The 537,793-nt window shown below is 43.0% G+C and overlaps 3 protein-coding genes across 5 annotated transcripts; 1 reads left to right on the forward strand and 2 right to left on the reverse strand.

The window, feature by feature from the left end:
* The first annotated feature begins 78,239 nt into the window (after positions 1 to 78,239).
* PTPRA (protein tyrosine phosphatase receptor type A) lies at positions 78,240 to 366,084 on the forward strand. Of its 3 annotated transcripts, XM_033952928.1 has the most exons (25): positions 78,240 to 78,441; positions 96,030 to 96,103; positions 138,846 to 139,001; positions 173,644 to 173,725; positions 177,425 to 177,787; positions 179,513 to 179,533; positions 188,948 to 188,974; positions 194,513 to 194,597; positions 227,657 to 227,730; positions 238,374 to 238,510; positions 250,876 to 250,966; positions 253,676 to 253,752; positions 268,136 to 268,172; positions 271,160 to 271,257; positions 277,127 to 277,246; positions 283,276 to 283,442; positions 298,353 to 298,488; positions 308,696 to 308,845; positions 324,642 to 324,735; positions 330,402 to 330,478; positions 348,461 to 348,595; positions 349,899 to 350,024; positions 355,810 to 355,961; positions 359,619 to 359,754; positions 365,562 to 366,084. In XM_033952928.1, the coding sequence occupies exons 4-25, from the start codon at positions 173,650 to 173,652 to the stop codon at positions 365,634 to 365,636; spliced, it is 2,454 nt and encodes an 817-aa protein (XP_033808819.1). In that variant the 5' UTR covers positions 78,240 to 78,441; positions 96,030 to 96,103; positions 138,846 to 139,001; positions 173,644 to 173,649; the 3' UTR covers positions 365,637 to 366,084. The 3 variants fall into 3 exon arrangements, with proteins under 3 accessions (XP_033808819.1, XP_033808836.1, XP_033808828.1); XM_033952945.1 differs by lacking the exon at positions 188,948 to 188,974; XM_033952937.1 differs by lacking the exons at positions 78,240 to 78,441; positions 96,030 to 96,103 and adding an exon at positions 137,330 to 137,458.
* A 60,252-nt stretch (positions 366,085 to 426,336) lies between these two features.
* On the reverse strand, positions 426,337 to 439,039 carry LOC117363061 (mesotocin-neurophysin MT-like). Its single transcript, XM_033950322.1, has 3 exons — positions 438,917 to 439,039; positions 433,492 to 433,696; positions 426,337 to 426,386 (listed from the first exon to the last, which is right to left on the reverse strand). Exons 1-3 carry the CDS (start codon positions 439,037 to 439,039, stop codon positions 426,337 to 426,339), a joined length of 378 nt encoding a protein of 125 aa, XP_033806213.1.
* Positions 439,040 to 463,529: 24,490 nt separating this feature from the next.
* On the reverse strand, positions 463,530 to 496,251 carry AVP (arginine vasopressin). The gene is made up of 3 exons (XM_033935616.1): positions 496,132 to 496,251; positions 477,232 to 477,433; positions 463,530 to 463,669 (listed from the first exon to the last, which is right to left on the reverse strand). The coding sequence occupies exons 1-3, from the start codon at positions 496,249 to 496,251 to the stop codon at positions 463,530 to 463,532; spliced, it is 462 nt and encodes a 153-aa protein (XP_033791507.1).
* Positions 496,252 to 537,793: the final 41,542 nt, after the last annotated feature.

Genomic DNA, 537,793 nt, shown 5'->3' on the forward strand with positions numbered 1-537,793 from the left:
GGCTCTCAGCTTTGGGACATATTTGGCAGTGGGAGAGTTCAGAGGTCTGTAGCCAGGGAACAGGCTGCTTTGCATTGCACCCACTTTGCCAGCCTTCACTATCAGTTAGGGAGGTCGGGGACTGTTCCCTTGGGAACAAGGCTCGCCCCAGGTAGGGTTACCATATGGCTAAAAAAAAAAAAAGAGGACAAATTAAGACATCCAGGTTTTACTTCCAATGCTTTCAATGGAAGTAAAACCCAGATGTTGCAATCCATCATCCTCTTTCTGGAGCCATATGCTAACCCTACTGTTCTGTCTGCAGAAGGCTTGAGCGCAGGTTGAGTGGCTCCATGGCAGATTTTGTACCAGGATCGGAGCCAACTGTGTTTCCTCCCCTCTATTGTGCACATCTTTTGTGGTTTATGAAACCTAACCTCTTATTCCTTACCTTCTCAGTTACTACTTTTGAGAACCAAAGTGGCCTTCTTTTCTTCTTTCTTTTACTTACCTCACAAAAAGATTTGTCGCTCTTATAATGACTCCTTTCAGTTTTGCCTACTGCATTTCCACTCCTTCCAGATGTTCCCATCCAGACAATTCCTTGATGTAATCCCCCATCCTAAGTTAGTTTTTTTAAGTCTCAGAGACATTTGGAGCATTGAGATTAAGCATCAAATTTCTGCATCTCAATGGCCACGAATTTGGTCTTGGAGGATGAGGTGTACAGTGTCTGCATCTATGAGACAAACTTGGTTCTTTTTGTTGCATAGAGCATTTTGGACCCCAGTTAGATTACAAAAGTTAGACAGCTCTAAGTCTAATAGATGCTGGCATTGTAAACTTGAAGCAGGGACTCTAGATCATTTATTATTCTATTGTCCCTTTATCATGGCCTTTTGGAAATCAATTTGGTCCCAAATTAATTGTTTATTAGAGAATCATGTAGCATTATCATATATGATTTTATTCGATACATCAATGAGAACAAGGAGTCAGATTTCATCAAACAACAATAAACTTTTATTGATTATGACAGGAGTCGCCATTCAAAATATCACAAGTAACTGGAAAATCTGCAGTAGATTAAATTATACCTTCTGGTGGAATTTGTTGTGTCACATTTATAAAATGGAAAGCATAATTGCTACTCAAAAAGGGAATTATAATAATTTAAAAAGATCAGGGGAAAGGATGGGTGGGAAGGGAATAAATTTATTGATTTGATGTTAAGAACATAAGAAGTTGCCTCCGCTGAGTCAGACCAGAGGTCCATCTCGCCCAGCGGTCCGCTCCCGCGGCGACCCATCAGGCCTATTGCCTGAGCAGTGGTCCCTGACTATTTCTTTAACCTACCTCTACTCCTATCCCTATAACCTACCTCTACTTCTATCTGTACCCATCAATCCCTTTGTCCTCTAGGAAATTCAAGTGATGTATTTAATTTCAAATGTTTTATTATTTGTACACTTGATGGAAGATTAAAAATGAATAAAGAATTAAAAAAAAAAATTAAACCGTACCATGCTTGCCCAAAATGTGAGGCTCCACGAGCCACTTTAGGCCATATGTTTTGGTCTTCTCCTGGCATTCAGGCCTATTGGAGATGCCTCTGTTTTTTGATTAAATCCATGTGGAACTGTACTTGGATACCCATGGACAAGTTTCTTTTCACTTTGAAATTCTCGCCGGTATTAGTTCAACCGGGTGCTGCTGCCTTTGTACAGAAGGCTATTTTTATGGGACTCAACAATCCTTCAATGCTGATTGTCCTCGCATACCCCCATACTGGCGCTTTGGCGTACCCAAATGATTCAACTGGCAGGGTTTGAGCGTCAAGCTATCTCTGATATGGACTCTAAACCTGGTGCACTGTTTTTTCACTGCTGGCTACCCTTTTGTTCTACTCTAACTCCCACTGCCAGAAGCAGACTATTGAACTGATCTACTCATCATAGTTTGGGACTAATTGGATGCTGTTCCCAAGGAGGGGTGGGTGGTGGGTGGGGGGTTTGTCTGTTGTATTTTTCACTTTTTTGCTGTGATATTGTCTATTGCACTTGTTTTCTGGAAATTTAATAAAAAGTTTAAACATAAACTGTACCATGCAGTGATCACTGGATGCCAGATGATCACCTACTGTAACATCAGAAACACTTTCCCCATTTGTAAGCACTAAGTCCAGTATGACCCCATCCCGCTTGGGTTCCATTACCAACTGCTGGAACAGTTCTATAGAGAATCCAGGATCTCCCTATTTCTAGAAGACCCCGCAATAGGGATACCATAATCAACATCTGGTATGTTAAAATCACCTATTAGTAAAACTTCCCCTTTTTTAAATATATTCTGAATGTCTTCTATTAAATCTCTGTCCACTTCTTCCATCTGTGAAGGAGGCCTGTATATCATACCAATGTAAATATATTCACCATTCCCTCTTTCCAAATTGATCCACAGTGCCTCTTCCTTGCACTGCAGATTCTGTGGCTTTAGTATGATCTTTAGCATATAATGCTACTCCCCCCTCCTTTTCTTCCTACCCCGTCTTTCCTGAACAGATTATAGCCCGGTATAACTATATCCCAGTCATGGTTCTCCATGAACCATGTCTCCATGATCAACACTATATCCACCTCATCATCTTCCATCACAGCTTCTAGATCCAGAATCTTGTTTCCCATACTTCGAGCATAAGTATATACTGCTTTCTAGACATTGCCCCCTTTTCCCATCTTTGTAGAGGCATTCAGTGATTTACTTATCTGAGGGCTTATACTCACCCGGGGGCTTTGATCACCCTGCCTCACCAGTTTTAGTTTAAAGCCCTCTTCAGTAAATTAGCCAGCTTGCTGCCAAAGACACTTCTTCCCTTCTTTGATAGATGCACACCATCCCTGCTCAGCAGCCCTTGGATAATCATTCCATGGTCCAGGTAGCCAAAACGCTCTCGATGACACCATCTACGTAGCCACGCATTCATCTCCTGGATGCGAGCTTCTCTGTCCTAGCCTTTATCCTCGACAGGGAGGATGGACGAGAATACCACCTACGCGCCTGACTGCTTCACTTTCTCTCCCAGAGCCACAAAGTTGCTTGTGATACATTCACAGGGGTACCTGGCAGTATCATTAGTGCCAACATGGATAAGCAGCATCGGATAATAAGTTATCAGGTTTGATGAGTTTCTGCAAGCTCTCCGTAACATCTTGGATTTTGGCACCAGGTAGACAGCACACCTCTCATTACATTATGTCTGGTCTGTACATGGATGCTTTTGTATCCCTCAGAAGGGAATCGCCAACTACCACTACCTTATGCCTCCTAGTGGTCACGTATCCAGTAATTTTTGGGATTTCAAGCGTTGGTTCTTCCTCTCCCTGGGATGTTCTCCATACTGGTTCTTCAGTTCAAGGGCGGGGGGAGTCACAGTACCAATCCTGCAGTGTTGTGTAATCTGAGTCCAGCTGTCTTCCCTCAGCACAATCTCTTCTTCCCTATTGCTGGAAATCTTTGACGCCTTATGAACCATTTCATCGATGTACCTCTCATTCTCATGGATGCTTCTCAGACTTGCCACCTCCTCTCTCAGTTCCTTTACTTCCTTCATGAGAGATTCAAGCTAAAGACAGCTTGCACTTGGAACCACTCCCTCTGCCTGGGTAACATTTTCTGTCTGCACAGAGACAGAAGTTGCAACCTGAGCAGCAGCTTTGGTGATATGATATTTCCCAGCCATACTGTGGTACAGAAGTACTTAACACCTGGAAGAATAAAGAAAGGGCATAAAAATCCTACCAAAGTAATGCCCTGTTCCTGGTTGGCTGAAGAACCTATAAATCAAAAAAGCTCTGCCTTGGGGGGTGGATGAGAGGGAATTAAACTAACACCAGAGCCTTTCCTCAACAGCTATTTTTGCCCGATATTATGCCCTGAAATTCAACCTAAAATACTAGGCTAAAACACTGTTTTGTATTAAACCCTAACAGAGACTGTAAATATTACACTATTGCCTAACTGATTTTGCTGAGCTAAAAAGAGAACTACAATGATATAATCTACTAAAACCCAAGTTTACCTTTCCCAAGTTTGATTGCCAGCAGGTAAGATATTCCAATGGATGTTTTTTTCTTCTTAGCAGAGCAAATCCTCCCTCAGTACCTCTTCAGGTATGAGGAAAATGATTAATTTCTAGATCTGGTGAGAAGGTTTGGAGGTTAGGTTTGTGCAGATTGTCCTTGTTAAGATCAGCTGGAGAAATGTGAAGGGTAATTTAAGAGTAATATAATAGTAATTTGAACTTAGGGATGGGTGGGCAGAGGCAGTTCACAGACTGCTGTGAAAACTATCTTTAATGCTGAGCCTCTACAACCTCTCTCTTAGAACCAGGCTTAGGGTTAGGCACTAGGCCAGCATTCCTCCCCTCAAGGGAGTCTGATCTCTTAAGAAAGTCCTCGGAGTTCAATAGGTATTCTAGGCTTGAGCATAGGGCGCAAATTGGTTTATGGTTGTCTATTCTGTTTACTAGGTATTACAATTCTGAAAGATGAATGATTTTGTGTGTCAGCAACATGATCTTGAATTTCACTCTGCTTTCAATCAGGAACCAGTGTAACTCATTCAGTAGCAGGGTGATACTCATCTGCTTTGATTTTTCCAGCAGAAATATGGCTTTAGTGTTTTGTACTATTTGGATCTTCCTGATCGTGTATTTTGGGACACCCAGCAGGATTGCATTGTAGTAGTCAAAGATTGAGAGTACCAGGGATATTACTATGTTGGACATCACTTGATGTGTTAGATAGGGTTTTAGTCCTCTGACTCAGTAGAGTTTGCCATAAGCGTTTTTCACAATGTCTTGGATGTGAATTGTCATGTCTAGGTTAGGGTCTAGCCATACTCCTAGGTTTCTCATTCCTTCCGTGGATGATTTTATGATGTTGCCATTCAGAGTTTGTTGATTAGAAGTAGTTCTGTTTTTTTCCCTGTTGGCTACTAGTCTGTTTATTTGGAACCAACTGAAGATTTTCTCTAGGCCTGTCTTGATCTGCTTGGTCTTCATGTCCTGTTTCTTCAGTGGGATGATTAGTTGGACGATGTCTGCATAGATGAAGCATTCCCATCCTTGTTTCTGATGAATTTCTCCAGCAGTTGGAGGAAGACATTGAACAGCATGGGTGACATGACTGATCCCTGTGGTACTCCTATAGCTGCTTCCTTCCAGTTGTTTGTAGTCCCCTGCCATTCTACTCTTGTTAACCTTTTGGATAGAATGGATTCTATCCATGCTATGACTTTCCATTGAGGCCTAATTCTCCGTATCTCGATTTTAGCAGTTGGACTAGGTTGAAGGCCACCAAGAGGTCCAGGAATCCCTGCAGCACATCTTCTCCTTTAGTATGGTGTTTGAGAACCAAGTTCTGTATTGCTACTAGTACTGTCTCCTTGCTCAGGTGTCTCCTGAACCTTAACGAACTAGCTTTGATGAGTTTTGTAGGAAGTCTGATATTTGTTGGAAGGCTAGTTTGTCTATTAGTTTAGTTACCCATAGTTGGTTGGCTACCAGTCTGTAGTTGGACAGATCTTCTAGGTCTTTTTCTTTGTTCTTCAGAATGGGTTTGATGTCTGAGAGTTTCTATTTGAGTGGGACGTTTCCTGACTGTAATGATTTATCGATAAGGTCGGGTGTATTGGGCATGTGTCAATGGATGGTGGGCCCAGTTTCACTATTCTTAGCAATTTCTTCACCTGAAACTCTGTGATTGGTTCAAACTCTTCCACTGTGTCCCTTGTGGACAGGATTTGGTATGCTTGCCATCCTACTTCTCGGTGGAAGACCACTCTCTTAGCTTTGGAGGCATCCTTGCATGAGTTAATCTATGCTCAAACAATGTGGTCTTTTCAGTATTTTATACACCAATTCTATTTACATGGTAACAAGGGTGGAAAGCTTCTAGCTAATTTGGTGCGGAATTCAGAGGGGCCAACCAGGGTGCTGCAGGTGCTTGTGGAGGATGACACTTTGGTACATAAGGACAAAGAGGTAGCAGAGGTGTTCCAGATGTTTTATCAAAAATTGTGTGATCTTCCTAGCGCACCTGAGTTGAGGAGTGAGACCTATTTGGAGAATATTCTGGTTTTCTCAGATTCCGGATTCCCAGTGACGGATGTTGAGTGCCCCCATCTTGACGGATGAGGTTTTGCTAGTCATTCAATCTAGTAAATTGCGGAAAGCTCCGGAACCCGATGGTTTTTGTTCTGAATTTTATAAATTGCTCCATGTTAAGATAACGCCTGTTTTGGCCTCTACCTTCAATGCCTATGTTCAGAAAGGATCTTTACCATCTTCATTATGAGATGCCCATATAGTGGTACTTTTGAAACCAGCTTGTGATCCGAACCTGCCAGGCTCCTATCGTCCTAACTCACTTCTCAATACTGAGGTGACATTATTAGCAAAAATTCTGGCTAACTGCATGGCATGCATTCTTGACCTCATAGCGGATCCACAGGTAGGTTTTGTTAGGGATCTGAAAGTGGCCTATAACCTTTGCCGAATTTTGACCTTCCTGGAATGTTACATGGCACTGTTCACCGTCTCTCCTTGTCAGTTTTGACGCAGAAAAAGCGTTTGACCGGGTTTCTTGGAAATTTGTATTTGCAGTGTTAACAGCATTGTGGATTTGGAGGATTTTATTTGGAAGCCATCCAGGCACTTTATGCTTCTCCCTTGGCATCTATCTGGGTTAATGGGTACTCTCTCAGCCTTTTGAGATCCGGAAGGGTACTCAGCAGGGATGCCCCTTATCACCAATTTTATTTATCCTCACTTTGGATCCTCTGATACGGGATATTTTATAAACCTCTGGTATTAGTAGAGTTCACATTGGCATGATGGAGTTCAAAATATCAGCTTTCACAGATGACCTGTTGGTACATCTTACTAACCTGGAAATCTTTCTAGGCACTTTATTAATTGTGATGGGAGAATATGGGGATTTGGGGGGATTTAAGTTAAATTTGGACAAGTCTCTTGCTCTTGCTACATCTCAAGCAGTGCACGATGGTTGGGAGGGACTGTTTTTGTTGAAGTGTGCTGACTCTTCCTTTCGTTATTTGGGAATTCAACTAACTTCCTCCACCACATCTCTTTTTTCTTTAATTATTTTTTATTTTCTTAATAACAATACGTACTATACAATAACAATAACATACACTTCCAATATGTACAATACACTAATAATAATTATTATTCACACATTATTACAACTTAATGAGGACGATGCCTATTATAAAATAACGGCCTAAAATAAAACAAAAATTAAACATAGAATGAAATAAAATACTTATAAGCTACATATATTCAGTTCAGATGGGAGAGAGTTAGGGAAGATTCTCCTTCAAATTTTTACAAATATCATCCAGGGGGGCACGTTTCTTAGTAAAATTAGCAATATTATTCTGTTTAATGGCTATTATTTCCTCATAGTTTATAATTATACTAAAATGATTCCATCATTCAGGAAAGTTGAATTTAGAATTATCTTTCCAAATGATGGTGATATGGTGGATAGCTAATGCAATCATTGTGTCAAATATTTTGGTATGCATTTCTGGGATCAAGATATTAGGATTTGAGGAGTGTAGAATGATGGATTTGTAAGATATGAGAGGATTATTTTCTAAATGTGTTATAGAAAGTATTCTGGATCAAATATCTGTCCAGAATACTTGTACCTTGGAACATTTATAAAGGAGGTGTTTAAGAGTACTGGCCTGCGTATGGCAAGACCAGCATAGACCTGAAGAAACTAAGGCCCTGATTCTCTAAAGTGCATCCCGATTTTAGGCGTCCTACAGCTGTCTAATCAGCCAATCGGGATGCACGTTTAAAAAAAAAAAAATGCTCCCCAGGCAAGCCTGAAGGCACCTCCGGGAGCCTAGGGAGACCCGCAAGATGCCTAAGCTCGTCTAAGGGCCTTAGGCGGGCCTTAGGCTGAACCTAGGCGGCCCTACGCGTCTCCCTAGTAGAGGAGAAGCTTAAAATGTAGGCCAGCAAAATGCTGGCCTACATTGTAAGTAGACGCAGCCGCTATACTTATCACGGCAAGGGATCTCTCTGCCGCTATAAGTATAGCGGGCCGCGGCCCCCTGACCAGGAGGGGGCCCAAACCCTCTGCCCGAAGATGCACCCCCCCCCCCGACATTAACGACCGCCCCCCCGACACTACTGACCGCCCCCCCCGACAATATCGATAGCTGGCAGGAGGGTGCCCAATTCCTCCTGCCCGAAGATGCACCCCCCCCCGGCGCTAACCCCCCCAAACCTCCACTCCACCAAACCTGTTCTTAGATGGGTCTTGCACGTCTTGAGCCGGCAGGCACGCCTCGTCGAAATGAAGCGGGCCCGCCCCTTCCCGGCCCATCCCGCCGAAGCCTCAGGCCTGATTGGCCCAGGCTCTAGAAGCCTGGACCAATCAGGCCTTAGGCATAGCGGGTCCGCCCATCCCCACTTAATCTAAGGTCTGTTTGGCCAATCATGCCTTAGATTAAGTGGGGATGGGCGGACCCGCTATGCCTAAGGCCTGATTGGTCCAGGCTTCTAGAGCCTGGGCCAATCAGGCCTTAGGCTTCGGCGGGATGGGCCGGGAAGGGGCGGGCCTTCTTCATTTCGACGAGGCGTGCCTGCCGGCTCAAGACGTGCAAGACCCATCTAAGAACAGGTTTGGTGGAGTGGAGGTTTGGGGGGGTTAGCGTCGGGAGGGGTGCGTCTTCGGGCAGGAGGGATTGGGCACCCTCCTGCCAGCTATCGATATTGTCGGGGGCGGGGGGGATCGGTAATGTCGGGGGGGGCGGTCAGTAGTGTCGGGGGGGCGGTCATTAGTGTCGGGGGGGGTGCGTCTTCGGGCAGAGGGTTTGGGCACCCTCCTGGTCAGGGGGCCGCGGCCCGCTATACTTATAGCGGCAGAGAGATCCCTTGCCGCGATAAGTGTAGCGGGCCGTGTCTAATCTAACCCGTTTCTCTAACCCGCGTCTATAACATGGACGCCGGTTACAGAATCGGGGTTTAGTTTAGGCCGATTCTGAATAGGACGCCTCTCCCGGGCGTCCTATTCAGAATCAGGGCCTAGGTGTCTTGCGGGCCTCGCCTTCAATATAGGCGGCCTGCCTGGGGAGCATTTTTTTTAAAAAACGTGCATCCCGATTGGCTGATTAGACAGCTGTAGGATGCCTACAGCTGCCTAAAATCGGGACGCACTTTTAGAGAATCAGGCCCTAAATGTTTAAATTTAGCAATTTTATTATGGGTCCAATAAGCCCTATGTAGAATAAAAAAGGCTGATTGACAAATTGAGGCTGATATGGTGGGATGTGCTGATCAAGACCAGAAAGAGTTCCAATTAGTTTCATCTGGAATTAAATTAAGTTCTTCACCCCAAAGTTCATAAAAGGCAATTACCTCTTCCCTACCCAATTCATGCATAGTTTTATATAATTTAGAAGCTCTTTTTTTCTCTATTAAGAGAGACTGTGGGCTCCTTTTACTAAGGTGTGCTAGCGGTTTTAGAACTCGCTACAATACTGCATGCACTAAACGCTAACGCCTCCATAGAGCTTGCGTTAGTATTTTTCATGTAGTGTGTGGTTAGCGTGCGCTAAAAACGCTAGCGCACCTTATAGTAAAAGGAGTTCTGTGTGAACTTAAAAAAATTTGGTGAGTTGGGAGAAATATCTCTACACATCAGTCTTAGGGAGATGAAGGATTCTAAAATCAGTTGCCAATTTTGTAATTCAAATTCAGGGAGGTCCAGGATACATTTCAGGTTATTTAACAACAAAATTTCACCCTGAAAAGTTACTTGAGATAATTTGAGATTCAATGGCGCTGTAATACCATAAAGGAATGTGGTCCCAATCTATATTGCTGTCGTTCATGGTCTTATAAAATGTAAATATGATTGAAGCTGAAGCTTTTAGGATTCTTAAAGAGCTTGAATAAGGATATTTATCCATAAAATGAAGTAAATGTATAGGCATAGGAGAAATTAGTAATTTCTCAAGTACCAATCATCCTGGAATATTCCAATCAACCAGGTTTTGAAACCAGCACAGATGTTGGGTGAGTCTAAAAGCTAAGTGGTATCTTTTGAAATCTGGTAAGTTTAAGCCACCTCTTATTTTAGGCAATTTTAATTTGTATAACGATATCCTGGGAGGTTTAGATGTCCATAGAAATTTGTTAAGACTGTCCACCTTCTTATATAAAGACTCTGGGAAAGGAATAAGAATCATACTGAAAATGTAATTTAGTTTGGGCGCTAAAACCATTTTAATGGCTTCAGCTCTACCCCACCAGGAGAAAAAAAGCGGAGACCAGGGTTGTAAGATGGTTGTTGTTAATTCAATGATGACTTTGGAATTTAAAGTCATTTTTTATTTACAGAGGAACTATACCAAATGCCCACATCTCTTAAGAACCTTAACTTGAGGATACTACTAGACTATACCCGTCAATGCTTGGATGGCTGAAAATGTTTTCCCTTATCCTTACATGGCAAAATTCAGTTATTTAACATGGTAATTTTCCCAAAATGACTCTGTCTTGCAACTCCTGCCAATTCATTTATTACAGAAAGACCTGCGAGAGTTCTATAGATTGTTGTCTAATTTTTTGGGGGGAGGCAAGAAGTCGCATGTTGCTTTTCGTTACTTATTGGGGTCTTGGTCTCAGGGGGGATGGGTGTTCCTGATATGCAGAAGTATAATCAAGCCTGTCTCCTATATCTTGGGGACTAGATTTTGGAATGAGACATACACCGGCTTCAATTATAAATGGGCCTTCTATCACCCTTGGCAGTTGTACTCTTTACTTCATGCTCCTAGAGCTTCACTTCCTCTTTCATTATGCTCTTCTTGCTTACTGGGCTTCCTCATAGATACTTGGAAATTCTTGGTGACATTGTTTGGGCAGCCTGAAGTCTCTGATCAACTTCTTATTCAGGGACATCTTCAGTTTTCTCTGGGTTAGAACTGTTCACCTTTTCAAATATGGACCTAATCTGGAATAATATTATTAGCTCATATACTGAGTCGTTGCAACCTTGGTAGGAGTTTCGGCAGAGTGAGGGGATTTTGGCCACAGACCATTTTATCTATGTGCAATCACAACATTATGTGTGTTCTTTGGATGTGGAGGGCCTTCAGTTTGGCTTAGGTAGCAAGCTTTGGGAATTTTTTGATCAGTTCAAGGAGATGGGTCTCACAATGACTTTATTGCATAAGGCTCTACATATTATTACTCTACTCCTGATAGATCTTGGGAATCCCTGTGCACTAGATGGGCACTTGTGTTAGGTTTAGGGCCACAGGATTTAGACATAAAAGGTCTTATTAAATAAATGTATCCCTACTCTATCTGTGTCCATTGAACTAAGAGAATGTCAATTTTGGGTTTTGCACTGAGCATACTTTACGCAAGTCCAGCTATATAGATCGGGTCTGGCGGTGTCTTCCTAATGTGAAAAGTGCCAATGCGATCCTAAATCCTTTTTTCATGCTTTTTGGAGCATGGTTAAGATGTTCTAGAGGTAGGGATTCACTATTTGGAACATTTGGTGGGACACTCTATTCCTTTTACTCCTGCAGGTTTTCTATTGGATATATACGAGGCCTTCCAATTGCCGGCAACATAAGGGAAGCTTTCATTAGGCCGGTTTTTAGCTAAACAAGGTAATTTGGGAGATGGACCTCAGCCCATTCTCCATCCTATTGGGCATGGTGGAATCACTTACATGCTCTCATACTCCTCAAGAGAGGTTGAGTACGAGGTTCCTTTCAACAAACAAAATTTTTCTTGTAAGTATAATAATAATAACAGCTTATATACTGCAATACCGTGAAGTTCTATGCGGTTTACAAAGATTAAGCAAAGGTACAAATTGATTGACTTTAAGAGGGGAGGAAGAAAGAGGGTTAATATGACAGGAAATCCATTTTTAAGGAGGGAGTGATCAATAGAACAAGTTAATCGCTGTAGAGGGGAGAGAGAAGAGAGGATCAGTTGTCTAGATACTTTAGGAACAGGTGTGTTTTTAGATGTTTCCTAAATTCCTCTTAAGTAGTGGGCGAAAGCAATTGTTCTAGGTCTTTACCACATGATGCTGCTTGGTGCGAGAGAAGATGTTCATGGTGTTTTTTCAGTTTACAACCTCTCACTGGGGGGGAAACAAAGTTGGAATGTGAGCTTCTCTTGTGTCTGTTGGCTGAGAAGATGAAAAGGTCAGTTATATATTTAGGGGCAAGTCCGTGTAGTGCTTTGAAGCAGAAGCAGGCAAATTTAAACTTTACGCGCGCCTCCATTGGCAGCCAATGCAGCTGCCGGTAGTAGGGTGTCACATAGTCAAACTTCCTCAGCCCAAAGATCAGTCTGACCGCTGCATTTTGCATCAATTGTAAATGCTGCATGTTCTTTTGGGAAATTGCTAAATAGGCGATGTTACAGTAGTCAAGTATGGGGTCCTCAAATATATTCTTTGCCTTCTAAAGCTCGTTGCTGGATACTCAATACTTTGAAAATTTGAGATCCTAATGGGTGAGTTGGGTGTGGGGTTCCTAGTGTAACTTGCTACTTCCCCAAGGTGAAATTCTTGGGGGAAGTAGCAAGTAGCAAGTAATGTAGTCGCATTAGCCTAGAGTATAATTTAAATTTCCTTAGGGAAGTAACAGATTTACATTAAAATGTCCTTATTCCAAAATTTTAATACCGGGATAAAATAAATAAGTAAAAGAAAACTATCCACACACCTGTAAAGTGCAATAATTTTTTATGTAACTTTGCACTTAATTTTTAAAACATACAGTAGTTTTAAAATGAAATTGTATACAATAGTAACAGAATTATTTTATTATTGTTTCAGAACTATTTTAGGATTTTCAATTTCAAGAACAATTTATCAGATATGTGTTTAAAGTTTCTGTTCTCAATTAAATTTATTTCAAAATTTTGCTCCAACTAAACAGTCTCTATGGGAATTGATACTGTTTTTCCTTTTTTTTTCCTTCTCTTTTTTTCTACTAGATGGATCCAGATAAGTGGAATTTAAGATAAAGTAGTGAGTTAATATAACTAAGAATCTCAGAGAGAGAAAGAGGTAGTGGTTACTGCGGATGGGCAGACTAGATGGGCCATTTGGCCTTTATCTGCTGTCATGTTTCTGTGTTTCTATAAAGGTGGTAGATGCGTGGAATAGTCTCCCGGAAGAGGTGGTGGAAACAGAGACTGTGTCTGAATTCAAAAGGGCCTGGGATCTCTCAGAGAGAGAAAGAGGTAGTGGTTACAGCGGATGGGCCATTTGGCCTTTATCTGCCGTCATGTTTCTATGTTTCTCTAAGGTTCTGATTTCATTGTTAATTTCTAAGGGTGTTTATAACAAGTTTTTAAAACAAATAAATAACCTGCTATTTCTGAGGTTCAGTATAGTTTACAACAAACATAGGGGCTCTTTTACAAAGCCACGCGAAAACACGGGCTTCGCTGTTTTTAGTACATCGGTTTTCAACACACTTGAGACCACGTTTTAATGAAGCTCTAAAATGGCCACAATTTGGTTTTTCCTATTAATGGCCACATTTTAAAATTAGCGTGTGAGCCCTTACTGTCACCTATTTTGTTAGGGCCCCTGTGCTAACCGGTCAGCAGGCACCAGTGCCCACATGCTAATCAATTAGCCCAATGCACATCTACTCTCTGCCCCCAAACACACCCCTGAAATTAAAAAATAAAATGTATATCGCAAACTGTGTGTCGCTTGGGAGGAGGAGCAGTATCAGTGCTGGCTGACTGCCTACAGGACATGCCTCTAGAGGCGAGAGGCACATTCTGTAGGCAGTCAGCTGGCACCAGTGCCTCTCCACGCCCCTTCGCTTCCAGGACCCCGTCTAGAGGGCCTTCACACATGCGCAGACGTCATCGCATTGACATTCACGCGCTTCCATTTGCCTTGAGCCGCGGTCACCATGTTTAGTGTGCCACGGCTTCACAAAGTTCGCGAGACACTGGTTTAATGTATGATTGGTGTGTGCTGAGCACAAAATTAGAGCATGGTGCCTGAGCGCATCCCACAACTGTGGATTGTAAGTGACAGTAAGCACATGTTAGTGCCTACCACCACTTGGTAAAAGGGCCCCCATACACAGTCAAAATATTTATTTATTTATCTATTTCACATGTGTCAGACACCCGGCCCGCCTGGCTGTTTTTTGCGGCTCGCAATTCAGGGCCGGCATTATGGGGGAGTAAACAGAGCTTCACGATGTCACCTTGCTTTCTGTTTTGGGCCCTCACCTGATGGCAACAATAGCACTCATGGGCTATGGTGATCATCAGCTTGTGTGCGTCGGCAACAGAACAGAAACTACCCCATTGCTGGCCAGTGATTTACACCGCCGGTGTGATTGTCAACTTGCGCGTGCTGGCAGCGCAGCAGACATGAATTTAACTGTGCCGGCCCCAGCTGGGAAGCATCGCTGGGGCCGGCACAGTTAAATTCATTTCTGGTGCGCTACTAGTGTGACCATATGGCTCCAGAAAAAAGGGGACGGATTGAGACATCTGGGTTTCACTTCCATTGAAAGCAATGGAAGTAAGGAGAACAGATTGAGACATCTTGGTTGCTTTCAATGGAAGTAAAACCAGGATGTCTCAATCCGTCCCCTTTTTTCTGGAGCCATATGGTCACACTACCATGCACAAGTTGACACCACACCAGCAGTGTAACTTACTGGCCGGCACTGTTAAATTACTGCTGAAGAGAGGAGGAAGCCAGACCATAAGAGAAAATTGAGGTGGGGAGGGGGGGGTGGTGGTGCTGATTATAACCTCTTGATTTCCACCTCCAGCTCCACCTCCCTACTGGTCTGGCCCAGCAGTACAATGTGCATAGGGGTGGGGGAGCATGAGTACCTCTCCTGCCTCCTGTAATATTCTGCACAGCCACAGTGGTGAGGGAGGGAGACAACAAAGGTAGGGGGAATGATTTTATTTTCAATTTAGGGCTCCTTTTACAAAGCTGCAATAGCGGTTTTAGCGCTAACTAAATTGCCCCGCATGCTAGACGCTAACACCAGCATTGAGCTGGCGTTAGTTCAAGCTGCGTAGCGCAGGTTTAGCGTGCGCTAAAATGCTGCGTGCACTAAAAGCGCTATTGCAGCTTTGCAAAAGGAGCCCTTAGTGTTTGAATTGTGTCAATTTTGAGAGTTTTAATCTGCTATCTTTTGCACTGCTCAGGAAGAAATACATTTGTTTATTTTTCTCTGAGGTTGTACTGCATGCAGAATCTTGAATCTTAGGGTTTCATTTTTATACATTAGTACTTTTAGTTTTTGGCCCTGTATTTGCAAAGGGGTTATCTATGTTCTGGTAGGAATGAATGTTGAGAAGCATACAGTGTGTTTTGTATAGTATAATTTTGTGGTTAACCATTACCATTATGTGTTAATAAGATTATATTGTGTGTATGTGTATATGAAAAATGAATGGAAAAAATTGTGTTATAATTAGTACTATTATGGGGGCGGGGTCTGGAGCAGAGATTGGGCGGAGTCTGGCCTGCGACATATGTAAAGTAGATACAGTTAGGGCCCCTTTTACAAAGCCACAATAGCAATGTATGTTTGTTTATTTTATGGAAACCGCTTAGATTATAGGTTGTATAATTAATAGTAGTAGTAGTAGTATATACATTTTTAAATAAATAACTACATTTCCAGCTCAGGAAATGTGATGAAGCCCATAGGATCTGAATGATCTGGTCACATTTGCTGCATAGGAATCGCTACTGTGGCTTTGTAAAAGGGGCTCTTAATTTATTGATGTGTTTCTGTACTGGGGAGAGGGGAAACTCCCCATTTTGTTTTAAATGAAATGCTGCCCTAATAACTTTACCTGCCTTCTGAAGGTCTACAAATTTACCCCACCCCCTTTTACAAAGCTGTGGTAGTGGCTGCCTCTCAGCAAATGCTCCAAAGCCCATTAAATCCCTATGGGCATTGGAGCAATTACCACAGATCAGCCACTAACATGACTTTGTAAAAGGAGCCCCAAATCATTGAGAGTTTCTTTGTGGGATGTTCAGCTATATATTTTTCTCAACTTGAACTTTAGCCTATGTTTATACATACCAGCCCATTAAAAAAAAACACATACTTTTTTTTTTAATTAATAAAAACAAGAGTAAGGAAAAGCAACGCCACCCTAGAAATGAAAACTGAAGAGGAATGAATGGTACCATGAAATGGAGAAGCTGTGTATATCAAGCAATTAACTAGGGGACATCATGTATCTCCAAAAACCATTAAAAGTATTTTTATCCCGCAGGATGGGTGTGTCCCTGGGCACCATGGATGACTTCTTATTTCTCCACATCCTGGTTCTTGCTCTCAGACTTTATCATAGAACTGAAGTCTCCTTCAGTGACTCAGCAGAGGAGTCCCAGAGCTATTGTGTGAATCTCTCATTCAGGCTGCTTCCGAACAGGCTATGATTTAGGACAGCAGAATACTCCCTGTCTCCCACTGCAGATTCATGTGAATGAGTCAGTGCCTGGGGAGATAATGCTTTCCTGTGGGGTGGGCGGGAAGAGAGCCAACAGTCAGATGTCACCTTCTCTGTGCTTAGGGGAGGCAGGCCAGCCAAGAATTTGAAAGATCAAAGCAGAATCCTCTTGTAGTTTATTCTTTCTTGTTAGTGTCTGGAAGGATGGAGGAAGTTTCCTGCATTTTACTTCAATTTTTATCACACTGAATTTGTTTCTTATTTACTACCTGTCTTTTTTTCTCCTTGTTCTTTTCAGTTGCTGTAATCAAATTACCTAGGTGTCATTTCTCTGCTTGTTTCCTTTATGGCCCAGATTCACTAAAAATAGCGACTCAATCCCTGTTGGCCAGTTCTCTGGCCAATTTTTAAACAGGCTCCTGTCACTGCTGTTAGGGCTTCTGATGACTTTTTTTCATTTTTTTAAAATGGGCCAGATATTTTGCATGTATTATACCCGCAAAATATCTAGCCAATAAAAAGAAATAAAAGAAAAAAAAAGTCTCCCCCCCCAACAAAGCGCTCCCTCCCTTCTTGAACCAAAAACAATAGCAGGATCGATGCCCAAAACAATGACCAATCAGGGAATTCCTTAGGCTACTCCCTAATTCATTAGGCTACTCCCTAAGAAAGTCCCTGATTGGCTCAGGCTCTTCAGGACCCTCCCAAGGGAGGAGCCCGAGGCACCTGAGCCAATCAGGGCCTTAAGCCCCTTCCCATGCATCATATGATTCCCCTGGACTGGGCCTAAGGCCCACGGTTCATCGATAGAGGCCTCCGGAGCAGGAGGGATTAAGCACCCCTCCTGCTCCCAACTTTTAAAGGTACGGGGAGGGGGACAGGAAAGGAGGCAGGAGGGCGTGGGCATCCTTCCTGTTTGTTTTAGGGGGGAAAGGAAGGAGTCGGCCCAATGGCAGGAGGGAGTTGGCATCCCTCCTGCCATTCATTTGCGGCGGTGGCCTTTTTTTCTTGGTTTGGGGGGGGCACTTTGTCATGGGGGGATTTTTATTTTTAAAAAAAAATTTAATTGGGCAGATATTTTGCATGTGTAATATACACAAAATATCAGTGCCATTAAAAAAAATTTTGTTCAAATAAAAATTTTTGAAAATTAAAAAAAAAGAAAAAAAAAAACCCCAAGCAGGCCTGTCGGTAACAGTTATCAACAGGTCTACAGCAGTCGGGTTTTACAATCGTAAAACCCGATGCAAAATAGCCAAGCAATTAGTGAATCAATCGCTTGGCTATTTTGCATGGGGTTTTACTCATTTGCATGGGTGGATTGGATAGGAGATTCATTGGACAGCAGTTTAGTGAATCAGTTCGGGGAACACTAACGATCGCAAAACCAGTAAAACTAGTTTCGTGACCATTGTTATAGGATCGGTAAGTTTAGTGAATCTAGCCCTAAGTGACTTATTGACTGGTCAGTCCAAAACTTGATTGTTTAAGTTGGTTTACAGAGATTACTTTTAAAGGAATATTTGATATAAAGCTATGTGTTGAGGGAAGGAAAGAATTGGTCATTCTCTGATGCTTGATGGAAAAATATCCGTTCATTATTACATTACATTAGTGATTTCTATTCCGCCGTTTATCATCATCCTCCCTACATGAATACCCAGAAACAGTTTCTTTTCAAGCCTTCTCTTCTGTTATAAAGCCAGGGCAGGCTAAACCATTAGACAAACTAGGCAATTTCCTAGGCGGTAGCTTATGTGGTACAGGAAATGGCAGCTGCAAAGTAAAGCAGCAGGTCCCGGCTGTTACTCAGACTGAAACTATTGGTGTCTATTTTTAATTGAAGTAATGAAGGCCAATTTCAAATAGTTCATGTAGGGGCCCTTTTACTCACTTGTGTTAGATGCTATCACATGCCTACCTCAGCTTAAAATGGCATACCTTGGGATATGCTCAGGTGCCCTACGACAAGTGGCAAATGTTCACACTAAAATATATTTAAAATTTTTTTTTTTTTTTTGAGGGAGTGTTTTGAGGTGGAGAGTGTTCCTGCATTAATCAGTTAGCAAAACTACAGTACTGCACACTAACTGGTTAGTGCAGGAGTAACGCATAAGCTCTTACCTACAAAATGGGTGCTGGTAGGTACACACACACTAAGGAACCCTTTTACAAAGCTGTGGTAGCAATTTCTGCATAGTAAATGCTGCGCAGCCCATTCAGTTCTTATGGGCTGCGTCACATTTGCTGTTCTGCGATATGCTACTGGGGCATTGTAAAAGGAGTCCTAATATTTCTTAATGGAAGCATTAGCACATGGCCATAATACAAAAAAATAGAAGAAGGTCATTTTAATAACTGCTGCCTTAATGCACAGGGAAAACCTGCACAAAGGCACACCATGGCAACTTTTTACTGCAGCTTAGTAAAAGGACCCCAGACTGAGGTAAATAAATGACGTTTTGAAGATGTTCTCATTGGAATTATTTTTATAACTGAAAATCTATAAAAATTCCAAAACTGCCTGCTTTCTACCTATTTTATAGAGGCAATATAGGTGCTCAGTGGCATAGTAAGGGGGGCAGGAGGGCAGACCACCTCGGGCGCTGTCGTGGAGAGGGTGCCGGCACCTCTCCACCCCCATGCCACGCTCACTCCCTCCTTCCCCCCACCCCTCCATACCTCTATATCTTCACCTGTGTGACCAACTTCTCAGGCCAGCTGCTCACAGTGGTCTGGCTCCCCTCTGAAATTACTTCTAGGTCATGGTGCCAGGAAGGTGATGTCAAAGGGAAAGCCAATGCTGACGCGTGCAGCAGGCCAGAAAAGCTGTTCACATTGGCAAAGATTTAATGAGGTAAGGGGGGAAGTAGGGTGCAAATGTGGCATGGGGGCAGGGAAGGAATAGTAGGGTGGAGTGGGGAGCACTGGGAGAGGGGGGCGGTGGCACTACCACCGGCCCGGGTGCCTCCTACCCTCACTATGCCACTGTAGGTGCCTATCTTACTTTTTATAAAGTAGGCCCCAAGAACCAGCTCCAGTATCACAACTTTATAAATGCTCTTGAGAAATGGAGACACCAGACCCCTAGCTCTATGTCTAGGTGCTGCAGGAGGAATTGGGAGCCTCCTGAAGGCCAGGTATTATCGGTCCACAGTGTGATGGTTGCAGCATCAGAGGATATCTGTTTTGAGAGCTTCCCTAGCTGGTGAAGATTTTTTTTCTTTTTCTCGTCCCATCAGTGTGTGGGGCTTGGTTCATGCACTGGCAAGAAAAGGAAGACAGCAACATAATATTGTGGTGGTATATAGTGGTTTGTTTTGCTTGCAGTCCTAGTGCACACTGAGTAAACAAAAAAGAAAAATCCTGCCTGTTCAGCACTAAAATACACTATTTCAAATCCTTATCTGAGCCCAAATTACCTTTTTTTAAAAAAATTATTTATTTATTGTTTTTCAACAAATTCACAAGCATCCACTTGTTCAGGAAATACAGAGATTAAGGCAATTCATAATCAGAACAAAATATCATAATGATTTTCAAAAGAAGGAAGCAATTAACTCTTCCTCAGACCACAAAATTTATACTAAGAGGAAGCAAAGTAAGACAAGGAGATCCTCAAAAGAAAGGGAAAAAAAAATTAAGTAACAAGCTTTAACAGGTTACATCACCATCATTTGAACTAGCTCTGTACATTCTGGACCAGCTTCTTAGTATCCAGAAAGGCTCTAAGCTGGGTGGGAGTAAAAAAGACATATTTTATCCCAACATACTTGACAAGGCATTTACAAGGATAACTAAGTAGGAAGTAGCCCCCATTTCTCTAACTTCTTGTCTCATAGTCAGGAATAATTTTCTACGATCCTGAGTTGACTTCGTAATATCTGGGGAAACCCAGATCTTTTGACCCAAAAATGGAACTTGTGGGGATCAAAAAAATTTACGCATTGCTGCAAATGAGACAAGAAAGGTCGAACAGGATTGAATTTGTATTGTGGATTTTTCCAAAAACTCAGAAAGATTATTTATATCAAGAGGTTGTAGATTGTCATTTCGAGGCAAATTCTCTGGTTCCTTTTTCTCAGGAAGGTAATAAATTCTGTTTATAGGAGGCATTGCTTCAGGTGGAAATTTAAGAATTTCATTCAGATATTTTTTGAATATCTCAGCTGGTAATAACCCAGTTAACTTAGGAAAATGAAGTAGCCTGAGATTTAACCTTCTATTAAAGTTTTTGATTTGTTCAATCTTCCTTTGAATAAAACGATTATCTTTAACTAAGTTTCCTGTTAAGTTTGTTCAAATGAGGAAGTTAAATCATCAATTTTACTTGCAACCACTGAAAATTCAGTTGTAGATTTGGTTACTAAGACTTCAAGCCTTTGCAGTATTCGCCAGATGCCTTCGAGAGTCACAACCATGGGAGAGCGAATTCCTTCCGCTCCCAATTTGTCGGTGTCCTTCTCCAGGGCTACTTCCTCTCTTTGTGGCTGCATCAACCCGACATGGGTAGGAGCCGCATATGGAGGAGACAGATGTCTCTAACCCCAAAACTGCGAAGGCTCCTTCCTTCGCAGCAAATGCAGATAGTTCTACTCTGAGGACCGATGGCCAAAAATCGATCCATTGGTAACTGCCCAAACGATGAGGGAATCGGCCAGACATTATGTGTATGTGGCATTCTAGCAAACCTGTGACTGAATCTACAACCGCCGCCAAGAGCGTGAGGAAAATCAGATAGTTAGGTTAGAGAGAGTGCTCTCGACCAGTTAACCTGCCACCATCTTGCTTCCCCTCCAAATTACATTTTGATACTGGTTACAAGGCCCAGAGCCCTGGAAGCTGAGGATTCTGATTTCTTCTACAGTATCTGCAGAAGATCAGATCCACTACTATGCAGTGGTGTAGAGAGGGTGCTTGGTGCCCCACCCCACCCTCTTTTCTGCCCCCCACCTCCACATGCGTGCACCACTTCCCTTCCCCCGTACCTCTGTAATGTTCCTGCGCAAGCAGCAAACCCCCCCTCCCAAGCTGCTGTTGCAGCAGCATCGGCTCTTCCTCTGACAGCACTTCCTAGGTGCTGGTCTAGGGAGTGACATCAGAGGAAGAGCTGACGCTAGCACGACAGCAGGTTGGGGGGTTTCTGTTTGCACCATAAATGTTACAGAGGTACGGGGGAAGAGAAGTGGTGCCCTCACGTGGCAGTGGGGGGGGGGGGGCAGAGAGGAGGATGGGTGCCTGCGCCCTCACCAAGACAGCGCCCAGGAAGGACTGCCCCCCCTTACTATGCCACTGACTATGTAGCAGCATACAGCCACAGAGAGGTTTAACTCCCCCCTTATATCAAGCTGCACTGCTGAGCTGCCCATAGGAATAGAATGGGCTGCTGCTTGGCAATACCGCTTGATAAAAGAGCAGGTAAAAGTGAAATAATCCAATTTATTTTGAGAACAGAGAAGTCACCTGTTTCTCTCACAGGTCAGGAGAAACTCAACACACCAAACTGTAGCTCTTGTGTTCAGAACATTTGCTGCCATGGCCAGCTTCTGCAGGGTCACAGTGTGCACTGATCTGACTTTCAAAAACAACTTGCCTCTTGCTTCATCCCAGAGTCCCAGTTTTGTCTATCTAAAACGCCAGGCTTGGCTTCAGTTTTATTTATTTAATTTTCTATAGTGTTCTCTCAAGCTCTGAATGGTTTACATGAATTTATTCAGGTACTCAAGCATTTTTCCCTGTCTGTCTTAGTAGGTCACAAGCAGCAGTGTGAGCTTGAACCCACAACCTTAGGGGACTGAGGCTGTAGCTTTAACCACTGTAAACAACCAAAGGATTGACTCTTTGAATCCACAGAAGAGTACACGTCCAGAACAAAAAAACAACAACTGTGGAGTCTGATTCAAGAAATTAAGAGGATCCAACATAGGTCTTCTTCGGGGGTCCCATTTAGTCTCTTCAAAGACTTTGTGGATATAACAATCAATGCCCTGCATGGGTGAATATGTTCTTCAAGTGCGCAATTCTGGGCTTTGACCACTGTGCACACACTCCCCCTTTAAAGTTACAGTTTTAGCAAGGTTCCAAGGTAAACTTGGCCTACCTAGATAGAGCTTCTCCATCTTATAGCACTGTGCTGGAAACATAGGCTGGAGGATGTCTTTTTTCCAGGGCCACATTGACGGCTCTATGCTGAAAATTTTATCCTGCCTTGACCATGCTCTCCCAGCTCTTCTCCTGCTGAATCATCCCTTCCTTGCTCTGTGGCCCACCTTTTAAGGTAGCTCTGTGTCCCACCTTTAAGGTGACTCTGTGACTGTGAGTAGGATTACCAGATTTCATTGGCACAAAAAGAGGACAAGTGGTCCACATCATTCCATCCCTAGCTCCGCCACATTCTGCCCCAGCCTTGCCCCTTGTCTCTTCTTCTCAGAGTTTGGGCTGCAAATGGAGGGCCTCTGAGCATGCGCGGATGCAATGTGATGACATCATATCGCTTCCATGCTTGCTCAGAGGCTCTCTAGTCATGGCCCTGAGCTCAGGGCCTTCCAGAACCTGGACCAACTGCTAGGTTTTTGAAATCCCTCCCCCCCAGGCACCCAGACAGTTCTCTAAAAAGAGCACATGTCCTGGTTTTCCCGGACATCTGGTAACCCTAACTGTGAGGGAGAAGTGTTAAATGGGAACAGTAATTTCCTAGAGACTCCGTCACACAAAAACCTGAGAAAAATTTGTTCTAGAATATCCTCTCATCCAGATTATCTATTTTGATTCAAACAGCACCAGTATCCAAAATTAGGCACCCTTATACTAAGCTGCTCTAAAAAATAGCCTGCACCATTATTAGTGTAGGGGTTTCCTGTACGCTGAGGTCACTGAGCATAGCTGTAAAAAGGCCACATTTTCTATTTTTAAAATTAATGGCCACATGCTCATTTTCAAATTAACGTGTAGCCAGTAGTATATGAACCCCTACCATCACCTATTTACTAGGCAGTAAAGGCTTCACATGTTAATGTATTAACCGATTAGCACAGGGTATACCTACTCTCTGCCCTCAAACATGTCCCTGTGCTAAATAAATCTATTTTTAGCATGTGGGACGTGCATGCCAATCCCAAAACTACCGCTTGTCTTGCAGTAATGCTTTTTAAACCTGGGTTATACATGTATTCGTGCTTACCACAGCTTAGTAAGCCCCTTTGTCTGAAGCCAGAAATGTCTCTTTTATCACTTTTTCTTGAAACAGACTGATGATCATTCTATCCTCTGAAATATCACAGAGGAGTTAGGAAATTCTTCCAGTCATGCAAAAGTAGTACTCGTACATGAAGATATCCACAAAGTTTCTTTAAACAAACTAATGAGCAAAGTCATTTTCTGAACAATCCTTAAGCTGTCCTGGACAATGGCTTTTAATATCAAAGAACTGTGCTGGTTGCAGGGTAGAGCAAGTTGTGAAATTTAAAATAATGCCTATTTTGGGCTACATCCCCCACCACCACCCCATTTTCTTTTCATATATTGAGATCAGGACTGGAGGTTCTCATGTTTAACTACTGCATGATGGAAGAGAGTGGAGCAGAAAACATTGCTGTCAAGTAATGTATCCCATATGTGCTGGAGGAACTAAACAATTCAGTTGTGATGTATTTAGCTAGCAGACTGGTTGAAATATTCTCCCTGCATCTCACAAAGGAGATAGCAAAAACAGTCATGCAAACAGGAAATGTATTGGGAGTGCTAGATGGTTAGTCTCTGCCCAGCATTAGGTTTCACCCAGCACAACTAACAGCATTCGTGGAGATGGTGCAGTATATAAACCCAAGGTTTAGTTTAGTTTAGCCCTGTGGTTTTTCTTGGGTGAGTTACTTTTGAGTGTTGGACTGCAATAATCTGACAAAGTTTGATTTGTTTTAAAGAATTGTTCTTTGTAATAGTTTCTCTCCTTTAGGTACACTTAGAGCAGATAAAGCTTATGGAGGAGGAGAATTGTCAGCCACTATTTCAGAAGGATTAAGTCCGTGTGCCATTGAAATACTGTGACCTGCTAAGCTCCTAAGGCTATTGAATCAGTTCTACAGCTATGTATCTGAGGCAATTCCCCCCTCCCGCAACAAACTTTAATTATGGAGTTTAGCTTGACTATGTGCTACCTAAATGACCCTTTTAATTACCTTATATTGCTTTCTTCAAAGAGTGTTCGGTTTGGGGGGGGGGTTGTTTGGTTCAAAATAGGATGATAATTTTTTGGTTCATCATGCACTTATGTTTCCAGATTTCTCCAGGGCCACATAAGAAAAACATAAGGGCTTCATGGCTAAATGTTCTCAGATTTTGGCACTAGGAGCAGTTTTTTTTCTTGCAAAACTGAGTAGCTATGGTACTGTAATGCTGTGTTGGTGTGCATTTTTGGATTTAAATAAACAATTGCAAAAAAAAAAAAAAAAAAAGCTGAGTAGCTATGTTATTTTACTATAACAAAAATGGCAGAGGCAGGTTGGCACCTTATAGACTAAATATAACAAAACATTACTTATTCACTGACATTAGATAAGGATAACAGTGGCTGAGTTTTTTTAATTTCGTTATTGGGAGAGGACTTCAGCAATGTTTCAGCCTTTAAATCAAACAGCTGAGCAAGCTCAAGTGGAGGCTATATCCCAAGCCACCTCACTGCTAAATACATTACATCCTCAGTCCTCTTAATCACATCTTTTTATTCCATTTAAGTATGTTAGTACAACAAATATAAGTACAGTAAAACCTTGGTTTGTGAGCATAATTCGTTCCAGAAGCATACTTGTAATCCAAAGCGCTCGTATATCAAAGCAAATTTCCCTATAGGAAATAGTGGAAACGCAGACAATTTGTCCCACAACCCAAAAACTTTAATACAAAATACTATACATACTCATATTGCAAGACCTCGCTCAATGAGAACAGTCACTACACTTCTGCAGCGTCAGAGAGAGAAGAACCATCGGCTCAGTTGTGATGATGTGATGCGTGTATACCATATGTTCTCTAATTGCAAGACTTTGCTTGTTTAGAACTATTGGCTCATTTGTGATGTGTGTATACTGTATGTACCGTACTTGTATTGCAAGACATTGCTTGTATATCAAGTTAAAATTTAATAAAATGTTTTGCTTGTCTTGCAAACCAAGTTACTTGCAATCCAAGGTTTTACTGTATATATGAATCAAAGCAGCACTTATCTTGATTTTCTGGTGCCTCTCAACAGAGCTGCCTATTTCACATAGTGCTTCATCAGGAGCTGCTGTCACTGCTTACACTGTTACTCATAGCTCAGCTTCTAATACATTCCACTGTAAAAGTGAAAGACTTGGCATATAGCCTTCACTTGAGCCTGATCAGCCATTCCAGTTAAGGCTGAAACATTGTTTAAGTCCTCTCCAGTAATGAAATAAGATAAGGATGACAGTGACTGATTTTCTTGATGTCCTTGAATAAGTGGTATGGTTGTTATATTTATTAATATTCACTTAGCCTATGTACTTTGGGGTTAAGACCTTATAGACTAATCAATTTATTGAGACACGAGTTTTCTGAAATAAGTAATAGTAGTAGTAGTAGCAGCACTTTGTCAAATGCTTTTGAGGACTTTGGTCCTTGAAAGCCCATGCCTCAATGGTATGTTTGAGAATAATGAATTGTTGCTCTTAGACCAGCCCAGATCAATGAGTTGTGTCTCATCTACCAGCAGATGGAAGTAGAAAAGTGAAATATAAGGATTGGTGTAGTTTGGAACTCTCCAGTATTTCTCTACCACCAGCAGACTTGGTCCTGCCTCCACAGCAGTGGTATAGCCACAGAGGGGCCTTGGGGACCAGTTTGGCCCAATCTCTACCAGCTGATGAGATCCACTGCCTGCAATTGCCTCAGTGCTGTCTCAGCAGCAAAGAAGTCAGGGGTCTCCTTTCTAGTTGCCAACACTGCATGAACTGAGCATGAGTGAGGAGTGCCGGCATCAGCAGCTGGAAAAGAGGCCTCCAATTTCTTTAGCACTGAGGCTACTTTGGAGCAGTTCTGGGGATCTGTGAGGTGCCTTAATTAACAGGTATATAGGGGAAGATCAGGTAATAATAAAAACATTAATTATTATGTCTAAATGATTTAAGCATAGTAGAATTATATAAGAACGATTAACGTAGTAGTATGCTTCTTTATTTGATTTGTAACAAGAGAATTGCCTGTTCTCAAATTTACCTCTGCATTTACTATTTATCCCCATCTTCTCCTACCAAATGAAAAGAAATATGTGTGAGAAACAGAATAAAAAGCTGCTGTTAGAACTAATCATCCTTCTCCAATCACTAGGGAAAGGCTTTTTGCTTGTCCAACAAACCTCTGCTGCTACGCTCCCATCCTGTCTCCTTCCTCTCTCCTCCCTTCACTGTGTAATATGCACCCCTCCCACCCTTCTCCAGCTATAGAAAAGACTTTACTTCTTTAAGTAATTTCATGAACAAACATTTACTATAATAACACAATTAGCCAGTAATAGACTCTCCCAAGCTGAGACTTTTTGTACTGTGGTTGTTAGTTGACTTGCAAAACTGCAGCAAAAAGATTTGTGATTGTGTTAGGAACTCTAACTTGGTGCTGACCCAGGAGCACTGCTGTAACATAGTCCACTGACACTGAGATCCTCAAGGCAAGTAGACCATAGAGAAACAACAACACAAACCAAACAAGACCAAAGGGAAAAGTGTAGTGGGGTGCAGATAGAATGAGGAGGAGCTCAGGATCAGAGGAAGCAAATTTTAATGAAAGACCCCACATAGCCTGATTTTCAACATGATATCTGCATCAGACAGTAATCTAGAACAGTGGTGCCCAACCCTGTCTTGGAGGACCACTAGGCCAGTTGGTTTTCAGGATAGTCCTAATGAATATGCATGAGAGAGATTTGCATATGATGGAAGTGATAGGCATGCAAATTTGCTTCATGCATATTCATTAGGGCTAGCCTGAAAACCCAATTGGCCTGGTGTTCCTCCAGGACAGGGTTGGGAACCATTGACCTAGAAGATACAATGTTTCCTGTGGTAATTTCGTAAGAAGAAAATTCTAGCTCAATGCAGTTCTCTTCTGTTGCTGCTACCACAACCATGTAGCTTTTCTATATATTAATGAGGCAATATGTAAGCATTTCATGATACCTAGTTTCCTTTTCCAGTACTATAATTTTGTATATAGCTATCATAATATTTGCAGCATTAATTTCTATGTACTAAAGTGTATTATTATACATTAGCAATGGATTTTTCTTATAAGAATTTAGCCAGAAAATTAAAGCAGCAGGTGATGACAATCATTAACTAGTGGGAGGACCGTTTGATATCACAATGTCTTTTGGTCTGTCTAGGACAGTGATTCCCAAACCTGTCCTGGGGGAACCCCAGCCAGTCAAGTTTTCAAGATATCCCTAATGAATATGCATGAGAGAGATTTGCATACCTGTCACTTCTATTATATGCAAATCTCTCTCATGCATATTCATTAGGGCTATCTTGAAAACCTGACTGGCTGGGGGTCCCCCAGGACAGGTTTGAGAACCACTGGTCTAGGACTTCAACTGAATTGAACTGGTGTTCTTCCTGTAGGAAATAAAAGGGATTTAAGTGTTAGAGATGTGAAGGGCATATACAATGTGAGCAGGAAATAACTAAGGGCTCTTCTATGTGGCAGAAATTCGAATGAAATTGGAGAAATGAAGATCTGGCACAGGGTTCCATTTTCTCAGATTAGGTCTACCTTTCCCTGGATCAGCTGGGAGTCAGGATACTGTGGAGGTGGTATTCACAACCCCTGAGTAGGGAGAAGGAGCCCTAGTCATTGTGTGCAACAGTGGTGCCTAGTTGCTGAGTTTAACATTGACATTTGCAGATTCTGGAAGGAGTCTTTTGCATGGGCTCTCTTCCACTGGAGATTGTAGGCAGAAACAGGAGAAACATAAAACAGAGGGCAAGTCCTCAGGGAGGTGCAAATGAGAGGTCATGGTGGTAGATTATAGCTTTAGTTCCAAATGAGCTAGAAAGTCCCCCAACTCAAAACAAACAAACATGAGAGAGAGACAGAAAGAGAAACTGGAGAAAGTTCAAAAATTATTGGGAGGAGGGGACAGAAAGATACAATAGTCTTATAAGATCATTTTGCTTACCAAAAGTTAAAAAAAATGGGTAACTAACTACCTGATACTTTTGGCAATAAGAGTACAGTGTAATTAAAGTAAAATTTTGGTCAACAAATTTTGTGGAGGGAAGTATCAAGGATATCTTTTAAACAAGTGAATAAACTGATGAGGGAGGTGGTCTGAGGGAGAAAAGCAGATGTCTCTTCTCCAGGCTGAAGAGACGTAGTCACTTTAGCCTCATATGGAAGTCATCCCACCCTTTTATTATTTTCGTTGCCTTTCACTGTACCTTTTCTAATTGTGCTATACCTGTTTTGAGATAAGGCGACCAGATTTGCACACAGTATTTGAGGTATGGCTTTACCATAGAGCGATACAAGGACATTATAACATTTTCATCTTTGTTTTCCATTCCTTTTGCTGATAATTAACATTCTATTTGCTTTCTTAGCTGCTGCCTTTTCCTGGGCAGTGCCTCCTAACATAAAACCCAACATCATGTAGCTATAGTTCGGGTTCCTCTTTCCCACATGCATCACTTTGCATTTGCTCACATTAAATGTCATCTGTCATTCTGACGCCCAGTCTTCCAGTCTCACAAGGTCCTCCTGCAATTTTTCACAATCCTCTTGCGTTTTAATAACTTTGTGTCATCAGCAAATTTAATTATCTCGCTAGTTATTCCCATCTCAAGATCATTGATAAATATGTTAAAAAGTAGAGATCCCAGCACAGAACCCTGGGGAACACCACTATTTACCCTTCTCCATTGAGAATTTTGACATTTAAACCCACGCTCTGTTTTCTGTCTTTCAACCAGTTCTCATCCATAAAAGGACATTACCTCCTATCCCATGACTTTCTAATTTCCTCAGAAGTCTTTCATGGAGTACTTTGTCAAATGCCTTTTGAAAATCCACATACACAATATCAACCGGCTCACCTTTATCTATATGTTCATTCACCCCTTCAAAGAAATGCAGTAGATTGGTGAGGCAATATTTCCCTTGATTAAATCCATGTTGATCTTTTCTCATTACACTCCCCCCTCTGTATTCAAGGTGGTTAGGGGCAGAACTTATGCCACTGAATGCAAATCAGTACAACTTTTTGTATCACACAGTTTTCACAGGTTCACAGCAAAAGGATTTTACATTAATATCTCAAGATTTAGAGATGAAAGAATTTAACATTGATGGTTCAGATTTTGAGATAAGCGATAGATAAGAGCAGAGTCGAGGTCCATGAGCAGCGTTTAGTAGTTACAAGGGGAAAAGGTATGTCTTTAACTTGTTCCTGAAGTAACAGTATGAGGTGGGTTGCTGCAGATATGTAGGGAACTGCTGGACTGAAAAAAAAAAATTACAGAATTAAATCTAAATGACCTGATATTCAGCAATATTTAACCATCCAGAAATGGCGCTGGTTATCTCTGCTGAATATTTGCAGTTAGTGGCTAAAATTTAACTAACTAGATCTCAAGATAACCACCAATTCTCAGTGGTGACTGGTGAAGTTTAGTGGCCAAATTGGTCCATGTAAATAGCAGTCCTATCTTTGGCCACTATCACTGAATCAGCCAGCTCTGAAAATTCACTTAACCGGCTAAGTTTAAGCAGGCCAAAAGCATCCCCTGGATATTCCATGCTGATCACTGGAAATGGCTCAGCATTGAATATCCATAGTCAGTGTCAACCTTAGGAATTAGCTGGACTGCCTTCCGCACTCTTGAAGATTGGTTGAAAAGTCTTCATGATCAGAACTACTGCTTGCAGCTTTGAAGGATGAATTAACATAACCCTGTTGTGTGTTCAAATGATTTCACTATATGCACCTCTATTTTTTTTTTCTGTTTTGAAATGTAAATGATTGAGATAAGTTTAATTTGAATCACATATTGTGACTGAAAGTCCCCTCCCCCCTCCTTTGTTTTAATAAATTAGCTCTAGTATTCCAGCCTGCATCATCTCCTTGACGATGGGGTGTTTACCAGTAGTTTTTTTTTCTGTGGCAAAGTACCACATTTCAGAGCTGACCTAGCATTCAGCATTACAGAGATGGTCTTTCTTTTCTTAGACTGTGAGAGTCTGGAAGGACAAGAAGATGATTGCCTTCTTTGCATGCAAAGCATGCTACAGTGTATCTGATACTCTTCAAAGAAAAAACAGTGCTGGTCAGCATGTCAGCAGCTCTCTGAGTTACAAAGAAAATACTTTTCAGAAGCTGTTCTGTTGGGTTTTTTATATATAATATACTTAAGATTAGAAATATCATGAAGACCACAAATGGATTGTGGAAGCTGTGATTGATACATCCTGGATTGTACCTTGAGTATTGTGTTCATTTCTGTTTACCCCATCTGAACAAAGATATAGTGGAACGAGAAGAAGTACAGAAAAGGGTAATCAAAATGATAAAATTTAATCATTTATTGGATTGAACAGTTCCCTTAAGAAGAAAGGCAATACACAGATTAAGGGTCTTCAGCTGAGAGGAGGTATGATAGAAGACTGTAAAATCATGAAGAGGATAGAATGGATAAATAGGGAAGGGTTATTTATTCTTTCAAATAATGCTAATACTGGGATACACACCATGAAGCTAATATGTAGCAGATTTAAAATAAATTGGGAAAAGTATGATTTTTTTTTCAATGCACCATTAAGCTATGGAATTTGTTGACAGAGGATGCAGTCAAGGCATGTTACAAAGCTGGGTTTAAAAAGGGTTTATAGACGAATTCCCAGGGGAAAAGTCTATAAAGCACTATTAAAAAGACTTAAAGCTAATAGTCATTTAAAGGGAAGTTCTATAAATTGAGTATTAACATTTGTATGTCAGTGGGGTGTGCAAAGCTTTAGAATTCTAGCACTTGCATGTGTATGTGTACCTGTGTAAGTGATAGCAGGGCACCTAAGTGCTATTCTGCAAATACCCACTTCATTTACACCAGTGGTTCCCAACCCTATCCTGGGGAAACGCTAGCCAGTCAGTTTTTCAGGATGTTAGCAATGAATATTCATGAGTTAGATTAGCATGTGCTGTCTTTATTCCATACAAATCTAATTCATGAATATTCACTGTGGGTATCCGGGTAAAGATGGTGCTTATCTGCCCAAACCCATCATTCAAGAAGGTTGAAAAAACAAACGATATCATTAAATATCCCAATCAATAATCCTGTCATATTGCGGGAATAAAAAGGTTTTAATTTAGGGTTGTATCTCCAACCATCATTATAAAAGCTCTAATGAGGGCCAGTGAAGAGGAGAAAAGAAAAGTAGGAAAACATACGGTTAAGTTTTGCTCTGCTGGTTTTCAATCACTAAGACCAAAAAGAATGCTAAATGGACGGACAGCAAATTTGACAACCAAGTCTTTCAGGTATTGGATGTGGTAGTGGTGATGGTGCTGCTGCTCTGCGTGTATTGGTAGTATGGAAAGTTACTGATGACATCTTATGCCTATTTTGTTTGTGTCAAAGTTTTGGTAATAATAACTTTATGATGACTATAACTTGTTATTAATTTCTGGTTCTGTCTGTTTCACCCTGATCTACTTCTCCCCCCAAGCAATGTGCAACTTTGTAATATCCCTGGTACTCACAATCTTCGACTACTGCAATGCAACCTTGCTGGGTTTACCAAAATACATGATCAGACAGATCCAAACAGTACAAAATGCTGCAGCAAGGTTTTTGCTAGGAAAATCAAGACAGGCGAGTGACACTCCATAACAGCGGAATCTGGATAGGCCCGCTACCTATATATATTTCACACCCTTACCCCCTCCCCTACATTATCCCACAAAATACTCAACACTAATTATGGTAAAAATTAGCCGCAGCCCTGTTTATTGGTCATAACAGGTTATTAAATAACATAACAATGTATAAACAGTATAAACATTATAAAACAATTATTTCGAGCTACTGTAATAAAACAAGTTATGCCCCCCGACCCCGCCATGAAGCAAGAATCTGGGGGGGTGGCATGTCCCCCACATGCCCCACTAACCTGGGTCACCTAACCCGCCAGGCACGGCTCCCAGCCGGCCCACCACTCATCACCTGATGAGCCCAGCCAGTAGCTCGAGAAACCGCCCAAAATATCCCAACGCACCCCTCTCTACCCAAAACCCAAGGGTGGGCGGGCGGGAAAGCCGCCTCGGAGGACCAGAAACGCCCTTAGTCCTCCGAGGCTCGACTTATAAACCCTCCCCCCTCCCGACGCCTTCTGCGGCCGCGACTACCAATGGCAGGTCTTCCCAGCGGCGGGTAGACCTGCCGACCAATCCCCTGCCTCCTATTCCCCCCTTACGGTCCCGCGTCTCCGACGGGCTACCACGCGGGCCTCCCAGCTCCGCGTTAGGTACGCCCGTCGAGACGAGCTCTCGGGCTGCCTATTACTGAAAGAGTTACATTGGCTCTCGATTGAAAGCAGGATGAAATTCAAGATCTTATTACTGATACACAAAACCATTCACCTCTCAGAACTGAAATATCTTGCAGGCAGACTATATAACCATACTCCACCTCACACCCTATGCTCGAACCTGGAGTCTCTACTACAAATACCCTCCTTCAAAGACATCATATACAAAAGCACAAGGGCAAGAATGTTCTCTATAATGGTTCCAGCTTGATGGAATACTCTACCAATGGAATTAAAGCTAGAGAAGGATATTGGAAAATTTAAGATAGGGATAAATACTATCCTTTTCTCAGACTACTTCAACTGAAACAGTGAGCCGACAGAGGGAGGAAGCAACATAGAAGAAAATAATAGGCTCCCCCTCCCACCCCAGGAACATGATAGGACGACATAACATGACATGTATGCAAATAGTAGATCTTTCCTGAAATGTTGAAGATATGATGAAGATATTAAATGGAACTAAAATAAATTAGGATGAGAGGAACTAAAATTATCTAGGATGAGAGTAAATAGGACGAATGTAGTACACATTGTTAGAGCTATTTAGGATGCATGTAAATATAGATTAATTAGTTGTAACGGTTAGCATACTTAGAATAGTTAACTGCATTCCTCTGCCCATGTTTTTAGATCTCTAAATGGTCATCGCATGGTCCTCCCTGGTCCACACTTTAGCTCAATTAGAGTCTACCTGAGATTCTGTGTTTTTTTTTTTTGCAGCTCCCCAACTCTAGAATAGAATGGCCCTCTATTACGTGCTGAAGGACCCCTCCACAAATTTAAATCCCTTTTAAAGACCTGGCTCTTTAGGCTCATTTTTTCTGTTTAGTTTTCTTGTTGGACTGCTTCTTAGGGTTCCCCATCCTCCTGTGAGTTTTCACTGAATATCCTTGTAAGTAGATTCTTTCCTATCATGCAAATGGAGCTCCTTTCTGTGTATTGATTTTATTAATCTGTGAACTGTTCAGTTCTGCTAGTCAATTGTTGTAATATATCTAATTGTGAATAAATAAATAAAATAAAAGTCCATAAGCCATTATTAAGATGGACTTGGGAAAATCCATTGCTTATTTCTAGAATAAGCAGCATAAAATCTATTTTAGTCTTTTGGGATCTTGCTAGGTACTTGTGACCTGGATTGGCCACTGTCAGAAACAGGATATTGGGCTTGATGGATCTTTGGTCTGTCCCAGTATGACAACTCTTATGTTCTTATGAGTGTTGAAAGACACACATATGATAAATATCTGCACATCAGTATGAACTTTGATGGATAGTTTGCACCTGCCTCAGAGTAGGTGTAAATGTCTGTGCTTACTTTCAGGGATAGGGGTGATGGGCTGTTTTAGAACAATATGTACACCAGTCTGCCTTCATAACCTAGGCACTTAGTTATAAAATTACCCTCAGAGAAGACACAACTTACAATTTAAATGTAAAGAGGGAGCAACAGAACTGAGCAGTCCTTTTCAAGTTTCAAGTTTATTAGGTTTTTATATACCACCTATCAAGGTTATCTAAGCGGTTTTACAATCAGATACTCAAGCATTTTCCCTATCTGTCCCGGTGGGCTCATAATCTATCTAATGTACCTGGGGCTATGGAGGATTAAGTGACTTGCCCAGGATCACAAGGAGCAGCGCTGGATTTGAACCCACAACCCCAGGGTGCTGAGGCTGTAGCTCCAACCACTGCGCCACACACTCCTCCTTTTTTACTCAGGAGGTGATTACTATCTCTGCTCCTAATTTTATAAGGGCCTCTTGGGAGCCTTCCCTAGCATAGACTGGGGCTAGTCATTAATGTTGTGGTGAACACTGAATGCTTCTGTACACATTGAGAGCCCTAAGCTACTTCTGTGATATTACTGAGAGCACCCATGCTACCAGCTGGTGAAGTCCCTTTATAGTAGATATGTTTTTGTGGATGCTGCTTTTAGGATGCTGAAAGCTGTATTTAGTTCCCCAAAATGAGTTGAAAGTGAAGCAGATATCTGGGATTTTTGCACTGCTACGGAAATTGTAATTTCATACAACTAGTTTTTAAATCTTAGTGCTTTATCATGCCAGAAGTGCCTCCTTCTTTTCTTATCCAAACAACTTGAACGTGCTGTTCACTGCCATTGTCTTAGAAACATATAAACATGACAGCAGATAAAGGTCAAATGGCCCATCTAGTCTGCCCACCCACAGTAACCATTATCTCTTCCTCTCTCTAAGAGATCTCACGTGCATATCCCACGCTTTCTTGAATTCAGACACAGTTTCTGTCTCCACCATTTCCTCCGGGAGACTGTTCCACACATCTACCATCCTTTCTGTAAAAAAGTATTTCCTTAGATTACTTCTGAGTCTATCACCTCTTAACTTCATCTCTATGCCCTCTCATTTCAGAGCTTACTTTCAAATGAAAGACACTTCACTCATGCGCATTTACGCCACTTAGGTATTTAAACATCTCAATCATATCTCCCCTCTCCCGCCTTTCCTCTAGAGTATACAGTTAAGTCTGTCCCCATACGCCTTATGATGAAGACCAAGCGCCATTTTAGTACATTCCTCTGGACTGACTCCATCCTTTTTATATCTTTTTGAAAGTGTGGTCTCCAGAATTGTACACAATATTCTAAATGAGGTCTCATCAGAGTCTTATACAAGGGCATCAATACCTCCTTTTTCCTACTGGCCATACCTCTTCCTATGCACTCTAGCATCCTTCTAGCTTTTGCTGTCATCTTTTCAATCTGTTTGGCCACCTTACGATCATCACATACAATCACACCCAAGTCCCTGCTCTTCTGTCATGCACATAAGTTCTTCACCCCCTAATCTGTATTCTTCCCTCGGGGTTTTGCAGCCCAAATGCATGACCTTTCATTTCTTAGCATTCAATTTTAACTGCCAAATTTCAGACCATTCTTCAAGCTTTGCCAGGTCTTTCTTCGTGTTATTCACACCATCCTGGGTGTCTACTGTATTGCAGATTTTGGTATCATCCACAAGGAGGCAAATCTTATCTGACAGCCATTCAGCAATATTGCTTATAAAAATGTTAAAAAGAACAAGCTCAAGAACAGAACCTCGAGGCACACCATTGGTAACATTCTTTTCCTCAGAGTGATCTCCATTAACCACTACCCTCTGTTACCTTCTACTCAACCAGTTCTTGACTCAGCCTGTCACTGTGGGGCCCATCCCTAGGGTACTCAGTTTATTTATTAGACATCTGTGTGGAACACTGTCAAAGGCTTTGTTAAAATCTAAATACAGAATATAGAATATAGAATAAGTTATACATTTTGGTGGGTAAATGTGTGCACGACATACAGATATGAATGAATTAACGCAGAATGTAAGGGATTTAGTGAGGTATTTAATAAAGTTTGGAGCCCATTGACTAAATTTGTAAAAATATAATAATGTATATTTATCATATCTTTCCTTTGGTTCATTTATCTTTACACATCCGGGGGGATGGGGGGGGGGGGAATTGGAAGGAGGGAGTAAATATTGATAGTGACATTTGGGTAACTTTATTCTTCATTTGTATTATATATTAGGTTATATTGTGCTATTATTATATGAGATTCTTGAATGATATCTATGTTACCTGTACAGGTATTAGTATAATATATGTAATACCTACTGTTCTTTCATTTGTATGACACTGTTTTTGATTAAAAATCAATAAAGAATTTTAAAAAAATCTAAATACAGTGTTCCCCCGTGAATTCGTGGTTCGCAGTTCGCAGACTCACTAATTCACGGTATTCTCTGACCACCTCTTCCTGTACTAAAGTTGGGCTACACCAATCAAGAGCTGCATGTCAAAGCAGCTCCTGATTGGTGTAGCCTTACTTTAGTAATAGGAAGAGGCGGTCAGAGGAAACCGGGGAGGGGCCTGAGGCTCTGATTGGCCCATGGGAGGGGCCTTAAACAATTTGGTCTGCTTTTTAACATGTTTTTTTGAGAATCCTGGCCTTAGATTTCAGGGCTCTGTTCTTACTTGGTTTTCTTCTTATCTCTCCCATCACACTTGTAGTCTATGCAGTGGTGGATCCTCCTCTACTGCTATCACCCTATCAGTCGGTGTACCTCAAGGCTCTGTCTTGAGATCTTTTTCTTTCCATGTACAGTACACTCATTTTTCGGTACTCTGATCTCTTCCTATGTTTTCAGTATCACTTCTATGGTAATGAATCCCAGATCTACCTCTTTACATCAGAAATTTCTATAGGAATCCAGGTCCAATTCTCAGCCTGTCTTTCTGACATTGCAGCCTGGATGTCTCACCACCATTTAAAACTGAACATCATCAAGATTGAGCTTATTATCTTTTTACCTAAGCCCACCTCCTTTCTTCCCCCCATTCTCTTTCTGTAGATAACACTTTCATCTTTCCTGTCTCATCAGCTTGCAGCCTTTGAGTCATCTTTGACTCCTCTTTCTCTTTTTCTTGGCACAAATCCACTAAATTATAGACTGGTATAACTAAAGGTTTAAGATTACCTAAAGTATTTATGTACTCTCAGATACCCGTTACACGGATCATCAAAGATCTCAATGGATTTGTATATGCGGGTTCAGATATCAATCATAGAGTACCGAAAATGCAAAATAGTGCTCTAAAGTGCTATAAGTGAATAAATAATCAAAAATAAAAATATTAATGTGAATATATTGCACTTATCTTAATACACCCTACGGGACCCGTTTCACCCGACTTGGGCTTCTTCAGGGGTCAAATATCTAAAAGTGAATACAAAAACATATTAAAAACATCCTAAACCCTTAAAAGTAAAATAACATAACAACGTGCCCACAATATTCAAATATTAAGAAGTTAAAACTTACTAGTGTTGTCTCGGATTAACAAGACAAAAATGGCGCTTAAGCATTGAGAACGCCAGCGCATGCGCTCTTTTATGCTAAATTCATGCTCAATATGCGCATGCGTAAAAATTTTTTAAATAATTTAAATATATTAAATATAATAAATATAATATCACAGTCAATAAAACACCCTCCAATCTATGGTGTTATTTAAACCCTTAGGTGTCATGGTTTGAAGTCTGTAAATCCACCTAATTTCTCTTTGCGCAAGACGTTTTCTCCTATCACCCCCTCTAATGTTAGGTTCCTCCCTATCAATGCAAAAGCATTTTAGATCTTCAAACTTGTGTTTAGCAATGAAGCAATGTTGTACAAGAGGAGCTGTCATCTTATTATGTTTTAAGTTGGACTTATGTTCAATGATGCGAGTTTTGAAACTTCTAGTCGTCATTCCGACATATATTTTTTTACAGGGACAGAGAATAGTATAAATCACAAAATCAGAAGAACAAGTCAAAAATTTTTTGATAAAATATATTTTGCCATCCACTGGGTTGATAAAAGAATTTTGTGTGATGGTCAAAACACAAATACTGCAGCGACCACATTTATGAAAGCCATTCGGTAACAAGTTTCTATGAGAATCTTCTACGTTTGTATCTCTGGTTGACAAAAACAATTCCTTCAGATTACGTTCCCTAGAAAACGCCATTCTTAATTCTGTTTTTTCAAAAATTCTGTTCGACTGAACTATTTTCCAGTTATTTTTAAAGATCTTAGCTAATGCACTACCATCATTAGAATACTTCAACACACATGTCATTATCTCGTCATTATGATCGTTGGTTTTGTTTTTCATTTCATCCATAAGCCACTCTCTATGTACATATTTAGCTCTTTTCTGTGACTGTTTTAGTACGTTCTTAGGATAGCCCCTATATTTTAATTTTCTTAAAAAATTCTTTGAATGTCTGGAATAATCCGTATCTTTGGTACAATTTCTTTTAATACGCAGAAGTTGTGAGAATGGTAAGTTTTTCTTAAGGCTGTAAGGGTGACAGCTATTAAAATTTAAAAAAGATTTCTATCAGTGGGTTTGGAATACAAATCAAATTCAAACTTATTGGAAGTTTGTATTATCTTCAAATCCAAAAACTCAATTTCCTGAGTGGAGTATTTCATTGTGAATTTTAAATTCTCATCACAACTGTTCAACCAATTGAAAAAAGCATTTAAGCTGTCTGTAGATCCTTCCCACAGCATCATAACGTCATCTATATATCTGAACCATTTAAAAATATATGGTTCAAAAGGAGAATTCCGTATCCAGATTTTCTCAAATTCACACATGTACAGGTTGGCTACCGAGGGTGCAAACACTGCTCCCATAGCTACCCCCGATTTTTGTTGGTAAAATTCTTTATTGTACATGAAAAAATTTTCTCTCATGGCAATATGTGCTAGATTTAAAATGAAGTTAGTTGGAATAAAATGAGGCTGTATTCTTCTCTCCAAAATATCTTTGATGACGTTAAGGGCTTCACTTTGAGGAATGGAGGTGTAAAGCGATGTGACATCTAAAGAAACCAACATATATGGAAACTTATATTCAGAGATATTTTCAAGTTTCTTCATAATATCTTTAGAATCCTTAATATAAGAATCTGATTTGGTAACTTCGTGTTTTAAGAACTCATCAATGAAACTAGATAAAGGCTCCAATAGAGATCCCTTTGCTGACATTATGGGACGGCCTGGAGGATTTTCTAAATTTTTATGTATTTTAGGTACTGTATAAAAGATGGGAACCATAGGGTTTGGAGGATTCAAGAACCTATAATCTTTCTGGGTCAAAAAACCTTGTAAAAGTCCCTGGTTGGTTATTTGTTGTATTTTTCTTTGCAATCTTTTTGTAGGATTGAAACGTAAGTGTTCATATATTTGAGGATCTTGTAATTGTTTCATAATCTCTTCATGATATTTACTGTTGTCTTGGACCACTATTGCTCCTCCTTTATCGGCTATGGTAATAACAACAGACCGATCACTAGAAAGGGTCGTTAGAGCCTTCCTTTCGTCTCTGGTTAAGTTATTATGACTATGTATATGTTTGTTATTCTCTTGCCAATTCGGGTGAAACGTGTCCCGTAGGGTGTATTAAGATAAGTGCAATATATTCACATTAATATTTTTATTTTTGATTATTTATTCACTTATAGCACTTTAGAGCACTATTTTGCATTTTCGGTACTCTATGATTGATATCTGAACCCGCATATACAAATCCATTGAGATCTTTGATGATCCGTGTAACGGGTATCTGAGAGTACATAAATACTTTAGGTAATCTTAAACCTTTAGTTATACCAGTCTATAATAGAGTTGATCTGTGGATTACTTAGACTTGGTACATTGTTTTTCATTTAGTTTTGTACAAATCCACTAAAGCCTGTTGTTTCTTTCTCTATAATAGCACCAAAATCCAACCTTTCTTTTACCCTTATCACCTCTCGCCTTGATTACTGTAATTTGCTTCTAACAGGTCTTCCACATAACCATCTCTTTCACCTTCATTCCATTAAAAATTCTGCTGTATGACTTATATTCCACAGCTTACATCACTCTTCTCTTCAAGTCACGTCATTGGCTCCCTATCAGTTTCTGCACATAGTTCAAACTCCTCTTATTGACTTACATGTGCATTCACTCTGCAGCTCCTTAGTATCTCTTCTCTCTCCTTATACTCCTTTCCGGGAACTCCATTCTTTGGGTCTCTCTTATCTATGTACTTCTCCTCTACTGACAACTCCAGACTCTTCCCCTTCTACCTTATTGTACTATATGCCTGGAACAGACTGCCTGAGTTAGTATGTCAAGCTCCCTCTCTAGCTGTATTCAAATCTAGGCTAAAAACCCACTTTTTCCAGACTTCTTTTAACTCCTAACTCCTACTAAGTTGTAAAGTACCCATGTCTGTTTTATTATTCCCTCTGTGAATAACTTCCTAACCCCTATTTATCCTGTTTGTCTGTTTTAATTAGATTGTAACCTCTGTTGAGCAGGGATTGTCTCTTACATGTTAATGTACAGTGCTGCATAAGTCTAGCAGCACTATAGAAATATGTACTAATAATAGTAACAGCATGTGCCTGTTCCTCTGGTGTGATTCCATTTTTATTTGGTAGCATATTGTGCTTGTGTTGACCTATCATGCGAAACTGTATTTCTATCTTCGGTTCAAGCATCAGCAGCAAATGTGAAAGATGATATCACTTCAAAGCTCTATATCTTGGTTTACGGTTTAGGAACATATAGGACCTGATATTCAGCCTGTGATGGTTAGTGCTTTGCTTACCACCACTGGCGCTATCCCTGGAAATTCAATGCTGGGCCATGTCCAGACTCCAGCATTGAATTTACAGGTATTGGGCGGGGGCGGGGAGGGGGGCAGCAACAAAATATCTAGTTAAGTGGCTTCCCTTAGAAACTAAATTCTATCTACTATAGATATTGCGCAATGCAACACTTCAAGTGGCTTCTAGATGTAAACTGGGCTGCATCTTGCAAGCTCCATCAGAGTGATCTCACCAAAATGTAAAAATATTCATCCTGATATCCTTGGAAGACACCTGCTATAAGTGAATAACTTACCTTTTTAGTTGGTGGATATGGGATTATTACTCCTGTTTCTTCATCTGGCACCATTTAAAAAAACTGCAGCAACTTGGTAGGATTGATTGGACAATGTGCCTGCCCTCCTTGGACTCCTGTCATTCTGGGAAAGCTGAGTACAGTTCTGAGGTGGTATAGTTCCATAAAACTCTAGGGAGAGCGAACCTTTGTGTAGGCAGGAACCACAGGATTGTTTAAAAAAATGGTGGTTTAGGGAGATCCCATAATAAAATGAAGACAAAAGAAATCGTCCATGCCAAACCAATTCAGATGAGTGGGGTATGTACCCCCACCAGTAGATGGAACCAAAGAAAAAAAGCTCAGATTTGACTTTAGACCTCTTGAAGGAGGCTGGTGCTGCTTTCAGCTGCTCAGTATTTGTCTGACTCCACTAGTAACCATGAGTAGGCCACTCCCAGGAAGGCTGTAGTCCCAGATTCCTAGTGGAACAAAGACTGAGTCCATGGGGTGCTTCAGGCAACAGCCCTCTGGTGCTGATTTCCCCTACCCCTTTGGGAATAGACTCATTCCCAAATAGGTGAACTGGGGAGACTTGATTTGGTTTTGTCCATTCCAGCCTTTGAGGTATTGATTGATTGATTGGAATTTAGTTATACCACACTAACACAAGGAGTAGCTGGGTAGTTTACAAACCATGCACACACAATTATAGAAAGATAAACACTAAGACAACAAACCCAAGATATATACCCAAGACCAGGGGTGTCCAAATGGTCGATCGCGATCGACCAGTAGATCACAAAGGCAACGCGAGTCGATCACGTTGCCTTTGCGATCTTTTTCTCCCTGCTGCTTCCCCAAACCAGGCCTGGCACATACAAGCGCCGGATTCACAAGACTTCACCTCTGACGTGAATTCTGATGTTGGAGAGGAAGTTCTGGGCCAGCCAATCGCTGCCTGGCTGGCCTGGAACTTCCTCCCCGATGTTAGAATTGACGTTGGAGGTGTCTTGCGAGCCCGACCTGGCTTGGGGAAGCAGCAGGGAAAGAATCGGGGAAGTGGAGAAATTGGGACAATGGCTTGAGGGGGGGGGGCAGGGGGAAAGAGAAAGAAAGGCAGAAAGAAATGGGGGGCAGGGGGGAGAGAGAAAGAAAGGTAGAAAGAAAGAAATATTGGCTTTACAGAAGAAGGAAGTGCAACCAGAGACACATGAAATCACCAGACGAAAAGGTAGGAAAAATGATTTTATTTTCAATTTAGTGATCAAAATGTGTCCGTTTTGAGAATTTATATCTGCTGTCTATATTTTGCACTATGGCCCCTTTTTACTAAACCGCAATAGCGGTTTTTAGCACAGGGAGCCTATGAGCATCGAGAGCAGCGCAGGGCATTCAGCACAGCTTCCTGCACTAAAAACCGCTATTGCGGTTTAGTAAAAGGGGAGGGGGTATATTTGTCTATTTTTGTATAGTTGTTACTGAGGTGACATTGCATATTTTGAAGTCATCTGCCTTGACCTCTGGAAAAAAAAAACTCAAATACAAATGATAATTAACATTTTCTCTGCATACAGTGTGCTTTGTGTTTTTTCAAAATTTTATTGTTGTTAGATCATTTTGACTTGGTCATTTTAAAAGTAGCTCGCAAGCCAAAAAAGTGTGGGTATCCCTGCCCAAGACATATACAAAGACACTGCCATTGTGCAGAGAAACAATAGGAAAAATATCTGTATCCTGATGCCAAGCAGTGGTAAATCACTGAGTGAAAGCTTGATCAGACAGATAGGTCATAAGGCCAGATTTAAAGCAAATTAAGGAGGGATATGGTAGTTAGAAGAAATGATGATATTCTTTACTTACCACTTCAGACTTTTTTGGACATGTTTTTCTCATCTCTGCTCTCCAAGTAATGAGAAAGATAAATATTCACATGCACACAACATACTTGCAAATGTGAATTAGTCAGAAATTGACTGTATTTACTGTTCTATGAATAAGTTAAAGGCTTTGGTGACTGGCACTTACTGCTTCCAATTTTTAAGAAGGGATCTATTGACCATACCACTGTAGAACAGTTGACTTAATGCCAATTCCAGTGAAAATACTGAACACTATTATAAAAGAGGAGATCTTTGTGTATATGAGGACATATCCTAAAATACTTGCTGAATTGTGTATATTTCAGCAGCAAGCATCAGAAAATTAAAATTTGATTGATATAGTCTGCATTAAGACTGCAAGTTGGGTGATTGAAGGGCGGTCCAAGATGGCATCAGTGTAGTGAAATGCTCCCAACTTGGACTCTGAGTGTTTTTGTTTCTTTATACAAAATGCCGCATTCAAAGAGGAAGGCAAGTGTTTGACCTGAGCCCTTGGCAACCAGAACCTCCTCACCCGCTTAGCGTTCCATGAAAGAGTTTGGCTTTACTTTAACCCCGGAGACCAGTCTGCAGTGTCCTTGGTGGAAGGAGACGCTGAAGACTTGGACTTGGGATTTAACATCTCCCTATCTCCTCCGTGTTCTGTGCCTCCACCTTGTCCTGCTCCTAACGGTGAGGAGTCTCAGGTGGGGAAACCCCAATCCAAGGAGCAGAGTGAGCTGGGAGTGGTAGCTGATACTGCTGCCCGGTTTAGAAAACCTAAGGCGATAACACTGGAGAGCATTTGGGAAGCTTTCCAGACATTGAACATCTCAATTGCCAGATCTTCAAATGAAGTTTCAACTTTAGTAAGTATTGTGACTGCTCTGGGAAATAAATTAGATGGGACTAGGGATGAATTTTCCTTACAGATGAAGAATGTTACAGATGAAACTGATGAACTACAAGAGCTAACAACTGAAATTGTAAAAGAAAAAACTACTTAATCGTAAGATTGAACAACTTGAAAACTACAATCGTAGATTGAACTTGAGACTATTAAATTTTCCTAAATCTCTGAGTGTGACCCCCTATTGAGTTACTTATAAAATATTATGATTGAAATTTTGGGGTTTTCTTCTGAAAATATACCTCCTATAAATCGTATCTATTATTTACCGGCAAAAAAAGAAATGGGAGCCACCGCAGAGAATTTGCAAAAGAATTTAGATGAATCACTTTTAAACATCACAGACATATTGGAATCAACTATTGCAGAAAATTCTGAAAGAGCAACCGTACTAGTGTCCTTTGTGTTTGAACAGGATGTTAATAACATTTTCAGGTTGTTTTTTTATTTTTGTAATTTTCAAAAGTTATATTATGGTAAAAAAAATTTGGATATTTCCAGATGTGACTAAACAAACTCAAGATCGTAGGAAATTATTTCTTGCATTGAAATCAGATGTAATCTGGAGCTTTGTTCCTATTATCCTATTCTTGTAAGTAAAATATTCAGGTGTAAAATATGTATTCTTTGCCCCAGAACAGCTTAAAGCATTTGTAGATATGAAGAGACTGGTAACTTGAAGTGTTTATTGTTACAGAACAGGTATTACAGTGCTCCCCCATGAATTCGCGGTCCTGATCATTTGTGGTATTTTTTGACCGCAAAGGGGAGGCAGGAGAGGGCAGCCGGAGCGCCGGCAAGTGAAGGAAATCACTCGCTGTATGCTCCGACCACTTCTTCCTGTACTAATGGTCGGGCCTCACCAATTACGAGCTGCTTTGACACACAGCTCCTGATTGGTGAGGCCCAACTTTAGTACAGGAAGAGGTGGTCGGAGCATACAGCAAGTGATTTCCTTTACTCATCGGCACACCTCTTCTGTCTCCCCTGCCTAAAAACTGTATTCGTGGTTTTTCGGCATTTGCGGGGGTTCCTGGAATGGAACCCCCGGAAATATCGAGGGAGTACTGTATATGAAGTAGGATATCCTATCAAGCTATTTCTGTTTAATTATATTTTGAAATTGATAATCTCCTTATTATTTTCCTGAGATCCCCCCATGCTTATTTGTTGAGGTCTAAGAAGGCTGTAATTTGTTTTCATGTGGATATTATTCTTCTTGTAATTTGTTTCTGAATTTCTATAACAAGAGTTGTTCTTGTAAATAATTTCTAAATCTTATAAATAAATTTTAAAAAGTCTGCAAGTTAATCGCTGTTAATCATGATTAAGGAAGTAAATCATGTTACAGCATGTCTCCTCCAAACATCTCTTCTGCTCTCTTCCACTCCTACCCTTGGTGCGATCTAGTATCTTTCCTCCTCACCCATAAGTCAACATCAGAAGCCCCCTACACTGGTCTACCTTATAGATGGTCTTTTGTTGCTTTACGGTAATGACAGCATTGCACATTTGCTGCCTGCAGCCTAGTCTAAAGCTTTCACTCCAATCTGTCCTGCCCATGTAAAAACTTGAAGTGATGTCAGAAGAGGCGGGATGGGCCAGAGGGAAAACTTTGGAGCAGGTCGCTGGCAGCATATGTGCAAAAATGCCATTGCCAGTGGAGACCAATAGAAAGCTAAAATGGTGCGTGGTCTTCATCATAAGGCGTATAGGGACAGACTTAAAGATCTCAATATGTATACTTTAGAGGAAAGGCGGGAGAGGAGAGAAATTATAGAGATGTTTAAATACCTATATGGTGTAAATGTGCATCAGTCGAGTCTCTTTCAATTGTAAGGAGTCTCTGGATTGAGAGGGCATAGGATAAAGTTAAGAGGTGATAGGCTATTTTGAACATTTCTTTGAAACCTTTGTTATTACTTTCTTTAGTTTTTATTTAATTGTAAACTTTCTTTACTTTTTATCTAATTATTGTAAACCAAATCGAGTTGCCTTAGGCTGATGACCCGGTATATAAAGTTAAGCTTTAGTTTAGTTTAGTGGTAGATGCGTGGAACAGTCTTCCGGAAGAAGTGGAGGAGACAGAGACTGTGTCTGAATTCAAGAGAGCCTGGGATAGGCATGTGGGCTATCTCAGAGAGAGAAAGAGATAATGGTTACTGTGCATGGGCAGACTAGATGAGCCATTTGGCTTTTATCTGCCGTCATGTTTCTATGTTTCTATCATCAAGGTAGACCGACGGGGGCAGATGTCAAACCATGGGTAGAGAGAGGGGAGTGACTGTAGACCCACCAGTAGAATCTATGGTTGAGGTAGTAATCTGGGGGAGAGAGGGAGATTATTAGCCCTTTATGGAAAGGAAGGGGGATGGAATATGATCTACTACAGTCAAAGTGGTTTACGGATTAGATTATTATTTTGTACCTAGGGCAATGGAGGGTCAAGTGACTTGCCCAGAGTTACAAAGAACTCCAGTGGGAAATAAATAAAAATCCCTTTACATGTGTGATTAATCACCATTAAATATTTTCATCAAAATGCAGCTCTAATCTGAATGTATTTAACTAAAGATTTTGATGAGGTTTCTCATGAGTCACTGTCAAATTTTAGAAGAAGGGCTTTGGAGATATTGACTAAGAGTGGCATAACAATGTTGAGGAGAGGTGTAAGCAACTCATACCTGTGAACTGGAATAATGTCAAGTGGGTAATGGATTGCTTCTATTTAATATTCTTTTGATCGGGAAGGAATAGATAACATGCTCCCATATTTGTAGCAGATGCTGTTCGAATTTGTTGCATTTAAGAAGGGGCAAATAACCTTTTGTAGGAAGCTTGACAATTGGCTTTTTAAATAATTCATTTCACTTAAGATGAACAGGGTGTGAGCAACAACCTGAGACATGATAATTCCTGAATAACTAATTCCTTAGGTGGTAATAGAATGAGCAGTCATTGGAGGGCTGATGATCTGACAGGTTATAGGTGAGAGGTAGAGATTACCACAGTCAAACAATTTAAAGTGTTAATCTGACATATATGAGGTGATGCGGGGGGGATTATAATATGATCATTGTACTGTTACATTACATTACATTAGTGACTTTTATTCCGCCATTACCTTGTGGTTCAAGGCGGATTACATAAGAAGTTATCTGTACAATTCCAGAAGAGCTACATAGTTGAGCGGGTTACTTCGGGGGATTGAAATGCTTCTTGCGGAGTTAGTTTGTCTTGATGTATTTCTTGAATAGCAGGGTTTTTACACTTCTCCCTCCGAATCCGTGGTTTCAGTATCCGTGGATTCGGTTATTCATGATTTTTTTTAAAGATCAATTTTCATTTTTCGTGCTATTTTTAAGCCGTCTGAGCCACCCCAGAATCTTACCTGGTGGTCTAGTGGTGAAGCGGGGCAGGAGTAATCTTCCTAGGCTCCTGCCCCATGCAGAGCTGTCATCAGAATGGTTGCCGTGAGTTCCAGTTGTAGTCTAGAGACTACAACAGGAACTTATGGCAGCCATTCTGATGACGGCTCTGCACGGGGCAGGAACATAGGAAGATCGCTCCTGCCCCGTTTCACCACTAGACCACCAGGTAAAGTTCTGGGGGATGCAGGAGGGAGGCGGGGTGGGCAGACATCCTCCTGGCACATACAGTAGCTAATCAAGCAGCAGTATTGATTTATACAGTAAATCATTTTCAGAAGAGTCATATCTAGATTTGTTTAAAAGTACAATAGTGAAGTCTTTATTAAAAATTGAACATTTAACAAGCTCAGAGATAGGGAGTTATTAGCTTTCTCTGGCACAAAATTTGTGAAAAGGTTCTGGGGATGCAGGAGGGAGGTGGAGGTGGGTCAGAGCCGGTCAAAAAGTTATTTGTGATTTTTCACACTTCGCGGTCCGGCTTTGCACCTAACCCCCACGGATACGGAGAGAGAAGTGTATTTCTTTTCTGAAAGTTTTGTAGTCTGGTGTCGTGATCAGTAGATTGGATAGTTGGTGGTCAAGTATCGCTGCCTGCGTGGCCAGTAGGCCTTCATACATTTTTTTGCGTTTGACGCCTCTGATTGGGGGTTGCGTGGATGGTTTCTGGGTTCTCCTTTGCCTGGTTGTGGTAGTTCGGATAAGGCGGTTGTTCAAGTAGGCTGGGCTGTCTCCATTTATGTTGGATATTATTTGTTGCTTTTTCATTTTATGTTCTATGCTCTGCTTATTGTAAATACACATTCAGGACTTATGTGCTTTGCATATAAATTACCTTTGGGAAATGAGAAGTGCCAGATGATTTTAATATGAATAAGCATAATATAGTGCATGTCTGACAAAGTCAGAATTGGACTGTATGTTGATGTATTTAAACAAGAAATTGAGGTAAGGATCAAAGAAATCACCTTATTACTTTTTGAGTTCATGTTTTGAAGATGGTATTCTTGTGTATTTTTTTAAATTTTAGGCCGCTTAACACCTAAGCTAATTCTCTCCCACTGCAAACACCCTCCCCCCATGCAGCGGGAGAGATGCCGATTTTCTCCCACTGCAAACACCCCCCTCCCCTGCAGCGGGAGAGAGGCCCACTCTCTCCTGCCACAAACAACCTCTTCCACAGTGAGAGAGATACCCACTCTCTCCCCCCTGCCTCTGATGCCCCTCCTGCCTCCAACCCCCCCCCCCCTTACCTCCATATAGATGTCTGACCGGAGGAACGCGGATTCCCTCCACCCATCTGGCCCACTGCTTCAAAATGGGTCTTATCCTCCCTGGTGCATCTTGCAGTTTTTTGTTTTTTTTTTGGGGGGGGGGGTTAAATCATATTTATTAAAGAGTCAACAAGAGAAATAGACATGGTGTAATATACAAGCAGGCAAACAATGGCAGCCAAAAGAAGATTACATTGACCAGCACTGAGAAACATAATACAGCAAGAGACTATATTTTTTTCTTTTTGTGTTTTTTCTGCACATGTGCCCATCACTATCACCAGCGATGGGCACATGCAAATTTAGCGAGTCTTTGCTACTTTCTGCCAACTGCGGTTTTAGGAGAATGACTCACTTTTTTAAATTCGCTAGCAGAATGGCTGCGTTAGTAGACCATCGCATTTTAATGCGTTTTTGGGTTGTTGTTTGGTTGTGTTGGTTTTTTTTTAACTCCTGACCATAGTTCTGCTCCTACACTTTATCAAACATTTACAAGGGAAACAAAGAAAGAAATTTTGTAACACAGCTAGGCAGAGCAACAACTGTTTCGGTCTCTTCTGAGTAGCTTTTGAGGCATCGGGGAAAATTTTAACACACAAGTTCATTTATTCACATTTCTTAACTTTAAAATATATATGAAAGAAACAGGCTGTATCATATTCTAATGCTAAGGTGGTCAAAAGAGTAGCTGTAACTGGATTCTCTGCCGAATAAGATCATGTGATGATTTGCACAGCTCAGACATGTGGCTGAGGTGCTCTGAGGGCCCCCCTGTTCTCATACTTCATTTTTTCTTTTAATTGCTGATCTGGTTGTGTATAACCTGTGCAGAACTTCTACTTAGTATATGGACAAGTTTGTTAAGACATCCAGAGATGGAATGATAATTAATCATTACAAAAAGATAAAAATAAACCCTGTTGTGGAGATGACAAGAGGGAGAAGGTGAACACATTGTTGTTTTTTTGTTTTTGGATTTTTACTAAATTTTATTATTTTCTAATATGAACAGTGCAATATAAATATATACACCTGAAACATATCAAACCATTACAAAGCACTTTTGAACTACATATCTTAAATAGATGCAACAAAAACTGCTAATGGGCCCCACACTAACTTAAATACCTTATTATTCCCCAAAAATTCTGCATTCATTTTTTCATATTTGTAACTAGAACACAAATTTGCCCACCAAAAAGGAAAATTTAAAGTATCAGAACTCTTCCAATTTCTTGTTATCATTTGGATGGCTATCCCTGTCATTATCATGAAAAGCCTGCCTTTATACCGGTCAAATGGGGGTTTAACATACAATAAGGCTGCTGTGCCATTCTCTGCCCTTCAGTTAGAGCAGCTTACCAAGGTTGTGATGAGAGCAATGGAGTCTTGTATCCTAAGCAGCTTTCAGGGCAGATTTCTAATGTGGAGTCCTTGCTTGTGGAGACCACATGTCAGACTGGTGAGTTAGAGCACGTGTATGCAGCTAAGCATCTCGCAGGCCCAAATTAAAGAACAGGCCATGAAATTACACAATCTTGAAAACCGCTCATGGCACAATAATGTGCATTTTATGGGCTTATCTGAAGTGATTCCTGAGAAGCAGTTGCCTCATATTCTGTAAAGTTAGATCTTGAAAGAACTTTCTTCATTGTTAAATAAGGGGCCTTTGTATCTTGAGCATGCAAACCACTTGGGCCACAAGCAAGATGAGGAGCCTTGTCCTCGAGGGGTCATTGAAAGAATTCATAGTTAAGCTCATAAGGAAAAATTGTTGCACCTATTCAAGCAGAAAAGACTCTTTAAAATGTGATGGGGAACTAGTACATATGTAAGAAGGAAAAAAAAAAAAAATATATATATACAGTAGATTATAAATAGATGTTAATTTGGGGAAGGCACTACCTACTTATAACTTAACTCTGTGTAATATTTAAGAACAGATATTCGGAGCATTTAAAGAACTAGAATTGTATTTTACAGAGTAAGTTTATTTACAGTACTATGTAGATTTTAATTTTAATTCAGGGATCTTTAAACAAGGAGAATGTGCCACAAGATAAAATATTGTTAGAGAGCACTGATAAAGGCTCCAAAAGTATTCTTTCTTATTCTTTCTTCTAGTTAGAAGGGTGAAGGAGGTCTGTTTGCAGAGGATGGCTGGAAGAAATTATGTCCTTGCTGGAAGAAAAGTTCTTCAATTGCAGAATGGCTGGGAGTGGAACATGGAGATTTAGTTGCACAGGAGATTCAGCAAGGTGTGTTGCAGATCCAAGAGTTGGATCTTAGGTGAATCTCCCCTTTTTATGGACTATAGGAGCTGGAAGTCAGGTCCAATCACAACTCAGGAATTCAGCTCAAACTGGTTGTTTCCTGCTGACCAGATACTGACAAGATTAAGAGTCATTGTCTAGGACAGTGTCTCTCAAACTTTCTCAAGCCGGGGCATACTAAAGATAGTGGCCACGGCTTGAGGCACCCATAACTGTGCTGATGTCGCCATAATGACTTCACGCATATGCGTGACACCATCATGTCAACATCCGCACATGTGCAGAGGCCCTCCAGATGGGCCCTGAGAGGCCAGTAGGGGGTGCCAGCAGGGAAGAGGTCCGGAGAGAAGGAGAGGCACTGGTGCCAGCTGATTGCCTACAGCAGTGTTTCTCAATTACTTCAAGCTAAGTACCTCCTAAGTCTAACAAATATCAACTGAGTACCCCAACCGCAGACATCCCTAGGCCCACCCAAGCTCTGCCCCAGGTCCCATCCCCTTTACTAATTGTAATGCATTTTTTTCCATTCATTTTTCATAGACACATAATATACACAGCAGATATAAATTCTCAAAACTGACACATTTCAATCACTATATTGAAAATAAAATCATTTTACCTACCAAAGATCTTCTGCAGGCTGCTGTAATTTTCTTTAAAGGTGAGACCGGGAGGCCAGGGGGAAGCCGGAGGACGCTAGAGAAAAGGGGGAAACATGTAGGCCTTCGGCGAATTGGGCAGTGCTGGTGCTTTACCGCATAGGGAAGTCAACTGGCAGGCGCCTCTCATCCTCCTCAGTGTGCCGCGGCACACTTGGACTCTCAGGAGGCACACTAGTATGCCTCGGCACACAGTTTGAGATACACAGGTCTAGGAGTTTCACGCAGTTGTCATCTCTTTTGTTACATCCCAGCTTCTGATTGCTTAGGTAGTTAACACTTTTGCTGCAAACCCTGTGTCCTTTTGTTCCACTTCAGCCTCTGATTGTTGTTCATAGCTTGGAGCAATTTCAGTCCTCGAGAGCCACAGGCAGGTCAGGTTTTCAGGATGTCCACAATAAATATTCATTGTGATATCCTGAAAACTTGACCTGCCTGTGGCTCTCAAGGAGCAGAATTGCCTACCCCTGGCTTTGAGAATAGAATTCTGTTTGACACCGGTACCAAACCCAACTATCTTTTGTATTTACTGAAAGGGGTACTTAACTTCTTTGTTTCAAGCTTGTAATAGTATGAAGACAGATGACTAGAGTCTTTCAGAGGTCAACCCCATAAATACGTTTAATGATCCTTATATCCAGAGTTCAGGCCATATTTTTCTAATTCTTAGATCCAGTAAAATTAATCATGTCATGCTACAAAGAGCCAGATTCAGAGCTGATTTTATATATTCAGAGCAAAATTAATCATATGCTACGCATATATTTCAGAATTATTCACCAGCTCTTATGGAGAGCTGCAGACATATTACGCCTCTCTGCAACATTTATGTTTCTCTATCCAGTGGTCCTAAAGAATTTTTGGGACAGCAGATGGAAAGCCTTTGAGTCATTACAGGAGGCGCAGGACTATGTAAATAAATTACCAGGGCTGCCTGAGCATACAACATGAATCACCATTTTCCAATTGCACATTAGTTCTTATGTTTGCAGTGAGGTGGTGTGGTATAGTAGTTGCTGGGCCTGTGGCTTAGCAAGCCTTTTACTTCAATTGTTACTCATTTTGCTATTTCAATGGTTGTGTCTACTTGGTTGTGTTCTGGGCCTCAAGATTTTTTCAGTTGGAGGCAGGGGGGAGGGCCTGATTCACTAAGTGATCTCCTGTTTCCTTGTTCACATGTGCTGCTGGAATGCTTACGTCATTAAAAGGGATATTTGTATGTGAAGGGGCAGTGGGGGCATAGGTGAGGGAGGTGTGAAGGGGTTGGACTGCTGCATGGGGACTAATGTATTGAGGGGTCCTATATTGTTTTTTTATGGGACTGCTTTACTCATTCTGATATTATTGCTTGCATTGGTGTGTATGCACTTTGGGATAAGCAAGTTTGGGCCAAAGTAATATTGTCCTTGGGTGGGAGATAGGCACCCAAGGGTGGATATTTGGGAGTCTGCCTGCCCTACCACCATTACAGAAACAGGAAGTGGAGAAGGGTCAAGTATATGCATCTGAGGAGAGAAAGGTTTTAAGATCAGCCTTAAATTTGTCTAAGGAAGTTTGTAGTCTTAAATGGGGTGGAAGAAGGTTCCATAGTTTGGGACAGAGATGATTTTGCGAAAGGTGGGAATAACAAGGTGGTTCTGGTTTGCAGATCTGAGAGAACAGGAAGGTCAGTAGGATGTCAAATGTTTGAAGAGGTAGAGAGAGGATTCTGTAAAACGTATCTTAAATATCAGCAGCAGAATCTTGTATGTTATGTGATGAATAACTGGAAGCCAGTGTGAGGTGATTTTAAGAGCAGAGTAACATGATCAAATCTGCAGTGACCGCTGATTAATTTTATGGCAGTGTCTTGTAGTGGTGTAGTAAGGGTGAGTGGTGCCCAGGGCAGTGGCATCTGTCCCCTGCCCTTTTCTCTGCCCCCCCTTGCCCATACGTGTGCTCCCTTTCCTTTTGTCATACCTTTTAAACTTCTCCGGCATGAGTAGAATGCTATCCACGTCGATGTCAGCTCCCTTTGACATCACTTCCTAGGCGCGGGTCCTGGAAGTGACATCAGACAGAGCACCAAAAAGGTATGGGGGAAGGTAAGGAGGCATGCGCGGCATGGAAAGGAACGTGGAGTGAGTGGGCAGGCAAGCAAGCGAGGGGGAGGCAGAGAGGAGGAGGGGTGCCACCGTGTCCTTAGGAAGACTGCGCCCGGGGAGGACCCCCCCCTGCACCCCCCTTACTATGCCACTGGTATCTTGTATAATTTGGGCCAAGGGCTTTGTTTCTTATATCAAGTATTAACTGATGATGGTAAATTAAAACCTTTTCAGGAGTTATAGAACACTTGCTTCCTGTTTGCATCTGATTATTACACAAATCTCCAGTTTCATCACTATGTTAACAGTCTTGAGTAAAACGAAAAACAAAAAAGACAATCCAACGCAGTCTGCAGTGAGACAGAAACAGCACAAACCAAAAACAAAAGAAACTGCAGACAAGCGTACAAGATGCAGGCTATGTTTATTACATCAGTTATTAATTGCGGTTAACGTTACCACCTTTTTACAAACCAAGGGACCCGACATGATCTGTGTTTCGGTTAACACGCCTTCATCAGGGCTCCCTAGGTATCAAATTAAACCACAAACAAAAATAAACATAAGCCTGTGTAGTCCGAAAGTAATCACACAGAGACCCCTGGTCAGCGATTACTTTCAGACTACACAGGCTTATGTTTATTTTTTTGTTTGTGGTTTAATTTGATACCTAGGGAGCCCTGATGAAGATGTGTTAACCGAAACACAGATCGTGTCGGGTTCCTTGGTTTGTAAAAAGGTGGTAACGTTAACCGCAATTAATAACTGATGTACTTTCTGGAACTGTACTTGGTCATCTATGGACACTTTCCTCTTCACACAGAAGCTGTCCTTACACCTGGTTCGTCCGGGTGCTGCAGCGTTTGCTAGGAAAGCTATAGTTATGGGCATCAAGACTATTCTACAATGTTGGCTGTCCCCAAACACCCCATCCGTGTCTCATTGGAGGACTCAAATGATCCAGCTGGTGGGATATGAACGTTTGGCTATTTCAGATATGGACTCTAAATCTGGCTCCTTTTACCTCACATGTTGGTTGCCTTTTTGTTCTACTTTACAACCCTCTGTACTTAGCAGATTGCTTAATTAACTAACTGATTGTTGGATGTTGGATTGACTGTTCCCATGGGTGGGTGGGTGGGGTGAGGGGGGGTGGGTATGGGGAGCGATAGTTTCTTATTTACTGATCTTGCTTGTATTGCTTCTTCACTGTTTTTTGAAATGAATAAACAGATTTAAACATAATAACTGATGTAATAAACATAGCCTGCATCTTGTACGCTTGTCTGCAGTTTCTTTTGTTTTTGGGTTTGAACAGTCTTGAGTAGACACATTTACGTAAGGATGTCCAGGACACACTTAGTACTGCATATACATTAGGTTCTCTGCAATGAATCCCATTGGAATATCATTACGGGTTCTTGTAAGAAGTGACAGCTTTAGCCACTGCTTGGAATAGAAACTTGTCTCTTGATCTCACAGCATCTCAGCTGGAGGAGTGCTTTCAGAACAAGAAAAATCTGTCTGGTTCAGCACTTTTGTGGGAGCTGCAATATAAAATGATTTTGCACTTGTATATTTCTCCAGCTCAAGCACAGAAGGCTACAATTAGCACTACAGCTCACTATCCTAAATGCAACTTTCATCCTGCCACTTTGGGACATATGTTTTGGCAGTATCTCAAGATATGGTCTTTTTGGCACCAAGGGCTCCTTTTACGAAGGCGCGGTAGCGGTTTAACGCACGTAATACCGCGCGCTAAACCACCAGCCACGCTAGCCGCTACCACCTCCTCTTGAGCAGGTGGTAGTTTTTAGGCCAGCGCGTGATGAAAAGTTGTGCGCGTTAAACCCGCTAGTGCAGCTTTGTAAAAGGAGCCCCAAGTCTTTCAAAATATTTCAGCTCAATGGTCCTGGCATGTTGGACTGACACCCATGCTTTTGTTTGATTTGCCACTATCATCTCCTGTACCTTGTGGTCTAATGAGTTTTTTTTTTAAATGCAGAGTGATCTTATTAGCAAAGTTTATTTTGTTGTATTGGTTGGAGGGTGCAGCTCTTGGAGGTCACAAATGATAACTTTACTTTCTTTGGAGTGACTGATGTCACTGACATGACTATGCTTTTCAGAGGACTTGGGAGAGATTTTGGGTTACTCTTACATCATTGCTTCATAACAGATTGTTGAATTAAATGTATGTTGACCATGGGGCTCAATTTCAAAAGAGAAAAATGTCCAAAAAATTGCATAAAGTGGCATTTGGACATTTTTCTTGCTAAAAACGTCCAAATCATTATTTTCAAAACCCATATTTTTTATGTTTTCTAGGCTGTTCATTTCCTATTCATCTAAATTCCAAGGAATGTGTTATTTGGGCAAGCTTAGGTCAGGTTTAGGAATTGGACATTTTGCAGTGACAATAGAACATTTAATAAAACGTCCAGGACACTAATCTAATCTAATCTAAACTTAATTTTATATACTAGATTATTTCCCAAAGGAGCTCGACTCTTTTATAATTCATTAAAAATAGAAATCCTTTATAATAAAAAGCTAGCTGCGCATGCGCACTCAGACCTGTGTGATCTGTGATCCCTGATCTGTGATCCGTAGGTCCGTGGTCACAGTGCGTATGCGGCGGCCAGATCGGGAAAGCACAGCACAGCCAGCGACTCCCCCCTCCCGCCCTCATTCACCGCCAAAACCACCACCTCCTCCTTCTTGCCGGCTCACCCGCGTTTAAATGGAGAGAAAAGCGCTGCACCGCACTAACGCTGGCTTTGCCATCTTCTGTCCACTGCGGCCCGCCCTCTCTGACTACTTCCTGTTTCCGCTAGGGTTGGCCGCAGTGGATAGAAGACGCCGAAGCCAGCGGTAGCGCGGTGCAGCGCTTTTCTCTCAATGCTGCTTCTGCGATGCGTATAGTGATGGAGCCTGTGGCAGTTTATGGCACGTGTGGCAGTTCCGGAGAACAGATGGAAAAAGGGCAGGACAGTGATAGTGACAACAACACTGGTGATGACGTGAAGAAGCAGCAGTCCGAGTCAGCAAGGAAACCAAATCAGAAGGAAAACAAAGCCCATGCTGAGGGGGAAAAGACCAGAAGCAGACCTCCAAAGGTGGATAAAGCAAGGAAAGGAAAAAAAGAGCCATCTGTGGAAGAGAAGCTGTGGAAACTCCACAGTGAGATCAAGTTTGCACTGAAGGTCGATAACCCTATTCAAAGCCACTGGAGAAGGTTGCTGAGGTTTACTCACGCCTGAAATCCCGTATCCTGGGACCAAAGATGAGGCTACTTCAGAAAACAAACAAAAACAGCATGACTGAGAAGGACAAAGCTGAGAAGAACGTTGAGAAGCTAACAGGAGAGGAAGCTGCAATGTGTTACTTTTTATGTTTTTATGTATCTTATGTAGTATTATTGAAATGTGTTATCATCAAGATTTTATGTTCATACTTTTATTATTTCTTCTTTTTCTTTTGTGTATTTGATTACTGTACCTTCTTAGGACCCCTGAGGAAGGCTAAATATGCCGAAACACAGCCTGTGTTTGGTCTAGGCTCCAGTATTTTGTTGGTGTAGTTTGAAATTTTAAATAGAGCATTTGAACTTTTCACTTCTGTGTCCAGGAACTGGCTCCACCTAGTGTGCTTTGTGGACTAGAATTGCATACTATATTTGAGGTGCAGTTGCACAATGGAGTGATCTAAAAGCATTATAACATTCTCATCTTTGTTTTCCATTTCTTTCCTGATAATTCCTAACATTCTATTTGCTGTCTTAGCTGCCACTGCACATTGAGCTGAGGGTTTCAACATATCATCAACGATGACACCTAGATCCTTTTCCTGGGCAGTGACTCCTAATGTGGAACCCTGCATCACATAGCTAAAATTTGGGTTTCTTTTTCCCAAATGCATAACTTTGCACTTGCTCACATTAAATATCCTGTACCATTTTGATGCCCAATCTCCCAGTCACTGAAGGTCCTCTTGCAATTTTTCACAATCCTCTTGCGATTTATGAACTTTAAATAACTATGTGTTATCAGCAAATTTAATTATCTCACTAGATAGTCCCATCTCTAGATCATTGAAGAATATGTTAAAAAGCAGTGATCCCAGCACAGACCCTGAACTTCAATATTTATCCTTATCCTTTGAGAATATTAACCATTTAACCTGCTCTTGTTTTCTATCATTTAACCAGTTCTTAATCCATAATAGGACATTACTTCCTATCCCATGAGTTTAAAATTTCCTAAGAAGTCTTTCATGAGGTACTTTGTCAAATGCCTTTTCAAAGTTCAGATACACAATGACTGACTCACCTTTATCCACATCCCTTTGAAGAAATGTAGTAGGTTGGCAAAGCAAGATTTCTCTTGACTAAATCCATAGTGGCTTTGTCTCATTAATCCATGCTTATATATATATACACTCTGTAATTTTGTTCTTTATAATAGTTTCTACCATTTTGCTTGGCACAGGCATCAGACTCACCAGTCTATAATTTCCTGGATCACCTCTGAAGCCCTTTTTAAAAATTGGTGTTATCTTGGCCATCCTCCAATCTTCTGGTACCATGCTGGATTTTAAAGATAAATGATAAATTATTAACAATAGCTCTGCAAATTCATTTTTCAGTTCTGTCAGTACTCTGGTATACAGTATATACCATCCGGTCCAGGAGATTTGCTTCTCTTCAGTTTATCAAATTGCCCCAGTGCTACAGATATTTTTTTTCCGTTTTTCTGACTCATCAGCATTGAATACCATTTCTAGCACTGGTATCTCCCCCTCAAATAATTAATCTCTCTGCTATAGCTTTGCTTACCTGATTGCCTCTTTTACCCCTCACTCATCTAGCGATACAACTGATTCTTTTACCGGCTTTTTTCTTCTAATATACCTACAAATGTTTTCACTATATGTTTTTTGCCTCCAATGCAATCTTTATTTCAAGGTCTCTTTTTGCTTTCCTTATCAGCATCTCGTACTTGACTTGCTATTCCTTATACTGTTTTCTATTATTATCAGTCAGATCCTTCCTCCACTTTCTGAAGGATTTTCTTGTAGCTCTAATAGCTTCCTTCAAATCACCTGCTGAACTTACAAAAAAAATTAATGTGGGAGCACTTGCTACCTCCTATTTAGGAGGTACTAACCCCCCAATTTTATATATAGTGCCTAAAACATTAGCACTGACTAGAACAGCACTTAGCATGATTCTTCATGGTGTGCAAACCTTTTATAGAACCACTCTTAGAGCCTGTGTGCATTGCCTAATTTATGCACACCCTTTTAGGTCAGCTAAAATCAGGCTTAAATGCCTTCTCCTAATCCCTTCGCTAAGAGTCATCTACTCTAGGAGAGACACAATCTTTTCTGTCACAGCCCCTCAAATCTGGAATTCCCTCCCAGCTAATATAAGAGATGAAAAATTGCTTGGTAAATTTAAAAACCTACTAAAAAGTTGGCTTTTTAAGGAAGCTTTTAACTAAGTTACATGGCATTTTATATACCCCAAAGACTTTTTTTTTTTTTTTTTTAATAGAAAGAGCTATAAGTAAAATCGAGCAGGTAATTCTTTACCCATCCTTCTGTTTCAATATCCTACCCTGTTTGATTTACTTTATAAATTGTATTTAATCCATTTTATTTTTTCCTTGTGTTTGGCTGGTATATAGTTGAGTAAATCAATTGTCCGAGTAATGTGTTATTCTTATTATGTTACCCCGATTTTTAACAGTTTTTGTAAATCGCATTGAAGTAAGATTTTGCGATCAAATCAAAATTTTATTAAACTTGAAACTTTGCCTAAATTGTGTGTAGATCGGTAGTATTCTATAACAATAAGCGTGATAACGTTTAGGAATGCCTATAATCCGTCCCTGGCTATACCCCCTTTTCTAATTCACATACCGCAATTGCCGCATACTTTATAGAACTGTGCTTTCCAGTTTGTGCATGTAACTTAATTAGTGCCAAGTATGAAGTGTTACTTGCTAATTATCGGCACCAATTAGGCCAATTAATCAAGTTTTGCAAGCCTATTTGTGCGCAAAATTTAAGGCACCATACACAGAATTTGTGGGTAAGTGCTCCCACATTAACCTTGTATTAACCCAGTTAGTGTGTACTAATCCTAATGTGCTAGTCAGATAAAACAGGAATACCCACTCTCTGCCCATGATACACCCCTCCCAAAAATAGTTTCTAAAAATAGGTAGTGGGTGCTAATAGACAAAATACCACAAAACGCTTTAACGTTTCTTTGGTAGCCTATTAGAGGGCACTAAAAATGTGTTAAGAGCTTAACACCCTTTAGTAAAAGGATACCTAATATTTCATTTGTAATATAAAGTACTTTTGCCATTGTTTTATTCAGGGGCATACCAATAACTAGAATTATGAAACATCTGGTTCTGTTTTGGATTTTTTTTCCTCTTAGTTTTGTAATTACTCTGCTTTCATTCTGTTATCAGGTGTGAAATTCCCTTTTGTCCATCTGCCAATAAATAACCAAGTTAATGTTTCATTTTCCTGTCACATAATGGGTATGCCTAGTCTATCAGTAAACAGGCCTGCTGACTACTCACTAGTGGAAAAGTGAGTATTGCTACCAATTGAATCTGATAAATAGCACAGCATCTCTATCCCCCTGCTTGTCTATGACTACAGTTAATTTGTCTTCCCTGAATAATGCTCCATGCTGGGGATGTTAGGATAGTTCTAAACAGAAATGAGGGATTGAATCATTATGGACAGGTAGACATTTTACATATTTACATTTCAATGAAACTTTATAGCCATAGGGCCAGATTCTCTAACCTTAAAAGCGGCCATAATCACACGATGGCACCGGTTACAGAATCTTGCCTCTGGCAAAGATAGGCACCAGCAATGTAGGCTAGGGTTTTCCTGGCTTTACATTTCCGGTGCCTACCTTTGATGTGAATCGTGCCTTCATAGGCACTTTAGGCCACTTAACAACATTTCCGGTGTTAGCCACACCCACAGTGGTGTTAGGTGGCATAAAGCACCTATGGACACATGATTTTTATAGGCACCAGTAGGCACCTTGAAATTGTTTAAACAGGATTCTTTACTGAGCTTGAGTGCCTAAAAAAAGGGTACCATTTAGAGAATCCAGCGTATATTGTCAAAGCAGTTTCTTAAGTACAATAGCTCAGTGTGGCAAAGGAATAACAAAAAGAAACTTTATAGTTGACAAAACAGGAAAAACAAACACACAAGTGGAGTATGTCATTGCAATGCGCTGGAATGGAACAGCTCTCTCCCAAAGCTCAGGACTACGTACTGCTCTGAGCATGTGAGGCCCTTCTCACACAGTGATCTCCTTAGTCTTCTCAGCTTTGTGCTTTTTTCTGCTATGCTGAACAGTCATGAAAACAAAGCTCTTCCATTTTTGAAGACAATTCTTGTTTGTCTTCCAACACATTGTTTTTGTATATAAAATAAAGTTCTCTTCTTCTTTATGTCATGTTTTATGAGTTATTCCTGTAGAAAATATGACAAACGTCCTCATGGTTCTGGCCATGGTTTCAGGTTCCTGATTTGTCTGGTTAAATGCACAAACAAGCAGAATGCAAACACTGTGCATGGATGACTCTATGATAAAGGGGGAAATTCTGTAAATAGCATCTAAAAAGATAGGTGCCTATCGCCTGTCAATCACAGCACCTACTGGTACCTAATTTAAAAATGAGATGCCTGTAATGTAGGCCAGGGTTTTAAAGGCCTACATTATAGGCATCTAAGTCCTTTAGAGCAGTGTTCTTCAACCTTTTTACACCTATGGACTGGCGGAAATGAAAGAATTATTTTGTGGACCAGCAAACTACTAGGTTTGAAATTAAAAAAACAAAACAAAACATTTCTGCCCCGTTTCCGTGAGCTTGATCCCCGCAAATCATCTGATCCCATCTGCACAAGCCTCAATTATGATTTTATATTGAATGTATTTTATTAAAGTATAAAAAGAAACAATATTATGTACAATTGACATTTTATAAATACAAATAATACAGAGCAAGGATCAACAAAACACCTGTCTCCCCTTACTTTCACATATATCCCCTCTACTATCAAGAAAACCAAATTATTACAGAATGTTACACAGAAATATCATGCTAACAGAATAACATGACAGGAATAGTGTTAGAGGAGTGGAACTAGGGCAACTGCCCCCCGGTCAGAGAGAACCCTAAGCCAGCTGGAAGCTAAAGATGCACGGCCTGGACTTTGCAGTCCCCAGTTATGTCTAACACCAGCTCTAGCAGGATATATATTTCAAATCTGATATATTCTAATCACAAAATAGAAATAAAATTATTTTTTTCTACCTTTTGTTGTCTCTGGCTTCTGCTTTCATCTTCTTTTCACTCTCTTCCTTCCAGCATCTGCTCTCTCTGTCTCTTCAATCCAGCATCTGCCCCTTCCATCCACTGTCTCCAACGGCACCCTCTCTGAGACATCGGAAGTGACTAGCGGAGTGCCGCAGGGCTCGGTCCTGGGACCATCCCTTTTCAACATATTCATAAGGGACTTGACCCGAGGGCTTCAGGGTAAAGTAACACTGTTCGCCGACGCCGCCAAACTGTGTAATATAGTAAGTGAAAGCAATCTCAAGGATAATATGACGCAGGATTTGATCACGTTGGAAAACTGGTCCTCGACATGGCAGCTAGGCTTCAACGCTAAGAAATGTAAGGTCATGCATCTCGGCTGCGGAAATCCATGCAAAACTTACACCTTAAATGGGGAAACACTAGCTAGGACTTCAGAAGAACGGGACTTGGGAGTAATCGTCAGTGCAGATATGAAGGCTGCCAAACAAGTGGAGCAGGCCTCATCCAAGGCAAGGCAAATGTTGGGATGTATCAATAGAGGCTTCATCAGCCGCAAACCTGAAGTCATAATGCCGCTTTACAGAACCATGGTGAGACCTCACCTGGAATACTGTGTGCAATTTTGGAGACCACACTACCAAAAAGATGTGCTTCGAGCTGAATCTGTCCAACGAATGGCCACTAGAATGGTCTCCGGACTCAAGAGTCTCTCATACGAAGAAAGACTGGGCAAACTACAGCTATACACTCTTGAGGAACGTAGAGAAAGGGGAGACATGATTGAGACATTTAAGTACATCACAGGTCGTGTCGAGGCGGAAAGCGATATATTCTTCCCCAGGGGACCCTCGGTCACAAGGGGGCACCCGCTCAAACTCAGAGGAGGGAAATTTAATGGTGACACCAGGAAGTATTTCTTCACAGAAAGGGTTGTAGATCACTGGAACAAACTTCCAGTGCAGGTGGTCAAGGCCACCAGCGTGCTAGACTTTAAGAATAAATGGGACATCCACGTGGGATCCCTGTGGGGGTTGAGCTAAGGATCTGGGTCATTAGCACTCAGACTTGATGGGGTGGGTCAGAAGAGTGGGCAGACTTGATGGGCTGTAGCCCTTTTCTGCCGTCATCTTTCTATGTTTCATCTTTCTATGTCTGCCCTCTCCCCCTTCAATATGGTATCTGTCTTTTTCTATGCCCCTCTCCCCTTTCCAACCAGCCTGCGCCCCCTCTCTCCTTTTTACATGATTCATTCCAGCTTCACTGCTCTCTTAATTTTTATCTCTCCTACACCAGATCTAGCATCTTTGTCCCTCTCTGCTGACCCCTTCCCATCTTCAATCTCTCTACTTTCTCATTCTTGTCTCTCCCCTTCCCCTCCTCTAATCTCCCTGCCAGCTGTTTCCTTCTCCCTTCCCTCCTCCTTGTGTCCAGCAGTAACTCTCTTCCCTTCCCTTTCCCTACTCCCCTCCAGGTCCAGTAGCAGCTGTCTCTTTTTCCACTTGTCCAGCAGCTTCCCAGACTCCTTTCTATCCTCCCCTCCCAGCAGCATCTCTCCTTCTCCCTCCCTCCAGGTCCAGTAGCAGCTATCCCTTTTTTTCCCTTGTCCAGCAGCTTCCCAGATTCCTTTCCCTCCTCCCCTCCCAGCAGCATCTCTCCTTCTCCCTCCCTCCAGGTCCAGTAGCAGCTGTCCCTTTTTTCCCTTGTCCAGCAGCTTCCCAGACTCCTTTCCCTCCTCCCCTCCCAGCAGCATCTCTCCTTCTCCTTCCCACCAGGTCCAGTAGCAGCTATCCCTTTATTTTCCCTTGCCCAGCAGCATTCCAGACTCCTTTCTATCCTCCCTCCCCAGCAGTATCTCTCCTTTTCCCGCCCTCCAGGTCCAGTAGCAGCTATGTCTTTATTTAACCTTGTCCAGCAGCTTCCCAGACTCCTTTCCCTCCTCCCCTCCCAGCAGTATCTCTCCTTCTCCTTCCCTCCAGGTCCAGTAGCAGCTGTCTTTTTTTTCCCCTTGTCCAGCAGCTTCCCAGCCTCCAACAGTGGCTTTCTCTCCTCCCAGAAGCTCTCCTTACATGCCAGCACAGCGATTCACTAAGGCAGCCTTGGGTCCTTTCATGGGTCGCGCTGCCTCTGAGGAAAGAAGAAGTTGCATCATCAGAGGCAGCCGCGACTCAGCAAAAGCCCCAAGGCTGTCAAAGTGAATCGCTGCGTTGGCAAGTACCGAGAGCTGCTGGGAGGGGAGAAAGCCACTATCGGAGGCTCCCCATGATCTCGCCGGCCCTGCGCAGACTGGCAGGAAAATGCAGCTCATCAATCTTGCCGGCCCTGTGCGAACCGGCAGGAAATTGCAGCTCGTCTATCTCGCCGGCCCTGCGTGAACCGACAAGAATTTTCTGCGGACCAGCACCGGTCCACGGACCAGCAGTTGAAGAAGACTGTTTTAGAAAATTGTATCTAGTGGTGCCTAAGTCCTTCTCTTCCTCTAAACATGCCTACTTTGGTGTTAGGTGCCATTCCTTTTGTAGAATTGTGCCTAAGAAAATAGATGCCTATTGAATTTTTATTTTTTTTTCAATTATGACCTTGTTAAAGCTCATAATTGAAGCCAATTTAATTGTTAGGCACCTCTCAAATAATTTGCATCAAAAGGAGCACCTAGATCCCCTCTGCAATCATTAAGAGAAGAGACTCTTGCTTATAAAGGAATTTAGATGAACATTAATGAGCACAAATTAGCTAATTTTTCACACTCTAGTAGAATTCTGCAGACATTTCCTCTACCTTTGTGTGCAATGATTTTCAGAGTCCAGCTGCCAAGAAGCAGTGCCAGGAATCCTCCAGCGTGCCAAGGGTCTCGTCTGGGATTCTGAGTCTACAAAAAACTTGTACTCTGCAGTTGCAGAGACCTGAGTTTTAAAACAGCGTTTCTCAACTCGGTCTGGAGTACCCACTTGCCAGTCAGGTTTTCAGAGCATCCACAACGAATATGCACAAACTTGATTTGCATACACATTTCTTTCATGCATATTCATTATGGATATCCTGTAAACCTGACTAGAAAGGGGGTATTCCAGGACCGAGTTGAGAAACACTGTTCTAGAGCACTGTTGAGGCACAGGCACCTTAGTGCAGATCACCCTTAAAAACTGCCTCTGCACAAATCAGCATAGTTCTGACTATGATAATGACAGTTCTGTTACAGTACAGGAATTGATGAATGCCAATGTGTCCAGCTCAGAACCAGCACAAATACTGTATTCTCTTTTTCTATGGGTTATAGCACATTACATTTCCCGTTTCTTATATGCCGCTTATACCGTTAAGGTTCAAGACGGATTCCATGTGAAGAAGGCAGAGACACAGTTCTGGGAACATACAAAGAACACATCAAGCTTAATTCTGGGTAAACAAAATTTAACCTTCAACTCCTGTAAGAATAGATTACATACTTCCTAAATAGCATTGTCTTGACAGATTAAAAACATCATAATTTGCTAATTGTTTAACAGATACAGCAGGGGTGCCCACACTTTTAGGGCTTGCGAGCTACTTTTAAAATGACCAAGTCAAAATGATCTACCAACAATAAAATTTTTTTAAAAACACAAAGCACACTGTACGCAGAGAAAATGTTAATTATCATTTATATTCCGGGGTTTTTTCAGAGGTCAAGGCAGATGACTTTATGCAATGTCACCTCAGTAACAACTATACAAAAATAGACATAGATATCCCCTCCCATTTTACTAAACCATGATAGCAGTTTTTAGCGCAGGGAGCTGCGCTGAATTCCCCGCACTGCTCTCGACGCTCATAGGCTCCCTGTGCTAAAAACCGCTATTGCGGTTTAGTAAAAGGGAGCCATAGTGCAAAATATAGACAGCAGATATAAATTCCCAAAATAGACACATTTTGATCACTAAATTGAAAATAAAATCATTTTTCCTATCTTTGTTGTCTGGTGATTTCATGAGTCTCTGGTTGCACTTTCTTCTTCTGACTGTGCATCCAATATTTCTTCCCTTTTTTCAGCCTCCTGTATGCTTCCTCTCCTCCAGACCTCATTCTCTCCCCCAACTTTTTCTTTCTTTCTCCCTGCTCCCTTCTTTCTTTCTGTCTCCCTGCTTCCCTTTCTCTCTCTCTCCATGCCCCCTTTCTTTCTGACTCCCTTCTTTCTTTGTCTCCTTGCCCCCCTTCTTTCTATCTCCCTGTCTGCCCCCTTTCTTTCTCCCTGCCCTCCCCCAAGCCACTAGGTTTGCCACCGCCGCCATCAGGGAACAGGCCCTCAAGCCACTAGGTTTGCCGCCACCATCATCAGGGAACAGGCCCCCAAATCACTGCTGCTCCAAGCTCTCCCTGTAAAAGTGTCACGCTGACCAGCATTCCACTCCCTGACATCAATTCTGACGTCGGAGAGGAGTTCCGGGCCAGCCAGGCAGCGATTGGCTGGCCGAGAACTTCCTCTCCAACGTAAGAATTGACGTCAGGGAGCGGAATGCTGGTCGGTCCGACGCTTCTGCAGGGAGGGTGGTGGGGGACTTCAGGGAGAGGAAGGCTGATCAGCCCGGTAGATCAGGATGGTAACACGAGTCTATCACGGAGCCCGGATTGGGCTCCGCGATCGACTCACGTTGCCTTCCCGATCTACCGGTCGATCTTGATCGACGTATTGGGCACCCCTGAGATATAGGTAATGTATTCTATATTTCTTTTTATAAGAAAATGACAAAAGAGAAATTCTTTTACATTTCATACCCTTACATGTTGGAAACACTGATTTTGATTCATCATGTGTCTCATACCTACTGATAGCATTTGAGAAATTGATTAATCTATACATAAAAGATGGAGCAATTCCTTGAATAATTTTAAATATAACACTGGTCAACAAAAAAAAGATGCCAAAGCTAAAAAACGCTCTACAGTTTTGTAAATGGTGAGATAGAATAAAAATATGTAGACAAAGGTTAAACTGAAGCACCAAGAAGCTGGACTCTGTATGCAATGCAACACCACAGAAACAGCGATGCATCTCCCCTAAAGCAAAAAAAAAAAAAAAAAAAAAGAATTTTTTTTCTACCTTGTCTTCTCTGGTTTCCGCTTTCCTCATCTTCTTGTCACTCTCTTCCTTTCATCTACTCTCTACCCTCTCTCTGTCCCTTCTATATGGCATCTTCTCGCCTATTCCCCTTCCAGAAACTTTATGCTTCCCCCTTCCATCTCTCCCTTCACCCCCATTGGTCTGGAATCCATTTTCTTCCCTTCCCTCCTCCAATGGTCTAGCATCTCTCTCCTCTCCTTCCCTCTCCCACACCCCATAGTCTGGTATTTCACTCTCTCCTCTCCCTTCCCCCCACTTCCATCAGCATCTGCCCCCTTTCTTTCCCTCCAACCCAATTCCATGCAGTATCCTTCCCCCTTATGTCTCTTTCCCTTTTTCCTGCACACCAATTCCATCAGCATCTGCCCCCTGTATATCTGGATTTTCAGAAGGCGTTTGACAAGGTTCCGCATGAACGACTACTTTGGAAAATTGCAAGCCATGGAATCGAGGGTGAAATACTCACATGGATTAAAAACTGGCTGGAGCATAGGAAACAGAGAGTGGGGGTAAATGGACAATACTCGGACTGGAAGAGCGTCACCAGTGGGGTGCCGCAGGGCTCGGTGCTTGGACCCATGCTCTTTAACATCTTTATAAATGATCTGGACTTAGGTACGACGAGCGAGGTGATTAAATTTGCGGACAATACGAAGTTATTCAGAATAGTAAAGATGCAGGGGGATTGCGAAGATCTGCAATGTGACATAATCAGGCTCGAGGAATGGGCATCGACATGGCAGATGAAGTTCAACGTGGATAAGTGTAAAGTGATGCATGTCGGTAACAAAAATCTCACGCACGAATACAGGATGTCCGGGGCGGTACATGGAGAGACCTCTCAGGAAAGGGACTTGGGAGTTCTGATCGACAAGTCGATGAAGCCGTCCACACAATGTGCGGTGTTATCAAAAAGGGCAAACAGAATGCTAGGAATGATAAAGAAGGGGATCACGAATAGATCAGAGAAGGTTATCATGCCACTGTACCGAGCCATGGTAAAACCAAGAGGGTTGAACACATCAGTGGACTGGTGTTCGTGTTTTTGAATTTGTTTTTTTGAATTTGTTTTTTGGGAGTTTCTTTTGAGTGTTTTGGAACCTTTTTGATTGTTTGAATGTTTTTTAAAAGGTTTTCCAAAAAGATTTGTTAATTTATTTAAGTTAGGATTTAGTAGCTGTGTTTACAATAGTTTGTTCACACAGTTGTTGTCGCATGCGCAAAGAGAAGAATGACATCACATTAAAGTAGTATAATAGCGCATGTGAGGCGTCTGTCAGTTGCCAGCGCCATTTTGCTTTATAACTGAAGCTAAGCTGCACAGTAAGTAACTGAGGGTAAAGTTGGGAATAATTGTGTGTTAGTTATAACAAAAGTTTAATGTATATCTTTTTATATTTGTAGCTAAAGTTGATTTTGACCCCTGAAGAAGCCTTTAAAATGGCAAAACGGGTCCCGTAGGATGTTAAGCCATAAGAAGCTACCGACATCTAGCTGAAGCTCCAGCAACGAACAATAAGATAAGTGCTGGGCTTTCAGTTTTAAGGCTGCATTATAAGATTAGCACTTTATATTGAATTTTTTGCACAAAGCACTTTTTATAATCTTGTAAGTAACTCAGAGCTCGATGCAAGATACCATATACCTGCATATACTGTTTCATAACAACTGTGATTTGAACAGAGCAGGTCTCTGAGAGCTCATGAGGATATATATTTAAACATTTTGAGAACAATTATTCATATAAGTCCTGTTTTCACAGTTGTTTTGGAATACAGAGGACTTAGTCCATTGTGATACATTTAGTGTTACTAATATATTAGGCCAGGTTTTACCGGGCCTACATTACATCTAAGGCAACCACACCTATTCTCCTCCCATAACCATGCCTATTTTTCAGGCAGGTATCATTAAGCACTGTGTGGAATTCCACATCTTTTAAATTAAAAAAAATAATTAATTATTCAATTAACTTTAAAGTAGTGGTCAATTGCCACACCATTTAAGCTAATTGATTTAATTTAAGTTAGGTGTGGAGTTTATTTATTTACCGTATTCATTTTTCTATACTGTTCTCTCAGGAGAGCTTAGAACGATTTTACATGAATCTATTCAGGTACTCAAGCATTTTTCCCTATCTGTCCCGATGGGCTTACAATCTATCTAATGTATCTGAATATGGGGATTAAGTGACTTGCCCGGGGTCACAAGGAGCAGTGTGGGTTTGAACCCCCAACCCCAGGGTGCTGAGGGCTGTAGCTTTAACCACTGTACCACATTACTAGGTGGGCCTCAATTACAACGCCTAGCAGCACCCAAGGCGCCATTTATGGAATTAGGCCCTACAAAGCCCCTTAGTGAAGAATTATTGCAAAGGTCAACCTAAAAGGCTCACTCAGTACTGCAGGTACATTCAAGGTGGCAAATATCATATCGCAGCCATTCAGCAGGAGGCACTTTATGATAATACCCATATCAGTTGAATCCGTCTAGTCCTGTGTAAGGCAGGAAAGCAATCAACAATTTCTTTGGAATTTAGTGTTCTAAAGATTTTCTTCTCAATTGCCGGAACAGTAATGCTGCTCAATACTCATGGTATTTCAGAGATTTAGAGGCTCATTTTCAAAGCACTTAGCCAAACAAAGTACCATTGGTTTCTGTGGTACTTTCTATGTTTAAGTGCTTTGAAAATGAGCCCTATAGTTTTATTTGACCTAGGGAAGAGAATGGTCTTTAACAATCAGCAATAGATGGAGATATCATAACAGCAATGGCACATAAATGGAGTTCATAAAATGATATCTTCAGTTCTTCAAGAAGTTGAAGCACTTTTTCTGTTGAAGTGATTTTGATTTGCCTCTCATTTGTGTCTGTCTAGCACTTTTCGAAACAGTCTAAGCTATGCTTCAAAGCCATCCATATCACAGCTGTAAGGTTTAGCAAAAGGTCTGATTCTTTCAAGATCAAGAAAGCAAACAGAATTGGGATCCAAAGTACTAACACCATTCAAAACATTGCAATTCACTGTAAATCATCTTTTCAAGTTCTGTAATTGGAATGAACACCTTGGATTTAAAATCAGTCACTTCCTGATTGTGTGCTTTCTGTTCGATGTAGTTCAGTAATATAGCTCTGGAATCATTTGGAGAGGCAACACACTCTCTTTTCTGTGCCTGGCAAATGAAATTGAATTCTTTCAGCAAGAACTTTAATATCAGTAATAATGTAAAATTTCTCTTGCTGATTCCTCAAGTCTTGTAGTTTATCAATCAAAGATTGTACTAATTAGCAAGCTTGAGCTACATCACAGTCAGATTTCTGAAGATAATCTAATACCATTTTAAGTTTAAGAAGTACATAGCTAAAAGTGTAGGGGTCAATATTCAGCCCATGGCTTGTAAGCCATTTCTGGCTACAGGTGTGGCTCCTGGCATTGAATATCCGAGCATGACCTCCAGCCAATATTCAGAGCAGTACCTGGTTAATTCACCATATAAAGTTGGGAAGACCTAACTTTGGAGGTCTTTTATGAAGGCATGCTAGCCGATTTATTGTGTGCTAAAAGTTAACGCACCTTAATAAAAAAGACCCCCTTTGTGTGGTTTCTTACTTAGCTGGTTAGTGGACTGAAAATTGCTGCTAACCAGCTAAGATTCCATACTGCCCCAACTTCTCCCCCCCTCCCCCGGACCATTCACAAACTAGCCAGTTTGGCATAGGCAGTTTGATAAAGACTGTTTGCAAATTATCTTCTGATTCTATGCATATTCCATAGAAACAATGCATTTCCACAAGGTAGTGCTGCAGTACAGTAGGAAATATTTACATAATTTTACATCAACCTCTCTCAGGATACGACACACTAAGGCAGGGGTAGGGAACTCCGGTCTTCGAGAGCCGTATTCCAGTCGGGTTTTCAGGATTTCCACAATGAATATGCATGAGATCTATTTGCATGCACTGCTTTCAATACATATTCATTGGGGAAATCCTGAAAACCCGACTGGAATACGGCTTTTGAGGACTGGAGTTCCCTACCCCTGCACTAAGGGCTCCTTTTACTAAGGTTCGCTAGCATTTTTAGCGTGCGCTACAATGCAGCGCACGCTAAACACTAATGCCTCCATAGAGCTTGTGTTAGTATTTTTTGGTTAGCGCGTGGTTAGCGCAAGCTAATCTTTAGCGCGCGCTAAAAATGCTAGCGCACCTTAGTAAAAGGAGCCCTAAATTTCATAAGAACTGGCCGAATTCTATGGAAGATATGATAAAAAACCCAAAAATCATTAGGGTATGTTGTTTTTTTTGGTTCACAGTATATATACAGGGTGCCCACAAAAACACTCCTTGATTTTAAAGGGTTACAAAATCAAAACTTATTGGAATATGTTTATAAATACAAGTCCCAAAAAGCACGATTAGCAATTGCACAATTGCTTGCACTTTCACCCTTATAAGCTGCAATTGGTGCAGAAGTTACAACCTTCAGACAATGCAACGCGACAAAATGACCAGGTTTTCCTCAAGTGGCCCCTGAGATCACCAGGCATTACTGTTTGTGTCTTTCTTCCTTTGGGGGTATGTGAAAGACAGAGTGTATGTACCGCCACTACCCACAACTATGGATAATCTACAGGTAAGCATCAATGAAGCTATAAATGCGATCACACCGGATATACTTTGGAGAGTCTGGTCCGAGCTCGAATATCGAATCAATGTTTGTCGAGTAACAGGTGGGGCGCACATCGAGTGTATGTAATCAACAGATACCATATGAAACTTTATGAGCTGATGAAACTGTAGCCTCAAAGGTGAAAGAATATTCCACTAAATTTAGGTTTTGTAACCATTTGAAATCAAGGAGTATTTTTGTGGACACCCTGTATATTGTCACCAGCCGTCTCAGGACAATGGGCCCTGAGCGACTGGGACAAGAAAATTTTGCTCTTGTGAGCCGCGGAGGGTTGCACAAGGAAATAGACAGAAGAAAAACTCTGCCACACCAGGTAAGTCAGGCTTCTTATGCAAAACTTGGGGTTTATTCTTTCATTTGAAATAAACATAAAGTCTGTCAGGATGTTTCTGCGTCAGCGAATAGTAAAAAAAAAACCAATGGAAAAAATATAACAGCAAACTGTCCCAAAGTAGAAATGTCCCAAAATATAGTTCTTCAATTCATCCAAGCACAAGTCTTTCTCAAAACTAACTGTTATCCCAGCCAATACTCAGTTCATACAAAAAAAAACCTCTCAAAACACAAACAGTCTTTGGGGCTGAACACTGCAGCTTTAGTCAGAGCTGCGGCTGTGACTATTCCAGCAATAAGCATGCTGGTCAGGCAGTGTGCTCCACGTGGTGACAAAGTTTAAGTTTCAAGTTTCAAGTTTATTAGGATTTTATATACCGCCTATCAAGGTTATCTAAGCGGTTTTTACAATCAGGTACTCAAGCATTTTCCCTATCTGTCCTGGTGGGCTCACAATCTATCTAACGTACCTGGGGCTATGGAGGATTAAGTGACTTGCCCAGGGTCACAAGGAGCAGTGTGGGGTTTGAACCCACAACCCCAGGGTGCTGAGGCTGTAGATCCAACCACTGCGCCACACACTCCTAAAGGCCCACTATCCCACCACGGAATACGCGGGGCAAACCCCACTGCCTGGGATGGCAATAATCCTTTCCTCCCCACAAAGAGGAACAGCAAGAAGAAGAAAAAACCCCACAAACTTAAATAAGTCCTTTCAGTTGTCTGGAGCTTCAGCGCTCTACAGCTCCCACAGGGACAACACAAACTTGGAAGTAATCCACACAGCAAAGGCAACTCACTCAGGTACAACAAGCAGCTTGCCTTTCATGCAGCAAACTTCCATGGGAAGGACTTCATTCACAGGCTCAGCAATTGGCTCCAGGTCTAGTTCCATGGCCTGAGGCTTTTCAGTCACACAGGAAGGTGTCTCCTCCTCAGCTTCCATCAGCTCCATACATTCTGGTGGTTGGACGTTATCCAGAACCCTCAGCCCTGAGAGCTGCTGCCTGTCCTCTCCTTTTCTCTCTTCCTTCTCACTCTCAAGGAGCTTAATTCTGTGAGCAAGCAGTTTGCAGCCCCGCCCCCAACCCTCAGGTGAAAAGGATTTCCGGTGAGCAACCTTAGGAATGAGTGGGGGATGGGCACCCTGCACCTCTGCTCTCTGACTCCCTCTAGAGTTCAAGGAAGAAAAGTCATCTGATGGATCAGAAAGAGATCTAAATGAATCAGTATAGGAAGGGTTTGCTTTTAACCTAGGCACTGCTCTGGGGACACACCTAGCAGGCATAGGCTGCATACCACAATATGTATACACACACACACAGCTGGATTGTCCAACTGATGCCCTAAGAAACAGCCCAACAATGGTACTCCTCAGCCCTTCCATTGCTAAACTCAAAAGACATTAACCCCCTCTTCTATGAAACTGCGGATAGCAGTTTTTAGTGCAGTGAGCAGCGCTGAATGGCCCGTGCTGCTCCCGATGCTCATAGAGTTCCTATGAGTGTCGGGAGCAGCGCGGGCCATTCAGCATGGCTCTCTGCGCTACAAACTGCTAGCGCAGTTTAACAGAAGAGGGGGTAAGACTAAATAAGTGCTGAAAAATATCATTATTATATAAAACAAAACATCATATATATTTATAATTAGAAAAACACTGAAATTCATGTTGGATAATGAGTGTGGTAAATGGCAGTGAAGAGTTAAGGGCATGATACCTAGGGGAAAAACTATGGTGCCCCCTTCCTTTGGTACAATAAACATGTGCTTATTTTGCTTAATGATTAATCCAAGGCTAGCTAATTATATACACATTTAGCTTGTGGCACTTTTACAAGTAATGCCTGGACCCATTTTAAAGCACCACTCATTACTATGGCACCATCATAGATTAGTGCAATGTATCTCTTATGTCAATGTTGCAAAAAGTTAAAGTATTCTTTATATAGTTCAACAAGGAGTCTGCATCCAGAAAAGCACATGGTCGAAATCTAAGAAAGCTTTCATACAGGTTGCCTTTGCAATAATAATGAACAACTCCTGAAATCTATTCCTGCTTACTTATGTTCTTTATTTCATCAGCAATTAAAGCAAAAAAAAAAAAAAAACAACAAAAAACCCAGCTTTGGACAAGATGGTGCTGTAGTGAGGACGCCGAGAAAATCGCTCCTGCACTTACTTTTTTTGCTGACTTGTTATCGGGTGCAGATTAACTCTTTGAGATGCCTAAAAGAAGGGGTAGAGTGGCTGTTTCAGCCCAGCAGCCCGAATCTACCCTATTTCGGCAAGGGACAATTACCAGCTTTCTGACCTCTTCCCCAGGGGGCGAACTGGCTTTGCTAAACGTGAGAGACGTCGGCATTCGGTAGCGAAGCTGCAATAAGCCCTGTGTAACCTGCCTCTCCCCTGCAGCCGCGAGACTGGGGAACTTTGGAAGCCTCACAAAGACGGGAGTCAATGTCAGTTGCGATGGTGTTGGTTACCGAACTCCCAAACAGTCGCAGCAAGTACACCTCTATCAGGAGAGGGGAGTTTGGAAGGTTCAGCAGGCCCAGGACAGATACCATCAGTCCCTCCATTGGTAAGACCTGCTAAAATCACCCTAGAGTCAATCTGGACAGCATTAGACTCTCTCCATAAACTATGTGCTGGAACCTTTCTCCTGGTTCATGCTCAGACAAAGAGGCTGGATAAAATTGAGGAAAATTTGAAAGTCCAGGGGGGAAAAAGTTATATACCTAGACCAAAAGGTCCAAGGATTACAATCCTCTCAATCTTCTTTAATGCAAGATAGACTATTGTTGGTAAGGAAAGCTGAGAACTTTGATAACTTTATAAAAGCACTGAAATCATAGGATCCTAAACTTTCCTAAATCACTGACAATGTCGCCTAAGGAACTATTCTATAGATTTTTGAAAGAAGTATTTAAGTACCTGGAAGATGGACTTCCTCCTCTTCAAAAATTATATTTTCTGCCAATCTTAAGAAAAAAGCTTCAGCCCCCCAGAGCTCAACTTGATTCCTCAAGTCCATTGAATATAACAAGAATCCTGGAAACCTCTGAGGACGAAGTTATAAGTCGTTCGACACTTCTGGTCACTTTTGTTTTTCATCAGGACAAAGAATCACTTGTTAGGCTTTTTTTTTTTTTTTGGCTAAAAGAGGTGATTTTTTGGGATAGTAATATTTCCATGTTTCCAGATGTCTCGAAAATAACACAAACCAGGAGAAAATGGTTTCAATTAAGATATCCATGTAAATGTATGATCCCTTTGGATCAAACAGCTTATATTTTTTTATGAACCCTCCAAATTAAGATATGGTCTTGAAGGAAAAGGAGTGGTAATGCCCGCCCCCTCTGTTGAGTAGCATAAGTGATTGACTCCAGTTAAAAAGTCTTTGAATTAATGGAAGATGTAACACTACAATATGCAGCCTTTGTGTCCAGAACTTCAACTGTGTAATTTTAGCCCCAAGTCACTGGGGGTAGGATGAACAAAACTTTGGCAACCAGGTAGAAAACACTGGGTTGGGAGAGATTTGATTTGCCAAACTATTATATGCATGCTATTTGTGTTGAGTATCCCGGTGGAAGGGGGAGGAACTGTGCCTGGCACATGTGCACAAGAGCTGAGCGATAGGCACAGCTTTTGTGTGCAGGCCCAATACAGTTCCTATGATCACCAGAGCTCTTGAGCAAGTTTAGTTTAGGTTTTTTTTCACACATGATATAGACACAGCTATTGTGTGTGTGTCCTGCTTCTAACAGCTACATTCTCGTAAACATAGAAACATGATGGTAGATAAATGCCACATGGCATCTAGTCTGTCCATCTGCAGTAACCATCATCTCTTTCTCTCTCCGAGAGATCCTACAAGCCTATCCCAGGCCCTCTTGAATTCAGACACAGTCTCTGTCTCCACTACCTCTTCCGGGAGACTGTTACATGCATCTACCACCCTTTCTGTAAAAAAGTATTTCCTTAGCTTACTCCTGAGCCTATCACCTTTTAACATCATCCTATGCTCTCTCATTCCAGAGCTTCCTTTCAAATGAAAGAGACTCAACTCATGCGCATTTACATTATGTAGGTATTTAAATGTCTCTATCATATCTCCCCTCTCGCTTTTCCTCCAAAGTATATAGATTGAGATCTTTAAGTCTGTTCTCATACTCCTTTTGATGAAGGCCACGCAGCTCCAGACCTGTTGGAAAATTTTGCAAAGTAAGAGGTGGGCATTCCCTACTGTGCATTACAAGGAGTTCTCATTTTAATACCAATGAACTCCTTGTAATGCATTTGCATAGGATTCTCAGTGGCTGCTACTGTGATTGGTAGAAGCCCCAGAGAACCCTTTTGTGTAGTAGAGGCTGAGCTGCCTTGCAAGTAAGACTGGCTACAACCAGTCTTGCACAGCACTTTTTGAGCATCTCCCACTGAGAGTTACTGTATCCCCTTTGTGTAAATATATTTTCACCACTACTTCTTCCATCAAATATATGACAATCAAAAGAAAATAATGCATTTTCTAACAGTGTACTCTAACCAGGGATTAATTTTATATCAAGCTGGGTTGAACTGCCTTCAGGACTTGTAATACTTTGTTCATGGAAAAGTGTTCAGTAAGACTGTGCTGGAGTTTCCTCCTTAGACTAAGAAATGTCACTTGAATCAGGTAAATTTAACCCAACACTGTTGCTACTGATGGTAGCCTGGGAGCTGTCAATGATGGTTGCATGTGATGTACAGTGCTTGCACATTCACACTGTCTTCTATCTCATCATCATCATCATCATCATCACTGTCACAGATTTCTGATTCATTACTTGATGACTCATCTTTCCAATGTACTGCCAGACTGCTCTGACTTTCTATGCAAAATGAATCCTGACAATGACTATGAATGTGACTATTTGGCAGAGTGGATGGACTATGCAGGTTTTATCTACTGTCATTTACTAAGCTACTAATTACTATAACATTTTTACATGCACTCTTGATTTTTCAAATAAAAATCTAATGACCCTGCTGTTGCTCCACGTTTATGCTTAGAAAACATATTTGGTGGTGGAAAAGTTATATTAATACAAGCACGAAAGTAGAGACTTTTGGTAGGCAATTTAATTCTAGAAAAAGTGGAAGATGCAGTGCATTTCAAAATAGCCAGGTGGCCAAGTGCCTACTGCAATCAATATGTTTTTTTCTGTCCCACTTCCCAGTTCCAGCTACTGCAGAAAAAGAGACTTTTAGTAGGCACTTTAATCCATTTCCTACCAGAAGTGGAAATATTCACTGCACTTTAACAGCCAGGTGTCGAAGTGCCTACTATACACAGTTACCAGATATCCCCAATTTTGAAGTAGTCCTGTTGCATTACCAACTAAAATCACCTCCTGGCTCCGATTTCATTGGGAACAAAGGTGCACAAATGTTTTCCCCCTGCTCTGTGCCTCTTCCAGCTCTCCTCCGGACTTACAATTCCGTGGCAATCTTATTGGCAATTGTAAATCCTCTGTTTGGAAAGTTTTTCCTAAATTCTTCTATCACACAGATCGCTCCCCCTCACGCTGGTTTTATTTTTTAAACTTTTTTTTTTTTCCTGCCACCGGTGTTCTTCTCAAAAGTGTTCCCCCATCATCATAGCAGGGGAACTGACTTTCGTATTCCGAGTTGCAGTGTGGTTTGTTATGCAGCGGCACCAGCTCTCGGTAGCAGCTTAACCCTTCCTGCTTGCAACGGGACAGCCGAGAGTCCCGGTTCTGCCTCACTGACAGCCCCGAAAGGGAACGGAAAGGCTGCCGAGGTTTGCTTTAACTCCTCTCTAATCTGAAATGGCGAGCGTGTCGCACTGTCCAGCTGTGCTGAGGTAAGAAAACCCCCCCAAACCAAACCAGTTTTTATGACACCAAGTAATGCTCTCTACCCAGTGGTCTAAAAAAATGTGGTGTGTCGATGCTTGGCCCTCTGATCTGGAAAGGGGAGCAGATCGTAATAAACAGGAGGCAAGTTTTTTTTTGGTGATATTTCATTTGTTATTTTGCACACTTAAAGAATGCACACAGAATCTTTTAAGCATTTCTAAACCGATTAAACCACTTTACACTTGGTTACTACAGACGAGGTGGAGTAAAGGAGGCTCTGGATGTATTCTTTCAGCCACTGAATTCAGTGCACTCTGGAGTTAAAGCTTCAGATTCCTGTCACGCTGTTTAAGGTGATTGATGGTGAGTTATATTAACGTTGTTTCCCTCTGTTTTCGTTTATTGGGTCCAGCGGTAGCTTTGTGGTATCTACAGGTTCCATTAACCACAGCCAGCAGGAATATAGGAAAGGTTCAAATTTAAGGCATGGTGATGACAGCTCATAATTTAAGAATATTTAAACCTGCAGCTTGGGTTGACTATGGGTTTGAGGCTTGGCAGTACTGTATTTCGTGTTTTGCATGTGTAACTGAGGTGAGTGATTCTGGCTAGAATATAATTTAAGTGTAGGAATCTGTAGCAGCTTTTTCTGTTATCCCTTGGAGATGTACTGGTGTTCTAGATTCTGATGTAACATTTGCATGCTAGCTTTTCATAGATTGGCTTGGTGCTGTTTGAGTTCTGGCATGGTATTTTGTGTTCAGTAACTTAAAGAAGGTACTTTTAAGATATAATCTTAATTAAAGATGAAAAATTATATTCCTTTATAATTTTTTTATGATGGAAAGTTGCCCTTAGAGGTCCTGCCACACCCTGATGTCTTAGATTTGCAAACCGAAAGTAACCTGCAGCCAGATTCCAAATTTATTTCTCTGTCCCCCTCCTACTGTTCCTGCTACAACTGACACATAGGGCTCCTTTTACAAAGGTGCGCTAGCGTTTTTAGCGCATGCACCGGATAAGCGCGCTATAGCGCGTGCTACCTGAAAAACTACCACCTGCTCAAGAGCAGGCGGTAGTGGCTAACGTGCACGGCATTTTAGCGTGCTATTCCGCACGTTAAGGCCCTAACTCACCTTTGTAAAAAGAGCCCATAGAGACAGAGTGTTGTGTTAGGTAGTTTAATTCTTTTACTAAATCAGACTATTGTAATTCTTTGCTCATAGGACTCCTTATATTAAACTCTTCTATGGTCCCAAGAAGTATGACATCATCCCCCATCCCCCTTTACTTGTCTTAGTTGAACACTGGCTATCTGTAGCGAACAGAATATCATATGATATCTTGTTTTTTTCCCTATCAGATTTAATTTTCCCTTATTTCTGACCAGCCTGCTTAGCCTCCTTTCTCTTCAAGAATCTCTGTTTAGCATCTCTTGTCTATTCCTTCCTTTTATCAAGTTCATTTTGATGCTATCAGGAAGTCCTACCATGGTTGCTCCCACTCTCTGAAATACTTGTCTTTCTCTCTCTCTCAGACTTGAAACATCTCTTAACAAATTTAAGTTCCTACTGAAAGCAATGGGGCTTATTTTCAAAACACTTAGACTTTTCTTTTGATTGTGGCCCTCTAAGTCTGATTTGGACGAAGGGTGCTAGTTGCAAAAACTTGTCAGCAGCAAAATGTCCATTTTGCAAAAAATATGTCCAAAATATATATTTTTGAAATTCATCTATTTATACGTCCAGGCGTTTGATTATCCGAGTCCCAAACACCCAGAGCAAGACCTTTTGGATGTGGGAGGGGCCAGCATTGTGATGGACTTGCCATCCAGACATGGCAACAGAGCTGTGGGCCAACTTGTGAACTTCAAAAAGGGTGTCACATAAACATCTCACCAGAACTTCCTTATAGGTCATGGTGAGCCCCCCAAAACCCACTTTACCCACCTATCTACAATCCCAATAGCCCTTATGGCTGCAGGTGGCACCTATATGGCAGAATAGTAAGGCTTTTCTTGGGGGGGGAGGGTGGCCTTACATGTTCAACCATAAATGTAGTGGTTAGCATGGCTTAAGGGCCTAAGCCTTCCTCTCTATGGTTCACTAGCCCACCCCCTAGACCAGTGTTTTTCAACCTTTTTTGGGCAAAGGCACACTTGTTTCATGAAAAAAATCACGAGGCACACCACCATTAGAAAATGTTAAAAAATTTAACTCTGTGCCTATATTGACTATATATAAAGTAATTCTCTTGAATAGGAATCAAATAAACACAAAGAAAGTATTTTATAATTACTTTATTATGAAATATTAAGTAAACAGAATAGTGAAAAATTATAAAATACTTTATTCAGTGCGAAACCTGGGCCTGTTTGGCTGAACACAAAGCTGATATTCTGGCTGGGATCGAAGAAAGACACACACGTAGCTCTTCGTCAACAGCTCTCAGTCTCTCTCTGTATTTGGTTTTTATAGCAATCATGCTTGAAAAGCTAATCTCACACAGATATGTAGTGGAAAATGGGAGCAATGTCAAAATAGCTTTGTTTGCCAGAAGGGGAAACTCCTTGGCGGTATCCAACCAAAAACTGTCCAAAGGTAGATCAGCAAATCTTAGCTTGAAACCACGATTTTGTCTCAGTTCAGTTAGTTCCTCCTGCTCCTGTAAAGTCATGTCCTTTCCACCAACTGATGCTGAGCTATAAGGGTCTCTAACCCAGTCAAGGCATTCAGTGGAGACTGAAGAGAAATAAAATGACAACTTCTCCTCAAGAGTTTTTAAATATTTAACTATTATCTCACACAGTGCAGCAGTGTGAACACCTTGCCATTGCTTGGTGAGTGTGAACATTTCAAGATTGCCACTTTCCACGTGTTGATGCCAGAGTTGCACCTTTGAACGGAATCCATTTATTTTATCTGTACTTGTAAGCAGGTTTTCACTTCGGCCTTGCATTCGTGTGTTCAGTTCATTCAGATGATAAAATATATCTGCCAGGTATGCCAGCTTTGCACACCACTCATCACTTGCAAGCTGCTTTGCGTAATCTGACCTCTCATTTGTCAGAAACACTTTAAGTTCCTCCCGCAGCTCATACACACGAACCAAGACCTCCGGACCTCCGTATGAAACAGCAAGGTTTTATGCTTCGCTCCCATCTCCTCACACAAAGCTGCAAATATGCGACTTTTCACGGGTCGTGACTTTACAAAGTTTAAAATACTGTGTTTTAGGTGGTATAGAGCCTATATTTCTGACTCACTAGTTTTTAGCCATTGTGTCTGATTAGGTGGCGAAGGGAGGGGTTCTGTTTTACTTCTAAGGTTAATTGCATTATCTTTGGGACATTGCTGAAACAAGGCTGCCCTGTGAACTTCTAAAAGCTAAGTTACTCAGCATTTCATATTCTGCTCTTTTCACTGGTTTTCAGCATTATATCTGCTTAATTTCTCTTCTCCTCCCTGTTTCTTACAAAAAAAAAAAATATAAAAAAGCACAAAAAAATAAATCCTTCTCTTTCCTCTGTTAAATCTTATTTCCTCTTCCTGCATTTTTGTTTAAAATACTGTGTTTTAGGTGGTATAGAGCCTATATTTCTGGTGCCTGTGGCTCAGGGTGACTAAAGTAGGGAAAATCCTGTTATAAATCCTGTGTTTTAGGGTAGCACTGATAGAACCTGCATTTTTGTTTAAAATACTGTGTTTTAGGTGGTATAGAGCCTATATTTCTGGTGCCTGTGGCTCAGGGTGACTAAAGTAGGGAAAATCCTGTTATAAATCCTGTGTTTTAGGGTAGCACTGATAGAACCTGCATTTTTGTTTAAAATACTGTGTTTTAGGTGGTATAGAGCCTATATTTCTGGTCACTTCACAACCAATCAAGTCACTTCACAACCAATCAAGATGACCTTTATTCTATGCAATCACTGTGGTGCTTTAATTCCAAGACATACTATTTGGAGGCTTAAGGCTTGCCCCATCTGTCTTCAACTTGCCAGTATTAAGGAGGAGCTCTGCAAACTTAAACAGGAATTGAATACAATTAAAGCAGCTTCCATCACTCCACAAAATCATACCAACTTACCACCTCTACCTCAAAGAATAAAACAGCCCAGGAATAAATGGGTCACAGTAGGCTCAGGAAGACTGCGACATGTAACACAGAAACATCCACCTTCACTAATATTACCTCTACAGAATTCCTTCGCTCCACTAGTGCACTGCGATACTCAGGAAAACAGAAGGGAGGTGGGACTTGAACCAATGAAGGAAACTCAAGAGAACAAGAGCACCCTAAGTACAAATAAAAAAGCCAAAAACAGAAAACTATTACTGTTGGGGGATTCCATCATCAGAGGCATTAACCTTGGAACACAGGGCGAGGAGACCAAAATAGTGAAATGTCTTCCAGGATCCTCAGCTACCAGGAGTTCCAGGCAAATACTGACTATAATTAAGGAAGAAACTAAGGATTTTAACACTGATGTTGTTATCCATCTGGGAACAAATGACCTGGCCAACAACTCCACACTTGCAGCACAGAAAGCTTTTCGGGAGCTTAGTGAGGGCGTGAAACCTTTTGTAAAGACTTTAGCTTTTTCTGAAATACTGCCTGCATATGGAAAAGGAGAGCAAAGAGTGAAAAACACAGAGGACTTTAATAGATGGCTCAGAGCCTGGTGTCATCAAGAAGGCTTCAGGTACATAGGAGGATGGGGAAATACATGGAAGGACAAGAAGCTATATTGCACTGATGGGCTACATATTACTACAGCAGGAAAAAGAAACCTTGCAGAGAAATTTAGACAATATTTTTCTAGGCATTTAAACTAGAAGGTGGGGATGGTGTATGTACGAAGGACAATTATAGAGACCACCCCCGGCAAAAGAAAAGATGTGATAGTAGTAAAGGCTGCAACATAAGCAATATCAGCAACTCATTTCTTAGTATTGCAACGGAAAGTGAAACGACACAAAAATCCATACGAAAAAGGAGATTATCGCTGAAAAATAGCTGGAAAGCGATGACCACAAATGCTCGCAGTCTAAGCAACAAAGTTCATGATCTGCAAGCCCTGATATTAGAGGCAGATCTAGATATTGTTGCTATCACAGAGACATGGTTCAGTGAATCACATGGATGGGATGCAAACATACCGGGATATAATCTTTTTAGGAAGGACATAGATGGTCATAAAGGTGGAGGAGTAGCTCTCTATGTAAAGATCAATATCCAAGCGACTGAAATGCAAGGGACCTGGGGAGAGGAAGAAGCGATATGGATTGCTCTGAAAAGAGAAGATGGAACTTCTATCTACGTGGGTGTAGTCTACAGACCTCCGACTCAATCGCAGCAAATTGATAAGGATCTGATTGTGGATATCCAAAAGTTTGGAAGGAAAGAGGAGGTTCTGCTGTTGGGAGATTTCAACCTGCCGGATGCGGACTGGAATGTTCCATCTGCGGAATCGGAAAGAAGTAGGGAGATTGTGGATGCCTTTCAAGAGGCTCAGCTCAGACAAATGGTGACGGAACCCACAAGGGAAAAAGCGATATTGGATCTGGTCCTCACAAATGGAGAGAGTATCTCTAATGTTCGAGTGGGTGCTCACCTGGGTAGTAGCGATCATCAAACGGTTTGGTTTGATATAACAGCTAAAGTGGAGAGCGGCCGCACGATACTTAAAGTCCTAGATTTCAAACGTATGGACTTTAATGCAATGGGAAAGTACCTGAAGAAAGAGCTGTTAGGATGGGAGGACATAAGAGAAGTGGAAAGACAGTGGTCTAAGCTGAAAGGAGCGATAAAAATGGCTACGGACCTTTATGTGAAGAAAATCAATAAAAACAAGAGAAAAAGGAAGCCGATATGGTTCTCCAACCTAGTGGCTGAGAAAATAAAGGCGAAAGAGTTGGCGTTCATGAAATATAAAAAAAACCCAAGAAGAGGAGAGCAGAAAGGACTACAGGGTGAAACTGAAAGAAGCCAAGAGAGAGATACGTTTGGCGAAGGCACAGGCGGAAGAAGAAATGGCTAAAAATGTAAAAAAGGGAGATAAAAATTTTTTCTGATATATTAGTGAAAGGAGGAAGATTAAAAAATGGAATTGCTAGGCTAAAAGATGCTGGGAACAAATATGTGGAGAGTGATGAGGAGAAAGCAAATGTGCTAAACAAATACTTCTGTTCTGTGTTCACAGAAGAAAATCCTGGAGAAGGACCGAGATTGTCTGGCAAAGTTACACGAGAAAATGGAGTAGATTCTGCGCCGTTCACGGAGGAGGGTGTTTATGAGCAACTTGAAAAACTGAAGGTGGACAAAGCGATGGGACCAGATGGGATCCATCCCAGGTTACTAAGGGAGCTCAGAGAGGTTCTGGTGAGTCCTATTAAAGACTTGTTCAACAAATCTCTGGAGAAGGGAGTGATTCCTGGGGATTGGAGGAGAGCGGATGTGGTCCCTATTCATAAAAGTGGTCACAGGGATGAAGCAGGAAACTACAGGCTGGTGAGCCTCACTTCAGTTGTTGGAAAAATAATGGAAGTGTTGCTGAAAGAAAGGATAGTGTATTTCCTTGAATCTAATGGGTTACAGGATCCGAGGCAACATGGCTTTACAAAAGGTAAATCGTGCCAAACGAACCTGATTGAATTTTTTGATTGGGTGAACAGAGAGCTGGATCGAGGACATATGCTAGATGTAATTTACTTGGATTTCAGCAAAGCCTTTGATACAGTTCCTCATAGGAGGCTGTTGAACAAACTTGAAGGGCTGAAGTTAGGACCCAAAGTGGTGAACTGGGTCAGAAACTGGCTGTCGGACAGACGCCAGAGGGTGGTGGTTAATGGAAGTCGCTCGAAGGAAGGAAAGGTGACTAGTGGAGTCCCTCAGGGTTCGGTGCTGGGGCCAATCCTGTTCAATATGTATGTAAGTGACATTGCTGAAGGGTTAGAAGGAAAAGTGTGCCTTTTTGCAGATGATACCAAGATTTGTAACAGAGTAGACACCGAAGAGGGAGTGGAAAATATGAAAAAGGATCTGCAAAAGTTAGAGGAATGGTCTAATGCCTGGCAACTAAAATTCAATGCAAAGAAATGCAGAGTAATGCATTTGGGGATTAATAATAGGAAGGAGCCGTATATGCTGGGAGGAGAGAAGCTGATATGCACGGACGGGGAGAGGGACCTTGGGGTGATAGTGTCCGAAGATCTAAAGGCGAAAAAACAGTGTGACAAGGCAGTGGCTGCTGCCAGAAGGATTCTGGGCTGTATAAAGAGAGGCATAGTCAGTAGAAGGAAGAAGGTGTTGATGCCCCTGTACAGGTCATTGGTGAGGCCCCACTTGGAGTATTGTGTTCAGTTTTGGAGACCGTATCTGGCGAAAGACGTAAGAAGACTTGAGGCGGTCCAGAGGAGGGCGAAAATGATAGGAGGCTTGCGCCAGAAGACGTATGAGGAGAGACTGGAAGCCCTGAATATGTATACCCTAGAGCACAGGTGTCAAAGTCGGTCCTCGAGGGCCAGAATCCAGTCGGGTTTTCAGGATTTCCCCAATGAATCTGCATGAGATCTATTTGCATGCACTGCTTTCAATGCATATTCATTGGGGAAATCCTGAAAACCCGACTGGATTCCGGCCCTCGAGGAGGGACTTTGACACCCCTGCCCTAGAGGAAAGGAGAGACAGGGGAGATATGATTCAGACGTTCAAATACTTAAAGGGTATTAACATAGAACAAAATCTTTTCCAGAGAAAGGAAAATGGTAAAACCAGAGGACATAATTTGAGGCTGAGGGGTGGTAGATTCAGGGGCAATGTTAGGAAATTCTACTTTACGGAGAGGGTGATGGATGCCTGGAATGCGCTCCCGAGAGAGGTGGTGGAGAGTAAAACTGTGACTGAGTTCAAAGAAGCGTGGGATGAACACAGAAGATTTAGAATCAGAAAATAATATTAAAGATTGAACTAGGCCAGTTACTGGGCAGACTTGTACGGTCTGTGTCTGTGCATGGCCGTTTGGAGGAGGATGGGCAGGGGAGGGCTTCAATGGCTGGGAGGGTGTAGATGGGCTGGAGTAAGTCTTAACAGAGATTTCGGCAGTTGGAACCCAAGCACAGTACCGGGTAAAGCTTTGGATTCTCGCCCAGAAATAGCTAAGAAGAAAAAAAAAAAAAAATTTAAATTGAATCAGGTTGGGCAGACTGGATGGACCATTCGGGTCTTTATCTGCCGTCATCTACTATGTTACTATGTTACTATGTTTACCATGCACACAACATCATCCAACACATGAACTAGGACTGCTGGTAAAGTCTTGGCTACGAGGGCCTCGTGGTGTAAAAAACAATGCGTAACAATCACATCTGGATTTCTTTCCTTCACTCTGCTTACAAAGCCTTTGGTGCGCCCGACCATGGCTGCAGCTCCATCGGTGCAGACACTTGTGCAGTTTTCCCACTTAAGTCCTCCTTTTTCAAGGTATTCTGATGTGACCCGAAAAATTTCTTTTCCTGTTGTTTTTTCTGGCAATGCCTTGCAAAAAAAAAAGTTTTCTCTAATTGCATCACCATCAACAAAACGCACATTGGCCAAGAGTTGAGCATGTCCACTGATATCAGTAGACTCGTCAAGTTGCAATGCAAATTTCTCACTGATATGGATCTTTTCCAAAACCACACTTTCGATGTCTGCAGACATGTCATTAATACGTCTGGAAATTGTGTTGTCTGAGAGAGGGACTTTGTCTATTTCCTTAGCTGCTTCAGGTCCGAGCATCTCCTCTACAATAGCTTTGCAGGCAGGAAGTATTAATGTCTCTGCCACAGTGTGCGACTTTTTTGACTTGGCTATAAGTTCAGCAACTTGATAGCTAGCTTTAAGAACTCTTTCATTTACCTTTGTGGTTTTTCTCATGAAAGTTGCCTGTTTCTCCGTGTTGTCACGCAGGCGAACAAAATAGTCCGCATTCTTGTTTTGAAGCGAAGGGTGTTTCATTTGGAGATGGCGTTTAAGTTTGCTTGGGACCATAGCACTGTTAGCTAGCTTCTCACCACACACCACGGACAGTGGAGTTGGTTTGTTTGCATCTACAGTGAAAGTAAATCCAAATGAAATATAGCTTTCGCTATATTGCCTTGCGCCAGAGAATTTTCTTGCGCTAACCATCTTTGCTTTCTTTTGACCCCCACTCATACTTGGGCTCTCATCTGGCTCCAAATTTTGTTCAGAGTCTAGTTCTTTCCTTTTCAAAAACTTGTCCATCACTGCAGTATCTCACTGTCACTCAGGACTTACTGCGCTTGTCTCCTCCAGATAGCCGCTGTCCGTCACACTCAGCACTCTTCGATCCCCGATGAGCCGGCGGATGACAGCTCCAGATGACAGCTCTGTAAAACTAAACAAGCCAGACCAGCACAGATCAATCCTACACCGTCAATCCTAACAGAAAACCATGTCTTTCAAACACACAGAACACAGAAAACACCTTCGCCTAGTATGGAATATGTCATCACAAACTAACCCCTCACCCTTTTACAAAACTGTAGTGTGGATTTTAGCCACAGTGGTAACAGCCCTGACACTCATAGAATTCTGAGCATCAGAGCTGCTACCACCACGGCTGGCGCTAAAAAACGCTCCACAGTTTTGTAAAAGGGGGGATAAAATAGAAATACACAGTTTCAACGCTGTAGCTCAGAGGTGCCCAAACTTTTTGTGCTTGTGAGCTACTTTAAAATGACCAAGTCAAAATGATCTACCAATAATAAAATTAAAAAACACAAAGCACACTATACGCTGAGAAAATGTTAATTATCATTCCTATTCTGGGTTTTTTTCAAAGAGGTCAAGGCAGATGACTCTATGCATTGTCACCTCAGTAACAACCATACAAAAATAGACAAATATACCCTCCATCCTTTTTATTAAAGCACAATAGCAGTTTTTAGCACAGGGAGCTGCGCTGAATGCCCAGCGCTGCTCTTGACGCTCATAGGCTCCCTGCGCTAAAAACCACTATTGCGGTTTAGTAAAAGGTGACCATATTGTAAAATATAGACAGCAGATATAAATTCAGAACTGTGCATAGTAAGTGAAGGGAAGTTTTCATCTCTGGGAATTTACCCAGTTAACTATTAAGTTATTTGGGCAAATTCCTTTGAAAACTGTGGTAATACTGCCTCCACTTTGCTAAATTTAAAATCAAATCATTTTTCCTACCTTGTCTGGTGATTTCTGGTTGCACTTTCTTCTTCTGACTGTGCATCCAATCTTTCTTCCCTTCTATCAGCCTGTATGCTTTCTCTCCTCCACACCTCATTCCCTCCCCCAACTTTTTCTTCCTCTCTCCCTGACCTTTCTTTCTTTTTTTCTGTTTCTCTTCTTTCCTTCTGTTTCCCTGCCTGCCCCCTTTCTTTCTTTCTCCCTGCCGTTCCCCAAGCCACTGCCACTGCCGCTGCCATCGGGGAACAGGACCCACCAATGGATAACAGGCCCCAAAGCCGACGCCGACGCATGCTCTCCCTGACGTCAATTCTGCAATCGGAGAGGAAGTTCCGCCCAGCCAGGCAGCGATTGGCTGGCCCGAACTTCCTCTCCGACTGCAGAATTGACGTCGGGGAGAAGAAGACTTATCGGCTCGATAGATTAGATCGCCAAGACAAAGTGAGTCCTGAGTGATCGACTCACTTTGCCTTGGCGAGCTACTGGCGCCCCTGCCTCGGGCCCCCTGTCAGCTCCGGGCCCCTGAATGCAGGACTGGTAGTACTGCCCTGACGGCGGCCCTGCGGCACACCAGGCAACATCTCGCGGCACACTAGTGTGCCGCGGAACAGCGGTTGAAAAACACTGCCCTAGACTACTTAAGCCACCTGTGTGCAGCTCTATTAGGCTTTCTTATGCCAGGTACTGATGTTTCGAAGGCAGGTACTGTGTTTCCCCAAAAATAAGATGCTGTCTTATATTAATTTTGGGACCAAAAAAGGCACTAGATCTTATTTTCGGGGTAGGTCTTATTTTTTTTCATGTACAGTGATCATCTCTCCCTTCCTGTCCTCTACCCCAATTCTTCCTATTTCCTTTCTCTCCCCCACATGTGCAGCATCTTTCCTCACCTCCCACCCATTCCCTTGTGCAGTATCTTTCTATCCCTCCCTCCCATCCCTTGTGCAGCAGAATCCTTGCAGCTTCTAGCCCTCTCTCCCTCCCATCCCTTGTGCAGCAGAATTCTTGCAGCTTCTAGCTCTCTCTCCCTCCCATCCCTTGTGCAGCAGAACCCTGCAGCTTCTAGCCCTCTCTCCCTCCCATCCCTTGTGCAGCAGAACCCTTGCAGCTAATAGCCCTCCTTCTCATCCCTTGTGCAGCAGAACCCTTGCTCCCCGCCGGGCACCCCCTCCCCCTGCTGACCCTTCCATCTCTCTCCCGACAACCGAGAGACCAAAATAACTTGTAACAAATGGCAACGTTGGCAGCAATCTAGACAGGCTGCTTCGCAGCTTTCTCCCGTCCGGGCATTCTTCTGCTGCATCACTGATGATGTCATCAGGAACGTGACACACGGAACACCCGAGGGAAGGCCGCGAAGCAGCCTGTCTAGATTGCTGCCGACGTTGCTGTTTCAGTCTCGTGGTTGACGGGGGAGAGATGGAAGGGTCAGCAGGGGGAAGGGAGTGCCCAGCAGGGAGGCGGGGCAGGGAGGGACAGGGGAAGTGCTGCTGCTGGCGACTAGGACTTATTTTCAAGGGGATAGGGCTTATATTAAGACCTACCCCAAAAATCATGTTAGGTTTTATTTTCGGGGAAACATGGTATGTACATTTTTATTCTAAACTTTGTGGGGGTGTGACGGGGTCAGTGAACACGGGGGGGGGGGGCTTTACTTTGTCTCTGCAGTGGTTCTCTGGTCACTTTGAATATCTTTTAGGCACTTCTACCTGTCGTTACATTGTCTAATTCACAATGTAGAAATTTTGTCTAGGTAGTCTCATCAAACATTCGATTATCCCTGCAGGACGACTAAGTCTAGGTCGACCCACATTAACCACTCCTCCAAAAATGCCCCTTTCAACTCTGGGCGCATAGCGAGATTTAGAGGCCTAAAATATCCCTGGATACGTCTAAAAAGCTGTTTCGATTGTCGGCACTTGGATGATCTGTCTTTTAGATCGTCAAAGTGCCGACTTGGGCGGGTTTTTAGATGTATTTAAGTTTCCATTGTAACCTATGGAACTTTGTGTGTCTAAGTGGTTTGAAATGCCTCAATATATTTTTCTATTGCCTTTCAATCTACCTCCCCTAAGTGATCTTTCACCAAGTGATCTGTTTAATCAGTTGTTTATGTACAAAGACATATTGTACTCTCCTCTTATGTCCTCTTTCCCAATATTGTATTGTAATATGTTCCTCTCCCTTTTTGTATATTTCCACTGATGTGCTAGAAGCTTTTGTATGTAGATGCTTAATGTATTACTTGTGCAATTCCTCTACCCACTCCATTACACCTTCTTAGTCCTCATCATCCACGAGCTAGGAGCTGAATGCGGGCCTACCTCCAAGTCCAACATGGTGTATCTTCCCTAGTATTACCCCCCACCTCCACAATTACATCATGATTACCGTATTTTCACGTAGATAACGCGCACCCGTGTAAAACGCGCAAACGGGTATAGCATGCGAAAAACACAAATCTATGTACAGAAATTTTTATATACCGCGCACGCTGCCCGACTCTCCCGTCGCCGCCCGACTCTCCTTTCGCCCGCCCCGACTCTCCTCTAGCCACCCCGACTCTCCTTTCGCCCGCCCCGACTCTCCTCTCCCCCTTGAAGTCCTGTCCCCACCCTGAAAGCCTGATACCCCCCCCCCGACGTCCGATTCACCCCCCCGCAGGACCGCTCGCACCCCCACCATGAAGGACCGCTCGCACACACGCGCACCCCGAAGGACCGCTCGCACGCACTCCCACCCGCACCCCCACCCTAAAGGACCGCTCGCACCCCCACAGGCTCCCGACCCCCCCATCATGTAGAAGCTCCTACTGGTGTCCTGCTGCTTCCTCTTGGCGGTCCCGACTCCCCGACACGATCGGGGCAAGAGGGAGCTCAAGCCCTCTTGCCCCAGCCAACCGCGGCACCCCCGACACGATCGGGGTAAGAGGGAGCTCAAGCCCTCTTGCCCCAGCCAACCGCGGCACCCCCGACACAATCGGGGCAAGAGGGAGCTCAAGCCCTCTTGCCCCCCCCCCGACTCCCCGACATGATCGGGGCAAGAGGGAGCTCAAGCCCTCTTGCCCCAGCCAACCGCGGTACCCCCGACACGATCGGGGCAAGAGGGAGCTCAAGCCCTCTTGCCCTCCCGACTCCCTGACACGATCGGGGCAAAAGGGAGCCCAAGTCCTCCTGGCCCTGGCGACCCCCCCCCCCCCCCGCTAGTTGTTCGGGCCAGGAGGGAGCCCAAACACTCCTGGCCACGCGACCCCCCTACCCCCACCCCGCACTACATTACGGGCAGGAGGGATCCCAGGCCTTCCTGCCCTCGACGCAAACCCCCCTCCCAACGACCGCCCCCCCCCAAGAACCTCCGACCGCCCCCAGCCGACCCGCGACCCCCCTGGCCGACCCCCACGACACCCCCACCCCCCTTCCCCGTACCTTTGTGTAGTTGGCCGGACAGACGGGAGCCAAACCCGTCTGTCCGGCAGGCAGCCAACGACGGAATGAGACCGGATTGGCCCATCCGTCCCAAAGCTCCGCCTACTGGTGGGGCCTAAGGCGCCTGGGCCAATCAGAATAGGCCCGGGAGCCTTAGGTCCCTCCTGGGGGCGGGGCCTTGGGCACATGATCGGGTTGGGCCCAACGCGCTCACGCGTATAACGTGCGAGGGTATGCGCGGTACGTAAAAACCACGTATAACGCGTGCGTTATATGCGAGAAAATACGGTAGTATTTGAACTGATGCTGTACTGCTGTATAGGGAAAGCACCACTTCGGTAAAGTAGAGAGAGAAAATTAAAGAGCAGAACACAGTACTCTTTGTACTCTCCCCAGACCAGTCTATTGAGTCCCTCCTAGCCCCTGTCTCCAGCACACAGACAGATGAGAACTTGAAGCCCAATTGAGACCAAACATCTTCTGTTGTGGTTGTACAAGACAGCAGAGAGTAAGAAGATAGAGGAGCAGAACAAAGTTGGAGAGATTTGATGCCACTGACAATGTGACTCTGCTCTGCCCCTGTCTCACATTCACTCAGTCATCACTGTCGCATGTCTTCATTTGGTTTGCTTTCTCCAAGGGATATGGATCAAGCTGTGGGTGTGTATATTTGCTGCTGTTCTGAGTCTCTGCCTGCCATATCCAACGAAATGCAACTAGTTCCACTACAACACAGCCAACTTATTCCCCATCCCCTGTGTGCCGGCCGTTCAACACGGGTGGCTTGGTGTCGGTTTTCTGTAGGAGGAAGAAGAAGAGGTAAATGCCTCAATGCTGCTGCCTCTGATTGGCTTCCTCAGTTGTGTCATGGTCACTGTCAGCGTAATTATGTCTTGTGGAAGCACAGGATATTGGGGCAGGGTGCTTTGCTAACAGTCAGGCCTTGGCCATTAGGTGCTGCTGATTTGGAGCAGGATGAATTACAGGCAGGTTAGGCTGCTTGGCAAGGATTTGTGACAGGTACAGGTCTATGGGCAGTGGCAATATGGTACCTTTTACTGAGATGGCAGATATTTTTGGGGTGGTATTTGCCACCCCATAGCCATACCTGTGGGTAGCAGAAAAGAAGAAGAATGAGTAGACTGAGTGGGAGAAAGAGGAGAGAGGAAACCTATATCTGATGAGGGGGGTTAAAGAAAAGAGAACTGCACTGGGGTTGAGTGGGAAGTGAGGAAGGAGCATTTTTTATTTATTAGGATTTATTTACCGCCTTTTGAAGGAGTTCACTCAAGGCAGTGTACAGCAAGAATAAGTCAAACATAAGCAATAGACAATTGCAGCAGTAAAAGAAAATATTCAGGTTACAATGCAAAGTATGGCATAGAATGTTACATTACAACATCAACACAATGTGTGATAAAACATTTTAATAGATAGCATAGGATGTAAGCAAAGAAATAGAATGTAGATAGAAGAGAGAGTAACAGAGGTTAAAAATAAAGAACTGATTTGAAGAAAGTGTCACATTAGCCAGACTGGTGCTTGAAAATTCTCATCTAGGATAGGAGTGAATAAACATATCCTTCTGCAGTAGTGATCTTCACTAATTTTTAAGTGAAGGCCATTTTGGGTCCAAAAGGGGTGAACGAGAGCTGACAAATATGTTCCTACTTTGGGCCATGACACCAATAACGCTTCTCAACATTCATTTTTAACAGAACACCTGGCCTTGATCACACATGCAGAGCACAGATAAACCCTATGCAAATACAGAACCACATACTAAAAGTCCTAATATACACAAACAAAACTCCAAGATGCCAGACTACGTTCAGTACAACACCAGAGAAATAGAAAGAAATGCATTTCTTCCTGAACAGTGCAAATATAGACAGCAGATATAAATTTGCAAAACTGACATATTTCAACCACTCATTTTAAAATTAAATCTTTTTTCCTACCTTTGTTGTCTGGTGATTTTATTTTTCTAATCATCTTTTCCCAGTCTCTGGCTACACTTTCTTCTGTCTGTGTTCTTAACTGTGTCTCCAGGGCCACCTTATCCATTTACTGTTTTTCTCTCCTTCATTTTCTGTCCTATTTCTTTGTCATTAACTTTTAATATTCAACTTTCTTAAATTTTTCTGCTTCCTTCTCAGATCTATCTATTGTTCCATTTCTTCCCTTCCCATCTATCCACGTTCACCATCTCTTCCTTCTCTTTGCCCTTCATCTCCCCACCATCCATGTGTACCATATCCTTCCTTTTTTTTCTCCCCTATTCCCATCTTTTCTTAAACGGCATTTTTTCCATCTCTCTTCCCTTCCATCCCTCTGGTGGTCTGACATCTTTCTCCTCTCCTTCCCACAGTCTACCATCACGCTCCCCTCCTTTCCCTCTCTCCTCCCCCTTTGTGGTCTGGCATCTCTCTGTCTTTTTCTTCCCTCTCTCCTCTTTTCCTGGTCTGGTGTCTCTCTCCTTCTCTCCCCCTCCACGTCTGACATCTCTCTCCTTCCCTTTCTCTCTTGTGGTCTCTTCTCGCCTCCTCCCTACCATGGTCTGGGATCTTTGTCTTCCCTTTCCCTTCCCTCCCTGAAGGTCTGGCATCTCTTTCTTTTTCTTTCTCACCATCATTGGGGATTTCTGCACCCCAGATTTGCTGGGGATGCTGCAGAGGCAGCATTCACAGCATCTTGGAAGGAGTGGAGGGGGGAGGGTAGTAGTGGTGGAAGTTTGGCCAGAATTAGTCCCCATGATATAGAGGTACTGAAAGAAGTATTGGTGTACAGATCTAGGCCTCAAGACTTAAGGATGTAAATAGAAGTTAGCTGACCATTTAAGTGAGAGAAATTTTAAATGGTTAACTGTTTTAAAATAATAGCTATATTAGGAACACTTGCGATTGTAGGGGTTTCCTCTACGTTCCTATGCATTCTGTACACTGGCTAATAAAGGCCCAGCACACCAAAAATCAGGTGAAAGCTTGGTTGTTCTCTCAAGCTTTTAATAGAAGAGGCAAGTAACTATCTTGTCACTTAAACAAGGGCTACCACTATCTCACATATTTTAGCTCTGAGACCATTTTCTTGCATCTTTTCTGACTTCACATGCAGTTTTCCTTAAGTCAGTCACCCTTATTTTAGCTCTGAGACCATATTTTAGCTCTGAGACCATTTTCTTGCATCTTTTCTGACTCCACCTGCAGTTTTTCCTTAAGTCAGTCACCCTTGTTTTTCTATCTTACCTGTCTATATGTTCCATCTCTGCTTATATCCTATCTTTTCTGTTAGGATATTCTAATGTGTATTGTGTTGATATTAGTACACTATGCTATAATGTGTATCATTATTTAAATTATTTTACTACTTTAATTGTTTATTACCTATATCCAGATTATTTTTGTCTATACCACCTTTGGGTGAATTTCTCAAAAGGCAATAAACTAGTCCTGGAGAGTGATTGTTTATATTTCAGTTTTCTACCCACATCCTGTTTCCCACATAGTGTTAAAACTGCGATGATCATCCAAGCATGAATGTGCATTTTTAGCGATGTGCTGCCACCATGAAAGCAGTACTGTTTCACAGAAGCTGCCAGGAGCTGAACCCAATTCCCTTGTTGATCATACAGCATGGTGTTTCCCCTACCAGCTTAACTGTGCAAGAATTCTCTTGACATAATATGCAAAAAAACTTGTATTATTCAGACATATCCAGTGTTGCTTACTGTAGTGGGACTTTGGGTAATGATGATGAGAGCTGTGTACAGGGAGGAGGTTCTGCTGAGCAGGCGAGGTTCCTAAAAAGTTATTTATTTCCAAGAAACTAGGTGAACTTATTTAAAAAAATTATACATGCTCACATAAATAATGTTTAAATGGTTTTGTTAACAGTTCTATCATCGTCTTGCATTGTTGCTAAAATAATGATTTCTTCTGTTGCAGTTGGAACTTTTAGAGGAACCTTTATGGAATTTAGATGAGTTGTCATTGATGCCTAATGCAGAGTTCTTTAAAAGGTAAGAAACCTATCAAACAAACGTGGGTGAAATGTAGGACATGCCATACTGGTTCAGATCAATGGTCCAACAAAGTCAACATCCAGGCTGCATCTGTGGCCAACCTGAGGGCTCCTTTTACAAAGCTGCAGTAGCGATACTGCCGCAATAAATGCACTGAAGCCCAAAGGAAATGATTGGACTTCTGTGCATAAGAATAGGCTTACTGGGTCAGACCAATAGTCCATCAAGCCGAGTAGCCCATTCTCACAATGGTCAATCCAGGTCACTAGTACCTGGCCAAAACCCAAGGAGTAGCAATATTCCATGCTACCGATCCAGGGCAAGCAGTGGCTTTCCCCATGTCTCGGTTCAGAATTTTTTGGCAAATTATGTGCAATGTATTATATTCATTTCCAAGTACAGCCAACTTGTTACTTTCATCAATCACATAGTTATTTGATGACAACATTGAATTTTGCTTCATTAAATGTTAAGGATATTTCAGCTCCTATAAAGTACAAAAAGCTTTTGCTATATTTTAAAACATCTTAATGCAGACATTTGTTTCAATCAAGAATCACATCTTAGCAGTGCAGAAGCCCAGAAACTGGCTAGGGGATGGATAGAACATTGTTTTGCAGTACCTGCAGAAGGTCTGACCCAGTAAACCTATTCTTATGCTCACAATGAAGCAGTAGAACTTGTTGCTAGACAAAGGAAAATGAGTATTTCGTATGAGATGTTGCTCCATTAATAATTATTAGTCAGGAATAAGTGGGGATCACAGCTTTTTATCGATAGGAGCTAAGGATGACTATTATGGAATAATTCCCCTTTAGGATCTCTTGGCTACTTCTTCTAAGTGACTTAAGGCCCGTTTTACAAAGCCACAGTAGCAATGCTGCTGTGGTAAATGCACAGAAGTCCAATCATTTCCTATGGGCTTCAGTGCATTTATTGCGGCAGCATTGCTACTATAGCTTAACAGAAATTTCCAACATTTTACATTGCTGTTATAGCTACTAAACTCCCCCTGTCGACAAGTTCTTCAAATCTATAAAGGCGCGTAATTGGGACAAAACAGAGTTCATGCCTCTAAATGATTTATGCATTCCATTTACTATTCCCAATTATCCTTTTAAGTGGTCCCTTTCTGGTATAAAGTATTTAGGAGTCTATTTTGATAGAGATCTATATAATACTTCAAAAATGATTATGGGAAAAACCCTTACTAAAATCAAGGAAGTTTTGTTTTTATGATCTCCCCCCTACATCTTTCATGGTGGGGGAGATTAGACTGTCTAAAAATGATGATGGTTCCAAAAATAACATATTTTGAGCTTGTTTCCTTTATTATTTCCTCCTTTTTTATAAACATATGGGCTAATAAGCCACTTACAGTTTCACTGATAATGCTGAAAGCTCCCAAAGAAAGTGGAGATATAAACTTTCCAGATCTTTTATTATATCACAAAGCATTTTCTTTTAAGACAAAGGGCTGAATGGTTGTGTATGACTGATAAATAATAATAATAATATTCCTTGTTGGTTACAGATTGAATCAGCTTTACGTGCTCCTATCCAGCTTTTATGGATAATAGGAACATCTTATTTAAAACACCTTCCTCATAATCCCATATTATCTACTACTTTTAAGTTGCATGTCAAAGCAGCTCCTGATTGGTGAGGCCCGACTTTAGTACAGGAAGAGATGGTCGGAGCATACCACGAGTGATTCCCTTTACTTGCCAGCGCTCCGGCTGCCCTCTCCTGCCCGGTCATTCGCGGTCGGAAAATACCACGAATGACCGGGACAAACAAAAGTGTGCAGGACATCAGTCCACTGTGTAATGCTCAGGTTCAATGGCTCACTTTTTGTGAACTACAGGCTAAGTTTCATTTCCTTGATTCTCAATTTTATCAGTGGCTGGAGTTAAAATCTATTTTGAACAAACCCATTATTAAATCTGTGACCTTGCAACATGGTCCCACGCTTTTATATTATTGTAAATAATTTTTTTTTGTTGGGTCATTCTGCTTTCAATGTCTTATTAAATTTTAAAAATGTATGGGAGGAAGATATAGGATGTAGGCTCTCTGCTGATATTTGGAATTCCTTGTGGAGATCCATATTCTCTGTTCCTAGATATGCTTCTATTATACAAAGTTTGTTTTATTTAACACATAAGGGCTCAGTGGACTCCTGCCAGATCACATAAGATTGATTATTCTCCGTTCTTTAATATGTGTTGAACATGTAATTCTGAAGTTGGCTTACTGAAACATTTGTTGTTTGAATGCATTCATCTTGAGTAATTCTGGTCTTCTGTTTGGAACACCATATGTTTAATATTCATTGTCAATTACCCTTAACTTATCGAACAGCTACATTTAAATCTTTGTTATTGTAGCATATACAGTGGTGCCTCACACAACGAACTTAATTGGTTCCAGGAGCAAGTTTGTTATGCGAAACGTTCGTTATGTGAAACGCGTTTTCCCATAAGAATACATGTAAAAAAAAATAATTCGTTCTGCAGCATAAAATATGCTAAGATTGACATAAAAAAAGATAAATTTTTGGTTATTATTTTTATTTAGATACATCTAAAAACATAATTGTTTTTTAAAACAACACACATTTTTTAAATTTAAAGACAGACTAAGTAGAGTCTAATTTTACAGTGAGAGAGGGCAGAGTCTCAGCGGCAAAAACTGGGACTTAACTGTTCATTTTTTTTTTTTTTCTACCGTGTTTCCCCGATGATAAGGCAGGGCCATCAAATAAGACAGCCCCCCCTTTTTAGAAAAAAATGTAAAATAAGGCACCCCCCCGCAAATAAGCCACCCACCGATACCTGCGCTTACCCGAATCGGGTGGTACGGTGGGTGACTCCGTGTGGTCCCTGGCACCCCCGACACGATCGGGGCAAGAGGGAGCTCAAGCCCTCTTGCCCCCCCGACTCCCCGACACGATCGGGGCAAGAGGGAGCCCAAGCCCTCTTGCCCCCCGACTCCCCGACACGATCGGGGCAAGAGGGAGCCCAAGCCCTCTTGCCCCCCCGACTCCCCGACACGATCGGGGCAAGAGGGAGCCCAAGCCCTCTTGCCCCCCCCCCCGACTCCCCGACACGATCGGGGCAAGAGGGAGCCCAAGCCCTCTTGCCCCCCCCGACTCCCCGACACGATCGGGGCAAGAGGGAGCCCAAGCCCTCTTGCCCCCCCGACTCCCCGACACGATCGGGGCAAGAGGGAGCCCAAGCCCTCTTGCCCCGCCGATTCCCCAACTCCCCGACAATATCGGGCCAGGAGGGAGCCCAAGTCCTCCTGGCCACGGCGACCCCCTAACCCCACCCTGCACTACATTACGGGCAGGAGGGATCCCAGGCCCTCCTGCCCTCGACGCAAACCCCCCCTCCCCCCAACGACCGCCCCCCCCAAGAACCTCCGACCGCCCCCCCAGCCGACCCGCGACCCCCCTGGCCGACCCCCACGACACCCCCAACCCCCTTCCCCGTACCTTTCTGTAGTTGGCCGGACAGACGGGAGCCAAACCCGCCTGTCCGGCAGGCAGCCAACGACGGAATGAGGCCGGATTGGCCCATCCGTCCCAAAGCTCCGCCTACTGGTGGGGCCTAAGGCGCCTGGGCCAATCAGAATAGGCCCGGGAGCCTTAGGTCCCTCCTGGGGGCAGGGCCTGAGGCACATGGTCGGGTTGGGCCCATGTGCCTCAGGCCCCGCCCCCAGGAGGGACCTAAGGCTCCCGGGCCTATTCTGATTGGCCCAGGCGCCTTAGGCCCCACCAGTAGGCGGAGCTTTGGGACGGATGGGCCAATCCGGCCTCCTTCCGTCGTTGGCTGCCTGCCGGACAGGCGGGTTTGGCTCCCGTCTGTCCGGCCAACTACAGAAAGGTACGGGGAAGGGGGTTGGGGGTGTCGTGGGGGTCGGCCAGGGGGGTCGCGGGTCGGCTGGGGGGCGGTCGGAGGTTCTTGGGGGGGGCGGTCGTTGGGGGGAGGGGGGGTTTGCGTCGAGGGCAGGAGGGCCTGGGATCCCTCCTGCCCGTAATGTAGTGCAGGGTGGGGTTAGGGGGTCGCCGTGGCCAGGAGGACTTGGGCTCCCTCCTGGCCCGCTCGTGTCGGGGGGTCGGGGGGGCAAGAGGGCTTGGGCTCCCTCTTGCCCCGATCGTGTCGGGGAGTCGGGGGGGGGCAAGAGGGCTTGGGCTCCCTCTTGCCCCGATCGTGTCGGGGAGGCGGGGGGGCAAGAGGGCTTGAGCTCCCTCTTGCCCCGATCGTGTCGGGGAGTCGGGGGGGCAAGAGGGCTTGGGCTCCCTCTTGCCCCGATCGTGTCGGGGAGTCGGGGGGGCAAGAGGGCTTGAGCTCCCTCTTGCCCCGATCGTGTCGGGGAGTCGGGGGGGCAAGAGGGCTTGGGCTCCCTCTTGCCCCGATCGTGTCGGGGAGTCGGGGGGGCAAGAGGGCTTGGGCTCCCTCTTGCCCCGATCGTGTCGGGGAGTCGGGGGGGCAAGAGGGCTTGGGCTCCCTCTTGCCCCGATCGTGTCGGGGAGTCGGGGGGGCAAGAGGGCTTGGGCTCCCTCTTGCCCCGATCGTGTCGGGGAGTCGGGGGGGCAAGAGGGCTTGGGCTCCCTCTTGCCCCGATCGTGTCGGGGAGTCGGGGGGGCAAGAGGGCTTGGGCTCCCTCTTGCCCCGATCGTGTCGGGGAGTCGGGGGGGCAAGAGGGCTTGAGCTCCCTCTTGCCCCGATCGTGTCGGGGAGTCGGGGGGGCAAGAGGGCTTGGGCTCCCTCTTGCCCCGATCGTGTCGGGGAGTCGGGGGGGCAAGAGGGCTTGGGCTCCCTCTTGCCCCGATCGTGTCGGGGAGTCGGGGGGGCAAGAGGGCTTGGGCTCCCTCTTGCCCCGATCGTGTCGGGGAGTCGGGGGGGGGGGGGCAAGAGGGAGCCAGGCGGAGAGAGGGCAGTTAAGCGCAGTGCCTGCGCGGAAGGATGCAGCTCGGGCGACTTCGTTGTGTGAAACGAAGTTCGTTGTACGAATCAAGACATAAAGTTCGTTGTGCGCAGCGTTCGCTGTGCGAGGCGTCCGTTATGCGAGGCACCACTGTAATACCGTTAGATAATTGTTCATTGGTGGATACCTTACTATCTTTAGCCCTTAAAACTATTTTAAATTTTTGGAAAGATTTGACTCAAATTACTTATATGAATTGGTGGAATTTGGTTTGTTTGACACATAGGTTCGAGTCATATTTAGCCAAGAAAGTTAATGGGTATCATCGTTTCAAGTCTAAATGGAATCTTCTAAAATTGTATTCATCTAACATTTATAATTGAACTTGCTTATTTATTTGGTACATTATATTTCTAGGCTGTACTTGCTTATCTCTTATTTTATTATGTTAGTAATTACATATATTTGAATTTTTCTAAGATATTGTATTTTAATGGAATTTGTGCTATTGTTTGCTTGTTTATTTATTTATATATTGGTTATTTAATGTGGTTTGTGGAATTTATACTTTGTCTGTCATATATATAAACAGCCTAGCATCCATGTGGCTACAGTCACCACCTTATCACACTGTTTCGTTGCATTCAGATCCTTAGACACTATCGCCTTCTCCTCGTCCGTGCATATCAGCCTCAGTGTTCTCCCCAGAAATTTTTTCCAGCCAGGTGGCATGAAAAAGTAGCCGGGTGGGGCTGGACTTGGAAATTTGGTGGTGGGGAAAATTAAGGGCTTCTTTTACTAAGCTGCAATAGCGTTTTTAGCACGTGCAGAATTGCCGCGCTACACGGCTAGAACTAACGCCAGCTCAATGCTGGCATTTGTGTCTAGCACGAGCAGCAATTCTGCGCGAGCTAAGCGTGTGGTAAAACCGCTAGCGCAGCTTAGTAAAAGGAGCCCTAAATGTGTACTATTTGTATTAGTTAATTATTATTAGTTATTTTCCAATGCTCAATATGGCAACCTTTCTTAAGGTTTAACACTTGTTCCATAATTTTTTATTAAATTTAAGAAGTATCCAATTCTAGAAGTGAATAATTAGATATTTGCCCTCTTTCAAATAGTATAGAGCAGCGTCTCTCAAACTTTTTTAACTCCGGCACACTAAACGGAGCAAATGTTTTTTGTGACACATTAAATGCAGCAAATAGTTTTCATGGCTGGAAAAAATTTCTGGGGAGAATATTGTACCCGTTAATTTTCAAGGTCCAATCACGTCAAAGACTGATGCTTATCTGGGCAGTTGTATAATAAAAAGAATGGATAAGATAACATGAAAAGTAAAATTGTCATGAATCAGAGGGATACATACCCTGTAGGTCCTAAAAGCAGGCTTGTGGATTAGATATAAACTATGAAGGCTGTGGTGTACCTAGCATATGTCAATGAAAACAAGTGGAATTGTCCAATAAGAAAAGGTGCAACAAATAAAGATGTCTTTCAACTCATCTGGACAATCAGTTCTATCTTTTGTGGATTTGTTTCCCCTGTGTTTTGCGTACCTAGCATATGTGACACCCGAGGCCCATCATTTTTTTATACCCCCCATCTGTATGAAAAACATGATTTTTAGTAATAATCCACACATCACACAAGAGTGTACCTAGGAAAAAGCAGCATCTTACATACTGCAGTGAGCAGTACAACATCAATACACCCATTGTAAAACTAAACAAGCCAGACTAGTACAGATCAATCCTACACAGTCAATCCTAACTGACACCATGTCTTTCGAACACACAGAACACAGAAAACACCTTCGCCTAGTATGGAATATGTAATCACAAACTAACCCCTCTCCCTTTTACAAAACTATAATGTGGTTTTTAGCCATGGTGGTAACAGCTCAGACTCTCATAGAATTCTGAGCAATTACCACCATGGCCGGTGCTATAAAAAACCCTCTACAGTTTTGTAAAAGGGGGGATAAAATATAAAAACGTAGACAAAGGTTAAATTGAACCACCAAGAAGCTGGACTCTATACAATGCAACACCACAGAAACAGCGATGCATCTCCCCTAAAGCAAAAAAATAAATATAATTTTTTTCTACATTGTCTTCTCTGGTTTCTGCTTTCCTCATAGTCTTGTCACTCTCTTCCTTTCATCCACTGTCTACCCTCTCTCTGCCCCTTCTATATGGCATCTTCTCTCCTTGTATTCCCCTTCCATCTCTCCCTTCACCCCTATTATTCTGCATCCATCTTCTTCCCTTCCCTCCTCCAATGGTCTGGCATCTCTCTCCTGTTCTTCCCTTCCTTCTCCCACACGCCCATGGTCTGGCATTTCACTCTCTCCTCTCCCTTCCCCCACTTCCATCAGCATCTGCTCCCTTTCTTTCCCTCCAACCTAATTCCATCCAGTATCCTTCCCCCTTATGTCTCTCTCTCCTTTCCCTGCACACCAATTCCATCAGCATCTGCCCCCTTTCTCTCCCTCCACCACCCTTCCATACCACCCTGACCCCCTTTTTCTCCCTCTACCACCCTTCTATGCTCCTCTCTCCCTCCAAACCAGCAAGGTCCCATGATGACTGCTTCTGTTGCCTCTGCCTCTGGAAGATGTAAGTGATGTTGGAGGGGGTGGGCCGGCAGACGCAGGGAGTTGTGGCAAGGTTCCGCAATGACTGCAGCTGCCAGTCCACCCCTTCCGACGCCACTTACGTCTTCCGGAGGCAGAGGCGGCAAATGCAGTCATAGCAGGACCTTCCTGCACTTCAGTATGGCTGCCGACTCTGCTTCGAAATAAGTACGGCAGCCGCGCTGAGGTGCAGGTGCCATTTAGAGCAGCTCGGAAGGTTCTGGATCCAGCCGGCTGTGTACCCCCCTAAGGCTGGCACCAGGGGCGGTCTGCCACTGTATGAGGGGACAAAAAATAATAAAAAGAATGGATAACTTGACCGATTTAGACATGTCATACAATTATAACCATAAAAATATGTCGTAAAATGTAATTCTAAACTCAAAAGACTCCAGATGAAAAGCAGACTATAGAAAGGAAACCAGAAAAGACCAGGTAGATGAAAAGTGAAACCTGGGAAAGATCTAAATTATTCTTCAAATGAGCTTCTATTAAAACCAAAGAATAAAACCACAGCACTCGGGAAAGTAAAAAAGGGAGAGTAAAATGGACTTAACGAAAAGGTCTCTGCACTGATGAGATAAACTCGTACGCAGAATAAATGTGAACATGCGACAGTGGGGCTATGATATTTGATCTGTTGAAAGAGGCGCCAAAACAGTGTCGGCAGTGGATTGAATGCACACTGATAGGGGAGGGGCATCGGGCTGTTAAAAAAGGCTGCTTTAATAAATAAATGAAAATACTAGTGAAAAACTAAAAAAAAACCATGATAAAATGCCGAACCTGACTGCAAGTGGGTAGTGAAAGTAGCATAAGGCACCCGTAGTACTGTTAGTGCCAGAGCTGCTAAGAATAAAGAACCGTGCTGTACATGAGGAGAAAAAAGAAAGAATGAGGTGATAAGATGTAAAGTCCTGGCCCCTCACTGCACCACTTGATAAAACTAAGGAGCGATGTTCTAAAGCAGGGGTGCCCACACTTTTTGGGCTTGCGAGCTACTTTTAAAATGACCAAGTCAAAATGATCTACCAACAATAAAATTAAAAAAACCCCACAAAGTACACTGTACGCATAGAAAATGTTGCACACTGTACGCATAGAAAATGTTAATTATTATTCCTATTCCAGGGTTTTTCAAAGAGGTCAAAGCAGATGACTCTATGCACTATCACCTCAGTAACAACCATACAAAAATAGACAAATACCCCCCCTCCCTTTTTACTAAACCACGATAGCAGTTTTTAGTGCAGGGAGTTGCGCTGAATGCCCAGCGCTGCTCTCGACGCTCATAGGCTCCCTGTGCTAAAAACCTCTATTGCGGTTTAGTAAAAGGGGACCTTAGTGTAAAATATAGACATCAGATATAAATTCAGACACATTTTGATCACTAAATTTAAAATAAAATCATTTTTCCTACCTTGTCTGGTGATTTCATGAATCTCTGGTTGCACTTTCTTCTTCTGACTGTGCATCCAATCTTTCTTCCCTTCTTTTAGCCTGTATGTTTCCTCTCCTCTAGACCTCATTCCCTCCCCCAACTTTTCCTTCCTCTCTCCCTGCCCTTTCTTTCTCTCTGCCTCCCTTTCTTTTTTTTTTTATGTTTCTCTTCTTTCCTTCTGTCTCCCTGCCTGCCCTTTTTCTTTCTTTCTCCCTGCCCTCCCCCAAGCCACTGCCACTGCCATCGGGGACCAGGACCCAAACACCAATAACAGGCCCGAAAGCCGACGCTGCCCCTGGCTCTCCCTGCTTCGGCTGACCAGCATTCCTCTCCCCAACGTCAATTCTGCCGTCGGGAAGAGGAAGGCTGATTGGCCCAAGATCGCGATCGACCTATTGGGGGAAATGCTGTTGGGTCCTGCCTTCGCGGGAACAGAAAGTAGGCAGGACCCGGCAGCAAGAAGAGCAAATGCTTCACTAACCTGTCTCCCGCCTTAGCCCATAGCGAACGCTTGCTTCAGGGCTCTCAACATGTGCGTGCCGGCTTCCCTTCTCTTCCCTCCGAAACCGGAAGTTATGTTCGGGGGGGGGGGGGGAGAGAAGGGAAGCCGGCACGCACATGTTGAGAGCCCTGAAGCAAGCGTTCGCTACGGGCTAAGGCGGGAGGCAGGTTAGTGAAGCATTTGCTCTTCTTGCTGCCGGGTCCTGCCTACTTTATGTTTCCACGAAGGCAGGACCCGTCAGCATTTCCCCCAAGAGAGCCCCGGAGCATAAGATCGCTACGGGCTGAAATCTCCAAGCCGGGTTTTTTTTTGTTTTTTTTTAAATGTTCAGCAGCGGTGGCAGCAGCAGATGATAGCCGGGCGCTCGTGTAAATTAGCTGGGCGGACCGCCCAGCTAAAAGGCCCTAGGGAGAACACTGAGCCTCTCGCTTCTCAGCACATACATCTCCCTCAGATTTTTACTCCCCAAATGCATCACTCTGCACTTCTTTGCATTGCATTTCAGTTTCCAGACATCATTAGATCATTCTTTCAGCTTTTGCAGATCCTTTTTCCACTACCTTCAGGGTGTTCACTCTTACAAGTGTTGTTATCATTCGTAAAAAGGCAAACATGACCTTCTAAACCTGTGGCAATAACGCTCACAAATATATTGAACAGAATCGACCCCAGCACTTGAGGCACTACTCGCCTTTCCTTCCTCCGAGTGAATTTCATTAACCACTACCCTCTGATGTCTGTCCGTCAACCAGTTTTTAATCTAGTTCACCATTTTGGGTCCTAACTTCAGCTGGTCAAGTTTTTTCAAGAGCCTTCTATAAGGAACCGTGTTAAATGCTTTGTTGAAATTTAAATTAATTATATCTAGTGCACTTCCTTGATCTAATTCTCTGGTCACCCAGTCAAAGTATTCAATCAGATTAGGCTCCTCCATAAGGAAGCCCAAGGGAGGAGCCTGAGGCGCCCAAGGGAGAAACCCGAGGCACCTGATCCAATCGGGACCTTAGGCCCCTCCCCATGCATCACATGATGCACCGGGGCAGGGCCTAGGCCCTCATTGCACCAGAGAAAGTCAGAGGAGCAGGAGGGACTTAGCACTCCTCCTGCTCCCAACTTAAAGGTACAGGGGTAGATGGGGAAAAGGGGGATGATGGCGGTGAGGGGAGGAGGAAGAGGAGAGAATGACTCGACCCAACCCAACCATGGGGGCTCGACAGCAGGAGGGAATTGGCATCCCTCCTGCCATAAGTTCAGCGGGCGGGAGGGTTCGGGGGGGGGGGGGGAAAGTTCTGCGGGGGGTGGGTGGGGAGGAGGAGAGTGGGCCGATGGCAGGAGGGAGTGGGGCATCCCTCCTGCTATATTTAAGAGCGGCGGGGGACAGTCTGTTGGCAGGAGGGAGTGGGCATCCTGCCTGCCTTTTTTTTGGGTTGGGGGAAGGAAAGGGGTGCTGTTGGAAGGCTTTTTTTTCTTTATTTGGGAGGGGGACATATATTTTGCGTGTGTAATACATGCAAAATATCTGTGCCATTTAAAAATAATTAAAAAAAAAAGCCTCCCAACAGAAGCCCTGACAGCAGTGACAGGAGGCTTCTTCTCCTGTCACCACTGTCAGGGCTCTGCACTGACTCAATCGCTCAATCCAAACTTGATAGTGAATCAATCGCTGTTTAAAAATCGTCCAGAGAATTGGCCAACAGCAATTGAGTCGCTATCTTTAGTGAACCTAGGCCAGAGTGTGTAGAGCTATCGGGAGACTATATTGAAAAATAAAACCAAACATTTTTGAAAACACTTTTTTTTCCTACTGAGATAGATAAATTTTTGATCACCCATTGTAACATGGTGATGGATTACCCCTAAAATACCATCTATTTTTGAGACTCAGTTCATTTGTCTGTTTTTCACCATCTGTTTACTTACGCATGCACAAATAGATGTGTTGCAAGTACATTAGACTGCGATGCCAACAGGAGTCCCCACTCCTGCCAGCAAAGATCAGATCAGGCCTTGGCCGCCATGGCAGAGGGAGGAAATTATGTTTACATTTATTAAATTTGCTATACTTCCTTTCCTGGTACACAAAGCAAAGCCAAAAAAACACTGTTATTGTAACTGAAAATAAATTAGAAAAATAGAGTCAAAGGGCATTACAGACAATTTAAACATTAAAACAGAAGAAAGCACAAATGTGGATGTTAAATCTTAGGTGTAAGAGCTACTCATGACCAGTTTCCCAAGACTGAGAGAAGAGATGGGTTTTACTGAGGCCTGAAATTTCTTAAAAGATAATTCCAAACATAGTGGGGGAGAAAAGCATTCCAGAGCAAGGATGTAGTGCAATAGAATCGGGGTGGATAAAAATTGGTGATTTTTAAATCCACTCTGAATATAATACAGTATGATGAGTAGTTTAGAGTCTTGCTCTTGAGACAGAAGGAACCTATAAATGGCAGTCATGTACTGAATACACAGGTCAGACTGGGGTATAGGTAGTAATTTAGGAGATGTATATAGAGCATTTTGTGAGATTCTTGAACTGCATTCTATGTTTGATAGAGGGGCTTGGCTGCATTTCTTGGCATGACATAAAATTCTAATTGCTGTAGTTTGAAGTTGTTTGATCACAGAGAGATCAGAACCTGAGTATACTATATTGCAATAATCTAGTTGTGAGGCTATTAGGCCCGGATTCGATAAGTGGCACCATCATCGTCGTGTACCTTACATTGGAGAAACACACCGATTTACTCATTAAGAAATGTTTTTCAGTGCTCTGGAAGCTTCATACCATCAAGAAATATTTTGATGAACTTTCTTTTCAGTTGTTGGTGCAATCTGCCATTTTAAGTATACTGGACTACTGTAACATTGTACAGTAAAATCTTGGATTGCAAGTAACTTGGTTTGCAAGACAAGCAAAAACATTTTATTAAATTTTGACTTGATATACAAGCAATATCTTGCAATACAAGTATATACCGTATACACGCGTCACATCATCACAACTGAGCCAATGGTTCTTCTCTCTGTGACGCTGCAAGAGTGTAGTGACTGTTCTAAACGAGTGAGGTCTTGCAATACAAGTAAGTATAGTATTTTGTATTAAAGATTTTGGGTTGTGGAACGAATCGTCTAAGTTTCCATTATTTCTTATGGGGAAATTCGCTTTGATATACGAGTGTTTTGGATTACAAGCATGCTTCTGGAACGAATTATGCTCGCAAAGGTTTGACTGTATATTCTAAAGAGATTAAAGGTAGTCCAGAATACTGCTGTTCGCCTCACTGCACTGGCTGCCTGTGGAGTCTAGAATATTGTTTAAGTTTTTTTTGCATCTGTTACAAAGTAGCATTTGGTCTGTCACCAGGTTATCTTCTTTCTCATTTTTCTTGGAGTCATTCTAATAAAAATACACGGAGAGCACAGTTAGTTACTTCTATAAAATCTTGTTGTTATAAGAAGTTCCTCGAGAAAACTTTTTCTTTTCAGGCCGCTAAAATGCATACCGTATTTTTACGCATATAACGCGCGCGTTATACGTGTTTTTACAAACCGTGCATAACCTTGCGCGGTATATGCGTGAGCGCGCTATATAATTTTTTTTTTACATAGTTCCCCCTTCGACGTCCGATTCACCCCCCCCTCCGTAGGACCACTCGCACCCCCACCCCGAAGGACCGCTCGCACGCACCCCCACCCCGAAGGACTGCTCGCACGCACTCCCACCCGCACTCCCACCCGCACCCCCACCCTGAAGGACCGCTCGCACCCCCACAGCCTCCCGACCCCCCCCCCCATCATGTAGAAGCTCCTACCGGTGTCCTGCTGCTTCCTCTTGGCGGTCCCGGCCCTTCTGTGAGCTCTGCGCCTGCTGCTTCCTCTTCCGGCGGTTCGCCCTTTCTCTAACGTCAAGCCCTCTTGCCCCGCCGACTCCCCGACACGATCGAGGCAAGAGGGAGCTCAAGCTCTCTTGCCCCAGCCAACGGCGGCACCCCCGACATGATCGGGGCAAAAGGTAGCCCAAGCCCTCTTGCCCCGCCGACTCCCCAACTCCCCGACAATATCGGGCCAGGAGGGAGCCCAAACCCTCCTGGCCACGGCGACCCCCTACCCCCACCCCGCACTACATTACGGGCAGGAGGGATCTCAGGCCCTCCTGCCCTCGACGCAAACCCCCCTCCCCCCAATGACCGCCCCCCACAAGAACCTCCGACCGCTCCCCCAGCCGACCCGCGACCCCCCTGGCTGACCCCCACGACACCCCTACTCCCCTTCCCCGTATCTTTGTGTAGTTGGCCGGACAGACGGGAGCCAAACCCGCCTGTCCGGCAGGCAGCCAACGACGGAATGAGGCCGGATTGGCCCATCCGTCCCAAAGCTCCGCCTACTGGTGGGGCCTAAGGCGCCTGGGCCAATCAGAATAAGCCCGGGAGCCTTAGGTCCCTCCTGGGGGCGGGGCCTTGGGCACATGGTCAGGTTGGGCATCTTAGACTACTTCACATTAAATAACTATGTTCCATTTTCTTCCCTCTTATCCTTGATCTGGACCTTACGCTTATTTTCAAGAAAAGCCTTTAGTTGTTTGGGCTCATAGAATTAAACATTTTCAGGGAAAATGCAAAAAGAAATGCACCCCCAGGGCCCATCCCTGGGGGACAGTTATCTTCTAATTTCTTTTTGGATTGTTCCTTGATGCAATGAATTGCAATAGTCAAGTTGTGAGATCAACAGAGAGTATAGTAGAATGTTTAGAGACGGTGGTTCTAGAAGACTGGAGATGGATCTGATCATTCTTAATTTGTAGAAACATGAAAGACAGTAATATTTGGTATTAAAAATTCAGGGAACAGACACCAGGTAAACTATTTTATGTGAGGAATATGGCAAGAACCAGAATGACCTTTTAGACCATCAGGAAATCCATGAGCCAGGAAAGCCCTTTTTTATGCAAGGATTGTGGGAAGTTCAGCCTCCAAGCTCACCACAGAATCCACATGGGAGGGATAACCTTTGCATATGCCACATGTGACAAAGATTTCATATGCTGTCAGCACCATGTGAGGCACCAAGGAGCTCATTTTTCAAAAAAGAAAAACGTCCAAAAAGTGGTATAAAGGGGCAGATGGAAGTGAAGGAGTGGCCTTGTGGCTAGAGCAGCTGCCTTAGCCTGAGGTTGTGAGTTCGATTCCCACTGCAGCTCCTTGTGACTCTGGGCAAGTCACTTAACACGTCATTGCACCATGTAGACCACTTTGATTGGGTAAACTACACAGAAAAAGCAATATATCAAGTCCCATCCCCATTTCTCACCAAACCTTTCCAATTTGTTGTTTTCGAAATCTGTTTTCTAGACTAGTGGTTCCTAACCCAGTCCTGGAGGACCACCAGCCAGTCGGGTTTTTTAGCATATCCCTAATGAATATGCATGAGAGAGATTTGCATATAATGGAGGTGACAGGCATGCAAATCTGCACCATGCATATTCATCGGGGCTGTCCTAAAAACCTGACTGGCTAGTGGTCCTCCAGGACAGAGTTGGGAACCAATCCTCTAGAAGGATTTCTATGCTGTTCATCTGCAGTTTGTCTAAATCTCAAGAGGGTGTGTTAGAGGCATGGTGTGGGCAGGACTAGAGCAGGTTTATGACTTGGACATTTTTCTGCCATGATTCAACATTTAAGAATACACCTAGGTCACAATTTGGATTTCTGGGGCTAGACCTGTTTTAACAATGAATAAGTGTTAAAAAGGTGATTAAAGCTTCAGATATTATGGCCAGTCCTATTAGAGCAGCAGTCTCAAACATGCGGCCCGCGGGCTGCATGCGGCCCCCCCCCCCGGGACTATTTTGCGGCCCGCGATCTGTCCTCTCCACTTCACAAGTTTTCCGATTGTGGAGAGGACAATCGCAAACAGACTGCGACTGCGGCTCACCTAAAGCAGAGGTCCCCAATCTGCTTCCCTTCCCTTCTCACTGCCCTCCCTCAAGCCACTGCAATCGGGGAACAGGCCAACGCCGAGGTCTTAGCTCTCCCTGTTTATCTTCCCCAGCTCAGAGCTGACCAATTCTCACCACCCGACATCAATTCTAACGTCGGGGAGGAAGTTCTGGGCCAGCCAGGCAGCGATTGGCTGGCCCGGAACTTCCTCCCCGACGTTAGCATTGATGTTGGGTGGCGAGAATTGGTCGGCCCCACACTGGGGAAGATAAGCAGTAAGAGCTAAGACCTCGGTGCTGGCCTGTTCCCTGATTGCGGCGGTGGCAGCCTGTTCCCCAATGGTGGTGGCTTGGGGGAGGGCAGGGAGAAATAAAGAAAGAAAGGGGTGGGGACAGGGAGACAGAAAGAAAGAAGGGAGATGGGACACAGACAGAAATGGGCATGGAGAGAGAAAGACAGAAAGAAAGGATGGGCATGGAGAAAGAAAAAAAGAAAGAAAGGGGGCACGGAGAGAGAGAGAAAGAAAGAAGGGGGCAGGGTGAAAGAAATAAAAAGTTGGGGGAGGGAAGGAGACAGATGCCAGACCAGGGGAAAGGAAGGAAGGAGGGAGGGAGAGAAAGGAAAGAAAGAGATGTCAGACCAGATAGAGATAGAAGGGAAGGTAAGACATGGAAACGTAGATTTTGAAATGAAAGCAGAAAAATTGAATATTAAGTTAATGCCAAAGATGGATGCAATGCAGAAAGTGAAGATGGAGAGAAAAACAAGAAGGCCCTGGAAACAGTTAAAAGCACAGAAAAATAAAGTCACCAGCCAACAAAGGTAGGGAAAATGATTTTATTTTCAATATAGTGATTGAAATGTGTCAGTTTTGAGAAAGGAAAGATATTAAACTTTAAATGTGAGGGCTGCAGAAAAAATAGGGTACTTGGAGGACCGCAGAAAAAATAGTTAATGACAATTTTGCATAAGGTAAAACTCTTTATAGTTTATAAATCTTTCCTTTAACTGTTATAGGAAAGATTTATAAACTATAAAGAGTTTTACCTCATGCAAAGTTGTCATTTCTTTAATAAGACATTAACTATTTCTTCTGCGGCCCTCCAAGTACCTACAAATTTAAAATGTGGCCCCACTAAGAGTTTGAGTTTGAGACCACTGTATTAGAGCAATGAGTCTGGTGGGCTGTGTAGTCAACTATTAAAAATGGGGAATCAGGCCCTACTCCACTCTTACCACTATACTCACGGTGGAATTTGTGAGCCTTTCAAACTCCATTATAATCCCACTGTACCCACAAATAGGTGTCACTTGCAGGCATAAGGGCTACTGGTATAGTGTATAGTGGCTTTTGGGTGATTTTGGAAGGCTCACTGTACAATATAAATGGGCTTATTTATATGATGCTCACTGCAGTGCCACTAGGTTGCCCCACTGTTCTGTTGGGATGTCTCTGGCCAGTCTACTAAGAAATGCTGGCCCTGTCCTATATCCCAATGGCTTATTCTGTGTGTTTTTGCACCCTAAAATCCCTGCCCTGCAGCAAAAACCTTGCTCTCTGCCACCATGCCTGCATCTCTGCCGCTCTGCTCTCTTTGCAATGTTCTCGAAATCAATAGCATCGATCGACCTATTTTATTTCTTAACTTCTGCCTTCAAAACAGAAATGCACGATGTAGCAATTGTATCCTTTATAACAGAGTACATCAGGTTTTTTTTAAGAAATCAGGTTCGCTTTTCATAGGTTTGGTCATGTGAACACCCTCCCCCCTCCAATTAATAAAGATACTGGAACATGTTAACACATTTATCATTTTTAACCAGTCTGATTTTGCTAAAGGTCAGTAGCACAGGAAATATGTAACAGCAGTCCCCACAGCTAACAGCTCTCTGCCCTGAAAGGAATCGGCGCGATTCTCCTGCTCTTGCCGCCCTGACTCTCCTGCTCTCTGCCGCCCTTTCCTGCAGCGCGAGCTCGTGGTTTGAACCCATGGGTTTAAAGCGGGGCTGCACTGCGGGGAAGGGCGGCAGAGAGCAGGAGAGTCAGGGCAGCACGGGTTCGCGAAAATCCTTCTGACTGGTCTTTCCTCCCCTTTCTCCTCTGTAGCGGCGATCTCTGCAAAACTCAAAGGAGCACAGAGCGCATGCGCAAACCATCTACAAGCAAAGAAGATGGTCTGCACATGCGTGGGGATCGCTCTTCAGTGATCCGTGTGGTCGGTTGGGGGCATGACTCCGATCGTCCTCATTTGCATGAGGACGCTTCGTGAATCAGCAACCCCGTCCACGGATCGGATCGGATCGATCATGGATTGGATCCGTGGCCTTAGTGAATCTAGCCCTTAATCCTCCACTGCCACAGGTACATTAGAAAGATTGAGCCCACCAGATCAAATAGGGAAAATGCTTGAAGTACCTGTATGTAAACCGTTTTGAGTGTGATTGTATAACTACAAAAAAGGCAGTATACAAGTCCCAATCCCTTAATCTCCCTTAATGTTATAGCAAATAAAATATATTTTAACTTTTAGCATCTTTATGATAGTACCTTTTAATATTTGCAAAGAACCCAATCTCAAGAGCTTCAAAATCACAGTTGTGAGTAAAACTTACCTCTTTGAACAAACATGCTGTGAGTGAACATGTAGTCTTTGGTGTCATCAGTCTGTGTCTGTAACTCTCCCCTCCCCCCTCCCTATACCCTTATTTGTCTGTGTCAAGATTGATTTGAAAATGACTTTATGAATGATTCTTTCCTGTCCAAACTATTGCAGTTCCTTGTTCTCTTTCCAGTTTATTAGATTGTACACTGCCTTGCTCTGTTCAGTTCAGTTAAGGGTGATGTAGGAAGTCTTGAATAAATAAAAATAAATAAATAATGAGCTGTCCACTGATGTCAAAGGTAAAAAAGAACCAGGGAGATGCTTTTGCCTCTGTACTGTATATGAAAAGAAATCCATACCTAAACTGTGAACTTCCTGCTGAGAAAATGTAAGCTTTTGGATTTGACGAGTTATTGCAAAAAAATCTGCTGCAAGTTGTCCTGCTAGCATTTTGAGGGATTGAGATTTGAGCTTTAATAAGCATCAGAACTTTCAGAAAAATATTCTTTGTGCTAACAAAAATTCATTCCTCTTTTTCTTTTTGGCTGGAGATGAGTTGCTTTGCTTCAGAACATACTGTACTCAAATGTTTTTTCTTTCTCTTATTTTTTTGACAGCAAAGGTTTTGGGACCTGTGTGTGGTCTTAAAGCATTAGACCAGGGATCTCAAAGTCCCTCCTTGAGGGCCGCAATCTAGTCGGGTTTTCAGGATTTCCCCAATGAATATGCATGAGATCTCTGTGCATGCACTGCTGTCAATGCATATTCATTGGGGAAATCCTGAAAACCCGACTGGATTGCGGCCCTCAAGGAGGGACTTTGAGACCCCTGCATTAGACACTCTGAAGGTGTAAATAATCTGGCAGATAAGGGTGAAAAAGAATCATTTTACATAGAAAATTGAGATTGAAATTCAGATGTCCAGATTAGGATGTGCTTAGTTCAGCTGCAATTGACAAAGATTCTGCCAAACACAGACATATTTGCTGGTACACACATAGCAGGAACATCCATTTTATAAATATACATGTGGAAAAAAGGGAGCCTGAATTTGGCAGATTTCACATTGACACTTCCATTTCGTAACTTCCATGTCTAAGGGGTGTCACTTCCACCTGCAGCTACCCAGCTTTTGAATCCTAGATATGTAAGTGCAGCTAATTAAGTAGTGAGGCTGCAATTTTTATTTTTCTTCATTTGAAGCTAGAAAAAAAACAATGGGGGAATAAGAAGATTTATGCTTTTAATACCGCATGTAAAACCCCTGGCCCAAATGAACACTTTTTAAGATGAATTCTGTGCTGATGTAAAACCTAATGGAAAACACAACACAGAGGCAAGAGAGATGTCTATACCAACCGTTGGTCACATGTATTCAAAACAACATATGAGAAGAATTAAAAGTCTTAGGTCTTTAAAAAGGCCATATGAGGTCCCAAATGAATGGAATCCTAGGAAAGTCCTAACCAGGATCCGGGTTCCGGCAAACCAAACTTGCCTTCCTCAGGTCTTCTCTTCCTTAATCAAAAGCGTGTTAGCATGCTAAAACAAAAATTGCCAACTATGGAATGAACTCCCCTTAATTTTGAGGAGCCCCAGTCCTTTCCAATCTTTTCGTAAATTTCTAAAAAAACTTTTTTATTTGCTAAACACTTTGAAAATTAATTCTCTTTTGAAACCAGATCAGGAGAGAAGGGAGGGTGTTCCAATGCAGTTTTGTTTTCTGACTAAATACTCCCTCAGACAGTGCCATGAGTGGTTGATGAAAAGTTATATTACATTACATTAGTGATTTTTATTCCGCCATTACCTTGCGGTTCAAGGCGGATTACAGAAGATGATTTCTGGACATATCCAGAGGTGTTACACAGTAGAGTGGGTTACTTCAGAGGATTGAAATGATTCATACGGTGTTAGTTAGTCTTCATGGATTTCTTGAATAGCAGTTTTGTAGTCTGGGGTTGCAATTAGATTGGAGAGTTGGTGGTCTAGTTTTGCAGCCTATGTGGCTAGAAGGCCATCATACAGTTTTTTCCATTTAATGTCTCTGATTGGAGGGTATGTGAATGGTGTCTGGGTTCTCCTGTGTCTGGTTGTGGTAGTTTGGATTAGGCGGTTGTTCAAGTAGGCTGGGCTGTCACCATTTATGGATTTAAATAGTATTCTTGCTTGAATTGGGAGCCAGTGTGAGCCATAGTATGCCTCGGTAATGTGGTCGTGTTTTCTTAGTGAATAGATTAGTCTCAGGGCTGTGTTTTGTACTGTTTGTAGTTGTTTTATCATTGTTGTGGGGCAGGGGAGATAGAGGATGTTGCAGTAGTCAGGAGACCTAGGACTAGGGACTGGACCATGAGCTGGAATTGTTTTCTGTCAAAGAATTTTCAAACTTGCCTTAGGTTTCTCATGACTGCGAATGATTTCTGTATTGTTTTGTTGATTTGTGGTTGCATGGTGCAGCATCTGTCTATCGTCATTCCCAGAAGTTTTAGAGTGGGTTGAATGGGATATGTGATTGAGTTTATTACTAGGTTTGTTATGGTTGGGGTTTTATTTTTTTCGAGAAGTATAAATTTTGTTTTGTCTGGGTTCAGTTTTAGTTTGTGGTCTTTCATCCATGTTGCCACTGTTTCTAGAGTTCTGTGTAGTGTGTCTGTCATGGTGGACATTGGCTGATCAAAAGGAAGGAGAATGGTGATGTCATCTGCATAGCTATAGGAGGTTAAGCCTATTTTGTCTAGGCAGGTGCCGAGAGATGCAATGTAGAAATTGAAGAGTGTTGGGGATAATGGCGATCCTTGGAGTACGCCACAAGGGTTGGACCATGGTTCTGATTTTTCATTGTTTGTCTTTACTCTGTAGGTCCTGGATTATAGGAATCCTTGAAACCATGTATGTATTTTGCCTGTGATTCCTAGTGTATCTAGTATATGTAGTAGGATGTCGTGGTCTACCAGATCAAATGCAGAGGTGAGATCTAGTTGTATAATCAGCATTTTTTTTGCCTGTGCTGAGGTGTTGTCTAGCTGTGTCCAGAAGGGAGCCTAGTAGTGTCTCAGTGCTGAAGTTGGTTCTGAATTCAGACTGTGTAGGGTGGAGCAAGTTGTGGTTTTCTAGGTAGTTGGTGAGGAGTTTAGCTACGAGGCCTTCCATTAACTTGACATATAGTGGAATTGAGGCTATGGGTCTGTAGTTGGATGGTCTGTAGTATCTCCCAGATACAAAATGGGACAATATTTTAATACCTCCGGCCTTTCTTGAGCCAAGAAAACAATTATACAAAGAGGATGGAATGCATGTTTGAGGCGACCTAGACCTCTCCTAGAGATACAGCCACATCTTATATCTATCAAAGTTATTGACACTGATGGACCTCAACTTTGGGCAAGTCTTTACAATGCATCAAAAACTGGAAAAGAAATCTAATTGGCATGATAGAAAAATGTCCAATCCAGGCCTAAAGCAATCTTGTATTAATGGTCACTCAACCATTATTCAAATTACTTGCAGTACCTTACTAATCTAATCTAAATCTTAGATTTATGTACCGGATCATCCCTAAAGATATAGGGCTTGACTTGGTTTACATCAAAAATATGTTTACAAAGATAAGTAGATTTTAAGACAGATCATTAGGAATTACATTCTAAAAAATGTTGAAAGTTTAGGCCATTTTTGTCTAACTTTTTCATGCAGCCTTTTCAGCACTTTCAAATGGTAAACTTGGTTAACTGTTTGTCCAGTTGGTACAAATTCATAATGAACAATCCCTTTGATATCAAAAAAAGTTAGCAACATTGTTTTGACTCTTATTTTGACTGGCGGAACTTTTTTGGCTATGGAGAATTGGCTGTCTTCCATTATGCACTTTTATGCTTTTTCCAGGGTCGTATTGGTACAGTGGTGCCTCACACAACAAACTTAATTGGTTCCAGGAGCAAGTTTGTTATGCGAAAAGTTTGTTATGTGAAACGCGTTTTCCCATAACAATACATGTTAAAAAAAATAATTCGTTCTGTAGCATAAAATATGCTAAGATGACATAAAAAAAGATAAATTTTTTATTATTTTTATTTAGATACATCTAAAAACATACTGTATTTGCCGGCGTATAAGACGACTTTTCAGTACCTTAAAATCCTCCCCAAAGTCGGGGGTCGTCTTATACGCCGGGTACTGTTTACATGCCCTTACTTTACATGCCCTAACATCTCCTTCTTTACCTCCTTACGGTGCTTACGGTAAGTCCTCCTGGCCCTGGCGACCCCCCCCCCCTAGTTGTTCGGGCCAGGAGGGAGCCTAAATCCTCCTGGCCACGGCGACCCCCTAACCCCACCCTGCACTACATTACGGGCAGGAGGGATCCCAGGCCCTCCTGCCCTCGACGCAAACCCCCCTCCCCCCAATGACCGCCCCCCCCAAGAACCTCCGACCGCCCCCCCAGCCGACCCGCGACCCCCCTGGCCGACCCCCACCCCCCTTCCCCGTACCTTTCTGTAGTTGGCCGGACAGACGGGAGCCAAACCCGCCTGTCCGGCAGGCAGCCAACGACGGAATGAGGCCGGATTGGCCCATCCGTCCCAAAGCTCCGCCTACTGGTGGGGCCTAAGGCGCCTGGGCCAATCAGAATAGGCCCGGGAGCCTTAGGTCCCTCCTGGGGGCAGGGCCTGAGGCACATGGTCGGGTTGGGCCCATGTGCCTCAGGCCCCGCCCCCAGGAGGGACCTAAGGCTCCCGGGCCTATTCTGATTGGCCCAGGCGCCTTAGGCCCCACCAGTAGGCGGAGCTTTGGGACGGATGGGCCAATCCTGCCTCATTCCGTCGTTGGCTGCCTGCCGGACAGGCGGGTTTGGCTCCCGTCTGTCCGGCCAACTACAGAAAGGTACGGGGAAGGGGGGTGGGGGTCGGCCAGGGGGGTCACGGGTCGGCTGGGGGGGCGGTCGGAGGTTCTTGTGGGGGGCGGTCGTTGGGGGGAGGGGGGTTTGCGTCGAGGGCAGGAGGGCCTGGGATCCCTCCTGCCCGTAATGTAGTGCAGGGTGGGGTTAGGGGGTCGCCGTGGCCAGGAGGACTTGGGCTCCCTCCTGGCCCGATATTGTGTGGGGAGTTGGGGAATCGGCGGGGCAAGAGGGCTTGGGCTCCTTTTTGCCCCGATCGTGTCGGGGAGTCGGGGGGGCAAGAGGGAGCCAGGCAGAGAGAGGGCAGTTAAGCGCAGTGCCTGCGCGGAAGGATGCAGCTCGGGCGACTTCGTTGTGTGAAACGAAGTTCGTTGTACGGATCAAGACATAAAGTTCGTTGTGCGCAGCTTTCGCTGTGCGAGGCGTCCGTTATGCGAGGCACCACTGTACACCCATGTTTCATCACCAGTGATAACATAGCCTAAAACATTGTCTTGCCTCTCCAAAAGGTCTTGGCAAACTTCGACTCTCCTTTGCTTTTGTTATCAGTGAATTCCTTCGAGACCATTTTTGCACACACCTTTCTCATGCCTAGATTTTCAGTTAAGATTTTCCTGTTTCTCTATCGATGTTTACTTGGTCTGCTACGTTTTTGATGTACAATTAAATGAATTTTTGCAATGTTTTCATCAGTTCTTCTCATTACTGACCGCCCTGACCTTTCTTCATCAGTAATGCTTTCTCTCCCCTCAGAAAAACATTTAATCCATTTGTACACTGCCATTTTCTTCATGGCATTATCCCCATAAACTTGGACTAACATGTCCCTGATTTCACTTCCACTCTTGCCAAGTTTAACAAGAAATTTAATGTTTGTTCGTTCTAATTCAAGCTCTGACATTCTTGCGATGGCACACAAAAACATGCAGCAACAAAAATGAATGCCACTTGGCATGACACCACCACACATCGACATGAACACACAGCTGTGAGACACAGATATAACAAGGTTATGAAACCTTATCGAGTTGTGTTTACAGTTCTGCCAACTTAAGTGCACGGAGGCTAGTTCGTAAACTTAATTGTCAAACCTCATATCTTGCTACATGTAGAATTCAGCCAGTTGGGGTTTTTTTTTTTTTTAAAAAGGCATTTTATAAAGAGATTCACCCATGGAGGTATACAGCAAGTACAGTTCAACACAAAACTTAGTTTTGTTAACAGCATAACAATAATAAAAATGACCAAATATGAACATGAGGAAAATTGAAAACAACAAATTGAAACCTAAGAGGACTACCAGGAAACAGTATCATTCGTTTATATATATATTTGTGTATATTTAATAGCACTGACATTTCAAATAATAGAGATATAATATGATATTAACATAATACTTATGAAATACCTAATAAGCACACACTAGAACATTCAAATAAAAATATGATGCTAATGCTTTTATACAATACAGATTACCATGTACAGAGGGGACAAGTGCAAATATATAGACAAAGACAAGATGGATGATATAGAGTCAAATTGGGATAAATAGATGGGTGGCTGAGCTCAAGGCAAGTTCTTTGTACAGTTAAACAAGATAGAAGGAACTAAGTTACAGTGTGTGTAGCAAGCTAATCCAGGTGCAGAATGGAGTATAATCAGTCACCCCATATATTAAAGACTTGGGAGAAGAGCCAGGGTTCCACCTGATTCTTGATGTAGAGATAGATTTGAGTTAGCTATCCAGAGCATGGGGACTACTCCTGGGAAAGTTTACTGGTGGCTATCACATTGTACAATTTCTTTTGATGAGGGTACAGATTATGATGCTGCTTTGGAGAATTTAGAGGTCTCAGAGGTGTGTATCTGAGGATCCTGAAAATCAAACATAGAGTTTTGCTTGGGTTCAAGCAGAGTTCTTGTTGTTTGCCTGTTTCTGAGTTGCAATGTATTCAATGTTTAAGCACTTGTTTCTATCTATCCTCCTCTTTGCCTGCCTTGTTTTAGCAGTTTATGACAAATGGAAATTGCAGGAACTAACTTGTTGCCACCTGTACTACCATCTTTTGATCCTAACTACTACAGATCTTGTGCAGGAACTGTTCTTTGTTGGCCATGACTAGGAAAAAAAATCTGGAGGCACCTATTGGGTTAATATTTAGCCAGAAACAATCAGCCGCCGACTAAATTAGACTTGCCTATTCACTGCTGGGCCAGCTTTGAATCTCCAGGCCTATTCAGTCATATCCTAGCCTATGTTCAGCAGGATTCCACATAAGACACATATGTGGATCCCAGCTGTCTATTGGTTGCACCCACATAAAGGAATGTAAGGCCCCCATCCCCTGTTCTGATTGCCCTCCATTTTGATCCCTGGTAAACTCCTGGATTCCTAGGCACCTTGAGACTTACGCGGTGTTTAGTGGGACGGGGCTGGAGTGGTCCCCTTTCTGCTCCTACAACATGAGCTCCAAGTTTTTTTTTTTTTAATTTTAACTTTCTTTATTGATATTTTGAACTTTAAAATGTATACATTTGAAAAATCAGAAAAACTATATGAAAATACATTATTAACATCAGAATTATTACAATAAAGAATTTTTAATCCCTTCTTAACCTATAAACAGTAATGATGTATATTATACTATCAATATTATGAAATTTATTCCTCTAAATAAATATTGCACCCCCCACCCCACCCTGGATGTGCAAAGGAATCTAACATAAAAAAAAAAGAATCACTTTAATTATAATGTGATAAAATTAGTTAATGGACCCCAAATCCCCTTAAAGGATTTAACAAACCCTAAACGTTCTGCCATAATCTTTTCATATTTATATGTTGCACATACAGTTGCCCACCAAAAACTAAAATTAATCTTATCATGATGTTTCCAATTAGATGTGATCATTTGAACCCCTATTCCTGATAAAATCATGAAAAGGCGACTGGCAGTGCTGACCCTTAGTGGTAATCTCGTGGTACTACTGCTAAGTGTCTGCTTGCCATATAAGGGAATATCTTTTAGGCAATTTTAGGTTTCATGTATATATTCTACAGGCTGCCAGGAATGATATATGCTTAATCAAGTACAGAGGAATGGTTGAAAGTTATGCACGCCTCAGAGTGCTATAAATTCCTTTATTTGAAAAAGAAGAGTCATGGAAAACTGCTCTATATTTATTTGTGTAGACTTTTTTTTCATTTTGAAGTTTCCTGCCTAAAAACGTGCACTGCCGCACCTATGTCCACATTGAACCCCTTACTTGGACTCTGCTGGTTGCAAAATTATGATCCCTGGAAAGCATCAACCCTATTTATAGCATTACCTGTGTCAGCAGGCTTCAAAAGAATGTGTTGGCTACAGCTGTATTCAGGGAGGCTGCTCTCGCTCAAGTGTGTGCTTTCCAAAGGGTAAAAAACAAGTGCAAATCTTCAGATCATTGTTAAAAATAATCTGGATTAGATTATGTGGAAAGAGCACTCTCTATGTCACAAGCTAAGAAATATCTCCCTGATTTGTGAAGGTGATGGGGAAATTTTCTAAAGCCCACTGTGTTTTATGCCTTGAAGTATATTTTGAGAATTGCTCTGATTGTGATCTTTAAAGGTTCACTAGACCATTGTTCTTCAACCACTGGTCCGTGGACCGGTGCCGGTCCACAGAAATTTCCTACCGGTCCACAGGGCTGGCACGTGCATCAGGCCCAAAACAGTGTTCTTCAACCACCAGTCCGCGGTGCAGCATTATCTTCGAGCTGGCTCCCTCTTCCTCACTGATTTTCAGTGCACAAAGCCACGGGCAGCGGCTCCTACTTGTGTCCTGCACCTGAACCGGAAGCCTTCTCTCTGATGTCTCAACGTCAGAGGGAAGTCTTCCAGATGAGGTGCGGGATGAGCAAGGAGCCCGCTGCCCGCAGCTTTGTGCACTGCATCAGTTAGGAAGAGGGAGCCGGCCTGAAGATAACACGGGGGGGGGCGGCATAAAATGGCCAGGTGGGAGCAAGCCAGAAGGTAAGGCATAGCATAGAGGGAGGGAGACAATAAAGGTAGGGGGGAAATGATTTTATTTTTGAATTTTGTGATTGAATTATGTCAATTTTGAGAATTTACATCTGCTGTCAGTGTGCTTTGTGTAGTTTAATTTTGTGGTTAACCATTATGTGTTGTTAATATGATTATATTGTGTGTATATGAAAAATGAATGGAAAAAATAGTGTTACAATTAGTACTATTATGGGGGCGGGGTCTGGGGTGGATATTGGGTAGAGATGGGCGGAGTCTGGCCCATGACTTAGCCCAGTGTTCTTCAACTGCCGGTCCGCAGACCGATGCCAGTCCACAAAATAATTATTTTATTTCTACCGGTTCATAGGTGTAAAAAGGTTGAAGAACTCTGCACTAGACTGTGTTCCCTTTTAGAAGAAAGCCATTGCCATTTCATACCCACTGGTATTTATCAGCCAAAGGATTTCAAATGGAGCAAGATCCTTTCTTAGTAGGGCCCCTCCCTTCTTGAATTTTTCAGGGTCACAGCAGATTATCTATCCCCAGTACTTATTGGCCTGGGAGAGCCTGAATCCAAGCAGGATCAGAATTGGCTAGTACCTGGATAGGGAGTGGGGACTGTCAGGGAAGATAGGCATTGTGGGCTACAAAAGGCAGTGGCAAACATCTACAGTATTGTGTAAGAAAAAGCTGCGAGGCATGGAGGTGGGGCTATGATTGCCTAACACTCTTCATCCAGAAACAGGTAGAAGAAGGTACATTATGTGGTGTGTTTTTCAAAAGCTTATGTGTATTGCAGTGATTACAGACTCTTGTCTGAATGGATATGAGAGAGGTAGTTTAAATCATGAATGGGATGGTTGTTTACCCTTCAAATAGCACTAAGACAGGGGATACTTCATGAGATTAACAGGTAGTAAACATAGCCGGAAGAGTATTTTTTCACTCACTATACAATAAGCTGCGGGATTTGTTGCCAGGTGATGTAGTTATGTCAGATAGCTGGGTTTAAAAAGTTTTAGACAAGCTCCTAGAAGAAAAAAATCCATAAACCATTAATAGCAAGTTAACTATTGCTTATCCAAGAAGAAAGAATAAGTTTGTCTTTTGGGATCCTGCCAAGTTCTTCAATCCTGGATTGGCTACTACAGGATTGATCCCATAATCTGGATCTTATGGAGGTTAAGGCTGATTGAGCATGTATATGTGTTTTTCAATCATTTGTATTTCATAAATGCCAAATTATGCAAATGAATCTGATTATTGAAAAAACAAAAACAAAAACCCCATGCAGATGTAACTCTCACAAATATCTATCATGGAATTCCTAAAAACCAGACACTGAACTGCCATTTGTCATCTCTGACACAGGAGAACATAAAGATTCTGTTTGTTCCTCTTCACTTAGGGCAGTGTCTCTCAAACTGGTGTGCCCTGAAGAGATTCCGGGTCTGCCATGAGAAATTCCAGAACTTATTTTTTAAAATTCACTTCATAAGTATGCACTAGAACAGGGGTAGGCAATTCTGGATATCCACAATGAATATGTATGAGATGGATTTGCATGCACTGCCTCTTTGAGATGAAAATCTATCTCATGCATATTTATTGTGGATATCCTGAAAACCTGACCTGCCTGTGACTCTTGAGGACTGAAATTGTCTACCCCTGCACTATAATATATAACATTTATGCTGTATACACAAGAGTCTGTCGGTGTTATGAGAGTCTGTGTGCATAAGGACACAACTGCCCAGACAAGCATCATTCTTGATGTGGTGGGTCTTTGAAAACTAGCTGAAATTTGTATTAGACTTATTTTTATTTTTTTTGCAGTAGTCATCATAACTTGAGCAACAAAGCAATCAAGGCTTTTTTATCTTTTGGATCTACTAATCTTTGTGAACTTGGATTTTCAGCTCTGACAGAAATTAAATCGAAAAAGGAGAATAACTGCAGATGGTGGATGATGAAATGCGTGTTTGCTTGTTGACTATTGAGCTGCGTTTTGAGTTAATTTGCATTCAAAAACAAGCATATCCATCACATTAATTAGCAATTTTATTCTATCTATTTTACGAGGGTCATTTCATAAATAATGCACACTATTTTTTAAAATTTATATGTTTTATTTTTTTTCAAGTACTGTATTTCTTTACAATCCTTCAATATAGTCTCCCTGCTTTGCAATGACCAAGTCCCAACATCCAGGAAGCTTCATAATTCCATCCAAGACACCGTTTTTGCTCAGTTGCCGAATAGCTCGGGTACTGGCAGAAGAAAGCTCTTCCAGAGATGCAAAATGATGTCCACCCATAGGTTGTTTCAAGTTTGGAAAAAGGTCGAAGTCTGGTGGATTCATGTCAAGACTTTAATGAGCATGAGGTAACACCTCCCAGCCGTTGCATCAGAGACATCCTGCAGCCACACTCAATTTCAACGCTCCGGTTGCTTGTAGGAAGCAAATTTAGAAATTGCCTTCTGCGAAGGTAAGTGGCAAGGAGGGAGAAAGGGAGAAAAGGTGGGATGGAGAAGAACAGAAGCTGAAGGGACCTGGGGAAGGTGGGGTGGAGAGGAACAGACACTGAAGGGAACTGGGGAAGGTGGGGTGGGGAGGAACAGACGCTGAAGGGAAATGGGGAAGGTGGGGTGGGGAGGAACAGACGCTGAAGGGAAATGGGGAAGGTGGGGTGGGGAGGAACAGACGCTGAAGGGAACTGGGGAAGGTGGGGTGCAGCAGAACAGATGCTGAAGGGAACTGGGGAAGGTGGGTTGGAGAGGACCAGACGCTGAAGGGAACTGAGGAAGGTGGAGTGGAGAGGACCAGACACTGAAGGGAACTGGGAAAGGTGGGGTGGAGAGGACCAGACACTGAAGGGAACTGGGGAAGGTGGGGTGGAGAGGAACAGATGCTGAAGGGAAATGGGGAAGAGAGAGATTCCAGACTATGGGTGGAATGGAGGGAAGAAGATGGGTGCCAGACCAATTTGGGGGGGAGGGAGAGATGGAAGGGAGAGGCACAGTAACAGAGCATATGGAAGAGACAGAGAAGGCAGATAATGGATGGAAGGAAATGAATGAGGAGAAGATGAGGAAAGCAGAAACCAGACAACAAAGGTAGAAAAAAGTTTATATTTATTTTATTTTTTGCTTTAGGATAAAGTAGTATATTAGTTGTGTTGATAAAAATTTATAAACAAAGCCCTGCCAGCTGAACATCTCTTTCTCTAGTTCAGCAGCCAGAACTTTGATTTATATGGAAGGAATAAGCTAAATATTACAGTACTGAGGCTTGTATGGATGCTGCGGAGACAGTGGTCACGGGGAGAGGGATGGGATGGGGACGGGACAGGGACAGTGGTCGCGGGGACAGAGTCGGTGGTCGCGGGGACGGGGACAAAATTTTTTCCCCGTATCATTCCCTACTCTCAACCTCAGGGTGCTGTGGCAGCAGCTCTAACCACTAGACAACTCCTCCTCTAGTTATCAGTTGGCCTGGTGGGCTCAGTGTTAATGCAGAGGGCCTCAATTTGACTCCTGAACCAAAATTCTGCTCCTTGGTCCAGTCAAGGCTAGGGATGCTGTGGAGGTGATGTTTGCAGCCCCAGTGGGGTGGAACCAAAGTTATTACAGCTGGGCTTAAGGTCCCTGCTGAATGGAGCCCTACTGTTTGGCCCTTGAACTGAAAGTAGCAAGAGGAAACTATTGGATCAAGAAGGAAACTATGGTTTCATCTAATATTTTGGAGATTATTTCCAGATGCCTCCTTTTTGCACAGAGAAATGCAATGAGAGTACTCTACTGCTTAAGACTTGTTTTATATAGATCTTTTTTAGTTACACTTATGAAGGAATTGGACCTTATATCCAAAGGCTAAACGTTTGATAAGTCAGGTTCATTGTATTTTTAATGTCATAGAAACATAGAAACATAGAAAGATGACGGCAGAAAAGGGCCAAGGCCCATCAAGTCTGCCCACTCTATAGACCCTCCCCTTAATATTAGCCAATGTTCTACCCTGATCCACTTAGGGATCCCACATGGGCGTCCCATTTATTCTTAAAATCTGGCACGCTGCTGGCCTCGATTACCTTTACTGGAAGCTTGTTCCATTGATCAATCACTCGCTCCGTGAAGAAATACTTCCTGGTGTCGCCGTGAAATTTTCCGCCCTTGAGTTTGAGCGGGTGCCCCCTTGTGGTTGAGGGGCCTCTGAGAAGGAAAATGTTATCTTCCACTTCTATACGTCCGGTGATGTATTTAAACGTCTCAATCATGTCTCCCCTCTCCCTGCGTTCCTTGAGAGTGTAGAGCTGCAAACTGTTTAGTCTTGCTTCGTACGAGAGACCTTTAAGCCCTGAGACCATTCTGGTGGCCATCCTTTGGACCGACTCGACCCTCTGCATGTCCTTGCGATAATGTGGATTCCAGAATTGCACGCAGTATTCCAGATGAGGTCTCACCATGGTCCTGTATAATGGCATTATGACTGCAGGCTTTCTGCTGATGAAACTTCTACGGATGCAACCCAGCATCTGTCTTGCCCTTGATGAAGCCTTCTCCACCTGATTGGCAGATTTCATGTCTGCGCTGATGATTACTCCTAAATCTCGTTCTGCTGAAGTCCTGGTCAAGGTCTCCCCGTTCAAGGTATAAGTTCTGCACGGGTTTCTGCTACCCAGGTGCATGACCTTACACTTTCCAGCATTGAAGCCCAGCTGCCAGGTTGAGGACCAGCTTTCCAATGTACGTAGGTCCTGCGCCATACTATCTTGTAGCTTGCCCTCGCTTACCATATTACATAGTTTGGCGTCGTCGGCGATGTCCTGTGCAATAGTCCTGGTTACTAACCCGGTATGATTGTTTTGCAGTTGTACTAGTGAAAGCTATTATTTGGCAGTGTTGTCCTGTACCTCTGTGCTTGCTTTGTTCATTCTTATTTTTGTGAGGTCCAACAGTTTGTATTCTTGTGCCAGATTTTCCTCCCCTTTTTAAAAAGAAATATAATTTCTGCTTCTTTTTTGGTTTCTGTGGATTCTACCTCCCCAATAAGGCTTTCTTGGTCAGTAGGCCTGTGCTAAACACTACAGATTTGTTAATATGAAAGGAGCAAAGTAGTACGGTAGCTGTGCTAATCCACTTGCATAATGTAGAAATAGGGGTCAACAAACAAATTACAAGTGGGACCTTTTTATTGGCCTAACTTCATAGATTTGTAACTAGCTTCAGAGTTATTCATCTTCATTAGGTCAGTGAAACAACAGAGCAGTCACCCGGTGTTTAAATAGTAAAGTCAGATAGGTCTTAGGTTATCTGCACATGCTATTTCAACTGGATAAAGGGAAGGTGATGAGGTCAATGTCCTTATTGACTTCTTTTGCCTTTTATTTTCAGGTGTTTAATAATCTTAATTTCAAATGTTTTTCTGTTCTCATATAGGGCTGATGCAAGGATGCTGGGAAATTTTTGGCCTTGCAGTTGTCTTCGACCCTAGTTCTATTGCCCTCCTACTGACAGTGACAGCTCTGACATTATGCTTTGTCCTATTAACAGTGGTGAATTCAGCACAGCATCTCTCCTCCCTGCCCTATCCTTCTTCTCGGCCTCTTCTTCTATCTATCTTCCTGCCCAACAGCATACCGCCTCTGTTTCTCTCTTTTATGCCATATCTATCATCTCGCCCATATACAATTCTAGGTGGCTTACAAATAAAAATATACTCGATTAGATACCTAAAATCATAACATGGAGCCAATTACCACTAATTGAAATGTTATATACTCCCAACTGTGGTAGTCATTTTACCAGCCTCCATGAGCGTTAAGGTCTGAAGGGAAGAAGCATCTGTCAATCGATGGTTTTGTATATGTTTATGTTTTATTAAGACTTGTTATACCACTCTGCATATCACAGACATAAGCAGTTTATAATGCAAATAATTAAAGAAAAGAACTCCATTGAAAATAGGAAAGATAGAGATACATGTATCATATTCATATATTCAGTGAAGATGAAAACAAAGACTACATTTTAAGAAAAAAAAAAAATAGTAGGCAATTATAGATTATAAATTAAAAATTAGAAATTAAAAAGTAAAATAAACTCCAGTCTGGTACTAGGTCCAAGATTCACTCTAGTCCAGTGGAGACAAAGGACTCCTTTTACAAAGGTGCGTTAGCCGCTACTGCCTCCTTTTAAGCAGGCAGTAATTTTTCAGATAGCACGCGCTAATCTTTTGCGTGCGCTAAAAACGCTATCGCACCTTAGTAAAAGGAGCCCAAAGTGTATACATGCACTATGAAAATCTGAGAGCCTCTGTGATCTCTGCTGCAGGAGTTATTTTGTGGAACAAATTGACAGGGCCATTGAGAACTCTTTTAAATATTTTGAAATGTAAAAAGGTTTTGAAAACCACTTTGTTTATGGAAGCTTTTAATTGGGGAAAATGTTTCAAGAAAGCACAGGATCTGTATGTTATTTGAGAACTATGTATGTATATTGTGGAAACTGCTTAGTTATAAGCGGGTTAGAAATGTAATAAATAAATAAAGAGTAACTGTCGATAACCAGTGTTCCCCAATGAAAACAAATTGCTGGATCCACTAAAAATCATAAGTAATGAAAAACCCTTGCCCCCCTCAAAAGAAAGAAAAAAACTACATTTATCTGCTACAAAAATTGTCACTCCAATTTATATGTAATTTATAAAAAAGCTGTTCAAAGAAATAAGTCTTCAACTGCTTTCTAAAAGTCAGAAGAGTTGGAACAGAGCACTGGGTATGCGGTAAGATATTCCATAACATTGAGCCTCCTACCAGATAGTGTTTCCAAGTGAGCAAAGGAGAGGTGTTTCTGCTTTCCTGTTCTTACTGCTTACTACTCCCAACCCTCCATTTTCTCCTCCAGTATCTGCTTTCCTGCCTCATTGCTCAACAATCATTCCTCATGCCTTTCCCACAGTATCTATCCTCTGTCTCTTCCCCCCTCTATTTGACCCATTGCCTCTTATCTCTCCCTGCTCCTGTCTTTTTTTTTTTTTTTTTTTTCCCCTTCCTAGGGATCCATCCATTACCCTGTCATTCCTTTTCCTCATTCCTTGCTTGCCCTTCATCCTATGGTTAACTGAGCTTGTGCTGCATTTCCTCACTGCTCTTCCCTCTTAAGCAGGGGTCTCAAACTCGCAGCCCTCCAGGTACTATTTTGAGGCTCTAGCTGCATTGCCTCCAATGGTTACCTTACGTTCTGGAACGTTGCCCGCCTCACTGCTGTAATCTCACGCAAGCGCTTTACTGTGTTTGTACGCGATTGTGAGATGGAGTGAAGAGGATAATCGTGTACAGACGCAGGAAAGCGCTTGCATGAGGTTACAGCAGTGAGGTGGGCAAAGTTCCAGAACGTAAGGTAACCATTGGAGGCAATGCAGCTTGTGCGTGTGTACGTAATCTCGTGAACTCTCGACTGGTGACTGCTTGATTGATATAAAATCATGGAAGGACTTGTCAATCACCATCTCACGTCTTACCTAGAGAAATTTAACATCCTCCATGACTCCCAGTCTGGATTCCGCACCAATTACAGTACGGAAACTGTGCTAGCCTCACTAACCAATCACCTCCTCCAACTATTCTCACTGGGAAACAGCGCACTGCTACTCCAGTTCGACCTCAGCAGTGCCTTCGACCTAGTAGACCATGACATTCTGATTAGCTGCCTCGACTCCATAGGCATCTCCGGACAAGTACTAACCTGGCTCACAGGCTTCCTAAAAAACCGAACCTACCAAGTTCACAATGACGGAACCTTCTCCCATACATGGAGCAAACCCTGTGGAGTCCCCCAAGGCTCCCCCCTATCCCCGTCACTATTCAATATTTACATGGCATCTCTGGGTCACATGTTATCGAACCGTAACCTGAAATCCTACATTTATGCAGATGACATTACAATCATCATACCCATCACCTCACTGTCATATGAGACAGAACAATACATCTCTACGGTCCTCACCATGGTAGAAAACTGGACCACTTGCTTCAAACTGAAACTAAACCCAGAAAAAACCAAGTTCTTCCTTGCAAGTCCCAACCACAAACTAACGTCCACCACCCTGCAACTCAATGGTTTAACGTATCCAATCAACTCTACCATAAAAATCCTCGGAGTCATATTGGACCGATGCCTCACTCTAGAAGATCACACTAATACCCAGGTCAAAAAATGCTTTTCCACCCTTTGGAAACTCCGCTCCATCAAACATTACTTTGATTTCCCCACCTTCAGTTTGCTGGTCCAATCCTTAATTCTAAACTCCCTGGATTACTGCAATATCATATACCTGGGCTCCTATAAGAAAACCACTAAACGACTACGACTTATCCAGAACACCGCCGTCCGCCTCATCTACGGGCTCAAAAAATCAGACCACATCAGCCCTTTCTACAGGAAACTTCACTGGCTACCGTTCGAAGCAAGGATCATCTTCAAATTCGCTTGCCTCTGCTTCAAAACCCTAACTGGCTCAGCCCCGATATATCTGTCACGCCACTTCACCTTCCCAGGTTCTAACCGTACACGTAATGCACACCTGTTTGCCTACCCCTCCCCAAAAGGATGCATCCACAAAAGATTCTTCGACAGGACCCTCTCCTTCCAGGCTGGCAAATGGAATGACTGCCTGTCCACTCTCATCTCTCTTGCCCCTACTTATCAATCGTTCAGGAAATCGCTCAAAACATACCTCTTTGACAAATTCCTCTAACCCCCGCTCCTCCCCTACCGAACTAATTATCCCTTGCCTATCTCCCTTTCCCTTCCCCTCCCCCCATGCAACAGTTACTGGATCTTTTTTGTAATTATCACTGGTTTACCATATAATTGCTAACTAACTCTCTGCACCTACAATGTATAAATCGCCCTGAACTGTCTTCTTGATATGCTGTAACCTCGATGTTAACTTCGCTGTAACCTTGATGTAACTTCACTGTTAATGTACAGTCTCTTATCCTGTAAACCGCTCTGAACTGTTTTGTGGTATTGCGGTATACAAAAATAAAGTTATTATTATTATTATTATTATTATATAAGATGGTGGTTGTGTCCGTTGCTGGAGGAGATGAGAGCTGAAAGCGGTTTCGGACGCGACCACTGGACACTTAAGGCACAAGTTTTCCAGGCACAAGTCGGATATTGATTCTCCCCTCTACAAAAAAGCCTAGAAGACTATACCAAAATCTTGCAGTTGATACTTTAGAATCTAAATCACAATTTTGCATGAGGCAAAACTCTCTTTATAGTTTATAAATCTTTCCTTAATTGCTTCTGATAATTTCAGCTATACACAGCTGAAAGCAGTGCAACATGAAGAAAGTGAAAAATTATCTAAACTTCACTTTCTGCATGTTGCACTGCTTTCAGCTGTGTATAGCTGAAATTATCAGAAGCAATTAAGGAAAGATTTATAAACTATAGTTTTACCTCATGCAAAGTTGTTATTTCTTTAATAAGACATTATTTTTTCTGTGGCCCTCCAAGTACCTACAAATCCAAAATGTGGCCCTGCAAAGGGTTTGATTTTGAGACCGCTGTTCTTAAGTATCAGCTCATGATGTCAACACTGAGGAGGTGTGTGTGTGTGGGGGGGGGGGCTGTGGCACAGAATCTTGTTACTTTGCTTGGCGACTTCTTTGTATTTTGACTGGGGGGGAGAGAGGGCTAAGGTACTATTTTTGTACCATTGCAAATTTGCCTACTTTGCCTAATGGTAAAGCCACCCCTGCCATTATATATTAAAAATCACTGATTTTGAAATCCTGAAATTTTGTGTCCTCTAAAATTTCACTGTCTACACCTTGGTGAAACCGTCCCTTCCTCTCTATTGAACAGCAATGGCATACAAGGATACATAAGAATAGCCATATTAGGTCAGACCAGTGGTCTATCAATTCCAGTATCTTATTTCCAACAGTGGCCAATCCAGGTCACAACACCTGGCAGAAACCCAAATGGCAACATACCATGCTACCAATCCCAGGACAAGCAATGGCTTCCCCATGACTGTCTCAATAGCAGACTAAGGACTTTTCCTCCAGGAATTTGTCCAAACCTTTTTTAAACCCAGATATACTCAGGGCTTTGGAGTCGGTAGATAAATCCTTCGACTCCGACTCCTCAGTTTCTGGTACTCACGACTCCGACTCCAGGTACCCAAAATGTCTCTAACTCCTCAACTCCAACTCTGACTCCAATTCCACAGCCCTGGATATACTAACATTTTATCTGTTCTCTCATATCTCCTCTCTTATTTCCAAACTGAAAGCCCTAACCTTTTTAGCTTTTCCTCATATGAGAAGTTTCATCTCTTTAATCATTTTTGTCATTCTTCTTTGAACCTGTTCTAATTCCTCTATGTCTTTTTTGAGATATGGCAACCAGAACTGAACGCAGTACTTATAAAAACACAGAAACATAGGCTATATGGGTTTTATCTGCTTTAATTTTTTTATCTAGTGTGCCTAACCATGCCATCCACTATCCCCTCCTTCCCCTTAGAGACCTAATGTATTTGTCCCAAGCCTTTTTGAATTCAGATACATTTTTCATCTTCACCACCTCCGTTGGGAGGCCCGTTCACCACCCTTTCCAAGAAAAAGTATTTTCTGAGTCTATCCCCTTCATCCTGTGCCCCCTCATTTCAGAGATTTCTTTCAGTTGAAAGAGACTCGTCTCGTGCACATTTATGTCACCTAGGTATTTAAACGTCTCTATCCTATCTCTATCATATCTCTCCTCCAAAGTATATTTAGAGCAGGGGTCTCAAAGTCCCTCCTTAAGGGCCGCAATCCAGTCGGGTTTTCAGCATTTCCCCAATGAATATGCATGAGATCTATGTGCATGCACTGCTTTCAATGCATATTCATTGGGGAAATCCTGAAAACCTGACTGGATTGCGGCCCTCAAGGAGGGACTTTGAGATTCCTGATTTAGAGAGATCTGTCCCTGTATGCTTTATGACAAAAACTACGACTATTTAGTAGCAATTATCTGGATCAACTGCATGTTGTTTATATCTTTTTGAAGGTGCAGTCTCCAGAATTATACACAATATTCTAAATGAGATCTCATCAGGGTCTTTTATAGGAGCATCATTACCTCCTTTTTCCTACTGGCTATTCTTCTCCCTATGCCTACCATATTTCTAGCTTTCGCTGTTGCCTTTTCTACCTGTTTGCCCACCTTAAGATCATCACATATGATCACTCCCAAGTCCTGTTGCTCTTTTGTGCATAAAAATTCCCTAAACTATACTATTCTCTTGGGTTTTTGTAGCATTTCTTAACTTTAAATCTTAACTGCCAAAGTTTGGACCATTCTGCAAGCTTTGCTAGTTCTTCCTCATGTTATCTACATCAGTGTTCTTCAACCGCCGGTCCATGGACTGGTGCCAGTCTGCAGAAATTTCCAGCCGGTTCGCAGGGCTGGCACATGCATCGGGCCCCAGACAATATTCTTCAGCCGCCGGTCCACGGTTCGATCGATGCGGCGTTTTCTTCGGGCCGGCTCCCTCTTCAGTGCTGCAGTGCACAAAGCTGTGGGAGAGGCTCCTACGCGTGTCCTGCGCCTGAACCAGAAGCCTTCTCTCTGACGTCACAACATCGGAGGGAAATCTTCCAGATGAGGTGTGGGATGTGCGAGGAGCCACTGCCCACGGCTTTGTGCACTTTAACAGTACAGGCAATCCCCGAGTTACGGACGTCCAACTTAAGTGCAACTTGTACTTAAGAATGTGGTTACAGCTTCACTTGATTTCACTAAGCAGTATTTCTAGTGGCATAGACTCCTACATTTCTCTTGTATCAAATTCAGGAATGATGCATGGCCACTTTTTGAATGGGGAGCTATGTTAGAGTGGTAATTTTCCATCTGATAAGGGTCATATTATGATAACTTCCCTTGTTAAGAATAGTAAGGAGTTATTATCCTTAGTTACCAACTATAGACTCATTGCTTCCTTCCCTTTTTTGTGAAATTGCTTGAAGGATTTGTTTACCAACAGTTGCATAGTTATTTAGATCAGATTAGCTATTTACATGGCTCTCAGTTAGGATTTAGTCCATTTTTTAGTACGGAGACATTAGTAGTGTATCAGTTATTTAGTAGAAATCTGGGTGCTCTTGTTTTGGAATTTTGACCTTAGTAGCACCCTTGACCTGATGGATCATAACATTTTACACTCTTGTTTGGATTCTATTAATGTCACTGGTTCAGTCCTCCTTTGGTTTCAGAGCTTTTTGACCTCTCGGCCATATCAGGTTTGCTTGAACAACCAGCTCTCACATGTTTGTACAATTTGCTGTGGAGTACCACAAGGTTCCCCGTTATCTCCTTTATTGTTTAACATCTACTTATGTTTGTTGGGACCCCAATTGGCAGACTTAGAAGTAAAATCTTATAGTTTCACTGATGACGTCACTGTTCTCCTACTTATACCTTCTGTTAACTTCTCAAGAGATAGGACAAATTGTTAAAGTGTACGAGTAGTCGGGTAACAGTTTTTGGTTCTTTTTCATTGTTTTTGCTGTTTTCTCGAATTTTCAAAAAAAAAAAAATTTTTTTTCATTTGTTTCACGCGTTCATGTTAATATTTGTTTCATATGTTAAAAACTTTTTAGTGTACACAAATTGGCTTTACATGTTTTAATTCATACCATAGATCAGCTTTTTAAGCTGCAGCACACTAATTTCAGGGCTGTGGCTGGAAGGCACCTGTGCTGACGTTGACACGATGATGGCATGCACATATGTGACATTGTCACAGCAACATCTGCGCTCCACCCACTGCCCTGAGCGAGGTGCTGCAGAAGGAGAGATGAGGAGAAAGAGCAGAGGTGTCGATAAGGAGGAGAGGCACAGGCACTGGCTGACTGATTACAGGACACGCTTCTCGCCGCGAGAGCACATCCTGTAAGCAGTCAGCCGGCGCCTCTCCTTGCTGGCCTCTTGCGGCACACCTGGAATCTGCTGGGGCACACAGTTTGCGATACACTGAAGTAGTGGAATATTGAATGGAGGAATAAAGCTGAACCCTGCTAAACTAAATCCTTTTATGCTAAACCAGGGGTAGGGAACTCCGGTCCTCGAGAGCCGTATTCCAGTCGGGTTTTCAGGATTTCCTCAATGAATATGCATGAGATCTATCTGCATGCACTGCTTTCAATGCATATTCATTGGGAAAATCCTGAAAACCCGACTGGAATACAGCTCTCGAGGACCGGAGTTCCCTACCCCTGTGCTAAACCCTCAAATCTTGAGGAGGATTGTATTGTTGTAGTAGGAGGTTTTTCCTTCCCACTTGTATCTACCATCAAGATTCTGGGGGTGACACTAGATAAGAAATTAACAGTGCAAGCACAGGTGGATACTATTGTCCGGAAGGGATTTGCTGCCCTCTGGAGATTGCAATCAATCTATTTTTAATACTCTTTCATTTTGAATTTTATCTTAAATCTCTAATACTTGGCATTTTTGATTATTGTAATATTGCATAACTTGTTAGCCCACAGAAACACTTTATCTGGCTCCGTACAGTTCAGAACTTGGCTGTTCATCTTATTTTTGGTTTGAAGAAAATAGACCATGTGCTATCTTATTACAGGCAGCTTCACTGTCTTCCTGTTGGAGTCTGTTTGTTGTGTAAATTTGGCTGTCTTGTATATAAGGTGTTACATGGCCTGCTACCAAATTATATGGTTGAACTATTTGAGTTTGCTGTTCCCTCTTGCGCTCGGCTTAGTAGTTCTATTTTTTACTACCCTTCTTTGAAAGACAGAGTGCAGAGGAGTTACGTTGAAAAGTTGCTATCTTTTCAAGCAGCACATTTTGGTCTGGAGTTGCTCTTGATAGAATGGTCTTCTACATCATATATGCATTTTAGATGAAATTTGAAAACTTATTTGTATTGTAAGTTTATGCAGAAGTGTGATTGCTTTAAGTTTATTTCATTGTATTTGTGCTGAACGATGTTCAGTATATTAGAATTCTTAACCGCATCGAACTATGTGGTGAATTGCAGTATATAAATAAAATTTATGTTATGTTAGTAGTAGTAGCCCATTCTTTGCCATCCCTGTGGTCCTCTGTACTTTTCTTTAGCAGCAATGTTTGAAACAGGCAGCCTTTGGTCAGGTCAGGGCTTTTCCTCTTGTACATCCCTACTCTGACGCAACTTTCTATTTTCCGTGTGGCGGGCCAAACTAAAGGAAAGGCCCTGCCCATAATCCAGTAAAAGACTACCTATCTCAAATGTTGCTGCTGGAGAAAGAAGTACAGAGGACTGCAGAGCTGGAGGAGAGTGGGCTGAAGGGAGTTAGAGATTCAAGACTCGTGGAGAGAGGGAAGGTGTGGAGAAGGAAGAGAGACATATGGAACTCCAGGGCAAATTTACCAACGGGCAATAGATTGTCTGGTCCCTTTGCCTATTAGTAAGAGTGGCCCTGCTTATGACCTTATTGATCACAGTATACTGCTATCTAGAGTCTTAGCCAGATCTGTCTATCACTGGTTCACTTCTTTTCTCTCCAGCCATTTCTTTTCATCATGCAGCCTTTGTCTAGTTGTGCCCTACATTGTTTATATTTTGGTGTATCTTTGCGTTTCTGTCCTGGCTCCTTTCCTCTTCAATATTTCCCTTAGTTCTCTTGCCACTCTTATGCAGAATCTTTTGATTTCTGCTTATTTCTATATCAATAGTGTGCTTCTGGTTTCCTACCATAACTCCTATAAATATGATTTGACTTCTTTTCAGTCTTGTCTTGTTTCCATTTCTGACTGTCTCCATTCATACCAACTCATTTTCAAACCTGTAAAAACCATCACCTTCTGAATTGCAGGGCGTCCTCTGACTAGCATTTGCCCAACTCTACATAGCACTCCAATAGACTAGTTCTTTAATATATTTAGGTGTAATGTAATGTAATTTATTTCTTATATACCGCTACATCCGTTAGGTTCTAAGCGGTTTGTAGAAAATATACATTAAGATTATAAATGCACACCTAAACTTCCTGCAGGTTACCTCTGTCATCAAATCCAGCTTTCCAGCCTTACAGCATATTTGGGCAGCCCTCAGCTACCTCTCTGAATCTGTATGTGTAATTCTTTTCTGTGCCCTTGTTGCTTCTTCCCTGGACTATTGTAACATCATCTACCCAGGCCTCAGCTCCGCTCTCCTTAAAAGGCTGTGCAAAATACCTCTATTAGGGTCTTAACTCATGCTTGCTGTTCTGATCATGTTACCCCTCTGCTGTTTCACCACTGCTGGCTCAGTTTCCCATAGAAACCAATACAAAGTTCTGACATTAACTCACAAAGCCTTCCACACAGGGACACCCCCTTTTTCTGGTTTCATTCATTACCTCTTACATCTCATCCAGAGCTCTCTGCTTCACTTCTGAATACTGCTATTCTATCCTTTTGGGTTTTCTAGTTCATCTCGACTCAAGACAAAGTGTGTTTTTTCTGTATTGACCCTTCAGTAGAATTTTCTTCTTCCCACCTTTCAAGCAATCCTTCATCTGCCATCCCGCATTTCATCATTTCTTTTCTTATCCTTAATTTCTCTTTCCTATCTGTGGTTTGTATTCTTTTCTCTCAATTGAGTATTTTAATTGTAAACTGTTTTGATTGCTCCAACTGAAAGGTCGAGTACTCGTAAACATTATCTGTTGATCATGTGGGCATGAGCTTGGTTGGTATCACTCTAACGATATGTTCCAATGTCTTTCAGATCAGCTTTGGCAGTAGTATACTGGCAAGTTCCAGGGCTGCACTTTGGTGGTGATGCCACTGAAAGCTCAGTATTTTCTGCCTCCATCTACTGGCTGGGGAGCATAGCCCATTTATCTGGTCTGCTCTAGCAGGACTCAAGGAAAGGACGATATAGGTAAGACTAAATTTCATCTTTTCCTCCATCTTCTATTAATAATAGGTAAAGCATGACAATTATATAGTTGCTTGTTCAAGATAAGAGGAGTTAAATTTGCACATCTAATGTCTGGCCATAGCTCCTTTTGGCTCACCAACAGTTTAAGCAATGTGCATATTACTAATATGCAGCTTGATTTACAGTAAATTTAATGTATTTACTTATATTCCACAGTTCTAAAAAAAAAAAAAAAAAATGTTCATCTATCTCATTTGGCGACATTGTCCCCAAGACTAAACATGTGGAGGGGCATAATCAAAAGAAATGTCCAAAGCTGAACACGGGAAAAGGTCCATTTTCAAAAAATACGTCCAGCATATTTTTTTTTTCCGAAAATTGTCCAACCGTATGTCCAACCATCTGATCATCCAGACCACTAAGTCGTCCATCTTTATACCCCATTTTCATCCAAAAATTTGTCCAAGTCAAAAACGTGGGAGGGGCCAGAAAAGTAAGGGACTGGACACCCAGACATGGCAACAGAGTAGTGGAGCACCTTACAGAGCACTGCTGTGAACTTCACAAAAAGGGTGCCACATAAACATCTCACAACAGCTCCCTTATAGGTCATGGTGAGCCCCCCAAAACATCCCCAGAATCTACTAGACCCATCTATTTACCACCCCAATAGCTCTTATGGCTGCAGGAGCCACTTGTATGGCAGTACAAAAGGTTTTGGGGTTTTTTTTGGGGGTGCACATGTTTCTCCATGAATGCAGTGATTAGAGTGGCTTATGGGCCTGGGTCGTCCTCTCCATGGTTCACTAACCCACTCCCAAGACCACTTAAGCCACCTCTGTGCAGCTCTACTAGGCTTTGCTATGCCAGGCTGCCAGGTGCTGATGTTCTGGAGGCAGATATGTAAAGTTGTTGTTACGCTTTTTTATAGGGGGGTTGTCAGTGGGGTTGGGGGGGCTGTGTGTGTGTGTCTGTACTTTGTGTCTGCAGTGCTTATCTGGTCACTTGGGATACCTTTTGTGGACTTAGACTTGGTTTTAGATGGCCTAAGTCACAACGTCCAAGTTCCATCTAGGCCAGGGGTCTCAAAGTCCCTCCTTGAGGGTCGCAATCCAGTTGGGTTTTCAGGATTTCCCCAATGAATATGCATGAGATCTATGTGCATGCACTGCTTTCAATGCATATTCATTGGGGAAATCCTGAAAACCTGAGTGGATTGTGGCCCTCAAGGAGGGACTTTGAGATCCCTGATCTAGGCAGTGTTATAAAACCTTTAGTTATACTTGCAGTACGACTAAGTCTAGGATGGCCCACATCCCACCCTTATCCTGCCCTCACCACTCCTCCTAAAATGCCCCTTTTAGCTCTGGTCGTTCAGCAGCACTGGTTTGACCTATGTATTTATGTTAAATACGTCTAAAACACTGTTCGATTATCAGCACTTGTACGTTTTTTGTTACTGATCGCCTAAATGCTGATTTAGGCCAGTTTTTAGACGTTTTTCTATTTCGATTATGATCCCCATAGGGTTTGAATATTCAGCTAGTATAATCAATAGCTTAAGTTAAGTTCTGTAATTCCCTATTTCTTCCTTAATTCCACTTTTGTGGAGAGAGACCACACCCACCTTTCTTCAGTCCTCCAGTAGCAATCCCAACTCTAGAGAAGCTGCCAAAACTTTCCTATGTTCCCTCAGTACCCTCAGATGTACACGTCTGGCTCCATCACTTTATCCAATTTTAGTTTAGCAAGCTCCTCACGAACACATTCAGCCCTATTTGTTTTTGTTTTCTGCGGTCCTGATCCCAGCACTTTAGCTGTGAACACAGAACAGAAACATTTGTTAAACAATTCAGCCTTATCTTTATCAGCTTTTACATATACCTCCTCTTCCCTTCACCTTTGAGTCTCACAATGCCACTTTTGCACTTCCTCCTATCACTAATATATCTAAAAAATGACTTGTCCCCTGTATTATTACATCTGCTGTTTTTCTTCCATTTGCATCTTTGCTTTCCTGACTACTTGACCAGCCTCTCTTAACTTTTCCAGATATTTTTGCCTGTCTTCCTGTTTCTGGGATCTTTTGTAGTTTATGATAGCTGATCTCTTATTGCTTACATTCTCAGCTACTACTCTTGAGAACCAAAGCAACCTTCTTTTCCTTACAAAATGGTTTGTTGCCCTTACAATAGCTCCTTTCAGTTTTGCCCACTGCTTTCCTGTTTCTTCAAGATGTTCCCATCCAGATAACAGTTCCTTGACATCTGAACAAAGTTAGTGTTTTTAAAGTTTAGAACCTTCACTGTCAAATGAACCCTCTCTACACCTGTCTTTATATTAAACCATAATCTGTAAAAAGTAAATAGGAGATTCATGAAGAGCAAACTATTTTGCATCTACCCCACAAATTACATATCATCAAATATCAGGGTAGTGATTATACACTTCTCATCTTCAGAGTGGGTAAAAACACTCCAATTATTCATACAAAAATCTCTTAATTTTCTAATTTCTACCAAAATGGTTGCAAGAATTCAATGTTCACAACTACTCCACTACTTCTCAATATCCCATAGCCAGAATTTTTTTTTTTTTTTTGTATTGATTAAAATTACTCACACAACCTGAAACTAACCAAGGAGAAGAACATCAGAAACCTTACACAGCTATTCCAGAACCCACTTCACCAATCCCAGTATTTTAATTATTTGTCCCCCCCCCAACTTCCCTATTTCTACATTTTTATTTATTTCAAATTTATTTTAAATTAATTGTATCTAAAACATTCCATTTAAATAACAAAATGCAAATCACACTAAGGACGTGTGAAACTGCACTTATCTATCCCATAGGATTCTAGCGCTGTCCAAATTCTCTCACTCCCAGCCCGGACACAGCTAGTATACTGTTCTCTTGTGGCATTTCAATTTATAAAACCTTCGTCGGGGGATTCTCCAGCACACACTTCTTAAAAAAACCAAAACAGAATATGAGCCACAATTAAACACTACATACACCCCCCCACTATACAACCTAATACCGACACGACTATTTTAAGACACTCCCCCCATGTTAATGCTGACAAGTACGTTAATATGGGATGTGTCTTAAAATAGTTGTGTCGGTATTAGGTTGAGAAAAGGCTCTAGCGTTAATTTAATTCCCTCTCACCCATCCCAAGGCAGAGATTTTTTATTTATAGGCTCTTCAGCCAACCAGGAATAGGGCATTACTTTGGTAGGATTTTTCTGCCCTTTCTTTATTCTTCCAGGTGTAAGTACTTCTGTACCACAGTATGGCTAGGAAACATCGTATCACCAAAGCTGCTGCTCAGGTTACAACTTCTGTCTCTGTGCAGAAATATTACCCAGGCAGAGGGAGTGGTTCCATGTGCAAGATGTCTTCAGCGTGATTCTCTCATGAAGGAAGTAAAAGAACTGAGAGAGGAGGTGGCAAGACTGAGAAGCACCTGTGAGAATGAGAGGTACTTCGATGAAATGGTTCATGAGGCGTCAAAGATTTCCAGCAGTGGGGAAGAAGAGGCTGTACTGAGAGAAGACAGCTGGACTCAGATTATGGAACACTGCAAGATTGGTACTGTGATTCCCCCCAGCCCTTGAACTGAAGATCCAAGTTTCTAAGTTTTATTGAAATTTGTTGAAACACCTATCATGAATTATAAGCATTTTACAATCTTAAAAACAACGGGGAGACTTACAAGGACATATAGACAGGACAAATTAAGGACTTAAAATAAAAGCAAAAGGTAAGTTTTAGTGAAATTCAATATTTACAGGAAAAGCAAATGTATGGAAAAAACATGAGGAGGGGGAGGGAGAAGGTCCTCTTTGATAAGGAGGCTGGAAGTGGAGAGAGTGTAAGAAAAGTATGAGGTAAAAGGAAGAGGATATTACTCAAAGGCGTCTTTAAAAAGGAAACACTTTAGTCCTCCTTTGAATTTGTCTAAGTTTTGTTCTGTCCTCAGGGTATTTGGTAGAGAGTTACAGATTGAGGGGGCTGTAACCGAGAAAGAGGTGGTTTGACGAGTGCCGATAATTTTTAAGGAGGGGACGTGGAGAAGATGTTGAAAGGCGGATCTCAGAGCTCTGGGAGAATCATAGGGGATAAGGATGCTGTTCTGGAAGTGGAGGAGATGAGAGCATCCCAAGGAGAGAAAGGACCAAGCTTGAAATCCTCCAAATTACTGGATCCATGATCACTAGGAGGCGTAAGGTAGTGGTAGTTGGTGGTTCCCTTCTGATGGGTACACAATGTCATGAGAGGTGTGCTTTCTGCCTGGTGCCAAAATCCAAGATGTTACAGAGAGCTTGCTGAGACTCATCAAGCCTGATGACTATTATCCAATGCTGCTCATCCATGTTGGCACTAACAATACTACCAGGTACCCCTGGCTATCTGGACCATGGGATGACTTTCCAAGGGCTGCTGAGTAGGGATGGTGTACATCTATCAAAGAAGGGAGGAAGGGTCTTCAGCAGCAGGCTTGCTAATCTACTGAAGAGGGCTTTAAACTAGCTGCTCCACATGTTCCCAATAATTTTTTACCTACCCTTCAGTCAAAGGCTGTACTCAGAAAAGATTCATTAACTGACTCTTATCATACCAAGCTGTTTCCAGGGATCCTGAACTGGGCCAAATGGTTAGATATCAACATCATATATGCATTTTAGAAAGCTATTAAAAACCCATCTGTTCTCAAAATTCTTGTAATCCCTTCAAAGCAGCATATTAATGTGAAACTATTGTTAACTCGTTGATGCCAATGTTCTATCTGACAATGGTCAATATCTGACAATGGTCAATATCTGACAATGGTCAATATCTGACAATATTCTCACTGACAATGGTCAGCCCATCTCTTTTGTAAACCGCATAGAACCAAAAGGCTTTTGCGGTATATAAATAAAAATTTATGTTATGTTATGTTATCAAAGCTGCCAGGTGAGTATAAGCCCTCAGGTAAATAAATCACTGAATATTTCTACATGGATGGGAAAAGGGGGTAATGTCTGAAAAGCAATATATACTAATGCTTGAAGTATGGGAAACAAGATTCTGGATCTAGAAGCTGTGCTGGAAGAAGATGAGTTGGATATAGTGGCAATCACAGAGAGGTGGTTCACAGAGAACCATGATTGAGATGTAGTTATACCGGGCTATAATCTGTTCAGGACAGACAGGGTAGGAAGAAAAGGAGGGGGAGTAACGTTATATATTAAAAATCATATTAAAACCACACAATTGCAGGATCTGCAGGGCAAGGAAGAGGCACTGTGGATCAATTTGGAAAGAGGGAATGGTGAATATATTTACATTGGTGTGATATTCAGGCCTTCTTCACAGACGATAGAAGTGGACAGAGATTTAATAGTAGACATTCAGAATATATCTAAAAAAGGGGAAGTTTGACTAATAGGTGATTTTAACATGCTGGATGTTGATTGGGGTATCCCTATTAAAGGGTCTTCTAGAAGTAGGGAGATCCTGGATTCTCTACAAGGAGAACTGTTTCAGCAGTTGGTAACGGAATCCAAGCAAGATGGGGTCATACTGGACTTAGTGCTTACAAACGGGGAAAGTGTCTGATATTACAGTGAGTGATCTGGCATCCAGTGATCACTGCATGGTACGGTTTAATATTAAGATGGGTATAGAGAGGGCTCATTCAAAAGCAAAGGGTCTAGATTTTTTTTAAAAAAACTAACTGTGTTCAGATGGGGGATTATGTCAAGGAATTGTTGTCTGTAAGGAGTGGAAATGCAGTGGGTAAAACTGAAAGGAGTAATTGTAAGAGCGACAGACCTTTTTGTGAGGCAAGTACCGTATATACTCAAATATAAGTATATCCGAATATAAGTTGAGACCCCCGTTTTCTCCCCAAAAAGGAGGAAAAATATTTGACTCGAATATAAGTCAGTCGGCTTAATATTCAAGTGTCCTGCCCTGTCAGGCTCTGCACCAAGCACCCTCCCTGCCAAGCTTTGCACCCAGCCCCCTTCCCTCCATCCCTCCCCTGTCAGGCACTGCACCCAGCACCCTTCCTTCCTCCCCTCCCCTGTCAGGCTCTGCACCCAGCACCCTCTCTCTCAAGCTCTGCATCCAGCCCCCTTCCTTCCTTCCCTCCCCTGTCAGGCTCTGCATCCAGCACCCTTCCTTCCTTCCGCTGTCAGACTCTGCATTCTCCCTCCCAGGCTCTGTCCTCTGTCCCCCCCTCGCCCTGCCCTATTCCCATTTGGGCCAAATTTTTGGCCCCAAAATCCTGGTTTATATTCAAGTATATAAGGCAAGTAAAAGTAAGAGGAAAAGAAGGCTGCTTTGGTTCTAAAAAATAGTAGCTAAGAAGGTAAGGGATAAGAGGTTAGCTTTCATAAACTACAAAAGATCACAGAAAGAGGACGTGGCAAAAATATCTGGAAAAGTGAAGAGAGGCTGGTTGTGTAGTCAGGAAATCAGGGATGCAAATGGAAGAAATAATAGCTGACATGGTAAAACGGAGAGACAAGACTTTTTTAGATATATTAGTGATAGGAAGAAGTGCAAAAGTGGCATTATGAGACTCAAAGGTGAAGAGGAGAAATATGTAGAAGCTGATAAAGAAAAGGCTGAATTGCTTAACAAATATTTTTGTTATGTGTTCACGGCTGAAGCACCGGGAGCGGGACTGCAGAAAACAAACATGAATAGGGATGGAGGAGTGGTAGACCCTGATCAATTTTTAGAGCGTTGTGTTCGTGAGGAGCTTGCTAAAATAAAAGTAGACAAAGCGATAGGGCCAGATGGTGTACATCCGAGAGTGTTGAAGGAACATAGGGAAGTTCTGGTGACTCCGCTGACTGACCTTTTCAATGAGTCCTTGGAGTTGGGAGTGGAACTGGAGGACTGGAGAAGGGCAGATGTGGTCCCTCTCCACAAAAGTGGAATTAAGGAAAAAATAGGGAATTACAGGCTGGTAAGTCTGATTTCTGTGGTAAGCAAATTAATGAAAACACTTTTAAAATAGAGAATGGTGAAGTTTCTGGAATCCTGTGGATTACAGGACTGGAGGCAACATGGATTCACTAGAGGTAGATATGGTCAAACAAATCTGACCAATTTCTTTGACTGGGTGACCAGGGAATTGGATAGGAGTGTACTAGATGTGGTGGATTTAGATTTTAGCAAAGCCTTTGACAGTGTTCCACACAGATGTCTAATAAATAAACTGAGTGCCCTCAGGATGAGTCAAAAAGTTATGGGCTGGGTAAAGAACTGGTTGAGTGGAAGGTGACAGAGGTTAGTGATCAATGGAGATTTTTCTGAGAAAAGGGATGTTACAAGGGGTGTGCCTCAAGGTTCTGTTTTTGGGTCTGTTCTTTTTAACATTTTTATAAATTATATTACTGAAGGGCTGTCGGATAAGATTTGCCTTTTTGCAGATGATACCAAAATCTGCAATAGAGTAGATACCCAGGATGGCGTGAATAACATGAAGAAAGACCTGGTGAAGCTTGAAGAATGGTCTGAAATTTGGTAGCTAAAATTTAGTGCTAAGAAATGCAAGGTCATGCAATTGGGCTGCAAAAACCCGAGGGAACGGTACAGTTTAGGGGGTGAAGAACTTATGTGCACAACAGAAGGAACATGGGTGATTGTATGTGATGATCTTAAGGTGGCCAAACAGGTTGAAAAGGTGACAGTGAAAGTGAAAGCTAGATACTGATAATCTTTCCAGTAAAGAATCATTAGCCAAATGCCAGATGGATATTTTAATGACTTATTGCATGTTTTTTTAGGCAGTAGATAAAAAATTTTCTGATTCAATAAACCTTATTGTAATCCCTTTGTATTAAATTCACAAATCTGAGTCTGCAGTTTTCTAGTTGATCCTTCCAATAGGTTATATATATTCAAATCCAGAAGCTGTTTCTGTGCCTCACCAATTTAATGTTACTGACTTTTGAGGAATAATTGCTCTTTGGTTATCTGTCATCTTTATGACAATAGGCTGATCGTCAGTCACTTACTTAAGAGCATTCCATTCTCCCCATGCTATATGAGGTCTTGTTCTGTCATATCCTATTAAGTAATGCCATGCTTTTTGAGTACTATCATGCTCCCCTATGTATTGTTCTATCATGTCATGATCTAAAATGTACTGACATGCTCTACATTACTATACCCTGTTATGTTTTGTTATGTATGTAAACTTGTAACCTGTTCGGAGCTCTTCTTGGAGAATTGGATAAAAATCCAAATAAATAAATGTTTGCAAATTCATAAACCAATCTATGAACATCCTGTAGAACTAATCTTTTGAAAACACAGGGCTGGAGAAACTCATCACAGTTCTTTCCAAATTTGTGCTCCTTTTTCTTTGTTAGCTCCAAGATTGATTCTGGGATCTTGATGGTCTGTCATCTTCTTTGAGATCTCTCTATTTCAGATGAAAAATCTGAGGAAGATTCAGAACTGACTCTTTGCACTTTTATTGTGTCCAAGGATGAATATATCCATTTGTGTAATCGGAACATCCCTATTCAATTTTTTTAACTTTTTGAGTTTTTAATTTAGTTCTAAAGTATTCCATGGACTGTCATAATTTTGGCTAATTTATCATCTTATTCTTTCTTTAACTCATTTGTAGACCTGATTGCTATTAAAATGATCTTAAGAATAAAATCTAAAGCATGTTTATTAAGTATGCAATTCTATTTCACAAACAAAGGCTTTACATTCTAGAATTGCTCTGGTTCTTTTAAAATATGTAATCCATACAGGTTATATTCTTTTTCACAATTTTCAACTAAGGTAAATGCGTGTAATCCCAATCACATTAGTATTTTCTGAAGTGCTCTGAGCTCTGTCCATTTAACACTGAGGCTTCCAACATTATTTTCAAAAAATGGAAAAACATTCACAAACTGAGAGATCTGTTCATCAGAGAAACTAAAAATACTCTGCCACTTATTAGGAGCCATAACTCCCAAAAGTAATGAGATGGGTGGATAGTTAATTCTGTATATAAACTGTGTAAGAATAAACTAAATTACAGTCAAACCTCGGTTTATGAGTGCTGTGGTTTGTGAGTGTTTTGCAAGTTGAGCAAAACATTCTCGCAAATTGTGACTCGCAAACTGAGCATTGACTCGATTTGCGAGTCTCCCTGCCTGCGAACTGGCATCGCCCCCCCCACCTGCAAACAGCGCCCCCCCCCCTGTGAACCGGCATCGCCCCTCCTCACGAACGCTCCCCCCCACGACCCGGCATCCCTCACCCAAACTGAATGCTTACCCCCAATGTGGCACCGGCACGCAGCACCAACCCACAGGAGGTGCCGGTGCCCGAAGATCGTGCCTCTCCCCCGACTGGGCCTTGAGCATCTGCACATGCTCAAGGCCTTCTGGCTCCCGCCTCTCTCCGAAATTCTCAGAGAGGACGAGAGCCAGAAGGCCTTGAGCATGCGCAGATGCTCAAGGCCCAGTTGGGAGAGAGGCACGATCTTCGGGCACCGGCTCCTCCTGTGGGTTGGTGCTGCGTGCCGGTGCCACATTGGGGGTAAGCATTCAGAGTGGTAGGCGGGGGATGCCTATGCTTGCGGGGGGCGATGCTGGTTCACGGGGTGGGCGACGTTTGTGGGCGGGGGGGCGATGCCGGTTTGCGAGGGGGGGAGAATGTGGAAGTGCACCGGTGGCCTCGGGGGTGGGGGGATCTTTTGGGGATGTGGTGGGGTAGAACAGTGCTGCGGGGGGGGGGGGAAGGGGAGGTGGAACCAATCAAGCGAGTTTCCCTTACTTCCTATGGGGAAACTCACTTTGATATATGAGAATTTTGGTTTACGAGCATGCTTCTGGAATGAATTATGCTCGTAAACCAAGGTTCCACTGTATTATGTTATCATTAGCAGCTCCTGTAGTTACGCAATACTTTATCATTTTGATCATACAAAAATGGCTCATAACTAGGGGAAATGTGACTCCAATTGACTAAACTTTCAGCGGTATTACTGACCCATATCCAATTTCAGTCCCTGGTCAAAAAAATCCTCCAATGTGCATAAATATATTGTAAACTGCAAAATCAAAACCAACACTTATCTTGTATCCCCAATATATTTATGCACATTGGAGGTTTTTTGACCAATGATTGAAATGGATATGGGTCAGTAATACTGCTGAAAGTTTAGTATTGTGGTCTGTCCCTTTTACTGAGGTAATTTTCCTCCGTAAAGAATATTCAACATTGATAAGTTAATTGGGCTCACAACATTTCCACTGTAGAGGAGGGTTCTTTTGAGTGGGCAGACGTGTGGGGCCGATGGCCCTTTTCTGCCGTCATACTCTATGTTTCTCTATAGGAATATATTTGTTGTGGATTCTCTTTCCCCCTTCTTTTGTTTTATAGTTGTCATAAGTAGGGAAAAACATGACCTCTGCCTGAAACCTGCCAATCATATCTGTGATAATGAGCAGTTCTATGCTATCAAGTCTGTCCCCTATGTCCCCCTGTCAGCTAAACCCAAGTAATATTCCCATGACTCTCCAGTCTAACTGTAGTACTCTGTTCCTCAGTATGACCCTTGAAAGTCTGTCAGTTCTCATCCTACCATGCACTTAAACTATGGCCTCTGATATCTTCCAGGTTATGTAGGCAGATGCACTGACTGCTGCAGTTCCTTTTTATTCTCTAGAAACAATTTTTAATTGTTCAGGATCAAAAGTTTTTTTTGCAAATGTGTGATAGATAATTATAAATAATTATAAACTTACAAAGAAATGTAAGTGCCAATAACCCTAGTCTGTTGGCAAGAAACAATTTTCTACTTTGTTGAGTTAATTTTATAATACAGTACTTAGGAAAATCTAAATTCTTTGACTTAAAGAAAGAGACTTGTGTATTCTCTGAGGACAAGCAGGCCTTCATATTCTCACAGCTGGGTGATGTCATCCGACGGAGCCTGGCATAAACACTTTCTAGCAAGTTATTGATAACAGCTTTTAGTAGGGCTGCACCTCACATTTGCAAGCACAAAGTGATCAGTCTGCATTTTTTCACAGAGCAGGGAGGATGCATCTCCTTGTTTTCCTACCTCAGTGTGTTCAAAGGGCTTTTCTGTTTGGGTTTTTCTTCATTAAAATGTTTTCATCCCTTCACTCTTTACTTTAAAGTTTTTCGGCTTTTTAAAGTTTCTTTTCTTTCTCTCTGGTTGCTAGACCCAAGTTTGTACAGATCTCCAGCCTGAATTAAAGCATGTTTCTTTTTAACTTCAAAATTTCACTGCAATCTTTTTTTCAATATTCACAAAGACCCCCAGTGGCTTCAAAAGGTTCTCCCAATACAATCAGGTGATTATCCCAGGACAAGCAGGCAGCATATTCTTGACTGATGGGTGATGGCACCGACGGAGCCCCGGTACGGACAATTTTAGAGTGATTGCACTCTAAGAACTTGGAAAGTTCTAGTAGGCCGCACCGCGCACGCGTGAGTGCCTTCCCGCCCGACAGAGGCGCGCGGTCCCCAGTTTCTTAGTTTCCGTGGAGCTAAGAAGACGCAACTTTCAACGGCTATTGAAAATTTTTTCTCAAACGCCTTCCCGCTCGCGTAAACCCTTTCGGAATTTTTTTCCTTCTTTTTCTTTTTCTTATTTAAAAAAAAAAAAAAAGAATTTTCTTTTCTTTTTTCGGGTTCGCCCCGGCGGGGCCTGCTGCCACCATCGAGGCCTCGGCCTTCGTTTTGGCAGAAGCCGTTTTCACGTTCATGCCCCCCCAACCCGGTTTTAAGAAGTGCCAGCGGTGCGCAAGGCCCATTTCCCTCACTGACCCGCACAACTGGTGCTTACAGTGCCTGGGTCCTGACCATCGGGCGTCCACCTGCACCCGCTGTGCCACTCTAAAAAAGAGAACGTTAAAAAACCGCCAGATCCAACAGCGACTTTTATTTGGTACCGAGATGTCGGATTCGGCGGCACCGGTCCCGACGCAGTCGGCACCTACTTCATCAAAGCCACGCGACACCGTGCCGGCGTCGCATCCCTCAGGTAAGCCGGCTAAGAAGCCTTCCCCGTTGGAGCGTCCTCCGGTCTCAGTGGCAGCGAGCCCAATCCTGCCGACCTCGAGGCGCCCACGGAAGCGCTCCGCTCCGATTGAGGTGAGCCCCTCGACCTCGGGTTCCTCTTCGGAGTTTAGAGCGGCACCAAAGGTACCACAGAAGAAAAAAGCGGTACTGGTGCCTTCGCTGGACGAGCGAATTGCCGCCGTCCTGCAAGTGCAGCTCAAGGAGCAATTACAACAGCTCCTTCCTGCTCTTTTGACTTCGAGTCTTCCAGTCCCAGTCCGGTCTGAGCCACCGGTACCGGCAGTGGAGCAACCTCTTTTATCGGTATCCACTTTGTCGGTACCGGTACATACGGCTTCATCAGCATCCTTGCCGATCTTAGCGCCGGAACCGAGGTCCTTACACCAGGCCGTACAGACTTCGGCACCGGCACACCCCATAACATCTCCCGGTACCGTTTCACAGAGATCTGGTAAGTCGACTCACAAGACTCGACACCTGGAACCCTCCACACCGGAGTCATGGGACCGGAGTTTTCAAGTGAGGGACCCTGATCTGTGGGGTGATTCAGAGGAGCCTTTCCTCTCTGAGGGAGAGTGTTCATCAGGGGACGAGGATCCTTCTGGTTTAGATCCATCCTCCAAACCTGATGCAACTTCTTTCACTTCGTTTCTCAAAGAGATGTGTGAATCTCTCTCTATTCCCTTGGAGGCTGAGTCTAAAAAATCCAAGGCATTTCTCGATGCACTGGACTTTGACCAGCCTCCAAGGGAATTCCTAAAGTTACCTCTCCATGATATTTTGCGAGAAACTTTCTACAAAAATCTGGAGACGCCCTTGACCGTTCCAGGAGCTCCTCGAAAACTGGACTCCCTATATAAGGTCATACCTATTCCAGGTTTTGACAAACCGCAACTCCCTCATGAATCTTTATTAGTGGAGTCCACTTTAAAGAAATCTACGGGGGCTAGTGTGTATGCCTCTGTCCCTCCTGGCAGAGAAGGTAAAGCCATGGATAAGTTTGGCAAGAGGTTATATCAGAATGCGATGCTTGCTAATAGATCAGGGAACTATGCTTTCCATTTTTCTTTTTACCTTAAGCATCTCATTCAAAATTTGTCATCTTTTGAGAAATACCTCCCTGACCGTAAAAGATCTGCCTTTCGCCAAACTTCTTCATCGCTCTTACAACTCCGTAAGTTCATGGTCAGATCGATTTATGACACTTTTGAGCTGACCTCTCGAGCCACGGCTATGTCGGTGGCCATGCGTCGACTGGCCTGGCTCAGGGTTTCAGAACTTGATGTCAATCATCAGGATCGACTGGCTAATGCACCTTGCCTGGGGGATGAGCTGTTTGGAGAATCCATGGACTCCACTACCCAAAAGCTTTCAGCTCATGAGACTAGGTGGGATACTCTCCTCAAAACTAAAAAGAAGACCCCACCTACCAGGCCCTTTCGTCAGCAATCGGCATACCAACGTCGATTTGTGACTCGTCCTTTGCCACAGGCGTCAGAAGCAACAGCAGAGGCAAAACAATAGACCGACTCAGCAGCAGCAACAAGTGAAGCCTCCTCCTCCACAAAAATCTTCGCAACCCTTTTGACTTGGTTCTCCAGGACATAGCCAGTATCCCTCCATCTGTCCATCTTCCGCTGCCTATAGGAGGACGCCTTACTCATTTTATAAGCCGTTGGGAAACCATCATCTCGGATCAGTGGGTCCTCAACATCATCCGCCACGGCTACTCTCTCAACTTTCAGACTCTTCCTGCCCAAAGTCTACCAAAAGAGTCTGCTTTGAACACTCCTCAGTCTTCCCTCCTTCTTCAAGAGGTTCAATCCCTCCTCCTTCTGAACGCCATAGAGGAAGTTCCTCTAGATCAAAAGGGGCAGGGATTCTACTCCCGTTATTTTCTAGTTCCCAAAAAAACAGGAGATCTCAGACCCATTTTAGATCTTCGCGATCTCAACAAATGCTTGGTCAAAGAAAAATTAAAAATGCTTTCTCTGGCCACTCTTTACCCTCTTCTCCATCAAGGCGACTGGCTATGTTCCCTCGATCTCAAAGAAGCATACACTCATATACCGGTCCATCCTGACTCCAGACAGTACCTACGCTTCATGATCAATCGTTGTCATTACCAGTACAAGGTTCTACCCTTCGGTCTTGCCTCCTCTCCGAGAGTGTTCACCAAATGTCTGATTGTGGTAGCTGCCTTTCTACATTCCCACCACCTTCAGGTGTTTCCTTACCTGGATGATTGGTTGATAAAGACCAGTTCATCTCAGACAGTACTCCTGGCCACCAACCAAACCATCCTGTTTCTACAACTTTTGGGGTTCGAGATCAATCTACCCAAGTCTCATCTCATCCCCTCTCAGAGACTTCAATTCATTGGAGCGGTGCTGGACACAGTCCTCATGAGAGCGTTCCTACCGTCCAACCGTCTTCAAACGCTTCATTTTCTATGTCAGCAGGTGCTTCCACAACGTTCCATCTCAGCCAAGCAAATGATGATACTTTTGGGTCACATGGCCTCCACAGTTCATGTCACACCCTTCGCACGTCTTCACCTGCGCACTCCTCAATGGACCCTAGCTACCCAGTGGTCTCAAGCGATGGATCCTTGCTCACGTCACATATCTGTGACATCATCTCTTCGTCAGTCTCTACAATGGTGGTTGATATCCTCAAATCTCTCCAGGGGTCTTCTCTTCCATCTACCTCCTCATCAACTTATTATCACCACGGACACCTCCCCTTACGCTTGGGGAGCTCACTTGAACGAGTTCCAAACTCAAGGACGTTGGACAGCTCAGGAAATGAAACATCACATCAATTTCCTGGAACTCAGAGCGATGTTTTATGTTCTCAAGGCCTTCCAACATCTTCTCTTTCCTCAAGTCCTCCTGCTGTGCACAGACAATCAAGTTGCAATGTACTACATCAACAAGCAGGGTGGGACAGGCTCTTGCCTCTTGTGTTAGGAAGCCCAGAAGATCTGGACTTGGGCCATAGATCACCATCTATTCCTGAAAGCTATCTACATTCAGGGAGAGCAGAATTCCTTAGCGGACAAGCTCAGCAGAATTCTTCAGCCTCACGAGTGGGCACTCGATCCTGTCACTCTGCAGTCCATCTTCGCTCAATGGGGCACTCCTCAGATAGACCTCTTTGCAGCTCCTCACAATCACCAGCTGCCCCTATTCTGCTCCAGACTTTACTCTCCTCACCGTCTAGCAGCGGATGCATTTCTCCTCGATTGGTCCATTCTGTTCCTGTACGCTTTCCCTCCTCTGCCTCTCCTGTTAAGAACCTTGTTCAAGCTCAAGAGGGAACGAGCCACCATGATTCTGATTGCTCCGAGGTGGCCCAGGCAACATTGGTTCTCCCTTCTACTTCAACTCAGTTCCAGGGAACCTTTTCTTCTTCCACTGTTTCCTTCTCTGCTTACACAGCATCTGGAGACCCTTCTGCATCCCAACCTCCGGTCTCTGCACCTGACAGCTTGGTATCTCTCGGGCTGACTTCGAATGATACTCTTTTGTCTCAACCCGTTCGTTCCATTCTAGATGCCTCCAGGAAACCAGCCACTCTGCAATGTTACCATCAAAAGTGGACACGATTTTCTTCCTGGTGTCTTCTTCATCATCTTGATCCCACTTCCCTGGCAGTGGAGACATTGTTGGATTATCTGCTTTCTTTGTCTGACTCGGGCCTTAAGTCTACTTCCATCAGAGTCCACCTCAGTGCTATTGCTGCTTTTCATGAGCCGGTTCATGGGAAACTTCTCTCAGCTCATCCCTTGGTGTCCAGGTTCATGCGGGGTCTTTTCAATGTGAAACCACCTCTTAAAGCCCCTCCTGTAATCTGGGATCTCAATGTGGTTCTTTCCGCCTTAATGAAGCCTCCATTTGAACCTTTGGCTACCACTCCTTTCAAGTTTCTCACTTGGAAAGTACTTTTCCTTATTGCTCTTACATCTGCCAGGAGGGTCAGTGAGCTACATGCACTAGTTGCAGATTCACCTTTTACGGTCTTTCATCATGACAAGGTGGTTCTGCGTACACATCCAAAGTTTCTCCCTAAGGTTGTCTCTGAATTCCATCTCAAGCAATCCATTGTTCTGCCTGTCTTCTTTCCGAAACCTCACTCTCATTCTGGAGAACAGGCTCTGCGTACTTTGGACTGTAAGAGGGCTCTAGCTTACTATTTAGAGCGTACTAAGCCCTACAGATTAGCTCCCCATCTCTTTCTGTCCTTTGATCCGAATAAATTGGGACGTCCTGTTTCTAAACGTACGTTGTCTAATTGGCTGGCAGCGTGCATTTCATTCTGTTATGCTCAGACCGGACTGACACTGGAAGGTTCTGTCACAGCCCATAGAGTTCGAGCTATGGCAGCATCTGTAGCTTTCCTCCGTTCCACGCCTATTGAGGAAATCTGCAAGGCTGCTACTTGGTCCTCAGTTCATACTTTTACGTCTCACTATTGTCTGGATGCTTTCTCCAGACGGGATGGACACTTCGGCCAATCTGTTTTGCAAAATTTGTTTTCCTAATGGCCAACCTGCCCTCCATCTCTCTTTTTGTTAGCTTGGAGGTCACCCATCAGTCAAGAATATGCTGCCTGCTTGTCCTGGGATAAAGCACAGTTACTTACCGTAACAGGTGTTATCCAGGGACAGCAGGCAGATATTCTTGCATCCCACCCACCTCCCCGGGTTGGCTTCTTAGCTGACTTATCCTAACTGGGGACCGCGCGCCTCTGTCGGGCGGGAAGGCACTCGCGCGTGCGCGGTGCGGCCTACTAGAACTTTCCAAGTTCTTAGAGTGCAATCACTCTAAAATTGTCCGTACCGGGGCTCCGTCGGTGCCGTCACCCATCAGTCAAGAATATCTGCCTGCTGTCCCTGGATAACACCTGTTACTGTAAGTAACTGTGCTTTACTGTCACAGACCCACACTGTTGGTGCATTGGACCTGACCATGATCCTAATTCTTGTTCTGTTTGCAAATGCAATTGAGGACATAGAGCAGTGTCTCTCAAACTGTGTTCCATGGCACAGTGGTGTGCTCAGAAGAGATTTTGAGTGTGCCACGAGAGATTCCAAAATTTTACTTTATTTTTAAAAATTCCCTTCTTAAGTATACACTAGAATAGATGAAATGTATGTCGTGTACGCAAGAGTCTGTCAATATTATGAGCGTCTGTGCATAAGGAAACAACCACCCAGTTTTTGACATGATTGGTTCTTGAAAACTAATGGCAAGTAATTTTATTCTTTATGCAGTAGTTATCCTAACTTTGTTACCGTTCGGATCATCTTATCTTTGCGAACTTGGATTTTCAGCTCTGACAGAAAATAAATTGAAAAAAAAAGAAAGTGACTGCAGATGGTAGATGTTGAAATGTGTGTTTGCTTGTTGATTATCGAGCCATGTTTACAGTTAATTTACACTTAAAAAAACTGGCACATCTATTACAATGATTAGCAATACTATACTATCTACTTTAGTTTCACTGTTCTTACTATTACCCATATATAACTTAAAGAACTTTAAATAAATAACGATCAAATTTAATTCTTTGTTGGTTTTGCAGTTTTATAATTTCAATTATAATGTGCTATGAAAAACATTTGCTCTGTTTAATGCCAGAGCTAAAATGTTTGAGAGATACTGACAGGGAGAGTGTGGCAAGATTCAACAGGAGATAATTTTTGGCTCCTTTGAAGGTTGGTTTAATGACATCGGTACTGGAAGCATCAACCCTAATGGCTGCCCAGACTTTGGAATATACTGGGAGCATGCCAGTATCGAGGCAGGACTCCACCTTGCTCGACATCAGGCACCGTTAGTAGTCCCAAGGACCAGTCAGCATCTAACCCAACACAAAGTATATGTATGAGTTCGATGTCATCCTCATCCGCACAAAAGGACTGAGATGCTAAGTGGTGGGGGAAGTCCAAGAAGCACAAACATTGGTAGTTTTTGACACTTAGGGCTGAGAGCGTCAGGGCATCAGCATCGCCGGTACCAGAAAAGTGCCAGCATCGAAAAGACAGCTCTCCCTCTTTGGTTGTGGTGCTGATGAATCAGTCTTTAGGCAGCCAGGTTCTCGCTTCCAGTTCAGCAATGACTCCTCCTCAGGTTGTCTCTTTTCTGGCTACCCAGCCTTTGTCAAGCCCTACCTTTAATGAGTGGTACCGAACCACACTCAGGGAGAAGCTAGCATTGATGCTCCTGCACTCCACTTGCCCATGTACCTCTCCGAGGCTCATGCTAGGTCTGTGGAGCAGTTCTTGGTGTAAGAGCCTTAAGGGGTACTGGTGTTAGCATCGACCCATGCAGATCTGCCATCAGTTTTGGGGGAGGAGGTTTCTCTAGAGTTAGAGGGTAGGGCAGTATGTCAGCACCCTTTGAGGCATGGACATAGATCCACTGAGCTGAGGCATGCTGAGACTTTCCATTCTGACTTTGGAGAAAAGTCTGATTAGGACTGCTCATGGGATTCAGACTTATATGGAGGAGTCATTCTGATCCCTCTCTACCTTAAGAGTGAAGGAAATCTTCACCTGAGGCTCTTTTACCAGCTTTATCAAGGTAATGGCTTTGGTCATCCCATTTAAGTTGGAGACAAAGAAGGAGCCTAGGGTGGAGATATTGTCTATCCCGCATTATGAGTTTGTTTATTATGGGCTTGATATACTGCCTTTTCTGACAAGCTGGTCTTGATGGTTAACAATTCTAAATCAATTGAATTAGAAAACTCATTTAAAAAAATAGGACAGAACATCCGCATTCATAACAAGAGCAAACATTCAAATAAATTTGCAATCGAGTCATCCTGACAGGTCACTCCCACACCATCCTTTGCCAAATGCCAGGTAAAAAAATGGGCTTTTAGAATTTTCTTGAATTTTAAAAAAGATTGTTCCTTATGAATGAATGGGGGCAGGTCATTCTGCAATTTTGGGACCAAATAATAAAAAGCAGAGTGTCTGGTGCATTCATAGTGTCCCAACCTTGGTCTGGGTCGAACCAGTCAATGGGCATCAAGCGAGCAAAGTGCTCTGGTTGGGATATATGGGATAGTCAAAGAGGCAAGATATGGGGCCCATGTAGTATTCTTTGTGTGCCAGACTGAGGATTTTGAAAAAAATATGATAATAAGTCAATAACCATGAAGGGGCCACAGTCATATTGCACCCTATCCTTAAGGATGCACTGATGAAGAACCGGGAAACTCCACCTTCTTAGATGTGACCTGCACTGAGAGGGATATACAGTATCGCATGCAGATACTCCCAAATTCAAGAGGGCCCAGCTGCCTCTCCAACGTTTGGGAAAAAAAACCTTTTCAGGCCTTGATGTTAATTGCTCGCATCCTGTCCTATCTGCTCTACACAAGCATCTACTTGAAGTTTTTAGTACTTAGTACACTACCTCTCATGAATTCTCTCCATCCAGAGGAGGCTGCTGAGCTTCGCCAGTTGGCTCATAAGCAACTACAGTGTAGAAAATATCTGGCCGGGAGCGCCTAAGATTCTTTTAATATTGCATCCAGACTCTCCACTGTGGGTGGGGAGATGCACAAACTTTCATAGTTGTGTGTCTCTGATCTTGGACTGGTGGTTCAGGAGAAGTTGGTGGATGTACCCTGCTGAGGAGACTTTCTTTTTTGGGACAAGAGGGAGGATGTTGCTGACCTCATAAAGAAGCACACTGATACCAACCAGTCCCTGACTCGGCAGCCTGCAGCTGCAGCCTCTATTAGGAGGTTTTCCAGTGAGTTCATGAGACGATTCTACTACTCTCAAAGGCATATGTATCTGTCTTCTGTCTGCTCTGCCCAGCATTTCCAGTCTCAGTGTTGTCAGCCCCATCAGCAAAGTCCAAGACAGCTCCCCAGTCAAAGCATGGGACGAGCTTTTGACTGGCTTTAGGAGAGTGTAGCTTCTGTCCAAGTAACTGTCCCCCTGATCTTCCATTGTGGGGAGGCTGACATTTTTTCTACCAAAAGTAACCCCTTTTAACCTTCAACCAGTGGGTTCTTCAAGTAGTCCATCTTGGTTACATTCTGCATTGACATTGGAGATTGCCTACTAAGAGCCTTATTCATCAGCTATTCATCAGGTATTAGTACAAGAAATCTCCTCCTTCTACAGATGACACTGACTGACGTGGGCTGTATATTGACTGCTTAATAATTGCTAAAGTGTGCTCACCTCATTATGGTTATACTTTACAGCCCAATCATTTTTTCTTACAGGACCGCTGGCAAATAGGTGCATGCACATTCACACGGGATGGATCCTATTAAGAACACTGATTAAATTATTAAACCCATATAAATAATATTGAACTCCATTGGTGCCTGTTGCTGTTGTCTTTCCTAGAGGAATAGAATGCTCATCTATGTGAATATGGTCAGAATCCTGCTTCAGGAGTAATTAATCCAGTGCACGGGCAATAGATATCCCCAGCTGTAGTACTGAAAGTGCATTGCAGTGATTTGCCCTGTAAACTGAACAGTACTAAAATTTGTATATGAGTTGAATGCCAGCAGGTTGCTTTCTAACATTTCATATCTTTTACCACCCTGGGTTGCATTTTTACTGCTCATACTCGATTATAATGTAATCAACAAAAGGAGTCTTGTGAAAGAAGAAAAATTGATTGTTCTCTAGTGATCCTAATTAAGCAGTGTCTTGTACACCAGAGCAAGGGTTACTATGGCAACAGAGAATTAGAGCATATTACATTGGCTGTGATGCTGAAGGTAAACATCTTCCTTGAATGAAATGAATCTTGCAAGCTACTCACCTTACAAATAATCTGTTATTTTTTCTCTGAGTGGTGCCTCCAAATTGGGTTATTTTTCCACAATACCATGATGGGAATGAATCTTACTCTAAACCAGGGTGCATTAGATGTGATCTCAGTCTCTCAAAGTCACTGCAGATGCTCTTTTTAGTATTCAATTGTGCCAAAGTTAGCCTGCTTCTAGCATTCATAAGCTGCATTATGTACAGGTATCAGGATAGCCTGGATGTATTTTTTTAATTCAGCGAGTGGTGCCCAACACAGTAGGACCAGTTTCTGTATCTTATCTTAGGACAAGCAGGCAGCTTATTCTCACATCATCCACGGAGTCCGGTACGTACAGTATGAAAAGTGAACTGTCACTTTAAGTTTTAAGAAACTTCACAACTGCCTTCCTGCCTGCTGAGGCTCGCGGCACCTCAGTTCTTCGTTTTCCGCAAAGCGAAGAAGTATTTTTTGGCTGGACTCCATTCAGCCTGTTTGCCTTCCTGCTTTCACACATTTTTTCTTTTTTATTTGTTTTTCTTTTCCTTCGTACATTTCAGGGTCAAATGAGTTCAATGTCGCTGAAATAATTTTTCCATCTATGTTGAAATTGTTGTCGGGTTTTAAAAAGTGTGGCAAGTATCAGCGGTCTATTTCTGCTGCAGACCCTCATAAATGGTGTCTACAGTGTCTAGACCCTGAACACAGAATTGAAACTTGTTCTGATTGTTCAACTTTAAAGTCCCACTCTCTTAAAGCCCGTCACGCTCTACAGGAGCAGTTGTTCGACGCTGCCATGGATATAGCCAAATCTTCACAGGCTTCGACATCACAAGAAATTCCAGCATCACGGAAGCCAGCTAAGAAGCCACCCGCTTCCAAACAAGCATTGCAGGTCTCTACAGCATTGAGCCCCTTGATGCAGACCAAACAACGACACCACCGCTTTCCAGCTTCGCAAGTTGTCTCTCCTACACTGTGTGCATCCTCATTGAGGTCACCCACTCTGAGACAACCTGCTGCACCAATGGTACTGGCTGTTGAGCCATCAGTGCCTTCTTTCAGGGAGAAACTCAATGAGTTCTTCCAAAGGGAACTTGTTAATATATTCAAATTGCACTGCATGCCGGTGTTAGCATCAACTTCCTCATTACCAGCCCAGCTTGAGCATAGGGTTACAAGGCCTCAGGGTACTGCTGTCAGCTATCCATTGGAGCATCAAACACCTCGTTCCCCTTCTAGACGACATTCAAGTCATCGATCTTCACATCGATGTTCTCGCTCGTCTCACCAACACTTCTCTTCAAAGCATCGATCCACTACTTCGAAGCATTGACACTCTTCTTCAGGGTGATTGACTTCAAGATATCATCGCTCCTCATCGCGTCTATTTCATGCTTCAAAGCGTAAGAGAGACACTCATCAGTCCTCTTTCTCATCTTCATCAAATTGTTATCAAAGACGTCAAAAATCTTCTCATAGACATTGTTCTCCTCGACACACAGTGCCTCCAAGCCTTCTATATGATTCAGATTTATGTTCTGACTCAGACTGTTCACCTACTTTATCTGCACCTGAGTCTTCTGGCATTCCTTTGGAACAGTCGCCACAGAAAACGTCTCCTAAAGGAAAATCTCCTTCAGAAAGACTTTCTTTTACTAGTTATATTAGACAACTGGGCAAAGCCCTACCTGACAAATTGGAAGCTGACAGTGATCACAATGCAGAGTACTTAGAGGCCTTAGACTATCATGAACCTCCCGAAGAATTCCTTAAGTTACCATTACATGGCATTCTTAAAGAGATACTTCTCAAAAATTGGGAAACGCCTTTAACAATTATGGTGGTGCCAAGAAAACTTGATTACTTATACAGAATCATTTTTTGTCCAGAGTTTGATAAGTCACAACTTCAACAATCATTACAAATTGTGCAAACTCTCTCCCATTTTAGACAATATATAGCAAAGTCAGCCTATGATGCTTTTGAGATGTCATCTAGAGCACTGTTCTTCAACCGCCGGTCCGTGGACTGGTATCTGTCTGCAGAAAATTCCTGCCAGTCCGCGTAGGGCCGGCGAGATCAACGCGGTTAAATTTCCTGCCATGGTGGTGTTGGCGGAAATCTGCTGTTCCTCTCAGCCTCGGGCGATCAAGACAGGCTGCCGACGTCAGGCAATCCCTCTATGAGTCTCGCCTATGTGGAAAAGGGAAGTTGAAACAAAATAGGCGGGACTCAGAGAGGGAAGGTCCCGACGTTGGCAGCCTGTCTTGATCGCTGCCCCTGCTGAGCCGCTGAAGAGGGCCGCGGGGAAGGTGCAGATGGAAGGGAGAGAGCTGCAGGTAAAGGTAGAAGGGAGATGGTCAGCGTGCGCGGGGGGGGGGGGGTCAGCGTGTGGATTGGGGCCATCGGCAGTGTCTGTGCTGAGAGTCTGAACACGTGCGGGATACAGCGGATAGGGACCTCCGGCTCGTCTTGGGCGGCAGGGCCTGCAGTGCAACGCTGTTTGTGCCGGCTTGGGGGGGTCTCGAATGTACAGGGCGCGTGGGAGCAAGATCATGGGGAGCCTTCGACAGTGGCTGTCTCCCCTCCCAGCAGCTCTCGTACTTGCCAAGCAGTGATTCACTTTGGCAACTTCCCCTTTCCTCAGAAGCGGCAACAGACCCAAGGCTGCCTAAGTAAATCACTGCTGCAGGCAAGTATTGAGAGCTGCTGGAAGGAGAGTAAGCTACTGTTGGAGGCTGGGAAGCTGCTGGATAAAGGGAGAGCTGCTACTGGACCTGGAGGGAGGTAGAAGGAGAGATGCTACTTGGAGGGGAGGAGGGAAAGGGATGGGAAGAGAGTTAATGTTGGATGGGGGGAGGAGGGAAGGGAGAAGGAAAAAGGAAGGAAACAGCTGGCAGGGAGATTACAGGAGGGGGAAGGGAGTCAGGGTGGAATAGAGAGATCAGATGAGGGAAAGGGGAGAGACAGAGGAATGAGAAAGTAGAGAGAGATTGATGCTGGAAAGGGGGTCAGCAGAGAAATGAAAGAGGGATAAAGATGCTAGATCTGGTGTAGGAGAACTAAAAATGAAGAAAGCAGTGAAGCTGGAATGAATAATGTAAAAAGGACAGAGGAGGTACAGGCTGGATGGAAAGGGGAGAGGGGCATAGAAAGAAGTCAGATACATATGGAAGGGAGAGAGGGCAGACAGTGGATGGAATGGGCATATGCTGGATTGAAGAGACAGGGCAGACGCTGGAAAGAAAAGAGTGAAAAGAAGATGAAAGCAGAGACCACAAAAGGTAGAAAAAAAATAATTTTATTTCTATTTTGTCATTAGAATATATCAGATTTGAAATATATATCCTGCTAGAGACATAACTGGGAACTGCAAAGCCCAGGCAGTGCATCTTTAGCTTCCAGCTGGCTTAGGGCTCTCTCTGACCAGGGGGCACTCCCCTAACACTATTCCTGTCATGTGTGACTGCAGTATTCTGTTATGATATTTCTGTGTAGCATTCTGTAATAACTTGGTTTGTTCAGTTTTCTTGATAGTAGAGGGGATATATGTGAAGGGGAGGGGAGACAGGGGTTTTGTTGGTCCTTGCTCTGTATATTTATATTTATAAAATGATAATTGTACAGAATATTGTTTCTTTTTATACTTTAACTAGTCTTTAAGCCCGTTACATTAACGGGCGCTAGAATATATATGTGTGTGTGCCTTTATTTCTTTCTCTCTCTGTCTCCTTAGCCGCTTTCTGTATTTCTGTCTTTCTTTTTTTCTTTCTGTCTTTCTTTTGGCTGTCCACCACCACCCCTTGCGTGCTCCCCCTGTCCATCAGCACCTCTTCCTGCTCCCCCTGTCCAGCAGTAGGCCTTCCTTCATTTTTCTGCCCCCCTCTGTCCATCAGCACCGCTCCCCCTGTCCAGCAGTAGGCCTCCCTTCATTTTTCTGCCCCCCCCTGTCCATCAGCACCTCTTCCTACTCCCCCTGTCCAGTAGTAGGTCTCCCTTCCTACCTGAGTGCTTTAGCTGTACTGCTTTGAAAGAGGGCCGCCAGCGCCGCTCTGTGAAGGCCTACTCCTGGCAGCCGCCGCTCGCGGCCGAAACAAACTCTTCCTGTAAGCCGCTCCTGGCCCTGCGTCTGCCCTCAGCCGACAGCCGCTTGCCTCAAAGCCCTCCTCCTGGCAGCCTCCGCTCCGTGTTGCAGGAAATCGTGCGAGTTGGCGAGAGCCGGGGACTGGGATGCACGCTTTCGAGATCAAGTTGCCGCCATTTTGAAGATCGTTCTACCCTGCTCCTTGCCTTAGTATATTTTTAATTTGAAAGACACGGTGGGGGCGGCTCCTCTCAAGATCCCCGACTGCATTGGACTTCTGACGCAGGTGGGGATCCTGAGAGGAGCAGCTGCCTCATCTTTAAACTTAAAAATATAGTATGTGGAGCGCATTTTTGGTAAGGCACTCCCCCTTTCTGCTGCTGGTCTCCTGCTGGATAAATATGAGGCCTTTTGTTTGTCTGATTCGGGTCAGCGGCAGTTTATGAGACGGGTGGGTGTCCTGGGGAAGAAGGTGATTCTGGCTGTTTGGATTGGAGATACCTTGCCCTCCTTTTGGGCTTGGAGGAATCGTTTGCATGCTCTGCTGCTGTTGGAGCGGAAGGATGCGTCTTTTAGCCTGCGAAGAAAACGCCAATTTCTGCGGATCTGGGATTCTTATCTTTTTTCATTATCACCACGGGCTCGAAGTGACATCCTGAATTTATTGTAATTCTCTCTGGGCCCCGAGCTTGTTGTATTTTTGTGAGGGCACCAGGTGCACCTTCTATTCCTTTCCCCCCCCCCTTTTTTTTTTTTTTTTTTTCTTTTCTTCTTTCTCTCTTCTCAGTGTTGGAGTTTAGCTTTTCTCGTTGGCAGTGGGTTATCTGAGTCCAAGCCTACTGCACTAGGGTTCTGCTATTTTTCAGATCAGGGGGTTTGGGGTGGGGGTGGGGTGGGAGGGGTGTTGAATCCGATCTCCTGTATCTGATTATTTCTTTGTAATTGTGATTCGTGTTTGTTGGTTTGTGTTTTTGTATATTTTGATAATAAAAATCGATTCAACATAAACTTAAAAATATAGTAAGGCAAGGAGCAGGGCAGACCGAAGAACAGCAGAGTTTTGTGCAGTTCGGGAGAGGAGCCGGTAGCATGCAGAGTGAGAGGCGGGGGTGAGGAAGGCCGTCGCAGATGTGTCATTTTTTTTTTTTGAAAGCCGCCGCCGCAGCCGTGAGTACAAAGCGAGTAGGTGGTGACGTAAAACCCGCGCATGCGCACTCGTATTTTTGCGACAGATCAGGGAACACGTTTTTTTAGTGCGCATGCGCGGCCTATCATTTAGATAAAATACGTTCAATATAAAATCATAACTGAGGCTAATGCGGATGGGATCAGATGGTTTGTGGGGACCGAGCTTGTGGAGATGGGGCGGAAATGTGTGTTATTTCAGTCTTAATAGTTTGCCGGTCCACAAAATAATTCTTTTATTTCTGCCGGTCCACGGGTGTAAAAAGGTTGAAAAACACTGATCTAGAGCATTGGGTATGTCAGTGGCTATGAGATGTCTAGCTTGGCTAAGAGTTTCTGATATGGATATCAATCTTCAGGACAGATTAGCCAATATTCCATGCTTAGGAGATGAGCTTTTTGGTTATTCCATCGAGGCAGCTATACAAAAATTAACTCTGCATGAAACGAGTTGGAATTCTTTGGTCAGAACAAAGACTAAGCTTTTGATTTCAAGACAGGCAACCAAGCCTTCTTATTCCTATCAAAGGTGATATACTACTAAATTTTCTGTTTCTAGACTGCCACCACAAAAGAAGCAGAAGCAATAGTGGTCTCAGATGGCAGCTCCTCAAAAGCCTATTCAGTCTTTTTGATGCGCTTCTTGACAGTATAGCCGCTGTTTCCCTATCTCAGTCTCTCTCTCATCCAATCGGAGGTTGTCTACAAATCTACCATCAACGTTGGATTCTGATAACAATCAACTTGTGGGTTCTCAAAGTTACCAAGGAGGGTTACTCTATTCATTTTCTCACCATTCCTTCAGTTCATCCTCCAAGAGATACCTCTTTCAACCCGCACCAGACGTCCCTTCTTCTTCAGGAAATAGAGATTATGCTTCAACTAAATGCCATAGAGGTATTCCCCTCCTCTCAGAGAAATCAGGGGTTCTACTCCAGGTATTTTCTCATCCCAAAGAAGATGGGAGGTCTGCTTCTAATTCTCGACCTCCAAGTCCTAACTAAATTCCTAGTCAGAGAAGAGTTTTGAATGTTAACCCTAGGAACTCTATTGGATCACAATGATAAACTAAGCTCTCTAGATCTAAAAGAAGCTTATACCCATATACTAATTCATCCTGCTTACAGAAAGTTTCTCCGATTTCGAATTGCCCATCAATACTTTCATTACAAAGTTCTGCCCTTCGGCTTGGCCTCCTCTCCAAGAGTGTTCAGCAGTGGCAGCAACTTTAAGGGATCACAGACGTCAAGTTTTTCCCAATTTTGACAGCTGGCTCATTAAAGATGCCTGTCCTCAGGGGGTGCGCTCAGCAACACAGTTCACAATCCTGTTTCTTCAACAGTTAGGGTTCAAAGTCAACTTTCCAAAATCTCAACTTCAACCCTCTCAAACTCTACAGTTCATTGGAGCCCAATTCAGGGCATTCTTACCTCAACCAAGACAGAACAACCTAATTCAACTTCCGTCCATCCCAGCCAGGTAAATGATGAGATTATTAGGCCATATGGCATCTACAGTCCACGTTACCTCCTTCGCGAGACTTCATCTCAGAACAGCTCAATGGTCTCTGGCGTCTCAAGCTTTTGATCCATTCTCACAGAGCATTACAATCATATCATCGCTTCGTCAATCTCTTCATTGGTAGATGACTTCCTCAAATCTTTCCAAAGGGTTGCTGTTTCAAACACCTCCACATCAGAAAGTCCTCACCATAGACTCGTCCATGTATGCTTAGGGAGCTCACCTGGATGGTTTTCTGAATGCAAGGTCTGCGCAAGAACAGAAGCCTGTTGGAACTCAGAGTGATTCACAATGCTCTGAAGACTTTACAGCACAATAAATCCAATCATGTCCTCCTGGCCTGCACAGATAATCAAGTTGCAATGTATTACATAAACAAGGAAGGAGGGACGGATTCTCAGTCTTTCTTCCAAGAAGCTGAAACAATTTGGACTTGGGCAATTGCTTGAAACATATACCTCAAAACTGTCTATGTTCAAGGAGCACAAAATACACTTGCCGACAAACTCAGCAGATATCTTCGACTCCACGAGTGGACGCTTCTTCCAAAGTCTTGCATCAGATATTTTCTCTTTGGGGGACTCCTCAGATAGACCTATTTGCATCCCCCAGCAATCTCAAACTGCCTCAATTTTGTTCCAGGAAATACTCTCCTCAGCGTCTGGAGGCAGATGCCTTCCTCCTGAATTGGACGGGAAAGTTCCTTTATGCTTTCCCTCCGATTCCTCTCTTTCTCAAAACACTGGTCAAGCTACTATGATCCTCCTAGCCCCTCGATGGCTCAAACAGCTGTGGTACTCCCTTCTACTTCAACACAAGGTCAAAGATCCAATGACCCTACAGATCTTTCCATCTCTTCTAACTCAGAGTCAAGGATCTGTTGAGCAGCAGTAGTCTGCATCTGTTTTAGCATCCTTCTTTCCTGAAGCAGCAAGAACTTTGCAAAACAAGGCTCTTGTTGAAGAGGAAGATTATGTTATGATCCTCATGCTTCATTTGGATTGCGATCCTGTATTGTGGATGGCGGTGTTTATGATCACGGTTAGATCCTTTGGGACTGCAACTTTGCTACTTTTTGGAGATAAGTACTGGTGGAACAGCTATTCTGACTAAAATCTGTGTGATATTTGGTTTTTCTTTTTTTTTACTATTATTTTGCGTTTGTCATGACCAAGGTTTGAGGATTTTTCTTTTTTTGTATTTTGCTCAACCGGTGGGTAGAAGCACAGGTTTTTGCCTTTTGAGTTTTTTTTACTGTGTTTTATTCCTGGTTAGAGGAGCCTGTGATTTGAACATTTGGGAGCCGTTTATGGCTCATTTCAGGAGCAGTGCTTTGTTTCTGAGGCTTGCTTTGTATTAAGATAAATTCTTGTTCCCAGAGTGGTCTTGGCAAACATTCTGTGTGCCTAGTGAGATTGTTTATATATATTTTTTGGGCAGCAGCACCAGTTTAGTATTCATTTAATTATCTTCAGATCTCCAAGGGCAATTCCACCACATATATTTTCTTTTCAGTATTTTTTACACTAAATTTTGTATTTGTCTTCTTATTCAGAGCTTGGTTTGAGATTCTTTTGATCTCATGATTTCAGCAACCTTGTTTCCAAACTCCCTTTTATGGCCAACCAATTGGAGAAGATCACTGTTCATACCTATACCGAAGAAAGGTGACCCCAAGGAATGAAACAACTACAGAATGTTTGCATTAATTCCACATGCCAACAAAATATTGATGAAAATAATACAATGAAGGCTACAATCATACATTGAGTAAGAACTACAAAGTTCAGGCTGGTTTTAGAAAACATCAAGGAACAAGAAACATTATTTCCAATGTTAGATGGATATTGGAGAAGAGCAAAGAATACCAAAAGCCCCTATACTTTTGCTTCATCAACTACAGCAAAGTTTTTGACTTTGTGGATTACGATAAACAATGGAGAACTCTAGCACAAATGGGAATACTCAAACACATAACTCAGCTGATAAAGAGCCTCTACGAAAATAAGAATCTGCAGTGAGAACTGAATATGGTAACACTGATTGGTTTCCGTTAAAACATGGCGTCAGGTAAGGATGCATCTTGTCACCTTACCTGTTCAACCTTTATGGTGAAGCCATCTTCAGAAAAGCAAATTTGGAAGAAGAGAGCATTGGCTTCAAAGTTGGTGGCTAAAATATAAACAACCTGTGCTATATAGATGATACAGTACTCATCACCAGCAGCAAAGAAAACATGCTGTATCTACTGAGAAAAGTCAAAGCCGAAAGTCATAACATGAGATTAGAACTAAACATAAGACAAAGATCATGAACATGGAAAATGATGAAGATTTTGAGCTTGAAGGTGATAGAATGGAAGTTGTAAAGGATTTCAATCTCCTGGGCTCTTTTGAAAAGAAGCAACTAGCAGGGAAGAAATACTTTGCTGAATAGCACTTTGGTCGCTCTTCAATGATGGCTCTCGACAAAGTATTCAAAGGCAAGGAAATAACACTCCAAATGAAAATCAGACTTATCCATGCACTTATTTTCTCAATAGTCAATTGCAGATGTGAGGACTGGATACTACGGAAACAAGACAGAAAGAAGATTAACTCATTTGAGCTTTGGTGCTGGAGACAGATTTTATGCATGCCATGGACCACAAGAAGAACTAACAAATCTATTCTGGAAGAGATCAAACCGACTATGTCACTCAAAGCCCAAATGATGAAGTTATGACTATCTTATTTCGGTCACACTATCAGAAGAGAAAGATCATTGGAGAAGGACATCATGTTTGGGAAAATCGAAGGAACTAGGCGAAGAGGGCAACCTGCAATTAGATGGCTAGATACATTGAAAACAACTATGGGGATGACGCTGGAGGATCTTTCCGGACTAGCACAAAACTGATTGCTTTTTAGATCTATAATTCATCAAGTCGCTTGGACTCGAACATGAATAGATGACACCTAACTAACTAACTAACTTTCATGTTAAGAAGTTAACAGTACATTGCATTGTGAGCCAAATGTTATATGAAATACCCAACCTAGAAAGGAGCTTTTTATATATAGAAACCTTGCTCTAGTCCTGTGGTCCCCAACCCTGTCCTGGAGGACCACCAGGCCAATTGGGTTTTCAAGCTAGCCCTAATTAATATGCAGGAGAGAGATTTGTATATAATGGAAGTGATAAGCATGCAAATCCGCTCCATGCATATTCATTAGGGCTATCCTGAAAACCCAGTTGGCCTGGTGGTCCTTCAGGACAGGGTTGAGGACCACTTCTCTAGACAAATTTCTCCTGTTTTGTATTTGCTTAATTGGATAGCGAGTTCAATGGTGTATAAAATTTAAAATCTTCACCTTGAGTGGTAAAGAGCAATAGTGTATTTGCATTCTAAGGGCTGACCCATGTAGATACAAAATAGTCACCTGTTTTGTGAGCTGTTGCCCAAAGCCCTATTCTGTAAGCTGCATATATCACCACAAAGTTGAAAATATGGCATACATGTGGGAAGAGCACGGGCCTGAGGTGGGAGTGTGATCCATCAGCATACACATCTTATATGTTGCTATCAGATGTGCATGTTGATTGATGGTTCTAGATGTACTCCCTCCCCCCCCCCCCACCAAGGCTGCCGTTGACGTGGCATAAGCAGAACCACCTTCATTTGGTCATACTAATGTGGGTTTGTGCTAGTATTTTATATAACAGCATCATGGTACCCTGATGACATTATAGAATTGGTGCTCCTGTATTACCGTATTTTCACGCATATAACGCGCGCGTTATACGCGTTTTTACCTACCGCGCATACCCCTCGCGCGTTATATGCGTGAGCGCGGTATACCAAAGTTTTAAAACATAGTTCCCACCCCGCCCGACGCCCGATTCACCCCCCCAGCAGGACCGCTCGCACCCCCACCCCGAACGACCGCTCGCACGCGCTCCCATCCGCACCCGCATCCACGATCGGAGCAAGAGGGAGCCCAAGCCCTCTTGCCCGGCCGACTCCCCGACGTCCGATACATCCCCCCCCCCGGCAGGACCACTCGCACCCCCACCCCGAACGACCGCCGACTTCCCGACAATATCGGGCCAGAAGGGAGCCCAAACCCTCCTGGCCACGGCGACCCCCTAACCCCACCCCGCACTACATTACGGGCAGGAGGGATCCCAGGCCCTCCTGCCCTCGACGCAAACCCCCCTCCCCCCCAAGAACCTCCGACCGCCTCCCAGCCGACCCGCGATCCCCCTGGCGACCCCCACGACCCCCCCACCCCCCTTCCCCGTACCTTTGGTAGTTGGGCCAGAAGGGAGCCCAAACCCTCCTGGCCACGGCGACCCCCTAACCCCACCCCGCACTACATTACGGGCAGGAGGGATCCCAGGCCCTCCTGCCCTCGACGCAAACCCCCCTCCCCCCCAAGAACCTCCGACCGCCCCCCAGCCGACCCGCGATCCCCCTGGCGACCCCCACGACCCCCCCACCCCCCTTCCCCGTACCTTTAGTAGTTGGCCGGACAGACGGGAGCCAAACCCGCCTGTCCGGCAGGCAGCCAACGAAGGAATGAGGCCGGATTGGCCCATCCATCCTAAAGCTCCGCCTACTGGTGGGGCCTAAGGCGCGTGGGCCAATCAGAATAGGCCCTGGAGCCTTAGGTCCCACCTGGGGGCGCGGCCTGAGGCACATGGGCCCAACCCAACCATGTGCCTCAGGCCGCGCCCCCAGGTGGGACCTAAGGCTCCAGGGCCTATTCTGATTGGCCCACGCGCCTTAGGTCCCACCAGTAGGCGGAGCTTTAGGATGGATGGGCCAATCCGGCCTCATTCCTTCGTTGGCTGCCTGCCGGACAGGCGGGTTTGGCTCCCGTCTGTCCGGCCAACTACTAAAGGTACGGGGAAGGGGGGTGGGGGGGTCGTGGGGGTCGCCAGGGGGATCGCGGGTCGGCTGGGGGGCGGTCGGAGGTTCTTGGGGGGGAGGGGGGTTTGCGTCGAGGGCAGGAGGGCCTGGGATCCCTCGTGCCCGTAATGTAGTGCGGGGTGGGGTTAGGGGGTCGCCGTGGCCAGGAAGGTTTGGGCTCCCTTCTGGCCCAACTACCAAAGGTACGGGGAAGGGGGGTGGGGGGGTCGTGGGGGTCGCCAGGGGGATCGCGGGTCGGCTGGGGGGCGGTCGGAGGTTCTGGGGGGGGGGGGGGGTTTGCGTCGAGGGCAGGAGGGCCTGGGATCCCCCCTGCCCGTAATGTAGTGCGGGGTGGGGTTAGGGGGTCGCCGTGGCCAGGAGGATTTGGGCTCCCTCCTGGCCCGATATTGTTGGGGAGTCGGCGGTCCTTCGGGGGGGGGGAGGGATGTATCGGACGTCGGGGGGGGGCATCAGGCTTTCAGGATGGGGACAGACCTTCAAGGGGGGACAGTGCACGGAAGTCAGGGGGGGTGAACGGAGAGTCGGGACAGCGCACGGAAAGTCAGGGCGGGCGAAAGGAGCGTCGGGCAGCATGCGCGGTATACCCGTGAGCGCGGTATATCAAAGTTTTTGTGCAAATCATCGTGATTTCTGCGCGCTATATCCATGTGCGCGTTTTATACGGGTGCGTGTTATTTGCGTGAAAATACGGTATACCAGGACACCAAAATGGAGGTACCAAATTACAGAATCACCACCTTTATGTATTAAAGATGTACTAGAACCATGCGATCCATAGGAAACAATTTATTAGATATTACCTCAGTTTATTACCTTATGGTTTATGTGAAACTCATACTTGGGCATTTCACCATAGTTGGCCTGACTCTCTGGAATGCTTTGCCAGTTGACTTAAGATAGAAAGAAAGAGCTGAAGACCCTTTTTTCCACAAGCATTTATTTATACACTAGATTTGTAACCTGTTCTGAGCTCCTTTGTAGGATGGGCTAAAAAGTGGAATAAATAAATAATAGAGAATTCAGGAAGTATTCTTCTACCTCTTCCCTTTCTTTTCAAAAAAGGTGACTATGGCACGCACACACTGTACTTACCTCTTGTTGTGCTGGTGCCATCACACTGCCTCATGAGCCCAGCCCTTACCCAGAGCTAGCCTGGGAGCATCAGATGCCCTGGGTGAACTTTCAGCCGTGTATCTCATTCTCCTACCACTTCTCTCCCTGGCCTGTATCTCCTCTTCCCTCTCTATTATTTCTCCTACTTGGCTACCTAAAGTTTTGTGGTATGAGCTGTGTAGCAGTCTGAGTTGGTATGTGTAACCATTTCATCCACTGCCCAGCCACATGAAGGAGGGAGAAATTCAAAATCAGGAGGGTAGAGCAGCACTTCCAAGCTCACTTCGAAGTACTACTATTAGCCTCAAATTTTTTTCACCAAAAATTAAACTTACTTCAATTTAGTAGCAGACAGTATCTACCAGTAGGTGGCCCTGGGTTTATGCTGAGCTTCCTTGATGGCAACTATGCCCTTTGGTTTGGCCCATCTTGTTAAGTTCATATATGCTGTGCTTTCTTTATTGAAGTTCTAGTTTTGATAGTTGATCTAGGGAGAGGTTTCTTTGTTCTTGCAAGACTAGGTAGTTATGAAATGCCCTGATTTTTTTTTCTCACTATTAATGTTTTAATCTACTTTGGTGTTTCATGAACTTTTTACTTTCTTCATGTTGGGATTTTGATCCATTTATTTCCTTTTTAATTTAGTCTCTAGTGATCAGAGATTATATGCTGTCTACTCATTAACTGTTTCAACAACTGTTTTACAAATTTTGGGCATATAGTAACTGTTAAGTAATACAAACAAGAAGAATAACCAAAATCAAGTTTGTTGTACAGTATTGTTAAGATTTTCAGTATGCACAAAATGCTGTATTACATTCAAAATATTAATAGAGTAATAATACTAAATAAACATTTTTTTTTCTCTTTCAATTCAGTTTAATCATGCTGTGCAGCATATGCCAAGAGTTTAGCATTCTCATGATTTGTTCCTGGCCTCTTTTGCAGATTGACATGGATTCCTGGTTCTTGGTCCTGTTGCTTAGCAGTGGCTTGACATGCCTCCGTGCAATCAATATTACCACAACAGGTGAGTTTTTATTTGCCATTGGCTACTTTTCTTCCACTCCCCCCAAGCATTTTCTATTACTTCCCCCACCTCAGAAAGCATTTCTTGGAGATCTGAGTCATTCTGAGGATTGCAGAAGCAACTTCTCTGGTGCATACTTTGATTGTTAGTTGGTTGGAACTACCACAGTACACTGTGACCATCTATCCTTGTTTAAGGTCTAGGCCAGGGGTGTCCACACTTTTTGGACTTGCGAGCTACTTTTAAAATGACCAAGTCAAAATGATCTACCTTCAATAAAATTAAAAAAAACCCACAAAGCACACTGTATGCAGAGAAAATGTTAATTATCATTTATATTCCGTGAGTTTTCAAAGAGGTCAAGGCAGCTGACTTTATGTAATGTCACCTCAGTAACAACTATACAAAAAATATACTCCCTCCCTTTTTACTAAACCGCGATAGTGATTTTTAGTGCAGGGAGCTGCGCTGAATGCCCTGTGCTGCTCTCGTAGCTCATAGGCTCCCTGCGCTAAAAACCGCTATTGCGGTTTAGTAAAAGGGGGCCATAGTGCAAAATATAGCCAGCAGACAAAAATTCTCAAAACGGACACCTTTTGATCACTAAATTGAAAATAAAATCATTTTTCCTACCTTTGTTGTCTGGTGATTTCATGAGTCACTGGTTGCACTTTCTTCTTCTGACTGTGTATCCAATATTTCTTCCCTTCTTTCAGCTTCCTGTATGCTTCCTCTCCTCCAGACCTCATTCCCTCCCCCAACTTTTTCTTCCTCTCTCCCTGCCCTCCTCTCCTTTCTTTATTTCTCTCCATCTTTCTTTCTGTCTCCCTGCCCCCCCTTTATTTCTGTATGTCCGTCTTTCTCTCTCCATACCCCCTTTCTTTCTTTCTGTTTCCCTGTCTTTCTCTCTCCATGCCCTTTCTGTCTGTCTCCCTGTCTTTCTCTCTCCATGCCCCCTTTCTTTCTTTCTGTCTCCCTGTCTTTCTCTTGCCATGCCCTTTCTGTCTTTCTCTCTCCATGCCTCCTTTCTTTCTTTCTGTCTCCCTGTCTGTCTCTCTGTCTCCCTGCCCTCCCCTAAGCCACCGCCTCGATCGGGGAACAGGCCACCACCGTAAAGAGGACCCTGAAGCACCAGGCCGACCAATCTTCCCTACCCGACGTCAATTCTAACGTTGGAGAGGAAGTTCCTGGTCAGCCATGCAGCGATTGGCTGGCCCGGAACTTCTTCTCTGACATCAGAATTGATGTCGAGTGAGGAATGTTGGTTGGCCTGATGTTTCAGCATCCTCTTTACAGGGCTGGGAAGCAGGTAAAACGGAAGGCAACGTGAGTCTATCATGGAGCCCGGGATGGGCTCCGCGATTGTCTCACATTGCCTTTGCGATCTACTGGTTGATCGCGATCGACCTTTTGGGCACCCCCTGGTCTAGGCTATAGAGGTGAGCCAACTTGTTTCTACAGAGCCCAAAATTAGTTTTTTGTTTTAATATAGGATAAGTATGATCTGTTTAATTTGTATTGTATTGTTTTTTTGTTATATTACAAAATTCAATAAAATATATTAAATACAGTGGTGCCTCACACAACGAACTTAATCCGTTCCAGGAGCAAGTTTGTTATGTGAAACGTTCGTTGTGTGAAACGCGTTTTCCCATAACAATACATGTTAAAAAAAATAATTCGTTCTGTAGCATAAAATATGCTAAGATGACATAAAAAAAGATAAATTTTTGGTTATTATTTTTATTTAGATACATCTAAAAACATAATTGTTTTTTAAAACAACACACATTTTTAAAATTTAAAGACAGACTAAGTAGAGTCTAATTTTACAGTGAGAGAGGGCAGAGTCTCAGCGGCAAAAACTGGGACTTAACTGTTCATTTTTTTTTTTTTCTACCGTGTTTCCCCGATGATAAGGCAGGGCCATCAAATAAGACAGCCCCCCCTTTTTAGAAAAAAATGTAAAATAAGGCACCCCCCCGCAAATAAGCCACCCACCGATACCTGCGCTTACCCGAATCGGGTGGTACGGTGGGTGACTCCGTGTGGTCCCTGGCACCCCCGACACGATCGGGGCAAGAGGGAGCTCAAGCCCTCTTGCCCCCCCCGACTCCCCGACACGATCGGGGCAAGAGGGAGCTCAAGCCCTCTTGCCCCCCCGACTCCCCGACACGATCGGGGCAAAAGGGAGCTCAAGCCCTCTTGCCCCCCCGACTCCCCGACACGATCGGGGCAAAAGGGAGCCCAAGCCCTCTTGCCCCGCCGATTCCCCAACTCCCCGACAATATCGGGCCAGGAGGGAGCCCAAGTCCTCCTGGCCACGGCGACCCCCTAACCCCACCCTGCACTACATTACGGGCAGGAGGGATCCCAGGCCCTCCTGCCCTCGACGCAAACCCCCCCCCCCAACGACCGCCCCCCCCAAGAGCCTCCGACCGCCCCCCCAGCCGGCCCGCGACCCCCCTGGCCGACCCCCACGACACCCCCAGCCCCCTTCCCCGTACCTTTCTGTAGTTGGCCGGACAGACGGGAGCCAAACCCGCCTGTCCGGCAGGCAGCCATCGACGGAATGAGGCCGGATTGGCCCATCCGTCCCAAAGCTCCGCCTACTGGTGGGGCCTAAGGCGCCTGGGCCAATCAGAATAGGCCCGGGAGCCTTAGGTCCCTCCTGGGGGCAGGGCCTGAGGCACATGGTCGGGTTGGGCCCATGTGCCTCAGGCCCCGCCCCCAGGAGGGACCTAAGGCTCCCGGGCCTATTCTGATTGGCCCAGGCGCCTTAGGCCCCACCAGTAGGCGGAGCTTTGGGACCGATGGGCCAATCCGGCCTCATTCCGTCGATGGCTGCCTGCCGGACAGGCGGGTTTGGCTCCCGTCTGTCCGGCCAACTACAGAAAGGTACGGGGAAGGGGGTTGGGGGTGTCGTGGGGGTCGGCCAGGGGGGGCGCGGGTCGGCTGGGGGGGACGGTCGGAGGTTCTTGGGGGGGGTGGTCGTTGGGGGGAGGGGGGGGTTTGCGTCGAGGGCAGGAGGGCCTGGGATCCCTCCTGCCCGTAATGTAGTGCAGGGTGGGGTTAGGGGGTCGCCGTGGCCAGGAGGACTTGGGCTCCCTCCTGGCCCGATATTGTCGGGGAGTTGGGGAATCGGCGGGGCAAGAGGGCTTGGGCTCCCTTTTGCCCCGATCGTGTCGGGGAGTCGGGGGGGCAAGAGGGCTTGAGCTCCCTCTTGCCCCGATCGTGTCGGGGAGTTGGGGGGGCAAGAGGGAACCAGGCGGAGAGAGGGCAGTTAAGCGCAGTGCCTGCGCGGAAGGATGCAGCTCGGGCGACTTCGTTGTGTGAAACGAAGTTCGTTGTACGGATCAAGACATAAAGTTCGTTGTGCGCAGCGTTCGCTGTGCGAGGCGTCCGTTAAGCGAGGCACCACTGTATATAAAAAGGAGCGGAATAGTCTGTGATAATAATTGTTGCATTAGCCACTGCAGGTTTTTGTTCTTTGATGTATAGCTATGAAGAATAATTATGTCAAAACTAGATGCACTTCTATAAGGTGATCTCATCCTATCAGAAAGCTCCTTCATTTTGGTCTATAAACATGTCCACTAATCTTTTTCTGATTTATTAGATAATCAAATGTTTTATTACAGAAGCAGCTTTCTGGTCCAGTCATTGACTTCACTTGAGCTCTCTTATCGTTTATTCTAGCCTTGCCTACAATAGAAATGAGCCTTACCACAACTTCAGTGAAGGGAACAAAAGAGCCAGATAACAGGACCTTAAGTTCTAACAACATGAATGACAGCTCTCTAATCACAGCTCCTTCCACGTTGGAACCAGCAACCACAAATCCTGTTTTTACCATCGAAATTACCACTGTGAGCACTGTGACTTCCTCAGATGTTCGTAATCATACAGATGGGTCAACTGTGGAAGTACCTCATCCACCCACTTTGGCTCCAACGAATGAGACAAGGTCACCAGATATAGTGAGCACAACAGCTAGGACTGTTTCTGAAGACATTAATGGTACATCTTCAGTAGCTACCTTAGAAAGCTTCACTACTTCAGGTATTGTTATTATTCCTCTTTGATAATTGTTTATCTAAACTCAAAGCTTTAAATATCTTCTGAATCAAGAAAGTTAATTTGTTAACAACATATTCAGTGGCCTTGGCCTTGTAGTAGAGCTGCTGCTTCAGCACCCTGAGGTTGTGAGATCGAATCCCAGCGCTACTCCTTGTGATCCTGGGCAAATCACTTAATCCTCCACTGCTCCAAGTACAAAATAAGTACCTGTATATATATATAAACCGCTTTGAATGTGTAACCACAAAAAGGTGGTTTACAAGTCCCTTTATCTCCTCCCTATATATGGCATATATGTATTTCTGAGACCTCTCCAAAATGCAGGAAAATGAACCTGCATTTGAGAGGCACATTATTGAGTTCATTGCCGAATGAAGTAAAAACTCATTAAATGACAAATTATATACTCAGTATGGGTGTTGAGAAAACGAGTATACAATAGGAAATTTATAGGCTTTATTCACTACTTTAGCTCCCAGATTTTATACAGTTTTTGCTGTTTTGATGAAGTCTAGACTTTCTGGTATCAATTCACCCCTGAAGTAGCCCCTTTGGTGAAATATAGTCATGTTATGGGTGTATGTAAAAAAATGAAAGAAATCCTTAAAGTTGATGACAACGAGTTGAGGGCAGCTGAGTACTGGTCAACCGACTTGCCAGTTTTGGATGCAGTTTAGACTATTGCAAAGTTTAGTGGTAAGACATGGTTGGAGGAGTATAATCGGGTGCTAGATTAAGTTTGGGATCCTATATACTTATCTGTCAAGAATGGTAGTTTATGATGTCATTTCATATCTGCCTATCCAGCAATTAAAGGTTCCAAATATTTTTTTCTTATGATAAATAATGCACTGGCTTTTTGAAACTCAGTTTGCTCAAAATAATAATTTTAAAAACAATCTGAGTTTAAAAAAAGAAGTCATAGTTTACTGTTGGATAAATGTCGTGAAAACTTTCTTTTACTTTTATTGAAAAATCAACATGCTTTTAGTCCTAGTGTCTGTGTAATAATAATAATAACAGTTTATATATCGCAATACCGTGAAGTTCTATACGGTTTACAAAAGATTAAGTAAGGTACAAATTGATTGAACTTAAAAGGAGAGGAAAAACATTTTTGATCTAGAAATTTTATATATGTCTAGGAGGAGGGCTGTTGCATGAATTGAGTATGTACAGATTCAGTAAAACCTTTCTGCCAGCTCTTCTTTAAAAAAGTGTACCATATACACATGTGCCAAACCACTAACCAGCTGGGGGTTGAGAGAGCAGTGGGAGAAGGAATGGGGAATAAGTTTGAAAGCATGAGGCATATAGACTAGGTTTTCATCTAATTTTCAAAAGTACACCAAAACTCACCTTTTCTACTTTGGGAAAATGGCTTTAAGTGTGTTGAAGTATATAAGAGGGCCTTACAAAGATTTATGTGTGGAACTGCTGAAAATACATAGGCATGGGAGAATCAGGGATTCTAAGCTGAAGCAAATAAAGAATAAATATACTTTAAAACTGAGAAATTTTTTTTTCTGATGTGGGTGATCAAGCTCCGGAAAAGTCTGTCTTGATGAGACATTTATTTGACTAGTTCTGGATTAGGGGTATGAATGTAGATGGAAAACATAATCACTAATAGATATCTGTATGAGAGTAAGACAGAGATATGTGTCGTGTTTCAAACTAAACATCTGCTTTTCTTTATTCCCTTAGATGAAGCAACAACAGACCAAGGTAAACTTTCTCATTTTCCATGTTTTGTTGGACAATAAATAGTTTAATTTAATGCCTGATTCATATTTGTAAAATGATTCACTGAGTTTTTGTGAAACTGTTCCTTCCAGACAAGACAGACCACCACATCATGCTTATTTATGGTCCACATAATGAGTTTTGTGTGTTCAGTTTAAAAAAAATTTCAGAGCTTTCTAGATTAAAACTTTTAGTATGTGCATGTAGTTTTCTACATACTGTTTGTCCTGCTGCTTGCCAGTTGTTTTCCTACTGAATAGAAGAGGATCCAGTTTGACCATATTTGCTGATCTCGAGGTTCTAGCCAGTTGGTACAATCCAGCAGCAATAATAACAGAAACTGTATTAGTGCTTTAAACACAAGCAGTAGAATCTTAAATAAGAACATAAGAATAGCCTTACTGGGTCAGACCAACAATTCATCAAACCTAGTAGCCCATTCTTACAGTGAGCAATCCAGGTCACTAGGACCTAGTCAAAACCCAAAGCATAGCAACATTCCATGCTACCGATCCAGGGCAAGCAGTGGCTTGCCTCATGTCTTTCTCAATAACAGATTATGGACTTTTCCTCCAGGAAATTGTCCAAACCCTTCTTAAAATCAGCTACGCTATCCGCTCTTACCACAACCTCTGGCAGTGATCTTAACAATGGGAAAGAGTATCTGGCAATATTTCTTGACGTATTAAGTTTTCGGAGGATAGGTGTAGTAGCCCGGAATCCTGAGAGGAGCTGTTTAAGTGTTGGCCAGATGAGCACAAGCAACTATCTTCAATATTCTACCATCTCTTGAGGAAGCTCTTATTAAAGCGAAACGGAGATGCTCCGTTGAGTGAAGCAATGTTGGGCATTTACTGAATAGTTATTCTATACAGCTACAAGCTGCCCTGGCTCCTAAATAAAGCTAAGTACTCTAGGCTTTATAAGTCTCTAAGCCTGCTTATCTAGGAATATTATTCCAGGTGCATTATTTGATATGTTGCTACATGTTTGGGCATACTACAATAAGCTAATATAAGTACTCAATTGAGAAAATAGTTAATTAAAAAAATTATTAGTAAGAAAAAAAGACATTTGAGACCAGTGATAGTTCAAAAGAGTCCATCTGTTGGGATTTGTTCCATTGCCAGTTGGATGTGAACACTTGAGGTCTCTCAGTCTTTATCACACTAGATATTTCACTACTCTCCTTCACTACATAGAAGATTTGAAAAGAATTTCCTTTTATATTCATCTCACTAGTAGGTTTTTTGGTCTTTCGACTTTATACTCTGAGGATTTTTTCATAATATGATCATAACATGTATTTCCAGCAATAACTCTTGCTGTTGCCTTTTGGGCTACTTGCAGGACCCTGATCAAATTCTTAGATACACTTAAGTAATAATGTGTTACAATAGTCAAAACAGGGCTCATCAAACTGAATTGTTATTCTGAAAATTTCCTCAGTCAAGTACTCCCTTAATCTACAGAGTTCTTAATTTGCTGAACACCTGGCTAATCACTTTCTGCGCATGATGTTTCATAAATAAATTCAAATCTATTATCGCACACAAATTATGGATCTTCTTCACAGTTGAGACTGAGGTGTCCATAATCGTGATCTCAGTTGGTATGTCATCAGAATAATATGAAGGCATCATCATTATTTGATTCATTACAATATTTACTACTACTATTAATTATTTCTATACTACCAGACGCACGCAGCGCTGCACAGTCACAAAGAATAAGAAAACAGTCCCTGCTCAAAAGAGCTTACAATCTAAACAGGCAAGACAGACAAACAGGATGTCATGGATACAGTTTATTTAATTTTAATCTGTTTCCTAGCATCCATTCATCAATAGCTCATAAGCACAAATTTAATACCCTAATGCTGGTTTCCATTGACTGTCCAACTGGTACTACAAATTGGATATCATCTGCATAGAGGCGATATTGAAGGTCCAAGCAGTTCACTACTAATATGCAAAGCCAAAATGGCTAAATATTAAATGGATTATGCTGGGTAGTTTATAGTTGGGTCAGTGCACTGTATCACGGAGAACCAGCATTTGAATTCACACTGTATTGGAAGATGCCCCCGAGGTTGCCCCTGACGAAGGATACGAAACGGGGCTCTGTAGGGCGATCAGCTGGCACCCCGTTAAAACCACAGCAGTCAGCAGATTAAGATAAGTTCCTGAATTTTGAGTATCTTTTGATTTATGGTAAAACTGACAAGATTAATTAACACAGGAACTTCTCCAATGTTAAATTAGATGTGATTTCAATTTTTGATCTTAAATTCTTCAGATTGATTTATCTAAGACACTAGGATATTTGGGCTGCAAGTCAAGTCTTTTGTAATAATAATATAGTCACATAGAAAAAAGAAAAACAAAAGAATAAAAATTTTTAATGTATATTAATTATAGTATTTATAGGAAGTTAGCCCACTGGGTGTGCAAGGTGATGTAAGTGGGTAACGTCTGCCGGGCACTTCTGTGCTACTGGTGGTGTTGAACCCAGGTGAACTCACTTAAAAAGTTGTTGTTAGCAAATTCCCACCTACTGATTGGCACCCTTTATAGTTACAATGAGCCTGATAGGCCTGTAACCCGTGTGGCGCTCGAAGAATAAGAGAGCAGGTCTTCATTCAGAGTTTCAAGATTTTTTTGACCTCTCTCGTTTAGAGTTAGGCTCTATCTTTTGTAAATATTAAAAAACATCACCAATAGGGGTACCACTGGGATCCTGCCTACTTTATGCTGGTAGTGTACTTGACCTATCACCCACTTTTGACTTAGTTAACCACCATCTTCTCAATCCTTGGTTTCCCTTGGTGTTTCAGGAACTGTATTTGACCAGCTTTCATCCTTTTTGCAACATTGCTCCTTTCATATGACACAATCATCATTGTCTTCATTTTTTGTGCTTTCCTGTGGCATTCCACAGGGTTCTGTGCTTCCCCTCTCTTATTTAAGTTCTGAGTCTTTTACCACTTCTCATTCAGGTCCACGGCATAAGTTCATATTCTTATGCTGATGATATTCTCCTTGTCTGCTACACTGACAGTGATTCTATCAATATTTAACCTTTACAATCCTGTCTTCATGACATTGTAATATAGCTTCAAGATCATTGCCTGGTATTGAATGCAGAAAAGAACCTGGTTTCATCTCCACCACCATCCCTTTCTCCATTTCTCTTTGATGAACATATCTCCCCTGTTACTTTATTCAGATATCTTGGTGTTTTCCTAGATTCAACACTGTTGTTTTCTCCACTGATTTTTAATATATTAAAAACTGACTTTTACTTCTCATACAAGCTCAGTCATCCAAAACTATTTTGACATGGACATTCTTATGATTTTATGCTTACATCAACTCTCACTACAATTGTATAATGTTATCTATGCAGGGATCACTAAAACCAATGTTTACAGACCCTTCAGAACATGGCTGCGAAGATTCTCTGCTACGCAAAACAGTGATTATGTCACTCTTTTTCTAAAATCTACATTAGAGTAAAATTTAAAATATGGACACTGATGCATATGTTTTTCATGAAGGCAGAAAATTATTTCTGTCATCTCTTATAATTCCATGCATTAAAGTTAGTGCTTGATACTGTAAAGCTATAGGATATAACCCCTAAGTTGAAGATAGATATAGACAAAACTAAGTTTCTTTGGCTAGGTCATCATGATCAGGCTAGATCAGATCTATTATCACACTTTGGCCAAAGTAATTACACATTTGATATGCAAACTAGAGTTTTGGACATTCAATTAGATAATTTATTGAGCTTGGAGCATCAAGTTAATCTGGTTAGTAAAAAATCATTTTTCATTTTAAGGAAAATACTGGTAGTTCAGAAATATTTTGATAAGTCAATTATTGCACTTGTGGTTCAGTCGCTTATTCTTTCCCAGATAGACTACTGTAATATTATTTATTTAGGATGTGATAAAAGATTGTTAGATTTTTTTAAAATCTTTATTCATTTTAAAAACCAACATCAAGTGTAACATATTGTCAAACAATTGTACAAAATAACCAGCACTTAATTCCATACATATCCCATCCCCCCACCCATCCTTTCATACAGTATAAAGATAATCAAGAGTAATACAAATGATTAAGACCAACTAATTACAATAAAATAATAATTTAAAGGCATATCCCCCTCCCCTCACCCCTCCTGGATGTGTATAATCAAAGGGATAAAGGATTGTTGAAAAGGTTTACAAACTGTGCAGAATTCTGCAGTGAGGGTAATTTTTCCCATCTCTAAATATGATAGAATTACACCATATTTCATTATTCCCACCCCCTCCCTTTTATGAAGCCGCATTAGGTTTTTTTATCACTGGTCATGGCGGTATTAGCTCCAACACTCAGGAATTCTATGAGCATCAAAGCTAATACCACTGCGGCCAGCAATAAAAAAGCCTAATGTGGCTTCATAAAAGGGGGGATAAATTAAGGGGGTGGGTAAATTACATTGGTTGCCAGTAAATGCAGAATTTATTTTAAGCTTTGTATTATGATTTTTAATATTCTATATGGCCAGGTGCCATATTATTTAGTGGAATTGATTTAATTAATAGCAGGAAGATTGGGTCATGTTGTATGGAAGCAATTCTATCTTCAGTTTCCCTCACCAAAGACAATTTAATCATTTGTTCAATGATATGCATCTTTTTTTTCAGGATCCTTTAATTTGGATTGATTTCCCTAGTTTAATAAGATCAATATATTGTTTTAAAAAAACTTTAAAAAATATTTAAAAAAATTTTTTTTATCTTGAAATGTATCTTCTACTATTAATGTTCTATTTGAACATTTGTCATTGCATTATGTTTAACTAGGTTTGTTCCCAGTAATACAGTAGAAATGTATTGTTATCTGCCATGAACTCGTAAGGGCTTTGGCAGAATATAAGTCAGAATGCAATCTCTAAATGACAAAGGGCAAAATGGGAATCAACAAGAAAATCTGCATTCTTTTTTTTTTATAAATTTTTTATTAACTTTTTCAAATAATACATCTTATACATAAATTACACATATTGATCAAAAATAAAGGAAATTGAATAACTTAATACAAATTTATACATAAAATAGAACATATACTAATAAACTAAAGTAAACATAAAATAAAACAAAAATACACACAAGAGCTGCAGAATATTTAATCAGAAACAGGAGTTTCATTTAACTATAATAGGTTTCTACAAAAATCATCTAGTTGGGCCCATTTCAGATTGAAATTAACAATGTTATTAAATTTGAAAGCTATAATTTCTTCATATTTCCTAATCGTACACAAGTGATCTATTTTTTGACTCCTACCTTATTTAATTTCCTTCTGTAATACTTGTACTTAGAAAAGTCTTTTACCACTTTCCGTTCATTGCTAAAAACATATTTCTTTGAATTGGCTTTCTCCAATGGTTAGTTAATTATTAAGTGAACCTTTATAAGTGTGTGGGGGAGGGGAGCTGGCTTTCAACACAGTGGTCCACAATTGAGTCTGAATGATTGTCCATTTTATCTTATTGACTGGAAATTACTGTCTTATCATATTAAGTTCTGTTTTACTATAACTTTCTATTTGTAATTTTTAATTTTGTTATCTGCTTTGCTTTGATTTGTTTTGATAACGATAGCAGTATACCAAGAAAAATAAATGATTAGTGTAGATGTGGAAACAGCTATACACCATCTTTCCTCTTAATAATGTGAGCACATGATACTGAATGCAGGCATCTTTTGGACCTCCCTATAACTTCACATATCCGAGGTTTATCGTTAAGTCGGCCGTCAATAGATCCAAAAAACCTGTGTCTAGCTAATCAGGTTTTGACTCTAAAATTTTGGCTTTCATTGGGAAGCAGATTTCTCAGAACTCTTTGCTTTGAAAATGAGCCCCAAAAGGTTCTTTATCACTAACTATTTGTCTGTCTGGTGGAACAAAATTCATAATTTCATTCAAATTCTCTTTTTGGAGAAAATAGGAATTTCATTTCTTTATGGCAACAAGAGAAAGATGTGAGCTCTGTATGATTTGTTTGACCAATGATGCACTGAAAACAGTGTTGAAGGTTTGCTGTGACCAGTGACTTCTGTATGGCATCAGGAAGGATGTATTGATAAAATATAACCTATCATGAGATGTGGTTGTTTGTATATTTTTTTTAGTCTATGTTAGTATATGTATGTTTTATTGAAAGGTGCTTAGTTTTATGCAGAGTACAAGTTTTTAAATAGACAGGATCTCTAAAGGAGAGGAATGGTTAGTAGATATCATAGATAGGTAGACTGAATAGTCGATATGATCTTTATCTGTCTTCATAATAACATAGTAACATAATGATAAAGATATGAACGGTCCATCCAGTCTGTCCATTAGTTATTCTTATTAAAAATACATGATTAAATTAACTTGTCTCTTCTTTGATATTTCTGGGCCATAGACTAAAGTCCACCTGATATTGTCCTAGGGTCCAACTATCCAGCCTATCCAACCATCCCGTTGTTTGCAGGATATCTACCATAATGTCTGGCCAGTAACGTCCTCATGTTCCAAGTTAGTGGAGTTCCCGTTGTTTGCAGGATATCTACCATAATGTCTGACCATTAACGTCCTCATGTTCCAAGTTAGTGAAGTTCCCATTGATGCCCTCCCCAGCCCATCCTTCACCAAATCACCATATATGGGACACAAACCATACAAATCTGTCCAATACCGGCCTTAGTTCTTTAATTTATACCATTTGTTTTCTAACTGGAGATCTTCCCATGCTTTCTTGAATTGCATCACCATCTTTCTCTCCAACACCTTACTCGGGAGGGCATTCCAGGCATCCAAGGTTCAAGGTTTATTAATATTTGATTTATCGCTAAATCTGTTTACAAAGCGATCCACCACCCTCTCCGTGAAAAAATATTTCTTTCTATATTTTTATATTTTATATCTCTCTATATTTTTGTTTGAATATAGCCCATTGCTATTATACTTAACCGCACAAGTGTTGACCTAGTGTTTCTTCAATAAAAATAAATAGTTTACCTATAATAATTGTTCTCAGATGTCAACAGAACAATGTGCAGCATTAATCATTTGCCTTCTGTACTGGGAATTTTTCTCTTCTCTTCTTGGTATAAAAATTATTGATTTTGACTAGCTGATCCACTGGTAAGTAGCAGGTTCTTTAAAGCAGTGAAAGCCAGCTGTACGTGCTCCAAGCTTTCTTCTGGAAAACTCTGGAAGCATTCTTAGATAACACATGATATGATCCACAGTGGTGATTCATTATTTATCTGGAATTTGACAATCACAGGAATCAGCAACTTTACTTTTAAGTGGTTATGAATTAGAGAGTTGCGCGGGGACAGAAATCAAACCCCTCCCAGCCCATCCCTGCTGGAATCAAACCCGTTCTCACTGGAATTGAATCTCTCCCTATCCATCCCCGGAAGTAATCTCTTTTGTTCCCACCCATCCCCATAAACTTCAGAAGTAGTTATTTCATTTAATTACACTACTGAATTAGAGGCTCTGGCAGAGACCCATTTATAAATAAACAAAGACACTTTTAAAAATTTGCAAATACTAATTGGGAAGAATACATATTTTGAAAATGGGTCTCTGCTGGAGCCTCTATTAGAGAGTTGCATGGGGACAGAAATCAAACCTCTCCTAACCTGCATCTACTGGAATCAAACCCATCCCCACTGGAATTGAATCCGTCCCTGTCTGTCCCTGCAAGTAATGTCATTTGTCCCCGCCCAGCCCCATAAATTTCAGAAGTAGTTATTTCATTTAATTACATTACTGAATTAGAGGCTCTGGTAGAGACCCATTTACAAATAAACAAAGACACTTTTTTAAATTTGGAAATATTAATTGGAAGAATACATATGGGTCAATGGGTCTCTGACAGAGCCTCTAATGTAAATATAAAATATAAATACTCCAGCTGATGAGGACCCTCAAGCTATGTCAGCTGACAACTTCCGCTGAAGGTGGACAACAATCCCTTTTACCAAGCTTGACAGGCAGTAGCAACATCCCTAAGCCACAGATGCTGGTACCTCAGTGGCTCAAGGATACTGCCAGTGACTGCTACACTTAGTAGAAGGGAGTTCTGGCTATCTTTAGAAGAGGTCCTCACTTGGCAGTGTTTTGGGATCCCCACGAGCTACAACAAGGATCAGCAAGTACTTCAACACTGGAGAAATAAAACCAGAAATTCATTTTCTTTTCTGTTGAGCACAGTACAAAGACATCTATTATATACATTTCCCAAAGCTAACCTATTTCAGTCAATAAATTCCTTTTTTAACCTTTTTTGTCTGGAGATTTATTTTTCCATCAAGTTGGTTCCAATTTCTCTTTATTTTCTGCTTTTCTCCTGTCTTCTACAAATTCTTCTTCAAGTGGTTGCTGTCCATCGGTCTTTTCTTATCTCTCCTTTCTTTTACATTCCCATACTACAACTGCCTCTGACATATTAACCTTTCCATTCAGCTCTTTCCTCCCTTTCACTCAAGTTTCACTCTCTTTTTTTCTTCTCTTCACTTTTCATCTACCTATCAAATTTCCATCTTCTTCTCTCATCCACTCTTCTCTTCCCTTCAGTCTACTCCCCATTACCTTATTTTCATCCACTATATTTACTGTCCTCTACTAATACATTTACCTGTCAACACCCTCCTCTTCCCCCCACCTCTCCTATATGGTGCCACCATACCCACTATGCCACATCTTTTCCTCCCTTCCCTCCATCACCATGTCCAACATTCCTCCCTCTTGCATCCATTTCCATCTGTCCCACTCTTCTCTCTCCATAACAAATAACATTTCTTTCTCCCTCCTTTCTACTATCATGTCCAACAATTTTCCATACTTTCTTCCTTTCTCCATGTGCACCATCTCTCTTTCCCTCCTGCTCCATGCACCCATGTCCAACCATTCTCCATTTTTCTTCTCTCCCCATCAACAGCATTTCTCTTACCCTCCCTTCCCACCCCCTCTAGTTCATGCAGCATCTTTCTTACCCTCCCTTCCCACCAGTCCGTGCAGTTCCAGTTAACTTTTCTAAAGCACACCATCAGCAGCGATTCCTGCACTCTGCTGGTGGCTGACCCGGGTCAGCTGCAGCATGTAGGAGGATGTGGTGCTGGAGGCAGGCGATGTTGAAGTGGTGCTGGAGGCAGACATGCTGGCCAGGTACACTCCCTTGTGAGCCCGCAAGGACCATCATCCATCCCCACTAGTCAGGGGGGGGGGGTTCCTGCTGACCCCCGTCCCCGTGCAGCTCTCTATTATGAATGTGTGCCAACACTGTTTTTTCCTTTACTAAATAAATATTCCTGTTTTACTTTCAATTATTATACAGGTGATTTTGACTCCGAAGACAGACGAGGTGAGATGTGCACCTCATTGTCATCTTCATTTCCCAATAACCTTGTAACAATGCAACTTTATCATGCTAACTTGATTCTCCTTTGCTGTTCAAATTAATTCTCCTTTGAGTGCAGCATGCAGGCTTTGTTTTGCTTGACTCAGCTTAACCTCAGTAAAAATTTCAATAGAAAATAATTAAAATATATTTAAACGAGCAAATTTCCATTAAATCATGGATTTTCTGGAAACCAATGCAAGCAAACATTTATTCAGCTGATTACTTGAATTAACCAGCCTAAATGATGTTGTAGCATTATATAGCAAAAGTATACTGGGCAGGTCCTTCAAGAAAAAATGCAGTCAAAGTAAAACCAGCAGAGTTGTTGGAAAGCTTAGGGACCTTTAAAAATCACCAAGCGTTTGTGGTGGAAACATTTTAAATTGCAATTGTTATCATTATAAAGGCACTATCCCTCTTTTTTTAGCCATTTTTATATGGCCTGACGTATAAATGTGGCTCTGGTCCTTTATGAATACTTACAAAAATGACTCAAGGTTGAAGCAATTACAGTTTTCAAATCCTGCATCATTCAGGTGGAGAGCCTGGTGACTCAACAGAGGCTTACAATCAGTCTGGGAGGGGGGCAGCTGGGCGACGGCCTGAAGATAAACCGAGACCCCCGTTTTTGGGGCAATTTTTAGGCCCAAAAATCTCGTTTGATATTCGAGTATACAGTTTACAGTATTTATCAATGATCTAGAAATAGGAATAACTAGTGAGAGAATTACATTTGCTGGTGAAACAAAGTTGTTGAAAGTTGTTAAATCGCAAGAGGATTGTGAAAAATTGCAAGAGGACCTTGTGAGACTGAAAGGCTGGGCATCAAAATGGCAGATGACATTTAATGTGAGCAAGTGCAAAGTGATGCATGTGGGAAAGAAGAACCTGAACTATATCTACATGATGGAGGATTCCACCTTCGGAATCACCACCCAGGAATAGGATTTAGGTGTGATCATTGAGGATATGTTTAAACCCTCAGTTAAGTGTGCAGCGATGGCAAAGAAACATAAGAATTGCTGCTGCTGGGTCAAACCAGTGTTCCATCCTGCCCAGCAGTACGCTCATGCGGTGGCCCTCAGGTCAAAGACCAGTTCTCTAAATGAGTCCAGCCTCACCTGCGTACGTTCCAGTTTAGCAGGAACTTGTCTAACTTTGGCTTGAAACCCTGGAGGTTTTCCCCTATTAAAGAGTCCAGAAGAGTGTTCCAGTTTTCCTTACGTTTGTTTGGAATCTATCTCCTTTCAACTTTAGAGAGTGCCCTCTCGTTCTCCCTACCTTTGAGAGGGTGAACAGTCTGTCTTTATCTACTAAGTCTATTCTCTTCAATATTTTGAACATTTCGATCAAGTCCCCTCTCAGTCCCCCCTTTTCAAGGGAGAAGAGGACCAGTTTCTCCAAACTCACTGTACGGCAACTCCTCCAGCCCCTTAACCATTTTAGTCGCTCTTCTCTGGACCCTTTCGAGTAGTACCTTGTCCTTCTTTGTGTATGGCGACAAGTGCTGGATGCAGTCCTCAGGTGAGGGTGCACAATGGCCCGGTACAGCGGCATGATAACCCTCTCCGATCTGTTTGTGATCACCTTCTTAATCATTCCTAGCATTCTGTTCGCCCTTTTCGCCGCTGCTGCACATTGTGCAGACGGCTTCATTGACTTGTCGATCAGAACTCCCAAGTCTCTTTCCTGGGAAGTCTCTCCAAGTACCACCCCGGACATCCTGTATTTGTGCATGAGATTTTAATTACCGACATGCATCACTTTACACTTATCTACATTGATGAACCTCATTTGCCATGTCGATGCCCATGTCTCAAGCTTGATTATGTCACGTTGCAGATCTTCACAATCCCTGTGCCTTCACTACTCTGAATAACTTCATATCGTCCTCAAATTTAATCACCTCACTCGTTGTTCCAATGTCCAGATCGTTTATAAAGATGTTGAAGAACACGGGTCCAAGCACCGAGCCCTGCGGCATCCCACTGGTGACCCTCTTCCAGTCCGAGTATTGTCCATTTACCCCTACTCTCTATTTCCTATGCTCCAGCCAGTTTTTAATCCACGTGAGTATTTCACTTTCTTTTTTCGATTCCATGACTTTGATTCCATGATTTCATCTCTTTTTTCGATTCCATGACTCTCAATTTTCCGAAGTAGTCGTTCACATGGAACCTTGTCAAACGCCTTCTGAAAATCCAGTATACAGTATCAACCGGGTCGCCATTGTCTATCAGCAATTTCGTCAGACAAGATCTGCCTTTGCTGAAACAGTGCTGGCTGGTCCTCATCAGACCGTGTCTGTCAAGGTGATCAATGATGTGGTCCTTTATCAGCGCCTCTACCATCTTTCCCGGTACTGAGGTCAGACTCACCGGTCTGTAGTTTCTCGGATCTTCCCTCTAACCCTTTTTGAAGATCAGTGTAACATTCGCCAACTTCCAGTCTTCCGGGATATTTCCCGATTTGATCGACAGGTTGGCTGTTAGTTGAAGCAGTTCAGCTATGGTCCCTTTCAGTGGTGACAGGTCTTAAGCGCGCGAGACAGATGCGCTCCGACAAACGAGCACCCCCCCCCATCGGAGCCCTTTAAAAGAAGGTTTTTCTTTGGCGCGATGAAGTCCTGCGCTGAATTGTCGGCGCTCATTTGTCTCACGCACTTAAGACTATGAACCCCTTTGCGTTCTTTGATGACCCTTGAATGGATGCCATTTTGTCCCGGGGATTTATCGCTCCTTAGCCTATCAATCTGCCTGTATACCTCTTCTAGACTGACCGTCAGCCCTGTCAGTTTCCCGTCTTCGTTTCCAGCATAGAGCCTGATGGGTTCTGGTATGTTGCAAAAAATGTGTTCAGTTTGTCGGCGATTTCGTTCTCTTCCTTTTTAAGGGGGAGTCCGGTGTTGCCTCTGACGCGGTGGGGGGTGGGCGGAGCGTACTCTCGCCACTTCCCTGAGCCTTCTGCTCCCTCCTGTCTCCTCCTTTACTTTCCTCGAGTTCTTTCACTCTCCCTGGCTACTTCAGCACGCTGCTCCTTTCTCCTCCTGTGCTCGGCACCAGCACCGCGTGTGCCGCATTGGCTCCTCCCCTTTTTAAGGGGGAGACCAGCGCTGCCTCTGACGCGGTGGGGGTGGGTGAAGCGTACTCTCGCCGCTTCCCCGAGCCTTCTGCTTTCTCCTGCCTCCTTCTCCTTTACTTTCCCTGAGTTCTTTCGCTCTCCCTGGCTACTTCAGCACGCTGCTCCTTTCTCCTCCTGTGCCCGGCACCAGCACAGCGTGTGCCATGTTGGCTCTTCCCCTTTTTAAGGGGGAGTCCGTCGCTGCCTCTGACGCAGTGGGGGTGAGCGAGCATACTCTCGCCGCTTCCCTGAGCCTTCTGCTCCCTCCTGCCTCCTTCTCCTTTACTTTCCCCGAGTTCTTTCGCTCTCCCTGGCTACCTCAGCACGCTGCTCCTTTCTCCTCCTGTGCTCGGCACCAGCACTGCTTAGATGGAACTTATACGTTGTGACTTAGGCGATCTAAAAACAGGTATAAGTGACCAGAATGTATCCAAAGTAACCAGATAGCCACTGCAGGGACAAAGTATGGCAGTATGACTCTATCTCGTGCTACCAAAGGTTCATTGATTACATTTTGTCCTCTAACCACCATATATATATATTCCCTCGGAGGCCAATCTTTTTTTCTCCAATGTTAATGTTAGGCTCTGCTATCTACTATTAATAAATTCAACCATATCTTAGAAACTAGAGCTGATGCGGTCTATCTAATGCAATTATCTGAATCAGCACCCCAAATAATCCCAGGAACAGGTAAAAAAAAAACCAAGGTCCCAAGAAAATTTTTTTTGTTGTTTTTGGCTTGTGTAATTTCCTAAAATAAAAGTCCATAAGCAATTATTATGATGGCTTGGGGAAATCAACTGCTTATTCCTAGGATAAGCAGCATAAAATCTGTTTTACTCCTTGGGATCTTAGCAGGTACTTGTGACCTAGGTTGGCCATTGTTAGAAACAGGATACTGGGCTTGATGGATCTTCAGTCTGTCCTAGTATGACAACTCTTATGTTCTAAAGCAGTGTCTCTCAAACTTTCTTGAGACGGGGCACACTAAAGGTAGTATCCATGGCTTGAGGCACCCAGAAGTGTGCAGACGTCGCCGTAATGACATCACACATATTTGTGATATCATCACGTCGACGTACATGCATGTGCAGAGGCCCGCCAGTAGGGGGTGCCTGCAGGGAAGAGGGCCGGAGAGAAGAAGAGGCACTAGCGCCAGCTGATTGCCTATAGCAGTGTTTCTCAACTACTTCAAGGAGATTAGAGTACCAAGAGAAGAAGTGTAGATGATAAAAAGAAGTGGTTCCAGGACAGAGCCCTGAGGTACACTGACTGACAGCAGGATGGCAGTGGAGGTGGATCCACCACAGCATATGCTAAAGGTGTAGTGGGAAAGATAAGAAGAAAACAAAGCGATAGCAGAGCTCTGAAATCCAAGTGAGGTCAGCGTATCGATGAGTAGGTAGTGATTTACCATGTCAAAAGCTGCGAATAGATCAAGAAGGGTGAGGACGGAGTAGAGGTCTTTTGGATTTGGCAAAGAGCAGGTCATTGGAGACTTGTAAGGGCAGTTTGTCTTTCTGGTAGCAGGGACTCCATATTCTCTTCTATATAAGCTGTGTGATTTGAAGGGCTTATTCCCCTTTCCTAAGCGGCCCAACTAAACTGAATTGCTTGATTCTTCCTCCTCCATTCCTGGTCACTGACAGAGCTCCAAACAAAATGGATCTTCAACTCACCTCCCTTTCCAGAGCTACAAGTGTCAGAGTTGTTCCTTAAAGTTAAAACAAATGCTTACCACACTCCTTGGAGATTATTACATGGAAATGTACATGATGTCATCTGGTGGCTATTCTGTTTCATTAAAAAATAAACTCCATGCTTTCTTCTTTTAGGAAAAGAAGTGCTCATAAGTTCCTCTCCTCTCCCTGCCTGAACTTCATCTTCCTCAGATGTAGTAGGGTGAAGCTCCTCTCCCAGTCTCTCTTTGGCTCTGTCACATATTTTTTCGTTAGCCAGGGGAACTGAGCATCATCCCTATCCCTCATTTCTGCTTATTCTCAGTCTAGCAAGGTGTTGCAGTTTATTCCCTTCTAGTGGTCAGACGAGCTTTTCCTTTTCTGCAGGCATTCTAAACCTGGACTATCTAGAATTGGGGATTAACTTGATATTATCACTACAGGATATAAGTTTAACCAGACTAAGTGATGTTTCAGTGTTTACATGTATATTTTATACAATTTGTAAATTAACCCAGAAATTGGTGCATCCAAACAGCAGATGTAAATATATGTGCATAAATTCCCTGGAGTAATTTTCACAGCAGGTTTACTTTTATTTTGACATGGTGATATGTCCCTCTTGATCTTGAGTCTAAATAATTCCAAACTGCAGGTGGTCAGTAATGTGTAACTGTTGTGGTTTTTATTCCTACAGATGAGACGCCCATCATAGCAGTAATTGTGGCTCTGTCCTCTCTACTTGTTATAGTATTTATTATTATTGTTCTCTACATGTTAAGGTAAGGAAGTAAACTTTTTGCATGCATGTCCTCCTAATCCCTATTGCTTCTCTGACATGATACATCTTTCAACAGATTTTATGTGACAGATGTGTAATTGAAAGTAGCATATGTAGGGAGTCAGACTATTTTTAAATCTTGAAGTGTTTTCTTCTATTGTATTTTTCTTTTTAGCCAGTTTTAATTAATTTAGATTAATTATTTTAAAGCTAGTTGAAAATTCTGGGAGTCCCAGGTTTTTGGGTTTCAAGATTTGGGCAATTGTCTAGAAATTGTTCCTGCAGTCAAATGGGATATCAGTTTAAATGAATGCAATGAAAAACTGAATTGTTTCTTTTTTGATTGTGAGGTGGTGGTTTTGTTTTGGTTGTTTTTTTTTTTTTTTTTTTTTTTTTTTGGGGGGGGTTGGCATTTTTTAAAACCATATCCATAACAAATCCCATCCTGAGAACTGTTTGATTTATTAATAGGCTAAGTTGTGGGAAGATATTGTTCCTAGATTACCTTTTCTATTTTTCTTTGTACTTTTTGTTACTACTCACTCTTTTAATGTAGGCTAGTATTATTGCATTTATTCTCACTGTTTTTCTTTTGTTGTTTCTTATGTTGGATTTACGATATGTAGTAGTTTTGCTATTTGTTATTGCCTTTGCAATCTAAAAATAAAATCTTTAGGAGGTGTGCTAACCAATTTTTATTTATTTATGTGTTCATTTTTATAGCCCGTCCTCCCCAGAAGCTCAGAACGGGTTACAGTAAAATAAAAGTTAGGTACTTATAACTTCCCTAACTGTCCCGAAGGCTCACAATCTAGCTAAAGTACCTGAGAAAACAGTTAGTAAATAGGAAAGATATAACAATTCAAATAATAAAAAATAAAAAGCATGCTAAATGCTAATGCGCCCATAGAATATAATGGATGCCTTAATCTTTAGCGCACCTTAATAAACAGCTTCCTAGATCAGTGGTTCCCAACCCTGTCCTGGAGGACCACCAGGCCAATCGGGTTTTCAGGCTAGCTCTAATGAATATACATGAGATAAATTTGCATATAGTGGAAGTGACAGGCATGCAAATCTGCTATCCTGAAAACCCGATTAGACTAGTGGACCTTCAGGACAGAGTTGGGAACCACTGTCCTAGATGGTTTACAAAATCCTGAGTAGTGTAGAATGGGTAAAAGTAAAAAGACTAGGTAAGGGACACTCAATGAAGTTACTTAGAAATATCTTTAAAACAAATAGGAGGAAATATTTTTTCACTCAACGAATAATTAAGCTCTGGAATTTGTTGCCAGAGAATGTATATCTGGTTAGCTTACCTGGGTTTAAAAAAAGAAAAGTTTTGCACAACTTCCTGGAGGAAAATTCCATAGTCTGCTATTAAGACAGACATTGGGGGAAGCCACTGCTTGCCCCTTGGATTGGTAGCATGGAATGTTGCTACTATTTAGGTTTCTGCTAGGTACTTGTGAACTGGATTGGCCACTATTAGAAACAAGATACTGGGCTGGATAGATCCCTAATCTGACTCAGTATTGACTATTCTTATGTTCTAATGGTAGAAACCATTTAATTTCTATTTTGTGTTTTATTCTATCCATTTTACCATCCTTCTCTCTTTACTTCTGTTCTCAGTTTATTTCAGTGTATTTGTCAGTGACTTTTTTTGAAAGTTAGTCATTTGATGAAAGGGTGCTCTAAAGTCTTGAGAGTTCTAATTTGAGTACTGCATTATTTCTCAGACATGTCAGAAACTGAGCTTGTTATCAGCTAGTACCTTCATTTTTGATTCCTGCTTTCAGTGCTGTTTTATTTTCACTACACACCTGTAGCCTCATAAGAGTATAAGAACATAAGAATTGCCATACTGAGACAGACCGAAGGTCCATCAAGTCCAATATCTTATTTCCAACAGTGGCCAACCCAGGTCACAGGTACCTGGCAAGATCCAAAGTAGTAAACAGATTTTATGCTGCTTATTCTAGGAATAATCAGTGGATTTTCCCCAAGCCATGTCAATAATGGCCTATGTTACACAGAGGAGACCTACAGAGACATTGTAGAAAAGTCCTACTTTCTGTCTGACAGCCTCTGTATAGCCTTGGAAGAGGGAGGTCTTAAAGGAGGGCATCACCCTGGTGAAGTTGGCGGCAATCCTGAAGTCAGGACCTGCCCACCAGGGGATGCAGTGTACTCTCGCACCGAGGATGTGTCTCCTGGGGCTTCTGCCCAGGAAGGAAGGTGTTAGGAAGGCCATTGTGGTGGGAGATTCAATAATTAGGCATGTAGATAGCTGGGTGACTGATGGATGTGAAGTTCGCTTGGTCATTTGCCTGCCTGGTGCAAAGGTGACGGACCTCACGTGTCACCTAGATAAGATTTTAGACAGTGCTGGGGAGGAGCCTGCTGTCTTGTTACATATGGGTACCAGTGACATAAGGAAATGTGATAGGGAGATTCTGGAAGCCAAATTTAGGCTCTTAGGTAGGAAGTTAAAATCCAGAACCTCCACGGTAGCATTTTCAGAAGTGCTCCTTGTACCATGTGCAGGACCCAAGAGAAAGGCAGAGCTCCAGAGTATCAATATGTGGATGAGTTGATAGTGAAGGGAAGAGAGTTTTAGATTTGTTAGGAACTGGGGAAAGGGGACCCTATTCCACAAAGATAGGCTCTATCTTAACCAGAGATGGAACTAGGCTCTTAGTGTCAACATTTAAAAAGGAGATAGAGTAGCTTTTAAACTAGAAACTTGGGGAAGTCCAACAGTCACTCAAAGAGCATGGTTTGGAATAAGCTATCTGTAAAAAATATCATCATAAATGGGAAGACGGAACAGCGAGATTGCAATGTAGGCCACATTAGACCATCCTCGATCTATGCCCACTGAATCTCCTGACGGCCATAAAGGATGCCTTCATCAAATCGATCCTACCTCTAATAAATTCCTCCCTGCAATCAGGAACAGTACTGCAAAGCTGGAAATTGGCAATCATCAGGCCTATCTAAAAAAACAGCAACCCTGGATCCGAATGAACCCACAACTACAGACTGATCTCCAGCTTTCACTTCATCTCCAAGATCCTTGAAAAGAATATTATTGAAACTCCAGGCCTTCATCAACAGACAGAGTGCCTTCTTCCCTTACCAGTCTGGTTCAGAAAATTCCATAGCACAGAAACAGTCTTAGTGGACATTATTAATGACTTCTGGAACATACTAGACAAAGAAAACGATGGGCTTTTGGCCTTCTAGAATTCAATGCCACCTTCGATACCATCAATCACCACTGCCTCCTTGCTAGACACTCAAATATTAAAATCAACAATCCAGCACTCCGGTGGTTCTTGTTATTCCTGAGCCATAGGACCCAAAGTGTCCTACTAAGATCTATTCTTGTGCATCCTAAACTGATAAAATATGGAATACCACAGGACACCCTCCTGTCCCTCCTGCTTTTCAACCTCTATATCAGACCAATGATAGGCATCGGCTTAAAATACCAAATAAAGATCCGTTCCTTTGTTGACGACTTACAACTGTACTTACCACTAGGCTTAAACAGAGGTGCTCAAATCTCAAAACTACACAAATATCTCTCTGAAATAGAAAGCTGGATGACCCAAAAGAAGCTGCAACTAAACATGGTGAAAACCGAGCTTCTCTGGATATGGAGAGGCGATTCTGAACTAGCCCGCCTGTCAGTCATTTGGGAATCCGCCATCCTGAAGTCCAAAGACAAAGTACGCAGCCTAGGTATGATCCTTGACAGCGACCTTTGCTCTTTGACCATATCTCCCAAGTAGTACCTGCCTCATTCTACTACCTCTGGCAGCTATGGAAAATCAGATGATACATCTCAGAACCAGACTTTTCTCAACTACTTTATGCCTTCGTCCTCTCCCGTGTGGGCTACTGCAACATGCTCCTAAATGGGCTCACTGCAATCCATTGACTACAATGAATACAAAATGCTGCCATCCGACTCCTAAAGAATCTTTATGAGACCTGATCACCCCAGCGCCATGCGCTACCCACTAGCTGCTGATCAACAAATGATGTATATTCAAAGGCCTAGTAATGGCCTACAAACTCTTCCATAACATGATAGTGGCCTATATGGCCTTCAAACTTCTGCTCTATGCCCTGAATTGAATGTTTCACTCACAAGAAGAAAACCGATTACCCGTCCTCCACATTGAGACCGTCCAGAAAAGATCTTATTCACACTACCCACCGCATCTCTGGAACAAACTATTTACCCAGATAAGATCATTAGAAGGTCTACTGAAGTTCAGGAAGGCAATAAATTCTCACCTCTTTCCTTGACCCTCTATGAGAGTGCTCCAACCCAAATTTCTAACCATGCCATGTTTTGTCATACAATGTTTTGCCACATTTTGTCATACTATCACCATTTCTCTCACACTTTACTATGCCAGTATTCTCAACTTCTTCAAGCCAAGTACCCCCTAAGTCTAATATCAACCGATCACCCCTGCCCAAGCTCTGCCCCAGGCCCACCCAAGCTCCAATCCAGACCTCACCCCCATAATAATAGTACTAATTGTAATGCAATTTCTTCCATTCCTTTTTTCATATACACACAATATAATCTTATTAACAATACACAATCGTAACCACAAAATTAAACTGCACAAAGAACTCTGTACACAGAGAAAATGTGTTTTTTTTTTCAGAGGTCAAGGCAGATGACTTTAAAATATGTAATGTCACTTCAGTAACAGCTATAGAAAAATAGACAAATATAGTGCAAAATATAGACAACAGATATAAATTCTCCCAAACTGACACATTTTGATCACTAAATTGAAAATAAAATAATTTTCTCTACCTTTGTTGTCTGGTGATTTTATTTGTCTAATCATTCTTTCCCAGTCTCTCGATGCACTTCCTTCTCATTGTGCTCTTAACTGTGTTTCCAGGGCCTAACACTGACTGTTTTTCTCTCCTTCTTCACTTTCTGCCCTGCATCCATCTTTCAAACTAGAACAAAACACAAAAGACCCCCCTCTCATCAATACTGGGAAGTTTCTCAAATAATATCATCATGTAACATTTAAAGGCTTTTAAATATTTAAATGTGCTCATAAGGTCTTCAGCAAGACGCCACATCCATCTTTGGCATTAACTTTTAACATTCAACTTTTTTCTATTTTTCTGCTTTCTTCTCAAAATCTACTTTTTCATGTCTTACTTCATGGTCTGGCATCTATCTCTCCTTCCCGTTTCCATAGTCTGGCATCAATCTCTCCTTCCCTTCCTCCGCCAGTGGTTGGACATCTCTCTCCTTCCTTTCCCCCCTTCCCACAGTCTGACACCTCTCCTCTCCTTCCCGTAGTCTGGCATCTCCCTCTCCCCTCCTTCCCTTACATTCCCTGGTCAGGCATTTCTCTCTCTTTCCCTCCCTCTTCTCCTTCCACTGGTCTGACATCTCTCTCCCCTCCAACCCCTCGCAGGACTCTGCACCGCTCATCTCTGCCACCCTCCCCTGCCTTATGAGCACACTACATAACCAAGGTTCTCTCCCCTCTCCAGGCCCTGACCTTTAATCTCCAGCCTAACCCCACGATTCCCCCCACTCCCCCCAGGCCTACCGAGGTACCTAGTCGTCCAGAGCGAGTCTTTGTGGCAGGAGTGTGGCCCTCTCGCTCCTGCCTCCTCATAATTGATTCTAAAAAGGCTGCTGCAACCTCTTGCAACAGCTCGCAGTACTACAGGAAATGTGAGCAGCTGCGAGAGGTCACAGCAGCTATTTAGAAGGCAGCTGCGAGGAAGCAGGAGCAAGAGAGCCGTGCTCCTGCCACAAAGACTCCAGCTGGACCATCAGGTACCTTGGTAGGTCTGTGGAGGGGGGATCATGGGGTTGGGAGGGAGATTAAGGGGTAGGGGCCTGGAGAGTGATTCCATCAGGCAGCCTCAGGGCCTTTGCTAGGCTGGCCTCTGAGGAAAGATGAAGTTGCATCATCGGAGGCGGGCTGGCTTAGCAAAGGCCCCACAGCTGACTGATGGAATCACAAAAGTAATGCTAGCGGCAGCTGTGTGTAGAAGTTGAAAGCAGAGCTTCCAGTCTGGGAGGACTGGGGAGAGAAAACAATGGTGGCAAAAGGGAGAAATGCGATAGCAGAAGAAAGGTGGGAGACTTACAGCACCACACCGTGTATCCCCTGGGGTAGGTGTACTGCATGTTGAGAACTTCTGTACTATACTATACATCATATCTTCCATACTATATTTGCCATACTATGTCTACCATGTCCGTACTATTTCTCATGTCCATACTATTTCTCATGCTATGTCTGCTACACAATATTTACCGTTCCATGTCTAGCGTGCTAGGTTTTATCATGCTACGTTTCATACTGTCATGTCATACTTGGATAGCCAGGCTTGTAAAACTATGTTTGCCATACTATGCTCACCATGCTTTCATAAACTACAAAAGATCATAAATAGAGGAAGACAGGCAAAAATATCTGGAAAAGTTAAGAGAGGCTGGTCGTGTAGTCAGGAAAGCAAAGATGCAAATGGAAGAGAAAATAGCTCACACGGTAAAATGGGGAGACAAGACTTTTTTTTTAGATATATTAATGATAGGAAGAAGTGCAAAAGTGGCATTGTGAGACTCAAAGGTGAAGAGGAGAAATATATAGAAACTGATAAAGAAAAGACTGAATTGTTTAACAAACATTTCTCTTCTCTGTTCATGGCTGAAGCACCAAGAGCGAGACCACAGAAGACAAACATGAATAGGGATGGAGGAGAGGGAGACCCTGATCAATTTTCAGAGGGTTGTGTTCCTGAGGAGCTAGTTAAAATAAAAGTAGACAAAGTGATGGGGCCAGATGATGTACATCCGAGGGTGCTGAAGGACCTTAGGGAAGTTCTGGTGGCTCCGCTGACTGATCTTTTCAGTGACATTCTAGAATCGGGAGTGGTACCGGAGGACTGAAGAAGGGCGGATGTGGACCCTTTCCACAAAAGTGGAAGTAAAGAAGAAGTATATTACATTACATTTACATTAGTGATTTTTATTCTGCCATTACCTTGCGGTTCAAGGCGGATTACAGAAGAGGATTTCTGAACATGTCCAGAGGTGTTACAGAGTAGAGCGGTTTGCTTCAGAGGATTTCTTGAATAGCAAGGTTTTTATTTCTTTTCTGAAAGTTTTGTAGTCTAGGGTCGCGATTAGTACATTAGAGTTGGTAGTTTTAGAGTTTTCAAAAACACTTGGTATACTCTTGAAAGAGATTTTGTAACCACAGCTGTAATATGTGTTGAGTTGTCAAGAATTGTGTTTAATGTCTTTCTGTTGGATGCATTGCAAGAGTGGGGGGTTGGCAGCTATTCATGATAACTGAAAATGTCATTCGGTGTTAAAAGGAAATGATGTTCTGCAGGCTTTTTTAAAATTTGGATTTAGCTCACACCCTTTCAGCAGTTTTGTACTAGGAAGCAAGAACTGACTAAAAACATAACTAGATTTGTGATTGTTATCTAAAACTCAGATCATGACAGAAATATAGAAACAGAGAAACATGATGGCAGATCCTTTCTGCCCAAACACAGCATCCACTATCTCCTCCTCTCCCTAAGAGATCCCACGTGCCTATGACAGCCGGTGGGGGAGGCAGGAACCACCGGAGCTGCGAATTACTGTAAGGAGATATTCTTTATTCTTTTTTACAAACACTAACACCAGCAAAGGCTAGGAGAGATCGCAGGCAGCGCGGGATAGGCGAGAGGTAGCTCCGCCCACCCCCAGCACGTCAGAAACAGCGCGACTCAGCTCACCCTTATAAGGGAGAGCCGCGGAGATCGAGTACAGCCGGTGGGGGAGGCAGGAACCACCGGAGCTGCGAATTACTGTAAGGAGATATTCTTTATTCTTTTTTACAAACACTAACACCAGCAAAGGCTAGGAGAGATCGCAGGCAGCGCGGGGTAGGCGAGAGGTAGTTCCGCCCACCCCCAGCGCTTCAGAAACAGCGCGACTCGGCTCATCCTTATAAGGGAGAGGGCCAACGGCGCGCGGCGAGCAGCAAAGGCGCTCGCCTTAGCGAAGACGCCTTAAGAAAGAGCCAGGAAGTAAGGCCAACAAATTAATTGATCCCAAATCCTTGGGTCATAAGGTGGCTATGAGTGCCCACGGAAGTCAGAAGATGAGCTTTCCAGTCTTCTGTACCGGCTGCAGTATGTATGAATACCTCCCCTCTGGGACTATGGCATACATTTGCAGTCGGTGCAGGGAGCTGGAAAGCCTGAAGCAGCAAGTCTGGTTGCTGGAGGGAACGGTGAAGGAACTAGAAGAACTTCTCATTATTAAAGAGGAAAATCGCACGAAGGAGAGGATGACTGTGGAGTCCAGCTCTAGTGAAGTGATTGAAGAGTTGGAGAGATACATCGAAGATGCCCACCAGCAGATTGTGGAGACCCCAGGGCTTGATATCAGCAACCAAACAATCAGGGAGGCTGGAACAATTGAGGCAGAAAGAGACTACAATCCAATCAGCAGAGACGATAGACCAACTGAGGACGAGACACAGATGAAGGCAAACTTGACTTACGCCGAGGATACAGACTTAAGACCCTCGAGGATCATCCAACTAGAGAAGATTGGTATTATAGTCGGAGATTCCATAATAAGAAATGTGGACAGCCACATTGCGGGAGGAAGAAGGGATAGATTAGTCACCTGCCTGCCTGGTGCAAGAGTCAAGGATGTGGCCAGCAGGATCACCAGGATCATAGATGGAGCAGGGGGAAAGGAAACCGCTGTGCTCATCCATGTGGGAACCAATGATGTTTGCAGACGGAAGTACGACAGGGAAGAATTAAAGGATCAGCTCCGCTCACTTGGAAGGCAGTTGAAGGTGGAAGAGGTGAAGGTGGCTTTCTCGGAAATCCTTCCGGTACCGAGAGCGGACGCTACGAGACAGGATGAACTGAGAGCTGTGAACGCCTGGATGAGGCGTTGGTGCGAAGAAGAGGGTTTTGACTTCGTGCGAAACTGGACAACATTCTGGGGAAAGAGCGGGTATTATAGAAAGGACGGACTTCATCTAGCCAAACAAGAAGCGAGAGTTCTGGCTGAGAACATAAGGAAGTTCATTGAGAAGGCTTTAAACTAAAGAACAGGGGAGAGCCGACAGTCGACAGCCGGTTGATGGCCCGGACACCAAGATAATCCTGAGGAGGTAACTCCAAGCAATCATATAGATATAGGGCATGAATATGAGGACACTACAAGAGGTAATAAAAAGGATGTGTGGACCACTAAATCCAGTAACATAGTACGAACAGAACTTAAATGTATGTACACGAATGCCAGAAGCTTAGGAAACAAAATGGGAGAGCTGGAAGAAATAGCAAGTAGACAAGATCCAGATATCATAGGACTAACAGAAACATGGTGGAATGAAGAAAATGAATGGGACACAGCATTACAAGGATATAAACTATACAGAAGAGATAGGATAGGGCAGAAAGGGGGAGGTATTGCCCTATATGTCCAAGAAGAAATAGAGTCTGTTAGAGAAGGAGAAATAGAAGCAAATGGAAAACTAGAATCACTCTGGATAAAGATTCCTGGACATAATGAGGCTGACACACAAATTGGCCTCTATTATCGACCTCCGGGACAGTCTGAGGAAACAGACAATGAAATGATGGAGGAAATTAAACGGGGAAGTAAATCAGGCAAAATGACGATCATGGGAGACTTCAACTTTCCGGGGATAAACTGGAATTTGGGAACGTCAAACAACGGCAGGGAGATAAAATTCCTGGAAATGATAGAAGATTGCTTTATGGAACAAATGGTAGGAGAACCGACAAGAGGAAATGCAGTCCTGGATTTGGTCATAAATGGCATTACGGGAAGAGCAACAGATGTAAAAGTTAAGGCTCCGCTAGGGACAAGTGATCACAATATGATCTATTTTACCATTAGCATCGGAAAGGGGAAACCAATCAGGAATAAAACCACAACCTTTAATTTCAAAAAAGGGAATTACGATAGCATGAGATCCATGGTTAGAAAACGGCTCAAGAAGCACAAAGCAGAAAACCAAACAGTTGATCAAGCATGGTCTCTGCTGAAAAACACCATCACAGAAGCACAGAATCTTCATATACCGAAGATATCTAAAGGAAGGCGGAAGAAGAACAAAGGAGAACCTCTGTGAGTCTCGCCTGTTCGGAAACAGGAAGTTGAAACAAAATAGGCGGGACTCAGAGATGGAAGGTCCTGACGTCGGCAGCCTGTCTTGATCACCGCCCCTGCCGAGTTGCTAAAGAGGGCCGCGGGGAAGGTGCAGGTAGAAGGGAGAGAGCTACAGGTACAGATGCAAGTGGAGGGAGATGGTCAGCGTGTGTGGGAGCAACATCCTGGGGAGCCTTCAACAGTGGCTGTCTCCCCTACCAGCAGCTCTTGTACTTGCCAGGGCAGTGATTCACTTCGGCGACTTCTCCTTTCCTCAGAGGCGGCAATGGACCCAAGGCTGCCTAAGTAAATCACTGCTGCAGGCAAGTACTGATTGCTGCTGGAAGGGGAGGAAGCCACTGTTGGAGGCTGGGAAGCTGCTGGATAAAGGGAGAGCTGCTACTGGACCTGGAGGAAGGTAGAAGGAGAGATGCTGCTGGGAGGGGAGGAGGGAAAGGGATGGGAAGAGAGTTAATGTTGGATAGGCGGAGGAGGGAAGGGAGAAGGAAAAAAGGAAGGAAACAGCTGGCAGGGATATTACAGGAGGGGAAACGGGGTCAGGGTGGAATGGGAAGATCAGATGAGGGAAAGGGGAGAGACAGAGGAATGAGAAAGTAGAGAGAGATTGATGCTGGGAAGAGGGTCAGCAGAGAAATGAGAGAGGGATAAAGATGCTAGATCTGGTGTAGAAGAGATAAAAATGAAGAAAGCAGTGAAGCTGGAATGAATGATGTAAAAAGGAGAGAGAAGGCACAGGCTAGGGAGAGGGGCATAGAAAGAAATCAGATACATATGGAAGGGGGAGAGGGCAGATAGTGGATGGAAGGGGCAGATGCTGGATTGAAGAGACAGGGCAGATGCTGGAAGGAAAAGAGTGAAAAGAAGATGAAAGTAGAAACCAGAGACAACAAAAGGTAGAAAAAAATAATTTTATTTCTATTTTGTCATTAGAATATATCAGATTTGAAATATATATCCTGCTAGAAACATAACTGGGGACTGCAAAGCCCAGTGCTTCTTTAGCTACCAGCTGGCTTAGGGCTCTCTCTGACCAGGGGGCACTCCCCTAACACTATTCCTGTCGTGTGTGACTGCAGTATTCTGTTGGCATGATATTTCTGTGTAGCATTCTGTAATAATTTGGTTTGTCCAGTAGAGGGGATATATGTGAAGGGGAGGGGAGACAGGGGTTTTGTTGGTCCTTACTCTGTATATTTATATTTATAAAATGACAATTGCTCCTAATGTACACAGGCTGCTGCTGAATGGAGTAGAATAGAATATTAAATATATATAGACCGTGGAGCTCAAGTGTCTGCTGGTATTACCTCCACGGTCTATATATATTCAATATTCTATTCTACTTCATTCAGCAGCAGCCTGTGTGGATTAGGAGGATTTGTGTGGTACATTAAATAACTGAAGGTATTTAAAATGACAATTGTACAGAATATTGTTTCTTTTTATACTTTAATAAAATACGTTCAATATAAAATCATAACTGAGGCTTGTGCGGATGGGATCAGATGGTTTGTGGGGACCGAGCTTGCAGAGACGGGGCAGAAATGTGTTGGGTTTTTTTTCAGTCTTAGTAGTTTGCTGGTCCACAAAATAATTATTTTATTTCTGCCGGTCCACGGGTGTAAAAAGGTTGAAAAACACTGTCCTAGATTAATCCTGAGACTATCACTTCTAAATTTTATCCTATGCTGTCTCATTCTAGAGTTTCCTTTCAAATGAAAAATCACCTCATGAGCATTTATGCCACTTAGGTATTTAAACATTTAATGTTAAGAACTATAATGTCATGCATTTGGGCTGCAAAAACCTGAGGGAACAGTACAGTTTAGGAGGTGAAGAACTTTTGTGAATGAAAGAGAATCAGGACTTGCCCCTGTATAAGACTCTGGCGAGACCTCATTTAGAATATTGTATATAATTCTGGAGACTACACTTTCAAAAAGATATGAACAGGATGCAGTCAGTCAAGAGAAAGGAAGGTTAGTGGTCTTCGTCATAAGGCATATGGGGACAGACTTAAATATCTCAATATGGACTGTATACTTTGGAGAACAGGTAGGAGAGGGGAAATAGAGATCTTAGCTGCCATATTTTAAAACATTCTTTAAGCTTCGCTAGGTCCTTCCTCATGTTATTCACACCATCCTGGTTGTCTACTCTAGTGCAGATTTTGGTATCATCTGCAAGAGGCGCATCTTACCTGACAACCCTTCAGCAATATCGCTTACAAAACTGTTAAAAAGTACAGACCCAAGAACCAAACCTTGAGGCACACCACTGGTAACATTTCTTTCCTCAAAGCAATCTCCATTGACCACTACCCTCTCTCGCCTTCCACTCAACCAGTTCCTGACCCAGTCCATCACTTTGGGACCCATACCGAGGGCACTTTATTTATTTATCAGACTCCTGTGTGGAACACTGTCAAAGGCTTTGCTAAAATCTAAATAATCATATCTAGTGCACTCCCTCTAATCAGTTCTCTGGTCAACCAGTCAAAGAAGTTGATCAGATTTGTCTGACAAGACCTGACTCTACTAAATCCATGTTGGCTCAGGTCCTGTAATCCACTAAATTCTAGAAATATTACTATTTTCTGTTTTAAAAGCATTTCCATTAATTTACCACAGAAGTCGAACTTACTAGCCTTTAGTTCCCTGCTTCTTCCTTCTACTTTTGTGGAGAGGCATCACTTCTGACCTTCTCCAGTCCTCCATTACTACTCCTGACTTTAAAAGCTTTGAAAAGGTCAGCAGCAGAGCTGCCAGAACTTCCCCAAGTTCCTTCAATACCCTCGGATGTACACCATCCAGCCCCATCGCTTTATCCACCATTAGTTTAGCTATCTTCTCGCAAAAAGAATCCTCTGAAAAATCAATCGGGGTCTGACATACCTCCATCCCTTTTTGTGTTAGTGAACAGTGAGCTTTTTCCTCAATGTGATTACAAATAGTAAAGAAATAAAAATGAGTACTTAACTTATATCTACCTGATAGCATTATATTTGCTGTCAGTCTGGTTTTAGATTCCAACAATGACTCCAGTTTGTGCCTATCTGTACTAGGAAGTGCTAATATATTCCCTTGTTTATGGAAGGGGATCTTCAGAAAGTGCTGGAAACATTTGCAAGTTTTCCAAATGACTTCAGCTTTCTTATCTCCTCTTTCATCCCTTTGGATAGTGAAAGAAGTATAGCTGGCAGAGCACAGGTTTCATGGTTAAATCTTTTTTTTTTTTTTTTTTTTTTAATGAAGAATCATAAGCGTGTGCCAGAAAAATGTTTGATTGTCTTTCTTAGTATTCCCCCCCTCTCCCCGCCAAGTATATAGTTTTGGGTAGAATTCATCACTTCAAAATAATAGTTGTAGGTGTTTTACATTCTTTTCTCTTGAGCAGTTCTGTGTTTGGCTGCCCTGAACAGCCGATGAAGCACCCATCACAGGAAAGAAATACATGTTCTGTATATTTACTACCAACTGCTGCCTTAAATACAAATGCTTAGTCTGAATGCTTCATGTGATTGAACCGTTTCCACAAAAACTTCACAGTGTCAGGCTAAATTTAAAACTGTGTTTGATCTTCAAGAGAATATAAGAGTTGCCAAACTGGAACAGACTGAAGGTCCATCAAGCCCACTATCCTATTTCCATCTGTGGCCAATACAGGTCACAGAAACCTGGCAAGGTCCCAAAAGAGTAAAATAGATTTTATGCTCATTATCCTAGGAGTAAACAGTGGATTATCCCAAGTTCATCTTAATAATGGTTTATGGTCTCTTCTTTTAGGAAATTATCCAGACTTTTTTGAAAACCCTGCTAAGTTAACTGCTTTCACCACATTCTCTAACAACAAAGTCCAGAGTTTAATTAATAATAATAATAATAATAATAACAACTTTATTTTTGTATACCGCCATACCCAGGGAGTTCTAGGCGGTTCACATCAATTAAACAGATTTACAAGAAGCGAAGTTGTTGAGGTAAGCATGAAGGGGTTGTATAAATCATTGTAGTTAGCAGGTTGGGGGAGAGCAATGAGAAGGAGTAAAGGGAGAGATCATTTTTTGGTGGGGGGGGGAGAGAAGTGGAAGAAGGGGGGATTAGGGATTCCGTCCGTGGAATAAATGAGTTTTGAGTAGTTTTCTGAAGTCGAGGTAGGTGGGGGCCTCGAGCATAATTTGGGCTAGCCATGGGTTCTGTTTGGCCGCCTGGAAGGCAAAGGTTTTGTCGAAGAACCTTTTCAGGTGACATAGTTTTAGGGAAGGGAAGACGAATAGATTGATTGAGTAAAGAAATACTTTCGCTGGTTTGTTTTAAATTTACTATTTAGTAGCTTCATTCCATGCCCTCTAGTTAGAAAGAGTAACCAAACGATTCATGTCTACCTATTGTGCTCCACTGTATTATATCTCTCCTGAGCCATCTCTTCTTCAAGCTGAAGAACCCTACACAAAGAGGAAATGAGTCAGAGTCCTGAAGAACAGGATATGAAGCTTATCACTAGTATTACTATGCAGCAGTATAAGAAAAAATTTGAACATGTCACTTCTGTATTTTAATCTGAACCTTAGTTACCAGCAATTTCTCGTATTATTCATAAATGTTCAATCATGGCTTACCAAGTGTTACACTCAAGGAATCCTTTACTCTTAGCCAATCTACTTCTACCATACATTTCTAAATGAATCTTACGTTTTTTAAATCAAAATTTTCTTACTGGTTCAGTGTTCTCCCTAGCGTGTTTTAGCCGGGCGTTCCAACCGACTAATTTAGGTGAGCGTCCAGCTTTCATCTTGCATCCTCAGATCTACAAACAGCCCTGCTCATACCATCAGCATCGAACCCGCGTGCCAATCCTCTTCCCTGCCCCAACTCCTGCACAATGAGCAGGGAGGGGTAATTTGCATAGCGTTCCAGGCTGCATGCCAATCTTTTTCCCCGCTCCTACTCCTTCACCATGAGCAAGGTGGCCTCTAACCTACACTTTTAAAATGGAAGGTATGATGGCAATACAACAGGGACACTATAGGAAATTTATGGATATTTGGGAGCCATTAACAAAATTCTGTAAGGAGTAATTGTTGATTTTCCCCTTTGATCGTACACGTCCAGGGTGGGTGGGGAGATACTTTCAATTTGAGTGCAATTGTTGGAGGGGGTGATATATTTTTTGTCATAAAGTGTAATTTGATAGAATTTAAGTGCTGTTAAAGTGTAAAATGTCTGTACAATACGTTGCACTTATTTTTTGGCTTTAAAATGAATAAAGATATTTTTTTAAAAAGAAAAATAGAAAAAATATAAAGGATAATTAACATTTTCTCTGCATGCAGTGTTATGAATTAATAAGATTATATTGTATGTACATGAAAAATGAATGGAAGAAATTGTATTATTACAATTAGTACTATTATAATGGGGTTGGGATTGGGGACGGAGCTTGGACTGGGGTACTCAGTTGGTATTTGTTAGACTTACGGGGTACTTGGCTTGAAGAAGTTGAGAAACATTGGTCTCTAGGTGACCATGGAGTTTACTCAGTAAGGATCCTTTTTACAAAGCCACAGTAGATATTCTCCCATGGCTAATGCACCAAAGTCCATTCAATTCCTATGGGCTTCAGTGCATTTGCTGTGGCAGAATTGCTATCGCAGCTTTGTATAAGGAGCCCTAAGTCAGGAACTACTTTCTCTGTGCAATGTCTTAAACAAAAACCAGATTGCCAGGGATGCAAAGCATTAACTGATTCAACATGAGTTTGAAGTTGGTTGAATACCACTCTCTCAAGTACTGTAGTGTTTGAAAGAAACGGAAGGTTTGATTACTGACCAGTAGTTATTCGGAATAAGAGGATCTGCATTACTGTTTTTCAAGGGTGGTTTAAATGCTACTGGAACACTGCCTAAGGGCTCCTTTTACGAAGGTACGCTAGCGTTTTTAGCACACACAAGCCGAAACACTACTGCCTGCTCAAAAGGAGGCGGTAGCAGCTAGCACGCATGACATTTTAGCGCAAGCTATTCCACGCATTAAGGCCCTAACGCGCCTTCGTAAAAAGAGCCCTAAGTGTCAAACCTTAAAAAAGAAAGTCATATTGAGCATGGGAAAATAATTAATAATAATTAACTAATAAAAATAGTGCACATTTAGGGATCTTTTTACTAAGGTGCGCTAGCTGTTTTAGCGTGTGCTAAACGCTAACGCATCCATAGACTATAATGGGCATGTTAGTGTTTAGCACTCGCTAAAACGGCTAGCACATCTTAGTAAAAGGACCCTTTCATTTTCCCCACCACCAAATTTCCCCATCCCGCCCCACCCGGCTACTTTTTCGTGCCACATGGCTGGAAAAAAATTTCTGGGGAGAACACTGTGGTTCATAATGTTGCCACATTTGTCTAGATACAATTCAAAAATCTTGCTTTAGTGGTGTAGACCTTTCCATTTGGAATAGTCATCCTCTTATGCTTTGCATGAAATCTTCAATCTTAAACTTCAAGAGAGCACTTAAAATGTTTTTTTTTTTAACCTTTACCCATATAAGCACTTCTGTTTTGTGTTTACCCTCCCCCACCTTTTCCCTCATTAGTATAAATGGATTGTAAGTTAGACTCTACCCTTTTTTAGATTTTCTCATATGTATAGTCCTGCCATGCTCGATAAGTCTGTAATATTTGTGTATTTTATGTATTTTAAACTATTGCTATTTTAGGTATAATTGTGAACTGCCTAGATGTTATATTTACAACTCAGTATATATCAATAAATATACTAAAACTCTACACAAATTGTATTTCCAGGGTCGCCAAAATCTTCCTAAAAAGTATTCCTAACTACACCCTCTCCAAAGGAAGCCGCACAATTTGACACCCACCTACAAACCTTTACAGGAGAGTAGCCCCACACTCTGGAACACAGGCCCAGTAAGGCTTTGTCCAGTGCAAGACTTTGAGGCTCATTTTCAAAGAGAAACCCATGGTACTTTGTGTGTCTAAGTCAGGGGGGGGTCAAAGTCCCTCCTCGAGGGCTGTAATCCAGTTGGATATTCAAGATTTCCCCAGTGAATATGCATGAGATCTATTTGCATGCACTGCTTTCATTGTATGCTAATAGATCTCATGCATATTCATTGGGGAAATCCTGAAAACCCGACTGGATTGCGGCCCTCGAGGAGGGACTTTGACACCCCTGGTCTGTGATTTGAAAATGAGCCTGTATATCTACTTCAAGAAGCAAGTGAAAGCCTGGCTCTTCTCCCAAGCCTTTAATGGAAGAAGCAACTAACTAGCTAGTCACACATACAAAGACTAACACCAGTTAAATATACTAGGGATGGGCACCCAAATCCCTTTTTGTGTCCACTTGTTTGTTTTCATAGGGTGCACTATGGGCTCCTTTTACAAAGGTGTGTAGGGCCTTAATGCGCAGAATAACACACGCTAAATTGCCCCGCACTCTAGACCTTAATGCCAGCATTGAGCTGGCGTTAGTGCTAGAAGCGTAGCACGGGTTTAGTGTGCGCTAAAATGCGTGTGCTAAAAATGTTAGCACACCTTAGTAAAAGGAGCCCTTTTGTAAATAGCATGTGCGCTCTGTAGAAGTGCATGCTATTTACACATAGTGCATGCTTTTACTTGATGTATGCACATGTGCAAACCAGCAGCTATCAAGATGAGAGCACACTATATAGGCAAATGTGCACTCTTGATAATGAAGGACATTACACTAGAAAAACTAATTTCGCAATAACAGCACCCACCTTATGGAACTCTCTCCCTCAATATCTTCGCGATGAACTACAACTACCAAAATTTAAGGTCAATCTCAAAACTTTCCTTTATCCCAGGACAAGCAGGCAGGTATTCTCACTAGTGGGTGATGTCATCAGACAGAGCCCCGGTACGGACGTCTCACAAGCACGTGTTGCTTGTAGAAACTTAAAGTTTCTAGATGCCCGCACCGCGCATGCGCCGGTGCCTTCCTACCCGGAGATCCGGGCGTGTCTCCTCAGTTCTTTCTTTTCCGCGGAGCTGAGAAGTTCAACTTCATCATGCGCTAGCTGAATTCAGTTAAATTTGCCTTCCTTGTCCGCGTTTTCGCTTTCTTTTAATTACAGTTAACAGTACTTTTCTTTTTCAGTAAAAAAAAAAAAAAAAAAAAAGAAGATTATTTCCTCCGGCGGGTCGAACGGGCCGGCCACGTGGCTCAGGCCCACTGGCTTCGACCTCGCGGCGGAGATTTTCCGGCCTATGTCCCGGCCAATCACCGGGTTTAAAAAGTGCAGCAAGTGCCAACGCGCGATTTCACTCACGGACCCTCACTGGCGCTGTTTGCAGTGTTTGGGCCCTGACCACATCCCGAAATCGTGCAGGCCTTGCTCTACCCTTACGGCACGCTCATTCAAGCGGCGTTGCCTATTGTGGGAATCGATGTTCAAGATGGACGCAGCTAAGGATCCCTCAGCCTCCACTTCATCTGATACCTCCCCGGTTCGGGCGAAACCGGCATCGACCCCTCCTGCATCGAGTGTGGTGAAACCGGCATCGCTCACCCCGACACCATCCACGAGCTCGACGTCGGTGCCTGCCCCGGTCTCCTCGGTTCAGGTACCTCTTCCTTCCACAGTGCCACCAATGGTCATCAAAGTGCCGAAAGCTACTAAGCAGAAGCACTCGGCCTCGAAGGAGCGCGATGTCCGTGCAGGAGAACCCCCTTTCGGTGCGGATCCCACCTTATCGGCTTCGCTACGGTCCGTGCTGGAAGCTCAATTCGTTGAGCTCATGCAGACCATCGGACCCGGGCTCATCGCTGCCATACAGGGTGACCTCCCGGTACCGGTCCAAAGGGGCGGTCCGCCCCCTCCCCCACACCGTTCGACCTCGACAACCGACGAGGACGAACGGGGGAGGGCGGCGATGCCCACGCGGCAAGCCTCGCTTACCGATATGCCGCCATTAGAACCCATTACGCCTCCGCGCCAACATGGGACCAGACCTCCGATCGATACTCGAAGCCCTGGGCATAGCCAGGAAGAGTTCTTCCGTACTCCTTACCAGACTTGGGTAGCATCGCAAGAACCCGCATCGCAAACCCAGTTGCGATCCACCGCTTCCAGCCCTATCCACTTGGGGGCCTCGGGAGACCATGCGATGCACAGACGATCCCGATCCCCGTCCCGCCACCGAGACGGGCACCGATCGAGACACTCATCCTGGCACTCCTCACGCCATTCGGAGGTGTCACCGCAGAAAAAACTGCAACGTAGGGGATACTCCTCATCAGAGGTGTCCCCTCCGGGGGGCCCGGAGTACGAGGAGACATCGGTGCCCGATTCTCCTTGCCACTCCCCGATGTCCATGGACCTGGAGGCCTCCTCCTCCTCCAGCCCGTCCCACAGACCGACGCTGGCGGAACAATTGTCCTTCTCATCATTCCTCCGACAAATGGCGGATGATCTGGATGTGACCCTTGACACGGGCTCCCGATACTCCAAAGAGTATCTGGACACCATGCATTTACCTAACCCTCCAACGGAGTCGCTTCGGCTCCCCTTGCATAAATTACTGGACCAGACCTTCATGCAGTGCTTCGAAACACCGTATTCCATACCGGCGATCCCCAGCAAACTCGATGCTCGATACCGCATCGTGCACCATAAAGGGTTCGAGGGCCCTCAACTCTCCCACCAATCCCTACTGGTCGAGTCCTCCCTTAAACGCTCTCATCCCTCCCAGGTCTACGCCTCTGTACCGCCGGGCCGAGAGGGGAGAACGATGGACAAATTTGGTAGAAAATTCTACCAAAACTCCATGATGGCGTCACGGGTGCTAAACTACAACTTCTTTTTCTCTTCCTATCTGGAGTTCTTCTTGCCGGTACTCCGCAAGTTCACTCCGTTCATAGACAACCAAGCTCGATTCGAGTTCGAGGAAGTGGTAGCCTCCCTCTCCCAATTACGCCTCCAGCTGATGCAATCCTCCTTCGATGCATTTGAACTCTCGGCACGCGCCGCCGCAAGCGCGGTAGCTATGCGTCGCCTGGCATGGCTCCGTACAATCGATATGGATCCCAACCTACAGGACAGACTCGCCAATGTACCATGTGCTGGAGCTGACCTGTTCGATGAGTCTATCGAAACTGTTACCAAGAAGCTGTCGGATCATGAAAAATCTTTTCAATCCATCCTGCGGCCCAAACCCAAACCTCAACAGTCTCGACCTTCCAGGCCACCCCTGATTTACCAGCGGCGTTACATGCCCAGACAAACGCCTGCTGCGAGACAGCCTGCGAAGAGACAACCTCCCCAGAAGTCTCAGCAAAAACCTCAGCCACCGGCTGTACCTAAGGCTCCCCAGCCCTTTTGACGCCCCTCCCGGGAGCATAACCTCGGCCTCTCCCATAGGGGGCCGCCTCCATCTTTTTTACCATCGATGGGAGGCCATAACCACGGACCTATGGGTCCTCACCATCATAAGAGAAGGATACTCTCTTCAATTCCACCGGGTCCCCCCGGACCATCCTCCAAGAGAGTATCCTTCAAGCTCGACGCAGACCGCCCTTCTTCTTCAGGAAGTCCAAACCTTACTTCAGCTTCGGGCTGTCGAGCCGGTCCCGTCAGACCAATTGAACCGAGGGTTTTACTCCCGGTACTTCCTCGTCCCGAAGAAAACGGGCGACCTGCGACCCATTTTAGACCTTCGGGCCCTCAACAAGTTCCTGGTCAAAGAGAAGTTTCGCATGTTGACTTTGGCTTCTCTATACCCCCTCCTCGAGCAGAACGACTGGTTATGCTCCCTGGATCTCAAGGAGGCCTACACTCACATCCCCATTCACCCGGCCTCCCGAAAGTTCCTCAGATTTCGGGTGGGAAATCTGCACCTACAGTATCGAGTGCTACCATTCGGCCTATCTTCGTCCCCCAGAGTCTTCACAAAGTGCCTGGTGGTAGTGGCCGCAGCACTCCGGGACAGGGGTCTACAGGTGTTCCCATACCTCGACGACTGGCTCATCAAGGCCCCGTCAGCCCCAGAGGTCACTTCGGCGGCCTTGGCTACAACCTACTTCCTCCAGAATTTGGGCTTCGAGATCAACTTCTCCAAGTCTCATCTACAACCCACCCAGTCCCTCCCCTTCATCGGAGCGGTCCTGGACACCACCCGACTCCGAGCATTCCTGCCTCTGCAACGCATGGAGTCTCTTCTTCATCTCTGCCAGTCGGTGTCTACTCGCCAAACCCTACCGGCGAGACAACTGATGGTGCTCCTGGGCCATATGGCCTCCACAGTACATGTGACACCCTTTGCCAGACTCCACCTCAGGATCCCCCAGTGGACCCTGGCATCACAGTGGAATCAGACGTCCGATCCACTATCCAAACACATCTTAGTCACACCTGCTCTTCGGCAGTCTCTACTTTGGTGGATGACCTCTTCGAATCTATCCAGAGGTTTGCTGATGCACTCTCCCCCCCATCAGAAAGTTCTCACAACCGATTCATCGAATTATGCATGGGGGGCCCACCTGGAGGGTCTCCGCACCCAAGGATTCTGGACCAGTGCGGAAAGACTACACCAAATCAATCTACTGGAACTCAGAGCCATCTTCAATGCGCTCCAAGCTTTCCAACACCTACTTCACGACATGGTAATCCTCATTCGCACAGACAATCAGGCCGCCATGTATTATATCAACAAGCAAGGAGGCACGGGCTCGGCCCTCCTTTGCCAGGAAGCTCTACGAGTCTGGGACTGGGCGGCGCGCCACAACGCCCTACTCAGAGCAGTATACATCCAAGGGGAGAACAACGTCTTAGCAGACAAACTAAGCCGTCTGCTACAACCGCACGAATGGACTCTCCATTCCAGCCCCCTTCACCAAATCTTCACGCAATGGGGGACGCCTCAGATAGACCTCTTTGCGGCTCCCCACAACTCCAAACTGCCTCAGTTTTGCTCCAGGATCTACACTCCTCATCGCCTCGAGGCAGATGCTTTTCTACTGAACTGGGGGAAACGATTTCTATATGCGTTCCCACCATTCCCGCTGATCCAGAAGACTCTGGTCAAGCTGAAACTCGAACGGGCCACCATGATTCTAATAGCTCCTCGGTGGCCCAGACAACCTTGGTTCTCCCTCCTACTTCAACTCAGCAGCAGGGAACCAGTACCACTTCCAGTGTTTCCTTCACTACTTACTCAACATCAAGGATCACTACTTCATCCCAACCTGCAGTCTCTCCACCTGACAGCTTGGTTCCTCTCAACGTAACCCCTCACCAATTCTCACAAGAAGTGAGGGAGGTCTTGGAAGCTTCCAGGAAGCCCGCCACTCGACAATGCTACTCCCAGAAATGGACCAGATTCTCCTCATGGTGTGTTTCTAAGTCAAAGGAACCTCAGCGAGCTTCCTTATCCTCCGTGCTGGACTATCTCCTACACCTATCTCAATCTGGGCTCAAGTCCACATCCATACGAGTCCACCTGAGCGCTATTGCGGCGTTCCACCAGCCCCTACAAGGGAAACCCCTCTCGGCCCATCCGGTGGTCGCCAGATTTATGAAAGGACTCTTCCATGTTAACCCTCCTCTCAAACCACCCCCAGTAGTTTGGGACCTCAATGTAGTCCTTTCCCACCTCATGAAGCCCCCGTTTGAACCACTCAACAGGGCCCCTCTTAAGTATCTCACCTGGAAAGTGCTTTTCCTTGTAGCCCTTACGTCCGCTCGCAGAGTCAGCGAACTCCAGGCATTGATGGCGGACCCACCATTCACAGTATTCCATCATGACAAGGTGGTCCTCCGCACTCACCCGAAATTCCTGCCTAAGGTGGTCTCCGAATTTCATCTCAACCAATCCATTGTACTTCCAGTATTCTTCCCTAAGCCCCATTCTCACCACGGAGAATCGGCCCTTCACACTCTAGACTGTAAACGTGCCTTGGCTTTCTACTTGGATCGCACCAAGCCACACAGAACCACTCCTCAACTTTTTGTCTCCTTCGATCCTAACAAGTTGGGAAGACCCGTATCAAAGCGCACCATCTCTAATTGGATGGCGGCTTGTATCTCTTTCTGCTATGCCCAGGCTGGATTATCACTTCCTTGTAAGGTCACAGCCCATAAGGTCAGAGCAATGGCAGCCTCAGTAGCTTTCCTCAGATCAACACCAATCGAGGAAATTTGTAAGGCTGCCACCTGGTCCTCGGTTCACACATTCACCTCACATTATTGTCTGGATACCCTCTCCAGACGGGATGGACAGTTTGGCCAAACAGTATTGAAAAATTTATTCTCTTAAGTCGCCAACTCCCCCTCCATCCCACTGAGGTTAGCTTGGAGGTCACCCACTAGTGAGAATACCTGCCTGCTTGTCCTGGGATAAAGCAATGTTACTTACCGTAACAGTTGTTATCCAGGGACAGCAGGCAGCTATTCTCACGTCCCACCCACCTCCCCTGGGTTGGCTTCTCAGGCTAGCTACCTGAACTGAGGAGACACGCCCGGATCTCCGGGTAGGAAGGCACCGGCGCATGCGCGGTGCGGGCATCTAGAAACTTTAAGTTTCTACAAGCAACACGTGCTTGTGAGACGTCCGTACCGGGGCTCTGTCTGATGACATCACCCACTAGTGAGAATAGCTGCCTGCTGTCCCTGGATAACAACTGTTACGGTAAGTAACATTGCTTTTTCAAGATGCGTACGATAAATCCTAATCATAAAATAATAATATAATTTTTTTTTTTTTTTAAATTTATTTTAGAGCAGTCCACCTTCTTTTTTATTATACCCCCACCCCTTATGTGTCATCCCCTTTTCCCTCTATATCCTTTTTTCCTTCCACAATTATGTAACTTTTTCCCACCTCCCCATTTTTCCTCACTTTCTAGTTTGTCTGTAAATGTCATACGTGTTCACTCTAACTACTCTTTTACACTCTTTTTATTTCTCTCTATTCTATATTAAATTCTTTTTTAATTATTATATAATTGTAAACCGGTCAGATATTCATTTTATGATCGGGTTATTAAAAACTAATAAACTTGGAAACTTGGAAACATTCATTTCAAATGAATGCCCATTGCTAGCACATACTGTAACAGGACTTGCTTACCACATTTATTCTAGCTGAGATTATTTTTCTTCACCTTTTCTGACTCCACGTGCAAATTTTCCTTAAGTTAGTCCCCAGCCAATAATTATCACTGCAATTTTTGTAGTATATTGGGAGAAGATATAAAATAGGGAAACAATCCCTAGGTAGTTACAATTGAAGGTTTATGGCACCAGTTCTTGGCCTTTAGCTTGCTTGAGCTGGAAGCCCAAAGCAGTTGGAAGAACGTACTGAGTTCTACCTCCCCCTTCCCACATACATGAAACCCTATTTTACAGAGAATATAGAGATTGGAAGTAAGACTCCAAGATTGAGTTGTGCTTAGTTCTAGTAGTATTTTTGAAAAGGATTTGCCAATATAGAGCCTTTTCTAAAATACATGTAAATACTATATATGCTGGCATGTGTAATGGGAGCAGCCATTTTATAAAGATACATGTGGAAAAAATGGATAGCACAGACCTTCTGCTGGAAATGGTGATTTCATGATTTCTATGTGTAAGTATACAATTACATATACACCATCTCAATCATTGCAGTCTTGATTCCAACTGGCTAATACTTCCGTCCCTTAAACAAGCTCACCATGAATCTATTCGTTCCACGGCCTATTAACTTTTTGTCTCCATTTCTTTGGAAAGGCTTGCCACTTTACCTCTATTCCAAGCTGTCCTTTCCTAAGTTTAAGAATTATTAAAGGCTTATTTTTTAAATTGGTTTTCTATAACCCTGTAAATGAAACCCAGTAGTAAATTAGTTAATTATTTCAACCTATTTATAGCCTTCCATATTTTCCTTATTTCTTCCTGGGTTTCATGGGATCTGCAGTCCTCAAGGTGAAAACCTCTGTTCTCAGTGTTCCTATATGTTTGTTCCTTGAATGATTTGGTCTTTTCTCTCATCTTTGAAACTCTACTTTTCTTTGATATTTTATTGTAAGCTGCTATAAACATAAGTTCAGACACTTTCATGTGTGGCTGCTTATTTTACAAACCTAAACGTTTAAGTGCCACCACTTAAGTAATGAGTCCACAAATTTAATGTGGTAACATTTTATAGGTGGACAAAAAAGATCTTGAATTAAAGAGAATGGCTTTTTAATACCTTTTGTAAAGCCCTGATTGAAACAAGTACTTTTCTGAAACCTGTAAGTGCTGTTAAGCCAGGTATAAAAGCTGACATGAAACTGTTCCCCTCAAATACGTAAGAGTATTTTCCCTTTGTGAAATGGGAAATACACATGTAGAATTTTGTTACATTCAAGTGCTGCCCAAATTACACCCCTTTGAATTCTGTATGTAGTATCTATTTCCATGTATAAAGAGTGGTTTCCTAAAAAAGGGTTTTACCAATTGTATGCAATCATAAAACATGTAATGTGCTACTATTTCCACATGGGGATCAGAAATAGGACTTCTAAAATAACTTCTTTAATCTTGTAAAGTAGGAATCAGTGAATCAGAAGAGGTATTGTCTGTGATGTGAGGATCCTTCCTTATATTAATAAAAGCTGAAATCCATTCAGAGTAAAAAAAAAAAAAAAAAAAATTAGCATCAATACACAGATTTATACATTTTTCAGATATCTGACTGAGAATTGCACACCCATCTGTTGTTTTCAAAGCCTGTGTGACTTTAGATCCAGAAATAAACAAATGCTCTGGACAAGACTCTGCCATTTTTCTGGTGTCCCCATTGTAAGCAAGGGAAGGAGGAAACTATATCCTCACAGGCTCTTCTGAGAAATAGAATGGTATGTGGCGTAGAGGTTAGAGCTACAGCCACTTAATTCTTCACTGCATTTGATAGTATGTGGCGCTGATTCTCTTTAGGATGCCTGTCTAAGCAGACACCTAAAAAGCAACTGAGAATCGCACATCAGCATCCTGTACAGAATTGCGTCTGCCCTAATGGAACCTCCTGATTCTCTAAATGGTACCTTGTCACAGGCACCAGTTACAGAATCGGGTCTGTCGGGTGAGTGCGGCAAGGGAATCTCCAATCAGCTGAGCCAGCAGGTCTCAGTCATGCCGGCTCAGCTAATCAAGGGGAAAATACCCCTGCTGCAATCAGCAGAGTGGCTTTGTCAGGTGACCCCCCCGAACCCCCGACACCTGCTTGGAAGGTATTCCAGCAGGGGGGATGCCCATTTTCTTCTGCTGTCACTCCTTTGAAGCCCCCCACCCCACATTGCCGCCACCATTCTGGAACCCCCGACACCCCTCCCAAACCAGCGATACCTCACGAAGCTCAAAATCCACTTACAACCCCAAACATCCAGACACTCACCCTGCACCCTTAAGACCACCCCGACACCCCTTCATACCTTTGATGAAGGATGGCTTGCCGGAGGGATGCCCACTCCCTCCGATTGGCAGGCTCACCTCTTCAAAATAGCAGGCCTTCCCCTTCCGAGTGCATCCTGGGATACACTGGGTAGGGGCCTATGACCCTGATTAGCTCAGATGCCTAATACCCCTCCCAATCAGGGCCTTAGGTGCACCCTGGGATGGAATGGGCCCATCCCAGGGTGTTCTGGGAAGGAGGCCTAAGGCCTTGATTGGTGCCAAAGTAAGACAATGCGATTGGAGAGCCATCCTTGACCTTCCTCATGTGAGGGCAGCACTCAGATTTCCAATATTTTGTCTGGAAGCGTTTAATCTCTCATAGCAATGGTGGCCCCAGGAGATTACCTAGCCTTTCTAGATCTGACAGAAGCCTTTTTGTATATTCCTATTTTTTCTAGACCATAGGAGGTTTTGCAGGCTTCCATTTTCAGTTTTGCCATCTGGCCTGGCGACAGCTCTTTGCTCTTCACCTAAGTGATGGCTGTGGTAGCAACTTTCTTGCTCAAGTGGGGTTTGAAAGTGCATCCCTATCTAGACAACTGGCTGATCAGAACCCACTCGTTCTCCGAGGGGGCCGACACACTGTGGATCAGGTGATCTGAGTCCTGGAGGCTCTGGGTTGCGTTGTGAATTACTGAAAGAGCGATTTTGATGCCGTATCAATCCCTGGAGTGTCTGGGAGTCTTATTTGACATGGCTGCTGGCCAAGTCTATCTTCCAAAGGCACGCAGATAGCAATTGTGCTCTGATTCCTTGTCTCTTGCAGAGGTCCGTTCCATCAAAGTGGGACTATCTCCTAGTCCTGGGATCCTTAGCTGCCGCAGTGGATGTGGTGCCTTGGACGAGAACCTTCCTGTGTCCTCTCCAAGAATGTAACCTTTTCAGTGCTACTCTTACGTGAAATCAAGGAAAAGAAATTATTCAAGTTCCATATTTTTTAGTTAACTATTTCACTTCCAATAAATAAATTACCGACTTGCTGCCCTGCCTTTCTTTATGTAATCGTTAGTCTTGAGACCTCAGGAAAAAGAAGAAAGAACTAAGAAAAACTGAGAGAAACTGGTATAAATCCATAGACAAAAAAGACAAAGCCTACTGGAGAAAACTACTAGATGAGTACAAGCTAGCCATCTATAATACAAATAAGACTTACTATACTATACTAATCTCCTACTGAAAGCTCCAAACACATCGAGGAACCTCTTTACACTGACAAAAAACCTGCTCACTGCTTCACAAGGAAACAAAAAAACCCTACAAACAGACCTGAACAGTGAAATCCTCTCCGTCTGCTTCCAAGAAAAGATAGATCATATACACGCAAATCTTGATTAAATGCCTCCAAACCCACCAAATATCTGGAACAACCCCACCCCCCCCTGAGAGAATCGGGAACTGGAACCCTTGATCGCTGTGAACCAGCATCTCATGATGACCTAGCAAAAATGATACCACACTAAGACCCTCTGGATCTGTGCTTGAGCCATGCCCGCCAGATCTACCTCTAATAAATTCCTCATTTCAATCAGGACTGGTACCACAAAGCTGGAAATCGGCAATCATCAAGCCAATCCTTAAAAAACGACTCTGGATCCAAACAAACCCAGCAACTATAGACCAGTCTCCAACCTTCCCTTCGTCTCCAAGATCCTTGAAAAGGATCACCACACCTTCGTCACAACACCACAACACCACAACACCACACCTTCGTCGACAGACAGAACGCTCTCTCTCTGTACCAATCTGGCTTCAGAAAATTCCATAGCACAAAATGGTCATGGCGGACGTTATCGAAGACTGCTAGAATATACTAGACAAAGGCAGTGATGGGATCCTAGTTGTCCTAGACCTCATTGCTACCTTCGATACCATTGATCACCCCTGCCCCCTCACCAGACTCGCAAATATTGGAATAAGTGATCTAGCATTCCAGTGGTTCTTGTCATTCCTGAACCATAGGACCCAAAGCGTCCTATTAAAATCCACTCTATCGCAACCCAAACCAGTAAAGTATGGAGTACCACAAGGCGCTCTCCTGTCCCCTCTGCTTTTCAACCTCTATATCAGACTGGTGATAGACATCGCATTAAAATACCACATAAAGATCCACTCATTTGCTAATGACATACAACTGTACCTACTGCTAAGCTCAAACTGAGATGCTCAAATCTCCAAACTACATGACTGCCTCTCAGAAATAAAAAGTTGGATGACTAGAAACAATCTGCAACTAAACACGGCGAAAGCTGAGCTCCTCTGGGTATGCAGGAATGTCCAAGAACTCGCCCGCCCATCAATTACATGGAAATCCGCCACCCTGACATCCAAAGACAAAGTACACAGCCTGGGGGTGATCCTTGGTGGCAACCTTTTGCTCTCTGACCATATCTCCCAAGTAGTATCCACCTCATTCTACTATCTCTGACAGCTACGGAAAATTAGATGATACTTCTCAGATCTAGACTTTTCTCAATTACTCTACACCTTTGTCCTCTCCTGTATGGACTACTGCAACGCGCTCCTAAATGGGCTTACTGCAAAAAACCTCCGTCAACTGCAATGAGTACAAAATGCTGCCATCTGACTCCTGAAGAATCTTCACATATGAGACCCAATCACTCCGTCGTTGCGCACTGCCCACCGACTGCCAATCGACAAATGATGCATATTCAGAGGCCTAGTGATGGCCTACAAACTCTTACATGACATGGTACTGGCCTATGGCCTCTAAACTTCCGCTCTACACCCCAAATTGACTGCTTTGGTCGCAAGAATAAAAGTGACTACATGTGTGTTCGAGACGCGCCCTCCACCTTGAGAGTGCTTGAAAAAGATCTTACTCGCACTATCTATCGCACCTCTAGAACAAACTACCTACCAGCATAAGATCATTAGAAGGCCTATTGAACATCAGGAAAGCTTCCCCTGATCCTGAGCCAGTCCAAATCCCCCGAACCCTTTGACAAAGATCCACGAATGCTCCACTATCTTGAGTCTCACAAGCTGATGAGCTCCATACTTTGTCTGATCATATCACAATCTATCATACAATGTTCCACCATACTACATCATATTGTTCACCACTGTCCTCCTATACCATACTATACGCCATATTTACCATTCTGTGTCTGCCACACTGTCTGCTATGCTACAATCTCTCAAGCCACGGTTGTCTCACAATGTATGCCGTTCCATGTCTTCCATGCTATGTCTGTCATGCACGCTTGCCTTACCATTTTGCCAAGCCATGTTATATTCTATTAACCATCCTTTGTAAAACTTTTTTGCTGAACCTTGCTCTTCATGCTATGTATGTTTCACTGCTTCATTTTACCATATTATGTTTTACCATGCTTTGTTAGCTATGTTTTGCTATCTTGTCTAAGTTTACTATGCTATCTCTCACCATACTATGTTTGAAAATGCAGCACAGTGGTTGGAGCTGCCGTCTAGGCACCCTGAGGTTGTGCGTGCAGGCCCATGCTGTTCCTTATGACCCCCATTGTCCCAGGTACATTAGATAGACTGTGAGCCCACCAGGATAGATAGGGAAAAATGTTTGAGTACTTGAATAAATACATGTAAACCAGTGTTTTTCAACCTTTTTACACCTATGGACTGGCAGAAATAAAAGAATTATTCTGTGGACCAGCGGTTGAAGAACACAGGGCTAAGTCATGGGCCAGACCCCGCCCATCTCTACCCAATCTCCACCCCAGATCCCGCCCCCATAATAGTACTTATTGCTCCTTGCATGTCCCGTGCCTCATCTGGAAGCCTTCCCTCTGACGTTGCAAAGTCAGAGAGAAGGCTTCCGGTTCAGGCGCAGGATGCTCGTAGGTGCCACTGCCCGTGGCTTTGTGCACTGAATCAGTTAGGAAGAGGGAGCTGGCTCGAAGATAACGCCGCATCGATTGCACCGTGGACCGGCGGTTAAAGAACACTGTTTTGGGCCTGATACACGTGCTGGCCCTGTGGACCGGCACAAAATTTCTGTGGACCGGCACTGGTCCATGGACCGGTGGTTGAAGAACACTGATGTAAACCATTCTGAGCTCCCCTGGAAGAACAGTATAGAAAATTGAATGAATGAATGAATGAATAAATAAATAAATAAACATACATTACTCTGAAAGGTATTAATTGTAATGGTGATATGCACTGATTTTGGAGCAGGGGCAAAAGCCAGAGATTTCAGCCTTTGATAACCATATTTTCAGCATACACTGACAGATAGCTGTTCTGATAAAATCAGTATGATTATGATAAACTATAAAAGAAACCTAAGAAAATTTGTACCCAGCCAACAAAATCTCCAGGGGTCCTGGGCTTGTAACCAAGCAAGAGATCATTCAGTCTTCTTCAATAAGAAACCAGACTCTGTGACATATGTGCAATGAATTACACATGACACTTTCAACTGAAAATAAATTACTAATGCTTTAGTTAGAAAATAATCTGTTAAATTACTTTTACTGGTTTACTATGAGGAGTATAATCAAAACTTTAAAATGTCCAAAAACCTGCCTAAGTTGGCACTTGGACATCCTAATAGCAGGGACATCTAAGTGCTGATAAAACGAACTTTGTCTTGTATTATTAATAATTGATAGATGGGTGGGTGGGTGGGTAAAGTTATGGTTCTATATACTAATTGTATAAAATGGTATAATCTCTGTAATATTTTTCTGTATTCAATCAAATATACTACACTGTTGTAGTTTTTAAAGTAATCCACCGATGAAAACAAAAACTGTGGATACAGATGTCGTGGAGATAATTTACTAAACACTGACATATAAAACCATGAAAATTCAATTAAAAAAGTACAATGATAAAAAATACTGTGATAAAAATCTCTTCATGTTTTCAAAATCAGACCCGCACCATGGTTTCTTCATTCTATTAACTTTTCATTCTTATGGCTTCTCTTAGGCACCTTATAGATTCCTATGCTTAAGTTTATACTCTAATACACACCTATGGCACTTTTTCCTCTCATGTCTCTTGTCGATGTTTCAAGCCTCTGTATATAGCATGATCACACTTGGCTCACTTGGTTTATCTTGCAGTCGAGTATAGACACTAATATGCATGCTCCAGATTGTCATCACAGTCACTTATCTTTCTATGTTTTTATCTTTCTCTTTATCATTATTCATCATTACCTCTTCCTTTTAGGACCCCTGAGGAAGGCGTATTTGCCGAAACACGCTCCGTGTAGGGTCCGGTTGGATTTTTATCACAGTATTTTTTATCATTGTACTTTATTAATTGAATTTTCATGGTTTTATATGTCAGTGTTTAATAAATTATCTCCAGAACATCTGTATCCACAGTTTTTGTTTTTATCGGTGGATTGTTTTCTCTGTGGATCATTGGGTCTCCCCATTTTTCTTTGTTTTTAAAATAATAAAATTTTTACAAAAAAACCAACAAAAAACCCCAACTTTCTGGACGTGAGGCAGCACTTCTAAGCTGCTGTGTGTCCAGAACTCAAAGGGGCGTGTTGGGAGGTGTGTTAGGGGCGGGTAATCGGGCGAGTTTAAACCTGGACGTACTGTAGCGATAAAGTAATCTTAGAGGGAACTTAGATGCTGGCAGTTAGACCTGTTTCAGTTGCGTCTAAGTTGCCCAAACTGACCAGATGACCACTGAAGAGATTAAGGTATGATCCCCCTTACTCCCCAGTGGTCACCGACCCCTTCCTACCACCCAGAGATGGGGGAAAAACAGCACAGTGAAGGCTTGCCATCAGCTGATTGTGGCAAAGGAATCCCCATCAGCTGAGCCGGTTTTAGAGATTCCTGCCGGCTCAGTTGATGAGGATTCCCCCCCGCCAGGATCATCTGAGCCGCGGAGCCCTGACAGCCGCCAACATTTCTAGTCCCCATCATCTGACACCATGGAACTCACCACACACCTGACATCATGGAAAATCCCCCCCAATCACCTGACACCATGGAACACACACACACCCGACACCCCTGTACCGTCTGCGGCAAAATTGGCAGGAGGGAAGCCCACTTTCTCTTGCCTACAGGGTCACGTGCTGAGAATGACGGGCTTTTCCTCTCCCAATGCATCATGGGATGCAGTGAGAGGGGCTGATTGGCTCAAAATTGCCAATCACACTACTGGCGCTGCCCCTAAAACTGTTCTACCCTAGGTTGGTGCCTGATACTCCTAGTGCTAAGGCTGGCCCTGTTGACTGTTTATCACATGTAGTTCATATTTGACTTTCAGTTCTAGGTAGGAGATGAGGAGTGGAGTGAGCAACATTTTTCAAAGCAGATCTTAGCAGGAATGTTTTTGTCTCCTAGAAAAAGCAGTAGCTAATCTTTGGCTCTTCTCTGCAGGTTTAAGAAGTATAAGCAAGCTGGGAGCCATTCCAATTCTTTTCGATTGTCTAATGGCCGAGCCGATGAAACAGGTGAGGTTTCACATGCGTTCTTGGGATTTCTTAACAGAACAGCTTTGCTCAGTCTTGCTAAAGAAGTGAGCAAGTCACTGTCTCTCTCATTCACTAAGATATATATTTGGAGACTTATTTTCAGACCACGGGAGTTAGCTGGGCTGACTCCCATGGTCAGTGCTGAGCCATTTCTGGTAATCGGCATCGACTATCCAGTTTTTGCCCACTATAACTTAGATAAATAAGTTGATATTCAACGCTGGCCAGCTAAGTTTATAGCAGCTAAAAATAGACCCACTATTTTATGTGACCTGATTTGGCTGCTAAACTTAGCCAGCTAGTGCTTTAAATTTCACAGATAGCCAGCTACATGTAAGTTGTGTGACATAGCCAGCTCCTAAGCACTAATATTCAGCAGCCATCTTGCATTGACTATTAGCTCTTATCCAGCTTAGTGCTATTTAAACTGTCAGAAGCCGTTCCTGGCTGGTTAAATAGCATTTAATATCAGGCGGTTGGAGTTTATTTTTATATGGACTTTTCCACATGTATATGCCAGTATAAATATGTCAAATACCATTCAAAAAATACTTTGTTTATACAAGTACATATGATGATGCTTAGCAGCTAGTGGATAGCTGGCTATATCACACAACTTACATGTAGCTGGCTCGTACGTATGCACAAGTCTTGTTTAGGCACCTATATGTCTTTATGAAATAAGCCAAAAAATGTCTCTCATTTGCCTCCCTACTCAGGTGAGTTGTTATGAAATTACTCACTATAAATTGTTTGGAAAAGGAATGTATGCCTTTATATAATTTCTTTAGAAGCTTCTTTGTGTAGCATAAATGCCAAAATGCTGCTTGTTATAATATTAAAAAAATTTGCTTGAGCGAGGATAACATTATATCAGCTTATCAAGTTGCTTCCTTATGGATTGTGGTGTCTTACTTGTGACTGGTATAACTTTGCCCAACTTATGAAACATTTTGATAAATTTAGATAAACAGTGAGTTTACCAGATGACCTGGATTAACCAGATCTAACTGTGCTCTGTCATAAACTAGAAAAAAAACCCTACTATGTAAATATTTTATTTTTGACAAAATTATAACCCCCATCACTCTTTCTCCCAGCAAATATTAAATGTACTTAAAATGTTTTTGTTTTTGCTGTCCGTAAACTTAGAGCTGTACACAACTCTTTAAACATTGATGCACTCCGTGCATTCTGTTATGCTTTCTAAAATGCAAACTATGATTATTGCAATGTAATTTCCAGCGCAATAGGTGAAACATTCTAGACAGTAGATTATTTCCCTTTAGCTGCATAGTTGCAGAAGTTATCCACTCCATTTTTTTCACTCTGCCTCTATAGTACTTCACTGCGCTGTTTAGCTCCCTTTACAGGTTTTTTCCTTTTGCATGCATAGATGAAGTTGTGTGTGTTCTACTCTCCCCATTTTATTGTTTTAATTCGATGTAATTTCGTCCTCTTTATGGGCACATTAGTGCTTGGAGCGATTTTGAAGCTCTGCCTGTTGAGAATTCACAGACTTCGGTCTGTAGCTGACAGGCCTGTCCCTTTGGGTGCCTGTTGACCAGCCTGCAGAGTTTTCTCTGGAGCTCAGGGCTGCCCTGAGATGGTCTCATCTTCTGTTAATCAGGGGTCGAGCACAGGCTGTTAGGCATCCTTAGGAGGCTCAGCGGTGTCTTGCAGGGTGCCGCCTGCATTGTCACACCTCTGCCTGTTCCAGTGTGCATCTGTTGGTCCGCAACAGTGGCGGTATAGTCAGCCATTGGAGTCTGTCTGGCAGCCCAAAGATCAGCTTTGTGGGGGCATTCCCAGCATTGTGGCAGTGATTCTCGTCCAGCTACTGTGAGAGAGCTGAAAGCAGGCTTGTAACACTTCTAACTGATCCTCTCAAGTCACAGTGAGTACACAGGCTGACAGCTTGTGAGAGATATCGGGGGAGTGGGATTTTGAGTGTTTCTGAATGTTCCCTCCTCCTGAAAAATCCTAAAATTGCTGTTTTTTAATGTTTGAGAAGTGTGAAAATATTGCGATTTTGGTGTGAATTTTGTGATGGTTGTCATCTTGGATTTTTAGCGATTTGATTTTCTATTGCTCCTTGCTTCTTCAAAACTGCAAATTTTGCCTAGAAACTTGCTGGGATGGAGTCCTTGGGCTCTCCTCTTGTGGATTCATGCCAGGATTGCACAATTTTAATGCTTTTAGAGCATATTTGTGCCACATGGCACAGCCGGGGGAGGAGCCACAGCTTTCAGCTTAGCCTCTCTTCTGCTGAAGCAGGTGCCCAAATGCTCAGCTAGCTTTCGGGGTGGCTTTCGAGGCTCAGCATGGCTGGTAATTCCGTCTGTCAGGCTGCGGACTCTGTGCTGCTTCTGAAAGGCTCAGCTTAGCCCTAGGAGCTGGACACCTTTTCACAATTTTTGTGCTCTGGATATCGGATCACTGTATTCTCCCCTTGTGCAGTCCCCATACACCTGCATGATGTCTATCAGTGGTGTTACTCTATGGGACATGTCCTAGATTATCCCTGCCACTTTCCTTGCGCTGCCTGACCTTGATCTGGGTGTGTTCGGTTGTGAATGATTTGCTTTCTGACCCCGTCTTTACAGGTACAATGCTTCCCAGGATGGGGATCAAGGACTGTGTGCTGAATCTGTGGATCCGTCTGGGGTTTTAAGAGCCTGGAAATGCTCTCCCTAGCCTGTGCCTCTTGGATTTTGTGGCTTTCCTAGGCCTTCTTTCTGAATCTTTATAGGAGATCTTTTTGGTCACTCAGTCAGCTCAATCCACTTATTCCTCCTGTGTGCTTGCAGTTTACTTTGTTCCCCTGGTGCCCTGATATACTCTGAATATTGATAGTGCTATGCTACGTTGGGAACTTTCAGATCAGCCCACGGTGGGTTTTTGGTGGCACAGGCGACAAACTGCACCTTTCTTCCCAATATGGGTGGTTTAGTATTGGAAGTTATGCAGGACTACCATGTGGAGATGATCATTAGGACGCTCTTTGACGCAGCTGCTTTAGGCATTAAAGCTGTTTTGTCGACGTCTTGTATCGCACATGCCTGTCATACTCAAAAGCGCACTCTGGACAGTGAGGCGGTAGTTTCCTCTCCTCAACTTTTTTGGGTGGGCACAGTTTCTATGCCAGATGCATTATATGCTCTTATCCGAGTTTGACTAAGGTGTCAAGAGTTCTCCATCTCTGCCCACAGTGGGCTGCTGTTTCCGCTTCCAAGGCTCTTTTGACTTGTCTGCTTTTTCAGAGCTGTGATTGTTTGACAAAGGTCTGGATGACTTCATGGATTCTAGACTATTCCGTCCTCCTACGACTCAGCCTGATAGTGGACCTGGCCCTCCTGGGGTTCTGGTTGTTCCAACAGTGTGCAAGTGACACATCATAGGTGGTTTCTTGGAGCTACCACTGATGGTATAATGGCTACAGACATTCCTAGCCTCCCGACTCCAGTGCTGCACCTCCTGATGCACATGCACAATGGTGCCAGGTCAAGAGTTGTTCCATTGTGAATTGGGGACCATCTTGAAATATTTCTGCCTGTCTAGATGTGCGTTTTGTCTGACCAGTAGGTCTTGGACATTCTTTGGTCAGGTTACAAACTGGAATTTGCTCGACCTCTGACAGATTGGTTAGTGGGCTTGCTCAGATCACCCAGACAAAGCGCTCAGGATTCCAGCCACCGTTCAGTGCTTGCTGGATTTTCAAGCTCTGGAGTTCGTACCGCCTGACTTCTCTGGTTCAGGCAGATACTCCATATACTTTCTCGGGCCAAAGAACGGTTCTGAAGAGTGGAGGCCTATTCTGGATTTTCAGCACGTGACTGCGGCTCTCAAGATTCCATGATTCCGAATGGAGACCATGTGTTCGATCATTGCAGCAGTGACTCCAGGACAGTTTCTTGCCTCTGGATATTATAGAGATGTGCTTGTACATCATTTTTCCAGCATAGTGCAAAGTTTGGCAATTTCATGTTTTGGAACAGCATTATCAGTTTTTAGCCATGCCCTTTGGGCTGGCTTCAGCACCCCAGACCTTCACTAAGGTGATGGTACTGGTGGCGTCTTACCTGCGGCCAATGGGTCTCCAGGTGCACCCATTCTTTGACAACTGGCTGATCAGAGCTCCGTCGTTCACCGAGGGATGCCACATGTTGAAGCGGGTGCTTTAGGCACTGGAAGATCTGAGTTGAATTGTCAGTTTAAAAAAGACAAAAATGACACTCAAGCACTTGCTCGGATACCTGAGAGTTCCTTTCAACTACGGTAGTTTGGATAAAGGCCTTATTGTGGCTTCTCTTCGAGTCCATGTGGCCGGGCTCTCCTGTTTTTAGATCCTGGAAGCGTCGGTCTTCCTTGGCATCTCATCCTGATTTCACTAGATTCTTGAAGAGAGCTCTTCATGTCTGACCACCGGTTAAGCACCTTTTCCCTTCCTTGGACCTTAACCCAGTATTGTCTAGCCTTACTAAGGCTCCTTTTGAGCCCATTCGAGATGCTAAAATATTTATATCCTGCAAATCCAACAATGCTTAAGACCATTTTTTTTTTTGTCTGGTCGCCATTACATGGGCACGTTGGGTGTCGGTACTACAGGAGTTTCCCTTCAGACGGTTCCTTCCTTCTTGCCGAACGTGGTTTCAGTTTTCTGTGTCAATCAGGATGTGTGTTTGCCTGCCTTTCAACTGACAGATTCCAAGTCACAGAACCGTCTGTTGAAGAAACTGGATATGCGCAGAGTTCTTGGAGGTCACCAATGAGTTTAGTCTCTCTGACCATTTGCTTGTGCTGCCCCCACTTCGCGAGTTCAGCAGCCCCTTCCCTCCCTATCTATCGTGGGCCCAACAGCCCTCGCACCCTCCCTGGCTCCCCAGTCACTGGCGGCAAAAAATAAACCAAAAAACAACAAACCTGTGACTCTCTTGGGTCGGCCCCCTTTGAGCCTCCCGAGCAGACCTACCAGTCTCTTAGAAGCTTCCTGCATGCAGCGCTGATCTGAGTCTGGGAACCTTCTTGCCACTGAGTCCCTCCTTCCGATGTAACTTCCGGTGATGATATCCTCCTGCACAGACATCCTTTCCCCTGACGTATCCACTATGCAGCAATGTTTGGATGCACTCTTCTGGGTCATGACAGTCTCAACCCAACCAAAACAATGGCTCCTTGGATTACTGGTCAATCCTTTTGACGTTCTCTTGCATCTTATTATCAGGCACCCCTTTTAAATATCTTGGGGTGCGTATTGATCTCCAGTTCTCTTTTGTAGCATGTGACTCTTCAGCTGTCGAGGTTTGCTTCTTTAGTTTATGCAAAATTAGAATGCTACGCAACTTTCTGGTTAATAAATCCCTCTATATCAGGGGTCTCAAAGTCCCTCCTTGAGGACCACATCCAATCGGATTTTCAGGATTTTCCCAATGAATATGCATGAGATCTATGTGCATACACTGCTTTCAATGCATAGGGAAATCCTGAAAACCCGACTGGATTGCCGCCCTCAAGGTGGGACTTAGAGATTCCTGCTCTATACTCTATTATATTGACTTAATGATTAGATTATTGCAACTGTACTCACTCTGGTATTTTTCACAAATCACAGCTGATTCATTACAATCAGGCTTCTTTATCACACTAGTAGATTTAATTGTATTACCACCTTACTCTATTAGAACCATTGAGTGCAGGCTGAGTTTCACATTCAGTTCAAAATTTTAACATTAGCCCACAAAATACTTTATTTCTACCCTGTCTGTCCTAGACTGTAATTTTTCATGTCCCAGCCCAGTTTCTGGGTTCTTTACACGACTTTCCTTTTGATCATAGGCTTGTTTAAAGTCCATCAGAGATGGTGATTTTTTTTCTTTGTTGTTCTTGCACTTTGGAATCTTTTTCCTATTATGTTATGATCAGAACCTTCCCATTTGAAAATTTGTGTTGTTCTTAAACTCCCCCCCTTTTTTTCTCCGTTGTTTTTGTCATGATAGAAACTTAATAGGCCAATAATTTAAAATGAACTGGCTTCAGAGCCCCTGCAGCAATTTGAGTTGTTGGAGGTTAGACTGACCAAGTTGCACTATGGTTGTCTTCTTCTCTCCTCTTATGTGACTAATCAAGGTTCTTGGTGCTCCTCCTTACTTTTTTTTAAGGAGTTCCTTTCTTGTATTTTTTGTTTGTTTGTTTAATGACTGTAAACTGTCTTGCTACTATGGGTTAAAGCCAGTATAGCAAATTATAATAAACATAAACATACCTCAAAACCCCCCAAATACATCAGAAATCTGCAGTTGTTTGTCTTCAACGCCTACAGAGTTGGCATCCCAGTAGCCAAGTAGACCTTAGGAAATAGGCTGGAATTCAGCAACCAATTCTGTTACCCACAAAGTGGTGTTCCATTAACCATTAAAGTGAAATCATAGCCTTTCTGATTTTGGTGAAATTTTTGCTTCCATTCCTAAACAAATTCATGCCACTTCATTACAATAAGTATATTCTCATGCATGCATTCTTACCCTTTTAGCTTTGAAAGACATAATTACTTGCGTGTATAAATAATAGTATGTGATTTTTCTTCCAGCAATAGACATAATCAGTTTGCATATTCTACTCCTGCTATGCTCTCTAATCTGGGTGCAGCAATTACCTAGGTACCTATTGAGCTAATGTAATGCAAAAAGAACTTGCAGACAGGTATATATGTATTTGAAGTACACATGTTTGTGCTTAAATTGCAACACTATCCATACTCAACTCCACCAACGTCAAGTTGACATAAAAGTACACGTGTTCAGTCACTATACATAGGATATTAACAGTGGAGTAATTTTAAAGAGGCCTTTTATATATGTAAAATTCTTTATAAAATTACTGCTATGCTGGGTTGTCAGTATATGTAAACAGGTCTGAGATGCCATAGGTTTGAGGGCATGGGTAGGAGGCATATTCAGAAATTCAGGGGTTGATATTCAGCTGGCATCGTTTTGCTGACTGCCAGCAGTGTTATTCTGGATATTCAATACCAGGCCCCGTCTGGGCTTCAGTATTGAATATCTGGTTCTGCAGAGCTGGCTAACACATAGCTGCCTAAGTCACTTAACCAGCTATGGGTTACTGCATAAAGATAGGACAGGTTTTTATGTAGTCCCATTAAGCAGATTCTGCCCCCAGAACAACCTCAAAAGAGCTGGTTTGCAGTTCAGTGCTAACCAGTTATTTTCAGCTGCATTAACCAGTTGAATGCCACTGAAAATTAGCCCTAAACAGATGATTTAACCATTCAGGAGTTTTTGTCTGAGAGAACACTCCCTGCTGCTTCTCTATTAAGACAAGTAACCATGCAGGATATTCTTAACAAATGCAAGAGTTTGAGATTTTGGTTCTGCAAAAACGGTTTGTGAGATTTTCAGTAAGAACCAGATACTGAACCATATGCACTACCGTATTTTCACGCAAATAACACGCACCCGTATAAAACGCGCACACGAATATAGCGCGCAGAAATCACGATGATTTGCACAAAAACTTTGATATACCGCGCTCACGGGTATACCGCGCATGCTGCCCGACGCTCCTTTCGCCCGCCCTGACTTTCCGTGCGCTGTCCCGACTCTCCGTTCACCCCCCCTGACTTCCGTGCACTGTCCCCCCTTGAAGGTCTGTCCCCATCCTGAAAGCCCGATGCCCCCCCCGACGTCCGATACATCCCTCCCCCCCCCCCGAAGGACCGCCGACTCCCCAACAATATCGGGCCAGGAGGGAGCCCAAATCCTCCTGGCCACGGCGACCCCCTAACCCCACCCCGCACTACATTACGGGCAGGAGGGATCCCAGGCCCTCCTGCCCTCGACGCAAACCCCCCTCCCCCCCAAGAACCTCCGACCGCCCCCCAGCCGACCCGCGATCCCCCTGGCGACCCCCACGACCCCCCCACCCCCCTTCCCCGTACCTTTGGTAGTTGGGCCAGAAGGGAGCCCAAACCCTCCTGGCCACGGCGACCCCCTAACCCCACCCCGCACTACATTACGGGCAGGAGGGATCCCAGGCCCTCCTGCCCTCGACGCAAACCCCCCTCCCCCCCAAGAACCTCCGACCGCCCCCCAGCCGACCCGCGATCCCCCTGGCGACCCCCACGACCCCCCCACCCCCCTTCCCCGTACCTTTAGTAGTTGGCCGGACAGACGGGAGCCAAACCCGCCTGTCCGGCAGGCAGCCAACGAAGGAATGAGGCCGGATTGGCCCATCCATCCTAAAGCTCCGCCTACTGGTGGGGCCTAAGGCGCGTGGGCCAATCAGAATAGGCCCTGGAGCCTTAGGTCCCACCTGGGGGCGCGGCCTGAGGCACATGGTCGGGTTGGGCCCATGTGCCTCAGGCCGCGCCCCCAGGTGGGACCTAAGGCTCCAGGGCCTATTCTGATTGGCCCATGCGCCTTAGGCCCCACCAGTAGGCGGAGCTTTAGGATGGATGGGCCAATCCGGCCTCATTCCTTTGTTGGCTGCCTGCCGGACAGGCGGGGTTGGCTCCCGTCTGTCCGGCCAACTACTAAAGGTACGGGGAAGGGGGGTGGGGGGGTCGTGGGGGTCGCCAGGGGGATCGCGGGTCGGCTGGGGGGCGGTCGGAGGTTCTTGGGGGGGAGGGGGGTTTGCGTCGAGGGCAGGAGGGCCTGGGATCCCTCCTGCCCGTAATGTAGTGCGGGGTGGGGTTAGGGGGTCGCCGTGGCCAGGAGGGTTTGGGCTCCCTTCTGGCCCGATATTGTCGGGAAGTCGGCGGTCGTTCGGGGTGGGGGTGCGAGTGGTCCTGCCGGGGGGGGGGGATGTATCGGACGTCGGGGAGTCGGCCGGGCAAGAGGGCTTGGGCTCCCTCTTGCTCCGATCGTGGATGCGGGTGTGGGTGGGAGCGCGTGCGAGCGGTCGTTCGGGGTGGGGGTGCGAGTGGTCCTGCCGGGGGGGGGGGATGTATCGGACGTGGGGGAGTCGGCCGGGCAAGAGGGCTTGGGCTCCCTCTTGCTCCGATCGTGGATGCGGGTGCGGGTGGGAGCGCGTGCGAGCGGTCGTTCGGGGTGGGGGTGCGAGCGGTCCTGCTGGGGGGATGAATCGGGCGTCGGGCGGGGTGGGAACTATGTTTTAAAACTTTGGTATACCGCGCTCACGCATATAACGCGCGAGGGGTATGCGCGGTAGGTAAAAACGCGTATAACGCGCGCGTTATATGCGTGAAAATACGGTACTCTTCATGATTCAGAAATAACTGTGTTACTCAGACACATTCCTGTTACCAGGCATCCATGGTGTTTTGCAGAAAGCTTTCAGGAAAATAGCTAGTGAGGCAACACAATTTAACCATTTTATTAGATGTTTAATTATAAGCATCGATGTTCTCTTCCCTCCACCATTTCTCCTTCAGGTAGATGTTTCAACAGGTCTCAGAACTGCTTCACTTTGGGATGTCTCTTGTAGAAGGACAGTGGTATATTTTAGGTAACTTGTCTGTTGTATAAGATGGTATAGCTCACATGGAGTAGGATGGGTTGAGGTTTGTTTAAGTATGGTATAAAGGTTTTCACTGTGGCCATCTTTTCTTCAAACTATAGTTGTTATCACTAATGGTCTCGATTGTTATTTATACTTAGAGCAATAATTATGATCTTATGATTTTTTTACTCCAAGATGTTATAAAATTTCATTCAATTCAATCTCTCAAATTCATTTGAACCAAACACATCAGAAGCCTCAGATACACCCCTCCACCGTCCAACATATGTTTTTCTTAACGGGGAGAATTTTTGGTGTTAATTCCTCATAGGCCTGAGCATTTTTTCATATCTGATTGTTTGATAAATAACTTAATTTAAACAATTTATATGATTTATATAACTTTTTCCAAAGTGGTTTTTTTTTTTTTTTTTACGATTTATCTGAATCATGGCATTGCCCCAGGTACATTAGATAGATTGTGAGTCCACCGGGACAGACAGGGAAAAATGCTTGAGTACCTGAATAAATGCATGTAAACCGTTCTGAGCTCCCTTGGGAGAACGGTATAGAAAATTGAATTAATTAATTAAAAAAAGGGGCCCCTGGTAAGATTAGAATGGCATAGGAATATGAGTGAAGATATCGAGACCTTATGAAATAGGAACAGAACGATTGCATTAAATCAGTGGTCTCAAACTTGCGGCCCAGGGGCCATATGCGGCCCACAAGATACTATTTTGAGGCCCTCGGTATGTTTATCATAATCACAAAAGTAAAATAAAACAGTTTCTTGAACGCATGTCTCTTTAGCCATAAATTACAATATTATTATTAAGACTTAGCCAAAGGAAAGATTTATAAACTATAAAGAGTTTTACCTCATGCAAAATTGTAATTTCTTTAATAAGACATTAACTATTTTTTCTGAGGCCCTCAAAAGTACCTACAAATCCAAAATGTGGCCCTGCAAAGGGTTTAAGTTTGAGACCACTGCATTAAATAGACATCTATGCCTTGTAATTTTTCTGATATTACTTATTTTCTCTTCCAGTTCTGCACAGTTCCTGATGGTTAACAGGATATGTGGTGTTGCAGAGGAAGTCCACACTCATCAGTCTCATTGGTCTAATTTCTTATTGCAGAACCTCAAAGCATGCCACTGCTTGCCAGGTCTCCAAGCACCAACCGGAAGTACCCGCCACTGCCTGTGGACAAGCTGGAAGAGGAGATTAACCGGCGAATGGCTGATGACAACAAAATGTTCAGAGAAGAATTCAATGTAAGCTTTTTGTCATCCTTAGAGATAGCAGTGTGATACGGAGCTTCATGGGGGCTGACTGCTGAGGACATAAGTTCTGAGATCCAGGGACAGGGCCAAGTGTCATTTCCTCTCATGCTGCATGGAGCTTTTGAAAGTGGCACATAATATGCAGCCTGGTAATAAATGAGACAACACAGTCTCAGCAGATTATTAAAATAATTCCCAGTGCAGGACTGTGTTTGTGTAAGCAAAGCACATTCACTAGGTGGCTGATCTGTTTCTCTATATACCTGCATTGTGCTCCTGGCCAAGTAAAGCAACTTTCCAAACATCCATTAATATTCATTTGAATGGAGTTCTTTTAGACTTTGGTCATAGTTCAGCATACAAAACTGGCATCCAAATTCAAGTTAGCAAGTTTCCTTTCAAGAGAACACATTTGTTTGGAAAAGAGCTGGTTAATTTGATCAAGAGCCTTGGGGAATTTAAGGAAATTGTTTCCCCATTGCTGGAATATCATATTGGAACAAGCTTACTGGGCAACTAACATTATGTGTAGATTACTACAGCTTTAAGAAGATGTTGAAACCCAAGCTGTTTGTAGATGTATACTTTGATCTGTCTTTCCTAACGTTATTTGGGCATTTTTGTAACATTCTTTTTTAAATGCATTGCTGAAGAATATGTAGGTCTTGTTTTCATATGTGTTGATATTATTTTGAAGAATGATTTGTATTGTTTTTGTTCTAAGTAGGATTATTTGGAAACCGCTGTGACTCCAGGCGGTATATTAAGTTTTTAAATAAATAAATAGAGGACAAGCTAAAACCTTGAGGTAGAGGGGCTTCAAGTAGAGACAGGTTTAGAGAGGCTTGTTGTTATCACCCTGGTAGAGTTAGAGGAAGTTAGTGGAACAAGCTTTTCCAGAGGGCCCAGTCCTCTTATGGTAGCTGGTGAGGCAGATGACAGGTCAGGTTCTTGTGACCCAGTGAAGGTGTCAGAGCCCACCCTTCAGTGGCTGTCAGAGCGCTGTTGCAGGATTTTTTTCAGAAGTGGATCTAGATTATCTCAGACTGGTGAGTTCTTGAAATCATCCACAAACGGTACATCCTGAAATTTGAAGAAGTAACAAATGTAATGGGGTAGATAGGACATTTTTGGAAGACAGGAAAAAAGGTGCTGGTGCGCCATACTGGTGTGTACTGGCTGAAAAAACAAACCACCCTTTACTAGTATGACAGTTCCAGGATCACAGCCAAGAGTCCTTCATAAATACAAAGCAAGTATTTACTTTAGGCACAAAATATGATACAGTCAGATGACATCACAAGCCAACATAGGTTGAAATAAGTTAGTCTGTGATACATTGGACATATTTTGGCAGCAAGGGCTTACCCCCCGCAAGCAGAATATAAAAAATGTGCAAGGATGCGAAGAATTTTACAAGACACTATAAAGCTTTTCATGCTGAAACACTGCATGAATTATGATGGGAAAAAGTATATATTTCTATCATTAAGAAGTCAAAAAGTTTTTGCTGAGGTAATTTATTTGGGAACTTCACCACAGAGCTAGAATAAAGGGAGCGACAGCCCCAGGCATTATAAGAACAGCCATACTATGTCAGACCAGTTGTTCATCTAGTCCAGTTTCTTGTTTCCAACAGTGGCCAATCCAGGTCACAGTACCTGGCAGAAACCCAAATAGTAGCAACATTCCATGCTATTGATCCAGGACAAGCAGTGGCTTCCCCCACGTCTGTCTCAGTAGCACACTATGAACTTTTTCTCCAGGAACTTGTCCAAATCTTTCTTAAACTCAACTATGCTAAGCACTTTTACCACATCCTCTGGTACTGAATTCCAGAGCTTAATTATTCTTTGAGTAAAAAAAATATTTCCTCCTATATGTTTTAAAAGTATTCCCATGTAATTTCATTGACTGTCCCCTGGTTTTTGTACTTTTTGAAAGGGTGAAAAATCAATTTGCTTACCTGTTCTACACCACTCAGGATTTTGTAGACCTCAATCAATGTCCTCCCTCAGCCATCTGTTTTCTAATCTGAAGAGTCACAACCTCTTTAGTCTTTCCTCAAATGAGATGAGTTCCATTTCCTTTATCAGTTTGGTTGCTCTTCTTTAAACCTTTTCTAATTCCATTATATCTTTTTTGGAGTTATGGCAACCAGAACTGTGCGCAGCACTCAAGGTGCGGACACACCATGGAGCAATACAGAGGCGTTATAATATTCTCAGTCTTATTTACTATTCATTTCCTAATAATTCCTAGCATTCTGTTTTGCTTTTTTTGGCCACAGCTGCACACTGTGCAGAAGATTTCAGCATAGTATCTACAATGACACCCAGATATTTTTCTTGGGTGCTGACACCTAAGGTGGACCCTAGCATAAGGTAACTATGATTTGGATTATTCTTCCCAATGTGCATCCCTTTGCATTTATCCACATTAAATTTCATCTTCCATTTGGATGCCCAGCCTTCCAATTTCCTACGGTCTTCCTGCAGTTTTTTACAGTCCTCAGATGGGGTGAGGAGTTAAGAGGGCACGATCTTTTATTAATAAAATTTCATAGTAAGGCTCAATTCAATGTCTTATAAACTACTGCAGTCAGTGACTGAGGTATGTATGAAACTGAGTTAAGCTGAACTATAAAATTAGTAGAAACTGCCTTCCTAATGTCATCGTCCCCCCAATCTTACACTCACTATCCTGCGTATACATCTTGGTTCTTGTCCTGCCCAATGGAGGTGGCAGGCTACAGCAACAGGTCTCTCCACACTCTGTGTGTGCATTGGTGAGGTTTGTGGCAAGGCAGCTTGTGAAGCTGTTAGCGTGCCTCTCTATCATCATCCCATAGCATGTAGAAAAATGGTTTCAAACTGCACCACTGCTGCTGCCTGCCCTGACTCCACAGCCAATCAGGAAAGGAGGAGGAAAGCTATCAGAAGGAAGCCAAATGAATGCTAGCCCAGGTTTGGAGGGGAGCAGAAGCACATGAGATGTGGACGAAAGTAGTAAAGTAACAGGCAATTGATTTTTGCACTGCAGAGCTTGTAGAGGTGAGATGCTGGATGCAGACCAAGGAAGAGGGAAGGTAGGGAGATAGGGTTGAGATGCTGCATGATGAGAATGAGGTTAAGATGCTGGACACATGCGAGGGGTAAGGGCTCAGATGCTAGATGGAAAGAAGGGGCGAGGTTGAAATGTTGGATGCAGGGAAGGGGGATAAGTTGCTGTTTAAGGGAGGGAGGGGCACAATAGAAACATAGAAAATGATGGCAGAAAATGGCCACGGCCCAACAAGTCTGCCCATTCTAATGACCCACCCCCCTAATTTCTTCCTTCACAGAAATAGGGCAGGGGGAGGTTTGAGATGCTTCAATTAGACATGGGGCAATAATGGGTGGAGGACAGAGATGCTGTGGTTTGATGCAGTGGAGGGATGAGAGGCTGAAGCAAGGGCAGGGAAAGGGAAAGATGCCTGCAGCAAGATACCTGAGCATATGTTCTTATGCTCCGTCAAAAATTACAAAAACTAGAGGATACTTGATGAAGTTACATGGAAATACTTTTAAAACCAATAGGAGGAAAATTTTTTCACTCGGAGAATAGTTAAGCTCTGGAACGCGTTACCAGAGGATGTGATAAGAGCGGATAGCATAGCTGGTTTTAAGAAAGGTTTGGACAAGTTCCTGGAGGAAAAGTCCATAGTCTGTTATTGAGAAAGACATGGGGGAAGCCACTGCTTGCCTTGTATTGGTAGCATGGAATATTGCTACACCTTGGGTTTTGGCCAGATACCAGTGACCTGGATTGGCCACCATGAGAACGGGCCAGACCATTGGTCTGACCCAGTAATGCTATTCTTATGTTCTAAATGCAAGGGGGGAGGAGAAATACTGCTGCTGGATGCAGGGAACAGGTATAGAGGGGTAGTAATTCTGACTGACCACCCTAAACATAGAAAATGATGGTCTTAGCTCTGATTCATTGTAATTTCATTCACTACAGAAAGCAGAATAAGGTAGGTGGTGGAGGGGGAGTTAATGAATTCTTTGAAAGATTTTATCATGGGGGGGGGCAAATGTTGCAATTAAAAATAAAAAATACAGACTTGTGATGACCCAAACAGGTTGGGCTATATGGTTCAAAGTGTCACGGTGTGCTGAGTGTCCTACTTCCGTAGTAGGTCTGTTTCACATTGTCAGATTGAAGTTGACTTTACAAGAAGCCTCTTATCTGGCATGGATTTTTCCAGATTGATTTCTCCATATTCCAGAGTCATTAATTTAGTAAAAGACAAGACACCCACATAGTGCATTAAATAGTATGCTATGCAACCATCCGGTGGCATGTCCTCTTCTGATATCACATGCTGTGTTTCAGGTGAGATGTAGGATGTTGGCAAACTGGATTGCAATGCGTGGGATTAATTAAATGACAGACTTCTTGTGTAACTGATATGGTTACAAGTACTATGCTAAATGTTTGTGAAGAATATTTTGCTTCCACCTAGTGGTTGTGAATAACGTAACAATAATATTCTTTCTGGCTGCTAGAGCTGTACAATTCAGGAAAGAAAATTTTGATTCAATTTTGCCAATTGAAATGATCTTATATTTTATAGTTAATGTTGCTGGGGTTATGAATTTTGAATATGAATTATTGCCTGATCCAGTAGATCATTTATTTAAAGTAAAAATGATAGAATTCTGCTTGGAGTTAAGATGGTTTTATAATTATTAATTTGATGGATTTAAAAAGGGAATCTCTGATGTGATCTTTGAACTAGCAGCCATCTGTTAAAGAAGTGTTACATGCCCTATTCAATAGAACACAAAAGCCAACTGCCTTCAGATGAACTATCCCAGTCTGAACAATAGAAGCTAAGTTTTGTATTAAATGCACCTATTACAAAAGCAATGACTGAGCAACTGCCTTCAAGAAGGTGTTAAGCACACCTATTCCGATAAGACAAAGGACATAGGGCTAGATTCACTAAGCAAATCGATCGTGTACCGATCAGTTTGCAACCCCTTAGTGACCAAATTTCCCTCCGGCCCGATTCACTTACCTTCTGCCAACCATCCTCCGATCCACGCATGCAAATGAGGGGAGGGACATTCAAAAGTAGGGAAGGCAGCGATTCACAACACAATCAATCCAATCAACTGATAAAGCGACTGCTGGGGACCAGTCGAAAACGTCTTTCCGACTGGAAGCCCTGCTCTCTGCCCTGCAATCTGTCCTACCTGCTTCCCCTTGAATGCTGCCCTGCTCTGCCTTGATCTTCCCCCCCTGAATGTTGTCCTGCTTGATCTTCTCCCTGAATGCTGCCCTGCTCTGTCCCCTGAATGTTGCCCTGCTCTGCCCCGATCTTCCCCCCTGAATTTTGCCCTGCCCTGATCTTCCCCGAATCTCTCCTGCCCTTCCCCGGCCTGCGAGCCCATGGTTTTAACCTGTGGGTTTAAAGCAGGTTAAAACCACAGGCTCTCAGGGCTAAAAACAATAAAAAAGTTAAAGTTTAAAAAAAAAACCAGCCCTGGATCTACAGAGGGTCTGCGCATGCGCGCAGATCGCACAACAGCAATCCATGCAGGCAGATGGGGGTGTTCCTCCAATCACCCCATCTACATATTGGGGCTTTGAGAATTCGTCGGACCTGCCCGGATCGGGCCTGATCGGGCAGGTTAGTGAATCTGGCCCATGGACCAGAGCTAAACAGAACCTTTTAACAGGATGTAGATCAAACAGAAGCCTCTCCACCATAGTCATCTCTGGTCTGCAGGATCAAACAAGATACTTTTCATACCAAATCCATCTCTGGGCTACTCCAATCAGCAAAAACAAAAGAAGCTCATCACTCCATTTTAAACCACTCAGACATAGATACAAGTGACAATACCCTGTATTGGGACATCCTTTCAAGCCAGTGTAATTCAATCATCTCCAACAAAGACCTAGGAGAAACAGATCTCAGCCCTATAAAAATGAAGGGTAAAGATGGAGAAGAACAAGGACACTGACACACACATTCTCCCTCTGGAACAAGCCTGAATCAAGCTACAATTCTTCTCATCCTGGATCACCATGCGGCTTCTGTAGACCATGCGGCCTCAACTCCATTTTAAGCACTATTCCCATTGTAAGTGACTTTTTGAATCCAGATAAATTATTCCTTATACCTTAGCAACATTTGTCTGTGTATGTCTGTTAAATTCTTGCTTAAAGATCCCATCTGTAACTGTTTCTGCTGGCTTGGTAGCAATTTTAAACTGGCTCTAAAAGGAACTAAATTTTCAGTTATTGGTAAATGTTCTGGGTATTGGTCCTTGAGATATATATATATATATATATATATTTAATTACAGAGCTGAGTGTAATCAAGTGAGCTAACTTCCCCCTCCAAATTAATAGCTCTTTATAAAATATATTCCTCCCTATGAACGTGGACAGCAATTAGTATAATGCAGTACGATTCGATTCACTTTCTATGATATAGCTTTAAAATTAGCTGATGGGTTTATTTTGCAGCCTCTTCACCCACCTCACCCCCTTTGCCTTCTCCAAACCTACACCTGTGCTGTCAAGTGTAAACAAAACAAACACTGTTAGGTTCTAGCTTGCGCTTTCTATCTAACACAGCTCTGGCAGGATACACATTCCAAATAATCACAAAGCAGAAAATAAAATTATTTTTTCTACCTTTTGTTGTCTGGTCATTTTATTATTCAAATCATGTTGGTCCGAGACTATGGTTTCTGTTTGTCTTCTATTAACTTGCTCACTAAGGTCTCCTGCCCATTTTACATTTTCTTCTTTCTCTGTGCTCACCATCTATCGTCCATATCTGTACCTTCCTTTCCTTTCTCTTTTCTGCTCCCGCAAGTCCAGCACCCACCCAAGGGTCAGCAAGCCCTTTCCCTTTCTCTCCAGCTCGAGCCCCTCATCCAATGTCTCTCTCCCTTCCCTCCAGCCCCCCCACTCAATGTGGCCAGCCCACTCTATCTCTTCCCTTCCCTCAAGCCCCACCCCATGTGGCCAGCACCTCTCTCTCTCCCCTTTCCTCCATCCCCCCAACCCTTATGGGCAGCACCCTCTCTCTCTTCCCTTCCCACCAGCTTCAGCCTCAGCCAATCAAATTGTGCCCTCCACCCCGCAGGTCCAGCATCATCTCTCTCTTCCCTCCAACTTAAGCTCCCCCCCCAGGTCCATCAGTGGCATAGGTGGAATGCAGCAATCATCCCCCCAAATGGTTACAATAGTGGCAGCAGCAGTGGCAATGCCCCCCCCCTTGGGTCCATTGTCAGTAGAGAAAGCAGTGCAGCACGGCACCCCACCCCCACTACCTTCTCAACCTGATGAAATTACAGGGAAATACTTTTAAAACCAATTGGAGGAAATATTTTTTCACTCGGAGAATAGTTAAGCTCTGGTTTGCATTGCCAGAAGTTGTGGTAAGAGTGGATTGCATAGCTGGTTTTAAGAAAGGTTTGGACAAATTTCTGGAGGAAAAGTCCATAGTCTGTTATTGAGAAAGACATGGGGAAGCCACTGCTTGCCCTGTATTGGTGATTCTTAAAAAAGTCACTGCAGGACAATCAGACAAATGTGAATTCAAAAGATAATCATTTGTTTACAAATCTTTTCTTCGAACTCTGCTCAGAGACATGAAGGCTGATTTCTACGCTTCACCACCCAATCATTGCAGTGTTCAAAATGAACTCACTCTGAAGTATAAACTTTTTCAATAATTTGAGTGCTAGCTTAAACAGCTATGCTGACACTATCATTTCAAAGGTTTAGTATTTTTAAAGAGTAAACTTAGCTTTGAAAGTAGTGACTGGTTCCGACGTGCCACGTTTCGTTGCTGCGTCAGGGAACCGACAAAACAGCTAGATTTGAAGCTGGAGGTGAAGTCACTGAAGATGTCTCGGGTGGTAACTTTCATACCTTAGAAGGTTATTGCGATCTGTTGGTTTCCTATATATGGTGGTATTGAATCTCCCATTTTCAATAGAAATGTTAATATTTAGAAAAGGCAGGGACTGAATATTAGATTGAGCGGTAAATTGCAATGTTGGATCCTGTTGATTAAGCCACACCAAAAAACTTTCCAATTCTGTTGCTGTTCCCAACCATACAGCAAACACATCATCTATATATCTTTTCCACAAAAGGAATTTTAAAAAATGCTGTGAAGGATATAGATATTTGTCTTCAAACGCTGCCACATAAAGACATGCAATAGTTGGTACCATTTTGGCTCCCATCGCGGTGCCATGAATTTGAAAAAAGAAACGTCCATCAAATTCAAAATAATTTTTACTTAATGATATACGAGCAATTGTAACTAAAAAGTCAATTCGTCTAGCCGAGAGACCCTTGAGTTGCAAATGTTGTTGAATGATCAGTATAGCTGCTTCTTGTGGGATGTTTGTGTATAATGCAGCAATATCAAGAGTTATTAAAATTTAAAATTAAATTTAAAGATGTTTGGGGGCCATTAATAGATGATTATTATAGTAAATAGATTATTATAATAAATAAATTGTATTTAACCCCATTTATTATGTATGTGTGGAGGGTGGGGGGGGGTTTAAAAGTGTTGGATATTTATAAAGATATATGTATGGGGTTGAGGGAGATAATTCTTGTGGTGTGAAATTTGTAATAATTTCAAGTGGAAATGTATATTATGAAGTGATTTATTGTACACTTGTTTGAAAATTTATAATGAATAAAGAAATAAAAAAAAAAAAAAAAAAAGAGTTATTAAAATTACAAGATCCGGTATGTTCTGGTAGGTGTTCAACACATTTATCATGGAACCAGTATCTTTTACATAAGAAACACCTAGAGGTACTTGATCTTTAAGCTGTAAGTCCAAAAATTCTGACAAAGGCTCCAAAATGGAGCCAATGCCCGCCACTATGGGGCGCCCAGGATGGTCTGTCAAGGATTTGTGAATTTTTGGCATAAAATATATGACAGGTGTAATGGGGTTTTGACAATACCCCATATATTCAATACCACCATATATAGGAAACCAACAGATCACAATAACCTTCTAAGGTATGAAAGTTACCACCCGAGACAGCTTCGTAGGAACATTCCTATGGATCAATTTTTAAGGCTAAGGAGGTTATGGTCGTCCAGAAGTGAATTTGAATATAAAACGGAAGAAATGAAGGAGCGATTCAGAGAAAAGGGTTACCCTAGTTCTACCATTAAGAGAGCCTACAAAAGAGCTTTTTGGTCTAACAGAGAAGATTTGCTGTCCCCAGCCGCAAAACACAGTGAATCTGATATAGTCTGTGTCCTTCCATATTCCCAGCATGTGTTTAAGATCAAGTGCATTATACAACAACATTGGAGCATTCTACAATATCATGAGATTTTTGACACTCTTCCCAAATTTGCTTATTCACGGGGGTGGAATCTGAAACAACACCTTACTAAAGCACAATACAAATGATTATCTTTTGAAATCACATTTGTCTGATTGTCCTGCAGTGACTTTTTTAAGAATCACTGATATTTCTTTAGTCACTCTACAATACCAACGCAGTAGTTGAATTTATTACCCCTGCAATATTTTTGTGCCCTGTATTGGTAGCATGGAATATTGCTACACCTTGGGTTTTGGCCAGGTACTAGTGACCTGAATTGGCCACTATGAGAACGGTCTGACCCAGTAATGCGATTCTTATGTTCTTATGCTCTTATATAGTGGCAGCTGCACATTTGCACAGAGCCGGGATTCAAACTCAGCCATACTTGGACTACTGGCACATCGGGCTGCATCCCAGGTAGAGGGCCACAGAGCAGTGATGCAAGTTGTCTATCTCTTGCAGGAACTGGGCTGGATCATCAGTTTTTGAAAGAGTCATCTGGATCCCTCACAATCCCTGGAGTACTTGGGAATTGTATTCAACATCATAGAGGGCCATGTCTTTCTACTGGAAGCTTGCAAACAAAAGCTGAGGCAGCAGATTTTAGAGATTCTAGCACCAACGGCATGGCATTATCTATAGTTGTTGGGGTCTATGGTAGCAACAATAGAGGTGGTACCGTGGGTGAAAGCTCATCTCCAACCTCTCCAGAACACAGTATTGTCTTGCTGGTCACTGCAGATGGACTCCCTTCAGATGCCTTTGGAGTGGACAGTGGAAATCTGTCAAAGTTTGCAATGGTGGCAAAAGCCAGAGACCAAGGGATTGCCTCTATTCATAGCAATGTGGTTGATCCTGACTACAGATAGTAGATGATGGCAGATAAAGACCCGAATGGTCCATCCAGTCTGCCCAACCTGATTCAATTTAAATTTTTTTTTTATTTTTTTATTTTTTCTTCTTAGCTATTTCTGGGCAAGAATCCAAAGCTTTACCCGGTACTGTGCTTGGGTTCCAACTGCCGAAATCTCTGTTAAGACTTACTCCAGCCCATCTACACCCTCCCAGCCATTGAAGCCCTCTCCTGCCCATCCTCCACCAAACGGCCATACACAGACACAGACCGTGCAAGTCTGCCCAGTAACTGGCCTAGTTCAATATTTAATATTATTTTCTGATTCTAAATCTTCTGTGTTCATCCCACGCTTCTTTGAACTCAGTCACAGTTTTACTCTCCACCACCTCTCTCGGGAGCGCATTCCAGGCATCCACTACCCTCTCCGTAAAGTAGAATTTCCTAACATTGCCCCTGAATCTACCACCCCCTCAACCTCAAATTATGTCCTCTGGTTTTACCATTTTCCTTTCTCTGGAAAAGATTTTGTTCTACGTTAATACCCTTCAAGTATTTGAACGTCTGAATCATATCTCCCCTGTCTCTCCTTTCCTCTAGGGTATACATATTCAGGGCTTCCAGTCTCTCCTCATACGTCTTCTGGCGCAAGCCTCCTATCATTTTCGTCGCCCTCCTCTGGACCGCCTCAAGTCTTCTTACGTCTTTCGCCAGATACGGTCTCCAAAACTGAACACAATACTCCAAGTGGGGCCTCACCAATGACCTGTACAGGGGCATCAACACCTTCTTCCTTCTACTGACTACGCCTCTCTTTATACAGCCCAGCATCCTTCTGGCAGCAGCCACTGCCTTGTCACACTGTTTTTTCGCCTTTAGATCTTCGGACACTATAACCCCAAGGTACCTCTCCCCGTCCGTGCATATCAGTTTCTCTCCTCCCAGCATATACGGTTCCTTCCTATTATTAATCCCCAAATGCATTACTCTGCATTTCTTTGCATTGAATTTTAGTTGCCAGGCATTAGACCATTCCTCTAACTTTTGCAGATCCTTTTTCATATTTTCTACTCCCTCTTCGGTGTCTACTCTGTTACAAATCTTGGTATCATCTGCAAAAAGGCACACTTTTCCTTCTAACCCTTCAGCAATGTCACTCACAAACATATTGAACAGGATTGGCCCCAGCACCGAACCCTGAGGGACTCCACTAGTCACCTTTCCTTCCTTCGAGCGACTTCCATTAACCACCACCCTCTGGCGTCTGTCCGACAGCCAGCAGATAACATGGTGTGGCTTCTTCATGGGCGGATTTCAGGACGATATCGCCTGAAGAGATTGTAGGGCAGCTCAGTGGTCCACATTACACACTTTTACTAAGTTTTACAGAGTGGATGTAGCAGCGTAAAAGAACTTCACTTTTGGGTTTGCAGTGCTAGCAGCAGGCTCTTCTGTCTCACACTAGACTCAAGAGACTTCTTTGATACATCCCACAGGTTCAGGACTCTTTTGTTTTTTTGCACTGGAATGGAAGATTAGGTTCATACCTCAAAAATCTTCTTTCTAGTAGAAAAACACAAGAGTCCTGAAACCCCGCCCTGTCAGTTTTCAGTGTAGCCTTTTAGCCTCAGACAGGTATGCTTGCAGAGGCTTGTCTAATGACACTGAAGCAAGACAAAGCAATATGAATCTACGGCTTCGGAGAAACAGGAATATCGAAACAGGTTTGCTCTTGACAAAGTCAGAGCTGAACAAATGTTGGTGCTGATTGCACTCAGGTGGTTGTTTTTGTTCTGCCTTGTTGATGCTATGTTGCATTTGTTAATGAGTTTTGTTTTCTTGCAGAGTAGATCAAAAGTATGTGATCAGGGAGTTTCCCCATGCCCCTCATTATTTCTTCTCTTTCAGGGGTGTCTCTGCTTTGGTACAAACTGAGGTGAGAGGGCACTGCCTGGTGATGCAGGGAGGTGGAGTTAAAAAGGCAAGCTGATACCTTCTGCATCCCATACTGGTGAGGATGCACTATCCACAAATTCAAAACTCGTGCTTTTCTACTGGAAAAAAAGATTATTGAAGTAAGAACCTAATCTTTTGTGTTGCTCTTGTCATTTCAGGCTCTTCCAGCATGTCCCATCCAAGCATCGTGTGAAGCTGCCTCAAAGGAGGAAAATAAGGAAAAGAACAGATACGTAAACATTTTGCCATGTAGGTATTAACTTTTAACATCCAATCTGGAGCATAATTGATCTAAAACAGCAGGATAGGACAGGGCATTTTATTCATGCCACTAGTGTTTAAGCTCGTTACATTAACGGGTGCTAGTAAAGCCTCCTTCCCTCACATGTCCCCTATTTTCAGCCCCAGCTCCAAACCCATTTTTACCCCCCCTTCTCCCATCTTTTCCCTTTCAGCTCCAGCCCCCTTTCCTCACCAGCAGCATTTCCTTCCCCATTCCACTTCCCTGTGCAGTAGCAGCAGAAGCATACCCTCCCCCTCCATTTTCCTGTGCAGCAGCAGCAGCATTTTCCTCCCCAACCCACTTCCCTGTGCAGCAGCACCTCTTCCGTGCTCCCCCTGTCCCTCTTCCTTGCTCCCCCGGTCCAACAGCACATGATGTCATCAGAGACGCGGCAGAGGAAATCAGAGCATGGAAAGGCCGCGAAGCAGCGTCTTTAATGTGATGCGGCCACTGCTGGAGCCGGGAGGTTTGTGCGTCTCGTGGTGGGAGGGTCAATGGGGGTTCGTGTGCGCCAGGAAAGGGTGCAAGGGGGGGAGGGGGAGGGGGCGACGACGACGGCAAACTTACAGTGATGGAGGGAGTTGAAGCGCGCATGTGCACTGTTGCCTGCCTGGAACCTACAGCTCACGGAAAATGGAACCACGCAGGTAAGAGTGCGCATGCGCACTTAGGGTTTTATTATATTAGATTGGTGGAAAGGAGCAATTAGCCTTTTACTGGTTGTGCAGCAGGGTATCTACAGTAGGAAGTTCTTTAAAGTATGCACTCAAAATTTGATTGTGTTTATAAAATGGCTAAGACTAAGAACATAGCCTTTCATCTGTAGAAGTAGATTGAAGAGTCGTTGCCTGTATTGCATGGTCAAGTGATAATGTCTGCTCAGTTGTGACATGTTTCCAAGTGCTACTGTATTTGTAGCAAATACAGACGTACTTAACACTGCTTCAACTGACTGTTACATGCACTCCTGCTCAGTATTCCACTTTACTAACCTTAACTATGCTCAGTGACGTAGTGAGGGAGGTTGGGGCCCGGCATCGGTGTGCCATGCACCCCCCCCTTCTTCTCCGTTGCTTGGGTGCTCCATCCCCGTCTCCCACATACCTCTTGAAATGTTTACTGGCGTGAGCATCATCTTCCACCTGTTGCTTGCACCGGCTCCCTTCTGATGTCATGTCCTGGTCCCGCAACAAGAAAGTGAAGTCAGAAGGGAGCCGATGCCAGCGTGAGCAGCAAGTGGAAGATGCTGCTCACACCAGTGAACATTTAAAGAAGTATGCGGGGAGCAGAGATGAGTAGAGGTGCTGACGCCCCCTGCGAAGATGGCTCCTAGGGTGAGTCTCCCCCCCCAGGTCTATGCTTTAGAAAAAAAATACAACTCAGAAATCTTGTGTATCTCACAAAAATGGAACACCCTTATGGGGTGTTTAGAAAGGAATTGATGTTTTATATTTTTATAAATTGTATTAATTTGTATGTTTGATTTGCGCTTTGAAGTTATATTTTGTTGAAATTTTAGAAAGGAATTGATTTATTGAATTACTCTTGTTTTTTATGAACCACCTTGGAGAGGACTGCATTAAGAGAAAAGCAGTATAAAAACATAGCACAACATAAATACAGTAAATGCTTTCTACAGTAGAGTTTGAAGTTATCTTTTCAAATACAGGTATAAAATTAGTGGATAGTGTACCCTCTTTTTTCAGTTTGCTATGCAGAGCCAGAATATAGTTGTAGTATGTGCTGTTCTGTCAGAAAATCCTACAATAGCTGATGAGTCCATAGTCATGGGTTGTGATACCCAGGAAAGGTTAATTATGATTTTGCAACCACAGCTGCCACAGTGAAAAAATGTAAAGCAGTGTGAGTTAAGTACTTGTAGGTTTTCTTTACTTGGTTCTAGTGCATACCATATACAGTATCTGTACTAGAACATGTTTGGCAAAGTAACAATTTTTTCAGTAAAATCGGAGGAATTTATTTTTTTAGCTATTCTATAGTACACACTTCTCATTTTCATTTTGCTCTATCTACTTGACAGTGATATCTTGTATGTCAGGTCCTAGGCAGGTTTTAAAATCAAACAGAATGGTAGGAAATACAAACAAACCAAAATACATAGAAAACTGTATGAGAGAGAATGGGATCTCTTATAAACATTGGAGGGGGGGATGTCTATATGATAATTATTGGTCCAGAGCAAAATAATAAGAATAATTTTTAAAATAAACTTCTGTCTAAAAGCTAATTTAACATATTTTTTAAAATGTATAAACCCAAATCAAACATAGAATGTTTCAGCAAAATCAGGGGACCTTTGTCTAAATTGACAATATTAAGACACTAACTTCACTCCAAAGTTTGACTGTGTGATACCAGCAGTCCTATGAGACTATGGATCCCTATGCCTATAAACTTCAGTTTGAAATCAACGCAGAAGGAAGCAGATATAGAATGAAGTGCTATTCTCTCTCTCTCTCTCTCTCTCTCTCTCTCTCTCTGCTGGCTGGAGGGGGACTGGGGGAAAGGGCAAGAATCATGCAGTATGCAATAGTGGAAAACTGATAAGAAAATGATCAGAAGTGCATTGTTCATTGCTGTAGATGTTTATATATGAAAGTTTGGAACCAAAGAGATTTATGGTTGATATACTGTGTATATATTTTTATCTACAGATGACCATTCTAGACTTCATTTGTCACCTATTGAAGGAGTTCCAGACTCTGATTACATCAATGCCTCCTTTATCAATGTAAGTTGCAAAATTTACTTAATCACTGTGGCACTTGCAAGATAATATGAACTGAATAACTTCAAATAAAATCGTTATTTATAATTAGCATCTTTGGAGGGCCCCTGCTGTTATGTGTCTGCAGTGTGTTGTAAGGCCTGAATCCTGTACGTTGGAATTGCAGGATGAAGCTTACAACAGAAAGCTTGACATCCCCCCTTACCTCCAAGACATTTATATAAAACTAGTGTTTAAGCCCTTTACATGAATGGGTGCTAGAATAGATGTGTAGACTTAGGCATTTCTTTCTTTCTTTTTTCTGTCTGTCGTTCTTTCTGTCACTCTCCCTGGCCCTCTGTCTGTCTGTCTTTCTTTCTGTCGCTCTTCCTGGCCCCCTGTATGTCTGTCTTTCTTTCTTTCTGTCTCTCTCCCTGCCCGTCTTTCTTTCTGTCTCTCTCCTTGGCCGTTGTCTGTCTGTCTTTCTTTTTTTCTGTCTCTCTCCTTGGCCGCTGTCTGTGTGTCTTTTTTTCTTTCTGTGTCTCTCCTTGACCACTGTCTGTCTGTCTTTCTTTCTGTCTCTCTCCTCGGCCGCTGTCTGTTTGTCTTTTTTTCTGTCTCTCTCCTTGGCCGCTGTCTGTCTGTCTGTCTTTCTTTCTGTCTCTCTCCTTGGCCGCTGTCTGTCTTTCTTTCTGTCTTTCTCCTTGGCCGTTGTCTGTCTGACTTTCTTTTTTTATGTCTCTCTCCTTGGCCACTGTCTGTCTGTCTTTCTTTCTTTCTGCCTCTCTCCCTGGCCCCCTGTCTTTCTGTGTGTCTCTGTGTGCATTTCTTTCTTTCTTTCTTTCTGTCTCTCTCCTTGGCTGCTTTCTGTCTGTGTTTCTTTTTCTCTGTCTCTCTCCCTGGCCGCTGTCTGTGTGTCTTTTTTTTTTCTTTCTGTCTCTCTCCCTGGCCCCCTGTTTTTCTGTGTGTCTGTGTGTGCATTTCTTTATTTCTGTTTTTCTTTCTTTCTGTCTCTCTCCTTGGCCGCTGTCTGTCTATCTGTGTTTGTTTCTTTCTGTCTCTCTCCCTGGCCGCTGTCTGTCTGTGTATCTTTCTTTCTTTCTTTGTGTCTCTTTCCCTGGCCCCGTGTCTTTCTGTGTGTCTTTGTGTGCATTTCTTTATTTCTGTCTTTCTTTCTTTCTGTCTCTCTCCCCTTAATAACCTATCATACTGCCCTCCTTCTCCCCCATCTCAAATTACAAAAAACACTTTATTATGCCACTTGGTCACTCTGGTGCTGAGTGCCCTGATGCCGGTAAGCAGTGCTGTTGTCTGCGGGGCCCCTAAAGTTTTAGCAGCTTTCCTCACCATGTCGTACACGTTGAGGATCACGGGTTGGTTGGCCATCCTCCTTCCCTGTGGCTTCTTTTCCCGTGGCTCCTTGGTTCAGTGCATGGTCCTCCTCATCGACAGATACCTTTGCGATCTACTGGTTGATTGCGATCGACCTTTTGGGCACCCCTGTTCTAAATGATAGCACCTTGCGATAAGATGCCCTCCCCCCTACATACATGTTTGCAACCATTACTCTCCTGACCTTAAGGCAACAAATTCAGTAATCCATGCAGAACTGTATTAAGACATCTGCAAACATTTGCCTAACAGAGGCTTAGCTTGAGGATCAATGAGATTGGCCATTCTCCCAAATAGATTTTGAATAAGATAGTACCTATAGTGGTGTACCTAGTGTACTTGACATCTGGGGCTGATAATTTTTTAAAGCCCCCCCTTTGAAAAATTGATTTTTAGTATTAATCCACAAGTCATACACCAAAGGTGTGCCTAGGGAAAAGCAGGATCTTAAACATTGCAGTGAGCACTAGAACATCAATAAACCTATTATAAAACTAAACAACCCAGTTTAGTACAAATCGATCCTACACAGTCAGTGCTAACAGTAAACTATGTCTTTTTCATACACACAGAACACAGATACACTCTCGCCCAGTATAGAATTAGTAATCACAAAATAAAATAGAAATATTTAGACAAATATTAAACTGAACCGCCAAGAAGCCAGACTCTGCATATAATGCAATAGCACAGAAACAGTGATACAAGTCCCTTCATCTCATGCAAAATATAAAGATATTAAATGTAAATTTGAAAATAAAAACTAGAACATACCAATCACTACTTTACAAATCTGATGAAGAGGGTTTTGGTCTCCAAAGTTTAGTCAAATATGTATTAAAATTAGTCTAATAAAAAGATCACCTTGTTAACATTTTCTTTTTATAAATGCTCATCAACACAGCTACAGTACTAAAGCAAAAGAAAAGTTTGTTTTTTCTACCTTTGCCATCTCTGGTTTCTGCTTTCCTCATCTTCTCTTCACTCTTCCTTCCATCCAGCATCCGCCCTCTTTTTCTGCCCCTTCCATCCACTGTCCACCCTCTCAATTCTGTGTCTGCTCTCTTCCCCCTTCCATATAGCATATGCTTCTTTCTCTGCCCCTTCCATCCACTGTCTGCCCTCTCTCTCCCTTCCGTCAGGAAGCCATCCAACCTATGGACTAACATCTCTGTCTCCTTCCCTTCCTTCTTCCCCCAAGGTCTTACATCCCACTGTCTTATCTCCCTTCTTTATTTTTTCCTTCTCTTCCCTTCTCTAGTCTTTCTTCATCTCCCTCCTCCCAGTTAGATGCAGTATTTCTCTCTTTCTTCTGCCTCCCCCCTCCCCACACAGGATCTGCTACCTCTGTCTCTTTCTCTCTTTTTTTTTCTCCTTCCTGTAAGCAGTGCAGCTTACAATGTTTCGCCACCACCAGCATCAGTGAGCTAAACACGCTTCCTTCACAGCCCTGGGAACTTTCCCTCTGCTTCAACTTCCTTTCCTCACAGAGGCAGGATGATGAAGCAGAGGGAAATTTTCCAGGCCACCCAAAACAGCGTGTTTAACTCACTGATGCTGCCTGTGGCCAAAGATTTTAAATTACAGTGTGGCAGATCCAGAGGATCCACCATATACAACATTTACACTGAGTCCTGCAGTATGGGGAACCCTAGATTCAAAACCAGAGCACCCCTTTATGGTTTGCACCCAGTGTGGACCGCCCTCCACCATGCATTTGGTATGCCACTTGGCGCCTATGTGGATCAGCCCATCAGCTTCAAAGTTTACAAACAATCTGCTCCCCCTGGCTATGCTTCTGGTACCTAGGTTCCCAAACGTTAAGGGGGAGGCCAGAAGATGGCCTCAGAACTCAGGGGGTGAGGATTGCCAACTGTGTAGACTTTTTCAGGATTCTAAAAATGTATAAGCCAGAAAGATGGCTAAAGTGTCTGGTTTTTATTTTATTTTAACTTTTTTAAAGAGTTTAGGCCCCCCAATAGCTCTCCAGGGCTCTCCCAGTGCAGAGACTATGGTAGGATCCAGTCAGTGGAAAGACTACTATAGTTAAAGCAAGATGGAGCTGAGCAAGGTGTTGTAAATTCCTGTGCTGTGGGCAGAGATTAAGCTATATTTGAGGCCTTGTTACTAGTGAGTGTCCTGGAGGAGATGGGTATTGTTGAGAAGGGGTGAGCCTATAAGAGGAATGAAGAATTGCATTGCCGGCATTAGGCAGTGCAAACTACTAGTACTACTTCTACTTATCACTTATATAGCGCTGAAAGGCAAACGCAGTGCTGTACATTTTGACATTTATAGATGGTCCCTGCTTAGAAGAGCTTACAATCTAATTTGGACAGACAGGCATGACATAGAGCAGTGTTTTTCAACCTTTTTTGGGCAAAGGCACACTTGTTTCATGAAAAAAATCACGAGGCACACCACCAGTAGAAAATGTAAAAAAATTTAACTCTGTGCCTATATTGACTATATATAAAGTAATTCTCTTGAATAGGAATCAAATAAACACAAAGAAAGTATTTTATAATTACTTTATTATGAAATATTAAGTAAACAGAATAGTGAAAAATTATAAAATACTTTATTCAGTGCGAAACCTGGGCCTGTTTGGCTGAACACAAAGCTGATATTCTGGCTGGAATCGAAGAAAGACACACACGTAGCTCTTCGTCAACAGCCGTTCCCTTCACCGCCCCGTCACCGTCACCGCCATCCCTTTCACCGCCCCGTCACCGCCACTGCCATCCCATTCACCGCCCCGTCACTGTCCCCGCTGCATCCATATAAGCCTTAGTACTGTAATATTTAGCTTATTCCTTTCTTATAAATCAAAGTTCCTGCTGCTGAACTAGAGAAAGAGATGTTCAGCTGGCAGGGCTTTGTTTATAAATTTTTATCAACACAACTAATATACTATTTTATCCTAAAGCAAAAAATAAATAAATAAATATAATTTTTTTTTCTACCTTTGTTGTCTGGTTTCTGCTTTCCACATCTTCTCATTCAATTCCTTCCATCCACTGTGTGTCTTCTCTCTATGTCTTCCATTTGCTGTTACTGTGCCTCTCCCTTCACCCCCCCCCCAATTGGTCTAGCACCCATCTTCTTCCCTCCGCTCCCCCATAGTCTGGCATCTGTCTTCTTCCCACTCTGTCTTCCACATTTCCCTTCGGGGTCTGTTCCTCTCCACCCTCCTTCAATGTCTGTCCTATTCCTTTCCACCACCACCCTTCCCTCCCTCCTTTACCATCTGTTCCTTTCTACTACCCTTCAGCTCCTCTCACGTGGCTTATCTATCTACCTTCCTCCCTCTTATTTTCATGGCACGTTACAATGTAATTTGTGCAAGCCACTGGAGCCTGCGAGCTCGGTCCCTGTCCCATCCCCACAAACCATCTCGCTTCTGTGCTCCTATTTTCTCCATTTCTAATATCTCCCCTATGTATCTGTCATTGCCCCCCCCCCTGTGTCCATATACCATCCCCATGGCATGTCCCCTTTATGTCTCTGTCCCTATGCCCCATGCACATAATTTCCCCTCTTTCTGTTACCTTCCTGTGTCCAGATTTCCCCTATCTTCCTCTTCCATACCAGTGTGTCTCTTCTTTTCAACCCCATCTAGCTTTTTTCCCTCTTTCTTCCCCCCCCCCTGCTTCTAGCATCTGGCTCACCTGCCTGTCCTTCCCTTTCTTTCCTGCTGTGGGTTTTTCTTTCCGTCTTCATCCCCTTGGCCCAGAATCCTTTTCCCTTTCACTCCCTACTTCCAATTTGAGCCGGGAACACGAGCGATTGCACGGTCCCCGCAGCCTCCACTCGCCTGCCCAATCGATCCTACTGTTTAGCCAGCTCTCTCCCTTCGCCTCACCTTAGTTTGTAGGTTTTGTTTTTCGGCGACATGCACACTTTCCCAAAGAGCCGCGCACGTGCGGCTGCTCAGTGTTCAATCTTCTGCTTTGCTGCAACTTCCTGTTTCCGGTTGCATCAGAGCAGAAGATCGAAACTGAACAGCAGCGGGGACCGGGGGAGTCTCATGGGAGCGCGTGCGGGACCCGGCCTGAGGCCTAATCAGTGTCTGCACCGTACGGCACACCAGGCAACATCTCGCGGCACACTAGTGTGCCGCGGAACAGCGGTTGAAAAACACTGACATAGAGGATAGGGGATGCAGAAACCAAGGTGAGAGGAATTAGGAGTCAAAAGAACTCTCAAAGAGGTGAGCTTTTAAATGGACCTTGAACACTGCCAGAGATGGAGCCTGCCATTGTCCTGGGCCCCCATGTTAGAGGGGGCCCCAAGCCTGTATTAAATCTGAAAGAAATACAGTCTGGTGATGAGGTTTGAACCTTCTTTAAATTCCTGCTCTGGGCCCCTGCGTGTTTAACACCAGCTCTGAGGCAGTGCTAGAGTGCTGCCACAGGCTAAAAAAAAAAAAAGAAGCTGACTGTGTGTATATGCATGTTTGTATCTCTAGTGAAGACAGTTTCATGTAAATTTGGGTTGAAGTGGAGAAGTCCACCAGTAGAAATGTACCTGTGCACATACTAAATGAAAGAAATTTTTCAGCCCGGGGAGTTTACCAAGCTAACTGTTGTAACTTGAGCAAATTCCTTTGAAAACTATCCTGATTCTGCCTCCACTCTGCCTATATCCTATCAAAAGTCCCAAAGAAAGCTAAATATAATTTTCTTTTGCTTCTTCCATATGTGAAGTTTTTCTCATATTCAACAGTAAATCTCACTTTTTGGGGCAGTTCACTCTTGCCATTACTGGTTTCTACTAGAGACAATGGAGGGTTAAAATGACTTTCCCAGCTTTCCAGGTTCTCAACCTGTTGCTCCAGAGCCAAGTTACAAAGTTCTAGAAGGTAGTCTTTTTGGCCAGCCTTGTCTGAACTTACTGTACATCCCCCTCCATTTGAAGCACCTGCCTGCCTAGACCCAATGTTCTTTCCAAACTATTACTGCTGCCATGCCTTCGGCAAGAGATCTGTACTTTCCCTTCTGAAGAAGTGAAAAGTAAGGGGAAGGCCATGAATTTTTATAAAATGGGGGAAAGAGGACAAGGAAAATTAATATTACTAGGTGAGGGAGGGTGAGAGAAATCAAGTAAATGGGAATCCATGATATAGAGACCCACATTTATGTTTGCCTAGGGCCCAACATAGTGTTAATCTGATTGTTGCAGTTGTCCAGGGCTCGCCGTGTCTGGTAATAGAACCGACGTTTCTGCTCTCATGCTGTATCTTTCTTCATGGTATCCTATGAGATCTGCAGTTTGTCTTTATATATATATATATATATATATATATATATATATAGTGGGTCCTGCAACCTGATTGGCTGGGGTTTGAGGAGACTGAGGCAGGAAAGTTTGTTGGTCATGAATTTGAATTTTGGCGAGAAAATTAGTTGAATTTGAAATTGACTGGAAAGTTTGTTGGTCACAAATTTGAAATGTGGAGGGAAAGTCCGTTGGTCACAGATTAGAATATTTGAATTTTGGCAGGAAAGTTTGTTGGTACACAAATTTGAATTCTGGTGGGAAAGTTTGTTGGTCACATTTTTAAAATATGTCAGAATAGAGGCTGGAAACTTTGAGATGGAGGGAGAAGGCGTTTGTCTTCAATCCCAGTCTTCTTTGTGCTAAATTTCTTTTGGATGAGCGGTTGCCATGCTTTGTTTATGGGGATAAAGGGCTCTCCAATTTGCAACCTGGGCAGTCTTCAGAAAGGAAAAGACATCCTTCTGGACACATTTCTTGCTAATTGATACAGCAGAAGGGTTACCTCTCTAGCCCTAAAACTCATGGATAACCCCACTTATGAAATCAGCAACAGCCAACAACCATTAGAGGACAAAAAATGGTAGTGTTTCTGTATATCCAAGGAGTAACAGATCGCATAGAGAAACTGTTAAAAAATAACATCAAAACAACCTATAGTGTACAACAGAAACTTGCATCCATATTTACACATGTGAAAGACTGGTTATCCCAGGACAAGCAGGCAGCATATTCTTAACGCATGGGTGACATCACCGACGGAGCCCCGGTACGGACACTTTTAACTAGAAAGTTCTAGTTGGCCGCACCGCACATGCGCGAGTGCCTTCCCGCTCGACAGAGGAGAGCGTGGTCCCCAGTTTCTTCGTTTCCGCGGAGCGAAGAAGACGCATGTTTTTTCAACGGCCGTTGAAAACGAGTTTTCTGCCTTCCCGCTCGCGTAAAATTTTTTCGGTTTCATTTCTTTTTCTTTTCTGATTCCTTATTTTTACTTTAAAAAAAAAAAAAAAAAAAAATCTCGTCGAGTTTTCTTTATATTTCTGGCCGGCTCCGACGTGGCCTGTTGCCACCATACAGGCCTCCGGATTCGATTTTGCGGAGGCCGTGTTTCCCTTCATGCCCCCTCAACTGGGTTTTAAGAAGTGCCAGCGGTGTGCACGCCCGATCTTTCTTACCGACCCGCACAATTGGTGCCTGCAGTGCTTGGGTCCAGAGCATCGGGCTGACACCTGCACCCGCTGTGCTACGCTTAAAAAGCGCACATTAAAAAATAGGCAGATCCAGCAAAATATTCTGTTCGGTACCGGATCTGCCATGGAACCTGCTGCGACGTCGACAGCACCTCAAAAGTCGGCACCGACGACGTCGACACCACCGGATCCTTCTTCGGGGTCGCTGGGCCCAGGTAAGTCGGCTAAGAAGCCTTCCACTTCCCTAGAACGCCCTCCTGCCACGGTCGCGACGCCGACCCTTCCGGCACCGCACCGACCCCATAAACGCTCCGCTCCGATATCGGTGAGTGCCTCGTCATCGGCCTCCTCATCGCCGGAGCGTAGAGCGGCACCTATGGTACCGAAGAAGAAAAAAGCGGTACCGGTGCCTCCCCTGGATGACCGCATCGCGGCCATACTCCAAACCCAATTACAGGAGCAGCTGCAGCAACAACTACAACAACTGTTGCCAGCGTTGCTGGCTCCGCACCTTCCGGTACAAGACCGGTCCGAGCCTCGCACTGTCCCATCGGTGTCGACCCCCTCGGTACCGATTAATACTTCCATGTCGGTGCTCTCGGCTGAACCACCTACAGTGCATACCCGTGCTGCTGCCGACCCTTCCCGGTCCCAGGAACGACACCGGTCTTCCTCTCCCGGTACCGCCTCGGTGCGCTCAGGCAAGTCTCTCTCAAAGACCCGCCATGCCGAGCCTTCCACACCGATGTCCTGACGTGCACACCCCGACATCAGGGACCCGGACTTATGGGAAGAATCACCGCACGGTACCGAGGAGGACGCTTCGTCGACCGACGAAGAACCCTCCATGGCTGACACCGTTTCAAAACCGGAACAGTCCTCTTTCTCCACATTCCTTAGGGAGATGTCAGCAGCTCTTTCTATTCCCTTAGAGTCCGACTCTAAAAAGTCTCAGGCCTTTCTCGATGCCCTAGACTTTGAACAACCTCCTAAGGAATTTCTGAAGTTGCCCGTCCACGACATCTTACGGGAAACTTTTTACAAAAACTGGGAGAAACCCCTCACTGTTCCCGGGGCCCCTCGCAAACTGGATAGCTTGTACCGGGTCATTCCAATCCCAGGGTTTGACAAGCCTCAATTGCCCCACGAATCTCTCCTGGTGGAGTCCACCTTGAAGAAAACTCAGGGTTCCAGTGTCTATGCCTCCACCCCTCCTGGCAGAGAGGGAAAAACTATGGATAAGTTTGGTAAGCGCCTTTTCCAAAATGCAATGTTAGCCAATAGAGCAAACAATTACACCTTCCACTTCTCCTTCTACATGAAGCATCTGGTGCAACAACTCTCCACCTTACAAAAATACCTTCCTGAACGTAAGGTACCCCTCTTCCAGCAGCAAATTTCCAGTCTACTCCAACTCAGGAAGTTCATGGTTCGCTCCATTTATAGCTCGTTTGAGCTGACCTCTCGAGCATCTGCCATGGCTGTTGCTATGCGCCGTTTGGCCTGGCTGAGAGTCTCTGACCTGGACATTAACCACCAAGACCACCTGACTAACGCACCTTGTCTTGGTGACGAACTCTTTGGGGAGTCCCTGGACTCGACAACCCAGAAACTCTCAGCGCACGAGACCAGGTGGGATACTCTGGTCAAACCTAAAAAGAAGACTCCACCTGCTCGCCCCTACAGACAGCAGTCTTCCTACCAGCGCAGGTTCTCAGCCAGACCTCTCAACCCGCCTCAACAGCAACCTCGCCGTCCTCGTCACCAGCATCAACCTCAGGCTGGGTCCCAGTCTCATCAACCTGCCAAGCCTCTTCCTCCCTCAAAACCATCTCAACCCTTTTGACTCTTTTCTCCAGGGCATAGCCAGTCTCCCACCATCACTGCCTCTTCCTCAGCCTATCGGAGGACGCCTCCATCTCTTCCTCAGCCGTTGGGAGGTCATCACTTCGGACCAGTGGGTCCTCAACATCATTCGCCATGGCTACTCTCTCAACTTCCAGACTCTTCCACCAGACAATCCTCCCATAGAGTCTGCTTCTCACTCCTCCCAATCCCTCCTCCTCCTGAGGGAGGTCCAATCCCTCCTTCTTCTCAATGCCATCGAGGAGGTGCCTTCAGACCAAAGGGGTCAGGGATTCTACTCCCGCTACTTCCTGGTCCCCAAGAAGACAGGAGATCTTCGTCCCATCCTCGATCTCCGGGACCTCAACAAGTGTCTGGTCAAGGAAAAGTTCAGAATGCTCTTCCTTGCCACGCTTTACCCTCTCCTCTCGCAACATGACTGGCTATGTTCCCTAGACCTCAAAAAGGCCTACACTCACATCCCAATCCATCCGACTTCACGTCGCTACCTACGGTTTCAGATCCAGCACCGTCACTATCAGTACAAAGTGCTACCCTTTGGCCTCGCATCATCGCCCAGGGTGTTCACCAAGTGCCTTATTGTGGTGGCGGCCTTCCTCAGGTCTCACAACCTCCAGGTGTTCCCCTACTTGGACGATTGGTTGGTGAAAGCACCTATGTCTCCGCTTGTGCTACAAGCCAAGCAACACACCATCTCTTTCCTCCATCTCCTGGGGTTCGAGATCAACTACCCCAAGTCGCACCTGCTTCCCACACAGCGACTTCAGTTCATTGGCGCAGTTCTCGACACCACTCTGATGAGGGCGTTTCTCCCCTCCGACCGACAACGGACCCTGCTCCACCTCTGTCGTCAGGTGCTCCTTCATCGTTCCATCCCAGCTCGGCAGATGATGGTCCTCCTGGGCCACATGGCCTCGACGGTCCATGTGCTTCCTCTGGCACGACTCCACCTCAGGACACCTCAATGGACTCTAGCCAACCAATGGTCACAGACCACGGATCCTCTTTCTCATCCCATCTCTGTGACATCGTCTCTTCAGCGATCTCTTCAATGGTGGTTGAACTCCTCCAATCTTTCCAGGAGTCTACTCTTTCATCTACCCCCTCACTCCATGATCATAACCACGGATGCTTCCCCCTATGCATGGGGAGTTCACATGGGAGATCTTCGCACCCAAGGACTCTGGACCCCTCAGGAGCGTCAACATCACATCAATTTCCTGGAACTCAGAGCCATGTTCTATGCTCTCAAGGCCTTCCAGCACCTTCTCTACCCTCAGGTCCTTCTCCTGTGCACAGAAAACCAAGTCGCCATGTACTACATAAACAAGCAAGGCAGCACCGGATCACCCCTCCTCTGTCAGGAGGCCATCCGCATCTGGACCTGGGCTACGGCCCATAGTCTCTTCCTCAAGGCTGTCTACATCCAGGGCGAACAGAACTCCCTGGCCGACAATCTCAGCCGCGTCCTTCAACCTCACGAGTGGACGCTGGATCCTCCCACACTCCGCTCCATCTTTGCTCGGTGGGGCACTCCTCAGGTGGACCTCTTTGCAGCTCCTCACAACCATCAGCTGCCCCACTTCTGTTCCAGACTCTTCTCCCCGCATCGTCTGGCCCCGGATGCATTCCTACTCAACTGGACGGATCGGTTCCTCTATGCCTTTCCTCCACTGCCTCTGATGTTGCGGACGTTATTCAAACTCCGCAGGGACAGAGCCACCATGATTCTCATCGCCCCTCGGTGGCCTCGTCAACACTGGTTCTCCCTCCTGCTCCAGCTCAGCTCCAGAGAACCCATTCCTCTTCCTGTGTTTCCTACTCTACTTACACAACAGCATCAGTCTCTACTGCATACCAATCTGTCCTCGCTCCACCTGACAGCTTGGTTTCTCTCGGGCTGACCTCTCCAGACAATCTGTCTCAGCCGGTCCGTCGTATTTTGAATGCCTCCAGGAAACCGGCCACCCTCCAATGTTACCATCAGAAGTGGACCCGGTTCTCCTCTTGGTGTCTCCTACATCACCACGATCCCACCTCTTTGGCGGTGGAAACTGTACTGGACTATTTGCTCTCTCTGTCTGACGCTGGCCTCAAATCTACCTCAATCAGAGTCCACCTCAGTGCCATCACTGCGTTTCATGAGCCTATCCTCGGAAAACCTCTCACGGCTCATCCCCTGGTTTCCCGATTCATGAGAGGCCTCTTCAATGTCAAACCACCTCTGAAGCCTCCTCCAGTCTTCTGGGATCTGAATGTGGTTTTATCAGCCCTCATGAACCCTCCTTTTGAGCCTCTTGCCACAACTTCGCTCAAATTTCTAACCTGGAAGGTGCTTTTCCTCATTGCCATCACCTCTGCCAGGAGGGTTAGTGAGTTGCATGCACTGGTTGCCGACCCATCTTTCACTGTTTTTCACCATGACAAGGTGGTTCTGCGTACCCATCCTAAATTCCTGCCCAGTGGTCTCGGAATTTCACCTCAACCAGTCCATTGTGTTGCCTGTCTTTTTCCCTAAGCCCCATTCTCATCCTGGGGAACAGGCGTTGCACACACTGGACTGTAAGCGTGCCCTTGCATACTACCTTGATCGTTCCAGGGCTCACCGCTCGTCCTCTCAGCTCTTTTTGTCCTTCGACCCTAACCGTCTAGGTCGTCCTGTCTCTAAATGGACGCTTTCCAACTGGCTTGCTGCCTGTATTGCGTTCTGTTATGATCGGGACGGTCTTTCACTGGAAGGTGCTGTCACGGCCCACAGGGTCAGAGCTATGGCTGCTTCTGTGGCTTTCCTCCGTTCCACTCCCATCGAGGAAATCTGCAAGGCTGCCACTTGGTCCTCAGTTCACACGTTCACTACTCACTACTGTCTGGATACCTTCTCCAGATGGGATGGACACTTCGGCCAATCTGTGTTACATAATTTATTTTCCTAATGGCCAACCATCCCTCCTCCCTCTCTGTTAGCTTGGAGGTCACCCATGCGTTAAGAATATGCTGCCTGCTTGTCCTGGGATAAAACACAGTTACTTACCGTAACAGGTGTTATCCAGGGACAGCAGGCAGATATTCTTACGTCCCACCCTCCTCCCCGGGTTGGCTTCTTAGCTGGCTTACCTTAACTGGGGACCACGCTCTCCTCCGTAGAGCGGGAAGGCACTCGCGCATGCGCGGTGCGGCCAACTAGAACTTTCTAGTTAAAAGTGTCCGTACCAGGGCTCCGTCGGTGACGTCACCCATGCGTTAAGAATATCTGCCTGCTGTCCCTGGATAACACCTGTTACGGTAAGTAACTGTGCTTTACCTCTGTTTAAAACCCCTGGCGTGTATGAAATCCTATGCAGTTGTGGCCAGTCTTAAATTGGTGAAAGTGGATGCACCATAGAGGAAAGGCTGAAAGAGCAGAAGAGACACCATAAGCTATGCAACACAGAAAAGTAAGGTGTAGCCCTCCATGCCAAGGGTTGCAAACTGGAGAGCCCTTTATCTCCATAAACAAAGCATGGCATCCGCTTATCCAAAAGAAATTTAGCACAAAGAGGATTGAGGCCGAGGACAATTGCCTTCTCCCTTCATCTCAGTTTCCAGCCTCTATTGTGACTGAATTTTAAAATGTGGCCTACAGACTTTCCCTCCACAATTCAAATTTGTGACCAATGAATTTTCCTGCCAAAATTCAAACCCCAGCCAATCAGGTTAGAGGACCTACTATATATAAAGGCAGACCTCACAGCATACCCTGAAGAAAGCCACAGCATGATGGCTAAAACGTCAGTTCTACCTACCCAGATGCAACAAGACCTGGACAACTGCAACAATCATGACACCAGCCACAGAAGCCTAAGAGAACATAGTGCTAATCTGTCTCTGAATCCATTCAAAAAGGGGTTTTGCCTTGCTTTTTCATTTCAGCCCAAGGACCATGTCTTACCATTGTTGTTCCCTGTTTTCTGGGGTGCCTTTTTTACAGATATGTGTAGTGATGGTGACCATGTGTTTGCACATGTGCTTGCAAGGAGGGGATTTTTTTTTTCTTTTATATCCCATTTTTCCAATTTAATGCTTTGGAATCTGTTATTTCTGGGGTTCCTGATTTAATTTTAGAAGAACATAATGGGGCTAATATTCAGTGCTTGTTAGCAAGCTGGGAACTATTCTCAGTTAGCTAAATAGTACATAGCCAGCTATCAATATTCAACAGGAGATAGCTGTCTGTCTCCCGCTGAATATTCGATTCGCAGGATTGGCTGGTGACCGGCTATTTCACATGATATACCAGTTATTGCCAATATTCAGCGGCTCAAAGGCTGTTTGACAACTAGATAGATCAGCTTTTAGGCAGCTCTATCTTTGATCATTAAGGCTTAGCTGGCTAGGCGCTGAATATTGGTCTAGTCAGCTGTGTCTCAGCCAGCCCAAAATAGATCACAAAATTCAATGCTGTTTGCCAGATATGGCACCAGCATTGAATTTCTGGTATCGCTGTGGACCACAAGAGATTGTTGGCTATCTCTCAAAGTCTAAATATCGGGGAGGATGTTGCAGTGATTGAGAGATTTGTCAATTCTCTTTTAAACTTTAATCTTTATTAATGTTTTCACCCTTTTCCATTCATCAAGCATTGCAAAAACACCATCTCCTACCAGCCTGTGTATTCTGAACTGTTGTGTTTATTTTTACAGGGGTACCAAGAAAAAAACAAGTTTATTGCCGCACAAGGTAAAATCTATTGGCTGTTCTCATAATGTTGTTAGCAGTCCAGCAAGCTTTTATTAGAGCTACTGGCAAGATTACACTTCATACAGCCTTTGTGAGGTAATGAAGCAGATGTTCAGGGACAGCTTTAGCAGTGTTGCACACTGAAAGTGCGGCTACTGCTTTTTCTTCTAACTTGCTCTGCCCTAATTTCCAAAACACAGGTAGAACTATTACTTGCCAGTATACATTACAGGCCAGCTTGCTTTGAGCTTACTTAAATCCATCAGATACGGGTTTGGAGTTGAGATATTGAGAGTAAAGGTATATTGGTTTCCATTATGCTAGGCCAGTGTATCGCAAACTGCATGTCATACTAGTGTGCTTCCTGAGATTTGAGATGTGCCACGAGATGCTGGGGAGGAGGATAGGCACCGGCGCCAGCTGACTGTCTACCGGACGTCCTGACTGACGTCAGCCGGTGCCAGCTCCTCTCCTTCTCTCCGCGCATCTTCCCTGCCAGCACCCCCCACTGGCAGCTCAGGGCCCATCTAGAGGGCCTTTGCCCATCTGCCAATGTGATGACATCATGCATGCGCATGACATCATCGCGTCAACATCAGTGCACTTCCAGATGCCTCGAGCCATGGCCACTACGTTTACTGTGCTATGGCTCAATAAAATTGCGGGACACTGCACTAGGCAGTCAAAAGAAGGTTGGAACTGATGGACTCTCTAATCTCTGTTTACCCTAATTAGTTAAGTAACTAGTATAAGAGAAGCTCGCAGTAACTCCACCATAAAAAATAGTAGCCCCATTGCCTTGGATCATTAATGAGGTAAATTTCTCCTTTCATCAAAAAACTGCTGCTTGTACAAGAGTGGCTTTTTTTTCTCTCTCTGGCCCAACACGGGCAGGCATCTCCATCAGATCTCTTTTAATTCCTGCCTCAGTAACTTCTAAAGACAGCATTTCACTGCCAGATAGATAAGAAAACCAGAACTGCTGATTAGTACAACTTTTGTTTTCCTAATAATCCTAATATTTGTTTTATTGGTGTCTATCTAGAACTTTGTGACTGGTGGACTAGAAATTTTACAAAAATTAATAAATGCAAAAACATGCAATGATGCTCTAACAGTTAAACTTATGAGCAGACTCCTATTCTGAATTAACATCAAGTGTTCTAAAAGCTTCAGCCTGCATAAACTATCACCATGACATACTGAGCCAAGTAGAGAAATCAGAAAAACAAAATACAGAACCTTATTTATAAACGTGGATTTTGAAATATCATTTGGACCAATTTTAAGCCAATAATGCCCTAACGCTCAAAACAGTGAGAGATTAGAGAAGCTGGGCCTATTCTCCCTTGAAAAGAGGAGACTGAGAGGGGACATAATCGAAACATTCAAGATAATGAAGGCAATAGACTTAGTAGATAAAGACAGGTTGTTCACCCTCTCCAAGGTAGAGAGAACGAGAGGGCACTTTCTAAAGTTAAAAGGGGATAGATTCCGTACAAATGTAAGGAAGTTCTTCTCCACCCAGAGAGTGGTAGAGAACTGGAATGCTCTTCCGGAATCTGTTATAGAGGAAAACACCCTCCAGGGATTTAAGACAAGGTTGGACATATTCCTGCAGGTAGGGCTGATCTCGGTTAAGGGCTTTGACCTGGGGACCACGCGTGAGTGGACTGCTGGGCGCGATGGACCACTGGTCTGACCCAGCAGTGGCAATTCTTATGTTCTTACCGTGCCGGTAAGATAGGTTGTAACCAGTTCTGCATGACTTTTACCGTTCATGGTAGCAGTCACTGAGAATCCTATGCATATGCATTGCAACAAGCTCAATTAGTATTAAAATGAGTACTCTGTGTAAAGCACATTGAGGAATGGCTATGTTTAGCTTGCAAAATTTTCCAGCAGATTGGAGCTGTCGTAGTGTGAGGGTGACTTCTTATAGAAGCAATTTGCTTGAATTTTAAAAGTCTGCAAGTGTGTGGGATATGTGGCCATATGTGTGTTTTGTATGCTTGTGTATCCTGCATATAACAGTTATGTCCAAAATCATCATGGACCAAAAAAAAAAAGACTTCAGAACTATTGCATAGCAAGAAATTTCAGCTGCAACTTTAGGAAAGTTTTTTTTTAAATTTTGCACTGTGTACTGCTTCTGCCTCCTTCGGAGCTCCAGAGTTCACAGCCGTACACTATACTGTTCCTGCGCACAAGAGCTGCACCTATCACTCAGCTCTTATGCACAGGTACCAAGCACATTCCTCCTCCTTTTACCACTGATACTCAACACTAACAGCATGCATCCAAGCATAGAATTTGCATGCTGTTAGTGTTGAGTATTGCCCAGTAATTTATAATCGCTGTAAACTGGGAGTTTTGTGCATCTGGCCCCAAATATTTGTAGAATAGGTCTTAAGTAAGCAATAATACCATTATTTCTCTGACTGTTTTATTTAAACTTGCCCCTCCCTCATCCTAGAAAGCATACGTAGGCAGCAGTGTGGGCTGCTGTTGAACTGTTGGGATAGTTTCTGCTAAATCCCCTGCTGGGGGATGTCATAGTCTCTGCAGTTTCCTTCATTCCTTTTCTCCTTCCTTGAGATTGAATTCTTCATCTCTAAGTTACAGCCAGTTGCCTATATTCTCCTCTTCTAAACAACAACAAACTTGAATCTAAATCTGCCACACCAGGCTGTGCAGCAGAGCAGCCTGAGGTATGGCGCCTCGCCTCACAACATGATCATCAAAGACTGTCTAAATTCAAGAAAGCATGGAATAAGCATGTGTGATCTCTTAGGGAGAGGAGAAGAAAGTGGACTCTGTGAATTGGAAGACTGAATGCACCATTTGGCCTTTTTCTGCCGACCATATTTCTAAGTTTCTATCTAGCATATTGTTACCTTGGGTACCCCTCCCCTTTGGGGGGTATTCTATATGGAGCATGTCTGTTTCTTACAATATATCTAATTGATATTTATTTACTCTCTTAGGACCAAAAGAAGAAACTGTGAATGATTTTTGGAGGATGATCTGGGAACAGAATACTGCAACAATTGTCATGGTCACCAATCTGAAGGAAAGGAAAGAGGTGAATGCTGAAGGACAGAGCTGTGGCTGTTGTTTTGTGTCCATATACTGTACATTATATAAGACAATTCAAGCTGCTTGTAATTTATTTTGTTCAATGTTCTCAACTTGCTGGAAATACCGTATTTGCCGGCGTATAAGACGACTGGGCGTATAAGACGACCCCCCAACTTTTACAGTTAAAATATAGAGTTTGTTATATACTCGCCGTATAAGACTACCCCTTCTTCCGCACACCTTCTGCACAACCTTCTGCCTGCCTGTCCCCCCCTTGAAGGTCTGCACCCCCCGAAGGCCTGTCCCCCCCCCCTTGTAGGCCTGTCCCCCCCTTGTAGGCCTGTCCCCCCTTGAAGTCCTGCCTGCCTGCCTTTCCCCCCCTTGAAGGCCTGTCTCCCCCCTTGAAGGCCTGCACCCCCCTTGAAGGCCTGCACCCCCCCCGAAGGCCTGTCCCCCCTTGAAGGCCTGCCTGCCTGCCTGTCACCCCCTCCCCCTTGAAAGCCTGCCTGCCTGCCCGCCCCACCCTGAAGGCCTGATGCCCCGACCCACCCCGAAGGACCGCTCGCCCCCCTGGCCTCCCCGCACCACCTATGAAGCAGCCGCAGCAGGATCGCGAAGTCAGCGTCAGCGATCCCTGCGCTGCTTCCTGCGCCAAGGTCCCGCCCCTCCTCTGACGTCAGAGGAGGGGCGGGATCGCTGACGCTGACTTCGCGATCCTGCTGCGGACTGCTTCACAGGTGGTGCAGGAAGGTCAGTGGGGCGAGCGGTCCTTCGGGGGTGGGGGGGGATTGAACGGCAAGGCCGGGAGCACCCCCTTAGGGCTGGCACCCGGGGCGCACCGCCCCCTCCGCCCCCCCCTTGGTACGCCACTGCATGTAAACAGTACCCGGCGTATAAGACGACCCCCGACTTTGGGGAGGATTTTAAGGTACTGAAAAGTTGTCTTATACGCCGGCAAATACGGTAAGTTGAATTCATTGGCATGCATATGGCCTTAAATACCCTTACCACTGAAGTCTTTTACAAGTGAATTGTGGAGACATAAAAGGAGTTCATACTGAAAGATTGACTGTAAATGAAAAATATCAAGTTGATAAGGTGATCTACCAACAAATTTGACCAAAAATGAGGCTCAGCATTGTTTAGTGTGCATTTGGTTCATTAATATGCTTTAAATATAGTATCCTCTACAAATTCCATATTAATGAATGCTTGAAACTAACTGAAAACTGCCTGAAATTCTGAAAACTTTGAGAAAAACTGAAAACTAAATTTTTCTTGCAGAATACCCCCGCTACAGTCTCTTCACTTTATAAAAAAAAAAAAAAATAGTACCCTCTTCCTTGTATCTCACTTTAGTTTAATAATTCTATTGAATATAGAGCGTAGGAGTCTTCTATCTTTACTAGAACAGAGTAACATTGTAAATGATGACAGGTAAAGACCAGCATCACCCATCTTGTGTTCCAGATAAAGTGATTAGGATTGTAACTGCTGCTCTATTCAGATTGCCCCCCCCCCCCCCTTTTCCTAGGGTTATAATTGCTGCCCCATGCATGTTACTCCCTCTATGCTTTGCATTTCTGAAGCATGAAAGCCATTCATTTTTGCTTTAAGTGGAAATGCTGTCTATACTTTGATTCGATCCTCTTGCTAAATAAGGATCCACTGGGTTTCTCATGCCATTTTTGAACTCCATCACTTACATTCCCTTTTACAAAACTGCGCAAGAGGATTTTCATGCTGGCCAGCGCACTGAATACTCTGCGTTGCTCCGACGCTCATAGAGTTCCTATGAGTATCAGAGCAGCGCGGAGTATTCAGCGTCCTGGCCGGCACTAAAAATCTCTTGCACAGTTTAGTAAAAACAAAAAAAAAAAAGGGGGGGGGGGTTGTTCCTGCCACCTCCACAGGGAGGACATTCCAATCACTCACCATCCTTTGCATGAAAAAATATTTATATATATATCTATATATTATATATAGTGTCTTAAAGCAGAGACATACAACCTTTTTACAAGGTCCCAGAGAACTAAGTTGTTTCCTAACGCAATAGGAAATAAGGTGTGTGGGGGAGGAGGTCATTTTATAAAACATTTCTATATGTAAGAGTTGTTGTACTCTTGGGAAATGACTCTTCTAGTGAAGTAGGTGTGTCATTCTGGACGGGCAGGTAATATTCCCATGCTTGCAAGCTGTACAGAAGAAATCCACTCCAGCTTTTGATTCCCTTCTTCTTAACTAGAAGGCTCTGCTGCCTCCTTCAGTTTTTCCTTCTGTACACAAGCTGGAAGGAGTCTTTCTGATCTGCTCTGTTTATTTCTTTATTTTTCCAGTCATTTTCACAAATCTTTGAAGGCTTAGTACTGACAAAAATAATGCCTAGTCCAGGGCAGCATTGGAAGGGTTGGTTGTGAGAAGGGGTGATCTGTCCAACCAACCCGACCACCGTGCCCTGAATAAGTGTCCCAGAAAACCTTGGCCCTGGTGGTAAGGTAGGCCCCCTGAGGCAGAAGCAGACACAGGTCCTGGTTTGAACCCCCAAGGCAGCCTCCCTTATTTGGTGGTTAGGCCCCATCCAGTGCTTCCCAGAATACACCAGGCAGAGCAGGGTGCCACCATTTTGATGATGACGCCCTAGCGGGAGGAGGGAAGGATGTCTACTCCCTCCTTTTTGCCTGCCTCCGGTTTCTTCAAGGTATGTCAGGGCCATGGGTTGGGTCCCTAGGCCTGCCAGAGTTGGGGGTGGGGTCACCTCTGGGCTTGTCTCAGGGTCTCTCTGGACCTGCCTAGTGTGGTTGTCAGTGTCAGGCTTCCATTGGGGGGAGGGGTCCCACTGGAGTACCAGGGATAGGGTTTGGGGAATAGGTGTCCACTGGACCAGCAGGCACATTTTTTAAAGGGCAGGATGGGTTGTGATGGGTTGGTGTGGTGTTTTTTGTTTCATTTATTTTTTGCACTGAAAGGAACAGTGTGGAATAATGAACAGCAAATTACTTCTGTGATTTTAATGCAGCATGAATTTGAATGGTCATTATTTTGAGCATGCTGCACTGATTTTTAAGCACTGGATTTGCAATAGAGTTTCCTGTACCACAAATTTTTTGAGCATGGGCTTACTAGATTTTAGACTAACATTATCTAAGGAGTTAAGATAATATATTTAGTTCCTGGTATGCAAAATGATGCTCCCTGCCATGCTGGTATTTGTTGTATTTTCACAAACCCCTTGAAACTACCATCACCCTTAAGCAAATGCTATGCTGGGATGACACTTATTTTGGCCCATTGGCTAAAGAGTTCATTCTCCATACCCAACAGTAAATCTACATTTCCTTCAAGAAGCAATTGATCTGTACTCTACTAATTGTCATTTTTTCAGGTACTTTAGTTAGATTGTGAGCCTTCGGGACAGTAAGGGAATTTCTAAGTACCTATTTTACTTATAATTTTAATGCACCCTATTGTCTATTTTTCTGTAAACTGCTTAGAATCCTAACGGAGTTTAGCGGTATATAAGAAATAAATTACATTACATTACATTACTACAGTAGAATCTCAGTTTTCTGGCACCCTTGGGAAATGGTGGATGCCCGATAACTGTAGATTCTAGTTATTTGAGATTTAATGTAAAAATAGTTTTGTCTCCCTTCCCACCTCACTCTATCATCCCCATGCCCACATGTAGATCCAACATCTTTTTCCCTTCTTTCTTGACCACTTTCTTCCCCCTCTTCTCCTCCCACTCCCTCCCTTCCTTACCCAAAGCAGCAGAGCTGGTCCTGACAATCCCTTCCTTCCCTCTGTTCACAAAGCAGTAGAACTGGTCTTGACAACCTCCTTCCATCCATTCCTGAAGCAGCACAGCCGGTCCTGACAACCCCACTCCCTCCCTACCTCGCCCGACGATGTAGCGGTAGCCGGCGAGCAGAGGAAATGTCAGTAAACAGGCAACTTCTGGCCAGCCCTGGCAAAGCCTTTCCTCTGACGTGTCAGAAGTGACGTGACAGAGGAAAGGTTCTGTCAGGGCTGGGCAGAAGCTGCCTGTTTATCGGCGCTTCCTCTGCTCGCTGGCTGCCGCTGTATCATTGGGTGGGAGAGAGAGGGGTGATTTCAGGACCAGCTGTGCTGCTTTGGGAACGGATGGAAGGAAGGAGGAGGTTGTCAGAGCCGGTTCTACTGCTTTGTGAATAGAGGGAGGGGGTTGTCAGTACTGGCTCTGCTGCTTTGAGAATGGAGGGAGGGAGATTGGTAGCTGCCACAATGCTCCGGTAGCTGGAGGGAGATTGGTGGCTTCTGCTACTGCCTCTGGGGCTGGAGAGAGGCAGGGGAGGTTATTAGGTCAGGAGCACCACTTTGGACGTTGTCTTAAGAGCAAGGGAGACAATTTTTTTTTTTGCTGACAGTTTTTTTGCCAGTTGGTTGAGAGTGCCTGTTAATTGAATGCCAGTTAGCTGAGATTTTACTGTATTAGGATTTAGACCCAGGGACACATGGTAAATCTATGGTAAAAAAAAAATAAATAATGTATTTATTTATTTATTTATTTAACTGCAGGAGCATAGCTTTTTATCATCCTGCGGGAATGGTAAAAGCTTTGCTCTCGCAGAGGGGAAAAAATTCCTCGATTATCGCTCCCAGGTCATCTTCGCTACCTCCTTAGCCATCAACATGGATGCTACATACCTGCTGGAACCAGCCAACTCTCACACAATCCTGGTAGTGGCCTTTTGTCACCAGGTTCCTCCTTATGGCACAACTTCCTGTTTTCGCAAAGACAGGAAATTGCATCACAAGGAGGGTCTTTACAGAGGGAAGGCCATGACCACACCTGTGTAGGGATTCGCTAGCTCCTGAAGATATGCGGTGGCAAGGGGAGAAGAGGTGCTGAACCCACAAGGGGGATGAGGGCTGGAACATAGGAGGGGAGGCAGCTAAAGCTGAAGGGAAGGCAGAGGTTCTGGACCCATTAGAAGGCTGGAAGAAAGGGAAAGAGGGACCCATGAGAGGGAGACGGGTAAGGGGCTGAAAACTGGCTGACCAGAACTGAAGGGCCAGGAGTGAGGTGCTGGAGCCTTTGGAAGAGAGAGAGCTGCTGCACACTGTATGATTGAACTTCAGGCTCTTGTATTGGAACCTCCTTATACGAGATATCTCAACAGAGTAGTCCTTCAAACACATCCCGGATTCCTCCCTTTAGTGGTCTCAGAATTCCACCTCAACCATTTCATAATTTTGCCTATTTTAAAGACATACCCATCCTGGAGAAGCAGCCCTTCACATCTTGGACTGCAAGTGTGCTCTGGTGTACTACGTGGACTGGACTAAACCTCATAGAGAGTCCTCCTAGCTCTTTGTAGCCTTTGACCCTAATAGGTTAGGAGTTGCTGTTTCCAAAAGAACCAACTTCACTTGGCTAGTGTACTGTATCTCCTTCGCTTATGCTCAGGCTGGGTTAATGCTGCAAGGCTGTTTAACAACCTGCTATGTACAAGCTATGGCAGCCTCGGTAGCGCATTTTCACTCTGCATCTATTGAAGACATCTGCAAAGCAGCTACTCGGTCCTCGATCCATATGTTTACCTCTCATTACTATTTAGAATACAACTCCAGAAAAGAGAAATTGGTTTGGACAAGCAGTTCTGCAAAATCTTTTCACTTCCTGAGAGCCAACTTTCCCTCTGGCCCTATTGGGTTTTGCCAGGCTCATGTTTATATATTTATTAACATCTTTCAGAGACGTGATCCTCGCAGCTTAGGAGTCCCAATTGTGGGAATATAATGTCTTCTTGTCCTATAGCTAGAGCAAGTTGCTTTTGGTAAACACTCTTCTTTGTGCATGTATCTAAATATGAACTCTTGCCCTTTTACAGTGTAAGTGTGCTCAGTACTGGCCAGATCAAGGCTGTTGGACATATGGGAATATTCGTGTGTCAGTGGAAGATGTGACTGTCTTGGTTGATTACACTGTTCGAAAATTCTGCATTCAACAGGTATGGATTTCTTTTTCTTTGTTTCTGCTTTTCTCCTGTATGTTAACCCTTCACAAATAAAGATGCTGAGAGATAGGCATAATGGCTTCCATTCTGATAAACTGAAAAATGATCAAAATTGTAGGCATGCTAGCTCTAGCGTCAGTGGAGCCATCCCCCTTGGTAGGGCAGTTCCTCAGGTGCTGAGACAGGCATGGCAACAGTGTCCATATAGTGAATCACTTCTAACAGTTCTGGAACTCAATGTTGTAAAAGCAGTTAGTATAGCTGAGTTTAAGAAAGGATTGGATATGTTCCTACAGTATGGTTCATAAATTGTTATTAAATTAGATTCAGAAAAAGCCACTGCTTATCATTGGAGATTGCTGGCATAGAATCTGGCTTCTATGCCCCAAGTTTGTGGGATGAGCTTTTGATTTACATTCATCGAGAAGAAAGCCTGAAACTTTTTAAGACTCTCCTTAAAAATTTATTTTTATCAACAGGCTTTTTAATACAGTGGTGCCTCACACAACGAACTTAATTCGTTCCAGGAGCAAGTTTGTTATGCGAAAAGTTCGTTATGTGAAACGCGTTTTCCCATAACAATACATGTTAAAAAAAATAATTCGTTCTGTAGCATAAAATATGCTAAGATGACATAAAAAAAGATAAATTTTTGGTTATTATTTTTATTTAGATACATCTAAAAACATAATTGTTTTTTAAAACAACACACATTTTTTAAATTTAAAGACAGACTAAGTAGAGTCTAATTTTACAGTGAGAGGGCAGAGTCTCAGCGGCAAAAACTGGGACTTAACTGTTCATTTTTTTTTTTTTTTTCTACCGTGTTTCCCCGATGATAAGGCAGGGCCATCAAATAAGACAGCCCCCCCTTTTTAGAAAAAAATGTAAAATAAGGCACCCCCCCGCAAATAAGCCACCCACCGATACCTGCGCTTACCCGAATCGGGTGGTACGGTGGGTGACTCCGTGTGGTCCCTGGCACCTCCGACACGATCGGGGCAAGAGGGAGCTCAAGCCCTCTTGCCCCCCCGACTCCCCGACACGATCGGGGCAAAAGGGAGCTCAAGCCCTCTTGCCCCCCCGACTCCCCGACACGATCGGGGCAAGAGGGAGCTCAAGCCCTCTTGCCCCCCCGACTCCCCGACACGATCGGGGCAAAAGGGAGCTCAAGCCCTCTTGCCCCCCCGACTCCCCGACACGATCGGGGCAAAAGGGAGCCCAAGCCCTCTTGCCCCGCCGATTCCCCAACTCCCCGACAATATCGGGCCAGGAGGGAGCCCAAGTCCTCCTGGCCACGGCGACCCCCTAACCCCACCCTGCACTACATTACGGGCAGGAGGGATCCCAGGCCCTCCTGCCCTCGACGCAAACCCCCCCTCCCCCCAACGACCGCCCCCCCCAAGAACCTCCGACTGCCCCCCCAGCCGACCCGCGACCCCCCTGGCCGACCCCCACGACACCCCCAACCCCCTTCCCCGTACCTTTCTGTAGTTGGCCGGACAGACGGGAGCCAAACCCGCCTGTCCGGCAGGCAGCCATCGACGGAATGAGGCCGGATTGGCCCATCCGTCCCAAAGCTCCGCCTACTGGTGGGGCCTAAGGCGCCTGGGCCAATCAGAATAGGCCCGGGAGCCTTAGGTCCTTCCTGGGGGCAGGGCCTGAGGCACATGGTCGGGTTGGGCCCATGTGCCTCAGGCCCCGCCCCCAGGAGGGACCTAAGGCCCCCGGGCCTATTCTGATTGGCCCAGGCGCCTTAGGCCCCACCAGTAGGCGGAGCTTTGGGACGGATGGGCCAATCCGGCCTCATTCCGTCGTTGGCTGCCTGCCGGACAGGCGGGTTTGGCTCCCGTCTGTCCGGCCAACTACAGAAAGGTACGGGGAAGGGGGTTGGGGGTGTCGTGGGGGTCGGCCAGGGGGGTCGCGGGTCAGCTGGGGGAGCGGTCGGAGGTTCTTGGGGGGGGGGGGGCGGTCGTTGGGGGGAGGGGGGGTTTGCGTCGAGGGCAGGAGGGCCTGGGATCCCTCCTGCCCGTAATGTAGTGCAGGGTGGGGTTAGGGGGTCGCCGTGGCCAGGAGGACTTGGGCTCCCTCCTGGCCCGATATTGTGTGGGGAGTTGGGGAATCGGCGGGGCAAGAGGGCTTGGGCTCCTTTTTGCCCCGATCGTGTCGGGGAGTCGGGGGGGCAAGAGGGAACCAGGCGGAGAGAGGGCAGTTAAGCGCAGTGCCTGCGCGGAAGGATGCAGCTCGGGCGACTTCGTTGTGTGAAACGAAGTTCGTTGTACGGATCAAGACATAAAGTTCGTTGTGCGCAGCGTTCGCTGTGCGAGGCGTCCGTTATGCGAGGCACCACTGTATAGACATATTAGATGAACGAGTCTATTAATGTGAATATATTAGGGCTTCTTGACAGTGGCGTACCTAGCATATGTGACACCCGGGGCCCATCATTTTTTGACACCCCCCATCTATATGAAAAATATGATTTTTAGTAACAATCTACATATCGCACAACAAGAGTGTACCTAGGAAAAGGCAGCATCTTAAACACTGCAGTGAGCACTAGAACACCAACACATACATTGTAAAACTAAACAAACCAGATCCTGCACAGTCAATTGATCCAGTACAGTCGATGCTATCAGAAAGCCATGTCCCTTTCATACACACAGACAGATACACCTTTGCCCAATATGGAATAATCATAAACTAAAAATAGAAATATGTAGACAAAAGTAAAACTGAACTGCCAAGAAACCAGACTCTGCATACAATGCAACACCACAACACCACAAAAACAGTAATACATGTCCTCTAATACTGTGCAAAATATAAAGACAGTAGATGTAAATTTGAAAAACTGATATATAACAATCACCACTTTACAAATTAACAAATAAAAATAAAACAAATAATGAGAAATATGAAAATACCATTTTATTGGACTAATCCCCGTAAGCTCAGTCCTCATCCCCACAAACCACCTGATTCCATCCACACAAGCCTTGAATTGTTTTATATTGAACTTATATTAAAGTATAAAAAGAAACAATATTCTGTACAATTGTCAATTTATAAATCAGCGTCTTCTCCCCACTCTCTCTTCTCCATTTCCCTTCAGCGTCCTCAGCCCACTCTCTCTCCACTTTCCTTCAGCGCACGCACATAAAAACAAGCAAGTAATTTTATATCATTTTCACTCTATTCATTCATAGAAATTAAAGTCTAAATAATGCCAATCACATAACAAAACATGATTTTACAAAAATAATTCCCTGCAGTCAAGCCTGCAAGGATTACTAGATGTCTTTCAGCAGCTCCCCTCCCTCCCCGTTACCTTCGTGGCCAAGTCAAAATGATCTACCAACAATAAAATTTTAAAAACACAAAGCACATTGTACGCAGAGAAAATGTTAATTATCATTTATATTCTGCGGGTTTTCAAAGAGGTCAAGGCAGATGACTTTATGCAATGTCACCTCAGTAACAACTATACAAAAATAGACAAATATACCCCCTCCCTTTTTATTAAACCACGATATTGTTTTTTAGCGCAGGGAGCTGCGCTGAATGCCCCACGCTGCTCTTGACGCTCCCTGCGCTAAAAACTGCTATTGCAGTTTAGTAAAAGGGGCCCATAGTGCAAAATATAGACAGCATATATAAATTCTCAAAACGGACACATTTTGATCACTAAATTGAAAATAAAATCATTTTTCCTACCTTTATGTTTGGTAATTTCATCAGTCTCTGGTTGCACTTTATTCTTCTGACTGTACATCCAATATTTCTTCCCTTCTTTCAGCCTCCTGTATGCTTCCTCTCCTCCAGACTTCATTCCCTCCCCCAACTTTTTCTTTGTTTTATCCTGTCCCCTTCTTTCTTTCTCTCTCCATGCCCCCTTTCTTTCTGTATGTCTGTCTTTCTCTCTCTCACCGTGCCCCATTTCTTTCTTTCACCCTGCCCCCTTCTTTCTTTCTCTCTCCATGCCCCCTTTCTTTCTCTATGTCTGTCTTTCTCTCTCTTTCCCAATGCCCCATTTTTTCTTTCTTTCACCCTGCCCCCTTTCTTTTTTTCTGGATCCCTGTCCCCCCCTTGCTTTCTTTCTGGCTCCCTGGCTCCCCCCCTTTCTTTCTTTCTCCCTTCCCTCCCCCATGCCACCGCCGCTACCACCACCATGCTGCCACCACCGCCGGGGAAAGGCTGCCACTGGCCATCGGAAACAGGCCGGCGCCGAATTCGCCCTCCTTCTTTTCCCGTGGGCTGACCAACTCTGGCTGCCCGACGTCAATTCTAACGTCGGAGAGGACGTTCCGGGCCAGCCAGGCAGCGATTGGCTGGCCCAGAACGTCCTCTCCGAAGTCCCATCATCCTAACCTCACTATAGCACTAGAATATACTCTCACGAATACTACCTCCTCCACCACAACAACTCCTTCATCATAGTATAACTCACTACTGTATCCCGAATGTATTACTATTATTATTATTCACCACAGCAACCTATTAAATACTTACTCTCTGCTTTCTAATTCTCCTGGAAATGTCCAGACTTTCAATGTAACTTGCTATATACATGACTCTTTGTATTGTAATTTGTATTGTATATGTATTGCAATTTGTATACATACTCCTTACTTTGTAATTCTCCTGGAAATGTCCAGACTGTCAATTGTAATTTGCTATATACATGATTCTTAGTATTGTAACGCTCCTGGAAATGTCCAGACTTCTAATTTGTAATCCGCTTAGAACCGCAAGGCATAAGCGGAATAGAAATCACTAATGTAATGTAATGTAATTATTCGTGATTGTTTTTATTTGTGTAAATGGTTTAGGCTTGTCCTATGTTTTAATGGAGTTGCTTTTCATTTTTTAATTCTTTATTGATTTTTAATCAAAAACAGTGTCATACAAATGAAAGAACAAAAGATATTCCACATGTTACACTATTATCTATACAGGTAACATAAATATCATTCAATAATTTCATTTTCCTGCATATAATAATATCATAATATATCCTAATATACAATACAAATAAAGAATAAAGTTACCCAAATATCACTATCAATATTTATTCCCCTCCCTCCAACCCCCCACCCCCCTGGATGTGTAAGATAAATAAACCAAAGAAAAGAAGAGATATAATGAAAATACATTATTATGTTTTTACAAATTTAGTCAATGAGCTCCAAATTTTATTAAATACCTCACTAAAACCCCTACATTCTGCGTTAATTCGTTCGTATCTGTATGTAGTACACACATTCACCCACCAAAATGTATAATTAATTCTATCATGGTTTTTCCAATTACTTGTAATCAATTGAATGGCTATACCTGTTAGGATCATAAATAGACGACTCTTTTCTTAATAACTTTTTTTTTTTTTAAATGTACGCTGCTGTGACTTGTTGAAGGTTAAGCGGTATATTAAATTTACAATAAACATGAATAATACCTCTTGCCAGCACTTATCTGGTTAACAGCACCTGCCTCTAAATTAGCCTTTACACCATCCAAGTAGCTTGTCTTGGTTACCTCCCTTTATAAATGCAAGGCTCCAATCACTTATTTAAATATTTAAACATTCTTCTTTTCATTGTTTGCTATTGTTTATTATTTATTCAAAACAGTTTCCATAATTTCAGCTTTATTCAACTAATAATTTTTATCAAATTCCTATTGGAGACAATTGTAACCAAGTACAGTTTTATTAACATTTTCTTGTAAGCTTCTCTTCTGATTAATTTTTTTCTTTTCACTTTTTGAAAAAGTAAAACTGAAATAATTGACAGTCAGACTTCTGCCAAGTAATATCATGTTATGTTAAGATACTTATTTAGATTTAGATAATGCCTTTTCAGTGGTTACTCAAGGTGAGTTAATTTCAGATGTATTTATTGTTTCCTTGTCTCAGAAGGGTTTACAGTCTAAATAAACATTGGAAAGGATTGGCTGTTTGCACATGTTTTGTACATAAGAGGAATCCACTCTATATTGTCTTTCTTTCTGTGCTACAGGTGGGAGATGTCACAAATAAGAAGCCACAGAGACTCGTAACTCAGTTCCATTTTACCAGCTGGCCAGATTTTGGGGTTCCCTTTACTCCTATTGGAATGTTGAAGTTCCTGAAAAAAGTAAAGACGTGTAATCCCCAGTATGCAGGTGCCATCGTTGTACATTGTAGGTCAGTAAAATAACTCATTTTTAAGCTAACCAGACTGTGCTGGACTTTATCAGTGGTATCCTGCAGTTGGTTTAATTTGACTTGCCAAAGGTGAGTGGGGTATTTTCTCTTGCTAACACTACCACCCAATGCAGTAATGGTTTTAGCATGGCAAAATCTGCAGTAAAACCACCACACCAAAAAGAAGGCATTTATTTTTTGTAAATTTTCTTGAAAGCATTCACACCCAGTCACAAACTACTAATATCCTAATCACTTGCCACTTTGGACAGCACACCTAAGACAGATCCTGGAAGAATGCAGTGCAGCCTAGCAAAAACCATCAGGCTGTGAGAGTCTGAGTAGACCAGTACCACTGAAGCTTTTCTTCGTCTTGTAAATTTAAATATTCTGTTTAGTTTCTGATTTGAAGAGTTAATTTTGCAATACTGCCATGCAGCGAGGACTGTCAGCACTTTTGTCTAATCACATTCATCAGTTCTTTCAGTAAAAACGAAATGAGTATGTATACAAACCCAAGGTTTAGTTTAGTTTAGTTTAGTTTCCGTTTTGTTCTCTGAGGACAAGCAGGACATTGTATCGCAGATATAGGCAACAGCATCCAGTAGAGCCCTAGAATGAACACTGCCATGTGCAGGTACTGTCTTGCCCAACGTGTGCATGCAGGAATAGCATTTTTTTTTTCTGCGGAGTAAAGCAATCGTCTTAGTCAGCTCTCTTTAACACTTCTTTTTCTACCTTCATGGTGCTTTCCCAGCGATACGCAGGGACTTTTTTCTTCATTTCTTCATTACTTTACTTCCTTTATTATTTCTTAGGGGTGGGGGGTTCATCCTGTTTAGGTTTTCTATATCTTTTTTTGTGCTGCTCCCTTGGCCCTTTTAGGCCCTGAGCATCCATCCAGGACACTCCTCTATTTTTCCTTAAAAGCTGAATCATTTTATTTCGCTTTGGCTGTTTTTATCCTAATGGTTTTAAGACATAACAGGTGCAGCAAATCCATTTCTGAGACCGACACTCACAATTGGTGTTTGCCGTTCCTATGATCTGACCACATAGACTAACTGCCATTTCTGTTTTAAAATGGGCAAGAGGACACAGAAAAGTAGAGAGGCCCAGCTTGAGAAACGTTTTGGTGCTTCTAAGTCTGCTTCATTGACTTTGGCATTGGTCCCTATGGCTGGAGGAACTGCACTGGACAGTGGGGGGGGGGGGGTACTATGGCTTTGAGGAGGTTTCCTCCTGCTTTAGCATCAGGTGCTGGTAGGGCCCCATCATATTGACCGCATCGGACATGACACCAGAGACTTGTGTGGATTTGAAATCATCCTTGTCGGCACCAAAGGACCCCAATGTTGTGCATCGAGTGAGGGAGAAGATGCACCGACATCAGTTCCCCTCAAAGCACTATGCCAAGAGCTCCGGGTTATCGGCGTCACTAGTACCTGAGAACTGTTGGCTCCAAGAGGACCACTCTCCTTCTGTGGAGTTGTTGCTAATGCATCAGTCTTTTTGATGCTGAAACAAGCCCTGACATCTTTGCAGGCTGTCACTGAGCCAACAATAGCCCCATCTTTGCTGATGCCTGCCCCTGAGGAATTGCTCCAGGCCATGATTTAGGAGGAGGATCTTGGCACAATGCCAAAGCCTTGAGGACATTAATGCGGACCATGGCACTCCACCCCAACTGATCCTTGAGGTTCATGCCTTGTTTGTCTCCCTGTGCACCAACACCGGTGCCTTGATGGGAACTGGCATCAGTCTCCGAAGAGGTGGTGCTCTTCTCCAGCCCATCTGGAGAGGAAACTCCTCCGGTATCCAGGATGGAACCTGATCCTCGGCACTCTGGCCCATATTCCAGACATCAATCTGGTCATCCAAAGCAGACACAGACTTGGCTTCCTTAAGAGGAATACTTTACTGAGTCTGATTCAGATTGTTTTAGGTGTCTGATGTGGAAGCAGAGGAGGTGTCAAAAGAGGGCTCCCTTGGCCTACCAGCAGACCTGTCTCTAACTTTTTTTTTCAGAAAATAACCAAGGACAAACCCAGGGCTGAGATTTTGGACATCTTTGACTATGAGGATCGCTCTAAGGAGGTCGTGATAGTGCCCATGCATGTCATCCTGAGGTAGGCACTGATGAAGAATTGAGAACCACTTTCTCCATGCAGTCAGTTTCTTGGAAGACAGATTCTGTGTATAGAGTCCAGAATATTCCCAGATTTGAGAAGCAACAACTTCCATAGCATTCTGGTAGTCGAATTTACTCTCAAAAGGGCTGAGTTCTAAAACCCATGCATTGGCATTCTCCACAGACTACATTTTTTTTGAAGAAGCAGTTTCAAGTATTTTGTGAGACAGACACCATCTTTTAACCTTTTGAATCATGCATATTGGTTCCCTGACGCAGGAACGAAACGGGCCACGTCGGAACCTTCAGTTAAGATAAGTTCTTTTGATTTTCTTCAAGTTATTAACTTTAGACTGCTTATGCAGCGAAGAGAAAAGAGATTTTTTACAAAGGAGTCTAACGATATGCAATGATTGGGTGGTGAGACGTTTCAGCGTGGGGTTCGCCCCTCGCTTCAGCCTTCATGATTCTGAGCATATTTTGGGACTAATTTATAAATACACATTCATTATTTAAAGAAGTTTAAATGTTGTATAGGAGAGTGAATTTTTCATTTTCATACTATTTCCCTTCTTTCACACCCTGTGATATTCTTACCAAGATATTTTGGTTTCCCCATTTTTGTTTTGACTGGGTATAGCTATAATAGGCATCTTAGAGACCTAGGACCTGTTTTACAAAGCCATGCTAGCGGCTGCCGTGTGGCAACATCCCCGAAGCTCTTTAAATCTCTATGGGCTTCGGGGCCGTTACCGCGCGGCAGCCGCTAGCGCAGCTTTGTAGAAGAGAGGGCTAGTAAGAAGAAAAGTCAACCAGTGGGTCACTGTGATATAAGTTTATAAAATGCTGTTATGATAGGGTGGATCGCTCACTACCCTAGCAAGCAGAATAGCCATCCCCCCTAACTGTATCCCCCACCTAGCCATCAGATTAACCATCCTCTCAACTGTATCCCCCACCCTGGCATCCTGTTTGTATATTACATTACATTAGAGATTTCTATTCTGCCATTACCTTGCGGTTCAAGGCGGATTACAAAAGATTTAAGATTGGTCTGTTACAAGAAGAGATCAGTGGTCATGACTAGTGAAGGTAGAGAATAGGGCGGGTATTCTCAGGAAGTTAAGAAGAAGATAGGAGGAATGAGGTAATTGTGATGTTAAGACTTAATCAGGGATTTCTTGAAGAGTATGGTCTTTATTTCTTTTCTGAATAACCTGTAGTCTGTGGTCGTTATCAGCAGATTGGAGATTTGGTTATCCAGTTTCGTTGCTTGGGTGGCTAGGAGGCCATCGTAAAGTTTTTTTCATTTAACTTCTTTGATTGGCGGGTGTGTGAATGGGATGTGAGATTTTCTATGTCTGGTTGAGGTATTATGGATGAGTCAGTTGTTCAGGTAGGTTGGGCTGTCACCGTTTATGGTTTTAAATAGCGTGCAGTAAAATTTGAATAGTATTCTTTCCTGGATTGGGAGCCAGTGTGAGCTCATGAATGCTTCAGTAATGTGGTCGTGTTTCTTTAGGGAGTAGACGAGTCTTAGTGCTCTATTTTGGATTGTTTGCAGTTGTTTGATCATTGTTTCAGGGCAGGGGAGATAGAGGATGTTGCAGTAATCCAGTATACCTAGGATAAGGGATTGAACTATGAGCTGGAATTGTGCTCTTTCGAAGAATTTGCATATTTGTTTAGACTGTAAGCTCTTTCAAGCAGGGACTGTCTTCTTCGTGACTCTGTACAGCACTGCGTATGTCTGGTAGCGCTCTAAAAATAATTAATAGTAGGTGTAATAGTAGTAAGTAGTAGGGGTGGCTTCTTATATTACAAATGACGGATTCAAACAAGATAAAAGCTATGCAGAAATAATGCAATATGGAATCATTATGGATAAATTCCATATGAGATGGAGAACAGTATTGTGGTGAGGATACACTATCATGCACCTGGAAAAGATGAACAGACAGTGAAATGCTAATAAAAATTAAGAAAGCTATCAAAATTGTCAACACATCAGTAATGGAAAATATAGAAATGTGCATTTTTAGCACACATTCAGTGTGGTAGCATGCCTTAAAAATTTTTGAGGGGTAGTTTCTAATGTGTAGTAAAAGTTGGTCTCCTATTGCACCTTAGTTTATTATGTGAGTCACTAACCTGCATTGTATTTGGATTTTGGGAGGGTTTTTGATAAAATCTGTAATGGAGGGAAAAAGAGAAGTCAGGGGATTGAAGGTAATGCCCTATTGTGGCTAAAAGACAGGAAAGAGAGAGTAGAACTAAATGGAAAGGAATCAGTAATGGGGGTTCCTTAAGGGTCCATCCTGGGCCCTGTGTTGTTTAATATATTCATAAATGATCTGATGAAAGGAGCAAAGAGTGAGGTGATCAAATATCAGATTTAAAGATGACACAAGGAGGGAATTCTATATATGGTTCCTAGGTTAGGCACTGCTAGGTGTCCTTATTGGCAACCCCTAGTGATGCCTAGCCAAAATTCACACGCAACTTAATTTTTCTTATAGTTTAATATGCATAGTAATTTACCACTAAATGTAAAAATTTTTACTTGACAGAATATTTGTTTAGCCAAGATTATAAATGAGAACAAGAACCATTTTATTTACTAAACGAGCCTCAGAACATCTAGCTGAGACAACTAGTACAGCTAGAACAACAATCCAAAAAAGAGCTTGACAAGGCACAAAAGGGCTCAGAGCATTTTTTTTTTTTTTTTTTAAATTTATTAATTTTCCATTCTTACAACTGAATCACAAATAATATAATTAATTATTACATAGCATTTGTATCTATCATCAATACATCACAAATAATATACATTATATATTATAAATTATATATAATCATAAATTATAAATCCCTCCTCATTTTCTCAATTCGTATTTCCAAAAAATTATGCATATCCCACCCCGTTCTTATATAACTACTGTCAATGTGCTAAGAAGTCTAATCAGTAGAATAATTAGTCAATGGTTGCCAAATTTTCTTAAAATTGTGAAGATTCCCTTGTTGTAACGCTAATACTTTTTCCATTTTGTAGATATGACAGACAGAGTTCCACCAGAACGTATAATTTAAATTTGGTATAATCCTTCCAATTTTGAGTGATTTGTTGCATGGCGACTCCTGTCAATATTAATAGCAGCTTGTTATTATTTGCTGAGATCGGACTCTGAGTTCTCATTGCAGTGCCAAATAGTATGGTATCATATGAGAGTCCTACATGATTTTCTAGTAATTTGTTAATTTGGGGCCAAATCAAATTCCAAAAGGCATTTACACAGGGACAGAAAAAAATTAAGTGATCTAACGTCCCTACTTCTATTTTACAATGCCAGCATCTATTGGATCTAGTACTATCTATCTTTTGCAGGCGTGGATCTAGTACTATCTATCTTTTACACTCTATGTAATAAAAACATCCATGTTTGATTCATAGATGCTGACTTTGTAGATCTTAATCTCCAGGACCAAAATCATGGCCATTGAGATGCAGAAATTGTCTGTCCAATCTCAATACTCCAAATATCCCTAAGTCCAGTTTTCTTTTTTTTATTTAAAAATCCATATATCAATTTATACCATTTTGCGGCTTGGTGACCCAAGAAATCCGCCTGAAAACATAAAACCTGCAGACTATATTGAGTATTAAGATCTTTCCATTCAGGGAACCCTACCTGAATGGCCTGCTTCAATTGCATCCATTTAAAATATTGTGTTTTATTTAAGCCAAATTTATTTTGCAATTGTGAAAAACTAAGCAGTGAACCTTCTGAAATGACATCATTCAATGTCCGTATTCCTGCAATTATCCATTGTTTCCAGATGATCTTAATTTCCCCAATCTTGATCCTGGAGTTTACCCAAATAGATTGATTTAGTGATTTAGCCATTGGTTCTGGTGATAGATTACTGATATATCTTAATGTTTTCCAAGTATCTAATAAAATTCTATTATCTTTGTATCTTCTAGGCATTGTTATACTAATTAAATGTTCTAAATGTAATGGGAACAGGAGCCGCCATTCTAGATATAGCCAATCTGGTACATTCTCCATGAGATCTGGGAGGATCCAATACATACCCTGTCTTAGAATATAGGCTTGATGGTACCTATAAAAATTTGGAAAATTTACCCCTCCCTCCACAATTGGTCTTTGTAAAGATACTAAAGCAATTCTGGGTCTTTTCCCAAACCAAACAAATTTTGTAAGAATATTGTTTAACTTTTTATAGAAGGACCCCTGAAAAAATATTGGTATCATACTCATTTGATAACAAACCACAGGCAATATCATCATTTTAATTGTTTGAACTCTTCCCCACCATGAAAGATGTAAAGGATTCCATTGCTCACACATTTCTGTTATTTTTTTTAATAAAAGTTTTTCATTTTCTTTGATTGTATCTTCAATTGTATTTTTGATAATAATTCCTAAATATTTTAACCCTTCCTCTTTCCAAATAAATGAGTATGAATCAAATAATCCTTTGGTACAGTAAACATTAATTGGAAGAATTTCTGATTTACTCCAATTAATTTTATATCCAGAAAATTTTCCAAATTTCTCTAGAAGATTAAGTAAACTTGGAACAGTATTCCCCGGTACTCTTAAATATAATAATATATCATCTGCATATGCAGAAAGTTTAAATTCCCAGTAAGAGAATGGGATTTCCTTTATCTCCTTAGTTTGATTAATTGCAATTAATAAGGGTTCTAAAACAACATCAAAAAGTAAGGGGGACAAAGGACATCCTTGTCTAACTCCCCTTCGCAAGTTAAATCTATCTGATAAATTGTTATTAATATATAATCTTGCACCAGGAGAGCTATACAAAGTCTGAATCATTTTAATAAAACCGGGGCCTATTCCAAACCATTCCAGAGCTTGATACATAAAACTCCATTCCACTCTATCAAATGCTTTTTCTGCATCTAAAGATACCATAAAAGCTGGATCATTCATATTTTTTGCTAAATTTAAAGAGTGAAATGCTAATCTAGTATTATTTGATGAATGTCTTTTAGCAATAAATCCTGTTTGGTGTACATCAATAATAAAAGGAAGAGCTTTTGCCAATCTTATTGCTAATACTTTAGCAATCAATTTACCGTCTACATTTAATAAAGAAATAGGCCTGTAATTTGAAACCAAAGTAGGATCCTTGTTTGGTTTTGGTAAGACAATAATTACTGAATCAGCCATAGTACCTGATATGTTTCCATTATTCATTTGATACTGATACAAATTTAATAAATATGGTAAAATAATATTTTGAAATGATTTATAAAATTCAACAGTATAACCATCACCACCCGGAGCGGATCCAACTCTAAGAGACTTCAATGCTGATTCTATTTCTTTTAAAGATATAGGCTCCTCTAAACTTCTTTTTATATGATCTGGAACATTTGGCCCAATAAATGAATTTAAAAAATTTAATCCATCTTGTTCTTTATTTTCATAAGATTCAGAAGAATATAAATCTTTGTAAAAATCAAGAAAATGTGTTAAAATATCTTTAGTGTTAGTGTGTTTCCAAGTTTATTAAGTATTTTGATTTATCGCCTATTCAAAATTCAAGGCGATGTACAGATAAATAAAAATTTTTGGCAACATACTTACAATTATTAAATTAAACAAACGATTATCTTATATATACATATTACAGTACATTTAGAGGGTATTTCTACAGATTATAATGAGACAAAAGGACAATTATTTAATGGTTACATTCAGTAATAAAATCATTAATTCAGTATTAAAATCTTTAATTCAGGGGAAAAACAATAGGAAGGGAGACGAAGACAATTGACCTATTAAATTAAGAATGCGAAAAAAATTAATCATTAAAGGCATCTATAAATAGAAAACTTTTAAGTTCAGACTTAAATTTTGCCAGGTTTTTTTCCTGTCTTAGGTACAGTGGAAGGTTGTTCCAAGATTGAGGGGCTGTTATAGAAAAGATTGTGTTACGCCTTGTGTTAATAACTTTTAGTGAAGGAATTACTAATAGGTGTTGGTCTTGAGATCTAAGAGATCTAGAGGTAGTGTAAGGTATTAAAAGTCTAAATATAAAGGCTGGAGTTTTATGTTCTAAAGCTTTAAAGATGAGTAAACATTGTTTAAATATTATTCGATGTGCTACTGGAAGCCAGTGTGCTTTCTTAAGTAGGGGTGAAACATGATCAAAGGTGTATTACCTTGTGTATCTTTGATTGCAATAATCTTAGATTTTCTTTTTTTTGCTTTAAGAAAATTTGCTAATAATCTTCCAGCTTTATTTGAATTTCCGTAAAATTGAACTTGTCTATAGAATATATCTTTCCTCACAAATTGAGAAGAAATCTCATTATATTTAACTTTTACTTTTAATAATTCTTGTAATATATTATTTTCCCATTTCTCAATTAATTTATTTTCTAATAATTTAATTTGTTTTTCCATCTCAATAAATTGTTTTTTAAGTTGTTTATTAATATATGCTGAATATGAAATAATATTTCCTCTCATTGTTGCTTTAAAAGCGTCCCACAAGATCTCAGCATTAATATTATCCGAATTATTAATTTGAAAGAATTCTTGCATTTTTAATTTAAAATCTTCCAGGAAGTTTGAATCCGCTAGTAAAGCATTATTAAATCTCCAAATTGAGTTAAAGTGTTCAATATCATAATTCTGAAGGTCAATCCACACACCAGCATGGTCTGAAATTACAATGGGATCAATAACTGCTTTTAACACACGCTGCGCTATGTTATTGGAAACAAATATATAATCAATTCGTGAAAAGGATTTGTGGACCTGAGAACAAAAAGAAAATTCCTGATCATTAAAATGAAGAATACGCCATATATCTACTAAATCACAAGATTGAATCAAATTATCTAAGCCTAATGATTTCATAATTCTACTTGGTCTTTTATCCAAAATCGGATCCATTACAGCATTGAAATCTCCTGCTACTATTAAATTAGAAGTAGCCAGTGGTAAAAGTAATTGCTGAATTTGTTTGAAAAACTCCATTTGATTCGAATTAGGAGCATATAAATTGAATAAATCCATGGTTGTATTTCCCAGAACCATTTTGACATGCACCCATCTACCTAAAGGGTCATAATTTATTAATTTAAAATCTGCATTACATTTTTTGTTTATCAGAACAGCCACCCCAGCTTTTTTCCCTAAAGCCGGTGCAAATAAACATTTAGAAATCCAACCCCCAGATAACTTTTTAGATTCAATTTCAGAAAGATGCGTCTCTTGAATGAAGTAAATGTCCGCATTTTGATTTTTAAGGAACGATAAGAACATAAGAAGCGCCATCTCCGGATCAGACCTTCGGTCCATCAAGTCCGGCGATCCGCACACGCGGAGGCCCTGCTAGGTATACACCTGGCTTATTTTATAGCCAACCATATCTTTATATGCCTCTCTCAAGGAGATATGCATCTAGTTTGCTTTTGAAGCCTAGGACTGTCGATTCCGCAATAATCTCCCCTGGGAGAGTATTCCAGATGTCAACCACTCTCTGTGTGAAGCAGAACTTCCTGATATTAGTCCTGAACTTGCCCCCCCTTAGCTTCATTTCATGTCCTCTTGTCCGTATCAAATTGGACAATGTAAATAATCTTCTCTGCTCTATTTTGTCGATTCCTTTCAGTATTTTGAAGGTCTCGATCATATCCCCACGCAGTCTCCTTTTCTCAAGGGAGAACAATCCCAGTGTTTTAAGTCGATCCTCATATTCCAGTTTCTCCATACCCTTCACTAGTTTAGTTGCTCGTCTCTGCACCCTCTCCAGCAGTTTTATATCCTTCTTTAGGTAGGGAGACCAATGTTGGACGCAGTATTCCAAGTGGGGTCTGACCATTGCCCTATAAAGCGGCATTATAACTTTCTCCGATCTACTCGAGATTCCTTTCTTTATCATGCCCAACATTCTATTTGCCTTATTTGCCGCTGCCGCGCATTGTGCCGACGGCTTCAGGGTCCTATCTATCAGTACACCCAGATCCCTTTCTTGTTCACTTTTTCCCAGAGTTGCACCTGACATTCTGTACTCGTATTCCTTATTTTTACTGCCTAAATGCATTACCTTGCATTTCTCCATGTTGAACTTCATCTGCCATTTCTCCGCCCATTTTTCTAACCGACACAAATCGCTCTGGAGTTCCTCACTGTCTTCCTGCGATCTGATTGCCCGGCAGAGTTTTGTGTCGTCTGCAAACTTGATGATCTCACTGGATGTTCCGTTTTCCAGGTCATTGATATAAATATTAAAAAGGATCGGCCCAAGTACCGAGTCCTGGGGTACACCACTAGTCACTTTCTCCCAGTCGGAGAACTTCCCATTTATGCCCACTCTCTGCTTCCTGTTATCCAGCCATTTGCCTATCCATCTTTGTATATCTCCCTGTATGCCATGGCTTTGTAGTTTCCTGAGAAGTCTTTCGTGTGGAACTTTGTCAAATGCTTTCTGGAAGTCCAAGTATATTATGTCCACCGGCTTTCCACTATCAATTTGCTTGTTCACGGTCTCAAAGAATTGGAGTAAATTCGTCAAACACGATTTCCCTTTCCTGAATCCATGTTGACTGGGTTTCATCAAGTCGTGTGTGTCCAAGTGCTGAACTATGCTATCCTTGATCAGTGATTCAATCATCTTGCCGGGGACAGACGTAAGACTCACAGGTCTATAGTTGCCCGGTTCTCCTCTCGATCCTTTTTTGAAAATTGGCGTGACGTTCGCTTTCCTCCAGTCGTCTGGTATCTGACCAGTTCTGATTGACAGGTTTGCAAGTTTTTGCAATAACTCTCCGATTTCAACCTTCAATTCCTTCAAGACTCTCGGGTGAATTTCATCCGGTCCAGGGGATTTGTCACTTTTAAGTTTGTCGATCTGGTAGTATATCTGATCTAAGTTCACTTCAACTGTGGTGAGGCTGTCCTCTATTTCTCCTGTAAACAGTTTCTCCGCTTCAGGTATTGTTGAGGTGTCCTCCTTCGTAAAGACGGACGCAAAGAAGGAATTTAGTTTGTCTGCGATTTGTTTATCTTCCTTGATGTACCCTTTTCTTCCCTTGTCGTCCAGGGGTCCCACTGCCTCTTTTGCAGGTTTTTTCCCTTTCACGTATCTAAAGAAGGGCTTGAAGTTTTTGGCCTCCTGGGCTATTTTTTCCTCATATTCCTGTTTTGCATCCCTCACCGCCTTGTGACATTTCTTCTGTTCATCTTTATGTTTGTTCCAGGCTTCGGTTGTCTTCGTGCATTTCCATTTTTTGAAAGAGTCCTTCTTTTTTTTATGGCTTCCTTCACCTGTATGGTAAGCCATGCCGGTTCTCCTTTGCCTTTAGTTCTCCGATCTTTGGAAATCCTTGGAATGTAGAGATCTTGTGCTTCTGCAATAGTATTTTTCAATAGGCACCATGCCTGATCTACTGTTTCAAGTTTGTCCACCATCTTCTCGAGTCGTTTTGTTACCATGGCTCTCATGCAATCATATTTACCCTTTTTAAAGTTTAAGGTGGTGGTTAAGGTTTTGGCATGTTTCCCTTTCCCGATGTCAAGTTTAAAGTTGATTACATTGTGATCACTCGTTCCCAGTGGAACCATGACTTCTACTTCTGTTATCGGTCCGGTGAGACCATTTAGGACCAAGTCCAAGGTGGTGTCGCCTCTTGTCGGCTCTTTTACCATTTGCTCCAGATAATACTTTCTTCTTCTTGATAGGATGATTTAAACCATTGACATTGATAGAATAAATTTTTATATCCATCTATTTTATAATCAAATTTTAACCAGTATTCTATGATAATATACATGATTAGATCTTAGCACATTTATTATATATATTTCCTTTACCCATTTCCCCCAACCTATATCCCCCCAAAAAATACAATTATATAAAGACAATTCAGATTTTTCGGTTTTTCCATTTCCATTCCTCAGAAATATACTAATCCTCTGATCCCCTCTCCCTCCCTCTATTTTCCCTCCCCTCCCTCCCACTATCATTGTCTGACCTGGAACACACATTGGTCATGCAAAACCTAAATCCCCTCCCCCCAAGCAACTAATATCCCACTATATTAATTTAAACATATCCTCAAAAGTCAATAACTTTTTCCTCCCCTTATATATAAACATTTAATTAGTTATCTTTATATACTCAGTTATTTAATATTCATTCCATATTTCTTTACCTGCTCATTAATTATTTATCCATATTTTAAAAATCCCACTATATTTTGTAATTCATATCAATTATATCTGCATGAATTTATGACTATAATAAGATTTATATGTAATTGATTCATAAAATTATAAACATATCCTCCCTACAAACTAATATATTACCCCTTTAATATATTTTTAACATATTTCAAAGTTAGCTCTAATTCCCTATATATTAAATACTCACTATGTAAATTAGATATACCCATTTCTATAATGATATTAATAATAATATTAATAAATTCATTTTAAACATTTTCATACATCATCATTCATAGTAATTTCAATATGAATAGGTAGATGAATAAAATATATATTTTATATCAATTAATAAAAAGTCTAAAATTGATTCCTACTTTATTAATTATCCCCCATTCAAATACTCAATTCCTTATCTTTATATCATTTGTTAACAAATTCTTATCATTTCTCTCAATTAATATTAGCATAAATATATAGATGCAATAATTTCCATAAATAATTTGATTTCTTATTAAATTAAGATTATGTCATAGCACCCAATATATTATAATAATTGAATCAAAAAATATCAAATGCATTAAAAATAATCCATTCAATCAGTAATCATTGTCCTCTTCTTTCTTCTTAACCATCTTCTTCTTTTTCATTTTATCTTCCATTTTTCTTTCTTTTTTCTTCAGATGAAACTTCCCTATTACTCTGTTTTTTCATGTAGACATTGGTTCCTCTTGTGTCAAAAATTCTTTCAGTTTTGCAGGATCTTGAAAATACATGGACTTATTCCCAGTGGACACTCTCATTGTCGACGGATAGTACAAGCCATACATGTAGCCTTTTTCTTTTAATTGCTGCCTGAATGTGAGAAATTGTTTCCTTATATTTGCAGTGTATTTAGCAAAATCTGGAACCAACATCAATTTAGACCCTTTATAATTTAAGTTTTTATTTGCTTTTGCCACTTTTAAGATTTCTAAAGCTTGCTGGTACCTTAATACTTTAAAAATCAAGGGTCTAGGGCCAGCCTGATTTACTGGTTTTCTTGTGGGGATTCTGTGTGCACGTTCTATTTCTAACGGCCACTTAGAATTTAGCTGTAACAGTTTAGGTAAAAGGTTCTCTAAAATCTGAATGGCATCTCCCCCTTCAAGATTTTCAACTAAACCAAGCACTCTAATGTTCTTTCTCTTTCCCCGGTTTTCCAAATCTACCAGGTGATTTTTTTAAGGCTGCTACATCTTTCCTTTCCTCTTCACATTTTTGTGTATTAGTTTCCAGCTGCTCGATTCTCTCTTCAATCACAGACATCCTTTGCCTGTCAGTCTGGATCTCTTGCTTTAGACTGAGCAGTTCATCCTTGACTTCTGAGAGTTTGCTGGCATTGTCAGTTAACATTAGTTTGATTTTAAAGAGTTCCGCCATAATATCTGATTTATCAGTAAAATCTTCAGTTTCCAGCGGGATCGGCACACTCGACGGCGACACGGAAGTAACCTTTGACCTTTTCGCCGATACACCCGATGTGCACGGCTTTTCAGACTTTCCCTGCCTCGTCGCAGCCATTTCCGACGCTGTTTTTTTATTATTTTAACTCGGGCGAGCGAAGCAAAAGAGTTGATTTCTTACAGTTTGTTGCCTGGATTCGAGGAGCGCCGCGGTTAAGCTACCATATTGTGCGCGCTCCAAGCCACGCCCCCAGGGCTCAGAGCATTAAATCATAAGCTCCGCTGACCGAGAGGGAAACCAAGTAAAAAACTCGAGGGCTCAAAGGACCCCACTGAGAAAACCTTGGTTAACCTCAACAGCCGAGTAGAAATAAGTTCAAAAATTGTCCCAAAATAATCCAAGTAAACACAATGTGATAACAATCCCCAAAACAAAAGGAAAAATGTGAGAAAAATTGAGAAAAAAGCCCCAACAATACTTGACTTTAGATGGTTGCAACCATACTGTCAGCAATCCACACGTGAAAATCAACACACTGTTCAAACACACATATTTGTAATCCAGTCAAGCATCGGGGCTATTTCAAGTTTTCCTTTTTCAGCAAGAGCCTTGTTTCACCAAATTATGCTGCTTTAGGAAAAAAGGAAGGCAGCCAAAAACGCCCTCAAATTGCTGTAGTGAGGAAGTTCTACAGACTGCTTTTTTCTCAAAATTTTCCCCCCCTGTACAGACATATATTCAACAGTACCTGGAATTCTGCATGCAATTCTAGTCACATCTAAGGATTTCAACTTACAAAGAAGGGCAGCTAGAATGGATAAAGAAGTGGAAAAAAAGACCAGGTTTTCAGGATATTTCTACTATTTCTAAGGGAGATTTGAAGGGTCACTATGTCCACTGTATGCATATCTCTCCCACATTTTCATTAGGAATATCCTGAAAGTGTGGCCAATTTGCAGCCCTCTAGGACTGAACTTGGACAAGCTTAGTGCATTATATTTTTAAGTTCGTTTGTCACCTTGATTGTTGTGTGTAATTTAGAGATTACTGTCTAATTTACAGCTTGCTATCTAACTAACTTGCCTCTTGCTTTTTCAGTGCTGGAGTAGGCCGAACAGGCACTTTCATCGTCATTGACGCCATGCTGGATATGATGCATGCAGAGAGAAAAGTGGACGTGTATGGCTTTGTCAGCCGCATCCGAGCACAACGCTGTCAGATGGTACAGACAGATGTAAGTCCATGGGGAAACAGGTGTCAATTTGTATGTGGTGCCCATTGCACTATGTATCGACATCTGTGTATGCCAGCATGGCCTACCTTGATGACTACCCAAGCTGAAGTGGAGCTGTAATTTCATTACAGTTAACAAAGTAATTTCTGTTGAGCGTAAACTGATTCTAGTTTTATTTTCCAATTTCCTACCAATTTTTAAAAATCTTTACTCCATTATTTTGTGTGTATTTCACACAAGTAACCTGGATGAACCCTGTAGTAAAAATAAGAAACTCCATGGCAGATAGGGTTGGGTGGGATGTATTGGAAGAATGAGTGTAAGAGAGGGGGAAAGGAAGAACATGGAATAAGAGAGAAGTCCAAGCGGGAGTGAATATTGCACAAGAAAAATCACACAAGGTAAAATACATGGATGAAGAAGGAGCATAAAATTTCCCCCCCACACACAGATACTCTCACACATATTTAGGCACTCTTTAATTTCTTAAAAACTACATAACCCATCTCCTACATATTTCACACAGACCTTCTCACACCATTCATCCCCATAGACCAGGGGTCTCAAAGTCCCTCCTTGAGGGCCGCAATCCAGTCAGGTTTTCAGGATTTCCCCAATTAATATGCATTGAAAGCAGTACATGCACATAGATCTCATGCATATTCATTGGGGAAATCCTGAAAACCTGACTGGATTGCGGCCCTCAAGGAGGGACTTTGAGATCCCTGCCATAGACAGACCCCTACAGGCTGTCAATAAATACAAATGCTGTGTACCTCACATACAAAAACAAAAAACAAACTGCAGATTCCTATATACCAGATGCAGGCAATGTTTATTATACCAAATATTTTATGCAGTTGAAAATATCACCAAGGGACCTGACACGGTCCGTGTTTCGGAAAACACTCCTTCCTCAGAGGTCCTAAATGTGGCTTCTAGTTCATTGCACATTCAGAACCTCTGAGGAAGGAGTGTTTTCCGAAACATGGACCGTGTCAGGTCCCTTGGTTTGTTATAAGGTGGTATTTTCAACAGCTGGTGAGAGGTCTTATGTGTGCTCGGTGCAAAGAGCTCTTAGCACTCGGGGAATGGGACCAATCTCTTGAGGCTAGAGTAGCAGACTTGGAGGAGCTGAGGGAGACAGAGAGGTACTTAGAAATGTCTCACCTCAAGTCTGGAGGCCTCTTTGCTGCCTCGGAGGATGGAGGTCTTCTTAAAGGAGAGCATCACACTGATGAAGTAGGAAGCAACCCTGTAGCCATGGTTTAGATGGGCTAGAGTGAGTTTTGATGGACACTCCAGTAGATAGAACCTAAGCACACTACCAGGCAGAGCTCTAGGTTTCTGGCCCAGAATTATGTAAGAAAAAGACCATTTAAATTAAATTATTAATTTATAAAGCATATATGGTTGGGCAGACTGGATGGACCATTCGGGTCTTTATATATTACTACTAGCTGATGGCCCGACGTTGCACGGGTATTTAATTATAGCAATAACACTGTAAATGGATTCAAATAAAGATACTTTATAGTGGTGAATGAAAATATTTTTTTACAGCTTTATAAAAAGTACAATATTCAAATTATAATGTGAAATATTTGACAAAATGAATACAATACAACTAACACAAAACTTGATTATAAACAACATTTATCCCAGGACAAGCAGGCAGCTATTCTTGACTGATGGGTGACGGCACCGACGGAGCCCCGGTACGGACACTTTTAGAGTGATTGCACTCTAAGAACTTGGAAAGTTCTGGTAAGCCGCACCGCGCACGCGCGAGTGCCTTCCCGCCCGACAGAGGCGCGCGGTCCCCAGTTTTCTTGTTTCCGCGGAGCCAAGAAGACGCACGTTTCAACGGCTGTTGAACTTTTTCTATTTTTCGCCTTCCCGCTCGCGTAAACTTCTTGGGAAATATTGTTTCCTTCTTTTTATTTATTTATTTTCTTTAAAAAAAAAAAAAAAAACAACGAATTTTGGTTTTCTTCTTATTTTTTCGTTTTGCCCGGCGGGGCCTGCTGCCACCATCGAGGCCTCGGCCTTCGATTTGGCAGAAGCCGTGTTTACGTTCATGCCCCCCCAACCCGGCTTTAAAAAGTGCCAGCGGTGCGCGAGGCCTATTTCTAACTCTGACCCGCACAACTGGTGTTTGCAGTGCCTCGGACCTGACCATCGGGCATCCACCTGAACACGCTGTGCCACTCTTCAAAAAAGAACCCTAAAAAACCGTCAAATTCAGCAACGGTTATTATTCGGTACCGACATGTCGGACACGGAGGCACCGGTCCCTACTTCGATCCCGACGCAGTCGGCACCCGTCTCATCGACGCCGCGCGATACCGCGTCGGCGCCGCACCAGTCAGGTAAGCCAGCTAAGAAGCCTTCCCCGCTGGAGCGTCCTCCGGTCAAAGTAGCAGAGAGCCCAATCCTGCCGACCGCGAGGCGCCCACGGAAGCGCTCCGCACCGATAGAGGTAAGCCCCTCGACATCGGGTTCCTCTTCGGAGTGTAGAGCGGCACCAAAGGTACCGCAGAAGAGAAAAGCGGTACCGGTGCCTACTTTAGACGAGCGCATTGCTGCCGTCTTACAAGTGCAATTGGAAACTCAGCTAAAACAAATCCTTCCTGCACTCCTGGTACCGAACCTTCCGGTACCGGTCCGGTCTGAGCCATCGGTGCCGATAGTTGCACAGCCTATGCTCTCAGCTTCCTCTTTGTCGGCACCGACACAGTCTACTTCCATGCCAGTCCTGGCACCAGAGTCGACTGCTCAGCATCAGGCTGTTCAGACTGCGGCACCGGTGCAACGGCAATCTCCCGGTGCCGTCTCTATGAGATCAGGAAAATCGGTACGCAAGTCCCGACATCTTGATCCCTCCACTCCAGATTCTCGACACAGTTTTCAAATTCGAGATCCTGATCTGTGGGGTGATTCAGAGGACCCTATGCTCTCTGAAGGGGAATGTTCATCTGGTGATGAGGATCCTTCTACTTTAGATCCATCTTCTAGACCAGATGTATCTTCATTCTCATCCTTTTTAAAAGAGATGAGTGACTCTCTCTCTATCCCCTTGGAGGCTGAGTCGAAAAAATCCAAAGCTTTTCTTGAAGCACTGGATTTTGACCAACCTCCAAAGGAATATCTCAAGCTACCCCTCCATGATATCTTGAGAGAGACCTTTTACAAGAATTTGGAGACACCCTTGACTATTCCTGGAGCACCTCGCAAATTGGACTCCTTATACAAAGTCATCCCAATTCCTGGGTTTGACAAACCACAGCTCCCACATGAGTCCCTCTTGGTTGAATCCACTCTGAAAAAATCCACGGGAGCTAGTGTGTACGCCTCAGTCCCTCCTGGCAGAGAGGGAAAGGCCATGGACAAATTTGGCAAACGGCTATACCAAAATGCCATGTTAGCCAACAGGTCAGGGAATTATGCATTCCACTTCTCCTTTTATCTTAAACATCTAATTCAAGATCTCACTACTTTTGAGAAGTACCTCCCTGACCGTAAAAAATCTGCTTTTCGCCGCACTACTTCATCACTGTTGCAGCTTAGGAAGTTCATGGTTAGATCGATCTATGACACCTTTGAGCTGACCTCTCGGGCTACAGCTATGTCGGTGGCTATGCGTCGACTGGCGTGGCTCAGAGTGTCAGAACTAGATGTCAATCATCAAGATCGACTAGCTAATACACCGTGCCTAGGGGATGAGCTGTTTGGAGAATCCATGGACTCCACCACTCAAAAGTTGTCGGCACATGAAACTAGGTGGGATACTCTCCTCAAAACCAAAAAGAAAACCCCACCTTCTAGGCCTTTTCGCCAACAGTCGGCCTACCAACGTCGATTTGTTGCTCGCCCTTTGCCACAAGCCCAGCAACAACCCAGACGTCAGCGACAACAACAGAGGCCAGCTGCTAGACCAGCACAGCAGCAACAACAGGTGAAGCCTCCCCCTTCGCAAAAATCCACTCAACCCTTTTGACTTAGTTCTCCAGGACATAGCCAGTCTCCATCCTGCTACCCATCTTCCACAGCCTATAGGAGGACGCCTTACTGTCTTCATCAGCCGTTGGGAATCCATCACCTCGGACCAGTGGGTCCTCAACATCATCCGCCACGGCTACTCTCTCAACTTTCACACTCTTCCGGGCCAAAGTGTTCCAAAAGAGTCTGCTTTGAACTCTCCTCAGTCCTCCCTCCTTCTTCAGGAAGTTCAATCCCTCCTCCTTCTGAACGCCATAGAGGAAGTTCCTCTAGATCAAAAGGGGCAGGGATTCTATTCACGTTATTTCCTAGTCCCCAAAAAAACAGGAGATCTCAGACCTATTCTAGATCTTCGGGACCTCAACAAATGCTTGGTCAAAGAGAAATTCAAAATGTTGTCTCTGGCCACTCTTTACCCCCTTCTCAATCAAGGCGACTGGCTATGCTCCCTCGATCTCAAAGAAGCATACACTCACATACCGATCGATCTAGCATCCAGAAAGTATCTCCGCTTCATGATCAATCGTTGTCACTACCAGTACAAGGTTCTGCCCTTCGGTCTTGCCTCCTCTCCAAGAGTGTTCACCAAATGCCTGATTGTGGTAGCTGCTTTTCTTCGTACTCACCACCTTCAGGTGTTTCCTTATCTGGACGATTGGTTGATCAAGGCCGATGCGCCTCAGACAGTTCTCACGGCCACCAACCAGACCATTCTATTTCTCCGTTTGCTGGGATTCGAGATCAATCTACCCAAATCTCATCTCATTCCCTCTCAGAATCTTCAATTCATTGGAGCAGTTCTAGACACAGTCCTAATGAGAGCGTTCCTACCCTCCAACCGTCTTCTCATGCTTCAATTTCTATGTCAACAGGTACTTCTGCAGACGTCCATCTCTGCCAAGCGCATGATGGTTCTCTTGGGTCACATGGCGTCTACAGTTCATGTCACCCCTTTTGCACGTCTTCACCTACGCACCCCTCAATGGACCCTAGCCAACCAGTGGTCCCAAGCGATGGATCCCTGCTCACGACACATATCTGTAACATCATCTCTTCGTCAGTCTCTACAATGGTGGTTGATATCCTCAAATCTATCCAGAGGTCTTCTGTTCCATCTACCTCCTCATCAACTGGTTATTACTACCAACGCCTCCCCTTATGCCTGGGGGGCTCATTTGAACGAGTTCCAAACTCAGGGTCTTTGGACACCCCAGGAAAAGAAACATCAAATCAATTTCCTGGAACTCAGAGCGATGTTTTATGCCCTCAAGGCCTTCCAACATCTCCTCTTTCCTCAAGTTCTCTTGCTGTGCACAGACAATCAGGTGGCGATGTACTACATCAACAAGCAAGGTGGGACGGGCTCTCGCCTCTTGTGCCAGGAAGCCCAGAAGATCTGGACTTGGGCCATAAATCACCATCTATTCCTGAAGGCTATCTACATTCAGGGAAAACAGAATTGTTTGGCGGACAAACTCAGCAGAGTTCTCCAACCTCACGAGTGGTCACTCGATCCTCTCACTCTGCAGTCCATCTTCACTCAGTGGGGCACTCCTCAGATAGACCTCTTTGCAGCCCCTCTCAATCACCAGCTGCCCCTCTTCTGCTCCAGACTCTACACCCCTCACCGTCTGGCAGCGGATGCATTTCTCCTCGACTGGTCCAATCTGTTTCTATATGCTTTCCCTCCTCTGCCTCTCATTCTGAGAACCTTGTTCAAGCTCAAGAGGGAACGAGCCACCATGATTCTGATTGCTCCAAGGTGGCCCAGGCAGCATTGGTTCTCCCTTCTACTTCAACTCAGTTCCAGGGAGCCCTTTCTTCTTCCTCTGTTTCCTTCTCTGCTTACACAACAGCAGGGGACCCTTCTACATCCCAACCTCCAGTCTCTGCACCTGACAGCTTGGTATCTCTCGGGCTGACTTCTCATGATACACTTTTATCTCAGCCTGTTCGTTCCATTCTGGATGCCTCCAGGAAACCTGCCACTCTGCAATGTTACCATCAGAAGTGGACACGTTTCTCTTCCTGGTGCTTCCTCCGTCAACATAATCCCACTTCCCTTGCAGTGGAAACTTTATTGGATTATCTCCTTTCTTTGTCTGGCCTCAAGTCTTCGTCTGTCAGAGTCCACTTAAGTGCTATTGCGGCATTTCATGAGCCAGTCCATGGAAAGCTCCTCTCAGCTCATCCCCTGGTGTCCAGGTTCATGCGGGGTCTTTTCAATGTGAAACCACCTCTTAAAACACCTCCTGTTATCTGGGATCTTAATGTGGTTCTTTCCGTCTTAATGAAGCCTCCATTTGAACCTTTGGCTACTGCCACTTTCAAGTTTCTCACTTGGAAGGTTCTTTTCCTCATCGCCCTCACCTCTGCCAGGAGGGTCAGTGAGCTACATGCACTAGTTGCAGATCCACCTTTTACGGTCTTTCATCACGACAAGGTGGTTCTGCGTACTCATCCAAAGTTTCTCCCTAAGGTTGTCTCTGAATTCCATCTCAACCAATCCATTGTTCTGCCTGTCTTCTTTCCGAAACCTCACTCGCATTCTGGAGAACAGGCTCTGCATACTTTGGACTGTAAGAGGGCTCTTGCTTACTATCTTGAGCGCACAAAACCCCACAGATCAGCTCCTCAGCTATTTCTGTCTTTTGATCCGAATAAATTAGGACGTCCTGTTTCTAAACGTACGTTGTCTAATTGGCTGGCAGCGTGCATTTCTTTCTGTTATGCTCAGACCGGACTGACACTGGAAGGTTCGGTAACAGCCCATAAAGTCCGAGCTATGGCAGCGTCTGTTGCTTTCCTCCGGTCCACGCCCATTGAGGAAATCTGCAAGGCTGCCACTTGGTCCTCAGTTCATACTTTTACATCTCATTATTGTCTGGATGCATTTTCCAGACGGGATGGACACTTCGGCCAATCTGTTTTGCAAAATTTATTTTCCTAATGGCCAACCTTCCCTCTATCCCTCTTTTTGTTAGCTTGGAGGTCACCCATCAGTCAAGAATAGCTGCCTGCTTGTCCTGGGATAAAGCACAGTTACTTACCGTAACAGGTGTTATCCAGGGACAGCAGGCAGATATTCTTGCGTCCCACCCACCTCCCCGGGTTGGCTTCTTAGCTGGCTTATCATAACTGGGGACCGCGCGCCTCTGTCGGGCGGGAAGGCACTCGCGCGTGCGCGGTGCGGCTTACCAGAACTTTCCAAGTTCTTAGAGTGCAATCACTCTAAAAGTGTCCGTACCGGGGCTCCGTCGGTGCCGTCACCCATCAGTCAAGAATATCTGCCTGCTGTCCCTGGATAACACCTGTTACGGTAAGTAACTGTGCTTTTTAGTTTCACCTCCAGGAGCAAGAACATATACATTATTGGGTGAACCCACCCTTCCCACGTGTGCAGGTGGGCCGCGAGACCCCCAGAACATATCACCCCAGGTAGTGAGGGATCTGCATACCAAGTTTCGTTCAAATCGGTCCCACAGCTTCTTACATTTTTTCCATTGACTTGAATGGGTGAAATCTGATTTTCTGTTTGTAGCTCCGCCCACGTGTGCAGGTGGGCCGCGAGACCCCCAGAACATATCACCCCAGGTAGTGAGGGATCTGCATACCAAGTTTCGTTCAAATTGGTCCCACAGCTTTTTACATTTTTTCCATTGACTTGAATGGGTAAAATCTGATTTTCTGTTTGTAGCTCCGCCCATGTGTGCAGGTGGGCCGCGAGACCCCCAGAACATATCACCCCAGGTAGTGAGGAATCTGCATATCAATTTACGTTCAAAGCGGTCCCACAGCTTTTTACATTTTTTCCATTGACTTGAATGGGTGAAATCTGATTTTCTGTTTGTAGCTCCGCCCACATGTGCAGGTGGGCCGCGATACCCCCAGAACATATCACCCCCAGTAGTGAGGGATCTGCATACCAAGTTTCGTTCAAATCGGTCAAGCCGTTTTTGAATTACTGTGAGAATGGCAGCTTTTTACATTTTTTCCATTGACATGAATGGGTGAAATCTGATTTTCTGTTTGTAGCTCCGCCCAGGTGTGCAGGTGGGCCGCGAGACCCCCAGAACATATCATCCCAGGTAGTGAGGGATCTGCATACCAAGTTTCGTTCAAATCGGTCAAGCCGTTTTTGCGTGATCGCGGCACATACACACATACATACACACATACCTCCGATTTTATATGTATATAGATGTTACCAGGAATGCAATGTCCTTTTACACCGAGGATGTATCTCCAGGTGCTTCTGCCCAGGAGGGAAGGGTTAGGACGGCTGTTATAGTGGGAGATTCGATCATTAGGCATGTAGATAGCTGGGTGGCTGGTGGACATGAGGATCGATTGGTCACTTGCCTGCCTGGTGCAAAGGTAGTGGACCTCGTGTGTCTCCTAGATTTAAAAAAAATTAATTCCCTTTTTGTTTTTTCTAGCTACACATTGGTCCAATTTTTAAAGCCACTTAAGTATCCATCTTAGTGTATTAGCAACTGTGTAAATCCATATGCCCAGTATTTATCAGTATAAAATAAGCAGGGTTAGAGGTGGGGGTGATGGTTGGTGCAGAAGTTACCTAGAGAGCAGCAAAAATTAGCCATTCTCTGCATATTCTGCATAAGTACAGCAAGTGAAACAGCAGGCACTGCTTATACTTATGTTGAATGCTGCCATTTATACTGAATGTGTATATAAAGTTCAATGCTGGTACCTAACTTTTGGGCCAATGCTCAGAACTCCTGCACTATTCTCTACAGTTCTGAAAAATAACTTCCCATTGTTCAACACTAATCATATGCACACTATTAGTGTTGAACATAGAGAAGCTATTTTTCATTTGGAAGAACAAACCTGCCTGGCACATCCTTAATTTCAGCAGAAAACCAAGCAGATAAGAACCAAACTTCCCAAAAAGTTAGAGTGTTTTTATTTATATATTTTTTCTTTCTAAAAAGTTAGAGTGTTTTTATTTATATATTTTTTCTTTCTAGATGAGAGTAGAAGATTGAAGGTAAAGTATTAGATTCTAATCTTAAAGCAAAATCAGGGATATACAATTCAGGATTACTTAGCTCTTAGAGATTTGCAGTGCTACTAGCACATGTGCTCTCTCCAAAGCTTTCTCCCAGGAAATGACCCCTACTGGCTAGACTCTGGTTCAAGGCAACTATTCAAATGATCCAATGGCAAGCAAAAAACCCTTATTCAAATTCAAATAGTCCAATAGCAAGCCAAATCCTTAAGCACCCTTTACTACAGAGCTGAGCAGACAAAGATACATGATTGTCTAGTAAACCCAAAGCACCACTTTCCCCTGAGCAGAACACAGAATTTTCAAAACCTCACTTTAGCAGAGCAGAAAAAAATGCAAGATTTTAAATCGAAGCTCCACTTTTACTAGAGCAGTGCCTAGATTTTAAATCTGAAGCTTGCTGTAAGGTCAGACCAAGGCTGAGCTTGGTCAGATTTTAAAGCTAAACTTGTTAAAATGTCAGCCTGGAAAACAGTTAACACAATTTTCCTGCACTTGCAAAGAGTCCTTAATTCAGAGCTGAGTGAGCAGACAAAGATAAAGCACCACTTTCCCCTAAGCAGAACACAGAATTTGTAAAACCTCACTTTAGCAGAGAAGAATGTTAGTTTTGCTGAACTTCAGTGCCCATGCTGTGCCCTTTGAACATGTGCACAGCCTAATGCCAGGACTAGTACAGTGTTAGGTTCTGAACATTGGTCTGTTTATGTACACTTCTCCCTCCGAATTCGCGGTTTCAGCCCTCGCAATTTCGATTATTCGCAGTTTTTAGTATGCTGGCTCCTCCCCCCAAATTACATCATCCACAAGTCCCGATAAAAATGTTGGCATGTTTTCCCTAGCACTTTCTTCAGCATACACAGAGAAAAATTGCTGCTTACCAGCGTACACAGAGAAAATCTCTGAATAACATTTTCATGTTATTCACGGTTTCATCATATTCATGAGGGTTTTTAACAGAAAATCGCAAATAACATATGAAAAAGTTATTTGCGGTTTTTTCGTATCCGCGGTTCTGTTCATCCCTAATCACTGTGAACACGGAGGGAGAAGCAAGCACTGTGACCTTTTCTGTTTTCTTTGCATTTTTTGGCTTAGTATGCATTGTGAATGGTAAAAATTATTACACAGAGCATCAGTATAATGGGAACTTATTTTTGTGTATTTTAGATGCAGTACGTATTCATATATCAGGCACTTCTAGAACATTATTTGTACGGAGATACAGAGCTGGAAGTCACATCTCTGGAGATCCATCTTCAGAAACTATACAATAAAATCCCAGGGACCAGCAGTAGTGGTTTGGAAGAGGAGTTTAAGGTATGTATTAGGTACAATATTCTTTTATATTATTGTCCCTTAAAGATAAAATGCAAATTGAGCTGTATTGAGAAAACGTTGTCTTAACAGTTGGATGCAAATACTGTACTGGGCTAGGCAAACTTGTCAAGAACCTTGATCCAAGCTATGGAGCTCATAGAAACAGTTACTTCATGCATGTTAATAACCAAAAGGAACATTGCTCATTCCAGAACTGTTAAGTGAGCAATCCTGTTACACAGATGGTTGGGCTTCCACAGATGGTTGGGTTGCCACTGAGTGACTATAGATGCCCCTGCCAGGTACTCAGAGTACAGCAGTACAGATCAGGCACACTGCCATTTGTTGAATTGTTCATTTGAGCCCATTTGCTAACTTAGAAGCAAGAATTTGGGATATTTATTAACCATACCATGCCAGGTACTTTCCACAATTTTTGCTTTGATTGCCAGAGGGTAGGAGATGTCGTGTTCTTTCAGTCCTACTTAAACAAAGTATTAAATGGAATGGAGCTTAAATGTTTGACAACCAGTGATGTTGGTTTAAGACATTACTTAGGTATGTTTTAATACCGTAATGCAATGTTGTTTTAGTAGGATATAGAATGCATTCTGACATTAAAAGCATTTCTGAATCTTATGGGAAATAGTTAAATCTGGTTAGATGTTCTTGAGGGACTTTTCAAGTACCCTCTTGTAGGAAAGAATGTGTTTTCAAAAAGAACCTTCTCTTCAATTAATAATGGAAAGATTTTGTGACCATGAATAATATGGAAAATTTCAATTGTACTCATGTGGAGGGTAATTTTATAATGGGGCCCATGAGTAGGCTTACATAAGTACTATTTCATAACAACACTAGGCACCTACTTTAGAAACTACTAGCATATGTAGCAGAGAACACACCTTGAGTATAGGTACAGTCACATACATTTACAGAACTGGTAGAAACAAAGGCATGTACTTTATGCACATTAGTACATAGATCAAAGTATTGCATAATCTATGTGCCTATGCGCTAACTCCAGCCTTGCTCTGTCTAAAATCCACCCCATACATCATGTCATGGCACATAGTTTTATACCATTTGGTATTTTGTAAGAGGTCATTCTGTAGCAAAGATATAAGATTCTGTACCATAGTTGTTACTTCCCATTAATCATGAGTCTGCAGAAGGGTGTCCCACTAAACTCCTCCCCTTTTGCAGAGGAGAACAGTTCCCTCTTCAGGTTTTCCTTCTGCGAACGAACTCAGAAGGTGTGTTCTGATCTGCGCTGCTCTTTTTTCTCATTTCAGGTATTTTTTGCCATCGGTTCTCAATTTTCCTACGTGACTTCGGTACTCATTGATTCCCCTCTCGGGCTTGCTCTGCCAGGAAAAGGATGTAGTCCTGCATGGGCAGGCATCTGCTCCCAAGCCAATCTCTTGAAGTACCTGTGCAGCCAGTCTGCTTTGTGTCCCTTAGGAGCTTGGAGTCAGTTCCCCTAGGAGCTGGCTCACCTGCTGATTTACCAGAGCTTGAGCACAGGCTGTGTGGCCCTTGTGTAAAAAACCCTCTAGGTATCAGGGAGCCGACTGAAAAGTTTCTCCCCCTGATATGTCGCATGGATTTTTAGGGGTGGGAGTCCATGGTTGGGGTCCATCCAACTGGCAACCAGATCTCCAATGACAGACTTGTTACTGGCATTTTCTGAGGCAGAAATCCTTTCTCTGCAGACAGGCAACTGCAAGCTCACAGGCACCAGAGGTCACAGTGAGTACTCCCATTATTCCCTATGGGAAAAATTGGGTGGCGGGGGGTAGGTTTTGAAGTCAGATTTGAGGGTTTCTGGGGTTAGAGTCAGGTTCCGCCTTCTCCCAAACCCCATTTAAAACATTTTTTTTTTTCAGTTGAGCTCCCACGGGCCATTTTGGGTGTGAGTTTTCTGGTAGTAGCCATCGTGTATTATGTGGCCGATGCTCTTTATGACAGAGTCATGAGTATGGTTTAGACTTACTCTGTTTCTGCTCGCTGAATGCTCTGGATCAGACAATGAGTAGGTGACTCAGCTTTCAAGGCCACTCTCAGCAGATTACCCTTCAAGGGGCAGATTCTTTTTGACAAAGGTTTAGATGACCTCATGGCCAGTGTGGTGAATCACCATCCCAAATCCCTCCCAGACAGCAAGGGCTGTCATTCTGCTGGGGGCAGCAGAGGCAGTTTTCATACCTCTAGGAAATCCCATAACATAACTTTAATTTTCTATTCCGCCTTAATCAAAAGAATTCTAGGAGGTTTCCACAAAAGAGAAAAACTGGACAATCAGTGAAATACAAAATAATAAGAAAAGGAATATAGCCTGTTATATTAAAAAGACATTAAAAATTTAAAATTAATGGAGTAAAATTAATTATGTTAAAGATAAAAGCACAGATTAAGAGATAAGTTTGTCAAATAATACTGTCTTAATTTCTTTTCTAAAAGCGCATAGGACAGTATGGATCCGCTAATATAATTACCCAACCAGGACTGTTGTTTGTTTGCTTGAAAAGTAAGCATCCTGTCTAAATAAGACCTAAGTTTGCAGCCTAAAATCTTCGGGTAAGCAAATAGGTTACAATTCCTGGTTATCCTCACAGGGTTATATAGCACGAAATAAGATAGCAGATATGTAGGTGCCAATCCCCAAACTGACTTAAAACAGAGGCATGAAAATTTAAACATTACTTGTGCCTCCACTGGTAACCAGTTGCTCTTCTCGGAGGCCTTTCCAGGGGTCCAGACAGAGATTTGGCAGTTACAGGCACCAGCAGCCCTCGGGTTCAGTGGCTTAGTCACTAAAAGACACAATGATGCCAGGGTGACGACTGCTCCTCCTTACATTGACACGGATGGCTGTTGGCTTTCTGGAAAGAATGAGAACAGATTTCATCAGACTGTTGGGTTCTGGACATTATTTGGGAGGGGCACAAGATCAAATTTCTTGACTCCCTTCAGATCTGTTCCTTGACTCCCCAGCTGGATGGGGTCCCCCACTTTTACATGGTCCACTCCATTAAAGCGGCAGTGGCTCCAGGAGAATTCTTAACCTCTGGATTTAATAGAAGCATATCTTCACATCCCCATCTTTCCAGATCATAGGAAATGTCTAAAATTCCACGTCCGTCAGTGACACTTCCAGTTTGTGGCACTCCTTTTTGGTTTGGTCGTGGCTCCACGTACCTTTACTAGGGTGATGGTGGTTGTAGTGACTCACCTATGCAGGATGGGCATCCTTACTTGGACAATTGGTTGATCAGACCCCCTCACAATGGAAAGGTGAACATGTGGTGTAGTAGATAGTGAATGTCCTCCAGAGATAGCTGGATAGTCAACTTCTAAAAGTCACCTTCAGCCAACTTGGTGCTTGGAATATCTGGGAGTCCGCTTCAACATGGCGCAGGGATGTGTCTTCCTGAGCCACGCAAAAAGAAGCTCAGGAAGGAGATCTTAGAGATCTTGGCCTTACTGATTACAATGGCCTGGCATTACCTTCAGGTGCTGGGCTCAATTGTAGCCTCCATGGAAGTTGTTCCCTGGACGAGCGCTTGTATTCGGCCACTCCTAGACTGTCTTCTTTCCAGGTGGTCCCCACAATATCACTCTCTGCAGATGGAGTTCCCCTGGTCTTTGGGGGCAAAATGCAGCTTAAGTTGGTGGCTCCAGGGGGATGCCTTATCGAGGGGCATGCCTCTCAGAATCAACTCACGACCGACGCCAGCCTGAGCAGCTGGGGGATCCACTGCTGTGGTCACCTGTTCCAGGGAAAGTGGACCCCATTGGAAAGCAAATGGTCCATGAATCATCTGGAACTGAGAGCCACTCGTTTGGCACTGAAGAAGTTGAAATCTTTCTTGACAGGGAAGGCAGTCGGGGTGTTTTTGGACAATGCCACAGCAGTAGCTTATATAAACAAACAAGGAGGCACAAGAAGTGCTCCCCTTCACCTGGAGGCATGGATGTTGTTCCAGAGGGCGGAAGCTGACTTACAAACCCTTCCATCTACCTACATAGCAGGAGTAGTGAACGTCCAGGCTGACTTTCTCAGCAAGCAGACTGGGTCCAGGAGAGTAGTCTCTGTCCCAGAGGCATTTGCCCTCATTGTGAAGTGCTGAGGAAACCGGACATGGATCTCATGGCCACAGCCAAGAATGTGAAGACAGATCACTTCTACAGTTGAAGAGCCAAATCGGGAAACGCAGGGTAGGACGCCCTTATTCAGCCCTGGCCCACCATACTTCTGCTCTGTGTGTTTCCACTGTGAGCAATGGTAGGCTGGATCATCCACAGAATAGTAAATAATCTGGACTGGCGATTCTGGTAGCTCCAGACTGGCCCCCATCGGCCTTGGTAGGTGGATCTGGTATGCCTCCGAAGAGGCAGATCTTTCAGGCTGCTGGTTCATCCCAGCCTCCTCAGCCAGGGCTCAGTTTCTATGGAGAATCCAGAGCACTTTGGTCTTACAGCATGGCTTTTGAGTGCATGGCCTTGACTCGTAAGGGTTACTTGGAGGTTGTCATTATTACTCTTCTTAGAGCAAAGAAGCCTGTGACATTTGCAGCTTATATGAAGACCTAGATGGCTTTCCAGTTATGGTGCACCAAAGAGCAGGTGGAGCCTGAGAAGACTTCTATCCCGGTAATTCTAGCATTCCTACAGGCTGGTTTCATCTCTCAAGGTATGGGTAGCCGGTCTTTTGTGCTTTAGGGCTCGAAGAGGCAAGCAGTCATCTGCATCTCATCCAGATGTCACTTGGGTTTTTAGGGGGGCACTCAGACTGTGACCCCCATAGCGTAGGCAGCTCCCATCTTGGGACCTTTTTGGTGTTCTGAAGGGCATATCTTGGGCTCCATATGAGCCCCTGCTGGACAGGTCCCTCTTGGATCTTAAGTTAAGACTGTGTTTTTAGTTGCTATAGTAATAGCAAGGTATATCTCAGTGTTACAGGCTCTCTGCTATAGAGAATCCTTTTTCTGGTTTATGGAGTCTCGTGTTTCTCTTTGGATGGTATCTTCTGCCTTCCCTATCAATCAGGAGATTTGTTTACCTGCCTTTCACCCTAAGGCAGGGGTGTCCAATGTCGGTCCTCGAGGGCCGTAGTCCAGTCGGATTTTCAGGATTTCCCCAATGAATATACATGAGGTCTATTTGCATGCATTGCTTTCATTGTATGCTAATAGATCTCATGCATATTCATTGGGGAAATCCTGAAAACCCTACTGGATTGCGGCCCTCGAGGACCGACATTGGACACCCCTGCCCTAAGAGTTCGGATCATCCACAGAATAGCAAATCACCTGGTCTGGTAGCTCCAGACTGCTTATTAAATGGATAAGCCTCTTAACAATCCTCCTCCCATCCCCCCATGCCTTTTCCTTAGGCAGCACATAAAATGAATTTCTTTTTTGTTCTTGTGTTTCCTAAATTCTGGTGTTCAGATTGGAGGGTGGGGGTGTTCCTAACCATGCATGGCTTTGTTTCAGATAGCATTCCTTTTGTCCTTCGGGGCATTGTAGTTAACTGACTTTTAGGCTGAGGTACTTGATGGGACATGAACTATTGATGTGCAGTGGCAAAATTCTGAGGGAACTAACACAGTAAAGGAACTACATTAAAATAACTCAGTGAGTTACAGGAAGGGATATAAGAAACTGACTTTATTGTAGATCCAACATAGGTTGTGTTTCAGCATTGTGCATGTGTCAGCAGTAATTGTGTCCAAAAGTACAGTCGTAAGAATTGACTCAATCTTCACAAAGCATTTATTTGTATCACAGACATTCTGACTATTCATTTCAAAATAGTACCCATTTTGTCCCCATCTATATATCTACACTTCACCCCCAACTGCATGGAGCTGTATTGTAGAAAAGCATTAGTTCATACCGGTGTTATTTGAATGTTCTGATGCATGCTTATTAGGTGTTTCATTGGTACTATGCTGACATCATATTATGTCTCTGTTTATTTGAATTTCTGTGCTGTTAAAGGTGTATATTTTTGATAGTTTCATGTTATGAGAACAGTTCTCGTAGTTCTATTATCAGGTTTCAGTTTGTAGTTTTCAGGTTTGCCTCATTTATTGTATTTATGTGTATTGTTGGTTATTTTAATACTATTATTCTGTTAACAAAATTGTACATTTTATGTTAAACCATACTTGCTATACGTATACTGCTTTGGGTGAATCCCTTCATAAAGGCAGGTAATAAATCTTAATAAATAAATAAAAGTTAGCATTTCAGCTTGAAAGTTACTAGTGTAGCGATGAATATGGTTGTAATGCTCTTCAAAGGCAAAGGAAAGATGGAAAAATTATGGGGTTGCAAGGTTGTGCAGAAGGAGTAATTGTAACAGAGAAAAGGGAGGTGATAATGCATTTGAGAGAGTTGGAAAAAGATGGGATGACTGGGAATTTGGTTGTCAGTGCTGACAAAAGATAGTATTTCTCAGCAGGAGCTCAGAATTGGTATTGTAAACCACCTAGGTTTCCTCCAATAAGCAGGATAGTAAATTTTAATAAACTTAAAACTAAAGATTTTATAGGAAAAAAACATATTGCATCTAAGAATAAACTGAAACTGTCATGGGTTATTTTTCTAATGTATCAGAAAGACTTTTCTTGAAGTTAGCATTTTCCAGGAAAGTGTGAGTTATTTAAACATTGAAACATGATGGCAGGTAAAGGCCAAATGTCCCATTTAGTCTACTCATCCGCAGCATCTACTATCTCTTCCTCTCCCTAAGAGAATTCATGTGCCTGTCCCACGCTATCTTGAATTCAGACTGTCTTGTCTCTACCACCACTACCAGGAGACTATTCCATATATCTACTACTGTAAAAATGTATTTCCTTAGATTACTCCTGAGCCTATCACCTTTTAACCTCATCCTATGTCCTGTCATTCCGGAGCTTTCTTTCAAACGAGACTCACCTCATGCTTATTTATGCCACATAGATATTTAAACGTGTCTATCATTTCTAGTGCAACGGACTCTTTATTCCTGAACCTTTGGGTAATCAACCCCTTCTCGTGAGAATTCCTGTAGAGAGCCTCATTAGCATTCTTTTGCTCTGCCTCCAATCCCTCTGGGCTGTCCTCCAATTCCTCAGTTATCTCTCTACAAGTGAGATGGTAGGAGCCTGTCTTTTATGCTCGTGTTTGGTTTTCAGTTAAACTCAGTTTTTTGCTTACTGCTTGCGAGAATTTTTTGATGCTGCAGAGGATCCCAATATTAGGTCATCTCTGGCTGTGAGAGAGCGCAGACTCTAAAGTCGAGAGTCTGCTTCCAAGGGGCAGATTGCTCTGCAGTACACTCACTTGAACAGGCTACACTAACAGTTCAGGGGCTCAGGGACCAATCTCTTGGGAGCAAGGCTTGCCCTAGGTTCTTTTCGAAGTGACTTGAGTGCAGGCTGAGTGGCTCCATGGTGTTTTTTCCAGGATTAGGGCCAAAAGCTTTCCTCCCCCCCATTTGTGTGCATGAGGTTCTAGAACATAAGAAATGCCTCTGCTGGGTCAGACCCGAGGTCCATCGTGCCCAGCAGTCCGCTCACGCGGCGGCCCAACAGGTCCAGGACCTGTGCAGTAATCTTCTATCTATACCCCTCTATCCCCATTTCCAGTAGGAATTTGTCCAATCCTTTCTTGAACCCCAGTACCGTACTCTGCCTTATAACGTCCTCTGGAAGCGCATTCCAGGTGTCCACCACACGTTGGGTAAAGAAGAACTTCCTAGCATTTGTTTTGAATCTGTCCCCTTTCAACTTTTCCGAATGCCCTCTTGTTCTCTTATTTTTCGAAAGTTCGAAGAATCTGTCCCTCTCTACTCTCTCTATGCCCTTCATGATCTTGTAAGTCTCTATCATATCCCCTCTAAGTCTCCTCTTCTCCAGGGAAAAGAGACCCAGCTTCTCCAATCTCTCAGAATATGACAGGTTTTCCATACCTATTATCAGACGTGTTGCTCTCCTTTGAACCCTCTCGACTAACGCCATATCCTTCTTAAGATACGGCGACCAATATTGGACGCAGTACTCCAAATGCGGGCGCACCATCGCCCGATACAACGGCAGGATAACTTCTTTCGTTCTGGCTGTAATACCCTTTTTGATTATACCAAGCATTCTATTCGCTCTCTTAGCGGCCGCTGCACACTGTGCCGACGGCTTCATTGTCATGTCCACCATTACCCCCAAGTCCCTTTCCTGGGTACTCTTATTCAATAACATCCCTCCCATTGTATAGTTGTACCTCGAGTTTCTGCTCCCCCACATGTAATACTTTACATTTTTCAATGTTGAACTTCATCTGCCATTTCGCCGCCCATTCTTCTAATTTGTTCAAGTCCCTTTGCAACTTTTCGCAGTCCTCTGTAGTCCGAGCTCTGGTGGGGTTTGAATTCTCCAGCTGGTTCATTGGGGCCTGAGAGGCAGTCCAAAGAAACAAGCAGTCTAGATTCCAGGCTTGTTGAGGCAGAAGTTCTCCCTGTAAGCTGTCTAAAGTTGTAGCACAAACAGCTCCCGGCACATAGCATGGCACAGTGAGTAGCAGACTGATAGCCTGAAAAACAGAATCAAGGATGAGTGGATAAGGGGTTAAGAGCAGCTTTTGTTTGGGTTTTTTTTGGGGGGGATTCTTAAGTTAAAGCCAGGGTTCCCTACCTATAAAATCACTAGTTTTTGGACCCCTGGGCTAATTTTTGCACTAAAATTGCTGCTGAGGTGGCCATCTTGGATTTCCCAATTTGAAATTAAAAGCCTCTGTCTGCCTCAAAACACCTCAAATTTGTTCAAAAACAGGTGTGATGGACTCCTCAGGCCAAGATACATTTGGTTCATATCAGATTATTCTGGATGGCCATCTGCGATCTGTGTCCTGTGTACCATACGGAGCATGAGAGGGAGGAACCAATGGCTTAGCCTGCTCTAATCCTTTCGGCTAGAGGAGGCTAAGCCAGGTGGTGTGAGGGCCAGGAAAAAAAGTTCAGGTTCAAGCCAGGGAGCAGCACATGCCACTGCCACAAAACCCCAGAAAGGAGCTCATGAGCATCCTGGACAGGGGTTTCCCCCCTGAATTCATCAATATGGTGTTTGAAGTTTACATGATTAATTAGGGTTGCATGGAACACTTGGGGATCGTGGCCATGCTGATGCCAGGGTGTCAGCCCCTTCCCCCTCAAGAGGCAATTCCCCAGCAGCAGTGCCATGCACAAGATGGGAAGGTCCAGTCTGATCAAGACTGGGATGAAAAGGACTCTATATCAATGTCTTTACTGGCCCATTCGGGTCCTCTGTAGCAAGAGATGCATCTTCATCTCTATGGGAGCTGGATCTGGATCTGGTGGAGGCCCTTGATTTTGGAGAGGACCCGACTGTGCAGGCTGTTGAAGCCATTAGTGCTTTTGGAGGTGATGATGGAATCCGTCTAGGAATTAAAGAAAAAGACTCCACAGTCCTCTGCTACTCGGTGCTCGCTTATGTGCAGCACAAAAGCACAGACCCCCTGTTTTCCATCTCATCAAGATATTTCAAAAATGCTGACAGACCTTTGGGAGGTTCCAGAAGGGCGAACACCATTAAACAATTTTAAGGAAATCAATCAAAACCTATCTCTTTGATAAATTTTTCTGACTCCCTCCCAGCCTTGTCAACCTGCCTTGTATCTCCGATATGCCTCCGAATCTCCTGACTACTCCTGATTTGCTAAGTTAAGCTGATTGTCTTGTTTGTATCATCGCTGTATATGTACAGTCTCTTACTCTGTCAAACGCTTTGAACTGTTATGGTACTGCGGTATACAAAAATAAAGTTATTATTATTATTAAAGAAGTCAAAAAGTGCTCTGCTTAGATCCACCAAAATGCTTCTTTCTTATTATAGTAAGCTTTTACAATTGTAAAAGAGAGGAAAAGGATCTCAGAAACCCACTCAGTAAGTATAAGTTCAAAAACAGACTGAGACTTAGTTCCAAATTTCCAGGTTTTTCAGGATCGATAATTGAAATCTGGAACTCTCAGTCTGTTTTTAAACTTATACTTACAATTGTTGCTTGCTATAATAAGAAAGAAGCATTTTGGTGGATCTAAGCAGGTCCTGGATGGGCCCCTTTGTGTGGCCAAAGCCATGGCAAAGCTCTATCCAATGGATGCTGAATTTAACCAGCTCTTTGTTCTACTGAAAGTGGATTCCCTGATGGTGCAGGTTACCAAGTGTATCTCCCTTCCCAGTGAAGGTAATGTAGTATTAAAGGATGCCCAGGCCCGCAGGCTGGATTTTGTTCATAAGAAGCTCTTCAAAGCAGTAGCCTCAGGTTTAAAAGCAGCTGCAGTGGTCTCTTTTCTTGCCTGGACTTGCCACTCCAAGTTGTATTGTGATCTGGAGGCAATAGCTGGGAGGGATCACCAGTTTCTAATATCTGGGGTGGATTATGTAGCTGATGCTCTGATCTTTTCAGAGTCATGAGCAAGATGTCTGCTTATTCCATTTCCACCCACATCTTGGTGCTCTTGGCGGCACATGTGGCAGGAGTGAACAATGTGCAAACGGATTTCATCAGCTGAATGACCCTAGATCGGGGGTCGGCAACCTGCGGCTCCAGAGCCGCATGCGGCTCTTTTCCACCTTTGCTGCGGCTCCGGTAGTGTGTCACGCAGGCATGCAGCTTAAGTCCGGCGTCGCGGCGGGAAATAGCCATGCTGAGCAGTGAGCTCAGCACATACACAGATGAAAGCCTTGCTTGCTGATTGGTCCGGCGGCCCCGCCCCGCCGGACCAATCAGCAAGCAAGGCTTTCATCTGTGTAGTGCTGAGCTCACTGCTCAGCATGGCTATTTCCCGCCGCGCCGCGACGCTGGACTTGTAAGGTGCCTGAAAAAGAAATCATCCTGGCCGGGGTCGGTGTCATGCTCCGGAGATCTACAGCCTTCCTATCTCCCTCTCCCTTCTACCTGCTTCCGGCCACATCCCCTGCTCCGCGGCTCTCTTCGGCAACTCAGCAGCAGCTTCTGACGTCGGGGCCTACCCTCTGCGAGTCCCGCTTGTTTCAACTTCCTTTTTCCACAAAGGCGGGACTCGTAGAGGGAAGGCCTCGATGTCGGCAGCTTGTCTTGATCACTGCTGCTGACGAGTTGCTGAAGAGAGCCGCGGAGCAGGGGGGTGTTGCCAGGTGCAGGTAGAAGGGAGAGGGCCAGATGCAGGACTCGTGGGTGAGGGAGGAGAAGAGAGAGAGAAAGAGAGAGGGGAGGGAAACAAAAGGAAATCTTTCATACTGGGCTGGGCCGGAGTGGAGGGAGGGTGGAAAGATTCTAGCTACAGGGTGCAGTAACAAAGGAAAAGGGGGGAAAGCTGAAAATGGAGATAATGACACAAAGAAGAGAAAGGGTAAGCAGGACCTACTGAATAAGGATAGAGATACAGAAGGGACATGAAGAGGAGGTGAAATAGAGACATGCTGAAAAAGTGTGTGTGTGTGGGGGGAGATAAAGACATTGAAAGGGCAAATGGTGAACATGGGGTAAAGACAAGGACAGAGACAAATGAAGATTCTGAAAAAGTGGTGAGATAGGGATATAGGTGAGATGGACACAAAGAAGGGTGATGCTGGAAAATAGGTGGAATGGTAATTCTGACAGACACAGAAGGGAAATGCTGGATCAAGGAGAGATGGGGCTCAGGCTGGATGGAATGAGGAGAAATGCCTTGTTGGCCCGGAACTTCCTCTCCTACGTCAGAATTCTGGATGGAATGAGGAGAAATGCCTTGTTGGCCCGGAACTTCCTCTCCTACGTCAGAATTGACGTCAGGGAGCGGAATGCTGGTCAGCGCAACACTTCTGCAGGGAAAGCTTGGGACGGCGGTGGCTTGGGGGCTGTTCCCCGATTGCGGTGGCAGCAAACCGAGTGGCTTGGGGGACAGCACGGAGACAGAAAGAAGGGGGAACAGGGAGACAGAAAGAAAAAGTTGGGGGAGAGAATGAGGTCTGGAGGAGAGGAAACATACAGGAGGCTGAAAGAAAGGAAGAAAGATTGGATGCACAGTCAGAAGAAGAAAGTGCAACCAGAGACTCATGAAATCACCAAATAGCAAAGGTAGGAAAAATGATTTTATTTTCAATTTAGTGATCCTGTATATAGCATTAAGATAAGAAACAATATATGCAGTGTTAGATTTGTTTCATAATGGTTTTGCGGCTCCAAGTTTTTTTTTCTTTTCGAAAACGGGTCCAAGTGACTCTTTATGTCTTAAAGGTTGCAGACCCCTGCCCTAGATCCTGGGGAGTGGTCACCTTCTCAGAAAGCTTTCACCTGCATTGTGAATTGAGGGGAGAGGGACCTAACATTCTATTTGATGGCATTGGCAGCCAACAAAAAGGTTGCTCGGTTCTTCAGTTGAAGATATGAGCCAGGAAATGAAGGCCTGGATGCCCTGGTGTAGCCTTGGCCAAAGGCAGAACTTCTTTACATCTTCCCTCCATGGTCCATGAGAGGCAGACTTCTGTGCAGGATCATGATGCACCAAGGACTAGTGTTTCTAATAGCACCAGATTGACCAAGGCAACTGTGGTATGTAGACCTGGTCTGTGCAGAGGGACCAAGGTCTTAAACTTTCATGTTATCTGTGACTGCTCATGCAGGGTCCAATTGCCCTGCAGGATTCAGAATGCTTTGGTATTACGGCATGGCTCTTGAGCGCACAGCATTAGTGCACAAATGCTATTCAGATGAAGTGGTGTCCACCCTTTTATGATGTAGAAAGAAAGCGACTCTAGCCGCGTATGTGAAAACCTGGAGGTGTTTCCAAGTTTGGTGTACTCAGGGGAATGAGGATCTATAATTAGCATTGATTTCTGTGGTGCTCGCCTTCCCTGCAGGAAGGACTGAAAAAAGACCAAGTGGTTGGCTCCCTGATAGTTCAGTTTGTGAGGCTTTCGTGTTTTGGGCCTGAGGTTAGTAAGAGCACCGTAGCTGCACATCCAAATGTGGCCAGGTTTTTGAAGGGTGCTTTGCACCTCCTCCTCCAGTGTGACAGCCTTTTCTGGCATGGAGTCTTAATCTGGTCCTACAGGCAATAGCTAGAGCGCCCTATGAAACTCTAGAGCAAGCTCTCTGATGGATCTTACAATCAAAATGGTGATTTTGGTGGTGATTACCTTAGCCTGATGAGTGTCAGAACTGCAGGCATTGTCATGCAGAGATCCCTTCCTTAGAATTTTGGCTTCAAGCGTGATCTTGCGCACAGTCCCATCTTTCTTACTGAAAGTGGTTTCAAGCTTTCATATCAATATATAAATATGATTACCTGCCTTTGCTCTGTTGAGATTGAGGGAGAGTGATAAGGTGCTGAAATTGTTGGATGTGCACAGAGTATTACTACAATATCTGGAGGTTACAAACGATTTTCGACTGTTGGATCATCTTTTCATACTGGCAGGTGCTGTCCGTAAAGGCCGACCAGCCTCAAAACCGACCAATTCAAAATGGATCCATATGACCTTTTTTTCGGCCTATATTGGAAGCGGACAGTGTCCACCTGTATCCGTAAAGGCGTATTCTACTAGAAGCATGGCTTTTTCATGGGTGGAATTTTCAACAGTGTCTACAGAATAAATCTGTAGAGCAGCCACATGGTCCTCTCTCCAAATGTTCATGAAGTTTTACAGGGTGGACATAGTACCAAAATGGACTATGCAGGATAGTTTCCCCAATGAGTGGGCATGCAGGGCTGTCTATCCTAGGTCCAGTTCCCATAGCCTGGATCGTTGGCAAGTTAACCCAGGACAATACCAAGGGAAATCACACAGAGACAAACAGGTCATTTTCAGCTTTTTCCTGACTGCAATATTCAGTCTCGCCAAAGGAGGAGGCAGAGAGAGTTTTGGAACATCCATCCAAGTGTAGGCAGGACTCTCCTCTATTTAAACCTGACCTGAGTGAACACAGGAGGGCAGCAAAGAGAGCAGTAAAGGAAATAGTAGAGAGACCAGCAAACAGGAGGAAGCAGCACCAGTGTCCCTGCCCAGGAGAGGCAGAACAGAACCCAGAATTCTGCCTCCTAGCAGTCACCAGTCTGAGAAAAGCCCTGATGTGAACATGATAGATGTGTCTGAAGCTGGAGAATTGCCTGACCCAGAGCTGTCCACACATCAGAAATTGATGGAGGTGGGTGACCCATTGTCATATGAAGCAGGGCTGGATGAAGCCATAGAGATGGCTTAAACTGCTGTGTTTAGGATTGGAGAGATTTTTGCAACTGGGTGCATTATTGCTTACACACACGCACACATACATGCACGCACGCGCTTGTTCGGGGACATTTCTGATTTATGTTTGAACTTTGGAAACCTTTTTTGTTAGCTGTGTCAGGAGGTACACTTTTGCCCTGGTGTAGGACTTAAGACGCTGGAGGTGGTAGCTTCAGGAGAACTGCCACAAACAAGACTTTAATATTGTGTTTTGCCTTTTTCATGAATGTTTTGTTTTCCCTCTCTGCTTTAAGGAAAAGCTATCAATTGAGACCTTTTCCCAAGCTGCTAAAGTTATTATACTTACCTGACTTAATAAGAACATTAACTAAAGTCTTATGCAATAAGATAGCACAATGCACTGAATTAATTGTTGATTTTAGCTTTATTTTATTGTTGGAGAAAAACCTGAAACCGGGCGTGGCCCAGCAACAATCTGCCAGCACCTCGACAGCCATCTTGGAACTTGCCAGATACTGAACAGCCTCTCTCTTGTGCAGAGTGAATCATTGCCATCTATTATCACTGTTGTTTGTGTTTATGGTTTTTTCTCAATATGCTTTATTCTGTGCAATTACTTTAAGTACAAAGACTTGTATAATAAACCTTTGTTTTTCATTTTTGAAACCAAACTCTTTGGTGTTTTTGTACTTTTGTGCCTTTAGGGTGTCTGGGTTGTCTAAAGGAAGGAGTGCTCAGTGGTTCAGATTAGCATCCCCTGTAGGGCTTTAGCCTTCTTGCAGAAGCGTGCTTAGTTTCTTTTTACTGCCACCTGATGACTTTAAGGATAGCGCAGGCCCCGGGCCGGTGACAACATATTATTCCTGAAGCCTACCCTGTCAGATGTTCATTTGCCTGTTTACTGCCTTGAATGTGCCAGTGAATCCAGACATTTTATTTCTTCCCTTTATCCAGCTTTAACAAGGATAGAGGGCATGATTGCCAAGTTGAAGAATCTAGGGGGTATCTATAGAATCTCTCACATTCTTAGTGCAGGTTGCTCTCAAGTTGTTTGTTTTCACCATGCCATATATTGCAAATAATTAAATTTTCGATTCACGTGTTATGCTAATGATATGAGCAGAACATACATGTTTCTCAGGGAGTGTCCCATACTCCTCCCTATTCTATTTCCTCTCCAGGACTGACCATCTGCTTTGGTACAAACTGAAGAATTGGAGGCTAGCCCAGAGGGATGGGAGGCAGAGCAAAAGAATGCTAATGAAGCTCTCTGCAAGAATTCTCACAAGAAGGGGTTGAGTACTTGAAGGTTCAGGAATAAAATATGTGTCTGCTAGAAAGAAGATTACCGAGGTAAGAACCTAATCTTTCCATTTCTTCTTTCCCACCTTTCTTCCAAAGTGTACAGCGACCTTGTTATGAAAGATGTTGATTGGCCATTGCAATTTTTCATATACATTGCTCTTTGAGAAGAACTTAGAAATGAAGATGCAGAAAATTAGCCACCTTCAAATTTTGAATGCTTGCATTTAAATGGTTGTAATTGTTACAATTCTTTCTCCTTTGCTTTCACAGAAGCTAACTTCAATCAAAATTCAGAATGATAAGATGAGGACGGGTAATTTGCCAGCCAACATGAAGAAGAATAGGGTTTTACAGATAATTCCATGTAAGTTGCATTTATCTGCATATTTCTTCTCAAAGTATTATAGAAGAGATAAGTAGCAACATTTTTGTTTCACTGCTTCTAGAAGAGAGGTGTCTATTGTACTTGATTTTTACTTACCTTGAGAGGTGAATAATCAGATCTAAAAACTTATTTTCCATCAACAAGACTGAGTAAGGCATTCGAATGGGTGATATCATCCAGTGGCTCTAGGACAGCACAGCTGACTCAGAGCTCAGAACTTTAGTGCAAAGTTCTGAGCATGTGCAGCCCTTCCTGCATGTTGTGGTCTCCTTTGTACAGAGGTAGTATTATAGTATGTATTTGCAAGGAGGCATACAGATGGGTGGGGCTCAAGCTTGCTTGTGTAAATTATGAAATATTATAATGTTTGCATGTACGTTCAGCATATAGGTACTAACACATAGCTCTGTGGCTGGTCTAAGTACTTATACCTAAACATTAAGCACTTTATATATCAGGTTAATTTAATTACATTACATTACATTAATGACTTCTATTCCGCCTGTACCTTGCAGTTCTAAGCAGATTACATCAAAAGATAACTGGACATTTCCAGGATGAGGGATACAATTAAAGACATTGGGCCTAATACAACAAGAAGATAGCTAGACGTTTCCAGGAAGATGAATACAATTGAAAGCGTTAGGTCTGAAACAATTTTGAAGGGAAGATACTGGGAGGGGGAGAGAGGGGAAAAGAAAAAGGGGTTAGTATATTTGGATGAATTTCTTAAATAGCAGTGTTTTGATTTCTTTTCGGAAAGCTTTGATGTCAGTTGTTGCTGTCAGTAAGTTGGTGATTGAGGGGTCCAATTTAGCTGCATGTGTTGCTAGTAGGTTGTCGTACATCTTTTTGCGCTTGGTTCCTTTAAAAGGGGGGTGGGAGAAGGGGGATTGGGTTCTCCTCTGTCTGGATGAGAGGTTCCTGTTTAGGCGGTTGTTTAGGTAGGTGGGTGCCGTTCCGTTTAATGTTTTGAATAATATGCAGTAGAGTTTGAATTGGATGCGGGCTTGTATTGGAAGCCAGTGTGAATCTAGGAAGGCGTTGGTGATGTGGTCAAATTTTCCAAGGGAATAGATCAGTCTGAGGGCAGTGTTTTGCACGGTCTGTAGTTGTTTTATTAAGTAGGTGGGACAAGGAAGGTAGAGAATATTGCAATAGTCCATTAGACTTAGGACTAGGGATTGGACTATGAGTCTGTAATGTTCTTTGTCGAAGAATTTTCTGATTTTGCGAAGGTTGCGCATGGTAAAGAATGCTTTTTGTGTGATTTTGTTGATTTGCAATTGAAGAGTGCAACGTCTGTCTAATGTTACTCCAAGGAGTTTGAGAGCGGGCTGTATGGGGTATTTGGTGGTTTTTATTTCTAGTTCGGTTGTAGAAGGGGTTTTGTCCTGTTCAAGCAGTAGGAATTTAGTTTTATCTGGGTTGAGCTTCAGTTTGTGTTCTGACATCCATTTTTCCACTGCTTCTAGAGTTTTTACCAGGTTATCTGTTGTAGTGGGGTTTTGTGAGTCAAAAGGGAGGAGTATGGTAATATCGTCTGCATAGCTGAATGAGGTTATTTCGAGTTTGTCTAACAGGGTGCCGAGGGAGGAAATGAAAAGATTGAAGAGTGTGGGTGATAGTGGGGAGCCTTGAGGTACTCCGCAGGGATTTGTCCAGGACTCCGATATGAGATCCTTTGTTTTTACTCTGTATGTTCTTGTTTTGAGGAATCCTTGAAACCAGTTGTATACTCCGCCTGAGATCCCTATAGCTTCTAATATCTGAAGAAGTATGGTGTGGTCAACCAGGTCAAATGCAGCAGAGAGGTCGAGTTGAATTATCAGCATCCTTCTTCCTTTGCTATGGTGCTGTCGGGCTATATCTATAAGGGAAACTAGCAGCGTCTCGGTGCTGTGGTTGGATCTGAACCCTGATTGAGTTGGGTGGAGTTCTATAAGGGAACATGGGTGCTGGTTTTCTTTATCAAATAGACTTCTACAAGGTCCCCTGGGCAAGGGTGCACTTGCGTCTGCTGCAGGATGTGCTCCTCTCCCACTGGTGCCCACCATTGACATCTTTTTGGCTAAGGATGTTTGAAGGCATTAATGTTGAATATCTTAAAGATGCATTAGATGTTCTCTTTATATCACAATTTAAGAATCATCAGCACCCTGAGGTTGTGGGTTCAAACCCTGCTTCTCCTTGTGACCCTGGGCAAGTCACTTAATCGTCCACTGCCCCAGGTGCATTATAGATTGTGAGCCCACCAGAACAGATAGGGAAAATGCTTGAAGTATCTGTATGTAAACCACTTTGAATGTGATTGTAAAACTACAAAAAGGCGGTATACAAGTCCCAATCCTTTAATCCCCCCATCTCGGTTTATTACATTACATTAGTATTTATGGATCGCTAATATGCCTCAGAAGGAGTTCAATGCATTTTACAATTTAGTAGAGCCTAGTCATATCCAGAAATTGCATTACTTCATTAGGGTTCATGACACAGATAACTTGGTTTGTGTAGGAGCATGATTATGGCATATAGTTTGGAGAGAAGATTGTCACTGAAAACAACCAACAGATACAGAGGACAGACTCAGAGGACAGCCACAGCAGAATGGCAAGCGGGCAGCACTGGAAGCAGCAGACAGAAGCAGGAAGCTGAGCTACCCAGTTTTCTGCACCATCTGCAATATGTATGACTACCTCCCCTCTGGGAGGCGGTCTTATGTATGCACTCAATGCGGGGAACTAAAGAGCCTGAAGAAACAAGTCAGACTCCTGGAAGGCAGAATACTGGAACTGGAAGCACTTTGAGCAGTGGAGGACATGGACATAGATGCAGAGAACGTCAAGACAGAGGAAACCATTGAGGAAGAAGTCCGGGAGTTGGAGAAGTTCATCGAGGAGGCATACAGAGAGGCCGTGGAAAATCACCAGCAACAGTCGAGATACACCTACAGAGAGTGAGGACCATCTGGAGGACAACCACAAGGAAGAAATGGGTGACACAGCAGCAAGATCTGGAAACAGCGGAGGGAACCCACAAGAAGACGAGTCCAGTGCAAGCCAATGCCAGGATGAGGGAAGATGGAAGTGTGCAGAGGACAAGGACCAACAGCTGGAGAGATGGTCATACACTAGGGACACGGACCTGCGGCTAGAGAGGCAAGAGAAGATAGAGAGGACAGCAATCGTCATGGGTGACTCCATCATCAGACAAGTCGACAGCCACATAGCGGGAGAAAGACAGGATTGGCTGGTGACCTGCCTATTGGGAGCCAAGGTAGAAGACATAGTGAGCCACATTGACAGGATCATCGACAGTGTGGAAGAGTAAAATATGGCGGTGGTGATCCATATGGGGGACAAACAACGTGAGCAACAGTAACTACAACAGGGAAGTACTGAAGGGCCAGTTCCGGATGCTAGGAAGGAAGCTGAAGACCAGAACACAGAAGGTAGCGTTCTCGGAGATCCTGCTGGTACCCAGGGCTGACGAGAAGAGGCAGACAGAGCTGCAAGCAGTCAACACGTGGATGCGGCGCTGGTGTGAGGAAGAAGGATTCCACTTCGTGCACAACTGGACGACGTTCTGGAGGAAGAGCAAGCTATTCAGGAAGGATGGACTCCACCTCAGCGAAGATGGAACGAGGCTACTTGCAAGCAACATCAAGAGATAATTTAAGAAGTTTTTAAACTAGGAAGAAGGGGAAAGCCGACAGTCGACCGAGGGTCGATGGTTCGGGAACCAGTATACCCAGGGGATACCGTGCAGGAAGATAGCAGGGAAGACTCACCGGATCTTGGGCAGGACAGAAATCCTGACGGATTGAAAGGGACACAAGAGGGAAGGAATTGCAAGAAAATAACAGGCCGCAAACTCAAGTGTATGTACATGAACGCAAGGAGCATAAAGAATAAGATGGGTGAATTAGAAGCTATGGCACAAAAAGATAACCTTGACATCATCGGCATCACGGTGGAACAAGGAAAACGTCTGGGACACTGTGCTACCAGGATACAAGCTATACCACAGAGACAGAGTGGGTCAAAAAGCTAGGGGCATTGCCCTATACGTCAAAGAGGGAATTGAGTCTACTGGAGAAAGCACAAAGAATAAGTTAGAATCCCCAGAATAGTGAAAAATCCTTCATAAACTGGCTCTGAATAACTAACAGTGTTCTCTCATGTTTTCTGGGGTTGAACAGACAATGTGTAAGGCAGGCATAAGAGCAGGAGAAAAGTTTCATGATAATGATAATTAAAAACTCAAAGTTTTAGTGGAAATAATATTAAACCTGATTAATAGTCAGCAGATCGTGTCGTCTTACCCTCTTCAGTTTATTTTTTCTCACAATGTTTTTTATCCTCTCTCAACATCTGGATAATGTTGACACTAGACACAGGAGAACAGGTAGATTTTAAATTACTGTGCTCAGTCTGGCTTATTCAGAGGAGCCTCTCACATGAGGGAGTTCTCTGTAAAATTACAAACAGAGAAACATATGGTGGATTGCAAAGTAGCGCTTCTAGTCCAATTCAGACTGTTTTCTTGGATCATGCTGGCTGTTGTTTGCCCACATGCTGAAACCTAGAGTTGCAACCTATCTGTGATACTAGAAGGGATATTAGGCTCTTGAAGGGGTTTTGAAGGCTTTAAACAATGTCTAGTCTTCTCCGCCTTGTCTATAACAAGGTTTCAGAGGATGAGATTAAGACAGGAATAGTGCTAAATGATAAGTTTGTTTATTAAAAGTTTTAACCACACTTCGGTTTGCCAACAGCACGGTGTACAAAATATATGAAAACAAGAAACGAAAAGAACGCCATAAAAAAAATAAGACTTGGCATTTTCTGAGGATAATTTTTATACTGGTTTGTTAGGCAAATAGGTATTATCCAGGCAGATTGGCTTGGCTGAAAATCACTAAACTAAGTACAGGTAGAAGTGCACATAATCCGAGTCGGATTAAAAAAAGAAGTGTTCCCAGATGGATGTTAAGATTGGTGGATGCAATTGCATTCATACCTTCATATTTCCAATAGTGCAAAGTCACAGGCACAATGGGCCAAATTTAGTAAACGGCACCCGAAAAATTGGTAGTGTTGGGTGCCAGGCTTTACACCAGCTGAAACCTGGTATAAATCCTGGTACACAATTTGGGCGCACATCTGTGGTATTCTATAAAACTGCATACAGTTTTCCAGAATGCCCTTGACCCTCCCATGGCCATACCTCTTTGCAGATATGTGCAAAAATATTTAGGCACTATCCTATAACTGGACGTATAAGTGTATTTGCATGTCAATTTGTCATTTCAGTCCCATTTTGGTGCCTTGCATCTGTTAGAATGCATTACCATTCTGAAAGCCAGGCACTTAATTAGTGCTTAACTTTAGGTGCCATTTGTAGAATTCCCTAAAGTGTGTACAAATCATTTATGTACACTTAATTGCAGATAATTTTCAGAGACAGCTACCAGGGTCATTTCTTTTTTTGAAAATGCCTGGGAAATATGAATTCTATAAGAAGCGTACATACTTATCAAATATGTAAGCTGTTTAGAATTACCTCCTTTGTCTTCTGGATTTGGAAAAGCCTGAAAAAAGAATATTATTTATGGTTTTTTTCTCTCCCTCTTTTTCCTTTAGATGAATTCAACAGAGTCATCATTCCTGTGAAGAGAGGAGAAGAGAATACAGATTATATCAATGCATCATTTATTGATGTGAGTCTTTTTTTAAAATTATTTTGCTTTTCTCCATTGTATCCTTGAACCCAACACTTGTTTCTGGATCTACTGTCTACTTTGCAGATACAAGTTATTATGAAATAGTGATGATTATGTATGCTTTTTCCTCTTTTTTATACTAAGGGCTCCTTTTACTAAGCTGTAATAAGAACATAAGAAGTGCCTCCGCTGGGTCAGACCTGAGGTCCATCGTGCCAACGGTCCGCTCACGCGGCGGCCTAACAGGTCCAAGACCTGTGCAGTAATCCTCTATCTATACCCCTCTATCCCTTTTTCCAACATAAAATTGTCCAATCCCTTTTTGAACCCCAATACTGTACTCTGTCCTATCATGCCGTCTGGAAGCGCATTCCAGGTGTCCACCACACGTTGGGTGAAGAAAAACTTCCTAGCATTTGTTTTGATTTAATGATTGAGTGATTTAGTTTCCCTCCGTACTACTATCCTTAATACTAAAAAAGGTAATTCACAAAATGAACATTTAAATATGTGGAAACTCTGGTGTGCCCAATGTATAGACCCTCCTCCCACTGCCCCAACAACCCCATCTCCCAGTGCAGGGGATACCTCCTCGGCTCCAGTTCCTGTACCTCAGGAATTACCAACTCCTGCATCACACCTTTCTCATGTTGAACCGCTAGACTTGTCCATGCCTAAACCTCTGGACTTATGTAAACCTACCTCCAACTTCCCAGCTCTCCAGGCTCCTCTTATTATTAAACAAACTAATTCCGGAATTAGTAAAGCTGCTTATGCCCCTTGGAGCTTTGCTGATAAACTTTCTGTTAAAGCCCAGCTTCCTCCACTTCTTGCTGGAGCATCCCCTTGGATTCCCTGTGGTAAGCACAGCCTGGGCTCTCATCCCCAAGTGGAAGTCCAGTAAAGAGGAGATATAAAATTGTACTTACTTAGTACTCCAGTTTGAAGCCCATAGGAACCTTGACTCCCTGATCAAGAGGCTAAGGAGAAAGAGAAACCATCAAATGAGTAGCCAGGCTGGTCCACAGCTGTCCCCTGGTCCATACTGAAGGAAGAAAAAAAGAGAGGAGGGGGGAGTCCCATGAGGTCTCTCAAAACAGTCAAAGGATTGGGAAAAGAAACCACACTGGTCTCCAGCAATAAAGTATAAACTGTGAAACTTTATGAAGAAATACAGTATATGGAAACTTGGAGGCCAACTGGGTGAGCTCTAGGTTTCCAGCAGAGGCAATAGGGAGGACGCCTTCTGTATCAGGATTTTGACTGAAGCTCCTTTTGACAGATTAAGGGGTTTTCCCTCCCCCATACAAATATTATACCCCTGAGCAGCAGGAGTTGCTAATCAAATGTGGAACTACAGGTCTCAGCATGCACTGGGCTATGGAGCTCAGTGTTGAGTCCCAGGAGCAGGACTCACAGGAGAGAGAGGTATTTTTACCCAGGCTGGGTTTATTCGCTTAGAAAAATTTGTAATTAAGCGATTAATCAAAAATAAATAAAACTTGAAACTTGAAACTTCTAAAGAGGACCTCAGGGAAGAAAGAGAAACTCTCAAGTTTTCCCTAAACATGGGTAGGCCTTCAGAAAACAGACTGATGCCTTTTGGCTGAGGAAAGCCAAATGAGAGGGCAAGGACCACTACTTTGAAGAGGCCAGCAAAGCTCAAGATTTTGTTAACACCTGGGACTCAGGGCCGACCAGTCCGTGAGAAACACCCTGCTCAGTTTTGGGCACGGTGGACTTTGGTTTCTAGACTTCTCTTGAGGCACTGGGCCTGCTGCAGTCCTGTGCAAACTGGGTCTTTTGAGAAAGGTTTCAGTCTTCCAAGCCTATAAATGGAGTGGGGTTTTCCCTTCTTGTCTGGGAGTGCATGTTTGCTTGGCCGACACTAAAGCCCTTATTTTTGGCCGCTGCATTAAGTAGTTGATTTCTTTAATGTCCATGTTGCCTGGCTATTTTGTATGGTAACTTTTCTTTGTTGTGACCAGGGAAAGGGCACTAAGAGTGACTCGCCTGGGGGGGGGGGGGAGTTCATGTTTTCTTCCTGAGTGAATTGGAGTGGTGAGGTTGGGGTTTAGAGATAAGTCTAAATGACTTTGGGGAAGGTAGGGGAGGGGGAGAGAGGGGCAAGGAAGCAGAGTTGTGTGTCTGAGGAGGATGTCTGTGGCATGAGTGTGATTTGCTTATGGGAATGTTATATCGTGGGGGGAGGGTAAAGGCTGGGATGCCCTCTTCCTTTGGGGTTTCAAAATCTGGGGATGGTGTTCTTTTGGTTGTGGGGTTTTTTAGTTATGATATGGATAAATTCATCTAATGGAATGTGGGTGGCATAGGCTTGCTCATCAAATGAAGTAAAATTCTTCTGGTCTTGAACAGGCACAAGGCGCAGGTTTCTATGCTGTAGGAGACTCATTCGGACTCAGTGGAGCATAGGAAGTTGTACCGTTGTTAGGTGGAGGATTTTATAGAGGGGCTTATTATAACTAAAAAGGCTGGTGTGGTTATTCTATTTAGGAAGGGTTTGTAGGTTGTCAAACATTCTGTAGTGGCGGAAGCAATGGGCTATTATGTTCTGGCACATGTCTCCCTCAATGGGCAGGAACTGCTATTGGTCAACGTCTTTGCCCTTAATGTTTATGAGAAGAGATTTTTATAATGCCCTTTATCAAGGCTGTTCAATCCTTTGGTGACATTCCTGTGGTCATGGATGGAGACTTTTAACACTGTGTTTGACCCGCTTTTAGATAATCCTGGCCTGATGGAGTGGCTCTGGTGGACTATTCTCAGGGGGTTCCATTGTTATGTTATGTACTAGAATTGCTAGATGCTTGGAGATTCTTACATCCCACAGAACTGGATTACACCCATGTGTCACACTCATGGAACCCAATCGAGAACTGATTATCTTCTAATGTCAACTTCTTTTTCCTCCTAATTTCATAGGCCCCCTTTGTGTCTCGGATCATGCTTTGATTTGACTAGAATTGGAGGATGCCCCTGCCTGTCCAAAATAGCATTGGAAATTCCCCAAATCTCTTTATTATGACTTCTAATTTAGAGAATTTCTCCTTGCCAAATGGAAGGAATATGTTGAGAATAATAGGGAATACGCCTCTCATCCTATTTTTATTTTGGGAAGCCGCCAAGGCTGTGTTGTGTAGGGAAGTAATTTAATATTACACACACAAAAAAAGATCATTGATGGCAGAATTACATCGATAGGAAGATGGGGTTCGTGTGACCCGTTGACGCTATAGCAGTCATCCCACGCCATCGGCAAAGGTAGAATAGCTCTTCTCTCAGGCCACGCTAAATCAGCTGCTTCATGATAGGCAAAAAAGTCAGCCCAATATTATTGTTTTCAGTTGTATAAGCATGCCAATAAACCAGGGTCTCTGTTGCAAAGGAGCAAGGTTCTAGGCGAGTCTTACAACTTTGATCATCTTTGGGGGATCTTGTTTGATCCGATGGTGATATTCTTAATGTGTTTAGAGACTTCTGTGCCAACCTATACACTCTGCCTACTGAATATCCCCTAGATATCGATATGTATCTGTCTAGCTTAACTCTGCTTTGTCTTTCGGAGCATCAACAATACGCTCTTAATGCCACCATCTCTGAGGAGGAGATATACTACAATGTTCAAAACAGCCCATTGTACAGAGCTCCAGGGTTAGATGGACTGGCTGCGGAATTTTACAAAATCCTTAATCCGGCCATAGTGGATTGTTTGGTGCTGGTCTTTAATTCCTTTCTGGAAACAGAATCTTTGCCAGATTCCTTCAGACAGCTTTGAAAATAGTTCTTCCAAAGCCAGGTAAAGGGTCCCTTGCTCCTTGATTCATACCGCCCGATCTCTTTACTATCATTTGAGGCTAAGCTTTTTGTGAAAATATTAGCTAATTGGCTTTCTCAAGGCTTACCTAGCCTCTTAGCTTCTCCTTAGGTTGGCTTTGTGAAATGTCGTCTGATAGCGAATCTCAGGCAGATAATACTTTAGTTGGAAAAGATGTACTGCACTTCTATCCCATCAATGCTCCTTAGCTTCGATGCTGAAAAGGCCTTCGACAGAGTTCATTGGTCTTTTTTGTTCGCTGTTCTGAAGGCATATGGACTGTCAGGGGCCTTTATGGTGGGGGTGTGAGCGTTTTACTGCTTGCCTAAAGTATTGATGGGAATCAATGGGTTGGTATTCCCCATCTTTTCCTATAGGGCGTGGCACAAGACAGAGTTGTCCCTTATCCCCCCTTCTTTTTGTGATTAGATTAATTAATTAGAGATATTTTGGGAAACCCGGAGGTCGAGGGTATACAGTTGGGCACTGAAGAGTTCAAGATCTCTGCATTTGCAGATGACCTTTTGGTGCACCTAACCAATCGCTCCCGGTGTTAATGGAGCTTTTTGCTAAATTTGGGGATTACTCAGGATTTAAATTGAATTTATCTAAAACCGAGTATCTGGCGAGTAGAGATGACTGGAGTACTGTTATCTCACATGGGCTGTTTAAACCAGCTGGGGAGCCTTTTCAATATCTGGGAATACATTTGTGTATGGATCGGAGTGACGTTTATAGAATTAATATTGCCCCTTTATTGTCCGCAACGAAAGGCTATTTTCAGCTGTGGAAGACTTTGCCTCTCTCTTTGATGGAAAGAGTTAGTTCATACGCTATACCCTCCCCCTCTATCTGCTGAAGAGGGACATGCAAGCTCTCCACAAACTTGTATATAGATTTTGTTTGGGAGGATGAAGGGCAAAGATGAGCTTGCACCATCTTCACGGTGGCTGGAGGAGGGGTGGCATGGGCCTGCCTGATATCAAGCTCTATAATATGGCATGCCAATTACGCCATCTTAGTAATTGGTTTCATGACACAGACAACCACATACCATTGCAGATAGAAAAAGCTTTGGGCCACTCTTGGCATTTGTTATAAATACTACAAGCTCGGGCTCAGGCCCTGCCACCTCCTCTACGGACCTCTTTACTTGTTCGATCTCTTGTAAAGCTACGGGCAGATTTAGCTCGTTGGGGAAGTTCTATCCTCAAAGTAGCTCTTTGGGGCGATGGAGATTTTTCACCTGGAATGGACAACCCCCAGTTTTTATCTTGGTGAGATCGAAGTTTGCAACAGCTCAAACAGGTGGTGACTTTGGAGGGGCAGTTGCAAAGTTTGGAGATCCTTTGTGGTCCTACAGTCACATTTGGGGACGGGTTTGCCTATTTGCAACTTCAGCATTATGTTCGGTCCTTGCTGGCCTTGTTAAGATTGTCAGCAGTGGCATCAGTGGAAAATTTGCAAGAGCCAATACCAGATGATTTGCCGTCTGTTTCGCTCTTTCATAAAAGATTGATGTTGGGGCTGCCTAGTTGGGATCTTTCTGGGTTGGCAGTCAAATGAAGCACCAATCTATCTTGTGAGGTGAAGGCAGAAGATTTAGTCAAATTGATACGTGTTATTTCTTTTTGGGTTTGTTGCGCTGAGTGTCAGTATAGATTTATTTATTGAGCTTATATTTCCCAGGCTCAGCTTTTTCACATGGGAGGGATAGCAATAGAGACATGTGCCAGTTGGGGGTGGAATACTTTATTCACACCTTTTGGGATTGTGATCTGATTCAATCTTTCTGGAAGACACTGTTCTGGTACATGGAACGTTTACTGGGGCAAAACATGGGGTTTCATCTTCAGCATTGGGTATAAAGGGTAAGGGAGCTGGGCTATGGGTTCTTAAAGCTTGTGTGGTGGGGAAATAATCTTTTCTTCAGTATTGGACACAAAATTTGGCTCCCTATTTTTGGCATTGGCGTAACAGGCTTCATAAGCTGTTATGCCAATTGTTGTTGGAGCTTAAGGATTTACATCTTACTTTTAAACACCAGATACTTTTTTGATGCCATATGGGGCACTTATATTCAATCTCTAAGTCCTCTAGTTAGAACTCATATTTAAACCGGTTGCAATTGCCTTGAATGGGAGTCCTTGGGTTTGAGATCTCCTCTCTGAGATGATATTACTTTTTTTTTAGACTGTCTGCTTCTTTGATGTCTATGGGGTTTTCAGTCTTCTTCTCCTTGAAGGGGGGGTTTCTGTGGAGGCGTTCTTCTAGGATGTCTATTGACTTTCTTGGGTGGGGGGAAGGGTGTCATAAGAGTACAGATCCCCTGCCTGTTTGGTTGAGATAGTATAGGGATAGTGGGATGTTTCTGTATTGAACAGATAATATTTGGGGGGGTTTGCTTTCCCTCCCTGGGGGTTCTGCGTTTATATATTTGGGAAGTAGTTTTTTTTCTCTTTTTTTGAAATTCTATATTGTGTATAATTTCATTGTATAATGTGGTTTTGTATTTCCTGCCAATAAAATTGTTTCAAACTAATTATATTTCAAAAATGTCACAAAATTTCACTAGGAACTAGGAACAGTAAAATCTAAATGGTTATAAAAGGATGGCAAGTATAATTAAGCAGAGTCAAATGAAGGGAACATCTATTACAGGGGTACCCAAAAGGTCGATCGCGATTGACCAGTAGATCGCAAAGGCAAAATGATCTACCAACACTAAAATTTTTAAAAGCACACTGTACGCAGAGAAAATGTTAATTATCATGTATATTCGGGGAGGGGGGGGTGTTTCAAAGAGGTTAAGGCAGATGACTTTAAAATATGCAATGTCACCTCAGTAACAACTATACAAAAATAGACAAATATACCCCCTCCCCTTTTATTAAACTGCGATAGCAGTTTTTAGCGCAGGGAGCCTATGAGTGTCGGGAGCAGCGTGGGGCATTCAGCGCAGCTCCCTGTGCTAAAAACCCCATATTTTAAAGTCATCTGCCTTGACCTCTTTGAAAAAACCCCGAATATAAATGATAATTAACATTTTCTCTGCATACAGTGTGCTTTGTATTTTTTAAAATTTTATTGTTGGTAGATCATTTTGACTTGGTCATTTTAAAAATAGCTCGCAAGCCAAGAAATTGTGGGCACCCCTTATCTAGTATATAGTCCCGATATTGCAGCAGACAGGAAATATAAATTGCATCATGCTGTATGTTATGTAACACTTAAATGAAATGATGATATGAATCATAAAAAAATTAAGCTTTCATAATGAAATAGAAATTAATGTTTTTGCACTATGCAATTATAAATGTAAAACACCACCATATTGATAATTACTGACCATGAATACAATACATGAAATACACAAATACTGCTATAAAACTTGGTGAATATACAGAGTCCCTACACAAATAAATAAGTAAAAACAATATATAGAGTGCCCAAATGTGTATATGAATTTGATTCGCCAGAAAACAAAATACTGTTCTAAGGCTCAAAAAAGGTGCAGAAAAACAACCTGAGTGATGAACCAAGAGGAAAAGGAAATTTACAAGGTACCCAAATATATTAAAACGTGATCTTGATGCTCTGGAGGCATGAAGGAAGAAGTAGACATAAGAGAGCCTGCTATGAGGAACATAGCGAGCATTTGGGAGAGTGAGGGATGAAAAGATTTTAAAAATACTCTGGAGCATGTTAGGCAAGTCCCTTGTAAACCAAAGTAAACAGTTTCAACTGATACAAGCAGATACTGGCAGCCAAAATTCAGAAATCGATAAATGGGAAAGAATCAAAGCAGCGGACATATTTTGACAACTGTGATTTGAACAAGATGAAGATGCTTTAATCCAAAGAGAGAGAGACCAGCATAAAGAACATTCCAATAATCCAAGTGAATAATAACAAGAGACAGAAGAATGTGTATGTGAGAGGTGTTAGTCCTTAGATCCAAACATTTTCACATCTACACAAGCATTTCTCATTCAATATAAATTTTTAAATTGTGGACCCTGGTATATAAGAAAAGGACATCAATAAAATATAAGACCTTACTGAGTTACTCTGTACAACATAATAAATTTCAGTCCTTGATGATAGTCCAGCAAAGATAAAGCATTGATGTTTTAAAAAACCTCAATATGTTTGAATATGCATCATTATGTTACTTCACAGTTAGTGCTGGATAGTATTTAGATGAATAACCATTATTAACTATGAGGTTAAAAAGTATTTGATTTTTTTCCTGATGCCTTCAGACACTCCTAACCTCTCTAGAATATCTTTAAAGTTTCAGTAAAAATTGGGTCAGTGCTCCCATCTAGTGGCAATTCAATAGTACTGCTTTCTGTACACAAAGTCCCAAATAAGTCCATTAGTGAAATGCTGATATTTTTCTGCAATACTGCTGGGCTTCACCCCCACTAATATGGATCCAATTTTATTTCACATGAAATAAAGAATGAGACATCATATGTGAATATGGTGGGAAGAAGCTAGTCTCTGTTTCACCAAAGCTTCAGCGATCCTTTTGGTGTGCTGGAGTCTGAATCATCCTGTTTTCCTTACCAAGTTGACAACATGCCTACCACGCAGTAATCTCTCCAAAACATATTCCAGTATCTCTCCATATTTATTAGTGACTCACACAAATGTATTCTCATGCTTCTAAGTATGTACCAATGATCAATTTCTGCTTGTAAAGTGGTTTTTACCAATGGATGATATTTTAGATCAGTGTACAGCTTGGCAAGTGCATAGTTGTTCACTCATGCATCTCTATTCTTTTCATCACAGTACATAATGTCTATTGGTACATAAGGGTATTGAAGTCCATTTTATTTCTTACAAATTTCCTAACTTCTCCTCTCTAGACAGTGTCAGAGTAATTACAGTGGACAACCTATTTCAGCTCAATAACAGGGTAATTAGACATTGGATAAGTTACGGTACGTTGGATAGTGCAGTACGTTTTCCATCTGTGAAATGGACAGTAATTGCAATTAGGAGAAGGAGTCTCCAGCCCTTTTTGGAGTTCTTCAGCTATGGACTTGATTCTTCATATGAATGTGCCATTAACAGTTCACATCTCTCCACTATTAGCTGAGTTACATTGACTTCCAGTATTAGAGAGGATTCAGTTTAAACTTCTGGTGTTGGTGTACAGGGTGATACACCGTGATCTGCTTGCAGTTGTGTCTGATCATGTGATTTCTTATACTCCTGTGAGAAGTCTGTGTTTGCAGTAGTGCTGCCTGATTCAGGGAAAAAAATTTTAATTTGATTTGGCCCAGTCACTTTTCCTAGCCAATTGGGTTTTTTTCCCAAACATCCTGGCAGATTTATTTTGTAGCCTCTTCACCCACCCCACCCCCATTTATCCTCTCCAACCCCATCCCCTTGTGTAGCAGCTTTCCACCCTTCCCTCCCATCCCCCAGTGTAGCAGCTTTCCATCCCTCCCTCTCATTTCCCTGTGCAGTAGCTTTCCATCCAAACATCCCTCCCATCCATCTGTGCAGTAGCTTTTCTTCCCTCCTATTCCCTGACCTGTGCAGCACCTCTTGACCAACCCCCTCCACTGTGAGATCTGACATACGGGTCTCCTAAAGCAGTAGCGGTGGCAGTGTCTGGCAGGAAGAGGCAGTGCTCTGAACAGGCTGCTTCTGGCCTGCCACACCAGGGCTTCCGTCTGTCGCATCATCAGTGGCACGGCAGAGGGAAGGCCCCGGCAGGGCAGGCCAGGAGCAGTCTGTTCCAAGCACTAAGGGCTCCTTTTACTAAGCTGCGATAGCGGTTTTAGCGTGCTTTGCGCAAGCAGAATTGCCCCGCGCGCTAGACGCTAACACCAGCATTGAGCTGGCGTTAGTTCTAGCTGCATAGCACGGGTTTAGCATGCGCTAAAAATGCATTCCGCAGCTTAGTAAAAGGAGCCCTAAATGAAAAGATGACAGTACAAATCTGAAAAATTGTAACCCCAGCCTCCGGAGTTCAAGTGCTATTTCCACTTTGGGTGAAACACCAAAAATATCAAAATTTAATGTCAGATTTTTTTTTAGGGTCGCTGTTTGAGTGCAGCAGACATATACAGTACATGTACTTTACTGGTTTCGGTATCTTTGGGAGGTCTATAGACCATCTAGAGCTCTGCGATCATAAAGTTTTATGCGATTGATATAGCAAATGGCTGTGAATATAAAGTATGTGGATACACAATTAAAAATGTTCTCATTTATGGGTATGTCCCTATGGAATAAGCTAAGTGGTCAATTAAGATCATGTGTTAATCACTATAGCTTTAAGAGATTGCTTAAAACAAAGCTATTTGTTGATGCATATTTGTGAATTGCTCTTTCTGAGATACTGCTCTGATTTACTTGTAATGAAAGTGATGGATAATATTGAAGATTCCTCAAGCTGCACTTTATTATGTTGTGTTGAATTATTGTATAATGGTATGTGTAAGCTGTTATGTTTTTTAATGTATGTTATTTTGGAAACCACTGAGACTCCAGGCGGTATATACATTTTTAAAAAATAAATATCAAATTGACGGGCTGAGGTATAATCAAGAGGCTAAAAATGTTTGGTGGTTTTGTTGCTCTGTTGCCCAGTATTTAATTTCCCTTCATAAATTATGTTCATAAATCCTGGTTGGGGTCTGTTTCCTTTCTCTTTAAAGTATCAGAACTCACAGCTCTACTGCTTCCAGATTTCAAGCCCTTTTCTCCGTATGGATGATCATTTGCTAGCATTTTCACTCTGTTATTCCCTCCTTTAGAGGATCAAGCTCAGGTCTCTCCAATGACCAGTCCCTCTCCCTCTGTGACATTGGATATTTCAGGAGACAGCTATGAATTGGACTGGCAACCCCTGATTAATTTAGTCTTTCTTGGGAACGGGCTTCTTTCCTTCTAGTATAGACTAGGGCACAACTGTGAACCAGCCTGGCTGCCCCTTTGCTGGCTTCTGCTTCTCCTTAATCTCTTGAGCAGGAAGCCAAGGTTCAAATGGACTCCATAGTGGGGTACTCAATGCCACTTTATATCTTGTCCTTACTGGACCCCCGTCTTGAGAAGAAGAGCCCAGGCTCTTTCTTTGAACTCAGAGTTTTATATTCCTTTTTCAAATAGACCACCACTTTTCTGGAGCAGGGGCCCAGAATCTTTATCCCACAGCTGTATCAGAAAACATACTGTGGCAATTTATTATATATTTTAATTTGTATTAATGAGAGAGAAAATATTTTAGATATCCACAGATTTAACAAGTTAACAATTTTTAACAAGCTGCATTAGGTAACACTTTTTAACATTCTGGTTTGAGCTACATAGCAAGTTCCTAAGTAAAACTCTTGAGTGTGTCCTATTCTGAAGAAGTTGCTGGATATTGTTTCCAGTAAGTTCTGTGCTGTTCTCACCAACTTGAATGATCATGAAGATTTGATATTGATAAGGCCTCTTTTAGTTTGTCTTTTTTTTGTGTGTCTTGTTTTGTTTGTTGTGTTAATAAGTTCATACAATGTGGCCAGCTGCGCTAATATTGTTCTAGAGTTCCGAATTCCCCTGGAGTCTGTTTTCTTTCCAAGTCTTTACAAAGTAGTAATCATTTTTTGTGAGCTGAATGACAATGTAAAGTGAGTGAGATAGGCAGTTTCCTACTTTCTGTATAGATATAGATATATATTTTTCTCCTGACAGTTTCCTTCTGTTTTACTCAACTTCTAGTTCCATTGGAACTAGGGTTGGGACCTGACACTATGATCCTCTAATTGCAGCTACCCATGGATTTATCCACTATTTTATATTCCTTCTTCTCACTCCTAGGAGAAATTAGCTCAAGAAATGTTGGGCTGAAGGGATAACAAAATTACACACCTACAATTCTCCCTCTAAGGATTGGCTGGGTGCATGAAAACTTTTTCTCATGTGAGCAACAAGTTCTAAAATAAAAATTTTGTGTGTGAGCAACAAGTTCTAAAAACCAATAATTTTCCAGATTTGCAAGTATTTTTGTGAGCGATCATGTACAGTCTATGAGTGACACTCCTAGAATGAGCTCACATGCTCAGCTTAAAGGGAATATAGACCACCTGAGGGCTTATCTGTTTTTTGCTGAATGAACAATTAAATTATCAAAATTTATGTGTCCCACTGAATAACTTGTTCTTCAAGTAAACTTTGCAGAAACTACAAAATGCCCGTTTGTTTTTACAGTAATTTCAATGTTTTTAGTAGTATATTTTAAGATATTAAATCATTTTGTTGTTTTCACATGAAAATGTTTCTAGATAGTGGCCACAGAAAGCAAGTTATTTCTACCAATTGTTCTTGACCTCAGCCGAATTTCCTCACAGGCAAAATTGAGGAGGCTTAGGGGGAGCAGCATCTCCACTCTAAATATTTCAGGTGCTAATGCTAAATTAGTCCCCCTTCTCTCACTGTAAATATGACCTCCTTACCCTTTGCCTTCCCAGTTAAGTAGGCAAACTACACCAATGCTTATGGTCTCAAAACTGGCAGATTTCTAACCAGAAAAAAAGGATATTAATGCCCGCTATACAAATCATTGGTGTGACTTCAGTGACCTGCCAGTGGAAGACAAACCCGTCCCACTTTTTATTCCTGTGTAGCATGAGTAGTCTCCAACACTGGGCTGCCATTGGGGCTGGGAGGAGAAAGAGTACTGGTGGAAAGGAAAGGGGCGAGTATAGGAGACCAAAGGGCAACTTCCTAGGAGTATGTTAAATGGGCATCCTAAATAAGCCATGCAAGAGTAATAATGACAAGACAGCTTTCTGTACACAGTTTAGGAAGATTCTTCTACATAATCCTGTTTCATATTCTCATTGACCTTCTCAAACCCAGCCTTCCACAAACTCAAACAGGATGCTGGACTTGATAGACCTTTAGTCTGTCCCAGTATGGCAATTCTTATGTTCAGAGATGGGGAAGGAGTAGAACTAGAGGGCATGAATTGAGTTTACAGGGCAGTCAGCTTAGGAGTAACATCAGGAAGTACTTTTCACAGAAATGGTGGTGGATGCCTGGAATGCCTCCTGGAGGTGATAATGGAGACAAAAACAGTGACAGAATTAAAAATATACATGGGATAAACTCAGATTTTTTTTTTAAAATGCTGATCATCGCCAGCTAGATCATCGCCACCAACACTGAATATTGGAGGCTAATTTTTCTAGGGCTTGCCAGCAGAGCCTATGTACCAATATTCAGCCAGGACCCACATACAACAATTATGCAGCCCTGGATGAATATCAGCCAGGACCCACATAACTTTATTTTTTTTTTTTTTAACATTATAGCCTCCATGAACCCTTCCCCATCTCCAAAATGCCCCCAGCCCAAACTCTAGATAGGCTCCCTAGACCTACGTGTTGTCACAAGTATCCATGTGGATTGTTTGGGCAGAAGGAAAGTTCCCTCGCTTCTGCCGGCCTCTGCAAATGGCTGCCATGACCTCTTGCAACAACTCACATTACTTTGCATAGTACTGTGTGCTGCCATGAGAGGTCATGGCAGCCATTTTCTAAGGAAAGCCACAAGGAGCAGGAATGAGTGGCCTTTGCTCCTGCCCCCAACAACCCCTATGAACCCTGCAAACCACCAAGAACATCAGGTAAGCCCAAGGGTCTTACTTAGATCTTGGGGTGGGAGGAGGGGGATGTCCTTTGATTTTCATAGGATAAGAGGGATAGGATAGGATAGGAGGGAGAGGGCTATTTTGGAGTCTTGAAAGGAGATCAGGGGGCTTTCAAGTTGCAAACCACCAAGAACATCAGGTAAGCCCAAGGGTCTTACTTAGATCTTGGGGTGGGAGGAGGGGGATGTCCTTTGATTTTCATAGGATAAGAGGGATAGGATAGGATAGGAGGGAGAGGGCTATTTTGGAGTCTTGAAAGGAGATCAGGGGGCTTTCAAGTTAGAAATAGTTAATGCAGGTCCCAACTGATATTCAGTGCCTGGGCTGGCAATGCTAAGCAGGTTAATTTAAGACAGCTTTTGAACTGCCTTAAATTAACATGCTTAGCTATGTGGGTCCCAGCAAAGAATACTGCTGGCAAGTGCATAACCTCTGGCTACTCTCTAACATCACTCCCAGTGTCGCCCCTGACCTGCCCATTTTTTTTTGTTGGGTTGTCTGTGGTGATATTCAGTGGCACTGTCTGGTTAATATCACCAATTTGAGAGTAGTAAGCAATTTTAAGCAGGCACGAGATTTTGAAGGGAACTTGCTCCTGATGAAGCTTGAACTAGGTGAAACAGGCAGCTCCGTTAAAGTGCCTCGATTCTTTGTGATTTACACTGCAATTTAATATTAATATGAATACATGTAACAAGGGAGGTTTTTTGACTGATGACTGAACCTGTGTAAGGTGAGTTTATTCACTGAGATCTTTTTCCTCCTTTTAAAAATCTAATAGCAGTTCTGTGTATATACTTTCCTCATTTGAATAGGTTGGTTTTCCATTTGTAGTTGAAAGAACGTGTAGTTCATCTAGTGGGTTGGTGTTTTACTTTTCTTGGTTAACATTTCATTTATAAGTATTAGATGAATGTCTTGCACCAAACTGCATGAATTTTTTTTTTTTTTACCTATTTCTTGTTCAGTTGCACAGAGCTTTACTGTTGCTATTTTGTTATTGATTAATATAGTAAATCCTAATCTTGTATCAATGAGGTCGTAGTAAATGGTTCAGTACACTTATATATAAAGCAAAACAAAACGAACTAGATTTTATAACAGAATATGAAAATTAATATAGAAAGCAACTCCTCAGCTATGGAGAGTGAACAGCTGCTATTAATTAGTGTAAAAAACGTGGAGAAAAAGAGACCTCAGAAATCATAATCCCTAACACTTAGTCCATCAGCCCTGACTAGGGAAAAAATACATTCATAGGTCTCTCAAAAAACTCCACTTAACAAAACAAAACAATTTCAAAATTCAAAAAAATGCAGCAATGTACTTTCCAAAACATCAGAAGAAAGGGCCTGCCGGGACTGGCTGCGAGCAGCCTGTTTGAAGCTGCCTCCTGCTGACCACTGCACTTTGGATAAGGAAGAGAGAGAAAATGGGGGGAGGGAGGGAGTTCACGGCTCAGGACCACTATCTGCTTCTGCTATTTCGGGCCTTGAGGGAGGAGGGCTCAGAGCCGCTGCCACACTAGTACTTCGAGGTGGGATGGGGTTTGTAGCTGCTTTGGGGCTTGAGGGAAAAGGGGGTTTGCAGCTCAGACCACTGCCGCTTCAGGAGACCTTTTTTTTTCCACCAGTGATATATATATATATTTTTTTTTTTTTTTGCCAGTTGTTTGAGAATCCCGGTTAACTGAGATTCTGCTATACCTGTATACAATATGTAAACTGATTTGATTGTATCCATAGAAAGGTGGTATATCAAGTCCCACCCCTTTCCCTAAAGCAAGATTTATTCAAATTAAAATATTTTATAAAATTACACCATCAAATGATCAGTCATAGATATTGAAAAGACATTCTCTAAGTTCTGTGTACTTAATGACAAGCTTCTCTTTGTTTCTTATCCTGTGTTTCTTGCAGGATTAAAGAATTGCAATTTAAATGAAACTGAAGAAAACTAAGGCCCTCTTTTACAAAAGTGCACTAAACGCTTTAGCGTGCGCTAAACTTAGCACACTTTTACATTACATTACTTTACATTACTGGCTTATATTCCGCCTGTACCTTTCAGTTCTAAGTGGATTACATCAGAACGATAACTGGACATTTCCAGGAAGAGAAATACAAATTACAGTTAAGGCGTAAGGTCTAAAGCAATTTTGATGAGTAGATTCTAAGAGGGGGAGAGAGGGGAAAAGGAAGGGATTAGGACGTTTGGGTGAATTTCTTGAATAGTAGGGTCTTGATTTCTTTGCGGAAAGCCTTGAGGTCAGTTGATGCTGTCAGTAGGTTGGTGATGGAGGGGTCCAATTTAGCTGCATGTGTTGCAAGTAAGTTGTCATACATCTTTTTGCGTTTAGTTCCTTTAAAAGGGGGGAAGGAGAAAGGGGATTGGGTTCTCCTCTGTCTGGTTGAGAGGTTCCTGTTTAGACGGTTGTTTAGGTGGGTGGGTGCCGTTCCGTTTAAGGTTTTGAATAAAATACAGTATAGTTTGAATTGGATGCGGGCTTGTATTGGAAGCCAGTGTGAGTCTAGGAAGGCGTTGGTGATGTGGTCAAATTTTCCAAGGGAATAGATCATTCTGAGGGCAGTGTTCTGCACGGTCTGTAGTTGTTTTATTAGGTAGGTAGGACAAGAAAGGTAGAAGATATTGCAGTAATCCAATAGACTTAGGACTAGGTATTGAACTATGAGTCTGAATTGTTCTTTTTCAAAGAATTTTCTGATTTTGCGAAGGTTGCGCATGGTGAAGAAAGCTTTTTGTGTGATTTTGTTGATTTGCACCTGAAGAGTGCAACCTCTGTCTACTGTTACTCCAAGGAGTTTGAGAGTGGGTTGTAGGGGATATTTGGTGGTTTTTATTTCTAGCTCAGTTATAGAAGGGGTTTTGTCCTTTTCAAGCAGTAGAAATTTAGTTTTATCTGGGTTGAGCTTCAGTTTATGTTCTGTCATCCATTTTTCCAGTGCTTCTAGAGTTTTTTCCAGGGTTCCTGATTTGGTGGGGTCTTGTGTGTCAAAGGGGAGGAGTATGGTGATATCGTCTGCATAGCTGAATGAAGTTACTTTGAGTTTGTCTAACAGGGTACCGAGGGAGGAAATGTAAAGATTGAAGAGCATGGGTGACAGTGGGGAACCTTGGGGTACTCCGCAGGGGTTGGTCCAAGGCTCCGATATAAGATCCTTTGTTTTTACTCTGTATGTTCTTTTTTTAAGGAATCCTTGAAACCAGTTGTATACTTCGCCTGAGATCCCTATTGCTTCTAATATATGAAGAAGTATGGTGTAGTCGACCAGGTCGAATGCGGCAGAGAGGTCGAGTTGAATTATCAGCATCCTTCTTCCTTTGCTAAGGTGCTGTCTGGCTATATCTAGAAGGGAAGCTAGCAGTGTCTCGGTGCTGTGGTTAGATCTGAACCCCGATTGAGTTGGGTGGAGTAGGTTGTGGTCTTCAAGGTAGTTGGTGAGGTATTTGGCAACCAGACCTTCTATTAGTTTAACATATAATGGAATTGAGGCGATGGGTCTGTAGTTGGAGGGGGTGTCTATTGGTCCTTTGGGATCTTTCAGTATTGGGGTGATTATGATTTCCCCTAGGTCTTGTGGAAATTGGCCTTCCGTGAGAGTTGTTTGGATCCATTGTAAGAGGCAAGCTCTAAATTTGGGGGATGCGTTTGTCAGTAGATATGACGGGCAGTTGTTCAGGTCGCATGACACTCGACTGTATTTTCTGTAGAGTCTGTTCATGTCCAGCCATTGCACCTTTGTAAAGTTGGACCAGTGCCTGTCAGCTGCAGTGGCTTCATCTGTTGTAGGGTTTATTATGATCTCGTCTAGGAGGGACGGTGAGTTGTTGAAGGAGGCTCTAATATTGGCGATCTTATTCTTGAAATGGTCCGCTAGTTGGGTGGCCGTTGGAGGGTGGATTCCTTGAGTGGTTAGGAATGGTTGAGTGTCGGTGAGGTTCTTCACAAGTTGGAAGAGTTTCTTTGTGTCTAAGGATTCTGTGCCTATTAGTTTGGAATAATAAGCTCTTCGTTTTTCCTTAAGTTTGATCTTGTAAAATGGGGGTAAATATTTTGTATGGCTGTGTTAGCAGTGCCAATTGCACAGGGTACAAATATGGAAGGGCACAAAATTTGCTCCCAGGTAGGGCAGGTGGGCACTAGTGGGTGTGTCACATCGGGATACAATTATATCTTGGTACATTTCTGGCTCCTTCCACTTACAAAGCAATTCAACCCTTAGACCTTTCCATATTTATAGCAGGGATACATTACCTGAAAGATCTCATTCTGTGGCCTTTAGTCTGTCTCATTCTGGGACAGATTGCTCTTGGCATCTCTGGGATTCTTGATTTTGAAAAAGTGAAGGGAAAGCTAAAGATAATGTTTGGTCAATGCTGTTGCAACAGAAATTAAGCAGATTAAATGGACTTTGCAATCATTTCATGATCATCATCATTTTCTGTGTTTCTGTTGTAGGGTTATCGGCAGAAGGACTCCTATATTGCCAGCCAGGGACCACTTCATCATACAATAGAAGATTTCTGGAGGATGATTTGGGAGTGGAAATCCTGTTCCATAGTTATGCTTACAGAGCTGGAAGAAAGAGGCCAGGTAAATCCATAGAAAGTGTGGACAAATCTATTTATTATAGCCAAAAGAAACAAACCTCTTAACAAGCCTGTATAGGCTTGACAATGACACTATATCTTACATAAATTCCTAAAAATCTAGATTCCTAAGGCCATCCTGAAACAGTCTTCCAACGGGGTAACCTTCATTATCTTGGGTTGTATATTATACAAAAAAACATGTTCTGCTTCACCAGTGGTTTAAACTTTTGTAAGAAATCAAGCAGGTATTTTTGTAATAATATTGCTTAATATCGGAGAATGTTATCCATTATGGGTGTCAAAGTCCCTTCTCGAGGGCCGCAGTCCAGTCGGGTTTTCAGGATTTCCCCAATGAATATGCATGAGATCTATTTGCATGCACTGCTTTCATTGTATGCTAATAGATCTCATGCATATTCATTTGGGAAATCCTGAAAACCAGACTGGATTGTGGCCCTCGAAGATTGACTTTGACACCTGTGAGAAAGAGGATCAAAATGTCTAAAATAAGGTTTGACAGTGAAACAACAAAGGTTCTATAAATCTTCAGGTAATCCAGTGGATAAAAAAAGAGCAGGTTCCAGAGAATGGTTCTCACATATAGAATTCCTTTATTAATACAAGTACCCAATGTGGTCCGTATTTTGCCCTCACATGGACTTCTTCAGGGATCAAAACTAAAAACATATCTATGTTAATAAAAATACTCCCAAAATATGAATGCAGGTCACATTCAAATCAACTAATTATAAATCAAATAAATGATAACAAACAAAATAAAATTACATATAGATTGTGTGGGAACCCTCTGAAATGGTGTGCCCAGACAGTATACAACAAATTGTATCCACTGTGTTTGCTCATTCATATGATAATCCATTCGTCACCCAACAGGAAGGAAATTAGTTGTAAGTTGTAGTCCCTCAGGAGGCTATCAAAACAGACATCATATTCTTTCAAGAAAATTAATTCTTTATCTAGAGTCACTTTTATAGTGTCTAATTTCTCATCATACCCTTTAAGTAGCCCATTTGTGGGCAAAATGTGAACCACGTCGGATGCTTGTATTGTGTATTTGAGAACCATTTTCTTCTCTTTTTTTATGCCACTAAAGTAACATTTGGTCCTCATTTCCTGAAGTAAGTTAGAGAGAGCTAATGAGACAGGTACTGTTGAATTTCTTCAGTCAGCAAAATTTTAGGAGATAAGCAATAAGAACATGATGGAAAATGCAAGATTGGAAATTATGGAAGGGTCGTTCATGTTTATTTGCATTATTCATAAGTAATTTTTTTTATCATCAGGAGAAATGCGCCCAGTACTGGCCATGTGATGGTACAGTGTCCTTTGGAGACATCACTGTGGAACTCAAGAAAGAGGAAGAATGTGATAGCTACACAGTACGAGACCTGCTAGTAACCAACACAAGGGTAAATATTTTGGTTCCTTTCTCTTTGACAAGAAACACTGTTGCAGACACAATTGTGTGGAAAGCTTTAGCAACTCCTGGTGAAGCACCATGTTTGAATGAATCCCTAAATGAACGAAAGCTAACACAACCTTTCCAGTGCAATAAGTGAGACATTCTAGACAGTAGGGTTATTTCCCTTTAGTAGCATGGTTGCAGAAAGAATCCACACCGGATTTTTCTCTCTGCCTCTATAGTACTTCACTGATCAGTTTAGTTCCCTCTACAGGTTTTTCCTTCTGCATGCATGGATGCAGTTGTGTGTGTTCTGTTCTCCCCATTTTATTGTTTTAATTCGATGTAATTTCATCTCCTTTTCGGGTAATTTAGTTCTTGGAGCGATTTTAAAGCTCTGCCTGCTTAAGAATTCACACACTTCGGTCTGTAGCAGATAGACCGATCCCTTTTTGGGTACCTGTTGGCCAGCCTGCATAGTTTTATCTGGAACTCAGGGCCGTCCATTAAGTGGCTCACCTACTGTTAATCAAGAGTTGAGCACAGGCTGTTAGGTGCCATTAGGAGGCTCAGCGATATCTTGCAGGGTGCCAGCAGTGTTGTCACGCCTCCACCCGTTCCGATGCTCATCCGATGGTTCACAAAGGTGGAGGTATAGTCAGACATTGAAGTCTGACTGGCAGCCCGAAGATCATCTTTGTAGGAACATTCCCAGCTTTGTGGCAGTGATTTTTCTCATCCAGCTACTATGAGAGAGCTGAATGCAGGCTTGCAACATTTCTAAATGATCTTCTCGGGTCACAGTGAGTACACAAGCTGACAGCCTGTAAGAGACATCGGGGAGGTTTGAAAAGTGGGGTTTTGAGTGTTTCTGAATGTTCCCCCTCCTGAAAAATCCTAAAATTGCCGTTTATGTTTGGGAAATGTGAAAACTATCACGATTTTGGCGCAAATTTTGTGACAGCAACCATCTTGGATTTTTATCGATTTTAATTTCTAAAGCTCCATGCTTCTTCAAATTTCCAAAAAGTGCCTGGAAACTTGCTGGGATAGAGTCCTTGGGTTCTCCTTGTGTGGATTCTTGCCAGAATCGTGCATTTTTAGTGATTTTACAGTGTTTTTGTGCCACGTGTCGCATGGCACAGCGGGGGTGTGGAGGTAGGCAGGCACAGCATCCAGCTTAGCCTCTTCCCTGCTGAAGCAGGTGACCAAATGCTCAGCTAGGCTGGTGGGGTGGCCTTCATGTTTTTCGGGGCTCGGTACTGCTGGTAATTCCATCTGCCAAGCTGTGGACCCTGCGTAGCCTAAGAAAAGCTCAGTTTCGCCACCTAGGAGCCAGACACCTTTTCTACATTTTTGAAATTTTTGCGCTCAGGATTTCAAACCACTGTGTTTTCCCCCCTGCGCAGTCCCAATCCACCTATATGGTGTCTCTCAGTGGCATTACTCCCGCAAATGACAAGATGTTTTGGTAGAAATGAGCTTCGACAGCAACTCCAGCAGTTGGAACCTAAGGACAGTATCAGGCAGACTTCTACAGTCTTTGGCCCAGAAATGTCAAAGAAAGAAAAATAATTTCATCATGAATTAATGGTGCATATGACTGTAGGGCAGAATGGATGGAGCATTCAGGTATTATGTATGTTAACTCCTAAAACTGTTCCATCACCCTTGTCCTACTTCCAAAATACAGCCCTCCCACTATAACTGCATCACTACCACACTCCAAATTGCCCTTCCCCTTATACCTATCCTCCTGCAAACTCTGCCCCCACCCCCAATAAACACAACACATTCAAAGCACACAGATAATACAGCACACATACAGGGATTGGGAATGAATTCCATAAGTCGTGCTCTACCTGCTCTCCCTACTTGTTAATTTTATCTATCTTTCAAAAGACTACAGAAAGCTCAATTTTGTGTAAGTTGTCCAAGTAACAGAAGGGAAATTGAAGTCTGGATATTTACAGCTTCCCTAGCATTTCACAAAAGATTTGTGAATGTGGAGCCTATATATAAGGATACAGGAAATATACATGTATTCAAACTCCTCTTACTGACCTACAAATGCACTCAGCTACTATCTCTCTTCACTTATCTCCCCCTATGATCGCCCCCCCCCCACCACCTCCACCGTGAGCTCCACTCAGCTAGTAAGTCCCTCCTATTGTGCCATTCTCTTTAACTGTCAACTCCATATGCTTAGAACAAACTGCCCGAATCCCTATAGTGGGCTCCGTTTCTGGCAGTGTTCAAGGCCTAGTTAAAAGCCCACCTCTTTGAGAGTGCTTTCAACTCTTAACTCTTCTCATCTCACCCATCCCCAACCCTATATGTCATGTCTGTCTGTTCAAGTTAGATTGTAAGCGCTTCCAAGCAGAGACTGTCTATAAATGTCAAAATGTACAGCGCTGCGTCCACCTTTCAGCGCTATATAAGTGTTAAGTAGTAGTACTCCTGTGGACACTTCCTAGACTCACCCCGCCGCGATGCTTGCACTGCCTGACCCTGATCTGGGGGATCTGGGTGAGGATGATTTGCTTGCTTACCCCTTATTTACGGGTGCAGTCTGCTGGATCTTTGGATCCTTCTGGGGTTTTGGAAGCCTGGAAATGCTTTCACGAGCCTGCGCCTATTTGAATTGGTGGCTTTGCCAGACCTTCTTTTTGAAACTTTACATGAGGTCTTTTTTGTCTCTCAGCCGGCTCCGGCCACTTCTTCCTCCTGGTGTATACTTGCTACCTTCCCCTGGTACCCTGATATGTGTATTCTGGTCTTGGAGCAGTTTAATTCTCCTGAGAGTGCTCTGACTTTTGCTAAAGTTATGCCACGCTGGGTTTTGATGGCAAGGAAGTGTCAGCAAGCTTTGGTTCAACCCATGGTGGATTTTTGGTAGCACAGGTGGCAAAATGCACCTTTCCCCCTAAGGTGGGTGATGCAGATGCCTTAGGCATTAAAGCTGCTTTGGCGACATTTTGTGTCACTTGTGCATGTCATGCTCAAAAGCGTTCTCTGGAAACTGAGGCAGCCACAGCTTATATGTCAAATGCATTACATGCTGTACTTATGCAAGTTTGACTCAGGTGTCAGAGTAATCCATCTCTGCCCGTAGTGGGCTACTGTTTCCACTTTCAAGACTCCTTTGGCTGGGCTGCCTTTTCAAGAGCTGTAATTGTTTGACACAGGTTTGCATGACTTCATGGATTCTAAACTGGGCCGTCGCCCTACGACTCGGCCTGATAGCAGACCCAGCCCTCCTGGAGTTCAGGTCATTCTAATCTCTTGGCACCCAGCGCTTCTAATCATGTGCAAGTGACACGTTGTAGGTGTTGTTTCAGGGCTACATATGCTGGTATAGTGGCTACAGACGTTCCTAGCCTCCCAATTTCAGTGCTGTGTCTGCTGATGCACAGGCACAATGGCGCCAGGTCAACAGATGCCCCACTACGGATTGGCGGCTGTCTCAAAGCATTTTTGCCTGTCTGGATGTGTGTTATGTTCAACCAGCTGGAGTTTATTTGGTCAGATTGGTTAATGGGCTGTGCTCAGATCACCCAGACAAACACTCAGGATTTCAATCACTGTTTGGCACTTGCTAGAATTTCAAAATATGGATCCAGTATCGCCCGATCTCTCGGGCTCAGGCAGATACTCCAAATGCTTTCTCGTCCCAAAGAAAGGCTCTGACAAGTGGAGGCCTTTTCTGGATCTTCAGCATGTGATTGCGGCTCTCAAGATTCCACAATTTGGAATGGAGCACATGTGTTTGGTCATTACAGCAGTGTCTCCAGGACAGTTTCTTGCCTCTCTGGATCTTACAGAGATGTGCTTGCACATTCCCTTTTTTCCAATCTACCGCTAAGTTTGGTGGGTTCAGGTTGGAACGTCATTATCAATTCTTGGCCCTGCTCTTTGGACTGGCGTCAGCACCCCAGACCTTCACTTGTGTGATGGTAGTGATGGTGGCTTACCTATGGCAGATGGGTCTCCAGGTTCACCCTTATTTAGAGTTCTGGCTGATCAGAGCTCCTTCATTGGCCGAGGAACGCCGCACATTGGAGTGGGTGCTCCAGGTGCTGGAAGACTTGGGTTGTATTGTCAGACTCAAAACATGACCAAAAAAAGAGACATAAATGCACCATCTGACGCCCACGCACTTGCTCGGATACCTGGGTGTTCTTTTCAACAGGGCAGCGGGCCGTGTCTCTCTGCCAGTAGCCCGCTGGCAGAAACTGTGTGCTCAGCTTTCTTCCCTTCTGGAGTAGCCGGCTTCTTTGGCATGGGATTGTCTTCAGGTTCTAGGCTCAATGGTTGCCACATTGGATGTGATTCCTTGGGTAAGGGTGCACTTGCATCCTCTACAACATGTTTGATGCTCTCACAGGGTCCCGCAAAAGGAATGCCTTGCAGACCCGTCTACCTCAGCCTCTGGAAGCCAAGCAAGCTTGGCCTGGTGGCTTCTCTCGCAATTGCTCTGCTGGGGCGTTCGACTACACTTTGCCTCCTGGTTCATGGTGATGACAGATGACAGCTTTCGGGGCTGGGGAGCTCATTGCAATTGTTAACCTGTTCAGGGGTGTTGGACACCATCTCAGTGACAGTGGTCACTCAACTGGTGGGAGCTCAGAGCCATTCAACTAGCTCTATCGAGATTGCAGGAGACACTGGTGGACCAAGAAATTCGGGTCTTCTCCAATAGTACAGCAGTAGCTTCTGTCACTCGCCAGGGAGGAACCAAGAGTACTCCTGTGGCTCAGTAAGCCCATTTTCTTTTTCATTGGATAGATGATATTTTGTGACTTGTTCTATAAGGCAGTTGGGGAGAGGGGCCATCTCACGTGTCAATCTCCCATTGCAGTTTTATAGGTTGGCTGGCATACACAAAAATAACCTGCTAAATTTTACATTTTTTTAACCTTATTACAGAAGGCTTCAAGATTTCCCTTGCTTCTCCTTCACCATGCCTACAAAACTATCGAAACTGATTATTTTTTTAGGGGGGGGGGTGGCAAGGCAGAAGGAGGGATTCGAAATCCCCTCCCAGATCAGCAGAAGGCTGTTTTCCTATTCTGCAACTGCAGGCAAGCCAGTTCCTTCACCCCCCACCCCCCAGTCTTTATCCATTTTTTCTTTCTTGGAGCCTGCCACTACTGAAAAAAAAGGTCATATTTTCTGCTTCCCTACAGCGACACATCTCTCTGTAAGCTTGAACCTTGCTATTCAGGAAGTTTGGGTTTATCCCATGGTTTCGAATGTCACAAGACTTGAAACCACAATAGATCCCACTCTTTCTGAACAGCCTGGCTCAAGCATATAGAGGGCCAAGTTGCAGCAGGGAAGCAGCAGAAAAAATGTTTATTCTACAGCACCACAATTTAAAAAACACCATTTGAGTGCAAAAAAAATCCCAGGTGCCAGAGTACAATTTTTAGGCACCAAGGCAACCTGGGTTTGTTGAGTCCTTATATTATATCCCAACCACCTTGTACATGTATACTCTATTTCAGTTTTCAAGGTCCCAGTCTAATTTGCTTCTCACAATAACTGCAATAACTATTTACAATATATTAGTATACATAGGATCTTAATTATTCTGAAAACTAAACCTGTCGATTGCCCTTGATGACCTGAGTTGGGTATTCCTCTCTGCCTTATTTAAGGGTAAGAGGACTTCCACCAGAGAGAGAGAGAGAGAAAAAAAATACTAAGATCTTATTTTTCAAATTAAGCTTGTGATTTTAGACTTTTGCAAGAGGCTGAGCACTTCATTGTTTGTAATATCTCCTCAGGAAAATAAGGCTCGTCAGATTAGACAGTTTCATTTTCATGGCTGGCCTGAGGTGGGAATCCCCACAGATGGAAAAGGCATGATCAACATCATTGCAGCAGTGCAGAAGCAGCAGCAGCAGTCTGGGAATCACCCCATCACCGTGCACTGCAGGTAACTATCATCAATTGTCCATGGGGCTCGCCAGCCAGGGCTGGCTCAACCACTGGACTAGGTGAGGTGCTGGAGGTACTGGTCACCAAAATACCTGGCCCCTGAGCTCACCACCAGTGCTTCGCCTGGTCCAAAGCTTTCTTCCACTTCTCTCTCCAGCCCCTAGTTCATCATTGCTTCCTCTCTTCTCTCCCTCCCTCCTCCTTCCTCCTTGGCCCTCTAAATATTACCTTGTTTGCCAGTGGCAACAGCATGCAGTTTCCTGTTGGTGGGATATGATTCCTTGGGTGAGGGCGTGCTTGCGTTCTCTACAACATACTTGGCTCTCTCACCAGGTCCTGCACAGGTATGCTGTCTCCCCTCCACCGATGCACTCTCATTGGTGGTACTCCCCTTTCCTCCTAGCATGCCACTCACTCGAATGAGGGAGTTCTCATTCACCCAGTGCATCATTGAAAATGGCTGCACCAGATGATGACCATTTCAAAAAGGCCCGACGCTTACCCTGCCCCACCCCTCTTTTTCCCATTGGTCCTTTCATTCTGCTCCTCCTCCCCTCCCTGACTCAACGAGGCCCCGCCTTTTGTGGCAGGCTTCGCTAGTCACTCTGGCCTGCTTCTTTCCAACCATCACCTACCCTTTCCCCCTAACTCTCTATCCATATGATGCCTCATATAAACAAACTCTGAACATGCCCAGAACAGTAAAATGAGTGTCAGACACCTGCATAAAGCAACTTGGTCTAGACCAGGGGTGTCCAACCCGCGGACCCGGTAGGTATTTTGTGCGGCCCCACTCGAGGGCGATGCGGCGTTTCATGCGGCCCTGCTTGAGGATGATGCAGTGTTATCCTCTGCCACCTCCATGTGTTTACTTACTGGCCAGCTCCCTCCTCCATCTTGCAGTGTTTTTCTGTCCAAAGCCGCGGGCAATGGCTCCTACGCGCCTCCCATGGCTGACCCAGAAGCGTTCCCTGTGCCATCGCAATGTCAGAGAAAAGGCATCCAGATCAGCCACTGGAGGAACTTAGGAGCCACTGCCCGCGGCTTTGAGCAGAAAAATGACTGTAGCAGTGAGGAAGGAGCCGGCCTGAAGGTAAACATCAGAGGAAGGCACAGAAGAGGAGGGAGGGTGGGAGAAGGGTGTGTTGGGACTTGAGAGGGAGGGAGGGAGCACAAACTTAGGACAAATGATGGAAGGAGGGAGGGGCATGAACTTAGGACACAAAATGAAGGGAAATAGGGAGGGGAGCATGAGCCATAGGGAGTGAGGGAAAGAGATGCTGAGGTGAGGGAGGGAATAGAAAAGGGAGAATTGGGTGTCTGAGAGAGGGAAAGAGATGGTGCATATGGGGAGATGAAGAAAGAGGAGAACTGTTGGGCAGAGAGAGGAGGGAGGGAGAGAGAGAGAGTTGTTGGACATGGTAGTGGGAGAGGAGTGAGGTAGAGATGCATGGGTGTGGAGAGAAGGGAGAGAACATGCTGGGCTGAGAAAGCCTCCTGGACTGGTGCTTTGGGATTTTTTTTAAATACAGAGGGAGGAGTGTATTAAAAGAGGTACCAGATTGGGCATGGGGGGAGAGCTTATGTGGCCAGAAACAGAGGACAAAGAAAGAGAGATGGTGGGCAATGGTCTGAAGGGAGAGAAGTTGGACCTAGGGTGGAGTGGAAGAAGAGGGAAAGAGATACTTGAAGGGAGAACTGTTGGGAAGAGAAAAGGAGAAATGGTGGACCTTCGAGAGGGAGGCAGGCAGGCAGGGGGAGAGATGAGATGGGGGGCAGTTGGGAAGAGAAAGGGAGAGAAGTTGGATCTGGGGATGAAAGGGAGGGAGGGAGAAATGTTAGGCCTGTGGATGGAAGGCAGAGAGATGCAGCATCTCTCTTTTTTTCTCTCCATTTCATTGTTCAGCATGAAGGGTGGAGGGAAGAAGAAAAACAGAAAAGAGAGGGAGCAAAATGATGGACCATGGGGATAGAGGAAGAGAGCTGGACCCCTGGGAGGGCAGGAGGGAAGAGAGCTGGGATAAGAAGAGGCTAGGCAGGGGATGGAAAGAAAGGGTAAGGGAGTTATAGCCTGACCGGTGGAGAGAGGGAGGGGGATTCTGAAAGTGGTGAGCCATGTGGATGAGGTCAAAAGGGAGATGACAAGATGAGTGAGAGAGCAGTGAGTACAGTGGTAGAAATGTGGTAATGGGGAGTCAATAGAAGGAAATAGGAGGCTGGGAAAGGAGTGAGATGGGAAATGGGAGAGCTAGGGACTGAGAAAAGATGGAGAATTGAGAGGTAACTGAACATTTAAAAAGAAGAAGAATGAGAAAGAAGGCAGGATTTGAGTGGACAGAGGCAAAAAAGAAAAGAAAACGTTAAGAAAGCTGAAAGGGGAAAATCAATACGTTGGTGACAGGCATAAGGAAGGAATGGAACAGTAGAAAAGAGGAAAAAAAATGGACAGCAGACACTGGAAAGAGAAAGCAGAAAGCAAAACTGGGACCAAGATGATGGAAAAACAAAATATCAAGACAACAAGGTAGAAAAATTGTTTTATTTTGAATTTATTAACTGGAATATGTTAGCTTTGGGATATGTGCATCACAATTATTTTTGTATTCAGTGGCGTAGTCATATACAGCTGATTTGGGGGAGGGACTGGAGCCCAAAATTAGTGATGTGGCACCAAAGTTTCTCTCCGCCTGTGTTCAGTTTGTAAATACTTGAGCTAGTGGGGATTCCCAAGCCTTGCCAACTGAAGACATCTTCCTCCAGTCTGGCAACACAAAATCTCCAAGCTTTGCAGCCAATGGCAATATCCTCAAGCTGCCTCTGCTTTCATGCATGCGTGAAAGCCAAGGGAAGAGGGAATGCAGCAGCTCTTCAATATTGCTGCCAGCTGCAGATCTTGGGAAGTTAGAGGGGGAGGAGGTGGCCGTCAGTTGGTGAGGCTTGGCTATCCCTACTAGCTACAGCAGGGGAGATGCTCATTTTGAGGGAGCCTAAGCTCAAATTGGGAGGTCCAAAAAAGCAGTAATATTTACCCTGACTGAACGATCCTCCATGTGCGCCGCTGACAGCTGATTCAGCATCTCCGCTCTGATGAGGCTCACCTCTGAAGAGTCACCTTAGCTGTAATAGAAGTGAATGGGAGACCATCAGAGTGGGGATGCGGAAGCCTGTGGCTGCTCCCACTGTCAGCGGTGCACGTGGAGGATCACTCAGTCAGGGTAAGCATTACTGCTTTTTTGGGTTCCTCTCCACAGTGTCCCTTTAATGAAGGTTTATTATTAGATACATACATCTTCTATATTAGTGATTGCAAATTTGGGACCCGCTCAACCTTTTTTTTGCTCATCGGCTAGTGTTAGTATTTGTGCAGCCCCAGAAAAAATGTTTTCGTCCAATGCGGTCCAGGGAAGCCAAAAGGTTGGACACCCCTGGTCTAGACAGTATTTTGTACTGATTTGATTAAAATGAAATGGATTTTCTGGAACAAGCACATTTTAGTACAACTTGTTATCACAATTGAAATAGTAAATGTTTGTGCATTATCGCTGGATAAACAAATTGCCCTTGAAATTGCACAGCGATAGAAGATGCCACTCTTATGCTTAACAATTTTTGTTCTGTTATATATTTAAATTGTTTTGGCCTTTGTTCTTGGCAGTGCTGGAGCAGGAAGGACAGGAACATTCTGTGCATTGAGCACGGTCCTGGAGAGGGTGAAAGCCGAAGGAATCCTGGATGTTTTTCAGACCGTGAAAAGCTTAAGGTTACAGAGGCCGCATATGGTTCAGACACTGGTATGTATATGGTGGTGATTGTACCTCACAGTCTAGAACAGGAGCAGAAATCAACAGTTCCAATGGAGGTGGTGAGCAAGTTGGCTATAACGCTTTGTGGTGGCAGTGTGTGCGTGGTGCACTGAGAATCATTTTAGTCTGTCCTCCACTCTGCAAAGTGACAGCAGCTCTTCCAGAATTGGAAAATGAAGTGCCCATATGAAACACATGGCTGTAGCAAATAGATGGAGACAGGAGGGGAAGTAGCTGAACACAGGGCAAACTATGCTGACAAAAACCAGCTGGGAAAGATGTCTTCCAGTACAGGAATAGAGAGAAAAAAGCAGCATTATGCCTCCTTTTGAGAGTAGAAATGATGTGGGGAGTGATTGTATGATGTGGGGAGTGATTGTATGATGAGAAAAAGCAGCATGCTGAATGAGGCAAAGAGAATGAGAGTCCCTAGATAAGAAATTGCAACACCTCATTGGTCACAAATTCAGAATATTCATAGAGCAGCTCTTGGAGAAGGAAGCAATCTGAATCTGAAAGGCCAGACTTACCAGTATTAAGCAAATGTATTCTCTATGGAACTATGTCATCCTTTTTTTTGCGAGTTAAAACATTATCAAATACTTGTATGGTTCTTTGATCTGAAAGGAAAAAGTATAAGTATGAGGAACCAGATTTTATCCTAGGACAAGCAAACAGCATATTCTCACATGTGGGTGACAGTATCCACAGAGCCTGGTACAGACAGTGGTAAAGTCGTGAGACTGCCCATACTGCGCATGCACCAGTGCCTTCCCATCTGACATCAGCTCGGGGGGCCATAAGTTTTCAGTTTTCTGTGGAGCTGAGAAGCTGTGTTCTTAGAGTACCTCCAAGCACATCAAACTTTTTGAAGTTTTATGCCTTCCTATTTATTATTTTATCATACTTTTGTCATAAAATTGTTTTGTTTTCTTCCTTTTTCTCCCAGTAAGAAATAAAATATCCTTTTTCCACTGTTTTTCATTTTTAGGCCTTCGGGCACCTTGCAGCCTGTTTTCAGGCTAGGAACATCAACATTTTTTTGGATTTGCATCTACTTGGCCTCCCCAGACCATTGAGTCCTTTGACCTTGCATTGGCAGTGTTCCCTTCAATGTCCAAGCCACCCAGTGACTTCAAGCAGTGCATTTGGTGTAACAGGACCATTTCAGCTACTGATCCACATAACTGGTGCATTCAGTGCCTTGGTCCTGCTCACCATGCCAAGTCCTGCTCCTGCTGTTCTACTCTGCAGAAGAGGACACTGAAAGAGAAGCAGCTTCAGTATGAAAAGCTTTTTGGTCTATTGGGAACAACCAGGATATCTGCTGACTCCAACGTTGACTTCCAGAGACCAACTTCAACATCGGTACCTGTCCAAGCATTGACTCCTCGAACCACCTCTATATTGTCTGTGCTGCCTTCATTGGGGGAACCAGCTAAAAAGGCTAAGAAGCATAAGCACTCTTCCCCATCGATTTTATGCATTGGCATTTTCTCAGGTGTCTACACTATTGCACTGAAGCAAGATCGCTGTCCCTCCAAGTAGTGTCTCCTCTGAGGTATGCCTCTTTATCGAGGTCGCCAATGCTTCAACACCCAAAGCAGCTTGCACCATCTGTACCAATGACTTCTATGGTACCGATGCCATCTCTACACGACCAAATTAAAGAGCTGGTACAGAGGCATGAAAATTCCATGACTACATTCTACAAAGACACCTAAGCCTCAATCACGAATGTGATTTTACAACCCTAAATGCGTATCATATTACTCTAAACATAGATATAAAACTCCATCTACTTCCTCTAGAGCTCTGGTTCAGAGATGTCCAAGACAGCAATGGTTGCAAAAGCCACAAGCTCAATTTCAGCAGTCTTTTTTACTTTCTCCTAGAGTGCCTAGCTACCACTCTCCAACCTCTCCCTCACACTCTTCCTATAGGAGGTAGTCCCATTCATTTCCATCAACATTAGGCTCTCAAAATCAGACTGCTGTGCCCTCCGTCTCATCAGTCAAGGTTATGCCCTTCATCTCTAAAAGAAACCTTCAGACCATCCTCTAAGAGAGTCCTCTTTCATCTCCCATCAGAAGGCTCTCCTTCAACAAGAGCTCAGCCTTCCTCCAGTTCAATGCCATAGAAGCCACATCCCCTCAGTCAGTTCACCAAACCATACTCAAAAGTATTTCTCATACCAAAAAGACTGGAGACCTCCATCCATTCGTGGACTCTGAGCTCTCAACAAATACTTGGTGAAAGAGAAATTTCAAATGGTCTCTCTGGGAACCCTATTACCGCTGTTAGAGAAGAATGATTGGCTGTGCTCTCTAAACCTCAAAGAAGCCTACACACATGTTCCCATCCTCCCAGCTTATAGAAAATATCTCGCTTTCAAGTGGGAACATGCCACTTCCAGTACAGGGTGCTTCCATTTGGTCTAGCATCAGCACCCAGAGTGTTGACGAAATGCTTAGTTGTAGTAGCAGAAATTCTTCACTCATACAGCTTTCATGTATTCCCTTATCTAGACAACTGGTTGATCAAAGCCACATCTCTTGAGTCAGCTCACCAGACCATATATTCAACAGTACGTCTCTTGGAACTGCTGAGATTTGTAGTCAGTTATGACAAATCCCACTGACAACCAACTCAGTCTCTAGAGCACTTATGGACATTACACAATCTCAGGCCTTTCTGCCTCAAAAGAGACTCGACGCTCTCATACAAATAAGCGCCCATCACCAAGAGAACCATTTCAATTTGGCTGGTGGACTGTATCTCCTTTTGCTATGATTGGGCTGTGAGGGTTGTGTTACGGCACATAAGATTAGAGCAATGGCCACTTCCTTAGCTCACCTTCATTTTATTCCTATTGAGGATAATGCTATTTATTTATTTAAAAAATGTATATACTACCTAGAACTAAGTGGTTTCCAAGAAACATATATATCATTAAAACAGATAACATTACATAAAACAAAAACATCTTCTTTTTTTGCACCTTCATAACTGTCTGCTTTTTATTCAGGTCAAAGTCTGATTACATTACAAGAGTTTGGGTCAGTTACCCAGGAAGTTACAATGGACAGTTTGGCACAGACATTCAATAGAGTTGCTAGTACAGGTAGATCAGTACAGTTAGGTCATAGTTACAAATACATAGTTATAAGTTTAAGCAGGCCATCTTTGGCTCATCGTTATGTCACAGGAGTTGCACTGGATAGTTTAGAAATGGGCTTTTACAATTACCATTTCATTTACTTCCATATTGGCTCCCAGTCTTGGTACAGAAATGCATGTAAAGGTTTTCTGAACCTGAGATATTGGTCTCAAGATTGTAGTGTAAGTAGTAGTTGGTTCCAGTATTTTGCTAATTGATATTGGATGAATATGCCTTATAAGGATTGGATAATATGCCTTATAGACTTTATACTGTTGCATGCTGGGAATTTTAAGTGGAAAAGATTTCTGGTGTAATATCTGTTGGAGGCACCTTGGAGTAGGGTGACCAACCCTGTTACGTATTCAGAGACATTCCCTGTCAGGATCTTAAAGGCAGTGATACCTAATTTAAACTTGATCTTTGTGGTTATGGGCAGCCAGTGCAGTTTCATATAGTAGGGCTATAGGTGTTCCGATTTCCATAGTCCGTACTTGAGTCTTACTGCTGCATTTTGAACTAGTTCTAGATGCAATAGCAATGTTTTAGAGCAAAGGACTAGTGTCACATTACAGCAGTCTAGTTGAGATAGGATTGGGGATTGGGATTAGGGATATATTTAAAGCAGGCCACCCGTGGAAGCACAAATAATATTTAAATTCTCTTGTATTTGCTTTAAGCTGGTTTGGGGACTGGCCCCAATTTACCTTCTATCCCATTTTGTGTTATACAGCCCTACGAGGCTAACTAGGAATTGCAATTTATTCACCTATCCTAAAATTACCGGCTGCAGATACAGATCTTTTTTGGATAGGACTCTTGCATTTTAAGCAAGAAGCAACAGTCCTGGTTGGGTAGCTACATTAATGGAGCCATGCTGTCCTATGGCGCATTTCGAAAAGAAATTAAAACTGTATTGTTTGATAAATTCATTTCTTAACTGAAGCTTTATTGATAAAAATTTTACATTGTGTATATATAGGAAACATGTTTTAACTATTTGTATTTCGCTGATTGTCCAGCTCTCTTCTGTGTAAACAGCCTAGAAATCGTTTGATTGAGGCGGTATAGAAGAATAAAGTTATGTTATATTATGTGGTCTTCAGTTCATACCTTCACATCCAATTACTGTTTGGAGAATCTTTCCAGATGCGATAGTCAGTTGAGCGAAGCAGTTCTACAAAATTTATTCTCCATTTAATTGCCAACTTCCCTCCAACCCTGATCCTCATAGCTATAGAGTCCCACATGTGAGAATATATTGCCTGCTTGTCCTGTAATAAGTCTTATCTGAGAACTGCAGGCAGATATTCTTGCAACCCTCCCACCATCCCTAGTTGGCTTCTAAGCTTTTTTATGGGAAGACACCAGCACAGGCAGTCTCAAGACTTTGAAATGTTTTTTTAAAGAGACAGTACCGGGCTCCATGGATGATGTCACCCACATGTGAGAATATCTGCCTCCCTGATAACATCTGTTACAGATAAGTAACTGTGCTATATCTTAAGCATTGATCATTGAAACTACTGTACTTGGGTCAGATATGACAGTCAAGGGGTGACCCCTGTATATCTTCACAGAAAGATTTCAGTGAGACAAGCCAGAGCGTATCTTATTTTAAATCAACTTTAGTGAAGAATTTATGCATGGAGAAGCAGAATAGGGCTCTCTGGGTTGTATACAGTTTGGACTAAAATCCCAGTAGCTTTCTGTGGTCATCAGGCTTTGCTTCTTTTCCTGCCATAGACCAGATTTCTGTCATCACAACCTTCTCCATTATTCATGGGTTTATTTTTCGTGGTAAATTGCTTAGCGACATAAAGAGGCAGCAATGCAGCCCAGACAGCTGTGTATAGTGTACGGTGACAGGTCAATAGTGCGAGCCAAGACAACTGAGAGCAAAGCCCGCGCCGAAGAAAAACAGTGTTTTAAGGGGCTCTAACGGGGGGGGGGGAGAACCCCCCACTTTACTGAATACAGATCGCGCCGGCATTGTGGGGGGTTTGGGGGGGTTGTAACCCCTCACATTATACTGAAAACATCACTTTTTCCCTAAAAAACAGGGAAAAGGTTAAGTTTCCAGTATAATGATCGCCGGCGCGATCTGTATTCAGTAAAGTGGGGGGGTTCCCCACCAACACCCCCTGTTGGAGCCCCTTAAAACACTGTTTTTCTTCAGCACGGGCTTCTGCCTTGCGCTCAGTTGTCTCGGCGTGCACTTTTGACTATGAACCATATTGTACTGCACCCGTGTCTCTCAGAGGAAGGGGGATTTCTGAGTAACTAAAGATTTGGGGCTCCTTTTACTAGGGTGCACTAGCGCTTTTAGCGCACGCAGCAGATTAACTCGTGCTAACCCCGCACTACGTGACTAGAACTAACGCCAGCTCAATGCTGGCGTTAGCGTCTAGCGTGTGCGGCATTGTAGCGTGCGCTATTCCGCGCGTTAAAGCCCTAACGCAACTTAGTAAAAGGAGCCCTTTGGGTTTGGGGTTATATTTTAGTAGAAGAGCTGTGATCAACAAGACTAGCCAAAACCGCATATTCTCCTGCTTTTGACATTTATTTCATGGGACTTTTCTTTAGCAGGTTACTCAGATTCTTAGTGAAATATTTTTTTTTTCTCACTAAACAGGAACAGTACGAATTTTGCTACAAAGTGGTGCAAGAGTATATTGATGCCTTCTCAGATTATGCGAACTTCAAATAAAAGAGAGAAGATAGAAGAATTGCCTTCTTCAATATTTTGTAATATTCTATTTGTTAATATATCCAGATACGTGTATATATCTTAACTGTTGGTACCATAAAGCTTTGTAATAGCTGGAGATTTTATATGTAGCAGAAGTGTTAGACATTTTATTCTGATGTTATCCTGGGGAATTTCAATTGCTTGATGTTTGGATTAATACTGTAAAAGCCTTTCTCTCTTGGCTAGAAAGCAAGTGCTGGCTGTTGTTTTTTTGTAAATTGTTTCTTTTGGGGACAAGAGCCTTTCTTGCAAAATATTTAGATCTTTCTCGCCAAGCACAGCGTTTCCCAGAGCTAGCTGCAAAACAGTTGCACATTTCCCAGTCACATGAAAGAAATCTTTTATGCTACCTGTATATAAATATCATACTTTTTGTATAAAATAAATGTGTCTCTTTTAAGGATTATTAAAATAATCTAATTAATTACTAATCATAAGTGTATTCAGGGACAGTAGTACCTGAGAATTTTAATAAATAATTGGATTTTTAAAAAGACTGTCTTGCTCCCCAAAAGAATGTCCTCTACACTCCATGTCTGTTTGGGAATGAAATTGCTTTTTTGGGGGGGTCCTCATATTGTCATAAATGAGAGTCAACTGTTCCTTTATGCCTCAGTGGCTTAGCATCTGGTTATGTTCCATGTATTGCCTTATCACAGTATGAATTGGTCCTCTGGTGGCTATGGGCATTGGCAGCAAAATGGGAGCAGTTTTGTCCATGGAGGGAGCATGATATTGTTGGACTCTTTCCAGCTTCTTTTTTGACAGTAGAATGCCTTCATGTATTTTCTCTGTGCGGAGCTTGTTTCGGACGGGAAGTTATCCTCCTCCCTCTACCCCATCTGGTGTTTTGACAAGTGCTTTTAAAGTGATTGTTTACAGTGTTATAAAGAGAATATGGTACCCTTAAAATCTGGAGTTCTCTTCAGTGTTCACTGTTCATCCGGCACATCTGTGCCATCACCTGCCTCGCTGCCTGTCTCTTATCTCCCCACTCTTCTTGTGTGCATATTTTGCAAATGATTCCAGATGATATATAGATGTTAGTTCTTCTTCTGAGAAACAAATAGTCTACGTGTGCTGGGATTACACATGATTTAGTTGTTTTCTTTACAACATTCAAAAAATAGAGCCTCTTGTTTTCCTGTGTGCATGTGATAGAAACATAGAAATATGACGGCAGATAAAGGTCACATGGCCCATCCACAGTATCCGCTATCTTCTTTCCCTAAGAGATCCCACGTGCCTGTCCCATGCTTTCTTGAATTCAGTCACAGTCTCTGCCTTCACCACCTCTACAGGGAGACTGTTCCATCCATCTATCACCCTTTCTGTAAAAAAGTATTTTCTTAGATTACTTCTGTACCTATCACCACCTAACTTCATCCTATGCCCTCTCATGTTAGAGTTTTCTTTCATTTGAAAAAGGCTTACCTCATGTACATTAATGCCACAGAGATATTTAAATATCTCTATCATATGCAATGGAGGCTAGATTTTCTGCGGCCACATGTGTAGTGTTTCAATCTTACACCCGGACATATCATTCTAGCAGAAACACTGGATGCTCTCTTCACTGATACCTGGTTACAGGCTGCTATACCAAAGGTAGGCCTCAGGAGATTCTGCCTTATTCAGTGGTAGTTTGTCATACAAATACTATTCAATGGGAAAATATTTTCCAGCAGTTGTTTTTAGAAGACCTCCATTATTCACAGGTTTATTGTTGAAAGATGGGTGTCATACAGGAGAAGAAAATGTTAACAAGGTTCTCCCCATATTTCCCACAGCTGAGAAGCCAATTTCAAACCTTATAATTGAAGGCAGATAGTTTTTGATTTCTAGTTTGATTCTAAATAATGGGAAAGTTCATTTTCAAATCCTTTACACAGGTAAAAGCTGTTTATCTATGGAAAAAGCCAGTCTAAATACTGTTCACAAAACACACACTTTTATTAATGGAGGGAAAAGGGTGAGAAAATGTGTGTGACCTTTTTATTTTGAAATCCCCATGGTTATATTTCTGCCCCCAATTTTCAAAAGGAAATGTCAGGAGAAAATCAGCTTGTAGGGCAATCCTCAAAGGCAGATTTTTTTTAACTCTCTCATCCATTCTGTACTTTCAGTTGAGGAAAAGGGCAGAATGTAAATGTTTTGTATCAAATTAAATTAAAAATGTCCCCTTAATGAATAAATGTATATTTGCTGGTAGCAGCATAAATTGTGACATCTATCTAGCCTCCAGTTTTGTTTATATTTAAGTTTAAGAAGGTTGATTTCTGATAAAGTTATATCAAGGAAAGAGAATATCACTAGGCTGAGGTTTTCTGTTTAATTCCAGCTGGGGCATCTTCATCGATGAATTGTCCCCATTGGAGCATACAGCTTTTTCTTCTCTCTCAAAGCAACTTCCACAACTGCTGTTTTCTTAGCTATTAGCTGGTTTCTATTAAAAGGAGAAGCATGATAACAGCTGTGCAGTAGCTATGCTGTGTATCAAGCAGGTATTAGGTTATTCCTGTATCTTACCTAGAACCTGTACATTAAAATGGCAATAACAGTTATGCTACTTTTCTTTGGGGGAGAGGGGGGTGCCTTCAACAGTAATAAATAGGTTTCATAAATTTTCATCTTGTGTATAAAGACAGAATGCCTGCGAGACATGCATGCATATACAGCTTCACTTACTGAAGGAATCACTGCCATTTTCTGTGTCACAGACACATGAATAGTTACTTATTTTGATAAGAACTACATTAAAATATAAAGGCAATCATTTTCATGACAAAAGTTGATATTCTCCATTGAGCATGAGAGTGATGAGCTGTGATTTAGAAAAGCCAGAGTTCAGATCCTGCTTTTCCTAATGGGTATGTATGTAGACTGAATGTTCTTTGGAGAATGAACTTATTTATGCCAGAATACTCAATGCCTTAACTTATGGCATTCGCACTGCTTCATTTAGACCAACAATTACCGTAACCTTAAAACAATAACAAAACATTACATTACATTACATTACTGATTTCTATTCCGCCTCAACCTTGCATTCTGGGTGGATTACGAAAGAGACAACTGAACATTTCCAGGATAATTACACTAAGTGGCTGATTCTATAAACGAGTGTCCTTGATTGTAGGTGGCAGTAGGTGTCCTACCACCATCTGGCAGCCAATCAAGAAGCATGGGGTTTAAAAAAAAAAAAAAAAAAAACTCCCGCAGGCAGGCATTTGTTGCGGGTCTAGGGAAACACATAGGGACAATTAAGCTCCCCCATGGATAGGCGTGGTTTTGCCCGGAAGTGGCCTTGGACAAGTTTAAGCATCTGTACATATCTCACTAAAGCTGCAACAGACACCTGAAATGAAGGCCACTAAAATGCTAGTTTACATTTCAAAACCTAAGTAGACGCAGCCACTCAGTTGATCATGGCAAGGGAATCACTAATCAGCTGATTGAGGGGGAAAATATCCCTGCCTCAATCAGCTGAACCAGCTGCAGCAGGGGACTCCACCACCCGCCCCTGAAAACGGCAGGGATGCCCACCCCCTCCTGCTCCCAACTCGCAATTTCCCGACACCTCCAAAGCACCATCAGCAGGAGGGATGCCTACTCCCACCTGCCTAAAAGATACAAAAAAAGAGCAGCAGTGCCAATAAGGACCAGCAGGATGCCTCACATTAAACACCAAACTGCTCCTTGTGATATAAACACTAAATATCAACTAATATAATAATATATTAATAATAAGTGAAGACGCATCTTCAGTGTGACTAAAAAAGCATGAGGGGCAGTGGTAAACCACCGTTCCAGTGCTGAATAGAAGGCTTAAAGCAACGAACAAAAAGCCTCATTTAAGCCCGCCCACCTTCATAGGAAGCGTCCTGTGTGCTAGAAATTAAATGTGCAATAAAGCAATTTAAATTGCAACAATAATAATAATCACGGGAGCAGTTGGGTAATTAATAACACGCTTTTAAAAATGCGAGGCTCCATACAAGTCTACGCCTCCTCCATCTGAAGATAGTAAACGAGCACTTAGCTGAGTATGGTAACAAGTTCCACTAGTGCAGCGTTGAAGGTAACTGAGGTTGTTTATAGCAGTCAAAAGACCTTGTAGCAGGTTCACCTCATGGTAGGTTTGACCGAGCTGGTTACAGGGCAAAGAAAGCCCTTTCTTCAGGAACCAATGCTGTACAAAAAGGCCCCAGGCAGCCGCTAAATTCAAAACGGCTGCCGGACACGAGAGAGAGGCAAAGAGGAAGAGCTCCCTCCTGCCGCCATCTCTTGTACTCCAAACACCCCCCCCCCTTTGTTGCCTGGCAAGAGACATGCCCATTCCCTCTTGCCACCATCCCCTGGATCCCCCAGCACCTACCCCCCATTGTCCAACAGGAGGGATGCCCACTACCTCCTGCTACCTCCCAGAACCCCTAACACCCCCACCCCAACCGCTGATACCCCCCAAACCCCTCTGACACCCATCCAATCTCAACAGCCCTCTGACACCCCCAAACTTCAACATCCCCCCCCTCCGACGCCTCTAAGGCTACCGCAAATACCCTCCGTACCTTTGTTAAAGAAAGGCTAGCCGGAGGAATGCTAACTCCTTCCAGCCGTCAGGCCCACCTCTTCAAAATGGCAGGCCTTACTGTTCCTGGTGCATCCTGGGATGCACTGGGGAAGGGCCTAAAGCTCTAATTGGCTCAGATGCCTAAGTTGGGGCCTTAGATCTCCTTCCCAGTTCATTCTGGGATGCAGTGGGCATGACCCAAGACTCATCTACCAGCAGTATTGCACATAAGTATTCCACATCCCATAATTCTTTAAAACACTTTTATCCCAACTGCCATGGCCATCTGGAAGCACTCCACTTCTCTAGCATATATGTAATCTCCCAATCCTAGATAACCCAAAACCACCCATATCCCTCCTCTCCCAACAAATAAAACACTCCCCAATGCTCTATAAAAGGCAAATGAACAGAACAAAGGGGTGTGCTTGGGTGGGCAAATCAACTCCCTACCTGACCTTAAATGTTAGACCCAGGAACTCCCAATTTCCCACACCATCTCCCACACCCTTCCACCACCAAACTTCTCAACAAAATTCTTCACAGCCAGCTTCTTGCCAAACCCTGACCAATCAAATCCCTAAGCACACACACCAAACCCTAACTCTCTCTACCCTAACAGCCACTCCACCAACCAAGCCCCATACCATCCTTCACGTAACCTTCCTTTAATCTAACCAATGACTGACTTTCATTCCTTACTCCCCCCCCCCATCCAATCCTTACTCACACAATAATTCCTTCCAGCTCATGCAGTGGCTTAGCCACAGTTATTAGCCCACCACTTATTTAGTGGCCTTCTTTTTGCAGTAATGTGTATTCCCGAGAGTGCTATAAAATAATGATTTATTAAACATTGCAGCAGAAGTGTGCACAGGGATGGGGACAAAATAGTCATTACTACCATGAGGAGGAGAAGGAATGGATCAAACGTGAATGGAGACAGGGACCAAATTATGTTCCTGTGCATACCTCAACTTGAAAACCTGACACTTAAGCGAAAAACAAAGAGCAGCACTCCTTGGTGAAAACTGGTATATATGTTCAGTAATTTTGGCAGTGAGGGAGACCAATGATAGATAAACTGGTGAGAATATTAGTCAATTTTTTTTTAGCATTTTGACAGAGGATAATCAACTGTGAACCTTTAGATTCTTTGTAGGTCTCTATTAAAATCCAAATAAAAGATGTTTCGGCGACACAACACCTGTGTCAGGAGCAGCAACAAAGAATTGAATGAGAGAATGATATTCATATGTCCACCAATGAGAGAAACAAGAAAATTAACAAAACCCAAAAGAAAAAATTAAGGATATCTTTAAAAAGCCACAATAGTAAGTCTTCCATGGCAAATTCCCTGAAACCCATTCAATTTCTATGGTCTTTGGAGCATTTGTGACTGGAGAATCACTACCACAGCTTTATAAAAGGGGCTTCAAATTGGTGAATATATATTTTAAAAGTTACCATGTCTCATAGAATAGATCGAGCCTTTTACAGTACTGCAATAAAAATAGTCATAATATAACCACCCCCACCACACCCCCCCCCCCTTTTCTTAGCCAGGGTGCTGTGGATTTTAGTCAGTAATTGTGTAGTCATGGTATTTGAGTGGCTCAACCCCAACACCTGGCCAGAAAAGGAGGAAGCACATACATACCAGCTAGAGAGGCAGCCTTTAGCGCAGTCTCTGATGCTGTAGCTTGGGGAGGATCCCTGGGTGGGTAAATTACTGACTGGAGGGGATGCTAAATCTGGGAGGAAGTGCTGGAACTGGGGGGGGGAGGGCGTATGCGTTTGCACTGAGGGGGGACCCATTTGGGTCCTTCTGCCCAGGCCCCACTCCCAGCTATACCAGTGCTATGAACCTCACCTCTGTAGAGCAGGATGTGCACAGGGGGGTGCCTCAGATAAACAGCCACAAATGGGTGTCTCCACGGTATCCCCAAAGTTATATAGTTTCAGCATCAAAAACAAATACATCAATAGCATAAAATTGTGTGTTTCAACTCCATTGTTGTCCCTTCTGTTCCTACTGACTAGTGCCTGTGCTCAGTCTTGTCTAACAGCCAGGTCCTGCAAAAAACAAGGAGTCCTTTGTTAGCAGAAGCATCAGGCAGACCCGGTCAAAGGTCTGCCTACCAGAAGGGGAAGGGTAGTTAAGAGGTCTCTGCTTACCTGGAAATAGTATCAAGTGGGAACTTCAGCTGACTCATGGCTTCTAGGAGACAGAATGAAGGATAAATGTGTTCATTTTCCAGGTGTTTAACATTCTAGGTTGATAAGCCACATCTCCCTTAGCAACATTAAGAGAACATTGAGGTTTGAAAATGTCATCTAAATTGCTATAGTTAGAGGTCTTACTCCCTAAAACATTTTCATGTGTGTGTCATTATAAAAGGAAAAAAAATAGTTTATCCCCAAAATAGTGCCTGCAGCTGAAATATCTAACGTGCCCGAGTTAGGATAAAAACTTGTACTGAAACTATGACAAATTGTAACCTGTTAACTGTATATTATGTATGTTAACCTCTAACCCATTCTGAGCTCTTTGGGGAAAACGGGATAAAAAACAAATTAAAATAAATACATGCACATCGGGATTTTCAAACCTCCACATTCCACACTTGCAATGGCATCCAGAAATTCTCCAACTAGTAGGAAGGGCAACTTCAGCAATGCTGAGGTTGAGCTCCTAGTGATGGAAATAGTGCCAAGCCAAGGCAATCTCTTTGCTCAAAAAAGGGCAAACACTCGGTGCCGATTCCAAGCAAAGAGAATGGTCGATAATACACAATCTACCACACTAATCGAGACGTGGAGGACTGTGAAAGGAAATGAAGGCAGCTGAAGAGAGGTGTGAAGTGCAAGGCTGGAGACACCCTGCCTGGTGCAGACCCCAAGAACCTCACCCCTATGGAGCACAGGCTCCTTCCCAAGGAAAGCATCTGTGACCTGGGAACCCAGGACACCTCTGCAGAGGCTGGAGAGGCAAGTAAGGTTTGAGGAATAAAGATGTACTGGCTACTCTATTTAACCCTCATTCCATCAAGCTTGGATAGTGTTGGGCTGATGAGAAACCCAACAGTGCTAGAGGATTGCGGGTGTACTGATTGGAGTGGAATATGGACCTGAGTTCCCTTCTCTATTGTTCACCAACCGCTAGACCTGCTTGCTGCTCTAATAGAACTGGCCATAACATCTGAAGCTGTCATACAGGCTGGTATGTACTGTTTCTGTCACATCTTTGGGGTGTCAGTGACCACTGGGGGGAGTAAGGGGGGTTATGCCTTGATTCCTCCAGTGGTCATCTGATCAGGTTTGGCATCTTCTTGGCACTTATTCATTATTGAAACAGATCTAGCCTCAAACGTCCAGTTTTTGCCCTGGACATTTTCTGCAATGTTCCATTACTGCAGAAAAACATTCAAATCATAAGCCTGCCTTAGGCCCACCTAAACTATGTCTCCAACAAGGCCCCTTGTGATTTAGACACACTGCATAGAAAACTTTCTGAAAATGGGTTTTGAAAATAGTGGTTTGGACATTTTGGAGAGGAAAAAAAAGTTCATCTGCCTCTTCATGACACACTTGGACAATTTTCTGTTTTGAAATTGAGTCCCATAATGTATCTAGATTTTCAGAAAGCCCTGTACAATGTACCTTGTGAAAGACTTTAGAAAGCAAAAAAGTAATGGGATAGGAGGCAAAGTTCTCTCGTAGACTAGGAGTTGGTTAAAAGAGTATAGAGAGTAGGGCTAAATCAGTGGTCTCAAATTCAAACCCTTTGCGGGGCCACATTTTGGATTTGTAGGTACTTGGAGGCCCGCAGAAAAAATAGTTAATGTCTTATTAAAGAAATGACAAATTTGCATGAGGTGAAACTCTTTATAGTTTATAAAACTTTCCTTTAACAGTTAAAAGGAAAGATATATAAACTATAAAGAGTTTTACCTCATGCAAAATTGTCATTTCTTTAATAAGACATTAATATTTTTTATATTTTTTCTGCAGCCCTCACATTTAAACTTTAATATCTTTTCTTTCTCAAAACTGGTACATTTCAATCACTATATTGAAAATAAAATCATTTTCCCTACCTTTGTTGTCTGGTGGCTTTATTTTTCTGTGCTTTCAACTATGTTTCCAGGGCCTTCTTGTCCTTTGACTGTTTTTCTCTCCATCTTCACTTTCTGCCTTGCATCCATCTTTGGCATTAACTTAATGTTCAATTTTTCTGCTTTCTTTTCAAAATCTACGTTTCCATGTCTTACCTTCCCTTCCTATCTCTCTCTTCTTCCGTCCTATTTCCATGGTCTGGCATCTGTCTCCTTCCCTTCCCCCATGTCCTGGCATCTATCCCTCCCCCTCCATGGTCTGATATCTCCTTTCCTTCCCTCCCTCCCATGAACTTGGCTTCTTCTCTTGTTCCTCTCCTCTCCCTTCTTCCTTCACTCTCTTTCCCCAATTGGGTGCAGCAGCAACAGAAGCAGCATTTCCTTTCCCCCTTTCCTGTGCAGGAGAGGCATTTCTCTTCCCCTTTCCCTGTGCAGCAGCAGCAGCATTTCCCTAGGGTCCCCCTTTCCTATGTAGCAGAAGCATTTCTCTTTCCCCTTCCCTTCCGTTCTCTTCCTTGTGGAGCAGCAGCGTGTCTGGCCGGCTCGTTCCATTCAAAGCCGCGGGTGGAGGCTTCTTGCGAGATCCATGCCTGCGTCTGAAGCCTCTCTGATGTTGTGACGTCAGAGAGGCTTCCGATGCAGGAGTGGATAGCGCAAGGAGCAGCCAACCCGCGGCTTTGAACGGAACGAGCCGGCCAGACATGCTGCTGCTCCAAAAGGAAGGGAAAGGGGAAGAGAAATGCTGTTGATCGCGTCCAGACTGCGGGCCGCAAATAAAACCTGGAGAGCCACATGCGGCCCGCTGCCGCGTGTTTGAGACCGCTGGTTTAGGATGTGCTGGGGAGGCCATTAATGGGAACTCCAGTAACTTGGAACATGAGGATGTTACTGGCCAGACATTATGGTAGATATCCTGCAACAGGATGGTTGGATAGGCTAGAGTGAGCTTGTATAGCAACTTCAGCATTTGGAACCTAAGACAATACCAGGTGGACTTTACAGTCTATGACCCTGAAATATCAAAGAGACAAGTTAATTTAATTATGTATTGGTAATAGGTATAACTAATGGGCAGACTGCATGGACTATTCAGGTCTTTATCTGCCGCCATTTACGTCTTTTCACCTTACAGTCCATTCCCATGCTTACTTTCACAAGCATAAAAAAAAATTAGGGTCTGATATTCAGCGGGTAATGTCTGGATAATTCCCACAGCTATTTGGATGTTTCCCTCAACCATGACTATCCATTGATATCAGTGCTCTGTCTGCATAGTACTGCTGATTATCATTACAGACCATCTTAGTACTTTTCAGATAGGGTGAGGCAGTATGAGGGCAAGGTGAAGATGAAGCTGGAAGTTATCTAGTTAGTTGCAAAATTCAGTCCGCTCAAAAGATAGCTATCTGAATAAAGTTAGGAGAGCAAAAACAAGGCTATCATCATTCAGTTGGCTATCCAGAGAGTGGACTGAATATCGTAACTATCAGGATGGCAGCACTAGTCATCACTGCATCTGGATATTCAGTGTTGGCCACTATCTGGATACTGGCTTTGAATATCCGAGTTTATTTCTGCCATGACTGAGGCTGAATATATCAGCTGGTAATATCTTTTTTTTCATTTGGTTTACTGCATCTTACTATTTGTAACCCTCTTTATGCCTTTGATATCTTGACTGCTTTTCCTACTTCACTCAGCCATTCTAGATACTCACATTTGTCATACTTCTCTTTTAAGTCCCTCACCCTTTAGGTCATGTTTCCATCTTACTTTTATTTACTGACATAAGTGTTTTGTTACCCTTTCAGTATTGACGTAATTCTTCAAGGGATGAGCAATTACTTAGTAAAATTAACATTACATGTGTTTCAGGGGTGTGTCCCTTCTCAAGGGCCGCAATCCAGTCGGGTTTTCAGGATTTCCCCAATGAATATATATGAGATCTATTAGCATGCATTGCTTTCATTGTATGCTAATAGATCTCATGCATATTCATTGGGGAAATCCTGAAAACCCGACTGGATTGTGGCCCTCGAGGAGGGACTTTGACACCCCTGATGTATATTGTGTTCTTTTCAAACAGGTAGGGTAAGTCAAAAGCTACTGGAATTACAAAGGCAAACAGAAGGGGAAAGGGGATAATATTTTGACAATGCCACTTTTTTGTGGTTATAATCAAAGTGGTTTACATATTATATATGGGTAATTATTTTGTACATGGGACAATGGAGGGTTAAGTGACTTGTCCAGAGTCACAAGGAGCTGTAGTGGGAATCTAACCCAGTTCTCAGGGTGCTGCACTTAATGCTTGGCTACTCCTCCATATAATTAGGGTTTAATCACTATAGAAATATCTAGTGAAAGTGCTAGAGCATAAGTTGTCTTTTCAAAAAAATAGAAATCAAGTAGAAGGGATCCAAGAGCAGATGGGGAAATGGAGAAAGGCAAGGGGATTATCCACTTATCATTGCTCAGCCAGTCAGGGGGATTGCATATAATTCATCAAGCAGATGTTTTCCCACATTACAAGAGAGAGCTCTAAGGTTTTAATTTTGTTCCTAATAAGTTCCATATGGAGGTAGAGCTTTTTAGATTTTCAAAGACTGATTACATTTAAATCTCGTTTTTCTTTTCAGGTGCACAAAGTGAAACTAATATCCACATTGAAAAGCACTTCCAAGTCAGACTCTAGAATGGAGGAGCAGCCTAATGGTTCGAGCAGCAGGCTGATAGCCAGGGCAGCCAGACTGCAATCCTATTGTGGCTCTTTGTGAATTTGGGCAAGTCACTTAACCCTCCACTGCCTCGGGTACAAATTTAGGGGTCATATTACCAAGCCACGGTAAACACTAACGCATGCTTACCGCAGTTTAAATTGACTTACTATAGGAGTACTCAGGAATCCCATGGTAATTTTGGTATCAGTGCGTGCTTCCCATGTGCAAAAATATAGTTTGTTTGTTTTTTAGCATTGGGGTGGAGAGTAGGCATATTCTGTGCTTATTGGTCAGCACAGCTACATTGCTGTGCACTAACTGAATAGCGCATGGTTAGCATGTGAACCATCACCACCTACAAAATTGGTGGCAGTAGGGGCTCACACGCTAATGGTCGTACACTAATAAGGAGCAAAACTCAGAAATTTGGCCATTTTATCCAAATAGTAAAAATAGCACACAGGAATGATGCAGATAAGCACACTCTAAGGTTACCTTTTCCCACGTTTTGGTTGTAAGCCCTCCATGGACAGGAAAATACCTATATTTAGGTAAACAGAGGTGTGGGGTCGAAGTGTGAGATAATAAAATTTGCGGACGACACCAAATTTGCTCGGACTAAAGAGGACTTGAACAAACTAGGGGAATGGGCGACAAGATGGCAGATGAAGTTCAACGTTGAGAAATGTAAAGTATTACATGTGGGAAACAGAAACCCGAAGTACAACTATACGATGGGAGGGATGTTATTGAATGAGAGTACATTGCATTACATTACATTACATTACAGATTTCTATTCCGCCATTACCTTTCGGTTCAAAGCAGATTACAAAAAGAGTTATGGAAGAAGGGTTACAACGTTAGATCAGAGAAGGTTTCCAAGAGAGGGAAAAATAGGATCTGGGGTTAGGGAGGGGATGGTAAGAGGGGGGTTAAGCTTTATCATGGTATTAAGCTTTATTAAGGGATTTCTTGAAGAGTATAGTTTTTATTTCCTTTCTGAACATCTTGTAGTCTGGGATTGTTGTCAATAGGTTGGAGACTTGGTTGTCTATCTTCGCTGCCTGAGTGGCAAGTACCCAAGAAAGGGACTTGGTGGTAATGGTGGACATGACAATGAAGCCGACGGCACAGTGTGCAGCGGCTGCTAAAAAGGCAAACAGAATGCTAGGCATAATCTGGTATTACAACCAGAACAAAAGAAGTTATCCTGCCATTTTATTGGGCGATGGTGCATCCGCATCTGGAGTACTGCGTCAAATATTGGTCGCCGTACCTTAAGAAGGACATGGCGTTACTCGAGAGGGTTCAGAGGAGAGTGAAGCGTCTGCTCAAAAGGGATGGAAAACCTTTCATACGCTGAGAGATTGGAGAAACTGGGTCTCTTTTCCCTGGAGAAGAGGAGACTTAGAGAGGATATGATAGAGACTTACAAGATCATGAAGGGCATAGAGAGAGTAGAGAGGGACAGATTTTTCAAACTTTCGAATAATAAAAGAACAAGAGGGCATTCAGAAAAGTTGAAAGGGGACAAATTCAAAACAAATGCTAGGAAGTTCTTCTTTACCCAACGTGTGGTGGACACCTGGAATGCGCTTCCAGAGGGCATAATAGGGCAGAGTACGGTACTGGGGTTCAAGAAAGGATTGGGCAATTTCCTGCTGGAAAAGGGGATAGAGGGATATAGATAGAGGATTACTGCACAGGTCCTGGACCTGTTGGGCCGCCGCGTGAGCGGACTGCTGGGCACGATGGACCTCAGGTCTGACCCAGCAGAGGCATTGCTTATGTTCTTATGGTCAGAGAAGGAGACTTTTGTTGAGTAAAGCATTTATCACAGGGAAGAAGTGTCTGTTGCAATATTGGATAAAGAATTGTGTGTCTTCTTACTGGCATTGGAGGCATACCTTTCATATACTTATGACTCTGGAAGTGCAGGATGTGTGTCTCACTGAAAAAAGGTTCTGGTCTGTCTGGGTGGCTTATATCCAAACCACAGGGCAAAAAAAAAAAAAAAAAAAGGCGGGTTCTTAATAAATTGGATCTTTAGGCTAACTTGTTACCATCTGATCATCTCAAGATTTTGGAGGGATGGGAAGGGGGGCAGATAGGGTTGGTAAGCAATTCTTATGAGGGTTCTGAGAGTGGCTATATGAGACCAGGCTACTCCTTGAGTTACTGTAAGTTGGTTGGCGTTGTAGATGGGGTTGGAGGGTGGGAGGTGTTGTACTAATGGAAGAAGAAGGAAATGCCATGGTTAGTGCTTGACTGCATAACTGTTGATTTGATAACTGTTCTTGGATGTATGTTGTTAATTTTTGAATACTTCAGATTGTTGGGAGTGGGAGGGGGAGTTACCAAAAACTTAAATGTGTATATATGAGAACATTTTACTTTGCTCAGAACACTTTGTTCAATGGGTTATATTCAGATTCAATAAACGGTTTAACACACTACACACACTCACATAAGGGGATAAGATACAATAGTTTATCAAATGACGATTATCTTTCTTTATATATTTGGCTATAGGCAGTAATTCAGCAAAGCAATAAATGGCATTTGAGGGAAACTTATTTATTTCTGGCCTTTTACCAACCTCTGCATTGCTAAAATCACCCCATGGGAACCCTCAGATTCTGACATTTTCCGTGCACAGAGGCTGAAGCATGCAAAGCCACATCTGCTCTTTCTGCCTCCCATTGGTTGAATAGATATTTTACTAAATATCAACAGCATATTCCTGTCTTTGTCAAAACAGCATTTCATAGTAGCAATAATCTCAACTGGTTTCACCAAGGGATTTGTGCGACAGATGTGATTTAAGGCACACAGATTAAGTGTGACATAAACTGGATATCAATCAAAGATTTTCCTGGCTTCCAGATTACACCCAAATAAATATTGAAATGAAAAGATCTCTTCAAAGGCTGAAAGCACTATCAGTCAATGATAAATTTCCATTGAGTGTTTGATTCTCCTGATAAAAGTGGTGTTTTTTTTTATTGCATCTATTTAAATATATTTCAAGTATTCACTTGTACAGAAAGTTGGTTAGTGAAATATACTTATATCTAAAATTAAATCACATAAACTTAAGAAAATTCTTTCAACTATCCCAACTCAAGTCCACAAAATAAAAGGATCCAAGATTACATAAGCGAGTATAAAAAAGAAAATTATAAAGGTTAAACTCTTATAAACAAAACTGAGGTTAAGGAGCTAATTAAATAAATTATAGAGCTATAGATGGTTTTTCTTTATCCAGTCGATGTGAGGCCAGAAAAGCAGTCAACTGATAAGGTTAAAAAAAAACATATTTGACTGAACGGTAACAGATAATACACTTGCAAGGATATTTCAAGTAAAACGTCGCTCCCAAAGAAGTGACTCCAGACTTCAAAAGTAGTATCTCTTGAGAAATCAGGAAAAACTTGTACTCTACATCCAAGAAACTCTTTCTGTTTGTTTTTGAAGAAAAATCTCAATAACCATACTTTATCCATTGCAAGAGCTAAAGTCACTACCATTGTAGAAGGTACTGCTGACTCACTATCTGATAAAAGTTGACCATGGGGGAAGGTATATAACTAGGGGCCTTCTAGGTAAATCAGAAGATTGCATACACAGAATAATGTAAACTTATCCCAATGTATAAAGCAAGAGAAGTCTCTAAAATGGTTGAGGCTTTAGCATATGCAAGGAGAGGCACATGTTATACTTACACCCTGCCCTTGTATCTTCTCTTACTCATATCCCTTACCACTTGTATATAGACCTCTATTCTAACTTACACCAGGTATTGATCACCTACAATTGAAACCACACACCACTGAAAGTATTAAGTATATAATGCTGTAACCTGTTCTGAGTTCTTCTGAGAAGGCGAGCTATAAAACCAAATAAAGAAATGGTGTAAATTCTTGGGATTTAGAGGACAGGCATTTGGGTAAAGTAATTCTGATCTTCACCTAGATTGATTTTGCATTGTGACATGCTGAGAAACCATCTCATATTTTAATCTTAAAATCGTGTTGATACAAAAAGACAACATGATCTAAAATGTATAAGGATACACAATTAGAATTTTCATGTACTACTGCAGAACTGTGCTCTAATATAATTATTTTGAATCGCTAGTTTGCCCCAAACAGGAGTTCAAAATGATTTACAATAATTCATTTTTTTAAAAACTGGTCATAATCAGGAATTACAAGATAAGAAAAAAAATCCACTCCAATTATTATAATTTTAAAACTCTTTAAAATATATTTAATTATTTATTTTATTAATTTATAGCCCGTTTACAACTAAGCAGCTCACAAAATAAAACATACATAATTAAACAATACAACAAAAGCAAAAGAACACTATACTTGGAGAGGGCAAAGAGTGCTACATTAATAATCTTAACTTCTCACTGCCTCATTACACCATTAAAAATGCTTTACAAACAGGTGTGTTTTCAATTTCTTTTTAAACTGCTGTAAGGATTGACAATGGCACAGATGCTCAGGTAAGTGTTTTCAATCTTATAGCCAGAATATACACTTTCTTAAGGCTATGAAAACACCTTGTTCAAGTTTTCTCGACCCTCAGTGGCACCACTCAGGACTCAAACTTCTCATCGTCCTAAGCTTTATGTGTCGGTTCGTCATCGGGTCTATTACTTTTTAATAGAGCTTAATCTTATTTATGTTATTTGATAAATTTATGTTATTTGATTAATTCTTATAAAGGTGAATACTTAGCTTAAAATATGGCTAAGTCTTCTTGGTTAGAGATGTCAGCACTATTAAGGGTTATCAAAGCCGACATGTTTCGCCTAGCTTGCTTTTTCAAGGCTCAATCCCTAAAGAAATAACCAACATAACCATAAATTAAAACCTGTTTCAAGTCATTTATAACTAAACCAATGCTTTTATAACCATAGATTGAACTCAAAACAAGCTCTTTCTTATCCAGCATGTTACTGAAACGTTACTCACCCTTAGCAATCTATCTCCGGTGTAACAGTCAATACTTTACAGCGGGAGCAGCAGATTTCTTTTGTTTAAATATCTTGTGAGGTCCAATCAGCCGGAAGAAGCGTAATGACGTATCATCCGACGTCCTGGAGCTCCCATTACTGTACTTTTTTCTTTCAACTTTAAACTCCTCCCATCTTTCATCTATCGTACTGGGTCAAACTAAAGACAGCTATTCGAGCTCTGTGTCAAACTAAAGACAGCCATTCGAGCTCTGTATTCAGCCCATGTGGAATAACTGTATTTAATGTGTAAATCCACCGTTGTTCTTTATAGTTGAGTTTTTCTTCTATATTCACCATTCCCTCCCCCCTTCATTTAACTGATCTATAACCCTCCATTTTAACTGGCTTGAGTCATGTTTTTGATCTATACAATGTTCCACTATCGGAGCTTGCAGTATTTTAGTTTTTATCCTAGACTTGTGCTCGTTTAATCGCACATGGATAGACCGGGATGTCCGCCCTACATATACAAGATTGCATGGGCAAATCAAAATATAGATCACTCTTTCTGACCGACAATTTGTAATTGTAGATGCTGTAATAATTCTTTTAGTTTGAGGATCTGTCCATGTATTTCCTTCAATGGTGCTACTGCACCATTGACAGCTCCCACACTTACTATGGCTACCTATTACGTTGTTATACCTAAAGCCTAATTTTTGTTGAATTAAAGTTTGACCTATTGTTTTTCCTTTCCTGAAAGCAAACATTGGAATTTCCGTAAAAATATTATGTAATTGTAATACATGCCAGTAACGTTTTATCTGGTTAATCAGAGCCTTAGCTGCTTCAGAGTACGGGAGCACACAAATGAGTTTATCCATTTCTTCAGTGTAACTTTTTTCTCTTAAAAGTAATTCTCTGTTTGCATATTTGGCTCGTAAATGAGCTCGATGGATAGATTTAATTGGATAGCCTCTAGCTCTAAACCTCTCCTGTAGTTCACTTGCTGCTTCCTTAAAATCCTTTATGTTAGAAGAAACCCTTCTCACTCTAAGGAACTGACTAACTGGAAGGTTGAATTTCAAATGATAGAGGTGGTGACTTGAAAAATGTAATAATGAATTACGGGCTGTGGGTTTCCTAAAGAGTTTTGTAGTCAGCTGAGTATTTTCTTTTGTTAACCGCATATCCAAAAAATCTATTGTCTGAGTGTCATAAGTAGGGGTAAACTGAAGATGAAAGTCCCTAGTATTAATCCATACAAAAAAATCTAACAATTCTTGTTCTGTTCCCTTCCAAAGAAAGAAAACGTCATCCAAAAACCTTTTCCAAAACAAAATGTGTTTAAAGAAAGCAGAAGGGTATATCTCATTCTCTTCAAATTTATTCATATAAAGGGTAGCCACCGATGGGGCCAGAGTAGCCCCCATCGCTACCCCTTGAATCTGCTGATAATAGGCTCCCCTAAATTCAAAATAATTTTGTTCAATAACCCGCTGAGTTAATTTCATTAGAAACTCAGTGCTGATCCGTTGGTTCCCCTATCTTTTAGTTAAAACTTCTTTCACTAATTCTAATGCTCCTTGTTGGGGAATTTTAGTATATAAGGAGACCACATCAAGCGTTACCAAAAAAGTAGTTGACTCTATTTGTGTGCAGCAAGTGAACTACAGGAGAGGTTTAGAGCTAGAGGCTATCCAATTAAATCTATCCATCGAGCTCATTTACGAGCCAAATATGCAAACAGAGAATTACTTTTAAGAGAAAAAAGTTACACTGAAGAAATGGATAAACTCATTTGTGTGCTCCCGTACTCTGAAGCAGCTAAGGCTCTGATTAACCAGATAAAACGTTACTGGCATGTATTACAATTACATAATATTTTTACGGAAATTCCAATGTTTGCTTTCAGGAAAGGAAAAACAATAGGTCAAACTTTAATTCAACAAAAATTAGGCTTTAGGTATAACAACGTAATAGGTAGCCATAGTAAGTGTGGGAGCTGTCAATGGTGCAGTAGCACCATTGAAGGCAATACATGGACAGATCCTCAAACTAAAAGAATTATTACAGCATCTACAATTACAAATTGTCGGTCAGAAAGAGTGATCTATATTTTGATTTGCCCATGCAATCTTGTATATGTAGGGCGGACATCCCGGTCTATCCATGTGCGATTAAACGAGCACAAGTCTAGGATAAAAACTAAAATACTGCAAGCTCCGATAGTGGAACATTGTATAGATCAAAAACATGACTCAAGCCAGTTAAAATGGAGGGTTATAGATCAGTTAAATGAAGGGGGGGAGGGAATGGTGAATATAGAAGAAAAACTCAACTATAAAGAACAACGGTGGATTTACACATTAAATACAGTTATTCCACATGGGCTGAATACAGAGCTCGAATGGCTGTCTTTAGTTTGAGACAGAGCTCGAATGGCTGTCTTTAGTTTGACCCAGTACGATAGATGAAAGATGGGAGGAGTTTAAAGTTGAAAGAAAAAAGTACAGTAATGGGAGCTCCAGGACGTCGGATGATACGTCATTACGCTTCTTCTGGCTGATTGGACCTCACAAGATATTTAAACAAAAGAACGCTGTCGCTCCCGCTGTAAAGTATTGACTGTTACACCGGAGATAGATGGCTAAGGGTGAGTAACGTTTCAGTAACATGCTGGATAAGAAAGAGCTTGTTTTGAGTTCAATCTATGGTTATAAAAGCATTGGTTTAGTTATAAATGACTTGAAACAGGTTTTAATTTATGGTTATGTTGGTTATTTCTTTAGGGATTGAGCCTTGAAAAAGCAAGCTAGGCGAAACATGTCGGCTTTGATAACCCTTAATAGTGCTGACATCTCTAACCAAGAAGACTTAGCCATATTTTAAGCTAAGTATTCACCTTTATAAGAATTTATCAAATAACATAAATTTATCAAATAACATAAATAAGATTAAGCTCTATTAAAAAGTAATAGACCCGATGACGAACCAACACATAAAGCTTAGGACGATGAGAAGTTTGAGTCCTGAGTGGTGCCACTGAGGGTCGAGAAAACTTGAACAAGGTGTTTTCATAGCCTTAAGAAAGTGTATATTCTGGCTATAAGATTGATTTGAGTATACTGGCACCTTGATAAACTTCTAAAAATAGTGCAGGTAAGTGTTTTAGCACGCAATGTAAGAACAAACATGCCTTCCTCGGGGGTCCTAAATTATGCTACGAGATCGGAAAAACAAATGTGGATGTTGAAAGACCAACGTAAAGCCAGAGCCTAGATAATGCTCTGAATTGTTGCACTCTGCTATATATTTGGATTGTCATAGCAATCATTAACTGACCGAATAAACGCCTGCATCAAGAACATCTTCTCCACAGTTTCTTTTGTTTTTGGTTTCTCCGTTTACTGTGGAAGCGTTGGTTTTTCTTCTTTCGTTGTTGACTTAAAACGCAATCTAACCATTTTCCTGTACATTGTCAAAAGTGTTATACAGTATATGTTAGTGGTTCTGAGGTTGGACTGAACTGGACTTGTGGAGGTTTTTTTGCCCATGATTGTACTTAAGGCAGTTCAGATGAGAGATAAGAAGCTGCCACTTCAGTCTGAGGTTTTATTCTACACCGCTGCGAAGTTGATTTAAAGAAAAAGCAAATTCGACCATGTGACTCCTTTGCTTTTGAGCCTTCATTGGCTCCCGGTTCATCTCAGGATTCAATTTAAATGTGTATGCATTACTTTCAAAATTTTATATGGTATTTTTATTCCTCTTGTTCCTCTGGAACGTTTACAGATTTTCCTATGCAAGAGGCATTCAACAATTTAAACTTTCCCTTCCTTCTAGGAAAGGAATTAAAGGAGTCAAGACCTTTAGCCTTTCTTTGGTTTTAAATTTTCTCAATTATGGAATGAACTCCCTTTAACTTTGAGATGCCCTAGTCCTTTCCAATTCTTCCGCAAATCATTAAAAACTTTTCTATTTGCTAAACATTTTGAAAATTAATCTCCTTGCAATTTTAGCTTATTGTTCTTAATTATTGTTAACTGAGTCGAGCTTCCTCTGGTTGATGACCTGGTATATAAAGCTAAGTTTTAGTTTAATTTTAGTTTAGAATGTTTTCCCAAAGGGCTAGAGGGAGCGCATAATATTGAGCACATTTTCTTGACTTACTTTAGCAACAATTTAGATGAAGTTCTCCCCCCCCCCCTTCTAGATACTATTGTAGGCTCTTTGGATCACCTCCCCATGCCATTACTTGCAACAGTGACTACTCCCTTTTTGAGAGTCCCCACTTATGCCTCTCTGACCATGCTACGAGAGTCCCTCCATTGAAATTTAAGATATCTTGTATGTTGCTAATGAATATATCTAATCCTATGTCTGATAGATGTATACCATCTGGGCAGTATAACCCCTGGACATTCTTCTATTATCATTTGGTGACTTGCTGGAGTGTGGGCACAAATTTCTGCATCCACTTGTTGATTTTCTGTCTCGTTCTCTCCACTGCACGATGGGACCTCTCTTCCTTCCAAATCCGCTGAGGAATGATGTGGGACCATATCATAGGCATATTAGTGCATAATCGTAATATTTACAGGATGTCCCTCTGCATCCTTTTTAGCAGTTTGATGCTATGGGTGATCTTCAGATCATTTTTCCTCAAGGTGGATGATAATAGCCCACGGGGTAACATGGATACACATCTGAACCAAAACTGTAGGCATAAGTTGGCCCCACCTAGGGCAGTGAGAGGCACCTGAAATGTAGGCCAGCAAAATGCTGGTCTACATTTCAAATAGACGCGGCATGCATGTGATATCATCGCATCACATGTGCGCATGCTGACAGGCCCTTCAGAAGCAGCCTCGAGCTCTTGTCAGAGTCAGGGCCTTCCAAATCCCAGACAAACTGCCAGATTTTTAAAATCAGTCCAGACACCTAAACAGTCCTCTCTATATAGGACATGTTCGGATAAATCCAGACATCTGGTAATCCTACTCCAGGATGCTTGTCTTCTGGTAGATTGTGGCTGGAGCCAAGACGTCTCTGATCTCCAACTGCAATAGTGTTGTAGTAGAGAAGAGCTATCATACCACTCTTGATGGAAGCATTTGTTGAAGCCTTGGAATGGGGGAGGGGGATGTGGGCAAAACCAAGGTATGCTGTGTCGACAGAACACTGTGTACTCTTAGCAGGCTGCTATTTTGCTAAGCCTTGACCTTCTCTCCAGGGATCCCATATGCATGGCAATAGTTCAGATGTACCACCTATGTATGTGCCTTGGTTACTTGTATCTCTGAGTTTTCCATCTGCAATGGAGAGAGGATCAAGCATGAGCAGGAAGATGAGCTTAAAGAGGATGAGCAAGCAGAAGGGAAGATGGAAAGACCAGATCGAGACAGATGCAAAGGGAAAGACAATGTAGAAAGAGGGACAAAGAGGCAGAGATCAGATGAGAGGGTAAGAATAGGAAGGTGGGAGGTGGGAGAAGGCAAAGGATAAAAAAGAATTCTGACTGACCACAGACTTTCAAGTTAACCTCCCACCAACAATTAGTAATCCATGCATCAGTTCCCGAAAGACAAATTGTTTAAAAGTTGGGTGTCATTGATACCAGGTGTAAAGGCGCATAGCCGTTTATAACTTAGGTGCATGCTTGTGTTAGAAATAAGTAGTGCATACCTATTCCATACTTATAACACACCCCTTTTGTAGATATGTACTATATTTTAGACCTATATATGCACAAGCACTGGTATAGGAGGTTAAATATCAATACTGGTGGAAGTAGTTTACTGAACTAAGTAGTGTCAGAATGAGCCATTGTAAATAATTCAATAAAACCTGTTTAATTTATTAGCCAAACTTGCACACAGCTATCTTTTTAGATTTTTCCTGGGAGCGGGAAGAAGAGAATGATCTCACCCACTAACACTTCATTTCCCCAGGTAGCGGTACCAAGCGCCAAATGAGTGAGGGACCGATGGAGACAGCTTTTGAGGGACTTCAGCCAAGTTGGGCCCCTTACTTAAAGCCACAATGAAAGGGACATTACATGTGTGGCTTTCCTACCTAATCCACAAATTTTGCCAGAAATATGACATTGTACTCAAGTTGGAGACACTTTTCCTTGTCTTGTGCTGGCAACCTGGAGAAACCCAGTTATGATCCAAGCTGTTCTGCGAAAGTCCCCAACTATATCTCAAAAAAATCCAGACTCAAAACATTATCTCCCTGCAAATTAAAGCCAAACCAGCTAGCATATGCCTAATATTAATAGAAAATATTGTTAACTTTGTTCCTTGTGGGGAAAATGACATTTTGAGAGCCACTTTACAATTGCTATGCACTTTCAGTGAGAAAAGTATCTGCCTTTGCATATAGTCCATACTCCTATTGTTGACCTACAAGTGTGTTCCTTCTGCTGCCCCTCAATATCTCTCCTCTCTTCTCTTTCATACACTTCCCAGAGAACTCCATTCCTCAGATAAGCTGCTCTTAGCTGTACCCTTCTCCTCCACTGCCAATTCCAGACTTTGTTCCTTTCATCTAGCTGCCCCCTATGCCTGGAATAAATTACCAGAGTTTGTCCGCCAAGCCCCTTCACTTAGCTTGTATAAAAGCATGCTGAAAATCCACTTTTTTGATATAGCCTTCAATCCATAACCCTACTCCCCTCTGCCCACCAACCCAGCCAGCAGATTAACTGTTCCCCTTAACTGTATTCATGACATCCTGTTTGTCTGGCTTGTCTATTTAGATTGTAAGCTCTTTCAAGCAGGGACTGTCTTCTTTGTGACTCTGTACAATGCTGCGTAAATCTGGTAGCACTATAGAAATAATTAATAAGAACATAAGAACATAAGCAGTGCCTCTGCCGGGTCAGACCAGAGGTCCATCCCGCCCAGCAGTCCGCCCCCACGGCGGCCCAACAGGTCATGACCTGCCTTAATCACCAGAAGGGGCCCCCTTGCCCCCTAGGTTTCTCATCGAAGTCCTATCTTCCCATCAATGTCCTAACCCTCCGGCCTTGCACCTGCACGACCTGGTGAGCTGTCTATACTTATGCAACACCCCAGCACCTCCCTCAGTACCCCACGATTCCCTTTTCCCTCAAGAATCTGTCCAATCCCTGTTTGAATCCCTGTACTGTACTCTGCCGGATCACTTCCTCCGGGAGCGCATTCCATTTGTCCACGACCCTTTGGGTGAAGAAAAACTTCCTTACATTTGATTTGAACCTATCTCCCTTCAGTTTCTCTGAGTGCCCCCTCGTACCTGTCATCCCTTTTAGTCTGAAGAACCTGTCCCTGTCCACCCTCTCTATGCCCCTAAGTATTTTGAAGGTCTCTATCATATCCCCCCTGAGCCTCCTCTTTTCCAGAGAGAAGAGCCCCAGTTTATCCAGCCTCTCAGCATATGGGCAGTTTTCCAGCCCTCTTACCAGTTTCGTTGCCCTCCTTTGGACTCTCTCAAGAACTGCCATGTCCTTCTTGAGGTGCAGCGACCAATATTGAACGCAGTATTCCAGATGTGGGCGCACCATCGCTCGATACAGCGGCATGATGACTTCCCGCGTCCTGGTTGATATGCCTCTCTTGATGATGCCCAGCATCCTGTTGGCTTTCTTCGAGGCTGCTGCACACTGTGCGGATGGTTTCATGGATGGATCCACTAGCACACCCAAGTCTCTCTCAAGTCCGGTGTCTTCCAGCAATCTCCCCCCCATTTTATACTCGAACAACGGGTTCTTTTTCCCTATGTGCATGACCTTGCATTTATCTATGTTAAAGCGCATTTGCCATTTGTTTGCCCAGTCCTCCAGCTTATCGAGGTCCCTTTGCAGTTCCTCACACTCCTCCTTGGTCCTAACTCTGGCGCAGAGTTTGGTATCGTCTGCAAATTTTATAACCTCACACTTTGCCTCCGTTTCCAGGTCATTGATAAATATGTTGAAGAGTAGCGGCCCCAGCACCGATCCCTGTGGCACACCGCTCGTGACTCCCCGCCAGTCAGAATATTGGCCCTTTACTCCGACCCTCTGTAGTCTACCTGACAGCCAGTGCTTGATCCATCTGTGTACATCCCCGCCCACCCCGTGGTTCCACAGCTTCCTAAGCAGCCTTTCATGTGGCACCTTGTCAAAGGCCTTTTGAAAATCGAGGTAAATGATGTCTATGGGTTCCCCTTTGTCCACCTGACTGCTTATTCCCTCAAAGAAGTACAGAAGGTTTGTCAGGCACAACCTTCTCTTACAGAATCCGTGCTGGCTTGTCCGCAGTAGGCCATTTTTCTCGATGTGCTCGCAAATGCTGTCCTTGATCATTGCTTCCACCATCTTCCCTATAACTGAAGTCAGGCTCACCGGCCTGTAGTTCCCGGGGTCACCTCTCGATCCCTTCTTAAAGATAGGTGTGACATTTGCCAATTTCCAGTCCTCTGGTACCTCTCCAGTTTTCAAGGATAGGTTGCAAACATGCTGGATTGCGCCCGCTATTTCCTGACTTAGTTCCTTTAGAACCCTTTGGTGGATCCCGTCCGGTCCCGGTGATTTGCCGCTTTTCAGTCTGTCAATCTGCTTGAGGACATCCTCCCGACTTACCTCTATATATCTTTTGGCCTGCTCCCCACTCATGAGTTCCTCTGAGTCCGGTATATTGGACGTGTCCTCGTTCGTGAAGACCGACGAGATGAACGTGTTCAACCTCTCAGCTACCTCTTTATCCTCCTTAATCACTCCCTTCCTATCCCCATCGTCCAATGGCCCCACCTCCTCTCTCACTGGTTGCTTCCCCTTTACGTAACTGAAGAATGCCTTGAAGTTTTTCGCCTCCCTGGCCAGCCCCTCCTCGTATTTCCCTTTTGCTTTTCTAACCTCTCGGTGGCATTCCTTTTGGCATTTCCTGTGCTCCTGGTGATTTTCCTCCGTTGGATCCCTCTTCCAATTCCGGAAGGACACTTTCTTGTCACTGATTACCCTCTTTACTTCAGGTGTCATCCAAACCGGGTCTTTTGACCGCTTGTTCTTGCGGCCTTTCCTGAAACTGGGGATGTACAGTTTTTGCGCTTCCTGCAGTGTGTCCCTGAGAAGGGTCCAGGCGCTCCCTACAGTCTCCATCCTAAAGCCGTTCCTGAGCTTCCTCCCCACCATTTTCCTCATAGCAACATAGTTCCCTTTCCTGAAGTTGAGCGCAGTCGTTGCGGTCCTCCCCACTATGGGTGACCCCCTTTCTAATGTGAATCTGATCACGTTGTGATCACTGTTGCCTAGTGTTCCTCCCACTTCTACCCCTCTTGCAGGCCCCCCTAATCCGTTAAGGATGAGGTCAAGAGTAGCATCCCCTCGCGTCGGTTCCTTGACTAGTTGCTCCATGAAGCAGTCCCTCACAGCTTCTACGAATCCTGCTTCCCTCGTGGAGTTGGAGTGTCCCGTACTCCAGTCTATCCCCGGGTAGTTGAAGTCCCCCATCACTGTTACACTTCCAGTCCTGCATTCCTGTCTCAGTTCTGCTTCCAAGTCTTGTCCTATTGTTTCTGACGCACCAGGCGGCTCTCACCACTCTGGTCTCCTCTGATCTGTTGGTGTCCTCACTCCCTCGCTCTCCCTCCGCCTGTTGCTGCTGTGTCCTCTCTCCCTCTGCCTGGTGCTGCTGTGTCCCCTCTCCCACTCTCCGCCTGCTGCTGCTGTGTCCTCTCTCCCTCTGCCTGATGCTGCTGTGTCCCCTCTCCCACTCTCACTCTCCGTCTGCTGCTGCTGTGTCCTCTCTCCCTTTGCCTGCTGCTGCTGTGACCTCTCACCCACACTCACTCTCTGCCTCTGGTTGTGTGCTGACCTTGGTGTAGTGCCCTGGCCCTTCTCAAGGCCCTTCGCAAAGGCGCTCTCGCTAAGGCGAGCGCCTTTGCCGTTCGCCTTCGCCGTGCGCCATTGGCTCCGCCCCTTTTAAGGCGGAGCTCTGAGGTCCGACGTCGGAGGGGTGGGCGGAGCTACCTCTCGCCGCTACCCCTCGCTCTGCACTCTCCCTGTGCCCTCCTGGCTCTCCTCCTCTCCTAACCCCTGCCTTCCAAGTCTCTCTCTTGCCTCTCTCCCTCTGTGGCTGCTTGTAGTAGTAGTTGAGTTAATTCATCTTTCAAAGACTATGAATAAATTGTCACTATGCTATTGTCTATATCATAGAAGTTCACAGATGGAGGCTGTTGTAGAGATAGTTAAGGGTAAAACCTCCTGTGTCCTGATAATAAACTCATTTATAAATCTCGTATTTGCTGACATGTGGGCAAGATTAGTTTAGCTGCAGCTGTGATGAAAGGTGAAATGCTGTTTCTGATTTGACAAACAGTCTCAAGATAAGAAATCAAACACTTGCTGACCTGAAACTGCCCTGTGCATCGATGCCTGTAACTTTCAGCCCTTGTTACAGGGAAATGGTTCCGCATATGAATTGAGTGAAGAGGTCACTGTTCAATATATTTACTTTTGAAGGATAATTTTGGCAGGTATAATTCAGGTGACTAGGTTGGTAGACTGATGTCCCTTGGAGCCAATTCTGCTGTCGTAAGTGTGTTATAATGCGGACCTGATATTACCAATCCACCCTTCCATTTGCAGGTTATGATCAGATGGATGGATGTGCAGTACATTTACAAGATCTTATTGTATTAAAGGCATACTATTTTTAAATGTAGCTAGCCCTCAGACCCTTATTTGCTACATTGTGCCCAAAATACCCAAAACATTCATCCAATGTTCATCCAAACAACTTTACTCTTTCTGGAACTAGATCGCAGTTGAAGCCTGCCTCTGTTTTGAGGGACTGACTTTTTTCACTTTCATATGTTAGAGATTCCTTCCATGTGGAGATTAATTCTATACAGGTGCAGCTATTTGGAGTTTATTCAATAAAGAAAAATAGAGACCTACCTTTCTATCACCAGCAAGGCCAGCACAACCTAGTAAGCACAGTAAGCTTGGCAGGGTGTGTCTTCTTTTGGAGAGTGCTAAAAGATGTCATATGCCATGTTACCTATTTCTCTGGTCTTTCTCTCTTCTTTCCTTTCTCCCATTCCTGAGGGTCCAGCATCTCTCCCTCTCCACTGCCCCTTCATCCATGGTGCAGCATCTCTCTAGCCTTTGCTTCTTCCCCCTACCTGGTAGATTCATGAAATTTCATGTTGTTCAACAACAGTGGCAGTATTGAAGGCAAGCTGCCTCTGGATGGCCCCAAGGGTCTTCCCTCTGCCATGTCCTTCCACCTCTGATGTAATTTCCTGTTTATATGTGGGCAGAAAATGGTACAGGAAAGACCCTCAGGGCCTGCTGCAGGCAACCTGCCTTTATTTTTATCACTGCCATTGCTGCTGGTGACTCACAGTGAGTTTAGAGGACCATCTGAGGTTAGGAGGGAAAAGAGAGAGAGAGATATGCCGGACAATGGTGTGGAGAAGGGGAGGAATAGAAAGGGAGAGACAGATGCTGTACTGTGGGAGGAGGGAGAGAGATAGATGCCAGACCACAAGGAGGAGGCAGGAACAGAGAAAGATGCTGGACTGTGATCAGGATAATTGCACACATGCGTACTTATAGCTTTCTAGGGTTGTAAAATGAAAATGGAAAAAATAATGATGCAAAATATTTTAATAAAATCCAAAATCTTATTTTTTATTAGATATCAATATTAGATCATAAGAGTACTCAATTAATTGATTAGCAAATCAATTAAGTATCATTTGCATCAGAGAATTATTACAGAAGCCAAAAGCTGGCCTTGCTCATAAAAAATTCCAACATTTTACCAGTTACACATCCATATATATCCTAAATGACGACATTCCTTCGTTACAATCCATCTGCAGTCTAATTGGTTCACATTATTTATTCCCATATAAGGCTAGCTTCATATAGGCGTGTCACAAATTACATTCTTATATCTAAAAAAGTTACATTCTCACATTAAGCTTATATATTTTATAAAAAGAAGAAATACATAGACCAATATTATAATACACTTACAAAACTCCTCATTCTATATTCTTTCCTGTAAATGTCAGTGTTCTTTTCTATTCTGAGATCTCTGTCTCACAAAGACTGCACAAAGAAAAGATGGAAAGGAGCAGGTACCCCTCCCATCAAGGTTCTACGTAGAAAAAAGTTGCTCTCCAATGAAGTAGAAAAAGTTGCTCAAGGTCAGAGGTCAAACACCATCTGTTGCCTTATCAGGATCTCTTCAGGATTGCAGATATATGAAGATCAAAATAAACTATATTCCTAATCTATATGTATTGTTAGTTTATATTCCTAATCTATATTGGTTGTTAACATATTACCTATAACTACCTAAGTAAATTTCTATTATATAATTTTTCCTAACTTTCTGATAGCTAACTTTGGATCAATTCATACCATGATACACATGTGGTTTAGATTTGTCCTTAGCAAACTCAAATCATGGTAAACCTAGGGCCCCCTGGTATGTGGATACCAGGTCAAAAGTCAACTCCTGTCTGCCTACATTTCCCTGAGGATTGGCCTAGTTCAGGCTGGTCACTCTAACACAAAGAAACTCTATAAGAAACTTAATCTTCTCATCTGGAGTACATTTGATATGGTAGTCATCAATCACAAAAATGTCTTAGCTTGCCTCCCTATATCCGTCAAGCACATGACATATATCAAATCCATATGGTAACTTAAAGTCCCTGTTTTTAAACTTTTTGTATTTCTGATCATTTTATTCCAGATTATCCAATTTTCATTTATTAATTTATAGCTACTAATCCACATTCTCATTTGCTCTTGGATCATGCCTTATCTAACAGTTTTTCTTTTCTTTCTAGCTAGTAAATCCTGATGCAATGTGAGAAAGTGTAATAGCTGAATTTTTTTATTTCATGTTGGCTCACTGTTACCTGCCCAGGTAAACAAAGCTGGCCCACCTCAGAACTACTTAAGTTTCAAGTTTCAAGTTTATTAGAGTTTTAATATACCGACTATCAAGCAAATATCTAGCCGGTTTACATAAAATTTAAAAAAAAATTTCTAAAAAAAGAGGTACAGGTAATTATAAAATATTAAAAATTAAAATATGTGGTGAACATTAATGACTTTAACATAACAAACTGGATAGTGAGGGCAAAAGGGGAAAGGGTGGGTAAAGTTACATTGTAGAGAGAAAAATGGAGATAGAAGGGTTGGGGTTATAACAAATAGGGTAGGGAAAAATGTATGTGATGTAGAGTAGTATGTAGAAGAATGATAATAAAGAGAAGTTTAAACGGAAGAAAATGCGTCAAGAAATAGGAATGTTTTTAAGCTGTTCTTAAATTTATCGAGATTTTGTTCTTCTCGGAGTGGTTGTGGAAGAGAATTCCACAGAGTCGGGGCAGATACCGCAAAATTTATTTTTCGTATGTAGTAAAATTCTTTTATAGACGGAATTAGTAGGAAATTTTGATTTGTAGATCTCAGAATGCGAGGGGAGTACTGAGGAATGAGTAGTTTGTGAAGAAATAATGGTAAGTGTGAAGTTTTTATTTTGAATGTCAGTAGAATAATTTTGTAGGTGATACGATGTGTCACAGGAAGCCAGTGAGCATCTTTCAAAGCTGGTGTGACATGGTCATATTTGCCTAAGTTGTAAATAAGTTTTATGGCTGAGTTTTGGATTAATTGAAGGCGTCGAATTTCTTTTTGTGGTAATCCATTGAAGAGGGAATTACAGTAGTCTAGACGAGAAATAATCAGTGAATGGACAAGAATTTTGATAGATTCAGTTTCTAACATTGAAGTCAATGAGCGTATTAAGTGGAGTTTATAGAAACAAGTTTTTACTACTGAACTTAGATGGTCGTGGAATGAAAGGCTATTATCAATGGTAATACCTAAGAGTTTGATTTTTGTCTCCATTTGGATTGGGATGGATTTGATAGAAATTTTTTCTGGGAGAGTTTCTAACTTTTTGGTTGAAAATATAAGACCGCGAGATTTTTCTATGTTGAGTGCAAGTTTATTGAGGTGAAGCCAGTCGTTTATTGAGTCCAATTTATTGTTTATAGATTTGATATCAGAATTATTAGATGTAGTAATAGGATGAAGAAGTTGAATGTCATCAGCGTAAGCAAAGATCGTGAATCCGATAGATTGTGCTAAGGTTAAGAGAGGCGATAGAAATATATTAAATAGTAATGGGGAAAGAATAGAACCTTGAGGGACACCATACGTTAAAGATAAGGAAGAAGAGATTTCATTGTTGGCAGAGACTTTGAAACTGCATTCTTGAAAATAGGAAGAGAACCAGGATAGTGCGGCACCTGTGATACCGCATTCTTTAAGTCTGTTTAAGAGGAGAGAATGGTCTATTGTGTCAAAGGCTGCAGAAAGATCAAGTGAGATAAGAAGAACAGATTTTTGATGATCAAGATAGTAGTGTATGGTTGAAATTAAGCCTAGCAGAGATAATTCTGTAGAATAGGAAGAACGGAAGCCGGTTTGAAAGGGGTGTAAAGTAGAAGTTTTTTCAATAAATTCAGATAATTGTGTGTGAATGATTTTTTCTGTTAGTTTAGATATAAGTGGAAGGTTTGCAATAGGTCGATAGTTTGCTGGAATGGCAGGATCTAAGTTGTAATTTTTAATTTTAGGGAAGACAAGTGCAGTTTTCCATGTCTTAGGAACAAAGCTATTGGAGAGTGATTTAGATATCATGTCCCAAAGATATGGGCCAAAGAAAGAAAATAATTTTTTTAGGATGAAAGGTGGAATACTTTCCAAAGGAGTGTTAGGAATATTGAGGGATTGTAATATGAGAAGTAAATTGGCTAAAGAGGGCATTTTAAAAGTAGAAAAGGTACTGAATGATAGAGTAATAGAATCGTTGTGATTGTGTGAGGAAGAAAAAGAAGAGGGAGTATCAAACTGTGTTCTGATATTCTTGATTTTATTATCAAAGAACTTTAGTAGTTCAATTGCAGAGGGAGTGGAAGCTTGAGGTAGTTTTTTAGTAGAATATTTTGAGAGTGATTGAACAAGATTGAAGAGTGTAGAAGAGTTGCGAGTAGAGAGAATAAGTTTTGCGAAATATTCTTTTTTGGCTTGTTGAATGGCTTTTTTATAACAAGAAGATTTTTCTCTGTAAAGAATTAAGTAATTGTGTAATTTGGTTTTTCGCCATTTATGCTCTATGGAGCGAAGCTGTCTACGTAAAATAGTTAGGTTTTCATTGTACCAAGATTGTTTTTTATAGGTCAGGTTAGGAGTATTTTTCTTTTTTTCCTGTTGAGGTGCTAGGGAATCTAAAAGGGAATTGGTGGATGAATCCCAAAGAGAGGTTTGTTCATCAAGAGGAAGAGAAGAAAAATCAGTGAGATTTAGATTGAAATGGTTCTGGATGGAAGTAAGAGTGATTTTATTAGTATTACGGGTTATGTAAGTGTCTTTCTTGTTTAATTTTTGAACTATTTTTGAGGATACTGGAGAATCAAAGTGCCAACTGATAAGTAAATGATCAGACCAGGGTAAATGATAGAATTGAAAGTTATGAAATAGATCGGAATAAATTATAGGACAGAAGATCATGTGTATTGTATTGCCAGCTGTATGGGTGGGCGAGGAAAATAGAGGAGTTAAAGAAAGGTCGGAGATGAGAGTTAGAAATTCTGAAGTATTGTGATGGTTAGGCAAATTAAAGTGAATGTTAAAGTCTCCAAGGATAATGGAGTCTGGATATTTAATGTTAAATTCTGATATAGCGGAAATAAGGACTTAAGACATAGTACAAGGTCCTGAACTGGAAGAAGGGAGCTAGAGTGAAAAGAGAAATTGAACGAGGGATTAGGAAGAGAAAGGAGAAGCACTGGACCTACAAAAGGAAGGAGAAAGAGAGATGCTGGAATGGTGAGATAAGCAGAGGGAAAAGAAAAACAGAGACTAGACTTGGAAAAAAAGGGGGAGAGACACTGGACTCAAGAAGAGAGACAGATGCTGGACTATGGAGAAGAGGATGGGGGATAGAAAGAGGGAGAGATGCCGGACCCAAAGTTGGAGTTGCAGATGAAAGGAGAAAGAAAGGGAGAAGCTAGACATGGTGCTGGACAGGGACATATAAGGATAATGCCAGATGGAGAAGGAATAGAGCAATGTTGAACATGGGAAAGGGATAGGGACACTAAGAGGACAGATTCTAAACACAGGGTCACAGAGGGGAGATGTTTGGCTAGACAGACAGGAACACAAAAGAACTGGATGAGAGACATGGAGAGAGAAGGAATATCATATGAACAGGAAAGAGCAGAAGATGGATGAGACTTGGGATGGGAGGATGAAGAGGAAACGAGCATAAAATTCATGAGACTTGAGGGGTGCAACAACAGAGCATATGGCTGGGACTTGTGATTGAGTAGGAGAGTGTTGTGGACTAGATCATGGAATTATAGGTGAGAGAAAACATCTTGGGACAATAAATGAGGAGCTGGCAGTTGAAGGAAATGGGGTCAAAAATGGTGAGAGACAATAGGAGATGGGGTAGAGGGTAAGAGATAGAAGAATTGTCTGGAGGCAAATGAAAGAAGGAGAGACAGAGATGTAACTTGGGATGGTGAGGAAATAAGAGACAGTGGCAGGTTGTTGAGGGCTGACAGTAAGTACAGAGGATGAAAATTAGGGATTAGGAAGTGGGTGAAAGATAGCGAGGGGGAATAGGAGACAGTGGAAGGAAAGAAACAAGGGCAGTGAGAGAAGTTGGAGAGGAGATGAGAAGGAGATGGAAAAGAGGCTAAGGACTAGAGAGTGAGAGTTTCAAGTTTTCAAGTTTCAAGTTTATTAGGTATCTTGATGAATCGCTTAATCAAACTTCAAAGTGATGTACACATTAAAATTTACATTTGTTAGGTAACAGTACAATACATACGAATATTTAAAAAAAAATAAAAATAAAAATAAATTACACTGTTTAACATACTCTTGACATTAGGTAAGGAGGGGTGAAATACAATTCATTAAAGTAAAGAAGAGACATTCAGGGAAAAAACACAAGGGTAATAGTTAAAAAAAAATATAATAAAGTACAATGGAGTAAGAGAAAGAGAGAATGGGGGTAAAATCAAATAGACAGTTATAAAGGCAGAGAAAAGAAAAGTGAAAAATAGAAAGGTCAATGCCAGATAGATGTAGGGAAGGAAAAGACGAGAAGAAATGGAAAGGCCATTCTATTAAAGAATTTAGGAGAAGACTGAGACCAACTCAATTAGAAAAATAAATACCCAGATAACAAAGGTAAAAAAGAAAAATATTAATATACTGTATACAGTACTTTTAAGGATTTGGACGTATTCACTTTGGGGAATGTATATCTATTTCAATTTATATTTTGCGGAGTACAGGAAAAATGCATTTCTGTTTCTCTTTAACCAGTATTGCATTCCTTATAGCGCCTGGCTTTTTTTTTTTTAAATTAGGGGAGGGAAGTTCTCCATTTTAGTTTTTGACTGCAGGTATTTTGTGATTCCCTATTTTGAACTGGGTGAGGGTCTGTTCATGTTATACTGAAATGAAGGATTCTGCTAATATGAATCATAACAGTCCAGCTTGTTCCAGTTTCCCAGTACTAGTTATACTGGTACTCTAGGATTTAGTATGATATTTATAGCGCTGTCTTTTCTTAAGTGGGTTAGAGCTGTCTTAGAAACATAGAAACATGATTGCAGAAAAAGGCTGAATGGCTAGTCTAGTCTTCCCCTCCACAGTATCCACTATCTCCTCTTCTCCCTAAGAGGTAAGTTTTCTATATAGGTTTTGAGAGTCATTTCGTAGGGTTTTGTGTTGTTTTTCAAAGTAACTGGCCATATCTGAAAGCAGGCCCTTGGACACCCAAGCTAAAAAGGCTTGAGATCAGCAGGGCAGGATTAACCAATAAGCCAAGTAGGCACGTGCCTAGGGCCCGAAATGGTCAGGGGGGCCCGATGAAGGAAGGCATCAATATTGTTTTTTCCAAAGGGCGATGGGCCCCTCCAGCATCGATCAGCAACGCGGCCTCTCCCCCCCCCCCCATCGACGGAAAGTAAGACAAGTAAGCAACGCGGATAAGAAAGGCAACGAGAACTGTAATTGTGCAAGTGGTGCTGCTTGCCCAAAGCTTCCCTCTAACGCAGCTTCCTGTTTCCGCCTGGGCACAAGGTGGGGTGAGGTGGGGCAGGGGGCCCAGTGTACTTGTGTGCCTAGGGGCCCTCGACGAATTAATCCTGCCCTGGAGATCAGTAGTCTCCACATCCTGTACAGTCATCCACAAACAAGACTTATCTGCTTTAAACAAAGTGTCTGGCAGTGAAAGGAGTGTGCTGTTCCTGAATTGGTTTGATGTAGGAGCTAAAGTGGAGTGAAGACACACAAAACTCCAAGTACCTGATTTCCAACACGTTGACTTTAATAAAATGGGGGGAGTACATGAAGAAAGTGCTGACATGATGGGTAGACATAAGAGATAATAATAATAATAATAATTTATTCTTGTATACCGCCATACCCAGCGAGTTCTAGGCGGTTCACATCAATTAAATTAGGATCCGTGATGACATGCAGATTTACAACATTTTTTCAGAGATTGAGCGGCGAGGAAGGGAGAGGATAGAAGGTAGAGAAGAAATTATGAGGGAAGGAGAAGAACAGTGCGAGGGGTGAAATGTTATTGCAGGAGAGGGGGAGAGTTAAGGGTCCTGTTCGCTGAATAGGTGAGTTTTGAGTAATTTTCTGAAGCCGAGGTATGAGGGAGCCTCGAGTATCATTTGGGCTAGCCATGGGTTCAGTTTAGCTGCCTGGAAGGCGAAGGTTTTGTCTAAGAATCTTTAGAGTTTTAGCGAGGGGAAGGTGAACAGCTGAATTCTACGGGATTTCTTATTGGTGCAATTAAGGTTAAAGTGAGGATTGATGTATCTTGGCGATAAACCAAATACTGATTTGTAGCAGTGTGGAAGAGCAGTGGTCCAAGCTAAAAGGAGCTATTACTAGGGTGACAGATCCTTACATAAGGAAAGTAAACAAAAATCGAGAGAGAGATTATCTGATGTTACTCTGATGTCATACTGGATATCCTCTTGTTCTGGAACACTCTTTCCGCAAACACCATATTTAAAAGGCCAGTCTGAATTATCCACTGCTAAAAGAAAATACAGGGCTAGATGGATCGTCAGTCTGCCCTAGTATTGCTGTTACGTTATGTTCTTATGTCTTCTATTTTGCTAATCTCTTCCATTTCAGTGGATTTAATATTAGTCTTTATATTCCTTCATTTTCTTCCTGCCCTGTTCAATGGAGATCATTATTAGTTAGGCATCATAAAAATCTTCTTTTTCTTCTGATTCACATCACCTTCTTTCTGTTCTCTTATGTTCCTCCTGTGATGGTGCTAATTATATTTTAATTGATAAAATAGTTTGCCCACAAACAGCACAGTGTTGAAATTCTACATGTATATATAAATATGTATAAAAACATAGAAACATGATAGCAGATAAAGGCCAAATGGCCCATCCAATCTGCCCTTCTATACCATCTACCATCTCCTCTTCTCCCTAAGAGATTCTACATGTCTGCCCCCACTTCTGAGTCAATCACCTCTTAACTTCATCCTATGCCATCTCCTTCTGGAGATTTCCTTCATTTGAAAAAGACTCACCTTCTGTACATTAACACCACAAAGATATTTAAATGTTTCTATCATATCCCCTCTCTCCTGTCTTTCTTCCAGAGTATACATATTAAGTTCTCTAAGTCTGTCCCGAAATGATTTATGACAAAGGCCACTAACCAGTTTTGTAGAAGCCCTCTGAACCGACTCCATCCTATTTATATCTTTATGAAGGTGCAGTCTCCAAAATATTCCAAATGGGGCCTCACCAGAGACATATACGACGACACTTATCACCTCTCTTTTCCTACTTACCATCCCTCTCCTTATGCACCAAAGCATCTTCCTAGTTTTGTCACCTTTTCTACCGGTTTTGCTACCCTGAGATCATTCCCAAGTCCCAATCTTCTTCTATGCCCAGAAGTTCTTCTCCACCTATATTATACCGTTTTCCTGGATTTTTGCAGCCCAAGTGCATGACCCTACATTTTTTTAGCATTAAATCTTAGTTGCCAGTTGCCTGACCATTCTTCAAGCTTCATCAGATCCTGCCTTACGTTATTCACACCCTTATTGTGCTCCAGCACTGCCATATTAGGCTTGTAATTGTTCTTCCTTACAAACTGGTTGACTGGCAGGTGATGGTGGCAAATGGATCCTGCTCAGAGGAAAGGAATGTGAGTAATGGAGTGCCTGTTTGCAGATGACATGAATATTACCAACAGAATGGACACTCCGGAGGGAGTGGAAAGCATGAAATGTATAGAAATTAGAAGAATGGTCTAATACTGATTTATACTAATATCTATTAGCATCCAGATGCCATTATAGAATTCACAGTCAGACATCTAACTTTGACACCCAGTTCAAACAATTGCCTCCATTCACCCAGATTTTATATATGACGACTAAAGCTTAGCGTGCAAATTTGGCCACATGATCAAATTGTGCGCAAAACTTAATTGTTTAATGAGCTAATCGGCATCAATATTTGGCCACTAACAAGCAACTATAAGCATAGTTCGACATCAGTCTGCATAATTGTGTGCTACTGTGGAAAAAAGAAGGATTTTTGTAGTGTGAGGCGCACAAGAAGTGACCGAGCCAAATGGTCAACATAAGAACATAAGAGTTGCCTTATTGGGACAGACTGAAGGTCCATCAAGCCTAGTATCCCCCTTGCTCTTATTTCATGAGCTGCTTTGGATTTTTCTACCTCAAATTTACAGCTCAGCACCATGAAGAGTTACAGTACGGTTGCCCCACCTGATTGATGGGATTTCTAGACAAGCATACTGAGCACGCCAGACAAGGAGTGTAGGACTCGATTGCGTAGTCATGGAGGATGAGCCTTGGGAGCCGGGGACCCTTCACCTTAAGCTCGATCCCCGCTCTGCTTTAATGACTGGTAGGGATCAGGCCCCCTGCCAGCCACAGAGATCTTGCCAAGAGTCCTGCCTGTGCTGCCAGAGCAGCACTTAAATCATTAGGCACACTTTGGCATCTGATGCCAGCTTTCTCGCACATGATCAGTTCAGCAACTGGGTATGCGCCAGCAAAGGTATGCCTCAATGTTGCGGTGGTGGCGGGGAGAGGTAAGAGAATATCTGGTCCCCTCAGTCTACCTTTGACCCCCTTCCCCCCATGTTCTTCTGGCTATGCTTTTGGGAAGAGTGCACATAGTAAAGTGGAACCCAAAATATAGCTACTAGCTACAGTTCCACATTAGGAGTTGTGTAGATATTAATAGGAGTTGTTTAGGAGCTGTGCAGATATTGATCATACATTTAATAAAAGCAAACATTTATTTAAGTCTATGGATTTATTTATTTTTTTTCTTTGAATATACTGGAAGCTGGTTGAGATGCTCCCAGGAGTATAGCTATGTCTCATTGAAGTTCCACCGGATGGCAAGAGGTTTAACTGAGCCTCCTGTCTCAGTGATCAAGACATGCACTGAACGTCAGCAGGCAGTCCCAACAGAGAGCCAAATTACACTGAACTAAGTCGGGAAGATGGTATAAATACCACAGGCAAACATTCATCAATCAGTGAAGTGTGGAGCTAAGCAGGGATCCAGGGAGGTAAGCTATTGAAACTTAACAAAGAACTTCTCAGATAGGAAATCTTTACATCTTGATCTCTTTCTTTCATATATCCTCATATAGGTTTCTCTTCTCTCTCTTTCTCTATTATATATAATATAAAATTGGTGATTAGACTGTAGATACAATTTGGCATCCTTAATTTGCTAAATACAGAAAGGGGTTCATTATACAGCAAGAAAAACAAGTGCAGTATGGCCAATAAACCTTTTTTGTTCTGCTAAGCACAGATTCATTCATCCTAATGAAGAGGGAATGGGGTTTTATGGTACCCAACTGTTGCACATCACCTGGGTGGCAGATGAAAATTGTTTACATGCTGGTAATTTTACTTTATGGGGAAAGTGGCTGTACATCTGATGACCAGTCCACATGTTAATAAAAGGATTTGTTGAACTGGAGTATCTGTGCTTTAAAAAGAATTGCAACAATGTTATCTGATCAATGAATTTGTTGAACACATAAACAGAACAAAAAAGGTTGTTCCTTTGTAGTTGTCATTTTCTAAAGAAATCAAGATGATGTTCAGGTATAAAGTAGTAGTATATATGTGTAATTCAGCATTATTGATACAGCCTGGTCTGTATGTCATTTAACATGGCAATGATGATTTAGCATGTGCCATACACACTCATGTTATTTCAAATGGTACAGCAATTTGTATTATAGAAACTGATGCTAAAACAGCTTTGTGTGTAATTGCACTGGGTTAGCAGGCTCAGATCATGTAGGAAATATTTCCTCTTAGTTCTCTGGATGCACCGAGTGACTTGGCACATTCACATCACTCTACTGTTTGGAAGGCTGCGGGATTTTGTTTGTATTCCTTAGGGAGGCTAATTCATAAAACTAGCCAGAAGTGTTCAAGTCTAATTAAAAGCAAAGCAAATAAGAGATAAAATATGTATGCCCCCAAACCTGTCAATGTACAAGGGCTTTCCTTTTTAAGTCATAGATTTAAAACAAACCAGAGAAAATATTTCTTTACAGAACGTGTAATTAACCTCTGGAATTCATTGCCAGAGAATGTGGTGAAATCAGTTAGCTTAGCGGGGTTTAAAAAAGGCTTGAATAATTTCCTAACCTAAAAGAGAAGTCAATATGCCATTCTTGAGATGGCTTGGGGAAATCCACTGCTTAGTCCTAGGATAAGCAGCATAAAATCTGTTTTACTACTGGGATCTAGCTAGGTACTTGGGACCTGGGTTGGCTACTGTTGGAAACAAGATACTGGGCATGATGGACCTTCAGTCTGTCTCAGTATGGCAATTCTTATGTTCTTATGCTGACCATTTTTCCTCAGTCACTTCTTGTGTGCGTCGCACTACAAAAATCCTTCTTTTTTCCACAGTAGCACACAATTATGCAGATTGATGTAGAACATGAAATGACATGCAGGATGTTATGAGGATAATTTTATGCCAGTGCAAAAGTGAATGCATGTTTCTACTTTGAAAATTATCCCACCTAAGGTATATGACTACATATATACCTGCCTTTTAGCATGCACAAATTGGGTGGGGGGGGGGGGGGGTAGGGGGTTAATGTATGTACAGTGCATAAATTTACAAAAGTATGCACTTGAGTAGAAACTCTGCCCTAACCTCACCCCTAGGACTCTTTTGCTGATGGCAGGTTAAAGTATGAACTACAGCTTATGCACACATACCTTTAACCCATGAATTGGTCAGCACTTCTGGTGAGCACTGTGGAGAGAGATGCTGAATCAGCAAAACTGTTAGTCCTTTTCCCTGATTCAGCGATATGCAAAATACTAGTTGGTAACCATTGGTTGGACCGTACAGAATACAGATAAGGGCAGTTTTGATTCTTTGATAGTAAAATAAGTCCTTACTAACATAAAGGTTGGGTTGTACAGACAAGAGTATTTTCAGGGACTCTTTTTAAACCTGTGAAGTTATTTACCCTAATTAGTCTGGCAGCAGTCACTGTTGCTACAGAGGGGGTTCTGAGGCTTTTAACCCCCCCACCCCCCCTAAAATTAACAAAGTTTTTTCACATGGTTTTCTATTTGGTTTTATGTGATTAGTTTTTCACTGCCGTGTTTGCCTATATATTTTGGTTTTGTTAGAATTTTGGGGAGTTGTTAGAATTTTGGGGTTCCCCAGGGATCTGTGCTTGAACTGCTGCTTTTTAACATATAAATATCTGGAAACAAGAATAACTGAGGTGATCAAATTTGCTGACAACGCACAGTTGTTCAAAGTTATTAAAACACCAGAGGACTGGGCATCCAAATGGCAGCTAAAATTTAATGTGAGCAAGTACAATGCGATGCACACAGTGAAGAGGAACTCAGACTATATCTACATGAAGCAATGGTACCACATTAGAAGTCACCACCCAGGAAAAGGATCAAAGTGTCATTGTTGATGATACATTGAATCTGCTCAGTGTACAGGGATGGCTAAGAAAGCAAATAGGATGTTAGGAATTATTAGAAAAGTGCAACCGCAATTTGATTACAGTACTCCCCCAAAATTCACAGGGGTTCTGATCAGGAACACCCGTGAATTAAAAAAAACAACTGCGAATGCAGTTTAGGAGCAGATCGGAGGCAGGAGAGGGCAGCTGGGGCGCCGGTGGGTGCTGAAAATCAGGTGCGGGATAATTCTTAGTATTTCCGACTACCTCTTCCGGAAACTGAAGTCAGACTACACCAATCAGGAGGTGCTTTGACACGCTATCTGGCATGTCAAAGCAGCTCCTGATTGGTGTAGCCTGACTTTAGTACCAAGAAGAGGCGGTCGGAAAATACCACGAAAGACTGAGTCTGCAAACCGCGAACCGTATATATTTTTGATTATCACATCTAAAAAAAGATACTGTATAGCAGAATTAGAAAAGGAATAGAGAAGGGCAACCAAAATGATAAATATATCCCATGCAGAAAGGCTAGGGAGCATAACGGCTCTTTAGCTTAGAGAAGAGAAAACTGAGGGAAGAGGTAAGATAGAGATTTAAAATATCATAAGTGGAGTGGAACATATAGATGTGGGTTGCTTGTTTACTCTTTCCAAAAATAGAAGAATTAGGAGGCAAACAATGAAATTCAAAATAGTTCATTTAAAACAGCCAAAAAGAAATATTCCTTTACTCCAGTGGCCTCAAACTCAAACCCTTAGTGGGGCCACATTTTGGATATGTAGGTACTTGGAGGGCCGCAGAAAAAATAGTTAATGTCTTATTAAAGAAATGGCAACTTTGCATGAGGTAAAACTCTTTATAGTTTATAAATCTTTCCTTTAACAGTTAAAGGAAAGATTTATAAACTATAAAGAGTTTTACCTTATGCAAAATTGTCATTAACTATTTTTTCTGCGGCCCTCCAATATCTTTCCTTTCTCAAAACTGACACATTTCAATCACTATATTGAAAATAAAATCATTTTCCTTACCTTTGTTGGCCTGTGACTTTATTTTTCTGTGCTTTTAACTATGTTTCCAGGGCCTTCTTGTCCTTTGACTGGTTTTCTCTCCAACTTCACTTTCTGCCTTGCATCCATCTTTGACATTAACTTAATATTCAATTTTTCTGCTTTCTTTTCAAAATCTACGTTTCCATGTCTTACCTTCCTTTCTATCTCTCTCTTCTTCTGTCCCTATATCCATGGTCTGACATCTCTTTCTTTCCTCTCCCTCCCTCCTTCCTTCCTTCCTTTCTCCTGGTCTGGCATCTGTCTCCTTCCCTCCCCCAACTTTTTATTTCTTTCACCCTGCCCCCTTCTTTCTTTCTCTCTCTCTCTCTCCATGCCCCCTTTCTTTCTATATGTCTGTCTTTCTCTCTCTCTCCGTGCCCCCTTTCTTTCTGTCTTTCTTTCTCCATGACCCTTTGTGTCTGTGTCCAGTCTCCCTTCTTTCTTTCTGTCTCCCTGTCCCCCCTTTCTTTCTTTATTTCTCCCTGCCCACCCCCAAGCCACCACCATTGGGGAACAGGCCGCCACCGCCGCAATCAGGGAACAGGCCAGCGCCGAGGTCTTAGCTTTCCCTGCTTATCTTCCCCAGCGCGGGGCCGACCAATTTTCGCCACCCGATGTCAATTCTAATATCGGAGAGGAAGTTCCGGGCCAGCCAGGCAGCGATTGGCTATCGATTCTGGTGTTGTTGGCAGTAGTGTAACAATTGGAGCAATTGTGCGACAATAGGCAAAGCATGTATGCAGAAGGATGGAAAAGCAGAACCAGCGGGGAAGGAGCTTTTGAGGAGAGGGGAAATCGGGTTTTCTTCCCTTGTAGCTGTTTTTTCTCCTCCTGTCTTTGGATGGTCTGGGGCATATACCTCAGCATTTAAGAGAGGAAAACGACGAGTCGTTTTAAAAGTAATTAAAAAAGTTTTCTTTTTAAAGTTGCTTTTAATCTTTAAATTATGATTAAACTTTATATTAGTTTCCTTCTTTGATTGCACTCTTCCCTCCCTATTGTTTTCTCCATATAAGGTTCTCCTCTGTACTTTAAAACACTGAATTGTAGTTCTGTTCCCTCTTATATTGTGTATTAGTTGGTCTGTAAGTCTATTTGTCTAACCCATTATTCTAAATTTTAAATTGTATGTCTAAATATATATTTATATTTTTATCAATTTTGTACCTCGCTTAGTAAAACTAACTAAGCGAGTCATCAAACTAAAATAAAACTTGAAACTTCGAATCCAGACCTTTAGAGACAGTCTGGCATGGTAAGGGGGAGAGGCAGAGACAGTTGGGATGAGAACGATGGAGGCAGGCTAGAAAGAGAGGAGAGGCACGCCCAGAATGTCACATCAGCATTTGATCCTGTTTTTTATTACAGTACTGTCAGAATTACTATAGCAGTATGAAATTTGATCTGTGCTTGATCTGTGCAGAATACTTGATATCAGAAGTGAAAATTTTTGAATGTGCTGAGCCATAAATAATAGACTTTGTTAATTTTATCAAATAAAAGCCCACCCTAGCCAAAATAATGCCAAACATCATCTCGCTCTTAGCATTACTTTACGAATTGAAAGTTTTGGTACATATTCATCCTTTAGAATCACCTTGTTGATGATATCATACTCTTTCTCTAGATACAGACAACTTCCACAGATTGTTTATTCATTGGGATTTATTAACTACCTTTTCATGAAGAGATTCACCCAAAGCAGTTTTACAATATATTGAACAGTAATCTGGAAATTCTGCAATGAGAGGGCAAAGGATGAAGTTAAGAGGTGATAGGCTCTGGAGTAATCTAAGGAAATACTTTTTTACAGAAAGGGTGGTAGATGCATGGAACAGTCTCTCGGTAGAGGTGGTGTAGACAGAGACTATTTGTCTCTTCTATCAAACTGCGCTAGCAGTTTTTAGTCAGAGTGCCGCACTGAATGGCCCGCGCTGGGATCGAACTCACAGGGCCATGGTGAGACCTCATCTGGAGTACTGTGTGCAATTCTGGAGGCCACATTACAGTAAAGATGTGCACAGAATTGAATCGGTTCAGCGGATGGCCACAAGGATGATCTCGGAGCTCAAGGGTCTCTCGTACGAAGAGAGACTGAACAAATTGCAGCTCTACACTCTCGAGGAACGTAGGGAGAGGGGAGACATGATCGAAACATTTAAGTACCTCACGGGACGTGTCGAAGTGGAAGATGATATTTTCTTTCTCAAGGGACCCTCGGCCACAAGAGGGCACCCGCTCAAACTCAGGGGCGGAAAATTTCATGGCGACACCAGAAAGTATTTCTTCACAGAGAGAGTGGTTGATCATTGGAACAAGCTTCCAGTGCAGGTGATCGAGGCAGACAGCGTGCCAGACTTTAAGAATACATGAGATACCCATGTGGGATCCCTATGAGGGTCAAGATAAGGAAATTGGGTCATTAGGGCATAGACAGGGGGTGGGTAAGCAGAGTGGGCAGACTTGATGGGCTGTAGCCCTTTTCTGCCGTCATCTTCTATGTTTCTATCCTCAGGGTGCTGAGGCAGCAGCTCTGACCACTAGACCACTCCTCCTATTATAAAAGCATCTAAGAATTGTATTAATTCACTCATTCATTCAGAAAGATTTTGTTTTCTACTCCTGAAAATATTTGTCAGTTCAGAGCACAACTATAAATATGTGAACATTATCTCATTTGGGAGTGATTTCATAACAGGACATCTGCACAGAAAGTCTTAGAAGGCCCTATTTATAAAAGCACCTTTACGCCTCTATAAAATAGGTTTCCAGAGCCAGCCCCAGGAGCACCCACAGGTCCTCATTCATATTTGTATCTGTTCCAAAGTTGGTATTAATCTATGTTAGTACTCTCTTCATGTAGCTTGCATACTTGATAAAATACATATGTGCATCATAACTCCACCCCTGTTCTGCTTAAACCATGGCCCTAGGAATGTCTATGTGCAGACTGTATTAAAGAAGAGGTATGTTCATCCTGTGTCTATTTATACATACGTATAGAGATGTGCAATTATGCAAGATCCCTTTTCCTGTGTACAATAGGCTGTACACATGGAACATGTGTTACAAAATTACCTCCATATGAGAGTTTTCATGTTCATCTACCCAGTGTGTATAAATGGAACATTTTTGCCTTTGTTATCTTTTCTATGAAGTTTCATAGAAAAGTTTTGAAACTGTTGATATTGCCTTGTTTTGGGGTTGTTGTTGGTTTTTTTTTTTTTTGCTTTATTAGACATAAGAGGCTGGCCATTGGCACCATGGTATGTGAAAGACAACTTCTGTTCCTGCTCTTTGCTCTGCTAGCAATCGGCATCCAGTCCTCATATGCTCAGCACTGGTCTCATGGCTGGTATCCCGGAGGGAAGAGAGAGCTGGATTTACCACAGTCTTCAGAGGTGGGCTAAATTGTTGGATAACCATTTTTTTTCTGCTAAAAGCAGTGATATAAAGTCTCAGATCTGTGGTTATTTGTTCAATAAAGACAATTCCAAGAAAGTGGTGAGTAAACAGTTTATTTGTATGTTGACTGCTAGCTATAGTGATGGAAACACAGGCCTCCTTTTACGAAACAGCAATAGCAATTTCTAGTGCAGGGAGCTACGCTCATTGCTCCCGATGCTCATTGAGTTCCAATGAGCATCGGGAGCAGCGCAGGCCATTCAGCGCAGCTCCCTACGCTAGAAACTACTATCACAGTTTTGTAAAAGTGGGGGGACAGTCTTCCATGAGAGAATTCAGAACTACCAGCTTTTTTGTAACCCCTTCTCCCCTTTTTAATAATACACTTAAAAGTGGAAATGGTTCTTAACATGGACATGCCAACTTCTTTAAAAAAGATTTTGATAACTTCCTAAAGAAGTCCATAAGTCATTATTAAGATGGACATGGGGAAATCCCACTACTTATTCCTAGGATAAGCAGTATAAAATATGTTTTAATCTTTGGGATCTTGCCACGAACAGATCAGAGAAGGTTATCATGCTGCTGTACTAGGCCATGGTGCGCCCTCACCTGGAGTACTGCATCCAGCACTGGTCGCTGTACATGAAGAAGGACATGGTACTACTCGAAAGGGTCCAGAGAAGAGCGACTAAGATGGTTAAGGGGTTGGAGGAGCTGCCGTACAGCAAAAGATTAGAGAAACTGGGCCTCTTCTCCCTCGAACAGAGGAGATTGAGAGGGGACATGATCGAAACATTCAAGATATTGAAGGGGATAAGTAGATAAGGACAGGTTGAAGGGGACTTAGTAGATAAGGACAGGTTGTTCACCCTCTCCAAGGTAGGGAGAACGAGAGGGCACTCTCTAAAGTTGAAAGGGGATAGATTCCGTACAAATGTAAGGAAGTTCTTCTTCACCCAGAGAGTGGTAGAAAGCTGGAACGCTCTTCCAGAGGCTGTTATAAGGGAAAACACCCTCCAGGGATTCAAGACAAAGTTAGACAAGTCCCTGCTGAACAACAACGGGCGCTGGTAGGGCTAGTCTCGATTAGAGTGCTGGTCTTTGACCAGAGGGCCGCTGCGTGAGCGGACTGCTGGGCATGATAGACCACCGGTCTGACCCAGCAGCGGCAATTCTTATGTTCTTATGATACTGGACTTGATGAACCTGTGGTCTGTCCCAGTATGGCAATGCTCATGTTCTTATGTTGTGCTTAGTAAATTAACATAATTTTGTTGAATGACAGATTTTCACAACTATATAATTTGAATTTAGCGGCCATATTTTTTCAGTAGTAGTTTAAGGTGAGTTACACTGAGGTATCTTAGGTATTTCCCTATCCCTGGAGGGTTCACAATCCAAGTTTGCTCCTGAAGCAATAAAGGGTTAAGTGTCTTGCCCAAGATCACAAAGTGCAGTGGCAGGATTTGACCTGGACTTCCCTGGTTGACAGCATGGCCCTAGTGAGCTATGTGCAGGCAGTGCAGCCACACAGGGTACAAAGGAGGTGGGTCGTCCTATCAATTGCTTTTCCTGCTTGGTTATGATGCAGTGGGTAGGATAGAAGCTATAGGGGGTGTGTTGCACTGGGAGCATTTCCAATTTGGAACAATCCTGGTTGTCGATATGATGGTCTAACCGTTAGGTGACTCCTCCTAGTTTAATATTTGTAATAAATCTATTTAGAGCCATAATGGTTATTTCTGAGGAACTGCTAGTACAGGTAACATAGTAATGTAGTAAATGATAGCAGATCAGTCTAACCAGTCTGCCCAACAAGATAAACTCATAAGGTATGATGTGATATGACATATGCACTGGCTTTGCTTCTCAATTACTGGTGTTGCTATCTAACCACCACTAAGCTTATTTTGTTCCATGCCTTCCATACAGGATTCCTTTATGTTTATTCCACGTATTTTTGAATTCTGTTACCATTTTCATATCCACCATCTCCCGTGGGAGGGCATTCCAGGCATCTACAGCCCTCTCCGTGAAAAAGTACTTCCTAACATTATTCCTGAGTCTGGCCCCCTACAATCTAAATTCATGTCCTCTAGTTCTACCACCTTCTTTCCTCTGAAGAAGGTTTGTTTGTATGTTAATACCTCTCAAATATTTGAATGTCTGTATCCTATCATCCCTGTTTCTTCTTTCTTCCAGGGTGTATATCTTCAGGTCATTAAGTCTCTCCTTATATGTCTTGGGGTGCAAACCTTATACTATTTTTGTCACTTTTCTCTGAACTGCTTCAAAACTTTTTACATCCTTAACAAGGTACAGCCTCCAAAACTTGAACGCAATACTCAAAGTGAGACCTCACCAAATACTTGTACAGAGGCATCAATACCTCCTTTCTTCTTCTGGTTATACCCATCTCTATGGAACCCAGCATCCTTCTGTCCACATTGTTTCATCATCTTGAGATCCTCAGACACAATCACCCCAGGGTTCCTCTCCTGAGCTGTGCTTATCAGTCTCTCACCACCTATCTCATACATATATCTCGTTTGGATTTCTGCACCTCAGATGCATTACTCTACACTTCTTTGCATTATGTTTTAACTGCCAGATCTTTGACCATTCTTCTAATTTATGGAGATCTCTGCTCCCTTCAGAGTATCCACTCTATTGGCTATCTTCATGTCATCCGCAAAAAGGCAAACCTTTTCTTCTAACCCTTCAGCAATATCTCTCACAAATACATTAAACAGAATCAGCTCCAGTACCAACTCCTGAGGCACTACCATCACTGTCTGTTGCCTGTCAGTCAACCAGTTCACTACTTTGGATCCTAAGTTCAGCCCTCTCAGCTTAATCAGGAGTCTTCTGTGAGGAACCGTATCAAAGGCTTTGCTGACATCCAAGTAGATTACTTGTAGCACATGTCCTTTATCTAGTTCTATGGTTACCCAGTCAAAGGAATCAATCAGATTTGTTTGGCAGGTTGGTGGTTGGTTAAAGCCATTGTTCGGAATCTGAGACATTAATTTTGAAACTTTTTCACAGACCCTTGGTTTCTTTGATGTTTTCCTCATGCTGAGGAGCTAAAATAGTTTCTTCCAGAATATTTGCAGGTACATACAGTACAACAAATCATTTTTGAGACTTAATATTTAACAATTACATATAAGCCTTCCCGAGGCAATCTCTTTTGTGTGACCAGCTCATGGGTATCTGATACCCTAGGCAATCCTTCAGCCATGCATATATCACCATTCCCCAGGGAATGCTCTAATCTCTAACAACTCTCCCCCATGTCCAGCATTTTCCTCCCCCTTCTCTACCCTTGTAATCAGAACTGAAAAAAGTCTTAGTAGCTAAGTCCCAGAATCACTCTTATTTTGGTAATACATAGGAGATTTCTGAATTAAATGCTGCCCATCTAGAGTATGTTCAACAGCACAAAGGACTGCAGACTCATGTGTAGCCTTAATGCATGTGATAGGCAGCATAACTTTTAAACATGTTTATAGCACAACTTCTAAAGTTGCTAGCCCCCAACCTGATGTCTGCCCCACAATCCTGCTAATGAAAAATTAGTTTTATAAAATTCTCAGAATTTTTCCTGATGTTTCATGATGGACTCAAATCCGAAGGAAGGAATTTATGCAATATAGATCTAAAGTTATTTCTTTGGAAGCCTCCTTTCAGTTGAGGTTTCCCTGTAAATGTCTTATAAATTACCAACAAAATAAGTATATTTTTTTTGACCCAGAACAGTTGCGTTTTTTCTTAGAAGGAAAAGGGATTTCCGATGCTTCTTAGGAAAGTACAGGATAACTCATGTATGTTAATATTTAGCTGAGGTTAACTGCTCTATTCTTTATAAATATATTTGTATCTACCCCTTTTTCCTGTAAGGGATTTTTATTTACTTACTTTGTTCTCCCAGTCGTGGACTATATATTAAGTTGGGAATTTTTTTGTGTGTTTCATTTCAATGGTATTGACTGTATTTTTTTTCTAATTTTCTTTTCAAAGTTAATTCTTTGTCTGTAACTAATTGATAACAAATAAATAAATAAATAAAACTCTCTGAATTCAAATCCAGAGCACAAAATCCTGCTGGCAAAACTCTCACTTCTGCTAGTGAAAAAGGAAAAACATTCAGGGGAAGATTCTCAAAACTTACTGTGCCCTTAACAATGGTCGTTAAACCTGTTTCAGCCAGTTTAGTGTGCATGTATTTTAGCGGTCAATTATCAAAACGGTTCTTTGCGGTCTTTTCCGAGCTTTCTAGCAGTCTCTGACTCTGCCATGCAATTGTAGTACAATGATGTCATTAATATTAAAATGGTAGTACAATGGACTCATCAACATTCAAAAAAGCACTCCGTGTGATTCTCTATCATCGCAGGGTGATTCTTCAAGCACAGTGCCGGCTTATGGCAACCAAAAATCACCAACTGCTCCGGGGGTGCTGGTACTGTGCTAGGAATGTGTTTCTGGATGTGGCTCATGATAAAATTTCTCAGTATGCAAATAAGCAAAATATATATCTGACTTGTAAAATAAGTAAAGTGTTCACATACACTCAGAATTGTGAAATTTGACCAAGAGCATTAGTTCCTATAGCCAAACCCACCGCCCCATCACTGTGTATGACTTATTTTGAAAAAGAGCTTGAAAAGGACATACTGTTCAAGTGCTCAATTAATTTTCAATGGCAAAAGAGAGAAAGAAGTTCCCACTTAGCTTTCAACTGTGTCAGCAGTGAAGCAAAGTTATGTTATGTATATGATTATAAGGTGTTTTGCCTGTATCACACTACTCTTATTTCCTTGGCATTTTGAGCAGTTTACATCACCCTCTGGGTCCCTTGAGAAAGAATTTCAAAACATGGTCTATGTCGGGACCTGCTGACACAGTTGAAAGCTAGCCTATAGTGAATGATTCACCACATAGAAGTGTTATGGATTCAAATGAAGACATCGTACCAGTCTCTGCACACAAACTGTTTGAATCCATCGAGCCTCCGCACAGACTTTTTATGACTGTTGAAAAAACTGCACACCAACACTTCTGCGTATCTCCACTGTGGTTTATTTGATCTTGTTTGGATTGTGGAGAACCTTCTCCTTGTTTGTCTGATCAAAGCATCTAGCCCAGTATCCTGTTTTCAACAGTGGATAATTCAGGTCACAAGTACCTGGCAGAACCCCAAACAGTAGGATCATTCCAAGTTACCGATCTCAGGGCAAGCAGTGGCTTCCCCCATGTGATCTAAATAGCAGACTATGGACTTTTCTTCCAGAAACTTGTACAAACTTAGTTTTTTAACCCCAGATATACTAACTACTGTTACCACATCCTTGGGCAATGCATTCCATGGTGTAACTGTTCTTTAAGTGAAAAAAATATATTTCTTCCTATTTGTTTTTAATGTATCTCCACATAACTTCATTGAGTATCCCCTACTCTTTGTAATTTTTGAAAGAGTAAAAAATTGATTCACTTTTGCCTGTTCTACCCATTCAGAATTTTGTAGACCTCAATCATATCTCCCCTCAGCTGTCTTTTAGTTTAGGTTAGTATTTTAGGTTGCAGTTGAGGAAAGTCTCAGTTTAGTGTTTTAAATACGTTTGGATGTGTACCTTGCAGTATCATTAGTGCCGATATGGATGAGTAGCATCAGATAATAGTCATTAGGCTTGATGAGTCTCAGCAAACTCTCCGTATCATCTTGAATTTTGGCACTAGGCAGACAGCACACCTCCTGGGACATCATGTCTGGTCTGCAAATGGATACTCTATACCTCTCAGATGGGAATCACCAACCACCATTACCTTTTGCTCTGAGGAAAGAGATGTTACCAGTGGTGAACCTCAAGGTTCAGTTATTAGGCCTGTTCTTTTTAACATTTTTATAAGCGATATTGCTCAAGGGCTGTCAGGTAAGATTTGCCTCTTTGCCGATGATATCAAAATCTGCAATAGAGTAGACACCCCAGATGGTTTGAATAACATGAAGCGAAGCTTGAAGAATGGTCTGAAATTTGGCAGCTAAAATTTAATGCTAAGAAATGCAAGGTCATGCATTTGGGCTGCAAAAACCCGAAGGAACAGTACAGTTTAGGGGGTGAAGAACCTATGTGCATGACAGAAGAGCAGGACTTGGATGTGATTGTAGGTGATAGTTTTAAGGTAGCCAAACAGGTTGAAAAGATGGCAGTGAAAGCTAGAAGGATGTTAGGGTGCATCCTTCTAGCCATACCTTCTAGAAGAGGTATGGCTAGTAGGAAAAAGGAGGTATTGAGCCCCTGTATAAGACTTTGGTGAGACCTCATTTAGAATATTGTGTACAATTCTGGAAAACGCACCTTCAAAAAGATATAAATAGGATGAACCATTGGTCTGACCCTGTAAGGCTATTCTTATGTTCTTATGAGTCGGTCCAGAAGAAGGGAATTAAAATTGTTGCTGGTCTAGATCATAAGGCATACAGGGACAGACTTAAAGATCTCAATATGCATACTTGGAGAAAAGGCAGGAGAGGGGAGAAATGATAGAGATGTTTAAATACCTATGTGGTATAAGTACACATGAGGTGAGTCTCTTTCAATTGAAAGGAAACTCCAGAATGAGAGGGCGTAGAATGAGGTTAAAAGGGTGATAGGCTCAGGAGTAATCTAAGGAAATACTTTTTTACCAAAAAGGTGGTAGATGCCTGGAATAGTCTCCCATTAGAGGTGGTAGAGACAAAGACTGTGCCTGAATTTTAAAAAGCATGGGACAGGTACGTGGGTTCTCTTAAGGAGAGAAGGGATAGTGGATGCTGCAGATGGGCAGACTGAATAGGCCATTTGGCCTTTATCTGCTGTCATGTTTCAATGTTTCCAAGCTGAAGAGCCCTAACCTCTTTAGCCTTTCCTCATATGAGAGAAGTTCCACCCCTTTATCATTTTGATCGCACTTCTTTGAATCTTTTCTAATTCTGCCATATCTTTTTTCAGATACAGCACACCAGAACTGAACGCAATATCCAAGGTGAGGTCACACCATTGAGCAATACAGAGGCATTATAGTATTCTTGGTCTTATTTACCATCCCTAGCATCCTCTTTGGTTTTTTGGCTGCCACAGCACATTGGGCAGAAGGCTTCAGTATATTGTCTATGATGACACCTAGATCTTTTTCTTGGGTGTTACCTCTAAGGTGGACCATAGCATCAAGTAACTATGATTTGGATTATTCTTCCCGATGTATATCACTTTGCATTTCTCCACATTAAATTTCATCTACCATTTGGATACTCAATCTTCTAATTTTCTAAGGTCTTCCCTTAACTTTTCATAGTCTGTATGTGTTTTAACAACTTTGATAGTTTAGTGTCATCTGCAAATTTAACCACCTCAATTTTCATTCTAATTTCCAGACAATATGTTAAATAGCATTGGTCCCAGTACAGATCGCTGTAGCACACCACTATTCACCTTCCTCTAATGAGAAAAACAGCCATTTAACTCTACCCTGTGTTTTCTGTCTAATAATCAATTCCTATTCCATAAAAAAAAACCAACATTGCCTCCTAGCCCATGACTCTTTAATTTACTCAGGCATCTCTCATGAGGACCTTTGTCAAAAGTTTTCTGAAAATCTAGATATAGTACATCAACCAGCTCACCTTTATGCGCACGTTTGTTCACACCTTCAAAGAAATGAAAAAACTTGGTGAGGCAAGACTCCCCTTGACTGAACCCATGCTGACTCTGTCCAATTAAACTATGTTTGTCTAGGTGTTCTGTAATTTTATTCTTTATAATAGTTTCCACTCTTTTGTCCGGAACTGAAGTCAGGCTTACTGGTTTGTAATTTTCAAGATCGCCTCGGGAACCCTTTTTAAAAATTGATGTTACATTGGCCATCTTCTAATCTTCAGGCGCTATGGAAGATTTTAACGACAGGTTACAGATCACTAACAGCAGATCAGCAATTTCATGTTTGAGTTCTTTTAGTCCCCTGGGATTATACCTTATGGACCAGGGCCTAGATGCACTAAGAGGATCGGTAAGATTATTTGGGTCTGCTCTGCACCGATCTGATTTTTTGACCGATTCAGAAAGAGCTATTGATGCAGTAAAAAGTTTGCATGCAAATGATTCACGTGGATATTCGTCATAATCCCCAAATCTGCTGTCTGATGATCGCTGTGAGAGCAACTCTCACACATGCGCACAGATGGCAGAAGAAGCCTGAATAGCTGAGAGGCAGGGGAAGCCCCAAAAGCAGCCTCCTGCAACTCAACTGTTTGGTGCAAGAAACTTTTTTTTTTTTTTTTAATTGGCACAAATGCTATGCGTGTTACACACACACATAATAGCTGTCCCATTTTTAAAAAAGAAAGAAAAAAGTACACACCCCTGACGATGACAGCTATCCCAGATGACCCAGAACCACAAACTGACACCCCCCCATGCCAGTGAAAACAGCAAGAGGAATACCCACTTTCTCTTGCCATGCCAACCCCCACCCCAAAAAGAAAATTGGCAGGAGGGATGCCCACTCCCTACTGCCTGCCAACCATCCTCCCCCCACTGCAGCGAAATGGCAGGAGGAATGCCCAATCCCTCTTGCCACCAAAGGCCCACCCCCATGCCAAGTGCCTCCCCAAACATCCCCTACTCTCCTCCTGTTCCTCCCCCCCCAAAAAAAAAATGCAGGAGGGATGCTCACTCACTCCTGCCAACGAGGTCCCCGAAACTTTACCCTCACCTTCCGAATTTCCCCCATACCTTTTTTGAAAAGTTGGAGCGGGAGGGAAGCTCAGTCCGTCCTGCTCGTAGGCCTACTACTTCAAAAGCATGTATAGTTAATTAGGGTATCTCGGATGTTTATTTCTACTATAGCACATATAATTACCTAGTGTATCTCAGATGTTCTCTATTTACCATAACTCAGTCATTGTACCACTCGCTTTCCAAATACATCTTGTCCATATTTGTCTTGATTATACTGTGTATGTACTCCTGTAACCTGTTCTGGGCTCTTTTGGGAGGACGGGCTAAATAAACCAATTAATCAGTGTTGTCCTTTTAGAGAGAAATCTTGTATGTAGGGAATCCTAATTGGATCCATGAAAAGATGCCTACATCTCATATAACAGTCACAAAAGGTTCTATTGCCAAGGCACATAAAAGATGTGATATCTGAACTGAGGCAATAATGGCAACTTAAAGATCCTGAATGCAATCTCAAAAATTAGCTCCAGGACTAAAATGCTGAAGGACTGAAAAAAAATTTTTAGATTGCTCCATTTATTGAAGCCCTGCTCAGTATCCAAAGATAGAACTGCATAATCATGGGTTTCTTCTTTAACTATGCACAGCCCATTAAGCAGGGGGGGTTTAGGGGGGTTACATTATTGGAGCTCTACCTGCCCCTAATAAACCCTATTTGATGAGAATGTACCAAGTGAGTGATATTAAATTGGCCTTAGCACCCAGGAATGATGCATGCAAGGATATGCTAAGACTAGAGGACATAATTTAAGGTTGAGGGGTGGTAGACTCGAGAGCAATGTAAGGAAATTCTTCTTTATGGAGAGGGTGGTGGATGCCTAGAATGCGCTCCAGAGAGAGGTGGTGGAGACGAAAATGGTGACGGAGTTCAAAAAAGCGTGGGATGAACACAGAGGATCTAGAATCAGAAAAGAATAGTAAATATTGAAGAACTAAGGCCAGTACTGGACAGACTTGCACGGTCTGTGTCTGAATATGGCCGTTGGGTTGAGTAGGGATTGGGGAGGGCTTCAATGGCTGGGAAGGTCAGGGGTCTCAAAGTCCCTCCTTGAGGGCCGCAATCCAGTTGGGTTTTCAGGATTTCCCCATTGAATATGCATGAGATCTATGTGCATGCACTGCTTTCAATGCATATTCATTGGGGAAATCCTGAAAACCCGACTGGATTGCGGCCCTTAAGGAGGGACTTTGAGATCCCTGGTGCAGATGGACTGAAGTGAACTTTGACGGAGACTTCAGTAGTTGGAACCTAAGAACAATACCGGGCAGAGCTTTAGATTCTTGCCCTGAATTTGCTAAGAAGAAGAAAAAAAACCCAACAAATTTTTAGATTGAATCAGGTTGGGCAGACTAGATGGACCATTCGGGTCTTTATCTGCCATCATCTACTATGTTACTATGTTACTTTTTACTGCACTTTGGTAAAAGGGCCCCTGTGTTTTAAAATGGCTAACATAAACATTTATCTCTAAGGGAGTGTATTTATTTAAGTTACTTATATACCACCTAATAATTGTCTAAGCCGTTTATATTCAGGTACTTAGGCATTTGTCCCTATCTGTCCCAGTGGGCTCACAATCTATCTAATGTACCTGGGGCAATGGAGGATTGAGTGACTTGCCCAGGGTTAGAGTTACCATATGGCGCCAGAAAAAGGAGGATGGATTGAGACATACAGGGTAGAGAATGACACGGTGACAAAATTCATCACCATTCCCGTCCCCGCGGATAACCGCGGGAAATAATCCCATGTCATTTTCTAGTGTCTATTTCAACCTCGGTCCTTCTACACCAGCGTTCTTCAAAGCAAAGCTTGCGGGTCAGTGGTTGTGCCCAATTATACTCTGATTCTTTCCTCTCTCCTTAAAGAATGACATGAAGATGGTTTCCCGCGGTTATCCGCGGGGACGGGAACGGTGATGAATTTTGTCACCGTGTCATTCTCTAATCCAGGGTTTACTTCCATTTGTTTCAGTAGAAATAAAGCCCAGATATCTCTGTCTGTCCTCCTTTTTCTGGAGCCATATGGTAACCCTAACCCTGGGTCACAAAGAACAGCGTGGGGCTTGAACCCACAACCTCAGGATGCTGAGGCTCTAGCTCTAACCAGTAAGCCATATGGTCTTTATCTGCCTTCATTTTTATTCTCTAATATTTTAGGTGTTTATACTTCTAAAATGGATGAAACCAGTGCATACATGTCTATTTCTCCATGTATTATATAACAGACTCTACTTCTAAATTCCCAATTAAACCTGAGATGTCCCAACCCAGACATATCAATTCCGATTTATATGTCCTTTCTAAAATCTACTTCTATATGCACAGAACTGAAAATATTTCACTTACTCTTTCCAATTTTGGCACTGCTCTGTTTGAACTTAAGTTCATATTTATCCATTCAGGTTTCAGAGGAAATCAAGCTATGTGTTGGAGAGGGCTGTGCCTACCTGAGGGATCCACGAGAAAACAGCCTGAAAACCCTTTTGGTAAGAAATGGAATCTCGAATTTTTGCTTATCATCAGGATAGCATTGAAATATAAACTTACATAAGTTAATGAACCCTATCTTGTTTTTCTGTCAGTTCAGGATGGCAGGTTTAGAGAATTGTAATTTTTTTATCCCCACAATATGAAATTGCTTAACCTAACAGATTCCTATTGAGACCTATTAGAGATAATATTAGAAGTCTTAGGTGATATCATGACCGAAATCGAACAGTGACCCACCCACCCTCCTAACTACCCTTTGAGAGATCGCACTCTGATGTCCCATTCCCTCTTAGAGATCCGACATGAGCATCCCATCTGTTCTTAAAATCTGGCACGCTACTGGCCTCGATAACCTGTGCTGGAAGCTCATTCCAATTGCCAAGCATCCTTTCGGTGAAGAAGTACTTCCTGGTATCGTCATGAAACTTTCCGCCCTTTATTTTCAGCGGGTGCCCTCTTGTGGCCGAGGGTCCTCTCAGAAAGAAAATATCACCTTCTACCTCAATACGACCAGTGATATACTTAAATGTCTCAATCATGACTCCCCTCTCCCTACGTTTTTTGAGAGAGTATTGTATTGTATTGTATTTTACTAATTGTAATCTGTAATTCACTGACTGTACTGTACTGTATCATCCTCGCCATTTGTATTCTGTAATTCACTGACTGTCCAGCTCTCTTCACTGTGAACCGCCTAGAAGTTGTAAGATTATGGTGGTATAGAAGAAATAAAGTTATTATTATTATTTACACATATACATTGTGGCCCGGATTCTGCAAAGTGCGTCCCGATTGTAGGCAGCTGTAGGCTCTGCCCCGATCTCTACTGCCTGCTCACCCCGACTCTCCTGATCTCTGCCGCCTTTCCCCGAAGTGCAAGCCCATGGTTTTAAAGTGGGCCTGCACTGCGGGGAACGGCAGCAGAAAGCAGGAGAATCGGGGGAGTCAGGATAGGCAGAGAGCATGAGAGTCTACAGTAGCACACCCACCGGCCCGATCAACCCCAACTGGCCCACCAGCTCTTCCGCCTTACCCATGACTGGCCCACACGTGGTAGAGCAAGGCGGCCGGGCCTGGTCCATCTCCTCAGTGTACTTGACAAATTGTTGGGAACAGGAGGGGTGCCCGGTCCCTCCTGCTCCTTAGGCCTCCCAGATCCACATCTTTGGGAGCAGGAGGAAGCTTCTGCTGCTCCACCAGCCGCTACACCTTAGCAGCTTTAGGCCATGCCCCAGTGCATCCTCTGATGCACGGGGAGGGGCCTAAGGCCCTGATTGGCTGAGGCGTCTCGGGCTCCTCCTTTGGGAGGGGCCTGGGGAGCCTCAGCCAATCAGGGAATTCCTTAGGGAGGAGTCTAGGGATCGGAAGAGGGTCGCTGCATAGGTTAGTGAATCAGGTTGGGGGGGAATGTGGGTCACAAAGGGCTTGCAAACCGATCGGTACACGATTGGTTTGCTTAGTGAATCTAGCCCTTAGTCCATCTGAGTTTTTTCCATAGATCACTTTGTGAACCATGCAGGTTATCTTAGATACCCCCTCTTTTACTGAGGAGCCCTAGCCAATTTAGTGTGCACTAATCAATTTAGATCGCGTTAAATGCTAATGCATCCATAGAATATAATGGGTGCGTTAGCGTTTAGTGTGTGCTAATCTTTAGCACGTGCTAAATTGATTAGTGCTCCTTAGTAAAAGGACCCCTCAGTCTTTGCAAAATTAGCCTTATTATATAAGTTTCAATTAGCTATTAAAAATGTAGCTGTTCTGCCAAACCTATGGAATTGCCAGATAAACTAGAGCCAGGTATTCAATGCTAGACCATGCCTGGGCAGTGGCCAAAACATGTCCAGTTACACCTGGATATTCAATGCTGGTGCCTAGACAAGGCCCAGCATTAAGTATCTGGGTCTAATTTAGCTGGTGACAACGCTTAAAAACTGCTGGCAGCTGTTGGCTGAATATTGACTATTTTTTCCTCACAGAAAATAGTACCTGGAAGTAGTTTCACTCTCCTGAAAGACATTAACAACTGTTACTAAATTATTTACTTCTGTAAAGTACTTTTATAACTCTTGTACAAGTATGATGAGTCCTTTTGCGTTTATTTTTTTGTTTTTGTCTTTTGTATAGGTTGATATGCTGGCAAGACAATTGCAGAAGAAAAAATGACAACTTACTAACTTACTGTACACTTGGGACTCTTTAGAAATGTTTGTAAAAGCCATCTATAATTAAAATCCCACAATCCATTTCAGAATTGGTTTCTTGTCTTTTAATGTGTCAGTGGCTGTGCTGAATGTGGGCCATGGGCAGAAGTTGGTGGAACCTGATACTATTTGCACAGACTGAATTTAGAACATTTTCTGTACCGTATGTGCATTTACACCATCAAGTTTTGAATAACATTCTTTATTTTATTACATATAATTTCCATCCCTATTTTATTTGGACATATATGACAATTTTTCCAACTGCTTCGACTTTTATGAAACTTACATGAGGCGTTGGAACAAACCATTAGGTTCTCATTTCTAGTCTTTAATGTGTCTGTCTAAAATCTTGTATAAAAGTGGTTGGGAAAATCATTGTGCCCTTATTTAGTCTGGTTTCAGGTTTGACTTTGGTTTCTCTGCTCATGTCCTGTGTTCTCGTTCTCCTTTTCCTACTGCTCTGAGCCACTGCTTGCCCTGGATCGGTAACATGGAATATTGCTACTCCTTGGGTTTTGGCCAGGGACTATTGACTTGGATTGGCCACTGTGAGAACGGGCTACTAGGCTTGATAGACCATTGGTCTGACCCAGTAAGGCTATTCTTATGTTCTTATCTGAGACTGCAAACCCACTAGGGACAGAGAATAAACACAAACTGCTTTAGCGCCACTTCTTTGGTTTGCCTCCTTGACTTCCCAGATAGCATGTAAGGCCTTTGGGGCTGACCCTGCCTAACCAAGGTTAATTATGCACTGGGCCCAGTCCTGATATAGCTCAATGTACTTCATGCATTACTTGGTTATTATTGCTATTTTAGAGCATAACAAATGAAAATAACACACAAACAGATTCCTGCAAATAATTGCCAATTTAGACAAGGTTTACAGAGCTGTCGGGTCTCAGTGAGAGTGATGCACCCTACCATGCAGAAGGCTCCTGTCTCAATCCCTGAACTGGGTTTTCCACTCTTCAGGTCAGAGATAGTGTTCACAACCCTCCTTTCCCCAGAGGGGAGGGGGGGGAGGGGAAGGTTGGAAGGGGAGTCATAAGGAGTTGTGTCATTGCTTCAAGGTGACACCAAGCAACTATATCAAGAGCCCATAATTGCAAAGTTCCCGAAGAATGTCCTCACAATGAACTGGTATACTGAGGGGATTTGATATTAAAATAGGGGGGGAGGGGAATCACTGAGTGGTAATGACTGAAATCTCACTGCACCAAATCCCAGCCCTGATTCCAACTGAAGGATTAAAAAAGGAGAGATTTAACATCAGCTCTGTAGTCAGACATAAATGGTACATACTTTTGTGGAGAAACATTAGAACATAAGAATTGAAGCTGCTGGGTCAGACCAGTGATCCATCACGCTTAGCAGTCCGCTCACGCGGCGGCCCCAGGTCAAAGATCGGTGCCCTAACCGAGACCAGCTCTACCTGCGTTCGTTCTGGTTCAGCAGGAATATGTCCAACCTTGTCTTGAATCCCTGGAGGGTGTTTTCCCCTAATTATCTTGCACTGTACTCTGCAACTAATACATATACTGTAACTATGATTGAATGAGCACAGCACAGAAAGCCTTGCTCAGATCTGTGTTAGGGTTCCCATTTGTCTTTCAGTGCACTCGCTGTAAATTACAGCTAATAGGGGGAGAAAAAGATGGGCATAACCAAATCAATTCAGTCCATCAGAGCCGGCCCTATCATTTTACACATGGCCACGATTTTCATCCCTTGCCAACTTAGGCACATGTCCCCGTATCCGTCATAGGCCACTTCTGCGGCCCAAATTTTCTGAACCATGACATCTGCACTGACTGGTTTCACCGATGTGATGCTCTGGGGAGGGTGGGGAGGCATCCCATTAAGACAATGAGACAGTTTGAAAGTAAAATAAGCAGCTTCAGCAGCTTAGAGGAGGCTGATACCATGTCCTGTGGCCCTAAAAACTATGAACAAAATGCAACTCTGACATCATTACAATGGCAGAAGCTGGACACACTTCCCTGTCCAACAGAATGCTGACAAATGATTGGCCACAGAGGAAGCATTTTTTATAAGGTTTATTCAGTTTCAGCAATGATTTTTATAGTTATATATACTTTTTTTTTTTTTTTCCAATAACAGCTACAAAAGCATTGCAACTTGGAGGATTCCTGTTGTTTTACATCTACAATTTTTGCATATTCAAATGCTGTCTTGTCATTTTCAAAGAAGCTACATTTGGTCTAGGAAAATGCAGGGTCCTGGTCACAGGCTGAATCCACTACGCAGCTCTCTGAATAAAACAGAATACACAGAGCAAGTGATGTTTTATTTGATATTCACAGTTACTTTCCAGTCATGCATTTCAACCTTCATTCTTCATGTGAGAAAGTATTTTAACTGCTCGTGGCCACCACCCTCACCCTGCTGTCATTTACGAGTTTGCACCTTTTCCCGAACTCATTTTGCAAAACCCTGCACACTTTCTATATACGTGCAGACCTTTCTCATATACCCTCCCTGCACACACTCATTCATGGATCCTCCAAATTGTAAGAAGACATACGAGGGGGTGCTGAAAAGTTCCCAAGAAGAGAATGACGTGGATACGGTTCAATCAATGATCTGTAACAATGTCAAAACAGAGAATTTTGTTTCTGTAAATTGGCAGTTAAAATAAGATCACACTCTTTTCAGATGCAGTGGCAAAACAACACTCAGCATTTAAGAAGTTGGTTGGTTGGGCTGAGTACTTTTCAGCAACCCCTTGTATATAATAAAAGTGCTATATTATAGGACTATATTATAGTCCTATATTATAGGACAATTAAGCCATTGTGACATCACTGCTGGGGTTGATTAATTGGTGGAATGAGGCATTATGACATCACAATCTCAGCTCTGGTTACTACATAAGAACATAAGAAGTGCCGTCTCTGGAACAGACGCTAGATCCATCAAGTCCAGTGATCCGCACACGGGGAGGCCCCGCCAGGTGTACCCTGGCATAGTATTAGTCCCATATCACTCTAAGCTTCTCATAAGAGATGCACATCTAGCTTACCCTTACCTATGTCACCTTAAGCCACTCATAAGGAGATGTACATCTAACTTACCCTTAAACCCTAGAACGGTGGATTCCGCAATTACCTCTTCTGGGAGAGCATTCCAGGTTTCCACCACTCGTTGCGTGAAGCAGAACTTCCTGTCCCCACTTAGCTTTAGTCCATGTCCTCTTGTCCTTGTCACATTGTAAATAGTTGTAAATAGTTTTTATCCTGCCCTATTTGGTCAAATCCTTTCAGTATTTTGAAAGTCTCGATCATATCCCCTCGCAGTCTCCTCTTTTCAAGGGAGAACAATCCCAGTCTCTTAAGTCATTCCTCATATTCCAAGTTTTCCATGCCCTTTATTAGCTTAGTTGCTCGTCTCTGCACCCTCTCGAGTACTTTTAAATCCTTCTTTAGGTATGGGGACCAATGTTGGACGCAGTATTCCAAGTGTGGTCTGACCATCGCTCTATAAAGCGGTAGTATTACTTTCTCCGATCTACTCGTGATTCCCTTCTTTATCATGCCTAGCATTCTATTCGCTCTTCAGACTATGAGGGGGTGCTGAAAAGTTCTCAGCCCAACCAAGACGAGAATGGCATGGAAATGGTTCAATCAATGATCTGAAACAATGTCAAAACAGAGAATTTTGGGCTCCTTTTACAAAGCTGCGCAAGGAGTTTAATGCACGTAATAGCGCGCGCTAAACCGCCGGCCGCACTAGCCGCTACTGCCTCCTCTAGAGCAGGCGGTAGTTTTTCAGTCGTGCCCGTTAAACCCGCTAGCGCGGCTTTGTAAAAGGAGCCCTCTGTTTCTGCAAATTGGCACTTAATGAAATAAGATAACACTATTTTCAGCTTCAGTGGCAAAATATCGCTCCGAATTTAGAAAGTGGGTTGGTTGGACTGAGAACTTTCCAGCACCTTGATAAAGCAAAACTCCACCTCACTCTATGAGAAAAGGAAAAAAAAATTCTTTCTTTAAAACTTGCTGGGATCCATCATCATCCAGTCTTTCCAGAAGTAAGACAAACCAGCATAAACTGATAATTCAATTATTTATTCTTAGTGCAGATTGAGTTCCTGAAATGTGAGGACGCTGAAAAAAGAGCGCCTACTGTGAACCCTTGAGAAAGCCCGGTTAGGGCGAAACGGGTCCCGTCGGGATATGCTAAGTAATTCTGCACTAAGAATAAATGATTGAATTATCAGTTTATGCTGGTTTGTCTTACTTCTGGAAAGACTGGATGATGATGGATCCCAGCAAGTTTTAAAGAAAGAAATTTTTTTTCCTTTTCTCATAGAGTGAGGTGGAGTTTTGCTTTATCAAGATTTGAATTACCTCACTTCCATCTTCGTTGTCTTTGAACTTTCCAGCACCCTCTTGTACATTCACTCACTCTTGTCGTGAGCATTACCATAGCAATAACACTGTAAATGGATTCAAATAAAGATACTTTATAGTGGTGAATGAAATTATTTTTTTACAGCTTAATAAAAAGTACAATATTCAAATTATAATGTGAAATATTTGACAAAATGAATACAATACAACTAACGCAAAACGTGATTATAAACAACATTTTTAGTTTCACCTCCAGGAGCAAGAACATATAAATTGTTGGGTGAACCCACCCTTGAGCAAGCAACATAGAGTTGTGGGCCGAGAGACCCCCAGAACATATCACTCCAGGTAGTGAGGGATCTGCATACCAAGTTTCGTTCAAATCGGTCAAGCTGTTTTTGAATTACTGTGAGAATGGCAGCTGTTTACATTTTTTCCATTGACATGAATGGGTGAAATCTGATTTTCTGTTTGTAGCTCCGCCCACGTGTGCAGGTGGGCCGCGAGACCCCCAGAACATATCACCCCAGGTAGTGAGGGATCTGCATACCAAGTTTCGTTCAAATCGGTCAAGCCGTTTTTGAATTACTGTGATAATGACAGCTTTTTACATATTTTCCATTGACATGAATGGGTGAAATCTGATTTTATGTTTGTAGCTCCGCCTACGTGTGCAGGTGGGCCGCGAGACCCCCAGAACATATCATCCCAGGTAGTGAGGGATCTGCATACCAAGTTTCGTTCAAATCGGTCAAGCCGTTTTTGCGTGATCGCGGCACATACACACACACATACATACACACATACATACCTCCGATTTTATATATATATAGATAAAGAACACCACCACCATTTTGTTTGATTGGCCCCCAAATTTTGAAAAAGTCTTGTCTTTTGATTTGTGAATGGAATTTAGATTATTTGAAATTTAGGAAGTTATTGAAGACCAAACTTTTTGAATAATATTTTCATTGAAATTCTAATGTTGATTTTATCTCTTTATCTCCTCAGTGCTCATAATTAGGATAATAAGGATCCCCTCTATCGCCCATACTTTTCAACCTCTTCATAGCATCCCTAGGCACGGCCCTAGACACCCTAAACATTACATCCTTCAGCTACGCGGATGATATAACCATCCTCCTCCCCTTCGACATCCAAGACCCCACCTCCAACGGACGCCTGAAAACAACATTGGAAACTGTAGAAAAATGGATGACGAACCACAAGTTAAAACTGAATGCGGAGAAAACCAAATTCCTACTACTAGAGAAGGAACAAAAACCATCCCTAACAGAACTAGATGTAAACACAATCAAGTATCCAATACAGAATACTCTCAAAATTCTGGGAACACACCTAGACAGAAGCTGCACAATGCAAACACAAATACACAAAACCATAAAAAAAGCATTCTTCACCATGCGAAACCTAAGAAAAATAAGAAAATTATTTTCCAAAGAACACTTCAAGATCATTGTACAATCCCTCATACTCAGCTCCTTAGATTACTGCAACAGCCTCTACCTACCTTGCCCAAATACTATGATAAAACAACTACAGACCGTTCAGAACACAGCTATCAGACTCATCTACTCACTCAGCAAATTCGACCATGTCACACCCGCCTATGTAGACTCTCACTGGCTTCCAATAAAAGCAAGAACTCAATTCAAACTCTACTGCTTACTTTTCAAAGTAACCCATGGTATGGCCCCCAGTTACCTGAACAACCGTCTTTGCCGCTACCGACTACCCAGATCAAGAAGAACTCAGAATCTTTTCACCTTCCCCCCTCATAATGGTACCTGACGTAAGAAACTTTACGACAGCCTTCTAGCAACTCAGGCAGCGAAAATTGACTCCACCATCACCAAACTGATGATCAAAACAACAGACATCAAAGTGTTTCGGAAAGAAATCAAAACATTTATTTTCAAAAAACACGTCCTTACTTAATATTCCCCTCCCCAATCGCACATGCACTCTTCCCAGCAAATAACACACTAGTCATCCCCTTGAACCTCATTTACGAAAAATATCCAAACTCCTAAATAAGCATCTCCCTTAGGTATCCATTTAACCTTCTCCTAAATAAGCATCTCCCTTAGGTATCCACTTAACTGATTCCTTCAAAGTTAGGTATCTTTCTTCAGTTGCCTATATTGTTTTCCCCACTGAACCTTGTAACTACTTGAACCCTGTCAAGTTATTCTATCGATAAATCCAGATATCTTATACTTGTATTTCTATACCACAACATGTAATTTACTTAAATCGTTGTAATGTAATTCTCTCGGTAATGTCCTGATCTCTTTTAACTGTAATCCGCTTAGAACCGCAAGGCATAGGCGGAATAGAAATCACAAATGTAATGTAATAATTATAAGTTTAATAATAATCATACATATTTATGTATAAATATTATTCAACTTATAGATTATTGAGGCCTTTCTCTATAGCTCAGTTTGTGCTAATGGACATCAGTGTCTGCTAAATACCATGTGGTCCATAGGGATAAAACAGGCTGTGCAGCATTTAGCATGCATGAAGCTTTGGTAAAAGGGCCTCAAAGAGGATCTTGTAGGTCAGAAGTGGTGTTTATTTGGGCAACTTTATATAAAATAAATCAATATGAAGCAACCTATTATTCAAACACAAGAGGGGAAATAGAGGAGGCCTAGCATCACCTAACTAAATTCTGAAAGCAACTTAATTGTTTTTAATTGGTTTAACTTGTGTGGTTATTGACCACACCATTAAAACACGCTTAAAAAATTTAAAAACAATATAAGTTGTGCACGGAATACTGTGTGGTGTCTAGCAATATCTTATGATGGCTACCTGGGTGAATGTGCAAGTTTGTAGTCTTTGCACATTTGTCATCCAAAAATACAAAAGAACCCAAGGTACAGTCTTCTAAATCAAAAGGCTGTCCTAACTTTATCCGTGTAGTTATCTAGGTAACTATCTGAATATTGTCGGTTCCCTGATAAATGCCAGTGATGGTCATATAGCCAGATATTCAGTGCTAGTATACAAGTATGGCCTAGGGGTGAATATCTGAGTATAAAAAACTTAAGGCAGCTGGCATGTTACAAAATGTTGTCCATCACAAGCTGAATATTGACTCAATTTTCAACTGTGTCCCTGAAATTTCCTTTCCTGTACCTTCCAGTCCAGAATGGATCTTTTTAATGTGGTCAAAGTGGGTATGCCAGCAAGAATAAACTTTCATATAACTGAAAATACAATAATGAATACTAGCAAATCTACCCATGTAGCTCCTTGTATTGCATATTTAGACCTCACTGAGCTGGTGAAAAGTTACCTCATTATTTACCCATTATATCACAAAGATCTGAAATGAGAGGGAGCAGCAGAAGACCCAGGTCTTAATTCAGGAATGATGATCTTAAAGTGGCCAAACAGGTTGAAAAGGTGACGGCGAAAGCTAGAAGGATGCTAGGATGCATAGAAGAGGTATGGCTACTAGGAAAAAGGAAGTATTGATGCCCCTGTATAAGACTCTGATGCCCCTGTATAAACAGTGAGTGTTTGTAATTTTGCATTTGATTTTCTGTTTCACCTTGGATTACCAGTTTCTCAATTTTATGAGTTTTTGTGACTGAATCAAAAAGGCTCCTGAAGCAGGCCGTATTGGCTGAAACACGTGCATGTCGAGCCACTGCACAAGACTTTCATTTCGACTATTGTGTACAATTCTGGAGGCCGCATCTTCAAAAAGATATAAACAGGATGGAGTCGGTCCAGAGGAAGGCTACTAAAATGATGTGTGGTCTTCATCATAAGGCGTATGGGGACAGACTTAAAGATCTCAGTATGTATACTTTGAAGGAAAGGTGGAAGGGGAGATATGATAAAGACGTTTAAATACCTACGTGGCATAAATGTGCATGAGTCGAGTCTCATTTGAAAGGAAGCTCTGGAATGAGAGGGCATAGGATGAAGTTAAGAGGTGATAGGCTCAGGAGTAATCTAAGGAAATATTTTTTAACAGAAAGGGTGATTGATACGTGAAACAGGCTCCCAGAAGAGGTGATGGAGAGAGAGAGACTGTGGGATAGGCATGTAGGATCTCTTAGAGGGAGGAAAAGATAATGGTTACTGCGGAAGGACAGACTGGATGGGCCATTTGGCCTTTATCTGCCATCATGTTTCTATGTTTCAAAAGACATGAGATTGTATGGGAAAGGAATTTGAGCATTTTCCTACTCAGTGAAGGGTTATTAAAGGAAAAAAATCATTGGCTTTCTAGATTTTTGTTTTCCCTTTATTTTCCCACTATGTTACTGTTTTGATTGCCAAAGAAGAAACCAGGAGAGATACCTCCGTACACACAATCCAAGCCAACAAACAACAATGGAGGTTCAAGAACAAGGGTGTGCAGTTTTAGTCAACAAATCAAAGAGTCTTGTGAAGTGGCTCGACACTGAGAAACTGGTAATCCAAGGTGAAACGGAAAATCGAATGCAAAATTACAAACACTCATTGCACACACCGGCATGTGCAGTGAGTGTTTGTAATTTTGCATTTGATTTTCTGTTTCACCTTGGATTACCAGTGTCTCAATTTTATGAGTTTTTGTGACTGAATCAAAAAGGCTCCTGAAGCAGGCCGTATTGGCTGAAACACGTGCATGTCGAGCCACTGCACAAGACTTTGATTTGTTGAATAAAATTGCACACCCTTGTTCTTGAACCTCCACTGTTGACTGTTTTGATTGCACCTTTTCTAATGAGGGGTCTCTGGTCTGTTGAATTTTAAGGAGTGGGGGAGGGGGAGGGAGAAGAGAGCCATTTCCCGACCCTAGACTAAAATCCTTGCAGCAATTGCTGGTTCCATCCCTCAGAACTTGTTCACAGCCACTACAGGTGTATCCCCTCATCTCTTCCTAGGGCACTTCCCCATCTACAGGATCTCTTTCTTGTTCCATTATGAGTGACCACTGCCTGTAATGTTGCATTGTGACGAGACTATTACCATTATTACAGCAGATTCCAGAGGCAGCACAGTTTCCTCCACTGTTACCACAGGGTTTTCTTCCGGATTCACAGGGGGAGGGCAGATAGTTCTCTTCCTGGCACCTTAAGGTTTCTGGAGTACCAAAGTAACATCCAATCTCTTCTCCACAGCAAATGTTAGGTCCGAAGCAGTGTCCCTTATTCCTAGAACCACAGGGGATACACTGCAGATAGGGGCAGGATGAGAAAAAAAAAAGAACAGAAACCAATCATGTGTTTGTAATGTGCCTCAGTACTCAGATAAACACTGCATCTCTTGCAAGTATATGACTGACTCATTTATACCTATTTTGGTTTGTTGGAGTCAGGAGATCATATCTTGTCTCATTAACTTTTACTATGCTTGAAGTTAATGTTCCCTCTAATCTGTGAAGGAGTTCTTGACCCGCGTTCATGCCAATGGGGGGTACTATTTCAGTATAGCATTTTCAATAGTGACAGATAGTCAAGCTCTGTAGGACTCCAAAGAACCTGCTTGTCCCTAGCAATTGAACATGTGATACTGAAGCAGCTGCCATACTGGCAGGGCCATTGGTGGAGGACTCCTACATAACTTAGAGGGAACTTGCTCAAAGTCATACATTGGGTGCACCAGTTTCCCTAGGAGCCCTGAAATTTAATGGGGTGAGACTTTAGAATAATCAAGACTAATATCACTCTCACAAGTGTAAAAAAAAATAATGTTCAGATAAATCAGAACTGTTTCAGCTTTATGGTTAAGCCTGGGCTTAATTTCTAGGGGAACAGCCTGTAATTCAGTTCCACCACTTCTTTTCAGACTCCTCAGCAGCACAGATGTCCTGCTCTGGCCTCTGCCTTCCAGACAGCCTGCAAGAAAAGCGAGAGGAAGGGATGAGCCTGAGTGCAGCAGAAAACAGTATCTGTGCTCCTCAATCCAGCCCCTCTTCTCGTGCTGCTTCTGCTGTTGGCCTGACTGCTTTCTTCACTAGTTCCACTTCCGTTTTGTCTACAAATTAAATCCTGGTCTGAGCCATAAGAACATAAGAATTGCCGCTGCTGGGTCAGGTCAAAGACCAGTGCTCTAAATGAGTTCAGCCTTAGTTATATCTGCCATATAGATAACATCCTGTGCTGGACTGCTTTAGTCTATGGAGGGCAATAGGGTGCCAGAAATGTTGTTGACTTAGGGCTTCCTGCCACCCTCCTCCTTTAGGTTCATCTCCATATGCTGCACGATGAACATTAGTGGTTGATTTAGTATTTATAAGGCAACAAAGATTTGTTTTTCTAAGGTTAATTTCAAAAATCAAATATAGACAACCTTAGGTATAGATATAATTTATCCCGTTTAGGACCTCAGCGGTGCTAACTGTGAGAAGGTTTCAGTCACAGATATATAAGCACAGAAGTCTTCATCGGTCTCAATTTTTTATGTATTTTTTCTATATATAAGTTTAAATTGTAATACTTCATTTGATAAATAAGTTTTTGAAAAAAGTACTCATCTCTTTTAGAGAAGCATAGCAGGGGCTCTTCACTAACATAGGCTATGTTTCGCCCAGGGGGCTTTATCAAGCCACCTTAAAATCATCAGATAACCACCCAAGTCTTACTACTGCTGTCACTCTTCCCTTAGGCTTTTGCATTCAAAATTCATGACCATGAATTTTTATAGCATTAAGTCATAGCTACCGAATTCTAGACCACTCTTCAAGCTTCATTAGAACCCTCCTAATGTTATTTACATCTTCTAGGATATTTACCCTGTTGCAGATTTTGGTATCATCTACGAAGAGGTAAACCTTTCCTGGCAGCCTTTCCACACTATCACAAAAATGTTGAAAAGAAGTGAACCATGGACTGATTTCTGTGGCACATTATTGGTAATGAGGAAAAGCAAGAGGGATGTCTTTACAACCAAAACAAGTCTTTATTAGAAACAGTTGTCTTTGCTTGTATCCCAAGGTGAGGGACCCTTCTGTCTGCCTGATTACATTATTGGTAATGCCTCGCTATGTTGATAGTGAACATCATCTACCTTTTGATACCTGCCACTCAACCAGCTTTTTGTTCCAGTCAGCCATTTTAGGGCATTTACCAATAACAGTTAAAGGAAAGGGATTAGGACTCATATACCACTTTTTGTAGTCATACAACTACACTCAAAATGGTTTACATATATGCAGATACTTATTTTGTAGCTGGGGCTATGGAGGATTAAGTGACTTGCTCAGGGTCACAAGGGGCAGCCCTGGGATTTGATCCTACAACCTCTGGGTGCAGAGGCCACTACTCACCTACTGTATATGGAACTGTGTCAAAGACTGCTGAAATCTAGGTACACTGTACCTAGTGTTGTCCCTTGATTCAGTTCTGTGGTCACCCAGTCAAAGAAATGAATTAGATTTCTGACAAAACCTACTTCTAGTAAAACCAGGCTGCTTTGGATCCTGTAGTCCATTGGATTCCACAAACTTTGCTATCCTGTTTTTTTAGCAACATTTCCATTCATTTATGCACTACCAAGGTCAAACTAAGCAGTCTGTAGTCACAAGTGTCTTCCTCACTTCTGCATTTATGGAGAGAAACCACATTTACCAATCACCCATCTACTAAAATGGTGTGTTGTCTTCGTCATAAAGCTTATGGGGACAGACTTATACTTTGGAGGAAAGGAGGGAGAGGGGAGATATGATAGAGATGTTTAAATACCTATGTGGCATAAATATGCATGAATCAAGTCTCTTTCATTTGAAAGGAAGCTCTGGAATAAGAGGGCTTAGGATGAAATTAAGAGGTGCTAGGCTCAGGAGTAATCTAAGGAAATACTTTTTTACAGAAAGGGTGGTAGATGCATTGAACAGTCTCCCAGAAGAGGTGGTGGAGATAGAGACTGTGTCTGATTTCAAGAAAGCCTGGTATAGTCATGTGAGATCTCCTAGAGAGAGGATGAGATAATGGCTACTGCAGATGGGCAGACTAGATGGGCCATTTGGCCTTTATCTGCCATCATGTTTCTATGTTTCCAGTCATCCAGGACTACTCTAAAGAAGCACTGAAAAGGTTAGATAGCAGATGTACCAGAACTTCCGTATGTTCCTTTATGCAACCTGTCCAGCCCCATCACTTTGCATCCTCTAAATTTACCTAACTCCTCATGAACACAGTCTTCTAAAAATTGTTGAAGATCTAGTTCACTTCCCTCTCTTTGTGTTGTGCAGTCCAGCTCTCAACCTTTTATCTAAGAGCTCAGCATAGAAATATTTGTAAAGTAGTTGTCTACTCAGGTACCAGGAAGGTGGAGTACAATGGAGAAAGCTTATAAAACCTGTTTCGGATAAGAAGTGATATCCTACAGGTGATCACACTCTGTGCCTAACAGGACGCATACTCAGAAGAGAAAAGTGAGGAAGATGATCGCCGGGGGGCAAGATGTAAGGAAGCCCTGCAGCAATTATAACAGCAGAAGTAGGCCTCGGCCTATATGTAGGCCTTGCCATGTCATCAAAGGGGTTTATCTAATGCCTTGTTGCTAAAAAACAACCCCAACATACACAGCTATCCCCACCTTTTGGACTGCCCGGAGTTCTAATTGGCCTGATCATGGTCCTGCTGGACATAGGGACAGGAAGAACCAGGTAGGCTACTTAGCCTATTTGTGTCAGCATCAATCTTTCTATTATGTCATTATTTGAATGGCTCTCTCTGCTGATTGTATTCAATGACAAAATAAAGATAGTGTAATTTTCCCAAAACCACCAAGAGACATTGAAACTGGTTATATCGATCCCCCATCTCCTGCTAAGTCTTCCAGACCGACAGCAACACAAATGCAGCTGCAAAATACCCGCTATGATGAAAAGTAGGAGCAACAACCATAGAACAGAACAGGGTCAATGCAAAATATTATGAGTGTTCTAGCATCAGTAAGCCTCTACAATGTCTGTGATACCGCCGCTATGAGGAAAAAGAGACAAAGAGATGGGGGGAGGGAAAGAGCAAGAGACGGGAAGTCTAAGGGAAGAAAACAAGATAAGAAAATGAGGGAGAACAATGAAGGATGTGTAGGTACTGAAATTTAATAAAGGGGAAGATTGAAGACAGAAAGAGATAGGGGGAGAGTCATAGAGGGATATGGGAGGAGGCAGTAGAGATGAGAGATGGACAAGACTGAAAGTTGAAAACTTTGAGAAAAATCATGAAGGTGAGAAGATAGGGTCAGATAGGATAACGGAAATGTGTGAAAGGGAGAGAAGTGAAGAGCCGGTGGATCAGATGAGGAAAACTGATAGAGAGAAGTGAGATGACAGAGTGAAGGAGGAAAGGATAAAGATAGTGAAGAAATATAAGTACCAGTAAATAGAAAATCAACAGACGATAAGAGGAAACAGACCAAGAACAATAAAATCAGCAAAAAGGTGGACAACAAAGGTACAAAATGATCAATTTAGTGTATTTCTCCTAGGAGGAAAAACATGATTTTAAAAAAAATAAATAAATAAATATAAATATATATATATATATATATATATATTTTGCAAGTTTTGATACCTTTTTACAGAACTAACACAGATTGCCCTCAGGATGATAACTTGAACTTGGTCATAAGCTTATGAAACCATATAGGAGTCTTCTTTAAGCGTCATATCAGGGACATTATTTGCTTGTAAGGAAAGGACCCATGTGGTCTCAAAATTCACACAGGACACATATGCATAATTATGTAGATTCAGTAGAGAGTTCATTGATCTGAAGAGAGTTCATTGACCATGAGGTAACCTTTTAAAGTTGCTGTTAAATATTCTGTTTACACTTAATGCATTTATAATTGTAAGAACCAAGACAGCGAATTGTTCTGTTTTTCTAAGCTCTAAATTCTACACTTCAGGGATAAAGATTCAGCCAGCAGCGGCATGAGTTTTGCTGACTGCCACTGGTGTTATTCCTAGATATTCAATACCAGACCATGTAGCTTTGGCATGGATTATGCAGCAGCGGCTAATACGTAGCCAGTTATGTCGATATTCGGAACTTAACTGGACATGGGTCGCTGCGTAAAGATAGGACTGTGTTTTATTGCAATCCCATTTATGCAGTTACCCTGTCTGGTTAAGTGCTGAGTCCACCCCCTGGCATAGCCCCTCTTTAATGCTACTGAAATTTAGCAGATAGCCCCAAACATGCGACTTAACCAGTCAACAGCCATTTCCAGCTGGTTAAATTGTTTTGAATATTAACCAGTATGTGCTTACAGGCCAAATAGACCAATATTTTATCAGGAAAGACAGGGGAAGGAAAGGAGTTTGCGCTCACCCTTCTTTCTTCTCTTTGTATCACCTGCGTAGAGTTGGGCTGCTGTAGAAACATTATAAATCTCATTTTCATCTCTAATTGAACATAGAAATCCTAAAAATAACACTTACCTTTCTGACATCCATCACATCTAGGACAGATCGCTTCCCTCCAATGGGGCAGTTCTGGATATAACAAGACGAGGAAAGGGCCAAGAGGCAGAACATGTAGACAGCCAAACTACTGTACATCATGACAACAGGCTGTTCTGAGCTCTCTTCTGAGGACCAGCAAATTTCTAGCACTCAGCTTCTGTTTCCATGCTGAAGAACACCTCTCTATATATAGCCCTAAGCAAGGCTGCTCACTTACTCTTCGCTCTTATTCATCATTGTCACCAGAATTCAGTTTCTTTAAAGGAAAAAAAATCAGCATTCCTCTTCACACAAAATTTCTCAATTAGCACTGGAAGGTTGAGGATGTGAGGTTAGCGAAGAAGGAATCATTTTCTTCGTAGATTTGCATAATTTTGCAAATGAGGAAACAAAGAATGTGCTGGATGGCTCAGAAAATCTTTTAAATTCTCCGAGTCATCAAGGTCAGCTCAGAGTCATTTCATGTTCTCTTCTGGCTTCGTTGTTGGGAAAAGATTACTTAACTCTTTAGAATTTTAACAATACTATTCATAATAATACTCATGATAATATAGAGGGCTCTTGGAATCATACTATTTGAACTCCCAAAATATTCAGAAACTTTAAATTTAAAAGATACTGTAGAACCCCAACAATTTTATTCAGGTCTACCCTTGGATAGACCTGAATGAATGGAATTCAAGCAAGGGATATGCTGTGATGTGCAATTTATGAAGACATAACAGGCATCAGCATCATAGGAGTGGCTTAGTGGGTTAGAACTATGGCCTCAGGTAATGGGTTCAAATCTCACACTGCTCCTTGTGACATTGGGCAAGTTGTTTAAACCTCCATTGCCCCAGGTACATTGGACAGATTGTGAGCCCACCAGGACAGATAGGGGAAAATGCTTGAGTACCTGATTGCAAACTGCTTAGGTAACCTTGATAGGTGATATATAAATACCTACAATAAATAAATAGCACTATTAACATATCCAACTCTGATAAGTATTCAGGTGCACTATGGCTATTTCCTCAAAAGCTTACTGTCTAAGAAGTACTTTTCTTAAGCTGCACCAACATGTGCTCACCACAGCAAAAAATATCTTATGTAACTATCCATGGTGCTGAAAAGAAAGGCAAACAGTTCAAACTTAAGAAGTGTTAGTATCTTAGTAACTAATGCAAAATCTTACCGGTTGTTAATGAGCAATATTAACATATAGAAAAAATAGTCAGGATTTTTCCTTTCAACTTGACCTTCTCTTCATTTCTGCTATTAAGATCTTCACTCTCCAAATAAATTTTAAGTCATGCATGCTGCCTTGAAAACATGATATCTAATGCGTATAATACAGAGCCAGATCTTGTCCAGATCATTCATTAATGCATCTTCCCAAACACTTAATGATTTCCTACTAAGTAACCTTTATTATTTTCCATCTCATAGGGACTTCATTACTCAAATCTAGGACACTTCTGGGGTTAATGTGTGCTAATAAAGTGGGTGGCAGGAGTTCAAAGTTGTTGACTGCCCAATATACAGTACTAATTAGAAACATGGCAGACATCATTTACACATATGCAAATGCATTGGGAATAAAGATTATGAAAAGATTTGCCAGCCTCATCAGGGGCCTGAAGCACAAGGAGATTATGAAGTTTCACTTAAAGTTGCAAGAGGCATCGCACAACAGCAGCATCTGTTTGTTCAAGAGGTTCCTAAGTTTATAAGGGTGACAATTTAGCACAAGATGTCAAGCCTGTCTAGTCAATTTTTGGTTATCCATAAATACGCTTCACTTGGGCTCTTTGCCATCTTAAAACCAAATTCATTTCCTTTGGGTTTAAGACATAGACCCTTAAACTCCAAAACAAATTTTTACAGAGGCATTTATAGTATGTGTACTCAGTAAAAGGATGACTTATACAATTTGAGACAGGTAGCCATGCTAAAATCTTAAATCGAAGGTTATTTGTATCTTTATCTGCAAATTCTACTTGACATTAGTACTGCATGCTGGTCCAAAACCAGTGATTCATAGCCAAAAGTTTGTAAAGAAGCGATGAGTTCAAAATGCAGACAAGCAATAGCACACTGTAAAGAGCAGGGGTGGGGGACGAGGGCCGCAATCCAGTTGGGTTTTCAGGATTTCCCCAATGAATATGCATGAGATCTATTTGTATACAATGGAGGCTGTGCATGCAAATAGATCTCATGCATATTCATTGGGGAAATCCTGAAGACTCAACTGGATTGCGGCCCTCATTCTCCATTACTGGTATAGAGGAAGGGAAAGGGACTGACAGTCCCTGACATTATAGTGGATGATCATCTGCCATCCAGTGTAGAAGAGTAAAAGTGCTGAGGGAGGTACTGCAAAAGGAATGAGGACTTGATAGAGAAGCAGGAAAATAAAAGAGTAGCATAGGCACTGATAGGTTGTGAGAAGTGGTTGAGGGAAGAGATATGGACTGTGACAGGAAGAACAGAGCGGAAGAGAATACAAGCATGGGCTAAATAGGCGAGGGATGAGCTGTAGAAAGAGAAACAGATGAGGACAGGGAGAGGAACTATGTGGGATTCAAAAAGCAGGGGGCTGATAGGGGAGAGGTTGAAAAAAGGGTTCTGAGAAGAGAGAGGAACAGGATGGAAGGAAGAAGAACTAAGTAGTGAAGAGAGGGATGGAAGTGGCAGGAGTGGGGAGAGAGACTAAGAAGAAAAAAATAAGACAAGCAACAAGTTAATTTTTAGATTTTTATGCCCCTGGTTCAAATCAATGAGCCGCACTCCACAACTGAGTGAGCCCAAGAATCATTGAGTGAGAGATATATTACAAATTGTGCTGGTAAGTTTTGGGCAGCTGCTGGTATCTTCTTTCTTCCAACCTTGCATATACTGCCTGGGGGTAAATAAGGTATTGCATTAGAAGGATGGGTAAAGGGGAAGACTGTGAAAGGATAGAATACCATGGACCTTTCCCCCTCCCCCCAAAGCTTAAAAAAACCCTGGTGATCAAGCAGCCCCCCTCCCAACCCCCTCTCAGATCCATGAAAGCTTTTTAAAACCCTGGTAGTCCAGGATACCCCTCATGACACCTTCCCCCCCAGCTTTAAAAAAATCCTAGTAGTCCAACGGATCCCTTCTGCCCCCTCCCCAGCAAAAATTGTCCTTGGTGGTCCAATGGCCTAGCCTGGCCCCCCAGCCACCAGCCAGCCCCACATGTACCTTCTGAACAGGCAGAAGGACTGTCTAATACCTCCAGCCTCAGGGCTCACCCTCTTCAAAATGGCCACCATGCCCTTCCTGGTATAGCACCATTTAAGGAGAAAAAAGCCTTATTTTAAAAGCTGTAAATTGTATATCTCACTTTTTTGTTATGATCAGATTTAATACTTTGGCCAAAATAAAAGCACTACTTCTTCTTCAATTTATTCTCATTAGAACCTCATTGATTTACCAGAGGAAGAGAGCTAATACATTATGGACCAAAGATCAAGTAGGAATGATGAGAGAAGACAGGGATTCAACAGATCAAAGGGAAGGGGAACTGGGAAAAGTGGGGTGAAAGAATATCTCTAGTTTTATCTACACCACTTTAACCCAGTGGCGTAGAAGGGGGGGGGCGGTCCTCCTCGGGTGCACAGCTGGCTGGGTCCAGAAGCTCCCGCGCTGCTCAAAATGGCACCTCAACGCGGCTGCTGACTCTTCTCTGAAATATGAGTCGGCAGCTGCGCTGAAGTGCATCAAGGTCCCGCGATGACTACTTCTGCTGCCTCTGTGCCAGAAGAGGTAAGTGATGTCGGAGGGAGGGGTGAATCGGCAGCTGCAGTCATCGCGGGACCTTACCGCAAATCCCTGCATCTGCCGGCCCAGCCCCCCTTCAACGTCACTTACCTCTTCTGGAACAGAGGCAGCAGAAGTAGTCATCGCGGGACCTTGCTGATTCTGATGAAGAGAGAAAGGATCATAGCAGGGTGGTAGAAGGAGAAAAAGGGGGTCAGGGTGGTAAGGAAGGGTGGTGAAGGGAGAGAAATGGGATCAGTTTGGTAAGGAAGGGTGTGTAGGGTGAGAAAGGGGGTCAGGGTGGTATAGAAGCATGTTGAAGGGTGAGAAGGGGGTCAGGTGGTATGGAGGGTATGGAGGGTGAGAAAGGGGGTCAGGGTGGTATGGAAGCGTGGTGAAGGGTGAGAAAGAGGGTAGATGCTGATGGAAGTGGGGGAAAGGGAGAGGAGAGAGTGAAATACCAGACCATGGGGGTGTGGGAGAGGGAAGGAGAGGAGAGAGATGCCAGACCATTGAAAGAGGGAAGGGAAGAAGATGGATGCCAGACCAATGGGGGTGAAGGGAGAGATGGAAGGAGGAGGCATAAAGTTTCTGGAAGGGGAATAGAAAGAGAGAAGATGCCATATAGAAGGGGCAGAGAGAGGGTAGACAGTGGATGAAAGGAAGAGAGTGACAAGAAGATGAGGAAAGCAGAAACCAGAGAAGACAAGGTAGAAAAAAATTATATTTATTTATTTTTTATTTTTTGCTTTAGGGGAGATGCATCACTGTTTCTGTGGTGTTGCATTGTATGCTGAGTCCAGCTTCTTGGTGCTTCAGTTTAATCTTTGTTTACGTATTTTTATTCTATCTCCCCATTTACAAAACTATAGAGCGTTTTTTAGCATTGGCTGTTACCACCGTGGCTAAAAAACACACTACAGTTTTATAAAAGGGGGAGGGGTTAGTTTGTGATTACATACTAAGTGAAGGTGTTTTCTGTGTTCTGTGTGTTCAAAAAGACATGGTTTTCTGTTAGGATTGACTGTGTAGGATTGATCTGTACTAGTCTGGCTTGTTTAGTTTTACAGTGGGTTTATTGATGTACTGCTCACTGCACTATGTAAGATGCTGCCTTTTCCTAGGTACACTCTTGTGTGACGTGTGGATTGTTACTAAAAATCATGTTTTTCATACAGATGGGGGGGGGGTCAAAAAATGATGGGCCCTGGGTGTCACCTATGCTAGATACACCACTGCTTTAACCCCTCCTTTTATCAAGCTATGCCAGCGGTTTTTAACGTGGGCCAGTGAGATAAGTGCTCCGACGCTCATAGGAATTCTGTGAGCATTGGCGCATTTACCGCACTGGCTCACGCTAAAAACCTCTAGTGCAGCTTAACAAAAGGGGTACTAAATATGGACCCCTTCGTTTTCAATCCACTCTAGCAGTGGGGTCGGTTTACCACATTCAACTGACAACTGCTGGGAGCTGGTCTAACATGGAGAAAAAAAAAAAATCAAAGTAATTTTGTTTTAAATTGAAATTTTTCTCATGTGCCCCAGCTGTTGTCTTCCCTTTTCTTTTAAGGGGAGAATGAGAGATTCCAGTTAAGCAGGAACAGACTTCAAAATTTATACTGTAGCAATTATATCTTCCCCATACAGAATATATTGTTTCTTATACATAAGTCAAACTAAGATAAATCAGTGTTAGCTGCATCCATGCACAGCTCTCTCACTACAATATCCTCCATTAACTACTCTTAAAACTAAATGAAATGCTCAAGAGATGAGACATTCCACCACTAAAGAGAGGGGATAGCTTGCTGGAGCCTGCACATAATTATTTCAGGTGTTGGGTACCATGAATAGGTTACCCTGCTGCACAGAGGATGACTTTGTTGTTTTTGCTTTTCCCTATATTAACTAACCTATAGCTCAGGGGTCCCCAAAGTCCCTCCTTGAGGGCCAAATCCAGTTGGGTTTTCAGGATTTCCCCCAATGAATATGCATGAGATCTAGGTGCATGCACTGCTTTCAACGCATATTCATTGGGGAAATCCTGAAAACCCGACTGGATTCGGCCCTCAAGGAGGGACTTTGGGGACCCCCTGGGCTACCATATAGCTCCAGAAAAAGGAGAACGGATGGAGACATCCAGGTTTTTTTAACAGAGAATAAACAGAAACCTGACTGGACAATTAAAAACCTTTCCTGGTTACTCATTCCCATAGCAGGAGACTGATATGTGTAAAAGACATGCTTGTAATACATATACAGTGGTGCCTCGCATAACGAACGCCTCGCACAACGAACGCTGCACACAACGAACTTCATGTCTTGATTCACACAACGAACTTCGTTTCACACAACGAACTTCACACAACGAACTTCGTTTCACACAACGAACTTCGTTTCACACAACGAAGTCGCCCGAGCTGCCGATGTATTGCATCCTTCCGCGCAGGCACTGCAGGCAGTCGTTAGTCACTGCGCTTAACTGCCCTCTCTCACTGTATACAGTCGTCCTTTTAAGTTAAACTCAATATTTTTTATATATCATGGCTTCTAAAAAAAGCAGGAAGGTGATTTCTGTTGAAATGAAACGGGAAATAATTAGAAGGAGTGAATGTGGGGTAAAACAGTGTGACCTCGTCAAAGAGTTTGGCCTCAGCAAGACCACCATTTTCACCATTTTGACAAATTTATCTTTTTTTATGTCATCTTAGCATATTTTATGCTGCAGAACGAATTATTTTTTTTAACATGTATTGTTATGGGAAAACGCGTTTCACATAACGAACTTTTCGCATAACAAACTTGCTCCTGGAACCAATTAAGTTTGTTGTGTGAGGCACCACTGTATATCTAAAATGGTGGAAGTGGTTCAATAAATATAAATACTCCACTTTCTGGATTGAGAACACTGTCAACGGAAGAAAAGCCTCAGGTTTGGTAGAGCATAAATGCTCAGACCTCCTCCACCTACATCATTGGCAAAAACTTCCGAGGAGAATGTGTCATTACCGCTGTTCAGTTTTAATGCAGGACTGAGATACACAGTTGCCTCTGGACTGTGAGGATACAAGTGATATTTAAGCAATAGCTTGTAATACATTTATATCACCACTGGTTGTCTTAGCTTTCCTTCACCGCTCTGAGCTAACTTCACCACAGAGGTCCGTCTTTGTCCTATTGCTCCCGCCCCATGCTCTGCTTCCCAATGTAGACCTACCCACATAAATAGCCCTTATAAAAGGCGGCTGTTCCAGCTCATTTATTTTGAGACGGCTGACCTGATGAGTGAACTGCAGTAAACTTTTGATTCAGCAGGTAGGTGCGGAGGAGGGGTTGGTTTCTGCTTGCAAACTATTATATACGTGTCTTTGGACAAATTCAGTCACCCATTTAGTACAAAGACCTGCAAAACAACGAGTGTGCCTGGCAGAACAGGGCAGTTGGCTGCAAAGCCAGATTAACCAAGGGGCTGGTAGGTTTTTCTCTGTCTTGTGCTTGAGGTGAGGACCCTCCGGAGTAAGGTCAGTATTGGATCCCTCCTTTCCCAGGTACAGCAAGGCATTTGTTTACTCTCTTGTCTTAAAGGAAGCATGAACGATAAGAGCTCTAGTATAACTCATGCTTTAAGAATACGAGGGGCTGCTGGAAAGTTCTCAACCCAACCGAGAATGATGTGCAGCCATGAAACACACAAGTTGTTCCACATTTTTCTTGACGCTCTTCGTTTCAGTGATATGAAATAAACAAAAAGTGTCAAGAAAAGTATGGCGCTTCTAAGTTTCATGGCACATCATTCTCAGTTGGGCTGAGAACTTTTCAGCGGTTTCCTCATATGATTTATCTTGTTGTTGATAAGGCAAAAAGTAATTAACAAGTGATGTGGCCTATTTGCCACCCTAGAAATATAACTTTATGTTGAGAGTTAGTCAGTAATTGACAGAACTGTAGTGTGCTATAAGTTTCCTGAATGAATATGCATGAAAGAGATTTTGCATATAATAGAGGTAGTGTATGCAAATCAATTTCATGCATATTTATTCAGGATATCCTGAAAACCTGACTGGCAATGGGATATTCCAGGACTGATTTGGGATGCAATGTTTTATAGTACACCAATTCGGAGGCATGTGATTGATATGGGTGCAGAATTAGAAGCAGGTTGAAAGGTAGGTGTTGGAAGCATTTCTATTTCTCATGTGAGTCAGCATGGTGAGTTGTCATGGTTTTGACAACTAATTTTCATCCAACTTAAAATCAATTCCCTGACAAACTTATTTAAGTTTATAAAGCATCCATCCTTACCAATACGCTCTAGGCAAGGTGTAACAGCAGGAACTGAGCAATAGATAAAGCAGTATAGAAGTAAAACTTCTTTCAGCCAAAGCTGCAGAACAGTTCCATGCACAGAGATGACAGACACAAATGGATGCTCCTTAAACAATAAACAGGGGATTGGCAACAGTGTATAGTTGTTGATCTGTCAAGTTAATATCGACACAAAATCCAAGTTTGCAAAGATAAGATCCAAATGGTAACAAAGCCTCAATTGCTCAAGTTAGTATAACTATTGCATAAAAATAAAATATAATTACTTGCTGTTGGCTTGCAAGGACCAATCACATCAAAGAATGATGCTTGTAACATAGTAGTAGATGATGGCAGATAAAGACCCGAATGGTCCATCTAGTCTGCCCAACCTGATCCAATCTAAAAATTTGTTGGGGTTTTTTTTTTTTCTTCTTCATCTTAGCTATTTCTGGGCAAGAATCCAAAGCTCTGCCCAGTACTGTTCTTAGGCTCAAACTATTGAAGTCTCCGTCAAAGCTCACTCCAGTCCATCTACAACACCCTCCCAGCCATTGAAGCCCTCCCCAATTCATCCTCCACCAAACAGCCATAAACAGACACAGACCATGCAAGTCTGCCCAGTACTGACCTTAGTTCTTCAATATTTACTATTAATCTAATCTTTAGTCTTACATACCGAGTCATTCCCAAAGGGACTCAATCTGGTTAACAAAATGCAATCTTAAGAACATTGATGTAGAGCAGGGGTAGGGAACTCCGGTCCTCGAGAGCCGTATTCCAGTTGGGTTTTCAGGATTTCCCCAATGAATATGCATTGAAAGCAGTGCATGCACATAGATCTCATGCATATTCATTGGGGAAATCCTGAAAACCCGACTGGAATACGGCTCTTGAGGACCAGAGTTCCCTACCCCTGATGTAGAGTAATAGAAGATGGAAAGTCAGTAAATATCACCATAAAATTGTCAGCTAGGGAATCCTATCAGTTATCAGTAAGATATTTTGTAAACAAATACGTTTTCAAGGTTTTTCTAAAACAAGTCAATGAAGGGAGAGTTCTAATAACTGAAGGAAGATCATTCCAGATTGTCACCAAAGTAAATGCCAAAGAATGTGAAAGCCTGCCTAAAGTTTGAATCCCTTTAATAGAAAGGAGTAATGATTTGAATTTGTGTATTCCTCGTAGACTGAAAACGATAAGAATTAAAAGAAAGAGGAAATGGAGAAAAAAATCCCATATAGACTTTTAAAGATCTCATTCGTGCACTTAAACTGAACCCTCCAATATATCAGAAGCCAGTGCAATGCCCTCAGCAGCGGAGTAACATGGTCATATTTATTTTTTCCCATAAATTATTTTGGCAGCTGTGTTCTGAATAAATTGTAATCTCTTCAGATTATATTTGCTTAAACCAATATAAAGAGAATTGTCATAGTCCAGATAGGCCAATATTATAGCTTGAACCAATATAGTGAAATGGTGTTGATGGTAAAAGCAGTGAAACTCTCCTCACCATCCGTAAACTAAAAAGACATTTTTTAGATATGTTGTTAATTTGATTTGTCATAGAGTGGAATCCAGAACAAAACCCAAGATTCTAGATGAATATTCAATCTTTAATGAATCACCAGAACTTAATCTTATGGAAGAAGGTAAATTACGTGTAACAAGACCAAACCATAAATTTGGTTTTAGTGGCATTTAACTTCATACGCACAGAAGTCTTGGAGCCTTGAAATGCAAGAATTAATATCTGCTGTTAAATTTTCAGATTCTAGATCCTCTGTGTTCATCCCATGCTTTTTTTTTTTTTTTTACTCCGTCACTGTTTTCATCTCCACTACCTCTCTCGGGGGAGCGCATTCCAGGCATCCACTACCCTCTCCATAAAGAAGAATTTCCTTACATTGCTCTTGAGTCTCCCACCCCTCAACCTCAAATTATGTCATCTGGTTTTACCATTTTCCCTTCTCTGGAAAAGATTTTGTTCTACGCTAATATCTTTCAAGTGTTTGAACATCTGAATCATATCTCCCCTGTCCCTCCTTTCCTCTAAGGCAGGGGTGCCCAAAATGTGGATTTTGATCTACCGGTCGATCGCAAAGGCAAAGCCGGTAGATCGCAGAGCCAGTGTTCTCCCTAGCATTCCCCTAGTCACTTTCTCACCTTTAAAGTACTGTAATTACAGCAGTCTGCAGAGTGAACATAGCAGGCTACGGTCAGCTTCTGTAGCATGTTCCCTCTGCTGCGGTCCCCCCCCTCCCCCCCTGATGTCAGAGGAGGTGCGAGACTGCGGTAGAGGGAATGTGCTACAGAAACCGATGGCAGCCTGCTACGTTCACTCTGCAGGCTGCCGTAATTAACTTTCAACTGTGGTAGGCCCAGAGGGAATAATGGAGGTGAGAACTGACCTGAGTGTCACGGTGTGCAGGGAAGCAGCAGAGGTAATGCCCTGGATGTCAGGATAAAATTGTGCCTGTCGAGAGGACCCTGGCGGGAGGGGGATTGTCTTATAGACACTGGAATGTGGGGGGGGGGGGAAGAGACAAAAGGACCTTGAGGAGGGGTGGGAAAGCAGCCTTGAACCAAAAGGGAGGGAGAAGACAAGGCAGATAAGGCAGATCCTGGACTACTAGAGAGTTAGAGAGTTAGAGGGTTAGAGAGGAGAAACACTCTGAACCGAGGAGAGAGAGATGCCAGACCCTGGGGAGAGGGAAGGCAAAGAGAGTGAGAGAGCCAAAGACCGGTACCAAAGGTGGGAGGACTTAAAATGTTAGCAGAAGGAAGCTAGAGAGAGGGAGAAACCTAAAACAAAGGGGAGGCAGAAGAGAGGGGGGCAGATGTTGTACTATGGGAGGTGAAGAGAGAAGAGACGGAGGGGGGAGACCCTGAGAAAGAACAGAGAGATGCAAAATCAGAACAGAGGAGGGAGACATGTTGCCAATAGGGGTGGAGGAGAGAGGAAGAAAAGCTGGACTCCTGGAAGGACAGAGAGGGATGTTGGTTAGGGAATGGAACGAGGTCTGGAGGACAGAAGAGATGCACGTGAATTTGGGGGGGAGTACTGTATATAAATAAATATGGCAGGGTCTTTTACTAAGGCGCACTAGCTGATTTAGTGCATGTTAAATGCTAATGCATCCATAGAATATAATGGGCACAATAGCACTTAGCACTTGCTAAATCGGCAAGTGCACCATAGTAAAAGAGGGGATATATGTTTAGTATTTTTATTGTTGGTAGATCATTTTGATTTGGTTATTTTAAAAAGTAGCTCGCAAGCCAAAAAAGTGTGGAGACTCCTCTCTAAAGTATTAATATTCAGGGCTTCCAGCCTCTCCTCATACGTCTTTTGGTGCAAACCTCATATCATTTTCATCACCCTCCGCTGGACCGCTTCAAGCCTTTTTGTGTCCTTCACCAGATACAGTCTCCAAAACTGAACACAATACTCCAAGTGGGGGTCTCACCAATGACCTGTACAGGGGCATCAACACCTTCGTTCTTCTACTGATTACGCCTCTCTTTATACAGCCCAGCATCCTTCTGGCAGCAGCCACCACCTTGTCGCACTCACCCCAAGGTCCCTCTCCCCATCCGTGCATATCAGCCTCTCACCTCCCAGCATGTACAACTCCTTCCGATTATTAATCCCCAAATGCATTATTCTGCATTTCTTTGCATTGAATTTTAGTTGCCAGATATTAGACCATTCCTCTAACATTTGTAGATCCTTTTTCATGTTTTCCACTCACTCCTCGGTGTCTACTCTGTTAGACACCGAGGAGGGCAGTTTATTTGGTTTTGGTTTTCTCCCCTGCCCTTATCCAGGGCGAGTTACATATTAACATACAAAATAAGATATTAACATTTGCCGTACAAATCAATACAAAAACACACTATAACAAATTACATACTTATAAAATCAAATTGCATATGACATACATGTTGCATCAATGACAAATATCATATAAGGCAAAAAAAGCCCTAACATACATCAAAATATATAATTACATGAGGCATACCAGATGCCTCAATGACTGACATTATGTCAGATAAAACAGACCAGACCATCGAACACCTCCGTGACTAGCACTCAGCACTCAACAGTCATCACTCCTTCTCCCTCAGCCTAACTCAGACCCTATATTTCATCTTATAAAACCAGGTATCTTCAGCATTTTCCTAAAGTTCTGTAAATTTTGCTGTTGGTGAATGTATCCTGGAAGGTTGTTACACTCCCTGGGGTGATAACCAGTTGTATCCTTATGCAAACAGGCGCTCATAAATTGACAGACTCTTGCCTACATGACGTATATAATCATCTATTCAAGTGTATACTTATGAAGGAAATTTTTAAAAAATTAAATAAAATTCTGGAATCTCTCGTGGCATCCCTGGAATCTTTGGGACACACCACTGTGCCGTGGCACACAGTTTGAGAGATACTGTCCTAAAATGTACTGTTTGGGTAGTTAATTCACTTGGGCCTGGATTCTCTAAATGGCACTGTTTTTTATAGACACTGGAGGCGCCTAAACTCTGTAAAAAAAAAAATGCTGTTGAAACAATGTTTTTAACTTGTTCCAAGGTGCCTACCTAATTCCACTGAGCGTGGCTAACCCGGAAGTGGCATTAGGTGGCCTAAAGCACCTATGGAGGCACGATTTGCATCATAGGTAGGTGTTGAAAATATAGGCCAGGAAAACCCTGGCCTATGCTTCCGGTGCCTACCTTTGTCGGAGGTGCGATTCTCTACCCATCATCGTCACATGATTGACAGGCAATCGGTGGCCACTTTTAAGGCAGCTGCCAACAACGGCGCTGGTTACAGAATTTGGGCTTTAAAGCCTCTGTGAATGAATAACCCACCAAAGAATTCTGTATGCGTATAAAAATATATTGTGATTAAAAAAATAGGTCAACCAGTATGCTGGTTTTATGGAGGTTACATCAGAATCTGGATACTTCAGCCACCAACATGGTGACTAGAAATGAATTTTATTATTATTTTTTTTTTAATGGATATCAATTTTTTTCTGACTCTGAATCTCATTGCATTTAAAAACAGGTCTGCGTGTAGAAATAAGCTGTCTTGCCAGAAGAACACATCAGAGAGAGTTTAAAAGCAAGTAATAGTTGTATTTTCCAATAGAGATGCTTTTTTTTAATTATTATTATTATTTAAGTCTACCCTCATTCTTCTTTCATGTTTGGACCAAGAAACTGTTGTAGAGCCTGTACTTTCGACATCAACGAGTTCTAATAAGCAATCTGTTTCTTACCAGAAACCAAAAGAAACAAAATAGTGAGTATTTTGGTTTTTATAAGGATAAAGAAATATCATCCTAGATTTTAAGACTACTGTAAAAAGAAAGGTGTGTTGATGCTCCTACTTATTTTTAAATTGTAGACCAAGAAAATGTTAGTCACAGGCAGATCCCATGAACCCAACAGAAAAGTCTAGCAGGAAAAAGACACATGTGAAAGTTTGTCAGACAGTGAACAGAGCACACCAGCACAGAAGATAGTGTGCGGTGAAAGCCGTGTAGTTGACAGTTATTCTGATAACTATGTGTCTAAGAACAGGGCAAATGATGGTGCATTAGACCTTCTGAAGATTGGACAAGTTTAATTGTGCACTTTATTCCGAAAAATTGTTTCATTGACAGAATGACTTCATTACCTGAGGCTCATAATAGCATTCGACAAGGCATTCAACATATCTTGGATGAAGTTAGCAACAGAGTTTCACCTGGTGGTCACGTACAGGTGCATCTACATTCATCACTTTTTCACAATGCCTTGTATTCTGGTAAATTAAATCTCGAAGCACTGGATGCTGATTGCTAAACTCCAGAGTCGGAGGAATACAGGTTTGTGATACCTGTTGTACTTGTAATAATAAATAAAGGTGGTGGGGCCTGCAGAGTCTTTTTTTTTTTTTATATATATTCTTTATTCATTTTCAAAATTACATTAAGTGTAAAATATATTCATTCACAGTAATAATAAATATATCACTTATAAACAATCATTGGTACATTATATAAATTTTTATCCCTTCCCCTTTCCCATCCCTCCCATCCATATCTTCCATTATTATATAATATACTAGCTGATGCCCCGGCGTTGCACGGGTATTTAATTATAGCAATAACACTGTAAATGGATTCAAATAAAGATACTTTATAGTGGTGAATGAAATTATTTTTTTACAGCTTAATAAAAAGTACAATATTCAAATTATAATGTGAAATATTTGACAAAATGAATACAATACAACTAACGCAAAACGTGATTATAAACAACATTTTTAGTTTCACCTCCTGGAGCAAGAACATATAAATTCTTGGGTGAACCCAGCCTTGAGCAAGCAACATAGAGTTGTGGGTCGCGAGACCCCCAGAACATATCACCCCAGGTAGTGAGGGATCTGCATACCATGTTTCGTTCAAATCGGTCAAGCCGTTTTTGAATTACAGTGAGAATGGCAGCTTTTTACATTTTTTCCATTGACATGAATGGGTGAAATCTGATTTTATGTTTGTAGCTCCGCCCAAGTGTGCAGGTGGGCCGCGAGACCCCCAGAACATATCATCCCAGGTAGTGAGGGATCTGCATACCAAGTTTCGTTCAAATCGGTCAAGCCGTTTTTGCGTGATCGCGACACATACACACACACATACATACACACATACATACCTCCGATTTTATATATATAGATGTAATAATAAAAATACCCCCTCCCTATATCCTGAACTGATAATTAAAAGGGAAATAATTTTACTTAATCCTTACAATATTTTGTTAATGGTTTCCACACATCCTGAAACTTCTTAAAGTATCCCCTTTGTAAAGAAATAAATCTTTCCATTTTATAGATATGGCATAAAGAATTCCACCAAAAGTTATAATTTAATCTCCTCCAATCCTTCCAATTATATGTAATTTGCTGAATGGCAACCCTAGTCATTATTAGTAGTAATTTATTGTTGTTAGCAGAAATCTGACTTTTTGGTCTTATTTCCATACCAAATATCACAGTATCATAAGATAATGCCACTGGGTTATCTAATAAATTATTAATTTGGTCCCAAATTGATTTCCAAAAATTCATAATATATGGGCAATGAAACAATAAATGATCTAAAGTTCCTACTTCTAGATGACAATGCCAGCATCTATTAGACAAAGAACTATCTAATTTTTGCAACCTAACAGGGGTCCATAACGCTCTATGTAACAGAAAAAACCAAGTTTGTTTCATAGATGCAGACACCGTACATTTCATCCTCCAAGACCAAATTTGTGGCCATTGAGATGCAGTAATTTCATGCTTAATCTCAATGCTCCAAATATCTCTTAAACCAGTTTTTAATTTCTTTTTAGTAAATCCACTTAATATTTTATACCACTGGGCGGCCTGGTGACCCAAGAAGTCTGTCTGAAAACAAAGAAACTCCATACTATAATGATTATTAAGGTTTTTCCAATCAGGGAACTCCGCCTGAATGGCATGCTTCAGTTGCAACCATCTAAAATTTTCTGATTTATTAAGTCCAAACTTAAGTTGCAACTGTGAAAATTCAAGCATAGTACCATTAGAAATAACATCATCCAATATACGTATTCCTGTTATCTTCCAATGCTTCCAGACTAGCCTTTCTCCGCCAATTTGAATCTTGGAGTTTACCCATATAGATTGACTTGTAGATTTGTAAATTGGAATAGTTGTTAAATTGCTTACATACCGTAAAGTTTTCCATGTATCGGCTAGTATTCTGTTGTCCTTACTGTAGCTAGGCATTTTGATACTGAGCACATGGCACAGACGCAATGGAGACATGAGTTGCCATTCTATCCATAACCAGTCTGGGAGTTTTCCTATGAGTTCTGGGAGGATCCAATACATACCATGGCGCAAAATATAGGCTTGATGATACCTATAAAAATTTGGAAAATTTACCCCTCTCTCTGAAATTGATCTTTGTTAGGATACCAAAGCCACTCTAGGAGTTTTACCCAGCCAAATAAATTTTAACAGAATGCAATTTAATTTTTTATAAAAGGACCCTTGAAAATATACCGGTAACATACCCATCTGGTAACAAACCTGCAGAGTCTTAATGTCTTTACTATTTAGCCAAATTTTGCAAAAAAGGATGTATTTTAATAGAGTTGACTAACACAGGAAACCCGTAGTCTTACTGCATGCATGTCTCCAGTAAAACTCACAGATGTCGAGCTGTTGAAAGGTGCTGAAAAACTACATAACGATTTGGGGTGATCATTACATACTCATGTTCAATCTAGCAATAATTGAACGGCATTTAAAGATAAACGTACAAGTTTTGCTTTATACAAACTCATGGTGTTGCTTTAAAACGTCAGATCAATCTGTGTACCCTAAAACTGTTTTCTTGTTGCTACACATTGTCTTTCTATGGCATAACCAGAATGCAACTGCTGTAGTTTTTGTGACTACTCTTGTACGCTACTCTTGTACACTATGGTGTCATTTGTTTGATACAGTATGTGAACAATGTCTATGTACAACATAGATTGTCCTAAATGCAAGCTGTGTTGTCGCTCTAAAGATTGTTTAGATAAACGTATGCAACTGGCACAGAAAAAAAAGTGGAGTGTTTATCTAAGACACTGGGGAGGACATAATCAAAACTTTTAAACGTCCAAAAACCTGCCTAAGTCGGAACTTAGACATCCTAATAGCAGGGATGTCTAAGTACCAATAAGCAAAACCAACTTTCTGGACATGCAGCAGCACTTCTAAGCTGCTGTGCGGCCAGAGCTCAAAGGGACATGTTGGGAGGTGTGTTATGGGCAAGAATCAGATGGGCTTAAACCTGGACATACTGCACCGATATAATCAAAGCTTTTCTGGAGGGAACTTAGGTTTTTAGTTGCATCTAAGTGCCCCAAAGCTGACCAAACTGACCAGATGACCACTGGAGGGATTAAGGCATGATCCCCCCTCCCATCACCCAGAGATTGGGGGGGGGGGCAGCATATTGTGGGCTTGCCATCAGCTGAGCTGGGGCAGAGGAATCCCCATCAGCTGAGCCAGTTTCAGGGATTCCTGCTGCTCAGCTGTTGGGATTCCCCATGCCAGGATCAGATGAACTGTCAAGGAAATTCCTCTCTCCTTCCCTCCTCACCGGCCCCGACACCCCTGAACGCATTGGCAACACCCCCCCAACATCCAACGCCCCCGACAGCACTGGCAACACTCCGATAACTTGTGCTGTAACATAGGCAGGAGGGAAGCCCTCCTGCCTACAGGGCCATGTGCTGCGAATGATGGGCCTTATCTTTCACAATGCATCTTGGGATGCAGTGGTAGGGGCCTAAGGCCCTGATTGACTCAACAGTGCTGTTGGGGGGGGGGGATGTTGAGGGGTATAGTGCAGGGGCTCTTTGTGGAGGGTGCTGGAGGATCAGTGCCTTTGAGGGAAGGAGAGAAGAATCTTCCTGCCAGTTCAGTTGATCATGGCAGGAGAATCCCTATCGGCTGAACTGGCAGGAATCCCTGAAACAAAACTTGCTTTTGTGCGGTTTTCATGTGGACTTTTTTTTTTTTTTCTTATAAGTTTTCAAGTTTTATTAAAATTTGATGGATCACTTAATCTTAATACAAAGCGATGAACAAGTCTAAAAAAAACCTATAATACATCACTTAATATGGATATACAGCGTCAATAACTGGACATTAACGGACCTGAAAAGGGAAGTGGGGGAAGAAATACAATAAATGATAGTAAATGAGACGAATATTTTATTTTTGAAAATGACCTACACATTAGGTTTGGTCCATAGGATGTCTGTCTGGCAGTTTTGAAAACGGGACTTTTTTTTTTTCTACTGGTTTTGTGGACGTCACTTCCAACCTCAGAGTTGACCTATCGAAAATGCCCCTCCATGTCGGAAATATGAGTCCTACGTGAATAAAATATATGAATATGTGTAAACTATGCTGTGAACCCTTAAGTGGTGACAGCAATCACTTATGTTTTATGACCTCTATCGGTAAACTTGAAACATCTGAAAAGTGTATTTTTTTACAATTGTGAATGTACGTGGGAAATAGGATGGCACATTGCTAATTACATATACGTGATAGACTTGAAAGAAACAAAAAAGAAAGGGAATTCAAGGGACTAAACTTCCACAAGCCTTGGGTTTTCCAGACAGTAAATGGTATTTTCCACATTTTTTAATACTCGAGGAAAATCAAAACTATGTGGGGGTGTAGAAAACATGATGCCTGAAAAAATAGGATTAAAAAAAAAAATGGTACAAGGGCAACTAACATTTACCTCCCTCCCCTTTTTACTAATCCGCCGTAGAACTAAATGCTCTGGCTCTGCTCCGACAGGAATTCTTTGAGCATCGGGAGCATTTAGCGCTCCAGGCTGCACTACAAACCTCTGCTGTGGCTTAGAAAGAGGGAGTTAATTTGCAAAAAGAGCTGGCTTGTTACTGTCAACAAGATGTCTGTTTTGCAACAGGCCTGTGCTCTCTACCAAGCTTGAAATCATGAAAATGACAGAGAAAAATGTAGTTGTAGAGTGATAATGACAGATCAGACATTCTAACGACCCTTTCCATATATATAACCCTTGCATCTTTATATATGGCTATGTTCAGATTTGTTTTTGGATCCCAAGACTGTGGCACTCATCCCACTGCATAACTATTACAGACGGAGAAAGAGAGACTCTATTCAATGGTGGTTTTATCAAGAGATCACATAAAATCTATAGATCATGCATGCTCTGAATAGGGGTGAAAAATGGTGGGGGTCTTATTTCTTGATGGCTACACAATTATTGACTGAAATGGCTTTTAAATTTAATGGTGGTTTTTAGCATAAGAATAGCCTTGCGTGTCAGACCAATGGTCCATCTAGCCCAGTAGCTCAGCCTCCCGCTGGCCAATCCAGATCACTAATACCTGCCTGAACTGTTATATTACTTCACTATAAGCATGAAACTAGAGTCTGTTGCTGTTACTGAGCTGAAATTAAAATCAGACCTAGTTCTGCTCTGCATTGGTCGGTATGAGGGCTTCTGTGGATGCAGGATATATTTACAATGAATGCTCTAAGAGTTCACTTGTGGTGTCTGGGGCTAGCATTTTTAATGTTGGAACTACAAAATTTAGCTGCCATAATGTTTTTGCTGAGTATATATTTTACTATGTAGTCTGGGACTGTAAGTTGCATTCCTTTGTCTTGGGGCAAATGCTTAGGCCAGTACCTTGAGAGAGGGGATTCCCTTCCTCTTTCAGTCTCTAACCATAGCTTCCCCCAAGGCAACCAAAAGGGAGGGCCTTATCTTATCCCTTGTCTCAGGAATTGCCTTGAGCTGCCCTGAGGGCACGTACTGAAGATACACGTGGAAGGTGTTCTGCCTCCAGCAGCCTTATGCTAGTTTGTTTTGTTCTTTTAAAATAAGAACTCTGCAATGTATTTATGCTAGTCTCACTACTTTAGCATTTTAATGCTGAAGTCATTTACTTACATGGTATGTGAGTATGCATTGTGTGTAATGAAGACTCTTATTGCTTCAACTACCCCTTTATCTGTATAAGCCTTGCTACTAGTTGTCTTTTTTCTCATAAAGACCTTATTTTTCTCTCAGCTGAGCTTGATTCCTTTGTCTACCGGCTGGTTTTTTTTTTTTTCCTGATCACCAGGGGTTAGCAAGGGGCTGCCCTTTCTCCAATCAGACTACCTTCTATGACCTCCTCTGTAACCTAGTGTCAAGTTCTCTCCCCTATTGGTCACTTCACCTGGTCCTTTTGGACCTTTGTGCCTGTGTGAGCTCAGATAGCCTCTGACCTTGTCCTTTCTACTCTCTGGGACTGAATTTGTCTTTATACCACACTTGCACAAACGGGCACAACTTAAAATCTCACTTCTGTGCTACTATTTTGAAGTCTATTCCCTTAGGCCAGGGGTAGACAATTCCGGTCCTCGAGAGCCGGAGCTAGGTCTGGTTTTCAGAATATCTACAATGAATATGTATGAGATGGATTTGCACGCACTGCCTCCTTGAAATGCAAATCCATCATATATATTCATTGTAGATATCCTGAAAACCTGACCTGGCTCCGGCTTTCGTGGACCGGAATTGTCTATCCCTGCCTTAGGCCAAGAAGCTACTGAGAATCTAGGAACTGAGTAAGTTAACTACATTTAATTAATACAATGTTTAGAAAATAACAAACTTCTTATACATGCTGGTGTGCTAAGATTATTACTCTCTGAAAATTATAGCTTAGGTCTGCCTTAAGAGGCGAGAATCAAAGCCAGGACACTATACTTTAAGAGTGCAGATCAGAGAGCATTTTTGATTCGACTTCTAAATCTGAGTAGTAGTGTGACCATATGGCTCCAGAAAAAAGGGGACGGATTGAGACATCCGGGTTTTACTTCCATTGAAAGCAATGGAAGTAAGGAGAACAAATTGAGACATCTTGGTTGCTTTCAATGGAAGTAAAACCCAGATGTCTCAATCCGTCCCCTTTTTTCTGGGGCCATATGGTCACATATAGCTGTGTTGTGGAACACACACAAAAATCCAGTAGTGAACGTGACCATTTTCAAAATGGTAACATATTTCTTTGTTTAAAAAAAAAAAAAAAATGCTGTTTCTTAAATGCTTGTGCACAGTGAGAAAGTGGTGCTCAGTTAAGTCCAAAAGAAAACTGCACAGAACAAACCAGCATGCTGGACGAGGGGCCACACGCATTCCAACAGAGCAATGAGGCATCTAGGGGGCCTATGCCAGTGAACCTTGCATCTCCCCTTTATATTGTATGGTGAACTTTTCAAAACCCACACAGCACCCAAACTTTTCAAAACCCTACTGAACCTAACTACAGCACACCAATAGCCCTTTATGCCTACAGGTGTCACCTGTATGTAGGTACAGTGGATTTGGGTAGAGTTTGGAGAGTTAACCATAAGTGTAGTAGTTAGGGGACTCAAGCCCTTATCCTACTCTGTCTCAGTAGTTCACTGTACTGACCACCAGGCTACTCTAATAGACCTGCCTGCTGCTCTAATAGAACTGGTCATAACGTCTGAAGCTTTCATACAGACAGGTACGTACTGTTTCATTCACATCTGAGGGGGTTGGTAACTAGTAGGGAGGGGTGGGGAGTTATGCCACCATCCCTCCAGCTGTCAATTTGGGCACCTATATGGCACTTATTTGTTATTTAAAATAGGTCTAGCCTCAAATGTCCAAATTGTGCCCGGGACATAATTCTGTGTTTAATTATTGCAGAAAGCCATCCAAGTTATAAGCCTGCTCTAGTGCTGCCCAAAACATGTCTCCTTGCGATTTGGGCACACTGCAAACAAACGGCATAGAGTGAGTTCCTCAGAAAAAATATTACCATCATCCAAGACCCCGAGAATAATGGAGTTACTGCATTCTGTTCTGGAATCCACCTCTTTGTAAGGATGGTTGAGGTTATGGCTTGGTGATGGATGTCTGCAACCATCTACCAGCAGCGCTGATAGCACTAACTAAAATTGGGTCAGCACTGAAGCACGTTGAGATCAGATGCAGAGGTTGACAAGGACAGGAGCAGGGGACAAGTAGAGAAAAGAACGAGTCAGGGAGGGAAGGCCAAGATAATTGGGAGCAGCGTAAAGCATTCAGCACACTGGCCTGCACTAAAAACTTCTGTGCTTTTATTAAAAAAAAAAGGGGGGGGGATGTTACAGATTTATATTTTCAATTTATATTTTTGTTTAGGAAAGGCGGTGCATATATAAATGCAACTTACTGTATCTAGAGCTTCTTTTATGTTTATAAAATGGAAAAACAGGAGTTTCGTCAACCGTAAGCCTGAAGTCATTATGCCATTGTATAGATCCATGGTGAAGCCCCACCTGGAATACTGTGTGCAATTCTGGAGGCCGCATTACCATAAGGATGTGCTGAGACTGGAGTCGGTCCAGAGATTGGCCAACCAGATGGTCTCGGGACTCAAGGATCTCCCGTATGAGGAATGGCTGGATAAGTTGCAGCTGTACTCACTCGAGGAACGCAGAGAGAGGGGTGACATGATTGAGACATTCAAGTATCTCACGGGCCGCATCGAGGTGGAAGAAGATATCTTCTTTTTCAAGGGTCCCGCGGCAACAAGGGGGCATCCGTGGAAAATCAGGGGCGGGAAACTGCATGGGGACACCAGGAAATTCTTTTTCACTGAAAGGGTGGTTGATCGCTGGAATAGTCTTCCACTTCAGGTTATTGAGGCCAGCAGCGTGCCTGATTTTAAGGCCAAATGGGATAGACACTTGGGATATATTCACAGAGAAAGGTAGGGGAGGGTCATTGGGGTGGGCAGACTAGATGGGCTGTGGCCCTTATCTGCCATCTAATTCTATGTTTCTATGTTACTTGCTAATTGGTTGTGGTTCTGCGAGTACAAATTATCATTGTGGGTGGGTGTTTTTTGTAGCACACATACTGTTGCTGGATATATTTTCCTAGTTGAATTATACACACATGTGGAACTGAAGCATCAGTAGTACAGAAAAGGCACATAAGTTGAGCAGAAGATTCAAAGCAAGCAAGAGGAAAGGTGTGGGAATGTTATGGGGTTCATCCAATAAGACACCTACGTTTTTGCTCTGACAGTGGTGGTGGTGTTTTAGTTAAAACCGAAAATCAGAAACCTTAACATAACATCTATTCTGGATGCATCTCCCACTATGAAACTACTCTTGACCATCGTGTGGGAAAAATAAGTCAAAAGCTACTTGTCATTGGGCAAATAAGCAGAAGATATACTATAGAAGAGTTTTTTCATGTTCTACTTTGGAAGCTAAAGATGACCACAGAGATAAACAGGAAAAGTGGGGCCAGTGTACAAAAATATGGCTGGCTCATAAATTGGCCCTTTCTATCTTTCTGTCCTATACTCGCATAACTGTTGAAGTTAGGACTGCTGCTTGCATGTGTAGCAACAGTCTGTTGCCGCTATTGGCATACATTTTAACCCTGTCCTTTGAATTCCCTGGCCTTTCCTCATTTCATATGGATACAGATTAACAATATAGTCATCTACCCAACATCTATCTGTGGCATTACATGGGAAAATAAAAGCAATTATTTGGTTACACTGGGTGCTAAGCACGTAAGTTTTTGTTGTTTGTTTTTAAATATTGATGTGTGTTTTCTCTGTAGTTGTGTGCTGATGAGAAATTGCTGTGCTTTAGCCTTGGTTTTCTATATTGTATCTTCTGGATATTCCAGGCCATCGAGCAACAGGTGAAAATAAAATATGACTTAGGAGGTCTTAAGCAATACTCCATCTAATGATTGGCCAGGTGTGTGTAAATTTTTTCTTATGTAAGCGACAAGCTCTAAAATTAAATTTCTGTGTGAGCAACAAGTTCTAAATACCCAAAATTTTCCAGATTTGCAAGTACAGGGCCTGGGAACAGCAGTACAACAATGATTGTCAATAAGGAAGAGAGAGAGAGAGCTTACTGAGGTTGGTTGGGACTGGCTGGGTGGAGAGAGGTACAATCCACAAAGCACTGAAGGGACACGCTGTGACAACTGCGGTCCCAAAAGCAGAGGCGAAAGACCAGCCTACCACAAAAAACAAGAGACATCCACAAAGCACACCACGTGGAGCCTGTTACTGGGCACAGGAGTGTAAAGTTCAAATTCCAAACTACATCAATGAACACTGGAGCTTAGAAACAACATGGGCCGTGTTTCGGCAAACTATGCCTTCCTCAGCCAAGCAGTACAGGCATGAGTCCTTTTCCTACAGCTCTGCCCTGCTGGGGGAGAGGGGAGCAGAAATAGAGTGGTTGGCGGGAGAGAGAGAGAGAGATTGTAAGGTATGGCTTGAGAGAGACTGGAGGGGAAGCCAGACAAACAGATAGGACTGCCTGGCAGGAAAGAGAGAGGGGCTGATGAGGGGGGGAGGGGGGCTGTTTAGGAAAGACAGACTTATGGGGACTGACTGGTAGGGAGGAGGAAGGGAAAGAGACTGGTGGAGACAGGAAGGGAGAGGAATATAGAGCTAGTGGGGACAGTCTTGGACCCGAGGCGGTGGGGAAGGGTAGTGAAGATGAACTGGGTCCCTGTACTTTTTTTGACGGTTTAATAAGGGGGTCACACAGCCAAAGGGTGGGAACCTTTGTTCTAAACTACATACTATTGACAATAGTGGGAATGCAAAGAAGGGACAAAAATATAATGATAGTGTACACTTATAGACAAAAAAAATTTACATGAAGAAAATATTTATAAGAGTACAGTGCAATAAGACTTTATTTATCACATATTTACAGTAAACTGCACCTGTGTGTTTTTACAGGCGGTTGAGCATGAAATCTGAAAATGATCAGTAAAATCTGGATTGTTGGGAGTCTATCATAGGTTAGTCATATATTAACTTTTATTCATATCTTCAAGGCTGTACATCTCAACTGAACTGCTACTTCCCCTATTGTCGGTTGGCCATTTGCATCAGCTTGAGAAGAATGTCACTGGCGGATCCATCCATCACAGTTATGTTTTTGTCTATAGAAACTTTTTTTCTTTCTTTGCTTTCATCCAAACAGCTCGAGTCCAGAGTGCAACTTTCTACAGGAAACAGCAAGAACAATGATCAATTCTAAGCCTAAATACCAAAGGTAAGAAAGATTGGTGTACTATGTCTGCCTACTCAGGATATGCATAAGGCTTTTTTCCCTTGACTTTTGGACCTTTTGTTCCTCTCATTTCATGCATTCACAAAAGTCACTTTCAACTGGTAAACCCCATAAATCCAATAAGAGCATAAAAATTGCCATACTGGGACAGACTGAAGGTCCGTCAAGTCCAGTATCCTGGTGTCAACAGTGGCCAAGCTAGATCCCAAGCAGTAAGCTGATTTTATGCTACTAACCCCAAGCCATCTCAATCATGGCCTATGGACTTCTCTTTTAGGAAATTATCCAAACTTTTTAAATCCCTGCTAAACTAACTGATTTCACCACGTTCTCGCAATGAAGTCCAGAGTATAATTACATGTTGAAGTATATGGAGAGAGAAAAGATCTTCAAGTACCAGGAAATGGAGGCTTGAGACCAAGAAAATGTGGCTGATGGATGTAGAAATATTTCCAGTTGTTTTGTGTGCCACAGGTCTATTTTAAAAATAATTTCCAAACACACCTGGATAAATAATAATAACTTTATTTTTGTATACCGCTAATACTATAACAAGTTCTAAGCTTACCTATACATGTTATGAATTTCAGAAGGAAGCTCTCTGCAGTACAATTCAAGTCTTACAGTGAGTGTTGGCAGAACGTTTGCAAAATTGTGATCATATTCCACATACCCTGGCATAGGACTAAGGTTTGTTACTGTCATGGTGTTTTTAAAACTCATCCATTTGGAGACAGTGCCCCCAAAAGATCCCTTTCAATGAGTAAATGGCTTGACCACAAAACTCCCTTTCCAAATTGCTCACTAAATTAATTGCTAAGCACTATGATCTTGCATGTACTGCTCTCAACGAAAAGGATTTTCTTGTCTAATTTTCAGAGAATTAAAAGGTTAAACTTACCCCGCCTAGTGGTGTAGCGAGGGTGAGAGGCACCTCGAGTGGTGGCACCCCTCCCCCACCCCTCACTGAAGCTTGTGCGTGCCACTTCCCTTCCCCTATACCTCTGTAATATTCCTGGTGCAAGTTGCAACCCCTCCCCCAATCTGCTGTTGCACTTGCGTGGGCTCTCCCTTTGCCACTTCCTAGGCACGGGTCCAGGAAGTGACATCAGAAGAGCTGACGCAGGCGCGATAGGTTGAGAGTTGCTGCTTGCGCCAGGAACATTACAGAGGTTCAGAGAAGGGAAGCGGAGTATGTGATAGTGGGGGGGGGGGTGCAGAGAGGAGGACAGGTGCGCCCCTATGAAGATGGTGCTTGGGGCAGACCACCCCCTCTGTCCCCCCTCCCCCTTTACTAAGCTGTGGTACAGGTAAATGCTCTTATAATTCAAATGAATGTTGGAGCATTTAGCGCTCCAGGCTGCAATAGAAATCTCTACCATGGCTTAGTAAAAGAGGGCCTTAGGCAGTCATTAGTCTAATAACTCACAGAAGATAAGATGACCATCTTATAAACTGGTCTCAAGATGTAGGTGCCTTACTGCCATGTGCTTAGCTGCAAAGCTGTATAACAGGAGCTGGGCACAAAGATTTTCTTCTAGAATTCAAGGTCAGCACTGATGCTCCTAAAATTAGGCTCCAAAACAAGGAAAACTGCAGAAACACGTACAATGATGTAGGCTAAATGTATTCTATCAAATGATTGAATGCGGTTAATAATACCACCTTAAAAACAAACCAAGGGTCCCGACACGGTCCGTGTTTCGGTTAACACGCCTTCATCAGGGGTCCCAGGTTAATAGGGGATCAAATGAGACCGTAAACAAAAAAACTATAGCCTGTGAAAAAGCAAACACTGTAGCTTTTGTTTGCGGTTTTATCTGATCCCCTATTGACCCCTGATGAAGGTTTGTTAACTGAAACACGGACCGTGTCGAGTCCCTTGGTTTGTTTTTAAGGTGGTATTATTAACCGCATTCAATCATTTGATAGAATAAATTTAGCCTGCATCATTGTATGTGTTTCTGCAGTTTTGGTTTCGCATCCTTCACTGCAGATTTTGTTGGTTCTCCCTTTTTGTTTGCCGTAAAATTAGGCTCCAACATTTATGCCAAGTCAGTGGAAGTAACTGTTGGCATCTGTTTGCCATGAAGGGCACATAACTTGTAGGATTCTATAAGTTACACACAGACCTGTATGTCCCACGCATATGTGTGCCTCCTTGAACCTAAGAAAAACAATTTTGATGCCTATGTTATTGAATTTCACCTAGCGCTTATATGTGCAAATGCCAATTTATGGTACCAATCACATACATAACTTTTATTCTATAATTTATACGCTGAATTAAAGAACGGCCCTTCAGGTATTTTTATCAAGTTCTATACACACATTACTGTAGTTTGCAGTCTTTCTTTGGAAGGATGATAGAGATTTATTATTTTTTTTTTTTTAACTTTATTCATTTCATAACTTAAAATCAAGTACAGAAAATGATGTTTAACAACTGAACATTTAAAAACACTTGAATTCTTACATCTGATTATATCATCCTAAAATATTATACCCCCCTCACTTTATATAGAATACCGAATTATTTCTTTATTTATTTTAAAAAGGAAATACTGTACTGAAATAGCTTTTCAAGCTCTTAGCAAGCAATGTCAGAAGTACTGAGGTTGGATGGCTTTCTCTTTTGTTTGAAATAGTAGGAAGGGGTGAGTGAGGGTGCATTAAAAAAAAAAAATTAACTAATCTGTAACGGCATCAAAGAGGTAATTTTTTTGACAGTATGCTTATGTGGAGAAGGCACACATCGTCATGCTCCTTTTTAAAAGGCAATATCGCCCCTATAGGTCTTTATCGGTCTACCCAAAATCTCTGTCATAAAGTTGCTCATCTGAGGGAGTAAAATGACTTCCCTGACTAGTCTGGATAATGCTGAAATTTAGATAAGACTGGATTTATTTATAACCTGCCTTTATCCAACATTGGTGATACCCAGATAGTCTGTGCTAGATCCAGGTATAGCTTGGCACTGAATATCTAGATATACATGTAAATGCTACAATCATTGTTTGAAGTTGACACTAACTGCACTGGTTAGAAACGGGGGGAGGGGGGAGGGAGTCAGAAAGCCCACTATACTACATTAGTGTTAAGTCAGTAGCTTGCCTTTAGAGGAGCTTTTTTTAAAAATACATTTGTAGTTTTAGTCCTTATTAGGTTTAAAAATTCATGATACTCTTTGAAGCACACATTTGGTGTGCTGTGGACACAGTGGCACTTGATTTTGGACAGTACCTATGTTTAAATTCAGATCTAGGCTATATGGGGCTCATAACAAAAGAAAAAAAACGTCTAAAAAGTGGCCTAAATGGCTACTTGGATGATCAAAAAGCCTGATCGTCCAAGTACCCATAATCAAAGCTGGTTTTAGACGTATCTAAAACCAACTTAGGCCTTTCCCCTGCCTCTAAACACACAGAGAGAAAAGAGGCGTTTTAGAAGAGGGGAAAGGGCGGGAGGTGGGCCGACCTAGACCTAGGCGTGCAGCAGGTATAACCAAAACATTTGACAGGTTGCCTAGTCGGCACTTATACGTTTTAACTTAGACAAACTCAAAATAGGTCTAAGTGCCAAAAAAGGGGCCGCTGAGCTGATCGTGGCTGCTGTGATCAGCTCAGCGACCCCACCAACCAGCCTACCCCCTACAGCAATGATCGTGGCAGGAGAGATGCCTCATTTCCCCTATCGTGATGCCATCACTCCTCTACCCGAACTGCCGCGACTCACGGCAGGAGAGATGCCCTATCTCTTCTGCTGCGGGTTGTGGCAGTTCGGGTAGAGGAGTGATGGCATCGCGGTAGGGGAGATGAGGCATCTCTCCTGCCGCGATACATTACCCCCCCACACACACATCGGGGCAAGAGGGAGCCCAAGCCCTCCTGCCCCGCAATCCCCAACCCCCTTGATTACGTTCAGGGCAGGAGGGAACCCAAGCCGTCCTGCCCCGCGATCTCCAACCCCCCCCCCCCCCGAGTCCGATCCGGCCAGGAGGGAGCCCAAGCCCTCCTGGCCTCTAACCCCCACCCCCTACAAGATCGGGCAGGAGGAAGCCCAACCCCTCCTGCCCGAGGCTGACCCCCTACCCCCCACTCCCACTACAATACAGGCAGGAGGGATCCTAGGCCCTCCTGCCCTCGACACAACCCCCCCAAACGACCACCCCGATCACCCCCCGCCGACCTGTGACCCCCCCCCCCCACCAGGCAGGAGGGATTCCGAGTTGGGCCCATGTGCTTTATGCCCCGCCCTTAGGAGGGGCCTAAGACTCCCGTGCCTATTCTGGTTGGCCCAGGTGCCTTAGGCCCCACCTGTGGGCGGGGTTTCAGCCGCCTGGGCCAATCCGGCCCCATTCCGGAGCCGGCTGGCCTGCCGGACGGGCGGGCTTGGCACCAGTTTGTCCGGCCAACATTTAACAGGTATGGGGAGTGGAATTGAGGGTGGGGGGGGGTCGTGGGGTCGGCAGGGGAATCGCAGGTCGGTGGAGGGGCCGATTGGGGAATCGGGGGGCGGTCGTTTGGGGGGGGTTGTGTCGAGGGCAGGAGGGCCTGGGATCCCTCCTGCCAGTATTGTAGTGGGGGGTGGGGGGTAGGGGGTCTGCCTGAGCAGCAGGGGTTGGGCTCCCTCTTGCCCCGATCTTCATTGGGGGTTCGGGGGTGCCGCGGGGCAAGAGGGCTTGGTCTCCCTCTTGCCCCGATGTCGTGGGGGGGGGGGAGTGGATTCTGTAACCAGTGTTGTTTTTGACAGACACCGGTTACAGAATCCAGCTTTTAGGCGAAGCACTGGCCATTATCAAAAAAAACCTCCTTTTGGACGTTTTTTTTTATTATGGACATTTTCCCTGCTTCTACTTTCAATGTTTAAGGTCTTAGGCCAAAAGGGGACTTAGACTTTTTTAGATTATGCCCCTCCACGTGTTTAATTTTTTTTATTTTTATTTTATAAAAACATCTTACAAAAAGTGTAACAGATTATTAATCCATAACATTCTTGAAAAGCACTTATGTACTATACATGAATACCAATGAAACAATCCCTTCTCCTTCCTTCCCCCCTTTCTGGATTTGTATGTATAATATGAAATTTTTAATATGGTAGGTATACATTACTATTAAAGTTGTTTAACATAAGAATCTAATGGACCCCAGATTCTTATAAATCTTTGTGATTCATTTATTTTTTCTGCATGCATTTTCTCATATCTGTAATACAGACATAGGGTCTCCCACCAAAACGACATATTCAACATATCCCATTGTTTCCAGTTCTTAGTAATCATTTGCAAAGCCGCATCTGTCATGATGATAAGAAGTTTATCTTTGGAACAATTTAGCGGGCTATTTTTTATAACTGAGGTAACAAACATTATAATTCCATATGATAAAGGAAATGGGACTTCCAAGAATCGAAATTATTTTATTCTATATGGACTTCCAGAATCTGAATATTAAAGGACAGTGAAATAGCACAGTTACTTACCGTAACAGGTGTTATCCAGGGACAGCAGGCATATATTCTCACATGTGGGTGACGTCATCTACGGAGCCCCGATGCGGAAGCATTTTCAAGCAAACTTGATTGAAGATTTAAAGTTTGCTCTGCTGCTCCACGCATGCGTGCCTTCCTGCTCCACTAGGGGGTGCATCCCCTCGTGGTCTCCAGTTCACTTAACTAGCCAAGAAGCCAACCTTGGGGAGGTGGGCGGGTTGTGAGAATATATGCCTGCTGTCCCTGGATAACACCTGTTACGGTAAGTAACTGTGCTTTATCCCAGGACAAGCAGGCATGATATTCTCACATGTGGGTGACCTCCAAGCTAACTGAAAAGGGATGGAGGGAAGTTGGCAATTTAAGCAAATAGATTTCGCAGTACCGATTGGCCGAACTGGCCATCGCTTCTGGACAGAGAGTCCAGACAGTAGTGGGAGGTGAAGGTATGAACCGAAGACCACGTGGCAGCCTTGCAGATTTCCTCAATGGGTGTGGACCTGAGGAACGCTACGGAGGCTGCCATCGCTCGGACTTTGTGTCCCGTTACTCGACCATGCAGCGCGAGACCAGCCTGAGCGTGGCAGAAGGAGATGCAATCGGCCAACCAGTTGGACAAGGTGCGTTTGGAAACTGGGTGGCCTAACCGGTTTGGGTCGAAGGACAGAAACAGTTGTGGGACTTTCCGGTGTGGCTGAGTGCGTTGGAGGTAAAAGGCCAACGCTCTTTTGCAGTCAAGAGTGTGGAGCGCCACTTCTCCGGGGTGAGAGTGGGGCTTGGGAAAAAACACGGGTAGGACGATGGACTGATTGAGATGGAAATCAGACACTACTTTAGGTAGGAACTTTGGATGGGTGCGGAGTACCACCTTGTCGTGATGGAATACCGTGAAGGGTGGGTCCGCTACCAGCGCTTGTAGCTCACTAACCCGCCGTGCGGACGTGAGCGCGAGTAAGAAAATTACCTTCCAAGTGAGGAATTTTGGATGGCATTTGTCTAGTGGCTCAAATGGGGGTTTCATTAGTTGAGCCAGAACCACGTTAAGGTCCCAAACCACCGGGGGGGGGGGTTGAGAGGGGGGTGGACGTTCAGCAGACCCTTCATGAAGCGAGTGACTAAGGGATGGAGCGAGAGGGCTTTCCCTTCCAGGGACTGATGAAAGGCCGCAATCGCACTGAGGTGTACTCGAATGGAGTTGGTCTTTAGGCCGGAGTGAGATAGTTGAAGTAGATAGTCAAGGACCAGGGGGACGGGGGCCGACACCGGGTCCTGGCTGTGGGAGGAGCACCAGGTTGAGAATCTGGTCCACTTTTGGGAGTAGCAGGTTCTCGTCGAGGTTTTTCTAGAGGCCTCCAATATCTCCTTGACTGATTGAGACACGGGGAGAGCAGTCAGGGGGAGAGAAACCAAGCATTCAGATGAAGAGATTGAAGATTGGGATGTAACAGTGAACCCTGACCCTGTGACAGTAGAGAGGGAAACAGAGGCAGAGGCAGTGGATCTCTGACACTGAGTTGAAGTAGAAGGGAAAACCACGGCTGGCGAGGCCAGCGAGGGGCAATCAGGATCAGGGTGGCTTGTACTGTTTTCAGGTGGACAAGCGTCCGCAGTATCAGAGGAAACGGCGGGAACGCGTACAGGAACCTTCCCTCCCAGTCGAGGAGGAAGGCGTCGGCCTCGAGCCGGTCCGGGGAGTATATCCGGGAGCAGAAGAGAGGCAGCTTGTGGTTGTGAGGGGACGCGAACAGGTCTATTTGAGGTGTCCCCCACCGTTCGAACACTCCTCGTAGGGTCTGAGAGTGTAGTGACCACTCGTGTGGCTGGAGGAGGCGGCTGAGTCTGTCCGCCAGGCAGTTTTGTTCTCCTTGTATGTACACCGCTCGGGGGAAGGTGTTGTTGGAGATTGCCCATTTCCAGAGGTGCAGGGCTTCCCGACAGAGGGGCCAAGACCCTGTCCCCCCTTGTTTGTTTACGTAGTACATCGCTACCTGGTTGTCGGTTCGGATGAGAACCACTCGGTCGCGGAGCAGATGTTGGAAGGCTACAGCTGCGAGATAGATGGCCCGAAGTTCTAGCACGTTGATGTGGCAGCGATGGTCTTGTGCTGACCACATTCCTTGGGTGCGTAGGCCGTCCAGATGGGCTCCCCAAGCGTACTCCGACGAGTCCGTGGTGAGTACCTTGCTGTGGGGTGGGGTGAGGAAGAGCAAACCTTTGGAAAGATTTGAAGAGTCGCCCCACCAGCGGAGCGATCATTGCAATGAAGGAGTCACTGTCACGGAGCGGTCGATCGGGTCCCGGTCTTGACGCCATTGAGACGCCAGGGTCCATTGAGGAATTCTCAGATGGAGGCGGGCGAAGGGTGTGACATGGACGGTGGAGGCCATGTGGCCCAGGAGGGTCATCATCTGTCGAGCTGATACCGAGGTCAGCAGGGAGATCCTTCGGCTCAGACTTACTAACGCCTCCCGGCGTGGAGGGGGGAGGAAGGAACGGAGGCGAACCGTGTCCAGCGTGGCCCCGATGAACTGTAGGGACTGCGAGGGGCGTAGTTGAGATTTTGGGAAGTTTATTTCGAACCCCAGACTTTGTAGGTAGGTAATAGTCTGTTGGGTCGCTGAGATAACCCCTTCCCTGGACGGGGCTTTGATGAGCCAGTCGTCCAGGTAGGGGAATACCTGGAGGCCCTGGGAACGTAAGGTTGCTGCTACCACCACGAGGCACTTGGTGAAGACCCGAGGTGATGATGCTAGTCCGAAGGGGAGGACTCGGTATTGTAGGTGCCAGTCCCCTACCTGGAAACGCAAGAACTTGCGGTGAGCGGGGTGCACTGGGACATGTGTGTACGCCTCCTTGAGATCGAGGGAGCAGAGCCAGTCGCCCTCGTCGATCAGGGGGTAAAGTGTCGGTAGTGAGAGCATCCGAAACTTTTCCCGTACTAGGAATTTGTTGAGGCGTCTCAAGTCTAGTATTGGGCGTAGGTCTCCCGTTTTTTTCGGTACCAGGAAGTAACGGGAGTAGAAGCCCTTCCCCCGTTGGTCGGGGGGAACCTTCTCTACTGCTCTCAGGCGAAGTAGGTCTCGAGCTCCGGAGAGGAGTAGGGATAGCTGAGTCCGGTTGGGAGGGCAATTCCTTGGGGGGTTGTCCGGGGGAATGGCTCGAAAGTTGAGAGAGTACCCTGATGAGATCACGCCAAGGACCCATGCGTCCGACGTGACTTGTTCCCAGCGAGGGTAAAAGGCTTTGAGTCGACCCCCGATGGGAAGGAGGCCTGGGACTATGGAGGAGGGGGCCCGCCCCCTTCCGCATGCCCCGTCAAAAGGACGGGGGTGGTTTAGTGGTCGCAGGCGGTTGGGACTTGGGCATGGCCCTGTGGTGGGCTTGCGGACGCCTGGGTGGGGGCCGCGAGAAAGCAGGGGTGGACTTTTGTAGGTAGCGGCGCGGAGGGGCCCTATACGGCCTGGCCACTGGCGGTTTGGGCTTTTGCCGGACAAGGGAGGCAAACGAGCGTTCATGTTCGGAGAGGCGTTTTGTAGCCGCCTCGATAGTGTCATCGAACAATTCCTTTCCCACGCAGGGGAGGTTAGCCAACCGGTCCTGTAAGTTGGGGTCCATGTCGACCAGGCGCAGCCAAGCTAGTCGGCGCATGGCGATAGCGAAGGCTGCTTCTCTGGAGGAGAGTTCGAAGCCATCGTAGGCCGCGTGGAATAGATGAAGGCGCAGGTTGGAGAGGGACTCTAAAAGCAGGCCGAACGTTCCTTGCCGGGAGGCCGGTAGATCAGTCTCAAAGGCTCTCAATAGTCCAATGAGGTGTTTGAGGTAGGATGTGAAGGTGAAAGTGTAGCTTTGCACCCTAGAGGCCATCATTGCGTTTTGGTATAGTCTCCTGCCGAACTTGTCCAGGGTTCGGCCTTCTCGGCCTGGGGGGACCGCTGCTGAGACCCGGGACGGGTGAGCCTTTTTCAAGGAGGATTCTACTAGCAGCGATTGGTGGGAGAGCTGTGGTTGCTCGAATCCCGGGTAAGGTACTGTGCGGTACTTGGCCTCCATTTTGGAGGGTACGGCCGTGACCATGTAGGGGGTCTCCAGGTTCCTGAAGAAGGCCTGTTGGAGTACCGGGTTAGGTGGTAAGCGAAGGGACTCTCTGGGCAGTGATGGCATATCCAGCTCCGCCAGGTACTCCTTAGAGTATCTGGAGTCGGACTGGAGGTCTAAGTCCAATGCGTGGCCCATGTCTTGGACAAAGCGAGTGAAGGATGGACGGGATGCCCCCGGGGCCCCGTGCGGGGTCGGGGAACGAGACCTTCGTCGGGTGGAGAAGGATAGGGAGGCTTCCCTCGAGTATCGAGGTTCATGTTCCGATCCATGCTCCGAGACTGGGGAAGCACTGTGAGAGTGTTCCGGGGTTGTCGATCTTCGGCGTCTCGAGGGGCCCCTCGGAGACGATGCCGGAGTTAGGGGTACCGATCGATATCGGATCGGTGACCTCGATCCGGACTCCCTCGGAGAATACGTCCGAGGGGGAGTTCGGAGGATGCGCGGGTTGGAGAGTGATAACTCAGCCACCCTTAGTGGTCCCATACGAGGTGTGGGCGAACGGCCTCGTAGAGTTGGTGAACCTCGGGCCTTCTTGGAGGTACGGCGGTTCGAGGTTTCTGTCGTTTTAGCCCGACGTTTTGCCCCTCGGCGGTCTGCGGAGGGGGAACGTCTCGGGCGCCTCGGCGAGGAGTCTGAGGAGGATGGGATGCGGCGAGGATTGCGCACCTTTCCTCGAGGTTGATCGGTGCGAGGCTCAGGCTGGTCTGGCACGTTCGAGGTCGAGGCCGATTGAAACTGGGCCATTGCAGTGGACAGCTCCGATGTGATCATCGCCCGGAGTAGGTCCTGGAAGACGGGCACGGACAGCATCGAAGGCATGTCCACTGCCTCGGTGCACTCCACCTGGGGCGACCTCGTATCAGAGTATTCCCGTGTGGTGGAGGCATGGCCCGAAGGCTTGGAGGGCTTAGTCGCTGTAAGCATGGGGCTTCCGCCATGCGTCGACGTTGTCCCCGAGGTTGGCTTCTTCGCTGTTACAGAACCTGAAGAGGGAAGAGGGGACTTACCCGGGGCCGAGGCTTTCTGTTGTCCCGAGGACTTCGGGGTCGAGTCTCGAGGTGATGCCGAGGTATCAGGGGCCGAGGTCAAGGCCGGGGCCGAGACCGGGGCCGACCTCGAGGCCGCGGTGGAGGGTTGGTCCGGAGTGAAGAGATCCGCCATGCGGGCTTTTCTTCGGCGGAGGGCCCTGTTTTGGAAAATAGCGCACTGGGGGCAGGAGTCGGTTGGTTGAGCTGCCCCCAGACAGAGGATGCACCGGCGATGCGGATCTGTGAGGGAAAGAAGCCGCTCGCACCGGGTGCACTTTTTAAAGCCGGTCAAAGGCCGGGACATTAAATCGAAAGTGGCCGCGGCTCGATTAGCCACGCGGCCACGGGGACCCGGAAGCCTCCAGGTCGTCGAAAACGAAGCAGGAATCAAGTAAAGTTGTAAAGAATTCGCGCACAGCGACTTAATCGAGAAAAAACAAGAAAAAATCGCGGTGCTAGAAGGCAGTTGGGGCAGAGCCTGAGAAACACGGTTTCTAGGCTCGCGGAAAATTTTGAACTGGAGACCACGAGGGGATGCACCCCCTAGTGGAGCAGGAAGGCACGCATGCGTGGAGCAGCAGAGCAAACTTTAAATCTTCAATCAAGTTTGCTTGAAAATGCTTCCGCATCGGGGCTCCGTAGATGACGTCACCCCACATGTGAGAATATCATGCCTGCTTGTCCTGGGATAACTAGGCTATATGAACAGCCACAATTATAGCTGTATTATTGGCTTGAGCGTAAAGTAGGAAGAGCTCTCCAGTTGGTTATGCCCTTATTTTGCACATGTTAAGCCTCATTCTCAAAACATTTATTGAATGTGCACTAATAACTGGATCCGAGTTATTTACAAATGATAATATACATATAATACTTCAGGCTGTAGACTGTACTTTACAGAAACATGTACGAGACGGTGCCTTCTCCTTAGAGCTTATAATCAAGGCCAAAAGAGAGATTTTGAGACGCACAAGAGTTACAAGGACATGGTCAAGGTAGGGAAAGTCTGTCGTAGGGACTATAGCTGTGCTTAATTGAGGAAAGGTATCTATTTATTGGGTAAAGCTGCAGGAATTGATGCATCTTAAGAGTTCATTCAACTTTGATTAATTTATAAATTACTGTTCTACCCACCCCTTACTTAAAAGTTAAAATGAACTTCAATGACATACCCTTAGCTTACAAAATTATAAAATCTAACTGTAGATTCTGGATCACCACCCTTCAGATAGTTCCAATATGCATGCAATCTCTTAATAATCTTGTTTAAAAAATGGAAAATTTGGGGACAGTCCACTTCTTCCTTTAAAATTTAAAAGGTAATTGACTTTTAAATTTTTCCCAGTTGATGTAAATATTTGTACTATTAATAGGGTCTGATCTTCAAAGGTTTGTGATACGACACCTGAATAAGTGCCAGCGAGACATCTGTTGCCAAAGCTCAGGTAGAGAAGGAGATTATTTGTGAGTTCTCATTCAGTACATTTGATATAATACCCTTAAGTACCAACAATTAATGACTTAAAAAGACTTGTGGCTCCATTTCCTGTTGAGTGGAGATACAACGCGGATGAGTGTCCGCATTTGATTGATATAACTCCAGCTGTTTGAGATAAGTACTTTAATTTATTCTTACTTCGTGGGGTAGATTGTTTCTGCCCTACGTTTCATTTTATTATAGATTGAACCATTTTATAAGTGGTCGTTCCAACTGGAAGTTATAGTGACTTTTTTAGTATTAAGTTTTGCCCAATGACATTTTTACCCACGGACATTTTCACTTGTTTTTTGCTTTTTTGATTTTGTTTTTTATATTTTGTTATCATTGTGGACACTCTCTCATATTCACATCAAGGGTATTCAACATAAAGACTCACTTACCTTTTATCACTATCGTCATTTGGACAGTGACAGTGATTTGGACTATTTTGTGGTTTCTATTTATTGGTTTGATTTAGTTTTTTGATTTTTGATTTTTTAGTTCTCTTATTTTTTTCATTTAGGATTTTGGGGTGTGTTCTTTTTTGAACGGGGTTTTTTCTTTAACTTCCCTGCTCACTTATATTGTTTCCTGCTGTTACTTCTTCGGTTATGCACATGCACTTGATTGATTCACCAGCTTATCAACATATTATATAAAAGTACGATGATGTACGGGGCAGGATTTATTTAGATCTCGGTCTAAGTGTTTATCACTTAATAAATACCTGCCTGGGGCTATTGATCACCACGAGGGAAAATTAAGCCCGTACTGAGTATTGCTCTGTGGTTTGTACTATTATTTTTGGCCTTATTTAAAGATCTAGTTGGTGATGCATGATTCATGCCGTCGAAGATTCAGATTATGGTGACCATATAAGACATTACCAATTTTTTGAACTAGGATATTGTAACGCCATCTTTTATTGCAATTTGGCAAAAGAACCCCTAAGTTTGTTGTAAATTGAAGAAGTCACCAAGAATGGAATGCAGTGGGCAACAGCTGGAACAAAAGGTTTTTGGTCACTGTGAAATTAGCACAGAGCTGTGTTAAATTGTTTTGAATGATGTCTTGAGGCTGAACTGTACAGAATGCATTCCGCTTGAAACTACCGTATGAACCCCTTGCCAAAATGTGGTCAATGTAGGGTCCTTCAATAAACTGTTTCCTGTAATTTAAGGTTCTACCCTTTAGTTCCATCTGTGTCACACCACACTCCATTTCTGGTGTTCAATTTGTGTTGCCCATTCCCTCTTGTTTTATCTGCATTTTAAAATTGAAGAAGTAAGTATAATTAAGTCTGAGTAGTCATCTTTTAAGTTCCCATGTTATTCAGAATAAATCTCACTGCTTGGCTTCTGTTTGAAAGTTGTGGAAGGAGTATTTATATATTACCATCATTACAGCAGATCCCGGGAGCAGCACATCTTCCACCCATGGTGCATGGCTTTCCTCCAGATTCACAAGGTGATGGCAAGTAGTTCTCTTCTATGCATCTCACCGTTTCAGAAGTGCCAAAGTAACAGCCTACTTCTTCTCCACAGCAAATACTAGGGCCGAAGCACCTGCCTCTGTTCCCAGGACCACAGGGTATACACTGAAGAGAAAAATTTGTTAAAAAAAAGAAAAGTCTGAGTAAGTGCAGCAAAATCCCTCATGCCACTGGTTATAAAATCTGCAGGCTGAGCTCATGGCCCCTGTGTACAGTGCTAAAGGAAAGCTCGGGAATGCTAGGCCTGCTGGTTCAAGTACTTCAGATGCAAAGTATGGGAAATTCTATGGATCTAATCACATAGGACTAGATTCAATAAATGGAACTGGGATGAGCCACGTTGAACTAATAGTTTGTAAAGGATGCTCTGCATGCTCTTTAGCGACTGCTAGCTTACTGCGCATTTATGTGTGCCAAAAGCTGGTGCCAACTGATGGCGATTAGGCATGCAAGTACAGGTATTCTGGAACAGTGTTTCTCAACTCGGTCCTGGAGTCCCCCCTTCCCAGGCAGTTTTTCAGGATAAATACATTGAATTTGCCTAAACTTGATTTGCATACACTGCCTCCATTACATGCAAATTTCTTTCATGCGTATTAATTGTGGACATCCTGAAAATCTGACTGGCAAGGGGGGACTCCAGGACCGAGTTGAGAAACACTGTTCTAGAACATTATACCTAACTTCATGGGAAATGCCTTGGCTCGCCCATGCTTCTATGCCAATGCCCTCTTCAGAGTTGCACACTATGAAATTTAGGCGTGTATGTTATAGAATAGGATTCACATGAAACTCCTTAGTTACTACTAAAGTGTTTAATTCCAATAATTGATAGCACCTAATTGACTGATTAGTTTACATGCAGATCTGGAATCCATTAAAACATAGAAACATGATGGTAGATAAAGGCCAAATGGCCCAACCAGTTGGCTTATCCACAGCATCTACTACCTCTTCTTCTCCCTAAGAGATCCCATGTGCCTGGCCCACACTTTCTTAAATTCAGACAGTCTATCTCCACCACCTCTAGTGGGAGACAATTCAATTCATCTACCACCCTTTCTGTAAAAAAAATATTTCCTTAGATTACTCTGGAGCCTATCACATCTTTTTTTTTTTTTTTTTTAAATTATTTATTTATAAACTTTCAAATATAATCAACTTGTACAGAAAGCAAGATCCAACAAATAAAAAAAGAACATCCAACATAATATATACATTCCAAACAAGAAAATAAATTCTATCTTAAATCTCGCTCAAGTCCTCATATAAGATCCAAGATTAAATTAAACGGAATTTAAAGTAATCAGTTAAAAAAAGAAAAACAGTTATAGGTTGAAACTGTGGTAGGCAGTCTATTTGTCATGAGCTTTCTCCAGCCTTGACAGAGACAGGAATGTTGTCAGTTGTGAGGGTTCAAAGAAAACAAATTTATGCGACTTATAATGAACGATACATTTGCAAGGGTATCAAAGAAAAAAGGTAGCTCCCATGACAGTAATTGCTGGTCTTAGCAATAAAAATTCTTTTCTGCGCCTCTGTGTGTCCCTGGCCAAATCAGGAAACATTTGAAACTTTTAATCCCAAAAATTCTTTATGTTTATTTTTAAAGTATAACTTCAATAACCATGTTTTATCCAAAGTAAGAGCAACTGAGAGAAGCAAAGTGGCCGGAGTGGCTACTTCCCTATCTGAAGACTCTAATAAGGCAGATATATCCAATGGTTCTTGAATCACTTCTTGATTCGCTTCTTGAGGGTTCTTTTGATCACTAGTATCTTTAACAGGCAAATAATAAGCCTGTGTAAACGGTGGAATAGAAGACTCAGGAATTTCAAGTATTTCCACTAAATAATGTCTCTAGGAGTTGTTGTAGAAATCTTAGGAAAATTAATTAATCTAAGATTATTATTTCTTGAAAAAATTTCAAGTGATTCAAGCTTTCTTCTTAAATTTGTGTTGTCCTTAATTAGAGCCGAAGCCTATCACATCTTAACTTCATCCTATGCCTTCTCATTCTGGAACTTCCTTCCAAATGAAAGAAACTTGCTTCATGCACTTCTATGCCACACAGAGATGTTTAAATACCTACCATATCTCCCCTCTCCTGCCTTTCCTTCAAAGTATACACATTGAGATCTTTAAGTATGTCCCCATATGCCTTATGACAAAGACCACTGACCATTTTAGTAGCCTTCCTCTGGACAGAATCCATCATCTTTATCTTTTTTGAAGGTGTGGTCTCCAGAATTGTACACAGTATTCTAAATGAGAACTCATACAGGGACATCAATACCTCCTTTTACCTACTGGCCATACCTCTCCCTATGCACCCAAGCATCCTTCTAGCCTTTGCTGTCACCTTTTCAACCTGTTTGGTCACCATAATATCATCACATGCTATCACACCCAAGTCCCACTCATCTTTTGTGCACAAAAGTTCTTCACCCCTAAACTGTATTATTCCCCTTCAGTTTTTGCAGCCCAAGTGCATGACCTTGCATTTCTTAGCATTAAATCTTAGCTGCCAATTTTCAGACTATTCCTCAAGCTTCCCTAGGTCCTTCCTCATTCACAACATCAGGGATGTCTACTCTATTGCAGATTTGGTATCATCCACAAAGAGGCAAATCTTACCTGATTGCCTTCAGTAAAATCGCTTACATAAATGTTAACAAGAACATGCCAAAGAACTGACCCTTGGAGCACACCACTGGTAACATCTCTTTCCTCAAAGCAATCTTGATTGAACATTACCCTCTGTTGCCTTCCATTCAACCAATTCCTGACCCAGTCCATCAATTTGGGGTGAGTTTATTTATTAGATACCTGTATAGAACACTGTCAAAGGCTTTGCTAAAATCTAAATACATCACATCTAGCACACGCCCTCTATCCAATTCTTAATTTGTCTGGCAAGACCTGCCTCTAGTGAATCCCTGTTGCATTGAGTCCTGTAATCCACTGAATTCTAGATTCACTATTGTCTGATTCAAAACATTTTCATTAATTTACTTGCCACAGAAGTCAGACTTGCTGGCCTGTATTTCCCTACTTCCTTACTTTCATTTTTGTGGAGAAGGACCACATCTGCCCTTCTCTTTTCCTCCGGTACCACTCCTACCTCTAGAAAAGCATGCAACAGGTCAGCCAGCGGAGCCGCCAGAACTTCCCTAAGTTCCTTCCGTAACCTCAGATGTACACCACCTTTGCACCCACCTGCTTCACCTTCTCTCCTAGAGCAACAAAGTCATTTTTGATTCTGCTAGGTACCCTTCCAAACATATCATTAGTGCCAGCTTGAATGAGCAGCAGCAGATAAGTCATATAAGGCTTGATGAGTCTCGGCAAGCTCCCCTTAACATCTTGGATTTTGGCAGCAGGCAAATAGCATACATCCCAGTACAACATGTGTGGTCTGCAGATGGATGCCTCTGTACCTCTCAAAAGGGAATTGCCAACCACCATTACTTTATGCCTCCTAGTAGTCATGGATCCTACAACTTATTTTGAGCTTTAGTCCTTCCTTTCCCTGGGATGCTATCATCTCCTTTACTTCCAGGGCTGTATACTGGTTCCTCAGTTCAAGAGTAGGTGGAGTCACATTATCAGTTCTGCAGTGTCTTATAATCTGAGTCCAGCTGTCCTCCCTCTGCTGGAAATATGATGCATCATGAAGCATTTCATTGATGTATCTCTCATTTTCACAGATGCTGCTCATTCTTGAAACATCCTTCATGAAGGATTCAAGCTGAAGACAGATTGCACACAGAACCACTCCTTCTGCTTTGGTAACATGATGTTTTCCAGCCATTTTGTAGCTACAGAAGTACTCACATCTTTTCCCAAGTTTGAGTGCCAGCAGATAAGATATTCCAATGGAGTTTTTCTTCCCCTTGCACAAATCCTCATTCAGCTCCTCTTCAGGAAAGGAGCAGTCGAGGGCCTTGCTGACATCTGGGCAACCTATACAATCTCAGTGCCTTGGAGAGCAGCAAATTTATCCAGGTAACTTTAGCTATTCCAGTCTTTGCAACAGAAATTCTTCCACTTTGGAAAGATGAGCATAAAAATTCCCATAGTTGACTTAGTACCAGATCCCCACCTCCAATGGCTTCTACCAAAACCTCAACTTCTTTCCTATCACTAGATCCCAAAGGCTGCATCATTCTGTGGTAGTTTTTCCAACATGTGTGAGATTTTGTGGAAATATGTACTTTGGGAAAACTGAAGATGGTTCTGCCTCTTGTTCATTACACCATACTCCAGGCTACTGGTTTAATATTTTCTGGTGACTGCAGGGGAGAAGGTGATATTTAATAGATCTGGCTGGAATGTTGGTAGCTAAAAAAATAAGAATAACCTTCCTAAATTAATTTTCATGCATAGCATCAAATATACAAGGACTGGTTAGTGGTTGAAGTGTATCAAAACTCTAAACACACCTCCAAAACTGCCGTGTTTCAGATTTCGTATGACAACTGAGTGTTGCTCCTCAATATTTCTTAGCAGTATTTCCCTTTGATTCATGAGAAATTGCTCTACACATCCAGGAAGGGGGGGGGGGGGGTAAATTACTGTATATTATTTGTTGGAATAGAGTGCCGTATATTATATTACTTGATTGTTCATCTGTTTGCACCATGTATTTGACTTCAAAAATGAATAAAGAATTTTAAAAAATAAATATTTCTTATCTCTGTCAGTTCATACATTCCTTTAAGATAGCAGCATACTAAATTAGCAAAATTCATCTTAGATTCCTGCTGTTGACTAGAAATCTCTTATTTCAGTATTAATCCTCAGGTCAATAATAATCAATTAAAAAGAGAATACTTTCCACTTTATTTTAATTTAGGAAGCATCTCCCAAATTGTTTTCTTCCCTTTAACTTTTTTTTGTGGGAGGGTCACTGTTGCATGTTCAGTAGCATGTATCTTTAGTTTTCATCACTAAGAACAGAAGACCTGAAGTGTGTTTAATTTTCTTGAAACAGCCTGGTTTCAAACTTTGCTGCAATTTTTATTCTATAGGTGTGGTATATCAAATGTTAAATAAAAACAAATAATGAACCGAGTTTGGAAGGCACTTTAAGAAAAGAGAAATCCAATTGCTGAGAATTTCCTGAAGGTCTTTTCCTAGCCCCATGTGAATGAAAACATGACTATGCTGTCAAAACAGGTTGACTTCCAGAATACACATTTAGCAATGGCCTTAGAAAAAATTGCCTCACAAATGAAGTCTCTAAAAAAAAAAAACCCACTCCCCTTGGTTCTCTCCAAGAAAATGGTGTAAATGTTGCTTAAACAAAGACAAGCTCAATTGTAGGATACATAGCAATCTGCCACCAGACTTAAACAGTACCCAACCCCACCTCCAAATAATTCTTAGGTTGGCTTTCACAAAAGTATACTGCCAAGCAGCGCATGCAAGGATGCGCTGCCCATAGGAATAGAAAATAGAACTGGCTGCTTGGCATTTAGCGTGCAGTGCTCAGGAGCGCTTCCTTGTAATGCACTGGACAGGAAGCTGGAAATGCAAGCAAGCAGCTATTTAAAATAGTAGTTTAGTACAATCTCCAGAAAAAAAAAATAGCCATCCTAGTCATAATTGACCAGCAGTGATTTTGCCACATGCTTTGCTAACATGCTTTCGCCAAGCTTCCTACCACCTAATGAGGAAAATACTTCCTCATCCCCCCCCACCCCACCACCACATACACACATACATATATATCTGGGACTCATTCAGCCACAACAAAGTCAAAGAGTAGATAACATTGAATGGGATTATTTATCCTATCGTTTCGGTTATTAAAATCCTAGGTGTCCTTTTGGATCGCAACTTGTCTTTTGAATCACAAATTAACACTTTAATCAAGAAAAGTTATTTCATGTTATGGAAACTTCAGACAATTACATCCTATTTCAATTTTTCATGCTTTCAGACTTCTGGCACAATCATTGATTTTAAGTTTATTAGACTATTGTAAGGTCATTGATCTAGCTTTACCTAAAAAGAACTTAAACAGATTGCAGCTTATTCAGAATACAGCAGTGCGCTTGATCTTTAATTTGAAAAAAAAATTGATCATGTGATTAAATATTATCAGATACTTCATTGGCTCCCAGTTGAAGCAAGGATATTCTTTTAAATGGCTTGTTTTTCTTATAAAACATTGTATGGTATCCCAACCTATCTTGTTGACCACTTTAAATTTCCAAATAGAAAATCATCATTGTGTAAAAATACTATATTTTCATTTCTAACAATTAAAGATTCTTTTTATAAGCGCTATTTTCAGAGAGTCTTAGCTTATCCAGCAGCATGCTGGGATAAGAGTTTTAGTAAGTTGGCATCAGGTTCTAGTTCTTATCAGGATTTTAGAAAGAAGTTGAAGATAAATTTTCTAAGTGATCTTATAATTCACTGTCTGCACAGTTTTCTTGATTCTTGTAAACCGCTTAGAACTGCGGTATATAAGTAGAATGTTATGTTATGAGGCTCTCAAATAGATCTACAGCCATATATCATGGCTCCATGTTCTATTTCAAGTTTAGGTTTTAAGTTTATTCGATGTTTATATACTGCCTATCAAGGTTATCTAAGTGATATTACAATCTGGTACTCATCTGTCTATCCACTAAGAAATGGTTACAAATTATGCATTATCACCCAAATTCTGTATATGGCTCCTAAAATTGTGCACCTACATTGGTGTGCAAAGCCAATATACATGCAAAACTTAATTGATTGGGCTACTTGGCACTGATAATTGGCAATTAACACTTTTGTAATCAACACTAATTGAACCTAATTAAATGTTACATGCACAACTTGGAAAGTGTGATTCTATAAAGCATGCACCAGTTGCAGTGTGCAAACAAACTTGAAAAAGAGACATGACCAGGAACAGATTGGGAGCATTCCTAAAAGTTAGGCACATTTTTATAAATACACCTGATGAGCACATAATTTAGGTGCAGGCCATTAGGCCTGGTTTTAGCTGGCCTAAATGCCTGTGCCTAAGTTATGCATAGCACACCAGCACTAAGCACGGTTCTATAACATGTACATTCACCTTGCAGAATAGTAATAATAATAATAATAACTTTATCCTTCTATACACTAAAAAGAGCTGGACATTCAACGAAATACAATAATACAGTAAAAAAAATACAAATATTTGTAAAATAGAATTTCAATAATAAAACTCACTAAGTAATAAACTTATCGAACAAGTGGTCTTAATTAATTTCCGAAAACTGCAATAGGATAACATAGCTTGCTGAATACATTTACCTAACCAAGATTGTTGCCTACCAGCTTGAAATGCTAGGGTCCTATCTGAGAAGGTCTTATATCTACGCCCATTCATTTTTGGATAAGCAAATAAGTAGAAGTTTCTAGTTTCTCTTGATGGTCTATGCAACACAAAATGAGGAAAAAGGTAAGCTGGAGACAATCCCGATATCAGCTTAAAGCAGATACAGAAAAATTTGAATAATACTCTTGCCTCCAAAGGCAGCCAATGAAGTAAACGAAAATATAGACTAATATGGTCGTTCTTTTTTTAAACCAAAAATCAATTGAACAGCTGTATTCTGAATTATCCTTAATTTCCTTAGAATTTTTTTGGGTGCTCCTAAATAGATGATGTTACAATAGTCTAAAATAGATAAAACTAATGCCTGCACCAATAGTCTGAACAATAAAGAATCAAAATATTTTTTTATGGTTCTTAATTTCTACATTTTTGTACCACTAAGCATTTTTGTACCACTAAGTTCGTGTGTTCTACTAGTGTTAAATGTCAGTCTAGTGTAATAAACACTGTTCTAGGTAGTGTCTTTTTTTTTAAGGTGCCATATATAGAAAATGGTCCTTCTTTAAATAGTTCTACTAGATGCTTTCACTTTTATTTTCTTGAGTAAGACCATTTGCATTCATCTATCCTCATTTAGGGCCCTACGACGTATACAAAACTGAAACAGAAGAAAAAAAAAATCTTCATCCAAATTATATAAGTAAGGCATTTTCCTTATTTTATTTTTCAGTTTATTTTATAAATTCCTGCACCATCTACCATTCTGGGCGGCTTACAATTCACATACATAAGAACAAACAAATGAAATGCACATCATCAAAATAATGACACAACACTGATATGCTCAAAAATCCAACTCTTTGACATTAGGATGTGTTTCTTTGCGCATGCTAATTCCATTAGTGTGCACTAAGCTTAAGTTAAAAGGCCCTCTAGTAAATAATGGCAGAAAAAGACTAGTTGACCTTCCAGTCTGTCCAGTTGTTGTTATCCATTCCTCTAAGGCAGTGGTTCTCAACCCTGTCCTGGGGACCCCCAGCCAGTTGGGTTTTCAAGATATCCCTAATGAATATGCATGAGAGAGATTTACATACCTGTCACTTCCATTATATGCAAATCTCTCTCATGCATATTCATTAGGGATATCTTGAAAACCCGACTGGCTGGGGGGTCCACAGGATAGGGTTGAGAACCACTGCTCTAAGGCCTGATGTACTACCACTTATCCAAAGCAATTTCTCCTAGTTTGTTCTCACTGTGCAACTTTTCTCTCTTCCCATTTCTGACTACAAAGCTTTGTAATAATTCAGGTCCTCTTTATAAAATGTGGCCTTTACACGCCCTTACATCGTATTTTTCCTGTGCACTAAGGCCATTTTTAGTGGAGTCATAAAGTGGCTGATTTTTCTTTGCTTTTCTTTTTAATGGCCATGCGCTATTGCCATTAGCACATAGCCATTAAAAAAAAAAACATGAGCACTTACCACCACCCATTTTTATAGGCAGTAAGGCAATGATTCTGTAAGAGGCACCTGCCATGGCAGGGACCTAGAAAACGGTCACCTGCCACATGTTGATCATAGGCAGGCACTGATTACAGAATTGCAGCTACTAAGGACCCTAGGTGCTATAATATAGGCCAGGTTTTTACAGGCCTACATTTCTGATGCCTAGGGTCCTTGTAGAATCATGGCCAGTGGTGCCTAGTGATGCCAAAGTCCAGTGCCACCCCTAAACGTGCCCACTTCTGGGCTTTGGCACCACTAGGTGCCATGGACTCAGGCATCGGTCCCGGAGGCTGCCTAGTGACACCTAACTTTTTAAAATTAGTTTTTAATGGTGTGACCAATTATTGCACCACTTAAAACCAATTAAAACCGGGAGTAGGTTCACATCAGCATCATGGGTCACATTGTAATTCAGGGACTAGGGGGAGTACACATTGTAGTTCTGGGTCTGCAGAGAGCACAAAAAATGCTAAAGGTATTCAAGTAGCTCAAACGGGAATATCTCGACTGAGATGTAACAAAAATACAACATGGAGGGCTATGTACGTCAACGCACACAGTTTGGGAAACAAGATCCTGGAATTGGAAACAGAAATAAGGAATGCCGACCTGGATGTGGTGGCGATATCCGAGACCTGGCTCACAGACTCCCACGGGTGGGACATGGTCATACCGGGTTACAATTTGCTTCGCCGGGACAGGGAGGGCAGAATGGGAGGAGGAGTAGCATTATATACTAAAGATGACATTAAGGTCACAAGAATCACAGATGTCCAATACACTGGGGAATCCCTTTGGGTTAATATGGCCAGAGGGAAGGACAAATGCCTGTATCTTGGCATAATCTACAGACCCCCAAGACAAAAGGATGACCTGGATCTAGAAATTATGGGAGATATAGAAAATATCACCTTGCGTGGGGACACAGTATTGTTAGGTGACTTCAACATGCCTGATGTGGATTGGGATACACTTACCTCTGCTTCCGGCAGCAGCAGGAGGTTATTAAACTCTATGAAGGGAGCTGGTCTCAGGCAACTGGTGTTGGACCCAACAAGGGGTCAGGCAATTCTGGACCTTTTACTTACCAATGGAGAAAGTGTCACAGAGGTCTCGGTGGGCGACACTTTGGCCTCCGGTGACCACAACATGGTATGGTTCAATCTTAAGAAAGGTTTCACTAAAACTACCACACTGACCAAGGTCCTCAATTTCAGGGACACAAACTTCCAAGACATGGGTTCCTTTGTCCACCAGGTGCTACATAGCCAAGCGGAAACCGATAGCGTGAAAGAAATGTGGTCAACTTTGAAAGCCACCATACAAGAAGCAACAAACCGCTATGTTAAATTAATAAGTAAACGGCGAAGGAACAATAAGCCTCAGTGGTTCACTGCAGAGATCTCTGACCTCATCAAGGAGAAGAAAAAAAGCATTCATCTCTTACAAACAATCGTGGAAACAGGACTCTAGAGCAGACTACCCGACCAAGTCAAAGGCCGTCAAAACAGCTGTCAGGGAGGCTAAATTCCACATGGAGGAATCTCTAGCAAAGAACATCAAGAAGGGAGATAAATCCTTCTTCAGATATATCAGTGACAGAAGTAAAAACTCAGGCTGGATTGTACGTCTTAAGAAACCAGACGGAGGCTATGTGGAAAAGGATTCTGAAAAAGCACAGCTGCTAAATGAATACTTCTGCTCAGTATTCACCAGAGAAGCACCGGGGCTTGGCCCTCAGCTAAAGACAAGGGTTGACTCAATTGACCCATTTAGTAACTTCAAGTTTACGCCCAGCAGTGTCTACGATGAGCTGTCAAAACTCAAGGTTAACAAGGCAATGGGGCCTGACAACCTACACCCCAGGGTGCTTAGGGAGTTGAGTGAGGTCTTGGCGGAGCCACTGTCCGCACTCTTCAACTTCTCCCTCAGTACAGGCAGCATCCCGTTGGACTGAAAGACGGCTAACGTCATTCCACTCCACAAGAAAGGCTCCAAGATGGAGACGGCAAACTACAGACTGGTGATTCTCACTTCAATAGTGATCAAACTAATGGAAACTCTAATCAAACACCAATTGGATACGATCCTAGATGAGGAGAATCTACGGGATCCCCATCAACACGGATTTACTAAGGGGAGATCATGCCAATCCAACCTAATCAGCTTCTTTGACTGGGTGACGGGGAAGCTGGATGTTGGGGAGTCCCTGGATTTCGTATACCTGGACTTCAGCAAAGCATTCAATAGCGTACCACACCGCAGGTTACTAAGAAAGATGAGTTCTATGGGATTGGGCGATACATTGACAAAATGGGTTGGGAACTGTCTTGGAGGTAGGCTTCAGAGGGTGGTGGTGAAAGGCACTCCCTCAGAAATGACGGAGGTGATCAGTGGGGTGCCGCAGGGCTCGGTCCTGGGACCGATCCTATTCAACATCTTTATAAGTGACTTAGCAGAAGGGCTGCGAGGTAAAATGACATTATTTGCCGATGACGCCAAATTGGGCAATGTTGTGGGTATTAACACAACGGATGAAGATTCAATGCCGTACAACATGATGCACGACCTGCTCCTCCTGGAGCGCTGGTCTAGGAACTGGCAACTCAGCTTCAATGCCAAAAAATGCAAAGTTATGTACCTGGGCGGCCATAACCCATGTAAGACTTACATCCTTAATGGCAAGATCCTAACAAGAACGGTAGCAGAACGAGACTTAGGGGTGATCGTCAGTGAGGACATGAAAGCTGCCAATCAAGTGGAGCAAGCTTCATCCAAGGCAAGACAAATCATAGGTTGCATACGGAGGGGTTTCGTCAGCCGTAAGCCGTAAGTCATTATGCCATTGTATAAATCAATGGTGAGGCCCCACCTGGAATACTGTGTGCAATTCTGGAGGCCGCATTATCGCAAGGATGTGCTGAGACTGGAATCGGTCCAGAGAATGACCACCCGGATGGTCTCGGGACTCAAGGATCTCCCGTACGAAGAAAGGCTGGATAAATTACAGCTATACTCGCTCGAGGAGCGCAGAGAGAGGGGTGACATGATCGAGACATTCAAGTATCTCACGGGCCGCATCGAGATGGAAGAAGATATCTTCTTCTTCAAGGGTCCAGCGGCAACAAGGGGGTATCCGTGAAAAATTAGGGGCGGAAAACTGCATGGGGACACCAGGAAATTCTTTTTCACTGAAAGGGTGGTTGATCGCTGGAATAGTCTTCCACTTCAGGTTATTGAGGCCAGCAAGTGTGCCTGATTTTAAGGCCAAATGGGACAGACACGTGGGATCTATTCACAAAGAAAGATAGGGGAGGGTCTTTGGGGTGGGCAGACTGGATGGGCCGTGGCCCTTATCTGCTGTCTATTTCTATGTTTCTATGTTTCTATGTTAAGTTAGGTGTCAGTTGGTGCGATCCAGGTACCTGCCAGCCCTAACTTTCAGTGACTTTTTCAGAATCTGGCCCTAAGGTCTCGCACGGTATTCCTGTGCTAAACAGTGTATCCACTTTAGTGCATGCTAACCTATCAGCGCAGAAATGCCCATGCTCTTCTCCTTGACTTATCCCCTCCCAAACAAATACAAAATATTTTTTTAGCATGCACTAATTTGGCAGTTAGCACAGAATGTCTGCGCATATCCCATATTTTAAACTAGGTTAGGTGCATATTATTGCTTAATGAAGTTTAGTAAAGCAGCTACCAAGATGAATGTGGCTATTTCTGAAGCTCTCTGGCTGCAGAGGTCTCCATGGCCTTTATAGACAATATCTTGCCATCACAACTGTACAGGACTGACTTAGTCACCACACAGCATGCATAACCTGTTGGGCAAAGCTGGGGTCTTTTAATAAGGTGTGCTAATCGATTTAGCAAACGCTAAATACTAAGGCGCCCATTATATTCTATGGGCGCCTTAGCATTTAGCATGCGTTAAATCAGTTTGCGTGCCTTGGTAAAAGACCCCCCTAATTATTTAAGGGGCCTTTTTACTAGGAACAATGAAATCTGAACTTAGCACATTCTAACAGGGAACTTTTCCCATGGGCTAAACCCAGGTTTACCACAGTATTAAAGTTGGGCTTTTTTTTTTGTTTTACAGTTCATATGCTAATATTTCCATTAATATGCAGAACCTGCAAAAAAATAATGTGGAAGTACTTACTGCCTCTTATTTAGAAGGTGCTAAGTATTCCCGCGTTAACTGTATTATCCAGCTAGTGCATAATTCTTAGCACACATGATCTGGATAATGCAGAATCTGCTACTCTCTGCCCATAATATGCCCTCTGTAAAAAAAAAAGCAACCCAAAACCCATTAAAAAAATAGTGCAAAAACAGGTAAAATACTGCAAAATCAGTGAAACAATATTTCCTCCTATTTGTTTTAAAGGTATTTCCATGTAACCTAGGGCTCCTTTTATCAAGGTGCGGTAGGTGGTTAACGCGTGGAATACCACGCGTTCAACCGCCTGCCACGCTAGTCGCTAATGCCTCCATTGACGAGGCATTAGTTTTTAGGCTTGCTGCGGGGGTTAGCGCATGATGAAATGTCCGACGTGCTAACCTCCATAGCGCGCCTTGATAAAAAGAGCCCCTAGTCTTTGTAATATTTGAAAGAGAAAAATATTGATTGATTGATTCACTTTTCCCTCCTATTCTATTCTACATCGCCCAGGATTTTGTAGACCTCAATTATATTCCCCATCAGCCTTCTCTTTTCCAAGCTGGAAAGCCCTATCCTCTTTAGACTTTCCTCATATGAAAGGAGCTCCATCTCCTTTTATCATTTTAGTTGCTCTTTTTTGAATCTTTTCTCATTCTGATATCTCTTTTTTGAGAGATTGCGTTCAATTCTGGTCACTATTTTCAAAGTGAAGCTGCACCATGGAGCAATATAGAGGCATTATAATATTCTCAATCTTATTTACCATGCATTTCCAAATAATTCCTAGCATCCTATTTTGCTTTTTTGGTCATCGCCAACACACTGGGTGGAAGATTTCAGCATATTGTCTACAATGACACCTGGATCTTTTTCTTGGGTGCCGACCCCTAAGGTAGACCCTTATTCTTTGCATTTCTCCACATTAAAGTTTATCTGCCATTTGGATTCACAGTCTTCCTAAAATTTTTCAGTCTTCATATGTTTTAACTACTCTGAATAGTTCTCTGTCATCTGTAGATGTAATCACCTCACTCATTGTTCCACTTTCCAGATCATTTATAAATATGTTAAATAGCACTGGTCCTAGTACAGATCCATACAGCCCTTCACTATTCATCATCCTCCATTTAACTCTACCCTATGTGTTATATGTCCAATAATCGGTTCCTGATTCACAACAGAACATTGCCTCCTAGCCCATGACTCTTTAATTTTCTCGAGAGCCTCACTTGAGGGAGTTTATTGAATGTTTTCTGGAAATCTAGATACACTCCAGCCACTGGCTTATCTTTATCCACATGCTTTCAAAGAAATGAAGTAAATTGGTGAGGCAAGGCTTCTCTTGGTTGACTCTCTGTTGACTCTGTCCCATTAAACCATAATTGTCTACATGTGCTGCATTCTTTATAATAGTTTCTGCTATCTTGCATGGCACCGAAGTAAGGTTATATAGCAAAAAAAAACCCAAAAAACCCCCCACAAAGGGCCTCATTGAACAAGGACATCTTTTTTATTGACCCGGATTTGTCTTTATTGACTCAATCCAAATTCCCCAGACCTTACGAAAAGGGCACCAACCCTCCGCTGTCCCAAATCTCAAATGCTGATGTGCCTCATCCTACCATGCCATATATAGTCGCACTTTATATTACCCATCATAAAATGCTCTACCCTACCAAGTCCCCTCTGGTGGTATAATATTTAGCCTCCATTGTGCAAGATCCCTCCGTTCTATGTACTATGTCTGACAATGCCATGTTTTGTCATATAATGCTTTACCACACTTTTTCTTTACTATACTTTACTGTACATTGTATCTTCCACACTATACTTGCCATATATGTCTACCACTCTACGATGTCTCATGCTATGTGTACTGCACAATGTTTGCCATTCCATGTCTACCATGCTAGGTTCTATCATGCTATGTGTCATACTGTCATGTCATACTATTTTAGCCATGCATGTAATACTGTTTGCCATACTATGCTCTCATGCTATGTATCACCATATCATGTTTGTCATATTATGTTTTACCATGCATTAAGTATGTTTTTGTCATCTTTGTCAGACTATATCCTGCCATGTCATGTCTGCCCTCACTTTGTATAAATACACTTTATTACGTAAGTAAACTTGTAACCTGTTCTGAACTCTCCTGGGAGGATGGGATATAAAACCAAATCAATAAATAACAAGAGCTGTGTTTCAGCATCCAGACAAAGCAATTAACTTGGGGATCAGAATCAATCCTTAACCCAGAGCACAGAAAGCATTCTCAAAGTCCTTGTTCTTCTTGTTCTTGCTTGAACAGGAAAGTGAAAGTAAGGCTTATCACTCTGTAATTTCCCTGATCATCCCTGGAACCCTTTTTTAAAACTGGCATTACAATGGCTACCCTTCAAGTAGCTATGTTTTCAGTATGATTTCTGTAATAACTAAAAAAAAAAAAATATTAATAATTTTGGTAGCAGGTACCATCTGTTTCCTTTTGCTCATTTTGGGCTTTCAGCTCAGAGCCAAGTCTGGAATATGGTGTAAGAAGATTATATTTATAAATGCTTCCTTAATTAATCTAGTAGTTGTGGCAACGGGCTTTGGCTAGGGTCTTGCTTCTTCTGGAACCCACTAATCATGCCCTTAAATTTGTTTACTGTCACCAATCTGCAATGACTGTAACTCCTTCCCCCCAAAGCAGCAAATGCTGTCTTGAGCATCCTTGGTCCCCTGAGCCATGAGCACTGTCACTGAGCCAGCAGACTGGCCCTTTACGATTAATTCTACTACTCCAGCTTGTCACACTGAGCCAGCTGTGGGACTGCCTACAATTTTGCCAGGACTTCTAAAAGTGCCTATCTCCAGCATTTGTTGCTGAATCGGTCGAGAAGGTCTCTTTAAACATGCTATAAACATGTCCTGTTTCTAAAATAAATAACAACAAAATATAGGATTATATCTTAATAAAAGGTAATCAACTTCCATAGTAAAAAGTGTCAAAACAAAGAAAAAATATATTAGAATAAAAAAAATAAATCTAGGACTAAGGGCTCCTTTTACTAAGGGTGCACTAGCGATTTTAGCACACGCAGGATATTACCGCTTGCTACACGGCTAGAACTAATGCCAGCTCAATGCTGGCGTTAAGGTCTAGCGCACACGGCAATTCAGCGCACGCTATTCCGTGTGTTAATGCCCTAACGCACCTTAGTAAAAGGAGCCCTAAGTTTTAAAAGAATCAAAAAGTAATTGGGTATTTAGCTAGTACTCCTATTTTAAGACATTCACAGTTCTACTTAACCTCAATGAATATAAATATTTTATATGTTTTCTTTGACAGCAAAGTTCATCTTTATGTGATTTTTCTTTGGGTCGGGGGGTAGGTGGAGTGAAGTAGGAGATTGGTGATCTCTTAGAATATGAAAATGGAAAACATGAATGCTGATATAATTTAGAAATCGAATAGAAAAATAAGCTCTATGCAAGATTAACAAACTGAAAACTTTAAGTTCATGCAACTATTAACTCGGGATATTTTAGGGCACCCTTTTGCAAAGTCACAGTAGCGAATGCCCAAAGGAAATGAAAGGGTTATGAAGCATTTTCCATGTGGGACTCACTACCACGTCATTATAAAAGGGGTCCTTGATGTACTAGCATTAGTGGAACTTGAGAATCTTGGCAGTTGCAAATTTTCACCTCGGGTAGTTGAGTTCTATGGCAGGGGTGTCCAACCTGTGGCCCGAGGGCCGCATGCGGTCCCGTGAAGTATTTTGTGCGGCCCCAGTCGAGGGCGATGCAGTGTTTTCCTCTGCTGCCCCCGGGTGTTTACCGTATTGCCGGCTCCCTCCTCTGTCTTGCTGCAGCGTTTGCGCGGCCCCGGAAACATTTTTTTTCGGCCAATGCGGCACAGGGAAGCCAAAAGGTTAGAGAATGACACGGTGACAAAATTCATCACTGTTCCCGTCCCCGCGGATAACCGCGGGAAACCATCTTCATATCATTCTTTAAGGAGAGAGGGAAGAATCAGAGTATGAATGGCCACAACCACTGACCCGCAAGCTTTGCTTTGAAGAAAGCTGGTGTAGAAGGACTGAGGTTGAAATAGACACTAGAAAATGACATGGGATTATTTCCCGCGGTTATCTGCGGGGACGAGAACGGTGATGAATTTTGCCACCGTGACATTCTCTAGTTGGACACCCCTGTTCTATGGCATGGAAACCTGATTCTAGATTGGGTGCTAGCCATTGTGCTGAATCATCGCATGGCTGTGGCTGCTGATCACCTCCAGGTGTCAGTAAAAGCTTTTTAGTGCTGTCCTACAACTTGTTGAAAAAGAATATAGGGCTCCTTCGGGGAGAGTGTGGCGCAGTGGTTAAAGCTACAGCCTAATCATCCTGAGGCTGTGAGTTCAAACCCACGCTACTCCTTGTGACCCTGGGCAAGTCATTTAATCCCCCCATTGCCCTGGGTACATTAGATAGAGTGTGAAAATGCTTCAGTACCTGAATAAATTCATGTAAAACTGTCCTGGGCTCCCCTGGGAGAACAGTATAGAAATAAATAAATAAAAGCTGCGGTAGTGATTACCCCATGTCAAATGCACCGAAGCCCATTCAATTCCTATGGGCTTCGGGGCATTTGCTGAACAGGAATCGCTACCATGGCTTTGTAAAATGGGCCCGTAGTGATTAATGCACTGAACTGCCAACCAGGAAAGGCCGGTTCAAATCCTTTTGCTGCTCTTTATGATGGTGGGCAAGTCACTTAAGCCTCCGTTTTCTCAAACAGAAGCTTACATCGTAAGCCCTCCGGGAGCAGGGAAAATACTTGATATAGCTGAATAGAACTCACCTCTAAATAAAATACATTTCTAAACTTTTCATATCATTAACCATAAGAGTGTACATCAGCTAAACATGCTTAGCTGCATATCCAAAGACACTGTGGCTAAAACCTGTTCGAAATGTGTTACACTGATATTTAAATGTGCGCGTTGACAGCACACAATAGGAAATTATATAGAAACATGCTAAATGGAGTTTTAATATAAGTTTCTAGACTTTTTTTTTTAACCTGAAATATGTTCTTCAATGTAGTTTAATAAAAATGATATTTCCATTATAACAGTGTTGAATAAAGTTTACCCATTATGGTAGAAATGTAAATGTTAAATCCCATCATGTTAATTTTAATCTGGTAAGAGGCTGGGTCAAAGCAAGTTTTAGGCTATCGTTCACAACAAACACCTAATTCATCCGGCTGTGTTTTTCTTCGTAAATAAATTAGGACATCTCTTCCACAAAGTCATAAATAACTGGTACAATGCACAGACAAAAGTAAGGGCTCCTTTTACGAAGGTGCCCTAGCGTTTTTAGTATACGCGCCGGATTAGCGCGCGCCATAGCGGGCACTAGCTGAAAAACTACCGCCTGCTCAAGAGGAGGCGGTAGCGGCTAGCGCGCACGGCATTTTAGCGCACGCTATTCCGCGTGTTAAGGCCCTAACGCGCCTTCGTAAAAGGAGCCCTAAGCGTATGTTTGTGTCTCTGTCTATACAAAACCTGCAAATACTGACTGAAAAATAATATATATTTTACATACTGGAGAGACTGAACTATATATTTTACATACAATTAGAGCCTGAATTCACTCAGAGGGATAAGTTTTCATTAAGGCAATTATGCTTGCAGTAATCTTCTCAGCCATCTCCCTAAACTGTTAAACCTAATAAAGCAGAATAGCTCATAACCTCATTGACGGAGGTGAAATACCTGTTGGTGGGTGTGAGTATACTGTACCTGTCTGACTTCTGTGTCTGGAAAAGATCGTTTTCCTCCTCTGGGGCAGTTCTGGATGTAACACGCTGAAGACAAGGCAAGCAGACACAGAAAGCATGCAGGAACAGAAGCGTCAAGCATCTTGCGAGAGGGTAGCAACAGGACGATCTGCTCTGCAACTGGATAGGTGTACAACTGTGTCCTCTCTTGATTTGCACAGCCTATTTATACTGTCATTTATTTATTCCAAATGGCATTGTAATTGCTTTGTATTCCATTGTAGCACTTGTCAGCTCAATTTTTTTTTTTTTTTTACCAAAGTTGGAAAAAAAACAGCAAATAATTGATGTGACTTTGTGCATAGGCACAAGCATTTGCGACCCAGTTGTAGCAGTTCCCTCTTTCCTATTTTTTTTTAGCACTGACTAATTTTGCATTAACACAACACAACATTATTAAAAATTCCAGAGATTCTTGCCTACGAATGAAGTCATATATGCATACGTACTTTACTTCTGTCATATTTTATGCAATCCCTTCCAAATTTCTTTAATTCCCCCCCCCCCCCACACACACACACAGAAATGTAATTATTTTTAGATATTTGGGGTTCCGTTGAAGGAAAGCCTTTTGAAAACAAGCTCATGACTCTTGGCTCTGCTTCTAAGAGACTGAAGAAAGCCAAGATTGAGGGTAATTTTACAAAGTCATTTGCACATAAGTAGCCTCTTATGAAATTCCAACCAGTATAAAATGATGTACTTCGCCATGTGTATGTGAATGAAAATTCTATAACTCAGCACCTGCATTTATAAACTCCTTGTGCATGGAATTTTACACAGTACTAGCTCTTTCATGGGTAAATGTACACTACAGCACCAATTCTATAAATAACACCTACGACAAAGGCGCCAAGGAGCACAATGCATATCACTTGTCAATCCTCAGCTAGGCATTGTTTGTAAAATTATGCCTAGTGGTGCCTAAAATAGACTTAGGCATACTCTATCTAGGCCTAACTATTGGTGCCTAAGTCCATTTTAGGTGCCTACATGCAAAACATACCCACAATCCGCCTACACTGTCCCTAATCATGTCTACTTTCTGATAGGCAAATCCGACAAGAGGCACTGGAGATGTCAAATCCAACCGAGTGGTCAGAATTCCTTTATTAGCAGTTTGTATCAAAAGTTTAAAAACAAGCAAAATACCAAACGTCAAAGTTCCAAAGTCAAAAGTCCCGACCAGGATCCAAGTTTCAGTGATACTATCGCCTTCCTCAGGGGATAATTATGAACGTGTCGGCATCTCATCATCCAAAAGAAGGGTGGGAATATTTTATGATTTCTTTTGCTTATGAATAACTGTTGGATATAAGGAAGGGGGGTTATTTGATGCGAGTTAGAACTTGATGATATATTAAATGATGTTAAATTATAAATGATTGTATTATATGTTACACTTATTGTGAGCTTTAAAAATGAATAAAGATTAATAAAAAAAAAAATAATAAAGATATTAAATTGACTACATCTGCATAGGACAGAGACGGAAATCTGTAGTTTTGACTTCAAGGACTAAACTGGGAGCTGATTGTGGAAGTGACCATAAACTTTTGACATGCAGGATCAAAGTAAAGTTTCGCAACAAGATCATTAGAGAGCTCCCAAAATACAATATTGAAAATATTCCATCAGACTATTGGATAAAACTAGACAACAGATTTGCATGTCTTGATACAGGAGACAGAGAGCCCAAAGAGTTATGGAATGACATCAAAACTGTAATTAGTGATGAAGCTAAAAAAACATTCCGGAAGAGAAAGAAAGCCAAAAATCACCTTGGATCTCAGAAGAAACTAGAAAAGTAGCAGAACAAAGAAGACAAGCAAAACTTTCCAGTGATAGAGAAAAACTAGCCCCTTCCAACTATCACAAACTAAACACACCTCACTAAACTACCTCACATTTCATATGAAACTAAAGACATTTTCCTATCCCTCTGTAGAACTGCTTTCCCCTTTATTTATTTAAACAATTTCAAAACTGTAAGTCACCATCTCTCTATAGAATTTTATCCTATTTTACTTACTGCAATGTACTATTTTTACTAACTGTGGGCTAGACTAAGCCCTTTGCGACCCGATTTCCCTCCAACCCAATTCACTAACTCCTGTAGCGATCCAAACCCACCATGCAAATTAGTAAAACCCTATGCAAAATAGCCAAGCGATTGATTCACTTCACTAGCAATTGCTTGGCTATTTTGAATCGGGTTTTACTAATGTCAAACCCGACTGCTGTAGACCTGTCAGTAACTGAGTTACCGACAAGTCTGCAGGTTTTTTTGACAGGCCTGCTTGTCTTTGGTATTCATTTTTTTTCCCATGAACTTTCTTGCACTAATACTGGCTTTTATTTCATTTGGTTTTCTTATTCAAGTATTATTTAGAATTAGTTCTGTTCTTTTTTTTTTTTTTTTAATCATGTTTATTGAGGTCAACCAGACGTTTCTCTGTTTTCTATAGTTCTTTTCTGGCTTCAATTGTTCAGCTTTTATATTTTCCCATTCCCTCTTGTGGGGTTTTCCTGTTGTCATGAGGTGTTTTGGGGCTTTTTGTTAATTTTTTTTCTGCACTGCTTCTTTTCATATATTGGGGTCCTTAGTAAAAGGACACCATTGTAACCACTCATATTAATTTAAAAATCTGTATTTCAAATCTCAAAACTACTGTATATACTGTACAGTATATTTAGCTCCAGTTGTCCAAATTTGGATTTAAGTCACGAGTCATGGTGATCCCAGTTGGGCTTTTGAAGTTTAAGGTTAAACTCCTATCTTTTACCCAGTTTCTAGGTGATCTGGTTACAATTGCTTCATTTTGTGCAGAGGAAATGAAATAATATTTATCTGCCCTATATCAGAAGGTCCTACATCAGCATAACTTTACCAACTCTAATTTGTCTAAATTTCCCATCAGAGAGTCTGCAGCAGCCCTCAGGCAGGCAGGGGGTGACCTTGCATACGTGAAATTAACATGGAAAGGAAAATCAAGCCCTTGATAAGAGCGTCAGCATCTCATAGGAGCTAAATTACTCCAGCACCTCCATGCAATGATTTCCATTTCTATCAGCAATGTTTTTTTGCAAATGAAAAGGTCTTTTTTTTTTTCATTTGCTAATTAAAAACTAGTAGGGAGAGAAAACAGAAGCGTCAACTACTTGTGTAGCTAAGCATCAAGGGATTTGAAGTTGAAATGATTTTTGCATTTCACTTGTCACATTTAAATGCAGTTTAACATATTCTTGAAAATAGATTATAGTGTTATAAAAGGAAAAGTTCTCTCTCAACTATACTGTACACTGTATTTATTTATTTAGATTTTTATCCCGTCCTCCCAGTAGTTCAGAACAGTTTACAAGTAAGCATTCACAATGGAGTGAATTGGACATACAAGATTATACAGTAGATTTAAATACTTGGACATACCAGACTGTGCAGCAGTTTAAATATAGGGACTATACAGCAAATTAAGAACAGTAGTTTAAATATAAGTAGTTTAGTTTAGATACAAGTTATTTGAGTATAGGCTGAGAGTGGACTATACAGAAATTTAGGCAGAAGATTAGAATGGAGAAAGAAGGGTAGAGGTGGGGTTTAAGGAGGTTGGGTGTAGACTGAGGTTGACCTTTAGTTGAAGAGGAGGGTCTTTACCATTTTCCGGAATGTCATTAGTGAGTTCTGTAGTCTGAGTTGAGGGGGGAGTTGGTTCCAGAGTTGGGGAATGAAGTGGCTGTAGGAGCATTTGTGGGCGGTTTCTGAGAGGAGGGACCTTCCGGGGGGAATGCATAGGCGTATCTCCGTTTCTGAGCGGAGGGTGCAGGTGGGGATGTAGATGGGTAGCTTGGATTTTATGTATATTAGCTGATCACTTAGGGCTCCTTTTACTAAGGTGTGTTAGGGCATTAACGTGCGGAATAGCAGGACAGTCGGAAAGGACATGAGTGACTGGCTCTCAGCAGTCGCTTCTTTTTTGATCGGCCAGCCCAGTTGGTGTTCCTTCTTCAGTTTAGTGAATCACTGCCTTCCTACTTTTGGATGCCATTTCCCCTCATTTGCATGCGCGGATCGGATCGGGTACAGATCGGGAGGAAGGTTAGTAAATTGGGTCAGGGTCGCAAAGTGATCAGGACACGATCAGTGGGCTTAGTGAATCTAGCCCAAAGACCTTAGCTCTCTTTCCTACTACAAAGAAATTAAAACTGCTTTCTCACTTCTTTGTCTCCAACTGCCACTGTAATGCTTTCATGTTTCCCTTATATATATCATGTTTTTGCCAAGATTTGCTTATTTCTGATCTTCGGAAGAAGGGGTTACCTTCGAAAGCTAAACTACATTAAGTTAATCCAATAAAGAATGCATTATTTTTTTTCTTTATTCTTTTGTTTTATTTCTACATATTACCTTGAAGAATGAACTACACCATTTCGCTCAAACTGTAAAATACAGCTCATTAACACTGTGGCTGATTACTGGCACATGCCTGTTTTGAAATTTTATGTTAAAATGTCATAAATATCTGTATATGAACAAAGGGAGAAAGTGCGAAGGGTTATGTTATGCTTCTAGCATTTTGTTCTTCATTAGTGTAAGTGAGCCTGATTTGCCTTTGTGTATTTATCAGCATCAGAGTATGCTTTGTTGTGAAAGTACCCTTATGCTGTTGAACAAATAGTATGATTGCACAGGACCCCTGATACAGGCACATGCTGAAAAACACAGCCTTGTTAGGTGGTTGACTTCATAACATAAAGGCTTCTTTCCAAGTGAGTAACCCCTGTTGTTTTCCTGATCCATTTTGTTAGCCATCTCCACTTCTCTTTTTGTTGATGTTCTGCAGAGTGTAGTTTTTCTTGTGTTTGGTTTGGGCCTGTAAATAAGTCATCCATACCGCAGCAAAATTCAGCCACCCTGCATAAACCCTTTCATTCTATAAACTTGTGTGCCCAACTTGACGCTTAGGGGCAATTCTATAAACGGCGTCTCAATTGTAGGCAGCAGTAGGCATCCTACCACTGTCTAACCAGCCAATTGGGATGCATGTTTAAAGAAAAACAACAACAACCTGAGAAGTGTCACCTACATTGTAGGCATTTTCACGAGCCTAGGGAAGTGCGTATGGACGCCTAAGCTCACCCAAGGCTAGGCATGGGTGTGGTTTCAGCCAGAAGTGGCCTAAGGCGAGCTTAGACATCCCTAGACATCTTCCTAGGGCCGCGATAAGTGGGCAAAATGTAGGCCAGCAAAATGCTGGTCTACATTTCAAATAGACGTCCCCACTGAGCTGATCGCAGCAAGGGAATCTCTCTGCTGTGATCAGTTTAGCAGCCATGGCAGGAAACCCGTCCCCCCACGAAGATGACTGACATCCAGTCACTCCTGCCAGAACCCCCGAAGCCAGCCCCTATCCCTGAATGTCCACAGCAGGAGGAGTGCCTAATTCTTCCTGCTGCCACTCCCCCTGACCATACATAGAAACCGGTATGGAGTGTTTTCAAAAAGCTTCAATAGAGTATGAGTATGCCTCAGCCCCACCACTCCACCGCTGTGCTAGCTCTTGACTGCGGAGAGATTTATGTGGCACTTCATCATTGGCCGCTCATGATCATTTTAAACCTACTATTGCTATTTTTTTCAAATTTTTGTATGTATATGTTTTTTGTGTATTTTCTTATGCATGTCTATACAAACTTCTTAGCTATAAAGCTCAAATGTGCTTAGTTGTACTTAGCTTGTATTGCATAGCTAAATCCAGCCAACGCCGGGGAGTTTAACCCAACATGTTTCGCACCATACAGGCGCTGTGTCAAGGGTCTCCCTAAAAAACAAATAATAAAGAGGGACATTAGAGTGTGTTTTATCCTAACAGTCCCCCCTTAAAATGTTCAGTTTGTCTTAAAGCCAAAATAATTCAGACTATCCTTACCGAGGTGCAGCGTGTCATCCGACTCAATTAGTGTCTGGAGTAGAATGCCGCGGCGTTCTCCTCAGCACTTAAATATCCCTACTGTCTCATATTGAAAATCCAACCCCTGGAGGATCATTGGCTAAACTCCTAACCAATCACAGACATCCACTCAATCTCCCCATTCAACCCATACGGTTCCACTGTATTCAGTGAAAATATCTGTCTCTGTTCAGTGAGGTTCAATTTCTTATGATCTTTCCCACCGTCCCTCCCTGTCACTTTACATATGACCCGCCATCTCATGTCCTCAACCTTGTGGTGCAGCGCCTTCCAGTGAGACACCAGGGGGGCCTGAGTAACATCGTGGAGAATCCGTGATTTATGTTCAGTAAGCCTTACACGGATCATTCTTGATGTGCGCCCCACATATAATAAATCACAGGGGCACACAATCACGTATATAACGTCTTGAGTAGTACAGTCCGTGTAAGACTTAGAGTGTAAAGTCACATTTCTCCCCAGAACCTTCCACGATTCCCCCTCAATGGTCAGTAAGCACCATTGGCATTTTTGACAAGCCTTATGTTGTCCTCCCACCCTCTTAGGTCTCACCCCATATTTTTGAAAGTTGCACTTCTGTGCTATATCGTGTATAGGCAATAGTATATATCTAGTATAGGCAATCCTAGGGAACGTCTGTAAAGCCTGTAACGTCTGTAAAAATTTCAGTGCCAATTCGGTCCGTGGGATCCACTTCCAGCCTACCTGGAATTTTGGATTTTCTTAATGTACACCAAGAGAGTGTCATGCTCACCAAAAAAGAATACACATTCCTCTTTGAAAAAGACCCTAGAGTGCCAACTATATCCTTTGTCCCCAAGGTACATAAGACTTTGAATAACCCGCCCGGCCGGCCCATAGTGAACACTCGGCAATCCATTCTTGAACCCCTTTCTAAATTTGTGGATTTCTTCCTAAGAGAGGAGGTTCCTAAGATCAAGTCCTACATTAAGGATTCCTCCCAGTTTCTCAGACTGGTGGAGGGGCTTTCTGTAGATATGGCGGAGAAATGGATGGTGACCCTATATGTCACATCTTTATATACCCAGATCCCCCAGGACGAAGCCTTGGTAGTTATTAATAATACTTTATTATCAAGACAAGGGCATCACCGTATATCGGTAGAGTTTTTAAACCAATTAGCCCGCTGGGTCATTCGGGAGAATTACTTCCAATATCAGGACCAGTTTTACCAGCAAATTCAGGGGGTGGCCATGGGGGCCACTCTGGCCCCATCAGTCACCTCCCTGTATATGTCTAGATTTGAGGACAATTTTGTATATACATCTTCCTGGTACCCCCAGGTTTTGTTGTGGTGCCGGTTCCTGGATGATGTATTCTGTATTTGGCAGGGCACTAGAGCAAGCTTAGATCAATTTCTATCCCACCTAAACTCGGTAGACACTAACATCAAGAAGGTGGTGGCAATGATGAGAAGACACTGGTGCATTGTTCAGACTCACCAGGCTTTACAGACGTTCCCTAGGATTGCCTATACTAGAGGCATTACTATAGCACAGAAGTGCAACTTTCAAAAATATGGGGTGAGACCTAAGAGGGTGGGAGGACAACATAAGGCTTGTCAAAAATGCCAATGGTGCTTACTGACCATTGAGGGGGAATCGTGGAAGGTTCTGGGGAGAAATGTGACTTTACACTCTAAGTCTTTCACGGACTGTACTACTCAAGACGTTATATACGTGATTGTGTGCCCCTGTGATTTATTATATGTGGGGTGCACATCAAGAATGATCCGTGTAAGGCTTACTGAACATAAATCACAGATTCTCCACGATGTTACTCAGGCCCCCCGGTGTCTCACTGGAAGGCGCTGCACCACAAGGTTGAGGACATGAGATGGCGGATCATATGTAAAGTGACAGGGAGGGACGGTGGGAAAGATCATAAGAAATTGAACCTCACTGAACAGAGACAGATATTTTCACTGAATACAGTGGAACCGTATGGGTTGAATGGGGAGATTGAGTGGATGTCTGTGATTGGTTAGGAGTTTAGCCAATGATCCTCCAGGGGTTGGATTTTCAATATGAGACAGTAGGGATATTTAAGTGCTGAGGAGAACGCCGCGGCATTCTACTCCAGACACTAATTGAACATAAGAACATAAGAACATAAGAAGCGCCATCTCCGGATCAGACCTTCAGTCCATCAAGTCCGGCGATCCGCACACGCGGAGGCCCTGCTAGGTATTCACCTGGCTTATTTTATAGCCAGTGTGATATAAATGGGGAGATATTATGTTTTATACTGTGACTTTTCACGTTAATATTGCACTCCTATTGATCACAGTTATATCTTCTTAAATATATTATTTCTTAAAACTAATAAGATAATATGAATATATATCATAAGGTGATGTGCTCAGACCTTTTACCCAATAAATAGTGCAGTCACTGATGAGGTTTAACAAAGACAAGTTCATCTACACTAAGCCTCCCCATTCAGATAAGTACTATCTCAGTGTTATAACAGGCTAAGAATATTGAGGGAGGGCGGGGACAGGTGGTTGCAATGATGGTCCCCTTGTTAAACCCATTTTAGTGACTGCACTATTTATTGGGTAAAAGGTCTGAGCACATCACCTTATGATATATATTCATATTATCTTATTATTTTATAGCCAACCATATCTTTATATGCCTCTCTCAAGGAGATATGCATCTAGTTTGCTTTTGAAGCCTAGGACTGTCGATTCCGCAATAATCTCCCCTGGGAGAGTATTCCAGATGTCAACCACTCTCTGTGTGAAGCAGAACTTCCTGACATTAGTCCTGAACTTGCCCCCCCTTAGCTTCATTTCATGTCCTCTTGTCTTGTCGGATGACACGCTGCACCTTGGTAAGGATAGTCTGAATTATTTTGGCTTTAAGACAAACTGAACATTTTAAGGGGGGACTGTTAGGATAAAACACACTCTAATGTCCCTCTTTATTATTTTTTTTTAGGGAGACCCTTGACACAGCGCCTGTATGGTGAGAAACATGTTGGGTTAAACTCCCCGGCGTTGGCTGAATTTAGCTATGCAATACAAGCTAAGTACAACTAAGCACATTTGAGCTTTATAGCTAAGAAGTTTTTATAGACATGCATAAGAAAATACACAAAAAAACATATACATAAAAAAATGTGAAAAAAATAGCAATAGAAGGTTTAAAATGATTATGAGCGGCCAATGATGAAGTGCCACATAAATCTCTCCGCAGTCAAGAGCTAGCACAGCGGTGGAGTGGTGGGGCTGAGGCATACTCATACTCTATTGAAGCTTTTTGAAAACACTCCATACCGGTTTCTATGTATGGTTATAGCACGTTTAGAGATCTGATCCCGGTAAATTAATATAAGAAAATATAGCCATTTTCTTAGAGGCCACTCCCCCTGAGGCATCCCCCAGCAGGAGGGATGCCCAGACCCTCCTACCAGAACCCCTCCCCCCCCAAGATCATCAGCAGGAGGGATATCTACTCCCTCCTGCCAGAACCTACCCTTGCAAGCATGCCCCCCTGACCTCCCCCAAGTCCACTTGGACCCCACCAGTACCTTTTTTTTGTTGGACGGCCAGAGGGATGCTTACTCCCTCTGGCCAGCAGACCTGCCTCCACATAATGGCAGGTCTTCCCCTTCCCAGTACATCATGAGATGCACCAGGGAGGGGCCTAAGGCCCTTATTGGCTCAGGTGTTTAAGAGTCCTCCCATAGCAGGGGCCTTAGGGTCCTGGGTAATCTGGAAACAGGTCTCTCTCCCAGTGCATTCTGGGATGCACTGGAAGTGGCCTGATATTCAGATTGGGCAGATCCCTTAGCGCCCCCCCCCCCCCCCCATGGGAGTGCTTGGCTATTTTGCATGGGGTTTTAACTAATTTGCATGGCCGGATTGGAAAATGGGCGATTGAGGGGAAAAACACTTGGTGGGCTGTTTTGTGAATTGGGTTGGTAATAGCAATTGTCGCTAGAGCTGTGAAAACAGGTTTAGTGACGATCATTGACTTTAATGCATCTAGCCCTATGAGTTTAAATTGCATAAGAGCAGGGGATTCATCTACTGTGGTGGCCTCTCGGATCTAAGAGGGTGTTTATAATTCACTCTACTTCCTTTAGCTATTGTATCTTAAGGGAAATGTTTCCTGCCCCACTCCTGGAGGCACACCTAGTCAGTCAGGTTTTCAGGATTACTGCTATGAATATACATGAAATAAATGGACATATGTATAGCAGAGATCTATTATATGGAAATCTGTCTTCACTGTGATGATCCTGAAAACACAATTGGCCAGTCGCACTTCCTTGAGAGAGTGGAGAAACATCGCCTTAAGGATTCACACTGTGGCCTCTTCCTGATAAATTCTTTTGCTAATTCTGGTTAAAGATTCTTCCAGAGATAAGCAGGAAAAGCAGAGGGTAAAGCATTTAAACTGCAATTATAGAATGTTGAATTAAAACCATCAGTTAGGGTGAAATAAATTAAATAAATTTTATGAATAATTGTAGAGGAAAGAATTTTAACAGCAGGATAGGTCAAATAGAATATTAAAACGTGCACCAGTTCACACTACCGGTAATTATTAAGAATAACAAGATCTTTGCTCTTTTTTTTATTTATTCTTTAGACATTTACTTTCCTTTCTTTTCTTTCATTCATAAAACAAAGCTTCACCCATAGCATCAAATAAATACTTCTTTGGTAAATTCTTAGTAGGTTATACTTGTCTAACAGGAATCAGTTCTTTTCTAAATCTTTCCTGGTTGTGTTTCCTGTTTTATAGGGATGCATCTTTCTAGGAATTAAAACATTTGTTGTTGTAATTGTTGACTGTGAATCAGTTTGTTCTTTACTATGGTACATATTCAGGGCAGGGGGAAGAGGGATTTTTTATGTCATAAATTGATTTTTGAATATTTATAATTGGGATGGGTGTGAAGATATCATTATTCAGAATAGATAGGATATTTATGATATATGTTAGTGTTATACAAAATGATAATTGGTTTGTGTGGATGGGTGGGGGGAAATGGATGATTATGCACATGAAAAAGATGAATGTACTTTTATTGTATTACTATGAGTTGCATTGGTTGTATTGCACTGTTGTAGTTTTGAAAATTAATAAAGAATTTTAAAAAACCCCAAAAAACCCCAACCCATTTGTTGGAATTTTGTTGCTTTCTGTCAGAGAAGTACAGTACTTCCCTTGTCAGCTTATAATGATTGTAATGATCTTTTGACAACGGTACTATTCTGTGTGAAAGTGAATAACTGGCCAGGTGCACATAAAACCATATACGGTAATTTATCAAAATCTAACACTTGAGTACATTGTGTATCTTTCTTCTGTAGAGCTGAAAGTCATTCCCATATCTTTTGTGTTTACTTTTGTGATCAATCCTTGAGTCCAAAGTCTGCTCCCTAACTAAACTGAAAATGAAAAGAAGGATTGATTGTTGCTGTTTTCCAGGTTTCGCCGCGTCTGTGTACATAGAACTGATGTCTTCCTGGTATGCTGAAGAAAGCCACAGCTTGATGGCTGAAATGTCAGTTCTACTGACATAGACGTGGCGAGACCTGGTAAACAGCAACAATCATGACGCCAGCCAGTGGCGTACCTAGCATATGTGACACCCGGGGCCCATCATTTTTTGACACTCACACCATCTATATGAAAAATATGATTTTTAGTAACAATCCACATATCGCACAAGAGTGTACCTAGGAAAAGGCAGCATCTTAAACACTGCAGTGAGCACTAGAACACCAACACATATATTGTAAAACTAAACAAGCCAGATCCCGCACAGTCAATTGATCCTGTATAGTCGGTGCTATCAGAAAGCCATGTCCCTTTCATACACTCAGACAGATACACCCTCACCCAATATGGAATAATCACAAACTAAAAATAGAAATATGTAGACAAAAGTTAAACTGAACTGCCAAGAAACCAGACTCTACATACAATGCAACACTACAACACCACAACACCACAAAAACATGTCCTCTAATACTGTGCAAAATATAAAGACAGTAGATGTAAATTTGAAAAAACTGATACATAAAAATCACCACTTTACAAATTAACAAATAAAAATAAAACAAATAATGAGAAATAAGAAAATACCATTTTATTGGACTAATCCCTGTAAGCTCAGTCCCCATCCCGGCAAACCACCTGATTCCATCCACACAAGCCTTGAATTGTTTATATTGAACTTATTATCTATATATATAAAATCGGAGGTATGTATGTGTGTATGTGCCGCGATCACGCAAAAACGGCTTGACCGATTTGAACGAAACTTGGTATGCAGATCCCTCACTACCTGGGATGATATGTTCTGGGGGTCTTGCGGCCCATCTGCACACGTGGGCGGAGCTACAAACAGAAAATCAGATTTCGCCCATTCATGTCAATGGAAAAAATGTAAAAAGCTGCCATTCTTGCAGTAATTCAAAAACGGCTTGACCGATTTGAACGAAACTTGGTATGCAGATCCCTCACTACCTGGGGTGATATGTTCTGGGGGTCTCGCGGCCCACCTGAACACGTGGGCGGAGCTACAAACAGAAAATCAGATTTCACCCATTCATGTCAATGGAAAAAAATGTAAAAAGCTGCCATTCTCACCGTAATTCAAAAACGTCTTGACCGATTTGAACGAAACTTGGTATGCAGATCCCTCACTACCTGGGGTGATATGTTCTGTGGGTCTCGCGGCCCACCTGCACACGTGGGCGGAGCTACAAACAGAAAATCAGATTTCACCCATTCATGTCAATGGAAAAAATGTAAAAAGCTGCCATTCTCACTGTAATTCAAAAACGGCTTGACCGATTTGAACGAAACTTGGTATGCAGATCCCTCACTACCAGGGGTGATATGTTCTGGGGGTCTCGCGGCCCACCTGCACACGTGGGCGGGGCTACAAACAGAAAATCAGATTTCACCCATTCATGTCAATGGAAAAAATGTAAAAAGCTGCCATTCTCACCGTAATTCAAAAACGTCTTGACCGATTTGAACGAAACTTGGTATGCAGATCCCTCACTACCTGGGGTGATATGTTCTGGGGGTCTCGCGGCCCACAACTCTATGTTGCTCAAGGGTGGGTTCACCCAAGAATTTATATGTTCTTGCTCCAGGAGGTGAAACTAAAATTGTTGTTTATAATCACGTTTTGCGTTAGTTGTATTGCATTCATTTTGTCAAATATTTCACATTATAATTTGAATATTGTACTTTTTATTAAGCTGTAAAAAAATAATTTCATTCACCACTATAAAGTATCTTTATTTGAATCCATTTACAGTGTTATTGCTATAATTAAATACCCGTGCAATGCCGGGGCATCAGCTAGTATCCTATATAATAAAAGGCTAGCCGCGCATGCGCACTCCTATTTGCGTGCTTCCGTGATCAGTAGGTCTGTGGTCACAGGAGTGCGCATGCGCGCTTATACGTCATCAGCCGCCAATCGCCTCCACAAGCTGGGACCGCAGCTAGCCGCCGATCTCCATTCCTCCAGCGGGGGTGGGGGAAGGGGTCTGGGAGGAGAGGGATCGCGGCCGCTCAGCGCCCCCACCGAGGAGCCCAGCAACTTTCCGCTGCCCGGGACCCGAGTCCTTTGCCGCCCCTCCCTTCCCTTCCCGCGGGCCCGACTGGCGATTTAAGCAGCGTGTGCAGCAGTCTTCACACACTGCTTCGGGTCCTTCTACTGCCCTGATTTGCTCTCCCGCGTCTCTGATGATTTCATCAGGGACGTGCCCGAGTAAATCAGGGCAGTAGAAGGACCCGAAGCAGCATGTGAAGACTGATGCACACGCTGCTTGAATCGCCATGTGTTGTCAGGCCCGCGGGAAGGGAAGGGGAGCGGCAAAGTTCTCGGGACCGCGTTTGTAGTCGGGGACCGCGGGAAGGGAAAGGGGGGGTAGAGGAAACGCTAATGCTGCTGCACAGGGAACTGGTGGGGGGGAGGGAAATGAAGGGGAAGGGAATGCTGCTTTGGACAGACAGACAGAGGGAGGAAGGGAGACAGAAAGAAAAGAAGAAAGACACAGGGATAGGTGCACAGGGAACTGGTGTAGGGGGAGGGAAATGGAGGGTGAGGGAATGCTGCTTTGGACAGACAGACAGAGGGAGGAAGGGAGACAGAAAGAAAAGAAGAAAGACACAGGGGCAGGTGCACAGGGAACTGGTGTGGGGGGAGGGAAATGGAGGGGAAGGGAATGCTGCTTCGAACAGACAGACAGAGGGAGGAAGGGAGACAGAAAGAAAAGAAGAAAGACACCGGGGCAGGGAGATACACAGAAAGACAGAAAGACAAAGGGGGCCAGGAACAGAGACAGACAGAAAGAAAGTCAGCGGGAGTCGTGTCAGGAGGGGTGCGGGATGCGGCAGAGGGAACTTTTCCAATGGGTGCAACTAGGCGGTTGTCGGGAACCTCTGATCAGGGGCAGAGCAAGGGATAAGGGATAAGAAAGTGAGGGGGGGAGAAAAAGGAAGGGACGCCTACTGCTGGACAGGGGGAGAAGGAAACACAGCAAACATAAGGTATGGAGAGCAATGTACGTTAATGCCCACAGTTTGGGCAATAAGATTCTGGAATTAGAGACGGAAATGAGGAACACCAACCTAGATGTGGTGGTGATATCCGAGACTTGGTTCACGGTCTCCCATGGGTGGGATATGGCTATACCGGGATACAACTTACTTCGTCGGGACAGAGTGGGCAAATTGGGTGGAGGGGTGGCACTATATACTAAAGAGGACATCAAAGTTACCAAAATCACTGATGTCAAGTTCACCGGGGAATCCCTCTGGGTAAATTTGGCTAGGGGGAAGGACAAATGCCTGTATCTTGGCGTAGTATACAGACCTCCAAGACAACAGGAGGACATGGATATAGAACTGGTCGAAGACATAGAAAATATCACATTACGTGGAGACACGGTACTGTTAGGAGACTTCAATATGCCTGATGTAGATTGGAACAAACTTTCCACTGCGACCAGGAGCAGCAGGAAGCTATTAACCTCTATAAGGGGAGCCAGACTCAGACAAATGGTATTAGAGCCCACTAGAGATCGGGCGATACTAGACCTGGTACTCACCAACGGAGGAAGTGTGACAGAGGTCTCGGTAGGTGACACGCTGGCCTCCAGTGACCACAACATGATATGGTTCAACCTAAGAAAAGGTTTCACTAAGTCAAGCACATCTACCAAGGTCCTCAACTTTAAGGGCACAGACTTAGGAAGCATGGGGGAGTTCGTCCGTCGGAAAATGCAAAACCATGCCGAATCAGACAATGTAGAGGTGAGTTGGTCGACTCTGAAATCAACCATACACGAAGCAACCAACCGCTGCATAAAATCAATGAGTAAACGGCGATGAAACAATAGACCACAGTGGTTCTCTGCGGAGATCTCGGACCTCATAAAAAAGAAGAAAAGGGCTTTTATCTTCTACAAACAATCAGGGAAGCAAGAATCCAAGGAAGACTATCTGGCCAAGTCTAAAGCGGTCAAAACAGCAGTCAGAGAGGCCAAACTGCGAATGGAGGAGAATCTAGCAAAGAATTTCAAGAAGGGCGATAAATCCTTCTTCAGGTATATTAGTGACAGAAAAAGGAACACAGACAGGAAAGTACGCCTTGGAAAACCCGACGGGAGCTATGCAGAATCGGACTCTGATAAAGTCAAACTATTACATAAGAACATAAGAACATAAGCAGTGCCTCCGCCAGGTCAGACCATAGGTCACAACCTGTCTGAATCACCAGAAGGGGCCCCCTTGCCATCTTGGTTTCCCATTGAGTCCTATCTTCCCATCGAAGTCCTAACCCTCCGGTCTTGCACATGCACAACCTGATTGGGTTTCAATACTTATTACCTGGTTAGCTTTCTATACCTGTGTTACATCCCAGCACTCACTCAGTATCCCACGATCCCTTTATCCCTCAGGAATCCGTCCAATCCCTGTTTGAATCCTTGTACCGTACTCTGCCTGATCACTTCCTCCGGTAGCGCATTCGAAGTGTCCACGACCCTTTGTGTGAAAAAAAACTTCCTTGCATTTGTTTTGAACCTATCTCCCTTCAGTTTCTCCGAATGCCCCCTCGTACCTGTTGTCCCCTTCAGCCTGAAGAATCTGTCCCTATCCACCCTCTCTATGCCCCTCATGATCTTGAAGGTCTCTATCATATCTCCCCTGAGCCTCCTTTTTTCCAGAGAGAAGAGCCCCAGCCTATCCAACCTCTCGGCGTATGGGCAGTGTTCCAGCCCTCTTACCAGTTTCGTTGCTCTTCTTTGGACTCTCTCAAGTACCGCCATGTCCTTCTTGAGGTACGGTGACCAATATTGAACGCAGTATTCCAGATGTGGACGCACCATCGCTCGATACAATGGCATGATGACTTCCCGCGTCCTGGTTGTTATGCCCCTCTTTATGATGCCCAGCATCCTGTTGGCTTTTTTCGAGGCTGCTGCGTACTGTGCAGATGGCTTCAGTGATGCATCCACCAGCACACCCAAGTCTCTCTCAAGACTGCTGTCTCCCAACAATACCCCCCCCAATTTGTAGTTGAACAACGGGTTCTTTTTCCCTATATGCATGACCTTGCATTTTTCCATGTTAAAGCGCATTTGCCATTTGTTTGCCCAGTCTTCCAGCTTGTCCAGGTCCCTTTGCAGGTCCTCACACTCCTCCATGGACCTAACTCTGCCGCACAGTTTGGTATCGTCTGCAAATTTTATAACCTCGCACTTTGCCTCCTTTTCCAGGTCATTGATAAATATGTTGAAGAGTAACGGCCCCAGCACCGATCCCTGTGGCACACCGCTCGTGACTCCCCGCCAGTCAGAATATTGTCCCTTTACTCCGACCCTCTGTAGTCTACCTGACAACCAGTGCTCGATCCATCTGTGCACATCCCCTCCCACCCCGTGGTTCCACAGCTTCCTAAGCAGCCTTTCATGTGGCACCTTGTCAAAAGCCTTTTGAAAATCGAGGTAAATGATGTCTATAGGTTCCCCATTGTCCACCCGACTGCTTATTCCCTCAAAGAAGTACAGAAGGTTCGTTAAGCATGACCTTCCCTTACAGAATCCATGCTGGCTTGTTCTCAGTAGGCCATTTCTCTCGATGTGCTCGCAAATACTGTCCTTGATCATAGCTTCCACCATCTTTCCTATAATTGAAGTCAGGCTCACCGGCCTGTAGTTCCCGGGGTCACCCCTCGATCCCTTCTTGAAGATAGGTGTGACATTCGCCAATTTCCAGTCCTCTGGTACTTCTCCAGTTCTCAAGGATAGGTTGCAAACATGCTGGATTGTGCCCGCTATTTCTTGTCTTAGTTCCTTCAGAACCCTTGGGTGGATCCCGTCTGGGCCTGGCGATTTGCCGCATTTTAACCTGTCTTACTTACCTCTATGAATACTTCTGCTCTGTCTTCACTTGCGAGGCGCCAGGATCCGGCCCACAGCTGCAGACAAGGGAACCCTCAGAAGACCCGTTTCAAAATTTCAAGTTTACGCCCAGCAGTGTCTATTCAGAGCTATCGAGACTGAAGGCGAACAAAGCTATGGGACCAGACAAACTACACCCCAGGGTGCTCAGGGAATTCAGTGACGTTCTGGCGGAACCATTATCCGTGCTCTTCAATCTTTCCCTAAGTACAGCAAAGGTCCCATTGGACTGGAAAACAGCTGACGTCATTCCACTCCACAAACAGGGAAGCAGGACAGAGGCTGCAAATTATAGACCTGTAAGTCTCACATCAATAGTGAGTAAAATTATGGAAACACTAATCAAACGCCAATTAGATACGATCCTGAATGAGGAGAATCTACGAGATCCCCATCAACATGGTTTTACGAAGGGAAGGTCCTGCCAATCGAATCTGATTGGCTTCTTTGACTGGGTAACAAAAAAGCTGGATATAGGGGAGTCCCTGGACGTCGTGTATCTAGACTTCAGCAAAGCGTTTGATAGCGTCCCGCACCACAGGTTATTGAGCAAGATGGGTTTGATGGGATTGGGTGAAACATTAACTGCATGGGTTAGGGACTGGCTTACAGGAAGACTTCAGAGGGTGGTGGTGAACGGTACCCACTCCGATACGACAGAGGTGATCAGCGGAGTACCACAGGGCTCAGTCTTGGGCCCGATCCTCTTTAACATCTTCATAAGAGACTTGGCTGAGGGGCTTCGAGGTAAAATTACATTATTCGCCGATGACGCCAAACTATGCAACATAGTAGGCGGAAGCACAACAAACAAAAGCACAGTGCCCGATAGAATGACACAGGACCTACTCCTGCTGGAACATTGGTCAGAGACTTGGCAACTAAGTTTCAATGCCAAAAAATGCAAGGTTATGCACCTTGGCAGGAAAAATCCATGCAGGACCTACACCCTGAATGGTGAGATCCTAGCAAGGACAGTGGCAGAACGCGACTTGGGGGTGATCATTAGCGAAGACATGAAGTCTGCCAATCAAGTGGAGAAAGCTTCATCCAGGGCCAGACAAATCATGGGCTGTATCCGTAGAAGTTTCGTCAGCCGTAAGCCCGAGGTGATAATGCCGCTGTACAGATCCATGGTAAGACCCCATCTAGAATACTGTGTACAATTCTGGAGACCACATTACCAAAAGGATGTGCTGAGAGTTGAGTCGGTTCAGCGTATGGCCACCAGGATGGTCGCAGGACTCAAGGACCTTACGTATGAGGAACGGCTGGTCAAGTTACAGCTATACTCACTTGAGGAACGCAGAGAGAGAGGAGACATGATCGAGACGTTCAAATATGTCACGGGCCATATCAAAGAAGAAGAAGATCTCTTTTTTCTTAAAGGACCCATGGTAACCAGAGGGCATCCATTGAAAATCAGGGGAGGGAAATTCCATGGCGACACCAGAAAATATTTTTTCACCAAAAGGGTGGTTGATCGCTGGAATAATCTTCCACAACAGGTAATTGAGGCCAGCAGCATGCCAGACTTTAAGAAAAGATGGGATTGGCATGTGGGATCACTTCATGGGCGTAGTTAGAGGGTGGGTCATTGGTGTGGGCGTAGTTAGAGGGTGGGTAGTTAGAGGGTGGGTCATTGGTGTGGGCAGACTAGATGAGCCGTGGCCCTTTTCTGCCGTCATTTTCTATGTTTCTATGAGGTGCTGATGGACAGGGGGGGTGAAGAAAAAGGAACGGAGGCCTAATGTTGGACAGGGGGAGAAGGAAAGAGGTGCTGCTGGACAGGGGGGAGGTAAAACAAAGGGAGAAGGGCTGCTGCTGCATAAGGAGAGCAGTGAAGGGGTGGTGGTGGACACAGGGGAGGTAAAAGGAAGGGACAATGGACAGGGGGAGCAGGCAAGGGGTGGTGATGGACAGCCAAGGAAAAAGAAAGACAGAAAGAAAGCGGCTAAGGAGAGAGAGAGAGAAAGAAATAAAGACAGACACACACATATATTCTAGCACCCGTTAATGTAACGGGCTATAAGACTAGTTAAAGTATAAAAAGAAACAATATTATGTACAATTGTCAATTTATAAATCAGCGTCTTCTCCCCACTTTCTCTTCCCCATTTCCCTTCAGCATCCTCAGCCCACTCTCTCCACTTTCCTTCAGCGCACGCACATAAAAACAAGCAAGTAATTTTATATCATTTTCATTCTATTCATTCATAGAAATTAAAGTCTAAATAATGCCAGTCATAACAAAACATGATTTTACAAAAATAATTCCCTGCACAGTCAAGCCTGCAAGGATTACTAGATAGATGTCTTTCAGCAGCTACCCTCCCTCCCTCTCTCTTATATTCATGGCCAAGTCAAAATGATCTACCAACAATAAAATTTTAAAAACACAAAGCACACTGTACGCAGAGAAAATGTTAATTATCATTTATATTCCGTGGGTTTTCAAAGAGGTCAAGGCAGATGACTTTATACAACTATATAAAAATAGACAAATATACCCCCTCCCTTTTTACTAAACTGCGATAGCGTTTTTTAGCGCAGGGAGCTGCGCTGAATGCCCCCACACTGTTAACATAGTAACATAGTAGATGACAGCAGATAAAGACCCGAATGATCCATCCAGTCTGCCCAACCTGATTCAATTTAAATTTTTCTTAAATTTTTTCTTCTTAGCTGTTTCTGGGCAAGAATCCAAAGCTCTACCCAGTACTGTGCTTGGGTTCCAACTGCCAAAATCTCCGTTAAAACCTACTCCAGCCCATCTACACCCTCCCAGCCATTAAAGCCCTCCCCAGCCCATCCTCCACCAAACAGCCATATACAGACACAGACCGTGCAACTCTACCCAGAACTGGCCATAGTTCAATTTTTAATATTATTTTCTGATTCTAGATTCTCTGAGTGGCATAATAAAAAAAAACCTCTAAGTCCCCTTTTGGCCTAAGGCCTTAAACGTTGAACATAAGAACATAAGAAGTTGCCTCCGCTGAGTCAGACCAGAGGTCCATCCTGCCCAGTGGTCCGCTCTCGCGGCGGCCCATCAGGCCTAATTGCCTGAACAGTGTCCCTGACTAATTTTGTAACTGCCTCTAATCCTCTAATCCTATCCCTATTACCTACCTCTACTCCTATCTGTACCCCTCAATCCTTTTGTCCTCCAGGTACCTGTCCAGACCCTCTTTGAAGCAGGGAAAATGCCCATTATAAAAAAAAACATCTAAAAGCAGGTTTTTTAAAAATAATGGCCTGCCTCTACGTTCAGCTGTTTAAACACCCAGACCACCACTACATCTAAACTTATACCATATAATCAACCTAAAAAAAGCCTAAGCCCCAAACGTCCAAAACAAGGGCTTTTAGGCAAAGGAGGAGCCAGTCCTTCGCCTAAAAGCTGGATTCTGTAACCGGTGTCTGTCAAAAGCAACACCGGATACAGAATCCCCCCCCCCACACACACACAACGATCTGGGCAGGAGGAAGCCCAAACCCTCCTGCCCTGTCAAACCGCAACCCCCCCACCCCCCCCACGACATCATGGCAGGAAGGAGCCTAAGCCCTTCTGCTCCGCAGCACCCTGACTCCCCAATTAGGTTAGGGGCAGAGGGAGCCCAAGCCCTCCTGCCCCGCGGCACCCCCGACTCCCCGATTACGTTCAGGGCAGGAGGGAGCCCAAGCCCTCCTGCCCCACGGCACCCCGACTCCCCGATTATGTTTGGGGCAGGAGGGAGCCCAAGCCCTCCTGGCCCGGGGACACCCACTAACCCCTGTGACTGAGTTCAAAGAAGCGTGGGATGAAGACAGAGAGGCTCATAATAAAAAAGAAAGGTCTAAAAAGTGGTCTAAATGGGTACTTGGATGATCAAAAAGCTTGATCGTACAAGTACCCATAATCAAAGCTGGATTTAGACGTATCTAAAACCAGCTTAGGCCTTTCCCCTGCCTCTAAACGCACAGAGAAAAAATAGGCGTTTTTAGAGGAAGGGAAAGGGCGGGCGGTGGGCAGGAGGTGGGCCGACCTAGACCTAGACGTGCAGCAGGTATATCCAAGTTCTCTGAGGCTTGGCATTAAGCAGTTTATTTACCATCACAGTGGTTTGTTTTTGGAGGTGACTTTGTTGTAAAACAGAACACATCAACCCAAAGGACAACCAAATTTATTTTATAAAATAGCAAATCAACACATAAATATAAAATGCAAATCAATACAGAGCATTTCCGTTTTTCCCATCTGTTGTAATAGGAGAGCGTACTTTGTGTATCCACATACAAGTTCAAGTGCTATTTTCTAAAGTTTTGTGTTGCAAGCATGACAGCGCAATCTTGTGGACATACTCCTAAGCCCCTAAGGCAGGCCTCCGATTGGAGGCCGAATCATGGACTGTGTCAGGTCATGAAGACTAGGGACTATATTTATGTTTTGATTTGCATTTTATATTTATGTGTTAATTTGCCTTTTCATAAAATAAATTTGGTTGTCCTTCGGGTTGTTCCACTCTCCACTTTTTTGGGTTAGTAATCAGGTGCTCGAGGCATTTCCCCTATCTGTCCTGGCATGCTCACTGTCTAATTGTGGTACCTGGGAGCAATGAAAGGTTAAGTTACTTTGCCAAAGCCATAAGGAGCAGTGCTGGGATCAAACCCACAACCTCAGAGTGCTAAGGCAGGAGCTCTAACTGTTAGGCCACTCCTCTACTCCACAGCCCATTAATAATGCTAATATTTATTTATTTTTAGTATTTATATACCACTTATAGCTATGTGATTTACAATCAGGTTCTCAAGCATTTTTCCCTGTCTATCTCGATAGGTTCACAATCTATCTATTGGACCTGGGGCAATGGAGGGATTATGTGACTTGCCTAAGGTCACAAGGAGTAGCATGGGATTTGAACTCACAGCCTCAGCCTCTAACCACTGCGCCACACACTCCCAGTAGTGTAATAATAGTGGAAAAAGCTTTGTGTTCAGTTGTGTTATTGGCAATTAACGCACATTTTATTATGTACATGTACTTCGTAAGACAAAGAAAAAAAAACTGCAGTGATGATGTACATATAATATAATCATAAAACAGTTTGTATCCAAAAGGATTGATGAACCCGGACCCGACATGGTCCGTGTTTTGAAGAAACACTCCTTCCTCAGGGGTCCTAATGTGAGCAATTGAAATATGTGTATGAGTGACAGTGGTGACATCCAATGAATGCTGTGTGTGATCCAAGATGTAGTGGTGTAAAGCATACATGCGCAAAGTGTGAAGCAATAAAGAAGAACACAAGATTCATCTGGTGTGATGTAACATTAGCTGAGCTGATGTCACCTGCTGGTAATATTTATTGAATGATGGCGTGGGTAAAATGGGGGGGGGGTAGAAGGTGAGGGGAATATATGAGGTGTTGTCAAATGTCTGTAGAATAAGGATTGACAAGTTTATAAGAGAAGGTAAAAAAGGGTTAATAGACAGAGCTTATAAGAAAGAAAAATGATTAAGGAGGTTTCTAAGGTGATGGGGTGGAGCAGTCATGGGATTGGTTGGATGATGTGGCAGGCTGGAATGAGTTCTGTGAGGGGAAGAGTAGAGTAGTCTCTTCAGGAAAAGATTATCCCTCTCATTTGTGCTGGTGTTATGTTTTGTGTCCATGTTGTGGGATGGGGTGGGGTGGGGTGGGGGTGTACAGGTTATATGTCGATTTGGGTGGGTTTGGTGGAGCTTATGAGGTTGGGGGGAGGTGGTCACAGCTTTGGGTGGGGCGGAAAATGGAGTTTGGCCCATTTGGATCTGGGAGATAAGCAGTTAATAAATAAATAAATGTAACACTCGTATGCAATACCGCTGTGAGGGGAAGCATGGCCTTGCATTACCATGGATCATGTTTGGGGGAATGTTATAAGTTTAAAGACTTAACGGGAGCTAGTTTGGACACCAAATAGCTCCCTGCAGTGTGCGAAATATGCATTGGGGGGGAGGGGTTTGTTGGTTTTTGGACACGGATTGTATTGTAAGTGGAGATAATATTCAGATAGATAATAAAGCTGCGACCAAATATTTATTCCAATAAAATTGAGTTGTGTGATTATTGATTGATGGTGATTAGCTTTCAATTGCAGGTGGCAGGAATGCAAATGCTAATGTTATGTGCAAAATTGGAATTTGATAGTGAACTTTGCATAAAATTGATAATAATGTCAGCATGACAGTGAAACTGAATGAATCAAGTGAAGTGTGAAGAAAAAAAAACATGTGTATATGGGATGTGGAATCAATGAAACCCAGAATCCATAAAATATGAAGGAAGTATACAAATGCAAAAACCGAGAAGAATGAGGATATATATTAGTGTGTGTCAGAGGCAAGAATACATATCTAGTGTGAGTTAATGCAAAATAACCTTCGTAATTCACATAGATTTTAGATATGCAAATTACCAGTACAGTATATGTTTTTAAATAAATAAATACATTTATTATCTAATAAAGCTTATCATTGTCATGAAGCAACTTAATAAACAGAGGCCTAACTGCATTATGCTAGTCTATGAGCAGAAATAACAAAAGTTGCAAGGTTTGTCCAAGGACAACTTCTTAAAAATATATTTCTTTCACTCGACTATCTCATGCACAAAGCAAAATAATGCCAAACTCGTCAAGCAGTCATTGGGTTACTTTAACAGCAGACAGATATGCAATTTTTTTTTTTTTTTTCAAAACTTCACTTACTCCGTACAATTCTTGTCAACATGATGAAAAAGCACTTTACACTTGAACTATACAAATGTAGCTGTTGGGATCACACATTCTGCACTTAGCATGAGTGTGTCACACGTATCAACAAAAAATAAAATGATCTTACTGTGACCTGCACTCATCAGGAGTGACGGTAACATGATTTGTCAGCTTAGAAGATAATTTTGTGACGGACTGCTTAATTTGTGACAAATACGCATACCAAGTTTTAAAGGGAAAGTTAACAGGCCCACAGGGCTCGGTGCTTGGGCCGTTGCTATTTAATATATTCATAAATGATCTAGAAACAGGGACGAAGTGTGAGATAATAAAATTTGCGGACGACACCAAACTATTTAGAGGAGCTCGGACTAAAGAGGACTGCGAAGAATTGCAAAGAGACTTGAACAAACTAGAGGAATGGGCGACGAGATGGCAGATGAAGTTCAACGTTGAGAAATGTAAAGTACTACATGTGGGAAGCAGAAACCCGAGGTGCAGCTATACGATGGGAGGGATATTATTGAAGGAGAGCACCCAAGAAAGGGACTTGGGGGTAATGGTGGACATGACAATGAAGCCGACAGCACAGTGCGCAGCGGCTGCTAAGAAGGCAAATAAAATGCTAGGCATAATCAAGAAGGGTATTACAACCAGAACGAAAGAAGTTATCCTGCCGTTGTATCGGGCGATGGTGCGTCCGCATCTGGAGTACTGCGTCCAATATTGGTCGCCGTACCTTAAGAAAGATATGGCGTTACTAGAGAGGGTTCAGAGAAGAGCGACACGTCTGATAAAAGGGATGGAAAACCTTTCATATGCTGAGAGATTAGAAAAACTGGGACTCTTTTCCCTGGAGAAGAGGAGACTTAGAGGGGATATGATAGAGACTTACAAGATCATGAAAGGCATAGAGAGAGTAGAGAGGGACAGATTCTTCAAACTTTCGAATAATAAAAGAACAAGAGGGCACTCGGAAAAGTTGAAAGGGGACAGATTCAAAACGAATGCTAGGAAGTTCTTCTTTACCCAACGTGTGGTGGACACCTGGAATGCGCTTCCAGAGGACGTAATAGGGCAGAGTACAGTACTGGGGTTCAAGAAAGGATTGGACAATTTCCTGCTGGAAAAGGGGATAGAGGGATATAGATAGAGGATTACTGCACAGGTCCTGGACCTGTTGGGCCACCGCGTGTGCGGACTGCTGGGAACGATGGACCTCTGGTCTGACCCAGCGGAGGCACTGCTTATGTTCTTATGTTCCCTTTTGGAAACTTGCTCCAAGAAAAGTAACTGTACACAATAATATCTGGTATGTCGTATCTGCATAAGAACATAAGAATTGTCGCTGCTGGGTCAGACCAGTGGTCCATCGTGCACAGCAATCCGTTCAAGCAGCGGCTCCCAGGTCAAAGACCAGTGCTCTAAATGAGCCCAGCCTCACCTGCGTACTTTCCAGTTGCCCAGGAACGTGTCCAACTTTGTCTTGAATCCCTGGAGGGTGTTTATAAGCACAAGTACGAACCCTAAGAGGATAATAGCCAATAATATCCAAAGAATCATAAGAATAATCTGAAATTGGCTCATACACCTAATCCCTGGGGAAAAAAAGTCTAAGGAAATGGGGCAAAACTACAAATAAATGAAATGAATAAATAAATAAATAATGGACATCAGTATGAGCCCTTCATAACTGAATGAAAGTAGACCTCTGGCTCAGGCAATATCTCAAAAGGTGACCAGCACTAGACCGAAGTCTAAATGAGAATAGCCTCATACATCATGTAGTCCATATATACCAAAAAGATATGTGCAAAATTTCACACACTCCCAAAACCAAATAGACTTTTTAACACCAGGGAAAAGGGGTTGAATAGATGACACATATACACTATCCCTGAAAACACACCATGTAGACAAAAACTTTGCTAATACATACAACAATAAATATAATAAATACTATAAATATACATATAAAATATATAATAGTGTCTGTATGTGAATGTGCAAATGAGAAGAATAAATGAATAGATACCTGATAAATAATTATAAAGAAAAAAGAAAGAAAAAATACAAAGTGCAAGGTGCTTCATGAAATACAAAATCTATGGCCAAAATGAGGCATAAAGTGCGAATGCAAAATCTATGACAAGAATGAGGCATAAAGTGCAGATGCAAAAAAAATCCCACTACAAGTCCCTAATAAAGGTCGTATTAAACTAAAAGTGGGATTGCAGCCTGTAGCACCATAGATGACAATATAAATACACATAAAAATATCAATGTAAAGTGCAAATACAGGTCATTACTGACAACCCAAGACCTCAATACAGCCGAGGTTTGGGGAATCATTCTCCCTGTGGCAAATGTCTGTTTGCAATATGTCCATAAGTGGAAATCAGTGGGTGCACCCTCGGACCAAAAAAGTTTACCATCTGACTTCACGTACTTCTTGTGACTCCAAATTTGTGGTCTACGTGATCACTTGTCCTTGCGGTCTCACATATGTGGGCTGTACTTCTCGCAGTATAAGGACCATGCTTATTGAACATCGCAGTTGCTCAAAAACTGGTAAAACTACAGCTCCTATGGTATCCCACATATGATTTACCAGCATGATTTTGTTCAACTCCGTTGGTGCATCTTAGAACAGATTTTCGGGAATTTTGATGGCGACAAACATTCCTACCTCTTGAAACGTGAAAACTTTTGGATTTTCTACCTTAAATCCTATCCTATGATGGGATTAAATGAGAATGTGGACAGATGCTTTATGGCATGAGGGAACTGGTGGCCATGGTATACGTGGTCATTTTCATTACATTTTATCTCATTTTATCCCATTTCTTTACCAAAGAACACTACAAGATCATTGTACAATCCCTCACACTCAGTACCTTGGATTACTGCAACAGCCTCTACCTACCATGCCCAAACAACATGATAAAACAACTACAGACCGTTCAGAACACAGCCATCAGATTCATCTACTGTCTCAGCAAATTTGACCACATCACCCCTGCCTATGTAGACTCTCACTGGCTTCCGATAAAAGCAAGAACTCAATTCAAGTTCTATTGTCTACTATTTAAAGTAACCCATGGAACTGCCCCCTGTTACCTAAATAACCGCCTATACCGCTACCACTCATCCAGATCAAGGAGAACTCAAAACCTATTCACCTTCCCCCCTCATAATGGTACCCGACGTAAGAAACTATACGACAGCCTTCTAGCGACACAAGCAGCGAAACTTGACCCCACCATCACCAAACTAATGATCAACACAACAGACATCAAAGTGTTTTGAAAAGAAATCAAAACATTTCTTTTCAAAAAACACGTCCCTACTAACTAATCTCCTCCCCTTTCGCACAAGCTCTCCCTCTCTTGAATAACACATTAGTCAACTCCTAGAACCTTTCCTCCAAAAATATTCTGATTCCTAAATAAGCATCTACCTCACTATCCAACAAACTTCTTACGTCATTGTTAGGTAACTTCTCGTCTGTAACCCGTATATACTGATATTCTCCACTGTATCCTGTTATCATTTGATTCTCTGCTATGTAATTCTTATAATTGAATCCTCTACCACACCATGTAAAGTACATGAATCACTGTTATGTAATTTCTCTAGATAATCTTTGTTACGCAATTCTCTCGATAATGTCCAGATCTCTTATAATTTGTAATCCGCCTAGAACCGCAAGGCACAGGCGAAATAGAAATCACTAATGTAATGTAATGTAATATAATTTTTCAAATCATTATCCTCACTTTTTTGCCATATTTTTGCCTTTTCTATTTTTATCTCATTTATTGATTTTTCAATTCATTATATTTCTTCCCTTTTGTTTGTTGCCACGTTCTGACGTCATTACGTCACTACGTTGGCATGTTTTTGGGCGTTGGCCATGCAGGGTCTTCAGGGCGTCTTTAAAGCTTGAAGCCGCCATGTTTTACTTTTCGGTCCCAGCGTTTTTGACTGCAGTACGCTTTGGAACCAGGGGATTTTTCCTACCGACAGACTTAGCGGTCTATGTCGGTTTCTCACCAACTTATATTTAGTTTTCTTTAAACCAATCTTTGCTCCTGATGAAGTGGCGAAACGGAGCTCTGTCGAGTGGTGATTCGTAGAGTGGTGATATTTATGAGTGAATCTTAAAGTTATTATATGTCCTGGATATCTGTGATTGGGCTCTATTTGAGCCGTTCGTGTGTTTGTACATGTGTGAATGTTTAGTATTTATTATTTATTACTTCAGCTTGGTGCGTGTGTGTGCGTGTTTGGGGTGCTTTCTAGCTCTCGAACTTTTCATTGTTAGTACATAAGGTAGGGTTAGCAAGGAATTGCACTTGCACTTTAGATGATAGGACTTCAATAACGGTGTATCAGCAAAGACCTGTATTTGCACTTTATATTGATATTTATATTTATATTGTTATTTATGGTTTGTCAGTAATGACCTGTATTTGCACTTTACATTGATATTTTTATGTGTATTTATATTGTCATCTATGGTGCTACAGGCTGCAATTCCACTTTTAGTTTAATACGACCTTTATTAGGGACTTGTAGTGGGATTTTTTTGCATCTGCACTTTATGCCTCATTCTTGTCATAGATTTTGTATTTCATGAAGCACCTTGCACTTTGTATTTTTCCTTCTTTTTTATTTATAATTATTTATCAGGTATCTATTCATTTATTCTTCTCATTTGCACATTCACACACAGACACTATTATATATTTTATATGTATATTTATAGTATTTATTATATTTATTGTTGTATGTATTAGCAAAGTTTTTGTCCACATGGTGTGTTTTCAGGGATAGTGTATATGTGTCGTCTATTCAACCCCTTTTCCCTGGTGTTAAAAAGTCTATTTGGCTTTGGGAGTGTGTGAAATTTTGCACATATCTTTTTGGTATATATGGACTACATGATGTATGAGGCTATTCTCATTTAGACTTCGGTCTGGTGCTGGTCACCTTTTGAGATATTGCCTGAGCCAGAGGTCTACGTTCATTCAGTTATGAAGGGCTCATACTGATGTCCATTATTTATTTATTTATTTATTCATTTCATTTATTTGTAGTTTTGCCCCATTTCCTTAGACTTTTTTTCCCCAGGGATTAGGTGTATGAGCCAATTTCAGATTATTCTTATGATTCTTTGGGTGTTTATAAGAACATAAATCTGAAAGAAGAACATAGGGGCAGACACAATGGGACTAAAGCCCCTTATGGTGTGAGCAATTTACATTACCAAAGGCAATGCTGGATTCTAACCTCCCGGTGGGGTGGTGGGGGGGGGGGGGTCACTGTAAAGTCAGATGCTGAAGTAGAACTTGCTGGGCGAAACACATAAGTGCCGGGCATTCCTTTTTAACTAATTTATCTGATAATAAAGTCTCCTGTTTTCAACCATCATGTCTGCCCCTATGTCTTCATTCTTTTTGGAATTTGCAGATTGCTTGCCAGACTGTTTTTGAGTATTCATAAACCTTACAGTTTATTTTATGAACATAGGACAGATTCAGTAAATGGCGCTCAAATTTAGGTAGCACAAAACAATTCATGTAAGGGTCATAGGGCATTTAAGCAAAATTTGCCGTGGAGATACTGAAGCACCACTTACACAGAATTGGCAGGCTCAGTCCCACACATTAGAAGATTTGAAGTTTGTGGTTTTGGAAGCCCCACGTCTGAAAAGAGGTGAGAATTTGTCAGCCTTTTTATGGAAGAAAGAGCAGTCATGGATATACCATTGGCAGACAGTGGCCCCAGGAGGGTTAAATCGTGAGGTAGTATGGTGGGCGTTCCTTCATAAATGATTGACAGCAGGGTTGTTAGATATTCCAGGGAATCTTCGTGGGTGACGTCATGAAACCGAAAGAGAAGGAGCTATGAGAGGATTGTAACGTATCCACCAGCAGCGTCGAGAGTGAGTTTGATATATTGTGCTGTTACAGTTTTCAAATGGCTTTTTCATTCTTTTCTTGTCAGGAAGAAGTTTTTCCACTGAACAACAGCCAGCAAGAGTGGGTTCTCTGAGGAAGCTGTTCTGGCGAAACAAATCAGAACCCGCTGCAGTGTGACAACTTCTCTAACACATTATTATAACAGCGGTACCTGGAGCGGCCCGCTTCTTCTAAACTTACATTTATACCTATCTTTACCCCTGTACAACCCCAAGAAGACACGTAAACCAGTGTGGAAAAAACCTGGCCGCAGCCCTGTTTATTAAAAATAAACATATTTAAATAACTTTTAACATATTATAAATAACATATACAAACAGCATTAATAACAGCTTATCCAATTAAACCATCACAATGGTATCGCCATTGTGACCCTGATCCCGAGCTACCAGCTTAGATGTAAAAGGCCCCCGACCCTGCCGTCTAAGCAAGGGTCCGAGGGGTGGCATGTCCCCCATGCCCCATTGTCCAGGGTCGTCTGACCCACCAGGCAAGGCTCCCAGCCGGCCCATCGCTCATCCCATGATGAGCCCAACCGCCAGTAGCTCGGGATACCGCCAGAGCTGCGGCTAAGGATCCAACACACGCTCGCAACAAGAAGCAAAATCATCGAGCAAGAGATCCCACCCAATGTCCAAAAGGTGCACTCGATCCCGGGAAAACAACCCCGAACAAGAAACGTCAACCCAGACATGCCTAATCTGAATCCCACCCCTCGCTTCTACCCACCGGCCTACCTGACAATTTACCTTAATGAGCCCTCTGGTCCACCTGTGAGACACCAGCCGCTTCGGGCGCGGTATAATGTCAGACCAAACAAGCCGGGCACCAGGAAACCAACCCTGAACCACCCCGAGATCACTAATTACTGTATCAATCAAACATTTTCCGCTAAGGGAATCGACATCGTTGCCCCCAAGATGAAGAAGCAAAAGATCTGGGCGCCGGGCGCGACGCCAAAGATCATCCAGAAGAGGCAGCAGCTGAGCCAACGCATTCCCCGCTGACCCCACCAAGAGACGTAGACTCCGCGATGACGAAGTCCCAAGTGCAGACCACACGGTCGGACCACTGCACGCTCCCCAGCCCAATGGATGAAGGAGTGCCCAATGATCCATACTGACAGGACACGCGGTACAGCATCTGTAAGGCAAAACCCAGCAGTCACACCAACTTCCCCGAAACCAAGAGGTTAGTAAAAGAAAGCCATGCAGTGAAGCAACGCAGCCCAATGTACATGCCCACAGACACCTCCCCACCCCTACCAGCTGAAGGGCAACCTCTCTAACCCAGCCCACCAGACCAGGAACCGTCATGTCCAGAACCGGACAGACGAATGTACCCACGATAGGCTCTGGATGACCAGCGGCCCAGCCGTTGAATAGCCGCATCAGGCACCCCAGCCTCAAAGGCACTAGTAGCAGCCCCAATGCGGAAGGAGTGCGTGCCAAAGCGCACCGGCTCCTCGCCGCACCGACTCAGGGCCCACCGCAAGACCGCAAGAAACTGATAACGGGTTAGCCGAACACTATCTGCATGTAACAACAACGCAATGTCAGAACAAGGACGAACCGCCATATAGGCAGCCAGTGAGTGGACCGGGCACGAAGCACAGCCCGCCACTTGGTGCAACACCAACATGCGCCCCCTGCCTAGCTGATCCGCCTTAGATCGGGCGATGAATAAACGCACCGAACCCTGTTCCACACGAACCTGGCTACACAGGAGACCCCGCAGACCCTGGACGTCAGACGGGTGCACAAGCAACTCCCCCACCCGCAAAGCTCCGAAGAAGGCCAAGGAAAAAGCCGCTCGGAACAAACAGGCTTCAAAGTCTGAACTCGCCACTACCGGCAACACCCCGATGAGACGGGACAACAAGGCATGCGTAATCGGCAGCCGGGAATCAGGCAGCCGTGGAGCTACCCGGCCCCAGGCCGCCAACATCCTGCGGGGCAAAAATCCTGACGACGAGCAAGACCACCCGAAGGCCTTACAAAAGAAGGCAAAGCCCGCCAAGTGGCCCGCCGCCGCACTACGGGAACATCCCGCCAGCTGAGAACTGGCCAAGAAGTCAGCCGACAAGACCTCCGATACCGGTCCGGGGACCCATCCCCGCATACGCAGAAAATCGCACACGGTCAAGAAACCCCGATTGTACCGCGTCCAAGTGGAGGGAGCTACAGACCGCTGTAACAAGCACCAGATCCGCTCACCACCAGGCTCCACAAATGCTCTGGCATCGGCGACCCATCCGTCTTCGCTGTCGGCGCCAGCTCCCGAAACTGCAAGAATTGAGAACGAGAAAGAGCATCAGCAAGCCTGGTCTGGACCCCAGGAACGTGGCGAGCCCTAATGTACAAATTAAGACGCAAACAACGCAAAACAAGTTCACCTGCAAACATCTGGCAGCTTGCCAGTTCACGACCTCCACCACACCCATGTTGTCACACCAGAAAATGACTCACCGATTCCGCAACTTCTGCGGCACGCCACCAGCAAGGGGAAAAGCTCCAGTAAGGTCACATTTCAAGTAACTCCAGTCCGCCGCCAACTCTCCGGCCACTCAGCAGCGCACCAGTCCCCTTGACAATAAAGGCCGAAACCCACACCACCAGCAGCATCCGACTGCAGATCCAAATCCAAACTAGAGACATCAGGAAGCTGGATCGGGAGCGACCCATTAAAATGAGATAAGAACAGCGACCACATCCGCAAATCCGCCCGAATCCCAGCAGTAATCCGCACAAAGTGACGGCGATCATGAACACCCGATGTTGCCACCGCCAGAAGACGGAAAAAAGCACGTTCCATAGGCAGAACCCGACAAGCAAAATTAAGGGACCCCAACAAAGACTGAACAACCCGCAAAGTAGGTTTCCGGGTACCCCGAACCAACGAGATTAAGGACAACAACTGATGCACTTTGCCCTGGGGGAGCCGAGTCACCATAGCGACCGAGTCAATCTCAATACCCAAGAAGGTGAGACAAGAAGTAGGCCCCTCAGATTTATCCGCTGATAACGGCACCCCAAATTCCGCCGCCAAGCATTCGAACGTAGACTTCAACAGGCTACAATCACCAGAACCCGCCCCCCCCTACGAAAAGAAAATCATCGAGATAGTGAACCACCGACTCCCGCTTAGCGCGCCGAAAAGTAACCCAATGGAGAAATGAGCTGAATAATTCGAAAAATGCGCAGGAAACCGAACAACCCATCGGCAGGCATCTATCAAAATAAATTGCCCCCTCAAACCGAAACCCTAGTAGCGGATACGAGGAAGGATGGACCGGCAACAACCGAAAGGCCGACTCGATGTCCACTTTAGCCAACAAGGCCCCAACGCCCGCGATGCGCACCAGGCGCAAGGCACTATCAAAGGAAGCATAGCGAACAGAACATAGATCACGGGGAATGCCATCATTCACGGAGCGCCCCACGGGCCTAGACAAATTATGGATTAAACGATATTTACCAGGCTCCTTCTTAGGAATAATCGCCAAAGGAGACAATACCATCACCGGGAACGGACGCTCCCGAAAGGGACCCGCAACCCGCCCCAAGTCGAGCTCCTCGCGCAACTTCTGCCTCACTTCCACCCGCAGCTGGGATACGGAAGAAGCATTAGAAGCCTGCACATTAGTCTGAGGCAGCAAACAAGGAATCACAAAACCCTCGTTAAATCCCCTAGCCAGAACCGCAGCCACCCGCGTAACCCTATATTGGTCCAACCAAGGCCTCATGGCACCTACCCAGACCGGAGTGGGTAACCACTGAATCACCAACTCACTTGGATGGGGCGGGAGGCGCTCCAGCACCCTTCTTGGGGCACTTGAGCGCCGAGTGCCCTTGACCACACAAGGAGCAGGCGTGACAGAAACGACAGTCGGGAAAGGAACAGGAAGATTTATTAAACAACCAGCAGAGACCTGGGCCACACCCAGCCCCCGGGCCTCCCGGGGGACGAAAGGAATGCACCCTCCCTTGGACCGGGAACCCCGACTTACCCGAAGCACCAATACCGGACCCCCCAGGTTTCGCCATATGGGTCAACCACAGATTAATGTCTTGCGTACCCCAGGACATGTGCCCGTTCTCCTCCATTTTGTCATGGAATGCCTCATCATAGTTGAGCCACGCCCACCCATCGAACCGCTGATACGCATCCAGGATGGAGTCCGCATAAGACAGCAAAAGACCGTAATCCTGAGGACGCTCCCGACCCCAGACACTGGCCAACCTCAAAAACGCGCGCGTCCAGTTCAAGACATTGCGGGACACCAACCCTACTTTTGGCTTCACCCCTGCCTTCTTGCTTTTCTTCTTACGCCCACGCACTCTGCCCTCTAGAAGCCGAAAAACGTCAATACACGCACGCTTCTTGATCTTGTGGCGAAGTGAGCGCGGAACCTTCTCCCACAACTCCGACAGCGCCACAAGGGCAGGAGCCCCACGGCCATCACCCTCCTGCGCCGACTTCTCACCTGCCCCCCGCCGAGGTGACCCTGACGAGGAAGACGACGTCGAAGAGAAAGAAGAGGTTAAAGAAGACGAAGAGGACGAAGAAGTCCTACTCCGACGGCCTTTCTTCCCCTTCCCCCTCCCCTTACCCTTTCTACCCTTACCACCAGTCCCAGCCACTAGGGCCATGTTACCCATGGTCCGGTCGCTTCCAGTCCTGCGTCCAGCATCTTGGGTTCCAGGAGTGGCGCCTTCCGCAGCAACCACTATAGCCGGACTCCCGCGAGCCGTCTGCACCGGCTCCTCGTTACCAAGCCGCTGGGCTTCATCCCAGACTCCGCTCGATACTCCCGCAGCAGATGGCCCGGCACTGCATTCATGTCCAGCGGCGAAATCCTGGGGGAAAATAATCCAGACAGGGGCCAGCAACCTGCACAGCATGAGGGTAAGTTAGCCCAGGTGCCCAAGCCCCTACCCGCTGGTCCCCCACCCCCTCAAGCCCCCGAGGTCCACCCCCAACCGCTGCGCCCGAGCCCCAAGGCGGCGGTGGAATAGCCCTGGGAAACGGAGACGGAACTACAGCCCAGGGTCCGGATCCCCAAGGAGTCCCCCAGGGCCCCGGCGTCCAAGGAGACCACCAACCAGGAGGGCCCGCCGGCAACCCGCGACCCATCCCAGACGTCGAGTGTTGAACAGAAATCTCCAACGACCCCCCCCCCAACAGCACCACACTCCACCGAGGGAATAGCCGCCCCTCCCCGTCTGCCAGACTCCAACCCAGCTCCAGCCTGCCCAAAACCCAGTGCAGCCACAGGCACACCAGCCGCCGAAAGGACCCCAGCAGCCAACTGCCCATCCGTCCTACTAGGAGCCCCTGCCGAAGAGCCCACCAACCCATCTGCAGGCCGGGACACGCCATGACCCCCCCCCACGTACTACTGACCGCCTGCTTCGGCCCCTGTGGGTCGACCCCGCACCACCATGCGTCGCAGGCACCGCCCCCACAACCTCCAGCGCTATCGCAGTTCGGGCGGCCGAACGCGAGCGCCGAGGAGGCAAAGATCTACCCCCCCCCTGCAGCAGCACTCACTGGCTCCATATCAGCCTCGTCCAATGAATCACCGGCCAGGAGAGACAGCTCAGCCACATCAGTGGGGTTACAGGGTGCACGCGCCATCACTCTCCCCTGCCGACACGGGAGGTAAGCAGGGACCGCCAGGCAACAGAACTGCTGGACATGTGGCAGGCCGCAAGCTCCCCAAACCAGCCATCGCCGCCGAAATTTGCCTCGGAGGACCGGAAACCGTTAGGGTCCTCCGAGAGTCCTCTATTTATAGTCCTCCCCCTTGCCCTGCAGCTGCGACCTGACCTATCATAATAACCCCCCCCCCCCCTGGCGGGAATGACTTCCTCCCTAACTCTTCTCTTGCCCTTTGTTTACCCCCCTCCCCTCCTTGCGCTTTCCCGACAGGCGGCCCCGCGGGCCTCCCAGCTCCGCGTTACAGCCGCCCGTTGAGACAAGCTCTCGGGCTATTTATTCACTTCAAGTTAAGTAACTTTTTGTTCTCACAATTGGAAGCATCTATCAAAGGATTGAATATATTTTTGACACGTTTAATAACCTTTTTCTGACAGAAGCATGGTGCAATGATAGACTGTTGAAACTACATTTAGGGGCGTGTCCCCATTTGTGAGCTTCTTACCATCTTTTTGGTTCTGAGCACCTTTAGTCAGTTTAAGGTATTATTACTATGAGTGCCCTAATTGTTTTGTGCTAGTATTGACCCTTCTTTTTGCTAAACTTTACCCAGTAGTGTGTGCAGGGCTCAAATTTAGGTGCCAGGAGGCACTGATTAAGGACAGCATCTGTGACCATATCGAAAAAAATGGACAGCTAAGGTCGAGCCAGCATGGGTTCTGCAAGGGTAGGTCGTGCCTCACAAACTTGTTGTACTTCTTTGAGGGGGTAAACAACCAGGTGGACAAAGGAGAACCCATAGACATAATTTACCTAGACTTCCAGAAAGCCTTCGATAAGGTACCACATGAGCGGTTGCTCAGGAAGCTATGGAACCATGGGGTGCACGGGGAGGTCCACCGATGGATCAAAAACTGGCTGGCAGACAGGAAGCAGAGGGTTGGTGTAAAGGGCCATTACTCGGACTGGCAAGGGGTCACGAGCGGGGTTCCTCAGGGTTCGGTGCTGGGACCGCTCCTGTTTAACATATTCATTGACGACCTGGAGGCGGGAACAAAATGCGAGGTCATCAAATTTGCAGATGACACCAAACTATTCAGCAAGGTTGAAACCACGGTTGACTGCGAGAATCTCCAAAGGGATCTTACGACATTGGAAGAATGGGCGAAAAAGTGGCAAATGAGCTTCAATGTAGGGAAATGCAAGGTCATGCATATAGGGAGAAGGAACCCGATGTTCACTTACAAAATGGGGGGATCAATGCTAGGGGTCAGTAATCTGGAAAGAGACTTGGGAGTGATGGTAGACACGACATTGAAGGCGTCGGCACAATGCGCCACAGCCTCGAGGAAAGCAAACCAAATGTTAGGTATCATTAAGAAGGGTATCTCGACCAGAACGAAGGAAGTCATCCTGCCACTGTACCGGGCTATGGTGCGCCCGCATCTGGAATACTGTGTACAGTACTGGTCACCGTACCTCAAAAAGGACATGGCAATGCTTGAGGGAGTCCAGAGAAGAGCAACTAAACTGATTAAGGGTATGGAAAACCTTACATACACTGACAGACTGAAGAAGCTGGGGCTGTTCTCCCTGGAAAAGCGGAGACTCAGAGGAGATATGATAGAGACCTTCAAGATCCTGAGGGGCATCGAAAAGGTTGACAAAGACAGATTTTTCAATTTGAAAGAAACCACAAGAACAAGGGGTCACTCGATGAAATTGAAGGGGGACAGGTTTAAAACAAACGCAAGGAAGTACTTTTTCACACAGAGGGTGGTGGACACATGGAACACCCTTCCGGAGGCCGTGATAAGAAATAGCACAGTACAGGGTTTCAAGGATGACCTGGATAGGTTCCTGGAAGACAAAGGGATTGAGGGGTACAGATAAGAGCAGTGGAAGGTTTAGAGATAACTGTAGAGGTAGGCAATAAAATTAGTCAGGGACCGCTGACCAGGCAATATGCCTGATGGGCCGCCGCGTGAGCGGACCGCTGGGCTGGATGGACCTCTGGTCTGCCCCGGCGGAGGCGACTACTTATGTACTTATGTACTTATTCTATAACATTCAACAAATTACTTATAATTGGAAGAACTGGAGTAGATTAAATTATAATTTTTGGTGGAATTCCCTATGTCACATATATAAAATGGAAAGATTTATTGTAATACAGCGAGGGTGTTTTAGGAAATTTCAGGATGTGTGGGAGCCATTACCAAAACATTGTACTGATTAGATGACATTTTTTCCCTTAATCTTACAGATTTAATTATGAGGGGGTGGGGAATAATTTTATGTTTTTATGATTATATATTTTATTATTATATATTGTACAATGTATTTGATTATATAATAGAAAGGGGTGGGAAGGGTGGAAGAAAATAGCATAATATTTGTACTATTGATGATTATTAAGTGATATATTTATGATTAATTTGTTTTAACATGTTGATACACTTATTGTATGTTTGAAAATGAATAAAGATTTAAAAAACAAAACAAAACACTAAGGATGATACAGCATTATTCACAAATATTTGTGAATGATGCTATGTCATCCTTAGAGTTTAGTTTACTGGAGTAAGTGAATGTTTGGGTAAGAGATTATCAAGCATATTTCTCCAGTCCTTCTCATTATTGAATACTGGTATCTATAACATTACACACAAATTGTAGAAATGCCCCTCACCAATCCATGCCATGCCCATGGCTATGCCCCCATTTCAGATTCACACAAATATTTACATAAACATCTTTATAGAATACTGACTAGAAAGATGCGTACATAGATGCAAATTGTTGTCAATTAGCAGCAATAATTGATTGTTAGTAGCGAATAGTTGTTCCTGCCAATTGGCTCGTTATTCATTTACATTGTGCATGCTCGAACTTGCTTGCACAATCTTGAGCACCATTTACGGGTTAGCAATCGGCAAGGTAGATGCGCTGATTAGCACAGGAAAGCCCACTTTCTGCCTCTGACTCGCCCCTTCAAAATAAAATAAAATTAAAAAAAATTTAGCATATGCACAACTCAAAACTAACACAGAACGCACTAACACACCCTGTGCTAGTTATTTATTTATTTCTTTTAGCTGTTGGGTGCGTATTAGTGCCTAATACAGCTTAGTGAAAGGACTCCTAAGTTTGATACCTAACACCTCCTTTTACAAAACCGCACAAGAGATTTTTAGCGCCGGCTGGCACGCTGAATGCTATGCGCTGCCCCGACCCTCATAGGAACTCTATGATCGTCAGAGCAGTGCAGAGCATTCAGCGTACCAGCCAGCGCTAGAATCCTCTTGCGCAGTTTTGTAAAAAGGGAGTAAATGTGTCCCTTGTTTTCAGTAAAACTGTGAGAGGTGTGTGATTGACATCACGCCGCTTTGTGGGGGCGTTGTGGGGGGTGTGGGGGGTTGTAACCCCCCACATTTTACTGAAAACTGAACTTTTTCCCTGTTTTTAGGGAAAAAGTTCAGTTTACAGTAAAATGTGGAGGGTTACAACCCCCCCAAACCCCCCATAACGCCAGCGCGATGTCTATTAAGTAAACTGGGGGGGGTTCCCCAACAAAACCCCCCGTCGGAGCACCTAAAAACTGTAATTTTGTGCGGCACGCACTCCACGCTGCGCTCAATTGTCGGCGCGCACTTTTGTCTTTCGCGACGTTGTCTATGAACCAAAATATTACGGCAAGCATATGGTAATGAAACAATTAGCCGTGCTACATACTCTCACAGACACATCTTCCTCATCTGCCATAACAAGACCTACAAAGTTCTTCCTCTCACTGTGACCCAACAATGAAGGCTACAGCAGTTCAACTGCAGGTTCAGAAACTGCAATGTACGAGCTATACAAGATCCAGCGCAGCATTGCCATGCCTACTTCACAGAGAGAAAAATAGATGCAGTCTCATTACTTTTCAATCAGTCCCAAAAAGGAGCATCCAACCACAGACACAAGGCAGCTTTTTGTAAAAGTTCACTGTGCAGATTTAATTATTGAGATGGGCTGAGTGGGCAGGTGGTAAACAAAACTAAAGAAAACCAAACACAATTATATTCATCTCTCTGGCAGGCTGTGAGGTGCTGATAGAATTAACTAGCAGCTGGGTCTGTCTGACAGGGCTGCAAGAATAAATAGAAATCAGATTCTCTAGAGCAGTGATTCCCAACCGTGTCCTGGAGGAACACCAGGCCAATCGGGTTTTCAGGCTATCCCTAATGAATATGCATGAGAGAGATTTGCATATGATGGAAGTGATAGGCATGCAAATTTGCTTCATGCATATTCATTAGGGCTAGACTGAAAACCCAATTGGCCTGGTGTTCCTCCAGGACAGGGTTGGGAACCACTGCTCTAGAGCAATGGTTCTCAACCCTGTCCTGGAGGACCACCAGTCAGGTTTTTGTGATAGCCCTAATGAATATGCATGGGAGAGATTTGCATATAATGGAGAATGAAAGTCATGCAAATCTGCCTCATGCATATTCATTAGGGTTATCCTGAAAATCTAACTAGCTGGTGGTCCTCCAGGACAGGATTGAGAACCACTGCTCTAGAGAAACTGAGGTTCTCACATAGTTGGCAATGATAGACTTAAGGCACAGCTGGGTTTGCCCAGGAAGCCATGTAGAGGAACTAGGAGATCAAATATTTGATCAACTGTCACAGTAGCATTATTGTTTATTAAGGTTATTACACAGCTTTTTTACATTACATTAGTGTCTTCTATTTTAAAACTACGATTTGGTTCTAGGCGGATTACAAAAGAATTGGTCTGGGCATACCCAAAGAAATTACAAGATAGATAGTTAGCAGAAGCGTTAAGATCCGGGGATATATTGAGAAGGTTAGTTAGATCATTTGACAAATTTCTTGAATAACTTGGTTTTTAATTTTTAATTAAGAATAGAGATCCACTTTTGATTGAATTCAATATCCTCGCAAAATATTCTGGGTTCTTTTGATATTCGAAGACCCCTAGGGATATATTCTTTTTTACAATATGAACTGGGATCAACCTACTTTCAATAATTCAGCTTTATGGGATGAGATGATTATTTTATCCAAGCGATATATCCGAGCTGAACTTCATGGGGCAACATTAAAGGAATATTGTAAAAAAGAATATATCCTCAGGGGTCTTCGAATATCAAAAGAACCCAGAATGTTTTGCGAGGATATTGAATTCAATCAAAGGTGGATCTCTATTCTTAATAAATGCTCCTTAGACCTAATGGTATTGATCGTAGACCGAACAAAGAAAGCTATGTCTACTATTAAAAGTGAGATTGAAGACAAATTAAAAATCTTGAAACAGAATTCGAATGACACTGAGTTTAAGCAACAACAAGACGCATTAAAAATTAAAGTTGATGGATTTAGGGCCGATATTCAAAAGGATAAATATAAAAAATTCAAACGAGATGAACAAGATTATTTGCAAAACAAAGTATATTCCTGGATGAAAACAAATGGGTCTGGTAATCCTCTGGATAAGAAGGTTACGTTTGACTAGACTTCTGATTCCTCTAATTTTAGTGCAAGTTCTGATGACGATTTTTTAGGACCAAAACAATGTCCCCAGGTATGTAGTCACCTTGAAAACAATTCTTTAGGTACCACATTAGTTCAGTTGGGAAACTCTCCTCGGGAGCCTAGCAAACACAGGGTATGGAAGGCTATGTATGTTAATGCACACAGTCTAGGCAACAAAATTCTGGAATTAGAGACTGAAATAATGTCTGCTGACCTGGATATGGTAGCAATTTCTGAGACTTGGTTCAC

Source organism: Geotrypetes seraphini, chromosome 1, assembly GCF_902459505.1.
Source record: "Geotrypetes seraphini chromosome 1, aGeoSer1.1, whole genome shotgun sequence".
NCBI classification, from domain to species: domain Eukaryota; kingdom Metazoa; phylum Chordata; class Amphibia; order Gymnophiona; family Dermophiidae; genus Geotrypetes; species Geotrypetes seraphini.

Bases quoted from the DNA above. Each gene is read 5' to 3' on its own strand.
- PTPRA (XM_033952928.1), top strand. From the start codon at position 173,650: ATGGATTCCTGGTTCTTGGTCCTGTTGCTTAGCAGTGGCTTGACATGC. The intron at 250,967-253,675 runs GTAGGTATTAAC...TTTTATCTACAG, and splicing joins ATACGTAAACATTTTGCCAT to ATGACCATTCTAGACTTCAT. The intron at 350,025-355,809 runs GTAAATATTTTG...ATATCTCCTCAG, and splicing joins TGCTAGTAACCAACACAAGG to GAAAATAAGGCTCGTCAGAT.
- LOC117363061 (XM_033950322.1), bottom strand. From the start codon at position 439,039: ATGATGTACAGTAGTTTGGCTGTCTACATGTTCTGCCTCTTGGCCCTT. The intron at 433,697-438,916 runs GTAAGTGTTATT...CCCTATCTGCAG, and splicing joins ATGTGATGGATGTCAGAAAG to TGTATCCCCTGTGGTTCTAG. The intron at 426,387-433,491 runs GTAATAGTCTCG...TGTTTTATTCAG, and splicing joins TGGAATCTGCTGTAATAATG to AGAGCTGCGTAGTGGATTCA.
- AVP (XM_033935616.1), bottom strand. From the start codon at position 496,251: ATGCTTGACGCTTCTGTTCCTGCATGCTTTCTGTGTCTGCTTGCCTTG. The intron at 477,434-496,131 runs GTACAGTATACT...TTTTCTCTTCAG, and splicing joins CAGACACAGAAGTCAGACAG to TGTATACCCTGTGGTCCTGG. The intron at 463,670-477,231 runs GTAATATATAAA...TGTTTCCTGTAG, and splicing joins CGGGATCTGCTGTAATGATG to AAAGTTGCACTCTGGACTCG.